Source organism: Crotalus tigris, unplaced genomic scaffold (assembly GCF_016545835.1).
Source record: "Crotalus tigris isolate CLP2741 ecotype Arizona unplaced genomic scaffold, ASM1654583v1 scf7180000024427.8105951120:4207309, whole genome shotgun sequence".
NCBI classification, from domain to species: Eukaryota; Metazoa; Chordata; class Lepidosauria; order Squamata; family Viperidae; genus Crotalus; species Crotalus tigris.
The window spans coordinates 111,873-584,794 of NW_024100595.1; the positions used below are offsets into that span (position 1 = coordinate 111,873).

A 472,922-nucleotide genomic window follows, 5' to 3' on the forward strand; every position below is an offset into this window, starting at 1 on the left:
CAGTGATAAAGAAAAATCAACCAGTGGAACACTTTGCCTTCAGACATTGTGGGTGCTCCATCAATGGAGGCTTTTAAGAAGAAACTGGACAACCACTTGTCTGGAATGGTATAGGGTCTCCTGCTTGAGCAGGGGATTGGACAAGAAGACCTCTTCCAACTTCATTATTCTATTCTATATATTTATTTTTATTTTATTTTATTTTTAAAATTTATAAGCCACCCCACTCCTGCAAGATTCCAGGTGGCTAACAATATATGACACCATGGTTTTCATCAGTGACTTCAATTTGATATCTTTTTTTTTCCTTTTTACGAGAGACATAGAGCTGTCTCTTTTTAACTTAAAACAATTAAGTAAATTAGGAACTTGAGAGATACCTAAATTAACACTACACAGAACAGTTTACACTGAAACATTCATACCTAATTTAAACTGTATCTGAATCCCATTTACAATTGCATCTCATGAAACCAAAAGAATGCCGCTGTCAGAAGACATACAAAAGTCACAGGAATAAGCTAAATGGGTGAAAAGAATTGAAATGCTCAAAACATTAAGCATTTCTTCAGAACAGAATTGTAGGTAAACCCTAGTAATGCAGTTGTATTTTAAGGGAGGGGTTGTTGCTTTTTCCTGCCCTTTTGCCTCCTGAAGTCTTAAGCCAATTTTGGCAGGTATCTTGTATTAAGTGGTCAGTCTCACCTACTGATCACACACTGTTTTATTGGCATCCTGACAACGATGATAGAAGAGATAAAATTAACCCTTTGGCACTAAAGGCTAAGAGGGATTCTGTTGCTAGTGTTACGAATGCATGAAGAATTTCAAGCTCACAGTCTCTAGGGTTTAATAGCAATCTGTTGCTGATTTCCCTGGACAATCAGAGTAGCAAACAGTGGTCTTTTTAATGAGCCCCTGAGGACAAAGCTTGCATACAAAGCTGCAAAACTCTGGACAAACATAAAAAGAAGAGGAAAACCAACCAGGGATGTTTAATTTCCTAACTCATCATTGGCAAACAAAATTTTCATTTAATAAACCATGTAATGATTCACAGAGATTCTGTGTATTATTATAAGCACAGCCAAGTAATATAACAGTTGCTTTCCTTTTCCTTTATTATTTAGCTTAGTCTAGTGTTTTCATCCAAACAGAGCTATATTTATTTGCTTTCAACGTATTTCTCCTTTTACATCTTCTGCCTTCCATGACTGTTCCACTTTCTTGGATCATGTAATGGGTCCTTTGAGGTCAACAGAATACTGGATGATAGGAGTGGTAAAATAAGTGATTGTGCCTGTGTTGTGGATGTTTGTCTGTGTTACTCTTCATTAAATCCATCCATTGACATTTAGGCTGAGAAAAAATAGATTTACAGAGTATCCTAGCTATAATTTGTTCAAAAAGGAAATTAAAGTTTATATCATTCTGGTAATATAGTAATGAAAAAATACACTGAAAAGTTCATAATTATTTTAATATGCACAACGCATGCTTTTTTGCTATGAATATGGCCTCCCATAATACACTCTGGAAGTATGAAAACTTGGAATTGAGAATTGCATTGAAAAATTTCAAGAAACATGGAAAAAGATAGCCATGTTCCCATCTATCCAGTGCTTTGGGGGAAACAATTTTGGTTTGTTCATCTCATGTTGAGAACACGTGTGTGTCTGTCTGTCTCTCTCTCTGTGTGTGTACACACACACAAACAAACATATAGAGCATAAGAGCAAATCTTCAGAATCAGAACCAATATCCTCATTTATGCAACAATATTTTCCAGTGCAAATATGATTTATAGAAATTTTATTTTAAAATTTTATTTTATTTTTATTTATTTTTCATTCTTTTTCCTTTCTACTAGAACGATCATACAAGGTGGTGATCATAATCTCCCACCCTTGAATATTAAAGCAGAAATTAAAATACTAAGTAGATTAACAATTAAAAATCTTGTGACAGCTATGCATCTTTACAGATTTTCTAAATACTAAGGGAGCTGGGGTTAAATTCTTTTGACATATTTGATAGACTGAGAGCAATATAGCTCCCATGTACCCAGATAAGCAGATCTTAACACCTGATCCCTCAAGTAAGATAAGATTTTCAGATGTCAGAGGGGAGAGTTACGAGAGTAACTCCAGTCTTCTCTTCTTCTCCAAATACAACATTATTTTTCTGCAACTGGATATTTTCTTTCTTAGATATACATATCAACTAATTGGACTCAAGCATCTTATTGGTGCAAGAAACTGATGCACACAAATTAAAATATTTAATAATTGCAATGACTTTTGCATTCTACAAGTCCTTCAGGTTATAGAAATTTTCCAGGTATTAAGTTCTGTACACTTTTTTATTTCTGAAACTCTATGAATAACAAGCAAATAAATATACAAAACGACATACAGAAATACAGCACATTTCCTGAAAAAAATGAGTTGCTACACTGCAACTGATCTTTCTATCAACTCTACACTAAAGAAAGAAAGGACACTTTTCTTTATTTCTATTAATCCCATTATTCCAAGATGTGTCCTACTAGTACTTTAAAGAACCTGGTTGTTCATCATCTTGCAAGCGAATTCAATATGATCGTTTGAACGGCTAAAAAAATGGACTGATACATTTACTCAGCAGTCATTGATATTGGTCATATCATCTAGAAGCTGAAGTGAGGCTTTAAAGCACAGACCAGCATAGCTCATAATAGTGTAAACAGAGTTGCACACAAGCTAATGTTGTACTTCATTAGTTACTGGCTACATTAAGAGCGAATAAATATTTTGAGGAAAAGTGTTGCATTTTCAAGAAAAAAAATCAGCTGTCAAAGAATATAGGAGGTTTGGCAGTAGTCAAAAAAGATCTCTTTCTGCATTTGAGGAGGTTTGGGATGGGAAATTAGTAAAATAAGTATTAAACCTAAGGAAAGATTAAGACAGTCAGGGATATCCACAAGCTGTAGTCAAAAAAGCCAAGATAGTGGCAATCCACATAAAAAAATAGAGCTTTGATTGAAGTGTCTTGACTTGACTATACTCTGTGGATACACCTAAAGTGCATCTTCTAAAAAAAGCAGATAGTCTTGTTTCAATTCATGTGTGATCTAGTGTAGGGGTACCTAACCCCTGGTCCGTGGCTCAGTACTGGGTTACAGCCCATTGAGAACCGGCCACAGAAGTGGTGAGCGAGCACATGAGCATGCAAAGCTCAATTTGCATAAGTGGCAGCCAGATGCACAAAACCATCTCCTCTCCCCTACATCGCTGCCACTGCTACTGCCGGTCTACAGAGCTGAAAAGATTGAGGACCACTGGTCTAGTGGAATACAGGTCACCCACTGCTGAACTATATAGTGGATGCAAAAAACAAATAGGAAAATGAATTTCCATCAATATTATATATTAAATCAGTATGAACCCATAGATTTGTTTCAAGATACAATCAATCCACATTTAGTAGTTCATTCTTAATGCAGATGTTCATAATGCAGATATTATCACCTTAAGAATCCATGCACGGAGCTTCCTACTGAGATAGAAAATGTATCTAAACTGAGTTAGACACTAATGATGATACAACATTGGCACTTCCCAAATGCCTATACTTACATATATTTCCAAATGAGGCCTTGAAAACTTTCTGGCTGACTATGTTCACCTTTAATTTAATTTTTTAAATGTATAGGAAGCACAATTGTAGAACTTCTCATTAACTGTGGAATCTTATAGTCATAATTTTGATACACAACATTACTTACCAATTAGCTTGTCTTGTTCATTTAAATTCCTTAGCTCATATTTTAATGGGAGCTAATGATGCCTTTGTTGACTTATTTAATGTTATGTAAATGTGGCTATAAACTGTGAAGGGTTTAAGGAACAGCCTTATTTTTGCTTACTCAACAGTTTTGGAAGTGCATATCTGATATTTTCACAAGCTGCTTCATTGATGAAGGCACGGAACAAAAACAGATAAGCTTCACAATACCAATCATGCTGGGGAAAAAGCAACAATAGATCTTTACAAGCATTCAATATTAAATAATTTTTAAAAAACCATAACTATAAGAGAAAATGATGGAAATGTTGTTTGCTTTAATTATATAATTTGGGAATGGTTTAAGGCCAAAGTTAATGTTTAATTTACAATTGCAGGAGCCTCACCAGTACATTTTTCAGTACTGAATTTTTACACTGGCATTGATTACAAACATATGCCACTTGTATGTGAGTGTAGGATCCAGTTCATCAAATTCCAAATAATTATCTAAGCAATGAAAAATATTTCACTTACTTTGGCATTATACCAGACATTGGGCTGATATGGTTAATTCTAATTTACTACATTATCCCAATATAAGAATTTATTGCTAATTTTATTAAATAAGAGTCTAACAGTGGTAAATGATTTTAAATGCTTGTGACAACCTACATGAACATTTAATAAAAACATTTTTTAAACAATGGCCACTTTAGCATGTACAATAGTTAATTATAGCTTGCTAAGTAATGTATCTTATGTTGGCTGTATATTCTTTTTTTTTTTTTTTTTTTATTGAAAATTTTTACATTTTACAAAAACAAATCCCCTTCCCATACCCCCCCCTACCTCACCCCCCCCCTTCCCAACCTCCCAAACCCTCCCCTGGACTTCCCAGAGCTGAGTACAGGCTTAATTAAAAAAAAAAAAAAACTTAAAACACTTTTAAAACCTAAACAAATTTAAATACAATCATCATTCTATATAAGCTCCCTCCAAAAACACAAATTTAAACATTACTTTCTTTGAATATCTATATCTATAATATAAAATCTAATTTCTCCCTCTTTCTTTATCCTAAAACGAAAAAATAAACATACAAATCTTTGTTATACCATTAAAGCTAAATACTCTTAAAGAACTTAAAGTAAGTACATATTTCCTTCAATCTTCATAATCTTCTCTCCTATCCAAAAAAAGAAAAAAAAAAAAAACAAAAAACAAAAACTTAAAAAACCTATAAGTCCTAAACAAATCTAAGCACATTTAATTAAACAAATTATTTTGTCTTAAAAATATTAATAATAATATTTAAAAACTAAAAACACTTTTAAATCCTAAACAAATCTAAATACAATCATCACTCTATATAAACTCCCTCCAAAACCACAAATTTTTAAAATTTAAAATATTAGAATCCACTCACTAAAATAAGCAAATTATAATCCCTTCAAAACACAAATTTAAACAATATTATCATTAAAGGTTCAAAACTTAAAACAACAAAGTTAATAAACACATTAAACATTTCAATCTTCACCAATAACTAATTCCATCCGTAAAAAACTACATCCTTATCAATCTCAATTATATTAGTATTATTAATTATTCACATTCCAGTTTTTTCCATTCTCCATTCTTCCATTCTTCCATTTCCCTTCTCCATTCTTGTATCAAACTCGTAAGAAATGCTGCAAGTTCTGCCTTAGGAGACTGCTCCAAAATTCCTGAATCTCCCATCGACTCCGAAGCCAATAAGGGTTCCTTAAATTCCTCCTTGTATTGATCTTTACAATTGTAAGTTGTACAAGTTATCCTCTGCCCGTTCCTCTCTTGTTGATGCCCCTCAGACTGAGATTTCCCAGTTTCCATTTCAGGCAACAATTCCACCCTTAAAGATTGCTCCAAAGACTTTGTAGGTCTAACATCTCCCAGAGATTCAGAAACCACTAAATATGAAACTTCCTTAACCTTCTTCTGTTGCTGCTTTTCTTTGGGATTATATACTGCACAAGTTGTCTTCTGCTCCTCAACCTGGACTTGTTGAGGCCTCTCACACAAAGATTCTCCAGTTTTCATAAATATAGGCTCTTCAAACTGTGATTCTACATTCTTTTCTTCCAAAGCTTTAAACTTAATTGATGGCGATGCACATACCCCCAGGACCGAAGTATAAAAATCTTTTGCTTGAGAAACAGTATTAAGTCTATAACATGTCCCCAGGTAATTCACCACCATTCCAATCGGAACATCCCATCTGAATGAAATTTTTCTCTTTTTAAGTTCATTTGCTAAAAAAGCAAACTCCTTTCTTCTTCTTAAAATTTTAGATGGGATCTCTTTAAAAATTATAACATCTTGTGAAGCAATTTGAAATCTCTTCTTATAATAGGCTTGCACAATTTCATTGCGTAAAGATCTTTTACCAAAGTAAATTACCACATCTCTTGGCAGATTCTTCTGTGCTGCCACCACAGAGTTAACCCTAAATAATTTTTCAATTTCATTAAGTATTCCCTCTTTTTCTTTATTCAAAATCAATGCAAAGTCCTTTGCAACCATCTCCTTCAGATCTCCTTGCAAAGACTCTCCCAGGCCTCTAATTCTTAAGGCATATTCCATTTGTCCATATTGAAGCATAAGAATCTCATTTTCCATTTCTTTTTCCATACTTTCAATTTTCCCCTCCATTATGTCCACTTTTTCAGCTACCTCTTCCACATGGGAGTTCACCTTTTCAAGAACAGAAGCAACACCTTCTAAAGCCAAAACAAAATCTTGTCTCAAGATCTTATTGTTTTCCTCTAAAATCTTTTTCATTTCTGCCCTAATTTGAATTATAACATCTCCCATCATGTCTTGCAAGTCCTTCATAGTTATTAGCTGACCCCCAGAAGAGGGTGAAACTGTTGATTTAGAAACTGTAGAAATCCCTGGACGCTTTGGAGCCATCTTAAAGAAAAACCTTTAGTCCTTCTTAAGCAATTATAAAAATTCCTTCAAAAATATAACTCCCTCCAAAGAAGGTCATTATAATAAAAAGAAAAAAGGGAAAAAAAGGAAGAGAAAAAGAATTAAAAAAAAGTTTTACTCCTTCTTAAAAATTACAAAAAATTAAACAGAAAAAAAGTCCTTCAAAAAAGGGTCATTACAATAAAAAAAAAAAGGGAGTTCAAAGGAAAAAAAAAGGGAGAAGGGAAAAAAAAAATAATTAAATAAAAAAAGTCCGTTCCAAAAAAAATATTTAGAGATACCAAAAACAACCATTCCAATCATAAGGAAATAAAAAGAGAAAGGGAAAGGAAAGAAAGAAAAACACCAAAAAGCCTGCCGGTCAGCATTCTAACTTCCAGAAAAAAAAACACCGAGGAGTTTGCCGATCGCCATTTTACTTTCCCTTTCAACAAAGAAAAAAAATAAAAAGAGAGAATAAAAATAGAAACAAATCTTAAAACTTAAAATCCAAATAAGTCAAAGAAAGCAAAAACTAAATCCTCTACTCAGCTCTGTCCATTTAAAAAAAAAAACTCACCAGTTCTCTTTAAGCACGGAGGTGTTTGCGGCGGCTCGTTTTGTCCCTGAGGACAAAAACAGCTGGGAAGCGGAGACAAGTCTGAACTCCGTGGGAGCACTCCTTTCACCCCCCCAAAAAAAAAAACTTGGGGGGTGCGAAAGAGGCTCTACCACTATTCAGACACTCTCTACCCCCCCCCTTTGCCCGGGAGGGGGATTTTGAACCGCTGAACAGCTGATATCTGCTGTTCATAGCGGTTCTTACACTTACCCAGGAGGACGGCTACAAAGTAGCCGCCATCACGCACGCAAAATCCACCGGAAGTCCTTGTTGGCTGTATATTCTTGTGTGGATTTCAGATGTTCTGAGGGCAAAGTATCAGTTGAAACTTTTTAAGTTTTTAACTTTTAAAATGAAAAGTAGTTTTAGTTTGTTAAAGACTGAAATGAGAAAGGAAAAACCCTTTCTCCTAAAAATCCTAACACTTTACAGTCCGGGTATCATAGACCATGACTCATTCTGATTATTGGTTTAATTTCTTCAAACATTATATTTTGAAAATATATTTCAAGTGCAACTTTATGGAAGTGCTACTACAGTTCACCCAAGTAACTGAAGATCTTCAATACTCTATAAAAAGTGTATAAAAGTATACAGGGGTAAAAAAGTACTAGGTATAATATCATGAAGAGAAGAGAAGAGAAGAGAAGAGAAGAGAAGAGAAGAGAAGAGAAGAGAAGAGAAGAGAAGAGAAAAGAACAGAGTTGGATATGACCTTGGAGGTCTTCTAGTCCAAACCTCTGCTCAAGCAGAAGACCCTATACCAAATGATTGTCCAATCTCTTCTTTAAAACCTCCAGTGATGGAGCACCCACAACTTCTAGAGGAAGCTGTTTCAATGACTGTTTTCACTCCTTAGTTCTAAATTGGCTCTTTCCTTGATAAGTTTCCATCTGTTACATCTTGTCCCACCCTCAGCTGCTTTGGAAAATAGGTTGACCCCTTTTTTCTCTGTGACAGCCCCTCAAATATTGGAAGACTGCTATATATTATCCCTAGTCCTTCTCTTCATTAGACTAGACATACCCAGTTTCTGCAACCATTCTTCATATGTTTTAGCCTCCAGTCACCTAATAATTTTTGTTGCTTTTCTCTGCACTCTTTCTAGAGTTTCAACATCTTTTTTGTATTGTGGTTACCAAAACTGGATGTGATATTCCAAGTAATATCTAACTGTACATCTCTATCCTAGATGACCTAAGTGATGGATGTTTTCTTGAAAAGCCTCGAGGCTATGAGGGTATGGATGGGGAACAACAGGCTTCATTTGAATCCTGGAAAGATGGAGTAGTTGTGGATGAACGGCTCTTCTATATTTGTGAGTTTACCATCTCTGTTCTTGAATTGCACTGCCCCAGATGGACCTAGTGTGTAATCTGGGAGTCCTCCTGGACTTATGACTCCTGCTCAAGAACCAAGGCTAGTTGAACAAAGTTTTGTTTAATTTTGTTTTAGGCACAGCTGGGATCTTTCCTGGATCAGAAAACTCTTCCCTCAATCACCAGGCACTCATGCCCTGGTCATCTCCTTTGTGGACTACTGTAATGCACTTTACATGGGGCCACCCTTGAAAAGTATCCAGAAGCTGCAGCTGGTGCAGAATGTGGTGACGTGGACAATTTGGGGCAAGCCTTGTGTTGCACATGTAACACATCTGTTGCATGATTGCATTGGCTGCCAGTCTGCTTCTGGGTCTTACTCGAGGTGGTGGTTATCGCCTTTACATCTCTTCACAACATGGGCCTAGGTTACCTAAGGAACCATCTCATTCCAATTAAAGAAATCCATCCCTCCTGCTGGTTATGGATCCCATCAACTAAAGAATTTTGCCTGGCAGGATATAAGATAAGAGCCTTTTTCACTATCAGTCCTGATCCATGGAACAACCTTGAGGTGATGTTGGCCCCCCCACTCTTCAGGCCTTCCAGCAGAGCATTAAGACGTGTTTTTGTCAACTACCATAGAGATCCAATAGTGGTAGGCATCCTTGGAGGTGGTTGATGGTTTGATGGTGCTTTCTTCATCTTTTGACTTTGTTTACTTTTGTATAGATTTTTGTTTACTTGCAAACTGCTCAGAGTCAGATAGTGAGATGGGTAGTATATACATTTTGTAAATTAATAAATAAATAAACCCAATGCTTTAACACAAGAAGCAAATATATTTGTTAGAAAACGAAAGAATAATATTATTGAGGTCTTTTTAGTAATTGAATAATATTGTAAAAAGGGTTTTCAAGTCAGGTAGACTTCCTTATAATCTTGTTCAACTGTTAATTTTTTCTTTAATTATTCTTTCAAAGTCTTTCTGCAATAATCTTTTTCAGAATATTAAATCTATCTGTTTCCTGATTGCTAGCTTTGTTTCATTTCCTCTTTTTTAAGAAAATGAAAACTGCCTTTACTGCAACTGCTTGTTCCTTGTTGAATGAGTTGTGGCCCATAAGCAAATGGCATTTATATAAATAAATGAAATATTCTTCTGGGCTTATCCAAAGTGCTTGATGGGCTGAGACTAATTGCTAGAGAAACGAATAGTGTTTGTCAGTTTGGAGGCAGGCAGATTCAGTTTACATTAGGATTTTCCAATGAGCACCAATGCAAATGAATAAAAGTAAAGTTACATCACTTGTGGATTTTATCAGGTGATGAGTGGAAGGGAATAAAATAATTAAAATGAATCTTGACTCAAGTGGGGATCCAAACTCCTGGGAAAATGTCAGGTCTTCCCCACTTTTCTAAAACTGAGTATATCTCAAACCTGTCATATACTGCTATGGTGGGGAGAGAGATTGTTGCAAAGCACATGGTCCATTCTTGAAAAAGTGGTCTTTCAAGTCCCATTAGATGAACTGTTTTAGTTAATGAATTTGTGGCATACTTTTCTATGGGAATATGTGAGAAAGGCAAATGTTTTTCGGAGCAGGTGATCCCACAAGTAGCCCAGTTCATTTCTATGTAGAAAATTAAAGGTGATAACCAGCCTCTTGAATCACTCCAGGAAGCTTGTGCAGCTCACAAAGTAGTGACATCACATAGGCAAGCTATACTCATCTATACCTGTGGCATTACATTTTGGACCAACTGAAGTTTCTGGAGGGTCTTCAAGGGCAGAACTATGGACAGCACATTGCAATAAACATTGCAAGCATTGGGAAGTGCCTAAAGATTGACCATAAACATGGCCTCCTTGCCTAGAAAGAAGTGCAACTGGTACACGAAGCAGAGCTGTGAAAAGGGCCTCTGTCCACAGTTGCCACCTGCTTTTTCAGCAGGAACTATGAGGAGGATTCCCAGATTGTACCCTGAATCTAAACAAGGGAATAAAGTCAATGATGGAAATATTCCAGTTTCTGGATTTGGACTTTTAACAGGGCTTAACTATTCCTGCCACCCCACCCCCCCGCTACAACATTAATTTTGAAATTTTAATTCTAACATTTATTTTTTATATGCTGTTTTTATATTCTGCCATTTTATGGTACACAGCCTAGAGTCCCCCTTTGAGGGAGATAGGCAGTTCATAAATATGAAAAGTAAAAAAATAAAATAAACCCATAGCCTTGGGTTTTTGTCTTGTCAGGGTTAAACTGAAACCTGTTCTCCAACTCAGCCTCCAGGGAGGAACCACTCTGATAGCAGGGGCAGCATATTCATGATACTTGACTTGTCTTGACAAATGAATTTGCCCAATGGCTTCATATAGATAATAAAAGGAGTAGAAAGTAGAGTTCTGGGACACCCCAGAAAAGAGAGGCTTCCCATCTTCATCACATGTAAACTATTTTAAGTTTTATTTAAACTTAGCCCCTCCTTTTAAAATACAAATGATCTCTTCTACCCATATCCCATGTCTTATCTATAAACAAATCCATAAAGCATCATTTCAGTAAAAAAAAAAGTCAGCAAAAGTTCATTGTTACCAGAAATAACAATAAATCTATTTTAATCTTGATCAAATGAACCAACCTTATATTCCTTTCTTTTAGTTCTATCAATGTTAATCTTTAATCCCTTCAAATAAATTTTTAAAGATTATCTTTGTATTTTCTCGTGAGATTCTTCAAAATTTTAACAAGCCTCTTTGGAGAATCATCCAGCCCACTCTCTTGGTTTATTGTTTATATATCCCTTTCAATTAGTAAAGCATCAGCCAGCTTCTTTTGTTTATACTGTTAATATAGTAGTTTTTTTCCAAGTCATTCCTAAAGTCTGTCATATCAATTCACTTTCAATTCACTCTCAATGCTACCAGGAAAAACTTATTCCCCTCCCATAAATCTTTTAGACACAGTTTCTCCATAGATACATGGGGTTTTTTTGTTGACATTTTAAGATTTGGGTCCACTGTTCAAAAGTATCCTTAATTGTAAAATTGAGTTTATCTGTTTTTCTCATTTAAGTGTAATCTTTAGTTCCCTCTAGTGTCCATTTTTTAAAAAAATCTTATTTTGTTTTCTTTTTAAATTCAAAATAAAAACATTTTCGCACAGGAAGGATTCTTTATAATTATTTTCAAAATTTTATTTCAGATTTATCTGGACTTTTAGTTCATTTGTAATTTTCTAAAATTAAAGCTTTATTTTGCTGTTTATTCCAAATTTTAAGTTATTAAACATGTAGTTAAATTTTTCTTTTGCTAAGGATTGTAGGAAACTCACCTAGTGCTATTAACAATCTGAAGTTCCTAATAGCTAAAAAGTAATTAACAAGCTATTTCTGAAAAAGATTTAAAAAGGAAGCATGAGAACTTAGTGCCCTTTCAAGGGTACAGACCATGGTTTGAGCAAAATTATCCCTTGTCTTCCCACTAAAGACCACTGTCTTGCTGTTTGCGAGACAGCCCATGTGGATAATCTCAAGTCTTCTCCTTGGCCAAAGAGGAATTGCAAAGGCTGGTCTACTCATTGGCTCTTCGTTTCACTGTGGTTATAAGCTCTGATTTGCATGGTGTCATCTTCAGTCTACCATTTTTTTCTCCAGAAATCAAAAGGAGAAAAATATTTTGAACAATATTTTGTGGAAAAAATGGGGAAACATTAGCTACAAGGGGGCCCTCTTGCAGAATATAGTTTATTTGGCTAATATTTGTTTGTTTATAATCTCGCCTTTATTATTTTTATAAATAACTCAAGGTGGTGAACATACCTAGTACTTTCTTCCTCTTCCTATTTTCCCCACAACAATCACTCTGTGAGGTGGGTGAGGTTAAGAGATAGAGTGACTGGCTCCAAGACAATTAGCATGGACTGAAATACACAACAGACATTCGGAGAACCAGAGACTTTCAAACAAAAGAGCATATTTTCTGAGAACATTTCACACAATTTAATCTCTTGTTTTGCCATTTGCTGTTGACTGTCACATTCCACATGTTAAGAAACAAGTTTCTTCTTTGTTTGTTTGTCAGTCGTAGATATTCTCTGGAGGAAAATTATATCAGTGTATCAGTGAAACAGCTTTAATTTCTTTGTGACTTGTTGTCTATAGAACCCATCTATCTATTTCTCTCTTGTTATCTCTCAGTCAAAGGTTTTCTGTCATGTTAACATTTTAAGAGGGGTTAGGGGTGGGGGTGGGAACTGCACTTGATTTCTTTGAACTTTACCAATGTTTGTCCAGCCTTCTAGATATTTATTTTTCTCAGATGATGAGAAAGTGTGTGTGGGGGGGGGGGAAATGAGATTGAAGGCTGATATAATTACCAGTGGTTCAGGCAGTTTGTAACCACATAAAGGAAGTAATTTCAAACAACAAATGTCCACTTTTAAAAATAATGTGCCATCAGACAACTGATTAGAAAATGTATAATAGTATCCTAATGTTTTTTTCAAAACTTACGGTGTAAAGAATTTATTTTCCTGTCTCTGTTTTTCTTGCATGCCCATGCTTTAGCTTTAGTTCCCCAAACTACTTTGGGGAAATTATACATGAGTTGACTGGATGGTTTTCCCTAGTTTACTGAATGAGAGATAATTTCTAGAATCTGAAATATGCCCAGCACAGCCTGGGAACTTTCACCTATTTCCCTAGTATGTGCTTCCTTAAAGTAACCAAATCATAAATAATTCTTTTTAGATCCAAAACTGACTAAAAATTCTTTATTATTTGCTCCTGGGTCCATATCTTATCATTTCTTCTTGTTTATTATAAGCTTCTACTGGCAACTGTTCAGCCTTATTAGAAACAGTGTTTGAATCAATTGGCAAATAATGTAATCCATCATAAAAATTCTCAGTTTATACCATTCTGAATAAAGTTCATTGGTCAATTATTATCAATGAGGAGAAAATGAGCAATTTCCAACTCACTGATACATACATTAATGGATGCTGTCAGATATACTAAAAACAACTAGAAACGCTCATCAAAATAAAAACTTAAACATGCTAAACACATTTTCATATTTAATAAATATATTTCATTTTATATTTTATTTAACTCAGTGAACTTGGATATTTCTCCCCTCCTCCTTGAGATTTAAATCATCCAGTTACTTTTTAATATCTTATTTTAACATTCATCTCATTCATCCTGATTGCTCTAAATCAGTGCTTCTCAACGTTTGTGTGACGGCGACCCCCATCACACAAACGTGCCCCCCATGCGCAGCGCCGCCCCATGCGCAGCGCAGTGCTGCACGCATGCGCGGCGGCGCCCCCATGTGCAGCACACATGTGCGGCGCCGCCCCCCGGGGGGGAAATGGTGGATCGCCTTGTTTGGCGACCCCCGAGAAATGGTTGATCGACCCCAAATGGGGTCGCGACCCATAGGTTGAGAACCACTGCTCTAAATACAGAAGGATGCAAAATAGTTGGACAGAAATATTTCAGATAACAATGAGTTTAAAAATAACACAAACAAGAGTTGTAATAATTGTGGAAGAGCAGCTTACAATGACATTGTTTTTTGTGTAACAGAAATACTCCAGATAGTTATAGTAAAATAACTGATAGTGAATTAGAAGGCCCCTCTGAAAAGTATTCCTCCTTGATTTTTAAATTGATAAAGTGTTCTGTCCCAAATGTGTCTCCTAGTCTGATATAATCTTAATCAGTTACGTCTATATATTTTCATAGGTCAATATCTCCTTTTGCCATTTATTACCCCCTCCTGAGTTGTGTATCTTCTGTAGTTTCAATGATCACTGAATTTACATTCTCGTGTGCTGTTAATGAGTATATTGATTAATGCTGGCTGCAGTATCAATTCTAGAGGGAAAACAATTGATACTTTCCTTCGTTTATTCTGACATAAAGCCATTGATGATTACTCATTGGCTTCTAGTTATTGAATAGATTTCTATCTGCTGTATTTGATTATTAAGCGAGCAGTATCACTCTACTATTCCTATTAAATATTCAGAATATACATTATGTTTCCAGAAATAAAGAAAAAAATCTAGCTGAATGCATGGCATTGTACTGGGGGAGAGGAAATTTCACACGCTGACTATAATTCACAATGAGTTAAATATTACAGTGCTGTAATATTTTTACAAGATTCGGGTTGCAGGATTTGGGTTTGGCTAGTCTAGAGAAAAGAAGAACTAGGGGGGAACATGATAGCAGTATTCCAGTATTTGAGAGGATAACACAAAAAGGAGGGGGTCAATTTATTTTCCAAAGCAACAGAGGGCAGAACAAGAAACAATGGGTGGAAACTAATCAAGGAAAGAAACAACCTGGAATTAAGGTGAAACTTTCTAACAGTGAGGACAACTAACCAGTGGAACACCTTGCCTTCAGTCTTTGTGGGTGCTTCATCATTGAAGGCTTTTAAGAAGAGACTGGACAGTCATTTGTCTGAAATGGTATAGGTTCTCCTGCTTGAGCAGGGGCTTGGACTAGAAGATTTCCAAGGTCCTTTCCAGCTCTATTCTGATTGATTGTATATTATAATGAAACTATGATTAGTACTAGGAAGATATTGGGATTTGCCAAGTTTTTGTATGACTCCAGCTTATTAGTTTGTCTAATTGTGTAAGGCCCACACAATTTTGTAGCTTTGGATACAGTAACACGTGGTAATGGCCACAATACATCATGTTATAACAGTACTACATTAGAAGTGCACATTGTATAAGGAAAACTGTGTTAATCTATGATAGTTTTATGGTAATCACAAATCAAGAGGAATGCAATAGTAACTTTTCAGACTATATATAAACGTTTTTGAATAGTAGTTCCACAATACACCCAGGTGGAGTAGTTAAAATGTTGCAGGTTTTAAATTGGGATGACAGCCCTGAAAAAGGATAGGAGAAAATAGGCTGGTTATGCAGGTACAAAATACTTTATCAATGAACAGTTATAGTGTGTTAAAAACTCATTGTGTTTGTTAAGATCTTTTTCAATAGCCTGAAACTTTATATATATTCCCCCTCATGATCGAACCAATGGGATCTTGAACACCCCCTCGTAAACCACGTGCGTCCATTCAACTTCCGGTCAGCGACAATGGGGGAATTCCCCGGTAAGTAAAATTGGCAGATATACGATAACAACTAGATTGCGCCAGAGAAGAGGGAGGGATTCTCTACCGGTCAATTTGATGGGAGAACGGGGGGCGGCGAGCGGTGAATGCCCACTGTCGTGGCGGAGGAGACCCTTGGTGGAGAAAAGGGAAGGGGGATTTGAATGGAATGGACAAAATGTTGGCCAGCAGCGAATGGAGTGGTGGAGTGCTGTCGTTAACATGGTGAAAGGAAATAGCCCTCATGAACAAAGGGGGAGAGATGTTTGATTGGATGATGGACAAGCTTGGATGACGTATATGGAAGGAGATAGGAGGGTGGATGATGTGAAACGGGGTGAGACACCTAGGTTGTGATCGCTGGGGGTGAGGAGGACCAATCATAACTCAGTTGAGACACATATAGGGGCTGGAAGAAAAGTGAACAACCCGCGCCCCCCACCTAGCAAGGAGAGTTGTGTGTGGGGAGGTGGGAGAATAGAAATGGTTACCACAGGAAAGAGAGAGGAAAGGATCCTTTCTAGCCCCAGAATTAATAATGGAGGTATGAGCGGCAGAGTACGGAGAAGGGATGGGAAGGAACCACATGCTGATGTGAGAGATGCACTCAGAACTCAGCACAATCAGCTGGGACTGGTTACACGATCTAGAAGCCGGATGCAGGCAATCAGAGACTGTATATAAGCTTCTCCCAATGACTGCTTTTTTAAACCCTGACGATGTCGAGAGTACCCGACGAAAGCTAGGTTTGGTTTATTAAATATTCTCTATTTATTCTCTTGGTGATCATTATTTGTTTGTTTTTATAGTATATATGTCATGTATTTAGTACTCTTTCACAGTTGTACAGGTGAAGGCTGTTTGTTCCACAACAGCTACTCTGAGAAATGTAATGGAATGTCCTCAGGTGTTAAAATACTTTGCTATTACTTGTCCTTATTTTGCCTCCAGATGTCAAGTCTGCATGTATTATGCAAATCTGGTATGTTTGTCCTATATACAAACCTATCTAAACAACATAATTTTCACCATCATAGATGTTGAAGCATTATAAAACAATATCCCCTACGAACTTGGATTTCAAGTGATTAAAAACATCATCATGGATATCAATACAGCATGCCTTGCCATTAAAATGTGTGATTTTGTATTCAGTTAAAACAACTTTGTCCTTGGCAACAACATATACCTGCAAATCAATTGTGGCTTCATAATATCCAATGACCTAGAACAATACTTTCTCAACTCTTACTCCCTAAACTCCTCTTTACTTCAGATTCATTGATGACATTTTTATCCTCTGGATTTTTGGAAGAGAATCTTATATCAAATTCCATTAAAACCTCAATAACTTCCACCCTAAATCAACCTCAGCCTTAATCTATTTACCAAACAAGCCTGTTTCCTAGATCATATTAAAACTATTCCATGGACATGCAAACACCACTTTGGGTAGGAAATATATGGATCACTTGGCAATCTACATACTGCCAGCTTCTACCCCAGAACAGAACACCAAATCCTTTAGCCAACCTCTAGAGGGAATCCTCAACTTATGACCATTCAACCAGCAGACATTCAAAGTTATTACAGTGCTGGACAAAAGGTCTTATGACTGTTGCAGTGCCCCCATGGTTATAATGGGTGATCAAAATTTGGCTCCCACACAGTTATGATCAACTCCCCTCGTCTACTTATCTCTCCTCCCCAATTTATGCCCTTTGGGGCACCCTGCACACTGATGCTCATCAGTGTCAGCACTAAGTTGGTGATGAAGTAAAGGTCTGTGGCCTTCAGCAGTCAGCTCTTGGTGCCCCAGGCCTGTATTCTGGTCCCAGCAGTCCCTGCTGCCACTGAAAAATGCCACCTCAGGCTCCACTCAGTGACCAGCACCATCATTCAAAGCCCTAGTTGCCTCCCATTGAGCTACATAGATTGTGCCATGATCAGCTGACTTTCACCATTACCCTTCCATTGCTTCTGAAGCATGCTTGACCTGATCCTACTCTATACAAAGCATCGGACTTTCTTCCTGAGGACACTCATGCCATTCTCCAAATCATGTGTAGCATTAACTCTCCAAACTTCGTACCCCATTCTCTTAATACTTTGGAAAGCTTACAGAAAACTTCTGGGGTCTTCTGAAGCATTGCAAGAATGGGACACCTGCCATTCTCCAAATTGTGCACCCTTTCTCACAAGAGCTAGGAAGACCTCAAAAGCTTTCTTTGCTGTATTGTGAAAACAGGGTACACAATTTAGAGAATGAATGATGCATTCAGTTTGGTGAACAGCATGAGCATCCTTGGGAAGGAGGACTGACATAGCTAGCAGATGCCTTGCCATGTTGTGCCAAAAAGCCCTTGAACCTCAGCTTATTCTAAAGATATTATCTATTCAGGTAATAAAATGTCTGTAAGCAAACCACCAAGCTCAGAGAGCAGTCAAGACTTAGTTCAAGCCTGAAGTACATATATTCTCTTCTTGTTAGTTGCGATGTTGTGTCCGACCCATCATGACCCCATGGACAACATTCCTCCAGGCCTTCCTGTCCTCTACCATCTTCTGGAGTCCATTTAAGCTCACGCCTACTGCTTCAGTGACTCCATCCAGCTACCTCATTCTCTGTTGTCCCCATATTCTCTTCTATTGGTCAAATAACTTTTTTTATTTCCACATTTACAGCATTAGCAATACAGATCTCAACAACTTTGCATATGAGTGAATGCTAAACTCACAAAGGTCTCAGGATATCTCTGAAGGTCTAGGCCACCGGTGTCAAACTCAATTGTGTCACATGATGTATCGTGACATATCATGACATTTTTTTGTCTTTGCGGAGCTGGGGTGGCTGTGGCCTGCATGTGACACATCCGGCCCCCAGACTGCCGGTTTGACACCCCTGGTCTAGGAAAACATGATGGGTTTTTAAATCATTACAGTTGCTAATTGATAAGGTTCAGGTAATCTGACTCACATGTAATCTGCATAACTAACCTGTCTTCCTCTCTTCCCTCCCTTTCACCAAATTTAAATCTTACATTAATTTAGACACTCTAGGCAGCTGATGAAGGGAGCTATTGTTCACAAAAGTTTGTCCCTTGGAATCAAATTTGCTAGTCTGAAAAAAATGTCACCAGACTTTTTCTGATTTTGGGCTACATTAGAGGTGGGTTCAGATTTTTGTAGACTTCTCTTGCTCACCTCCACTCCCACCCCATCATCATTTCAGAAAGACACAGATATTTTTATCATGTTGTTTCTTTCACATCTTCTGAGTGACAAACTATCCAAAGGGGAGTTGCTGTCAAAAATGACTTGACAGTAGACAGAGCTGATTAGTTCTAAATGAAGTTCTGAACTGCTAGGAAATGAAATAGACCTTCTCCCTCTCCCTCCCTCTCTCTCTCTCTTTCTCTCTACCTCCCTGCCCCCTTCCCCCCTTCCTTCCTTCTTTTAGAATAGTAATTCCATTTTGCCATCTCCCTCTCCCAGACTGAATCGAAGCCACCATTGCCAATTCTGCTCCAATCTTTCCCTCAGAAGTGCTTCTTTGAATGTTTACAGAAGATAAAAGCCCCTCATCTGCCTCTTTCATACTGTCACTGCTAATTTCCACACACTCAAAGCTGCTGCTGATTTATTTACTGAACGCTGGTGCCCTGATAAGCAGAAGCTGCCACTGAAACTCTTTCTCAGCCTTTGACTTCTGTTTGTTGTTAGCCTGATTTCCCAATAGGTCTTCCTTCCTTCCTTCCTTCCTTCCTTCCTTCCTTCCTTCCTTCCTTCCTTCCTTCCTTCCTTCCTTCCTTCCTTCCTTCCTTTCTTTCTTTCTTTCTTTCTTTCTTTCTTTCCTCCCACCAACTGTCTCCCCAATGGCTCCTGTAGGCATTTCTCATCTTTGTATTCTCTCTCTCTCTCTCCACCTGCATTTTTGCTCTTCTTTTTTCTTCCGTTTTCCACGGTAGGAAATTTAGAGCTTGAATCTCAGCCTCTCTGCAGTTAGCCATTGTCTACACTGCCTTGGTCCCCTGAGGCAGTAATTTTTGTTTCAAGGGCAAAATTCAAAAGGGTTTGCTACACACAGGTGGCAGGGTATACCTTCAGAAGTCCCTTCAAATAGACACTTGGTATTTGAATATATCAGTTCCTGCACATTGGTTTTAGATTGTACTGAGGGTATTTTAAATATTAGGAGGAGGGCAAAAATTCTCTTTTTTCCCTGCTTAAAAATACAGTTTCTGTAAGTTTAAATTTTTGTTTTTCCTACTCCTTAGCTGGAAACAGAAATAGAGGACTTGGCTTCTTACATATCAAGGCAAAAAGCTTTTAGGATGAAAATGATTCAGCAAGTGGTTAGAAGGTTTGGCGATTGCACACAAACCCATTTAAAGGTACAAAAGACAGGCATAAATGGACACCTGAATAAGAAATATTGCATATTGCCTGTTTGGAGACTTTGTGCAAATATTGCCTGGGTGAACAGCAGACATTATCATGCATGGCATTCATATTCAAGAGCATTATTTGATTATTAGAATTAATCTGCAAACCTTTCAAATATTTTAATTTTTGCACATTCTCCAAATCTTTATGTGACATGATGATGATAATACATAGTATAAATATTTTAACTCTTTGGTTTGTTGTTTTAAAAAATCCTTAAGTGGCCGCACCTCAAATGTACATGTTTAATGGTTTAAGACACAATTCAGTACACACTATTATCATGCATGATCATATCTAGTGGAAATGCATAGTTAAGGTACCATATCAGGGTTGCAGCCACCCAGATTTAGCTGGCAAAAGAGATACAGAAATGTTTTACTCTTTGTTGCCATCTTGTGAATATCTATGTTTTTGTAATCCCAACATAGCATTGCTTTATTTTATTTATTTAGATACCACCTTTATTATTTTTACAAATAACTCAAGGTGGCAAACATATCCAATCCACTTTCCTTCTCCTATTTTTCCCATATCTACTCTGTGAGATAAGTTGGGCTGAGAGAGAGAGTAACTAGCCCAAAGTCACCCAATTGACTTTCATGGCTAAGGTGGGACTTGAACTTATGGTTTTTTGCTTTCTAGTCTGGTGCCTTAACTACTACACCAAACTGACAATCACTTTAAACTTGTTGGTTAAAATGGACCATAATCTATCAATTAAAGAAAGTTCTGCATGCAAATTTGATGTTAAGAGGATAATCTATTTTGCCTAACATATATACTGTATATCCAAGGGTTTTACCCAATGTAACCACTATGTTTGTACAATGCATCCACAATATACTAAAGTTTTTCTGGATACCATTCTTGGCTTAAGCAGACCATCACTGTCTGGGTATAGAAGAATATGCCACAGTTTTTTAATTGCATTGTGTGGTTTTGCTTTTTGTGTTGAAACAAGAAATGGTTACTGTTTCCCTCCCCATGTTTTCATCTCCAGTGTGAAAGAATACTAAAGAGTGTGTCAAGCCATACTCTTTTCTCCCCAGTCTTGAAAAACACAGAGATATATTTAGGACGTTTAGGGAGAATGGAATAGAATAGAATAGAATAGAATAGAATAGAATAGAATAGAATAGAATAGAATAGAATAGAATAGAATAGAATAGAATAGAATAGAATAGAATAGTTGGAAGTGACCTTGGAGGTCATCTAGTTCAACCCCCTGATCAGGCAGGAAACCCTATACCATTTCAGGCAAATGGCTGTCCAATCTCGTCTTAAAAACTTCCAGTGTTGGAGCATTCACAGGTTGTTGGAGGCAGGTTGTTCCACTGATTAATTGTTCTAACTGTCAGGAAATTTCTTCTTAGTTCTAGGTTGCTTCTCTCCTTGATTACTTTCCATCCATTGCTTCTTGTCCTGTCTCAGGTGCTTTGGAGAATAGCTTGATTCCCTCTTTTTGTGGCAACCCTTGAGATATTGGAAAACTGCTATCATATAATGGAGGTTTTATTTATGGACTGATTTGGAGCAAATCTGTCTTATCCACATCTAATAAAGCAGAGAACCATAGATAATATATAATGAATCTGAAAAGCTTTGCTGTGTTGCTTTCTATTAATATTTCAGTTTATGTCCAACATATTTCCCCAATAGGGCACCAAAACAAGTAATAAGGTAAAGGTTTTCCCTGTTCAGTCACGTCCATCTCTAGAGAGCAGTCATGTCCATCTCTAGGGAGCATTTCCTAGCTGAGGGAACCAGTGTTGTCCAAAAACATGTCAACAGTCATTTGGCCAACATCACATGCCAAGGCACACAGAATGCTGTTACCTTCCCACTGAAATGGTACCTCTTTATCTACGGTATTTACATTTGCATGCTTTCGAACTACTAGATTGATAGAAGCTGGGGTAAGTAAGAGGAGCTCACCTCATCATGCGAGGCAAATAATAATCTGAACTAAAATGTAAACATTTTTTTAAAATAAATATGAGCAATGCAACTTTTAGTTTGGTATAATGGAAAGCATACGGTCTATTACTAGAAATGCCTACAAGCTGTCACTATTGTATTAAGAGCAAAATATGTATTGGCAGCCATGATCAGACTCTGGGTTTTCTCAGATGGAAAACAATGGCAATTATTATTGCTTTTCACTGTCAGGCTTCATCCCATGGGCAGGAATGAATGACTTAGGCACAATCACAAGAAATCCACAAACTACAGATAAGTAATATTTATTGAAAAGAGGAATCAAAGAATTTCAGCAACTGCTCTTCTATATACAAATAGTCAAACCCACTTTTGCTTTATTTTCCTTTGTAAAAAATTCCGCAGCCTTCTCTTTGAGTGGGCTACTCTGTCTCCATCGTCTCTTTGTTTCTGTAATGGTGATATTTGTTGTTGTTGATATTATTATAATTATTTATAGATTTTAGAAAACCCACTATTATTAACATCAACATTCAATATACCTTTCTTTTCTTCATTGCTACCTCAATGCAGGAATTGACAGTGTGATACTCATAGATACCTCCATTGTTTTATTCTTGGAATAAATAGAAACTTAGCATGCAGATCCATGGCACCATCTTTATTTATATTAATTAATGTATTATTACATATTAATAATTATTAATAATTATTATAATTATAAGATTTGTAGGTACTTTATAGCCTCCAGGGCCATTGTGCAAGATAACAGGGAAGGGGTTAGCTACATCTCATAGCTAACAGTTTGTGAAAATGCCCCACAAGTTCTCATGAATAGAATAGAATAGAATAGAATAGAATAGAATAGAATAGAATAGAATAGAATAGAATAGAATAGAATAGAATAGAAGCTGGAAGGGACCTTGGAGGTCTTCTACTCCAGCCCCCTGCTCAAGCAGGAAAACCTATACTGTTTCAGACAAGTGACTGTCTAGTCTCTCCTTAAAAACTTCCAATGATGAAGTGCCCACAATATTTTGATTATGTAGGTCCTGAAACAATCATATTTTGTTTGCAATAGTGGCAATATTTCAATATTTTGCTCTTAATAACAACAGTGGCAGCTTGTAGGCATTTCTAGTAATAGACCGTGTGCTTTCCATTACACCGAACTAAAATGTGTTTGTGCTTTAAAAATCTGGACAGCCACTAAATAGCAAGAAAGAGAGATACTGCATCTCTTTACTGTTAGATAGTGGTGTTCTGGATTTCTCCAGTCCAGAAATAGTAAGTTAATCACACATAAGGCTTTTATGTTCTTCTAGTAATTATTTTTCTTAATGGTATTTCCCCTAAGGATGATCTTTGAAGTTTCTTGTTTTGGTAAAAAAAATATAGCTACAGAATTTCCCACAGTTAGATAATTTATAATTTTGCTTCTATGTTTATTCTTTTAAATAATTGAGTTCTAGTTTTTTTACTGCCTTTCAATCTATATGCTTTGCTTTTTTTTTCTAGTTTACTATCAAGATTTCCCAGTAAGTTTGCAGATGTATGTCTTATGAAATGTACCACATTAATATCACATGAATAGACATATTGGAAAAAGATTATCTATGATATAACCAAAGATGGACTAAAAGGCTATGAAAAAATGCAGATCATTAGTGCATAGATTAATGGATTAATTCATGAATAAATAATCTAAATAATGGTTTGAATGAAATAGGAGGGGCAAAGGAAAAGACATTCTGACATGGAATTCTGGAAATTGCTGTTGTGGAACATTCTTAATATCCTTGATTTGTAGACAAATCAAAATATATTTGCTAATAATGGGCATGACACTGATCGAGTGTTGTGTTGCAACTATTAAGAAACAAGTCTTTAGAAAGATTACTCATGGCATCTGGAGACATCTGACTGTGAGTCTTACTACATTTTTCTTAATAAGCTAGAAAAACCTCTTAGGACAACCTTAATGATATAACTGTGGCATTAGATAGACTAACAAAAAGATAAAGAGACAAACAGGGAGATACATTTGTACTCGTCCAACATAATGCACACAACAGTTTTCAGTTCATTTCTCATAAGATACAAATTTATACCAGGACTGCAAAATTAATTTTCCTCTGTTGCAATCCATTATTCCACCACAAAGACAGAGGGCCTCACTTCAGACTTTCCCTACCAATATTTCTCAATAACATGACTTTATTCTATCGTAAGTATTATAATTTGAAAGTGTGAGAAATTACTAGAATATAAAATTTGCAATAATGTTTAAGTTTTAGAGATCAATAATACTGAATATTATCTTTTGCACAACTGGCATCCCTGTGATTTTAATGTGAGAAAGTTTTTCAGAATCTATTTCTTAGACCAACTTTATTTTTTACCTGTTTTATAACCTACGGTAGCTATGAATATTAACTACATAAATCAATGTACTTGAATTTATGATGAAAATTGATGTGAAATATCACATTATGAATACTTTTATGTGATGCAGTTGTGTATTATTTTACATGTATGCAACATGATAGATTGCTATAAGAGAATATAATCATTTGAATCTTCCCCCTTTCTTTCAACAAATTAAATTAGGAGATTCATTAACATAAAAATTCTGTGGAAAGGAAATAAATACTTTATTCTCAAAATAAATAAGTCATTGATTTTTATAGAAAAGATAATTATTTCTATGAAAAAAAATCCAACCTCCCCCTCCCCTCCCCCCCCAAATTCCATTGAAGAGGAATTATAAGCACCTATCATAAGCATCTAACTCAGAGTTTCAGAAATTCTGAATAATTGTGAACTCTTTTGGAGTTCATTGAAGTACTCAATTAAGATAAGGCCAGTCCTTGTTTTCTGAATTAGATTATATATGGATAATTTATATTACAGTTGCCACCCATATCACTTGCATGTGATTCTGGGCACTATACACAAAACACAAAACAACAATCACAAAATTTAGCCATTAAAACCAATTAAAAACAGTTAAAAGTACAGATAAAAGCAACAATAACCAAAAAAGAAAGAAGAAACACCAGGAAAGAGTGTGGTGCATATTTATACACAGGGCCACCATTTAATGGGCTCCATGCTTCCATGGGATCTCCATGCCTGATGGCGCATTCACGTTTTGAGGGTCTTCTGGAAGCCCAGCAGGGTTAGTGCCAATCTTACCTCAGGGGGGAATGATGTTTCAGGCACCATGCCAAAAAAGGCTCTCTTCCTGCCTTCATTAAACAAACCCCTTGGTTGATGAGACTCACAGATGCCCCCTCTGGTGGACCAAATGGAATGAGCAGATGTAATTAAGGAAAGCCCATCCCACAAATAACGTAGCCACATGCCATGTACAGGTTTCAAGGTCATAACTAACAGCTTAAATTGGACCCAGAAGCAAACAGGCAACCAATGCAGCTCACAGAGCAGAGGTGTAGTATGTAACTGATAGTAGGGCCTCTCAATCCAGGAATGGGCACAACTGGTACATAACACAAAGCTATGCAAAGGCCTCCCTGGCCACAACTGTCACCTGCTTTTTAAGCAGAAGATGTGAGTCCAGAAGGACCCTCAGATTGTGCACTGGCTCTATCTGGGACAGTGCAATCCCATCCAGCTCCAAAGATAGTAGACTCCAGGATTCAGAAGATCCCAAAATCCAAAGCCACTAAGTCTTGCCGTGGTTCATTTGAAACCTGTTTTTCCCCATTCAGATGTTCACAGCCTCCAGGTACTGAGAGAAGACATCAGCAGAATTGTTTAGCTTACTAGGAGCAGAGATGTATAACTGGGTATCATCAGTATACTGATGATATCTCTCCCCATGGTGACAGATAATCTCACCCAATGATTTCATGTAGATGTTAAATAGAAGTGATGTTAAATAGGATTACCAATTCATTTTACTAAGCCTAGACCAATTACATGAGCTCGGTTTTGTTGAGAAAAACAATTAAGAAGTCAAGGCAAAAATCAATCCCAGCATTCTAGACTGTTCTCAAAAAGAATGATTCTGGGACTCTCCCTAGGAGTTGCTTATTGTATAACTTAGGCACAGAGGATGAGTTTACACATTGTGCTAAGTCATAAATTTGTGTAACTATGGTTTGTTAAGCAAAATGCCATTGTCTGGGCAATTATTTGCTAAACCAGAAATCATGGTTTACAAATTTCAGCAGCATATTTCCAATTGCATTAGGTTGGGGATGAAATGGGTCACACAGGGAAGCCTTGCTGTGAATATTTGATTTTAATCAGGGAAGAAAGGAACTTTATGTTGTGTGCTTCTCTTAGTTTCAACATTTCTTGCTGCTGTGCAGAAGGACTGCTGGAATGGCAATCCTTCCACAACTGGTTTTGTTCCATGCACTCCCTTCTGTTCTGTTCATCAAGGAAGGCTCTGTCATGGAGGTCAAGAGCTTTGCAGAATTCACAGGTACAATTTTGTCGACAATAAATATGAGAAAGACTTCCCAGGCTAAATGATTATATAATGACAGTCATATTTATTCATCTATTTATTGAAAGAACTACCTTTCAAGTTCAGGCTTACTTCCCATGGGTCTGGTGAAATGTGGAAAGCATGTTAGCTTGTTCGCTTATACCCTTTTCTCGCCCTCCCCTTCTTCCCAACAGTGGGCTAAGTGCAGGGAGGTTAAACAGAAGTCCTTTTTGCTTTCTAACCCATTAGCTAATGGCAGCACAAGTCTGTCTCTAAGTTCTGTTTATTCCTTAGCACTATTAAAGAACACCTGCTGGGGTGAAGAACTCACCTGACAAATAAGAGTGATAGTTGAAATAAAATATATATTAAGGGCTGTTAGAAGCTGATTCTGTATTGTTTAGCACTCAAAGGGCAGAACTGGGATGTAAAGAGGAGTTAAGTGTTACACACATTGACACAGAGAAGATTAAGCAAATTAGTACTGAAGAGTCAGATTATTTTGAGATGCATAAATCTTAATGTGTATATCTGTGAGTATACTGATGCCCCAAAGTGGTTTTGCCAACCTTCTTAAACCTGTTCATGACAGCAAGAATACATAAATACTTACATTTTCAAAGCTTCTGAAGTGTAAAAACAGAGACAATTTTGAAAAGAATGCATACAACTCAGATGTTTTCTTTCCTTTGTCACAATTAGTGTATGCTGACATATTATGCACCCACTGAGTAAACACTGTTAGTTTATTTCACTGAGGTAGCAATCATTCAGACCACTTAGAAGAGTTTATTTGTTCAGAGTAAATTAAATTATACTTACAAGGAAATCCACTGGGAAGAAATGAGCATAAATTCAAGAGCATTGCTAAATATGTCCCAAATAAAAGTAAGTGCCATGGACAGGGCAGAATAGGAAATTTGATAAGTTCTAGTTCTCCCCTAAAGGTTCCCCCACAAACACACACACAAAAATTATTGGCGTGCAATGCATTGAACTAAATCATAATCTTTACTAAAATGCTTTTTCAATTTTAGTTATTGTCAGAAATATGTGAGAGTATGTTTCAGCCTTGTCCTTCTACAGCTCTAAAACAATATGCTAAACAATGACAACAGTTGATGTGCTGAAGATGGTAGAAAGCTGGTGGCAGTGAAAGAAAAAGAGCAAAAATGGTGAGGTATTTTGGACAGAAGAAGGAGAAACAATGAATCTTCAAATGAAAGGTCTTCAGTATCTCAATTTGTCCTTATAGTTTACAAATTAAATATTGGTTATTTTTTGAATGTTTATTAGTTGCATTGGGAGATGTAATTTCAATCAGGCCCTGATGACTGCTGTGGGTGCCAGGGTACATGAAACAGTAGTGACAGATGAGTCAAGAAACTATGTACATTTTTTAATTATGTCAATATGTAGAGTGTCCTTTGGCTTATCTCTGGAGGTGCATCACAATCAGATGTAGGTCTGAGTAAGAAATCAGGTTGAATAATTATAGAGTTACATTTACTTACATAGTGTGTGTGTGTGTGTTGGGAGTGCTTAAGTCTCATATATAGTAGCATCTTTCAGAATGGAATTTTATAAGTATGCCTGCCTGTATTTGTAGGGACTAATTGATTATATTATAATCAATTATAACCCATTATTATGAATACGCCTCTTGAAAAAAGGTGTGAATTAAGGATATGTGGTAGTGTACCTCCCTAGCTGTTCCCTTTTCCACTGTAAAATAGTTAGTTTTTTGGAATAACAACTAGAAGCATGGCTCAACTTGTATATTAAAGGTACTTTGCTTCCTTTCTAGGAATGTGTCTTCAATATGTTTATACTATGAAAAATCTCCCTGTGTCTCCCTTTGTGGTTATCTTTCACAGTTTTGAAGCAATTCTTTCTGTGTTCAGATCTTTGGCAGCTCAGACTCTCTTTGATCAAGATTTTATACAAGATCCATGTAACCTCAAAAGCCTTGCTTTTGGCAAGAGACCAGTGACTTGTTAAAAGTTGCTAGCTTTGGAACCAATAAAACAATTATTTTGATTCTCTTCTGTTGTTAGTAATTTGGGGATGGGTTTTCCATCATAGGTCTGGCAAAATTGACAGGATAGGAGGCAGCTGGTATTGGGGAACGAGACAACCCCTGTCCTACTTGTGGGACTCTTGTGGTACGTACTAGAACTAGACCCTGGACCCTTTGTATACTTTCCAAATGGAGATTTTAGTTTGTTTTGTTTGTTAAAAATGTGGGTAGCTAGGACACTGGAGAAATCAAGGTCCTGAAGCAAAATTTTTGGCCCTCAAGACTATCCAATTTCATTCCAGCAACTACAACTACTCCAGCAACATTCCAACAACTATTATTGCAACACAATACAATATAATACCCCCCTCTGTTATTACAAAATCAATGCAAAACCTTGATCTACAAAACCTTTAGCTTAAATCTTTTCATTCCTTAGACCAGGGGTCTTCAAACTTGTGTGCCTAGCTGAGGAATTCTGGGAGTTGAAGTCCAAAAGTCATAAAAGGGCCAAGTTTGAAGAGCCCTGCCTTAGACACTATATCCCACACAAACCCAAAATGTTTGTGTGTGTCTTCTGCTTTCTTTTTGGTTGGTACTAGAAATGACTATCCTTGTCTTATCACTAAAGACTTTCCGAGACTACCCTTCATTGATGTCTGATATTTTGCAGTAAGAATTTTGGAAACTTCCACCAGATCATACTGGTCTTCTAACTGAATGTCATTCTTTCTAGTGGATGTAAACCTGTTAGGGTTTGACCTGCTTTGATAATGCGGTTGCACCCTATAATGTATGCCCAATGGCCATCAGCCAACAGAAGTTAATCATTAAATACATTCATATAATTCTGAAACCAGAAAGATGCCATTCAAAATTTCAGTATCCTCCATTCATTTCATTTTTCTGTAATCAGCAGCTCCAGGATATGATAGATATGAACTAAACAGACAGAAAAGGGTCACATTTACAGACAAAGAGATCTGTGCATCTCTACCCTAATTTTTCATTTGCTAATACTCTGTTTCATTTCTACCAAATCTAGACCAAATCAGCCCCCCCCCCACAAAAAAAATGAACAGGTTTAAATAATGAAGAAAATCCCAGTGCTGGAATTATTTTATTTTTATTTTATTTATTTATTAGATTTATGTGCTACCCATCTCCTCTAGATCAGGGCTTTCAAACCTGTGAAAGGATATGGCAATATTCAAGTACCACCTAGCAAGGTGTCAAAAACTTGATGACAAAAAAAAAAACCTGCTCAAAGTTGCAATTACACTGAAATGACTTATGACCATTTTTCACACATATGACCATTGCAGCAGGCCCAGGGTCATGTGATTTATATTTGGATACTTGGCAACTGATTCATATTTATGATGGTCACAGTGTCCCAGGGTGATGTGATCCCCTTTTGCAATCTTTTGACAAGCAAAATCAATGGCAGGGCTGTTGGTAGCCAAGTACTAAGGCAGGACTTCCCTCCCTCCTTCCCTGCCTCCCTCTGTCTCATGCCCACCTCCTTCTGAACGAAGAATTTGAACCCCCCCCCCCCAGATTTTCTCTCTTCCATATATTCATCAAACAAGGAAAAGCCTCCAGAGACAGAAAAGACAAACTGCTGAGTGAACTAGCTTAAAAAGGCACAGTCCCCTTTAAGAATTAGCTACTAACTAGAAAGGAAAGTTAAGCAGCGCAGCTGGCACTTAAGGAAGAAAAAACTGTAGTAAGTGTTGGCTGCCTGCTAAGGCAGCCTCCCCAAATGGCTCCATTCATAAGTAAAGGAATGCTACAGGCAAAATCCATTCAGGAGAAAAATACTTCAAAATCCCTTGCAGCAAAATTTACAGCTAACAATAGCAGAGCAATAGAAGCTAACACAAGACATCAGACATCAGCCAAATAGAAATTGCCAAACACTCCTTGAGAACACAAAGCCCACATTGCACAAATCCCAGAACTTCAAAGTCACAAAAGCACATAAGAATCCTTCCACTCTCCATCTCCCTCCCTCCCTCCTCCGTGTCTCACCTCCAGCCATTGCTGCCTTTTTTCATTCCTCTTGGAGGGCAACCCCTCTCCCACTGCATTTCTTGCCTCTTTGCTGCTGCCAGCACAGGTAGCTGCCACAGCAGTTTTAGATCGGCTCATGGCCTGCCTGCTTGATTTCCTCTTCCCCCACCCTCCTCCTCCTCCTCCTCCTTCTTCTTTCCCTTCAGTGCAGCTAGAGCTGACTCCACCTCCTCCCAAGGCTGCTGCTGCTTTTTTCTCTGTCCCTCTCCCGCCCAAACTGCCTCCTTTTATAATCTCTCCTGTCTCCGCTCCCCTCCTCCTCCTTTCTATGGGGGAGGGCGAGCCAGAAGTGAGCCTGAGGTCTTTACCTCGCCCCAGCCACTCTGCAGCTCCAGAGGACTCTCTCACAGTAAGTCCTTGCCTGCACTGGCTCTTTCCCTCCTCCACCACACTTGGCTAGGCAGGGCTGTGTACCACCTGCTACTCGTTAATGTACCACAAATGGTACGTGTACCACTGGTTGAAAAGCCCTGCTCTAGATTATAAGAAGAGAGGGCTATCCTGATAAAACCTAAAGGGCACATTCTAATTCTTTTTGATTTTTGCTTGTTCCTATTACAGTAGAATACAACTTATTTATATCTCAAAGCTCTCATCTATGATTGTCTGGAGCTTGCAACCCAGGAGTGGTATAGCAATAGCACTTAGACTTATTTACAGCTTCACACTACCTTACAGTACTCTCTAAGTGGATTACAGAGGCAGCACATTTCCCCCAACACTCTGGTTCCTCATTTTACAGACATCGGAAGGAGAGAAGGCTGAGTCAACCTTAAGCAGGTGAGAATTGAACTCCTGGCAGTGAGATGAATTAGCCTGCAATACTGCATTCTAACCACTACACCACCATGTCTCCTATATGGTATGTCTGTATAGGTAAGCCTGTATCATTTACATTATTAGTATAGTAGATATGATATACTGACCAAAAGTAAGGATAGTGGCTCAGATTTAGGCATTGTAGTTCAAGAACTGAAGTATTCTTCATGTTTACCATGATTATCTTTTCTTCTGATCTTCTCCTGTTAACAAAAGATGAGCTTTCAAAATTCTTAATAGACATCCACAGATATATGAATGGATTTAACATACCATGTTTCCCCAAAAGTAAACCCTAGCCCGAAAATAAGCTTGATTTTTGGGGATGGAAACCCCCAAAATGGAAACCCTACCTCCCAAAATAAGCCCTAGTTTTAGGGCGAAGCACATGCTGAAAAATCAAGCTAGGGCAGGGGTAGGGAGTGGAGCTGCCCCATGTATCCTGCACTTGCTTACCTTACTGGTAGGACTGCTGCAAGCAGGCCTCCTATGCCTCGACACTTGTGCGCTGCGTGGCTCGTCAGCCTGAAACGCCATGCGGGGTCATGCTGCGAGCAGTGGCAATGGGCCTGAAGCACCATGCGGCCTCCTGCAAATGTCCTGAAGCATCACACAGTGTCCTGCCATGACCAGCAACACAGCATGAAGCACCATACGGTGTCCTGCCCCAACTGGTGGCATTGATACAATGCATCACATGGCATCTGGCTGCAAGTGGTAGCAAGTGACTTCTGAAGAAGTCAAGCAGCAATGTGACAGGTGTTGGGGCATGGGAAGCCTGGCTGCTGCGGTCCTAAGGTAAGACCTCCCCCCAAAATAAGACCTAGTGCCTCTTTCTGAAGCAAAAAAATATAAGACTGGGTCTTATTTTTGGGGAATCACGGGTATATCTAGGCTTTAGTTGAAGTCTTTCCAGTAGAACTTAAGACATTTTAGATGTATGAGCCAAGGTGGCGCAGCAGTTAGAGTGCAGTACTGTAGGCCACTTTAGCTGACTGTGTTCAGCAGGTCAGCAGTTCAAATCTCACCGGCTCAATTTTGACTCAGCCTTCCATCCTTCCGGGGTAGGTAAAATGAGGACCCAGATTGTTGGGGGCAATGTAAATATATATATATACATTGCTTACAGGTGTACACCGCTTAGAGAGTGCTTACACTTAAAGCGGTATATAAGTCTCATAAATAAATAAAATAAATAAATAAATGTATTTTTCTCTCTGAAAGCATATTTATATCATGAGACCAGAATATATTATTGTCTTCCTATTTGCGCTCTTGGGACATTTCTTTTTCACTTTGAAATAATACTCTTTATGTCTTTAAAAATTATGGTGAAAATTAATCCTTAACTGAGTTGCATTCCCTTTTCACCACTGCTGAATCAAATTGTATCAGGTAAGATCAAACTTCAAGATTCCTTTTTGTAGATTATTTTGTAGATAAAAGTGTGGTTGAAACAAGAAATAAGACAGGACCTAATGCAAGGGTGTCAAACTGCCGGCCCACAGGCAGGTTGCATTGTGCGGAGTCCACACCCACCCCAGCTCTGGCAATGTGAAAAAAATCATGTGACATGGCGAGTTTGACACCCATGACCTAATGTCTTTAACAATATGTCTGAATATGCAAGGGGAATTAGAAATAACCAGGCATATTTTGTTCTTGGATTTTGACATATAGCATCACAGTGAGATCCCTTTAAGAAAGAAGCTGGAGAACTTTTTAGTCCATTGACATGCAAATTATTTTTATATGACAAGCAAACCTATAATCTCATATCACTTCATTCTTTTCTATTATTTGTTTAAAGATCCCAGGCAATTCAGTCATGATTGCTAAGGGTGTATTCAGTTTTGAGTGAAGGCAACACATCACATCATGATTTCCAAGAATTCCATGGTCATTACAATTCAAGCACTACTTTTAGAGAGAGACATGGTGGCCAAGTGATTAGAATGCAGTATTGCAAGCTAATTCTGCTGAATGCCAGGAGTTCGATCCTGACTGGCTCAAGGTTGACTCAGCCTTCCAACCTTCTGAGGCCAGTAAAATGAGGTCCCAGATTGTTGGGGGCAATACATTGACTGTTTAGAGAGGCTGTAAAGCACTATGAAGCAGTATATAAGTCTAAATGCTGTTGCTATTTCCAGTGGTCATTTCCACAAATGTGCCTATCACAGGACTTTTTATTACTTCACTTAATAAGTTATAATTGGTAGTTGAGTGTTGAAAATTGATTTTCAAACAATAGTTCTTGATCTGAATATTTAGTATATTCTGCACATGTTTATGTAAACAGTTCATAGATTAATAACATCTGGAATATCTACAAGTGAATCTGAGAAAAAGACCGGTCCAAGATGCATTGCCACTTGAATTGGAAAACCACATAGTCGATTGGGGATTCAGGTACATTAAAAGCTCCATATAGATATCAGTGACTATCTTCATGATCTGCCCCTTATTTCTGCCACCTGAACTATCTTTTCATCTGCTTGAAGCTCAACATGGTCCATTTTTGAAGTGAGAAGTTACTTATCTGATTAAGGCTGGAATAAGCACAAGAATGTCTGAATTTGAAATTCCTGAACTTTGAGACTCAGATATAATATCCAGGATTAGGACTAAAGTTACGTATGCATGTGTGCATATGCACACACATGCACACAAAGATTATTAGCATAATATTCAATAAACTAAAATTATAGGTATAATATTCAACATACAATTATAGATATAATATTCAACACAGGCACTGTCCAATTGTGTTCTACTAATAAAAAGAATAAAGTTGCATATAATTTATTACTAAGATCTTGAAAGAAACAGAGAAGTATCAGAGTAAAACTACACTAATTCTGAATAATGCGCTTTAGTTGTACGGTACTCATGAGAACAGGATCAAATCCTACTGAAGAGTATGCAAGGTAGATAGATACTCATGTCTGAACTGATTTTTTCAGGAGGGAAATAGAGGGGAAAAGAAATGATAGGCCTTATATAAATTAATCCTCCCAAGCCTTATTTATCTGATATAGGTAATTACATACCAATTAGTTTAACATCTGTAACTGCTGAGTTGTTAGCAAGAATTATTAAGAAAAAAATAATCAGTTATAAAGGCTTAGAAGACAAATCTGCATATATTTTATGTAGATAACTCTTTTCCCTCTAACTTATCTTTAAAGGGTATCCACAAAACAGATAGATGTGGTAGAAGATGGAATATATTTTTTTAAATCCTCTGACAAAGTTAATCACTAAAAGTTCTTGAGCAAATTCAGGTTATTTTATGGTTTGGTAATGACACTAAGTAGTGCATACAGATAAATGTATAATGTCTAGAAGTTTGCTAACAAATTTCCTCTGTACAAAATATAACATAAAAATGAATAACAAAAATTCTTCTGGGATTGGTGCACTTAAACCTGTTTATAAAGATGTCAAAGGGTTTAAGAGGGCAGTGAGTAATCAGAAGAGATTTTGCATGTATGGTGGCTAATTCAAGGGAAATGCCAGTTCCTTGTGTGGTTGATGCAAAGGAAGAAGAGGAGAAAAATTCCATGGCAGAAAACATTAGAGATGGAGGGGCAATTACAAATACCTTTTTATAAATCTATAGTTGAATGCACTTTAATATTCTATGAAATTCTCACCAAATCCAGAGTTGTAAAGCTTGGGAAAAGAGGTGGAAAAGGGCAGCCAAAATGGGTTTGAGCAGTTTTTTTTAAACAAAGACTAACTTTGGCATATGGGGGCATTTAAGAAGAGTGATGGAGGGAAAGGGAACAGACTGTACATAATCCAAGGAGTATGTACAATGTGAAGTGTTTTTTCTCACCTTCATCGTATTAGAACTTGGGAGTCTCCATTGACAGTGACATACAAAGCGCTTCAGGTCTGCTAAAAGGAAGACTTCTTTGTAATACATAACTAAATTACAAGATCAGTCCTGATGCCACTAATATCGATGGTTTTAAAGAAGAACTGGAGAAATTCATGGTGGACAAGTCTATTGATAGTCTTGGCTTGAATCACAGGTAGCATACTTTCAATACCAGGCCAAAGAGCAACAGCTGAAGAGGGTGACCACCATCATCTCATTTCCTTGAAAGCAGTAGGTGGTTTCTCATTTACGACACCAAATGCTGGAGGAAATATGCTTTGGCCTGAACCAAGAGGACTCTTATTCAGTCTGACAGTGCTTTAAAATGAAGCTATATCCTTCAATATTTAGGGAAGTGTATATAAAGAATTCCATAAGCACGAGGACAGCTATGCTGATCCTTCTGCTTGTCAAAATGTGTAAGAAGATACCTCAGAATATTATCTCTCAATCTATCTGAAAGGCAAGTCAAAACTCATGTGCCCATCCCCTTATTTTAGCTGCTTCATATTTTGCAGTAAAAGCCTACAAGGGGCAAATCAACCGGTCATCATCAGTTGGCTTAGCAAAGCCAAAGGAATAAAATACTCAGCCAGGAGCTGCACTCACAGACAGGAAGTAACTTTAATTAAATAGTGTGAAAGTTGAAAAGTTTTTACAGCTTGAGTTTCTGCAAAATAATTATAACAATCTCTACAGTAGTTAGGTTCTTCTTCTCTAACAATAGAACTGTACAGCGTTTGTGTCTATTCCAAAAGGTTCGGTAAGAAGTGAAAGGAAGATTGGTTCAGAGATGACTTCATTTTAGATGCAGTTGGCTACGATGGAAAGGAAGCAGACATCATTCTCACAGCCCAGCCAAGGTGAGAAATCACATTTTAAGTCTGAAACATGATCATTCCCACTTAAAGCCATATTCTGTAAAGAGTGGCATCTTTAAGAATGGACTTGGAACTCATCTATTCAGGGCAGGGAGATAATTTAAAATATAACTTTTCTTTATCACGCACTATAAATACTTGGAGAAAGAAAGAAAGTCTGTGTACTCTCACATGATCTTTGGAGGTCAAGGAAACAGGCTATACACATTCATGTAACTGTCTAAATAAAAATAATCTGTCTGACTGGGATTCCACGGAGGGCATCACTGGACAAAATATGGCTTTAATTTGATTATATTTGTGTGCCACTGTTACTTTAAGAATTAGAATAAATGTTTGGATTAAATGAAACAATACACTGATAATTCCTTATATTTTCTAGTTTCTTTATGTGTGACTATGTTCTTGTTTTCTGTGGGGAAAGAATATATTATGGATTTGTTTTCCTTTCTTTCTTTCTTTCTTTCTTTCTTTCTTTCTTTCTTTCTTTCTTTCTTTCTTTCTTTCTTTCTTTCTTTCTCTCTCTCTCTCTCTCTCTCTCCCACACCCACCCTCTTCCCTTTCCTGAAAGATCACACAGTGATATCTGAGTGAAATCCCTTGCAAAATTCATACAGGAAGCATGCACAGTTGCAGCATTGTTGCTTGTCTAGAAAAAAGTCACATTATCTTAAGGTAACAAAACAGTTCTTTTGTGCTTTTCAAAATCCTTTTTTTTTCAGAATATTAGTGATGATTGACAGTTTTGATGCTCAGTACAATGTACAAGTGAAATGAATATGCTTTGCATTGTTAAGGCATCCAATCTGCTGGTTTATATTTATGGGAAAGACAGAGAAATATACAAGCAGACGAGAAAGAAAGTATTTTCATTAATTTCTATGAAGTTTCTCCCCATATTTAATGCACAAAAATGCGTCACTTCAAAGGGGAGAGATTCCATGCATATTAATAGAGTAAAACAGCTTTAGATTTTTTTTAATAAGCCTCAAAAGCAAAGAATACTTTTTAAATCTACGTAACTAAATGCTATAAGAATAATATGCTACTTTTTGCCATATATTGGGGAAAAAAACTTATTAACTTAGAAATAATACAAAAATAGACAATGACTTTGGTGAACTTAAAACAAAAATGGAAGCTTGGTTTAAATCAGTTACTAAAAAAGTATAAATGAATTGCATTAAATCACATTTAAACAGCTAACACACTTGTGAATGAACAAACAAATTAGCACTTTTCACATAGCAAAATTACACAATAAAATAAACTGGGATGCTGCAGAGAAAAAGCAATGTACAAAGTTCAAAGTTAAATACATTATTTATATGGGTATTTTACAAAATTCTTCATTAAAAAAGCTTTATTTCTTTAATTCAATTTGCAAGCATGTGCAATCATAAAGGTAGTGAGCTCATTTTGCAAAATATGCAGTAATTCTTCTAGATTTGTGTGTGGTTGAAAATCTATCTTAAGACATTTCATTGTATAAATAGAACAATAATTTGGCCAAAAAAAAAAAAATCTACAGTATTTATTTATAACTACATACAAAATGCCACAGCAAAGGGGGAAAAAAACCCAAACAGATTATTTAATGAATGAATTTGTAAAGGTTTGTTGCATCTTTAACTAAGAACACTTTCCAAGTAATAAGAGATAAATTCCTGTAAATTGGGTGGTTTGTTTTGCAACTGTGAAAACTTACTGTATTTTTCACCCTTTTTCTCCTATACATATTCTCAAAAAATGCAACCACTTGTTGCTTAAGAGATTATGTTGCAAACTGAAACTTTGCCTGATATATAAACAACTGCAGCTCAAACCAGATATGTCCTTTTTCCTATGTGTGTGCTTCTGGACCATCCTCTGGAATGGCAGAATGAATCCTGTATCTTGTCTTCCCTCCCTCCCCCCACCAGCCCATTACGAAATGAAAGATACAGGTATCAGGAAAGAAGCTTCTAGTAAAAAATATGCTCCAAAATGCACGGAATGGCTCACTTTTGTGCCTTTATCCTGTCCTATTTCAATGAGATTTATAGAGAAAGACAGCTTGAACTGTATTTGGATTTAAGTTGGTTAAAAGCAAAAGACAGAGAGCCATGCTAATCGGATTTGCAGTTTTTAGCATTATATCCAGAGGCACTGGGTTTCCAAAGTAAAGATGGAAAATGCATGTCCATAGCTACACATATGCTTCCCCCCCCCCCGCCTTGCAGTATTTACGCAATCTTCTAAGTACAATGTTGTCAAAAAGAGATGTGGAAGGATTAAGGGGAAAAATAATTATGGCTTCTAAAATGAAATCTTTTTTGTGTATGTGTATATGGTGTATCTTTATGTGTATGTTCACATGGATATCCATTGAAACTTCTCCAGACTGCAAATCACAGATGTATGTGCTGTTGTTGGTTGAGTAAGACCTTATGAAAACAACCCTTACTGGCTCAGCCATTATTTTTTCAAAAGAAAGAAAAACATCAATATCCCTAACTGGCACTTTTACTTCTGTTCCATAGAAACTCATGGTATGTGTTGCCACTTTATTTCCCTTTAAGACAGCTTTAAAAAACTACAACAAAGAAAAGTTCTCAAGTTGGCTTTTCATGTTTGTGCCTCTCCCTCCTGTTGTGATTTGTAAAAGAGAAAAGGTGACCAATAAAAACTGAAAAGACTGAAGCGTATTTTCTTCAGGACACAAATTTCTCTCCCAAGAACTTGGGATGGACAGCTCAAATTAACATCTTGCCCTTGCAGGCTCTGAGTAGATTTTAGAAATATTTTTCAAGGATAGCAATTTTTTTAAAAACTGTTGTGTGTTTTTAAACTTTGCAGTTATTGTGAGAGTCTTCCTTTTTCCTTGAAGAAAGGCCTGAGTTAAAAGTTCCTCTCTGGGACTTGGGTAGACTTTGTTCTGGAGCAGAATCCAAATCCTTCATTAGTCAATTCTTCAAAGCAATTCTTTCACATGGGAGGAACTATCATGCCAGATATAGCTGTAAAGATAAGAAGGAATGAGACACAAAACCAAATCAGTTATGCCATTTGGGGCAAGAAAAACAATTGTTTCAAATATTCAGTAGTAGATCATTCATCTATGCTTCAAGTTGGATTTACACGTTATAATGGGTAAAAGCTTAGAAAGGAAGAATAATAGCTGATGTTAGGCTTCTTCATACTGAAGCCACGCCCACCCCATTGCCGGCAATGCAAAAAGAGTTGCGATACGTTGTGACACGTCACGTGACATGGCGAGTTTGACACCAGTGCTCTAGAATCACTTATTTCAGATGTAAAACTCTAAAGTATTAAGTAAGTGCTTGCAAGGAAACTGCAATCTATATGGATAGAAGTTACATGCAGGCAAGTTAAAATTCTTAATGAATTTTATAACCCTCAATCCAAAGTTATTTAGCTGTTTGAATGTCAGAAATAACACCGGCAATCCTTAAGCTGATTGCTATAAATTCTGATGAAGGAAAATTTAAATAATGAAGTTATCACTTGGAAAAAATTTACTTTTTAATCTTGTGGTTCTTCTTTCAATTTGCCAAATAGAGTTCTAAAATCAAGAAAAGGGCGTTGATCAGCTGCATGCATAATATATAATTAGGATTTTCTGAAAAAAAATTTTTGGAGATACCATGCAGAAAACTAAAAATTGTTTCACAGCTATAAATAACAATTGTCTATAAACTGTTGCCAGTTTGAAAACTGGTAAAAAAACAACAAAAAGTTTTTCATCTACAACTGCTACTTAAATAAAAAAACCTTCAAAGATCTAGCATTTTTCCAATTTAATACAGTAGCCAGATGGACCACTGGCAGGGCATGAAAATTGTTCCCTTTCCTATTGTTATTATCCTTTCTTGTATTTGATTTATTTTCTCTTCATATCTTTTATTCATGTAAAGATATATCCCTGCTCAATGCAGTTGCATCATAATGTTCTACATGTCTAAGAAATGGGGTTATTTGAAACAAATAGTTTTACAGAGTTCACGTTGTATTTCTTTAAGACTAACAAAGGTACAATCTTTCAAAAGAAAGCAGTTTGAAAGAATTCTGATTTCAACAGGATTGGCTCACATTCAGTTATTACAATAGATACATTTCATTTGCAAAGAAGCAGATCTGCGCATTATGCTAGGAGAAATCTACAGGAGATAATCTGGACTCATCTATTCCATGCAATATGAAAAATGACCTACTGCAAGCAAATATGTCATTGCCACTGGCATTCACACATGGCTCGTGATGATGCCTATGACAGAACCATCTTTTAAAGTGCCATAAAAGGATATGGTAAATTCTGGACTTTAGACTGATGTCTTTCAAAGGTACATAGGTTAGAGCCACCATCTTAAACATCTGGGCAAATGATATCTTGGGGAAGAATTCAAACCCATGGCTGCTTCAATGGCAATGGCAACAGATAAATAAAATATGAGGAGGCAAGAAAGCAAAATATATCTAAACTTTTGGAATCAAGCATGCTAAATGTGTGACTTATTCTGATAGCATAGTAAACATTCCCTTTGAAAGTAAAGTCTCCCTTGTTCAAGGCCACTTTTCAAATGCTTGGCATGATAGATATAGTCTTTATAGCAGAAGACTTTCTTTAACTTTTTCTGACTTCATGATCTGATTAAGAATTCTTGGATGAAAAGTTTCCAGGTTGCATTTTGGATTATTTGTATCTTTAAATGCTAAATCTTTAAATTGTTTTAATAATAGTAAGTACTGGTTGCTAAATGCTGAAATTTAATATGTAAGCTGTTTTTTTTTAACTTAACAGTTGGAAAATTTTATGAAAGATTTGTGGATAGATATATTATGTGGCCAAATTAATACTAAGTCCAGATATGATTAATAACTGCAAGGGTCTGAGGTTTTACATCATACTGATAGTCCTTGGTTAAGAACTCAGCAATTCTTCAAACTTCCAGCGGTGCTAAACAGGGGGATTTATGACTGATCCTCAAAGTTATGGCTGCTGTTGTGTTACATGGTCATATGATTTCAATTTGTGATCTTTCTTGCTAACTTCCAACATATAAATGGGGAAACCAGCAGGAAATCAAAAGTCTCATGTGTTTTACTTAACAAACTACATAATCCTTGCTTAACAATTGTAACTGGGGACTTCTGAAATTGTTATTGCTGAGTGGCATGGTCATGTGATATCACGTTTACAACTGCATTGATTAGATATTCTTTTTTCAGACGCTGTTATCAATTTTCATTAAAATAAATTGGTTTCATTTTTTTTCTTTTGAAGGACAACAAAATTTCAGCAAAGTAGATTATGATGCAGGTTTCCGGCATTTACTTTAGTTTTAATGTGGTTGATTTCCATTCATCTTGCCAGCAGTCTTCAGTTTCTTTGGTTTCCCGTAGTTCAATAAATCAATATTCTGATTCCTATTCAAATGCTTAGTTCTATCACAGTTAATTGGCAATAACAGTATATATAAATTGGCACACATAAGATAGGTTCCTTTAGATTTCCAATTACATGAGGTTCAGCGGCAGTTTATCCTTTCCACTCTTTCATTGATGTCTCAGGTGTTTTTGCAGCAAGCAGAAGTCTAGGCAGGTGAGAGCAGGGGCAGAAGCAGCTTCATTGCAAGGCATAAGATAACATTGTCTAGTTTAGTCAAGCAGATTCACTTGACCAAATATATGGCTTGCGTTGACCATCTTTCATAGTCCACTACTATGGTTAAGTCTTTGGTTTCTTTTTTTTTCTTTTTTGTCATTGTTAAATAGCTTGCAGCTTCAAGATTAACATGCATTTAGCTGTGATTCTTCTTTCTATTTTTTCCCATGCTTTTTTAGTACAAGGCAGTTCTCCTTGGCCCTTTTAGCTTTTCAATGTAAACTCTGTGTCCTATAGACTAGTGAATAAGTTGTAGATGAATCTTAATTTGCTTTAGCTCTTCTCTTTCTTGTTCAATTCCTGTGCATATTCCGTTTACCAAAATGAAATGTGCATTGGATTTGTTTTCCATACCTTCTGTTCTTGAAGGGGAAACAATCCAATGACTAGGTTTTAGCCTTAGGATCTGTCTGTGTCTAATGCAGTGGATGTTGCATTTGGCTCTAAGAATAGTAAGTCCTTTCTGTTTATAGTATGAATGAGCATGTGTCAGTAACCCTCTATCCCCAGAGGTGTTTAAGGCATCAAGGGATTGTGAGACCCTTCTTGATTAAGTGAGCATGAAATATTTCTCTATTCAATGGTTTAGAATGTGGTAATGTGGTAATTATGAGGGGGTTAAGCACAGAAGGGCAGCCCTCCAACAAGCCAAACTAAATAGTAAATCAGGAAATTGCTTTTATGATATATAGTCCACGTATTAACTAGATAATTTTTACTTTTCTGACTTGTGGTCCAATGCACATATGGCAAATAATTTTACTGCAAATCTCACATGGAACCCAATACTCTTTTTAATCAAATCTGCCCATAAAGGTATTTGGTCATTAGAAAAATGTATTCAGAAATTGGAAAATCGAGGATGTTAAATCAACATTACCAATGCAAACCAAACAGGAACATGAAATTAAACATTAAATGAAAATTTATAATAATCAATGTATGAGGACAATTCAGAAATAAACCTCTGTTTGGTTATCAATGACAGACAGACACTAACAGATACAGAAATTTTATTATGCACATTAGAAAACTACAACATTACATTACTTTTCAACATAATCACCATTCAAATTGAGGCTTTTGTCATAGCACAATGATGGTGAACCTTTTAGAGACCAGGTGCCCAAATTGCAACCCAAAACTCACTTATTTATTGCTGGGTGCCATTACTGGGTGGGCATGGCTGTTGTGGTCATGGCAGACTGGGTGGGTGTGGCCAAGGTGGGCATGGTCACTTTAATGTTGCTTGTGGAGAGGGATGCCTGTGGGGGTCAGGCAGGGTTGTGGGAGATCCAGGAGGTCTCTGGCAGGTGGTTGTCCTGTGGAGTGAGGCGAGGCAAGGTGAGGCAGGGCGGGGGTGCCATTGTCGCAAGGCGAGGCAGGGACCAAGGCAGCTGCTGCGTGACATCATCGGCTTGCGCATACAGAGGCCAGCGAGCACATGGGAGCCGACAGTGCCCGTCAGCAGCCATAGCCTGCCTACCCCTCAACCGGCATACTCTGGGGCTCCACAGCCCACCGCCAGTTCAGAGAAGCCGCCTCTGAGCTGGCTGGTCGGCCAACAGCTGAGGAGGCAATGCAGTGGATTGTGCCTGGGAAAAGGAGAGCATGCGAGGCCAGGATGGATGAGATGGGGGGAGGGAATCCAGCCATGCTGGGATGTCTCTGGCCATGTGGGACCTCAGTGAGTTAGCGGGCGGCTGGTTGAAGAGGGACAGTTACCATCTCTGGGGCATGGCATGCGTGCCTATAGAGAGGGCTCTGAGTGCCGCTTCTGGCATGCGTATCATAATTTCGCCACCACTGTCATAACATCTTACAAGGTTTGAAATTCCTTAGTAGTTGCTTGGTGCCAAATCTGGGCTATGGAGGTGTGTGATCAAAAACATCAAAACAGAACTGCATCAAAAGTTCTTGGGTGTGCCTAGCGGTATACGGGCAAGCATTATCATGAACCAACACCACACCAGAAGTGGTGCCATAGAAAATCCCACCAAATGTGAAGATACCAAAGGAGTACTGCTAGTGAAGTTCATGGAGCGTGGTTCAATTTAGAAGTCTACTGTGAAACATTATGAAAACTCAGACGAGCCATCCATAACAAGTGTCGGTGTATATTGACTTTGGGTGTGGTGTTGGTTCACGATAATGCTTGCCCACACACCACTAGATGCACCTAAGAACTTTTGAAGCAGTTCCATTGGGATGTTTTTGATCACCTCCCCCATAGCCCAGATTTGGTGCTGACCACTACTAACGAATTTCAAACCTTTGAATGGCAATTATGTCAAAAAGTAATGTAATGTTGTAGTTTTCTAATGTGTATAATAAAAGTTCTGTATCTGCAAGTGTCTGACATTGATAACCAAACGGAGGTTTATTTCCGAATTATCCTTGTAGACTAAAACCTCCAGAAAGCAATTTTTGAATCTTCAGAGATATAAATGTCATCTATTTGCCTAACCTGTTTATTCTACTTTCATGTGGATTATGTCAAAAAGGCCTCTCACATTTCAAAGTGTTACATTTTATCCTCACTGCCCTGGAATTAAAGGAAATATTTACACAAACAAACTCCTTTTGTTTGGAAAATGAGAGTGAGGTCAAGATTCAAGAAGGCAAGGAAATAGATCTCAAACTCCAAGGGAGCCGCTAATACATTTATGCAAAGAACAATATTCTTATTCTATTTTGTTTATTAAAATGAAGGAAATTTCAAAAACAAATATGATCGACTTTAAAAAAAAACAGAAAGAAATTACACTATGTTAAGGTAGATTGCTGAAGAAGAGTCTTGAATCTTAGCATTAATGCTCTGAATTTAAACTACTACTCTTTTAGGATTTGAGGAATGTCTATAATGGATATCTTCAGACATGTTTGCTATGCCATGATGTACTGGGTTTAATTTTTACTAAAAATAATTCATAGGAAAAAGTAGCAAGATGTATTTGCATTTAATAATGCCATTTTGGACTGAGGGAGGGTAGGAAGTAAAGTCAATTTTCAATTTGTAGGAAGGACAACTGGAGAATTGTTTCTTGACTATTTTTGGAAATTACTTAATCTATTTCAGCAGTGTAAAATTTTTGTGCAAAACGCTAGGAAGCAGCAGGTTAAACAAATTCAGTAAAACATATTTTTGTAGTAGCTTTACTAATGCATATATTGATTTCATTATTCTTTTTAAAAAGTGTTATCACATATAACACTGACATATCCTGAACTGAAAAGAATGATCTATTTCTCACAAAAATACATACCCACCCTATTTAAAAATATTTACTGGTGGCCTGATCACATGAACAAAAGAATAAATGACTATTGGAGCCCATCACAGTGGAAATTTCTCATTATCTCAGCCTGTCTTTATTTAAATATAGTTATGAAGTTCATATATATCCAATTTGATGAATGAAGAAGTTATTTGCTTTAAAGTTCCCTAAATGTTATTTTAATTGTCAGGAAATACTCTGCTTGTCTGTTAATGCTGGAGTTCCATGAAAGACAAAAATGTTTTTCTACAAATGATACAAGAACAGTGGAAAGCATGATATTAAAAATGTTCTCCCCTTTGATGAATCATGTTAACAACTTCCTGAATTTGACACATAGATATGTTGGAAATCCATGTTTGCATAAATTACAATGGTACGCTGGGAGGAAGGCATCAGCTAAAATCTTTTGGATGGGATAGAAATGAAAACAGCTGAATAGATTTTCAAGATGGCAGGTATTGTTTGCATGTGGAAGTGGGTTATTACATTAATCATGGGAAAATAAGAAGACTGGTAACTTTATACAACACATAATGTGCCACCTATACTTAGTGATATGCTATCACATGCAATCTGATTTCTGTGATACCTTCATAAACAATGCTGCTCTTAGTATAGGTGGTGGACATATCAAAGGAAAAAAAAACAAAATTAAAAGAAAGGAAGGGAAGATTGACTAACGTACTTCAGGAGAAGGCCAGACCCTGGAGAGACCCTGCACTGGAGTACTTGCTAGAGTCCACAAAAGACTGGTCTGATAAAAGACAACAACAAGGAATAAGAAAGGGAAGAAAGAGAAAGGCTCGTATTAGTAAGCTGCAATACACTCATTTTAAGCAAACACTCAGACCGTGCTTTTAAGACACAGCATTTCAGTTCAACAGGGCAATAATGATTGGCTGTGAGGGAACAAGGTGAGTAACAACCGTGCAATGGAATCTCCCCACCATGTAGACAAATGAAAGTCCATCACCCTTTTCATATTCATCTCCACCCTGCCCATGCCGACATAAGTAGCATGCCCAGACTGGCCTACCTTGCAGGCTAGTCCCATTGGTGCTGGTACAGGTGGGGGGAGGGGACGTCTGTGGTCTGACAACAGGAGCAAAAGCACTCTTCTGTTTCACTGCCGAGACCATATTGGCTGGTGAGAAGGAGAAGATCCCAGAGGAGCTGCTACAATTAGAAGGGAGACTAGTAGAGGATGCCATGGTTGGACTGGATGGCACAACTAGAAGAAAACAAGAAGAGAGAAGAATTATTCTTTTCAAGACCATAAATTAACTGGAGTATTTCATTTATCTATTTGCAAGTTATTCGCAAGCCTCCCTTAATGATGTCCAGAATGACTGATGTTTCATTCATTTCAAAATGGAATGTCCCTTTTGAGAGTCCCTCATTGCAGAGGAACACCTAAGGTCATGGGGGAAGGAAGCAGAATGTGACTTGTTCCTTATACACAAGTGTCTCAGGATTGCTGAAATTAGGCTAAACAGCACAAGGAATTTTTGATACTGTATTTTAGCTTTAATGACAAGTTTGTGCAGCAATAGCAGTGGTCGCAATTCTGTGGAAGTAATTTCTAAAGTGCTCTTGAAAGATAACTATACATAAAACCAGTTTGTTTAGTGGTTAATGCTCCAGGCTAGAAAACAGGAGACTGTGAGTTCGAGTCCCACCTTAGACATTAAAGCTAGCTGGGAGACCTTAGCCCAGTCATTCTCTCTCAGCCTGACTCACTTTATTGTGGGGGAAATAAGAAAAGTGTGCTGGACATGTTTGCCATCTTGAATTATTTGTAAAAATGATAAAGGTGATGATAGATAGATAGATAGATAGATAGATAGATAGATAGATAGATAGATAGATAGATAATGGACAAACAGATGGACAGACAGACAGACAGACAGATAATCATTCCCTGCTTCTCCATTAATAATCCTGGTTGGGAATATGTTTCTTAAAGAGACATAACCTGGCAAGTTAAAAAAATGTATTCTATTTCATTCCACTATGTGTTCTTCAGCATTAGTACTGCAAGTAAGCAAAGTGACTTTGAGCATCACAAAAGCAAATTATTTTTTCTTAAATTGTTATTATTACATTTATATTTCAAAATATTTATATATTTTTCCCTATGAGCCAAATGGATTATTTTGAATATTATACATTATAATTTGGGAGTATATATGTATATATATATGCATGCACTATTTGTTGTTTTGTCCAAAAAAAATATCATTTTTGTTGACTACAGAGTTCAATCAGAAAATGATGCCAAGACTTCTTGAAGTGTCATCAAGGACATTGGGGAGCACTTTTTAGATTATCTACATCTGTATGTAATCCAAAGTGCATGCACATTTTGCAACCCCTACAACATTATGCTTAATTACTTTTTAAAAACCCTATTGGTGCCTTAAATAATATAGTTAATGCCTTTACTCAAAATAGAACCAAATTACTTCAGAATTACTGTCTTCTATGATTCTAAGAAAAAAGAAAAAAAAATCATTTACAGGCCAAATTACTCATTTTTTAAAAAAATCTTGTTTAGAGATTGTTTATGTTCAGGATGTTTTATGAATAATTAAATGGTTTGGTAATGAAAATTCAAATTAGCTGAGACATAGATGACTATTTTATTTGCATTTATACAGACAAAAATAATCTCTTTAGAATCTCTGTGTAAATATATGATGCCACATTTTTGAACCCCAATGAAATCAATTAATGGAAATTAAATGTTCAAAGTTTCGCAGTCTGATAGTTACTGTCTTACTGTAAAGTCACTTGGTATTTGCAAGCACTTGTGAAGGCAGAGCAATCAAAGCACCCAAATTGAATTGCAACTATACAGCAATTAGTTTATTGATTTAATTAAGAATGCCACCTTTCTAATTCTCAAGTCATGATTGAAACATTTTCTGATTAACAATATTTGTTGATAATAGGGCAGGAAAAGCCTTCTAAGAATGATGATGATCAGACAAAAAAAGGCATGATTTAATAGGAACAAGCACATCACAAAGTTGTGAGGTATAAATTTGGCATTGCTGAAATATTTCTAACCATGAACCAAATAATGTTGCTTAGATAAAGCATCCTGTCAAACTCCCACAATTTCATCTGTTACCAGTAGATTATGAAAGGAAGACTTCCAGAGGGCTCTAGTCAGTTGAACACTACCTTAGACTAAGAAGGCCATTTAATGAATTTTATTGTTGAACAAACTCAGTGGTAGTAATACGGCCATTAAAAAGTAATTCTTGGTATAAAGTTGTGAACTATTACAGGTAGTCCTCAACTTACAACCATTCACTCAATCATCATTCTGAAAAAGAGTGACTTATGACTATTTTCATACTTATGATGATTAGAGTATTCCCCTCCCCCCAGACATGTGATCAGAATTTGGACACCTGGCAACTGGCATGTATTTATACATTGGGATTGCACATGCCCTAATTCGAAATAGATTTCTGAAAATTTTGGAAACCGTAGACCAAATAAACCTGATGGGCTATAGCAAGCCCATCATCTCTTTAATTAGACTATTATAGTCATTTTAATTATAACATCTTTTGGTCTTTTCAATTACTGGTAAAATCAGGTCAATTCTCTTCCTAGAGTTATGCACAGTAAAGTAGTCAAACTGTATTTACGGGGAAATAAATCTCCATTAACAAAAAATTTGAAAAATTCTCCAGTTTGGAGATTTCTTGGGTCAAGTTGTTTGAGACCATACCTTTATTTAAATTGATTTCTGGCTTTGCAAGTTTGAACACCAAATGGATAATGGGTCTAGATTTAACCAACTCTTTCCATACAGATTAGGGGTTATTAACATCTAGCGTCTCTTGGGGAACTCACATATGATTTAAATTTGCATTTTCACATATTCTAATGCTGTATAGTATATTTTCAAGCAATAACAGCAACAGCAGACACCTCACTGTACAACCTTCATCTTATTTGTGTGTAATTAAGCACACCAATTAGATATTTGGTAAATTTCTTGAAATGTTTTCAATCATTACAAAAGCTTGAAATGTGCAGCTCACTACTCAATATATGTTATGCAACATATATATTAATACATACTGGCGTAGGGAGAGTTGGCAGCAGATCCATTCAGAAAGGTTGGAGAACCTCCTAAATTGGACATTCCAGCATTTCCATACCCATTCATGCTTGTTGTGACGGAGTTGTAGTTTGTCTGCTGAGGGGTAGTGCTTGGCACATAACCATGAGGAGACACACTGCTTGAGTTGCGAGTAAAACCTTTTGCAGAAAGTAAAAAAAAACACAACAGCTGTTTTTCAACCAAAAGTTACACCCAATTTCAAAACATTCCATACTATGCTACACTAAAACTGGATGAGACTTCAGGTTTTTTTTTTAAAAAAAAATGCAATTATGGGGAAATTTTGAGGGAGTGGCTTTTTAAAATAGTTTATTTATTAATTAATTATACATTATTTATACTTATGTGCCCTTTAGTCAATTTTTCTATGTGTCATAGAAAATGGATTAGAAAGTAAACATTATTTCAATATTCCAACCATAAACAATTAAAAATCCAAACCAGCAAGAAAATCCAAATTGTTATGAATGTAGCATGATAAAAAATATTATATCGATTGCTGGAACTGTATAAGCTGAAACTACTATGAGTGCTTTAAATAACCAAGCTGTTTGAAAAAAAAAATTGCAAAAGTCGAGGAGAAAGAAAAGATCTTTGTCTGGTGCTGAAAGAATCACAATCATGGGTGCCAGACAAGCTTTCATAGGAAAAGAAGCATAAGCATTCCATTGTGGCAATCCACCAGTAAAAATATTGAGAATATTTAAGTAATAGTGATGCACTATAGTGGGTCACAGATAGTAGAAGATATTGCAAGCCATTGTGAGATACAGCTTAATGCATTGTATCATAATTTTCTTCATTTTCAGACATGCATTCAGCAATTTGTTAACCATTTGTGACAAATTCGTATTAAAAGAAAGGAAAAATGTGTTTCTTGTTTTGTTAAATCTGGAGAATGGTTAAATTAGTTCTAAACTATTAAAGCAAGGACAATCATTTTGCAATGTCAGAGACTTCTGAGATCTATTGATTAGAATACCTATGAAGATTATCAGTAAAACAAATAATAAAACAAACTGTCATCATGCTTACAGCTATACTTTATAAAAATATAGCTGTACTTTTGGTTATGGGTTCTATGGCCTTGGTTGCATGAGACACACATGAAGTTCTACTAGTTCTCAAGGAATACTCATCCCTTAATAAAAGTAAAAGTGGGCTGGATGCAATAATAATCCCAGAAGTGCAATTAATGTAAATAAATGTAAGAGATATAGGACATAGTATTGTTAAGAAAAAGAAAAAATGTATTTTTTAAATAAAAGTTTAAAAATAAAAATAAAACTATTATCTAGATTCTGAAGTTCATGATATCCCAACATGTAACGTTGTCCTACTGAAACTTTTCCTCTGATTCTAGACATCTCAGACCAGAATTCCCAATTGCAGGAAAAGTTCCTAAGTAACACTGCTTCCTATTTCTGACATTCTACAAACTGAGCCTGTATTCAAATGAAGGAATCATACTTAGATCATAGGATTAATTTTGGAGATTTTCACTTTTAGATTTATTAGATCACAACTTATTGAAATGGGTGACTGACCATCTGTTCTGTCCTTCACAGGATACCGAGTTATCATGCTCCTTTTCACAGATAATTAATTATCCAAATGCATTGTACATTGCCTGGATTCTAAGTTGTTCTATATATATGACACTAAAAGAAAAAGAAGCATGCTGGTTGAAAGTAATGTGCATTATGCCTTTTATTTACCATATAACGTCTTGAAAAGAGGGGGAAAAAATCTTCTTCAGCTTACCCTGATTGGTGGCCTGTGAGGATTCTGAGACGTTTACTGCTAATTGGCCACTAAATGAATTCACACCCATCATGCCCGCATGGACTGATGTATTAGCGAGTGCAGGAAGTTGGTTATGATTACGAGGGACACTGTAGAGGGCTTCTGCAATGTCAGCTGCTCTTTTCAGGATTATTTCCTGCCAAGACATAAGTTTAGATCAGAAGGAAAGTAATTAAATTCAGGTAGTTCTCAACGTACGACCTCAACTGAGTCCAAATTTTATGTCGCTAAGGGAAGCATTTGTTAAGGGAGTTTTTGCCCCATTTTATGACCTTTCTTGCCACAGCTGTTAAGTGTACCACTGCAGCAGTTAATTTAGTAGCCCGGTTGCTAAGTGAATCTGGCTTCCCCATTGACTTTGCTTGGCAGAAGATCCCAAAAGAGGATCACATGACCCTGGGACACAGCCAGTGGTGGGATTCAAATATGTGAACAACCGGTTCTCTGTGTGGATGCTGCTTCCGGAAGTCCATTCTGGGCCTGGGCAACAAAACATTAGCTTCTGCCGAAGTGGTACGAACTGGCTAAATCCCACCACTGGACACAGCAATGGTGTTAAATATGAACCAGTTGCCAAGCATCTGAATTCTGATCACCTGACTAAAGGGATGCTGTAATGTTGTAAGTGTGTACAATGGTCATCCCTTTTTTCAGCACTATTGTAACTTTGAACGATCACTAAATGCACTGTGAGGACTACCTGTACAAAACTTACTAGGAAATATCAGATTTGGGCTATCAAAATCCAAGTGGCCACTAGATATTAGCAAAATATATTTTCTGCTTTCTTCCTACCATCAAATGGGCTTTTTTTCCCAAGCTGTTGATCTGATAGCTCAGAGATCCCCAACGTTTTGGACACCAGGGACCGGTTCCGTGGAGAAAAGTTTTGTGTGCTGCCTGCATCCTGCGGATAGGGCTTTGCTTGTTTGTGCGGACCGGTTGCTGGCATGCCGCTGCCCAGTACTGGACCACGGACCAGGGGTTGGGGATCCCTGTAGTATCTTTTAATCTACTCATCAGTTCAAAGTCTGCACTGGTGCCAGCTTTCATAGCAATGGAAAATTGAGCTATGAATCAGATTGTGACTTCATCGGTTCAAAGGAAGGGATGAACAACAGTAATGGATATCATGAGGAACCAATTCTTTGCTACTATCGGTAGTCCTCAACTAAGAACAATAACTGGGACCAGAATTTCCTTTGCTAAACAAGATAGTTGTTAGGTCAGTCATGCCTGATTTTACAACTTTCTTTTCCACAGTCGTTAAGTGAATCATGGAGTCATCAAGTGAATCCAGCATCCCCCATTCACTTTGCTTGTCAGAAGCTGGTTGGGAGGGTCACAAATAGCAATCACATGACCCAGGGGACATTGCAATCACTGTAAATACATGCTGGCTGACAGTCGTAAATGCAAGGACCGGTCATTGAGTCATTTTTTTCCCTGCTGTTGTAACTTTGAACATCATTAAATGAATGGTTGTAAGTCAAAGGACTACCTGTATTCTGTAAAATGGAGACCAAGTTAGAAGATTGAAGATGGTTATTGTTAAAATATTACATATAAGGACATATTTATTTGTTCTTAGAAAGAAACAAATAATTATAAGTATTGGGAAAATCTTTAGTCCAGTCCCAATTTGTAGTGAACAGCAACCTATCTTCCAGAAAGCAAAATGCACAAAAAGTAGATGTTCATAGACAAAGGGTTGTAAATGGGGAAATTAATCCCAATATACTGATATCAGAGAGCTGAGCGTGACCATCATTTACTTCAGTACATTTATTTTTGGAAAGACATGTAAGATTCCAGTGTTAAACATCTGTCTTTAGTTTAAGGAACTTGTAAAAGAGTTCTATAAAATCAGGACATGGCTTACTAAGAATTAGTTAGACCTGTACTTCTTAAATTACACTAAGATAAAGGCTCTAAATAGAATGCCTAAATTGTAAATTATATTTTATACTGATATTAAGTTAACTACTTGGCATGAGCAATTACTAAACAGCTGATAGCATACTAATGTATTTAAATTCTATTGAAACTATAACACATTTAAAACTATAAAATACTAATAACACAGAAAGTGTTTTCATTATTTTAGCAAAGCAAATCAACTAATAAAATCAAAAATTAAAATGCTACTACTGTTAGAAACTTTGAAATGAGTTTGGTTCACGTAGGAAGTTTTCTTCGATCTATTATGGCACCCTCATTACTTTTCTCCAATTTGCAATTTTATTTTTATTTGTCCATGAACAAGGCTGCATTTACCTGATTGTTATGTGGCATACCATAGAGTGCTTCCACCAGATCAGCTGCCCTCTTGAGTATTACTTCCTGTTCGAAAGAAAAGGAGAATTTTACCCAAGTTTATGTAAGCAAATGCAGTTCTAACTGTGTTTTCAATTTTGTTTTCAGTCACACCCTTGTTTTCAGTCTTAAAAATCAATAGTACCTAGTCAACTCAGAATGTTGCTAAATCATGAATTCATCCAGTTCACACAAAAGTTAAAAGGTAAAACCTGCTTGACTGCAAAATAAAATCTGTCACTCAATCGTCTACTGACTGCACAGAAGCTGCTTGCTGGTTTATTGCCGAATAAGACCTACATCTCTTTGTTCAATTGCAATCAATGTTACCCAGAGCATGTTCAAATTTATTTCATGCTGTTTATTTGGCTCTTAATTTATATAATAGAAATGTGTCATTATCAGATCAGCCATATTGTTAAGCTATCTCTGGAATGCTATTCTGATCTGATAACAAAACCAAGTTCTATGCTTCATCTTTTTCCCCTAGTTGGGTGCCATAGCCTGGTATTTAAAAGCGAAAGAAAGGTTTTGAAGACAAGCAGCAACTGAGAACAAAATATAAATGTTATTCTTCGGGAAATTTGGAGGGATGTGGGTGGAGTGTCAAAATTTTAGGCATAAACCTAACTTTAATTTCCATGGTTGCTCACTTCTCCATCTGCTCATTTATTTATCTTTGTTGTATTCCTAAACTCATTTCTTCATTTCCCTGCTCCAGCTATACCCTCACGGCCCTGAGACTGGCATAGCGCAATGGTCTGTTTGTATTTTTAGCATGTAAAACTTCAAGAACAAGAGTGGAATCAATAAAATGTATTTGTAAATTACAAGTATCTTTCTACATCACAGAAACAATAATATACATTTGATTCCTCCTGTATGTATAAAAATCTTAGCAACTTCTACCAAAAATAATAGATTTTTAGAGTATGACAGCATAAAAGCTGAACTGTAATATATTTTTGCAAATGCATGTTTTTAAGAACTGATTTTTGAGTTAAGCTGTGAAGCTTAACTAGGAATGTTTTATACACTAGTTAGATTTTCTAACTAAAAGAAGTGGTAATGCTCAATTTTCATATACTATAGTCTCTTATCAGAGGAGAGATATAATTGCATTCATTTTGCTGTCACCATAACCTCTTCAAAATCCTTGAACAACTCTTCAGATGACAAGCTTTTAGATGCATATTAGCATTTTTCAATTTAAAATTCTCTACAATATACGCTAAAAGAATTGGCATATTGCAGTGGGTACTTACGATATACATGATGTCCTAAATTTAAAAATGAGATTGTAAGTATGTTTTGAACTCCCATACACATTTATCGTTTCTTAGAACTACAGCACACTGTCCCTTTCATAATGCTTGCAGCCAGCTGCATTATGTAATTGATGGGTTTTAAATCAATACATTTGAAACTATTTATTTCTGAAAAGATCACTAGCTCTTGCCTTTGTCCTCTCTATGCATTCTGACCAAAGTACTGAATAATTTACAAGTGTATGAATTGAATGCACATGATACCCATATGGAATCAGGACCTGCTAGTTCAGGCAAGCTACTTAGAAAATCAGTGAGCTAAGTCTGCCTTGTAAAAGATTTTTTAAAAATCTAGAATAGAAGGGAAAAAAACAGCTTGCCACATTTGATTTCTAGTTCCTAGTAAATTAAAACATCTTGTCCAGACAAGATGATTTTGGAAATGTAATGCTATCCCAGGTGACATCATCAGCCATTGCATAATGTCATTCATTATAAAATGACAAATCTCTCTTATTGTTATGAGAAATATGTCTTATACCTTTGCCCAAATTAATAATAAAACTTGTATTTTGCTTTAAGTCTGAGTATCGATATGTACAGAGTAAATCAAATATTAACTTTGGACCAGTTTAATTCCCCCAATGGAATCTCCATATGACAGTATGGCTTATGGACTATCTTAATGTAACTACATGAAATCTAAACTTCCATTCTTCAGAAATAATTTCTTAATAGTTGGTAAGATCAACAATAAAATAATTCTAATTGCAGACACTTTCCTCATAGTTTATCATTGGACTATATTAGATAAGCATCTCTACAATTTACATATTGTCAATGTTTAGGTTGCATTTCTTTTTATAACAAGGAATTGCCTATACATTTCATGTTTTCTTAACAAAATCACCACATAATAACACCTTTCCTTTATGTAGCACTGTCAAATGTTGTAAAACAATTATGGAAAAAAATCTTGTCAGGTAAATTTTAAGCTTTTACATAAAAATGCTAGTTTTTCTGTTCTATTCAATGTTAACATAGAAACATTCTACACAGCAATCAATGTAATTTAAAAACATTTTTGGTTTCAACCCAATTATGAGCACAATCCTGACTTCAAATACAATGTGATGCCTAAAAGACTTCTAGAAAGTACTGTTTCTACAACAGCACTGGCAAGATGGTTGAATTGCAGTGACCAGAAAATTTTTCTCACCTCCATGTCATTATGTTCACAGCGAAGTAGCCCCGAGCGTGTTTGTGTTCGGGATCTAATATATTGCCTTTCAATCAGAGCTGAGAGCCACTGAACACATAGACAGAACATGACGAGCAGGTCAGGAAAGCAATAAAGATTTTACAGAGCTGTCCAAGGTGCTAAATTTACTCAATAATGGGTTTGGCACCATAGTGTTAACCTCTCATTTACTACTAGTTTGAGAGACTAAATTGAAGTAGCTGACTTCATTTACCTTGAAATGTATATTTTATGACATTATGTAAGTAGATTGAAAGGGCACTGCAGCTTTAACAATTTAAGGGGCTAAAGCATGTTCAAGATTATGGCTGGGTTTTTTTTTAATCATAGATTGTATATTGTACTTAAAAGTATATAAAATATTCCAGTGTACTGGTTAACCTTCTGAATGTTATTGTAAGAAGATAGCTGATATTAAAAAAAAATACCTAAGCCTTTGAAAGCAATATTGTGCTGCCGAAAGTTTGCATAAAGGGCACCACAAAAAGGTTGCCTTTAAATAGATACTAGAGAACTGTAAATACACTCACATACCTACATTTATTATTTGTTTTTGGATTAACAAATTATAACATTTCCAAGTGCATTAATTGTATTAGGAATGCATATTCCTTTTCATGACCCTAGCCCATGTTCCTTTTCAACTGATAACTTATCAGGCTCTCATTCTAGGCATACTTACTGGACATTAAATGAATTGTTTTAGTAATAAAACAATTCATTTAAGAATCAGACAGTTAATATTTTTAAGAGAGTTTCTGGAAAAATAGAAGCACTATCTCTGTATTCTATATTTGTTTCTTTTATGTCATCGTGGATTGGCTAAGGTTTGTTGAGATTAAAGTGGTACACTAACCCCTGAAAAATTAGTCAAAGATGATAAATGAGATGATTTACTTAACTTTTTTTCAGTAAAGAAAATAAATCTGTGGATAATGGCTGTTAGTAGTCTGTAAACGGAAAGCTTGGAGGTCAGAAAGCATTTGCTATATGTTCACTTTAATCCCTACAGTTTAGGGGAAAACGAATTATGGCTGAAAGAAAAGTCTTCAATCAGCCATCTGCAAGACAAACTTATTCTAAAAAAAAAAAGGAAGAGTTTATTGACTAGGATTGTTCTTGAGAATGATTGCTGGTTTATGTTGAGCCTCAGAATTTAATAGGAGCTATTTCTGGTTAGGTTGGAAGAGAAAAAAGGAGTTCAGGTTTTTGAATAAAGATTTAAAAAAGGAATGTATGAAAGGGCACTGATTTACACTTTTAAGTATTTCTGAAGGAGGATTTTCTTATTCAATTGAGAGACATCAGCAAGGAGAACTCTACAAAAAGAAGATCTGTGGCTTGGTGATTATTAACTGATATTATGTAACTTTTATTACAAAGTAATTCATAATAGTTTTGTAAAATCAGCAAGAAACGGTAATGTGATAAGGAAGATGTCTGTCTGTCTGTCTGTCTATCTAATCCAAACTTTTATAATTTGGATATACTGTATACATATGGTGTTTTCTGTAAGCTTACTTTGGACAGGATAATACAACTAATAAATTACGTAGGTTATTACCATTATAATAATGCTGATTGATTTATCTGTGTTTAAATTTCAATTATTACAATTTCTGTTAAAGTATGCCATTTAAAAGAATTGAATAACAACTGTGTAGAGTGTTTTAACTGGAATATCCTATCTTAAACATTTCAGAAACAATATAATTCTATTACAGCTAGTATTTAATTTATGAATATATTAATCTACAAAGATGTGTGTGTATGTGTATGTATGTGTATACACACACAAAATGCAGTTTGATCCAAAGCAATAACAAAAATGTTTCTTGCATTTACCTTATTTATTATTTCAGAATATAGTTTAATAGGCTAGGAAAATAGTTGGCTGTCTTCTAAAAGGAAAGCAAGATGAAGAAGAAATCCAGTACTAATTATCCAAATAATTACTGAAGTGAAAATGATCTTATTTCCTCAAACCTTCCATTTATTTTATTATAGATATCCAAATGCTTTAACTTTTTTCACTCAGTCAATCTTTCCATTCTGAAACAACACAAAGATTCAAATATAAAAATGTACCTGGGGTGATATTATAAGAGATATAACTCTGAAGCAAAGACATACATCCGTGGAAATAATGTTTGGAAGTTGGAGTAAATTACACAGGAACACCATATTTATTTAGTACCAGTGAGAATTCATCAATGCATGTCATTTGCTTTTAACATGATTGTATAATATCTTATATAACTGTTCAAGGCTTTCTTGGCTCAATCACTCTGTTCACAATTAAATCAATTAAGAAATGGGCAAAAAGAACGTTGCAGGTAAATACTGATTTTTTTTATAACAAGTGATTAATGTTAACAATGAGCCACCTTCAAAGAACTGTTTTTTGCAGGTAATATATTTTCAGTCAATAACTGTCCACAAGATATGAAGCTTATCAATTACTGAAGCCCCAGGGGTGATACGATATTTTTAAGACTCTATTAGCATTGTATTGTGTCAAAATTAACCAAGAAATCATTCATCTTTCATAGAAGTGTTTAATGACAACAATATCATTTATATTTTCCATATGCTACTTGCAGCTGATAAATTCTGACTTCTAGTTTCTTATTTCATTCATGCTAAAACAATACACCACATTATATTCTAATACAAGTTCTGATTCTGCAAGAAAGCAGGTCTTGAAAACCTCAGATTTAAATCAGAAGATTGCAAATTGATTGAGGAATCTCATCCATGTGGGATTAACTTAGACAAAATATGACTAAAAGCTCTGTGAAATTTTAGTTATTATAGTGACACAGATCCCTTTATATTAGAATCTTACTTCATGTACCAGGGTAAAACATGTAACAAATGTTTTCCATGTAAAACATATGCCCACTCTATATGATCTCTTTCTTTCTTAGGTTTAAAAATTACTTACACTTTTCTGACATGCCTATCTGGATAGAAGCATAAGAAATAACCCTCATATACAGGTAGTATGAAATAACACAAAATACTATTGACACTAAATGATAAAGTATCAACATATTATCAATCCAATATTCACACTCTATGTGTATGCATGTCTATGTGTGAGCATGTACTCTAATTTCTTGAGCACTTTTAAATGGTAATTAACAATGTAAAAAAGACTCAATCCCTCCCCCAAAATGTTATGACTTTAGATGAGAAAGAAGGTGCTTGCTCATATCCTCATACCTATTGTTATGTATTGATGTAAATTGCTTAGGAACTGTTGAAAATGCTTAAATGGCTGTATCCATTTAAACTCCGGACTGACTGTCTACATACTTGTTAGCTTGTGTTTGAGCGGGAAAGACTGCTTTAATTCCATTGGCTGCTGCCTAGCGGTGATCTGTATAAATCAGCGGTTCTCAACCTATGGGTCGCGACCCCATTTGGGGTTGATCGACCATTTTACGGGGGTCGCCTAACAATGCGATCCGCCATTTTCCCCCCTCAGGGGGCGGCGCCACGCATGCGTGCTGTGCATGGGGGCGGCCCCATGCATGCGCGCTGCACATGGGGGCGGCCCCGCGCATGCGTGGCACGTTTGTGTGGCGGGGGTCGCCGTCACACAAACGTTGAGAAACGCTGGCATAAATAGAGGTTTACTGGCAGTTACGGCCGCTTCTGTTGTTAACTTAATAAACGAGTTCTTGTTGCACCAATTGCCTCGTCAATGCCTCACTGAACCCGAAACATAACACCTATTTTTCTGATTTAACTCTTCAAAATGTCTTACCAGGCTTACCCTTTTATCTCATGGTCTGCACTATCCCCTTGTCTACCCACTCAAACTCTACAGCTCCATCTGAGCTTTTAAAGAAAACTCATGTCTGATGGAATCTTGTGGATAATGAAATTCAGGACCCTGAAGGGTAATCTCTAGCAGGTAAAAAGTTCCAATTTCCTTGATATATCTAATTTAAAATATCATGCACTTGGTGATGGTAAAGACCTCAGTCACTAAAAAAAAACTGCTCTCAGTGTAAACAGTACTCAACCAGTTCAGTCTTCCTCCGAGCCAAAGATTGCAGTTGATGCCTTAGGCACTAACATAAACGCTTACTGAATGACCTTGCCATCTGCTCTATACTGAGCCAAGCTGAATATGGAAATATGGTAAGCATATATAAAATAGCAATTTTTAAATAGTGAAGGGTAAGAGCTTGCAGGAATCGAGCCCTTAATATATTACAAATAAATAAGAAAACAGTGCCCTGATCACTAGGGGGGAGAGGGAGGGGTAAAATCTCAGCAAGGAAGGGGAAAAAAATAAACCAAGCAATTCATCTACTGTAGTTGCTATTGTAAGGAAAAATACCATGCAGTGTAAATTCTTGCTTTTTCAATGTATTTCCCTATGTATTATTTGGCATTCCTTTCTTGAAAACAGTCTGTGAAGCATGAGATAAAATAGGAACATAGACTTCTGCTACTTGTAATTCATATTTTCTATGGCTAAACCATCATGGAAAAGACAACAGGGCAACTAGAACACAGAGTTTAAGATTCACTGAATTTGGGAGACATTGGGTATTTCCTTGTGGCTCCAATCAAAGCAGGTACATCAGCTTTAAAAAATGTATTATCTTATTTGTCTGTTATTTGGATCACATGACTCTTTCTCCAAAACATGTAATAATATGATTTGATAGAAACCCAAGGATTTTTTATTCTTTCTAGTGACCCTTTCTGTTGCTTTCCCAAACACATGGATTGTCACGAAGACGCAAGGAGTTTCTCACTATGAAGTTTTTGTGACCTATATTACATATAAAAAGTTCTAATCAGCTGAACTTAAAATTTGTTGTATAGTACTTACCAACACTTGGCATACACCCCCTAAGATTGTGTTTAATCTTACAAGAAAGAGTAGAATATAGGTTGTATTTTTTTAAAAAAAAATCCTTCAAAAGAAAAATAGAACTCTCAAGAGAGAATAAGGTTGTTGGAATTATTTAACTACTGACTCTTAATGGGATTTATAGTAAAAGAAAAAGATGATGTTTCTGATTTCTGGTAGCATTTTGTTCTATTTTGCCCAGGCTGAGCTTATTAAAAAAGCAGAGGAGTATGTTATATTAAAGTGTTAACATTCCCTCCTCTACTATAACCTTTACAAATGAGTACACTCACTTACATTTTATAATAGGAATAATTTTTTAAAAGTCTCTGGAAGGGGCATTCTTATTACAGTAAAGGTCCACTTCAGAACCGATTGAAATGAAAAGAAAATGCACAGCTTACATCTAGATACCAAGTGGTAATTTCTAGGGAAACATAAAATGCCAAATGTATAACAATTATGTTTTATAACTCTGTGTTCAAAGAACTTAATAGTATTTTATTGCACTGAGAGGCTTCAGCTGAAGCAGACCTATTTTACTGAAGTGCTCCCTGCCTTATGTTGTTAAAGCACTTCATCAACTTTCTTTCTTATTATCAGCAAGAGAAAGATGTGATTAATTTTTGAATATGCAGTCCTAAAAATCTGGCAAAAACTAATTTCTCTAAGCAGATGTCACAAACAGTTATATAAACGGATGAATTAAATTTCTTCAGGAATATCAGGAGCATAAGATATTTGATATCAACCCCAACAAAGGCTAGAATTGTGATAATTATCATTGCATTTAATCTTAATTACATTCTCTTTCAAGCAATTGTTAAAAACCTTAGGGTAAGAGATAGAGGAAAAGACCAAAGATTAGATAGGCAGATAGGCAGGCAGAAAGACAGATAAATAGACAGTCATTCATTGTGTCAAATTGTATTTTAATTTTATTTTACTATAATACCTAATGAGGACAGGAAGACCTGGAGGAATGTTGTCCATGGGGTCGCGATGGGTCGGACACGACTTCGCAATTAACAACAACAATACCTAATAGATAGATGTCAAGTGGAGAGACCACAAAGTTGTTGTCAATATTTTTATTATTTGTTATCCTCAAATAAATAAGTGCAAACAGCTGGCAGTGACTGTGAATCAGCTGAATAAATTATTCTGTAGGCTCTGTAAGCCAGGGCCAAATGCCTCTTCCTTCTTCTGAAAGCATGAATGTATTTTTCAGACATGATTACTACAGTAATGGTAGAATACATGTATTTTTTTGTCCTGGAAGAAAGTCTAAGTTTCCATACTGCAGTCCCAAGATGTTACGGTTTAAGGAAGTAATATATCTTAAATAAGATGTTTCTTATCAAAGAAAGAAAAATACTTGGTTTTTATTAATAAAATATCAGGCAATTTTGTTTTAGTTCTAGTTAATATTGTTAGGGACTATTCTCCTTTTTATTGTGCTTTTAACTAGCTTAATTGGTATCAAAATTATTTGGTGCTCTGTCATTTTTTTGAGATGGAAATAAATAAATGTATTTATCAATAAATAAATAAAATAGTACAAGTATTTCACTGATAATTGAAATGAATTAATTACTGATGCATGTATTGAGTGTAAATTTTCATTTCTGTGAACCACTTGTGAATCCTAACTATGGTATGAGGCCTCAATTAAAATAGTGGTTAAGGCATTGGCCTAGAATTCTAGTCCTGCTTTAGCCTTGAAAATCAGTTGGGTGACTTTGGACCAGTCACTATCTCTCAACCCAGCCTACCTCACAGGGTTCTTGTTGTGAGGAAAATATAAAGAGGAAGGAATATTAGGTATGTTCGTTGCCTTGAGTTATTTATTAAAAATAATAATGAAAGTGGGATAAACATAAATAAATAAAGAATACAAAACCTATTAGTTCAGATGGTGATTTTTACAAATAAACAATCACCAAGTCTGTTTTTTTTCTTTGTAAAACAGATTACTGTATCCCTTTGCTCAAATATCTATAATGAAATGCAGTTTGTAAACCCCTCTGTTTGTTAAGGAAGAAAAAAGACTTTACTGTACATTTTACTAAATGACATCATCATAACAACAACAACAAAAATTTTACTGTCCACTTCCAGGGTTCTATAAATTATGCGATGCTCATATTTCTTCTAAAGAAGCACACTATATATCTTTTGATCTTGACTTTAAACAAGCAACAGGGATGTCCTAAGGAATTGCTAAAACTGAGTCCCATTTCATAAATAACACAATGAACCACTATTAGTTTTACTAGAAACACATTCATGGTTGACTCACCTAAATCAATTGCCTTTTTGGTGAGGTGGGAGGCATATAAATGTAATAATTGATTGATTGATTGATTGATTGATTGATTGATTGATTAACTAATTAATTAATTAAACAAACAAACAAACAGGCTAAACCAGTAGTATATATTTTCCAACATTTGTGGAAAGGATGCTATATCAAGAATTTTGCTAGAAATCCCAAAGAGTAAATAGTTTACTTTGCATACAAGGAAGATATAATTATAATTAAGATTAGGTTTACTGTAAAATTAATTTAGGATGATTAATCTTCTCACTGAATACTGGGGGGGGGGGAATCTATATGTTTTGTTCCTGATCATTAAATGTTGTTGCACCCAAATAGGTTGCTAGGAAAATGTGCATTTTATCACAGCCATAGGAAATGTCATTTGATTCTATGAGTCCTGTACTGATTAAAGCTACTGTTATGGTGAAAAACCAGAGCTTCACTGAGAATCAAGTTCACTGAGGATCTCCATGAGAGTAATCGGTAAACACTGTAAAAATCAATATGCATGTAAGCCTCTACAAAGCAACTGGCTTTGTGTACTTGATCTACTGAATACTCCCCAAACATGCAAAGCATCTCCTTTGACCTCTCTGCACCAGAGAGGAACTTACTGAAGGAATGGCATTCCCTTTATAACACAGATAAGCCCTGTGAACCTGACCTAGCAACATACCTAACTAAGCAGTTACTAATTTTAGTGGATATTGCATCAACCCTTATCTTATTGAGACTATAAATAAATAAATATGGTTCTTCAAACACCAGGAAGTAGAAAACAGATAAACAATGGGGCTTTTTTCTCATAACAAAGGAATCACCTCAGGAAGAAGTTCAGGCCATTTTTGGGCCCGCCACTTTTTGTATATTTTTAAAGGCACAGTCAGGAGCTAAGACAGACTATGTGTGCGTGAGAGACGTTTGATTTTTTTTCTTTGGGAGAAAAAAAATTCATGACCCTTGAAGTCAAACAGAAATAGAAAGTAACACTACACATATAGATAGAGATTGTCCTTTTGAGCATAATCTTCTAAGGCATCTTCCATCTTTGAACACTCTTCTATCTTGTTCCTCAGATCCATAATATTCTAGCCAGGCCTTTGGCTCAAAATAGTACATGGTACATGTCTCATTTAATGTTGCTCAGATATTGCTGAAGTTTTGACAACTATCAGGTAGTAGGGAGGGATGCTTACAGTCTGTAAAAGTTTCAAATCCAAAATATTTCACATTTGAAATGTCATATTTTGAATACCCAAAAGTTTTTTTTCTTCTGACCTTAACAAAAATGTTCCAGTGCTGTTCTGATTACTTTGTTTCAAGTTTGAAATAACTGTTTAAAATTCTAAAACTTTAAAAGAGGCTATTCTGAATTCAGAATATTTTCAGAACGTTCAGGTCATCTATTTCAAATTTAAAATGGGGTGTTCTGAACTTGAAAACAAGACATTTTATGGTCAAAATGTTTTGAATTTGAAGCGGTTTGTATGTCACTGACTATAGTGATAAGATAATAAAACAGCACTAATTGGCAGTTTATAATAAGTGGACTGGTACAGTACCTTAAATCATTTACTAAATGGAGATTTATTAACTCCAGTAGGTGAAAACTTTGTTTTAAAGATAGAATCACCATATAACATCTTTCATAATCCATTTCCACATTTCCCACATTTTTAGTGAGGTTTCTAACATACAGTGCTTTACAATTTGAACAGGCAAGCATCTGCTACACAACACCCCAGACTTAATAATTGTTGATAAGAAAAACAGAAAAGTTGGGATAGAGCACATTGCAGTACCTGGAGATAGTGGAATGGAAGACAAAGAACTAGAGAAAAATTACAAAAACATAAAGACCTGCAAGTAAAAGTAGAACTGGGGCAAAAGAACACAAATGCGGTAATAATAATAATAATAAGTGCCTTGGGTGCAATTCCAAAACATCTGGAGCGCCACTTTAACTTCATCGGCATTGACAAAATCATTATCAGTCAACTGCAAAAGCTAATCTTTATTTGGAACAACGTATATTCTGAGATGATACCTTTAACACTATGAAACAACAGTATTGCTTATCCTAGACTCTTGGGAAGGACTTACTAGGTTGATAAAAATGGCAGATCTAGTCTAAACATCTTGCTGACATAACTGACGCAAGCAAAATAATGTATGCTATAAAAAATGTTTTAGCAGACAGTTCTGGATGTCCAATGCCTTGTTTGTAAATTTTATCCATATGTATTTCTGACATATATAGGAGACTATGCTAATAATTACTGATCATGTACTTAGCTGGGACAAACAATTTTAGTGATTTTTTTTAAATCAGGAAACATAGCAATGGTAAATATTTAATCTATTCATCCATTTCCCTGCATTTTCAGTTTGGATCTGGACTTAGTTATATTGATAGTGGAGTAGATCCAGACTGTAGATGTAACGGAAAGCAGGGTAAAATATGAAACACCCTTCAGTGCTTTAGTTTAGCACATTATTATCTACATCTGTCTGGCTACTGGTTTCAGAATTTCAAGCAAAAAGTATTCCAACTCCAGGAAGATGCTACAAACCTTTTCCATGCAAACTTTATTTCCAGTTATATAATGTAGAGAAATAAAAAGAGTGTGCATTTAACATGTGCAAGCTATAATTTATTACATTCATAATGAGAAAGGCAGACCAGGCAAGCAATGTTCAAAGTGATTAAAGAGCTAACATAGTTGGATGCTCTAAGCAGCATCCAGACTCCTGTAGAGTTTTTCATATATAAACTGGTTATCAAAGGAATGCATCTTTTCCACTGAGCTGTATCTTAGTTGTTCCATTTACTCTTTCATGTCATTCCTCAGCAACACCATATTATTGATATTTGCAAAAGATTAAAGGCTACAAATGCGATATCTAAATTGCTTGTTGCGCACCCATAAAAATGCTAAAACAGTATTACTGTAATTAGAATACACTGTACAGCACACGGTGACTCCTGCTTTTATGTGCCACTCGGTTTCCTTTAGGATAAATGACTAAGCCTGAATACTTTGCTAGGAGGGAAATTTTCTGTTTCATTTCTCCAATTGGAAACAGGGCTGCCATGTGACTGGAGACCAGATTTCAATGTTTGCTGCAACATAGTTGTGCTGAGTAGCTCTGGGCACAAGTAAACCAGTAAATGCCTGATTTACTAAATAATGATCGGGGGAGCCTTTGCAGTTCTGACAGAAAATGTGTCTCTTCTTGGGTTGCTTAAATTGTTCGGTCTTTAAATATTCAGCATGAGGCTAATGTGAACTGATGAAGGGAAACTGCAAACATTCACTGGCAATGTAGACAGGGAGTCAGAGATATGCAACATATCACCTGGCCTGTGGAGGTGGAAATGATTTATATTTAAAGATGTTGCTGTCTACTTCCATTGCTTTAAGGTGCTCTTAATTAGTGCAGTGCTTGAAGCGAAGGAATCATTCAAAATAAGAAAACACGCATGCACAAAGAAGCATCCAAATGTATTGCTTAAACAACTGATAGGAATCCAAGAAAGTCTTTTTCAACACTTTGGCCACCCCCCCCACCCACAAATTCAGCAAAGACATCAACACATCTGTAAAAGGCTCCTTTCTAATTATGTTACTTCTGCAAGTGGGGGGAGGATGATTTCTTTACTGCCACCTGCTGGAACTGGCAATAACCCTTTGTCATACCAGAGGCTCAAGCACTCTCACTTTAGAGGACAGTTACGACAAGCATTTAAAAAACTATGATCCGAAACACTTACAGTACATTAGAAGTTTTTATTGTTGCTCTGTTGCCATAACAACATAAAAGCAGCAGCAGATGACTTAAGCTAAGTTTGCTGCTCATCTGGCAGTTAAAATGAGTACAGTTCACTTCATAAGTTCCCCATATGGACCCTTAGCGTATAGTAATGAGGAAACCATATGGTGGGAAAAGAAATGCACAGAAAACAATTGTGCTTCAGTGGATATGTAAACCAAGCAGAAAGTTATGGAAGTCCTCAGCAGAGAGCATGGTCTGTGTGCTGGCTAGCTCAGGGGTGGCTCTTCCAGAAGGGAATTCCTCTAGCCATTTCTTAAGCTACTTCTTAATGTGCATGTACAAATTGGACTAAATAGATATTGAACATTTTGCAGCATCAATCACCTCCTAAGCTGTCAGTTTTGCATACAAATCAGCACAGAGTAGCCTTATCCAACCATCCTTCTTAAAAGAGAACAAGAAATATCTGGACATTGACCTATTTCTAAGAAGTAAAAAAAAATGTTTGAGATAACCCTTTTAGAAACACTTGCATCTTTTTGCATTTATGCTTGGCTGTAAATAATCTTGGTATATACAACACTTTTCAGAAGGTAGTTAGAAAAGTAAAATTTACATTATATATTACATATTACTTAAGAATTTCCAGAAAATAAAAAGAAACCCCAAACCCAAACAAAGCCTATAGCTCACTCTTCTGTACAAATGCCCAGTTCAGAATATACGTAGGACTAACCAGATATTCGACTAGTAAGACAGCTTGCTACAAGCTCCAAAGTCAATTTTGTACTACACATGCTTCATAAAAGATGAATATAAATGCATTAGTTAGACACGGTAAGCTAAATTAGAAGGTCAGGCAGGGCTGGAAGGGCTGAAAAATCACACAACCAATGACTGTAATTACTCTTTTTTAAAGTCTATTAAGTGGTGTTGTTCTATCAAGGCTCAGGGGTATAAGACATGAAGTACAAGATAAAGTAATGTGTATTTATTACTCCCACAGGATCAATTTGCTAGATATTTTCAGCTCCACAGAACAAAATACACAAATGCAGTCTTTGTTGCTTTCCTCAAAATTCTGGCACATATATTTCCAAAGGAACTACTGCATTAAGAAAATGTCTTTACGGGATTAGCATCTTTTCATGTGTTTTATCATTTTATTTATTTATTTATTTAATTTATTTATATGCCGCCCAATCCCAAAAGACTCAGGGCGGCGTACAAAATTAAAACAATCATCGAGAATAAGACAATAAAATAATTCAATCATACCGCAAGTCCGATCATGTCCCCCCCCCGGGGACATCAGCCCCAGGCCTGCCGGAACAGGAGAGTTTTAACGGCTTTCTTAAAGGCCGGCAGGGTGGGAGTTGTTTGAACCTCAGGGGGAAGTTGATTCCACCAGGTCGGAGCCATCACAGAAAAGGCCCTTCCCCGAGGGCCCGCCAGCCGACATTTTCTGGCCGATGGGACCTCACCGGTCTCTGGGAACTGTGCGGCAGTATGTGGTCCTGTAAGTAACCTGGCCCTATGCCATGAAGGGCTTTAAAGGTGATAACCAACACTTTGAATTGCATCCGGAGACCCACAGGAAGCCAGTGCAGCTCGCGGAGGATAGGTGACACGTGGGCGTACCTTGGCGTGCCCACAATCGCTCTCGCGGCTGCATTCTGAACCAACTGCAGCCTCCGAACGCTCTTCAAGGGTAGCCCCATGTAGAGCGCATTACAGTAATCCAGTCTTGAGGTGACGAGGGCATGAGTGACTGTGAATAAAGCCTCTCGGTCCAGATAAGGCCGCAACTGGTGCACCAGGCGAACCTGGGCAAAGGTCCCCCTGGCCACAGCCGATAGATGTTGTTCCAAATTTAGCTGTGAGTCCAGGAGGACACCCAAGTTGCGTGCCTGCACTGAGGGAGGTAAATTTGCTCCCCCCCAGGACTAATGATGGACCATCCAGTTGACCCTTGGGAGGCAAGACCCAGAGCCCCTCGGTCTTGTCAGGGTTGAGTCTAAGCCTGTTCACTCCCATCCAGACCCTCACATCTTCCAGGCACCGGCATATCACATCGACTGCTTCACTGAAAGGACACGGGGTGGAGATATGTAATTGGGTATCATCCGCATACTGATGATATCTCACCCCGTGTCGCCGAATGATCTCACCCAGCGGTTTCATGTAGATGTTAAAAAGGAGGGGGGACAGGACCGAGCCCTGAGGCACCCCATGATCGAGACGCCTAGGGGTCGATCTCTGTCCGCCTGCCAACACCGACTGTGACCTGTCAGAGAGGTAGGAGGAGAACCACCACAATACGGTGCCACCCACCCCCACCTCTCCGAGACGACACAGAAGTATACCGTGGTCGATGGTATCGAAAGCCGCTGAGAGGTCAAGAAGCACCAGGATAGAGGAGTGACCCCTATCCCGGGCTCGCCAGAGGTCATCGGTCAGTGCGACCAAAGCAGTCTCAGTGCTGTAGCGGGCCTGAAACCAGATTGAAAAGGGTCCAGATAATTAGTTTCATCCAAGGATCGCAAGAGTTGGGACGCCACCACCTTCTCTACAACCTTCCCCACAAAGGGGAGGTTGGAGACAGGATGAAAGTTCTTCAAAACAGCTGGGTCCAGGGAAGGCTTTTTGAGGAGGGGCCTCACCACCGCTTCCTTTAAAGGTTGCGGGAAAGACCCCTCCATCAAGGAGGCATTGATTATTGCCTGGAGCCAGCCTCGTGTCACCTCCCTACTGGCAGAAACCAGCCAGGAGGGGCACGGGTCCAATAAACAGGTGGCGGCATTCATTGCCCTCATGGCCTTGTCCACTTCATCAGGGGTCACAGGCTCAAACTCGCTCCAGATAACATGACTAAGACCAGCCCCCGGCAACTCGGCTGGCACTGCCCAGTCAGAGTCCAGGTCTCTCTGAATCTGAGCGATTTTGTCCAAGAGAAACTGAACAAACTCCTCAGCTCTCCCCTGCAAGGGTTCCTCCGCCTCCACTTTAAGAAGGGAGCGGGTCACCCTAAACAGGGCGGCCGGGTGAGATTCTGTGGACGCAATAAGTGCAGAAAAGTGAACACACTTTGCCGCCCTTATCGCCACTAAATAAGTCCTAAGATAGGCTCTTAATAGTGATCGGTCAGATTCAGAGTTACTGGCTCTCCAACGTCGCTCTAGACGTCTCTTGTGGCGCTTCATCTCCCGGAGCTCCTCAGTAAACCAAGGCACCCTCCGGGGACCACCACCACAGAGAGGTCGCAAAGGCACAATTCGATCCAGGGCCCCGGACGCCGCCTCATTCCAGGGACCCGGACGAGTTGTGGACAAGGGAGTCAGGTATTTCCCCAAGCTCCTCCTGGAACCGATCTGGGTCCATTAGCGCCTGGGGCGGAACCACCTAGTTGGCTCCCTCTCCCTGCGATGGGGGAGTGATGCTCTGAAGTCCAGCCTCAATAGGAAATGATCTGTCCATGACAAGGGTGAGATCTCTATTCCCCTTAATTCCAGATCATGTCTCCATTGCCCCGAGAGAAACACAAGGTCGAGTGTGTGACCACCCCTATGAGTCGGATCCTGGATTATCTGGGTCAGGTCCATGGTTGCCATGGAAGCCATGAACTCCTGCGCCGCCTCTGAGCGATCGCCGAGTGATGGTAGGTTAAAGTCCCCTAGTACCATAAGTCTGGGGAACTCCACCGCCAGCCCGGCTACTGACTCCAGCAACACAGGAAGGGCTGTTGCAACGCAGCTGGGAGGTAGGTACGTCAGCAGCAAGCCCAACTGAACCCGTGAACCCAACTTGTTGTCTGTGTACATCTAAAGGTATGACATTACATTTTTTAAATAAGTAGTTCAATCAAAGTGAACAGCTATTTCTCAGTGACAAAGACTTTTTATCCTATGTTTCAATCCCTGTGGCCAAACCACTGAAAAGACCCTGGTCAGAAAGTGGGAAAATCACTTAGGGAAAATCACTTAAACTCTGATTAAAGGTCCATTGAATATATATCACCTTCCTATTTTTGACTTATTATTTTTATGTTTTCCAAACCCCTTATCACACAATTTCAAATGCTGTGTTATCTCCTGTAAATCACTGTTCTAAGATCCTGTATATGATAAATGTCTACTTTATTAGATGGACAATCTTAATTCCTTCTCGATAGAAATTGTGCTTCAGGCTAAGTCAAGCTGTTTGTATTAAGCAGTAACCAACCAACTACACATTGCACCCATGCTCAGAATCCTTGCTCTTGGTCTTTTGCTTTAAGAGAACATGGTCCAAGAGCAAAGTGATCTGTATGGCTCTTTCTATCCTTTGTATGCTAAGGATTTTAATCATAGATTCTAAATTGCACAATCTGTTGTACTCAATTGTTGAGTAAACACTAACCACTGAGAAAAAGCCATGGAATGTTTACATATTTCTGCTGACCTTCAAGAAGAAGTTCTCCTGCACAATTCCAATATGGCTGTGACTATCAGTTGTCAAAATGTCTTTGTTTTAGAGTTATCCCTGATTTTGGATTTTTCACAATACCAACATAATCTCCTCCTATGTGGTTTTAGTATAATGCCTCATGCAGAAAAATCATAACATTTTAGTTCTTGTCATATCACTACGAAAGTAGTACTGATGACCCATTTTACAAGAAAGGTATTTCCAAGATCATTGAGGAAAAAAAATGATATATATTGTAAGTGCCCAACTATACAAGATGAATCAAGCAAATAACAAATGAAAGTGCCCTATTAGATAGTTCATTCTGGAGTAGAATCTCTCCAATAATTACTATTCTCTCTCAGACAACCAAATGATACGACATATGGCCACATAAGCTCCAGCTTCGAGAAACAGCACAACAGACGTCTAATGACAATCAAGTTTTTAACTGACCCCATCTAAAAGATAAACACAAATTCAACCTTCAGTTTTTGCAGAATTAACCATTCTCTGAATCTATACTGTCAAATGAAGCAATCAAACATCCTACCAAAGTATTATTCAATTTAACAAGATAGCTGAATAACATCTGCTATTATTTTAAAGCTAAAATAGACCTTCATTTCAAAGGAGAAAAAACTGAGAAGTGGCCATGTGTTCTGTTTTCTAAAACAAGTCCAGAATTTCAGGTGCCAATGCCCAATTACAATGTACATTCAGCACGGGAATGCCATACATGTGCTTAATTTTTTATGTATTCATGATAATGGAATAACCATGAAGATCATTTATTATCAATTTTAACCCACTTCTAGCTACATGATACCTGTGATGTCCTCTTCAGCATTCCAAAAATATTGCCACTGTCACTCCCACATTTCTATGACTCAGTTTACCTGAAAACTGCCCATTGGCAAAATCTTATCTAAATGATTGTTGTATTTTGTGTGTATACAAAAAATATTATACTGAGACCTAATATATTCAGCTAATTCTTTTTAAATCTTCAGTGCCTGACTACAGTGGCTTTCATGGCTTTCATGTTTACCAATTTGACTTTTTTTAAAAAAAATCCTAGCATTCTCTAACAAACCATTTTTATAATTATGGTACAATTCTCACAATCCAGTTCATAAATATCCACATTCTTTGTTTCAACAAATACCATTGTATTTCCTTCATATTTCTATATAGGAAGGCTACCGCAGGAATTGGGGACTTGTTCAACAACATTCCTTCTAGATGATATTTTTAGCATTAATGTTAAAATATTTAATGCTAATTTGAGTATTAATTAGTATTCGTTAATTTTATTATTGATATTGAATCACTGTGGTTAATTTACCATTAACATTTATGTTATCCAACTGGAGTGTCAATGCTGCAAATGAATTTGGCTGAAGCCATTTCTACTTTGCTTTAGGTTGCCACAGAATTGGAAGGGGTGTGTGTGTGTACTTTTAAGTTTAAACAAAACAATAAATTGTCCTTTGGGAACTAAGGTCATTGCTGCCTGAGTTTGGTGGGCTGAAGTTTCCGTTAGAAAGCCCGCCAAAGTAAATTATTGGGGAATGTGATTTATGACCTATTACTGGAGTGGGAAATTCAACTTTGTAATATTGTAACCTTTGGAAGGGAACTTCAGTCTTGGTTTCATTTATGATCATGCCGATACTATGTAGCCAATAAATATGTTTTTTAAGGAAACCTCTTATCTTGGAGTTCTCTTTTTACTGGTCTCATTTATTGGAACCATGACATGGGGTTTATGAGAGGGGATGAGGAGATTAAATATGAATGATTAAAATGTTTATGTAACATAAGAAGTCCTAAAGACTTACTTGGTAAAACTACAAACTAAGTTTGTGTATTTGCTTGCTTGGGCTTTTGATAATGGAATTGCTGGATAGAAAACCTGGAATTTTTTGACCATCCACACTGATCAGAAGTAACTCTGTATCTTCCTCCAAAGAAGATTTCTTTAAAGCATCTATCAGTACTGATGGTCCAATTGCTAAAAGAGCTATGAATCCGACCTTCATGTGTGCATGATTTTGTGCTTTATACATAACAATATCTTCTTGAACAAGGCTCAGTAAGTAAAGGTAGCTGTTGCATCTCTTTAAACACAGATGTATTTAATGAGAATACAGCTGGATGCAACAAAGCTGAACCAGATACAAACAAGCTTCATACACAGCATGTGGCTGTAGTATTCTAAATGTAAATGTTGACTGCATATTGTGCTGAAGTGTTATTTGAAAAACACATGATGCATTACAGACTTAATCATAAACACAGATACATATGTATGCACACTCATACACTACATTTTGCTGACCTTTGGCAAACGCTCAGGGTCACCAGGATGCCTTGGGATGACTTTCTGTAACCTTTGGAAGCCATAGTCAATGGTTGGTTCATTCAAAGCTGGAACAAGAAAAATAGTAATTAAGCAACTGAGTATTCCACTGAAAATTCTTGAGTTCTAGAAGCTATCACAATTCTGGAGGATCTGAACAAATTCATTCCCTAAAAGTTTTTTAGTCTGCTAATATATATCCATGTATATTTTCCTTATGATATTAATGATGTGCTTTTGAGATAGAAAAATGAAGAAAGGGTTTTTGCAAACACCAATGCTACTTAAAGCAAAAAAAATCACAAGTGACACATATAAAGAATCAGAAGAAGAGTTAAAAACTGCATGTAACTAATTGCTCATATGTCAGCTTCTAAACTTGAACATCTGTGTAAAATGATGATAACCTTCTATTTGGTAAGTAATAAGTACTGTTAATATTACACTTCACAAAGAGTGACCTGAAATCATGGAAAATTTGATCAGTTCTGTTTTGCTTATTAAACATGAACATTTATGATAAATTTTCTTTTCAGAAAAAAAAACTGCAAGCACCTTTACCAAAACTGTAACGTCCATTTAGCAGTATCAAAAGATGCCAACACAGTAAGAGCACAAACATTCTAAAAACAAAATGAACTTTTAAGAATCCATGGACATAGAAGAAAAGCGTATTTACAGTATAACATGGCAAAATAAAAGTTTTTGCTGACTGCCTCTTTTTAGGGAAAGTTAGATAATGGAATTGTATGCAGTATATTCAACAGTTTGGATATAGCGTCTTCTTCCAATTAGACATTTTCTATTATAACATATTTTATTTCATAAACTTTTATCTATTTCCATGGTTGCTTATGTTATTTCGAAACAAGGATTTTTAATTATTCTACAGGGTTACCACTGTGATAAGCAAGGAAGAGCAGAACAGTTTCCAACAATAGGATTCACAGACTGTACCACTGATGGTGCAATGATTAGAATGCAGTATTGCAGGCTAATTCTGACCACAGTCTTGTGGTTGATCATGACTGATTCAAGGTTGATTCAGCCTTCCATCCTTCTGAGGTCACCTGATTGTTGGGGGTAATATGCTGACACTAAAAACTGTCCAGAGAGTACTGTAAAGCATCATGGAGTAGTACACAAATCTAAGCGACATTACTATTGGTATTTAGTCACTGTCCTCTATCCAATAAACTCCAGTCTGAGTCAGAGTTTATTATTTAACATTTTAATATCAGGTGTCACAATGTTTTAAATTTCAGTGGGATATCGAAATTTATTGAAATAGGAAGCAACACCTTCCTATTGTTCAAATAAATAAAATGAAGTTATCGTTGCAATAGTGAAATTTTGGATTAACTTGTTACTTCATATAGCTGAATAAATGGAATCATTTATAGATTCTTGGAAGTTTTTTTTGTTTTTAATAAGAGAAGCAAACCTCCTCTACCAAACGTAAAATATGTTCCTTCATTCTCACAGATCCTACTATAAATGTTTTTCCATAGATAAAAAGATTAATGATTTTTTTAAAAAAATATTTTAGATTGAGTAACACTTTTATTTGTATTTGTAACATCCATACATACATTAAAAACAAAGTTAACACATACTATAAAAATGCTTTCCCATTACTCTAAGTTTCAAAAGTACATTGAAAGTACTGCTGGTTTTAAAGAAGGTATTAAATTCAAATAGGTCCCAGGGCTAATGGAAGCAATTTGTGCACCAACCCAAACTGACTGGCCTACTTTTCAAAATACAGATATGATAATCTCATGATTTTAAAAGGACATTTAAATTGAAAGACTGTGAATATAGTATATAATTATACCAATAGCACCCTTTAACTTGTCAGCTTGTAAATCTAAATGGCTATCAATCATTTCTAAAGAGGAAATAAACCTTAAAATTCTTTGATTGACTGTGCTTACTTTTTATGTATTCTTTTTTTAAAAAAAAGAAATGGAAAAAACGGATTAAAGTGGCCAGAAATCCATTTACAAAAATACATTATTTTACATAGGTGACTAAAAAGCCAGTAATTATTCTTCCCAAAGAAAGTACTTTCCCTCACTTACGTATTTTAAGTTGTAAGGAAGTTCAAATAAGTTTTTTATTAAAATATTTTTCTAAACGAAATGCTTATTGAAGTAACTAATATAATACCATTTTCATTTAAGGTAATGCAATCATTTTTGCAAATATGAGATTTAAGCCATTTTCTCCTATCTAAACAATAAACTTTCAACCTGTCTCTTGTGTGAATTAACTAAAATTATACCCAGGTGCACAAAACCTGTCTGTCTATGCTCATGTATGAGTTAAAGCATAATATTTATTATTCTTTCCATTTTATGAATTACTATTTAAACCCTTGAGGAAGAACTTTCTTTGAATGCAGTCAGGCTTAGAAACTCTTTATGCAATGTATTTAAAATTGTGCCTTAAAAATTCCAAAACATTCCATACAATAATAAAATAAATAAAACTTTAGATGAATTTCTTTTACAATGCTTTAGAAATAAAGGTATTATGTATACAATGGAATGATCGTTTTCGTAATTGTGAACAGACAAAATGTATGTTCTGCTTTGAAGGATTCTCTTTCTTGTTTCAATATTTTGTAACAAGAAGGGCTGTTGATGTACCAGTAAAGTTTTCATTGTTGATTAAATGACTGATGCACAGGAAATAGAAACATCTATTTCAAGACACTTTCTCATCTTGCAGCCGAATGATTGACACTTGGTATCAGCAATTAAAAGAACCTGTTCAAATATCATAGCTTGGGAAACTCATTTAAATGTAATGGGAATAACCGAATTAGACACATTTCAATGTTATTATTTTAAGAAAAATAAACACACTATAGGAGAAATATTTTGGAAATATCTTAGAGCAAGTCCAGAAACAAAACAATGAAAGTTATATTCCAGGCATTCCTGATTTCATTTTTAATACCCATATCTATATTATTGAAAATGCACACAACCAAGGCATCAGATTAAAAAATACAAGCAAAAACTGTCTTTAAATGTGTGTATAGTAGTATAGATCAAGACAATGTTTTGAATTACATTACTAGATAGGTTGCTTCGTTGGTTGGGTTACACTGATTTATATGGCTGGCCATCTCACAACACTAACTGTGAGCAACATTCATAAAGCTAAACACACACATACATGTGATAAAGAATAATAGTGCCATCAAGACACACAGATATATTTCACCTCGGGCAAGTTAAGTGATCCCATAGATTCCCTTTCATGGTGCTTAGTGGCTGTCTGGCTCCTGATGGGGAACAATAGCTTCAATTCAATCTTGGTGCAATGGAGTGGCTATGGATTATATCCATGGGTTTACCATCTTTGGTCCTGGATGGGGAGGCATTGCCCCAGACATACCCTGTATATAATCTTGGAGTCGTTCTGGACTCGTGTCACTTGTAGCTAGAAGAGCCTTTGTTTAACTTCATCTTGTACACCAGTTACACCCTTTCCTGGATGAAGAAGCCCTTCTTTCACTCATACGCTGGTTATTTCTTGCATGAAAACTACAATGTGCTCTACAGTGCCATGAGCATGCATGATGCAAATGAGATGGTGCTAGTGCTCATATGATACTCTCTAGCGTCACTCTGTTTTTGTTGCATGATGCCCTGTTTTCACCATGCAGCATCCTGTTTATGTAGCAGCAGCGCTAGCATGAAGGGGGGTGAATGTGCACACATGTGTGCATGCATGAGTGGGGGTGAGTGCGCACACATGTGTGCATGCATACATGTGTGCACACCAGATGCAGCCCGGTGGCCAGTAGGCCACGGTCCAGTAGTGAGCTCTGGCCCACAGGTTGGGGACCCCTGGTTTAGCCCCAGAGGTGAAGCAGGCTGCCATTCTTCTGGCCTTCAGAAAGTGTGTTAAAACTTGGCTCTGTCAATTGGCATGTGGGTTGAAAAGTTATATGCAACCTTGGGAGTGATTGGTGTTGGAAGAATGTTCTCTCCACCTTTTTAAATCTTTAACTTTTAATATTTTAATCCCAGCCTTTTAAATTCTGTTCTTAACTTTGTTCTCATTTATGGTTTTTATACTATGATATCACTTTTATTGTAAATCACCCAGAGTTAATTAGATGATAAGGGCAATGTAGAAATATGATGAATGAATGAATGAATGAATGAATGAAATCTTTTTTTTTTTTTTTTTTTTTTTTTTTTTTTTTAGCCCTGGAGCTCACCCAGAATGGATGGGATCTAAAAATTGAGTGCTTTCATTTTCGTGTTTGGAAATTTAAGCAGTAACCTGGGAACTTTAAGTTTTGTTGATATTTGTTTCATTTCATTCTTTAAAACTCTAAAAGAGATCCTGGGTTCATCCACTTCTGAAGTATAGTATTTAGCTAGCACAGAAAAAAACTTTGCTACCTGGGGGTTGCAGAGTTGTATTCTCAACTAATCTATAAGGCGCAAACTTGGGGAAACTCATATTAAATATGCAAAGAACAAATAAAGCTCTGTACACACCATACTTTTTTCATGTTCTCTACCATATTTAATTCAGTGCATTAAATCTTAGCACTGTCACACTTCTAGTCAACTTGACTGGGGCAAAATATAACTTGTTTACCTGGCATACAACAATCCTAACAGCAAACATGCAAATTTTCTTTGAATTTTTACATACATATACACATAGGTACATATGCATATGCATATATGTACATATATCCTTGATATTTTTCCTTGTCCTTTTTGTTTAGGAAACATCTCAAAGAAGGCAATGACAAATCAATTCTTCTCTAGAAGTAATTGTTAGTCACTTATTAAACAAATTGATAATCGCCTCTTAAAATTAGTATACACTATTACTACCTGCACTGCTACCAACAGAATTGTGTGGCTGAGAACAGTTCAGCTATAAGAAACTTGTTTTTTAATCATTTTCAAACACTAAATAACACAGATCGTATATGAAGGAAAGCAACCTAATTCACAGCCTAAATTCTTAGCAATGCATTTGCTTAACCAAAAATACAGAAAATCATCAAAATCCACTTTGCACACATATTCTCAAGTGAAAACATATATTCTGAGAATCTCCTGTCTAAAGAACAGTTTTAATACAGCCTTAATTTTTTTAAAAAAACAACAACCACTACAAAGATAATTTATTATATATAAATCAGAATGGATGATGTATCATGAATAAATCCAGTAGGTTCATCACCTGCCTGGATTATTACAATTGTATGAAAATGACCAAAGTATCCATTAAAAAGGTTTTTTAATTAATATTTGAAGCGGAAAATATTGAAGTAATCTATCACCTCTAGTTCCCTACAATTTTTTAAAAATATAACATCTGAGACCTTAATATTAAGATGTATAAATACAACATTTGTTTTTAAATAAATAGGTTTCAATTTATGAATAGATAGCAATTCTGATTAATTTACCATGATTTTATATTATAAAGAATTTTGTCCTGTTTTTGTTTGCACCTAACTCTTCCTATCTTTCAAAATATGCAAGTTTACTTCTGGACTTAATGATGATTAAAACAAGTGCAGGGCTTCTTCAAGTGGCTACATGCTTCTACTTCACCTTCTGTGGTTGCAAGATATAATCATATTGAAAAAAGATAAGCATTGTAATATTAATCATGTCTTCAGCAATCAGCTAGGAAAATGACAAAGTATTGTTTAGCTATTTATATAGAACATAGAATGTGCACATAGCTGGTTGTTGTGCAAAATTAACTTTAAACACACATACAAACATACTTTGCTGATTGTAATGGAGCCTTATCAAACCAATAATCCCCTGACAAACAGGCCTCAAGAACATGTTTAAACTCAACTGCTACTGCTTCATTCCACAATCTTGTACAGTTTACTGATTTGAAAAGAAGAACTTCTGGACATTGGTATATATTTAATATTTGGAAGCAACCAGCAGGAGAAGGAATGACAACATTATTACCCTGAGAGTGATTAACAGGTACATTTAAATTAGTTTACATTTTAAAAAAAAACTTGCCTTTTGTTGTAGGGGAATAAATGTGAAATTCTGGAGCTTCTGGTAGCCTCTGGATTCAGCACCAGCAATAACACTCACCCTGGTAATTGACCAGCTGATCTCCTCAACAGTTTTAACAATAACTGTTATTGGGAGAAGGAAATCATAGCAACCTGCCTGATAAACATGTTTCCTTGCCCTCACACCCTAGTGAGCACCGTGACACTCTACTTTTATCATCCAGGGTGTGCTCAGAATGAGCTTAGAACAGCAATTGCCAGGAATAGGCAGGCGATAAACGGCATTGATTTAACACATCTTGTTTTCAATCATGCTCGGATTTTCTGAGCACGCATTTTTCCTGTACTTCAGCTTGTAGCTTTTATCGGATGAGCTGATCCCTTTTCACTGGAAAATGAAAAGGTCGCACAATAAGACACGGTTACTGGAACTCCAACACGCATCGGAGAAAGTATTTTAGATAAATACTGGCAGACCTACTGAAGCTGAATTTCAACATCACAATTGCTTAACAACAATACTTATTACTCTCCCAGAACAAGCCTACAAGCATCTTATGCCTGACAGCAGGGAAGGGCACAAGTTAGAAAACCTTTTCTAAGACTCTTTAAAGACTAAATGCTCCTTTAACTGGATTAACCAACCCAATTGTAGTAACCAATGAAGGTTTGTTTACAAAATGTCCATAAATTCAGAGAGGTTTGTTTATAAATGTCCATAAATTCAGAGAAAGCTAACTTTTTTTTCAGCTGTATTCACAAGCCCATTTCCCTTTGCCCCTATATACTGGGAGAATAAAATGGGTTAAGCTACTTTTTATTTTGTAGAAATTGAACCTAGGTAGTGATCAGCTATGAATGCTTAGGTAAAAAGTATTCTCTAAGGCAGAAATTGAAGCATGCTTTTTGGTAATTAACACTGCTGATTTATTTAGAATCAGACAGCAAATCACTTATAGAACTTTCCTTACCAGGTTATGATTTCTAACATCTGGTTAGCATCATCTATTTTAATTACCTGAAACTTTCCCATCTACAGGATATCAAGCAAATCTCCTTCCTATCTGGGAAGAAGGGCTAAAGAATTTCTCCAATTACTTGCTGCAAGCCAGGTTACTCTTCTAAGTTAGCCTCAGAATCTTTCAAGAGAAACCTATAGAAAAAGCAAGTCAGTTCCCACAAGGATAGAAACCATGCATTGTACTGATAGGATCAGAGAGACAGCAAAACATGAACAAAATGGTAAATGGTTAAGGATGCATCTGTCTGGTTTTCTATATTCTGTGGTTTTATTCAGATAATTCAGGGTCTAGACTCACTGATGCAGCTGCAGCACTCAGAATACAAATCAGTCTCTGATCATTTGCTTACTCTGTGATTCAATCTAACTGGATTAACCAACCCAATTGTAGTAACCAATGAAGGTTTGTTTACAAAAGTCCTTGACATCATGTAATGTACTGCCCTAATATTATAATCAAAATCAAAATAATAAATACAACAGACTAAAATCTTTCAAAGTATAAGGAAACAAGAGTTCCTTGCTAGATCTGATGATGCATAACAAAATCCTCTAGTCAACAGCAACAACCAGCAAGGTCAATAGAATTCCCATCTCTCATTTAACAGATGTAACCTAGGGCACATCTACTTATATGGAAGGAAGGTAACTTATTCACTCATTCATCTTTGTGTCCTCAGCAAATGTCTGATGGCCCAATGCACTACTCAATCCACTATGTAGAAACTTCAAATACAACTTAACAAATAATATGGGTTGTCTTCTTAACTTGTGCTCCCTTCAAACAGGAGTTAAGATTGGATTGCAAGAGCAAAATATATCAATGTATCAATATGCCTGTAGTTTTGAAGAACAACAAGTAGAATAGAGTTGGGAAGTGCTTTAATCTTCCCAAATATTTATTTTCCATATCATCAACATTTACATGGTCACTATCCACTTTTTTTTTAAAATGGCTTAGCAGAGTGCTTGACTAAGTGGCAATGTGTTTAATCTGAAGGATGCTAATTTATTAGTTAAATTAATCTATGTGCTTGGTTAATGGATTGATCTGGGTTACAACATTAAACAAAATACAAAGCAGAAATTCATTTTAGAAATGTACACATATACTGAAGCAAAGTAATATCAATAGAACAACAGATATCTAACTGGGCACTTTATGAAAAGAAATATCTGTGCTTGGACAACACAACATCTTTTGCATTTAAATTTATTTATTTATTTATGAGACTTATATACCGCTTTAAGTGCAAGCACTCTCTAAGCGGTGTACACCAGTAAGCAATATATATATATATATTTGCATTTAAATTTGTTGGAGCATTTCAAACGAGAAGTAGTATGAGGACCACAATAAAATTGACTTCTAGTTTTAGAAGTTATCCCTAACTATAAAAAGTACATGCTTTAATTGATGTTACTATCAGAAATAGTTTGCAGTAAGCAGAAAACTGGAACAATAGTCTGATTTAAGATTCTAAGGATTTACCCAATAAACAGAATATAGGGAATCAGATTAACTTTCTGTGGGAAAAAATGGCAACAATGTTTTTGTTTTAAGGAGGCAAAGTCTCTGCATAACATTATAAATCAAATAATATTCTTGCTTTAACATCTTTGCTTCTACTACAGTATATGTTTGCAAAAATAGCAATGGCACTTGGGCCACCCCTCAGTACTTTAAGCATTATTTGCATATTGCCCTCAGCAATCTGGGTTCTTATTTTATTGACCTCAGAGCCCTCACAGAATTGAATTTCAGGCTATGGGCCGAGTTTGCCTGCAATACTACACTTTAACCACTGCGCCATCAGAGTTCATTCTTGTTGATAATTCCTGTACAATTGATATTTAAGGAAGTTCAGGACAGGAAGTTATTCAATCTAACCATATAGAATGATTAATTTTCTATGGCTTTCAGTATATTGGGTTTGGTAATGCAGCATTTTAAGAAGGGACATTCTTGTACTAAAAAGGTGACTCATGGAAAATGTCTCTGAGATATTTTATATTCATTTATACTTACAGCCTTCAGGGAAAAGATTTAAAGTTAAAATATGATCTATGAATACATAAACTAGGTTGTTCCTATTTAAACCTAGAGCAACTTAAAATCAAAAACTAGACTTAACTTTGGCTCAAGTCAATGAGAGCTATGTCACTGCATAAAGCGTGAATTTAAGGAGCTTCATAATTCTGCTAGACAGTAGCCTATTTCATTGGCTAATTTTAATGCATTCTAGACTCTGAGCCAGAGAGATAATTTACATAAGATATCCATCATCCAATGGCCACAGAATGAAAAATGATGTATGTGTCAATGGATCAGACAGAGAGAACATCTGTATTAGCTTGCATCATCTCAAAAGTGTGAAAAGTGAAGGAAAATCTATCACAAAATTGTAAAATGTTCAAAGATTGAAGGATAATTGCATTCCACCTCACTCTTATCAAATGTGAATGAACAAACTTCTCTCCATCTTTCATTTGAACATGGCATAATTAAACTATGCAATAGTATAGTTATAGTTATACTATTACACTTAGTTTCTGCAAACTAAGATTTATCATATCAAAACTTATTGAATGAAAGCAATTTTTTCAAAACTGCTAAAATAGGTAGTTCCAACAAAACCCTTCATTTAGGCTTAGTGAACAAATGGACATCAGAAATATAAAGATGGTCTTTGACTTATTGCATTTTGTTTAGTAGTTCAAAGTTACAATGGCATTGAAAAAAATAACTTGTGACCATTTTATACACTTACGACGGTTGAAGCATCCCCATAGTTATGTGATCAAAATTCAGATGCTTGGCAACTGACTCATATATATGACAGCTGCAGTGTCCCGGAATTATGTGATCATGTGACCTTCTAACTAACAAAATCAATGGGGAAGCCAGATTCCAGGTAGTAACAGCCATGTTACTAACTTAACAAGTACAGTGATTCACTTAATAACTGTGGCAAGAAAGGAAGTAAAAAAATGGGGCAACCAAACGTTGATCACTACCACCTGTGCATGCTGTAAACATTGTGGGGAGTTTCCCTGGCAGAGTGAGCTGTGACTGCGGGGTGTTGATTATCTCATAGTTTCTGCTGCTGCTTGGAGCCGGGGAGTTCTTTCCACACACCCCTCTTGTTTCTCAAACGACTGCTACGGACTATTGACTATTATTGCTATGACTTCCTGAGGCTGTTAAGTACTGTTATGCCCTGACCACTATGGCTAGGGGTTGGTCACCTTTGTTCCTGCAACCCCCCCCCTTTGATGATGAGAATTTGCCATCTCTTCACTCCGCGTGTGCTCCCGCTGAAACTGGACATTCTGTCAATGCCTTGAGAGCTCAGCTGTTAAGCTGGACTAAAGGGGGAGGATTAGGAGAGCCTGTGCTTTAGCGGCCTCCGAGGGGGTAATGCTACACTAGTAAAAACCATAACAAATGAACATCTGCAATAAAAGCCGACTTTGAGTAGCAAAGGTTCTGTAATGCTTTGTTACAGAAATCTCCAGAAGAGGCTGTCTTCAGAAATGTTTTTTTTTTTCCTTCTGAAGAACGGAAACTCAGATTGTGTAATTTAGTTATCCTTTCCATCTTTATGTATGCTCCTTTCTAACATAGCAGCTATTAGCAAATCTTTCCAAAGAATGAAGACAATTACAATAATTTCAACCCTCAGAAAAACTTTGGGAGATAATATAAGAGTTGTCATAGAGAAGGGACAATACATATCTTGGATAAGGAAGATATTATAGACATAAAATGATTGTTAATTATGCAAATAGTAATACAATAACTTTAAAAAAAATCCTATGAGCTGGAATGCTGACAAACATGAAAATTTATCAGAAAATTATTTCCTCATTTTGATACTTATTGTGAAATTCAACATACGTGCTTATAGAAACATTGGCAGTATTGCTTCCTCTGTTAACCTCTAGAGAAAATACCAGATTTATGGCAGAGTTTTCATGGCTCTATATTGCAAATAAAGTGTAATTTGATTAAATGTACATTAAACTGATTTATCTAAAACATACATGGTAAGAAATGTATGTTACTTGACTCTGATTTTAATTCGAAAACAGAATCAAAGGATGGATTTGCAATCTAAGAAAGAATGACATTTATTTGTAAAAACAAGAGATAATATTCCTGAGGCACAAATAACTTACAGACCTATTTTCCAATACTTTCAACTATATCCCACAATACTTTACAACTAAAAATAAGATGGCATTCTTTAAAAAAAATGTATGTCAAGCTGTGAATACTATGATGTTACCAACATGTTTTGTCTCCCCCCCTTTTTTTAGCCATTTTGTTTTGCAGTGGACGCTTATAGTACTGAACCAATTAAACAAACATTGGAGCTTCTCTATTTTGAATGTGTCAGCAGCTAAGCAATCAAACTTCTCAGCCTTTTCTGGTTGGAAGCAGATGTGATAGTTGGATTACAGGTGCTACACCAGCACATGGTAGCACAGAACTGCAACGTGCAATGCAATACAGAACCAATGTGCTGGACTGTGTCCTTATCATAACAGTTCCTACTCATTTACAATGGTACCCTTATTCACTCACAAACTTGCAACATTTTGCCAGCTTTAGGTTAAAGAGGTAACTTTCAGAGTTTGCAGAGTTTGCTTATGATTGTATTGATGCAATAGGAAGAATAAAGAACTCTATGCTTAGCTAAAAAAAAAAAAAGACAGTGTAGCTGTAGCTGACCTAAAAAAATACATCTTCTACAATATCTACCTAGGAACAATCATTCAATATAGCCAAATTTATTGGCAATTTTTTAAGGAATAGTGCCAAAGAAATGAAGAGGCCAAGAAGAAGGAAGGAAGGGAGCAGGATGTGTGGGGGTGGGAAGTAAGATTTTTCTCTTAGTTCATTAACCACCTCCAGTTTAATACACCCAGGTTGGAACCCCAAGCCCTTGTCTGTCTGTCTGTCTGTCTGTCTGTCTGTCTGTCTGTCTGTCTGTCTGTCAAGGCAGGGATCTGACAGGCACCAGAGGAGATATCTGTGGGTATATTAGAACTTTTGAGTGGCGGGTTGTGGATTCCAAATTTACATATATGAACAAATTTATTCTAAAAGACTTCCACTATGTATTTTACCCAGCCCAGCAAAAGTACTGCTTACATCTCCTTGAAAAATCAAAATGTACATTGAAATGTTTGGTGTGAATTGAGCACACATTTCTTCAATGTTCCCAAACTTAATTTTCATAGTAGTTAGTGGCAGTTCAGATAAGGCATTTCAAGAAATCTGGTGTTTTTAGGCATGTCTTATTTTTAGGAATGGCTTGGAAAAACTTTGGTAATTCTATATACTATGCCAGCATTAAAGTACAACAGATGTAACAAAGAAGTCATGCTTTGGCATATATTCTTCATTTCAGAAAGAAGGGAACAAAAAATAAATCTCAGAAACAAATAGTAATATGACTAGGCACCTGAGAAATATAATACATAATACATAGGAGAGAGGACTCAAAGGAGATTATAGGACGGCCACATTGATATGATAACAAGGTGAATGTTTATGCCACCTTTCTAATTGCTCAGGTTAAGCAAAGAAGATACAGACTAAAGAAGAGAAGCATTTGTGTAGTCACAATGATAGCAGTTAACAGCAGACACTGTTGATGGAAAGCCAGACCATTCCATGATAAAAACTTGGACACCCCCCCCCCACTCTCTTCTAGCTTTGCAAGATTCTTGTAATGAGGCATTGCTATCTCCAGAATAATGAGCTAAGGAATGCAGTTCCAATTTCAGGTGTGATTTCACACACTAAAGAATCAGATCAATACAACCAGCAGCAGGTCGTTCAATACCTCCTGAATTATTGCTTCATTTTTCTTCTTATTATAGATGAGTTGTGTTATCATTTTCCTCAAATCAATATTTTACAACCTTTTTATCCGTTTCTCCATAAATTTTGTGATTACTTTAAATTGGGAATTCCGGTACACTAAATAAGATGCAGTATCTGAAAAGTAGTGAGTGTACTAGCCTTCCCCCCCCTTTTTTTTCTTTCCTACTTAACAACAAAAACACCATGTCAGGGTGAAAGGAGAAGGTTTATAAGACTATGATTGGAAAGATTTTCATTCAACTTGAAAGCTTATTGGCTTTTCCATATGGAAATAGCTTCTGTACATTTTTTTTAAAAGGATGTTTTTTAGAATATTGTGTTTAAAACAGAGAACGCAGACCTACATGACATGCCTCTGAAATTTAATGCCAAGCAAACTTTGCCTTGGAATCACCACCATACATGATCTCACTTAAACAGCCAACATAATTCACTGAAATAGTTTCTTATTTAGAAGATAATTCAGTGCACCTTTGAATGATTTAATTAGCTTCCAGAGCTGTCTCCTGCTAAGTGTTTAAAGTGTCTGCAAATCAAATCATGTTAACTCATCTGCTGCAAAACTCTTAGAGTGCCTTCTCAGACATTAATGGAAGCTACTCATTGGAGAAGAAGCAACGTAAGTTAATTACTGAGTGATTTGGATGTTGCACTGAAACCCATACCAAGGGTATGGAGGTTATTCATTCCTAGCCTTTCACAAGTTGGTAAATGTAACAATCCTCTAAAGTCTATAATTCATATGCTACTAAATTCTTCTTGTCATTACCTTTACCTAGGAGAGAGAGTGTTTGAAATGGCAACAATTTAGGTAAATAAAATGGGCAAAATGCATCCAAAATCCAGGACCCATGATGCCTAAGGAATGAAATTTGGGAAAGTTGTGGATGCTCCAGGCTGTTGCTATGGTTGGGCTGCTGCTAGGGCAATTTGCAACCTCTATCTAATATACTCCTCAGTTTATATAACAATGATGATGCTGTTGCATATGAATCCAGGAAGAACATCAAACAATGCAACTGCCTTTTCAAATGGCATCTTTTGGTGCTGAAGAAGTCCTTCCAACAAAAAATGGAGTCCTTCTGTGATTAATGAGCTGTGGTGGCATGGTGGTTAGAATGCAGTACTACAGACTAATTTTACTGACTGCCAGGAGTTTGATCCTAAAGTTTGGCTCAGCCTTCCCTCCTTTGCAAGGTCGGTAAAATGAGAACTCATTGTTGTGGGCAATATGCTGACTCTATATTTAGAGAGAGCTGTAACTATGAATCGGTATATAAATCTAAGGGCTATTGTTATTATCCAAGGGCAAATCCATCATTTCATCGGACATGTAATGCCAGATAACAACCAGCAAGCCAAATTTATTCAAATTTACTTCATGGATGCTCAAGGCAGCATGTAATTGAGAATGGGTATACAATGATGGAATTCAACATGAGATTGGTTAAATTATTGAAGAAACATACAGACAATGAAATCCATACACTCTATTCCTTTGACTAGCAAAAAACCAAAAACAAATTCAAGACATGCCAGAAACTTCCATTACCATTGATACTGACTGGAGATCAACATTTGAACATGAAAGTAGATTTAATGCACAAATTGCCAATGAGGACATCATTATACCAAACAATACTGAAACTGAACCAACATTATGGCACATTATATTGAAAGAAGGAGGAGATGGTTTGCAAATAATTTCAGAATCCCATCACTCTCATGACAGCTTTCAATACATACTTTTCTTTCCTCTTGAAAATGATGGCTGGCATCATCAGTTCCAAGTGATGAACAAGAACTAACAGCAATGCATTAATGCATATTGAATAATGAACCATACTAATGAGTTTAATAACCTTCTAAGAGGTTCCAACAATACATTGTTGATATGTCTGCTAAGATTAAATGCAAGAGGCTGAGTTACAACTAAATGAAACAAGCAATCTTGAGATCAACAACATATAGAACCCTGACTGATGTATTGATTGATGATAATGATTTTAGAAACATTGGAAAGTGCATCTTCCTCTCTTCAACATTTGTTGGTGAAACAATATATGATGGAATGATGTCAAGATGCCATGATATACTGTATATATGGAAATATGTCCACGCTTGATTTCTCATTATGATGACAAGCAATCCATGAGAATTGGATTTGAAATCAATCCATGACAATTATGGAGCCAGCTCAAGAAAGCGGTGCCTAAAGATTTCTTACAAATCAAGAGAGAAATTTGGAAAAACATTTGAAGAATATAACTTGCCAAAACCAAAAAATGGTACAATTAGTCAAAATAGTGGCAATCAGGAATTATTGCATGAAATGCAATACAACAGAGACAGGAATTTATATTACACAATGAGACCCTTATTGAATAATGAGCAAAGTATATGATTGTGTGTAAGTGCTTGCAAAGCAAGTTTTCTTCAATAATTTTCATTGATGCACCAGGAGGTACAGGAAAGGCATTTGTTACCAACTTCATCCTTGCTAAAGTTAATGGAGATGGAGATGTTGCTATTGCTGTAACATCATCTGGTATTGCAACAACATTGATGTTTGGTGGTAGGACAGCACATTCACAATTCAAGATATCCATCACAGTGAATGAAAATACTGTTTGTAACATTGAAAGAAGCTCCAATATACAAATTTGCTTTGACATGTGGGATTATTGTCTGGGATGAAAACCCGAATGATTAGGAAGAAGAGCTTTGAATCCATAGATTGGACCCTTTTCAGTATGTGTGGCAAGAATGAGGCCTTTGGAGGGTTGCAGTGATTTCCATCAGCTTTTACAGTTGTGGAAAGAGAAAATGATGCTGAAGTGGAGAATTTATACATAAAATATATATATATATATATAAATGGAGGACTTTTGTCAAAATTTAACTAAAGAGAAAACGTGATTGAATGAGGAAAGGGAAGATATTATGTGTTCTTAAAAGATGTTGGATAATACAATATTCAGAAAATTCAAAATGAAGAAATAGAATTACTTGAAGATATGATTCTGCCAACAAGAACTCTGGAAGGATAGATTTCATCTATCTAACATTTAGCAATCCTGCAGAACTGTTCTCAAAGAACTCTTGATTCCCCTTAATTCGATAATGAGAAAAATCAATGCCATGTGCATCAGATTCTTTCCTGCAATGATGAAAGACTATAGTTCAGTGCTGTTAGGGAAGGAGTTAATGCTATTCATTTTCCAACATAATTCAGTTGAACTTTCTGGATTGCCACCACATAAACTGGAATTGAAAACAGAATTTCCCATGATTTTAATGAGGATCTTTCAAGGCTTCGCAATGGAACATGGATAATCATGGAAGAACTCCACAATAATTTCATGGTAGCAAAGATAAACCATTGGTGCATTCAAAAATGACATTGTCATGATTTCAAGAATTATGCCCAATTTATCAGAAGGTGAAGATATCCCTTTTCAACAGACACAGTTCCTAATAAGGTCGTGCTTTGCTCTCACCATACATAAAGTGCGGGACAAACTGGAGAATGTGCTGATTTAATCTGGAGAAACCACTATTCCAGCATAATCAACTGCATATCACTTCAAGCCAAGGAAAAAGAAATGAAAATGTTAAAAGTATTCTAGATGACAATAAGTCTTTGATCACTTAAAGATCTGTATTTGAAGAAGCAGCAAATAAACCTAAAGGAGTTGCTGGCAAGCTCAGAACAGATAGACCAGTAGCTTTTCCCAGCTACACAGAGGATGGATTTTTTAGGGTCCTGTTTTTAAAGAATAGAATAGAATAGAATAGAATAGAATAGAATAGAATAGAATAGAATAGAATAGAATAGAATAGAATAGAATAGAATAGAATAGAATAGTTGGAAAGGACCTTGGAGATCTTATAGTCCAACCCCCCGCTCACGCAGGAAACCCTATACCATTTCAGACAAATGGTTGTCCAATCTCTTCCAGTGTTGGAGCATTCACAACTTCTGGAGGCAAGTTGTTCCACTGTTTAATTGTTTTGTCAAGAAACTTCTCCTTAATTCTAGGTTGCTTCTCTCCTTGATTAGTTTCCATCTGTTGCTTCTTGCCTGCCTTCTCTCCTTGATTAGTTTCCATCTGTTGCTTCTTGCCTGGAAAATAGCTTGACTCCCTCTTCTTTGTGGCAACTCCTGAGATATTGGAACACTGCTATCATGTCCCCCCTCGTCCTTCTCTTCATTAAACTAGACATACCCAATTCCAGCAACCATTCTTTATATGTTTAGCCTCCAGTCCCCTAATCATCTTTGTTGCTTTTCTCTGTACTCTTTCTAGAGTCTCAACATCATGTCACTGCTATCATGTCAAATTTTTGCTTCTCCTTGGCTCTATAACATTTTCATGTACATTCATCTCTTTTTTTCTTATATATTGCCTGCATTATATATGTAAGACCATTCGTAGAATAGGCCAGAGCAGGATTTAAAAGCCTTCATTTATAGTTATGTGTCACAAGATGATCTTTAGAAACAGCTCGTTCTATTTGCTAAGCATCAAAACTATTATTGTTGGTTTTTTTATGCCCCTGAACCAATGTTTTGCAATTAGTTGGTGAACTGGAATTACCCATCCATCTTCAAGCAAAGGTTGAAGCTCTCAGTTAATTGCAACAATATAAAAAGGGCAAATGGTCTGAATATATCAGCCATGGGATTTTATCATTTGTAGGATAAAAAGTAATTGCTAGCATCATCTTGGCAATTAAAAATAAGAAAAGAACAATTATCAAAAACATCATCTCCATTCTTCATTCATTCATCTTATATTCTGCTTTTCTGCTCAGTTAAAGATTCAAAGGTGCCAATTCTTTTTTTAGAATACAAAACGTTCAAAGCATAGAACAACAGCCTAGTTATATTCTTGGAATATAATACTTCTATCATGACCTAGCATTGTTCCTGAGGATATTCTGCCTCTGCAGTACTAAAAGCAGCCATATCATCACTGGAAATAAAAGCAAAGGGAAAAAAAAACACCTTCCCAACTAACCCATTTTTCAAATATTAATGCAGGTTTGAAATATTTTCCTCTGTCTTCCCCCTCTAAATTAATACAGAGAACATTTTTTTCCATAAGAAAAAAAGGTTTTGTAAAAGTTAAGATGTATTCAGTCTAGGAATATTTCCAGGCTATTGTAGGCCTGCTTATTTTTTTATTATTATTTCTCTGTGCAATTTTTACAGGTATATTTATAGCTACAATCCAAATTCATACATGTTTATTGAAAGGTCATCTTTTCTTCATGAGGTATACTCTCCAAAATATATACCGGTATTTGGTTATAAAGTACAAGTAGATCTGAAGTCTGGAGTTACTAGACTGGCTTATTAATATTCCTTCAATTGCAAAATCCTAATATTAACTGATTTTATAAAATAGGACAAATTTTAAACCTAGATCTATAAACTTTGAATAAAGAAATAAACTATTATTTCTTTGTGTTCTGCAAGAAAGACCTGGGTGGGGAGGATTCATAAAGACTTTTTAATTAACCCTAGATTTTCTGGAAGTCAGGATAAGGGTTTCCTGCCAGTAACTACTAGTACCAGGTGCAAATGAACAAACAGGGGAAAGTGGCAGCTCCTAGGACCAAGAGGTTAACCACAATTTATATGCTTAAAAGAAAGTGCCACATTAGGTTAGCTGAGCAGAATGGGTGGAAAGTTGGTTGGACAACATGACATTTTCATCTTGTTAAAAGAGAAAACTACAGTAGTCCTTTTTCAGAAAAAAGCCAATTTAATTTTTGAGCACTTAATCTGTCATCATATTAGTGGAGTAAATATATCACAAGCAACCATACATGGAAACATTATACTAAGATAAAGGTTGATTTCGCTGAAGATTGTATAGAGCAGTGGTTCTCAACCTTTTTAATGCCGCGACCCCCAACCGGTCGTAAGTCGAGGACTACTCAATGGTGCAGCACCATTTGCAGAGTGGGATTTTTGGTGGGCTCAGCAGGGCAGAGACAGCCTGGACAATTCCTATTGGCTTTTGAAAGCCAATAGAATTAGACTCTATTCAAGAGAGTCTATTCTATTGGCTTTCAAAAGCCAATAGAATAAAAGGGAGTAGCAAGCTAAGGAAAAGGGGGAAAAAATGGTGGACTGCGTTGTTTGGTGACCCCCATGAAATGGTCGTTCGACCCCAAATGGGGTCCCGACCCACAGGTTGAGAACCACTGGTATAGAGCATTGTAAATTACTGCAATCAATGGTGAGAATCTTGTGATGGATACTTAATTTGAAAGCTTATCAACTTTGTCATAATTGCAGTCCAGTTTTGTTCGTTTTTTTTTTTGGTTTTGAATGGAAAATACAAAAAAAAAATATGGGCTTTAATCATTAAACAGTAAATGTTGCACTGCAGGTGCAGCTAGAGCTCTATTCTAAGATGTTAAAAAATTGGGGTTCAAGCACTCTATTGACAATGGAGATTATGTAATTTAGGGAAGGTCACAATTTCTTAGTCTGAAAAGTAAAACATAATCAGTCTCCTTGATTTCCTGAATTAAATGTATATCCATATCCCCAAATCTGTAATCTGTATTTCCGCAATCAAATGTATTTATTTATCACATTTGTATGCTGCTTGACTCCCAAAAATTCTGAATGGTATTATGTTTATTCTCTTCTTCAGTGAATGAGCTCTTATTTGTGTAAAATGGCTATATGTGGGGTATAGCCCTTAAAGAACTTAAAGGGATAAAGGAAAGCATATGCCAAATAAATTGCAGTAATTGCACATGTATATATTGTGAAATCTGCCATGAAAATAAATATTTTATTATCTATTAAAGTTGGATAACAATTATGGCCACCATATATTTGCTGGAAACTTGAGGAATAAAAACTCTAAACAGCAAGAAAGCTACTTTGCCACCTTTTTTATATTTAATTTCTTAATCCTTTACTCTTAATGTATAATTTAGAAATTGCACCATATTGTAAAAAGTTGAGAAACATTTCATAATCTATAGCAGCTTATCTCTTTGATTATGTTCTTATCAACTTTTCCAACATTACGGTGTCATCAATAGAAAATACTTTCTATCACCTATTACGTAAATTATGAAGTGAACCTTTGTTTATGGACTATCTTTTTATTTCTTGTGATCAGTCCATTTGAGGAATGGAATAAAGAATTATGATTAAGTCAAGATTTTCTAGGCTCAGGTATTTTAAGGATAACAGAATAACAGAGTTGGAAGGGACCTTGGAGGTCATCTAGTCCAACCCCCCCCCCCCCCGCTCAGGCAGGAAACCCTATATCATTTCAGACAAATGGTTGTCCAATCTCTTCTTAAAAATTTCCAGTGTAGGAGCATTCATAACTTCTGGAGGCAGTTTGTTCCACTGATTAATTGTTCTGTCAGGAAATTTCTCCTTAGTTCTATATTGCTTCTTTTCTTGATTAGTTTCCACCCGTTGCTTCTTGTCCTGCCTTCAGGTGCTTTGGAGAATAGCTTGACTCCCTCTTCTTTGGGGCAACCCCTGAGATATTGGAACACTGCTATCATATCAGTCCTCATCCTTTTCTTCATTAAACTAGACATACCCAATTCCAGCAACCGTTCTTTATATGTTTTAGTCTCCAGTCCATTAATCTTCTTTGTTGCTCTTCTCTGCACTCTGTCTAGAGTCTCAACATCTTTTTTACATCATGGTAATCAAAACTTGATGCAGATTTAAGACTTCCTTTCTAAGGAAGTATAGTAGTAATATTACTCAAAATAATAAATTCTCTTTATAAAATTATGTTAAGCATGCAGAACTTGTATAAATCAAAGTATATATTAATGATTACCACTGCATTTTATTCAGTTAGAAAGGAAACTTTGATTTCATTGGCTCAAATCTCAACATTGATGTTGTATCCCTAGTAACATCAATAGAGGTGTTCTTGCCAGGATGGCCAATTTCAATGCACTACCAGTGATTTAATGATCAGCTCTTTTTTACTAATTTTTAACAATTATGATGTTTTCTTGTGTCTTCTTCTTGACTCAGGATGCTGAGCTTATCTTCAAAGCAAAACAAAAACTGACAAACAGCAAGTTCAATCAGAAATATGATCTTCAATATGATATCTTCCCCCAAACCCACCAGCAAAAGTAGTTAAAAAAATATAAACATAAACAAAAATCCTTAAAGTGCCAACCTCTGCATCTAAGGCTGCCAACTTTAGTGGAAAGTAATGCTGGAGATTTCCCTGTAAATATGTGTATGATACATCTTTGGGTCTAATTAGAAGAAAATATATGCAGTTCAGGGTTAACTGCTGGAATCTTTGGTATTCTACAATATTGACTGTTTATTTGCAGGTGTTTCATTACCCAACTAGGTAATATCATCAGTGCTAGTGAGTGTGGGATTTGCTCAACCATCAATAGACAAACAGAGATAAACCACATTTATACACCATTCAAAAGAGATAATTTTTAAAAATCTAAGAAGGAAACAAAAAGACCAGAACACATCCTCTTCCAGCAGCCAACAAGATAAGTAGGGATTAACACCAGACAAGCAACCAAACAGAAAACAACACCCTAATCAAGAAACTATCAAGAAAAAAATCCCATCAACCCTCACCAGCACTGGCAGGGTAAGCTAGTGTATATAAACAGAGAGCAAGCTCTATACTCACTAGCACAGATGATGTTATCTGGATCTTTGCAAGGGGAATGGACCCATTCAGTCTTCTTATTGGATCCATTGAGGATATTCTGAAAATTTGGCAAGTAGTTCTCCCAATCCTGGCCAATATGAAGGGATCCAGAGCATTGGCCTCTCCTAATCAATGAACCTAAATGGCTCCTGTGTTTACTAAGGTACCAAGGGAAATGAAGCAACTAAAAATCTGTCTAGTGTGACAGTGATAGAAAATAAGAAGATAAAACTGAGCACTGTTAAAAATCGGGCAAGAGACTATGCAGTGTCAGTAAGAGCTGCAAGATATCAGTTCTTCTCTGCACTGGATTCTCATCCAGTAACCCTATTTAGAGTAACCAGTCTCATTTAGGAAAGGGTAGATAGATGAAAGGCATGCTAGATGAGTTTAATGGATGAAATAGCTTATATCTGTTCCATATGGCAATAAACAGAATCTGCTGATGAGCAAGATTGTTTTTGAGTTTGTCACGCCCAATGAAACAAATAGAGCCCTCAATAGTTTGAACACTACCACTTAGAGGCTTGATCTTCCTGGCTCATTCATGGTTCCAGGTAGGATGTGGCTGGATCTGGAAGACTTTCTTTAAGTGAGGGCATGCTCCAACTTGCCTTGAAATAGAAGGTGATATGCTTTCTTCTAAAAAACCACATCTGACAACTTCTGCTCTGTTTCCATCTTTTCATTTTTACAGAAGGTTGTGGAGAAAATGGTGGATGTAGAGTATAGGCAAAATGGATTATTTGAACCCTTTTCAGTCAGGATGCCAGCCCAGTCTTGGAACAGAAAGGCCATTGGTCACTGCAATAGGTGTCCTACATCTGGACTTAGATGGGGGAATCTCCAATTAGACCTTTCAGCCTTATCAATACCATCAACAATGGCATCCTGTGCTAGTCGTTATGGTTCAGAGTTAGTGGCATCATGATGCCATGGTTCAGGTTAGTGGCATCAGTAGGATCAGAGCCATTATCAGTGGATCTGATTCTACTGTTACCAATTAATACTTATGCAAAGTGAATATCATTATTAGATACTAATAATATTCTTTTCAGATAACATCCAGTGCATATGTACTTAGAAGAAAGTCCCACTTAGTGCCTCCAAAGAAGTATACAAGACTTAGCCTAAACATTCAAGTATTAATGGTTCTGGTTTGTTTGGTTTTTTTTTTTTTTTTTGTAAATTGAGTACTATCCAGAGTCTGTCAGGATTGTGGTATAAATATTGTTAAAGGAATAAATCTGTTTTCCTTGTAGCTAATTGTAAAAGATATTTAAACATAGCCCTCAATTAAATTAATCATCATTTGTAGTGGTTTCCATAAACATACTTTAACATTTGTAACATTTCTCTCTGCTTGCAGATCTTGATTCATTAGTTAAAGCTATTACAGATCAAATTTCTAAGTTGTTAACAGTTAAAAGAAGGTGAGGAAGAATCTAAATAATGGTCACTAGGCATTTCCTTTTGAAAATTTAAGTATTTAACAGTAAAGGAAAAAAGAAAAAAAACGGTTTACAGACAGGTGGCCTGAGGGGATATTTTGCTGAACTCTGATTAAAAATAATTTCTTCTAAATAAGATCTAACCACAAAAAGGAGCCATTAAGAGAGACATTTTCACCAGAGGGAAAAAAGCACCCCCCTCACAAACTTTCTTTCTTTCTTTCTTTCTTTCTTTCTTTCTTTCTTTCTTTCTTTCTTTCTTTCTTTCTTCTCTTTTCCCGTTCTCCATTGCAGGATAAATAAACAGCAAGTGATGTCTCACTGTTTTCAGCCCAAAACAGAGGCCAAACTCCTCTGAGAAAACATTTGGCCTCTGTGGTTTCATAAAACGTTCCAGAACACTGAATTCACTGACAACACTGTGGAAAAACTCCCATCTACTGGAATGTGATTGTGGAATGTTACAGTATCAGAACTTCCAATTGGTCCATTTCCTGTAGACCCATAATAAGACTCACAGGGTGGAGGGGCTATGTGGGAGTTAAAAGAAGTTCTCATGGGAAAAATGAATGGCAAGACATTCTAGCTTTAAAAGAAACAGCTAATCTGCTAGTTTGATTGTTCTTCAAAATTTACAATGAACTAATAATCCTAATTAAAACCACTTGGCCTAGTTCTGTAAAGCATCATAGCTTTTTCTATGCTTCGTTTGTATACACCACAGTCTTATTATTTCCCTGTTTCTCCTGATCACTAACAAAGTGCTGACTTTGTCAGGGCAACTGAGCTAATTTTGTGAGCTCAGTGTGAAACCTTAGCTAAACAAAATTGTAGTAATTTTCCTTAATTTGTAATAGTGATTGGAGTGCAAACTAAATTTTCCTCTTGGGTCAATCCTATAATTTTCAATTAACTAAAACTGATCGGCAGGCTCACTCTAATCCTGCATTTTGTTTAAAGGGCTTGGAGGCATTTATGGAGGTGAGAAGTAAGTGTGTTTATTACATGTGTGTAAGAGAAAAAGATAAAAACAGGGGAGGAGTGCGGAACAATTCCCTCTTTTTTTTTAACCATAGCAACCATGCAACGTGTATTATGTAGAGCCCTCTATGCTCACTATATAAAAAAGTTTAATAACAAAATTCCCACAGGCGAGAACAAATCCTCCACTCCCTTCCTACTGAGATAAGTGACTGTGCGTAGATAGGACTGACAGAAGCTGGAATGCAAGTCTGGATGCAGAAGAAGCAGAACCACTGCAAACCAGGGTTTGAGGTGGGGATGTAAATCACTGCCTGTGATAGATACAACATTGTTTCTTTAATTTAAAGGTAAGTCTGGGAAAGAGAGGGTTGAATTAAACAAGAATTTAAACTGGAAGTGTAGATCTCGACCTATTTTCATGTAAAAATCATGTCAGAGTAGTGGCCTTGTAAAATAAACCTTGGCCAGATAAAAGAAGGTAATGGGTATATATTTAACAGATCATGGAATAAAGCAAAATGCATCCAAATTTTTCAGTGTGTGGGTATCAGTACAATGCTAAGTATATCCACATTAGTTAAGAAAGGGACGACTACAGTACTGCACACTAGAGCAAATAAGTTTGTACAAGGACTGTGGGAAAGGGATGTCCTTATGGGATACAGAAGAAGAAGAACAAATAAAAGTGTCTGAGCTAAAAGGAAAGAGCTTTGCCCTGGAGCATTGGTGCTATTGATTCAACTTTTGCTGTATCCAGAAGTCATAGTAATCAAATAAACATAGCAGATAACAACACACTATGTGAATATGGAGAGACACAGAGTCCAGCCTATCTGATGGTATGTCGGCTACCACCAGAAACATGTGCTGATAATGACTTATTTTTGGCCAATGACAAAGCCAAAAAGGTGGCTTAATTCTAACAGTTTAATGTTTGATATAGACATGGAAGAAGAATGGCAATCAAAATGGTTGTTGTAAAACAAAATAATGAGAAATCATTCCAAGATTTCATCAAAACTTTGGAATTCCATGGGCTTCTATTTCATCTATTAGTTTCAGTGGTATTGTCAGTTTGCATACATAGACATACAGAAACAAACTACACATTATTATATTAACTGATAAGAAACTTCACTGAAGCACCTACTTTTGAATAAATCTGAATATTGCACTGGCATTGGTAGGAGCTGGCATTGTATAATCAAGGTTTAATTTCACTATCCTTCTCAAACATAAATGTGTTGAAAAATTATGGTCATAAGTCTTTGGAGGTTTCTGGCACATATCCTGAAGCCAATCCTTCCAAAATTCTCCTTATGCTTAGCATTGTGTTATCACTCTGTACTTCTGGTGAATGCAGTTGAGATAACTCAGGAAAGCTGCCAAGCTTTCATTTACTATACAGTCAAACTGAGTTTTTCATTGTTAGCAGGCTGATACAGTACTGAGACAAATGTTTTCATGTAGATATGTACTACATTTGGTCAGGCAGGTTGGGCATATTGCAGGAATGTCAGTTGCCAGGAACTAGGCGGCATGCCTTCTCTGCTGTGTAGAACCTATCCTCTGGAATATTCTGCCTTCACGTATCATGATGACTCGAACCCTGTTGGACTTTTGCAAGGCAGTGCAGACTTAGTTGTATGCTTAGTCTTGAGGCCCCAAGTGTGTTAAGGGTCCCATTTCTTCACTGTATTAAAATATATAGAAACAGTCTTACTTGATGCCATATATATTTATTTTCTGCTGTTTTGATCGCTTTGTTTTTCATTTTTTTTATTTTATGATGTATGCCATTAAGAGTCATTTGTTAAAATAGATGGATGGATGGACAGATGGATGGATAGATAGATAGATAGATAGATAGATAGATAGATAGATAGATAGATAGATAGATAGATAGATACCTTCATAGCCTCCAAATGTCCTTTAATGTGTCACCCATTTATATATTCCTATTCCTAGTGGTCAGTGCAATCAAACATATAATCTTGACTCCTTGATTCTGACTTCTGAATTGACCCTTTATAATGGAAATTTCCACATTATGACCTGAGAGTATGGGAAACATCCTTTGGAGAGAGGGGTCTACTACATCTATGCTCATATCACAGCTGGCCAAGTGAATAAAAGCACTAGTGAGCACCTCACTGTAACACATAAAATAGGTATAATTTCATTATTTATATTCTCTGCTCCCATCCCCACCAACAGCAACATTCTATATTTAGCTTCCAAGATTTGAATCTTTTGAACAACAGTTTTGAAGATACCTTAAGTCCAGGAATAATTAGATAAGAAAGCCAGCTAGAAGTATGGCCTGTGGACTACTGAAATGGAGACCTGGATACTTTGATTAATTATCTGAATTGAGGACAAACTTTCCATTAGTTTTGCTGGAACACTCTGATATTTTTGAAAAAATCAACCACAGAGTAGGCAAGCTATTTCTCCAAGTATTTTGGAGTACAAATATTTTGAAGTACAACACTCATAACTCCAGTAGCATAGCTAAGTGACCAGGACTGGCAGGTATTTTAAATATGGCACTGGAGAACCTTTGTTCAGTTCCTTGGTCATTAATCTATGTGATTCAGTTTGTCCGTCCTGTTTTTACCATTATTTATCATCAAAAACATAAAATGTTCTCTGAGCTGTGGTGAGCTTGGTATAGCGAAAATTATCAATTTTGATTTTCTGCAGTTCATTACTTTTTTTCGCTTGGCCTATTTTAGAAGGAAGGAAGGAAGGAAGGAAGGAAGGAAGGAAGGAAGGAAGGAAGGAAGGAAGGAAGGAAGGAAGGAAGGAAGGAAGGAAGGAAGGAAGGGACATTTTTTTGTTTGTTCATTTACATTTTCTCCATTATAGACATTTTTGCATATATACGCTATCGAAAAACAAATATATCACTCTTGCATTGAATGAAAATTGAATATGTTTCTCATCTATCTCTAATTACCAATATGCTCATTATCTCTGGTTCTCCATCTTTCTTCCATCAAAATCCATGAAAACTGTTCTAAATCACTGCCTGATCTTGACAGAAAACTGAATGAAGGAAAGCCTTAAAACAACCCATAAAAGTTAAACATGCATCTGTCAATTGAAAGATAGATCAGAGGATACAAATCCATCTCTGGGAAAAGTTTGCAACTCTCCTTGACTTTTTTCTGTCTTTCAACCTATTTTTGCCTATTTGTTTTTTCTATCCTGCTAATCGTGGGTGTAAAGTGATAAGATGTTTGACTCCAGGCCAAGTACCATTGAGCACTATTCGATCAGTTGGAGCCATCACACTCTTACAAGTTCCAATTCAACAAGCATACTACTGTAACTGTGGTTAGAAGACCCTCTAGTCTAGTATCATTCAGTTGCTGTGACTCCCAACTTTCCACACAGCACTAAAATGGCTGAAACTCCATCTCTACTGTTGTGTGTTCTCCTTTACTATGTTAAAGGATGCCTGTTACATGACTGCAGCCTCCTTATCCATCTCTTCTGCCAGCAGGAGGAGTGACAACTCTACATCCAGTCTGCTAATATAGTACTATTGACAGGAAGTCAAGCACCTGGAGTTTGTGCAATTGCCATCTGGCAGGAAAAAAAATATTTCTCTTTTAAAAATAAAGACAGCATTGTGTTTTCTGTGAAAGGACTTTGGCAGTTTTGAGATTGATTGATTGATTGATTGATTGGCTGATGAAATGGGAGGTGTTATGTCCTGAGCCTTGCAAGCGGGCTCAGGGCGTTGCAGGCGGTCCCGGGCAGGTGCAAGCTGCCCGGGACCAGACAGGCTGTTGCCAGTCCTTGTGCGCATGTGCAAGTGCTGGCGCGTGAAAAGTAACACATTGACCCGGGAAAGTCCTATAAAAGGAGGCTGTGAGGTGTGGGCTTTTGCCGCCATATTCCAATGTAAGCTGAACTGAAGAATAAAGGTTTCCTGAGAACTACAACTGCTTCTCGTGTCTTACCATTTCGCGACGGACTCAACACTGGCGACGAAGGTGGGATTGCCTTACATTGGAAAAGAGAAGGTGTAAGCTTACCCGAGTGAGTCCGGAGCGGCAGGAACGGCGTTGACTCGGCAGCTACCCGCCAATCCAGCGTGCATTCGGGGATAGGCTGGCTGATAGACCCTTCCTGATACGAAATGGCGAAGATTGGAAGGCTTTCGGAATTCAACGTCTCACACCCAGAGAGGTGGGAGTCCTACGCAGCCAGGGTGGAAAACTACCTCAAAGTGAACCAGGTGAGGGAAGAGAGCTTGAAGGCTGCCACCCTGCTGTGCGTTTGCAGTCAAGACGCATTCGAAATCGCTGAGAACCTCACAGCACCTGTTCCTTTAGAGTCTGTCAGCTACGCAGATCTAAAAAAGTTACTGAAGGAGCACTTACAACCTAAGATGTCCGTCATCGCGTGGCGCTACACCTTCGAGGAGAGGGATCAAAGACCCGGAGAATCGGCCAAGGAGTACATCGCTGCACTGAGGAAAGCCACCAAACATTGCGAGATCAAGGACCTCGAAGAACGACTGAGGGACCGATTTGTGTGCGGGCTAAGGCATCGAGAGTTGCAACAGAGACTTTTCGCCAAGGAGGACTTGTCTTTCCAAGATGCCTTGAGAGAGGTCACCGCAGAAGAAGCAGCGGGCGGCACCATCAAGAACATGCGGCCGATCAGAAATAGTCCAGATGCTGCATCCGTGCACCAGGAAGAAGTCCAAAGAAACTCTGAGGAGGATCCGGATGAGGAAGTGCACCGTCTCCACCCCACGAAGGAAGGAAAACCAAGAGGAAGCTCTTCAGCTCTCCCCAAGTGCATCGGTTGTGGAGGTCACCACAAGAGAGCCAACTGCAAGTTCCGCTCCGCTATCTGCCGGGCGTGCGGAAAACAAGGACACATTGCAGCTGTGTGCCTGGGCCGTCAGAAGGTACAACCTCAGGAAGAATTGCGCCTGAAAGGTACCAGGGTCCCCAGCCAGAATAGGGTGGGTTTTTGTGCTTCGCAAAGAAGCATCTACAGGACAGGCACACACAAGCCCATTAAGAAAAAGCTGTCACTTAAGGTGAAGCTACAAGGGGTTCCATTAACTATGGAACTGGACACGGGGTCTGCACTTTCGATCATTTCTATGCAACATTTAGGAAGATTTGTTCCGGCAGTGGAACCCAGGCCAAGTTGAGGCCTTCTGACATTGTGCTAACGGATTTTCAAAATTCCAGAGTGTGTGTTAAGGGGGAGGCCACCCTTAACGTACAGTATAAGGATTTTGAGGGTCCACTAGACTTACTAGTAGTAGAGGGTGAACGAACGAGTCTCATAGGACTCGAGTGGTTTGAGGCCTTGGGGATACACGTAACAGGGCTCAACAGCCTACAAACATTCGACCTACAGGAAGTCTGCAAAGAATTTGCAGACGTTTTCAGCCCCCAGCTGGGCACATACAAAGGACCCCCTGTATCATTAAAGTTAGACCCCACGGTCACTCCCATTAGAATTAAAGCAAGAAGGGTCCCTTTTGCTTTAAAGAGTAAAATTGACACTGAGTTGGACAAACTGATCCAACAAGGAATTCTAGAACCTGTTGACTCCAGTCCATGGGAGACCCCCATTGTCACGCCTCTTAAGGCAAATGGGGACATTCGCATCTGTGCTGATTACAAATGCACTCTAAATAAGGCATTGCAGCAACATGCCTATCCTGTTCCTGTGGTCAGTCATATCCTGGCCTCCCTCAAGGGGGGGCGCGTTTTTGCAAAGCTTGACCTAGCTCAAGCATATCAACAGCTGCCTGTTGATGATGACACTGCTATAGCTCAGACTATTGTGACCCACAGAGGGGCTTTCAAGGTAAAGAGACTTCAATTTGGAGTAAATGTCGCTCCTGGGATTTTCCAAAGCGTAATGGAAAACACACTATGGGGTATACCAGGGGTTTGCCCCTATTTTGACTCCACACACATTCTAGCTGAAAGGCTAAGGGCTGTTCTGTTTAGGTTCAGGAAAACGGGACTCAAACTCAAGAAAGACAAATGTAAAATTGGGGTACCTTCTACTGAGTTTCTGGGGTTCACAATTGATGCTGCTGGGATTCATCCTGCTGAATCCAAACTAAAAGCCATTATGCAAGCCCCTAGGCCAAAGTCTAAGGCCGAACTGCAGGCTTTTCTGGGCCTTCTGAATTTCTACAATTCCTTTCTTCCACATAAGGCTAGTGTAGCTGAGCCTCTTCACAGGCTATTAGATAAACAGACAGTGTGGCAGTGGTCACAAACACATGAGGCTAGTTTCAATGAGGTCAAGGCCTTACTCACTTCTAACAGTGTACTTGCACACTTCAATGAGTGCCTTCCTGTGTGCATCGCTTGTGATGCTTCCCCTTATGGGGTGGGTGCTGTACTGAGCCACCTCAGGGCTGATGGAACTCAGGTTCCTGTTGCATATTACTCCAGGACATTGTCTGCAGCTGAGCGCAATTATGCTCAAATAGACAGGGAGGCCTTAGCTGGTGTTGCTGGAATTAAAAAATTCCATGATTTTTTATATGGTAGGCAATTCACGGTCTTCACTGACCATAAGCCTTTGCTGGGACTGTTTACCACACGTAAACAAACTCCCGAAATCATCTCTCCCAGGATGCTCAGGTGGTCTATCTACTTGTCTGCATATGATTTTTCCCTACTTCACAAGCCTGGGAAGGAAATGGGCCATGCTGATGGCCTCAGTAGATTACCCCTGCCGGTAATAGAGGCTGACCCCGCGCCAGCCATCAATATTCTCTCCATTCAAGCTTTGCCCGAGTCCCCCCTGAATGCCAGGGATGTAGCCGCTGAATCAGGCACAGATCACACACTTTCACGTGTCCTTTCTTGGGTTTTGTCTGGATGGCCTGAGCACTGTCCTAGTCCTGAGTTTCAGAGTTTCTGGTCTAAAAGGAACGAGTTGTCCACCTCTCAGGGTTGTCTGCTTTGGGGAAGCAGGGTTGTCATTCCCACCTCAATGAGGACTAGGGTCTTAGATTCCCTCCACGAGGGTCATCCTGGCATTGTTCGTATGAAGGCTCTTGCACGCAGCCACTTGTGGTGGCCAGGGGTAGACAAAGACATAGAAGCTAAGGTGCATGCTTGCCACCTTTGTCAACGTTCACGCCCTGAAATGCCCCAAGCTCCTGTGCATAGATGGGAGGAAACACAGTCTCCATGGTCTAGGGTGCACATTGACTACGCTGGGCCCTTTCAGGGTCAATTCTTCTTGGTCCTCGTTGACAGCCATTCGAAATGGCTTGAGGTTGTACTTGTCTCTTCCACCACCACTGCAAAGACTATTCAGGTACTGAGGGGGATTTTTGCTGCACACAGGCTCCCAGTCGTCATTGTGTCTGACAACGGCCCTCAATTCACTTCCTCCGAGTTCCAAGCTTTCTTGCAGGCTAACATGATTCATAATGCCACTTCTGCACCTTTCCACCCGTCCACCAACGGTATGGCTGAACGCATGGTTCGCATCACCAAGGACGCCTTGAAGAGGCTCACCTATGGGGACTGGCATCACAGGTTGGCTGACTTCCTCCTTTCTTATCGCACCACACTGTCCACTTCTACAGGGAGAAGCCCTGCTGAACTTCGTTGGGGGCGCAAACTGACTACCAAGCTTGACCGGTTGCATCCGGACAGACTGCCTCCTTCTGTCTCACACCCCAGGGCACCTAGGCAACTACTTGTGGGTGCCCCGGTTTGGACTCGTAATTACGGGCCTGGTCATACATGGGTCCTCGCATCTATATCCAGGGTCACAGGTCCTCTATCCTACGAGGTATCCCTGGACAACGGTCGTGTCCTGCGTCGGCACATTGACCAACTTCACCCTAGACGGGACCTTCCCGCTGAGACTCCTGGGTCTTTTCCAGGGGGGGAGGGGGAGCCCTTTGGGCAAAGGGAGGGGCATGGAATGCTGCCCTGTACCAATGAGGGAGCCACAAACAGCCCATCCCAAAATTCCGCAATTGCTCCCAACAGGAAGTCATGGAGCCCAACTAGAACTCAGGCATCAATACCTACTCCAGCCAGGGAGTCACCCCGGGGGCATGATCACTTTTCACCTGCATCACTCAGTACTCCAGTCAGAGAGAATACCCGGGGGCATCCCAACAATCCATTCCCTGCAAGAGAGCTGGCACACACTCCTCCTAGTTGGCCTGACTTCAACCCTGTCCTTAGAAGGGGGCAAACACACAGGGAGGTGGTCGAGGAACCAAATCCCAACTACAACACCTCTGACTACACTCAGGGGACAACTGAGTTTTGGGACAGTACTGAAACCCACACAAGCCCGGACACAGAACGGGATTCAGGGGATAGACAGCCTCCTGACAGGTCTTGGACGGACCTAGGAGGTTCTACAGAAACGCCCAACAGTGACAGTCACTTAGAAGGGCCAGAGAGCCTACAGCTAGGCAGGACAACCAGGTCATACACTGGAAGAAGCCCTGGCCTGACGAGCCCAGTGGGCAAGCAAGCAGGCCAGGCATTGGAGCACAGTCCTTGGGAATCACCAAGGCATAATGGAGGGAACAGGCACATGTCACCCCTCCATCAGGGAGTACCTAGCAAGCACCCAGAGCTTAGGAGGTCACAGAGAGCAAGGAAATCTCCTAAGTACTTAGAGGATTACATAACACTATTGGCTAAACAGAGCCAGTAGAAGGGTAGAAACACTGAGGCAATGGAAACGGGGGAACTCCGAACATGGAGAGGAGCAGAGCATTGTACTAAAAGTGGGTTGTGTATTATTTGGCATTGGTCGTAGTTTTAGCCCGGGGGAAAGGGGTGTTATGTCCTGAGCCTTGCAAGCAGGCTCGGGGCGCCAGTGCTTGTGCGCATGCACAAGTGCTGGCGTGTGAAAAGTAACACATTGACCCGGGAAAGTCCTATAAAAGGAGGCTGCGAGGTGTGGGCTTTTGCCGCCATATTCCAATGTAAGCTGAACTGAAGAATAAAGGTTTCCTGAGAACTACAACTGCTTCTCGTATCTTACCATTTCGCGACGGACTCAACAGGAGGGGTTCACTTTTTAGAAACCTCATGCTGTCATTTATTCGCCTCTTAAAATGTGTAAAATAGGAAAGCACAACAACAAAAATCTCTTTCAGTATTTCCAGAGATGTCCTCATTCATCTAGGGATACCACCTGTGGCTCTAGGTATTGGAGAATCAAGCTGAGCACCAATCCAAAGAAAGGCCCTCTTTTTTGTAAAGAGTAAAAAGGTATAGGGGGTAAATCTCTATCAAATACTTGAGAGAGGGGCATCGGCTTCTGAAAATACACGTAAAACATCTCAAACAAACATAGAAAACATACTCAACATCTATAGCAGGGGTCTTCAAATTTGGCAACTTTAAGATTTATGGACTTCAACTCCCAGAATTCCTCAGCCAGCCTGGGAGTTGAAGTTCACAAGTTTTAAAGTTGCCAAGTTTGAAGACCCCTGATCTATAGAATACTTGGGTGAAGGCTCAGAACTTCTCCTGATAATCAACAGATAATAACAGCCTGTGGTCAGTTAGATAGGAGCAAATGATCTATTCAGATCATTCTCAAGTCATTAGAGGTCATACATTTCTTCCTCCTAAAAATAAGATATCAGACCTGTAATAGATTCCACATATGTCATTGTATTTAATTATATGATCACTGCTTCACGTTGCCTTGAGCTTCAGTTTGTAGGAAGGCAGAATACAGATGTAAAAAGTAAACACAATCTGATTCCTTTCACCTGACTCTCAATCTTTCAAATTTCTAAAGAGCTGTGACTAACAGCCAGGCCATCAAAACATTTTCCTCTTACTGTGAACTTGATTTTTCAGTTAGGCTGTGATGTTATTATTTTTCCATTGAAATATAATCAGTAAAAGTCTTTCTGAATGTGTGGTTGGATGTTTCATAGATACAAATTATTATTTAAATTGTCATGTGATAAAAGGATAAAAGTTTCTTTGTGTTGGCAGAATCTGTAATAATTTGGAATATTCATTATTATAATGCACAGCCTCAAAGTGGCAACACCACCAAACATTGGTCAGCTATATCTTTTCTCATAAAAATTTATATTTAAATTAAAGCAACATTACCTGTGTAGATAAATCTTCCAGGTGTGCCTTTACAGAACTGCTTGGATTTATAGGACAATGTAACTTCCACAACACCAGGAATATGTCGGGGTGGTGTTTGAACTCTGATAGCATGTGGCGTAATAAGCTAGAAGAAATTGTAAGAATAGAGAAAATTGGTTAGATATGGAATAGTTATGTAATAAAACATTCTTTTCAGATCACACAACAAAGCTTTAGAATATATAATTAACCTGTCAGTGTTTGAATGTATTCTTGGAATAACTAGCATAAAAGCCAATGACAATATTTGCAAATGTTATTTCCCAGACATAATTATATTAGCTCTGTTTTCATACACAGCAAGCATTTATTTTGGGGTATGAGAATTTCTTGTGACAAACCACAAATTTTGATTGAACCAACTTGCAGTTTTTATACTAATGAATCCCACAGGATTTCCATTTTGCTCCCCTAGCATATGTCAGATCCTATATGAGTGTCCTATTAGAAAATTATCACGCAAAAAGTAAGGGCTTTCTACATTTCAGTGAGGGCAATGAAAATGATAAGCACATATATGTTTTCTCTCTGACAACACGTATTCAGAGTGCTTAACTTTAACATATTTTACACTGTTTCACTGCATTATCCATGATGCAATAGGGAATTCCTTTGTTGTAACAGTTCATCACTATTTTTCAGAATTAGAATTCCTACCGAAATCACAAATCTATATTATAATATTGTTCTGTGCAGAATATTCCATGAAGCAGAGAGAAGCCCAAGGCTGACCTAATATACTTTTTCTGTTTCATCTGGGAGATTCTGGTTATGATTTAAAATATATATTATAGCTTTTGAAGTATTAATTGCATACTGCTGTATGTCACTTTCACAAGTCTGGTCACAAAATAATAACTGCAATATGTAGATGTGCATTATATATGTGTGTGTGTCTCTCTCTATACCAGGAATTAGATACGACTTTAACAGCCTTTCTCATTTGAGATTATTATTATTATTATTATTATTATTATTATTATGGTTCATCGCACAGTCAGTCAGATGTTCAGACTGGATTTGGCATTTTGTCCACCCATCGAGTCCTTACCCAGGACCTGGGAGGCAGAGGTGGATGTTTGATGGTATTACAGATATCGTCGCAGGATGGAAGCAGTTCCTAATAAGGCTGCCTTTTGCAATTGACTAATAGCGAATTTGTCAATGCCAATGGTGTTCAAGTGGGATTGCACCCAAGGAGCCTATCACTATTGGTACTACCCTTGCTTGCTTTTGCCACAGTCTTTCTATTTCTATTTGTAGGTCTTTGTATTTTGTTATCTTCTCCAGTTCTTTCTCTTCTATTCTGCTGTCTCCAGGCACTGCCACGTCCACTATCCAGACTTTTTTGTCTTTCTTATCGACAATTGTTAAGTCTGGGGTGTTATGTTGCAGGTGCTTGTCTGTTTGTTTGATTGTTGTTGTTGTTGTTGTTATTATTGTTATTATTATTATTATTATTATATTACTTCATCTGCTTCAAAGATTTTCTTTTAACTCATTGGGGAATTGCAGTGGATTAAATGTAAAGTTAGGAAAAAGTGTCTCTAAAATTCTGAGCATGTGAATGTTAATTTTTGTTTGACACATTTCAGATTTATTCTATGACCTGTAATTAACACAGCTATTGCTGCATATGTTATGCATTTTAAATAGTTATTTTTGTTCTGTATCACTTTACATTGAGCTACGGAAGTATAACCAATTTATCAAAATTAGTTGAGCTATTATAAGAAAGTCACCATGCTCTAACAAGTCCTGCTAGTTGACACTTATACACACCATGATATGATCATGTAATATTTATAATATAACTGGCCTCGAGGTTCATGAATTGTTCAATCTGATATTACTGGATGGTTTTTTGTTTTCTTTTTTATACACATTTTATTGTTTTTTTTTTTTATTTTTACATCAAAGTGCTCAGGAAAACACCGTGGTGAAAGGATAATTAATCATAGCAAAACAAGTCATATATATATAACTAAAATTAATACCTCAAAAATTCCCCCCTCTATTTCCCTCACATGATACAACAAATTTAGTTTAATCTATTTTTTCTTAAAATTCAATCAATCCACAGAATCATCTCTACTATTACATCTATATAAATCACTCCTGCTTTTAAGTGCCATTAATTTCAATTAACATATTCCAATTAATCTTAAACAAACATATTAATAAAACTTTGGGTATCCCTTCTACAATGCACATAATATTCCAAGAATAACATTCTAATATTTTCACATATATTCCATCTCTTAATTTAATACATCATTAATTAATACCCTTTCTTCTCTTATCATACATCTCTCTAATTCTTCTGCTATTGCAAAATAGTTTTCTATATAAACAGAGTAAAAAAACAAAAAAGAATCATTTTGACCTGTTAAGTAAAATTTAAATCTGAACCAAATTAACTATCGTATCTAAGACAAACATATTATTACACCAATTATTATCTTACTGCTTTCTTTTACTCAATTAGATTGTCAAATCAGTCCAAATCTCTAAACCCCTTTTGACCCAATAATTAAAATTTTAAATCACATTTTTAAATCTAAGTCTGGCTTTTTTTTCTATACCAAGCTGGTTTCCATAATGTCACATCTATGTCATCAAATCTTAGTATTTGAGTACTAATGTTTATCAACAAATTGATCTGATCAAAATTCTCTTCCCCTTCTTCCAATATCATGTAAGCAATATAGTCCATTTTATTACATCTTATAATTTCAGCTTGATTATCCATGTTGTCATAACTTTCAATCGATCACGTCTGGCTGTCAATTCCTGTTAATTTTAGCAATGGGAGTACTTCACTTATAATCATTTTTTGATCTTCAAAGTTCTCCACCATTTGTACATAGACTTGTGAAGTATCCTCCTGTGTAGTAGTTAGTTGATTTATAGAGTAGTCATTTGAAGTCTCAATCTGAGATTTTGGGTCCAGAATTTTTCTAAAGTTCAATTGATCAGTGAGTTCTTCCATCTCAAATTGTGTACACTGTTGCATATAAGCTTCTTCTTGGCCTGTAGATTGGTCTTTTAAAATTTGGGGCTCAGCTTGTGATTCTACAAGATGGTCTTTAGTTTTTTTTCTCCATGACTTCATCTCCTCTGGCATTTCCAATATGTTTTCCAATATCAGCTCATAATCCAGTCCAGAATTCAACTGATCAGTAAATTCTTCTTTCATATCAGATTGTATACACTGTTGTATATAGGCTTCTTCTTGGCCTATAGGTTGATCTTTTAAAGTTTGAGGCTCAGCTTGTGGTTCTGCAAAATAATCTTTAGTTTTTCTCTATAACTTCATCTCCTCTGTCATTTCCAATATTTTTTCCAATATCAGCTCATAGTCAAGCTGTGGGTAAAAGTCTTCTATTTCCATAGTAAAAGAGTCTTTTAATCTTTTTGTGGAAACTATATTTATTAAGAGTCCATATACATCCGCCTCCACAATTTTTAAATGACAAACACAACCCACAGCTGTTTCCAAGCCTTTATCTTTTCTTCTTGTTAATTTCTGAAGGTCAAACCATCTTCAAACACCAAAGTAAAGACATTACAATTGCAGTAAATATTTTCACCACTAGATGTCCTCAGTGAGCTATATAAAGTTTTTTCTTTGCACGTTAAAAGTCTTTATCTTGTTAAGAATGGCAAAGAAAGAGACAGAAAAAAGCAAATATCTTCAGTATAGTAAGTAGAATAATGCTCTATATTACAAATCTTTCCAAGGGTGCCCAATATCCAAAAAGTTCAAAATATAATAAGTGCTATTCTGTAGTTTTGTTTAAAGTATTTTTCCCCAAACAGACAGACACTGCTTTCTTAGAACAGGGAAATCATCCAAAAAGCAAGCTCTTTGCAGGAAAAAATAGTTAGGGATAGGTGAGGGAGGGAAAAGTCTCACCCAGGTTTCTCTACTGTGGTTTCTTCATGCTTAGCTGTTCTTTTGACTTCGGCTGGTGCAGCTGAGTGGTCGGCCATTTTACTGGCTGATCTTTACTCTGTTGACCCTAAGGAGTCAGCTGGGGCTGTGGGAAAAGCTACTGCTTTCTTGCAGTCACCATCAAGACCTCTCCTTGGTGGTCACCCCTCCAGGGCAACTTTCAACCCCCCCCCCTGGGGTCTACCAGCAAAGGAAACACAGCCGGTGGGGAGACAAGTCTCTTCCACACGGCCAGAGTCACCGCGAACCGGAACCGGAAGTCGATGTTTTTTTCCTAACAATTGTTCTACAAATAAGGGAAGATTCAATTTTTTAACATAAAAAAGAAATTATGAACAAAAGTAATCCATATCCCTGAAATGATCAGGAAGAAGTGACAAACAAAAGCTTGTGAACTACGAAGAATAAATTTTAAAATAAATTATCCTATGTGTTTTTCATTGTAGGTCCCTTTATAGATAATCTTCCACTAAGTTCTTTTCTAGTGTACATCGGGTTTTCTGGCAATCACGATCCACCCTCATTGGAGACCATGTACCTGTAGAGATTATTCCTAACTTCACGATCTCAGAATTGGTGAGCAGCAGTGGCATAATCACTGTACTCTGGAAAGATTCCCAATTCAGATCTCAGTTTAAATAAACCATCAGTTTTGCAGATGCCCTCCCTCCTCTGGAAGCTTCCCTGCCAGCTGAGTCATCAGCAAATTACAGAAGAATGTTTGGGCTATTTAGTTATACCTATATATTCTCCCTTCTATCACTATCTTGGAGGGTAAATTATTCATCTGTGGATTCATGGGGAAGGATTCTGATGGAAAAAGTGAAAGAATAAAAGGCTAAAGGTTTGTCTTTTTCTTTCATATCATTGTCCCAATTCAATTCCCCACACTCACCCCACATGTACTGGCTACTTATTTAACTAAAATATACTATGGATCTCCCAACTGCAAACTTCACAATTACTATGCAGGCTTGAAAGACAGGGACGTTAAAAGAGCCCTATTGGAAATGTCTAGTTCCATTAGTTGGTTCTAACAATAACCAGCTAGGTCTTTCAATGAAGTCAGCAAAGAAGGCATAAAAGAATAACTTTGCCCCATTGTTTGTCATTAGCATCTGTAATTCAGGCATAATTTGCCTTTGAACCTGGAGAAGATTTCATTTGACACTTATATGAGCTATCTAACTTAAAACAAACAAAAACCACAAGCCAGCAGCCATTGTTACATCACATGACAATGAATTTCATATTTTTATTAATCATACACAGGAATACAAATATATAACTAACCAGATTTAGGATGACAGATGTATGACACACAAATGCACATTAATCAAAAAAATTAAAGGCCATTTAGGGTTCCATGTCTTTAAGCACCCAAGCATAATGTATGTGCAGCAACAGCCCTTTCTCATTTTATCAATTAATTATTCTAGCTAATATCTGAATTTTAATCCGATGTATATATGACAGCCAGTTTGGAACATTAGTTCAAGTACTGGATCAAAAACTAGAGACAGTGAATTCTAGTCTTCTCTTAGACTTTAAAGCTGGCTGGGTGACCTTGGGCCAGTCATTCCCTCTCACTCCATCCCACCTTCATAAAGTTGTTCGGATGGGGAAAATAGTACGTAGGAACATTACATATGTCACTTTAAGTAAGTAAGATAGAAAGCTAATGATATAAATATATTTAATTTTTGTTAAAAGTATATATGTGTTTATGCTGTTCTGCTTGGCTGATTATATACAAAATATAGACCAACTGAACATAGTTTCTCTTTTCTTTTTTAAATGTGATTTTTTTAAAAAAAATGATTATTATGACAATTTAATTGGAGATTAATTGAAAACTCAAGTATCCGTGTTTTCATATACAATTAGCAAAGCAATTTATGCTCTGGTTCATTCCTCCAAGTGAAAAAGGTTGCAATTATGTTATAGAATCTAAACCAGAAATATATGTTTAAATAATAAATATGTAGCCCAAAATAATTTTAAATCAGCATAGTTAACATGTAGTATCTCCTATTTTCCATATTTCAGTTAGCAGAAGTCCTATTTTCTTTAATGAAACTCACACCAGCATAGTGTTTTAAAGAGAAATGACTTGATAATCAGTTTCCATTTCATGCGTATAAATACTGTAATTACAAAGCTTGAATACATGGGAAATAAAATTATAATATTTACATTGCAGATTGAGAAATAGGAAAAGAACACTATTTCAGAAATGAAACTTTGGTCTGTTTCTTATTTCTCAAATATATCCTTAAATACAATTTTTATACTTTATAGAGGCAGATAGGTATCAAATAAGGATGTTTTAACATTTCCTTCTATCAGTTATTTAGTTCTATTTAGCAGTGTTTCATTCTGGCCTGCAATGAAAAGTGAATGAAATTTATTTCTAGACTTTTTAAAAATTTAAATATCATTTAATGATCATTTCTGTAACCTAGAAAAGATTTAAAAAGTATTAATTCTAAGATTTAAATAAAAAATGACTTGGTTATACAGACACCATTTTGTTCTGGCTAACTTTGTTTTGAAAAAAGTCCCAACTATGTTAAACAAAGAATAATATCTCCTTTTACTGAGATTCTTAATTATCTATGCTACAAATAGAATCATCTTCTAAAGCCAATAGCAATTATCTAGTTACCAGGTCATACTTGTCAATCAAACCCCTGGACAATTCACAATGTTATTGTGCCATTCACATTTTTATAAACATGTTAAAATGACCCATAATATTTTAATGGAAATCAAATAACCATACATAAATACAAAACTCTTATGCAATCGGTGTAATTTTTTTTTCCTTTTTGTAATTCTGTATTTTGCAATTTTTGTCTTGGTGTTTAGCTTCTTCAATAAAAAAGCAATAAAAATACTATATGCTTAATCCTACTATCAGAAAAATCAATATATGATGTTTTCTCTTATTTTGGTTTGTGTATCTCTTAGGGAAAACTCCTTAAAACCAATTTCTAAAACTGGAGTGTGCACTTAAGTCTGCAAAAGATAAATATGAATATTCATTGTGACAAATACATAGCTAATAACTGTTCAATGGTTTGGGTGTGGATATAATTCATAAATATTAAATATTATTTTAAGGAAATAGTACAGTTGTATCATATAATATGGAATAGCACATCAAAGGCCTTATGAAACGCATAATCAGATAATTTGATTTTACATAGCTGATGCAAATACAGGTATCTGATTGATTCACTGATTGATCATAATTTTGCAATTGTCCTATGTAAGAACAGGACATTTGAACATATGTAGTTGTAATTGGACATCAGGTCTATGCCCATTTAGCCAACAATTCTAGTGTTATTACAACTGAGAACAACCCTCTAAATAGTTCTGGTGAAATAACTGGATACTCTGGGAAATGAATCTAAGCTACATTTATATGCAATGCATCATCTCAGCCATTTCAGTGGCAGCACCTAATAGCATGTCAGACTGAAGCCCTATTCTAGTTTTTTTCTCACAAATTTCTGCACCATATAGATCAGCATCCATAGCTTTCCATAGCACCCATAACTTCTGATGCCTGACACATGTCTCCAAATTGAATGTATAAATGGCTAATGCCTGAAAATGTCCATATCCAAGAGCTTTGAATATGTCACTAGAGATTAGCACAGGCAATCAGAAGGAATTTTTCTCCCTTCTGAGATCTCCATATTTGGGGAAATAGACATAAAATGTTTGTCCATCAAAATTATCAGACATAAAATATACTTGCCTACATCATGTACATTTTGAAGCGTGTCTATTTGGGACGGGCTTATGCCCCATGTGTACTCACACATTAAAGTTGCTTCTAAAATTGCCATTTTAATCATAATTGGACTAAGTAATTGCATGAAGGACCAACAGATAGGAGCACATATTTAAACCAGTTTGTAAAATGGACATTAAGTGGTGGTATAAAAAAGAGAGAAAAATTGCACAGAACAATCAAAGAAAAAAATAAACAAGAAATGAATATAGTAACATAAGAGTACAAGAGCTATGGTTTCTGATGTTGGAAATAACCATTTATTTATCAGGACTGACATGTCTATGGAGAGTCTCAATCATCAGGCAATGGTTGTCCCAAAGGTGCTTTTTCAAATGGTAACTGGACTTTGTTTTTCCTTGAAGATTTTGCTTCTCATCCAGGAAGCTTCTTCAGTTCTTCAGATGAGAAGCAAACATATATTTCTTCTTGGATGAGAAGCAAAATATCTTCAAGGAAAAACAAAGTCCAGTTGTCATTTGAAAAGGCACTTTTGAGACGATCAGGACTGACAGTTACTCCTAATTAGATTATTTGCAGCACTGCAGGCATGTTCACAGGTTTATTTTTTTAAATGTGAGTACATTGGATAGATTTCATAAATAAAGACATAAATATAAACAGGGACAACTGAGATGTGCCACAGGTCTCTGTAATGCCCTGGTTGTTTAAAATATAAAGAATTAGAATACATTCACTTTGTTTCTATACGACATTTCCTAAAAGAAAGAAAACTGGCTATAAACCAGACATGACATGGTTACTGGATATTAATTTGCAGAGAACACCTACCTCACTCCAGACCAGCATGGTGCCGAATATGACCTGTAACCCATCAAAGAAATTGTCTCCTATGATGATGACAGTGGCACCTCCCGTAGTCCATCCTTCACTTGGACTGATGGCTTTGATACAGGGCGTAGCTGCTTTCCAACACACATGAAAAAAGAAGGATTTGGCTGTTAGAACAAGATTTTAATGACAAAAGACCTGGAGGTGGAGGAAAACTTTAATTACCCCCCCCCCCTTTCTAACATGAAAATCCCTTTCTGTGTCTGGCTCACCCCGTCCCCCTCTTTTGTGGAAGAAACATTTCCAGAACTGGTTCTTGAAAAGGGAATGATTCTCCATCATTTTTTTAAATTTTGTTCCTATTTTTTTCCTCTTTAAAAGATAATATCAGTTGGCAGCCCATTGAAAGAAAAGAGCAGATTTGCTGCTTGAAGATTGACTGGCTGGAGAAAAGAGTGCATTCTTCAAATTCTTAGTTTCCTGCCTGTACAAAATATGACCCTGCCTTCTTTTTGGAGATCCATCATACAGTAAAGGACTTATATGTTGCTTCGGTAAACCTGCTTCATGATTATAATGTATTTCATGGCAAATAGCCATGTCATATCATTATGTTTAAATAATTTTGGCACTTTGCAGTCATGAAAATATATACAGAGCATATTTGGAAACGCAACAGATCTCTGCAAAGATTTAGGGTAAAAATGGATAATCTTTTAAAAAATATATCATTACATATCAGAAAATGAAGTTACAGCCCTATTTTTAATCATATTTTGTTAGCAATAACGTACATTTTAATGAATCCAGAGATGGTAGGTTTTATAATATTGACTAATTTTTGAAAGGATGAAACTTAATTACCAATCATCTGATGAGAGTGCAGAAATTTAGAAAATTTCTCTAGCCTAGTTATAATGAATTTGTACAATCCTAGAGTTAATCTAAACAGTGGTAGTTTGAACTAAATGATCAAGAATTGAGCAATTTCCATTTATATATCCTTTTGAACTTTGCACTTTAGGCATTGTGAGCTAAAGTGACATCTGGGCCATTTTTGGGTATATTTTTTGGTTCAAAAACTACTAAAGTTTTTCAGGGTTCCACCTTCAGGTCTAATTCAGAGAAGGCAAAGCTTTGTTATGCCAAAGCTGAAAGATGATTCACTGTTGTTCTTTCTTTTATCTATCTTATTCTCTGCATGACTGCCATATTAAGCACATCTTCAAGTAACAACCTGTCTGTGAAAAGGAACATTCCTAAAATCATTCATCTTTGATCCTTCTTATTGTATATAAATCTCATTGTGAGAGGAATCCTAGAAAAACATATGAAGAAAAAGATGAAAATTTTAAGTTAATTTATGTTAGTAAATCAAGCCTAAGAAGAAGAGCCATACTTTCCCCTACTTCATCCCTTCTGTCTTTGTAGACTCAGAGTAGGGGGAGGGGGGAGCTGTTAGATTATTTTTAAGGATATCTAAAAGTAGAATATGTTTGACCATTGCGGTTTGATTATTGCAATGCACTTTGCATGGAGCTGCCCTTGAAGACCACCTGGAAGTTTCAATTGGTCCAGAGTATGGTGTTGAAATATGCCTCAGTATACCTGTGTACATTCCTATTTCCCAAACCGCAATATTTGCCAATCTGCTTCTGGGTACATGGTCCAGTTTCATCCAATTAAACAATGTTATCTACTGTTTGTACAGTTTTTCATGAGGTTTTTTTTGTGAACAAGAGCAATTGGGAGTTGAGTGATGGACAAATTGAATGAATAAATATATTTATTTGATGGAAATAAGCAATGGGGTCCTTCAATGGGCAGAATAAACAAAGTCAAATGCATTCATCTGTGAATTATGGACACATTCATATACGGTAATTTTCCTAGAACTGTTATCTAAACAGCTTGCTCTTGTCTTCTAGGTTTTTTTGTTTTTGTTTTTGTTTTTACTTCCCAGTCTAGCCTATGTTCTGGAATTGTCTTGGTGATCTTCTACCCTAGCACTAACTAGATCTAACCCTCCTTCAAAATCAGGGAAAAAATTAGCTGGAAAATGCTAGAAGATCAAATTTCTCTTCCTACATATTCCTGAAATCTGCTCTGAGTGGCTTGGGGACTCCTTGGAGAATATATGATGTGTGGATGAGAACTAGAGGAGGAGAAGAAGTAAGGACATTCCTTCTATGCATATGCAAGTTTGCTCGTGTTGTGATGGGCTGAGCTGCATCTCTCAAGGGACTATATCATCATCTTGTCCCAAGATGAGCTTCCCTGTCTAGACAATGTGACAAATTCTTTGAGAGTAGAATTAAAGTTATGCTGTGTTATATAATGACTATATGCAGGACTTTGGTAGATCATGTGTATTTAAACTAGACTGGAACACAAATACCTATTGTCTAATATTTAGACATAGGTATTTAGATATGGCAGCTAACCTGATAGAATTGTTATGTATAAGTGTACACCTGCACACACATGTATGCACATGTGTGCTCGCATGCCCATGCGAACATGTACACACATACACACACAGGGTGATTGCCCTCTAAGTAAAGAGAATGACTGAGTAACTTTCAGATATTTACAGTACATTCAAATACAAATGATATGGGGAGAATGATACCATTGGGGCCTAAGTTCAATCCCATTTATGTGCACATTTATAACCATGTGCAAGTTCCTTCTTCCCAGACTCAATTCCAGTTCAAAAAAAAAAAAAATGAGACATAGGGTTTGTCTGAAGATAAATAGACTTGGATGGATTTTGCATATGGGGGGAAATGGCAATAGAAAATACTTGAGTTGTTTTTATACACAGGGTTTATTTAAATGCAGATGTTTAATATGAAGTTGTTTGTTGAAAAATGTGAAACAAGTCATTTGTTCCTTTCCTTTTCATACAGACAGAAAATAAATAACAATGTAAATAAATATTAAGCAGACAAAGGAAAATACCATTAAGAGTTTTTAACCATTCACTGGTTCTTTCTGCATTCTACCATTGCACAAAGGATAAAACATCCATGTGTATGTGTGTATGTGTGAGTGTGAGTGAGTGTGTGTGTTCTCTTAATGCAGCCAGTTAAGAGAAAGTTGTCAATGAACTTTATCATGATATTCAGTGCTTTTTTTTTTGGCTAGAAAATTTTTTAGGATATAAGAACATAAATAATTTGTAAAAGCAATCCATTACGATACTTTAGAAAGATAATCTTGCAGATTTAAGGAGATTAATAATCTCTTAAACATTCACCAAATTTAATGATCATAAAACAAATAATACTGAATATTTTCATGCTTTCTGTATTAGTATCATAGAATTGCTGCTTGTTTGTAAATCAAGGAAGGAAGGAAGGAAGGAAGGAAGGAAGGAAGGAAGGAAGGAAGGAAGGAAGGAAGGAAGGAAGGAAGGAAGGAAGGAAGGAAGGATCTGAGCCTATTAGATCAATCCATCCTTGATAATTGATGGACCCAACTGGGTTTTGGAGGGAGCCTGAGGTTGTTCTGGGAAGTCTTCAACATGATCCAAATGAAGCCTTGGAATGAGAAACAGATCTTAGACTGGATTAGATTGTGCCTGAGCAGCCTCTCCATGTCCATGATTCCCACACTCTTTGTGGTATACAGAGGAATTGAGGAATGTAAAGAGGCTAAGAGAGTCCTAGAGCAAATGACACAGAGTGAAAACATTTAAAGCCTGCCTTGTGCTGGTAAGGGTAATGAAACATGATTAATTCTCCACCCTTATTCCATTTACAGATACTCATCCAAATTTACGTGACCTGATCCCTTCTCAGAGTCCATCTACAAGGTCACTGTGAAAATTATGCTGTGCATCTAGGAAATGAAGTCACTTGCATCTACACTGGACTCCAACTCTAGGGCAGTGGAGGCTACAGGGGCTAAGTTTTGCAAGGTTATCTGGAGGATCCCTTTGCACCTGAGGAGGTGGATAGAGTTCCTGCAGCTGCTAGTCTGTCTACCTCTGTGTTAGATTAACGTCTTTTCTGGTTGGTTAAGGCTGCCAAGGAAGGGATGCATGATTACATCTGGGTGGTAGTTAATAATTCCTTGAGGGAAGGGATGGTTACATTGGCTCTTAAGCAGGCAGTAATGTGCCTTCTCCTGAAGGGGCCAGTTCAGTCACATGGATTGATGTGGATTATATTTGGGCCCTTTCGTTCAAAATTCAGGATGGGTTATGGGAATGAAATCGCATTAATCAGATTATTAGATTACACCTGCTGGGAGCAGAATGGGGGCAGTGTGACTATCCTCACTCTTCTTGATTTCTCAGTAGCTTTTGATATCATCAGTGATATCCTTCTGGACTGGCTTTGGGAATTGGGGGAAGGTAGTACTCTGTTGCACTCATGTTCCTCCTTCCTCCGGGGTAGTTCCAGTCAGTGTTGGGAGGAAGGCCCTTACCCATCCCTAGTTGAAGCCAACATTGCATATTCAATGACCATAAATGACCATAATAGAGATAAGCCTCTGCTTCCATTTGCCTCCAGTTGTCAATGCCTCTTGCATGTATTACTTGCTTCATTGTTTATTTCAACAGTTAGAACAATTAACCAGTGGAACAACCTGCCTCCAGAAGCGGTGAATGCTCCAACACTGGAAGTTTTTAAGAAGAGACTGGATAGCCATTTGTCCGAAATGGTATAGGGTTTCCTGCCTGAGCAGGGGGTTGGAGTGCATGACCTCCAGGATCCCTTCCAACTTTATTATTATTACTATATGTATCCTTAGCATACTGACTTGTTTGGCTCTCAAGCTTATGAGTATAATTAAGAAATGGCCATTTCTTAGTGTAGTAGTTTATAGTTATAGTTTATCTGGATTTGATGTACAAGGCCTGCAGCTCCTTCAGTTCTCAAAAGCATATCTGTGCATTTCCTTATTATAAAAAGTATAATTCATGACAGTATACAAGATATCTATAGAAGTGTTATCAATACTGCAAGCATTTTAAATGCATGCTTCACTGAATCAAACTAACACTTCTTACATGATACATGACTTACAAAGCTCCTTATATAATCATTCTATCACACTAAATGAAATGTATGATTTATGATCTGTATGAAATCAATGGCCTTGCATATTTAGCTTGTCACTGAATTGTGCTCAAAGCAAAAGTACTTTATAGTGGTGAAACGAGAGAGAAAAAGGGAATGGATTTTTTCTAGAAAACCTGGGAATGGAACAGTCCTCATATGACCAAGGTGCCACTGGAGTTTCTTTCAAAGCAGCAAAAATTCAAACCAAAATCTAGAAAATGCTGCTCACGAGAAATGTCTAAGAATAGGAAACAAATCTACTAAACCTACTAAAATTTCAAAATATTTCTCTGAAGAATCTTAAAATTTCCACAAATTGCATCTGTTACAAATCAAATAGGCACTATCCTGGCATTTTGAGTTGTACATGTCAGATTCCTAAAAGGAAAGCAAACACACGAACCAGTTCTGGCCTTTAGAACCTTGCCTGGTTTTTTTCACTTGCGTTTTTATGCACAAAGCAAATGCCACTTAAAGTACAAGGACTTCCCCAAAGTTGTTGTCATTAACTACACTGCTCTTTGTGGGGTTTTCTCCCATTTTTGTAGCCAAAAATGGGGTAGAGAATTTCCTCCCTTCCAACAGTGACAATAACATGATTACCCTGCCTCAGTTTAGCATAATTGTTCAGAAATGCTCATAGCATATTGCCATCTAAAAGTGGAAATTATTAGATAGATGTTCTTTGTTATAATAATGATCACTCCACAAATAAAAGCTCTTCTCCCAAAGGTACAGCAAGGCACAAAATGCTAATTCTGAAGATTATGTGCCTGCTTTTATTAAATATTACTCTGCCCTGTTCTGTTTGAGGGTTTCACTGCTCTGATTGTTTTATGAGTGCCATGTTAATGTCATTCCCATCTCGCTACCAGCAGCCACAGATTTTAGCTTTTGCAGAATTGATCAAAGGCTACGTGCTGTGGGAATTGCTGAGAAAACACGGACAAGCAGTAAAAATCTAACTGATTAATTGGTTTAAATTTCATTTCAGGGTGTTGACCTTTGGCTTGGGAGTCTAGTACTACACTAAGAGTCAGGCCTAATTACGAGATTTCCAATTTGCTTCGCACAAAGGCGGGGGGAGAGAGAGGGGGAAATGAATAAGAAAAATAATTATAGGGAGGTGGGGGACTTCTTCTGCTTCTATATTTATTTAACTGCTAATGTTCTCGATAGCTCACACGAATATACAAACACTTCGACTGGGGATGCCCTATCATCACCTGCTGGGCAACCAGAGTGTCTAATGATACAAATAAATTAAGAAGCTACTGGCAATGTCAAACCTTGTGATTTGCCGAATGGAAGAGACATTGTTTCAAAGGCTGGCAGATAAAACACACCCTTCATTAGTAAGTAAACAATATATTCCCCCCTCCCCCAACTCCCAAAAGAAAAATCTATTTCACTGATAGGAAACAAGGGGAAATGATGCTTACTTGATAGTTTATGGGTGGCCTTGGAAATAAGGGTTAATTGAACTAACACATGCAGACTTACTGAGCCGAATTAGTGGCATGCAGTGATATCAGCCAAGTTCTGCCTTTGCTCTTTTTTTGGTTCAAAAAATCTGTGCTTTGATTAATGTAGAGGTTGTGCAGGTGCTGAAGACTGACCCATTTCCTAGCCCCTTCAGTATTTATCATGAAAGACTGGGTTTGCTTCCACAGAGAAGGCTTTGTAGCTCTAAGTCCAAACAGATTTAGGATGATGCACAAATACAGACTGAAATGGATAAATGTAGTCTATATTCACAGGATCCAGTAAACTGGGGAGAATAAGATGCTACCAAACTGGGAAGTAAGGGAAAGGAGAAGCAACCTTTCTAATAAAATAAGTTTGTTAATACTTAAACTGGAAAGTATTTGTCCAAATATTCCTAAGTAAACTAATTAAAATATCCCTAGACCATTAATAATTCAGTCTTCCATAGTAATTAAGATGTCCTAGATTACATATGTACCAAATTTTACCTTCTGGTTTCTCTACCCTTTCTGCACTTAATGAAGCCTTAATGAAGCAGTGTTATGTACAGAATATTCAGAGGTAGCTAGTTATAGGATGGTGCAACCAAAGGCTAAATAATGAGCTAAACAAGAACCACTGTCAGTCTGGCCACATAGCATAATTTGTATAACAACAACAACAACATGAACAAAATACAAAGACCTGCAAATAGAATGACAATGGGGAAAAAAAGCAAAAGCAATACAATTGTAATATTGTAGGTGCCTTGGGTGCAATCCCAAAATAGCTGGAACACCATTTGAACACCATCAGCATTGATAAAATCATCATCAGTCAATTGTAAAATGCAGCTTTACTTGGAACAATTTACATCCTGTGACAATACCTTCAAACATCAACATCTTCCTATCCAGGTCCTTGGGAACAACTCAATAATTGGATAAAACTGCCAAATCATGTCTGAACATCTGGCTAACTAGGCGACGAACCATAATAACACAATACTGCAGTATCAAATACAAACACCAGCTCACTGCAAGAAGCAAATGAATTAATATATAGCAAGGCAACAGTTATAACTGCATACCTTGGATGAAAAATGAACAAAGAGGGGGAAAAAAGTCAAATAGTACACCATCACCACACTGGAAGATCAGGTTCAAAAATAAGATCAGATGCAAGCAAGCTAGAAAATTGTTAAAGAAAAATCCAAACAATATCTGATCAAGAAATATCCCCAGAAACAAGAAAGATCAAGGAAGCATTGGGAATAATAAAGCAGCAAATAACAGCTATAACCAAGGAGATCAGCAGATAAAAACCTCGAACTGCACACTATAGGCAGAATCTCCAATTTCAGCTGAATCAAAAACATTTTTACCAAATCATCAATGGAGATATTGCAGTAAGCCAGTCAACATCTGACAAAGAAGTAACAGTACAGTTCTGCGCACAGCTATCCAACAATCTAAATAAATATAACAAGAATGCAACTTCAGTAAAGGAAATGGATTTTTTTTTTAAAAAAAATGCTGAAATGAAAGAACTTGTAATAACTGCAGAAATGGAAAAAAGGGCAAGGAAGATCAAGAATTGATTAGCACCAGGCAAAGATGAACTGCATGGTTTTTGATTGAAACATCTCAAGTTTACATTCATTGATTCCCAAGGAGTTTAACAACATACTGCAAGGAGGTGAAATTGAAGATTGGTTAAAATCTGGCAAAAAGTTACCTGATAATGAAAGAGTCAACAAAAGTGACAGCACTAGGCAACTGCAAGCCAATTACTTGCTTACCAACAACTTTCAAATTTCTAATTGGTGTGTAATAGCTGGTAACAGTCCAGCAACCTCTAGCTCAGGGGTTCCCAACCCCAATGTGTGGACCAGTACTGGGCCGTGGCATGCCAACAATCAGTCCGCACAAACAAGCAAAGCCCCGTCTGTGAGATGCAGGCAGTGCACAAAACCACACTCCCTCCAGTCCATGGAAAAAATTCTCTCCATGGAACCGGTCCCTGGTACCCAAAAGGTTGGGGATCTCTGCTCTAGCTCTTTCCACTTCTGCAGAAATGAAACTAACCAAACAGCATCAAGAGAATCTGAGCAATTCTAGTCACTAGATAAATAGGAGGTATAGTGGAATGGACTCAAGCAGAATTAAAGCCCTAGATAGGAAGACAAGTCCATGTAGCATGTGTTGCAGTAGTCAAGCTCTGAAGTGACTGGGACATGAGTGTCTGGCCCCCCAATATAGGAGAGTGTAGAACTGGTGCACCAGATGAAACTGGGCAAAAACCTTCCTAGCCACATCTGCCACCTGCTCATCGAGCAGGATCTGTGAGTCCAGGAAGACTTCCAAACTGTGCACCATTCTTGGGTTGAAGTGCAACCCAAGCTCAGAGTTGGAATAAATCCACATTTTGGTGATCCAAACACCCATAGCCCCTTGGCCTTGGTAGGCTTGAGTTGGAGATGATTCCACCCCATCCGAACTCAAATAACCTGCAGGCACTGGGATAGAACCTCAACAGCCTGTCTTGGCTGGCACAGAGTTGAATGATATAATTAGGCAACATCAGCAAGTAAACTCTCGATCAGAGGGTTTGGAAGATCCACCATGAGTCTCGCATAGCATACTTTGTTACATAAAAATTATGCTTCTATTAAATAACCTAAAGAATGGTATCATCTCATATTTTTCTGTTCAGCTATGTAATTAAAAAATGGCATGTCTACCTAATAAAATAAGGGTTTCTATAAAATAACATAGAACTAGTATGCTCTGCAGTGTACAGGAATGACTGACATACTCGGTATAATCACGGTGAAGACTAGTTACAAAGAGTTTAATGATTGATCAGCTAGCTCAGGATGTTTAATGCTGACAGAAGTTTGCCAGGAATTATATTTGAGACCTTTTGCATCTAAAGCATCTGCTTTACTACTGAGCTACATATCCCAACAAAGATGTCTCCAGTTTGAAGTTGACCTCCCTGCACCTTATTCCATTCTCTCTTGGCCTCTGGCAAAGGTGCAAAAATGCAGCCTGGGGAGACTTCTTCTAAAGCTGCAGGCAAATTTGACAACATATTGAATTACACTTCTGATTATGGAACCCTGCAGAATAAAAATGTGGTAGTCTACTTTGTTCTTCAGCTCCAGAGAGCCAGACCAGTGTTCCTTCTTGGATTTATCAGTGTGGAGAAATATAGATTTTTCTTTATTTGCACTTTCTTTTTCAATCCAAACTTATACTGGAAAAAATATTAATATTGTGCACATTCATTTGAGGAATTAACCCTAAACAAACCTGTTGTACAGAAGTGATATGGTAGGTAAAGGGCTTCATTAAGGCAATGTAGGCTGCATTATTATTTTCATACAGCATGAAAATAAATTCTGCGGCTTTAATGTGACCATCCCAAATAATATTTTAATTAAAAATAATTATATTTGTAAACAGCACATCAAAGCTCAGGGGAAAACACAGTTCCTTTTTATGTCTTCCCTAGTTAAGTGCTAAAATAAATACTTATTGATTTCTTTTCCTATGCCATTTTCTATGCCTGGAAGAAAAGAGAGAACAGATTTTATTACACTGCTTTTGACTTCACACTTGGAAGGCAGAGAAGATCACTCGTTATATTTTCAAGTCAATTTGTCCTGTGCAGTTATCTCAACAAACATAGTGGGCTTTTAGCACATTATAATTGTTGAATTTTGTATAAATGTTCATAGTTTTCAGCAATCCAACCTATTATAAACATTTCTATTGCTAAGTTAATAATAATGGTGGAATTATCATTATTTTGCTTAAGTTGATTAAATGCAAAAATAAGGTCATGGATTGTGGGACTAGGTCTGAAAAGAAGAAAAGCAAAGGAATTAAAGGCCAAAGTGGGAGGCTCAAAATATAATACTTGATAAAAAGCTTCCATTACAGATGCTTACATCCAGGGAGACTAAGATTCCCAGACCGGAATGTCAGGAATTATATATACATACACATAAGGAAGCATAAAACACTGAGAAACAGTGGCTGAGAAACAGAAGGCAAAACTCCCCTGCCACCACAGCCATATATTTCTTTATTTGTTGCCCCCAGTCCATCTGTGTTGCTTTGGAATAGCAATGCTTCTGTATGTTTCTTCAGTAATGAAGAAAGAATGTCAAACTTTCTATAGTAATTGTTATTTTCATGGTATACAACTGATAATAGAATGCAATTATTTTGTTTCAGAATGTGCATATACTGTTCCAAGCATACTAGCCAATATATTATGGCTACACAATTGCAATTTTTTTTACAGCTAACTAACCTACTAAATCATTCTGGTCAAATTTGAAATAAAAGTCTCCTACTTTCCAGACACACATTAGCCACTTTCTATAAAGTGTCAGGCATAGTTAGGCTTATTTTTAAAATTATATAATATGATTTCATTGACAGAAGGAAGATATTGTGCTTGCTTTATAAATAGAACTTAATTTATAGGCTACAACTTTCTGTGGTAGACTGTCATGTAAAAACTAACAATAATTTAACAAACATTTGATTATATTGTTTGTTATATTCAGTCCAATTTTTTTGATCAAGTGGAAAACAAGTCCCACCTTCCTACCCCACATACTTAAGGTTTTTCTTTCTGAACCATACTTGTGTATCAGGTCATTTTTTTTCGGAAGCTGCCTAAAGCAGGAAAGGAAATCTTTAAAAATTAATGCAATTTACATGGATATATAAGGAAATTGTTGAGGAAGAAGGAACTGTAATTGGCTTTCCATAAATAAAAAAAAATCAAACTTTAAGAGCTCTTATTCCTATTTAGATTCTTCCTTTAAATAAAGGAACCTTTTAAAGGCAGTTTCCAGAGCCTGGAAATCATAAAGTGAAATAACTACTAGAAAATCTGGAATGTTAATCTTGGCCTATGTTGTATTTTTAACAAGGGTGAATGTGTGTATTTTCTGACAATTAGAACAATTAATCAGTGGAACAACCTGCCTCCAGAAGCAGTGAATGCTTCAAAACTGGAAGTTTTTAAGAAGAGACTGGACAGCCATTTGTCTGAAATGGTATAGGGTTTCCTGCCTGAGCAGGGGGATGGACTAGATGACCTCCAAGGTTCCTTCCAACATCATCATCTTCATCATCATTATTATTATTCAGATGTCCATAGAGGAATCACCCTGATAGGATTGTTCAAGTTTTACTTGCTGGTCAGAATATAAATTTGATGCCTTTGTGTATTCTTTAGCACGAGTAACAGCAGCATTTTGCAGACAAACATAGAACAAGAATACATATAAACATACACACACACACAAAAACAAACACACATATACACATCCTTAAACATGTATTAGTAATGTGTAATAAAAGTAGCCTGACGTTTACTGCCAATAAAGGATGCTAAGTTTAATATTCATCTGAAGCACAAAGTGAACATATCTCTAAATTTGAACAATACAACAAAAAGATATTTGTCGTTGTTCAGGGACTTGTTCAATTCATTACACCTTAACAGCACTATAAATTCACAGATAAAGGTATGATGGCATATGAAGTGAAGAGTTTTTGAAAACTAAGCTAGAATGTCAGGTGCAATTTTAGTTCCCAAGTAGGCTGTAAAATATTCTGGATTAGTTTAGAATGGATAACTATAAGAATGGTTATTTCTGTCTCAATTTGGATGCTGGCTGGAACAACAGAAGAAGGAGAAAAATCAAGAAAATGAATCCTGCTCTGTGGAAAAGAAAAAAGAAAAAAGTTCCAGCATCACTCTGTCCAGCTGGGATGACCGATGCTTATCATAGGCCAGTAGGCAGGATAGTAATAATCTGAGATGCAGTATGGGCATACTCAGCATACATCAATGGAAGGGCCCCATCATATAAAACACCTTCCATTACTAGAATAGGAAGACAAATGGTCCAGCTGCCCCTTAAAGATGAAGACCGGGCTAAAGGTTAATAGATGGAATCCTGAAATGAACATATGTTTCAATCAGGAGAAAAAGGTCAAGAAAACAAAACAAAACAAACAAGCAAACAACCTCAACAACCACTAATCTAGTTGGGTGCTTGGGGGATTGGCTTTTGGGATAGGAGTAACATGGTTCTGCATCGATTTTGCCAGACCTTGAAAATAAAAGAGTAATCATTCTTAATTTTCAATGCACAAACGTACACCAACTAGAAAACTTAAAAGACTGGTATATAGAATTGCCTTCTCATAGTCCCACTCCCAAGTGCTTTTTTTTGTGATAAGGGTAGGATTTCCCTTGTCTGGCACCCCATTTCGTTTCTGTCACAGGGAATGATGAGATAATTGTCCCACAAGACTCCTCACTCCTGGCCAGTTGGATCTTATGCTCTTATTTGCACAAAATTGTCACAGCTAGGCTAGTAGTTAAACAGAAGGGGGACTTATTCTAAATTCTATTTCAAGCAGCAATGAATAAGCCCTTAATTTGATAGAGGAAAATCCTCCTACTCAACATAGCTGAGGATGTGCATATCTTCAGAGCATTGCTTTGCTTTGAAGAAGATTCAAGTGAAGTACCCCTTCAAAACTCCTTCTCAAAACAAGGGACTTTTTGAGGGGTAACGCCAAGCAGTCATTTTTGCTTCCTGTTCTGCAGCCTCTTTCAGTCTTCTTTTGCACAACTTACATTGCCGGAGATGCTTGAGAGAAGCCATTTCTTGCATGGTGGGAGAAGGATAAGAGAAGTGTTCTCCTGAACTATTTGGCATTATTTTTCCAAATGCCTGTAACTGGTTTGGGCTATTTCAGTAGAGACCCAGGAAGCACTGTTCAACTGCAAATGTAGTAGTTACCACAACAATCCCTGGGACATGCAAGTATCAGGTGCTAGACAGTTCTGGCAAACTTTGCTAGAAACTCCACAGACAACCAACTAGGAGTACACATGAACTCTCCAGCCTAAGCAGTTTTCAAGACTAGTTTGGAGACTTTGGGAGGGCCTATTGAAGCCATCCAGCCTAGACAGTCTTTGCTAAGTTTAAGAGGAAACCGTTGAGAGGAACTTTCTGCAGCCCCTGCCTCATGTTTCACCATAGCAAATCCCATCACCTCTTTATTTCCACCATAATAAAGCATCACTTCCAAATTTCTGCATGAAAGCAAATTTAATTTTGTTAGTTTGTTTTGAAATCATTATTATAATCACATTTTCTCCCAATTTTTTCATTAGCAATGATGTCACTGAGACTATTAATAGTTATTACAAAACCATTAAAAACAATTATTTACTTAGGAAATCAGGGTTTTTTTAATTTGGGGTTTTTTTTGCAAAATAAAGTGAACTTCAACAGAAGAAGGTTTATAGCCCATGCTTAGACATTAATATTAAACTACAATTTGGAATACTTTAAATAAACTTCACTACATCTCCTTTTCTCTTTTTCATTTATGCCTTGTTATATTCAAATCAAAAGTAGTTATTAGTTTTATCTATGGTTCATTCACAAAAATAAATTTCAAAATTTATTTGTTTCATATAAACCATTATTTATATGGTTAAAACGAGAGCAAAGTCCCGGCAGATCTGACAGTCTTTTCAGACTTAGCAAGTGCATTTATATGAGCTCAGTGGTTTTCTAATTTGTGAACTACAGTTCACTTTAAGTACCATTTGCAAATCTACTTCAATTTCTGATTTGAAACAAGTACATCCAGCATTATACTTTATTACTATGAAAATGTATACACACATCATATTATATTATGTTAGGAAAATAATGTGCAAAATGTGTACATTAGAAAATAGTTTGAATTCAATGAGTGTATTTTAAGGGACAATACCAAAAAAAATGGCTATACAGGGAGAAATGTATAAAAAATGAAAGATAATTCATAAATGGATTATAAACTATTTTAAGTTTGGACAAATCAAAAGCCAAGTGCAATCACAATTGTATTGGCCTATCTGTAATATGAAAGATCACTTTGCAATGAGCAGGATCAGGGTGGTGTAAGATAGAGAAATATTGGGGTGGATTGAACCAGTATCAGAATTCCACTCAGATATGAATTTTACTGCATGATTGTGGACTAGCCATTTCTCTCAGCCTTGTGGTGAGAGCAATGATGGAAATGGGTAGACTAACTTTAACTCCTGGAAAATAAATAGACCCATAAATGCAATAAATATGTAAAGAAGTTAAGATGTGAAAAGAAGAATTTTCTTATACTCCCAGGCAGGATCCTGAGTTTTAGATCAGTAAAATTGAAATTTCAAAGGCATTCACTAGTATATAATACCACTGAACGGGGAGGAGTCTTAATTCTGAACAAACAATTTTTTTTCTACTGCGTAAGAATAAATAAATAAATCATGTTGTTAGAGAAGTCACAACACTTTAGGTTCTAGATTTAGAGTTCCACAAAAAGACTTAGGGAGTTATATTCTGGGAAAACGTATAAATACTTACAGCAGTTGAGTCATTGTTTTAGAATTTGTCCTGATGCTTAGTGACTTAGTAATTTATATTTAGAAAAGTGTGATTAATAATCTATGTATATCAACTTTATTTTTGCTGCTGCTGAAACAGCAACTCCACAACTTCTTCATTTCCCTCTTAGTGGTAGTAGCAATGATAGTAAGACCCTTGACAGAATAAACACATCATGGTATCATATCACCATGCCAAACACCTGCTACCAAGCATAATCCTTTTTTTTTTGTTAGACTCTGGGATTGGTATGGATAACAGAAGATTTCTATTCTTAATTCCACTTTGAATTTTAATATTGTGAACTATCAATGCTGAACACAGAACAACCACATCTACCTTTTGTTAGATTTAAAGCCTAATTGATCTTTCCTATACGATTTGTACTTGGTATGTAACCAAGTCTTGGCTACTGCTGCACATTCAGGTTGATACACAATCAAACTGCCAAAGAACTGCCACGGTTTGCAGAAGACAGGGAAAAGCAGAAAGGAGAAGAAAACACTGCCCTGGCCCTTAAAAAAAAAAAACCGCGCACACACACAACACACAACCCTATTTAAACTGCTTGTCAGTTATCAGCTTGACAAGGCCACTTGAATATATTTGGGGGTATTAGCATAAATGCTTGGCGGTGAGTTCACAATGGTTGCTAGCGCTAATGGTACATAAAGTAATTTAGTCACTTCTCTTAGGTTCCTGTCAGAATGATGAGAATCTCCTCTTTGCATTGTTGCATATTAGATCATTAGATAATAAAGTGTTAGAGCATGCAAACTGACAGGGTTTCTTGCCCTGTAAGTTTGATGCTATGGCATTATGCCATGCCCTATTGTGTGCTGGGCTTTACATTCTAATAAATACAAAGCCCAAGATGGAAAATTAGCTTCAAGCAACGCTAAAGCCCGACTGGATAATCTTTGCAGGTGTTGGTAGGGACAACTGGCTCCATCCAAACAGAATTCTACGTAGACATCATTGCTACATTATTGATTGGAACTAGAAACTAGAAAACTAGAAACTATTGTCACATGATAGAGAACACCTTTTATTTCACAGTAATTCAACAGGGTTGTTTGTTCTTTATTTTCTATTTTTTCCAGTTTACCTATTTATATATTTCATTTATTTATATTTATTAATTTATATTCCTTTATTATGTTTATAAATAACTCAATAAATATACCTAAAAGTCCTTCCTCCTCTTGTTTTCCATCTGGAATTGAATGAAGAATTCACACAAATGCTATTTTTTCAAAGAATTAATCCTGCTAGTTTTAGAACTATGTAACTATATAATTATAAACTATATATAGTTTTATAGCCTTATTTATTGTTTTAATTGATTTGATTGAGAAAAAAGATAATGTAAAACTGATTATTTATTTACTAACTTATTTATTTATTTATAAAATTTATTGGCTACCCATATTACCATACAATGATGATGATGACTATAGCCTCATTTGAAACATTCGTGAGCCTTGAATCAAATAAAGTCCTTTGGATAACATCATGTTCGTTTAAATCTACACATTCCCTTTGTTATCATCTTTATTTTACAAGAACAGTAAAAGTAACTGCTTTAAATAGCTGCTTTAAGAAGAAACTGGACAGCCATTTGTCTGAAATGGTATAGGGTTTCCTGTCTGAGCAGGGGGTTGGACTAGATGACTCCCAAAGTCCCTTACAACTTTATTGTTGTTGTTGTTGTTGTTGTTATTATTATTATTATTATTATTACAAATTTCTTTGCAAGATTTGTTCCATAAAAGAATGAACCTAAATTTTCCAACATGTCCACAATTACCAAATGAGAATACCACCAAAATCTGTCTGGGAGTTGTGAATAAACCAGTCTAGAATGACATAATCAAAGTACACATTACATCACAGCAAGTAATCATTGCAGATAAGAACTGCTTTCCTGCATAGTTGTCATAATATTACCAAGAGATAATTTACAGCATCAGATTTACAACTGTCTCTACAATAACTTTGCAGAGCTACATCATATATATATATATGATAAAAAATAACATTTGTAATAATATCCATGAGAAAATTTATTTTAGTTGTAATCCTATATTCATGTACTCATGAATAAGCTTCAGTGAATTCAGTAAGAACTACTTCTTAAAAATATAGAGAGAGTACACTAAAAGCCCAATTGTAATGTTTTATTAACTCTATTAATATTTTTTTTCATAGAAAACATTACTGTAGTTAGAAATTTTCAAAGCCATACATCAAATGAACAAAGAAACATTAAAAAACAACAACAATCAATTCAAATATTTAACATAAATTATATAACTTTCTTTTAGGGCTTGGTATTTGGTACATCCTACATTCATATACTTTGTTTTATCAGATTTTTAAGTTTTTCAATAATCTTGTTTGCATGTTTGATATACATGACATACATATCCTATGTCCACTGTAATGTGTAAAATAAAAGTAAAAATACAGTGATAACAGGTAACTGCCAGTAGGGAGAATTGTACATTGTTAAGAGAGTTCACTACACATGTGGAAAATGAAGAATGCCAATTGCAAATACAATCCACAAATAATGAAAGAGGCTCTTTTATATGTGTGCTGTTCATGAAGAGCAGCCAGAATATGATGCTCATTCATCCAGTGTCCCCTAACTCTGAAATGTGCTATAGAGTGGTGGCGAACCTATGGCACGGGTTCCGGAGGCGGTACTTGGAGCCCTCTCTGTGGTCACATGTGCCGTTGCCCCAGCCTTGCCTCCCCCCATGACCCTCTCCTCTCCAGCAGCCCCCCTAAAGGAGAGTCGCCCTCAAGTGTGGCCCACACAGAGCAGTGCAGCCAAGGGCATGGCAGCCAGGCAGTGTAGACAAGACTCTGCCCTCACACCCCATCATGCAGTTGATGCTGCAGGGCACAGGCAGAGGGTGTGACCACCATAGTGCTGCTGGGTTGCCTGGGCAATCTGCGGCGGGCCCTGGAGGCGGTGAGTAGTCCTGTGGGCAGTCAGGGTGGTGGATGAGGGGCAGAGCAGGGGCAGGGCAGGGGGCAGAGTGGGGCGGGGCCAGTTTTGGGACACTTGGTCTCTAAAAGGTTCGCCCTCACTGGGCTATAGGAAACTCTTTTTTATTTTACTATCATTATTTGTTGACTCCTAGCAACTGTCTGTAAAAATCTCTGAGTTTTTCTTGCCAGTGGTTTGCCATTGCTTGCTTTCTAGGGATGAGTGAGAATGACTGGCCCCAGGTCACCCAGCTGACTTCATGCCTAAGGCAACACTAAAGCTCACAGTCTCCTGGTTTCTATATTGGTGCCTTACCCACTACATCAAACCGCCTCTCCAGTAAACTCAAATTCTATACTTAAACATGGATCAGTTCTCATTTGAAATGTTCCATTTTGCCCTTACAAAAATATTTCATTAAAATATTCTGTGACCCATTTAAAAAGTTGGCAGCAGTATAGAAGTGACTTCTAAACACAGTTTTGGAGAGAAGTAAAAACATATTCTTCATTTAATGCTCCGTTCATGCTTTTCCTTCAAATTCTTTATGAGCTAGAGAGTTTGTGATTTAAGAGAAGTTCTCTTTTAAAAGGTACATCCTAGAAATCCATATTGATTGAATATATTGGTCTTTTTATCCCAATGTGTATAATTTTGAAACACAAGGAAAAATAGACATATCTGAGTAAAACTATTTTACCACAAATCACTTGTTTACTTCCCTTGTGCCAAACAGAGCTGCTTACATGAGCATCTGCCAGCTATTATTTTTGAAATATAAAAACTGAGCACTGATCAATGTATTTATTAAGGCATGATAAAGAAAATTCATGGAGTACAATCTTGATTACAGTGAAATAAATTAATGAGAGTTTTCCTTTTTTAGCAATATGTGACAAATGGACTGAAAAGAGAAAATTAATTCCAAAATATAAAGCCACATATAATAGTTAAAAAATAATTTACTGTTAGGTTATGAAATTAACAGAAAATATTGCACTGTGCTAATTATGCACTTGCATAGAATAATCTATATGAATGATTATTCCTGGAAAAACAAAGTTGACATTACATTAATTTATTTTCTAGTCCAGTGGTTCTCAACCTGTGGGTCGGGACCCCATTTGGGGTCGAACGACCATTTCACAGGGGTCTCCAAACAATGCAGTGCGCCATTTTTTCCCCCTTTTCCTTAGTTGTGCTACTCCCTTTTATTCTATTGGCTTTTGAAAGCCAATAGAATAGACTCTCTTGAATAGAATCTAATTCTATTGGCTTTCAAAAGCCAATAGGAATTGTCCAGGCTGTCTCTGCCCTGCTGAGCCCGCCCAAAGTCCCATTCTGCAAACGCTGCTGCACCAGTTGAGTAGTCCTCGACTTACGACCAGTTGAATAGTCCTCGACTTACGACCAGTTGGGAGTCGCGGCATTAAAAAGGTTGAGAACCACTGTTCTTGTCCATAATATTTTATTTATTTTTTTATTTATTAAACAAATATATAGTCATCTAACATACAATATATAGCAATATACATGGAACTTTGTTGCTTCTTTAAATTTTATAAATGATGAAATAGGAAGACTACAAGAAGAAAATCTGTCTTCCCAATATTATAGCAAAGTTCCTGAATATTGATCTTTCCACAGTCTTGAAAAGTTTTTCCTGGAACTACATGATTGTTGCTTAAATACAGGGTAGCAATATCTTAGGAAGGTATAATGACCTGGAGGACACAATTTTATGAGAACAGGATGCATACACAGGCCTTCCATTCCAAAAGCTTATCTACCATGTTGTGCATGCATAAAATATGCCCCAAATTGTGGATAGGGACAAATTTCTTGTAGATATTTTTTCAGAAAGAAAGCCAAATTATTTTTGCATTTCTTTCTCCCTAGAAATGCTACACATAGGATTGCTGCCTTGGCTTATTCTAGCAGATTTAGAATGTATTTCTAGGAAAACAAAAAGGAACTGAGATATCAAATCAAAATGACTTCGTTATACACATGACTTCTTCTCACCAGATCTCAATCCCTGCCATCATTTGCTTTCCATTGAAGTCAAATAATTTTAATTTGGGGTAAAATCAGAAATGGCAACCAAGGTCAACAGACTTCCCTCCATATGCCCCTTAGAGAAGCCAGGCAGAGTAGCTCCCCATTTTAGAAAGGGCCATGTATGGCTCTTTCCTCCAATACCCAGGGCTGCTCTGCCTGGTACTTTTTCACTCTGAGAACAAATAAATGTTGCCTTTCTTCAACAGAGGCACCAACATGGCAGAGCAATGCATGTGCATTAAAGGAAGGATGGTGAACCTCAGCTAGCTAACTCTTACCTGCCCTAAGACATCAATTCGTTAAAGTAAATGCACCTTACAAAGCAAGTGCAACTTCTAGCCTCATGTAGAAGCACCTGAATTATTAGTTGACTTCAATGAAAAGCAGAGAGATGCTGTACTCGCATTTCTGTGAGCAAAGCACTTCTGATTGAGAAGTGATTCTAATGATGACTGAATTTCTTGAATGTGCTTTTTTCTTTTTAAAAAATATATTTTTTAACATGACTGTCTTTTACATGATTCTTGTTTTATACTTTTTTTACTGTATGCTGCCCAGATTCATTTCTTGTGAGATGGGTGTCCATAAAGTAAAAGTCCCTGCAGATTTTACTTCACTAGTCTTTGCTGACTATGGGGGATGATGCTCATCTCTGTTTCAAAACCACTGAGCCAGTGCTGTCCGAAGACATTTCTGTGGTCATGTGGCCAGCATGACATCATGGACATTACCTTCCCACTGAAATTGTATCTATTTATCGACTTGCATTTCCATGCTTTCAAACTGCTAGGTTGGCAGAAGCTGGAGCAAAGATGGGTGCTCATCCCATCACATGGCACTCGGGTCTCAAACCTGTGTTGCCAGCTTTCCAACCAACAAGCCCATCATCTTAACTGCTGAGCCACCACACCATCCCAGTGTGGCCATATAAACATGATAAATAAAAATAAATCATTTCAGAACTATGCCTAGTCCTAAAAAGTAATGCTTTAATCCCAATGCTAAAATATGATTGTGGAACTACAAAATTTGGTATAAATTCACGCAAGCAGAATTTTCATATCAACTGCTATTAGCTGAAATCTGATTTTGCTTTTTCTGCCCATATTACTTTATTACGTGGAAAGGAACTATGAGCAGAATTTAGAGCAGGTAGCTTTATGCTCATTTCCAGTCTGAAGGAATTCTAGCCTATCCTTCTAATTGGCAGGTACAGCAAATCCCCAGGTTAAGAACACTCTGGTTTAAATGGAACCCATAATTAAGAACAGAACCTATTGTAGCAAAATTCAAGTTAAATGCACAGCAATTCAAGTTAAATACACAGTGGTTCAAGTTCATTATACAACAGTATTTACAGCATGTATTATTATACAATAACACTGGTCCAGTTTACAAACAAATTGGACTTTAAGGACAGACCTTGGGAATGGAACTTGTTCTTAAACCAGGAACTACCTGTATTCACTGAGTCCTCTCAAAAAAAAAAAATCTGTATCTTATTTGTTTTTAATAAAAAAAAAACAGAAGGGGAGGATTTGGTTTGTATAAGAAACTTCAAGGATGAATTAATAGATATTCTCTGCATACTTCGTTTCCTTCTAATTAATAAAATAACAGCTTGAACATTCCTTAGTAAATCAGCCAAAAATTATGACAGTGGTTTGTTTATTAAATTAGGTTTCTGGCAAGGATGGAATAAAATCTATAGTATGAATTATTGGATAAAATGTTTCATGGTCTACATAAAAGTTAAAGCTAAATAAATACAGATGTAAGTTATGTTTATATAATAAGAAACACTGCTGAGCTAAGAATTTTAGGTTGGAAAGTGCAAAGTGGATCTGATACATTATGCATTTACCACCTGACCAAATTTATTATGTAAGTAGCTCCTATAATATAAAGAGAGCTGTTTTACATATATGCAAAGTAAAATGATAAGATATAATAATAGGGCAGCCTAATAATGAGGCAAGAGTTGTGTTTTTTCACCAATGATTCCTGCAATGATGGCAGTTCATATTTTCATGCTGCATGTTTTTTCAACATGGTATTAGTTTCCTAAGATAACTTTCAGATACACTAAGTGATAAATATTATTAGCATTGGCACAAGGTATTTATACATGCATATTAATATTAATTGGAATTGTGGGAGACTAATATCCTATTTGTTGCAGTCTCAACAGGCTTGGCTGAGCCAGTCCATGTGGCTTCTCTGGAACACAATCTAGAATAGGAATAGGAGTAAGAGTAGGAGTAGGAATAGAATAGAATAGAATAGAATAGAATAGAATAGAATAGAATAGAATAGAATAGAATAGAATGTTGGAAGGGATCTTGGAGGTCTTCTAGTCCAACCCCCTGCTCAGGCAGGAAAACATATACCAGAGGTCTCCAATCTTTTTGATTTGGTGGCCTGGAAAGAGAGGCAGGCACCGCTACATGTGCACATGAAAATGGGCTGTGCGTACACATGCAAAAATGAACCCCGTGCGTGCACCCAAAAATCGGTCACGCATGAGCGCATGCGTACATGCAAATGGCCGCACATGAGTGTATGCACACATGAAAAAAAAGGCTGTGCAGGTGTGAGTGCTACAAATGGGGTGGTGCTAGCGCTGGTGGGAGGCTATGGGCAGCACTAGTACCAATGGGACGCTTGGGGGCGGGATGGTGCTAGCATTGGTGGGACATTTGGGGGCAGGGCAGTGCTAGCGCCAGTGGGACACTCAGGGGTGGGGCAGCGCTAGCACCGGTGGGATGCTCGGGGTGGCACTAGTGCCAGTGGGACCCTCAGGGCGGAGTCATGCTAGCGCTGGCAGTGGCCAAGTGTCCAAGGCCCGGTAGTGGGCCACGGCCCACAGTTTGGGGACCCCTGCCCTATACCATGTCAGACAAATGGTTGTCCTATCTCTTCTTAAAAACTTCACAACTTCTGGAGCAGGTTGTTCCACTAATTAATTGTTCTAACTGTCAGGAAATTTCTCCTTAATCCTAGATTTCTTCTCTCCTTGATTAGTTTCCATCCATTGCTTCTTGTCCTGCCTTCAGATGCTTTGGAGCATAGCTGGACTCCCTCTTCTTTGTAGCAACCCCTAAGATATTGGAACATTGCTATCATGTCACCCCTACCCTTCTTTTCATTAAAGTAGACATATCCAATTCCAGCAACTGTTCTTTATATATTTTAGCCTCCAGTCCCCTAATCATCTTTATTGCTCTTCTCTATACTCTTTCTAGAGTCTCAACATCTTTTTTACATCGTGGTGACCAAAACTGGATGCAGTATTCCAAGTGTGGCCTTACCAAGGCATTGCAGAGTGGTATTAATACTTCATGTGATCTTGATTCTATCCCTCTGTTAATGCAGCCTAGAACTGTGTTGGCTTTTTTGGCAGCTGCAGCCCACTGCTGGCTCATATCTCTTTACCCAAATGTAGATAGAATGGGGAGTGGCCTTGAGGGGCAAGAGGAAGAGCTGCCACTAAGATAACAGCCAGATAAAAGAAGATTGAGTCCAGGATAGGAATGTAATCTGATAAAGTGACTCAGACAAGCCCCTCCCTAGTTCTCATGAATATAAAAGAGGAAGGGGGAGTACATTAAGACTTACAAGTTTTTCTTACTTTAGTTTTACAGTAAAAGCAATATGGATCTAATGCACAAGGTAAAAATCATACACAGCAATTCTTTGAGGATGGGTGAGCGACACCATCAGTAGTAGTAAAAATATCACTTTTTAAACTCTGCCAACTCAGCCAGCTACAGCATAAGTCTATTCCTCTTTTTTTCCACATCTGTTTAATTTTTAATTTATCTATTCATTTTTTTTTCATCAGTGAGAGAAACAAGCATTATGCCTGCTCCAGGACTGCTATAGCTTTTCCTTCTTACTGGAAAGTTGAAGGAGACGCTGAGGGAACAAGATGCCTTTGTATTATCTAAATCATGGGTGGGCAACCAATACCTCAGTCTAATTTCATGCAGTCTTTGGCTTAATTTCAAAAGCCCTCTGTAAGCAATCACTTCATACTTCTGGCAAGAGGAATCTGTGCTGGCCAGTTGCAGAGAAACAAAGTGTTAGAGAAGGTGATAGGAGAGAGGGTGAGCAAATAAGTACCCCATCAACATTTGGCTCTGGGTCTACCTACTATTTGTTTCTATCTTACCCATCACTGACAATGCACTTTGCATTTACTTACCCTTACCCTTCACCTTAACCACAAGGAACCACCCATCCTCTACTCTCAATTTATGATCTTTTATTTTCCCATAGAGGAAGAGGAATTAGGAAGTAGTAGTCATTATACATCTACCCCAACAAAGCTTTTCACCACTACACTAGTGAAACTCTGCTTTGATAAACAGCATTACCACAAAGGCCCCAGTCTGCCCATGGATTTCAGAACTGCAGCTTTCACTGTCAGTTTTGAAAATAAAGTGTGTAAGTCTCATGCTACAGAGAGTCTTCTAGTAAGATACATTCAGCATCCTCTTTGCTTCTTTTAAAGGTTATATTCAGATTCCTCTTGCCTTCATTGTCCAGGGAAACCTTGAGAAAAGATGTGTACCAGTAATGTACTGTTGTTGCATATTTTCAGTTGTTAATCACTATGTTAACACTGTGTTTGTTTTATATGTTTATCAATTTAGAGTTTCTTTTTAAAGGAGAAAGAGGAAAACCAAACAGTTTAGCAAAATAAATAAATAGGATTTCTCCATGTTTATGTTGCTGGAATAAGATTAAGAAAATGCTTTATCCATGAATATTTTGTAAGTCTGTAAATCTAAGTGTTAAAAAAAAAAAACATCCAGGAAGACTATTGCAAGAAAATATTCAAAGACTCAGATTAATTTCATTCATGTAAACATGTCACGTTGCCACTGCAAAATAGCTCATTGGATCCTAAAGTCAGTTGCTGACTCAGTCACTAAAAGGTTATTCTTGAAATTATGATTATGGTGTAGGAATGAGGATAGTATTATTTCATAATCATTCTGTAAGCCAAAGGTCTCCAACCTTTTGGGCACAAGGGACTGGTTCCGTGGAGAGAGGTTTTTTCCGTGGACCAGAGGGTGTGTGGTTTTGTGTGCTGCCTCTGCATCCCGCGGATGGGGCTTTGCTTGTTTGTGTAGTCCAGTTGCTGGCATGCCGCAGCCTGGTACTTGTCCATCGACCGGGAGTTGGGGATCCCTGCTGTAAGCCATAGGTAAGGAACATGTGGCCATCTAAATACTGAACTCCAACACCCAGCCCAAAGGTGCTTTTTTTCTTTTAGGAGGCAACTGGACTTTCTTATGTTTCTTTTGAAGGCATTTTGCTTCTCATCCAAGAAGGATTTATAGTGCTTGCAGACAGATGGTCATATAAGCAATATAAATCTTTCCACTCCCCACCATCTAGTCAGAGCTGAAGAAGCTTCTTGGATGAGAAGCGAAACATCTTCCAAAGAAACACAAGAAAGTCTAGTTGCCTCCTGAAAAAAAAGCACCTTTGGGACAACTATGAACTGGATGACTGAGAATCTCCATAGACATCTATCACCCAGCATCACTTCTTACAGGCTACATTGACTGGGGTTCCTGGTCTTACAGCTTTTAGAGGGCACAGATTCACTTTCCTACTCCAGATATGCATTATAAGATCCACAATACTTGGTAACATTACTGCTTCTTGAAATTAAAAAAAAAGAGGTAATGCAGTACGACTATTTTATAGTCACTGATCCAATGTATATACACATTTGCAGAGACTCTCACTTTCTTGTACTTCATAGGACTGGAAATGTTTAGGAACATTATGTACCTAACAGAAAGCAACATTTGTGAATTTAGAACATAATGTACATAAAATAATTCTCTATAGCACTGTTTCTAAACCTTGGCAACTTGAAAGTGCGTAGACTAGAATTTCCCAGCCAGCATGTCCACACATTTCAAGCTACCAAGGTTGAGAAACACTGTTTCTTGGCTACTTCAGATTTACAAAAAAATAATCAGTTATGTGATGGTAATAACTCTACCCTAATAATATTAAGCCCTACTTCAATGCATAAGCCGGATTTGTAGGTCATTCAAATAGGCTGGAAATTTGGCATCCCATTTCAGGAATATTTTCAAAATTTTGCACCAGTGTTGAGCATGGGAAGAAAATAGGGGGAAAGAAAGCCCAAGGACCCATAGTGAAAGAAGAAATGGCAACCAACAAAAAATGCCTACCATGTTCCAGATAAGAAGGCGTACCTTCCGAAGGATCAAGCCTTCGAGCCCTCCGCCCATGTTTGGAGTTATTGTGCACAAACATATTATCCGACACTGCCAAGACGTGGCCATCCACGTTGACTGTTGTAGAGACCACAACCTGCAAGTGGAACAGCAATATAAGGAAACACTTTAATGCAATTTAAAATCAAATAAGCACAGAGACTAATAAACCCAGAATCTTAAATAACAGCTGGGAGCGGCAGAAAATTGCAGAGCTATTTCGCATAATAACCAGTGCCTAGACTCTATGACTCTAACAAGAGATGCTATTGATGAGTGGGTCTTTGGCATCACAGGCTTTTGATGTCATTTAGTCAAATTACACAGTTTGTAGCTGTATAAAGGAATATACACTGTTAACCATAATTTTAACAAGAGCAGCTTTATTAACTCCTTTTTAAAAGAGTTGGCTGCATATTACCCCACATCATCCTTCAGCATGCATGTCAGAATAGATAAACTGTTGTCACTGCAAATGAGAATTGATTCAAGTGAAAAAACAAAATTGGTTGCTAAAGTTGGATTAGAGTAGCTGAATTCCTCATACTGCTAAAGCCTGGAGTATAAGCATTTGTCCAAAATTCTCCTGAACAGGGCGGAGAGAAAGAAAGATTGTATATGTAAAGAATATTTAAGAACTTAAATGAATACTGTTTTTCAAATCTAGATAGACATTGTCTTTATGTAGCAATCAAGTGTGAATTCACTGTTTTTGCAAATTTTATTATCCTAATGGGAACAATTAGAAATAGAAATATTGTTTTGCTATACAATATAGGACATGTGAAATTTAGGCAGTGAGATGGGCAGCATATACATTTAGTAATAAATAAATAAATAAAATAAAAAGCACAAACTCAGCCAGCTGATGCATTTATTAATAAATATAATTTTATTGATAAAATATAATTGTTGAACAACTTGATAAAGGATTTCTATTAAGTTACTTTGATAAAAAAGTATGACACAGGACATATGCATTGTTTTCTGTAGTCACTATGGATCAAAACTAGGATCCAAGAGTGATTATTTATTATAGCTGAATCTTATTTATCTTAAAAGGACCTTTTAGAAGCTGTATAAAATAACTTCAACTTTAAGGAGTTAAGCAGTAGAGTTGACAACTGAGTCCTTTTTTTAGATCAGAGGTCCCCAACCTTTTGGGCACCAGGGATCAGTTCCGTGAAGAGAGGTTTTTCTGTGGACGTGAGGGGGCATGGTTTGGTGTGCTGCCTGCATCCCTCAGATGGGACTTTGCTTGTTTGTGTGGACCAGTTGCTGGCATGCTGCAGCCCAGTACCAGTGCACGGACCAGAGGTTGGGGATCCCTGCTTTAGATACTGTCATTATTATTATTATTACCCTCATTATCACCAGCTCATTCATCACTTTTCTTTATTATATTTAGTCTCATTTATATTAAAATAATCTTATAAAACAGTTTTTTTCTTTAAAGAGTTAAATAACAGGGTACTAAGTAGATGTCTTAAAACAGGGGTCCCAACCCCTGGTTCATGGCTCAGTGCTGGGCTGCAGCCCACTGGAACCAGGGCGTGGAAGTGGTGGGTGAGTATCCGTGAAGCTGCATTTGTAAAAGTGGCATGCATGTGAAATCATCCCTTCTCCCACCCCCACTGCTGTGACCACCTCCATCAGTCTGCTGAGCCAGAAAGGTTGGAGACTGCCGCCTTAAGAACAATCACATTTATGTTAGCAAGCAGAATGACCCATTGCTGTTTGAATCATCCTGGATTTTTAAATCTTCAAACAACTCTTGAATTTTGTTTGTTGCAACGAAGGGGTAGTTCAAGCTTGTCAGAGAACGTGCTAGCCTTTGAACAACGTGGTCCCTAGGTGCCTGAAGTAGCCACTGTGCATGTGTATATCACTTAAGACACAATTACGCAAATATGAAAATAAAAACAGTCATCCAGTTAACAATTGGACTCAAATGTAATGCTTGCTACAGCACCATCTAACTCCCAGTGTTGAAGGATAGTATGCTTAAATCACATCTATATACAGCACTTTTATCTTTATGATTGTATTACACTTATCTTACAGGTCCTGTATTGATTATCAGCAGACTTCCAGATGCAATTTAAAGCGATAGTTTCTATTTAAAATTCCAAATATAGTTTGGCATTTCCAGAATTTCTGATTCCTACCAAATTTGACCCATCTGAGGGTCTTCAGGGAGAATCTTCACATGATATCCTAATTCTGTGAGGTGGGAAGGACTGAACCCAGAAGGGCAGGTTTCCCACCTTGGCACCAGTGCTCTGGAACTGCCTCCCTCAAGAAATTAGGCTGGCCCTTTGATGATGGCCTTCCAAAATTTACCCAAGATCAAAATTTTCTGGAAGGTCTCCAGGGAATAACTATCTACTTATGTTATATGCAGTGATTGCTGATTAGAGGTGTTATAAACATGTACTGAAATTTTTATTTATGTTGTTTGTTTCTTTCAAACTGGTGTTGTTTTAAGTCTCCAAGAGTCTGCCAAGATTTATTTAAAATTTAAAATAATAACAGTTATAATAATACTGATTTTGACTTCTATAAATAAATATAGCCTATGAATTAAGTCAATTTGTTACCATGATCAAACACAGCAGTATATTAATATTAGTGTGGACAGCCATTTATTCACAATAAGAATGGATAAAACAACCATCCTTATTGTGAATAGTGTGAACTTGTCCACACTAATATTAATGTGCTGTTGTGTTGATCATGGAGGGGTTTGGGAGAAAGGAGGAGAAACAGATTAATAATGCAATATTGTATCTAGTTAATTATAAATTCAACAGGACATATTCTAAAACCAATGGGGATAATGAATCACCAAAACAAATCACCGACGAAAATTTTGGTGGGGCATTTCACAAACCTGTTTTCTCTCACATTTTGGGGAAATTCTATATCTATGTGGCTGCATCACTGCTTTTTACCACTGCCTAACCATGCATTCAACCTAAAGGCTATGTTTCCATTCCACTACCACTCATTAAGCATCCCAAGCTAATTACAGCTTCCTTCCTATGAACCTGCCTTCCAGAACTTTTTCTAAAACAATAAGAAGAAATGACCTACACTTCTCCTTAAATTAAACAAGGAAGGGGGATTAAAAATTGAAACCCACTGAGATATGTTTATTCATGCGACCTCTTACAACCAAATATAATAATTGTCTGTTAATTGCAGTTTCAGCTCCCACCTCATGCTTCAACATGTGAAACTGCAATCAGCTGGCTCCTGTTTAATCCACCTATTATGTTGACTAATTAACTTTGCTCGACAGTTTATTTCTTCCTCCATTATCAGCCCCTGTCAGCCTCAAGCACAGCACCGCTAAGGGAGACCTCAGCCTCTTTGATTGATCACCGATAGATTGACATGCAGATTAATTTAATTAGAATCACCTCACTTGAGAAATGAAAGACAATGGCAAAGGGGCTAATAGATCTGCTCTTATAATGAGGCTACCCTCCAGAGCCAAGAAAGAGGGTTTTTGATTTATTTTGCTGAATTCCCCAGTTGCTTTGCAAGGCTCTTGCTTTAATTGTTCTCGGTATTGAGAAGCTTTAGCCTCTGAAGAGGTGAAATGCTTTACAAGGATTGGCAAACATTTCTTCAATTCTCCAAGGAAGCTGTTACCCTCTCAAAGTTGCATGAACAGAAAGGGTTGCTGGCAAGAATTTCCTTATGGGGCTTCAAATGGGTAAAAGGAAAGAAAATGAGGCAAAGTTTTCAAAGTAATATTTCATTAACCATAGTAAATTTCTCAAAAACATGTTTTGTCATTTCCTGACCTAAAACACTGTTTAATCCAGCAGTTCCAATTTTCTGTTTATTTAATCTGTCCTTCCCTCCCCTCCTCTCCCCAATTTATTAATGTTTACAAGCCTGTGAATGTTGACATGATTTGTGTCTGGATATAGTTTGTCACAAAACAGTTTTAGAAGCTAGATACTGAACAAGATAGAACCAGCACGCTAGTTAGAGCATAGTGAAAAAGGAACACGTCAGCAAAAGTTTGAAATTAAATTTAATTTGTTTCTATAATCAAGGTTCATAGACACAGTTCCCTACGTGGCAAATACATAACTGGGTACAAAACTGAATGTGCCTTAACAGGGATTTCATGCAAAACACTATATGGTGACAATCCCTCAATACAAGATTGTAATGATAGCAATAGCAATATAATAGCACTAGTACTTAGACTTATATATTGCTCCATAGTGCTTTACAGCACTCTCTGAGTGGTTTACAAATGTCAACATATTGCCCCCAACAATCTGGGTCCTCATTTTAGTGACTTCAAAAAGATGGAATGCTAAATTAACCTCAAGACAGTCAGGACTGAACTCCTGGCTGTGGACAGAGTTAGCTTGCAATACTACATTCTAACCACTGCACCCCAGGGCTCCTATGATCAGTCACTTTTATCTGTCCAGAATCAATTTTGCTCTTTTTCAGCTACTGAGTACTATACTACATATGGAATACTGAATTGTTTCAACTGGAAAGGTTAAATGCAGAGGTCCCCAACCTTTTGGGCACCAGGGACCGGTTATGTGGAGAAAGGTTTTTCTATGGACCGGAGGGGGCATGACATTGTGTGCTGCCTGCATCCTGTGGATGGGGCTTTCCTTGTTTGTGCGGACCGGTTGCTAGCATGCCGAGGACCTGTACTGGTCCATGAACCAGGGGCTGGAGACCCCTGGTTTAACTGTTATTCAAAGTATTATGTTATCAGTCCATAAAACTTCAATTTTTAAAGTAAAAATATATTAAGGTTTGCACAAATTTTGTGCATTGGAGTACAGAATATATTTTATATTGATGGGCAATATACAATCCTGGCCATTTAAGTCAACTGAGCAATGCAAGCATCCCCAATATGTTTATACTATTACTGAATTTTATAAATAGATAAAGCAAAAATCACATAAAGATACTCAGATACTGTAACATAATGTTTGTCCTGGGCATCTGCATGGGTGGGAAGGAACCTGTGCTATTATTCATGTCATGATGTCATTGTGCAAATGATGCAAATGAAATACGGTTTGTCGTTCGTGACATGGCATCATTACATAATTACATCATGATGCATGAAATATCATTGACACCTAAGGCCCTTGCACTGTCAAGGCACTGGAGTATTATGCCTTTTTCTACAATGGTTAATCCATTTGCTTAAGCGATGGGGAGACACAAGCAACTATGGGTTTTTTTTCACATGGGGTAAGTTTCCAGGATAGGGGTGGAAGAGACAAATCTAAAATCAGTACTTTTCAAATATGCTGGTGTCAAGGATGAAGGCTTTTGCTTCTACTCAATAAAAAAATACATGCCACAGTCATCTTAAGAAAAATGATCAGGAGGTTTCCCTCCATTGATGTCCTCCAAATGTATTAGGAATGCCCCAATCTGTTCTGTTCTATTTTAAGACTGATTTTGATACTTTTTTTTGTGTGTGAAAACTTTGGCTGCCTGAAAATGCTGTTAATACACAGATTTAAAAACCAACCAAATAGAGGGGAATAAAGGAAAAAAAGAAGAAAGTAACAGTCTAAAGTATTTCAAGAAGATAAATCCTTACTAATCCAACTGTTTAATACTATTCCGTTTAAAAGAACTAAATCAGAGTTTCAAATAATGCTGTAAAGGGAGTTCTGAGCCTATAAGAGAGAATGCAATATTTTTCTCCGCAGGAGAACATTGATTAACTTTTTTTTTTAACCAGAGTAATCTCACTGAAATCCGTTATTTAATTCTTGCTACCCACAACATCTGCAAAATTGGGGACTCAGTCCAACCCATTCATTGCATAACACAATTTTGCTACCTAGTTTCCTTGACTAGAATTTGATTTACTACAATGATGCCATGCCAGGGTGGTTCTTTTATAGCCATTGGGAGAAAAAAAAAGTACTATAAAAAGGAATCTCCTAGAGAAACTGTTTCCAGCATCAGGAAGTGTGAAAAAATGCAAGTGGTTATTTGGTGGTCTACTTTCAGAAGTGATTATTCATAGTGCACCTGTAGAACAAGAAAAAAAACCTATTGTTTCCACACAAACATTGCATACATACATTAACCAGAGGTCATATAGTTTTAAGAAAAACATATTCAGTATATAAAACTGGAAAATCGTATAAAACTTCTCAAGAAGGGAATTAATTCTTAACTATGGTCCAAATATCTCTTTAAAAAGGCAACTCATTTCAATTGCTGCATTCATGGACTGCATCTTGATCAAAGCATATGCAAAATTAATTTGTAACAGAAACAAGTTTTGTTTTAGCTTTAAAAAAACACAGCCACAAGGTAACATGTATGCAAAGAACCAACCTTTTAAAAAACTCATACCAACACACGAAGGGGAAAAAAAAAGGATTTACTCCTGTTTAAAAATTGATTAATGAGGTGCAGACAAATTCAGGTAAACATGGGTATGGACAGGTCTGCCAAATCTGAAACCGATCCAAATGTTGTGAAGAAAACACAGATTTCATTTTGGGAAAAGCAGAGAGGAAAAAAAAAATTCTGCGGTACAATCAGCTCTTCACGTACAGGTGGTCCTCGACTTATAGCCATTCATTTAGTGACTGTTCAAAGTAAAAAATGGCATTAAAAAGAGTGACTTACAACCATTCCTCACACTTTGAACCCTCACAGAATTCTTCATCTAATATTTCAAGATTAGGAGTTGCATTGATCCCTGTTTTCACCACCCATCATTAGGTTAAGTTAACTTATGGCGCATTCCTGATATTTTCAGTAATCTATACTTTATTGGAAGGAAATACAGGTAATCCTCAACTTACAACAGTTCGTTTAGTGACCATTCAATGTTACAACGGCACCGAAAAAAGTGACCTATCACCATTTTTCACACTTATGATTGTTGCAGCATCCCCATAATGATTTATATTCAGAAACTTGGCAACTGTTTCATATTTATGATGGTTGCAGTGATCCGGGGTCATGTGATCACCTTTTGCAACCTTCTGACAAACAACTCTAGAAAGAGTACAGAGAAGAGCAACAAAGATGATTAGGGGACTGGAGGCTAAAGCAAATAAGGAATTGGGTATGTCTAGTTTAATGAAGAGAAGGACGAGGGGGGACATGATAGCAGTGTTCCAATATCTCAGGGGCTGCCACAAAGAAGAGGGAGTCAAGCTATTTTCCAAAGCGCCTGAAGGCAGGACAAGAAGCAACGGATGGAACTGAGGAGAAACTTCCTGATGGTTAGAACAATTAACCAGTGGAACAACCTGCCTCCAGAAGCGGTGAATGCTCCAACAGTGGAGGTTTTTGGGAGGAGACTGGACAGCTATTTGTCCGAAATGGTATAGGGTTTCCTGCCTGAGCAGGGGGTTGGACCTGATGACCTCCAAGGTCCCTTCCAACTTCTTCTTCTTCTTCTTCTTCTTCTTCTTCTTCTTCTTCTTCTTCTTCTTCTTCTTCTTCTTCTTCTTCTTCTTCTTCTTCTTCTTCTTCTTCTTCTTCTTCTTCTCCTCCTCCTCCTCCTCCTCATTATTATTATTGGATTCATCGCACAGTCAGCCAGATGTTCAGCCTGGATTTGGCATTTTGTCTACCTATCGAGTCCTTACCCAGGACCTGGGATAGGCAGATGTGGATGTTTGATGGTATTACAGGTATCGTCGCAGGATGGAAGCAGTTCCTGTAAGGCCGCCTTTTGCAATTGACTAATAGCGAATTTGTCAATGCCAATGGTGTTCAAGTGGTGCTCCAGTTGTTTTGGGATTGCACCCAAGGAGCCTATGACTATTGGTACTACCCTTGCTTGCTTTTGCCACAGTCTTTCTATTTCTATTTGTAGGTCTTTGTATTTTGTTATCTTCTCCAGTTCTTTCTCTTCTATTCTGCTATCTCCAGGCACTGCCACGTCCACTATCCAGACTTTTTTGTCTTTCTTATCGACAATTGTTAAGTCTGGGGTGTTATGTTGCAGGTGCTTGTCTGTTTGAATTCTGAAGTCCCAGAGCAGTTTAATTTTATCATTTTCTATGACTTTCTCTATTTTATGATCCCACCAGTTTTTGCTTACAGGCAATGATATTTTTTGCAGATCTTCCAATGCACCATTGTTGCTACTTTGTCATGCCGCTGCTTGTAATCAGTCTGTGCAATCTTCTTGCAACAGCTTACCAAGTGGTCCACTGTTTCTTCAGCTTCTTTGCATAGGCGGCACTTACTGTCTGTTGCTGTCTTCTCAATTTTGACTTTCTATGCATTTGTCCTTAAGGCTTGGTCTTGTGCAGCCAGAATTAGTCCCTCGGTCTCTTTCTTCAATTTTCCTGCTCTTAGCCATTGCCAGGTTTTATTATTATCTGCTTTCCCAGCTATTTTTTTCATGTATTGGCCATGTAGTGCTTTGTCTTCCCATGCCTCTATTCTGTTCTTCATTTGGTCTTTCTTGTAGGCCAGTTTGGTCTCTCCAGTAGTTAGTAAGCCTTCCTGATATACTAATTTCAGTGCATCTTCATCATTGTTCTTCAGATATTCTTCCAAAGCCATTTTTTCTTCTTCAACCATCTGATGTACTTGTAGCATTCCACGCCCACCTATTTGCCTTGGTAGATAAAGTCTATCAATGTCACTGCGTGGATGAAGGGCATGATTCATTGTCATTATTTTTCTGGTCTGCCTATCCATTGTTTTTAGTTCTGCTTGAGTCCAGTCCACTATTCCAGCTGTGTACCTAATGACTGGGATTGCCCAGGTGTTGATTGCCTTTATGGTATTTCCTCCATTGAGTTTGGATTTTAAGATCTTCTTCACTCTCTTGATGTATTCACCTCTAATCTTTTTCTTGACTTCAGTGTGCTTGATGTTGTCAGCTTGAAGGATACCCAAGTATTTGTAGTACTCTTCCTCATCCAGACTCTTAATGTTATTTTCGTGGGGCATCTTGATTCCTTCAGTTTTCACTATTTTTCCTTGTTTGATAGTAAGTGTGGCACATTTGTCCAAGCCAAACTCCATTACAATATCTTGGCTATATATACGGACAGTGTTGAGCAGCGATTCTATTTCAGATGATGTTTTTCCATACAGCTTCAGATCATCCATGTAAAGGAGGTGGGATAGTCTAGCAGATGTTTTTGATGTTTGATAACCATGTCCTGAGTTATTCAGTATTGTTGACAGAGGAAACAGTGCAATAACAAATAGTAATGGTGATAATGAATCTCCTTGAAATATTCCTCTCTTGATATTAACCTCTCCCAGCCTCTCACCATTGATCTGCAACTGTGTCTTCCATTGTGCCATCGATCTTTGCACAAATTTTCTGATGTTTCTACTGACTCCTGTTATTTCTAGGCACTTGATTATCCAATCATGTGGCAGAGAGTCAAATGCCTTTTTGTAGTCAATCCATGCCACATTCAGGTTGGTCTTCCTTCTCTTGCAGTTTTCCAAGATCATTTTGTCTATTAGGAGTTGATCTTTTGTTCCTCTGCTATTGGGGCGGTTTCCTTTCTGCTCAGGTGGAAAGAGATTGTTTTCAACTAGATGCTGTTGTACTGCATCAGCTACCACACCAGTTAGTAATTTGAAAGTTGTTGGTAAGCAGGTAATTGGCCTGTAGTTACCTGGTGTTGCCCCTTTTGCTGGATTTTTCATTATTAGGTAGGTTTTCCCAGTTGTTAGCCACTTTTCAATTTCTCCTCCTTGTAGTATATTGTTGAACTGCTTGGCAATGAGTGGGTGTATAACAGTTAGATGTTTCAACCAAAACCCATGCAGTTCATCTTCACCTGGTGCTGACCAATTTTTGATTTTCTTTGCTCTTTTTTCTACCATTTTTGTTGTTATTACTAGTTCTTTCATTTCAACTTCTGTTTTATTTGCATCCACCTCTTTTAACCAAGCTGCATCCTTGTTGTATTTCTTTGGGTTATCCCATATCTGCTTCCAGAACTGCACTGTTTCTTCCTTGTCAGGTACTGACTGATTCCTTGCAGTTTCTCCATTGATGGATTGGTAGAAACGTTTCTGATTGGATTGAAATTGGAGGTTCTGCCTATAGTTTGCAATTCGAGCTTCATATCTACTGATTTTCCTGGCTATAGCTGTTATTTGTTGCTTTATTATTTCCAGTGCTTCCTTGATCTTCCTTGTTTCTAAGTGGTATTTCTTGATTAGGTATTCTTTGGTCTTCTTGTTCTTCAGCTTCTTTTCTTTCATCTGTTCTAGCTTGCTTGCATGTGATCTTAACTTGCTGATCTTATTTTCTAGTCTAACCTTCCATTTTTCTGGTGCACTGTTTGTTTGTTTTTCTTTTTTGTTGATTTTGCATCCCAGGTATTCTGTTATAACTGCAGCTGTGCTGTACATTAGTTGGTTTGTTTCTTGCAGTGAATTGGTGCTTATACTTGATATTGCAGTATTTGCATCTTTTAATGCTTGTGCTAGCTGTTTCTTTGGAACAAGCTTCAATGCAGGCAGCCTTATTCTGTTGTTTTTGTGCTGTTCTAGATGCTCAATTATTCTTTGTTTCAATTCTTTTATTTCTTTAGTTAGAGGGTTTTGTTCTTCCTGAGGAAGAGGTGCCTGGTTTCCAAATGAGAACAGTTGTATATCTCTACTGGATTCTTTCACTGCCAACTCCCCCTGGTTTGCCTCTACATTCTGAATTACTTCTGGTAAGGCTTTGATTTCTTTGCCCTGGGTAAACCTTTGCAGTTCGTCCAATTCTGTTTCTGTAAATACTTTATTTCGTGTTATAAATCGGCGTTGATCTGCTAGTCTCTGTTCTGTTATTTCTGATTCTGGATGTTGTTCTTTCCAGAATTTGTGCATTCGTTTTAGATATCCTCGTCTTGTTGGACTTGATCTGTAGTAACAGATCATTATTTCTTTGTTTTCCATCACTGTGTATCTGCGACGGGTAAACACCTTTTCTTCCAGTAGTTCTGCAGCTGCTGGCCCTGGTTGCTCAGCCAACAGTCCTGAGTCCTGTAACCCATTTTTCACCAGATATCCAGAAACTCCAATATCTAGCGCGGACCTTGTTAACCCGGGCGACGTCCGAGCCGGTATGGCATTCTGAAATTTACGTCTCACCATATTTTTTATGGGAGAGACACTCTTTGTCTGACTCCTCTGATGAGACCTGTCCAGTATGGTTGAACCTCTGGCATAGCTCTCATCTTCCTCAGAGTACACAAGCCCCACAACCACGTCAAGGTATTATTATTATTATTATTATTATTATTATTATTATTATTATTATTATTATTACAGTTAACGGGGAATCCAGATTCACTTAACAACCGTGTTACTAATTTAGGAAGAATTTAAGAACTGCAGTGATTCAGTTAACAAATGTGGCAAGAAAAGTCATAAAATGGGGCAAACCTCTCTCAACAAATTTCTCACTTAGGAACATAAATTTTGGACTCAATTGTGGTTGTAAGTTGAGGACTAGCTGTATATATTTTTGTTTACATATATGAACACTATATAAAAAGGCTGAAATGACTTCTAGACAGATTCTCGCAACATGGATCTATTATTATTTTGCAACTCAACTTCTAGTTCCAAGATACAAAAATCCTGACCTAAATTTAGGTAGAAGCTTCACAATGATTAAAATATAGTCACTCATTGCTGATTTTTAAAATTAGCCTCATGACATGTCATTTGCATCTCTTGAAGAGACTCAGCACTGAATCACCAATGAATGTTATTCAAACCTGCAGCAAAAAAATTACCAAAACAGAGTTTAATTTCCAAAGTTCATCAACAAAGTCTACCTTGTATTCCCAGCATTGTAATACTGAAACTCTATTTCCAGTCCACTCCTTCAAATAACATTTTATTCAGCTGCTTATGTAATGTAACAAATTAAATGTCCTATTTGACAGTGATAAAGATTTGAAAGCAGGTGGTCATGAGCATTATCAATTGGAAGAAAGACAGGATAGGAAATTGAGAAATAAAGAAAATACAGAATATTTCCACATTGCCATTTCCTACCATGGATGGCATAAATTTGATCAATTATTTTTTCTTGGCAATCCAGATAAAACTTTCTCTCACTCTTTTATCATTCCTGCAGGTGTTAAAATTGTTTACTTGCATTCATTTTTATATTGTCAGTCAAAAGAACAGTGCAGTTCTTTCAAATAGTAATTGAAATAACATTATGGCCACAATCAGTCAGAATATTTAGATTGCATTGTGTGTATCAAAGAGATACTGTACAATCCCAGGTTGCTTTTTTTAAAAAAATGTCTGCCTTGCCACCATTATAGTCTTAAATAATTTATATTATCACAACTACTTTAGGGTTGCTCAGAGTTTGATATAAAATGGATGGCTATATAAATGAAATAAATAAATAAAGTACTGTCTTGTATAATTAACTCTAGGATGAAAACTGAGTATTACACTTTCACATTCTCCAGCATGACTGGATGGAGAATCCACGGATGGGTTGTCTTAATCTATCTGCTCCAATTAGACTAAGTCTGAAATTTAGTACCGCCCTCTCTGTGCCAACTGCACCCCAGTTTTAGACTTAGTCTCTTTGCTCTAAGACACGTTTTTTCTTCGCTCCTGGAGCAGAAGACTGTGTATTCCTATTTTATTTCATTCCAACCTGTAGCCTAGCAGGCTGACAGGCTGACAAAACCTCCCTTTGGGGGGGGGGAACTTTCCCTTTCTCCCTTTGAGAGCCTTTCAGCTTCACAATCAGCTTGAAAATTGGATTCCCAGAAGCAAGAGAAATCTCCTACCAGGGGCCGTTCCTCTGCATCAGAGGCTCCATTCTTCTAACCAGAGCCTGGAGGCCTTAGAGGCAGGGGTAAGCTTGCCAATTGACTGGGGGGCTCCGCAAGGGACGACGAGGCTCATCAGGCCTGGAGGGAGCCTTTTCTAGGTCCCTCGGCCTCAGCAGACCGCCCCAGCAGCAGGAGAAAGTTTTTGGCACCGATCCAATTTTCAGAGCCTGGAGGCCTTACTAGGCCTCGGCCTGCCTCAGCCTCTCTCAGCTCACCTAATTGTAATCCATTCGCTGCGTTAGGAGCCCAAGCGATTCCTCGGAACGAGGGCTCATCGCAGCTTAGGCCACAGGCCTCAAGGCCTTCTTCTTCTAATGGCCTTTTTTTTGGGAATCCATTCGCTGCGTTAGGAGCCCAAGCGATTCCTCGGAACGAGGGCTCATCGCAGCTTAGGCCTCAGGCCTCAAGGCCTTCTTCTAACTGCCATTTTTTTGGCGCGAACTCTGCGGCCGCCATTTTGAATTGACTCACGGTGGCCATTTTGTGTGTGACTGAGGCCCAGACTGCCTGGAGTTTCTCCTGAAGGCAGTGTTCATCACCGGTGACAGAGGCTTCGAGACTACAGCGTTGAACCGGGGAGGGCCTGTTCGCTCCCAAGGGACGCGGTGCCCATTAATTCCCCGCCCACCCCCCTCAAGGGCTGAATCATCTCTGCAGGCTCCCTTGGTGAGTTACAGCGCTGAGGGGGGGCGTTTTGCCAAGGTTGAGCCCAGAGCAACTCATCATGGCAGAGAAAATCAGCGAGCCAGCCAAGAGGAAACGCCAAACAGAGGCAAGTGGAAAGAACACCACCAAGCGAGCCCGGCCAAGCAGGGAGCCACAGAGGGAGGAGGAGTCCCAAAGACTGAGAGCGGCCTCCCCAGATCTGACAGGCACGATGGGAAGGTCCATTTTTGAACCCCTTTCCTCACATTGTGCCTCAGCCCCAGGGGCCTGGTCTTCCCCCAGGGGAATTCCCCAATTAGATTTAACCACAAGAGTGGACCCAGGGAGGGGTACAACCAACCAGGACACCCCAGGACCCCAGGCCACATTCACCCCCACTGCAGCAGGGCTTCGCCCTCCTGAGAACCAGGCCTTGAACCCGGACCTCCTTCAGTCCACGATAGCCCAGGCTGTGGCTCAGTTTATGGCCTCCAACACCCCACAGCCACCCCCCCAGGCCACGTATCATCCACAATCTCCAGATTTGATGGAGGATCCCTCATCGGATTTGGAATCTACAGGGGCTGAACAATCTGGCCTGATTTTGTTTGAGGACGAGGGCATCACTCCCTCTGACCCCACCCCTCCTGTCGGTCTCTTTGACCATTCATTCTTTAATTCCCTGCTACTCAGGGCCTGCACTACTGCAAACCTCCCCCAAGAACAGGAGACCCCACCTACAACGTCCAAGGGTCCCCACGCCATATACACCGAGCCCTCAGTCTCGCAGAACAATATTCCCGCCCTCCCCTTTTTCTGAATATAGTTCAAGAACAATGGGAGAACTTAGGATCCTTCTTAAGCCCCGGTGCAGTAGAGGGAACATTATTCAATGTTGCCCGTTCTCTGGCCTCCCTATTGGAGATTCCTGAGATTGATGAGCCTTGAACTCATTGTTTCCCAATGCTAACATCCCTGGGGACATAAATGAGGCACTTAGGGCGGAGGATAAAAAGATTGACTCCGCATTGCGTAGTTCCCATCTGGCATCAGCCTGGGCAACAAAGGCGGCAATGTCCATGGCCTTCTTTGCCAGGGCTTCAGCCCTTGGGTTACGTGAGCTCCAGGACAGGATCCCTCCGGACCAGCTCAGAGCTCACCAAAATCTGGGTAAGTTAGTGGCTACATCCCAGTACCTAGCCGACGCTTCTCTGCACATGGCTAGATACACTGCCAGGCCATCGCTGCAGACATCTCAGCATGAAGGCTCCTTTGGCCCAGGAATTGGCGAGCAGACACCAAGACCAAGTGGCGTCTGGCCTCTAAACCTTACACAGGTGGACATCTCTTTGGTAAGGCACTAGAACCATACTTAACTGAAGGTAAGGACAAACGTAAAACTCTGGTTAACTCATGTCACAGAGCAGTTACAGGAGGCTACCTTTCGACCAGCTCCATCCTGGGACTGGGCCCAGGCATCCCTCTATTCCTTTCAGAGACAAGAACGACAGCAGGATCGTTCAGCATGCAGAAGCAGATCACAGATCCAGGCCAAGCGGCCCCTTCAAGGCCGAGGGGCCGTTCCTCTAAACGAGGCAAGTGATCTCATAGTCTCACTTCCCATAGGAAGCCAGCTGGCCCCTTATTCCAGCACTTGGGCAGTCACCACTACAGATGCCGGCTGGCCCCTTATTCCAGCACTTGGACAGCCATCACTACAGATGCATGGGGTTAGACACTGTCACGCAAGGTTTGAGACTAGAATTTTGTTCTCAACCACCTGACAAATTCCACTCTTGCCCTATCCCAACGAGCAGGTCCAGGGCTGATTTTATGTCAGAGGCCATAGCTCATTTATTACAAATACGAGCAATTGAACCAGTACACAAGACCAAGAAGGATGAAGGTTTTACTCAAACCTCTTCGTCATCCCTAAGACTTGGGGGGCTGGAGGGCAATCTTAGACTTGAAAGGTCTAAACCTTACTTGAGGTATAAGAAGTTTAAGATGCAACCACTTCAATCAATCCTGGCAAGCATCAGGCAAGGTGACTTTCTTACCTCAATAGACCTAACTGAGACATGTTTCCTAACCACCGCAAATTCCTCAGATTCAGCTATGCCCACTACCAGTACAGAACCCTACCCGAGGGTATTTACAAGGTACTGGCAGTGCTCGCAGCCCACCTTAGACAAATTCCAATCAGAATTCAATGCTATTTAGATGACATACTAATCCAGTCATCATCATTCCGAAATGCTCAATCAGACCTCGCCCTAGCCATCAAGGTCTTTCAGGAGCACGGGTTTTCTGTTAATTTCCATACAACAACCCGGCTCCTCCATTTGGGCACTGTTATAGACATGGACAATTGTACGGTCTACCTATTTCAGGACCAAAGGAACTCTATTCAGACTCTTGTACGTCGGATCCAAAGGGCCAGAGTAGTCACATTGGCCTCCCTATCACAGCTACTGGGGAAGATGGTGTCCTGCGTGCAAATTGTGCCATGGGCACGCCTCCATGCCAGAGAATTACATGGCTTCTCCTTCCATTTCAGAGACTTGAACTCCCTTCAATGGTGGGACTCCCCGGCGCTGTCACGGGGAGCAGTATTAGAACCAGACAGGATTACCATTACCACAGATGCAAGCCTGTTTGGGTGGGGGGCACACCTCCACACGCACTGGGCTCAAGGTCGGTGGTCCAAACAGGACCTAAAGAACAATATAAACTGGCTGGAACTCAGAGCCATACATATGGCCCTAAAGGGATTCACTGATATAGTACAGGGCCAACATGTCCTGATTTTAACCGACAACATTACAGCCAAGGCCCACGTCAACAGACAAGGGGGGACAAGGTCCAGGCCTCTCATGCAGGAGGCCAAATTGCTGGGGTCCTGGGCGGAACTGAATCTTGCCTCCATCAGGGCGGAGCACATATCCGGAGTGACCAACCAGCAGGCGGACTCACTGAACTGAGCAACCATGGACCATTCCGAATGGCAGCTGGATCCGAAGGTGTTCAGAGAGATCGTGGACAGGTTTGGTTCCCCAACCTTAGACCTTTTGCCTCCCCCACCAACTCACAACTTCCCAGATTCCTTTCCGGGTTCCCACCTCCATCAGCGGAGGGAACAGATGCGCTCCGCAGTCCCTGGCCCAGGGAACTGCTCTATGCCTTCCCTCCTCTGCCGTTTCTTCCTGCCACGATCAGGAAGATCCTTCGCGAACGAGCAGAGGTCCTCCTGGTTGCGCCGCATTGGCCGAGACGCTCTTGGTCGCCGACCTGATGGAGCTCTCTGCATCATCTCCATGGAGGATCCCAGCAAATCGCATCTCCCACATTCAGGGGGAACTACGCCATCCAGACCCTCAATGACTCCAGTTAACTGTCTGGCACTTGAGAGGCAGGCCTTAGGCTGAGACTCATATTGTCAAGGGTCATAGCTATGATTCAGCAATCCAGGCGACCCTCGACGAATAGAATATACGATGCCACATGGAGAGACTCCTGTAATTGGTGTTCAGTTCAAAAAATTGACCTTTTGGCGGTTTCAATGCCAGTTATCTTGGAGTTCCTGAGGGATGGTCTAGACAAAGGGCTTTCCACAAGCACCATCCGCAGGCAGGTAGCAGCACTTGCCACAGTTATTTCCTGTGGCAATGAATCCTTAACACATTACCCTATGATACGCTCCTTCCTAAAAGGAGCTAACAACGTCAGACCATCAACTGTACATAGATACCCCTCGTGGGATCTTCATCAGGTTTATAGGCTCTTGTTTCGCACCCTTTGAACTATTGACACTGGTTTGTTTAAACAGTTATCGATGAAGGTGGAATTTCTTGTTGCTGTAACTTCAGCGAGAAGGATATCTGAACTGGCTACTCTTCAGTGAGGAAGGACCTGTGTACGTTCCATAAGGACAGGGTAACCCTTAGGCTAGGCCCCTCCTTCGTGCCTAAGGTCAAGTCCTTGTATCCTAGATCTCAGGAAATAGTTTTGCCGGACTTCTGTCCTAACCCATTCTAATGACATAGAGGTTCAGTGGAACAAATTGGATGTGCGCAGGGCTTATATTGTTATATACAGAGAACCTCATCTTTCCACAGAACAGAGGCTCTGTTTGTGTCCTATCACCCTTCATCACTAGATCAGAAGGTTCTTCAACCACAATACGCAGGTGGATTAGAGTTTGTATTTCTCTGGCATACCAGTCTCAGTCACTGCGAGATCCCAGGCATATCACGGCCCATTCAACCGGGGCGCAGCTACTACAGCTCCTAGTCTACTCAGGCCTCCGTAGAGGGAATTTGTAGAGCAGCAACATGGGCATCGCCCTCTTCCTTTGTCTGTCACTACAAGAGGGATGTATATGCATCTTCTACGGCTTCATTTGGCCGCAAGGTTCTAGAACACGCATTAACGTTGGATGGGACCCAGGCCCAATCTAATTCCCCACCCTAGGGACACAGGGCTTTGGTATGTCCCATCCGTGGGTTCTCCATCCAATCATGCTGGAGAAAGGGGCGTTGTCTTACCTGAACGCCTTTTCTCAGCATGATGATGGAGAATCCACTCCCTCCCATTAGGTCAGTTGGCCTGGTTCCCATATTGTTCAGACGCGTCGGACTAAAGTCTGAGTATCGCCTTAGCCTAAAACTGGGGTGCAGTTGGCACAGAGGGGGCGGTACTAAATTTCAGACTTAGTCTAATTGGAGCAGATAGATTAAGGCAACCCATCCGTGGATTCTCCATCATCATGCTGAGAAAAGGCGTTCAGGTAAGACAACGCCCCTTTCTCTGTCCATTCTTCTCCAAACAGAGTGATACAATGGCACAGCACTTAAGATGCTGGGCTTGTCAGCTGGAAAGCTGACGGCCCAGGTTCAAGACCCATATGCCATGCTCTTGCTCCAGCTCCTGCCAACCTAGCAGTCTGAAAATATGCAAATACGACTAGTTAAATAGGTACCGTTTCATTGCAAAAGTAACAGCACTCCGTGATGTTATGGTGGCTACATGATTGCAAATGCATCTTCAGACAGCGCTGGCTCAGTGGCCTCAAAGTGAGATGAGCACCACCCCCTACAGTCGGCAATGACTAGCAGAATAAAAATCCACAGGAACGCCTTCCCTAAACAGTCCACACTGGGAAAAGTTCTAAAGGAGGTGAGTCTACCAGGTGTGTGGAAGCTAGCCCAAAAACTGAACTTTAAGAATATATAATATCACTATAGTCTTATCTGCTGTTCACAACAGAACTCAATTTCAAAATGTTTTCTCGATATTTTTTATTCAATCTAAATTCAGGTGATCAACGCTGAGATGAACACTTTATGGAGAACAGGGACATCCTAAGCTGGAACCATAAGAACGTATGAGTTGTCTCATGAAAAGAGTGTCTATGGATATTCTCAGTCATCTAGGTTATCCCAAACAAGAAAGTCCAGTTGCCTCCTGAAAAGGCACCTTTGGGACACTCATGAAAGGAGGCATCATGGGCAACCCAAGGAGGCTGCTCTTAACATTGTGAATCTGATAGTGGCCAACAGAATTAAGCTAAGGCCCTCCTATCCTCAATTAGTGCTATTCTTCCCCAGTTACAATAAATAAATTGCACCATCATCAAGAGGCTACATTTCTACAAATGTTCAAGCACCAGATCTGGAAGCTAGGTTAGGAGGGAGAAAAAAATCATAACCATTGCCTATAGAAATATTTTTTTTTTGTCACTGAAGGAGACAGGCTGAATATTAAAGTATGAAGGGTTATCTACTCTGCTGAAAGTGATTAATTTCCTTAAAATGCTAAGGTCACACTAATTGACATGACCTGTGTAATAAAGCAGTCTCTGTTTACACATGGAAAGCTCAACTGCTGTGATGCTCAGTTTGCCTGACAGAATATCTTTACAAGTCAAGAGATCAACAACCTCTCTTATGTTCTACCTAGTCACCTACATAAGCTTTTGATTGCTCTTCTGACAGAACACCCAAAAGCATTTCCATATGAAAATCAGCTTACATCTTGCGGGAATTCTGAACTGGCAGCAGAACAAGTAGGTTTGAACTGAGGCTTTGACAGCCTTTAGCTTTGGTTGCTCATGCTAGATTCCCTTGTCTATGAAGCAGATTTAACTGGTGGGTGTTCTGAAAAAATAATCTAGGTTTAGTAAGGATGAGGCAAAGCAGGAAGAAAACTGATGAAATACAGGTAGAGGTCCCTAACCATTCTGCATCTAATCACATATATGTGATTAGAAAGCAAAAAATTAAGACATTACTAACTTCCAGTTGCCATTATGGTCAATTAGAAGGCATCTGGATCCCAGATGAATAGCAGTTGCCACAAGGTTCAGGAATTAAGAATGACAACTCAATAAGCTCTGTACAAAAAGAAGGATTCCTGTGCCTGCCCTGAAGATAAGGAAGCAACCAGTAGGGCTGATCAGAGACCTTACACTGAGTGAGACCAAAGCAGCAATCGGTCATTTATCCAGATAGCATTTGAAGAGACTGGAGCACCCAATTGGGATGTGACAGACATCCCCTCCCGTTTCTATTGATCCATGTAAGAATACAACCAGTCAAAGACTTGAAGACACTGCAAGGGACTATGAAGCACTGAGCAGGAGGCTGAGGGGTATAGGGACAAGATTGCATTTTCTTCATTTCTTATGTCTAAGAACACAGCCCAGGAAGAGAAGCAAGAATACTGGAAGTGAACAAAGTGCTACTGAAATGATGGCAGCTGGAATGGATTTGATTTTTTGATAATGAAATATGAAGTAGTCCTGGCAAAAGATGAGAAGTACATCAAAGGAACTGGACAAAATGTGTCTGAAAGGCAGCTTGCAAACCTAATCTATGGAGACTTCAAACTGAGTGCTGTGGCCGAGAGACAAGAGTACTCAAGACACCTAAGACATATAATATTAAAGTTAAATCATGCACTAAAACTGCATCAACAGCAGTTAGAATCACTAACAATCCAACTCAAAAAGCCTCAGTGAAGAGCAAAGTCATACTCCTTTCTTCAAGTCAAAAAATGTGGGAGCCAAGAGCAACTGCCAAGAAAACTTTCTTTTAGAGAGTTTGACATGCCTTTTCTGTATGAGAAAGAAAATGCTCTGAAATTTAGAGCATCTTTAAGAGAGCATTCTGCTGAATTCAGTAGTTATACAGCTTCTTTACCAAGTAAGGCACCATTCTCAGATAATTGGACATTAAATCATTTAGGGTTTTAAAGTGGAATGGAAACATAATTATATGTGCTATATTTATATGCACCTTTATCAGAAAAACTCACAGAAACATATACACACATACACAAAATCCCACATATACTTTGGTAATTTTTCAAATTATTTCCTTCCTTATCATTGATACTATAAAAATAAGAAATAGAGAGCTAAGAGAATAATCCTACACATTTTTACTCAGAAAGCCATGGAGTTTCTTCTTAGTAATAGAATAATCATTGCTTAATTTATCTTCTCCCATAAAAAAGTATTAAATAAAAACACTAAATTATTATTAATTAAATCTGTCTTAGGCCCAGTATTCTTCAATATCTTCATCAATGACTTAGATGAGGGAATTGAAGGGGAACTCATCAAATTTGCAGACGACACCAAACTGGCAGGAGTAGCCAACACCCCAGAAAACAAACTCAGGACCCAAAATGATCTTGACAAACTTGAACAATGGGCCCTATCCAACAAAATAAGTTTCAATGTGGAGAAAAGCAAAGTTTTACGTTTAGGTATGAAAAATCAAAGATACAAGAATAGATTAGGCAAGACCTGGCTTAAAAACAGTGACTGTGAGAGGGACCTTGGAGTTCTAGGGGATGATCACTTGACTGTGAGCCAGCAGTGTGCAGCAGCAGCCAAAAAAGCTAATACAATGCTGGGTTGTATAAACAGAGGCATAGAATCAAGATCACACAAAGTATTAGTACCGCTTTATAAAACCCTGGTAAGACCACACCTGGAATACTGCAGCCAATTTTGGTCACCATATCACAAAAAAGATATTGAGAGTTTGGAAAACATTCAGAGAAGAGCAACTAATATGTTTAGAGGCCTGGAGACTAAAACATATGAAGAACAGCTGCGGGACTTGGGTTTGGCTAGTCTAAAGAAAAAAAGAAATAGGGAAAACATGATTTCAGTATTCCAGTATTTGAGGGGCTGCTACCAAGAAGATGGGGTCATGTTATTCACCAAAGCACCAGAAGGCAAGAAAAAGAAATAATGGTTGGAAACTAATCAAAGAGAGAAGCAATCTGGAATTAAGGAGAAACTTCCTGACAGTGAAGAAAATTAACCAGTGGAACAGCTTTCCTTGAGAAATCGTGGGCGCTCCATCACTGGAGATTTTTACGAAGAGGCTAGACAGTCACTTATCTGAGATAGATTAGGTCCTCCTGCTTGAGCAGGGGGATGGACTAGAAGACCTCCAAGATCCCTTCTAGCTCTATCCTATCCTATCCTATCCTATCCTATCCTAATTATTGATTAAGAAAAATATGAGTTTCAGATAGCCCTAACCCTACCCCACAAATATACTACTGTTATATGTTATTATTTATTAATTAATTTATTATTTATTAATTGCATTCTTTGACCAAGTGACAAAATTAGTGGACTAGAGGAATGGTGTGGATATAATTTACTAAGGCATTTGACAAAATAAATCACAACCTACTACTTGATAAGATAGAAAAATGCGGGTTAGACAGCATCACCACCAGATGGATCCGTAGCTGGCTGACCGGCCGCATGTGGTCCTCAATGGAACCACATCTACATGGAGAAAAGTGTGTAATGGGGTGCCCCAGGGCTCTGTTTTGGGCCCAGTGCTCTTCAACATCTTCATCAATGATTTGGACGAGGGGATAGATGGGGAACTCATCAAATTTGCAGACGACAACAAGCTGGCAGGAATAGCCAACACTCCAGAAGATAGGCTTAGGATACAGGAGGATTTGGACAGACTTGAACACTGGGCGCTATCTAACAAAATGAAATTAAATGGTGAAAAAAGTAAGGTTCTACATTTAGGCAAGACAAACCAAATGTATAGGTATAGTGTAGGGGGTACCTTGCTCAATAGTAGTAACTGTGAGAGGGATCTCAGAGTCCTAGTGGACAATCATTTAAATATGAGCCAGCAGTGTGCTGCAGCTGCCAAAAAAGCCAACAGAGTGCTAGGCTGCATTAACAGAGGGATAGAATCAAGATCACATGAAGTATTAATACCACTCTATAATGCCTTGGTAAGGCCACACTTGGAATACTGCATCCAGTTTTGGTCACCGCGATGTAAAAAAGATGTTGAGACTCTAGAAAGAGTACAGAGAAGAGCAACAAAGATGATTAGGGGACTGGAGGTTAAAACATATAAGGAAAGGTTAATGGAACTGGGTATGTCTAGTTTAACGAAGAGAAGGGTGAGGAGTGACATGATAGCAATGTTCCAATATCTCAGGGGCTGCCACAGAGAAGAGGGAGTCAAGCTACTTTCCAAAGTGCCTGAAGGCAGGACAAGAAGCAACGAGTGGAAAGTAATCAAGGAGAGAAGCAACCTAGAACTAAGGAGAAACTTCCTGACAGTTAGAACAATTAACCAGTGGAACAACCTGCCTCCAGAAGCAGTGAATGCTCCAACACTGGAAGTTTTTAAGAAAACAGCCATTTGGACAGCCATTTGTCCAAAATGGTACAGGGTTACCTGCCTGAGCAGGGGGCTGGACTTGATGACCTCCAAGGTCCCTTCCAACTTTTTAATTATTATTATTATTATGGATCATCGCACAGTCAGCCAGATGTTCAGACTGGATTTGGCATTTTGTCTACCTATTGAGTCCTTACCCAGGACCCGGGATAGGCAGATGTGGATGTTTGATGGTATTACAGATATCGTCGCAAGATGGAAGCAGTTCCTAATAAGGCCGCCTTTTGCAATTGACTAATAGCGAATTTGTCAATGCCAATGGTGTTCAAGTGGTGCTCCAGTTGTTTTGGGATTGCACCCAAGGAGCCTAGCACTATTGGTACTACCCTTGCTTGCTTTTGCCACAGTCTTTCTATTTCTATTTGTAGGTCTTTGTATTTTGTTATCTTCTCCAGTTCTTTCTCTTCTATTCTGCTGTCTCCAGGCACTGCCACGTCCACTATCCAGACTTTTTTGTCTTTCTTATCGACAATTGTTAAGTCTGGGATATTATGTTGCAGGTGCTTGTCTATTTGAATTCTGAAGTCCCAGAGCAGTTTAATTTTATCATTTTCTATGACTTTCTCTATTTTATGATCCCACCAGTTTTTGCTTACAGGCAAATGATATTTTTGCAGATCTTCCAATGCACCATTGTTGCTACTTTGTCATGCCGCTGCTTGTAGTCAGTCTGTGCAATCTTCTTGCAACAGCTTACCAGGTGGTCCACTGTTTCTTCAGCTTCTTTGCATAGGCGGCACTTACTGTCTGTTACTGTCTTCTCAATTTTGACTTTATATGCATTTGTCCTTAAGGCTTGGTCTTGTGCAGCCAGAATTAGTCCCTCAGTCTCTTTCTTCAACTTTCTTGCTCTTAGCCATTGCCAGGTCTTGTTAATATCTGCTTTCCCAGCTATTTTTTTTAATGTAGTGCTTTGTTTTCCCATACCTCTATTCTGTTCTTCATTTGGTCTTTCTTGTAGGCCAATTTGGTCTCTCCAGTAGTCAGTAAGCCTTCCTGATATACTAATTTCAGTGCATCTTCATCATTGTTCTTCAGATATTCTCCCAAAGCCATTTTTTTCTTCTTCAACCATTTGATGTACTTGTAGCATTCCACGCCCATCTATTTGCTTTAGTAGATAAAGTCTGTCAATGTCACTACGTGGATGAAGGGCATGATTCATTGTCATTATTTTTCTGGTCTTCCTATCCATTGTTTTTAGTTCTGCTTGAGTCCAGTCACTATTCCAGCTATGTACCTAATGACTGAAATTGCCCAGGTGTTGATTGCCTTTATGGTATTTCCTCCATTGAGTTTGGACTTTAAGATCTTCTTCACTCTCTTGATGTATTCACCTCTAATCTTTTTCTTGATTTCAGTGTGCTTGATGTTGTCAGCTTGAAGGATACCCAAGTATTTGTAGTAATCTTCCTCATTCAGACTCTTAATGTTATTTTCATGGGGCATCTTGATTCCTTCAGTTTTCACTACTTTTACTTGTTTGATAGTAAGTGTGGCACATTTGTCCAAGTCAAACTCCATAACAATATCTTGGCTATATATACGGACAGTGTTGAGCAGCGATTCTATTTCAGATGATGTTTTTCCATACAGCTTCAGATCATCCATGTAAAGGAGATGGGATAGTCTGGTAGATGTTTTTGATGTTTGATAGCCATGCCCTGAGTTATTCAGTATTGTTGACAGAGGAAACAGTGCATAACAAATAGTAATGGTGACAATGAATCTCCTTGAAATATTCCTCTCTTGATATTAACCTCTCCCAGTCTCTCACCATTGATGATGACTATTATTATTATTATTATTATTATTATTATTATTATTATTATTATTATTATTATTATTATTATTATTATTTATTTAGCTGTTCATCTTATATTGAGCTCAGATCAGGAAACAGTGGTGACTATGCTTATATATCCCAATAAGACCACAATCTAATGATTATATTGTTCTATCCTGTATTATAGAGAAGTACAGTTTTTAATTTCATGGCATTTATTTATTTATATCCCACCTTTATTATTTTTACAAATAACTCAAGGAGAACATATCCAACACACCTTCCTCCTCCTATTTTCCCCTGTGAGATGAATTGGGCTGAGAGAGTATGATTGTCCCAAGGTCACCCAGTGACCTTCATTGCTAAAGCAGGACTTGAACTCAGGGTGTTTTGCTTTCTAGCCTGGTACTTTAATCACTAGACCAAACTGGTTCTCAACATTACAAAGCACTTTTAAGCAAAAAAAAAAAAAAAAAAACTATGAAAAAGTAAGCTTTGGTGACAGTTCATATTAAGGGCTTAAACATATTTTGTAATACTACAAAGGTGGTCCTCTGAATAAATGGCATAAAGAAGGTAAGATTTTAAAAAAGATAAATAAGATCTTTTCCTTGAAAAATGTCTCTTAATAGGCCAGAGACCAAAAGGATCCATGATTTAACCAGTGTAGCTGATTTGGATTATATTATTTCATAGAAAGCCAGGAGTTTTTCTGTTGGAATAGTGTTATATGAAAGAAATGCAAAAACATGAAAATTAGCCAGGATTACTCAAGCGGGTAGAGGTTACCTGCTTAGGAATGCTGGGTTCACATACATCTTACTCCCTACAAGGATGTCAAAGTCATTTACAAGCCTGTGTGAACTGCTTACTTTATCCAATGTATCTCTTCTACTCAGTTATATCCTCTGTTCTATCCTGAAAAGGCTTTCCAAAGAGCCTATTTTTTTTACGTCTTGCAATCAAGAGGAAGGATTTTAGACTAATTGCACAAGGGGTTCTGATTTGCCTGCGGCCATGAGTCAAACAGTGAAATAAATTGCCTACGGCCCCAAAACTGAGCATACTAGGGTTAAATGTGTTTGTGTTTGTTTAACTTATATGTTGCTGTTTTAAGAATTATTCGAGCTTGTACAGGTAATTCTAGCTTACTAACAATAATTAAGATGGACAACTCTGTCGCTAAGACCACACCGACTTACAATGACAGGTGCAGCAATTCCCATTGCAGTTGTTAAGTTAATTCTGCATAGTCATTAAGTGACCTGATCACCATTTAGGACCTCCTGCCAGCTTCTCCACTAACTTTGTTGTCAGAGGCTGACAATGAAGATCACAACTTTGATCATGTGATTGTGGGATGCTGCAACCATCACAATTGTGAACCAGTTACCAAGCATCTGAATTGCAATTGTGTGATCACCAAGTTGTTGTCACAGCTGAAACTATGAAGACTTGTACGGTTTCTCATTCCGCATTGCCCTAACTTTGAACGGTTGCTGAATGAGTGGTCAGTAAGTGAGGACTACCTTTGCTGTCATTGATAATTCTCAGACTGAAATTCAAAAAATCAGGTAAATATTTTCACACAACATGCACGAATAAGGCTGTATGTTTTCCTAGCTCACATTGTCAAAAATGGATTAATCAAACAGGTAGGAAGTGTCACTAACCTGAAATCTCCGCATGTCTCGAGGATTTCCTGCATTTTTTAAGCAGTTCTGGTTACATTTAAGAAAAAATTTCAAGAAGAACCTGTTGGGAAAAGAGGTAATTTGTTTAGTATATTCGCTCAATATTTGTTTTGCTTAATTGCTAAAAAAATCTATTCAATATATGCATCTTTAAACACATTCTTGGAACTTGAGTCATATGGCAAAGAAACAGGCAAGCCATCTCATAGGTGTCTCTTCGCTGGAATTTACTGGAACAAGCAATTTTATATTGCGAAGTTCCTTCCAATTTGAAGTATTTATAATTAGGTATGACAAAATAATCTATCTTCATTGCCACAAAACAACTCTAACTTTCACAAAGGGCTCACTTCCATACCAGTGCCCTCTCCCACTCCAATAAAGCAGTTTGAGACTAATCTGTGATCATTTTTTTCTTCAAAATTCTAAACACTAAAAACACATGGGGAATAGCAAGAACCAATTAATATCCACCTTCAACTGACCAATAAGAGAATAGGATAGGGCCAAATAATATCATCCAATCATGTCCCTGTCTCTGAAACTTTCAAAGAAACTTTCATAGAACAGTAAAATTCCTTTCACCCTGATTCCACGCAAAGTAGAGTAAATTGCTTATGCCTCCTACTATTTTCACATCTTTTTTATTATTTGCAAAAAAAATAATAATACCCAAACTCTGAAAAATTGTTGTGAAGAAGTTTTCCGCAGGCAAAACTGCTTTTCTGCATTTAAAATTCTCTTGCAAGCTATGAACATGAAAGAATAGCGCATTTCTACAACCTGTTACTCTTCCCGGTTTTTCCAACCGTTGGCTGCATGCTGCTGCTACAAGAGCTTGAAGGGGAAAGAGAAATACATTCTCAACCATGCCTATAGACAAGAACAAGATGCTAAAGTGGCAGGACAAGAACGCCTTCAATAGCAGAAGAAATTGCCTGCAAAATTCATAGACCTTTAGCACTAACAAACCCAAAATCAGCTTTGTTCTGCTTTCAGACAAACTGGTATCAAACAGGAAAACAATACAACCCAACTCTTGAATCTGGATGATAATGTGGGAATGCTGGGGTTCAGAGCTAAATTGGCAAAAAGAACCTTATGGATGCACTTAAATTCTAACTTCTATTATCTGGCCAAATAGGAGAAGTAAGGCAAGAAATGTAACTGAATTGCATTTCCCATGAAACTGACGGGAGGATTTCAATTTGGAGTAAATGAATACCTATCTCATGTATTACAAAAGCAAGAAATGGAGGGGGGTTCTGAATTGTGTACGTTATGACACCCAAGATCAAGAATTTCATCACATATTATGGCCCTTTTAAGTAAAGAAGATACGGATGGGTCCCATATTATAGGCTGGATGTAATGGTGGAATCTATGTCCTAAGCATAACACTTACAGTAAGGAGACTAAATCAGTATGTAGAAGTCACTGAAGCATAGCAGAAAAAGAGATGCCACATAAATTCTGGGTGTGGCAAGGAGTGGGTAAATATTCTTAAATATCTACAATATATTAGGTATACAGTATGTATTTTCCAAGAGCTCAGCCAAACAAAAGCTAAAACAACAACAACAGCTATCATGAAGCTCTCACATGGCAAGTTTTCTTTTAATTAGGGCTGTCATTACATTAAAGGTTGCAGTCAATTAGTTGTGTTACTTTTAACCTATTAATCAATCAACCGACTATTTAAAAGACATACTGCAGTTTGCATTGTCTCAATAAAGAGTGTATTCTCAGAATTGTCACTGAATGTTATAAACATTTTGAATCTTTCTAGGTGCTGAAACTAGCAGATTGCTTTCGACATGGACTACCTTATTCAACATGCTAAATAAAAATGCTTTTAAAAACTGAACTTTGGACTTACAGGCTTAATCAGGAAGGTAGACATGCAATAGAGTTGGGCTAGAAACAGAACATATTAGAAGTTCCTTCCAAAAGAGAGCTAGTTCACTGCTTCTGTGGGTGTTTTTAAGATGACTTTAAAAATAAGCCCATTGCATTTGACTTAACTGAAAAAGCATTATAGAATTTGCTGCAGTTAGCTATATGGATCTATATTTTATTGCAACTGGTTTATTTTGGAATTTTTGTTTAAAGATACTTTTTTAAACTTTACTTTTGTATAAAGCATAAAGTTAAATTACTTGGTAAAAGCTGTGTGTGTGCCTGTGTGAACATACATGTATCAATAAAAATAATGATTTATAAATAAAATAATATTTTTCCAAACAGCTGTTAAACCAAGCTGAATCAAAATTCTTATCCAAACCTGCACTATGAACATTTAAGAAAATTAGCTGTGGTCTTCAAAATAAAATAAGGATGCAAATAAAATTATACTTATCTTTGTTCTTGGAAACTACAAATGCTTAAATAAATAATATTTTTTAAGTTCTTGACTCTATAAAAATCACTGAAATAATTTTATAACCCATATTTCTTCAGAAACAGAAGACATATTTTTACCAAAGTGATAAACAACAGAAAGTGTTTTCCTCAATGTTCTGGATTAATAAGCCATAAAAACAAACATTGAAAAAAAAAAAAGGCCTCACAGTTTGGACATTATCCTTTAAAAATAAAAACAAAGAGATATGTCAAACTTATTTTTATTTTTTTAGAAATAAGTTAAACCATGTCAAAAAAAATCTCAGCATAAGTAGGAAAGGTCATGACATATTTGGAATAATTGTTGATTGAAATATGTACAGCCAATTTACTTTGGCACAACCCATCAGGAATGTCTTATGCAAAAAACAAATGCCATTGAAATAAATATGAAGTTAACAATAGGTGTTCAGCTTTCAAACTGCTCTCATAAAAAAAAGGATAGACCAACTATACTATTCTCATTTTTTCGCATCTTATTATAATTCTATAGAGACAATAAAAGAATTCATTCATTTTAGAAAAAAATAACATGCCAATCTAAATCTTGATATAAATATTATTCATCTTCCAGAGCAGGGGTCACCACCCCCCTTGGCCTATTCTGATCCAGGCACTGTGAGCGGTGGGCTGGAGTGCACGCATAGGCATGCAGTTTGACTTGTATGAGCAGCAGGCTGGCATACATGGACATGTGTGTGCAGCTCAACTTGCGCAAATCAAGATGTGTGAGTGCACCCCAGATAGGATCTTCTGTACAGATATGGGATAACCATTTAGGAAAGTGATCTCTGAATTAAAGGTCTTTCCCATTCAAAAAGAAGATACCTGATTACAATTAAATCAGTTTAATTACAATCATATTTGAAGTCAAAATGTGTTCTCTTTCAACATGCTTTTGATATCTATTAATCTTTTATTTTCCATCAAATATCTTGGAATGTAATTTCAAGAGAGTTCTTTCAACAAGAACTGCAAGGCCTCTTTTTCATTGCAGAGAATATTTTAAAAAATCTCCAAATGGAAACATCATATGAAACATATCTATGACTTTTCAAATGATTTCAGGGTGTTGCCAGCAATTTTCTCTGTAAGTTTATGACTCCTGCTTTCCAAATTCCTGATGGACTTATTTTTTCCTTAGAAAAGAAGATAACCAGGAAGAAGAAATGGTCTTTTCAAGCAATATAGTCAAATATTAAAAAAAAATGATAAAAGTTTAGTTGGTTGACTCAAAACATTTTATTTATTTAGAAGGTCACCAGGAAAAAGAAACATTCTTGTCATTAATTAACTTATACTAATTTGCTAATATTAGTAATTAGTAATTAGTAATAATACTAATATTAATTAACCTCATACTCAATTGGCAAAATGAAAATTGTAGTTACAATTTGGAAATCTCAACATTTTTGAATTATGATGATAAATATGCTCAAATGGCATGAAAAACAAAACAAAACTCTAAGATAGCTCAGAAGCTCCATCCTGTTTGTTTATTTGTCATGAGTTTTGTCTACTTCCTGAAACCAAAAGGACTCTAGGTAGCTTGTAACTGACACACAGAACATACAACATATCAATATAAGTAAAACAATGATCAAATGTAGCTCTCAATTTAAATTAAATATTAAAATAATAATCTAATATTTACTGAATATGGTGCCAGTTGCTATACACTGACTCCCCAAGGCCTTCCAAGGAAGTTATGTTTTCACCTGCTTCTGGAAGGCCAGCTGGAGAAGCAGGGGCAACCCACTTCCATATTATTGCCCAGAGTAATATAACAGGAACATGTCTACCATGTGGGTGGATGCTGAGCTAAGGGAGATATTTTTTCCTATTGCACCCATTTAATATAATTGTAATATCAGGAAATAGGTGGCATTGTTAAAGAGAAATCAAGTAACCATCTCTGAACTGATTTTTTTAAAAAAGTATAATGACCGTACTCTGCAATGTATCCAGCTGAATAGGGACTAGAAAAGCTTTATTTCCACTATTTTTTTAAGGTGTAAGTTTTACTTGCCCCATCAAACAAAATATGGCATTCAAGGGTTGTAAACTGGCATGAATTAACTATTGGGGTCGCTGCCTATGGTGGGGGAAGAGCTTTCTGTCTTGGCCAGCTGGGAGAGACTTGACTCTGAATGTGTAGAAAGAACTGTCAGCACAAATCCTGGCATCTAAAATCCAGACAACTGCTTGCCACCAAGCGGTGGTTTGTATTGGTGCCAAAACGGATTTGGAAAGATAAGCAAATAGGACATTAATTCTGCCAAAGAAAAAATTGGAAAGGGAGAAGCACAGAGGTTTGTATGTTGAGGATAAGCACTTGATGGCTCTCCTGTCAACAGTCCATCATTTAGCTCGCCAACTATGAAGGGCATGGACATTGGATCCCTTTTGCCCTAAACTGGCCCTGCCTTGTGGAATGCAGGCAAAATCCTGAGATCCCTCTGCTGCCTGCTGACATGGAAAGCTTGACCATCTGTCAGGAGGCAAAGATGTCCCTGTCAACTGATGCCTGCCCAGAGCCTCTGACAGGCCCTTATGAGGCAAAGTCTCTCAGAAGCCCTTGTTCTTTGGGGAAAAGGCTGCTTTGCCCCAGAGATTTGCTGGAGGATTCTTCAGAGTTTTCCAAAATGTAAAAGCCAAGCAGCTGACCATTTTGGCCTGCCCTTCCCAAAAGGAATAGGTTACCAAGAAGGAGAGGTAGGGAGATAGATGGAACAGTTAAAAATAATTTTAACTCAGAGGCAAGCACATGTTTTGAAGCAGCATGTGCAAATATAGGGAAGATTTGTATAAATATCTGGGGCATATGCACTTATGCTAGTAAAGAAAGCAGATAAAATCCCAGTATTCTTTCATTTCATAAAGTTCTAACTCTATTCTCTTTTTTTAAAATACACACACACACACACACACACACACACACACACACACACACACGGATTTTTCCATGAAGTCTCCTAAGCCCTGAGGAGTTATCCATTTTGCAATGATCAGAATTTCAAGATAGATTTATTACCCTTTATTACAAATGAAAAAGAAAAATATGAAACCATGGGTGGAACCAGAATAAATTTGGAATGAGCATTAAGTTGAAGATAAGAGAAAAGAAAGTCTATACTCACTATATACTTTTTAATGGGATCTTTTTTTAATGAATTCTTTATGTGTAGGTGTGAGTTTGACGTGTAGGGTATACATTCTCCCCTCAGCTAATCAGAAGTGGATAAACATTCAGGTTGTATTTAATTGCTCTCCACTTTTCATCCAGCCACCCTTTCTCCTACATGGCTTGCTGCCCACAAACCTCTGGAGCAGTCCCAAGAGGTACAAAGGACTGCAGAAATTGGGGAGAATTTTGCTTATGGAAGCCTGTGCTGAATCAAAAATGAAAGGGAAGATATTATTGTATGTAATTGTCTGGGGATAGCCATTATAATTGCAGTGCTGAGGAGTATCAGTAGAAGATTAATACGCAGTGTAGAATTTAGTTATCTACTAGTGTAAAATAGTTATCTATTCCTATACAACTCAAAATGAAATAATTTAGAACTGGCATATAGAAGTCAATACTGTAACATTGCAATCACATACCTATATTTAATTGGAATAGTTGTCAGAAATAAAACATTCATTTTATTTTATTATTTTATTTGCAGATGGAAACTTGCACTATGCGTAAGAGTTCTGTCTTTAATTGAAAAATAAGTATAAGCAAATCCTAAGCACCACTAAAATACTTTTAGGGTATAGATTCCAAAGAGTTGTGCTGGTTATTAATTGACTATTTTTGCCAAAATCAGAGACCTGGGTAGGACCAAATATAGATCAATGGTCCCATGATCCTTTGACCATAGCAACTAGTGAAAAAATGTTTTTGATGAAAAGGAGTATCAGGATATATTTGAAAATATTTAGCAGGGCTTTTTTTTTTTTTGCCGTCCTTGGGGACTGAGAAGGTATTTGTGGCTTGAGCTTACGTGATGTATCTGAAGGGTATCTTAAAAATATCTACTCTTTTCTAGCTTCTAATTCTAAGGCTTTCTCATCTCATTCTTCTCTCTTCCACTACGCATTTTTCAGAAATTATTATTTTTATCCCATTATGTAGTTGTGGGAAGTGAGCAAGATGAATGAAAGAAAGCTTATGAAGAATCTAATAGATTGGAAAAGATAGTTCCACAGGATTGTCTGGGATACCACACATCCTCTTCATGACCTGTTTTCCTTGTTACTTTCTGGGAGGAGACTTTGTGGTATCCGAAACAGAATATGCAAATTCAGTCACAGTTTTGTTCCATACAGCATCAACCTTGTGAACTCTCAAGCTTCCTCTTTCCGCTATGTATTCAAGATGGACAGTGATTAATATATATATATATGTATATGTATGTATGGGTGTATGTAAGTATATATATGTGTAGATATACATATATGTGTGTGTGTGTGTGTGTGTAGCATGTATATGTGTATTATGTATGTATATGGGTAGATATATACTTTCTTTTGAGAGCAGGCAACAGAATTTTATTTTTAATGTGTGCCAGTGTAAAAAAAATGACAATAAATATTATCTTATCTTATCTTGTCTTCCTTGCCTTATCTTTTATAGTATTGTTACATTTCCATAAAATGTGAAAGAAAATTAGAAATAAGTTTGTTTCTCAAATATTTCAAAAAACATAACATTTTTGTATCATCTGAATTATTCTTTTTAAGGCAGGGGCTTAACTGAATGGGCTGATTCCATTTATAAGCAAAATTTTGACGATATTATAGTTTTCAAATTACTTTCATCATGTCCAATACTATAATGCCAGCTACATTTTTAAACAACCAAAGGGAATGGTAATGCTGAAATACAAACTTCTCAAAATAGAAATATGTGAATAAGAACTAGAAAATGACTGATATTTGCCTGCTGGTATAAAGTTCCTACACCTCAACAAGTATGAGATATAAAGTACCTGAAATGGCATCTCAAAAGGCCTAGAAACAAAATATTGAGCACTAGAAAAGAATAACTTCAGCATTAATCATTTCAACTTATTTGTCTGAAATGGTATAGGGTTTCCTGCCCGAGCAGGGGGTTGGACTAGATGACCTCCAAGGTCCCTTCCAACTTAATAATAATAATAATAATAATAATAATAATAATAATAATAATATCAAAAACCATTGAAATTTTCTACATCATGACAGGAAAATACATGAAGCAATGTTTGAAAAGAAATTAGCAAGGGAAAACACACAATTTTGACTCCAATTTTGAGTTCTCTTGGGCCAGTACTAATATCAGATATTCTATATTCTTGGAGGAATAGTGTGATAGGTGAATAAATTAATGGGTTCCGAAATGTTTGGAACTAGCATACATAAAACTCCCTTCCTCCACCTTTTACCCCAGCAACAACATTGGATCAATTGGATGCAAAGTCACAACTTGTTAGAGGAACCAAATTTCAAAAGCCTCCTCAGCTAATGCCAATGGATTTTGTTTGGCAAAATCTGAAAAGTCTGAAGTTCTTTACCCTGGACCACTCTTCTAAGGTACTGAGGAAATAAACCTATACAATGTGAAAATAACATAATTATACTGTCAGTAGATTAACAGAATGGCTAAAGGGTTGTGACTATGAACATATTACTTTCTTCTTTTATTTTTAGTAAAAAAAATGGAATTTATCATTCTCTTCATTGACTTGTTGTCTACTTGGTATTGCTTAGAATTTAGAACAAGTTTTCATTATTCAGTATTAGTTTTTATTTTCATCCTAATCAAATAAGTGCATTTATTCAGTAACTATTCTCTTGCTGCTATGGTAGGACCGATACTACTTTTTATATTTACTTCCATTACTTATTTGGATATTAAATATTTATTTTTAGTTACTACTAGAACTCTTCATTTATAAAACTCATGGATATCAATGGAATGTTGGAGTCCAAACTTTTCATATAAATAAATCATATCTTTTTTTTTTCATTATGGTGTTTTTCATTGAGAAACTTAAGCCTCTATCATGAATTCTTAGCTATCATGAATAGTGCTGAGCTGTCAGGAGTAAAATCATTCAGTGCAACTTTATGTCTGTAATCTGTTCACTTGCTCTTTGTTCACTGATCATTGGTTAATGTAAGTTGGAAAAATGCCAGTTCACAGATGACTGCTAGCGAGATCTGAACATACTGAAAAATTGAAATCCAAGATAATACAGCAGTGTCTTTTCAGTGAATCCCTATAACGTAGATATTGTCCATGGACTAGTATATCTAGAAATATCAATTCTTATTTATAAAAGAGCAATTAATGACTTTATATACAAACATATCAGCAACAGATTGTGCATGAATACCATACAGAGAAATGGATCAGGTTTCCCTTGTACTCAGAACTACCGTAAGCATGTCTCCTTCATCTAACAAGAAAATAATTACTGAGGGGGAAAAAAAATCAAGCATTTCTTTATCTACAAAATGCTCACTGTTTTTACCAGAAACAATTAGCAGAAGTAATTAATATTTTTCTCGTAGTGTGATTCCATTCATATTTACTAATTTCTGATTTATTATTCTGATTTAATTCTCTATAAATCCTGGGCAATTAGAGGATAAGTTGTGCACTTCACCTCATCCCCATGCTTAGCTTTAGTGTTAAGATTCTTATATATTCAAACAAGGAAACTGTCCTAATTCTTCTTTGGAATTAATCAGAAACGAGTAACCAGGTTGATAAAAAGGATGAAATCACACTTTTCCTGATTTGAAGATAATGGAGAATTATAATTTAAGCATCCTTGCATCTCAGTTTCCAGAGAAAAAGCCAAGTTACTCTGTTGCCACAAAACTAAATAAATAAATCAAAATCTTCCAGCTTTTTAAAGAGTAACACATTTATGTATAAATATATTATAAATAAATATACATGTAAAAATAAAAATAAATATTTATTTATTAACATATTCATTTATAAATAGAAATAAATATTACAAATAAATAAAAATCTTCCAGCTTCTTAAGGACTAATATATTTATGTATAATTTTCTGTGTTCTGCAGTGTAATTTATTAAATGTTTTGAATATTATCCTGAGCAATATATAAGTATAGCTGTAATAATTAGCACTGTCTGTACCTCCTGCACTTTATTTCCCTTTAATCCCTATTTATAATTCATTTCCACCCAAACTTGTCCATATACGTATAACACAGAGAGAGAAAGAATATGTATAACAGAAACAGAAAATATGTTCACTTAGATTAAAGCTCCATGCAATTGATTTAGTCCACAAAATCTTATAATAGATGAGCTGATCTTTGAGGCTTCAGGGGACTTTATATTGGCTTTATTCCATATAAGTCAACAATACTGATTTGCTACTATGCCAAGAAGACAAAAATCATGGGAACTTCTTAACTCCCCAACCAGACATTCCCTCCCTTCCTGACATGATTTTGTTCAGTCGCCATATCTGTCTGTTCAGATATATTTTGGTGTCTGAGCATATCAGAGTGCACTGTTTAAAATGGTGTAGAAATAATTAAACCTCTGAAGGTCCCCATGCAGATAGAAATGAAAGAACCTACTGTAGCTATATTACAGTCAACACTTCCTGCTGTCTTTGTGGATATTTGCATTCCATCCACAAGATACGAGGATATAGTATATTGAAAGTTCAAAATATTCAAGAGATTTAAGTAATGTTTATTTCTTAGGCTATTAAACTAGCGATTTGCAGAAAACTGTTGAGACAAAGTGCTGGGCAGTGCCCTGTGAATCGTTAACAAATGGTACATTTTTTAAGGTCACTTCTTGGACTGAGGAAACTACTTTATGGGAACTAAAACACATGTCCTCGTGGAGGCCTTTCTAGCATGCAATGAACACTTTCAACGCTTAATAAAATGGCAAATACACACACACACACACACACACACACACTCCTATATATATTTTACTCATTGTCTTCTTAAAATCTAGCAATTAGATTTTCAATTGTCCAACATATAATATATAGTCTCTTAGATGCTAAAAGACAGAGGAAAAGGCATATACAGTATTATTTCATGAACTTTTTAATCAAGGCCTGAACAGAGGCTGAGGATATAAATGCAGCTTATTTCAGCACTACAAATTGTTGGAAGGACCCACCTAAGCATTGAAGCAGAAATTACCCTTGCCCAGAGGCAGCTTTCAACTTTTCTTAGCCTGTTTTCAACAAAGTTTCCAAGATGTTTTTCTACAGGCTTCAGTGTGCACAGTTCACTGGAGCAGAGCACATCAATTTTTAATCCTACAACAGCTTCTCTGTTAAAAAAAAAATCACTCTATTCCTTTTTTTCATGAGTTACAAAACTTCACAAAACTTCAGCTCTTTCCTGAAATATTTGCCAGCATTATATTATCAATCTTCTCAGCATGCCAAATTCAAATGAGAAAAAACAGGCCACACAACTTGTTGATGCTGGACCCAAAGTCAGAGTATTACAAAGGAGAGACAGGGACAATTTGATAGTGAAGGTTACATCTTGTTTCCCTTAATTTAACCTTAATAATCAATGTGCTGCTTTTTACCATGATTTTCCTATCAAGATGTAATGATGGACAGTGGACAGAGAGAGTAGAAGGGTTAATATGATTCTTCCTGTTTGCAATTTTTATGTGTTTAGTTAGGAACTGCCTTAAGCAGGAACTGATTGTGAAAAGCACATTAGGAAGGGAAGGGGAAGAAACAAAACACATTAATGCCACTTGAAGCTTACTGGATCAAATTGATCATTATTATTTTTATTATTGCTTTCTGAGCTCTCAGGATTAGGGCAAGAGAATGCATAAATATTTCCATACAAAATGGCATAATTTTCCACAAGATAACCTTGAATTGGTTAATTTGATGGTGGTGGTGGTGGTGGTGAGGAGGAGGAGGAGGAGGAGGAACATCAAAATAATTTGACCTAATGCACCTGTTGACCAATGGGAAATAAGCCAGTAGACCATCAAGCTCAAAAACTGGAGGGAGCTGTTTTGATAATCAGAGGGAGTACCTGCACGTACACTGACCTAGACATAGATTCATTTCAAAGAATGAACATGAACCCCAAAACCAGATGTTTCTACAGGGACTCAATAATGCCATGGAAAAGCAAGAAGATTAGTTTTGCTGTCACACTCCTCTACAGTTAAAACAGTGAAGACCTGGTTCACTGAATCATTTTCAAACTGTGTAAGTACTGCTCTTTAGGAAACAAGGAGTTATTGCTTTAGCAGAGATGGTGTCAGGCCCCTCTAGAATTAGAGTATTTTATTATCACATCAGAACAAGGAAAAGTCACATAATTAGCAGGATTTATCCTCATTTATTCAGTAAAAGCACTAATATTCAATTAATCTGCCCGTGTTTAATTACTTTTCCTTATGCTATTTTTTTTCTTACCTGTTTCCTTTAAATATCAGAGTACAAAAATGTGTGAGGTCTACTTTTTAATTTCACTTATAATGCTATATGCTATTCATCCAAATGATCATAATATGGCACAGGGTCTGCTATACTTTGCAAGCTGCCACCAAGTTAGCAGCCACACCAGTCTTATACTTTTGCAAGAACCTCTGTTAAGTGATGACATATAGCAGAATTACTGTTAATTGTAATAGGACACTAATGTCTAAGTGCCTGTTATCTCTGGATGTACTCTTACCCCAGCATGAGTGGCTAAATCATCAGGAGCACTTCAGGTGGAATTTACACATGGAGTTGAATTAATTGGCAATATAACAAAACTGTCCTGAAGATGATGATGATAGACAGACAGACAGACAGACAGAGATATATGTATGAATAAATGTGTATAAATGTGTGTGTCTGTGTGTGTATATTATACATCCACACATCCACACATTATCTATCTATCTATCTATCTATCTATCTATCTATCTATCTATCTATCTATCTATCTATCTATCTATCTTGGGTCTCTGCTAACATCCTGGCTATAATGTTTAGGGAATAAGCCAAGTTTTAAAAGCTTGGCCAAGAGTGTTAGGGTAACATCCCTGCACTTTAAAATCTTAAATTATAATTTCTCTGGTGAAATAAATTTACCTTTCCTCTTGTGTTCCTGGATTGGGGCATTTAAAATAATCTTTACTACCTTAAAAATAAAGAAATAAATAATTCTAAGAACGAGCCAATTTATTTAAGTAAATAAATAAAAAAATACTGTTGTTTGTGAAAAACTGTTTTAGATGAAATTGCAATGTTTTCAGAAAAGGGATTCACACATAACTCTTTATATATCCAGACTTAGGGCTTATACTCAATTTCCAGAAGATATCAGATTGACTCTACTGAAAGGACATAACTTCATAGTGCAGGATTTGTCTCCTCCCCAGCCACAGAGCAGGGGTAGTTTAAATTTATCCTTAACTGTTTCCATTTTAAGTAGAGTTTTCTGTCTTCTCTTGACACAAGTCTTAGTGTATGAAGGCACTATGAAATCTCATTTGCAATCTTGGTGAAGATGCAATCCAGGCTCTTGTATATGCTAATTTCCTAGTGGTTGATTTAGTCTGCTACAGGCATGTTCTGCCATATATACAGTACAGTTAACAACCTCAACCAAAAAGCCAAAATTTTTAAGGAATCTCCTTTAAGTAATTTATTGAAATTAAAAAGAAATTAGGTTATAGAAATCTTAGCCCATGGTGTCTTTATTCTAATAATAATTGCCTTCTAAGATGGTTAGGCTGAAGTTTAACAATCCTGTTGCTAACCATCTGCTGATGCATTAAAGAGGGACCGTTGTTGTGATAAAAGAAAAATGTACAGATATTCATCAATTAGCAATAGTTTGCAAACTGCCATTATCTTCCCAAGGGTCTATTATATATATTCAGAGTCCAGTTGAGCATCTGGGCAAACTGTTTCCTGGATTCTCCGGTTATTGGATAAATAAGATAAGATATTGTACTACTTAACCTTTTTCATTGTATGGGTTTATTTTTGGTTTGGTCTTAAGAGGAAACCTACTTCCATGGACTCAAACATTGCTTCAGACTAACAATGTGTTGCTCAGGAGGAGGTAATATGATAACAAGAATGCATTCCTTTTTTTGAAATCAGAATTGAATATGAGATCATAGGAGTTACATACAGAAAATTTCATTGCCAAAAGAGAGCACTAATTATTTTTTTTTAATCATAAAATTAAAAGAGCTAATTGAACAAGCAAATCAAGAATGAACCAAAACCAGAATCCTTTTCCAGTGGTTTAATGATATGCAAATCTAGAGTGATTGGCAGATCTTTCTATGCAAATGTGAAGTAATTGGCACATTACACACAGCATAAAAATATACAAGCATATGCACAATTCCTTTTTCCAGATTATTTTGAAAATGATCATCTTCCCACTAAATATTTTTTAAACTAAAAGGTACATGACTGAACAAAGAAAAAAATCTAATCCCACACACATATAAGTTTCACTGAAAATATTTATTTTGACAATGCAACAAGCATTTTTTAAAATATATGTTGAGTGGGCTAACTCAAAACAGAACATCAGAAGTTTTTACCAGCATCCAGTGTTGGAAGTTTGAACAACCAAACTTTCCCTTATTATGAAATGGTTATTTCAGTTACAAAAGGCTTTTATTATTTATCTTTTCTCTTTTATTATTTACCTTTTCTCTCCTCCATTTTGATTTTCCTGTGATAAATTAAACTATGAAACACAAAGTAAAGAGAAATAATGAGTTTCAGGAATAAAAAAAGAGTGAAAATTGGACATTTTCCCCCAGTGATCAGTATTTAATCACAAAGATGTATTGTACATTTTTTTGTGTTAGGAGAACAAACTAGAACTACTAATTTGCTCATCCATGTAGGGAATTAGGTGGTTGCCTGGAGTGCCAAGTTAAGTATGACACCAAATTTTGATTAAGAAAATCAAAGATGATGATGACGATAATATCAATGACATAGCCTGCTTAGGATACCAATTGATGGCATATGGTCTAGGATGAGCACTATTTATTATATCTTAAACTTGGGCCATTCTTCCCCCAAATACAGGTGTATGAATCTACAACAATGTGAATTGAATATAACTTCAGGAAGTGAGTCTTGTCACTACAACTGGAAACACAGTTGCATATTATAATCAGATCCAAAGGCACAACTGAATGAAAAATATATCAGAGAGAGAAAAATTTGGATCAAATAGAAGAACATTTGAAAATGTCATCACATTATGAACAATGAAATACTCAACTCATATTTCTTTTCCTTATTTGCTGTTTACAATTTTACCTTACCAGCCACTATAGCTGTTTTACTCCTATATCACTTTTGGATTATCCCTAATATGATTTTTGGATAGTTATTATTAATTAATAAGTTGCTTGAGGATATTTACACTATTATAATTTTGTTTTATTTTTAAATTTATTACTTGGAGAATTAATGTATTCATACAGTAGTAGAGTTGTGGATGTATTATCATTCATTATGTGACTTGCCATTTAGTATATGCTGTAGTAATTTGGGTCACTCTATTATTGTTCTTTTAAATTTGCTGGTTGTTGATCAAATAAATAAATACTTGAATAGAACAGAGCTGGAAGGAACCTTGGAGGTCTTCTAGTCCAGCCCCCTGCTCAAGCAGGAAGACCTATACCATCTCAGACCTATACCATCTCAGGAGCTATACCATCTCAGCAGGAGGACCTATACCATCTCAGACTGTCTAGCCTCTTCTTAAAAATCTCTAATGATGGAGCGCCCACGATTTCCCAAGGCAAGCTGTTCCACTGGTTGATTGTCCTCGCTGTCAGAAAGTTCCTCCTTAATTCCAGGTTGCTTCTCTCTTTGATCAGTTTCCAACCATTGTTTCTTGTCCTGGCCTCTGGTTCTTTGGTGGATAATGTGACCCCCTCCTCTTGGTGGCAGCCCCTCAAATACTGGAATACTGCTATCATGTCACCCCTATTTTTTATTTACTTTAGACTAGCCAAAACCAAGTCCTGCAGCTGTTCCTCATATGTTTTAGTCTCCAGACCTTTAATCATATTAGTAGCTCTTCTCTGAATTTTTTCCAAACTCTCAACATCTTTTTTGTGATATGGTGACCAAAATTGGCTGCAGTATTCTAGGTGTGGTCTTACTAGGGTTTTATAAAGTGGTACTAATACTTTGCATGATCTTGATTCTATGCCTCTATTTATACAACCCAGGGTTGTATTAGTTTTTTTGGCTGCTGCTGCACACTGCTGGCTCATAGTCAAGTGATCATCCACTAGAAATCCAAGGTTCCTCTCACAGTTACTGTTTTTAAGCCTGGTCTCGACCAATCTGTAACTTGTACCTTTGATTTTTCCTGCCTAAGTATAAAACTTTGCTTTTCTCCACACTGAAACTCATTTTGTTGGATAGGGCCCATTGTTCAAGTTTGTCAAGATCTTTTTGGATCCTGAGTTTTTCTTCTGGGGTGTTGGCTATTTGCTTAATTTACTACCCATTACAGCATGTTTGAATTTAAGATGTTTTTCATGCAACAAGGGCAGCATTCACATCTAATTGCTGCTACCATTTCAGTTCAGTCTTCATCAAGGATCAACTATCTTTGCCAGCTTGAGACTGCATGCCCACTATAGTTCTTCCAATGGTATGTGATGTGCACTAAGCAAGAGCCTTTCAAATTACAACATTTGCTTCACTGTTCGTTATATTTGCCTCCACATTCTACCCACAGCACAAGTTAAAGGCCTTTGGCTTCAGCTGTTCCACTGTGTCATTATCAGAGAGAGGATGAGATGAATTCCAGAGACTGGGGATTAACCTCCAGGATGATACCCAGTTTCAGTCTTAGCCTACTAAATCCCTACCAAAGCTACAACAGCCATGGCTGATTTGGAACCTAAACTGTAAATCTTCTCTTCCCACTATCTTACTAAAAAGATGACTGGAAAGATTTTGTAACTAGCCACTGGGGATATTTTACATATAGAGGTCTTACAGATGCCAATGTGGTAAAATATCGAGGACATTTTTTGTTACATATAAGTGTTTCAACCAGTTAACGAAGACTATTCATTCAAGGCAGAGTATTTTAAAAGATAGAATGAAAGAAAAAGAAGAAAAGGATCTCATACACCCTGTTCAAAAAAATAATTTCCTTCAATCCTACTTTCATGGGAAATGTAAATATGTTTTCTTTTTAAAATATGGGGAGTAAATATGAAATAAAATATAAAATGCAAAAGTGTGCACTTTGAGGGCACATTCCAATGATATGTACTCCAGCCATGATTTCTGTCAGTCATACTCAGCACCCTTGAAAAGGAGCCTTATTTCTCTATCAGCTGTAATAAAGAACCTCTTCACAGAAAAGAGGATTCTGTGGAGGAACTGCACATGTGTAGCAATTGCTTGGTAGGTCTGGAACCAAAATGGCTGGCCTCATGTTCACATGTCATGGAAGGGGATTCATCTGATCCTGTTCCTTGACCTCAGTAGATAGAAATCTGCACCCTATTGAATGGAAATGAAATGATGGATCAGTATATAGGAGGTATGGAAGGAAAGAAAGTAAATGTCCATCTAGCCAGTGCTGTCTCTATTAGTTTTAAAGTTTATTAGGAAAATTAAACTAAATTAGTTCAGTCCTTGTGAGTATATATATATATATATATTGTGTGTGTGTGTGTGTGTGTGAGAGAGAGAGAGAGAGAGAGAGAGAGAGAGAGAGAGAGAGAGAGAGAGAGAGAGAGAGAGAGAGAGAGAGAGAGAGAGAGAGAGAGAGAGAGAGAGAGAGAGACTGTGCAGCAATTTCTAGGACAGACCATTCACTTTTTATCATTTTTTAAAAAAAATATTTGTTAAATTTATATGCCACCCGCTATCTAAAGGGTTATTCTATCTCATACTGGTACTCACTAAAAATGGAAACTGTACAGAGGAAATCCATACAATCAGGAAATCATTTCCAGATCCAAGATAGTTAAAATATAAACTGTATACATCAGTAGAAAAAGGATATAAATGAAAAACAGTAATAATAATCACAAACAACATCTGTCTAACCCAGTCCTTGGACTTGATAGGTGTATAAATGAATAAAAATGCCATATCCAGTCTAAGAATCTTGCTGATTTTGAGACAAACCATCACAATTTTGTAAATGTAGTAGATAAAATGGAAGTATTTCAGTTGCATACTGATATCTAACCCACTTTTGCAAGCTTTAATTCAGAATTAGAAAAGAAGGCCTTGAGAAGGCCTATCTCAGAAGCCCCAAACCTATAGGTTCAGTCTCTATTACAGATTATTACAAATGCAGTTTCCAGGAAATTCAATCATATCATTGCTTTGTGGGCTAAGGCAATGTTAGCTGAAACAAAAACACTACAGCCACACTGTTTGTTTATCTCATACCAATGTCAGAAAATGAAAGAAATTCTTTGGCAAAATTCAGATAATGAATTTCAGTCCCTGGAAGACTTGCAAGGAGATTTTTGGTAAGCATCACTCTGGGAAAGGACTCCAACATTTATTAAAACCATGAGTTGGTCCCAAGAGCTGTACCCAAATGCTGGTATTGATGCCAGGCTTGTTGGAAAATCTTCACAAGAATAAACTCTGATTATTCCTCACCAAATAAAATAAGCTGTGAACCACTAACTGCCTTTTTACAGCAGCCTCTCTTCTGTTTTATATTTTCCCCAGAGAAGTGTTCTAGTACTTTGCTGTCCTATTTCTTTTCCTGTTTGGTTCAGCGTCTGGAAACCAAAACATTGCTGCAGAGAAGGCAGTGAGTTACACAACACGACAGAGCATGCACATGTCTGCACATATCTACAACTGGAGGGCACAACCATTCTTTAATTTTTCTCCATTTGCCTGTCTGTGGCTTGGCTATATAGCATCACAGTACAAAGGAAGCTGAAGAGATCCCTCAAATAGGAGGTACTTCCAGGAATTATCATCACTAAAACACCTAAACAGTGGCGCTCTGGTTTCTCTGTTTTATGCAATTTTCTTTTTCTCCCAAATATTTAACTCCCTAAAGAGATGCATGACAAAACTATTCAAGAGGCTCAAAGCCTCTACGCTTCTGTTCTTTCCTCTCGCTTTCTATTTTTTCAGTATTCTAGCTAGTGGTTTTCCTATTGTTCAAACACACTTAAAGAATAAAACTCTCACTTCCTTTGTGGCACAGAGTTTTGGCAATGAGGATGGAACCTAGCATGTGGTCACTATTTTAAGACTGCAAGGAAGAGGTTATATGTGCAAAGGCCAAGAGCTTCATCTGAGCAGTGCATATAGTCATACTGGACCCTCAGGGAAACGTGTCTTTATTCCTGTTTTTAAATGATGGCTAAGTTCCATAATTTGTTAACTGTTTTTCTTGGCAGTGTTTTTCCTTCCTTCCCCCAAAAAGGCATACAAAAAAAAAAAAAAACCCCACAAGAGAGCACACATAGAATTCTTTTGGATTCAATACATATTAGGTGCACTGCAAGCAGGTTTTATAGCAATAAGACATTGGTGAGTTTAATTCAATGTTTTAAAAATAAGATGTGAACGTGTTCTGTCTAGTTTTTCTGTTAAGAGATAAAAGGAATCTATCTGCACTACTTTATGGAGTACATTAAACCAAATTGTGGATCCTAAAAACCCAAGCTGCAGGAGATGGCTGGAAAACTCACTTTTTGTGAGTATTCCTCCACCAAGGTCTGACTCAAGTCAAATTACATTGTGGCTAATGTATTTTAGCCTCGGACTGAGTCAAATAATTTAAATATTGCATATTTGCTGTCTAATATTTGCACTAAGACAAAATGAAGGTATTCTTGCCTGCAAAATGCTGATTATTGATGAGGGACCTTCATAACCCAAAAGAATAATGAATTACTGAATGACAATAAGATTTTCCTAAATATGCAGTGACTTATGGATGGACATTATTATATTAGGTAGTCCTGAGGTTGATTCTAGGCATTCAAAGGCAAGGCTAGATCCAAGAATCCATGTCTTGAAGAACCCTTTTGCAGGTTTTCCCCATAACAAAAATTCTATGAGGTGAATTGGGCTGAGAGAGGATGACCGGCCCAAGTCATCTAGCCAGATTTTCATACCTAAGGCAGAACTAAAACTCATGATCTCCAGGCTTGTAATCTGATGCTTTAATCACTAGACCAAATTGGCTCAGCTGTAAATCTTTGGAAAAGGAAGGGCACCTTTGAATATAACTCCTATTTATAGCTGCTAAACTCAAAGGAAATCAAAATTAAACAAAATCTATTAATCTCAAACCATTTTTATTAGAATATGTAAATTAAAGCTATTTATATTTTCTCTCAGAGAGAGAGGGGGGGGAGGGAGGAAGGGAGGGAGGGAGAGTCCTATAAGTAAATGGATTCCATCACAGTAGAAACTATGGGACTGAGTTGTGATTTATACCAAGTACAAGTGGTGTTGTACCTTAATGTTTAGTTAAGGGCCAATGTTGTCTTGGAATTGATTTTGAGTCAAAAGTCATGCTTCCACTGCTGAACATGAAAAGAATATAAATAGCTGAAAATTACTATTTCTCAAAAGAAACAACAAACAGTGCCAATTGTTTGATTTAATTGGTTAAGGTGCTGCTCTAGAAACCAAGAGGCTGTGAGTTCAAGTCCCCATCTTAGCCGTGAAAGCCAGCTGGATGACTTTGGGACAGTCACTCTCTCTCATCCCAACCTGCCTCACAAGATTGTTGTTGTGGGGAAAATAGGAGGCAGAAGAAGTAGTATGTAAGTTCACTGCTTTAAGTTAAGTAATAAAGGTGGAATAACATCTAATGAATGCATAAATAAATAAGAATAGAGACTATGCCAAGAACTAGGTACAGAAACCAAGCACTGTAATCAGCATGTATAAAATAAGAAGCAAACTAGCAGAATGAATTATGTATTGTATTATTTTTGAATCATTGTATTATCCTTGAATTATTCTCATAATCATTAAATGGCTGATAGGTACAAAGATTGTGGATTTTGGCACCAGCAACAGAACAAAAAGGTTAACATTCCTACTTATTCCCAAGAGGACAAAATACAAATAATCATTCAATTGGCTTGACATTTTTGATAAATCTAACCAGTTTCATTCTTAATAATAATAATAATAATAATAATAATAGTAAAGTTGGAAGGGACCTTGGAGGTCATCTAGTCCAACCCCTGCTTAGGCAGGAAACTCTATACCATTTCAGACAAATGGCTGTCCAATCTCTTCTTGAAAACTTCCAGTGTTGGAGCATTCACTGCTTCTGGAGGCAGGTTGTTCCACTGGTTAATTGTTCTAACTGTCAGGAAGTTTCTCCTTAGTTCTAGGTTGCTTCTCTCCTTGCTTAGTTTCCACCTGTTGCTTCTTGTCCTGCCTTCAGGCGCCTTGAAAATAGCTTGATTCTCTCTTCTTTGTGGCAGCCCCTGAGATATTGGAACACTGCTATCATGTTCTCCCCCCCCCCGTCCTTCTCTTCACTAAACTAGACATACCCAATTCCAGCAGCCGTTCCTTATATGCTTTAGCCTCCAGACCCCTAATCATCTTTGTTGCTCTTCTCTGTACTCTTTCTAGAGTCTCAGCATCTTTTTTGCATTGCGGTGACCAAAACTGGATGCAGTATTCCAAGTGTGACCTTACCAAGGCATTTTAAAGTGGTATTAATACGTCACGTCATCTTGATTCTATCTCTCTGTTAATGCAGCCTAGCACTCTGTTGGCCTTTTTGGCAGCTGCAGCACACTGCTGGCTCATATTTAGGTGATTGTCCACTAGGACTCCGAGGTCCCTCTCACAGTTACTGCTATTGAGCAAGGTACCCCCTATACTATACCTGTGCATTTGGTTTTTCTTGCCTAAATGTAGAACCTTGCTTTTTTCACCATTGAATTTCATTTTGTTAGATAGTGCCCAGTGTTCAAGTCTGTCCAGATCCTTCTGTATCTTAAGCCTGTCTTCTGGAGTGTTGGCTATTCCTGCCAACTTGGTGTCGTCTGTAAATTTGATGAGTTCCCCATCTATCCCCTCATCCAAATTGTTGATATAGATATTGAAAAGCACTGGGCCCAGAACAGAGCCCTGGGGTACCCCACTACACACTTCCCTCCATGGAGATGCGGTTCCATTGAGGACCACACACTGAATACGGCCGGTCAGCCAGCTATGGATCCATCTGGTGGTGATGTTGTCTACTCCACATTTTTCTATCTTGTCGAGTAGTAGCTTGTGTTCTACTTTATCAAATGCCTTACTGAAGTCCAAGTAAATTATGTCCACAGCATTCCTCTGATCCACTAATTTTGTCACTTGGTCAAATAATGCAATAAGATTTGTCTTATTTATTTCTGCATAAGTGTTCTTTGATAATCAGTGTACTGCCAACTAGCTGAAATCAAGGAGGATCAACAAAAATGCATAGCTGATAAAATTAATTCATTTGTAGTTTAAACTGAATCAGACATCTCCACCCAAAATCTAAGAAACAAAAGTGGAAACAATCAACTCCAGCACATCAGTTCTGAAATGTCTTTTATGTTTCTTGGGAATTTGCAAATGGTAATTTATTAGTATCCCAAACTGCAGGGATAACTACATGGAGAAAAAAAAAATGACAAGACAAAATGGTAATATTCTGAAGTTATATTCGGATGTATTCAATTCAGCAATTGCCCACAGCATAAGACATCTCAAACCTGGTGGTATGCATCAAATTTATTTGACTACCATCATCTTCCACCCTGACATAGTTGCCAGGTTGCTGGAAGTTGATGTCCCTATTTTAGTCCATTGTCTAATGTTATGGAAAGTTCCTCAAATCCTTGACAGCAGATTATCACATTAAAAATGGGGAGCTTTCTTATGTTTCTTAAATGTATTCTTTCATATTTTAATTTAAGAACTCAACTGTAAAAGAAGAGCGTGCTATTTTCAAGGTATCAGCCCTCTTCAAAATGCTTTCTTCAGCACTTTTATGGGATAGAAGAGATGCGGAGAAAGTACATTTCCAATTGCTAGCTAGTTTTCAAACTATCTTCGCTTTCCACTATTGAAAGACATCGGTTAAGATGTCACCTTAATACAGTCATGTATTTCTCCACCAAAAAGGCACCGTCACTCTCGTGCTGTCACAAAACCTTTCAGCTAAATAACTGACAGCCTTGATCAGGTGCTGTCCAAACATTTTATTAAAACATTTAAAATGATGAATATATCCAATTATTACTATTAATGCAGCTAATACTGACTAATGAGGGGGAAACATTCTAGCTTGTGTCCTGCAATTCATTACCTCTGCCTTGTCAACAATTGAAAGCCCCAAACCTAATCATCCATACCGGGCCCTGTTATATTTCACACGTCACATTTAATAAGTCACTCAGTGCCTATAAATTAATGTAACATGTCGGCATTTATGAGTGTGGCTTTGTCATTGCTAACAAATGATGTGCTGGCCCAGTCTGCTGCAGCCAGGCAATGACAAATGATAGAAAATGATTTCTTTCCAAAATGCAAACTATATACTGGAGACCACCATAGTTATAGTTATACAGTACAGTCATAAATATGTGCTCAGACTTATAGATGTTTACCTGTTCCCTCCCCTCCTAAGGTAACAATTACTATTAAATGTTGGGACACAAGTATCATCTTCTGATACTTGGGTGGGTGATCAAGTGCTGTCTCAGCCCAAAATTGGGTTGTGCTGAACTGCACACTTGGTGCGACTGCATATTTAGTCTCTCCTTTGACCTCGTGGAAAGCTCCCTTCATACAGTAAATGGAATAGCATCACAGGCAAAATAGGCCAACAGATCAGACTAGTGGAAAGACCTATGTCTACCTGAATGAATAAATGAAGATCACTATATTTTATTACATACATCCTACATTTTGAAAGTTTTTAGCTGATACTTTTCACCAGCAGGGAATTTCCCTTCATTGCTCTTCTATAGAAAAGCAAACCAAACACACACACACACACACACACACACACACACACACACACACACACACAAAGTCCTAATGCAGATTCTGAAAGTACAACATGTCATAGACAGTGGAGGAAGCTAATAAAAATTAAGTTTCCAGAGCAAAGAAAAAAAGGCTCCTCCATATTGCCATAGAGCTAGTTTGGTCTAGAGATTAAGGCGCCAGGCTAGAAACTGGGAGACTGTGGAGTTCTGGAATCCTGCCTTAGGCATGAAAGCCAGTCAGTCAGGCCAACCTACGTCACAGGACTGTTGTTGTCATTGTGAGGTAAATAGTGGTAAGAAGAAGTACTAGATATGTTTGCTGCCTTGAATTATTTATAAACATAATAAAGCTAGGATATAAATCAGGGGTGTCAAACTGCTGGCCTGCGGGCCGGATGCGTCAGCAGGAAACTGCACCCACCCCATTGCCGGTAATGGGGGAAAAGCTCCGATATGTCGCACGACATCACATGATGTCACGAGTTTGACATGTCTGATATAAATAAATAATAGTGAGTACAATTAATAAAGAAAGTTATAGCTGATATATTTTAAAATCAATTATGTTGAGATTCACTGCAGAGCAAGATCAACCTACTAAGCAAAATAAAATGTAATTTTTTAAAAAAAAAAGTATTTCTAAAAGCCTATGTAGTATTACATGAAATAGCTCCTTTATCTATAAAAGGTTACAGCTTCTCTTGATTATACCAAACATACTGCACATGTGAAGAATATGTTTACGTACTTTTTTCCTTTGGCACTACTATTGATTCTTTCTCCCAAGCTGTTAAATACCAACTTCTTTCCACGTTAATAATTGTGGGTAAATGTGGGCATTGCTTTTCCAACTCTCCGCATAATTGGGAAATGACAAGTGTTGAAGTGAACTCTTCTTCAACGGCAGGCAAAGGTCAGAGCATGTGTTGCAGCAGTCGGCCCATAACAGCACAGATCAGTTGACCAATTAAGCATAAGTGATAACTTGGCTTTCTGAGCAGCCTGCTGCCACTTGAAAAGAATAGTAGACCAACTAAACTAAAATATGGGAATTACTCCCATATTACCTTTTCCCTTTCTTCTCCAGAGAAAAAATATGGAGAAATGTAAAGGTCTTCAGTATATAAAATATATGAACAATCAATGATGTAATAATTAGTGATTTGGGGCAAAGAATGCTCCAGTGTATCACCCATAGCCTGACACATGTTTTCACTACCTCTATTCTATTCCAGAATCACTGCCGTATACAGCAAGAGTAAATAAATGTAGGGCAAATGCCAATTAAGATGTCTTCAAAATAGCTTACCCACTAAGTTTACATTGACTTGAAAGATCTTGCTTATTTATGAAATGCAGCCTTGTATAATTTTCAGTGCCTCAACTACTTTGTCTTTGCTGTGTTCTGAGTATCAGTTGCATTTTTCCCCCAACAGATTGTATGCATTGGCTGTTCAAGAATAGCCAAATCCATGAACTCTGGACTAGTTTCATTTGATCAGTCAGATATTAGTAAGAATCCAATCCACAGTAATAAGTTATGCAGTACGCTGAACCCAATTCTTTATTACAAGACTGTTATATTACAGGGAACTTCAAGGTATAGCAGAAATACTTAAACCACAATATGGAGTTATCTAAATCAATTCTATATGAACAGTAGTAAACTTGCATAGCCCTCTTGGGAGAACAATTCTCTTCTCTCAAAAGGGCAGCCATAAACCAGAATCTCTTGGCTTTAAAGCAGCTGTAGAAACTTAAGGAAAACACAATATATAATTATTTTGGTACTAATTTTCAGAGTCACAGTTCTTTAGATAGACTGCAATCTCACTGAAGCATTGCTTCATAAATGCTTTTGTTTTCTAGGAAGCTGAGAGTTTTGTGATCAATTTGTGGATTATGGATCAATCCATATTTTCTTTGAGGTATCTCTTTTTAAGCTATGGCTACATTCGTTACTTGATTAAATGACTCCCATTTATTCCAGAACAGAAAGTGGTGATGGTATTTCTGAAGAATGTTCCCGTATGCTTAAAATGAAACATGAAACTTTCTTCTGTGAACAATAAGCAAACTGAAACAGTGATTGAGAGAATGGGATACTATTTCAGGAATAGTAGTTATAGATCTTTCCAGCTCAGCCCGAAAAGCTCTGTGAATTTGAATGAGTATGCAGAGATTGTAGAACATTGGATTGTTTTCATGAAATTGCTAGTGGCTTCTGTCAAACAAAACATCCCTTTAATGAACTTAGAACATAGAACTATCCATGGTAACTTATAGGAAGAAATAGAGTACTCCACAGTACTGTAATAATTTTCTTTCTGACTGAAGAATAAGAGTTGACACGGAAAACACAGAATTTTGCAGTTCACCCATGATACAAATTGTGAATATCATCCTTTTTATTCTACTGGGGAGAGAGAGGAAAGACATTTTTTAAAGGCTTTATTATGCATCCAAATGTCTTGTTTTAAGAAAAATGTTTCTTTTCTTTGTATTTTTTTCCTGTCAGTTCCCTGTGATTCTATTGCTGAGTCACTTTCATCCCCAGTTTTCTACCAGTCATGTAATTTCTTTTTTCTCATCTATCACCTGCTGTCTTTTCTGGTTTGCTGCATAGGCATTTGGATATTTTCTACTGTTTTTCCTATGAACACCAGAGCTCTGTTGCCACATTCTTAGCAATTTTCTGCAGCATCTTAGCTGGACATTTATCTAGAAGGCTGATGAGAAAACACAAAATGGTCAAATAGAACTGCTTTAAAAATCATTTCACCAGGTAGTGCTAGGTTGGGATTCTATTTACAAAATAAACACACCCCTTAAAAATTTGCCATAGGTGTCCTGCATTTTTTTTTTTTTTTGACATCTTTGGAAGAAAGCAACTACATGCCAGAAGATATTTCACCATGGAACCTTCTTATATAGCTTCATCAAGTAGCTCCAGAGTAAGTTTTGTATCCTGTCAAATGATTTCTACAGGCTTACTAGCCCTGAACCCAGAGAGCTTAGGAAATAGCAACAGTCTCAGCTCTATGATTAGGTGGCATCTCTCTACTATAAGTGGTACCCACTACCTTAAATCCTTTTGCAATAGGGGCAAATATCTATACTCGGATGTAGGATGAGGATGAAGATTTGTTCTCCGAGCTTGTGAGTTGGTTTCCAAACATTTCATTACCAGGCTAGGTAACATCTTCACCAGAGTTTAGGAAATGTCAGTGTCAGTGTTCTTCTGTTTATAAGGGTTTCAGGTATGGGTGTGTCAAGTGAAGGTCTTGTGATGGGGTTTGTGATGGGTCAGATGTTAGTCATCAGTGAAAATTTTGTGATGGCTCTTGTGATGGGGAGGTTACATCAGATCAGGGTCATTGGGAGATGAACTGCTGGTGGTGGGGGCTTGCGTGGGTTGGTTGAGCATCAGTGCTGCCTCTGGTTGGCTGTGCAGTTGATTTGGATTCTGAGAGGTTCGTAGGCTGGTTGTAGGTTGATGTGTCTGTTGATGGAATTGCTTGTCAGCCTTCGATGAACTCATGAGCATGGTGGGTGGTACTGTGGCCAATGATTAAACTGGTGTTGTTTGATGTCTGTGGGTAGAGATTTAGGATTTGAGATTGTGGCATTTGACTGCCAGCTGGTGTTCATGGATAATGGTTTTTAATTGATATATTTGTCCCACATAGAATTGGTTGCAATGGTTACAGTTGATTTTGTAGATTACATTGTTTTTTCCATCCTTCTCTGTCTTGTCTTTGATTCTGGATAATTCCTGGTGGAGTGTGGCTGTGAATTTGCGAGCTATTGCTATTTCTAGGGGTTGGAGAATTCTGGCTGTCATTTCCAACACCCTTTTTGTGTATGGTAGGGTTAGGTTTTGCTTGAAGGTTGGCTATGTGGTGTGTTGTGGTTTGGGTGCTGTGTGTCGGAATACAAAGTTTTTTGGATAGCTGTTATGGAGAAAGACATCAAGCAGCTATTTCTCTTCTGTTTTTCTTAGTGTTGTGATGCTGCAGTGTGTCCTTTTAAAATCATTTTTCCTAACTCCTCTTTTATTATCTCACTTGGAGAACAGAGTTCTGTGTCTTACATTGCTTGTTCTATGTCTCCTAAATTAATTTGCAGCTATCCAATGGAATTAAAGACACTGCTTGTCAGCAATACTTAATTATAAGCCCAATTCATTTCTACGGATGGAATGGAAAGGAAGGCCCCATCTTGCCTTTTGTCACAGGCTACAAGCCATCTTGGGCTACCTATGAAAAACAGGTGAAATAGGCATCATTTCTGATATAGTATTAGGGATGAGTACGAGATACTGAAGCAAACTACATACACATGCATACAAACTGATGTATGATTATAGCATTTCATCTACTTGTTTAGACCTATTAGTACTTACATAGCTCTTATATACCATTTCATAACGTTTTACAGCACTCTCTGGGCAGTTTACAATGTCAGCATATATTGCCTCCAACAATTTGGGTCTTCGTTTTACCAACCTTGGAAGGATGGCTGAGTCAACCTTGAGCCCTGATGGGCTGTTGGACAGAGTTTGCCTGCAATATTGCATTTTAAATACTGTGCCACCAAGGCTCAGTACAAATCAGTCTGTAGCTTCTGGTCACTGGGTGTTTTTAACCAAAGGCTAAACAATAATTTTGTCAGAATGCTTTAAACTGGGCTTGTTGTTCTTTTGCAGCAAGCAAGATATTGATTTCAGTAGCTGAAATGATCCTTTCCAAATTTGTTACTAAGTTTTCAATTTAAAGTATCAATTATCCTTAAATGTCCAAAACAATAAAAACAATTTATGAAAGCATAATTTAAAAAAACTGAATATATTTATGTATTGCTATACTGAATCTTTAACATTTATATGTATTGGAATATATGCACTACCTACTCCAGTGAATATAATGATAGATTTTCAATGTACAGAATAGGGCTCTCAAATCCAGTCTGCAAAACACTGGATTACCACTAGATGGCTATCTAAGGATGGATTTTGCTGTTGCTTAGAGGTCATCTACTCTGTGCAGAACAAACTTTCTCAACCTATTCTCTAATTTTTCCATCTCTAATTTATTAAGAGATATTTTCAGGGTTATATGATTCTTCAGATAGTTAACAGGCAGCTATGTTGGATCTGTGTGAAATGCAATCAAATGGAGTTTTGTTTCCTAGCACTTGAAAGGTTTTTACAGGCTGTTATTTTTCAAACCGCATTCATTTTTGATGCCTACATTGTATCTAGGTGATCTTCTCATCCTAAACATAGATGAGCAACTGCTGAAGGACTATACCAGGCTTTGTTTGACTTCTCAAACAGCATGTTCAAAAAGCAAGTATGTTTGGGGAAGGGGTTTGAAAAGTTTTAATATATGAAATAGGTGTATAAGCATCTGAGAAGCTTAAAGCTCCAATATTTCTCTCTAATCCATTCATAGCTTCCTGAAATAGACATACAAAAGAAGAGTCCACTATCTCGTCCCATTCACTCTAATGCTATGGAAGGATAAATAAATTCATCAATCTTAGGGAATCATACTAGCCCAAGTTGCACTTTTTACAGATATACATCCAAAGGTCTCAACCAGGAGCAGGTATAAAAGATCCCAGTTAAAGTCCCTCTGGAATAATTGGATAAAGGAGAATGACCTACAAAAATACTGAAAATTGTCCATATCCCCCCCCCCACCACCACCACTGTTCCCAGACATGTCAACCTTCAGGTTATTTGTAAAAACAAATACAGCAGCCATGAACTGCCACAAAGCTATCTCTAAACAGTACAGAGATTCACTATCATAAAACTATGACCACAGATCTTTTGCTAAGAATCCTTCAACTATAAAATTGGCCCTGGAATTCAGACAAATTTATCAGAAACATTGTTTTTCTGTCCAGGTTTGCAACTCCAGATATGTTGCTACCAGAACTCCAAGAATTCCCCGTTTTTGACCATGAAGAATTATGAGAACTGGAGTTCCAGAGGTTGTAAAGGGTGGGAAAAAACTGGCTTGTACTTTGGAAGGTTTGATGCTCTGGATTTTTTAAAAAGAAGATGAAAGGAGTAGATTGCCTTCTACTCCTCTTCCTGATGTTATGGAGCCTGAACAACAATTACAAGTTGTAGCATAGATTTTTTTTAGGGAGAGGATATTCACAACCCAATTATAATAGTTCTGTAATCACATAGTGATGACACTCTATAGTATACTCTATAGCCGTGGTGGCAAACCTATGGCATCTCTGTGGGTACGCGCGCCGTCGCCCCAGTCCTAGGTCTTCAGCTGGGTTTTATAAAACCTTTTCACTTTATGCCTCCACCACCATGTGCAAAAAAAAAAAAAAAGTTCAATCAATCAATCAATCAATTTCAACTTCTCACAGGAAAAAAAAAGATCTCGCAAAGTTGGAATTGATTGATTGAACTCTTTAGTCCCACCCAATCTGCCGTTACCATCGCAGCCATGCCCACCCAATGGGTCACACCCACCCAATTGGCCACACACCACCCAATGGGCCACACCCACCCAGCACCCAACGATACATAAGTGAGTTTTGGCTTACAGTTTGGGCACTCGGTCTCTAAAAGGTTCACCAATCACTGCTCTATAGAATACATTCTGTATTGTTTATGATACAGTATAGAAGATGTATGCATGTTCATATTACTGATCTCATCCTTTCCTTCTTCCAGGAAGGAAGGGGAACTAAAATAAAAACAAAACAAAAAAATATCAGTAAACGTCTAAGTAAATTGAACTATGGAATGTTACTTAACTATTAGAATGAACAAATTTATCAATAGTGTAAAATAAAAGAATTAAGATACAAGGATGTTCTCATACATCCATTTCAATAAATTGTATAGAATAGGCAGGGGATAGTTCTTCAGAACAATCATTTTGGGATCAAGAAGGAAATCATTTCAACCCATATTTCGATTTCTGTAAAATTCTGCAGGAATGATGTGGCTTAGCAGCATCCCAACAATTAGCCTATGATAAATTATATATATTATATATGTGTATGTATGTATTAAAACAAGGAGGGGGAAATCCAGCCTTTTTACACCTACAGTAATATAATTCCACTACTTAATGCAAAGTAACAGGCATTAGAGTATTTGGGAGCGTCTCTTCTATGGTGTTATCTGCTCTATCAGTAAATGAGACTATATGAACAGTACAACTCATTAATAATTCAAGACCTGAGATGGCAATTATAGAGCCATGCACAACCAGCATGAATATTTTATGAAGGCTAAAACAGCCCTCAGAATGAATCATGGATAGATGAACGTACCCCCCCCCCCTCTCTCTCTCTCTTCTCTCTCTCAGACAGATACACACATTCACAAACACAAACTTATGAGTTGAGTATTCCTTTCAGATGTGCTTTACAACAGAGTCTTAGAACAGCTAACTTTAAAAACCAAAGACAAAGAAAAGAAATACCATCCCTCAAAAAACAGAAAACAATCTATGTCTGTGTGCATTTAGCATTGAAGAAAATCAGTGTATAGAGTGAGCTGAGGAAAAGATAAATTACAAAATAAATACTTAATAAAATATTAAGATTTTTTAAAGATACTCTCTTTCCTTTTCCTTTCTCAAACCATTATACTGTATAATATGTATTAGCGATTATTTTAAATACTTCTTTTATTGATTCAGTATAGGTCCAGTGGAATAATGTTCATTCCTACACTAAATTTTCTGACTATTTTAATTAAAAAAATTGGCAGCCCTACCAGGCAATCTAGATGTTTTTCACTAAGCTTCTGTAGAGCCCACCCAGCTTGACTGTTAGCTAAGATTGAATACAGGTAGTTCTCAACTTACATTTAGTGACTGTTCAAAGTTACAACGACATTGAAAAAAGTGTCTTAGGACTGTTTTTCCCATTTACAACCTTTCCAGCAGCCCCATGATCATGTGATCAAAATTCAGATGCTTGGCAACTGGTTCATATGGCTGACTGTTGCTGTGTCCCAAGATCATGTGATCACCTTTTGTGATCTTCTGACAAGCAAAATCAATGTAGAACCAGGTTGTCTTAACAACCAGGTTACTAACTTATCAACTGTAGTGATTCACTTAACAACTGAGGCAAGAAAGGTCATACAATGGGGCAAAATTCACTTAACAAATGTCTCACTTAACAACAGAAATTTGGGGCTCAATTGTGGTCGTAAGTCAAGGACTACCTGTAATTATAATCAAAACACCTGAATTCCAGTAATCGTTTTCTAAAGTGTATGCAAATTCATGGAACCCCAATTTATGAAACTTTAGAGAGAAATACAGTCACAAAATATATTGGCTATAACCTTATATCTATCTTCCTCAAGTCTCACCAACTCAAAAGACTTCTTTTCTTTAGCTGCACACAGCATTGTTCTGGAAGTCTTCACACTTCTTTAGTTGCACACAGCATTGTTCTGGAAGTCTTCACCAAACATCTTAAGCATTGAATAATTCAAATGTAGAGTATTGTAAATTCTTACTTATTGCAGTTCACAGAAGACTTGACAATTAGATGGATAATGCTGGTTTTGGAATCCTTCAGTATAATTTTTTAAAGTGGTGGCTTGGATGAACAATTTCGTAGAGCATACTTTACCATCAGCATCTGGATCTGCAACTGCTTTGTATGATTCACTTATTAAAAGTTTTTTTCTATGTGGAAGCATCAGTGTCCACACAATCAGTTTCCAGAACTGATTAAGCAATTAAGATTCCTGTTCTGGAATCTGCAGAAGTGTCCTTAGCACCATTTTAAAGATACCCCTTTGTCTTTTTCTACTGTGTCAAGTACTGTATAAAAGTAGTACAAATCCAGCTTGAACTTGTCCCTGGTGCCACAAAATATCAACTTAACTTTAGATATTTGAGTTTCCATCTTGCCTCTAAGATCTCATCCTTCCAATTTTTAGGGCAGTGTTTCTCAACCTTGGCAAATTTAAGATATGTGGACTTCATAGCCTAGAATTTCCCAGCCAATATGCTGACTGGGCAATTCTGGGAGTTAAAATCCACACATTTTATAGTTGCCAAGATTGAGAAACATCACTTTAGGGTATTTACTTAAAAAAAAAACTTTAGACAACTGTGAGGAAGGGAACACATATGAGTGGCTTTTGTTCCCTGTTCCTCGCCCTTTCCCCAAGTTTGAATGTTTGTAGTAATCCACATAAACAATATAAGAAATGTGGACATGGGTGAAAGGGAAGGAGGCTTAAGTTAGTATGTAATGGGTGAAAACATGTATTCCCTGCTGAAAGAGCAGGGGGTTAAAGAGGAAAGCAAGATCATGATGGAGTGGAAATGTATATCACTTCACAGAAAATGCTGTAATTTTGTGGGTTTGGTAAACAAAGCAGGCAATTGTCCCAGCTAACTTGTGGCTGCCACCATGGGAGACACTGAGGCTAAAGAATTGTGAAATGAAGAATCTAGCTAAGACAATGTCATTTGGGGGGCATGTTTGGCAAAGAATAAGTAATACTAGTCATTTAGGGCAGATTAACCAGTGGTATTTTATTTGAATTCATTTATATGAATTCATTTAAAGTTGGAGACTGAAGGCAAAAAGGGTAAAGGTTTCCCCTGTCCAGTTGTGTCTAACTCTAGAGGTGCTTATCTCTGTCTCTTTGCCATGGGAGCCAGTGTTGTCCAAAAGTGCTTTTGTGGTCATATGGCCAGTATGACTATATAACGAGGAACACGGGGTGCTGTTACCTTCCCACCAAATTGGTACCTATTTATCTACTCTCATTTGCCTGGTGTTGAACTGCTAGGTTGGATGCTGCTAATTAAACTGGACCTGGAGAAAATATTGCAAGCTTTGAACAGTTTACGTTGGAGTAGTGAACAAGAGGGGACTAGTTCACCATTTTTTTCTGCAAACTGTTATTTTGCTACAGCCACTAGCTCCAGATGAGGACTACATAATCCAGAGGTCCCCGCCAACACAGACAATGAGATTCAGAGGAGGAATAGAACACTTGCCTATACAATATAGTTTTCCATCATGTATAATTGCATTCTTGAAAGTGGGGAAGACAGAAATCTGCAGACCTAATGCAAAGGAGGATATTTAAAAATATTATTACTCAGTAATCTTGGCAGGATTGAGCTCACTGATTTCAATGAAGCCCTAAACACTCAGAAAAAAGCAAAACAGAATGACTATTAATAATATGCTATTATGGTGTTCCAGTTTCTGTATATATCTATTCTTGGATTGATGTTTTTGCTGAATTTATTTATTCATCTTATACTTTTCTAGCCTGGATTAGATATGCTTAGATAAGAAATAACTCTTTTAAAACACACATATGAGGGAAGAGGGTAGGGAAAAAAATCCTGTAGCCAAAACACTGTTGTTTTTCAGGGCTACTATACAATTCAGTACATCTGGAGAAAGGAATTACCATTGTAAAGTAGTCAGATTTACCCTGCTGCAAGAGAGAAGCTGCAAACAAACTCTCTTCTGATTTAAACTCTACGTGTAGTGAGTAGGAAGGCATGCATATCCTGAGACCACAAATAAAAAGGAAACATTCTGCTAATTGCCCATCTTTTTTTTAAAGCCGTGATGTAAGTAAGTAAAACTAATTTGCAGATGGCATATTTTCTGTGCTTTCCAGATTTTAGTTTAGGCATTCCATAAAACAGGGCTTCTAGCTGAGCTAAGGAAGGCAAAGAGGCGACCAGCACTGATATCAAGGTCAAACATACGTTTAACCGAGCCAACTTTTTTCTTCATTTTCTTCATTTCAATTAACGTGAAAAAACAATTCTGAACATGCTAGTCTTTCATTTCTTTATTTTGATGTTCCTGTTTACCTTTCTCAAAAGCTGTCCCAGGCACAATAAAGAATAGAAAAACTAAATGCTAACACATGGAGGGCTCGCTAGCTTGTCGGAAATTTCTCTCATATTTTTTGCAAGTAACACTGGCCAAGATAAATTGAGCAAGTTTGATTTTCTTCATCATGAATTGACAGCTTATTTACCTCCACAGAGGAACATTCTAAACCCTGTAACTTTTTTCACAGAACTAAGGCAGGGCCCTGCTGTCTCTTCTAAAGCATGTTTCTTTATGAAATGGTCTGCTCAGGAACAGTTTTCATGATAATAAACCTTATGGAATACTTTTCAGAATCAGACTACATAGGACTGTGCCAGTGGTGGGATTCAGCCGGTTCGCACCACTTTGGCAGAATCGGTAGCTGGCCCAGGCCCAGAATGGACTTGCGGAAGCAACATCCACACAGAGAACCAGTCGTTCACATATTTGAATCCCACCACTGGACTGTGCTGACACACAAACACCCTCACCCCAAATTCTTCCAATGAAGACAAAGTTTACAACAAATCACCCCAAAATGGCCACAAGTTAATCATTTTCTCACAGTTTTCTATCATAAGGGAGGAGGCCATTAGGAAATGGTGATCTGGTGCAAAATATGACCTTTTTGAGATTCTGCCCTCAAATCTTTTGGAGTTACCTCCAAGCAATTTATTTATGATTAAGTGACCAGAAGAAGGTCATGCAAGATAGCCGAATGAGTCAGAAATTCATACAAATGGGAGCTTTATTCTCATTCAGCATGAATGAGAGGAGATATGCATTATATGTGTTATAGGAATACCATGGTATTGTGGTAAGGAATACGATCCATCTCATTATTGTGGGATACTGCCTGAATTCTGCTACAGTAACAGGGAAAAGTCATTTCCATCTACCATCAGTCGCAATGAAAATAATAGCTTTGGATGTCTGTAAGGCAATCTGAGATGGCATGCAAATGTAAGCAGGGAGGTGCTGGGAGAAAAAGCGTAACCTTGCTTGCACTTTTTTCTTCACTAACCAAAAGTATTTCAAATAAACAAAGCTTTGCAATGAGCTATTGTTTGCTCTAAATCCTTAAATCAAAGCAAAAGAAAGAAAAATATTCTACAGTGGTGAGCAAGTATCTGAATGTAGAAACTATATTAACTCTACAATTTTTAAATATCCTACCATTCTGTGACAAGCGTATAAAGAGAGCAGTCTTTTTAAAATCCCTTTTATTTGACACCCTAGAACAGTGATGGCAAACCTTTTAGAGACCGGGTGCCCAAAAACTGCCCCCGCCCTGCCTGTCCTGCCCACTCTGCCCCCGCCCCCAGCCTGCTCCACCCCCGCTCTGCCCGCCTCCATGACCTGCCGCAGATCGCCCAGGTGGCCCAGCAGCGCCATGGTGGCCATGCCTTCCACCCACACTCTGCAGCATCATCTGTGCACAATGGAGTGCGAGGGCAGAGTTTTGTCCCCGCTGCTCCGTGTGGGCCACATTCAGGGGTGACTCCCCTCTGGGGGGGCTTCTGATGAGGAGGGGACATGGGGGGAGGTGGGGCTGGGGTAACAGCACGTGTGCCCACAGAGAGGGCTCCGAGAGCCGCCTCTGGCACGCGTGCCATAGGTTTGCCACCACTGCCCTAGAAAACAACTCCAAATTGTTTTTATTTATAGAACAACTTTAAAAGAAGGATATGGATTAAAATCTCATCTATTGTACATGTCTATTGTTTCAAACATTTTGTTCATGTTTCTTGTTAAGCTAGATATAAAATCTGTTGTTTAAGAATAGATCCTCTTCTATCTAAGGAAGAACTGACAAAGAAACAGTGTGGCTCTTGGCTCTCTTTTTTTAAAAAAACAACAACAACTTTACGTTGGTTCTTTTACAAAATCCTTAAATTTCACGAAACTCTCACAGATTCTATTGGAGACATCAGTAACTCCACACAGAACAAAAACTGTTAGCAAAATCATTTTGTGTTAGTTTCTAATTTTTCCTCTGTTTCATATGTATATGCAAAACAACATCTACAATACAAGACAGGGGCAGTATAAATTTATGCAAATTATTGTGCTTTAACGTTTTGTTAATATAGCAGCTTGTACTGTGTACATCGAGTCCTTTAGAAAAGTACTGTATAGCAACAATTGTCAGAGCTGGCACAGCTGCAAATATCAACACTGCCATTATAGTGCAGTTATTGCTCTTGCTCTTCTTCATGGTAGAAGAAGTTAGGGCTTGTCAATAACCAAAACAGTGACTGAAAAAAAATGGTGGCAATACCTAACATGATGAGGAAGAAAAAGGAATTTACATGAGAGAATTGAACTGGTTCTGCTTTTCTCTGTCACTGTACCACAACTCAAGCAGTATCGCACAATAATGAAATGGATCTAACTGGTTCTGACAGCTGCCATCATCTGGAGCCCTCTAAACAAAGGATCGAGTCTGTTGTGTGAATTGGATTCACACAATCTGACCTTCAGATTTTGACCAGCCTTCTCAAAGTTGTGTTCAGAGTATCATACAGTTGAAAATGCCTATTAAGACAACTGAATCCAACCCCCAAGACTTCAGTCCCACTTCAGAGCCAGTGTGGTGTAGCCAGTGTGGTGTAGCCACTGGTGTGGAGTAGGAAATGTTCAGCCTTAGACATGAAAGTCCACTGAATAATAAGCCAGTCAATTTCTTTCAGCTTACCCTAACTTATAGATAGGTTGTTGGGAAGAAATGAAGGGACATCCTATGATCTTCCAGCCCTTAAAATATGTATATAAGTCAAATAAGCCAATTAATAATTCCTGCTCAGTGCAGAAACCTAAATTAAAGTTATCTCCCAAGAAAGGTGTTTACTGTCATGCTTTGCCAAAGCAAGGTAGGCAGAACCAGGATTATGTGAGTTTAAACATGTCCGATAATTAGAATGGGGGGGGATTAGATAATTAAGAAGCCATTATGAAAGAATTCCAGTGATTGCTATGTATCAAATGCAAGCTCTGTTTATAGCAAAGTTCTTTTTTTTAATTTCTTCTTTCCACTTCGCATAAAGACCTAAAAAAGAGGTAGTCTCCTTCTGGTGCTTGTTTTGGTAGTAGTGTAAAGTTATTTATTTTTGATTGTATGATAATTAACTTTCACATCAGCCTCTGCTTAATACATTTAGTGAAGGAGATATAATCACTACTATGGGAAAGTGGTTCTAAACTGCTCTTACGGTTAGAAAGTTTCCCTTAATAGTCATTTGGAATCACCCTGACTTAAAATCATGTTGCCATGTCTTGCGCTCTGAAACAAATTGGAACAGATCTTGGTAGGTTTTTTTTCCCATCATTAGTTGTGTAAATACAAGTTAGGAGCCTTTGGCATATCCATGTGATAGAAACCACTTGCGTAAGTATGGCATTCTATCTATAACAACAAAGTTATACTCAAATAGTATGTTAACATGTATAATCCAGTATTCCAGGAATCCTCTAAATTGTGTTGGTGACATCTGAGAGGAACTGGTCTCCTCATGTATTTCATAATGTTTTACAAGTATTCTGGCTTCTATTTAACCTTGAATCCTGATATTGGAAGTATTTTATAGAGCTAGGCTACCTACTACTGACCATCATACTGTACTCACAACCAATCAAATAATCCTTGAAAGATGGGAAAAGCTGTTCTTCACCTCCTACGTGTCAATTTCTGTGTGCATATGTATCATCTGAACATATGGGTAGGTTGTATGAAATCTATTGGAGTACATTATGATGTCTTATTGTCATCTCTTCAAGGCAGCCATGTCAGGAATCAGATGCCATAAGAACATCTGGAGCTCTACTTCATTGTTTTAGGGTAGAATAACAGAATTTTGAAAGCTTGGTAGAATTCCTCTCCCACTTGTTATACCAAAGAGAATCAACACAAGGCAATCATGCATTTCTTCTTTGTTCCCTCTTTCTTTCCAGCCAATCTGACATTTTCATAATGGCTGCCACATACCTTCTTTGAGGCTATTTCCATACTCCTGTGCATCTATTGTGTGAGAAGCATAAGCATTTTCATCACTTCTTCACTTATTTTCCAAGAGAATGTTAAAATTCAAAAGGCCTGGGCACACCACACAAAGTAGCCTTATGTTTGTCCTCTGTAATGATAAATTGAAAATAACATGTCGCAGCCTCTTTTTGGATCTTCCCAAATTTAACAGGAAAATTGGAAGAATTGAGCTAAAAGTTTTCTATTTAACTGGAAATGTAATTTGTCAGACACTATTTCAGACTTAATTCACATCTTTCTCATATAGACACCCCTCATTCCATTAGAATGGAAACACTTATGTGGCTCCTTTTCCCCATGGGAAAGTATTTCATAATATGAGACCTCATCTGTCATTTGAAGAGGTACAGTTATCTGCTCTTTATGAGAATTAGAACAAAGTTCCACTATGAATTATACAGACAAGACGATGAATCTGAATATCCCTGAGTAATATACAGTATATGTAATGTGTGTTTGTTTCATACTATCCCAATTATTGTTTTTTTTTACATAATTGCCCTCCAATGCATTCTCTTAAGGAAGATAATTATTTCCAGAACAATCACTTTGGCAAAATAAGAAGAAAAAAGGACTTTTTTTCTTACCCCCATTAATGGAAGGAAGGAAAAATTAAATTGGGAGTTTGCAGATTGTGTGCCATTTAGGAACAATAATTGATAGTTTTGTATTTGATGAAATCACACTAACCTGCCCTACGGCTAACAGATAGGGTAGGCTATATATAATGAATAATTAAGGAATAATTAAGGAAAGTCTCAGATTGAGGGCAGAGTTTAGTGAAACTGTATGCAGCTAGAGACATTTAAAAAAAAAGTGCATCCAATAGGTTTAATTTTTTAAATCCTAGAGGTCTGTAATTCTGATAGGCAGGAGATAAGGGGTGCTTAATTTTTTGTGTGTTAGCTGTTATTTTCTTTTACTTGTATTCCAGCCCTATTATATTCCATAAAACCATGCTGTCATTTAAGATAATCATTTCAAACCAAACAATTCCCAGACTGTCCTACCTTGATTTTGAAAGCAGACTGAATCCCATGAGAGTCAATGGAATTTCAAGGGCTGTTCTTCAGATCCCCAGGGTTAGCAAGGTAAAGGCTCCTTTTATCTTTAGGTAAATGATTTTTTTTTCTTTTGAATTAAGCCAACTCCTAGTGATTACACAGGCATGAATATCTCATTTTCTTAGCCAGTGTCTTTTTTTGGGGACTGTTTTCTTTTTAATTCAGTATAGACCACAGCTTTGGGATTTCCTGATGGCCTCCCATTCAAATAATCTGTTTTTAACTCAGCTGAGTTCAGATAGGTGCTGCCACCTACTGTGACTTCTTGGACTCACTTTAGCAACAGAAGCAGATAGAAGTTGAACCCACTTGCTAAATTCTTACTATCTAGAACAGCGGTTCTCAACCTATGGGTCGAACGACCATTTTACGGGGGTCGCCAAACAACACGATCCGCCATTTTTCCCCCTCAGGGAGTGGCACCATGCATGCGCGCCGCGCATGCGCGGCGCGTCCGTGTGACTGGGGTCGCCGTCACAGAAAGGTTAAGAACCACTGATCTAGAAAGTTACTTTGCATATCCTATTCTTGTGTGAACTAGAAGCAAGAGAGATGCATGTTAAGCTCCATCTTCAAAATTTTCAGCTCCTCACTCTAAGTATCATGACCTCTGAGCAAGGGCCAAAGCAGTGGAGAGATAGAAATGCTATACATATATTTATGGATTAAATTTGTAGGTGGGGTTTGAAACCTTTGCATACCTTAGATTGTTGCCTTATTTCTTTTAAACAGGAAGTTGTTTACATAGCAAAACGACTGTAGGGAGGACTGTTGGGGAGAAGGGGAGGAGCAACTCAATCTCAGAAATGGATCTAAGTATGTATAGTATTTATTACTTTGCAATATTTTTAAATTGTGCTTTTCTAATTAAAAAAAAAAAGTTTCTTCTAACTGGAAGAAACATTTATTGCCTACTTTCTCTATGGTCTTCCAGCAGTAAGAAGGGACTCAATAGATAGGCAGCCATTCAAAGGAAGAGGAATCCCACTATATTCAGAAGGTAGATCTCATTTACCGCCATCTTGACAGTTTTCAAAGGCTGGAACAGAGCTGCAACTAACTTGACTGAGGCCCAGAAAGTGTAACATAGGTTCTTAGAAGAGGAGAAGGAAACATTTCTCTGGACCATAAGCTTTTGAATTTGCAACCAAAAAGATCCCTGCGGTGATCAGAAACATGGTTTGAGAATAAACTTTAAGTAGACAGGAGGCCAATGCTTCGTGTAAAAGCTTCAGAAGTCTCAGAGAAGATGTCTGACCAAGAAAATGTTCCTTTGTGAAATCTAGAAAGGCACAAATAATTCCCACCATTGCCCTGTAGCACTCAAAGAGGCCTCTCCTTGGATCTCCTTGGATGTGCCATTCATTCAGAGCATCTGCTGCAACAACGGTTTTGAGTACGAACAAATACAGTTCTTAGGGATGGTTTGAAAACAATTAATTTGACTCTTGGAATCACATTTCTGTCAGTCCTAGGACTGTACAGAAAGTCTATAACTTTCCATATAAATTCCCTGCGGTGAAAGTCATTCTGTAATATCTCAGATAGTTATTAAATGTGATTTCCAAGTTACCACAATACAAGCAGACAGGTAACTACTACAACAGCAGAATAATAATAATAGCAAACTGGCCAACAGATGGCAGCTAAAGCAAATCACCTGATTTAAATAAGATCTGTATTCAATCCATTCAGGCAAATTTCCCGATGAGAATTTAACTTGACTGCCAGAAGGAAATCGTGCTATAGAAAAGTCAAGCTAACTTGTAGCACACATAAAATTACTGCCACTAATATGAGCATTTAGAATGTGGCATATCAGGGCATATCAGTATATTAAAAGAGAGCAAGATCGAGCCAGAAGAATATCTCAAAAGGTTTCCTGTTTTAACCACTGATGTAGCCCACTTGTCAACAGAATTATTGATGAGGCATGCTTTTGCATGAAGCTAATTTCTAAGGACAAGGCTTCCGCATTTATATGCCAAAAGAAAATATACATGAAAAATAAAATGCAGTGAGAGAGCAAAGCATGAATAAGTTGGTGGGCAGGATTGGGGGAAGGGAGAAAAGGGAATAGTGGACAAAAGAGCTTTCTGACCTGGAGTTAGAGGCAGAGCCTGGCATTAGTTTACATTAGAAACAATCCACATTCAAAACTGTAATTGATAGCAGTGGAGTGTTAGGGAAAGGGGTTATGGTTTCGAGGCAAACTGAGCTGCCAATCAAATTCAGTGTCTCAAAGAATAAAAGCTTCACTGCCACATTGTGTGGAATACAAGCAGACAGCATTAAAGTGGCCTGTTTGTCAAGTTTCTGCACACTGTCTGGAACCATTCAGACACTGAGATCTAAATACTAACACAATATTATCGGAGATTATTATTAGTATTAATAGTCAAATTGTACTATATTCTCAGAACTGAGCAAAGCAACCCAGTGATCCCAATTTAACATTAAACCACTATATTAACAAAGCTGTTAAGAGACAAATCAAATTATATTTAGTTAGCTAAATAAAACCTATGCCACAGAGGTTGTGTTTTTTTCCATTTCTTTTAGTTGCAATAACCCATAATTTTCAAATAAGTCCTAAAGCCTACCATTCCCTTCCATTCAAATATTTATTTACCCAAGAGGCAATTAATTCCAACAAAATGAAGCCTAAACATCTACAATCTGGTTAAATAAAATGCCTTACAACTGCTAAATAATTAAGGCCATTTCTTACATTACTATAATAATAATTCTGCATGCAGGAGATTCTTGCTACTGCCATAAAATACACATGGACTCAAATAATGGACATATAGCTGCTCTACTGTAAAAACAAAAAAGATGCAGTAGAGTTTAAGCTCTCAGAATTCTTCTGACAAGCAAGGAATTCTGGGAATTTAAATGTAACAGTGTGGAACATACACATTTGCAGAAAGCTGATGTACTAAAGCATCTACATTTCAATGCTGTCTGCTGAAAATAGATTTGGCAAACCGAATCCATTTGAGGATCTGTTCTCCTTTCAGATATCTGAGATTGATGTGATTTTTCAAAATCCTGGTGGAATTTATGTGGTAGAATGAATGGAATTGTTCATTCCTTAAAATCACCTTTGTGTGGTGCACAGAATAGGAGATTGTTCCCTGTGCAGTTTTCAGGACTAATTTGTTGGAAGTGTGATTTCAGTGGCACTGATTCTTTATCACATAACCCATCAATCACAAGAGGCAAGCTTACTGTCTGTGAGATTTCCATCCTATCTTTAGACTTTGTATACACTTGCCGTCTTGATTTTCACTTAAAAATATATAGCTAGTTGGGAGCTAGGATTTCCCCTTATCCTCCAAGTATTTCTTATAAAAAGCCTCTTTATCTGTTGAAGGTACAATGAGCTATTTCACCAATCCTTGTTCATTATAGATTCCTACTCTTCAAGAACACACCAATCTCTTCCTCCAAAATAAATAAGTTCAGAAGCATAAATGACAGGCTCTTGGGCTCTATCTAAGAACTAATAATAATAATAGTAGTAGTAGTAGTAGTAGTAGTAGTAGTAGTAGTAGTAGTAGTAGTAAAGTTGGAAGGGACCTTGGAGGTCATCTAGTCCAACCCACTGCTCAGGCAGGAAACCCTATACCATTTTGGACAAATGGCTGTCCAGTCTCTTCTTAAAAACCTCCAGTGTTGGAGCATTCACCGCTTCTGGAGGCAGGTTGTTCCACTGGTTAATTGTTCTAACTGTCAGGAAGTTTCTCCTTAGTTCTAGGTTGTTTCTCTCCTTGCTTAGTTTCCACCCGTTGCTTCTTGTTCTGCCTTCAGGTGCCTTGGAAAATAGCTTGACTCCTTCTCCTTTGTGGCAGCCCCTGAAAAGGTTGGGCTGCCTGTGGGGAACACGTAGGAGCTTCAACTGGTACAGAATTCAGAAGTATCCGCAGATTACACCTCTGCTCTGCAAGATGTGTTGGTTGTCAAGTTTGCTTCTGGGTCCAATTCAAGATGCTGGTTTTAAACTTTAAAGCCCCTCATGGCATGGGTTTTATCTAAAAGATCACCTCTCCCCAATTATATTAGCCCAGCCCATTATATCTGGCAGAGGGGGGTCCGCTGCAGTTAGCATTTGCCAGGATCCTTCTCTGCTGTGGGGTCTGCCTTATGGAACATTCTTCCATTGACATTAGGTTATGTCCATCCCTTTTGATGTTCAGGAAGAACTGGTTATGCTATCAGGCCTAGGAGTCCCAGGGTACTGGAAACTTGTTTAGATGGTTCCACTATTGAGATAGATATACTCTCTCTCTCTCTCTCTCTCCCTCTCTCTCTCTCTCTCTCTCTCTCTCTCCTTGGTATACTATATATTTTTAATTTTAATTATCTCCATTTTAATGCTGGTTTTTCTACTTTTAAATGTTTGTTTTTATATATATTTTTCTTTTTTACTGACTATTGTATGATGCCTAAAGTAATTTGTCTTGAGATGGCTGGCTAAATAAATTTGATTAATAAATATATTTATGGTAACTTGCCTTCTCCGGGCAAGTTCCCATATTTCTGTTGTTCATGGCATATATCAAGCACATTAATATTGCAGAATTTGATCTTAAAAGTAAGGCTGAGAATCATGTTTTCTCAATAATAAGTTAAGGTCCCTTACATGCTCAGCTCCTTCTTTGCCTTGCAGGATTAAAAAACGGGATGCAATGATCACCCCGATCTGAACCCCCCCCCCTGTTGTGGCCACCCACCCCTTCCTTGGGGCCCTCCCCAGGCATTGAACTACTACAACTCCCATTGTCCCAAGAGTGCTTGCTGCAGCTTTCCACAGGGTTAGCTCTCTTGCTCCCCCATGCTTTCCTTCTCTCCCCCCTCCAATTTATCTCAGCCACCACCTACCCCACTTTCCAGTGGAGCTCATGTCCTTGCTTTCGGCCCCCTCCATTTCAAAGCCCCTCCCACTTTTACTTCCTCCCTGCCCCATACCTCAAACCCCATCCCCACCTGCCACGCAAATCCTAGCCAGCAGAGAGTTATGTAGCTTCTTGATTTCTACAATTTTTTTTTCCCTTGGAAAGGAGGTAACAAGAGAAAAAGAAAAAGAGATGGGGAAGAGAGAACCCCCTCTTTTAAAAAAGATGTGGAGGAACATTCAGCTTTGGATTCGTGGAGCTATTGAAGGAAGATCTCCTGCCCTTGCAAAATGATCCCCAACTTTATAGGAAGGATTGGGATGATTGCACCAAATTTAGGTCAGGGAGGTTTTGCAATGCAAAAATCTGCATGATTTTTTTTTTTTTTTGCTTGTAGGGTAAATTTTTTTAAAAAAAAAAAAAAAATCTCTTTCTTGTTGGGGAGGGGCAACTCAGGGAAAAAAATCAAGCATGGGCAGAAAGAATTGTGCTTCCCAGGGCTTTTTTTCTCATAGAACGCCCAGAATGGCATTCCGGCACCTTTTTTGGATGGAACCTTGTAGGGTAGGCAAGGCGGGTTGTATGACGTGTGTGGGTTCCAGCACCATTTTTTTTTTAAGAAAAAAAGCACTGGTGCTTCCTAAAAACTGGGCCTGAGTTGAAATGGTATATGAGCAGGGGGCTGGACTAGAAGACCTCCAAATGGGGGAAGATAAATCCTTCCCTCTTTCCCCCCCCCCCCATACACACACACCTTCAATGTTTTAATTTTCTTGTTCCTCTCCCTGGAAGAAAGACTGGCTAAGGGCTAAAAGGTAAAACCCTTTGGGAAGAAAGCAAATGCAAAAATTTGCAGCTGGAGAACAGTGGGAAAAACCGAGAGGCTGGGCCACCTATGTATATGTATGTGGGTATATGCTTATTTTATTTTATTTTATTTTATTTTATTTTGTTTTGTTTTGCTTTGCTTTGCTTTGCTTTGCTTTGCTTTGCTTTGCTTTGCTTTGCTTTGCTTTGCTTTGCTTTGCTTTGCTTTGCTTTGCTTATTTTGTCATGTTTATGCAATGCTTATTTGGAGGTAGTTATCCTTTTGAGAGGATGCAACGAAATCTCATTTTAATAGATGCTGATTAGTGTACATTTAAAGTGACAATAAGGTTATTATTCTATTCTATTTGGCTGGAATTCTGGGTGGAAGAAGAATGTGGAAAAGGAGGGCCATGGGGGAGCTGGAGACCAAGAGCAGATGCTCCTTCGGTTGCCTGCTCTGTGGTCGAAAGACTGGAATGCACCCCGGTGTGCAGGGTCTCCTGCTTGGGCATGGGGTTAGACTACATGACCTACAAGGTTCCTTCCAACTCTGTTATTCTATTCTAAGGTCTTCAGTTAAGCCGTTAAGGCACTGTGAGTGTGGCTTGCCAAACCATTCACACCTGGCAAATTATTGCTAGCCTTTGGAACATAAGTTTAAATTTAAGCTCCAAATGAATTTCCCCACAGATGGGAGATCGTGCAACCCATGAACAAAGGTTCAGCTAATGCAGTAATCAACTCACCACAGAGTTTTCTGTCTTTGCCTGCACTAAAAAGCCTTCTACGATTCGATCCCAAATCTGTTTTGCAGTACATTTGATCCAATAATTATTGCTTTTACCTCAGAAACAACTGAAGTGAAATTCAGAACTGCTAAGTTCAGTACTGCAAGTTCAGTGCAGCATCTGTACTACAAAGTCTTATGTCTGGTGAGTGGACAGCAGTATGAACAAATTACCTAGTTTGATAATGATACAACTGCAAGAAAACAACCAAGCTCAGAGAGCATCAAGGACCCCATAATAGCCACAAAGTACGATCTATTTACACTGTATTCAATGATACCACTATTATTAACAATCATGTATCTACACAGTGCTGAAGCTGTAGTTTGGGTGCTATCTCTCCTTGCTTCCCCAAAAGAGGCTACAGGTGACTCACCTCTATTCAATAGCAAAAGTTTTAGTCTATCAACACAATACCTGCTAACACCAGAATCAAAACTGACTCTAAACAATGAAAGAAGTCCTGCAATTTTGCAACTATTGCTCGTATCTATTCCTGCATTGTTTCAAAAAATAGTAACCATTCTGGTGCCCATTTATGCTAAATTGGTTATACTGGCCTGATATCAACAGTTTAAGTAAGTATAACTAACCTCTTTGGACATGGATCTTAAACAGTGTGTCTAAGCACTATGAAAAAAATGATGGAGAATGTATGGCATGAAGAATAAAGCATATAAATTAATAGGTTTTGTGTAGATATGTGCAGGATCAGGAAGTCTGGTCAAGCCAGCCAAGTGCTAGATGGATGGCAATACTAGGCTAGTATAGCAGAAAATTTGCATAGTCTTCTACATAGAAATAAAATAAAGTCCAGTTCCCCTTTTGAGTGACAGACAGGAAATACAACTTTGACAAACATCAAGTGAATGTTGCACAACCAGAGCAGTGAGCTGTGACTGCCAAGGTAAAGAAGGAGACCTCTTCTCTTCAAACCCCTGGAAAGCTATTAAGAGGAAAAGACAAGTGATGTTGCTGAGGAAAAAAGGTTAATCTGCCTTTTTGTCTTAAGAACTTGCCTGACTTTTCTCCTGACCTACATTGTCTTCTGAGCCTTCAAACATATTGAACAAAAACTGCTTTTGTCTCCGCAGACAATGATCACCCAAGTTGGTTGAAAATAGATTTATCAGGCTTCAAGGGTTATTGTTTGCAAATAGATAGTATACACATTACTATTTCACAGTTCAGCTATGACATTATTAACCTACTGTGCAAGGATTTTATGGCCAGATTGCTTCATTCATCAAAAATAGGGGAAATTGAAAACCCTATAAGGAAGCAAACATTTCAGCAGGCTTGGGTTTCACTTAATGCCATTAATCTATCTATTTACACAAGAGGCAGAAAGGTTCATTTAGTAATGCCTTGCAGTACAGCGTAAAAGCCTCAAATCAGTTATCAAGCATGAGTGCATGAATGTCATTTTTATCGTTGTAACAAGTCTGAGCCATTTTTCTCTGATGTTAGGTTTTGCTGGTAGAATTTTTTTGTAGTTAAATATACTCTTTCACTGTGACAACTAGCATGTTGCAAATATACAATTGCATGCTTAACTGGTTACTGGGGATGTGTGTGTGGAATAATACCATTATTCCAAATTCTGCATTTTCTAGACTCTTCCAAGCACTCCATAAGACAATCTACTGAATAGTTTGGATCGCATATTCAAATAAATATATTTCTTTTACTTTTATGATTAACTTTCATCATTTTTCAGATTTATTTTTGCTTGAAATTGTATATTCCCAAAAAAAGGTTTAGAATAAGCTTTTTGTATTCACTCATGTCTTGGTTGTATGATGATATGCTATAATAATATAATGCATATCAAGCTACCTTGAAAAATATTCAGGAACTTCAACTGAATCAGAATGTAGCTGAATCAAGTGATCAGTGTAGAAAGAAAGCAAACAAGATTTATGAATGGATAATATATAAGTTGAGAGTCAATTTAGTGTAGTGTTTAAGGCACCAGGCTAGAAGTCAGGAAATGGTGAGTTCGAGTCCTGCCTTGGGTACAAAGCCAGCTGTGTGACTTAGGCCAATCATTCTTTCTCAGTCCTAGGAAGGAGGCAATAGAAACCAACTTCTGAAAAATATTGGCAAGAAAACTGACTAGCCAAGCAATTTCCAGGAGTCAACACTGACTCAAAAAAAAGTTACAAACATAATGATCAGTCCAACTTAAGTCATAAACCACCTACATGTCTAAGGCATTCCTACCATGACTTTAACACAGCCCACAACAGCAAAAGATTTACAGATTTACAGTTTTACTTTCAATTTCCAAAATGCATCTCTTCAATCTGACATTGCTTCATGTTTTTCATAAGATGTTGGATATTTTATGTCACTGTTGTAATGTTATTCTTTTTAAAGCCATTTTATTTTATTATACGAGACAGTCTAAATACAAACATATTAATATATAAATAAATGTATTCACCAATAGCTGCTACACACTGATATATTTGTGTAATTTCAAAAATGTAACCCATAGCAGGATGCAAATTCTCTGTATAACTATCTCAGGTATTAGTGACGAATGCATGCTTGGCACATCAGGGATAGGGTTGACATACTATGCTAATCCATAGTTTGTTTTAATAATGCTTTGTTAAATAAGCCTAATGGCCATGTTCACTTACCCAGTTAAGTCATATACCACATTATTGCTTATCATGATCATGAACAAAGCCAGTTTTGGTGATTTAGCTGTTAGTCCTGCAAGGTAGTCCAGACAAGAATTACAATGAGGAGTAGCAACTCTATCGAACAGTAAGATTACATTAACCAAACCTTTCAAGACTAAAAAAATTTCTTCCCCATTTCCCTTCTACTCTCTGGAAAACTAAAGAGGTTTCTTTCAAAATATTTTCCAGCCCTCCCTCTGGTGGGCTGAGACATCTTTTACATGCCAATTTTCCAGTCTGCCACTTTCCTTCCTCTCTCCCTAGGTCCTTCTGATATACTATTATATCAGCTTACAAATAACAGAGCAAGGAATAACACCTAAATAGCCTTATGTGTACTTCCTGCAGAATCCAGAGTCTTATACAGGATTATTGTATTTTATATAGGAAGTTTAGGATCAACTAAGTTCAATTAAATTCTCTTTCCATTGTTACATCTCATCATATATGACATAGATTTCCAATTAAAGTTGATCCATGAGAATATTGAGTAGAATAATGGATTTCTCTGCTCCAGCCATAATATTCCATGTCTAGTTGATGGGATGTGGGCATTCTTCTCCCAGTACAAATATTTCAACCATGTGTTCCACACCCTGTTTGATATTTACTGAAGCAAATCAGAAGATTGGTTAAGGAACAGGAAGCAGATGTTACAAGTAAAGAGAACATTGTCATAAACAAGGAAAGCAAATTTCAGGGTGACTTGATTGGGCATAATAACATAACTAATGAGTTTGCAAAGTTTGCAAATGACACCAAAAGATTCAAATTGAATCTTCAAAGTACTCCTAAGGAAAAAAAATCCCTCCTAAGAAAAATAAATCCCCGAGTATGTAAAAAAAGAAAAAGAAGAACAAAAGACATTCAAGATAACTATAATGGAAGATACAACAGAAGAAAAATGTCTAATTTCACACATACAGTCTGATTTGGTACTGAAAAACTAGAAAAGAAATATTTTGACAGGTACAGCAGTGAAAATGTTAACAAAGGGTACTTTCACAAAGACTTGAGTTTTGTCCCTTATACTTTCTACATTGCTTTGTCCTACCACACAGTGTCTTCACTGGTACTGCCCCTTCTATGTTTCATCTTCTCATTAAACTAACATGTCTTTCTTCCAGTTGGCCAAGGGAATAATGGGGAAGAAAAAATGGCACACACATCTCTTCTCATGATCTTCTCTTTCCACATATGCTTTTTGCAGTGATGAAATGGAACAATCCAACAGCAAATACATGGGTTTAAAGCTACGGTGTCCCATCAGAGGAACTGAAAGGATTGGGGGAAGATGTTAAGGCTTTGTGGTACTTTGGCTCCAGAAGCAATAGTAGAATCTGACAGATGGCAGTAACATAATCTGGGCCACAAACCTAGGATTTCTAGGAAATCACATATCAAAGTATAATCAAGCCTAGCCTGCTTAATTTAACAAAATGGAATAAAGTTAGCCAGGTCCTGCTGAGTTAACTAAGGGGGAGATTTATCTACTAGAGAATTCCCTGCTACCATTACTTTAAAATTGTTCTACTTGAGAAGAAGTGCTGATAATTGAGGAAATCTCATTTGGTAGTGGGAAAGTGGATAAATGGTTTTTCTTTTAGGAGAATGCCTTGAAAATCAAAGGCAACTGATATAGACCAACTACAGTAAAGGATTTCTTCAGAGTTATTTTATGGAGTTAGTGGCTGTAAAATGCAGCTAAGCCGATTGGCTTTAAAGTCTTTAATTTCATTTTCCATCCATGGAAGATAGTTCTCCTAACCTTTATTATAAATGAATGGTTAATAGAATCTCCAGAATTAGTATAAAATTCCCCACTTCACACCAATTGTGGAAGAACAACTGCAGGGGACTGATACTGTTTGCATAATTACATATTTTGAATATGGGCTTTGTAAAGCAGAATCTTAATCATAGAAAGGGAAGTCAAAAAAATTATGGCAGCTGCAAATAAGTCACATGTTTTAAAAAAGGACTTTCATCATGTGGTGATGACCACTATTTTGGCTTTTGGCCTCCCCTTGCAAACCCTCCTGACCACTGGGCATTTGTTCTGCATCATTAGATTCATTTATTCATTGGTAAAGGTCGAAAAGCATAAAGCTGCTCCAGATACTTAGAAATAAAAGTTATAGCTTACTCCATTAGCTGCATTAGAACTATACTATATGAAATTCATCAATACAGGTAGTCCTCAACATACAGCTATAATGGAGCTTGCCCATTATGGTCATCTATTATAAAATGGATTGGTCGTGTAACTGACCTGATTTTACAACCATTTTAGTGGCAGTTTTCAAGTGAATGCTGCAGTCATGAAACAATGGTGATGTCATTAAGTGAATGCCACAGTCATTAAGCAAACTAATGGTTCATTACCACCACAGTTTTGCCAAAAACTGTAAGATCCTCTTTTGGAGGAAACCACTGTAAACCATTGTAATCACAGGGTGCTACAAACAGCCATAAATATGACAATGTTGAGTGCTCAAAGTTTGGTCACATGAAGATGGGGGGGCTGATGGGTCATAAGTCCCATTTTTTATTCAGTCATAACTTCAAATGGTTGCTAAGCAACCAACTATAACTTGAGGATTACCTATACATTTGAGACTCATTTCTCCTACAGCATATAAATATCACACTACTGTACTTCTCTGCATAGGACAAAGACTGAAGGTTTTGAGGGGAAAATATTTTAAGGACAATCAGGGACACTTGTCTAAAGCAAGATCTCAATCTTTCTTCATGGAATGGAATTTCATAGATAACAAATTCTGAAGATTCAAAAGCAATGCAGGGATGATTTCATCTTAGAACATCCAGAAAATTCCATGGTGACCATTATCTGTGAGGAAAATCACATTAATGCTACTTCTTAGCATGGATGATAGTGGTCCTATGGGGTTTTTTGAACAAGAAAGCTGAGATGTGATAAAAGGTTCCAATTCTGCTGAAACTTACAGGTTTTGGTTGGTTGGTGGCGATGGTACATTTTAGCTGGCCATGTCAGATGACAACAGAGTAAAATCATATCTATTGGGGAAGATGCTGTAGAGTTTAGAGCAGGGGTGTCAAACTGCCAGCCAGTGGGCTGGATGCATCATGTCAAATTCCATTGCTGGCAATGGAAAAAAAGGCATGATACATCACATGTCATGTGACATTGCAAGTTAGACACCCCTGGTCTAGAGTATCCAACCTATTGGCACTGAATGAAGAGGAATTGTCTTGGGCCACATATAAAATATTGTTAAGGTATATTAATACTAATACTATTGTTGTTGCTGCTACTATTATTATTATCGATCATCGCACAGTCAGCCAGATGTTCAGACTGGATTTGGCATTTTGTCTACCTATCGAGTCCTTACCCAGGACCTGGGATAGGCAGATGTGGATGTTTGATGGTATTACAGATATCGTCGCAGGATGGAAGCAGTTCCTAATAAGGCCGCCTTTTGCAATTGACTAATAGCGAATTTGTCAATGCCAATGGTGTTCAAGTGGTGCTCCAGTTGTTTTGGGATTGCACCCAAGGAGCCTATGACTATTGGTACTACCCTTGCTTGCTTTTGCCACAGTCTTTCTATTTCTATTTGTAGGTCTTTGTATTTTGTTATCTTCTCCAGTTCTTTCTCTTCTATTCTGCCATCTCCAGGCACTGCCACGTCCACTATCCAGACTTTTTTGTCTTTCTTATCGACAATTGTTAAGTCTGGGGTGTTATGTTGCAGGTGCTTGTCTGTTTGAATTCTGAAGTCCCAGAGCAGTTTAATTTTATCATTTTCTATGACTTTCTCTATTTTATGATCCCACCAGTTTTTGCTTACAGGCAAATGATATTTTTTGCAGATCTTCCAATGCACCATTGTTGCTACTTTGTCATGCCGCTGCTTGTAATCAGTTCTGTGCAATCTTCTTGCAACAGCTTACCAAGTGGTCCACTGTTTCTTCAGCTTCTTTGCATAGGCGGCACTTACTGTCTGTTGCTGTCTTCTCAATTTTGACTTTGTATGCATTTGTCCTTAAGGCTTGGTCTTGTGCAGCCAGAATTAGTCCCTCGGTCTCTTTCTTCAATTTTCCTGCTCTTAGCCATTGCCAGGTTTTATTATTATCTGCTTTCCCAGCTATTTTTTTCATGTATTGGCCATGTAGTGCTTTGTCTTCCCATGCCTCTATTCTGTTCTTCATTTGGTCTTTCTTGTAGGCCAGTTTGGTCTCTCCAGTAGTTAGTAAGCCTTCCTGATATACTAATTTCAGTGCATCTTCATCATTGTTCTTCAGATATTCTTCCAAAGCCATTTTTTCTTCTTCAACCATCTGATGTACTTGTAGCATTCCACGCCCACCTATTTGCCTTGGTAGATAAAGTCTATCAATGTCACTGCGTGGATGAAGGGCATGATTCATTGTCATTATTTTTCTGGTCTGCCTATCCATTGCTTTTAGTTCTGCTTGAGTCCAGTCCACTATTCCAGCTGTGTACCTAATGACTGGGATTGCCCAGGTGTTGATTGCCTTTATGGTATTTCCTCCATTGAGTTTGGATTTTAAGATCTTCTTCACTCTCTTGATGTATTCACCTCTAATCTTTTTCTTGACTTCAGTGTGCTTGATGTTGTCAGCTTGAAGGATACCCAAGTATTTGTAGTACTCTTCCTCATCCAGACTCTTGATGTTATTTTCGTGGGGCATCTTAATTCCTTCAGTTTTCATTATTTTTCCTTGTTTGATAGTAAGTGTGGCACATTTGTCCAAGCCAAACTCCATTACAATATCTTGGCTATATATACGGACAGTGTTGAGCAGCGATTCTATTTCAGATGATGTTTTTCCATACAGCTTCAGATCATCCATGTAAAGGAGGTGGGATAGTCTGGCAGATGTTTTTGATGTTTGATAGCCATGTCCTGAGTTATTCAGTATTGTTGACAGAGGAAACAGTGCAATAACAAATAGTAATGGTGATAATGAATCTCCTTGAAATATTCCTCTCTTGATATTAACCTCTCCCAGCTCTCACCATTGATCTGCAACTGTGTCTTCCATTGTGCCATCGATCTTTGCACAAATTTTCTGATGTTTCTACTGACTCCTGTTATTTCTAGGCACTTTATTATCCAATCATGTGGCAGAGAGTCAAATGCCTTTTTGTAGTCAATCCATGCCACATTCAGGTTGGTCTTCCTTCTCTTGCAGTTTTCCAAGATCATTTTGTCTATTAGGAGTTGATCTTTTGTTCCTCTGCTATTGGGGCGGTTTCCTTTCTGCTCAGGTGGAAAGAGATTGTTTTCAACTAGATGCTGTTGTACTGCATCAGCTACCACACCAGTTAGTAATTTGAAAGTTGTTGGTAAGCAGGTAATTGGCCTGTAGTTACCTGGTGTTGCCCCTTTTGCTGGATTTTTCATTATTAGGTAGGTTTTCCCAGTTGTTAGCCACTTTTCAATTTCTCCTCCTTGTAGTATATTGTTGAACTGTTTGGCAATGAGTGGGTGTATAACAGTTAGATGTTTCAACCAAAACCCATGCAGTTCATCTTCACCTGGTGCTGACCAATTTTTGATTTTCTTTGCTCTTTTTTCTACCATTTTTGTTGTTATTACTAGTTCTTTCATTTCAACTTCTGTTTTATTTGCATCCACCTCTTTTAACCAAGCCGCATCCTTGTTGTATTTCTTTGGGTTATCCCATATCTGCTTCCAGAACTGCACTGTTTCTTCCTTGTCAGGTACTGACTGATTCCTTGCAGTTTCTCCATTGATGGATTGGTAGAAACGTTTCTGATTGGATTGAAATTGGAGGTTCTGCCTATAGTTTGCAATTCGAGCTTCATATCTACTGATTTTCCTGGCTATAGCTGTTATTTGTTGCTTTATTATTTCCAGTGCTTCCTTGATCTTCCTTGTTTCTAAGTGGTATTTCTTGATTAGGTATTCTTTGGTCTTCTTGTTCTTCAGCTTCTTTTCTTTCATCTGTTCTAGCTTGCTTGCATGTGATCTTAACTTGCTGATCTTATTTTCTAGTCTAACCTTCCATTTTTCTGGTGCACTGTTTGTTTGTTTTTCTTCTTTGTTGATTTTGCATCCCAGGTATTCTGTTATAACTGCAGCTGCGCTGTACATTAGTTGGTTTGTTTCTTGCAATGAATTGGTGCTTATACTTGATATTGCAGTATTTGCATCTTTTAATGCTTGTGCTAGCTGTTTCTTTGGAACAAGCTTCAATGCAGGCAGCCTTATTCTGTTGTTTTTGTGCTGTTCTAGATGCTCAGTTATTCTTTGTTTCAATTCTTTTATTTCTTTAGTTAGAGGGTTTTGTTCTTCCTGAGGAAGAGGTGCCTGGTTTCCAAATGAGAACAGTTGTATATCTCTGCTGGATTCCTTCACTGCCAACTCCCCCTGGTTTGCCTCTACATTCTGAATTACTTCTGGTAAGGCTTTGATTTCTTTGCCCTGGGTAAACCTTTGCAGTTCGTCCAATTCTGTTTCTGTGAATACTTTATTTCGTGTTATAAATCGGCGTTGATCTGCTAGTCTCTGTTCTGTTATTTCTGATTCTGGATGTTGTTCTTTCCAGAACTGGTGCATTCGTTTTAGATATCCTCTTCTTGTTGGACTTGATCTGTAGTAACAGATCATTATTTCTTTGTTTTCCATCACTGTGTATCTGCGACGGGTAAACACCTTTTCTTCCAGTAGTTCTGCAGCTGCTGGCCCTGGTTGCTCAGCCAACAGTCCTGAGTCCTGTAACCCATTTTTCACCAGATATCCAGGAACTCCAATATCTAGCGCGGACCTTGTTAACCCGGGCGACGTCCGAGCCGGTATGGCATTCTGAAATTTACGTCTCACCATATTTTTTATGGGAGAGACACTCTTTGTCTGACTCCTCTGATGAGACCTGTCCAGTATGGTTGAACCTCTGGCATAGCTCTCATCTTCCTCAGAGTACACAAGCCCCACAACCACGTCAAGGTAGTGCCTATTATTATTATTATTATTATTATTATTATTATTATTATTATTATTATTATTATGTTTGCAATCTTAATGGGGCCACATTACTAGCTGTCCAAAGCTGTATATAGCCTGCAGGCCATAGATTGGACACATCTGGTCTAGAGCCATGTTAATGATTGTCTAGCAGGACAACTTGACTTAAAATGCTTGTCCTTATTTTGACCTGATTTGGTCACAAAACATTGATATGGACTTAATCAGTAACACCCCAAAGTGGATCAATAGTGAGCAACTTGGGATAGACTTGAGAGCTCTACTTCAAATTTATCGTATTCTGATTGTGAAAACTCACAAAATGATTTGGAGCCAATCTCCCGTCTCTCAGTTCAACAATACCTCACCTCATGAGAGTGTGTTGTGAAAGAAAATTGAAAGCATTGCACCTACATTGCCATCAGTTCCCAGAAGAAAGGCAGGATATAAAATAAACTAAGATTGTAAAGTTGAAACATTGTCTTTGCTTAGTATAGTAGTATAAAAGAGGTGCGGTATGAATAGAGGTGGGCAGACTCCTTGAATTCTATCAAGGAGGGCAGGTGCAATATAATTGGCTTAATTTAATATTGGCTTTTCTCCAACACTACTGCTTGAGGGCAAGGAAAGTGACCTAAGGAAATCTAAGGAAAAGGAGGAAAATACAAACAGCAAAGCTCAGGCAATAGAATATCAGTCAATGAATATCATTACATCAAAATAAAACAATTTGATTTAAAGTACTGAAATGTAAAAAAAAAGTATCTATTCACAATGTAGGATTTAGAAGGAATATAGAGAAATGTTCTTACAGTGCTTTAAACAATGATTTGTAAAAATGATGGGGAAGAGATGGAATACAGTTAAAGTGTGTAAAGGCAGAATAATTTTGGCTTTGCCTCTACCATCACTACCAGCTCACTATGAATTGCAAACCCAAATGATTAACCTCTCCATTGGGCTCCTGTTTCCAGGGGAAACAGCAGAAAGGAAGGTTTTTCTGTTCAAATCTCTAAATCAGATTGCACAAGGAGAATAGTCAGTTGATAGCAGAGCACAGGATACATCCTTTTTTCATCAAAACTTTACAAATTATTTATTTGGTCATGAAAGAGAGCTACAAAAAAGCATCATACATTGACAGTTTCTACTGCAGGCTTCAAATCAGGGGAAAAATATAAGTGTTCTTAAAACATATTGAAGTCACCATTTACTGTATCATCATCATCATCATCTTTTCTTTTCTTTTGTACACACTGAATGTTAATGACACAAGTGAATCCTTGGGATAGCAGAATAAAATGGGGATGGGCGAAAAGGCAGAAAGAAAATTTTGTACAAACAGAAATGTAATGGTATAATGGAAAGGAAAGATTAGGAGACAGAGGCTTCAATGGGGCTTCCCAGATTATCTTTTTTTAAATAAAGGTAACTTTATTAATGCTAGGATTGTTGCCATTATAAATATACTCAGTTAAGTCACTCATTGGTATGGCTATACCAGGGGTAGGCAACCTTGGCTCTTTTATGACTCATGGACTTCAACTCCCAGAATTCCTGAGCCAGCTATCTAAGGGGACCAGAGCCTGACTGCAAAAATCCAGATGATCATGAGATGGCAGCATACCAAAAAGTAGTAAAATGTGGATCTTAAATTGTTGTAATATATATCTGTTTTCTAGGGACCATCACATTTTATAAAAAGTTCAGCTGCACCATTAAAATCAGTTTAATGTTACCTTTTGTATAATACCACAAAGCCTGTTTGTAAAAAGTGAACGTAGAAGGCATTTTTAAAAACCCATTGACATAGGTAAAGAAACCAATTGTCATATAACCATATTTAGTTATATTTAGGGATTATTGTTTTGTTAAGAATCTTTTTTAAATAAAAAATAAAAAATAGACTTCTTTTAGATAAATGGATCGTTGCCACAGCAGGATCCCCAAAAGAAAGAAAGAAAGCAGATGACAACCATCACAGAAGCTGTTCCTCTCTATAGGACTATTGCCACAAATTGCCCATTGGGAAGGATCCTAAAAATGCCCTTTGTTTTAAAATAACATTTATTTAAAGTTTGCTTACAATTTTTATAGTGATTATAAGCTGCTTTGGGAGCATTCTTATCCTGTAACTCAGGATAGAACTAATAGAAATAAATAAAAAATGCTTTCATGAGAATTAGTGTTACGTTTGTTCAGCTGCAAACAATGCTGCTTTTGTTCTCTCCTCATGAAAGAAAGAAAGAAAGAAAGAAAGAAAGAAAGAAAGAAAGAAAGAAAGAAAGAAATGTAAACAGTCTCAGAAGCTTGTGAAATGTGATTAATTTTATCTATCAATCCTGCTGACTCCCATATACTTACATGTTTCTTTTATTATTAAAGTGTGTATTTTTTAAAGAAAAAACAGCCTCTCCCAAATTGTTTTCAATTATCATTATTCTGAGTTACAGCATGTGATTCAACCAAATTTATTGATCAGCTTGTCCTGTGGATCGATAATTGAAGTAAATTTGTAAACTGCCTTATCCAGGTTACTGATACTTAGCTCTTTTTACAAACTCCAAAACAGTAAACATTCCCCCTAGCATTACACAGGCTACCATCTGCTTCCTCCTATCAGAATTCAAATTCTCAGCTGCTACAGATCCAAAATGGCAGGGCAGTCTGCACTTCTAATGGTTCCCTTGTGAGTTCAAATGCATCTGTCTTTGATTCTACCCGTGGGTCCACAGACCACAGTTTGAGAAGCAACAACCAAACGAAATCCTTACTTTCAACACCTCTTCTTGTAATGATTTGTTGATTTTAACTCATACAGCTACTGTTTCTTTCTGAGCTTCTTCCAGACACTGCTTTATGCAAAGGAAACTTAATTGTATCCTCACTACCATTATCTTCCCATTCCACTGCCCAAAATTTTAAAGCTCCCTATGCACCCTGTAAAATAATATAATCTTATTTTTCTCATTTCTTTTTTCTTTTTTTCTTTTGGGAAATAAAACATACCTTCCGAAATAAAATGCCCCAACGAAGTGTGCAGAGCATTATTTGAGTTTCTAGAGTACAGTACCTGCTATTTTCCTCCATTTATATATCATAAGTCAGGATGAAAGAATACATAGTTACTCTGATCTTGTGTCATTGGAATTAGGATTTAAAATATTCCCTACAAATCAATATAATCTTTCCAACTGGTCAAGTCAACCTGAGCTTTCTTCTCTGCCCAGCGCATTTTCAATTACTCTACATGTTTTCGATTTAGTAAACCAGCTTAATTTTGGGCTAGGTCATAATATTAGAACATGTTCTACACATGAAAAGGAGGGAAAAGGAGGGGGGAAAGAGCAATTTAATGCCTTTAGTAAATTGTTAAACCTCTGGCACTTATAAATCCAAAAACACTGGGGAAATCCCTTTTTCCTTCCATGTAATATACTTTTAGATTTATTATTCAAAAAACCTCCACTTAATCCCTTTGCAAGTTTTATCTGCATTCTATGAAAATAAAAACAAACCTAAAACACAAGAAACTAAAGGAACATTGCAGGGCCTGAAAAATAATAAAATAATAATAATAAATACATTCCTAAGTAAAGAAAAGCAGGATGGTTTAAACTGCTCCATGCAAGAATCTATCTTTGGCTGTTCTGTCTGACACTTGGCTAGGGTGAGCAGGCAAGGCACAGGCTAAAGAGCTCTTTAGGGACCAAATTACTATTTCAAAACAGGCTTTATACTCTAGGAAATGATAATATTATCTAAGAGATCTTACAAAGATTATATGTCCTTCAGAATTCTGCAAGAACATCCTGCATGATTAGGGGCATATGTCATTGATACAGTATATGTATGTGTCTACATATGTGTGTACACACACACACACACACACACACACACATACACATGAGAGAGAGAGAGAGAGAGAGAGAGAGAGAGAGAGAGAGAGAGAGAGAGAGAGAGAGAGAGAGAGAGAGAGAGAGAGAGAGAGAGAGACTAAATATTGACATTTAAAGATGTCCTGCCAGAAGCTATGAAATCCATAAAATGTATTAGTATTTTATAATAATGAATCTATTTTCTGAACTTACTGCAAAAACAAAAAGGAAAATAGGTTTAATTCATGCTTTTTTCTCTGTGTGTCTCTTCTGGCTGGCTGTCCGATGATATTAAATATTCCTACCAATCTCCCACCACATACACACAATAACAAGAGCAGTACTAGTATACTATAAACATGGATGATAATTCTTTACATCTTAAAATGTCTGTGATATGGTAAGAGTCCTACAAACGGAATGATGTTTTACTTTTCTTTGGATCTGCTGCATTTTTTATGGCAATATCGTGGAAAATCCCTGACCCCATAAAAGGTATGTTAAAGTTGGCAAGAAATACAAGTAAAGCATAAGAAATTTTGACAAATCACAAAAATTGTTTTCTAATTTTCACTATGATTTACTTTGCAATTTGCTCTGGAGTTCTTTGTAATAGGAAGCATAAAATCATAAGGTTGGAAGGGACCTTGGAGGTCTTCTAGTCCAACCCCCTGCCCAAGACCTTATTGCATCCCAGACAAATGGCTCTTCAATGTTTTCTTACAGACCTCCAGTGATGGAGTACTCACAACTCTGGTAGGCAAACTATTCCACTGATTAATTGTTCTCACTGTCAGGAAATTTCTCCTTAATCCTAGGCTGCTTCTCTCTTTAATGAGCTTCCACCCATTGGTTCTTGTCCTGCCCTCAGGTGCTTTGGAGAATAAGCCAACCCCCTCTTTCCTGTGACAGCCCTAAAGATTATGTTAACCCTAATCTTCTGTTTATTATAAACAAATTTTGATAGTTACATAGTAATTGTTTTAAAATCAGTTTTAAAATAAAATTGTCTAGTGATTAAGAAGGTACCAGGATAGAAAGCAGTGAGTTCTAGTCCTACCTTAATCATGAAAGCTATCTGGGTGACATTGGACCAGTCACTCTCTCTAAGCCCAGCCCACTTTAATAACAACCTCACAGGGTTGTTAATGTGGGGAAAATAAGAGAGGAAGGTATGTTGGATATGTTAAAGACTTTGGGTTATTTGTAAAAATAATAAAGGCAGGATGTAAATGAATTAATGAATGAATGAATCAATCAATCAATCAATGATATCATTTTGACCTTCCAAATATATATGCTTGTTTGTTTCATTCATATTTATTTCTCTTCTGGCAAATCAAAGCTCTGTCCCTGGCCATCTACCATAAGCTAGTTTGGAAGGTACTGACTGGCCCAAAATCATACAGTGATTTTCAGCCTAGGTCCATAATCTTACGAGAAAAAGTGATGCCACTGCATTAACCTGCATAATTTGGGGAGGGAGGAGGAAATTGAGGGTGTGCTGCCCATTACGTTTGAAAAAGTAGAAAAATGTCGTTTCATTACAAATTAAATTGAACTTAATTCAGCCCAATCAATATGACTGTTCTGCATTGATTTAATAATTTTTGCCTCTCATTGTATTAAAAGTTGCAACTGGGTGATGACTTCAAGATTGACTTAATAGACCAGACATAAGACTACTGCATTAGTCCAGCCTGTGGGCTGTGCTCCCCTCCACTACATTATTCTGATTTAGCGAACATGCTCTTCACAAACATGTCTCCTTTGTTCAAAAGGACCAGTATAATTTATTTATTTATTCTTACAGGATCCAAGTGTGAGAGTGTCTGAATTTTTTAAAAAAATGAAGCCATGTCGATTTCTTCAGACTATGGACTTGCCCCCTTCCCATCAAGCAATTGATAAATACGATCCCTGTTGCCTGTATTTAATGTAAATGTGCTGCCACATGCCTAATGCTACGCCTAATATTTCACAGTGTTATGTATAATCCAGGAAGCAAAATAGAAGGCCTTCTGGTAGCTTCCGGTGCATCTGTTTTGCTGGTAAAAAAAAAAAAAAAGGCCATAAAGCCAGAAAATTAATCTCTCTGGGAAATCTCCATCTGGAGGAGGACTCCCAAAGCAGATCCTTTACTACTGTTCTTCCTATAACTCTTTGCTGCTTCTGATGCTGACAGCATGACCTTAGCATATGATAAAGGTTCACTCAGAGAAGAAAGCAGGAAGGAAATGGAGATTTGGTCTTGGGGAAAAGCAGCAAGAGAAGCAGGAGGGCTTTATTTTCAGAAAGGTAAGTAAATCCTTAAACATAAATATGGATATGATGAAGGCGCAACTCAGCTTAAATGATCCCATACTGACCTAGGAATAACACAAATCATATATCAATTCAAATCATGGTTTAATTAATTAATTAATTAATAATTAATTCTAGGAAATAATGTTTTTTTTTCTTCAGTAGACACTTTTTTGTTACAGCAATGAAGGTGTTTTGTGCCAAAGTTTAGGACAGTCTTTTTTCAAGCTGATACACTTCAGCTGCATTGGACTCTAAAAGTCAACCCCTCTCTTCCACCCACTGCACTGCTGGAGAGACATGGGAGGTACAACATGACACATCTGGGCAGATTGGGAAATGCTATCTGGAAGTTCACAAATGACCTTTGTGACAAACTTCTGCCAATTTTTTTTTAACTGAAGCCATCCAGGAAAAAAAAAATAATCACCATGATCTCTACCACGCTATTTCAGATTAGAAATATTTCATAGCTTTATTTGCCAGAGAACAGAAAATATTTTCCTTTGGTTTGCTGGAAGAACTCTCAGCTAGCTTTTCAGTCAGACTGTCCTCCAGGCTAGCATACAAAAGAGGAAGAAAAAAAAAACTGAACATCCATAGCACAAGTCAATTGCTGAGAAAATGGGCAACTAAAATAGAAAGTGCAACCAGAAAGGAGATGGTGGGACCAATGCTATGGACCAAATCAAGTGCAGTCAAGAGATTTACCTCTTTCCTTGTGATGTCCGTTCTAAGAAGATTCATTTTCCTAAAATCAATTCTTCATTCCCATTCCCAGCAAAAACTGCTTGGGAAGAAGAATCACAATGGAACAAATTTTGCCTATTGGGATCTCAATTGTTAATACAATTTGCCCATTTTAGAAAACTTATTTGATTGAATCACCCCTTAGATTACAACTTCTTAAGTAGATTGAGCTACTTTGTACTCTGTAAGACCAATACACTGAAGTTTCTGTATATAATCTTTTAAAACATTCAGTTGCCTTGTTCTCTCCCCTTCCTGCATTCAAAGCACTTTCTATCATATAGTAAATCATGATCAGAGGTGACCACTAACTTGCTTAGATCAACATATTTTTAATATTCCAGGGTTGGTTTTTATACAGAGAAAGTTCCCTCAAGATATCTATTTCATCCCCTCCCTGGTGATAATGGAATCTATTTGACTGACTTTGAACCACATGAAAAACCTTCTTCTCCTTGATCATCTCTTCCTCGGCTCCGATACATACTTGAGATGCCTGTCTGCACTGGCAAACAGCATGCAGGAGCTGTTATTTGACAACCAGAACTTCTACATGGTAAATAACTCAGGGAGCATAAATTCCATAACAATTCACATAAGGGTGGAATACAGAAATGTATTGGAAGTCATAAGGAAGTGAAGAAAAAATGAAGCTGGTTTAAATGTCTTCAGTATATGGTACTTATATTGTTAAGCAGGGGTGTCAAACTCAATTTCATTGAGGGCCACATCAGCATTGCGGTTGCCCTGGGGGGGAGGTGGGTGTGGCCTATTGGGTGGGTGTGGATGGAGTGGGTGTGGCCTACTGAATAGGCACGGCCAGCTCTACATCGTTCGTGTCAAGGGTGCCTGTGGGGGCCTGGGCAGGAGTGGGACAGATCTGAAGGACTCTGGCAGAAGGGGGTGGGACCGGGACAAGCGCCAAGGCATGGTCCATTTATTTATTCCTCACAAAGGGTGACACCTTTCCAGCATGCACCCAGGGGCTGGGCCAACACAGCAGAGCTGGTTCCTCGCTGTTTCTAGATGGCCTGGTGGAGCTAAGACTGAATGCATTTCAGCATAGATGGTCACCACAAAATTGTACATTGGCTCCTGACCGGCCTGGGCCAGGGCCAAGGCAGCGGGGGCTGTTCCCTCACTGTTTCCAGGATGGCTTCGCGGGCTACATGAAACCACTTTGCAGGCCACATCTGGCCCCCAGGCCTTGTGTTTGACATGTCTGCTGTTAAGGCTGTGGAAAACTAGGAGCAGCAGATCACCAAACTGCCCTGTGTTCCTATATCCTAATATGAGTTACTTTCAATGAGCATTTAGCTGAAAGATCTAGATTCGGGAAGCCTATTTTTAATCATTCTATTTTCCAGTCATTTACTTCTATGAGATACAAAATTAGGTAAATATTTAAAGTGTTCCTTAAACAAAATAAACATGTATTGAGTTATATATTTCTGCACACATTTGTGCACAATGCTCAGCAAACTGTATAACTGTATCAAAATGGACTTTCTCCAGTTTCCATAAGGACAGTCAAAATCTATCACAAATGCCCACACAGATGTGTACACAACCTAAGTTGAATGTATTCTCAAATTAATAATCCCCAATTGCTTAATCTACTGCATATGTATTGTAGAAGTTCTCAAATATGGTTTCAATAGTTGTGAAGCTTTGCAAGTACCCATGAAACAGAAAGTCACACTTTATTGACACAGAAGGCTTGAAAGAAGATTCCAAGTTCCCTTCCCCCTGTCAATCAACAAAGAACAATCACCAATAGTTCTGAAATTTTTATTGCAGAAGAGGCTGGAGGAATGTAGTAAAGGATACCATCTGAGATAACTTGGGGATCTGTTAACAATTAAATTGTGATATTTTAAAATATAACAAGCATTAAACAATATTATCCCAAATTATTGTCTTGTCTTTCATTTTCTGTTTTCAAGCAGAAAATGTAGCCAAATTACATAAGCATTTCTATTTATTGCTCACTCAGGCTCTCCCCCTATATTATTAAATATAAATTGTGCATTTAAATATAATATATACTTAATATACTTACATATAAATAAGAAGCCATTTTGGTGTAGTGGTGAAAGCACCATGCTAGAAAGCAGAAGACCCTGAATTCTAGTCTTGTCTTAGGCACAAAGCCATCTGGGTGGCCTTGGGCCCTAGGAAAGAAACAGTGGCAAACCACTTCCAAAAAACCTTACCAAGAAAACTGCTAGGTGTCAAAAACTGTCTTGAAGGCACCATAAAATGCTGAAACAGACAACATACTTAAATAGGATATTTGCAATATCCTACATTACAAACAATGTTACAAATGGAACTAATGGCAGTAATATCCAATTAGATATGGAACTTCATGTATTTTAAGTCACAAATGATTCTATACATTTACCCTGTACATCCCATTACAATTTCCAAACATTATGCAGGACTATTCTCTTCTAAATACCAATGTTAGAACTTGTTTTTAAATAAACATAATTTTGAATGGATTTTATCATAATCAGGGCTTTTTTTCTCATAGAACACCCAGAACAGAGTTCCGGCACCTTTTTTGAATGGAACCTTGTAGGGTAGGCAAGGCAGGTTGTATAATGTGTGTGAGTTCCGGCACCTTTTTTTTTTTTTTAGAAAAAAAGCACTGAACATAATCATTAATAATTATCTCTCACCTGAAAAGAAAAACTTTTTTCCCATACTCATAGCATTTCTTTATTGGCCAATACCCAAAGTGTTTTGTTAGTTTACAAAATAAAGTTACAAATATTTGGTTTGGTTAAGGTGCTGGTCTAGAAACCAGGAGACTGTAAGTTCTAGTCCTGCCTTAGGCATGAAAGCTGGCTGAATGACTTTGGTCAGTCACTGCCTTTCTCAGCCTGACCCACTTCACAGGATTGTTGCTGTGGGGAAAATAGGAGGAGGAAGGAGTATTGGTATGTTTGCCAGCTTGAGTTGCATATGAAGAAAGACAAGATAAAGAAATTAATATGATAAAATTATGCTTTATTTTTCCACATGGGAGAATTAATTCCCACGATTGTAGGGATTCCCATCTATAGCACCGTGTTCTATGCCTTCACTATATACCCTAATTAAATATAATCTTACTTTTGGTATTATCAGATACCTGAAATTCCTCACTATCTATTAAATTATTTACATAACTGGATTTTGACCATCAAATGGATGAAAACCCCTAGGACTGAATTAAAAATAGCTCAGAAAATTTTTTGAAACCAAATAATTTATGATCAATTGTCAGTTACAACGTTCACATATTTTGATCACTAAATGTATAAGCTTTGGAGCTTCTTTATTATGAGTAGTGAGTTAGCCCTTTAAAAAAGATATGCACCAGAAAGAATGTTTCCATATATAGCATGACAAAATATTTAATATGATAAAATGATTCTTTATTTTTCCACATGGGAGAATTAACTCTTATGTTTTGAAGGGATTCCCATGTATATCATAGTGTTCTATGCCTTCACTATATCTTTATATCCTTATTAAATACAATCTTTTGGTATTGTCAGATTGGTATTTTCAAACAGTAGAAGTTTTGATCATTTATAAAAACTGTTAGGTTTACAGAAATAATATGTGTCTCTCTGCATGATGCTACCTATTCTGTGAGGGGAAAAAATATCAAGCTAGACATGAATGTCTGGCACAATCCAAAGTAACTTTTGTGGCTTTACTTCAGTGTTCAGGTCTCAATTTTGTAAGATTAACACAATGGCTTCTGACTGAAAAGAGGAAGTGACTCATCCTCCTTTTGCAACCTGAAACTTTTACTCTGTAACAACAAGCAGCCATAATAATTTATACTACACTCCTGGTCTATCTCAAATGAAGCTGTTATTGATTTATGAGGTTAGAAAAATTGCCAGTTGGACAGAAGTCAGTCCCTGCTGATAATAAGTATATCTTCACAGCTGTGATTTTTATCATCTCTACAAGCAAGTCTTCCTGTGAGAAATTTCCAGGTCACCATTTTCTATTTCTAATTTGATCCATCAGACAGTGAAAAAGGAGAAATAGGTTCTGTCTCCTCCCCTTTTTTGCTCCTCTCTCTCTGGGCAGTCTGATAACCTATGTAAAACGTTGTAAGATGTGTGTGGTGTTTTTTGAAGGTAGGGAAATCATTCAGAGCATGGTTTCTGGAATTTCTTACCAGCAGTGGTCAGAGAAGACATTTTTTCTTATGTTAACAAAGTAACAGGCAACATTGCTTTGTGTTGGGAAACACAGGAAGGGCTGGATATATTCCTTTTTGTGTCACAAGATCAGAAGGGAGGAGGGGTTTAGAATGGCGCACTCATTAACATTTTGAGTTGCTGTTCAATTGATGCATTTGCGGAACTTTTCTATTTTTTTTTTTTTTGGTCTGCAGTCTCAGGTCTATCTCATTTTTTTAAAACAATCTTTCTTTCTCAGCTTCTATCACCAGACCAGATTTGATGGTATTCTGTTCTGCTTTCCTGCAGAGTTATCCTGTAGTTAGATGGACAGACAACAGTACCATAATTGCATAATTTATTTCCAACATTCCACTGAAAAGAATAAAATGAACTTTAACATGTTGTCTTTATTGCAAAAAGCTATTGTGATGCCCTGTTTGATCTTCCCCAGCTTTAGAAGTTTGATGGTAGCAGTAACTTCTCTGCCATTTTTTCTAAACATCGGATGGATTGCAAATTCAGCTAGAATTAATGCCAATATCTTCATAGGCCAATGCCGTGGTGGAGAAGACTTGAATACACTATGTGAGCTACATGAGAATATATCATATTGAGCAAGGTTGAACTAGAAGACCTTCAAGGTCCCTTCCAACTCTGTTATTCTGTTACATGTTTTTAAAATGAGGAGGTCTCACAAAATTAAATCAAATGATTTTTACATCAAAAGGTGTCCTACATAGACCTAGTTTGCTTCTTACAATTGAAGGAGTTACTTCCTTGATTCGGATAATTAATATTTTTTTTTATTTGTATCACTGATTTCTTGAGCGTATAATATATTAACACAGCCTTCTATAGTACTACTCAAGATGTGTTTGGATAATGGCAAAATTTAGCTCCAACAGATTTAGGCTCCTCACATGTCATACTCCTAAACAAGAGATCTGGCTAGCAAAGGTTAAAGGCTTAGTCTCATTCTTGGGGTTACTATGTTCGGTGGTGTTATATAACAACTACTACAGTATGTGGAATGGATCAGTCTACTCACTGTACATAATCAGCAAATGCAGTCCATGACAGCCCAACTTTCACCCAAAGGAAGCTGCAATGCATTTGAGGAAATAGAAAACATTTATCTCTCCTATAAGGCCTCACACAGATCTCAGTTCAATTGTAAGGAAGCAATGTTAACATGTGAACCTGTAGCACACAGTGTCTGCCACTGAAATCTTTTAACATGAAGTCAGCAAACTGACAGACTGATCCACAACACTGAAACTGGAGTGCAGCTTAGTTGCCATCTCATCTACAAGAAAGAAGTGGTGCCAAGAACATGGGGATTCTGGAAAAGAGCCCTGGGGGGGGGGGGGCAAGACTGAGTAAGACAACCAGGGAAAATAAAAGCAAAGCAAAACAAAACAAAAGTCTTCCTTACAGTTGACATGAAGTTTCCATTCAAGTGCTACACAATTAAATTCAGTAATGTTGATGATCATGGGGAATTAAGAAGGGCTGGGTGGCAATATGTTAGAAGACTAAATTGGCAGTTTGTTATACAAATTTGCTGTGGCATCCTGCAGAACAAATGGGTGTGAGTTAAGTCATTTCTCAGCTTTCCTTGGCAGAGTCTTTTATTATTTACAATATTTACTTCAGGGAAGACTTGGCACATATCATATTTATCTTGCTGAAAAATGGAGCCATAAATGCACATCCTCTTTCAAACAAAGCAAAGCCTTCCAATACTAATTTGGTTTGGAAAGTATATCATTCAGCGGGGGGGGGGTGCACAGGACCAGAATTTGACTTCTGTTTTGTTTAAATCACTCCAAACGCTATTTTTATGTTTGGTTGTTTCAATAATAATAATATGACCTTATAGAGATCATGGCAATGTATTTGCAACAACATATAAGCCAACAGGAATAGAAAATAAGATGCCATTGTTTAATCTTATGTTTTTTTCCTCTTAATGTGATCTGAAATTTCCTTCATATCAATTTCTTCCTCCAAAATGGTAATTTGTTCATTTTGCTTTACAATTAAGGGTTTTTGAATGCCAATTTTGAGTTCCAACTAGGGACAGAGGGGAAAAAATCTGCATGTTCAAATCAGTACACAAACTTGAATGAGTATCTTCAAAATAGTGCAGAATTTTTTTTAATTAAAGGAAATGCAAAATATACATATTAAAGAAAATAACATACAAAACATAGATTCTAATGGGGGAAAGTGCTTCTAAAAAGGCACTTTTAAGCAAAGATCTGTAGAAGCTGTTATATATATCTTATTTAGCACATTTTAAAAATATAGAACCTTTTTTTAAAAAAAATCTCAAGACTGATATGAAATAAGTAAGAAATGGAGAGGAATAGATAGATAGAATAGATACAAGGAATTTGTAAATGAACAGGGAAATTTGAAAACAAAACAAGAATTGGAACAAGACATTGGCAGAGAGATTGATTGATGGACATTTACACAAATTCAATCTAAATATACAGAGGACAAAAAATGATATGAAATTCAAAAAGAGCCACAAGAATTGGATAAAATTATACATGGAACAGAAATAAAATTAATTAGCAATTTATATAAATACCTATTGAGATATAAAATGGAAGACGAGGTTGTCAAAGACATAATGATTAGATGGGCAAAAAATTTTGGATATAATATAGAATTGGAGAAATGAGAAAAAATATGGGAAATAAATATAAAATTGACTATGTCAGCGGCATTCAAGGAAAACCAGTTGAAAATGTTTTATAGATGGCATCTTCCACCTGCAAAGCTTGCCAAGATGTTCCAGAATAACTCACCAACATGTTGGAAATGTAAAAAAGTACATGGAACATATTATCATCTATGGTGGACATGCCCAGTTGCAAAAAAATACTGGTCTACAATAAGAAAATGGATCCAAGAAATAATAGACCAACCTGTAGACTGGAAACCAGAGATCTTTTTGTTGGGTATTTTAAATAGAAAATATAGTAAAGAAATATGGTACTTAATTTTACATATAATAACGGCGGCAAGAATAGCATATGCACAGTGCTGGAAAAATGAGAATATACCATCAGAGGAAGAAGTAATAAGAAAAATCCTGGACTGTGCTGAGATGGACAAATTAACAAAAGAGATAAAAGAAAAGGAAGACACAGAGTATTATATAGTATAGAACAAGGTGTATGTCTGATTGGAGACTAGAAATAATAGAGGAGAATAAATATGGAAAGGTCAAAAGTGAAAATATGTGTACACATGAAGGAAGAAAAATGTAAATAAGAAATAATGGGGCTATAAGGACAAATATTTAAAGAAGAATAAGGGGGAAATGTAAATATTAGATTACCGTTACATAATTGCTGTAAAAAAAAAGAGGAGGTATATATTGTGTGTGTATGTGTGTTATGTGTTGCTTTGTTCTGTTTTGTCTTGTTGGTTAAAAATAAAAATTTTTATATATATATATTTATATTTATATATATATATATATATATATATATATATATATATATATATATATATATATAAACTTTTTTAAAAAAAAATCTCAAGACTGATATGGAATCTTTGATGTCTCCGGCGGTACATGGCTAATTCTATACTAAATCTTCCCTTCCTTGCACCTGCAATTTACTTTAAATTTTGGGCTTGGTCCCTCTTTATCTGAAGCTTATTTGCTTGCATTTTCTACCTTGCCCACTTACAAGTAAATCTTGTCTGAATTTTAAGGCTACAGAGATGCAGGAACAATAGTGAGATGCTTCTTTTCAGTGTCATTTTTAAAACAAAAATGAAACGTCTCACACAAAAGTAGTTAAGAGTAATTTGATATTACAGTGCAGCTAAATAAAAGGGTAAATTACATGAACAGCTTGCAAATTCCAAGCATAAATATACACTTTTAGTGAACTGAAAGAGTTTAAAATAATTTCACTGACACATTCACTTATCACAGCAGGAGGTTTGGGTAATCGTTGTTTTCTCTTAAACTGCAAAAATGTTAGCAGCAGCAGCAGCAGCAGTTGTTGATTATAAGCAAGGTTTTTGGCACTTAAACTTCTATCAAAACTGATTCTCAAAAGTAAATAACAACGCCGGGCTGCTTGAGACATTTGGCATGTATTGCAACATTTTTTTCATCCTGAATTATTTTGAGAGGGAAACTCTATAAAAATATTACATTTTTAAGAAGACCATCATGCTAATTTCAAGTTTAATGGAATAGATAAAGCAAAGCAAATAAATACAATTATAAAACTTGTAAATGCCTACCAAAATGGTCCAGGTATTCACTGTTTGAGAGCATCAAATCATCATAGCAATCAAAATATTTCAAACATTAGAGCAAGATCTGTTGCCATAGTAGTTATACATCAATCCCATGCTATTATTCCAGAAGCATGTAATCCCTATAAATGTGAAGATACGGAACTGTAGGAAAAGTGCAATAATGACATGCCTAGTTTGGTCACCATCCTTTCCCCCCTGCCTCCATTGGGGCCAAACAACTGCAGTAAGAAACATCTCTAAATGTACAAACTTTACATATGATGGTTGGAAAACCAATATGTAAATTAGAAACATTGTACCGGAAGTTCCACAGCACAACCATCTGTCTAACCTTTGTATCAAGCTGATCATATGAACCATGAATTGTTTTCCTCTCCGTTCACTGAAGGTACAGAGCAATTTATCTCTTGACTGATGTAGGTCATCTACCAAGTGATCCTGGCTATAGGGATAACATAGGGAGATAATGTATATCCCACACAATGGGATAAACCCCATTTTCACACCATTCAAAAGAGACAATAAAAAAGCTAAGACGGAAACAAAAAGACCAGAATACATCATCTCCAGCAACCAACATTCAGATAAGCAGGGATTAACACCTGAGAAAACAATATCCTTATGAGGAACTATCAAGGAGAAAATTACACCCTCACCAACACTGGCAGAACAAGCAATTGTATATAAAACAGGGAGCAAAGCTCATATTTACTAGCATTATCAGCACTAGGTGTTACCTAGTCAGAAGCAGTGCAAGATCGGAACATATGGAGAAACCTGGCCCACAAAATTGCCAAGAGTGGGACACAAATGAATGGATGATATCATCATCATCATCATCATCATCATCATCATCATCATCACCTAGTTGGATAGTGAAACTTCTGCAAGCAAACAATCAAGCTCAGAGAACACCAAGAACTTCAAAACTCAACAATGAGCTATATTCATTTCTATTGGATCCTCTCTATTCTCTCTGACTTAAATCTAGAGATGCCTAGTTCAGCTATCAGAGTCTATTTGGACTGCAGGACATTTTCTGATGCCTGGGCAAATGTGGAGCACATTGGATAATATACAAATACACACACACACACACACAACAAAAAATCCTGGAGTGAATTTAGTAATACACCAAATAAAGCAGCAATAGAGAATGTGTGCTTTTGACCCCTTTTTTGTTCTTCCACATTGTCCAACTTTGAACTGCAAGCTCCTCAAGACCAGGGCCTGGCTCTTTTGCTTTTGCTGCAAAGCACCACATACTTAGAAGCACTGTATGCTATCATCATTAATCCTCCTAATGTGTTAGAGAAAAAGGGACTCCCAAAGATCTCAGATGGCTGCATGCTGTATCTGTCCGAAGCCAGTCTCCTCCCCCTTCCATGCATCAATGCCACTTTGTTCAGACTGACTAGCTTTCCCCACAGTGAACCTCTTCTGCCTGGTGTATGATTTAAGGAGATTTATGATTGGCTGTTCTGTGTTGTGAAACATGAGCTTTGACCCACAGGCTTGGAAGCCAGCAGGGAGAAACATTAATATTATGCCACAACGAAGGAGGGACAATCATCCCTCATCAATGCCAGCAAGTGAATTACGCAGCAAAATGTGATGTTTCTTCTTGCACATGGCAACAAGCACTTAAAAAGGCCCACTAAGTGAAGCCATATATTTGTACAAATGCAAAAGACATGATATACAAATTAAAAAATGAAATGTTTACTATTTTTTAGCTATGGTTTCTCTTATAGTCCAAGTAAGGAAAGTTCAGAATAAATAACCCATTGTCTCTTTTTCATGGATTGCAAACTAAAACCACATTGATAGCAGAGCCTTTTCCTGTCCAGTTGGCCAAGATAACAGATCCAATTTGATGGAGACATTTATAGAAACACAATTCTCTTAAATTAAAATCAGGAGATTTCTTACAGTTGGAAAAATATCTAAACCACCATCTCATAAAAGTTAATCATATTGTAAGAGAAGCAAGATCTAGCGATACATCACTAAATAGGGCACATATACATTATGGAAAATGAACACACCTTATCTCTTCAAACTTCTGGACAACAGAATTTCAGGAGGAATTCAGTCCTGCTTCTAAATTAGATCCCAGCTGATTAGCCACAAACCTTTCCCACTTACATGGGACAATTCCTCCTTTCAAACATTTGGGGTGATGAGAACATGTGATTTCAAATGACACATCAGTCCAAGAGACTGATGCTACTCCATGAAACATCATCATACCAAAGAGGCATTGGAACTTCAGACTTAAATGCCAGACAAGTTTCAATTTTGCTTTTGAGGGGAACAGGTAGAGCATGAAACAAAGTTCAGCCAACTCTAAAGTGAAGAATATTAATTTAGTCTAAGGGATTTCCTTTTTTCTCCCTTAATGTGGCAAAAATGTCTTCTCCAAACTACATTGCCCTAATGTTCCATAGCATGGAGCTAGGAGTAGTCCTCTATGACTTCTCCAAAACAACAACTCTAACCAGGGCAGTCTGACTAATGCTTTGCAGAGGCCCACGGGCACATCAGATGTGCATGAGCATTGGATCTTCTTCATGCTTATGAGGTACCTTGCTGATAGCAACATTTGTGAACTGAACCCAATTACCACAAGGAAATTAATGAGGGGAGGAACAACATATGATCAGAGTACAGCTAGTCCATGGTTAGCAACCATTCATTTAGCAACTGTTCAGACTTTTGACCATTCAAACTGAACCAGAAGTCCTTACGATTGGGCCCCAAAGTTCTGGGGTCATAGGACCACAGTGCTCTGTGGTCATTTGACTGCTATCTGAGAGCTTGGAAATTGGTCCAGATTTCTGACTGTCATTGGGGAAGCCAGCAGAAAGTCAGAGGACAGGGACAAATGAGGTCCTCACTTAATGGACAGCAACTAGGAACTGCTAGAACTAGCATCACTAAGTGGCAGTCATGTGACATTGTGTTTTATGACCACATTGTTTAGCAATAGAAATTCCAGTCCCAATGATCAACAGTGTGGATTTAAAAGACTGACATCATAAAAAGAACCAAAAGAGTGCCTCTGTTTCTCTGTTTGCTATAACCCTTCTGGTGAATAATGAATAAAACTATCATTACATATAATCTGCAGCCAAGTTTCCCAACATGGACAAAAAAGATTGGAGAGAGACTCTAGAAATGATGTTCAAGCTACATTCTGAATTTATTATCCCATGGATTATTTCGTTTGTTTCATTTGTTTACCAAGAATGCTAAACTGAGGTCTCTATAATTATCTTCTCACAGAAATCATCTAGAAATCGTTGCTTGCCAGGATGTTACCACAATGAAATGCTGGTTTGTGGTAGGCCCACAATCTCCCAAATCAATTTATTGTACCACAAAAATTATGTGGGTGGAAACTTCACTGATTGAACTCAGTATTTGTTTCTGAGCTCTCCTGTTGTCATCCACTGCAAACATCTTGGTCATGATCTGATTTTAATAAAACTCATAAGGTATTATGTTTACTCATAAGTAAAACTCATAAGATATTATGTTCTCAGGTTACATATTATTGCTATGATGGAAAAAAAGGAAAGAACATAAAAAAACACCTTCCCTAGGATAACAGATTATTTATCCACCTATCCCAGCATAGTCCAGTCTGGCCGGCAGAGATCCCTGGGGTCTCAGAAAATAATAGGAAAGGTCTCTGATTACATCATCTTTTTAAATGGAGGTGCTAGGAACAGACTGCAAACCATCTGCATACAGAACACGTGCTCTACACAAAGCTATACTCCTTCCTCCCCATTAACTTCAGGTATAATCCCCTAACACAAATGGAGAATCCACTCCTCTTATCAGCTTAGTAACTAAATAACATGTGAAACTTTGAAAGCAAAAATTATAACAAAATATAAAATCATACACATTTTATTTGAATCTGATTTACTTTCAGAATAAAAAAATCATTGGTGTATGCTCTCTGATTAATCTCAGCAATACCTGGTCATTATTCTTATCTTGAAATATTTCTTATAACAAATAGATTTAGGTGCTTCACATAGGTTCCATTCTGAATATGATGGTGCACTCTTATTTTTTCTTATCTGTCTCTCTTCTATCACATTGGTGGATGTTTCCTGTTCTTTTCAAACAAACATAGATTCTCAAGTTATCCAGAAATCTGATAGAAATGTGGGCTCCTTTATTAACATGCTATCTGTAATAGCAGACATAAGATGGCAATTAAATTATGTTGGAAGTTGCTACGCTCTGAGCCTTTCCCAACCTGAAATGGCCAATTTGTGTTCGCCTACAGTTCTCAGAATCCATTACCATGAGAACTACAGCCCAACCATCTCAAGAACGTCAGATTGGAGGAGATTGCCATAAACCAGTGGTGGCGAACCTATGGCACAGGTGCCAGAGGTGGCACTCGGAGCCCTCTCTGTGGGCACACGTGCCGTTGCCCCAGCCTTGCCTCTCCCTGTGACCCCTCCTCACCAGAAAGCCCCTGGAGGAGAATCACCCCCGAGCGTGGCCCATGCGGAACAGCGCAGTCAAGGACATGGCAGCCAGGCAGCATAGACAAGACTCTGCTCTCACACCCCTTGGTGCACACTTGATGTTGTGCAGCGCAGGCAGTGGGCGTGGCCGCCATGGCGCTGCTGGCCTGCCTAGGCGATCTGTGGCGGGCCCTAGAGGCGGTTAGTGGTCCTGCAGGAGCGGGGCAGGGGGTGGAGTGGGGGCGGGGCCAGTTTTGGGGCACTTGTTCTCTAAAAGGTTCGCCATCACTGCCATAGACCATGCTAATCCTTTGGGCATTAATCTACCCAAGGAGAAGGACTCTCTTCCTTTATTTCTGTCTTTGAGCAGAAGCCCTCCTGAGTTAAAGGTACCTCAAAGGCTCTGATATCAGAATTGTTCTGCCCAAATTTTGAAAGGTGGTATATGTATATGAGCTGGCAATATCGATCTAGCAATACTGTCCTAAGTCTTGTGGAAAGCCAAGTTGGAGCATGCACAAAGAGTGATTTTTCTGGAGCAGTATGTGTGTATGCACAGCACTTAATATTGTGAGGATGCTGAGTGAAGAAGCTATGGTTCAATGCCACTGAGGAATAGCTGATAATGTGCCAGAAATCAAAGGCTTGAGTTTACAGTTTTGTTCAGACATGAAATTCACCATGCAATTTCAGGCAATCTGCTCTTTCCAAGCCATACCTATCCTACATAAATATTATATTTATTCACTCATTTATTTAACAAATTCTATGTTACTCAATTCCCAAAAGGTTCTGGGTAGTTTCATAAAACCCCAAAATATAAAAGATTAATAAAATGTAGCCTATTAAACAAACCCTTACAGCAAGGCACAGATTTAGTACTTGCGTTTCTGTAAAACAATATCCCTTTGAGCGGTTGTGGAAGGCTGAGGTTATATCTGCCCATTCAAATGCAACGGGCAAATCTCCTTTTTTGGCTCAAACCAATCAGTTCAATAATTTATTGGATTCTGCCTCAGCAGGCTTCTGCCCTTGCTGCCACAGTCTCTCCCAGGTAACTTTTTTTTTCCAAATAAAAACAAAGACTGTGAAAGCAGCCAATCAGGGAAGAATGCAGAGTGACATATGCCAGCATAATTCACGAATCTAGGAGGTGAGTTGCAGGGGAAAGAAGTAACTCTTACTCAGTTTTGGAATACAGAGAGCTTTTTCACATAGTAAAGGGTTACTCTTGCTGCCTGCTTCCATAAACAGGAGAGAAATACACAGATGTGCTGAAAGATAACATTCAGTGTGTGTAACCTCTTGCCAGCAAGCCTAACTACCAAATTCATTGGGTGCTACTGTCTGCAATTCTGCACTCAAATCCCTCTAGTTAAATCACAATGTCTTCAGTTAGACACCTGGCGAGATACCAAAAATAAAAATTCTAGCAAGACAGTGGTAGAAAATGGCATATAATTTTAAGCAAACAAAATTCCAAGAACACGGTTTAAAAGTATAAACCCACAAATCAAAATACGCAGGAGTTTGCTTACGGAATCCAAAAGAAAACTGGTGAAATAAAAAGTAGAAAGGAAAACACACACACACACACACACACACACACACACACAATTTCTTCGAAACTGTTTCACTCTCCCCCCCTCCCGTTACTCCACTTTTCAAAGAAAAAGGAGATGACAGATGTTTTAGTAAAATCATTAAGACGTGATAGAAATAATTTCTGGGGATGTTAGTTAAATTCCTGGCTGCCTGGGCCACATGATATATGACAACACAATTTTCACCCAAGGTGGGGGGGGAGATTAACTCTTGCCAATCTGGGCCTTCAAAGAAATCCTAGGCTTCTCCGGGGCATCATGGCCACCAGGTGAATCCAAATATATACCCCGTGCAAGTTTAGATCTCGGCTTTGGGGCTAGGTGTTTATTAATATCATGACAATATGATTCCTAATGATCCAGGAACAGAGACTATATAGGGGCTTGACTAATGGGATTGTCTCACTGCTTGCCTCGCTTGTGCTTTTCTCTCAGACAGGTTCATTTTTCACTGGAGGGGAAAGGTTCACACCGCATGAGGGGGGTAACCAGTTGATGTTACAAGGCTGACGATTAGCCCCCGTGCTGTTCCACATGACACCGGGAAGGACTCCAACCAGCAACCTTAATGTCTGTTTCAGCATCTTGAAGAAATTAATGAACATGGCTTTGGTGGCAAAACATTTCCATCAGCTCATAGCAGCTATGCCTACCATTTATTTTTATTATAATAATATGATTCCATTATTGTTATTATTATTTATTGCAATTTTTATTTATATCCTTTTAATAGGCTTATTCAATCCCCAAATAATAGCAGTAATATTAATTGAATACTGTAGCAGAACCCAACTTTTGGAAAGGAGAAGGGGGAGGTTGTTTGGAAAAAAAGAGGGGAAGGACAATGTTGGTTAGTGCCAAAAGATGCGTTACAGCCCTGTGTTTGTTCAACAAATTAGGCACGTTCTGGTTTTTCACCTGCTGAAGTAGCAATCGTGCATATGGCCCAGAAGTTAAAAATAAGGAAATATGCATATATTACCATACTTAATAGACGACCCCCTCCATTTAATATGCAAATTTCCTGAAATATTACTGAATGCCGTCTGTTCTAAATGAATAAATTTGAATTGCAATTAGAATAATCCTTTATAATTAATGAAAACTGTCAATTTTGGTTCATAAGTAATTTGATTAACTGGATGATGGGACACTTATCAAGTTCACTGGACTAGTAGGCTATGAGAAAGCTGACAGGGTAAGTACAGGTGTTCAGAAATCAGTGGACTATCACTCTAAATTATTGATAATCCAGCCAATCAATTTAAGAAAGTGAACTTTGTATGCCTGCTTGAAAGGGACATTGCATGTATATATGACCTTGGATAGCCTGTTGGTAACAGCCTTTTGTCATCATTTAACCCAGGAGAGGAGGGGTAACCTTGCAAGCGATGGCAAAGCACTAGTTAAAGCTGAAATTAATACTCTCCAGCTGCTTCAATAAGGAGGAGGGGGAGAAAAGTTCACATAATAAATATAAGAAAGAACAATACAAACCATATGACTCAAGTTTATTACATTAGTCTGCCCTGATGAAAGGTGCCTTCTTTACACCTGATTTTTCAAGCCACTTTTCTTGCAACCAGGAATATAAAACTAGCTATTTTGTTTCTCGTACTATTTGAATTAAGGTTAGCAACAGCATAAAGAGAGACCATACATGTAAACATTAAACTAAGGCAAAACGCAAAGTAATAAAACTATGTAACAGCTCAATGAAGAGCCTTCTGACCTCGTGGGAGGCACCTGAAGTGCAGATGGGAAAATCAGAAATTACATTTACATGTCACAAGAAAACGTGGCTCAACTCAAAGGAACAAAAGCCTCCTCATCCACAAGAGTTGTTTTAAAGATTGGTACTGGATTGTAAGGGAACAATTATTAAATATATGGGGAGCTATCATGCTGTCAGCCACGCAAGGTAATCCAGGCAAGAAGCGCAGCCAGAAGTACTAGCTCTACATAAACAAAATCTTGCAAGTCCAAAAGTACATTTCTCCCACATCTCTTTTACAACACAAGAAACTCACGGGTCCCTTCTCAGATATTTGCTATACTTACATTCATTCTGCAGGATACATTGCTGCTTTTTGAATCCTTGCCCTCATTGCGGCTCTTCCCCCTGCCTCCCAAGGTCATTCCCATACACCATTACACATATGAAGTGTGCTTTATTAACTTATTAAATTTAACTCAATTATCCTTAAATAAATGAAATCATATTTTTTTCTTCTGATCAGATCCTTTTCTTCATCCTGTTTCATCTATTCTTTGGCCCAAGGCCCCAAAAAGCTTTTGGCCTTCGGGTATAATATAACATTCCTAAGCAAGGTAGCAAGTCTCACTCTTGCACACTTCTTCCTGTTGGTACAACAGAAAGTTCAGGATAGAGAACATGATTTGATTAATTAATAGGGTAAGGGAAATCAGAACAAGGCACTGGGTACTGTCTGTTCCCAGAAGCTGATAGCTCTATATAAATATATTACAAAATGCAATAGAAAGTAAATATGTTAGGCACCAGGACTGAAAGAAGATTAATTTGAAAGATGTAATGGGTGCTTTCAAATGGACTGTGTCTGGTAGTGGGATTCAGCCAGTTTGCACCACTTCAGTAGCTAATTTTTTGTTGCCCAGGCTCAGAATGGACTTCTGCAAGTGGCATCCACACAGAGAACTGGTTGTTCACATATTTGAATCCCACCACTGACTGTCTCATGGCAGCCTTTTCCTTGCAGTGGACTTTTCAAAGTTAGAGAAAAGTCCATCCATGAACAATGCAGTCAAAGAATCTGTTCATCTGTCCAGAACCTAAAAGTAAAATAAAATAAAGAATTTAAACAGGCCTTCTTTCCAGAACTGAATTATGAAACAGAGATATGCATCTTTGTTGTCCCCTCTTCCAAAAATATTTTTAGGAATGGAACCTCTGTTTTAAAAAAAGAGAGTAAAAAAATTCTAATTTAATCGATGTAAGGCACCTGCTTGAATGAACTGACAACTATGCTGACAATATTTGTGTGTTTGTTGAATGATTTTGGTTACTTGATGGGGGAATCAAGTGATTTTTTTTGCCACCTATCCCCTAAACAAATATAGCCCTTTAAGTACATTGCTGGTTTTGTTCATCAATATACATTGAGGAATGTTGGTTAGCACCCATAAAAGTCCACATGGAGTAAGGGGTTACAGAAGAGGGAGAAAGAAGTAGAGCTTCCTTCAGACTTTGTGTTTTCATTTATTTTAAATCTGCCTGTTGTTAAAACAAATGTGAAAATTAGCCATATGGAGACATAGTTTGGGTACAGTATCTTCATCTGTCACTACATTTGGAGCAAACACATCATACTCACAGTGTGCTGGCATTAAAGCATGGAGAGAAAGGAAACTGCACACTGCTCAACATATGCACATGCTTTTGACCTTATGGACTGGGAACATATGATTATTTCATAATTGTACACTGAAAACAAGCAGATTGCTCCTGTTGAATTATATTGCAGAGATGAACGTAAAGCCGAATCTGATTTTAACAAGCACATTGTGCAGCTTAATTCAGTACAGTTTATTCCAATGAAATACTCCCCTACTATACACCTTCTTTTGAATTCAAACCTTAGACCCAGTACATGTAAGACAGGGGCTTAATAGCTTTCCAAACTCTCCTTTGGCCTCCCTTATACAGCCAGCTGACACTGAAAATAATTAATGCCCTTTAGGACTCACATCTGCTCCTATGCTTCCATGTCAAGGCTTTTAATTGGGCTATTTTGGCATTTGGAGACCATGGCAAGGTGAAATAACCTTTCTTTCATATTTCGGAGGTCAGAAGCTAGTCCTGCCAAAGGTCACCCTTCAGGTTCACAAATGAGTCATTTGTATCACCTAATGCAATCTATGACTTGCAAATTGCATGGGGATATGTTACAGTGCATTAATTAGTCCATGTGATGAATATGGAGTTCATCATTAGTGTTGTAACTTCTGCAAGAATGCCAATACTTGTTTTGAGATGGTGGGTTTATATTGTATAGCCTCCTGCTAAGTGGAATTTTTAATGCCTTGGGATTGTTTGTTGCACCACACAATGACAAGGATAAACTGTCTCCCTCCTAAGTAGATAAATTCATCTCCCCGTTTTATTTCAAGCCAACAGCCACCACTGTATATCGGCTAAGTTCACATGTCACAAGTATTAGTCAGGTGTTCCTGAATAAGCAGACCGAACAGAGAAACTCAGAATTTCAGAAAAAATTATTTAAGGAGTAAAAATAATTATTGAAGGAAAAAAAAAAACACAGAGTAAGTTAAGCTTGAGAACATTGAACAAGACCAATTTTTGAGGTATTGGATTTTTGCAAATATTGAATGCCCTTAAGTCTTCCCACACACCCAACAGAAATCCCCAAAATGGGGACATACAAAAGCTATGTGATATAGCTGTGAAAAGTGCTGAAATCAATGTTCAAGCCATGAAAGATCAGTGGGTGACCTTCAGCCAGCCAATTTCTCCATCCCACCAGTCCACAGTGATGTTGTGGGTGAAAGAAAACAGAAGGAGAAATGACTTGCAGGAGAGATGTCAATCTAACAAATAAACCAATGCAGATTAATTTTTGAAAAAAAAAAATACATTCAATCTCTTCTAAACAAGTGATCAGATTATTATAAAAACATGTTGAAACTGTTCATCATTACATCCGAAGAAAAAAAAATATTTATGAAAAATTTTAACTTTTAGCTGCTATGTTCCTGATCTTCAATTATATCAAAATCACATTAATTGAGCTATAACACTGTCAGGCACAGCAGCTGGAAGACTTATCCATACATTTTAAAGAGACAACCATTAATTCTGAGCACCACTGTGTGGCAATGAAACAAGGATGTCCATTTTCCCCAATGTGATTTACTCTCTTTCAAGCTGCTTAAGTGGGAACCTCTACAAAAAGATTTAAGTTAAGTGACTCGTAGGCTGTGCTGGAGCTCATTTATTATTGAATTAAACTTTCATTTCTTTGAAAGGGAAAAAAGAAATATAGCTTGGTATGAAATGTGGTAAAATAGTTCAAAGAAAGCAGCTATTACAAGCTATTATAATCGACAATAGGAGTTTATAAATCTAAAGATTATCTAAGCTTTTTAAATTTTGCATTTGTTATGTGGGGGAGGGGGCCGGTGTCAATGTACATATTTGCTTTTGGCCTCATGGATAGCTTAGTATATAAAAATCTTCAATTTATACCTTTATGGAAACAGCGTTACTGATGGCAGAAATAACCATCAATAAATTTTGGAGTTTCTAGTAAATAGTTATTCTTCCATTAAAGTAATTGTTACAGCAATCACATGAAGTGTTAATATCACTTTACAATGCCTTGTAAGGCCACACTTGGAATACTGCATCCAGTTTTGGTCACCACAATGTAAAAAAGATGTTGAGATTCTAGAAAGAGTACAGAGAAGAGCAACAAAAATGATTAAGGGACTGGAGGCTAAAACATATAAGGAACAGTTGCTGTAATTGGGTATGTCTAGTTTAGTGAAGAGAAGGACAAGGGGTGACATGATAGCAGTGTTCCAATATCTTGGGGGCTGCCACAAAGAAGAGGAGCTATTCTCCAAAACACCTGAAGGCAGGACATAAAGCAATGGATGGAAACTAACCAGAGAGAAGCAACCTAGAACTAAGGAGAAATTTCCTGACAGTTAGAACAATTAATCAGTGGAACAACCTGCCTCCAGAAACTGTGAATACTCCAACACTGGGAGTTTATAAGAAGAGACAGCTACTTGTCTAAAATGGTATATGGTTTCCTGACTGAGCAGGGGGTTGGTCTAGATGACCTCCAAGGTCCCTTCCAACTTTATTATTATTATTATTATTATTATTATTATTATTATTATTATTATTATTATTATTATTATTATTAAATCCTTAATTGCCTCAGCATACCCTGAATCCAAAAAATGTGGTTATTAGATCTATCCTCAAATTGTTGCACAAGAGATGGCAGAATGCTTTATACAAAAATATACATTGAGCTGTATTACCATATGGCCATATATCTGTAAGTCAGGTACAATGCAGTTCTCACTGGAAACCAGACTGTAAAAGTTAAAACACAGAGTTCCCCACTGGGCTGGGAAGAAAAAAATACTTTTCAGCAGCCACTTACAAACTTAAAGCTCAAAGAAATGTTGTCTTTCCATCAACAAAGTAGCTGATCTTTTCTGGACTTAGAAGCTAAGCAGGATCAGGTCTAGTTTATACCTGAATAGGAGCCACCCAAAGAATACAGCACTGTACACAGGCAGTTGAATTCAAGTTTCCATTTAGTTGTTTATTTATTTATTTATGGTCAGAGACTAGAGAAGAGGAAGTGTAAGAGGCAGTGGAAAATCTTCCACGCTTTTGCCAAACCTTTATGAAAATATCTAAGAAGTCAACAGGACTTTTGCTCAACCATGAGGAGCATTTAATTTGCCATTTTTCTGTAGAAAAGCCATTAGGACCACCTGTACCATGGAGAACTGCAGGTACAAGGAAACAAACACATTTCTTCACCTATGCGACTAGGAAGCAGAGGGTAGGACAAGAGAAATCACTCTGGGACAAATGCGGAACAAGAGTTTATGGACAGAATTTCTACAAAAGAATGCATTTCCTGAAATCAGACACAGTTCTTCTGCAAGCAGAGCCAAGCTATGTTACAATTGTCCATGGAATCATTTGTGATTAGCAAGCTTTTCCAAGCAAAGCAATGATTCCATCTCAATGGACTGTATTACTATTGCGCATGGAGGTCTCAAATTGAGCCACGTATTTGAACAAATCTATATTGCTGATAATGCTAATATTATTTTTGGTTTGCAAACACAGAACTGATGGCGATAAATGGAATGGCATGCTGTTCAGTGTCTTAGAAGAAAAAGGAAGATTTGGACTGAGGTGTTTCCGGTTCATAGCTAAGACTCAGAGTTTACAATCCTGTTATTTGAACACAGTTGAGTTTATATTTAAGTAAACAAGCACAATACTGGCACTGTTCAAACTACTGGAGTACACCATTATTTCAGCCTCAAATTGTTCAAACCTGCAACTTTTCTAAATCAACAAATACTTTCTGTGTAGTGCCCTCTCACTGTGGCTATATAAATAGTACTTCTTTATCTAAAGTTTTGCTTACTCAGATTCTGGCATATCTCCATAGGCATTAAAATTATCCTGGTTATACTGTAGAGGTAAATATGATTTTCAGTTTGCACAGCTTGATTGTGCATGATATGTTCCTGGCTGCCACTTGTAATCCTATTTCTCCCACTCATAGTGTAAAAGTTTAAAAGAATAGAAAGAAGGAAGTCCTAATATTTTCTTGAGATAATCTCATACGACTTTTGAGACAATGTTTTGCAAGATCTCTCTCAATAAATCCTCAGACCTCTTGTCACAGAATTTCTAGTCAACTCAATGAAAAGATTACTTTAAATTGTATGCAATTTTGTGTTTTCTTAGAGTTGTATTTCACTCTGTATAAAACTCAGGATATGTGACAATATCTCTTATTGTATTTGTCGTTACAATGTTATTTTTTCCAAAACATCTTACTAGTAATGAAATTAAGGAAATTAAGATAACATCTTGCTCACTGAAAAGCCCTCAATCACTCAAAAGTTTGTACTTACATTATTCTGGTTGTTCCTAATAAAGATATTCAAATATGGGCTGTGGATTTTTCTTTTTTTTAAATCCACCAATGGACAACATGACTAATTGATTTTTGGGTGATGTTTAAGATACCACATTTTATCACTCAAGATAAATGTTACTTCCAGAGCAAGTGAATTGTAATATTTATTATGCATTTTTGGAAAAGTTGTCACTGCATTTTTTGTAAGACTATTATAAAATGCTACAAAGTTTGCACAACAGACCTCATGCCTACTGCATTGGCTAAAATGGCTCTCTGGCCCCATTACCCAAACAGAAATATTTATTTCACTTCTCTGCCAGGGCAAAGCATCTGATCTGTCAACCATTGCAAGAGAAAGACTGGGGAGTATGAACTTGTGTTGCATGAGGAAAGGCAGGAACACTGGAGCTTTTCACAAATAGATCAAAACAACAGTCTGATTGGAAAGATACAAGACTCCTGCCTTGAGCAGAGGTTTTGACTACAAGACTTCTAAGATCCCTTCCATCCCTATGATTCTATGATTCTAATTTCTTGTGACTGTGAAGATTGAGTATATCACCAAAACCTAACAATGTTTCAATTGACTTAACGCTATCTTGAAACAGATTTCAATCCGCTGCAGACCTCGTGAATTCTATTTACTCAGTCTTTAGTTAACAATAATAATAATAAAGTTGGAAGGGACCTTGGAGGTTATCAGGTCCAACCCCCTGCTCAGGCAGGTAACTCTATACCATTTCAGACAATGGCTGTCCAGTCTCTTCTTAAAAACTTCCAGTGTTGGAGCATTCACCGCTTCTGGAGGCAGGTTGTTCCACTGGTTAATTGTTCTAACTGTCAGGAAGTTTCTCCTTAATTCTAGGTTGCTTCTCTCCTTGCTTAGTTTCCACCCGTTGCTTCTTGTCCTGCCTTCAGGCGCTTTGGAGAATAGCTTGACTCCCTCTTCTTTGTGGCAACCCCTGAGATATTGGAACATTATTTTCTCTTCTTTCTTATCTCTTATTTTAAAAAAAAAATCTTTGCCTGATGTTACTTTCAGTTATTTCAGTCATATCTTAATAAAGATATCATCTAGCTATAAAATTAACAGTTCTCCCCCTATGGACCAACTATGATTGCTTTTATCTAACTTATATGACATATATCAGACACTCAAGACTTAGTCGTCTGCATGAACGAGGTAATAAAGAAAACAAAATGGTAGACTACATGAATATAAGTATCATGCAAAAGTTATGGTAAGTTGCCCTTCCATAATACTCCAACATCTTTTTTTGCTAGTAAACAATAATTGTGTCCAATAAAGATCCATTACATATCCTCTTTAGACAGCTACATGGTGCAATACCAAGTTATTGATTTCCTTTATTTTGATAATTGGAATGACAGTACAAATGTAATATCTTTATCATGCCACTCATCTCATAATTATAGACACAAAAATAAAGACCATTAATAATGGTCCAATTGTTTTCCATAGTGAGCCATGCAAAGAGAAGGAGTTCTAGACATGCACAGAAATTCCATGCAAACCCAGCTGCTGGAAATGTTGTCTGCAACTTTTACATGTATATTTTTATATTTTCAGTGCCTAAGCCTCTGTGCCCCTTTTACACATTCTTATGCAAATAAATGATTTGAAACTGGATAAAAGTAAAACCAAGCAGGTGCTACCCTTGAGTTGACTTTTGGAAATTAAGAAAAAAAAGGAATCTGGTGCCCTTTTATTTATTCCTCGTAGAGAAATACAAAGCATTAAGCAAACGCCTGTCTGTTTAAAATAAATGGTTAACCCATGGAATCAGATTGGCTAAATGTTCCAGAGGAAAACACACTTTAACAAGAAAATCAACCCTGCCAGATCCCCTGTAATGGTGTCATTTACACTCAAGTCACATGAGTTTAAAATGCAAGACCCTTTCATAATTAGGTACATACACTATACGGGCTCCCTGCCTAATTAGCAAATTATGTTGAAAATAGCATCCTGCTAATTAACAGTTATTATGGCATTCCTGAAGCTGAAGCTTTAATTATCACCAGTCCTAATGCTTGTGTACAGGGGGAAAACTTTCTTTAAATGATCAATAAGGGCAGGGGATTATTATCAGGCAAATCTGCTGAGTGCTGATTAATTTGTCTGATGCAAAGTTGCTGCGTGTTTCATATTATTTTATCGAAGTTGCAGGAAAAAGGTACATAATTTTGTTTCATTAGCAACCACTGCTATTTATCACACAAAGATGCCCCTTTCCTTTTTTTAGTTGTTTGTTCAATTCCCTCTGTGTTTTTGCCTGCACCAGCATCAAAGTCAAGAGCAAGGAAGTTTTAATTAAGTGACACTAATGAGGTCGTTGAAAATGATACTTCAGCAATTCAGCATGCTGTTAAATGTGTTTATTCTATAATGTCATCAAAGGTTATTGTTTTCCCTTGTAATAGATAAAATTCATTACCATAAGCTTTGCATCTCCAAGTGTAAGGAACACAAGATGCAAGTTAGTGAGGTGTATTCCTGTTAACGTATCTTTTTTACTCTGCCCCAGCAAATGGATAGATATTTACACTTGTCTTCAAAGTTCATTACTTCACTTGCGGCATTTTACAAAAAAATCCTATTATACCTTAGTGAATTCATTACTTAATTTTGATTATCCATAAATACTTCCAAGAAGATATTTATCTGAACTGCATCCAGTGCTTGCCTGTATTTTGTTAGCTAAGCTAAGCAGCCTGGCTTTCTGACTGCTGGTTATTGCTGATTCTCATCCTCCTAAAAAATCAATTGTTCTGATATAATCTAAATGTAACTTCTTGGATACAACACCAGGATACACTCAGAGGAGCCACAGGTGGCAAAACCAGAATAAGTGAACATTTGTGAAGGGAAAACTGGAGGGCAAAGCAATCAGACTTGGACTCAAGGAGGTAGGCTTTGTAATTCCACCAGTGATGACGCTGCCTCTAAAGTTACAATCAAAGGTTTTTGTGTTTGTCCGTCCTTTTGGATGTAATACACAAAGTGGCTGCAACTTTCCGTTTCATAATCAAGACACTTGAACGTCTCCCCTTATTACTTTAGAGAGTTGTCAACAGCTCTGATACTGATACTCAGCTGAAGAACTCTTATGAGGAAAGGCTCTTATGGCTCTTATTATTTGGGCTCATAGAAAAAAAACATTTTGTTCAAAGCCTTCTTTCAGCACTTCCTGCAATAACTCTTTTATGCATTTTCCCCTCTTTCTAGATGGTGAAACTCAAGGGGCTAAATCAGGGGTCCTCAAACTCGGCCCTTTTATGACTCATGGACTTCAACTCCCAGAATTCCTCAGCCAGGCACACTATTCTGGGAGTTGAAGTCCATGAGTCTAAAAGGGCCGAGTTTGAAGACCCCTGGGCTAGATTATGTATACTGAAATTCATTATGAATTACTACAAACAGCAAAAAAAAACCAAAAACCATTTGGTGTCATGGTTAAGGCATCACACTGGAAACCAGGAAACTGGGACATCTAGCCCTGCCCTAGGTACAAAGGCCAAGTGGGTGATCTTGAGCCAGTCACTCTCTCTCAGCCCTAGGAAGGACGCAATGGCAAACCACTTCTGAAAAGCCTTGCCAAGAAAAATGCGAAATACTTTTTCCATCGTTACCTAGCTCAAAAGCTGAAAACCCTTCCTTGTGAGCAATCAACTAGATCCCTAAACCTTGGCTAATAGCTAATTAATGCAACATTAATTAATTAACAATTAATGTAATATCTAAATGTGGAAATATTCCTGAAGTATATTTATTATCTCTGGAGAGTGCGGAATACTTCTCAGAATAATAAGCAGACAAGAATATATTTTATTTTCTCTTATAAAGTTTGTTCATTTGATTATATATAGCTTTTTTAATTATAAAAGAGTTAGGAGTCTTTTTTAAATTACGTGGATTTTTTATTTGATACTTATTTGTTTTATAGCCTAACTTTATATTATACAACTGACAGTAACATATATAATGCTCTTCCTTCCTATTTTCCCCATTACAACAACCCTATGAGATGGCCTGGAATGAGAGAGGGAGACAAACAAGCCCAAAGTCACTCAACTGGCAACATGCCTAAGGGAGAACTAGAACACAGTCTCTTAGTTACTATTTCAGCATCTTAACCACTACATCACTGGATATATTGCTGTTTCTTTATATATAATGGTACAAGCTTTACATCAACCATGAACTACAGGTAATCCTCGACTTACCACCACAGTTGACCCCAAAATATGTTACTAAGAGAGACAGTTGTTAAGTGAGTTTTGCCCTATTTTAAACATTACTTGTCACATTTGTTAAGTTAATCACTTCAGTTGTGAAATTAGTAACATGGGGTTGTTAAGTGAATCTGGTTTGTCCACTGACTTTGCTTGTGGGAAGGTCACAAAAGCTGATCAATGACCTTTTTGGATTTCCATAAGGCATTTGATAAATAAGACCACAACCTACTACTTGATAAGATAGAAAAATGTGGGTTAGACATCATCACCACCAGATGGATTCATTACTAGATGACCGGCCAGACTCAGCATGTGGTCCTCTATGGAACTGCATCTACATGGAGGGAAGTGTGTAGTGGGGTTCTGGGCCCAGTGCTCTTCAATATCTTCATCAATGATTTGGATGAGAAGATAGATGGGGAACTCATCAAATTTGCAGGTGACACCAAGCTGGCAGGAATAGCCAGCATTCCAGAAGATAGGCTTAAGATACAGAAGGTTCTAGACAGACTTGAACATTGGGCGCTATCAAATAAAATGAAATTCAATGGTGAAAAAAATAAGGTTCTACGTTTAGGCAAGAAAAACCAAATGCACAGGTATAGTATAAGCGGTACCTTGCTTAATAGTAGTTGTCCTAGTGGACAATCACTTAAATGAGCCAGCAGTGTGCTGCAGCTGCCAAAAAAGCCAACACAGTGCTAGGCTGCATTAACAGAGGGATAGAATCAAGATGTGTTAATACCACTTTACAATGAAGTGTTAATACCACTTTACAATGCCACACTTGGAATACTGCATCCAGTTTTGGTCACCATGATGTAAAAAAGATGTTGAGATTCTAGAAAGAGTACAGAGAAGAGCAACAAAGATGATTAGGGGACTGGAGGTTAAAACATATAAGGACCGGTTGCTGGAATTGGGTATGTCTAGTTTAACGAAGAGAAGGATGAGGGGTGACATGATAGCAGTGTTCCAATATCTCAGGGGCTGCCACATAGAAGAGGTAGTCAAGCTATTCTCCAAAGCACCTGAAGGCAAGTCAAGAAGCAATGGATAGAAACTAACCAAATAGAAAAGCAACCTAGAACTAAGGAGACATTTCCTGACAGTTAGAACAATTAATCAGTGGAACTACCTGCCTCCAGAAGCTGTCAATGCTCCAACACTGGGAGTTTTTAAGAAGAGACTGGACAGCCATTTGTCTGAAATGGTATAGGGTTTCCTGACTGAGCAGGGATTTGCACTAGATGACCTCAAGATCCCTTCCAACTTTATTATTATTATTGTTGTTGTTGTTGTTGTTGTTGTTGTTACATCAGGATGCTGCAATAGTCATAAATATGACTCAGTTGCCAAGCAGTGATCATGTGACCATGGGGATGCTGCAACAGTCGGAAGTGTGAAGAACAGTCATAAATCACTTTTTTCAGTGCCGTTGTAATTTTGAATGGTCACTAAACAAACTATTATAAGTCAAGGACTATCTGTGATACATGTTAAAGAACTGTTAATTGTTAAATGAGATTTCAACAAATAAATAAGGATATATTTTAAGCAACAGCACTGCCTTTCTGTGATCAAATAATGGTACCATTCAAATATAAAGTACAATTCAAGAAGCTGATTAGTATCAACATACTGTCAGTTTCCTAATATAGCATCTCTGCTAGCTTGGCTCAGATGACTTAAAATGTAAACAGCCTTCTTGGCCTTCTTTTTGTATTAGCTCCTGATTACATGGTATGGATTTAAGGTAAGAATTTCTTCAGCAGTGGCTCCAACTATCTGGCACCAAAGATTGATCTCAGAGGTAACAAACCTGCTGAATTATATTTCCGAGGACTCTTAGGCAGCAAGGACTGTGGGATGTAGAACTCATAGATGAACAATAGAGGATTACAAATTATCCAATCCCACTTCATACAATTTTGGGAATTCCAGAGATACTTCAAACAGATTTATGAAGCTCTTGATTCTTCAAACCTTGGGTCAGCATTTAGACTAACAATTCTTCTCCCCACCGAAGTGGTTCCTATTTATCTACTTGCATAGAAGGTGGTTTGGAACTGATAGGTGGGCAGAAACTGAGGCAAATGACCGGAGTTCACCCTTCCAAACAGTGCAAGGTTCAAACTGCTGGAGCAAAGACCATCTGCAGTATCATTAAGCCACTGAGCCATTGAGCCTCCATGAGGTCCATGATTATGAGTATTTCAATCTTAATGTATTTGGTTATGGTGTGTTGTGTAATACTGCCATGGATTAATGGATTCTTTTGCTAGTTCTGGGTCTTTCCAGCCAGAACTGGATGTACAAAGTTCTGTGGCATCAAATAAAACCATAATTTCTTCTTCTACTACTTTTAGGTCTTTGATTTTCTGGTTGAGATTTCATCATCACCATCACCATCAACTTCTTCTAATGTTTTGCTATTTTACTATGTTGCTCTCTTGTGTTGCTAATATTATGTTGTTGCAATGTTTCCTTGGGTAGAACACAGGTCAGTAAGGACAAATAAAGACAACTAGGTTTGATGGTTAAAATGTCCATCTGTCCAAAAGCAGCTTTAAAATATAATTTAAGACATTGCTAGCACTGGATCCTAAATGAACAATAATATATTTAAAAAGGCTTTTGCTTTAGAGTCTGCTGCAAGAGATTCAACATTTCTTTGTAAAGAGTTTTTAAGAAGAGACTGGACAGCCATTTGTCTGAAATGGACTAGATGACCTCCAAGGTCCCTTCCAACTTATTATTATTATTAGATATGCTCAACAAGTTTAACAGTGATCTGTAAATTTCTATTGGGTCAATACAGCCCCAAAATAAATATTTTTAAAAAAGTTTAAAATCCACAGGAACTCTGTTCCTCCTGATATAGCCAATAGGGAGGCAAAGAGAAAATATATCTTTATCACATGACCCCAAACCTTATTATTATTTTTTTCTTACTGGATTGTGACATTTGTCTGCTTCCATTCAGGGTAAGATACCTTCTTTTGCTGTTGAAAAATAAGCACATTTAAGGGAGTTTTTAAAACCATCAATAGCATATACTATTTCAGTGAAAATTTATTGGTCCAAAAATTAATTGTACAATTGTGTAATGTAAAATGAACATTAGGCAGATTAATTTTTATTAGCATGAGTTATATACTTTTGGGGGGGTGTCTTCCCTTTCCTCTTGTTTTATTTTTTGTTTCTTTTTGCATATAAAATGAACTTTTTTAAAACAAAAACTCCTCAGATTAGCTTACTTCCTGTCTTCTGTTCTTCAGATAGGATTTTGTATTTTGTTTGTTTTTCGCAATGGGTGAAAAAAAGAAAGAAATAACAAAAGAAACTTTTCCCCATGGGAAAGTTAGCCTCAAAGTATAACATTATTATAGCAGCATAAACCACTCTCATCACTGCAGAGATTATAATTACAGGGAAAAACAGGCACAAAAACACAGATGTACTGAACAAGCAGTCTTCTCACTTCAAAATCTGGAGGTCAAGAGGCTGATTGGCCCTACAATGGAATGGAGGAGGCAATTTCCCCCACCCCACCCCCTTTTCAGGAATCTCATCACACTTTTCCTGAAAAATCAAGATAAACTCAGTCATTCAAGGATGCAACATTTAATTCTGAAGAGTTTAGTACATCAGAAAACAGCCTGTTTATTTGCCGTTGACCCTGCCATAGAATTGACTTGGTGTGATAAAGGCAATGATGCCATTTGGTTGGTACTTTGTAATTCAGGGCTGCATTCAGCAAAATGACTAGTGAGTTAGGAATAGGAAACTACTCTACTGAAACATCATCACAGTCCATTGAGAAAATGTACATCAAACTCCTTGGCCCTATAAAGCTAAACTATCTAAATGCAAAATAAGCTAAGTCAGGTCTTGGAGCGAAGAAGATTAGTATACAGTAACTCTGGCCTCTTATGCTCCAAGCATATGCTAAATCCCACTGATTTAGTCACAATATTTAAGACTTTGATATTAAATTTAAGGTATTATTTGTGATTGTTGGCAAATATTTAGTTCCTGGCAGAGAGGAATTAGGAAGAAAGGAAAAAGGATCAAGTGAAAATGTATTACTGCAAAGCAGGTATAAATGATAATCTAAGGTTGTTCAACAGTTAGACTTGAAGCAGCCTTAAATTTGCTAGATTATAGCCAAGGTTTGTATCTGGAAGCCTCACAGAAATCTGTGGAATTATCCAAAATATAAGTGCCTATTATAAACTATTTCAATTAACTAGCTGTCATAATTTTCTCAGTTCTTTTCTTACATTATAAGCTACTCTTTGAATTACTACCATAACTGAACCCAGAACTATGGTTGTTAAGCAAATGCCATAGTTCTTGTCAATTTTTCCCAATGGGCATTTTTTACTGGAAACCAGAAATAAATGCTAGAAACTGCCTCCCACAAAAAAGACACAAATTGCAATCACATGACCGTGGGACACTGCAAAGAACCATAACTGTTGCCAAGCATCCCGAATGCAACCATATGACCTTGGGGGGTGCAGCTGTTGTAACTTCAAAACTGGGTTGAAAATAGCTTTGGGGGGGGGCGGTCCATCATAACTTCAGATGGTTGTTAAGCAACAGGTCATAAGGTTGAGGACTACCTGTATTTCACTCTGGAACCAATATTATGGCCAAATAAGGTATAGGATTACAAGCAGAAAGAACAGAACCATACTTGAATGCTAAATTAATACTATCCCATATTGAGTGGAAAGGATTGTACAGTGGATTTGCTTGAATGCAACTTGATGGCTCCATGCAAGCAGAGACCTTCCTTCTATTTGGATTCCCAACTGCACAAAAAGTTCTAACTATCATCAATTAGAATTTCTTAAGCTTTGCAACAGGGATTTGAAAATAGGAGTTTTGTTTGCACTCCTACATGTTGCAGAGCAGCCCTTTCAAGTGCTTGTACAACTCTCATTCGCAGTGCAATGAATTTTGTCAAACTACATTGCGGTGAAATGTTTAATCCAATAAGGCTGGGCCATTTTTATCCTAGTCAATGTCTCTGCACCTTTCTCTCCTGTGTTTCTCTGCTGAGTAGGAATAATTCATATTTGCCCATGTATATCAGCTAGAAGTTTAGATTTGTTTTTAAAAAATATAGATTCTACATTACAGCATAAGAATAGCAAATTAAATTGAATTCAGGTAATTCAGTTTGGGATTTTTTTAACAATGATCTCAAAAGTATGGAATTTTTTTCAAAGGTGGTATGTTTGGTACCCCTCTATTTGGTACCCCTCACATTTTCTCTTCAGTCTGCTTTTGCTGAAAATTAAACTATTAATTCTTCCTGATTTTGGTGGTAATACTATTTTACTGTGCTGGATCAAAATTCTGCTCTATGTAGTTTGTTTGATTGATTGTTTTTAAATTCTGGTTTTAAATGTCTGCATGACATTAACTATAAGATACCTTAGAAAACATTAATTCTGAAAGAGGGCAAGTCAATAATTCACGAATAAACACCATTTGCAGTCACAATAATGAGAGAGGAAACTTCTCAGGTTTAAAATTTGAGGATTCCGTGAAGAGGACCTCTACCACTCTCCGTCCCTGTCCATTACCAAGTCCGTACATAGCTCAAACCATCCAAGTAGCCGATAGCTGTAGCAATGTTGCTCCACCCATCCTCTTCTTCTAGCCCACATAACTCACTCTGGGGGAGCAGAGTGAGGTATTTGTGTTAGGAAGGGAACATGGGCGACAGACGATCACCAGGGCAGCTCACCAGGGCAGCAAATAGATACACAGGAGAGGTAGTCCTAGTCTATTCCCAATTCTATTTGTGACATTAAAGACTGGCCTTGAAAGCAGTGTAAATCAGTGTGTGTGTGTGTGTGTTGTGTGTGTGTGTGTGTGTGTGTGTGTGTGTGTGTGTGTTTGTATGTATGTGACACAGAAAGCATCCCTGGAGAAAAGATTTGGTATCTGCTTTTGGACCAATTTGGACCAATCTCACAAAACAAAGTAGGAGTACTTAAGTGAAGCTAACTATAGTAGTTGTCCCCAATCATCGTTTATAAAGTCTGGGATTCTTTCATGGACCATCATATCTCTGAAACAGAATCATGTTGTACTATTTTATAGTGGATTCTACTTTATCTTAGCACAAAAATAGATGCCTTTTAAAGCCAAACACTGTGGAATTCATCCTTGATTTATTGTTGGCAGCTCTCCTTTGACTGACATGTGACATTCTTGTCTTTGCATATGGGGAAGCAAAGCTGTTGATGGTTATCGACATAAGAAAATGTCATGTCTGAATATGTTTCAGAAGGACCTTTCTCCTTTAGATGCAGCCCCTCCCACCTCAATGCAGTTTGATTTATTTAATGCCATGAAAGCCCTCCAAAAGGACTCATCATCTAAACCCTTAATTATTGTCAAGAGTTTTTAAGTGGTGCTTAATTGCCAGACAACACAGAAAATCACATTTGCACTAAGTCTGTTTGGCAAGGAAAGAGCAGAGCACATTTAAGCTTCTTCTTTACATTAGGATAGCTAAAAGGGCAGCTTGTCTTCGCGGCTCAGAAGATAATGCTACAGGTCCTTCTTCAACCAGGACAGAAACGATGATAGCTCAGCAATACCTCTAAGTGTGAAAGGGACTACTTCTCTCAAATGGGAAACTGGACATGTACAAAATCAGCTTATGATACAGGAGAGGATCTGTGGTCTTCCAGATGTTGCTGAATTACAAGTCCCAGCAGTTTTCAGCAAGCAAAACTAATAATGAGGAATGTTGGAAGCAACAGCCAGTAATATCTAGAGACAAAAAGTTTACCATTACTGGCCTCCAACCATGCTGGAGAAAAAACTAAACTCAGAAATGTGGAAGATGGCTCCAAAAGGCACTTCTGGTAAAACAGCCAGAGGTAGCAATTCTCTTTTCAATAGCAAATACCGTAATTAGTATAGGAACATGGGACACTCTATGAGTGAAAGAGCGGACATGTATTTTGGTTGACTTCTTTCTCCTCCACCACCCTTTCTACTTCCCCCTTTTTTGTGGCAGGTTTGGATGGATTTTGAAACTTTCTTCTTCATTAAAACTTTAAAATATTTATTTTAAATTTGAATTGATTTCCTTTTGCCATATATAAATATTTGTTAGGTGTGAGGGTCCAATTAAATTGATTTACTGGTAAAAATCCTAGGCACAGGAATCTGCTCAATTAACAGCATCTGTTTGACATTTGATAAGAGTCAACAGAATTGGGTGGGGGAGGAGAGTTGGACTGAGTCGTCTAGTGGTTACGTGAGGATTTTAGGTTGATCTCTCATTTAACTCTTCCTCCCAGGTTTTGCTACTTCTTCTCCTACGATATTTCATGATATCAGAGTCTCTAACAGGGTTAGTGAAGGTAGAAAATTAGATATATTGGAACCATAGGTTGTTGTGGGTCCTAATGCAACATAAAACATCAAATTCAGTCCTTGCAGATAGAAATGGGGGAGAAAACCAAATGCATATGGCACTGGATGGCAAGAATCAATAGGTATTTTTTAACATGCTGAGATGAAAGTGTTAATCTTAGGCATGAGAAAATCAGTGCCACTTCAAGGCCAGTCACTACACTGTCCAGATTTGAGGAGTGGGATATAGAATGAAATCTGACAGAGATAATACTGATTTGAATGATTATAACCAACTCAACAGATCTAATACATATTCAACTTTATGCAACATTGCCTTGTTTTTAGTTTCTGTAGCAGACAATAAAAATTCTTAAAATTCCGATCATATATTGACTGATAAAATTGGAAGGGGCTGTAAGGTCATGTAATGCAGCCCCCTGCTCAATGCACTGCAGTTTCTATGACAGAAGACTGTTTAGCCTGTTTTGAAGATTTCCAATGAAGGAGAACTTACCATGTTATGTGGCAGCTTGTTCCAATGGTTGACACTTTGAATAGTCAGAAAATTTCTCCGGATATTTAGCCTGATCTTTCACCATTCCCATTGCTGTGTGACACTCTTCAAAGGTTTGACAAGAACAAACTAGATTTAGTACAATGTCAATGTGATGTCGTAATTGTCTGAGAAGTCATTCTCAGAGAAATTTGAACAGATTACATCAGTGTTTCTCAAATCTGGCAACCTTGGGAGCATGCTGGCTAGGGGATTCTGGAAATTGGATCCCACACATCTTAAAGTTGCGAAGGTTGAGAAACACTGGGTTACACGATTCTATAAGGACAATGGAACTGGATATACCAAAGACCAAGATTGCTGTATTTGTCAGAGAAAAGGGAGTGAACAATTGCAAGTTATACATAGCTGGTGAAAAATCAGAAAAAATAGTTGCTTTGTACTAAATCTGGCTTATTCATATATGGTCAGAATCCTTGAATTCATTTCTTCTAGCAAGACTGAAAAAAAGTGTAAAATCTGCCTGTGAACCTTGATTTATTAAAATGGGGGCCTGGGCAAAGAAACCTGAAGACGTGCAAAGGCTGGTAGCAAGCAGGGATCATATGTGCTCTATTGTGAAAACGTAACATATGACTTGTTTGAAGCAAGATTGGTTTGCAAGTTATGGATAGGTACAGTGAATTACTACCTATTCTTTTTTCTTAGCGTACCTTTGGCTTATTATTTCTAACTCTTTTCTGCACTGCTTACTGCAAAAGGGAGCAGGATGAAGGCATGCACATCTGTTTTATACACAGTGAGGGATGTTTTTGTCAGATTTAAATTCATAAATAAATACTATTTGCAAAGATGTCGCAGACTTATGGGTGGACAGGGAAGGCATAGTATGAAATATTGTTTTGCTTGCTATATCCACGTTCATAACAGACATTCATATAAAGGAATTTTGGAGTGAAGACATAAAAGACTATTTTGTACAAATTGTGTCAGAGTCTTATGGCATTCCTAATGCTGAACCAAAACCCCTACACACCAATCATGAATTGGGGAAGAATGTTACCAAAGTTTGAGATTATGCCTTTTGTTATTAAAGCTAATGAAAGCTGTGGCCATTTGAATCTAACATTTGGCTTGTCTGTGTAATGGGTGATTTTGCCTCTCCCTCCTCATTACAATAACTAGAGTGACTGCAATATGCATATGGCTTTAAAAATATTTCTAAACCCCAAATGGTGCCAATAAGGTGGCAACAAAAGTATGGTCCACTTTGACTTTTTTCAAAACAGAAAGGAGAAAGAACTAAAAAAGATGAAATAAATGGCAACATCAGGACAAAATTAAGAACGTTAGAACCTGAAATAAGATGCATTCAAGAGTTTCAAACCTCTCAGTGCTGTATGATCTTTCCAACATGGTTTTTTAATTGGCTAGACCAGTAAAATATATTTTTTTTAAAAAATAGTAAGTTGGTCATTGTAAAGACATCTTGCCAGCACAATATGTGAAAAGTTTTAGGGTGATCTAAAACAATTCAAACAATAGATTTAGGAAAACATTCTCAATAGAAAAACTGGTCTGACAGTGGAACCAATTATTGAGGGAGGTGTTAAGTTTCCCTCCATTGGGTATGTTTTAGGAGAGACTGGTCAGCCAGCTGTCATGGATGTTTTAAACCAAATTTTGGCATAAAATAGGGGGGGTGTCCCTTCTCATTCTATAATTCTGTGATCTGATGAATTCAGAAGATTCACAGACATCAGTGGGACTCCTTCACTGGAACCAGCATGTGGACAGAATCTTAAAATGATCCTCATTTTTCAACTCAGACTTCTCCTTCTGACCCTGAAATTGCTCCCCAATTTTACAGTATCTTTGGTAAGTGCCTTAGGACTGGGATTGAATTAATTTGTATTGTAAAACATCTGCTGCCATAATAAACAAATTGCCACTAATATAATAATAATTATTATTATGATCATTTCCTGTAGCACTGAAATATAATTTCAGAACAATTCAGACCCCCATAGTGCACAATTACAATTATGCAAAAGTCAGTGCTTTTCCAAAGCTGGCATTTGACTCATTATTTCTTGGAACTAGCCACAGTTAGCATCATCATATTTACACTGGGTGAAATATACACTATGCCTGAAATATACACTCTGCCAGTTATCTCACCCATTAGCTAAAGGCCAAGGAATGCAAATTAAATGGAAACAACAACAGCAGCAGTCACAATAACCCAGCTTGGGAATACTATGTCTTGGAATAATAGGTTCTTTTGCTCTATCTATTGTCAGCCAGACTTACAAAAGTCCATTTATGCGCTTTATATACATAGTGTCAGCCTAGTATCTTGGCCACTCTCTGTAACGTATGTAGTGTATTTAAGAAATCAGTGCTGTGCCATGCCACAAAGCCTGAGACATTTATTTCAAGCTCACTCCAAAACCTTTCCCTCTGTACCTATGGCTGAATATAGGCCATATGTTGGACTGGGAAGCCATCTGGCAATCACTCCCACTAGCATCTGCAAATGGGGATTTGTGCTTCACAGTATGGCTTTTCAGGGCTGGGCTTTGATTTGTTGCCCTTTGTGCTCTCCATGCATTATTAGTATAAAAGTGAAAGTGAGACGTTGACAGAAAATAAAACCGAACATTGATTCTTACCCCAAACAGTCAGCAGAATGAATAACAGCTTGGCTTCAGCCAGGGGGTGTCTATGTACGTGTGTGCACTTTTTGTCTCCATGGCGGGCTTGGGATCATTTCATCCATTTGGTTTTATAATACCCTTTGGGGTGGTTGTTATCAAAGCACATGGATGAAATGAATATAAGACAAAAATGCAAATCCAGTGTTAATCTAAATAATTTGCACTTCTCCAAACCGATATGCCAACTGAAATTCAATTCTTTCTGTATCTATGCATTTTCAGATGTTGTGATCAATCAAAGGCACAATCACAAAATGAACCCTCTAAAAAAGTACATCATAGTAAAACAACATACAAAATAGACCATTGGGGGGAAATAAACATTTGCATTTATGACAAGTATGCCAAAAAAAGCAGTAAAAATTTCCACGCAGTCTTTAAAAAGAGATCTAAACTCATAGAGAAATGGGATGGAACAAGCATTAGACAGGGAAGAAGGGAAAGGGATAGAAACTCAAATCCAGGGGTTTATCTGTCCACAATTCTTGCCAAGTGTCATATTATATATATATATCAAATATATCATCAAAATATGTGACCAGCCGGTTTCTGACAGACAAACGTTTATCTCAAAACACTAATTGATTCATTGTCTGATTATCTGAGCCAATTATTTTGAAATTGCTATTATAAGAATGACTGGTATGTGTCTTTGTGTATTCTGTGATGTGGACCATCTCAGTACATAATCCTGAACCATTTGCATTTTCATTTTGTGCTAGCTCTATTTTCAGGATCCATGTTTTAGGAGTAAAATTTGCAATAAGCAAACCTGCTAAATACGCATTAATTTCTGCCACCATCCAGGGCACTCAGCACCTATACACACCATGAGTTAAAATTGGGATACGTAGTCCAGTCACCATGTGCCTTTGAACATTTGTCGATATTTTCTTCCTAACTTTTAAAAAAGAATAGTTTAAATATATAAATACAAAGCTAAAAAGCTGTCATAATGCAAAGAGTATAGGGTTTCCTGCCTGAGTAGGGGGTTGGACTAGATCAGGGCTTTTCAACCAGTGGTACGGGTACCACCTGTGGTACATTGGCACCTGGCAGGTGGTACGCGACCATCCTAGAAAAGTGGTAGCAGGGGAGGGGAATGAGCTGAACCGGTGGCAGCACCACACAAGCCTGAGTAAGAGATGGCTGGAGCTGCAGGGCTGTCAGGGCTCAGCGGAAGCCCCAGGATCAGCGCCAGGCTCCAGCTGGAGCCCAGTGCTAATCCTGGTGCTTCTGCTGAGCCCTGAAGAAGCACCAATCAGCTGGAATGTTGCAGCATCTCCAGGGTCTTGTGATTTACATTCAGATGCTTGGCAACTGATTCATATTTATGACGGTCACAGTGTCCCAGGGTCATGTGAAGTGACCAAAACCTGCTGCAACTACCCAGCAGATGGGGGGAATAAAAACCAAACACTCCCCACCCCACCCCCGCTGCCAATCCTCAACAGAAATGCTCACAACAATGAAAACCTCGGACAGGAAGAAGAGCGCGGGCAGGTGGGCAGGCAGGTGTCTTGCTCGGCTGTGGCTTGGGGGACACTTTTTTCAGTGCCATTGTAACTTCAAACAGTCACTAAGCGAACTGTTGTAAGTCGAGGACTACCTGTATTTTATCACTTTTTCCTGTTTTTTTGGGGGGGGGGTCATCAAGTTTTTGACACCTTGCTAGGCAACTGGTGGTATTCGGATGTTGCCGTATCCTAAAAGTGGTACAATGGGCGAAAAGGTTGAAAAGCCCTGGACTAGATGACCGCCAAGATCCCTTCCAACAACTTCTTCTTCTTCTTCTTCTTCTTCTTCTTCTTCTTCTTCTTCTTCTTCTTCTTCTTCTTCTTCTTCTTCTTCTTCTTCTTCTTCTTCTTCTTCTTCTTCTTCTTCTTCTTCTTCTTCTTCTTCTTCTTCTTCTTGTTATAGATAGGAGAACTTAGGGAGGAAGGAATAGAGGGGACAATAGGTAGCATCCCTACCAATTTGCCTCCTGGTAAATTGGTGTTTTCTGATTTATCATATTTACAGTGTCAACCATTTTGTAACCAGGCAAATAATCCCTTTGCAGAATATCTTCAGTGTTTCTCAAAATTCCAGATGTGCCCACAACTTAACAAATCTGACAATCCCTTATCTTTTTTGATTTTGCACTAGAAAAATATATCTAGAAATATTGAACTGATTTGCACATCATTACACTAATACAATATGGAAAAAAGTAATTGCAATCCATGAATTGTTTTAGTATCTAAAGCACCAGGAAAATCAGGAAGAAGTATGCAGTTATTCAGATAATATAAAAATCAGTGGCCAGAGTTAGGAAATGGGATTTGACAACAGACCTATCTTTTTGAATTTAACAAAGGTTGCCAAGTTTCCTACATAAAGGAGGCGCTATAATTTACTTTGACCGTGACCATCGATAGATACACACACACACACACCACACACACACAAACACACATACAAATTCAACTGATTGCAATCATTTAAAGACAATGAAAAAACAATACTAATTAAGTATTCAAATATCCATTGATCCCAGCTTCTTAATAGCAGAAAAAATATCATTAGTTGTTCATCAGATCAAGGCATAACAAACATTACCTAGTTGCATTGTTTCTTGTTATGTGCTGCCCTCATCTTCCATTCAGATTGTCAAATTTAAAACTGTGAAACTATTTGCACTTAAATATGAAAGAACACAAAGCTCAGAGTACATTTTTCAAGGTATTGCTTTAAATGACTATCTGAACTTTCCTCCACATTTGCACAGAACATGCCAGGATCCATAGTTCCATTCTTGGTATCGCCAGGTAGAACCAAAGATCTGTGTATCAAATTTAGATAGTCACTGACATTTGGAATAGCTAATTCTGACACATGGACTCGAGATTCTTCCCTATCTGTACTATATTCCATTTCTCAGGGTTTTTTTCTCTTTTTTCCTCTCTCTTTCTTGAATTTTGAATTTCTGAACATGATCCTATATGAAATTTACTACTTTGATACTGGAAGTAAATATAGATAGAGTGGTAATTATAACATATAGAGAGAGATGCACTCTAACTTTAAATTAGCCAGTTGTAATCAGAGGTATATTGAACTTTCTGGCATCCCAATCTTTGAAGGACATTATAAAAATGGATCCACTCACCTGAAAAATCATCTTTTTTTCAGGCAATGCAAATGATAAATTTCAATCTTAACTGGACTCTATGGAGACTGAACTGTTTTTTTTAAAAAAAAATATGCACATGGTAGTCTCTCTCTTTCATAAACACTTATATACATGTACAGTAGATGATTGTCTAGAGCAGTGGTTCTCAACCTTTTTAATGCCGCGACCCCCAACAGGTTGTAAGTCGAGGACTACTCAACCGGTCATAAGTCGAGGACTACTCAACTGGTGCAGCACCGTTTGCAGAATGGGACTTTTGGCGGGCTTAGCATATTTGGCTTTCAAAAGCCAATAGAATAAAAGGGAGTAGCACAGCTAAGGAAAAGGGGGGGGAAAATGGCGGATTAAGTTGTTTGGCGACCCCCGTGAAATGGTCGTTCGACCTCAAATGGGGTCCCGACCCACAGGTTGAGAACCACTGGTCTTGAGCCAGTTTGGCAAGGTCCTCAAATGTGAATATCTAGAGTGGACAACTCTGATGAATATACTTCTACATCTCTTTGGCTGACTGCATTGTCTCTGTCCTATACCCATGATATTTGGAATAACTTGTAAATTGCAGCCATAAAAGACAGTTCAAATGAACAAGTAGTAGTGGCTCCAAAAATTAAGTAAAGGAGAAAACACTTTAATTCAAAAGCATAGGCTATTAACAAAGTCTGAGATATTTCATGTTGCCATTTCCTATATGTAGTCCTTGTCACTGTAACCCTTGGAATATTAATTCTCCCTCCTTTGTCCAAATGCCTGATTATCTGCATATTTTGGAAGCTTCCCAAGCCACTTGGCCTAAAGAAACTGGATTATAGCATATCATGTAACTCTGCATTTAGGAAAAACTCAAATCAAACGCATTTCCTAATGAGTTATCTCACAGAAGAACAATATCTGATCCAGATCTAAGAAGGACCACTCATTTCCATGCATGTGTGTGTGTGTGTGTGTGTGTGTGTGTGTGTGTGAGAGAGAGAGAGAGAGAGAGAGAGAGAGAGAGAGAGAGAGAGAGAGAGAGAGAGAGAGAGAGAGAGAAATATGTGGATATCACACAAGAAAAGAGCAGTCAACTGTCAACTTTCCATTAAATCACAACGGACTCCCCCATTCCCCCCCTCCCCTTGAAATGCCACTACTAACCTACAGCTTGGTTTTTATCAGCTGGAAGATGGGGAGGAGGAAATCAATCTACCATGCTGTTTAGAAGTCTGTGAGACCTTCATCCTTAAAGTCCAGGGTAGCTTTGGCACAATAAAGACCGTATCTCTTAATCATGATAATGTTCCCAACTCAGCCATATGAACTCGGAGCTGCAGGCTTGGACACTCAGAATTCCTCCATTGAAAAGGTGTCACCGATTAAACTATCACATTTCAAAGAGCTCCCGTACAGTAAAGAAAAGGAAGAAAGAGAGCGGTGGTCTTTTGTTAGTCAAAAAGCTATGGAAAGCGATAATTAACCCATTTTGTGTGCGTGGAGAAATCACTTGGACAAAAGTCAAAGCACTGCCACCCTGTCAATTGGGGAGGCTAGATAAGGACCATCCATTCCCTTGAATAGAGAACAAATCAAGAGAGTGAATGGAAAAGGAGGCCAGTACGATCACTTTCCCTAATCCTTCTTCAAAGAGACTTTCTTTCCTTCTCCCTCCTGCCTGCAAAAGTTGTGCTAGTGAATAGAAGACCCCTGCCTACATTTAAAACAAACAAACATCCCCCCTTCAACACAGCTTTTGCATTTAAATATTCAGAGATGCCATGCAATTAGCATGTTATTAATGAATAATTAATTGCAGCTAAATCAGCCTTCAGTTTTTTTGCAACTAAATTATTTAAACAGCAAATATAACCAAAGAATGCAGTCCCTATCTTCTCTCATATTTTCCCATATACCCTCTCCTCCTCCTTCCCTTCCCCCATTTTTCAATTCATCTTCAATTTCAACTCACATGATTCAAAGAAATATATATATATATAACTGTATATCCCACCACTGATGTATATGTATATGTATATATGAAGGAATCAATTATTTTTGTCTAGATTAAAGTGATTTTCTTCTTTAATATGTCTTTAATATCTCCACCCTCAACAATTAGAAAATTAGATATAGAAGATTCAGGTTAATGACAAATCATGACTTTGTTTGCAGTAAATGGCAAATCTAATGCCAGAAAATTTTAAGGAGATATATGATGGAGAATGCAGCTCATTTAATCCTGCTTTATTCCTCCCCCTTCAGCACATCCAGGAATGATTTGCTTAGCAAGTTGTCTAAATATTGGATTCCAATTTGCCAGGTTCTTGTTCTGAGTGTTCCACTATACAGAACCATGAAGATAATCATAGAGAAACTATTAAGACAACAACAGGTGACAAGTCCACAATATGGGACTTGTCTCTCTGGGATGAGAGCGGGGGGGGGGAAATACAGTCAGATTTCTGTTTCTGTTAGTGTTGCCTTTCTGAATGAAGAATTGTTCTAGTTTTATAGAATCTGTTTTTGGATAGGACTGATTTTCACCCTCAGCCATGGAAGCTCACAGGTGACTTTGGGCCAGACACTGTCTCTCTCAGTCCCATTTACCTCACAAGTAGGTAAAGAAAATTGGAGGAGAGAGCAGGATGGATACAATCTTCAGCTTCTGGAAGAAAGGTAAGATATACAGTATATCTGACAAATTAATAAAATAATAAATATAACAGACCTGCTCTCAGCTACTTTCAATAAAGGAATCCAACCAGCAAGTGACAAACTGTTCCCAATTTGTTAGTTTGATTATTGTTAAGAACCAGGGATCTGGGGAAGAAGAGAACTCCCTGAACAAGAATTCAGGGCTGTCATTCAGGGTAAACATGACCAATTATTTTTAAGTATCAGAAAAATTTAGTAGTATTAAAAGAGAGAGAGAAGCTTTCAGTAGTATACATTCATCAAAACATTTTTAAAATAGAATATTTGATAACCTCTAGACTAATATTAACACAGAAAATTCCTCTTTAATATTACTTCTGTTAAGATGTTAACCAGACCGACTGACAGCTATTTGGTCATTACAAGCTACCACAGTTAAATAGGAAGCAATTTGTTGCCACTTGCTAATATACATCACCAGTAAGACGTTGGTTTATATTTATAAGCTGCACATCTGTGGATCAGTTGGCTTATCCATCTGTTAACTGCACCAGTAAACAGTAAGTCAATGTGCAACTCCACTCATCTTCCCCCTCCCATCTATTCTTCCTTCATTTATATTTAACAAAACTGTAGTTATAAAAGCAAATCTTGAGAATAGGCACCATCCATTCAACACATTTCCTGAAATGAGGCCCAAGTAACTAAATGGGCATTGTACTGAGAGAGAGAAGCAGAAATAGAAATAAACCTCCTAAAGCAGCTGTTGTGGTGTTCATTCAGATTTTTTTGTTTAAGTCAAAAGTGTCTATATAAGCAAAAAGGCAAGGAGGAGGGTGGTCAAAACTGGAATCAAGACTTTAATTACTTGTTCATCCCTACAGCTTCTTGCCAGCCAATGGAAGCTAATGATCTGTAAGGATATTCCTTAACATTTTATGTCACTATTTAATAGACACAATTCATACAAAATGTTCTGCTATGAAAGCTCCCTCGAAATGAATAGATGGACAGGTTCCTATTCACATCAACAGAGTTTTTGCTGGAAAATCTGTAGTGGAAAGTTCCCCAAAGTTCACTACAGATATACATAGCCAGCCCTTTCATAGGAAATGAGCCAGGTCTTACTTAAAAGTCAAAATCAGTTTGCTAAGGACCACACAAGAATATATTGGCCTGGTTCACATAACCATTACAAGCCATAATTGATATTACTATGAATAAGTCATTATTAACCTTAGTCTTATCTGTTCCACTGGTTTTTTTTAAATTTTGCAAACAAGCGTAAGAGACCAGATACTTTCATTTTCACTGACATTTCCCTGTTATCTACACAGTCAAGGAACTGAGGTTGATTGCTAAATGTAAACATTTCATACTGGTGTTTGGTTTTCTTTTTAAAAGTTTAATAGTTTTTCATAAAATATTTCTGAGGATACAAATTATATTGTTACATGTTTAAACTCAGAACAGCATCCTATCTTTAAAATAAATTATCCATTGATACCATATTTTGTTTACTGTCAACCTAACACAGGATGAAATGGCTTTCAGTTAAATACAACACTAATTTGGAGATGCATGGAGATTCCCAATAAAAGCAGTGGAACTAATATCTACAATCAGTAGAATAACAAATGCCTGTTAAAAGTATAATTAGAAACATTCTCACATCAGAAGCATTATTTTTGCTGTGGCTATTGTTAGTCAAATGCTAATGAAGTTAAAATTGGTCACCTAGGTATTCTTCGTTTTCATGGTTCTTTCCCATTGTTTGGGTAATATTTTTGCATAATATGAGATTTTGCTCTGCATTTTCTAGGCATTAATAGACTTTTACATACAATATGATGTTCAACTTCATAAAGCACTCTGTTCTGCCATTAATTTTCTCTGAGGAACTGAAAATAACATTTTGCACTTGATTAAGCATCTTTTTTTCTCTGGGCACATTAGATCCACCTAACAACTTATTATTTAGTAAATATTTAAATTGATGCATTGTTGATCCTGAGGCAAGTATCCCTCTGTATCTAATAGAAAATCAAGTCAGGTTTGGGGTAAAGGAAGGATTCTGAAGGGGGGGGACCCTAACAACAGATGTCATTCTGAAAATGATTTTTAGATAAAGTATGTTCATGTCCTTATTTCAGATTCTATTCCAGTGATGGCGAACCTTTTAGAGACCGAGTGGCCAAAAAATGGCCGCGCCTGCCCCTGCTCCACTCCCGCTCCGCCCCATCCCACCGGCTCCACCCCCATTCTACCGCAGCCCTGCCCATCCACAGAGCTACCCACTGCCTCCACAGATTGCCCAGGCAGCCCAGGAGCACCATGGTGGCCATGCCCTCCACCCACACCCCGCAGCATCATCTGCATGTGACAGGGCACGAGGGCAGAGTGTTGTCCCCACTGCCCAACTGCCATGTCCTTGGCTGTGCTACTCCATGTGGGCTGTGCTCAGGAGTGACTCTCTTCCGCCTCTGGCACTCGTGCCATAGGTTTGCCACCATTGTTCTATTCTAAAGTCAGTCATCATTCTTGAATCTCTGTTGGAAGAATCACTCACAACGCAATATTAATAGACCTTCAATAGGAATAACTATAGCCACACATGCATACATTGTTACAAATAATTCCAGGAATAGCATGACTCACTAAACCAGTTATTTCCCAGTTCAGCATCTGAAATGCAAACAGAGTTGATGATTCCTCTATTTTTTCATTTGCAACACAAATTCCAGTATGGCTCCATAATTTTCTACACAAAAAGAACTATATTCTTTTATGCTAATCATTTTCACTGACCTTCAATGAAATCATTTCATCTTCAGAAATGTTCTATGGCTTTGCTATTATTTCAGTTTTGTAAATGTAAAATCCAAGTAAAGAAACTATCCAGGGTATGTCTAACATGTTGTATGCTAAGTTTCTGTTTCAAATTATCAATTACCAAAAATTATTCACATCCACAGGTTTGGAAATAAGACTTTGTTCTCCTTTAAAGACAGCTGCATATGCTTTTCTTTGCATTTTTTCATGGTTTAATTGTTCAATTTATTATGACTACTTCATGCTTTATCTAAATTTGAGTCAAAACAAGTATCACATTACCCTCCTCCCCAAGATGCAATGTTAATTAGAGAATGCATTCACACATCATGCTAAGCCATAAAGCCAGATTTTCAAGTAGCAATAGTTGGGTTCACACAGGTATGCTTAATGTAATGTGTGAATCAAATCAACACTTCTCCCCTAGCTTCTTTAGAATAGAATGCAGTAACATACTGCACATGTTAAATAGTGCCATCAACTAGCTTGCAAAACTATTTCCATCATGGATAGAGCAAACTAAGTTTGGATTGGACAGATATATCAAAAATTAAGTTCATAACTCTTATAGAGAATTGAACAGAATACTATATATAGCAAACTAGTAGTTGTTAGCTCTGAATAGCTAAAATGTTTCAACGCAAAAAACTTTTATATAGATTTAGTGAGTTCCACTCCTATTTAGTGAGGAACAAAAATATTCTACATTGATTTTAGAAATTCTAAATGATCTCTTCCAAATGCACAAATCTTTGAGATAGCATGGTTCAGTTCATGCCTGTGGCTCTCAAAGAAACAATGCCCTTTTCAGATCTTTCTAAAATAACTGCAAAATCCTAGCACAGGTGTAGGTGTGTGTGTGTGTGTGTGTGTGTGTGTGTGTACACGCATGTGTGTGTGTGTGTGTGTGTGTGTGTGTGTATGCATGTCTGTGAGCACACCCACATACACACACAGCTTTATTTCACTAGTGTATTGCAGAGAAAGGAAGATAGGCCTCTGTTAAAAAACATCTCCCCTATTGTGATTGATATCTGACAGAGCTCAGTGGGGTCCTAACTTGGATGAATTTAAAAGACAAGACTTCCTTTATCACCAATAGAGCTCCTCTTACAATGGAACAGCATGATTAGTTACTAGGAAGAAGTAAAGGGGGAAAGAAATGAAGAAGAATCCAACTTTGCCTCTTGATCTCCGATGGTATCACTGACCTGTCACTGATTTGTGACCTCCCCTACTTAATCCATGCAAATCAAATGGCTGTAATTTGCACCGCTGATTGGATTGTTCACATCTTAACATGCAGCAAAGATGTATGAGACTGAACTCCAGGTTACAATAATTCTATCTGAAAAAACCACACCTAGTTTGTTCTCTGTCATGCTCTGTGTTGGCACACTCTTCTTGATTAATGCCATGCATGAGGTCCAGATAACAATTACTCCAGTGTTGTTCATTCTTTTCATTCTTCTTTCCTGTTCCAAAAGAATCTCTGGTCCTATGTCAAATTCAGGGCATAACTGCCATGATGGTTTCACTAATAGCCACTCAGTTTGCTTTTATGGCACACATACGTACACACTTATAATCTTGCTATTCATACTAACAAGCACTGACTCCAACTGAGAGATTTTCTGTCAAATTCTAAGGCCAGTTACAAAACTTTCCCATTCATATCACTTGACAGACTTTATACACCAAAGAGAGTGCTTTCACGACAAGCCTTTCCTTTTTTTAAAGTTTCTTCTTAGAGCATTACATGCACACATTTTCCTCCTACATTCCTCGTTACAAAGAAACCCAGAAATTATTTTGTGTGAGTTTTGTACCATATGGGAATTTAAAAAAAAAGTTCTTTAAATTGGATTCTAATCAAAGAGTCAGTTTAGCTTCTTCAAATTCTAATGTTGGCAAAACTTCATTTCACCTTTGATTTATTATTATTATTATTATTATTATTATTATTGTTATTGTTATTGTTATTGTTATTGTTATTTTCAATTAACAACTTAAGAACAACCACAAAAAAGGAAAAAAAATGGATCCAGGAAATTACAGACCTATCAGCCTGACCTCAATACCTGGGAAGATTCTGGAAAAGATAATCAAACAACAAATCAGCGAACACCTAGAGATAAACAAAATCACTACTAAAAGCCAACATGGGTTTGTCAAAAACAGATCATGCCAGACAAACCTTATTGCATTCTTTGACCAAGTGACAAAATTAATGGATCAGAGGAATGCTGTGGATATAATTTACTTGGACTTCAGTGAGGCATTTGATAAAGTAGATCACAACCTACTACTCGATAAGATAGAAAAATGCAGGTTAGACAGCATCACCACCAGATGGATTCGTAGCTGGCTGACCGGCCACACTCAGCGTGTGGTCCTCAATGGAACTGCATGGAAGGAAGTGTGTAGTGGGGTGTCCCAGGGCTCTATTCTAGGCCCATTGCTCTTCAACATCTTCATCAACGATTTGGATGAGGGGATAGATGGGAAACTCATCAAATTTGCAGATGACACCAACCTGGCAGGAATAGCCAACACTCCAGAAGATAGGCTTAGGATACAGGAGGATCTGGACAGACTTGAATACTGGGTGCTATCTAACAAAATGAAATTCAATGGTGAAAAAAATAAGTTTCTGTTTTTTGGGCAAGAAAAAGCAAATGTACAAATGTATAGTATAAGGGGTGCCTTGCTCAATAGTAGTAACTGTGAGAGGGATCCCGGAGTCCTAGTGGACAATCACTTAAATATGAGCCAGCAGTGTGCTGCAGCTGCCAAAAAAGCCAACTCAGTGCTGAGCTGCATTAATAGAGGAATAGAATCAAGATCACATGAAGTATTAATACCACCTTACAATGCCTTGGTAAGGCCACACTTGGAATATTGCATCCAGTTTTGGTCACCGCAATGCAAAAAAGATGCTGAGACTCTAAAAAGAGTACAGAGAAGATCAACAATGAGGATTAGGGGACTGGAGGCTAAAACATATGAGGAACGGTTGCTGTAATTGGGTATGTCTAGTTTAATGAAGAGAAGGATGAGGGGGGACATGATATCAGTGTTCCAATATCTCAGGAGTTGCCACAAAGAAGAGGGAGTCAAGCTATTCTCCAAAGCACCTGAAGGCAGGACAAGAAGCAACGGATGGAAACTAATCAAGGAGAGAAGCAACCTAGAACTAAGGAGAAACTTCCTGACAGTTAGAACAATTAACCAGTGGAACAACCTGCTTCCAGAAGCGGTGAATGCTCCAACACTAGAAGTTTTTAAGAAAAGACTGGACAGCCATTTGTCCGAAATAGTGTAGGGTTTCCTACCTGAGCAGGGGATTGGACTTGATGACCTCCGAGGTCCCTTCCAACTTTATTATTATTATTATGAACGATGTGTGTATCTTCAAAATATTTAAAGGTTTCAACTCTTTGTTCCCTGATATTATTACAGCATGGGCTACTTATGACATTTGGAGTATATAGAATTTGTTCTGTATGCCTTGCGACTTGGCTGCTCTTGGAATGGTTTAACCAGCTTTTCAAACAAGAGTTGAAGGTTGCCAAAGTGACAGATTTTGGACCAATATTGATGGTAGTATGGGAGTTAGTTGACATGATTCGATAAGCCTGAAACAGATTGGGAGGCGGTGTCCCTCTAAACATGTAAACAACAGCATCAACAACACAGTCTTTTAGTGAATAGAGTCTGCCAGTCAGACATCCATCTAAAACATACTCTTTGCAGAAACAAATCAACAACAGAAATTCTCAGCAACTGGAGTCAGCTTAATATTGACAAACAAAATGTATTTGGGACTTTCTTTTGTTTTCTTAAGGATCTGCAAATAGAAACCTGCTGTGAAAAACTGACTTGCCATATGAATTCAAGACCAAAGAGTTTCTAAGTAATAAGGTGATCTCTCTCTCTCTCTCTCTCTCTCTCTCTCTCTCTCTCTCTCTCTCTCTCTCTCTCTCTCTCTCTCTCTCTCTCTCTCTCTCTCATACACACACACACACACACACACACACACAAAGGTAGAGGTAAAATATTTATAAGCATACATTCATCATGTTAGGGAACTCTGCATAAAGATATTGTGCTGACCTTGCTTTTTGAACTGATACCTTAGTTTCCCACTGGGATTCAGCACTTTGCCAGCCATCTTTTCAATTGTGAAGGTTTTGACCCATAACATGCATATCTTCTGCACCTGAGTCTCAATTTTAAAGTAATATTAGTGTAAAATTCAGAGTATAAGGTGGTCATACCATACTTGCCATAATAATTAAGAAAGATATAATATGAACAGGGCTGAGAATCCCTAACAAGCAGCAACTTGGAATGTTGAGCCTCCACCTGGGCCTTCCTACTCTTCTATCCATCAAAGCTTGCTGGTCTATCAATTAAATCCTTTGCTATACCTGGGAAATAAGCTTCATTAGTCTCAAGGGCCAGATAAATAAATCCTGACTGAATATGAGCCTCCAAAGTCTAGGGTAGGGGTCTTTAAACTCGGCCCTTTTATGACTCATGCACTTCAACTTCCAGAATTCCTCAGCCAGCGTGCCTTCCAAAACTTTTTTTTTCAAACTTTAATTTCCAATTGACAGAAGGTGGCAATTTTTGACTACAGTGGGAGTAACATATTGTGTTGATTTATTTGAATATAATCAGATTTCTTTTGCCATTAGTGACCCATTTTTAGAGTGAAGCACTGAACTATCACTCAAAGGTCAAATTTGGCTCTTGGCTTGAAAATAGTTATGCACTCCTGTTTTAAGTCAACTAAAAATAACTGAATACTGTAGCAGAAACATAACTATGTTGATCAAACAGAGAAAAGAAAAACATGGGCTTCTAAAAATTCAGCTTGATCTGTGCATTATTTCTTTTCCTTGCCTCCCATCTTACACTCATAGTGCAATTTCAATGTTTAAAAATGGCAAGACTATAGTCTTTCCAGTCTATCTTTATCACACTGTTGTTTTCTTCACGATTAACCTGAGAAAGGTATTTCACTACAAAAAAAAGGAGAGAAAAAAACATTCTGAGGGAATTTCATCTCTTTCCCCTCTCCACAAACAAACCACAGGAGACCATGAAGGACTAAACTCCAATTGTCTGTGTTTTAAGCTAGATTACTATTTTTCTTTAAATTCAGATGCTGCAATTCAACTGTAGCCATGCATAAATTGGCATTCTAATAAGCCTAGTTGCAATAACATGAACTTTGAAATACACATTCACATATGAATTGTATTGAAGACAATCCAATTCATTTACAAAGCATATAAAGTTTGATCCTCATTCAATTCATACTTGAAGCTTTGAATCCATCAGTTGGTATGCATTGTAAGCATGCTTCCACAGACAGAGATTTTGAATAAACAAATTATTTTGCTATGGCTGTTCCATCTCTTTTATTACACATCTGAGTAAATGCAAAATGAAGTGGTCAGAGTATTTATGTGTCTGATTCATTGGGAAGCTGTGTCATCCAGATTTCCCATCCACACCCAAATCATCTCATACTGATTAACACCATATGAAAAAAAATGTAACCATTATACATAAGTAGGATTGTCTCTGAAATTTAAAAAAGGGTAGAACATAATTTTGAAAGGATACTGCAGGAAATGCCAGAGCTCACTGTTGAAATATCACATTGTCTATGTTGCTACAACAGTTTCTGCATCTAGTGTATCAGGAGCAGCATCCAAGCTAAGCTGCAACCCATGAGCACCATACACTGATTGTCAAGTAACTGATTCAATAGCAGTCAATGCATGTAAAGGATTGTTTACAAGCTTCATTTGCATTAATCTTCCAGTGCCTTAAATTAAGATCTAGAATTTAGCAGTCTTTCATTTACATTTCATTCTCATTATTGGAAGTCCCAATGCAAGAAAGAAATCAGAGTGTTATATGTAGGATTCTGTAAGAACTACCTTCTGTAGAACAAAAAAAAAAAAAGGCCAATGCTCTTGTTAAATATGTCTTTTATTTGCCTTTGGTCTTACATGGCAATTGTTTGCAAAAAGAAAGGGGGGGGGCGAAAGTTACATGTTGCAAAACTGTGAAGGCAGTGCTGTAAAGCTCAGTAGACAACAACATTTCAGCCCTCTGTTGTTACAGAGCTTCTCACTCTTCAGTCTTACCAGAAGGCAGCAGCTGTCTGTCCTTCTCTAGCTAAGAAGCTAGACCAAGCTAATAATCCTTTGGTTCTTACAGGCCAAAGTAATCAGTCAAAAATAACTTGGAGGAAGTGGAGGTGCTACCATGCCAATACAAGGAGGTGGCCATGAAATTATCAGAAATTGAGCTCAACTGGATAGAGATGTTATTTTTTTATGCATTCTAATACCAGAAAAGAGATAAGCAAATGGGCCAAAGACATTTATTTGCCCAGTCTCTTGGACAGGCATCAAGGAAGGTACCTAGGAGAGCTCCCGAGCCCGGAAGCAAACCAAAGGAATTGTCATCTGTTAACAGCAACTGACTTAAGGAAGAGGAAAGGTAGGTAGTAATAAACAGTGCAGGGCTTGAATGTGACACTGAGCTTCACTCAGACCTACAAAATACTGCTGGGGTTGGGTATCTTTGGCAGATTCCCATGATCTCCCCTATGATACAGGGTTTTTTAAAAAAAAAATTGGGAAAGGTTTGCACTATTTTGTAGGAACAGCTCATTTATTCTTCATGGTAATAAAAATAGGATGCCATACTTTTGCTAACTCCTTGCCTATGACCAGACCCATATGCAAATTTCATACAATAGTATTTAGTAGCATAATTAATCCCTACTTTATGTTATGAGTAATATTTCCTATTCCCGACCCTGCAATGTCCTTTAAGAAGATCCATGTTCTAATTAGACTAGCCCATCGGCACTCTTTTAATGAGCAGATTAATCATTCAGATGGGTACAATGGTGTCATCACAGGTTTTAAATATGATAATCTACATCCTAATGGTACTGCAAGAGCCTTGATTTTAAGCAAGAAAGGGAGACAGAATTGGTAAGATCCTTTTCCTGCCCTGCTTACACAGAGAGAAACTTATTGGCAAAAAGACCCCAACCCAAACTTAAATGTCCAGTGAAAAAAACAACAAAACAAAAAAAGAGCATTGACCAATTTGTTTTTCCCTTCCCTTGGCTTTCTGTAAAGATAGGAGGAGTGGATTAACTGGCTCAGTACTCTATCCTTTCGCCAATTTAGCCAGTCACATTTGGTATTTGAGTCCCCCCATCACCATTCTTAAACAACAATTACACATTTATAAATGAATGAGTCAGACCAGTAGCTAATATAACTGCAGCTGAAAGATTATTTCAAGTCATCTAGCTTTTAAATGGAGTTCATTATTAAAAAAAAGTAGACAACTGAGAAGTTTGTCTTTTTAAACAGAAAATAAAAAGTAAATGCAGTGCTATGAACATGATTATGTCCAAAGAATACATATCTTGACGTGAAGAAGTATTTCTCCATTGTAGTGAAAATATAAATGGCTTCTTTACTGTTGGGAACTGACACAAAGCCACTGCAATAACTAGAAGAATGAATATTTACACCAGCTGTTTCTTGGAGGACAATATACTGAAACACCATGATATCTACATTTCTTTCCTTCCCAGAGAGACTGGGAAGACTGCCTGATCAGTTTATAAGATCCTAATTTACATTTTCATTTGTTTCTGATTTTGTTTCTTTAATTACATCTTTTAAGGCTTTATGATATTTTTTGGCCTCTGAATTAAACAAGGCATATATTACTAAAATACATTCAAATTAGTTATTGGAAGATTCATTTTGTTCTCTGAGGAACAGCAATCCTATATGCAGATTATTTAGGTGTAATTTGTATTACCAGCTAATTCATATATTGTAGCAGTTGCTTACATGCTCTGGATCTGAAGTCAGCCTGAGGGTACCTTCATAATTTATATGTCAAATATGACTGCTATAAGTAATTGATGAAAAGTCTGCCCAGATCTTCAGACACCCCTATAGATATTCTTAAGAACCCAAATGGCTCTTTCACATGTGAATCAGATGCACAATGATTTAAATACACAGTTAGGAAGAGTCATGTCCTAGTTCAGTATTTTTTAATCTTGACAAATGTTAAGATGCATAGATTTCTAGGAGAAGGCATCTTAAAGTAGCCAAGGTTGGAAAATACTCTTCTAGACCAGTGGTGGTGAACCTATGTCACGGGTGCCAGAGGCAGCACTCAGAGCCCCCTCTGTGGGCACGCGTGCCGTCGCCCCAGTCCTAGGCCTTCAGCTAGTTTTATAAAACCTTTTCTCTTTAGGCCTCCGCCACCGTGTTAAAAAAAAAGGTTCAATCAATCAGTCAATTTCAACTTCTCATGGGAAAAAAAAAGATCTTGCAAAGTTGCAATTGATTGATTGAACTTTTTAGTCCCACCCAGTCTGCCGTTACCACCGCAGCCACACCCAGCCAATGGGCCACACCCAGCCAATGGGCCACATCCACCCAGCACCCGACAATGCATAAGTGGGTTTTGAGTTGCAATTTGGGCACTAGGTCTCTAAAAGGTTCGCCATCATTATTCTAGACTAATCCCAAAGGTGGTCTTTCTTGTGTGTGTGTTTTTTTTTCCTCTTGAAAATGTTTTACTTCTCATGCAAAAACCTTCTTCAGTTCTGACTGAATGCAGGGGAATGGAAAGATTTCTATTCTTTGCAGTCATCTGGTCATTAGCAACTCTGAAAGTTGGTTGTTAACTGTCTAAGAGTAGTTGAGGCTACTTGGGGGTTTATCTGAACTCTTACGGTGAATTGAATCAGAATACAAATGAGTGTGGAACCTTCTTGGGACTGCTGAGAGGACTGTGTTGTAGATAGGAGATAGGTGGTGTCATCTCCCTAGAGTATCTTCTAGAGTAAATCTTACAGAGTCAAAATATCATCAACTGGGCAAATGAACTATCATTAAGATTAAGAGGGGGGGGAGAGAATCTTCCGGGGGGGGGAATACTGTAGGTAGATATATGGTGAAAAGGTAAATAAATAGTGAGTTCTGAGCTACATAAAACATTAGGAAGGAAAAGATATACAAAATGTCAGGATGAAAATGAACAGTGTGTCTTAGAAGATGCCATAGCAAACAGATAGATGGCATGAACAGGAGTTGTATTTATTACTGTTTTTTGTTTGCTATCTTATTTGTTCATAATTTCATTTATTTCTGGGTGGGGGAACAATATGGAAAAGCAATTATATCTTTTAGGTATAGATGTATAGTAAAGCAGCCTAAATCTATGAAGGAAGTGGCTACAGCAAAATAACTACCCACATAGTTCAAAGTGATATGTTGGCAGTAAAAATACTTAATTATTTTATCTGCTCTAATATTTAAAATCAGAATTTAATCAGTGTATCTCAGCATGGAATATAAGCAGAAAAACAATGAAAACTGCCACACAGCAAGGAAATGTTAAAGGCAATAACATTTTGATGAACAAAACTTCAAAATGCATACATAGGTAAGTTAAGAAAAAGCTTTGGTGAATAATGTACATCTCTAATGAACAGATCACTTGATAGCTACATCATATCAGGCTATTTACTAAGACAAAAATGTCTCTTTTTGTGCTTATTCCACAATCTGAATAAATGTATATAATCTGTTTCTTCCAAGGAAGTCAATACACCTCATACTGAATAATGTCTTCTTCTGTTGTACATTACCATTCCCTATAACAGAAATAGAAATACTGACATTTTTTTTTCAGAATATCAAAGACCTCCATGGAAGTAGAGTGGGTGGGTTCACATCATGCCCAGGGCAGGGTTTTCTTTTTCTCTTTGCCGGACTTTCTTTTTCACTTTGCTATTTGGACTTACACAACATTTGTTATTTGTTTCCTCACAAAAACAAATTTGGCAATGCAGTTGAGGCTGCAATCAATCAATCAATCAATCAGGGGCTGCAATTTAACCACTCCAGTCCTAGTGAGGTTATTGTTCACAGATGGTGGCATTCTACATCTAGAGTTATTGAACTTGCCTTAGGAATGAATTAAAATTACAATAGTCTGGAAGCATGTTTTAAGTCAGGAAGATCATGAACCATTTACTGACCCTACTTCCAGTGGTGGGATTCAGCTGGTTTACACCAGTTCAGCAGAACCAATAACTAACTTTTTGTTGAGTTTGGCAAACCGGTTACAATAAATCTGCAAGACGTGTTGCACTGGTGACGCCGTTGCTGCAAAGTGTGTCAAACTTGTGATCATGTCAAAGTGATACATGTCATGCCAGTGATGATGACAATGCAACATGCATCATGCTGGTGATGACAACAATGCAGTGATGATGAATATGCGAGGCGTGTCACGCTGGTGATGACTAAGAATAGAACCAATTGTTAAAATATTTGAATCTCATCACTGCCAACCTCCTATTTTTCCAAAGGTCAGATCCTATTAAAGTTCTCCTCTGTTGCTCAACTAATTCAGATGTTGTTAGCTCTCTGAACTCATCCTGTATCACCAAAGCTCATTGTCTCTCAGTTGGAATTCTAGAATGTCTACTTCAAATCATTCATGAGCTACCTGTTGTGGGTGACAAAAGAATGGAACAAAGCAACTTGAGAAGTACAACTCTAACTAACTGTATATTACACATTAAACTAAGAAAAGACCCTCTATATGCAATAACTGTTGCTTTTCTATGAGTCTCAAGCCATATCAATAGCCCTGATGAAGTCATAGCCTGAATGCTGGCAATGACTTCATTTAAATTTCATTTCAGAATATTCAGCAGTGGTTACAAAATTAGTTCACTTAACTTTCAGGCAATACAATTGACAGCAAAATAAAGGGGAAAATGCTTATTTAGAACTTGATAAATTATCATGGATTTATCGAACAAGAAAGAATCTGTAGCCTGAAAAAGGTATCTATTTTTTTTAATGTTCCATTCAAATGTAATTGCTAACACATTAAATTTGGGGTTTATGACTTTTTAAATCCATCATCCTCTCTTATTGAAAAAGAATTTCTGCTTATTTTTCCTTTTAACATGATTATTAACTTTTCAGAGAGGGCATAAATTGACTATTTATCTGTTATGGAATGATTCAGCTCTGGCTGAAGGCAACAAATGCTCTTTTATTTTTATTCACAACAGGAATAAAACAACAAAAGGATTTCTACAAACTTCAATGAGTTTGTGGTCAAGCCCTTATTTCATAACACTTTCAAGGTGCACACTCTTAAATCATTTTGTGAAATTATCCATTTACAGGTGAATGCATAAATGACCCCTCCCTGAAACAAAGCAAGTACTGAAATAAAAGGCACTCCATTTACAAATAATTTAGAGTATTCAACAAAGGTACATGCATGCTCATAATATTTATATCTATCTGATAATCTTTCAGTGCTCAAATCGAATTCAGGAAAGCCTCTATTATGTTGACAATTGTAGTGCTGGTTCTTCCTAGAAAGATACTATTAAAATCCAAAATTATTCCTTCTGCAGAGATATTGAATGGTTGCTGTATACAGACACACACACACTATATAAACAAGTTCACACCATTATACTCAGCACTGATTAAACTAGAATAACTCCCACCCCTTGTTCTATTACACATACTATATTTAACACCATATTATGACACCTTCAATCATATTAATCACATAATAGTGCCAGGGAATTAAAAGCAAGTCTGCTAATTTTATTATGAGTCTCGTTCCTGTGTCTTTATCAACAGCCTGATGCACAGAAATTTAACTAAGTTAAACTTTTCCATCACTTACTCTCTAAACAAGGAGACGTTTCAGCAGCTCTTAAAATCACTGCTAAAGGCAAAAAAGGAGGGCCGATATTTAAACTTAAAATTCTAACTATCAGTGATATAAACCACACTTGCTAGAAAAAGATAACGTATTACGATTGCCAAGTTTCCAACTGCTACACTGCCAGTCACATAATCCACAACTTTCACTAAATAATGACCATGTTATCCAGGCTCTGGAAGGAACAAAAAAATTGACTGCAGATTTCTGTTCATCAAGCTGTTTTTAAAGGCACTAAAGTACCTGGCTATGGTCAGTTGGCTACACAAAGACCAGTAAATAACTGCTCCAATATCCTCTTGATTCAATCAACTCAGCACGGTGTTAGGAAAATACACATGTAAATGACCATAAATAATTATACAAAAATAATTGTAAAAATTAGTTCTAGAAGCATAAGCAGATGCAATTCATTTAATCTTTTGACCATGATCCCAGTTCCAGAAGAGTTAATCAACCATAGCAATCCCTTCATCAGACTGGTGAACTAATGATCCTATTTCTAAGTAATATCAGCCCAATAAGGCTCTCAAAAGGTAGTTAACATCACTTTGGTGGAAAGGCATGACAAGTGCAAGTTCTAGCAGGGAGTAATGCATCATTCATGCCCCCTCTCGTTCTGACATTTTAACGTTATCTTGTTTTACTGTGTCGGCCTAACACTGCCACTGCTGGCAAATTAAACTGTGAACTTACAAAGTGGGTGGCAATAAATACAAATTATGAGAGTTCAAAAGATGTCCCTGGAGGTGTACTGCCAGACATGGAATGTCTTTGGCTTTTCTGTCACATCGCAATAGACAAGACAAAGTGTAGCATGAGCTGAAAGCGGGCAGGGGGGAGAGAATTAACCACAGGATGATGAAAAATGAGATTAGAAAGAAAAGGGATAAAGGGAGAGAGGCAAATAAAAAAGGCTTGAAGAAATGAGGAGGTGAATAAAGGGAAGCCCTACCTTTGAAAATTCACATATCCTTCCAAAATGAATGTATGCAAATCAGCCTCCTTGCATCACAAATTCCTTCAAAAAAAAAAAGCTTGTCAATATTATTCTAGCAAAGGAAACATGCTAAGGGTGGCAACAGAAAGCCAATATGGTGTAGTGGTTAAGGCATTCAACCAGAAACCAGAGGACCATGAGTTGTAGTTCCTCCTTATGTACAAAGCCAGTCAAGTGACCTTAGGCCAATCACTCACTTTCAGTCCTTGGCAACAGGCAAGGGCAAACCACTTCTGAAATTTTGACAAGAAAACTTCAGGCATCAACCCAAACAGTCGGCAGGAGTTAACACTGACTCAAAGAATCACACATAGGATGACAAAATGGCAGAGCAAAAAGGGCCATAAGGAACATTGTTCCCAATAGATAGCTTGTTCTTACATATTAATTTAAGTAAGAGGGTAACACAGACAGGGAATTTGCCTCCAGTGATCCATTTTGTTGAATATTTCCATGCCACTAACATTATCAATGAAGAGAAGGGCACTTCTGTTGCAGTGGGAAAACTTTGGTAGAAAAGCATAAATGCTTGTTTTCTGATGAAGCAACTATAAATGTAAAGAAGAACAAACTAGTGTTTATGGTAATAGCTGGATAATGGTGGGAGAAGGCCCTTCATTTGTTTATGAAGGTTTGTGCTAAAGTGCACTTTCTGGGGAGGCAGATGTGGCCATCGTCAAGGTAGCTTCTTTCATGCTTGGTGGCAGTGTCCCGAAGCGAAAAAATATTGGACTAAGATACAAGTGGGGCAACACGAGCTAACAAAATAGCAAATAGAACTAAACCCAGAAACATTTCTCCTGGGAATACTTAAAAATAAATTTGACAGGAAAATAAGATATTTGATTCTACACATATTAACTGTGGCAAGAATTGCATTTGTGCAACACTGGAAGGAATGCAATATACCACCAGAGGGACTGATCATTCAGAAGATATATGAATGTGCCGAAATGGATAAACTCACTTTAGAACTAAAAGGAATTTTAGTGCAGTTTGGGAAAAATGGTATACATGGATAGATAATAGAAACAAAAATTGGAAATATACATAAAGCTATTGTGAGTTAGATAGTGAATGTATATAGTGTATATATTGTATAGAATGTTGATCTGAAGTATTTAAAAATGACACAGTCTACGGAATATGTATTAGAGTTGTCTAAAGGAAAACGGTAATAAAAATTATATTAAAAAAAAAACCTGAAGCTGGAAAAAGGTAGTTTCTAATCCTACATTCTTTTCATGAAATCTGCAACCTCAAGTTCTTAAAAGAAGGATGTCACTCAGGTCATGAGATTCGATCACATTGTATTTCATGAAGGGATGTAATTGTGTTATGCCCAAGAGCATTTTGCTTCCAAGTACCGTACCAGAAACACACACACATGCAAGCCACAGGATTCTAGAAGCTGGTTTTAATTTAAGAAAGAACAAATGCTGCAGGTAATTATTACCAATAAATGTACATCACTCTTTAAAAACATGATATATATGGCTGAGCCATTTATTTTATGGGCTTAAGCTGATTTTTAAAAGGATATTAACCAATATGCTCAGAATTCCATTGAGGTTACAATTCGGAGGGTTTTGAAACATCTGGAGGATGTGTTCCAGGTGAAAGACTGAAAGCTGAGTCCAAAATGAGATTCTGCTTCAACTTAACTTTCTTTTCTTACAGTCTAAAAGGTAGTAACAATTCTGTTAGCAGTAGTCAGTTTTAAAGCAGTGTGCCACCAACCCTCAGAAGAACAATCTCCCTCAGGCATATGATCACAGAAGATTAACATGAAAATCCTAGATTGTAGCAAAAGTAATACTGAAATAAAAATACAAAGAGGTTTCAGATTAACTGTATTTATACTGTAAACCACCGATGAACTGGAAAGGATCACACAAGACATCTCCTTTGGCTCTGTGCAGGGAGATGGGAATTCCTAATTCATGTGAAATGGTCCACGAGACATTGTGCTATCTGAAGCAAAGATGATGTCCTAACATTTCGTGGGCAGCAAAGGACTATATGCAGTCAACTATAAATTGACTATATGTCAACACAGATAGTGAGATGTTACTTTCATCTGTGCCTAAAGAGAGGAATTTTATGGGATGAGTTTTATGTTCAAGCACTTTGTCATAGCTCATTCCTGCCCTGTATCTACGATATAAGATAGCTGTTTTATTCTATATAATGAGGGGAAATATCTCATTAAGCATTGCAAAGACAACCCTTGAAACTTATATGTAAAAGACTAAGGGGCAGGGCTATACACCGTGCCAGAGAACAATATCACTTAGTGTTGCTCTCACTCCTATGTGTGCTAGCTTTGATATTCAACTTACTGTGCTGAGAAACTCAGGAATAACATAATTTTCTCTTTTCAAGCTTTTCTAAAGTAGTGCTACAACTGTCCACAACTGTTGTCTTTAAGTGACCAGCAATCAAAATAGTGGAAGCCATCAAATTATAGAAAAAATGCAAAGAGCATTGGAAGAGATTAAGGCAGGAATGATAGAAATATGCATGTCATCCTTGGTTATACAATTATTTTCAGAAAACCATTATATCTTAGAATCAGTATTCCAGTTCCACTGGGACTGCAGTCAAGAGCTTGGAAGTATAAGCATTAATGGTATTTTTCTTCTGCCACGCTACACAGTTATATTACACACTTAATGAACATAGCAGAAGTCAAACCTTTGGTAATTTTCTTTCTTCAGTATGATAAAACTTATGAAAGCAATTAATGGGGTCAGAAAAAATCTGATTTTTAACACCTCCAGTCCACAAAGCTTACCAAGCCTGATCCAGCTCACTAATGAATCTTATAAAAATATGTTATCTTCTCCTTCCATGGTCACAAACCATTCACATGACTTGGAAAATCATAATAGGGTTCTCCCAAAGTGCAGATATCGCTCAAGTCCATATGCAGTATTGCTCTGTTTATTCTCCTCTGTAAACCATTGGTTTCATCAAAACTCATTAGCATCACCTGTGTTAATTACAGTAGCAAACCAATCAACAGCTCCTTCTTAATTAGGTTTTCTTTATTAAGGCTGGAAATTGCCAAGGAGACAAAAGTCAACTGGGGAAATCATATGAAAACTGGTGTTTATGGCAAAGTGCTACATGCAGGGAAGAATTGCAATAATAATAATAGGATATGGGATTTATTTACAGAAATAAGAAGCAATAATATTTTTCAAGATCACCAGCACACACATTAATTATCCCATCACTGTAGTTTGTTGTACCAGCCAAGAAATTAAATAATGCACTGAGTTTATGGGAAGTTTCACTCATAATGAATTATCATCTGCTCTAATGACTGAATGCAAGGGTTTGATGCCAGCCTTCAGAATTTGAGGAAGTGGCATCAAGAGTGATGAGGCTAAATAGAACACTTACTGGAAAGTCTAAAATTACAGGAATTCTACACTGCTCCCAAGGGTAAAGAAGAAGTAAATAGGAAAATCTAGGACAGTCCCATTTCCATGGAAAATATTGGGTGCTTTTTCTTTCTGCAACACTGTCCCCAAGCTACTACACTTCTGAACAACACAAAGTTGAGGATGTAAACTGCCCATTACCAAAAAGCTTTTTAAAACAATACACACAACTTTTCTTTTAATTTATAATTGTTTTCCAGCTATAGCTCTACGAAGAGGCCACAAGCATAACAAAGTATTCAATGCTTAGAGTTGTCCGTCAAGGAATTCCTAAATTATCTGTTTTTACTCCTTGCCTGGCAATACAAAGGGGGGGGGGGGAGGGAGCTGTTGAAGAGCTGAAAGGTCACAGAACATGGCTACCTGATCCTGCATGGCTCTGTCATCACACTTAGAGCAAGCCTAAGAAGAAAGAATGTGAGGACAGATTCAATTACTGCAATAATCCAAAACAAAACAAAACAAAAAACATTTTGATCTTGAACAGCAGAGGGGGAGGATCTGCAAATGAAGACAGAAGACAGTGATTTATTGATTTTATTTTAATGGTGATTTTTATACACCATTTGTGGCATCCACAGGGCAGAGGCTCACAACACAAGATGGAGGAAGTTGCCTGTTTGTATCACAGTGCTGCTTCTACTATCGGAACTTTTTTGACAATCACCAATTTAGGTCTATGTACATCATGGCAATCTATCTGGCTAGCACATACTGTACAACTATATTCCAAACTGCCATTTTCTCAATCCCATTTATTGCCTCTGCTAGAAAGGAATCCCTGTTCTGAGAAGCAGCATTTTTTCAGTTAGTAATTGAGGATAGGTTACTAGATTAAAATTTAAGTGTGGCCACTCCCTCACTCCCCTTACACATTCCCCGCCAACTAGGAAATTATCTAGCTAGTCCTGCTGCATTTAAAGTAATTTTACACATGAGCATTTCAAAGCACACTTGGCACTTCCTTCTAAGCATTACCTGTTGTAGATAGGTTATGTCTGGGTAATTCAAGCTTCATGGATCACTAGCAGGATTTGATTATAACAATAACGTAAGCACCTTGTGCACAAAAAGGATAATGTAATTAGGATAAGCTCTTCGCCAAATCTAGCATTTTTTTTCCCCTAAAATGTTGGCTGTTACAGTTCTCTTTGTCCTGAAAGAATCCAATTAACTATTTATTGACAACAGATTAAAAATAATATCTAGATGGCACTATATGCCATCGATTTTCAAAATAACATTATTTTTGCATTGGTTACATATTCAATTTCTCAAAGCACTTCTGAATAAAGACATTTCTTTCAGAAAATCAGTTTAGTTGTACTTGTTAGTTCTCCTGTGTACTTTTCAAACCCTTCTCATTCATAAACGTAAATGCAAGCACAGTAACCAAATTTTTCTGCTGTCTCATTCCCTATAGGGAAATCCAGCTCTGCAAAAACTATAAGAAAATGATCAGGACTGAGTGGAGGGTACAGAAACTGCTTTCCTGACCTCAACTCAGCTCAGTTCCTTTCTTTATGGGACTCTTTTTTAAAAAATTAAAAATGTTTAATTTATTTTAAAACTTTTAATTTTTTTTTGTTCAGTGTCATGATAGATTACTTCTGTTTTCATAATTTAAAATTCATATAAAAATATTTGTAGCTCAGGATTGAAATGAGGTGTTCTTGGTGCTCTCTGAGCTTGGTTGCTTTCTTGCAGACATTTCATTGCCCAGGATCCCTCAGAATTCATATAGTCTACTTTTTCAGAATAAATATAAATTTAAAATCACTGTTAAAGACCAAAACCAAAATATTATTGGCCACAACCAGCAACCAAGAAATGCAGCGCACTGTAATTGGCTTCACTTTTATTTTAATGCCACAAAATATATTTGCATTCTTGCATCTTAATGATATAATTGGGATTTTATACTTTATCAAAATGTTGTTCGTCCATCAATTTCAATGAAGACCTTGACATCTTGTGGGTTATGGGCCATCAACGATGTGTCCGTAGGTGGCTAATAAGACCGATGTTAGCACGGAATGTTCTGCCACATACTGAACAAAGAAATGTAGACACTGTTACTTCAGCATTTGCAGCTCTGGCTTTGCGGAGTGCTTGCTTTTCTTGTGCCAAGATTGTCCTTCTGTGTTCATATGTCTGGCAACCCTGGTACACCAAGGTGCTCCATGTCAATCGATCATGCGCCAGAAGTTCCCAAGAGATGGTGTTAATATCCAGGGACTTAAGAGAGGCTTTCAACGTGTCTTTGTATCGCTTGTTTTGTCCCCCGTGCGATCGCTTTCTTTGAGACAGCTCACCATAGAAGAGCTGTTTAGGGATGCGATGATCTGGCATCCTTACAACATGGCCTAACCAGTGCATCTAGACAAAATAGTGTGAGTGGAGAGCACAGGTATCAGAGAGATAGGGCAGAATTCTCAATGTAAATGTTTTGGAGTGTATGAATGCAGGAATTCGGAGAGGCAGGATTTTGAATCCATAGGTTGTAAAAGTGGGTGATAGAGAGATCCAGATCAACTTTTTTTCTATCTGTAACTCCCTAACCCACCTGCCCACCTTCACAGGGTTTCTGCAGAATCTGTGGGATCCTGTTTCTGTTATGATTATGCTATTAGTTTAAAAACCCAAGGGTGACTGGTGATCTGTTTTAACCTCTGCAGTCAGGGGCTGCAAATGCTTATGCATTCTGCAGATCCACCGGACATGTGATAATCTTCTAGAGATGTCACCATAGACCATTAAGCCCAAAGAGAGACTAAAATATTTCAGGAGACCAATAACAACTTTTGCAAGGCATTTTCAGGTCGTCTCACAAATAACAATTCTAATAAGTACCAGTACTATGCTCGTCATGGTTTCAGTAGATTTTAGATGTTTTATTAGTAATGGGAGTGGCTGAGTGTGTTGGTGTGTATTATGTTTATAAATACAGTATATAAGTGTAACTGTTGCTGCTTCTTTGGCATAAAGCCAAAACCAGAAATTTCATACTGACTTTTGGTTAGGGAGAAATGCTCAAGTTTATATACCTGTTTTCTGACTTCCCAGTCTAGGGATGAGAGAAAATATTTGTTCCCATATCAGTCATCCAGATTAATTTCCCATGTTTTATATAATTAAGCAAAGGTTTTATGTATTAGTAAATAATTTAATAACAGGACCTGAATGCATACAATTTAATAATAACTCTATAACTAAAATCATTTTAATAACAAAATTTTATTAATTATTTAACTTATTTAGTGAATTTAGTAAATCTGTTTAATGCAGTTAAATTATTTAAGTAGGAATTAAAATTATTAATTTAAAATTTAATCATATCTCTTGACTTAATTGTAATTTAAATCTCCCTATGATATATAAATGCCCAAATGGTCTTCTATTGATTTTCATGTATCAGAGTCCTGAATTTATTCTGTGCTTCTACAGAGCTCTGAATATATAATTCAGTATATTCTACCAACTGGCTGTAAAAAGAAATAGGATTATTATTTTGTAAAGAACATATTAAAATCTCTGTTATTAAAAGAGATTCAGAAGTATTCAGAGTTTTTTGATGTTGCCACAGAACACAGAGCCAGACCTCTTAGCGCTGCAATTGAAACTATTGATTCAGAAATTTTCATTTGTCCATGAGGCTCAGTGTGACTTTGGGTCAGTCACTCTCTCTCTTAGTCCAACCCTCCTCATAAAATTATTGTTATAGGGAGAAAAAAATTATTTATGGTGTTAAGTCCTTGGTTTAATGGCAAATGAAGAGCACGCATTCTGTAACCAACAGCTCTTTATTTCTCTTCTGCTCACTCCAACAACAAACTCTGAGGCTTGCAGGCCTCTTATCTTGTGACCGGATTCCCGGGCAAAATGGTTACAGGGAAATGGCACGCTTTCACGCCTCGTGCATGCGCGCAAAGCTGGCGCCGCTCAGTCTGGTCCCGGGCAGCTTGCAAATGCCTGGGACCATAGCAATGTCCCGAGCCTGCTTTTGCAGGCTCAGGACATAACATGGCTTCATCTCTCTCCCATTTTTTCCTCCAATCCTGGCATCCACTAAACCAGTGGTTCTCAACCTGTGAGTCGGGACCCCATTTGGGGTCAAACGACCATTTCACGGGGATCGCCAAACAAGGCTGTCCGCCATTTTTCCCCCTTTTCTTCGGCCACACCCCTGGCACCCGGTGATGTATAAGTGGTTGGGGGTCACCACAACATGGGGAACTGTATTATGGGGTCGCGGCATTAGAAAGGTTGAGAACCACTGCACTAAACAATGCCACTTGATGGGACTTCAGAAACATTTCTTTTCTGTACCAGCACCTATCATCTGGAATAACACCCCCACCCAAGCTGTCTATGTAGATTCTTCCCCCAAACTTCTCTCTTTTAAACTAGCCTTGAAAACATAGCTCTTTTCCCAGGCCTTGGGGGGTGAATGGTATGTGGGCTCCCTACATAAAGGGGTTTATGTCTGTTCTTCCATAATAGACACCTTTCTTTTCTGTTATCTGATATTGTTCTATTTCTTTGGTCTTAAATTTGTACACCATCCAGTCATCAAGGAGTTGGACAGCTTTAGGAATGTAAAGAAAAAAAAAAGAGGAGGAGGAGGAGGAGGAGGAGGAGAAGAAGAAGAAGGAGGAGGAGATTATCAGTACAACAACACATCCACATCCACACACATACATATACAGTCCAGTTAAACCAGCCTTGCACTGCAATCATGTTCCCCTAACAAATGGCTTTCTTCATATTTCTTGATATTTTGAAATTTTTCCATAATGTTACTTTAGCATGATTATGAGGATCAAAGCAAGGCTGGAGTGGTACTTCATGCTATCTCTCCCTAGGAGCTAATAGAGATGTTTGAGACGTTCAGTATTTTCTAAGATGGTCAAGCCCTACTATCCTCCAATATAAAATGACACATTATGCTAATTCAAAATTGGCCCATGGGGGCATGTTGCTGTTCACAAGTGGACACAACTTTTCATTCAAATGAATCTGGGAAACTAAATCTTTCTCTAGATAAGAATTGAAGTTTCCTGAACAGAAACAAGGGGAAGAATTTTCTCAGACAAAGAAGCACTTTAACATCTTACAAGTATTAATTTATCCCAATTTTGAGTAAAAGATTTCTGTTTAAATGAGATTCCTCTGTATAAATCTATCTTTAAACTGAATGTAAATGTATGATCTCAGTGATATCTCTAAGAGTTGTCAGCCCTAAATCAGTTATTGTCTCTAGATGTCATCAAAATGTCCAAAACAAAAATAATAACCTGAATCTAACAACCAAGTAAGGCTTATAACAACAAACATCTGAAGGAATAAACATATATCGCATGGACATCAAAAAAGAAGCTTGTCTTCTTTTAAGATAAACAGAACATTTAGGCCATAAAATATGGTTGCATTCTTAATGCAATGTATCACTATGGCCTTGTTTCTATGGATAGCACTGTTCAGTTAAATGTTAATCACTTCCTAATGCCATTCCGTGGTTAAAAATACTTTTAAAACAATAGGCCATTTATACTGTCTGCACATTGGTCTTATATCTTTGATTTTTTTAAAAAAAAACAAAATATTTTTTTTAAAAGTACAAATTAGAGCATTTAGTGAATGGATAGCATGATCAAAACCTGGATAAAACCAGCTAATTGGGTAAGATAGCTGTAGCGGTTCTAAATTGCTTGATAGTTTGCAGCCTACATATCCAGACATTCAGTACTCATCCCTACAAGCACATGTAACTCTTTGTCATGTACACCAAGTCAAATAATCTGGCCACTCTCTTAGCTAGAGACAAAAATGTTCTTTTTTCTTAAAACAAGTGCAAAGATCAGGGGACCGAGGCTAGAAAAAAATGAGGTTTTCTATCTTCACAACATCCTTGGATGAAAGTGGAATCTCTCCAAAGCTAGAGGAAATCCATAGGAAATATCTGTTACAGGAGTTTTCTGTTTGCTATCTAGTGCTGAATTCTCATTGTCTCATGTTCTTATTTCTCTGTACAAGTTAGGAAATCATTTTTTATTCCTACTTCAGGTGATACTCCAATCAATATCTTATTCTCAGTAGAATCTTCTTATAAACCCTAATATTAATTTGGAACTCTTCATTGGGACTTTTTTTAATGAAGACTTTGAGGTAGTAAGTGCTTATTTGTAGGAGACAAGCATATCTTGTGGTCTTTCTGGAGCACTGGATTTTCTTTTGGATTTTTTTTCTTCCTTCTACTTAAATTAGTGGCTGTATTATTGTGAATTGGGCAGCTTGGCAATTTATCTTTTTCAACACTGAATATTTATGTTTCAATATGTAGAGGTAAAAAGGGAAGTTATGTTTTATCTCTGCATTCTTTTTTTAAAAAAGTTTGATTTTATTTAACTCTCCTGAGATTTCTCTGCCTTCCAAGGAGGAAAATAAAAACTGACTCTACATATAAGGGCAAGAATATAGCACTATTGAAATTGTTTCACTTTTTTCATTTTTGTTTTTCCATGTCTACTCATAGCTCTATCTCTTACATAACCTGGGCTATGGGTGGACAGGAGGTGCTCAATAAGTGGTGGCACCAGGATCAGCATGTAGAGACCTAGAGAGGTCTGGGATTGCAACCCTTCCATCTTACACTCCCAGCCATGGCTACATTATTTCTTCATTGGTTTCAGTTGTACACCAATGAGTAATGTGGGTAGTGAACAAGTGGAATTCAAAACCAAAGGAAACAAGTATAACGAGTAGAGAGAATCATCTTGAGAAGGAAGACAAGAAAGAAAACATAGATTAAAACTGGGTAGAAAATGTGCACAAATCTCTCAGATTTGTCTTCTTCTTTGTCTTCTTCTCCTCTATAAGACATGATATAAATAACAAAATACAAAAAAAGTTATTATTTAGCATAATTGCACTGTGTAATTTTATAGATTTTTACTGAAACAAGCAGAGAAAGATTATAATTATACAACACAGCAGAAAGTGTATTTAAAAAAGATAGCTTCACAGGCTGGAACATGGAAACCTACTGCACAATGCTGTTGAGGGTTCAAGGAAGCCAAATTGTATTTAGAACTTTTTTCACAACTTGGCTGAAACAGCTAGGCAAAAATAAGTCTCATTCAGTTCAGTGGGGTTATTCCTCAATCAGAACCACATCCTTAGTGGACATAACTGACATGATGAAAGTTCAAACTCTTGTCAGCTTTTCCCACACTCCTCTGGTCCAGGAGCATATAGGAACTTCGATGAGCATCATGTTCCTGAATACACAAGGGCTTTCCTGTTGACACAAATGTCAGGGAACAGCTGCATAAGCATAGGCTACTGCATAACACTATCTGAATTTTGCCCAACAGCCAATAAGCACAGCTGCTCTGACTACATCCGAGAGTCATTCATGGACTGAAAGGCAAAGTGGAAAATAAATAATGAAATCAGTGACCGAATCAACTTCTTTACTGTAGCCACCAAACAGAGTCTCCAAGCCATAGCCTCATCCACCGTCTCAATCCCACCCTGAGAGTAGCTGGGAGGATAAAGCTCAGTTTAAAAAGCATATGAATCTCTCTGTACCCAGAAAGCATTTCTGTCGAGAATCCATCTCTGCAATCTCACCTCTTGCCCTGTCCATCTTATAGACTGTAAGATAGGTGGAAGAAAATTGCTGTCTCAGAAATTAAGTGGAAATGCTAACCTTGTCATATCTGGCAGGCAAACAAAGGGAAAAGAAAGCTCTACATGGCTCAGCCTTTCCATGGGTTAACTGGCATTTCTAATACTTTTCACCTAGGTTGACTTGACAGATGCCTAACCTTAGCTACTGAGTGGAGACAGCCTGATGGGCCTTGGCCATACAGGGGGGAAAATTTTGATGCTTTCCACTTATGACATGATTGATTTTCTTTCAGCAGCCCTTCACTTTGGGATGTGGCGAAGGCTGCCTGGCTGAGCCCCTGTGCGCCCTGACCTCGACATATGGCCGCTGTGAGGCTGAAAACTGATGACGGCAGAAACCTAAAAAATCAATAGGCCCTGTCAGTCAGTGGGGAGGCAAACATCTTTTAAAAACCCAATCACGACATGTACTTGCTGCATGGTGTGCACACTTGAGGACACACTGAATTTCCTATTTTTATTTCATCTGGATTCTTAAACTTCTCTGCTTATCTATCTATGCCTTCTCATTTACTACAAGTATGAGAAGAGAACAAACAGTCTTGTTTAAGTTGGAATCCTTGTGATATTAACAAGTAGAGAGGAGATTCTCTGGAAACTAAATAAAGAGTACCTTTCACATGCCAGCGTAAACACTGACACTGTTATTTTAGGTATTATCTGGATTGAATTTGGAGATAAAGGAGCTGGAGAGTTTGAAAATATATGAGTATGGAACTGCCTTCCTTTTACTTTGCAGGGAGGCAAGTATTGCTTTGATTTGAGTTCTAAAAATGTTTTTTAAGCTAACTGCTTCATGTTCTTTTCTTTCTCTATTTCAGCATTTCTGACAAGGTTGGAGCTGATGCAAAGGATAGAAAGGTGAGCTCAGTATTTACAAGTCAGTCTTCTGTCCTACAGATCTCATATCAAGATAGACAACATACTTGGAATGTGAAAACCAAGAGCATTTGGGCATGAGCATCCCAAGCAATAAATTAATAAACAAATAAGGCTAACACAATCCAATTCCCCATTTTCTCTGTGATCGAGAACTGAGAGGATTCATTCTCATACTATTATATACCATGGTCACTGGCAAAGCCATCCAAAATGTCCCACTGGATCACTTGATAAAGTTCAAAGCACTGATGGCTACCACAATGACATTCTTCTAATACATTGCTTCCATTTCATTATAATCCATAATGGAGATATTATTTAGACTAGCCAAATATCTGATCTTAATTTCCTTCAGGTTGGGGATATGGGGGAAAAAAGCCAACCTCTAGGCCCTTTCTCCCCATCTCCAGAACAGACTTTGAAGCACCCTGTTTGGATACTTTCTGAAGCTGGGATTTTGAAGCTTGTGGGAAAATAAGAAAGGATGCTGGAATCTCCTCTTCTCAAGCTGAAGTTCCTTCATCAACCTCAAAGGAATAAACCTGAGAAATCCTACTGCTTCTGAGACATCGTCTCAGGAGAAGTTAGAGAATCACAAACTGAAACTAAGATTTAGCAATAAAGCTTATAATATTATTGTTATGCCTAGGCTTTTCTCCTTCAGCTTGCACTTCTATGGCTGTTTGCAAATCTTTGAACAATATAAGGCCACTTGGCTTATAAAAAGAAAAGGAACCACAGATGGAGAGAGGGTTTGTTGAAGAACAACTCAATAAAGAACAACTAGGATTCAGACAATTAGGTCGTCCAGAATGGCTTACCTTAACTAGCAGCATTATCTACGTTTATAAAAGCAGTACTGTCTACCTTTGGAATGTATCAGGTGCCCAGGGAAACGTCTGGCAGACTAAATAACATGTATTACCAAGCTGCATGTTTTAAAATCAAAAAGACTATTTTTTTAATGGAACAACTAATCTACTTCTAGCCTTGAATTTTCAGGCTAAGACCAATTAAAGGCTTCTTTACTATGACAAGCTTGACAGGCCCACAATTTCATCCTGTTGCAGTGGGTATGGGTGTGTTTTAATGTAATATTAATGAGCGAGGATGGAGGGTCATAAAAAGTGATAGGTTTTTGCAATGGTAAATTATAAATCGGTATTGATTTTTCCCGGCACTAATGCAGCCAGCTTATTGTAAGACACCACAGGCAAAGTGCACTTTATCAGATTAGGCTGGAGCCTCGTATCAAATATACATGAGAAAAAGGATGCATTTGTGACTTAGATTCAACTTTTTCTCTAATAAAAAATGTATTTTTATAGGGAGAAAAAAGGGCAGAAATACTGTGAGATTAGGCTGGATTTCTAACACCAGTAAATGGGTCGCATTATGTTTACCTGAGAATTTAAAAAGTGGCATACTATAGTGAATTGATAATATAATAAAAATAATGAACTGATGATGCACACATGAAAAGAACTATGTACAGAAACATGCCAATTTCATTTAAAAAAAGAAAACCTTGCAAAAAAAGGTCTACATGCATATCATCGTTCCTACATAACTGCACACAATGGAAACAACTATACTATACAACTGGCAGTAGAAATACAAGAATCCTAAGGTCACACTATATTACATACAACTCTGTTACTTTGTTTTCTTTATACAAGAGCAGAGCAATCTTCTCCTCCAAAATAATACTGTCCAGATATTCCATCTAGCATGGCAAAAACTGGGAGATTCTAGGAGACAGAGCACAATACCTCTTAATTCTTACTAACACAAATGAAATAATACAGGAGATTGAAGGTGTGGGAACTTTGGGGGACAATGGCCATGTCATACTGGAATTCAACGTAATGCAGGCACAAGCAATTGAAAAAAAAATCAAATATTGTCTTAGACTTTAAGAAAGCTGATTTCAAAATCTGGAGGATCCTAACCCTCTGAATGACTAATGCACCTAGATGGGTGAACCAGTTGGTGCTAAATATTAAAGTCAGAAATTTATAAAATTTCATAGTAGTCTGTTCTATGCAGGAAAGGGTAACTACTTAAAATGCAATGGTTACTGTGATCCTCTGTACACTAGCATGTATGCCATCATCTAAACTATAACTGGCATCACTCTATAGACCAGACTATATAGTCTATGCACATATGCAAGAATGCTCAAAGTTAGGGAACAGGAACTGGGATAATGTATTAATATTAGATTGAACTCAATCCAGTTCCATCTATGACAGGAGGCTTCTCGACAAGCTATCATGATTTCATTAGATGCACTGAACCTCTTACCTATGCCTTCATTTGTCTTTGCTTTCATAAAATTATTGATCCTAAGCCATGAGCACACCCAGAGACAAAAGAGATGATGTGTACTGTAAATCCAACAAGTCACCTGTCATAAAGAGCTATCACAAAACACCCATAGCAGATCCTAATTGTCCTTCTATGTGATATGTGGGTCTTTGTCCCCTATTTGCTTCCACAGAGAATAGACTAGAACTGTACAGACAGCTACACTCTCTGATCTAATATTGAGGAAACTCTTGTGTTTAATGCTCCTAGCTTCAGATCTTCATTTTTACACATCTCAATATAATGGCTCTTATATCCCAGCTTGCAGTTGGGACTAACAACACTCACACACTACTTCTAGCTAATAAATTCAACTCTGGCCAGGCCATATCCTGGGATGCTTTGTCATGAGATCCACAGCTATAGCAATAGCACTTATATACTGCTTCACAGTGCTTTACAGCCTTCTCTAAGTGGTTTATAGAGTCAGCATATTGCCCCCAACAATCTGGGTCCTCATTTTACTGACCTCAGAAGGATGGAAGGCTGAGTCTACCTTGAGCCAGTGAGAATTGAACTGTTGAACTGCAGGCAGCTGGCAGGCAGCAGAAGTAACCTGCAGTACTGCATTTTAACCACTGCGCCACCATGGCTCATAATCATAATATCCATAATGCTTTCCATACATGTACATAAAAGTAGCAAAAATTGAGTTATTTGTTTATTATGCTTTGCTAGCAAGATGAACTAGGTGCCATTCCAACCTAGAAAGAATTGAGCTGGATGTTCTTTATTATTATGGAATGAAAAGACTTCCATAATGGCTGCAATTTTTATAGTGACCTATTTTATGTCATAAAACCTGAGTTTGGATGGATCTAATTTCAGAGCAATGGCAACAAACCAGGTTTGATTGTGTAGATTTGAAACTCAGCTTTCATTAACTTTGGGATGATAATCCCCATGTATTTGCTGATTAAGAAAAACTATAATACATTCTATTCCCTTATATAAACCTAGCTATCAGAATAAAATACAGAATAGTATTTAGTAAAGTAGTATTTTTTATTTTCAGAGCTTATTCCAAAAGAGATCCTTAGTTTTTCTCTAGCATAGGAGTCACTGTTTTCAGCTAGAAAAACATTAAAGGCTTGGCTTGATATACTTCTATTACCTAAACTTCTCAAAGTCTCTCAGCTGTTTCCCCCTAAAAAAGGGGAATTAAGAAGAGGCCAAACTATCAGATAAGTCATTAATTGGAATACTACCTCTGTTTTCTGTGTGGTTGCCTGCTTACCTACTTATTGGAGCTGACTCTTTATCAAAACATAGAAGAGATAATTTAACAAAAATAATAATAAAATAAATGAAAGTGAAAGAATTGCTCAACATCTCGGAGACTCTTCTTACAACAAATGACTTTGGTCATTAGTTACACTGTCCCTGAATCATGACAAGATACATTGCACATTTCCACTTGGTTCTCACTTTATGGAGAATGCTAACTATACCCATATTTCAAAATACTTCAAAATTCCTTCCTAATGACTATTGGCTCTTTCCCCATAGCAAAGCATAGTATATCCTAGTGCTCATATAGCAAACTTCTTTGAAGAGTGGAGTGGTAAAGTGGTTAAGGCCAACAACAATCCTAAAACAATCAATTTGTTCTTCATTTTGTTCTTCTGACTCAATGGCAGAAACAGCTTTGCTTCAGCTGACAACTGAGAGAGAGAAAGCGTGTGTTTATTGACAGTTCATTAAGAAAATAGCAAAAGCCCACAAGCTGTTTACTCAAGAAGGTAGTCAAGTGAAGAAGTGTGAATATAAATAACTAACAAAGGGAGAAAGTGTAAAAGACTCTTAGACCTCATCTTGATGTTTACAATATCTGCTTCTTTAATCCCAATTAAGATTCCCCCCCAAAAAAAAATTATATACAAACTCAAAAATGTATTCAAAATTCTCCATAACTGTGACATCTCCACCCTCTCCCTAGACAACAGTAGCTGAACATATAACCTAACATATTTGTGAACAGAATTTGTAAGAATTAGAATATACTACAGCAGAAGTCCCCAACCTTTTGGGCACCAGGGACTGTTTCCGTGAAGAAAGGTTTTTCCACAGACTGGAGACTACATGATTTTGTGTGCAGCCTGCATCCCACGGATGGGGCTTTGCTTGTTTATGTAGATCGGTTGCTGGCATGCTGTGGCCCGGTACCAATCCACAGACCGGCAGTTGGGGACCTCTGTACTACAGGAAGTGTATCAATATCAATTGTGATGCCCAAGTGGATATTTATTAATGAAGCTAATAATGAATTCACTTGAATCTGAAGCTGCAGTTATGTTTTTTATGATTTTGGCTAATATTTTTGTCAGGAATAATTAAATAATTATTCTTCTATCCTTCACAACATTAGTATATTTAATTTTAAAATTCTGCATAGTAAAAGTATAAACTATATCTGTTTATTGATTATGTCCCATGGAGTCATTGTCAATACTTAGTGACCAAACAGTAGATATATTTTCTTCCTGATTATTTGTTCTTAACCTTATCCTTCAGCTCTTCCACTAAAACCCCCATATCATTGTAATTGAGTCTGTAGAAAGTGCTCTATCATCTATCTATATCTTCCTTCCTTCCTTCCTTCCTTCCTTCCTTCCTTCCTTCCTTCCTTCAAATGGCTTTTAAAAGTTGTTTTTAAATTTTTTTAAAAAAATAAAAGATTATTAGAGGCGACCAGGTTAGGAAAAAACTGAATTACAGTCTTAAATGGACATTGCAGGAGGACAGCTTTGTTAGTCTATGATACACAAAACTCTGAAGGATTCAGATAGTACATTTAAAACAACAGATTTTAATACAAGTTATAAGATTATGCCTTAATAAAATTGTTTAGGTTAAAAAGATATTACCACCCTTCTCGTGTTAAATGGAATCTGATAAAAGACAGATTTTGTATTAATAGAATGGGCAAATACCAGTTATTTTCTTTCTTCTTTTGTTTTCTTTTCTTTCCTTTCTCCTTCCCAGGAGATCCTGGAAGAGTCCTTTCAAAAATTCAAATTGTGAAAGAGCTATTTTATTTTTCAGTCAGAATAATTATAAAGACTAGATTTATAGGTATTCTGTTGTAACAATGAACAATGAATTAATTACCTATGTTCCTGTAGAACAGCTTATAGAAATAACAGCAAATTAGATAAAACCCAATGAAGGCAAAAGAGATATTTGGGTGTGGTGTTCATATAGTAATAAAATTTATAATTAGTGATTCAAAGCTTTATAAAACCCTTTTTTAAATTTTATAATAACATTTAACCAAGTAGTACTGTAAATTTTTCTGAATTAAATTAGGGTTAGTTCTGAAGATAGGAATACACTACTGGTATTACTGTTTGGGTTTAAAATAAGTATTATTTTCCATGATGCATGTAAGAATTCACATCTCTAGCATTTTCAATGCAACATGTTTTCAAACAATTGCCTATGTGATCAAGGCAAAAAGACAAAGTTTATTTTCAACTTATTTATATGAATTTTCCCAAAACTAAGACCATTATAGAGTGACCATTTTATGTGATATTCATAAAAAGAAAACTATGGCAGCAGATTATTTAGTTTTGATTTTGCAAAACTCCTTTGTAATAATTACTTATTCTGTAAAATATAGATATAGTTAAAGTTCTTTGTTTTTATGGAAAAAATATATTTTAATACTTTAGCATTTTTAGATTTTGAATACTTAACTTTATAATTTTCAGCAAAAGGTAAGGAAGAAATTAATCAAGTTTTAAATAATGCACTTCATTCAAATATTACACATGACCAAGCTTTTATCTAGCTCCACCTTTAGCTTTCCAGGAAATACTAGAATCTATTAAATCTATGAAAACAGGAAAAGACCTCGGTCTTGATGGCTATCCTATTCAGTAGTATAAAACACATGTTTTTGTTTTGTTTTGCTCTTGTATTTTTGAAGATTTATAATAATGATTTTTTGAATAAGATTCTTACAACTTCCTTTAATAAGTTATATACAACTGGTATTGTGAAAGCTAGCAGGACTTCTGCTAATTGTGCCATTACCTGATTTTCTTGTTAAAAGTTGATGATAAGTTGTTGACAACAACTACTTAGCCATAAAACTAAAAGACTTTATATTTGATTATCCATCCTGTGCAACTGCTTTTATAGAAAGGAGAGAAGCCTAGAATAATGCTAAATTGTTGGGTTATAATTTAGATATACATTCATAAAAACTGAATGTGAGTAGTGATTTTGCTGGAAGTAGGAAGGAATTTTGATATGGTGCAGTTCAAATTTTTGGAACAAGTTTTGGCAAAATATGATTTTCTTTTTTTATTAAGTAAATCCAATATGATGTTGCACCTCTTGATCAAATGGGGTTTCTTTACCTCTTAAAATGCTTTATGGAACTCATTGACAATACCCTGTGGTTTTAGCTTGATAATAAAATAATTGTCTTATTGGGTAACTGAAGAACAATCTGAGCATTAAAGTTACATCAACAATTTAAATTGTTATTATATGCTAAAGAAAAATTAGATCTGGCACCTACTTAGAAATAATCTATACCAACATTTGTAATTTGATAATCTATAGATTTCTATTGGACTTTTTGTTCCAATAGATTCTAATAATAATAATAATAATAATAATAAAGTTGGAAGGGACCTTGGAGGTCATCTAGTCCAACCCCCTGCTCAGGCAGGAAACCCTATACCATTTCGGACAAATGGCTGTCCAGTCTCTTCTTAGAAACTTCCAGTGTTGGAGCATTCACCGCTTCTGGAGGCAGGTTGTTCCACTGGTTCATTGTTCTAACTGTCAGGAAGTTTCTCCTTAGTTCTAGGTTGCTTCTCTCCTTGATTAGTTTCCATCCGTTGCTTCTTGTCCTGCCTTCAGGCGCCTTGGAAAATAGCTTGACTCCCTCTTCTTTGTGGCAGCCCCCAAGATATTGGAACACTGCTATCATATCTCCCCTCAAACAAGGGGGAGGTTACCTGGTTTTGATTGTGAAAAACGCCTTGGATTACTTATTCTATAAAATACATATATATTTGAAGTTCTTTATTTTTATGGGAAAATGTTAAATTCTTTCTCTTACATTAATATTAATATGATATAAATAGTTAAAAATCCAAATGAGATTATGGACTAAGTTTAATATTATAAAAATCAATTGAATTCGGAGATTATGGTATCTTTAACACAATTCAAACAAATTGATATATTCTTAAGAAAACTTAAAAGGAAGGAGAAACTCGTAGATTTTCTTTATGATTGTTGTCATATAATGATAAGAATTTCATTTTTCTAATTTTCAACAAATGTTTATGTCTGTATGGAATCCAAGTTATCATGTCCAAAAACAACACAGCAGTTTACAAATTCTCTTAATATGAAAACAATTACAATACTATTATCTAACACTGATATCATGCGAGGGGCTTAGTTCCTCTTTGAATCATAATTGCAAAGTATTTCCAGCAGCAAAAAGTTAGTTAGAAAGCCTTGCATAGAAGCATTTGACCCTTATTCATGGGAATTCACTTTGGGATAATCCCATCTGAAAATAGTACGTATTTTTTTTAATTCTAATTCACAGGCTAATAGGCACATTAATATTTCAGATCAATGTATTGCTAATCAACATTTTATACCATTTGAATTACTGCAATTTGGGTGGGCTACAATAAAACTGTAGGCTGGCAATATTTCCAAATAAAAAAATAAAAATTAAAAAAAAGTTTCAATTTTACAGTCTATCCAGATAAACTTTCATGATCCTGAATTACTATCAGTGATTATATTTTTTTTGTAAATAATTGATAAGTAAAATGTTATCAGTTATTTGCAACCGGTTTTGAATAAAGACAGTAGCATACTACACATAAACAGACGATTGGTTAAGTGACCTACAGAATATTAAAAGTTTCTTTTATTCTTAAAATGAGACTCATTTTTTGTATGTTTATTGGACAACTCTTAAGAATGATTTAAAAGAATTGGCTGTCAACTTCATATTGAAGAGGACTTTCCTCACTCTTGTTTTGCTTTAATATCCATATATTCATTAATATGGTTTGGGGAAATTAATATGGTGGTAAGATATGAATATGACTGATAAGAATCATAGACCATATATGACTTTGAATCATATGCCAGAATTTGAATTTGCTCAATTTATCAAGAACTGTGGATTTACTAAGCATAGAGCGTAGCAAAAATAGCTTTCACTTCTACAACAGAAAAAAAAGTGTTGCCCCAGATTTACAATCTTGATTTGATGATTTGCATTTTCTCTTTTCTCATAAACTTCATCTTTATTGAAATAATAGAAACACTTGTCAATATTATTCAATGAGAATAAGGTTTAATGATTCATTTAAAAACTGATTGTGTGTTTGTATGTCTATATCAGTGTGCATTTTGCCTTTTTTCTTATTTTTGTCTTTTTTTCTTCTTATATCTTAAAAGAAAAGAAGAAAACTATGCTAATTTCACTTTATTAGCAACACTAACATCCTCATTTACATTTTTCATAAAATCACACCATGAATTTAACTGCTTTAGGGATACAAATAATAACCAAATACATAAATTAGTATATTTTAATTAAATGTTATTCCATGAACAAAATATTGTAAAGTATTGTCTAATATGAACAGAGAGAAAACATAGCTAGTGGTTAAAATCCTAGGTTATATTAAAATACTGTATTATATCTCATTAAAACTTAACTTTAAAAACCAAATATTTCACCCACTATTTAGAAATGTGCACTTCTTTATGCCATAATTATGGTGGCATGCTTTGCCTCTTGTGACAACTCATAAGTTTTTACTAAAACATTTGTGGTTCCTTAGAAGTAGTCACAATCCTCCTACAATAATTGGGAGGAAAGGCCGCTAGATGTGTTGGAACTATAATCCCCAAGATCTCCAAGGACTCCAGATTAGGAAAGTCTATAATGATATTTTGGAATTACACTCATGTGCCAATTAAATATATTATCACTCAACTTAAGGCACTTTTTGTACAATGCTAATATGACTTACTTTCATGATGACTGCAAAAGTGTTCCAGGCTGTAACAAAATAACAGAGTTGGAAGGAACCTCGGAGTCTTCCAATCCAACCACCTGCTCAAGCAGGAAACCCTATACTATATTCCAAGTGTGGTCTTAGCAAGGCATTATAAAGTGGTACTAACTCTTTATGTGATCTTGATTCTATCTCTCTGTCAATGTAGCCTAGGACTGTGTTAGCTTTTTTTGCAGCTGCAGCACACTGCTCACTCATATTTAAGTGATTGCCCACTAGGACTTCAAGATCTCTCTCATAGTTACTACTATTGAGCCAGGTATCACCTATTCATTTGTTTTTTCTTGCCTAAATGTAGACCCTTACTTTTCTCACCAGTGAAATTCATTTTGTTAGATAGGACCCAGTGTTCAAGTCTGTCAAGATCCTTGTGTATCTTGAGCCTATCTTCTGGAGTGTTGGCTATTCCTGTCAACTTGGTGTCATCTGCAAAAAGAATGATTCAACCCCCAGAGAATGTTCAGCGCAAACCAGAAGACCCAAGTGAAATAGTACTTGTTGCTCACTCCACCCTATTTTATAGAGAAGAGCAAGCACATTCCTATTTAATCTGTATTCCAACTCAGCAGGCTGACTCTTGGGAAAACATGCAGCAATTTTCACATAACTATGATTTACAAATAATGCCTTGTATATACCATAGTTAGTTGACATTCCATTCTAATTTAAGTCTCTGCATTGACACAAAGTGTTAAGGCATGCAATGTGATCCAATAAATATTCTAAATCAGCTTTCTCTATCTTGATGCCCTCCAAATCTGTTTTGAACCAGAATTGGCCAAAAATAAAATTATTTCAGCAGTCTGAAGCAGCTTAGGCCACAGAATAGGTATTCAAACCATTCCTGGTTAAAAAAAAATCAGAACATCTACTTATCTTCCCCTCTGCTGATATCCTAGGATTTTGATCTCATAAATTACAAGTTTATGAAAAAAATAATTTATGTTTTTCTTGTTTTATTGTCATAGTCTCCTTTGCAGTCTATACATAGTTATGATTGGCACAATGATTCCTAGTAGATCATAAGGAAGTTACATTAATTCTTTTCTGAACTTGCTTCAGTGGTACTCATATTAGAGTGCAGTAAAATGCATAAATTAGACAAAGACTCCACTTGGCATTTGGGGACAGGGAAAGGGAGCACCAGAAGCAACATGGGAAAACATTTTTGTGTACAGAAGCTGTATTTTCCCCCCAAAGGTACATTCATTTATCAACCTTGTTGAATGCATAATTGACTATATATTCCACTCTAAAACTATTTTACTGGACCGTTTAAACTACACCAAAGCTGTAGGGCTTAATGTATCCATTTCCAATATCAGAAGAATGTTCTCAAGAGTACTATTGATTGTGTGGTGATGGGAAGCATAGCACAAAATTCAGCTAATTAAACAGTAAACGGGAAGACTAATTATCTTCAGTACTGTTTAGAGATGCATTATTGTATGAATGCAACAAGGAAAGGAATTTCATATTGGCAATTCATAGTGTTTTTGTGAGAGATGTGAATTACACTTCCCTGTCAGCTTCAACATTCTGAAGCACCAAAGTGCTTTTGACTAAGGAGAACATTTTGAATGTAAAGTTCAGGGCTTCAACTGGCACTTCTGTATTCACAAAATGGCTGAAAAACAACAAACTGAAGAACAACAATACAATGGAAGTGCAAATTTTAATTTCTACAAAGCAGATATTAGGAAATAACTTCCCTTCTTTATATATAATTTACAAAAATTATAATTTATAAAAAGTATTTGGAAAGGAAATTTTGTTATAGGATAGTTCAACACATGCTTCTAGCATTTCATTCACAGAAGCATCCAAATTTCTTTTTTTATCAGAATGTTTGCAATTTTTGGATCTAAATAAATAAACTTCTTAATTGATTGATTTTTTTAAAAAAAGTATTTGAAGTTAAACTAGTAGTTCTCCTAAACTCAGTACTATTTAGTACTGAGAAATTGAGTATTAATTATTAAGTATATCAGTTTTATAGATCAATTCTACACAAAAATATCTTTTGAATGTGATGATAGTATACATGGCTGTTCTATCATTTTCTGAATTGTTTAGCAAAATCCATTAAGGATCTAAGCTTAAAATTTACAGTATATTACATTTTAACTTTATTTTTGGCCCATTATAGCCCATTTCATCAAAATATGGCCATATTTTATATTTCAATATAAGTAACATACTATAAAATCAGAAAAAGTGCAGTTTAATTAAAATGTACCAAAAAAGATCCTTTAAGAGGCCGATAAGGAATAAAATGTACCTGTAATTAAACATAAATCGACCACAGGGATTCTTTATTATCTTCAAGACTGAAAGATCAGTGCACAAGAGACAGCATATTCTTGGGTCTCACTGACTCCTGTCCATTTACTGAGGACAGCGAAAACCAAATGAAACCAGTAAGAAAGAACAGAAGTCTTTGAAGACCCAAACCAGTCAGAAGTGGTTCCCTCAGCCCTCTTTGAACATAGCATTCTTAGCAAGACAAGCCATATCCTGATAAAAGATCACTCCTTTTCAGAAGGTATGGAAACATAAAATGTAAGAAGGAACCATTGGCAATACAATTTATGAATACCGAATGTGTATATCTGAAAAGTATTTCTATACCCAGAACAAACTATAAGCCAAGTAACATGAAAAAAGAAAAGTCAGCGTGCTCTCTCAAACATTAAGTGGTTATATGCAGAAACAGAGAGCTGGTATGGTGTGGTGGTTAAGTTAGCAGGCTAGAAACTAGGAGACTGTGAGTTCCAGTGCTGCCTTAGGCATGGAAACTGGCTGGGTGAACTTTGGGTCAGTCATTTTGCTCATGTTTAGGAAAGAGATTGTGGCAAAACACACACACACACACACACACACACACACACACACATCTTTGTGATCATCAAACTGAGCCAGCAAGCTCTTCTCATCCATGCAGTGTGACACATACCCCAATTTACAATATTCTAAAATGTCAAGGACAGCAATTTTGCAGCAAAGTATCATATAGTTGATTCAGATTAATGGTCAGTGATAATTTACTATCACTAACACTGCAGAACAGATTTTCCCCAAATCAAATCATCTGACATGAGTATGTAAAACCTAGATACGCATTTTTTTTCTGAAATCAAGGGCAGTAGCAAGTGCCATGTTGAGATGGGCCAGACATTAAAAAATAAATTGGCTTAAGATAAATATGTAGATAGGATAAGGGCAAAATGTACATGTAATTACGTTAGCTCTAAATGCAATTAATGTTATATTTAATTATGTAAATATAGTTAATAAAATACAGGCCGCATATTTAATCATTTCCTTCTGAGTCTACATTAAAAGTTGCAATTCTTTTGGAATTGTGGATTTTGGAAAAGTCATCCAATCAAACTTATAGTTTGGGTGAGTTATATGCAGTTTCTGGGATTCAGCTGGTACTATTCTATATAACATAACTTTTAAGGATTTAGTCCCTTTTACTTTTAAGGCATTTCTAGAAAAAATCTTGAAAAAAGTTACACTTGCAGAAGAATCACTATTTCACAACTTAGTTTTCTGCTGTTACTGCAGTTCAATAAAACAATATTGGGAGGAGCACAAGAGGAAATTGTTTGCTGTCTAGAAAACACATCTAGCAAAAATCGCTAAAGTTGCCAAAATCTGATGCAGCATGTTAAAATGTTTGTTATATTAAAAATTATTGATGCAAAGGCAAAAAAAACCTTTTGACATTGCAGTCATTTTAGGTGACTGTAGGAAGTTATTACAGGAGCTGTTATTAAAAATTAAGGTGGAAGTACGATTGCTAGAAAATTTCCACACTTAAGCAACTTGCCTCCTTTCTTTTTGTGAAAATGTGTACGTGGTTTTTTTTAAACACGTTTTTATTGTTTTATACTGGCTGTTGCCCTATAATGAATGCATATATTTATCGTTGCATCTGAAAACATTTTGAAATATGCAAATAGTTTAAAACGGGCAAAAAAAGGGAAAAAGACCATTTGAAAGAACAGAAAGTTTCTTTTCTTCAGGAAGGCTAACAGCATTACAGCTTTCCAGATTTATGCAAAATCAGGCTTTCTTGATTTTTTGATCTGCTTATTGCATTAGTCCATTCATTTTAAGCCATTTACAAAAGCCAATTTCCTACAAATGAGTTTAGGTCTCTTTTCTCCTCTCCCTCCCCCCCCTCTTTTTTTTTTTTTTTTATAAAGGCATTGATGTGTTTTTTCTGACATGCCTCATGAGTTCCGTCAATCACAGGTCTTTCTTAATGGATACCACATGTCTGCCCAGAACTGTGTAATTACAATGCTAGGATTCTTGGCACTGCCAGGAAAGGGGCACGGTCAATCCAATTAGACTTTATTTATTTACATACCATTTCTGGATGAGAACTTCTATCTTTTATGCTGATGCTCTGAAAATCTCTCATCAAGTAACTTAATTTTCTCTAGATGGGTGATTGGCCTTTTAAAAAAATGTCTTGGAGATTTTTTTCAGGGGGGGGGGAATGTACATAAAGGCACCTTTCTATAAATAATACATCCAAGAACAACATCATGGAATGAATGTTGTTTCATTCATTCATTCAAAACTTTCATTTGTGCTTCAGATGATGGAAGAGATTTGGAGAAGGCTGATTCTCTGAACTCAATATAGTCATTATTTCCATCTCACTATGGTGCCTCCCAAGCATAGTATGCCTTACTTAAAAAAAAAATCAGATGGTTTTGGCCTGCCTGCATTGCTAAAATTGACCTAGGTCAATTCTTATTAATCTAGCTATAGTAATTTCTATAACAAGATCTATTTATATTTTAATCTTTTCCTATACATATTTTCTACATTGTAGGCTGTTTTCTAGACAGTCCAGGTAGATGTTCCAAAGTTCATTCACTCACTTTTTATAGAACCACCTAGATGTCCTCTTCATCCAATTGCTTACCTGTTGTGTGGACAGAACTGAGGTCATCACAACATGAAAGTAATCATGTTGTATTTTATCATGGTGGTTATTTCTATTATTATAATTATTATTACACTTTCTTCCCAATTTTTGTGTTTGTGTCTGTTAAGAAGATATCACAGTGACTCCACTAATGAAATCATTATGGAACATTGTAGGATATACATCCCCAAACACATAGTTATTTTTCCATAACTGTATGAAAAAATCAATAATAATTCCACTTGTAGGCTATTGCAAAACAGTACTAATTAGTGGCAACAGATGCCATCACCCTGAAGGCAGCCTTGGAGTTATTCCTGTTCCAGTATATACATTAAAACATAGGTGATAAATACATTTGTTTAGGAACTATATTTGTAGTGGGGTCAATATGAATAGATGATACATACATTTATATGAACTGTCTTAGCATATATGAACTCAGTGGTGAGTTATTTTATGCAAAATTAAAACTTTTGTGTTACTTTCATAATACCGTTAGTTAGTATATCTAATGAACAGTATTTTTAATAAGAGGCATAAGAAGATAAGGTTGGAAATGAATTGGTTCCATCTGATCCACTAACTATATGGGGATTTTTAAGAGTAAACTAAGTAATGATTTTTACTATTATAACTTTTCATCTGACTACAAGCCTATGAAAATAATACCTGGCAGTAAAATCAAAATTATTTGTCTAACAAATTTGAACAGATCTACAACCTTGAATTCCAGTATTAAAAAAACTTTCTAAATAATAAAAATCTCTGAATACAAGGTGAGTTACTTCTGAGTAAATATATATGGGATTCTAATATTTGTCCTTTTTATGTTTATTATAAACATAACATATTTACATTTTATGTAAATATAAATATGTTTATTACTACATTAGGGCTGAAAATATGTTTATATTTTTATATTTGACACACGAAAGGATTTTGATTCCTCTACCAGGTAGTTTGAAAGAAAAAACACAACCAAATGAAATCATCTGGCATATTCACAGAGTTTAAATGGGTCCAAACAGTGTCTTTCCCTGTTATTCTCCAATCTTTTCTTGGATTCTCCCAATGATCTTTGAGTGAAAGGACTCAATCACATGTTTCAAGAAGCTTACCTTGTGGAAATATATACTGCCAAAAAAAATTATAACATTAAAAATCAAATATTTTTAAGACTTTTAACCAATACATTTTTTAAAAAAACTAAACAAGTCAGAATTATAGCTTTTCCTTGCCTGATGCCTCTAGATGGATTTCTCTGCAGTTCCTATCATCACCAGACAGTTCAGCATGTGTAAAAAGCATCCAGTTTGGAAAGGATGTCACCTTATACAAAGTGTTCCTTGAAGAGTATCTTACAGATCAAGAGTCATCTATGTAAGAGCTTTTTCACAGTATCATCAGAAGAAAGGACGAGGATTATGTCTGACAAGGTAACGTTTCTCTTTCCATATGCTGATTGCACTTCTTTGACCCCCAAAATATATATATATACCAGAAAATCTAGCAGATTTGTGCCTTGCATGTATATCTAAAAGAAGAGATATGGATAATAATTACTTTTTATCAGGTAACGCAACTTTATCTGCCCCTTTTGTTCTTTATGCCCCAAATACTTAATTACACCATGTAAGATCCTTCTGGCACAATGATTCTTATTCAATGTGCTGTATTATTATTCTTCAAATGAGACAACATGAGAGGCTAGAACAGTGGCAAAATTCTGGATTCCAACGAATTTCAGTTGCAGAAGAGTATATTCTCAAATGATTCACACTAAAAAAAAATCATATATTTGACAGATGAATATATTGGGGAAAGGTCTGGGCTTTTCCTTGATGTGCTACTGGATAATCTAATCTGCTTTCCCATGACTCATGTGTTAGCTTTCACAGAACACAATGAGTAATAGATATTTTTTCATATAGTATCCACAAAAGATATGTATCTTTATTTTAAAAAGATACTGAAGGAGAAAGATTATAACTTTTCTCCTGAGCCCACTCCAATATTGATAACAATTATCTCAAAGGGTTTGATTAAAATATGTAAACATTCTATGTTACAGTTATAAGAGTTTGATAAAACAAATGAATGGTAAAAAAAATCTGAAGCAACAAAGCCTATTTCTCTCAGATTTATTACAGAGTCCTCTTTGTAGTTCCATCTTTGAGCTTAAGCCTTTTGCCAGACAGAAAAGTGCTATAAACAGCCATGCCCTAGCTGAAAAAAGCAATATGTCGTCAGTCTGACATATACCTCGCTTTTCCGTTCATTGTCAGTACATTGATTGATGGTGTTGTTCATTAATGTGGGACGATTGTCAGCTTTTCCTGGATAAATATAAAAAGAAACAAAGAAATCCCCACCCTTTTTGAGCCACAGTGAAATATTTCCTCTTTTCTTTTGCTAGATAGGAGGTCTGCACAATGACACACCCCATAAACACACGGTGCCATTTTTACTGCAAAGTAAGAAACTACATGGCACATTTAAAAACAAAACAAAGCTTCTGGACTGTTTTTTTACCTTATGGGAACATATTAGAATACACTGGAGACTAGAGAGTAAAAATTACTATTCATATTTTAGATACTTGGAAGTTATGGCAAATCTGCAGATATGACAGATGCTAGTAAACACTTAGTGGTCATAATATGCTTATCCTGGACTTGATATTTTTCAGGGAGAGTGATCTTTAAAGATGCTTAACAGTTCTAAAAAAATGTGCATGAAGAAAAAGAGACTTCTGTAGTCTTAGTCATGCAATATAGTTCAACAACCCACTTTTGAAACTTCTTTTTGAATAAACTGTGCTCAAAGCACATTTTATAAGCAAACGCTAGAATTCTCAGAGTCTCCATGATAATCCACAAACAACCAAATATAGTCCTTAGGGAATTTTATCCCATAAATTTCCTAATCTTACATAGAACTGAGAATGTATTTGTGCAGTTAGTCTAAACAAAGGTAAAAGAGTATCTGAGGAATGCTACAGCCTTATTTTATTCTTTGAAAATACTCAATGTCAACTTATTATTTTTTTTTCATAACAATGGAGAAATTCTGAGAAATCAACAAACTCTGTCTATTTCCTGCTCATTCCTCAAAGTTCTGTCTGATTTGGATGTCTGGTCTGGCATAATTCATTTACAATTAAATAAAGTTGAATGTGTCTTTTGAATGTCACTGAATTTGCACCACTTGTATTTCATCCAGGATTTTATAGATTGTGATACAAAGGACATGTCTGGAATGATGTTTTTAATATAATCTACTGCAGAAAATTGCACAATGATGTGGTACTGTAAATCCCACATCATTTTCTAAAATACAAAATAACTGCTTCTCTTCATCTTACCTCTTGGAAAAGCTCTAGGACAGCTTGTGGGTCATTTAGATATTCTCCAGATTTAAAGTATAACATAATGCAAGCTCAATACAAATATTAAAAATAGCAATGGATTATGAAAAAGGAAAGTTTTCAAAAGGTTCTGGAAGAATATGTGCCAGAAACCCTGCTAGGCCTTTTGTAGAAGGAAGCCTCAGAGGTCATCACAGAAATGAAAATATATATTATTTTGTATGCCTTTTTATCCTTCGCTTGTAAACTACATTGTTTTTTAGAATGGTCCCCCCCTCCCTTGCAAACAGAAAATGCATGAGTTACAGAGACCCGATTTATTGCAGTATTTTATCTCAGTATTGGGATGTCTAACATAGTTTCCAAATCATTTCCCAGTTCCGCTCTTCACTGTATGTATTTCTGTTGTCTCAAATTATATTTATCATGACTTAATGTGGCTTTCCTGTCTTATCAAGTTTATGTGTGCTTCGTCCTACTGATTTCTAGCGATGCCTTTATTCTTACCAGTAAGTCTTTTTAGAATTATAGGATATAATTTTAATCCAATCTTTCTACTGATCTCAGTCTAGAGTAGTGTTTCTCAGCATTGGCAAGTTTAAGATATGAGGACTTACACTCCCAGAAGTCATGCTGGCTGGGGAATTCTGGGAGTTGAAGTCCATTTGTCTTAAAATTGCTAAAGTTGAGAAGCACTGGTCTAGGTAGGAGGAAGAAATTTACAAGAGGAAAATCTATTTTTCACCATGCTCCCAAAGGACTGTGCAACAATAAATAATCATGCAATTTTAAACCTGTATCTCTGAGCAGCTGTGCATGTAGCTACCAGCATTGTTATTTTTTTTTTAAAAAAAAACCTATAGCCTGACATAATATATACAGAGAGTAAACTGAAATCATGGACATATTGGACTCTCCTGGGACATGAACTTACTAGTCTCTACTGGAAATTTAACTACCAGTACAAACAATGTTCTAGCACAGCTCTTATATTTATCCTGTCTTAAAAACATGCACAAACATACATACAACTAAAAGAATGAACTGACCTGCTTTTTCCAGAACTAAAAAATTGGAGATGATCTTTGGCACGCTATTGTTACAAACAAAAACCACATGTGACTTTACAATTCTGCCTTCCTCTATAAACATTATACATCAAGATGTAGCACTGGATCATATTAAGAACATGTCAGATAATTGCTAAATTCATTAGCATTTTTTTAAGCATTTGAAAAAAAAACTCTCCAGGATAGCAGTGCCTCTGAAGAGAAGCTGATTCCAGCTATATGGGAAAGAAAGTTTAAACACATTGAATTATATGTTTAAAGCTGATTTTAAAATTGATGCTTTGACTTAAAACATGAAATCAGGTGTGCTTTTCTGCTACCCAAAAAAATGGCATAAAAGTTGTGACAAGTTCTTGAAGATCTTTCTACAAATGTAGTTTTCAGGTCCCACAGTGTCTCAGTCATTGAGCTAAGCCAAATATTTGCCTTGAAATGTATGGCAAAACTTTAAAACTTGCAAAACCAAACAAAAATTAGAACTCTCTCGATTTACAGAATTGTCAGAATCCCAAGAAAGAGTAGAACCAGCATATGGGAAATAATTTCTAAAGAGCCATGAAACTAAAGAAAAAAATGGAACATTTGAAAATAACATTCCTTATTATAAACAAGAAGAGAAATATGCAGTTTCTTTTTCAAAACTGATTGACATTGACAGCATTCTGCCAGACTATTTAAAGATCTCTTATCTAAGGTAGCCCTTTGTCAGTTGAGGTTCTCTTTTCTAGTTAGAGGGATTGGGTAGAAATAATGACTAATAAGATTGGAAAGATGTGGGAGCTTTATGTACAAATACAGCCCAAATCCTACAAATCAACAATATAATTTTGGATAGAATTGCTCTCTCAATTCCTGTCTTTATATTGGGGGAGTGATGATTTTGTGGAACAAACAATCCTGAGATATAGGAATTCTACATCCCATTTTTACTTCTTACTTCTACTTATTTCTTTGATGACATTTCATCTGTAATCTGAACTGTGCAAATATCAGCAAAAAGTGCTAACCTGTTTTTGGCCTAAATTCTGAATTCACAGAACCTGAGTTCATAGGTCCATTTTAGTATTTGTGAACCTTTGATATGACAAAGACCAAATGCTTTACTCTATTTACCTAACTGGGATTAGGGATTTGGTTTTTCAACCAAAGGATACAGATAGTCCTTGATTTATGACCACCTTTGGGACTGGAACTTTCATTGTTAAATGAGATGGCCGTTAAGTGAGTCACACCCAATTTTAAGCCCTTTTTTATTGCAGTTGTTAAGCAAGTCACTCAGTCATTAAGCAAATCTGGCTTCCTCCATTGATTCCACTTGTCGGCAACCAGCTGGGAAGATCACAAATGGCTATCACGTGATCTGGGATGCTGCAAACATCATAAAAACATAGCAGTTGTCAAATGAATTTTGAATCACTTGTCCATGGACACTGTGATGCAAGTCCATCATTAGTCTTTTTTTTTAACCACTATCATAACTTTGAACAGTCCCTAAACAAATGATCATAAGTCAAGGACTACCTGTCTCGTTTTTAGATTTGATATCTAGTATCTTTTCTTCTGTTCTATATAGCTGATGGAGAAAACAACTAAGTAGATGCATAGAGCTTTTAGGAAGATAAATAAGGCTTTCTATGGCAGGGAAAGCCATTTAAAATTAAGGATAATTATACATTCTTTTTAGGAAGATGGTCCATTTTGCATACAGGGTTAAAGGTAAGACTATAAACACATATGCAAAACCAACTTGCAAAACATAATATAGACAGCACATTTGGAAAATGCTTTTCTATTTCTACATACCTATATTCTGGATTTCTAAAACTATCAATGTATATTAATACAAATAAATTGATATAATGTAAAATCAACTTTCAAATAATTTCTTAGTAGTTGCTATTTAATACTGGCTTGATTGCTACCCTTGGTACCTATGTCTTTCTGCTTAATATAATCTTTATAATGAAGTTATTCTCATGATATTAAGACAGGGTAATCATCCATCCTATCTCCATTTTTGCATCACACTAAATTATTTAATTAATACAATCGTATTAGCACATAAAATAAAAAAAAATCAGTACACATAACACACAACCAGAGGAAACAACTCTAAAGGGAGTAAGCAAGGTTTATATTTCCCCAACTTTTTGGCAGCAACAGGTTAATGACAATAATATTTTCCAGGACGACGATATCTCCTGAACCAACGGGTAAATTATTTTGAATACCTCTCTAAAGTACAGGAAATTGAGAACTGTAGGAAACTTGGCAGAATGCCACCAATTGAAGATTCAATCTGACTGTAATAGAAGGTGATTATTGAGGACTAGCAGGCAGATGATGGATGGTTTCCTGTTAAAATGACAGCTCTGCTGCGTATCAGCAGTGCTCCAACAGCACAAATGCACAGGTCAGCCTCTGCAGCTCCTTCATTCCTAGCATTGTGGGAAACGGATTTCAAACCTGTGACGAGGATTCCAGGCTGACAAGGGGGATGTTTTTAGAAGAGGTTTTTAGTGGTAGAAAATTTAATGAAAGCCATGCTTGCTAAATATTTGCAGCCAGTTTCCACAAAAGTGGCAGAAAAGAAAAATGACCCTGCAATCTTAACCAAATTAGAACAGTAGGTGGATGCTTCAGGCCACAAAGCTCCTTAAACATGCAGGTGAAAAGCTGGAAAGCAGAGAACATGCACAGGATGGGGAGTGTCAGATGGATGAATTGTTTTCTCCTATTCTTACAGGAGTTTCAAAATGAAGTTTGTTGTGATTGCAGCAATCATTCTTTTTCTACCTTTGCTTCTGCTTTTCTATCAAAAGGAACCTTCAGAGCAGCTCTGTCGCTAAAAATAAACCATTAGAAGTTATCTAATAATTAACTGTTTCTTTAATACCATCCGTAGCAATGAGGTTTTCAACAGCTGAAGAAGATGTATTTAACATTTGATACAAATACTTTACTACTGGCCTCCTCTCCTTTCCTCTATACCAACTCAGTTAATGAAAGAGGCAAATGGAAAAGATGCCATATCACAACTGGATTTAATGTGATAGAAATTCAGGCATCAATGGTTTCCAATAATGTATCAGTCTTTTATGTCCAGAATTCTCCCAGGGTTTTCTCTAGTTATATTCCTTCATCAATCTCCCAGGAATGCCCCTAAAAGTGCTCCAAAGATTGCTACCATGTTTTAATATGACCAATGTAGAGGTGGGGGCCAGGCTGAGGTCATGTGCAGAAAACTGCCCCTCCAACGCCTGTGTGCCTCTTCTTCTCTAGATCTATCTCCCCCCTTCACATCACCATGGTGATGTGAAAGTGCGCAGGTTTGTGTGACCTTGCCTGTTTGATAGCAGCTAGCTCACATCAACAAGATGTTATTGCCAAACTGCTCCCTGTTTCTGTCCTCTGGCTTCTATATTCTTGAGGATTGGTAAGGAGTTTAGCCAATGAAATGCTATTGCCATGTAGAACTTTTGCTGCTTGTGAAACTGTATATAAACAATAAAATGCTGCGTACGAGCGGCCATTTTTTGCACCCTGCAATGACTGAGCACTGATTACTACAGACTGAAGATCAAAATTAATCATTAAGTGCATGGCCAAATATCAAATGAACTGCATTTCACTTGATTACAAACAATATATATATATATATATATATATATATATATATATATATATATATATATATATATATATATTAGAAATAAAAACAAAAATGCGACTCTTGGGAATATTCATATTGTCCAAATAATAATGATCACCAAGAGAATATCTATAAAAATAGAAATTTAATCCACCGAGCTTTCGTCAAATACACTTGACATCGTCAGGGTTAAAAGGCAAACTACGGGGGGAGTCTTATATACAGTTGTTTAATGCCTGTTTCCGGCTCCTGGAGCGCGTCATAGGCCCCAGCTGATCGGGCTGAGTCCTAAGCATACGCCCCACGTCAGCATCTATCTCCGTTCCATGGTTAGTTTGAGTTCGATTATATGTTGCTTCGTTAGTTGTTACCGGGTTGGGAGCCCAAGTCCTTTCTCCTTCCCTATTCGTAACCCCTCCACCATCCCAGACATCACTTCCCTTTGTGAGCGGGGGTAGGCAATTATCCACACTGCCTTCAATATCACTACATGCCCCAAGGCTGCTTTGATCCTGTTTTCCTATCTCCCGGGATTGTAACACAAGCTCGTAGTCCCCCCCCATACTATTCCTCCTCCCCTCCTTCTTCCCGTAGGTTCTCCTGAGCGGTCTGCTGTTCGTTTCCACGCTCTCTCTCTTGCGCGCAGTCGCGATGTTTCTTGCCGTTGTTCCGTTATCAGTGCTTCGTTGTTCCGTCCATTGTTGGAGAGCACTATTGCCGTTCATCCCCAATTCTCCGTTCCCACTCCGTATAGTGCTCTTCCCCTTTAACTGCAGTCGCTGTTTTGTCTCGCAACTTGGTGTTGGGAGTATCCGAGGGGGATGCATTCTTCTACTCGACTGTGACCGGGTTGTCATGGTGTGTGTAGTGCGTGTGGTAATATCCTCAACGGGGGGTTCGTCCTCGGTCTCGTCATCTTGGTTGAACTTGGTTGTATTCCGTTCTTCTTTCAGTTCATCGGGCTCTACTCCATCTCCATTCCGTCCCACCAATGATCCGTTCTCTATGGGTCGTGGCGCACTCAGCCGCAGTTGCTTGCTGGAATCAGTCTGTTGTTGATCCGTGGGAGGGGAGCTGTCAATGGAAACTCCATTGCTGTAATTACGTAGGGAGGAGGCCAGGGCGGCTTTTTGATTGGGTCCCCTCCCCATATCAGTATGCTTAGGACTCAGCCCGATCAGCTGGGGCCTATGACGCGCTCCAGGAGCCGGAAACAGGCATTAAACAACTGTATATAAGACTCCCCCCGTAGTTTGCCTTTTAACCCTGACGATGTCAAGTGTATTTGACGAAAGCTCGGTGGATTAAATTTCTATTTTTATAGATATTCTCTTGGTGATCATTATTATTTGGACAATATATATATATATATATATATATATATATATATATATATATATATATATATATATATATATATATAATTAAGTCTCACTCCACTTTCGGCAGTATGATCCCTGGCATGTCATATTACAGTTCAGTATTGCCCTTAGCCCCAGAAGCTTCATCAACTTTATTCCAGGCTTCTTCTCTCTGTGTGTGCCTAAGTATGCGTCCATGTAAAAACTGTGCTCACTCAAACTATTCTGTGGTCCTCAAAGAGCTCAGATTCTTCCTCAGTTGGTTCTTGCACTACAGAGAGTCACCACAGAGATTTATTATATTAATAACTTAGAACAGTATCATAGGCTGCATCATGGCTGGAATCATACAAGTGTTCACAGCATGGTGGAAATGAATGCTATTCTGAGAATTTCTTCTCTATTTTGACATTCATGAAAAAGAGTAAGAAAGCAAGAAACTGAACCTAGATTTAACACAGTTATGAAGTGGCCAAAAGTTATGCATATGAATCTTTATATCATCATCTGTCTAGCAGGTGATGGTCTCCTTGATTCTTACTAAATCCCCAGATAAACCACTTTTTTCAAACCAGGAACTGACTGTCAAGGAGGTAGCATAATGGAGAGAGTATGGCACCAAAAGAGAGAGAGAAAGAGAAAAAGAGAGAGAGAAAGAAAGAAAGAAAGAAAGAGAGAGAGAGAGAGAGAGAGAGAGAGAGAGAGAAAGAAAGAAAGAAAGAAAGAAAGAAAGAAAGAAAGAAAGAAAGAAAGAAAGAAAGAAAGAAAAAAGAAAGAAACACTTTGCTCTCAGCAACAATAAAGTGATGTCAAAAATGCTACAAAAAAAATCTAAAAGAATTCTAAAGGACCCTGGATATTAGGTCAAAACAAAAGCTACTTTTGTAAGGAAGCTTTAGTGCAGCAAATGGGAACCCTAAGCTTTGAATCTAGGTTTGCAAATGGTTTGTTATTTTTGTTACTTTCGTTTCACTTAACTATTATATTTTTGAATATGTGTTGATTTATAAGATATTCCACTTGTAGAAAATCTTAATAAAATGAAGTGAGAACATACTAAATCCATCACAAACACATAAGAAAAAATGTTGTTTTGTTATGATATTCAAATCGGTCATGCTATTATCAGAGCCTGATTTACGCTAAAATTCCTCTGAAAAAGAAAATGCTATTTGTCAATGTATCAGCTTTTTCCAAGAAGAAGGCAAAGATGGCACTTTTATAGTAATTTCTTCTCTCCTATTCAATTAAACATTGGACAAATATTTTGGATAGATGATCTGTACACAACTTAATAAATATTTCTATATTTTCAATAGGAATTAGCACAAGAAGATCAGCCTCTGATTTTTGGATAATTTACAGTAAAATTTCTGATTCCCAACTATTTAACAAAATCATCTTAAACTAAATTTAAGAATATTAGGAATAATTGATAGAAATCCCTATAATCTCGTCATTTCCCTTACTCAGAAGAAATTCCTAGGTTCAAAATTCTTTAACTGTTTCATTTTTGCACCAAATTCCACTTAATAGAATTTAGGATTGAGATCTCTATTTAGAAAAAAAAATGTGCTGAATCTGAAGCAATGATAATTTCTCCTCCCTTTACAGTAATTGCCATAATCCATTATGAATTTCTCAAATTGCAGAAATCAAAGACAAGAAAGTGCCATTCAATTCAATCCAGGCCTGGTCTTCTGTATCATGCTGGTTTGTCTAGCAAGCTTCTGGTTTCCCACTGCTTTGACTAATAAACTGGTAGAGATGTATGCTCTGGTTTCTGTCAGTGGCAGAAAGGAAGAAATAATCCTCAAGAACACGAGATTTATCTGGCAAGTCTGACTGAAGCATCCCTTGCTGATAACCATGGTTTTCTCTTCAGTTTAACAATGTTGCTTTCTCTAACTGCCCAGACCCCCATATACTTCCACGCAAAGTATCCTTAACTATCACAGGGTGTTTCGCAAAATATTATTGTCAGTATTTCATTCAATGACTTCCTATATGACTGAACCCAGCAGCATGATTTCTTCCTGGGCTTTCTTTAAACCCATAGGAAGATCCCAGAGTAATCATCATTTGGCAGATTAATCTCCTTTCTAAATATCCCAAAGTCCTGAATAATGAAAGTTTCCCCAAAACACTGCAAGGGAAATTCATGTTGGTGAGGCTCTCAAGCCTATGCTGCTGTTCTTTCATCACAACCTTTCTTTTAAGTTACAAGAAGAAAATGAAAGCGAACCAGACTTTTATTTATTTATTTATTTATTTATTTATTTATTTATTTATTTTATGAGCCAAATTAACATTCATGGGGAATTTTCCCTAAAATAGAGACATTGTGGAACTCAAGTGAACAAGCAAGAACCACAAGAAAATGTGAAGCACGATTTATCGAAAGACTAGGTGAATCAAATATTAAGTATATATTTTTGCATATAACTATGTTATATATCTACATACTTAGCACACCAAGAATACAAGTTTAGCTGAGGATAACAGGAGAATTATTAACAAATCAATTTTTGCTTCTCATCTATTCTCCAGTACAGCATTCTACCGCAGTAGACATATCTCAAGTGGAAAAGAACAGCACTAAGGCTGAACAGATCCAAGAAAATAAAATGATGTGCAGGAAGAATGGTAGCAAATGTTTATATTAGAGCACTGAGTACCATTATCAGTATATGATGTCAATTTAAATTTTACAGGAACAAAAACCTTTTGACCTCCTCCTAAACTGGATCCATTACTAGATTTAGACATGAAAGCTTAGTAGAGAATTAAATTAGGAAGAACAGTACACAAGTAGTGTATTTGCATCTATTGCACTTAAGACTGGAGATTAGTTGACCTTTGGAAAGGGGGATTAAAGCACTTTCACCATCGAGAGAAGAAAATCTGTGTTCTTATTGCAATCAAACTGGCAGGGTAACAACCTCTGAAAGATTAATTTAAAGAAGAAAGGATCTCTGCTCATTTACATGGTTTACATATCACTTGCACATGAACTGTGCTACAACTTCAGTGGCATTAGGAGTTTCACAGCATTTGAATAATTTCATAAAATGTTAAGCATTGGTATGTAAATGTGCAAACTGTGGCCATTTTGATGATCTAATTTTACAATAGATTAAGCTTCAAAGGACATCAGTGGATAACAGAGATGCTTGCTACAAACAATGAACATGATTGTCACGGCAGAATACACTCAAAGGAAGTTTCTTCCTATCTGCTCACCCTCCCCAAAGAAAAGGGTTAAATGCAATAATCACCAAATCAGAGCCAATAAATTGGCTACTTTGAAATAATCCAAAGCTAGAGACAAATAAAGTCTGTGTTTGAATCCGATAATACTCTGCATAAATGAAGCTTATAATAGGCAAATGTCTCTATAAATGTACAGAAAGCAGTACATAACCCTGTAAGAAGAGTCATTGCCTGAGATCCCTTGTGAATTAAATCATCAGGAGACAAAAATAGTACTAAGGTAATGCAGTAATGGTAATATAGATTTATCAATATATTTTTGGTGTTTTGGTTTTAATCTTGATATAAAAAGTTGCTGTTCACCAAGTTGTCAATGATTCTCAAGCTCCAGTCTACAAGAATACTGCAGATTGTACATAAATAATAAATATATGGCCAAAATCTTGGGAGATTTCCAAATCTTTCTAGGTTTTAGCATTCTAGTCTAAAATTTCACAAGGTTTCTTCTAAAACACCAATATTTCATGAAATTTCAGTCAGTGACATATATGGATTCATTCATTTATTCATTTATTTTGGGATTCAACAGATGCTATCAGGGAAACATCTATGTCATGTTGGTTTGTGATTCTGTGCTGCCACCTCTGTCATATTTGGTGGTCTTCAGAAATGTGTTTTGGTCATGTAGTAGTCTGCATCATTTAAGAAAAAGCCTGGGGATTGTTGTTGTAAGTCCTTCAAAATTGATCATTTTCTTCAATTATGAACTGAATCTGGTTTAATCTGAGTGAAAAGAAATCAAGAAATAGAAACATTCTGATGCATTTTATTAAATATAGCATTGTTATAATTTAGCTACAAACCTACAAAGGAAAATAATTTATTGAAACATTCATTTAAACTATGAAATTTATGTTAAACTAAAAAGTTAGTAAATAGATAGGTAGACAGACAGACAGACAGATAGACTGACAGACAGACATTTGTAAATACTTTCAGAAATATGTTAATTACTGTAAGGTATTTTGAGGACCTTTACTAGACAAAAGAACAGGATATATGATGATAACAATGGCAATAAACATAATTACATAAAATAACCAAGGAAAAAATATTTAAAAAGCTGAATAGACATTTGTTTATTTGTGCATGTTATTTTCATAGATTCAGTTCCTAGCAAATAAATACAGAATAGGAATAGACGTAAAGAAAATCAGTGCATTCCACAAAGTATACTAGAGGAGTTTGATATAAAAAATGTTACATGTAATCCCACATACGTCTGTCCAAATATTTCTTATCCCTTATATATAAAAGCAAATGCTGCTCTTCTATACCCATTTACCTGGAAATAAATCCATTCAGTTACCATATCTTTGCTGAATAGCAATAAAAGTTATTCTCACATCTACAATTACTCTTACAGTCTGACTGTCCCAATGATTCATGTTTCAAATATTTGCTATGCTAATATGATAAAAAAAATGGAATTACCCCAACTGTCACCTTTCCGCTAAGCTTTCAAGTGCAAATACTACATGTGAATTGTGGAACTCTGCTCTGACACAGAGTTTGAATCCCTTTCTCCCCCAAATCTGCAATCTAAGCATACAAATAACTCAAAACACAGTAATGAAAGTCAACAAATTCTAGATACTTTAATAAAGTATGTATTCCGGGAAAGAATGGTTCAGAGTGTTGTTATCATTTGTATATAAGAACAGAATGAGATAGAGAAATGATTTTCAGTGGAATTTCCCAAAACTGTATTATGGGAGAGGGGGCAATAAGAAAGTAAGTTTGATATTAGAAAGCCAGATTTTCATTTAGAATTAGAAAGCCACAAGGAAGCATTTTGTTAAAACAATCAAGGGATAACACATAAATAAGGGCTGTTATTAGTTTTTTACTATTATTATTACCATTCTCTCATTATCCTCATTAGCTGCTTTTTTTTCATCTTCACTAACTCTTCCTGTATTAAATCCTCTGCTTTATTCTTCAGGCAAATGAAATTCAAAAAGACTTAAAAGAAATATATTAATAAAGCATGGTCAGGCATTTTTAAAAAAATACAAACATATCCTGAGAATAATTTCCCAGCACAGAAAGTATTTTTAGAATCTGTGGGTTTGGTTGTGCAATTCTGAGAGAAAGTATTGATATTTTAACTAGGCATTTTAAGCTGTCTTACAAAACACTGTTTTATGCTTTCAAAAATTCAACCTAGACACTGGTGAAAGTAACTTTTCAGGGATACAGGTTTGCTCTGTATAACTAAAAATCGGTTCTTGCTATTTAGAAATAGCATGGAATGTACCAGAATCATCCATTAAGAAAGGAAAGGTTGAAAGAGCATCTGTTAAGTGTATTTTCGCTCTTGAACAGTCCATTGGCTACTGCTTTGGCACCTGAGGGAGCAGACAAGCCAAGAAGTATTTAGAGCATAAAAGAAAACATTTATATTTCAAGAAAAGAAGTAACACTTCAAGAAAACAAAAAACATGAAATCTGTTCTTTAGGGAAAAAAATAGTAAACAAGCTCCATCAATTAAAGATGCCAATCCAACAGTTACTTGCCTGATATCACAACTATATACAATAAGCCACTCTTCATTAATAATTAATATTATTCATTTCTACACATATTTAAGTCAGCCTTTTTCGTCTGCATTAATACACTACAAATGAGAGAGCAAGAGAAGCCTGTTGGCTAAATACTTCCCATATATAGAAATACCTCCCAATCATTAGAGAAACTATTCCACGCCCGCATTATGCAAAATTATTCTGCAAACAGTAATCTTAAAGACATGAAAAATATTTTAACTGCAGATATAAAGAATTAGATTTTAGAGATCTGTGTTCTAGCAGTGTTTGAGAAAATTATATATTCTGCCAGTCAGAAAATGTTACCTTATATTTCCCTCTTTGGGGGGGGGTGGATTCTTGGACAGAGTTGGTAAGCAGTGAAAGCCACGTTTCTTTTTTTTTAAGACATATAAAATCAGGTGAATTTGGAATATATTTGTAATGATATGGGTTTTTTTGTCCTTTTTATGTTTTTATTTTGTTTTGTTGGTTTTATTTTTTCTTTGAGTGTGAGTCATTCATTTCATATATATATATATGAAAGTGTAATTGTTATATAACATTTTGTTGTTGTTGTTGTTGTGAGCCTGACGCTGGGAAAGATTGAGGGCAATAGAAGAAGGGGACAACAGAGAATGAGGTGGCTGGATGGACGACAGAGAATGAGGTGGCTGGATGGAGTCACTGAAGCAGTAGGCGTGAGCTTAAATGGACTCCAGAAGATGGTAGAGGACAGGAAGACCTGGAGGAATGTTATCCATGGGGTCGTGATGGGTCGGACACGACTTCGCAGCTAACAACAAAAATTATTATATAACATAATTAATTAAATACATTTCTTTTTTTTAAAATACAGTTATACTTGACTAGCAAAATGCCCTATTTTCTATCCAGAGGCGCTTACAAGAGGAAAGCCCACCTTGTATATGGCCACAACGTTAGGATTTTGCATGCAACTATCACAAATATAAAGCCTTTTAATGAGTTTCCATCAGCCCTTCTTTAACCAACCATTTTGGATAGGGATATATTTTGTAGTGTCTGGTGCCAGGAACTTCCATCATTGGTCTAGCACTGCCTTAGACAGATCCCAGTGCACAATCTGAAGATCCTCATGCTCAAGAGCAGATGGTGGCCAGGGCTAGATCTTTGCATACTTTCAGGTTGTTCACTAGCCGCACCCATTTCTGGACTGGGAAGCACTACTCAGTGTCACTCATACCCTTGTGACCTCTCATCTGGATTACTGCAATACAGCCTACATGTGGCTGACCTTGAAGATCATTCAGAAGCTTCAACTGCTGCAGAATGCTGCTGCATAGGTAGTAAATGATGCTAGTTATTTACCCCATATAATGACCCTCATTGAGTTAGAAAAGCATGTTACTGTAATGCTTGTTCACCATCCACATAGCATTTTCACATATTAAAACAGTTTAGGGCTAGCTGTAAAATTTACAACAACTCTGCCTAGTAATGAACTAATTAGTCACTTCCTACTTTATGATCATTCTTTTAATCACCATGCTTCACTCACTCATATATATGGGATTTTCTCCCTAGAGAGAATAATTCAATAACAAGAATCCAGTTTAAACATATAGGCTTAGTACCATGGTGGTACTAATTGTGCCTGGTTTCAGTTTTTATTCTCTTTTGTCCCCCAAAAATCAGGCTTCTGATTTAATTTGAGGTATTTTAATATGACATATTTAAAAATAATTATTTGGGGTTGTCATATTATCATGTTTGAATTTATTTTTAATATTTTATGAGCAATATCTTGTTAGAAAAGTGGAACAGAACTTTAAAAATAAAAAATAAAAAACTACTTGTTTAAGGTTTCCTCATTCTAGAGATCACTGCATTTATTCTAAATTAAAGTATCTTTGGATTGGTACTTTTCAATACCTATAGTAATATGCATTGTTTCAAATGTTGATTGCAAAGCCAAATGAATAAGAAAGATTTATCACATATTACTACAGCAAAGGTAAAGCTCTCACAAGAGAACTTCACAAAAGTTCAGTGTCTGGATATAAGCTTTTGACCTTTACTTTGGTCAAAAGCTGCTACAAATAAATTTCAAATGAAGATTTACACATTCAAAGCATATATTAACAAAAATAGATTGTTTCATTTCAAATTCAATACTGTCCTTAAAGGACTTCATCTTCTTTGTTGCCACTGCTGTCTTTCATACAGAGAAAGAATGGGAGGAAAGGGGTTGGAGAAAGAAAAATGGAGTAACTACCTAGTGGCAAAACTTTAGAGAAATTAAGATAAATTAACTGTTTCTTGAACCATCAAGAAATTGGACTGCAGCAATACATTCAAAACATTTTTATGATACCCGGTTAAAAACGAAAATGCAGGATTTCTATAAAAGAATGGTCTTTTATGGGAAAGGAAAAAACAAGAGGCCCTTGATATTGTGCATAATAATGAAAATGATAACCTTATATCATCTGAAGCCCTATCTGAAGAAAGATGCTAAAATAATAGTAGGAATAATATGATAAGCACTGATGTCTTCATTTATTTCACAGGAAGTATTTCAGAGGTTTCATTCTTTGTACTTTTTTTTTAAACCAAAAACAATGAAGATTTAAGGCATAAATAACTCTCTCAAAGAGCAATATTGGGTCACCAGGCTTTAATTGGCTTTCTTTTGCAAATGTCCTCAGAAATATTTGAAATGTAGATATGGTTGGCTGCATCCAAGTGACCTTTCTCAGCACATAACTTTTGCTGGAGACCAAGACAAAATGCTGCTTTATGAAGGCAACACTTCAATATTAATGTGTGTTTTCTTAAGGAAGTGAAAGGCAAATCAACTTCCTGGTGCCCAGAGTATCTGACTCCTAAAATGGTCAGACACCGATTGTCACAGTTTCACCAGATGTGGGAGTAAAGCTCTTGAACGGATGCCCACATTGGGGGCCTACTGCTGTGACAGCCACAGTGCTTGCTGGGCTGCATCCTCTGATAGTATATTTTTGTTAGCTGGCTGCCCGGAAGCCCTCAACGGCTTGATTTGTTTTGTGATCCTGCAAGGACCTTCCTGGGCTTGATGACAGCCCAGAATTTAAGCGCTTGTTTGCTTTGGTGAGCTTGAGCTTGAGACAAGAAAATTCTTTCTTATTACACATAGTTCTTTGCCAGAGTAGCCTTAAAAAGGCAGAAAGCCTATTTTAAGATAGTGTGATTATTCCTCCATATGGGAAAAATGCCTTTTGTTACTAAAAAGCCTCTGCTATCTCCTTTTTATTATTATGCTGCTTGTTTATTGACATTTTAATACAAAAATACATCAGAGTATTTCCTTATATTCAGAACAAATGTTACATATTCTTTGGAAAGAAGTATTACAGCCTTGCAGAAGAAGAAGAAACAAACTACTCTTTGCTTTGTTTACACAACGTAGGACTTAAGACTTTTTGCACCAGACTGGATGGCTTCACTTTCCCATGATTTCACATGACATTGGTAAATCTAGCTAACCTTTAACAGTCCCAGAATCTATCTACTCCCCTTCTTCCCTGTTTTAAATTCTGCCTCATTTTTTTTTTCTTAGACAAGAATAAGATTGCAACCTCTTAAGTCATCCTTTTAAAAAACTAAAGCAGGGTGTGTCCTTGTATGCTGGCAATAGTGAGTTTTTAGCAAGACTTACTCTGCGAATTTAAGAGTGGTCTTAAGCACTTACATCTAGCCTTTGAAAGATCAGTTTGATTTGGCCTTAAGCCTTTATCGATAAAAGGGGAAGGGGCTCTCTCATTTTAGATCATTTCTTTACAAGGAAACACACAAGTAATTTAAGTATCATAATATCAGCCTTTTCCCCACTTCAATGCACCTGAACAGAAGTATCTGTATGAACCCAAATGAATTCATGTATAACTCTAGGATAGTCACAGCCCCATCAAATGTTATTAATATAAGATTTCATTTAAATTGACAAAATCACAGAAAACTGCCAAGCCTCATGATATTTTTGCAATCTTAGGGGATTTTCAGGCACTTTATTTTTATTTTATTTTATTTCATTTCAGAGATGCCTGGATCTCTGTAAGTTGTTGTGGTGGCATCCTGATCCTGCACTTTTTTGCTGAGTTGCCACTCCATATTGCCTTGGGGCGAAGATGCCCTTTGCATGGCTGCTGTAATGAACAAGCTTCTTACAAAAGATGCAGTTGCCAATCCTGATGTACAAGCTGTAAAATGTTCAGTGATATATAACAAAGTTCCCCAAATACATCTGAATATCCATGAATATCATCATCAGAAAAGTATGATGATCACAGAAGAGTACATAGAAGAAAACATGAAGAGAACACAAAGATTATAAAGATTGTAATATTTAGTGCTATAAGTATTCAGTACTGGTTGTGGGAAATTGGAATAGAAATGCTTCTGAAAGATCAGGCTTGTGAAAGTGTGGCTCAGAGGCCATCTGCAGGCTGCTAGTAACTTTTTATTTTTGGATTACTAGGCCAAAAATGTTGGCCTTGTTTTGCCTATTTTAGAATTTTGGGAAGTTCTAAAGGGCAAAATGAATGGCAAGCCTTACAGAGGCATAAGGCTGCATATCATCAAGGGTTAGCTTTTGTGGGAACATTAAGATACACATTTGAAAAAACAATCAAAGAAACTCCTGGATCTATTTTTGCAATGTGATCATAAATATTGGCACAAAGCCTTGTGCAACCCATAAGTTGGCAGTAGTTGTGCACTCCTGCAACAGAAATGCAATTCAGATGGAGGAGGGATCTGCATGCTTATTGTCAATAAAGAAAAAAAAAGGGGGGGGGAGATTAGTATTATTAGTACCGTAGTAGTAATAGTAATAGTACCTGAATTGTAACTGCAAATGAGTTGCAAATGTGTATACAGTATTCCATGTATGTTACCACAATAATGCAAACACAGAAAATTCATAAAAGTTATCTTAAACAATTAAAAACACTAAAATGTCATTAACACAATCTAGTAATAATTTTGAAAACCTAGTTTAAATAGATAAACGTTTTACCAAAATGTGAGAAAGGAGGCACCAATCACTACATTCAAATTTTAAATTTATTTGGAACCAGCGAGTCAAGAAATGAGATCAGTTCCTTAGCAACATGTATAACCACCAATTCAGAAATATTATGTATAATGTTTAGGTTCATGACCTACAAACAGACATTCCAAATCCAAATCTCTGCTGGGAATATATTTCTTTTTCTAGTACTGTCTTCCCTAAACTGGGAATTGACAAGGGTAATTCTGCATTTATAAATTTCTGATCTCTTTGTCATAAATAGAATAATAACAACAGAAAAATATATACAAAGCCAAAAATAATATTACCAGATCCAGTCTGGTGATTGTGGCAGACCGGAAAAATATGTACAGATACAGATGTAACTTTAATCATGCAGATTGTAAAATGCCTTTCAAATATCAAGGTGGTTATTTGGAGCTTATACTCCAAGGGTATTTGTAGCCCCAGCTGGGATGCATATGACTTGTTACAAATCAATCAGTTCATCTAATCCCTGAGCCTAACATCTTGTTCTATGTCTGATTTCTGAATACCCAAAAACACAATGATGAGTTTCCATCTCCCTACCTGTAAAAAAATTAATTTTTAATTTAATGACTGAAAAGGCCACCCTAACTGTTGTTAATCTCTGTGCTTGCCAAGATTACTCCCCAAATATCCAGCAGGACCCTCTACAGTTCAAGACAGAAATAATTTTATTTAAATGATAATAGAGTCAAATCTTAATCATTTACAATGGCAAAAATAAGCAGAATCACACATACACACTTCCTGAATTCTCCCTACAGATTTGAGATGGAACGGCAGTTCTTTAGGTTAAATCTACTATTAGATTTGAAATCTGTAAAAATATGTATTCCAGACAGCTGCATTTTGTCACTCCCACAAACCTCCAAACCTGTTAAGGTTCACTTTCTTTATCTTATATTAAAAAATCTCTGTATTCATTTCCTTCAAATATTTGAAAAACCAACCAGTTTTGTCTTGTGACCATAAATGTCACACTTATTTGTGTTATGTAGCTAATTAATATCTCAAGCTTCCTGTGTGTATATGCATATCAGTACTGTAAATATAAATAGAAAAATAAGTAATAATTTATGAAAACTGATTTACATTTCCAAATATAAAATGTGCAAAATCCAACTAATTAGCAAGAGTGAAGGCCAAGGTGTTTCTATAGCAACTATAAAAATGATAGAGAAAAATTGTTTTTATATCAGCCTCATTAATATTTGCATTTTTCCTTAGTTCTGTAAAGGTTGCCAAAGTCAGTATTTTAAAGACTGTGAAACAATATTTTTGCAATGCAATGAAACTGTCAGATAGATTCATCATGAAATGTCACATAATGGCAATGACAGGAGGTAGAAAAAATAGTAGCCACCATCTTTTCAAGCTACTGGACACAGAGCGCAAAATGAAAAATAGCAAAACCACAAGAGTGCTACCCAGTACCCAGATACAAACAATACTTTGTTAAAACCAAGAATTTAAGGAAAAAAAATATCACTTTTCATTTGTTCTTTCCACATTTATATTAACTCTAGAAATTCCAAACCTACTACCGTGTTCCCCTCAAAATAAGACCCAACCAGAAAATAGGTCCTAGCATGATTTTTCAAGATGCTCGTAGTATAAGCCCCACCCCCAAAATAAGTCCCAATTAAGATTGTCAGCTAGATGGATGCATTTAGTACCATATTTCCCCAAAAATAATACCTAACCGGAAAATAAGCCCTAATGCGTCTTTTGGAGCAAAAAATAATATAAGACCCGGTCTTATTTTCTGGAAAACAAGGTATAATATGACTTCAGGAATTTCTTTCTCTATATATACACTTCTCTGAGTTTTAGTTAGTGACTCAGAGCTAACACAAGCCTCCTTATACCTCCAACAATATTGCCCATTCCAATTCTCTATATGCCATCAAAGCTACCAATTTACATACAAACTGTATAAACAGTAAGGAGAGCAGCTGCCTTCTCCATATTTCAGATCACAAATCATTATCCTTAGGAGCATCTACATTTTTCCAAAGTCTTATTTTAAATACCAAATCTGTCTTATTAATGGACATGAGTTTTAGGAACAGTCACCAAAAAGGATGGCACTTCAATATCTATCACCAATTTAGCCTACCTGAACTTACGATTGGACATAAAAATATAATGCCACCCAAATTGATCACTATTTTTACTATGTATAATTATATTGACTATACACTGATTGAACTCTATTGACATTTGCAACAATGAAAGCAAGATCAAATTTGGAAAAAGGACCTTATAAAGGGGGTTCTTCCTTTTCTTGTAGAAAGAAGTTAGTAATTGCAGCATCCAATTAAGAATGATTCACGTGGAATCTAACATTCGGACACCTTCATATATCAAATTAATAATCCCATTCAATTGCATTGTTTTCTAAATATTTAATCAAAAGCTAACTTTTTTCTCCTTAATAATCACCTGGTACCACAACATTACTGTTAAACGCTTTCCTGAATCACAAACATTCCTAAAGATTGTATTGACAATGGGACAGTGCAAACTCTGCTTCCAGTTTACTTGCATTAAGCTGGAATGATCCATTTGCAGTCACTATAATACTTTAATGCCATTAGATGAAAGTCTCAATTTTACATGGCCTTAATGGATCCAATTCTGCTTTTCTTTTCCAATTACAGATTTTTCTTGCACCCAATACTTCTTTATATAGAAAACAAAAAATATTAATTCAAAAATAATTCTAGATTGTGACAAAAAGAATCTGAATTACTCTACATAATACTTTCGAAAACAAACGAAGAAGATTTCTTCCAAAATTGTTAACAGTGGATGTCTTGAAATGGTTTATTTTGATAGTTCTTGAACAGTGTTGTCATACAGTATAATTAAGGCTTAAGGCACCATTATCAAAACACAAGTGAAAAGCACTCTTTAGCATGCTGACGGCTAAGCTGCTGCTTGCTCTAAATTGCCAGCTTCCCACAGAACATAGTTTAACTGACCAGCTGGTTTCCAAACACTGACACTAGGCAGATGGCGTCAAGTCAAGCCTTGGGGGTGAAACACAAGGAGGAGCTCTACCAAGCAATCAATTAGAAATTAACCGCCATTCCTTCCTTCGTGGAAAAGAAATATGTATCCCAATCAGCATGCTGCTACTTAATATTTTGACTGCAGTAAGGTTTGTGGGAAGACAGTGAAGCTGTATCAGAATAATTAGTCATAAACAATGCTAATTAAGCCAGGATTGTGCAGTTAATGGAGTAGGACAGGGCTTTGCCAATCTCTTATAGCTTTGCTGTAAGGCATTGTTCAAACTGGTTCTTTACCCTACCCTGTCTGGTCTATTGACATACTGTTGCAGGGCACTTTCCAAGCAATATTATATAGAACTTGCTTTTCACACAGCATCCATAAGATGTAACTTAGAATCAATGCCATGTTGAAAGTTTGCTCCTTCACCCTTCCAAGGAAAACCGTAACAGTGAACTTGTGTTGCTTTTCTTTTAATGCCTATGAAATAAAGACAAAGGGTCTTGGCTACCCATTTAAGAATCAGGGATTGGCAAGACTCTTAATATATTCAAATTGGTAAACCATCTTGGTAGATTATGCTTATAGTTTTCAGATATTGCTAGATTTTAAGAAACGTTTTAAATTTTATCATCACAAGATAATCAATTTTACTGTCAAAACTTGTGGTAGCCAATTAAGCAGAGAATAATCTTATGTGTCTCCTCTGGAAGTATCTGCTACTCACTTTTTTAATTAATTGTTTAAATAAGTTGATCCCGGAAACCAAAACATAGCAAAAATCAGGACTGAAACCCAAGAACTTGATCCTGTTCAACTGCAAACCTCAGAAACTGAAGGAAGATCATGCTACAATAGTCTCACAGTTTTTACAGCTAGTCAAATAGGGGAAGCCTTAAGATGCCACCTTAAACCACAACCAAGTTTGGAAAAGAGTAAAAAGTGGCAACAAATGAATGCAGAATTCTATGCTACAGAACTTGCTTATAGGGAAAAAAAAAATCAGGCTATGAAGAAGCATTGTAAGCTTGGTTTTCCACCGTAGTGCACAACAGACTCCATGTTTTTGATGCCCTTTACAAATAGGTTACATCTTAGCTTTCTGTGTAACTAAAAAAAGAGAGAATATGTTCTATATAGTAGTAATAGTAGTAATAATAATTTGTAAGTGGCAAAAGAAAGCAAAGGTACAGTAGTGCCAATAGTAATATATGCCCGGGTGCAATCCCAAAACAATCGGACCATCATTTGACAAAATCACCATCAGTCAATTGGAAAGACAGCTTTACTAGGAACAGCTTACATCCCGCGACAATACACTTAATCCCACAGAATCTGCCTATCCCAAGTCCTTGGATAGGATTTGAAAAGACAAAAATGCCAAATCCAATCTGAACATCTGGCTGACTGTGTAACAACCACAATAATGGATTACATCCCAGCAACTTTCTTCAAAAGGGCTCAACAGGCCTTATCCTGTTGAGGTTGTCGTTCAGTACTTCTCCTTATTTAATTTTCAGTCATTCCCAAGTAACCCATTTGTCCAAATTTCTTTTTAAACTTTCTCTCTCCAAAGTTGGATGGAATTCAATAATTAATTCATATTTTCTTTTGTTAAATAAGGCACTGTTATTTTAATGGGCTGCAGCAAAAGTTAGGAGATGTCAGGTATATATCAAAATGAGATATTCTTGGAAGACAGTCCAGATGAAGAATGCTTCTGAGGTTCCATGATAAAGGGTTAAGTCAAATCATTAAGCATATCTCTAAATTAATTTGAAAAGGTACCCTATATTAAGTTAGACCTGCTGGTCCCTATATCCTAGCATTTTCTTGCACTGGTTGGCAAAATATTCCCCAAAGTTTCAAGATGCTGGGGCAAAGGACCACACATTTATCAAGTTCCTCCTTTCTGGAACTTGGCCTTCAAGATATTCCAATTTTTAATAGCTCAACTATATAAATAAAATGCCCAACTAATGATTAGATATTTGGATGCAAAAAAGCTGGTGGGAAAGGGTATTATCTGCATTATATAGAGCAGTGGTTCTCAACCTTTTTAATGCCGCGACTCCCAACCGGTCGTAAGTCGAGGACTACTCAACCGGTCGTAAGTCGAGGACTACTCAACTGGTGCAGCACCGTTTGCAGAATGGGACTTTTGGCGGGCTCAGGGCAGAGACAGAGACTCTCTATTCAAGAGAGTCTATTCTATTGGCTTTCAAAAGCCAATAGAATAAAAGGGAGTAGCACAGCTAAGGAAAAGGGGAAAAAATGGCGGACTGCGTTGTTTGGCAACCCCCGTGAAATGGTCATTCGACCCCAAATGGGGTCCCGACCCACAGGTTGAGAACCACTGATATAGAGTGCCCCATGCAGGAGAATTATGGTGACATTGATCTCCTCATTCTTAGAGGCATCAGATGGAAAGTTGTGGGCATATTAGACACTCAAGAACGTTGTGGATAAGCAACACTTGAACTATAATGGGAAAGGATGACTGGGAATCATAGAGAGACTTTACCTTCATGATTTGCTTGTAGGCTCCGATAGACATTGGTTGGCCACTAATGGAAAATATGAGGCCAGACTGGATATACAGTGGGGAAATTATATTTTTAACTACCACCTACCATCTTCTGTTGAGAATTTCTGCCACTGTTATGTTTCCCAGTTTCAATCTAGATTTCACCACATGGTGTGACACCTCTTATTTATTGCCATATATTTATCCCTACTTCTATATTATGAGCAGCTTTTTACTTCTTCTTTAACCTTATTAACCCTTGATAATATTTGACAGCTTAACACCAACAATTACTCTGCAACATTCACTATAAGAACTGACATGGAACTAATAGCAGCCTTTTTATTTCCAATCTGTCAGGTCACATGAAACTGCCCTTGACTGAACCCTGCAAGATTTCCTATAGGCATTTCTCATTTTTTGTGGGTTTTTGACTTAATGTGTCTCTACAGATCTGGCTGGCTGTTAAAAATGGAATCAGATTCCTGCTAACTTAGTTTCTGATTATGAAGCCTTTAGAGAATGAAGAGTAACTATTCTCTTTAGTGAAAGCCTTGGTAATGTGAGACAAAAAACTGGTGTGGTATTCTATTTAAGTATTAAATAGATATTAAGCAAAGCAGAATATCACAGAACTTCATCTGGAAAGTATATTTGATTTTCTCAATTTAAGTATGAGGACGGAATGACTGTAGCTATTCTTTTGAGCTAGAATGCTGAGTTTAAGCAGGACATTAAAGCAAGAGCTTTAAGTAGGTTAATTTCTTTAGTTCTGCTGTTCAGCATACATGGGTAGCCTAAACACAAAGAATTTAGGTCAATAATTGATACCCATCACAATGTACCACCTAATGCAATTATTTATTTCATAGTGACAAGACTCAACTAAATTGGGCATTAAATACACATTAAGTACAGTATTTATTCTGCAAATGTGCAGAAAGAGGCTAGTGCATAAACAGTAGTATAGCTCAGAGTCAAAAGTATGACCACCTCAGAGGAAAGACTTTTCTTTAGAATTAGATTGCAAACACACTAAAGTCTAATTGACCAGAAAGGCTTGCTGAATCAGCCACTGGGATTAAACGAAGTGCTATATGAACAGAATTTAAAGCGAATTTAACACACTAACAGCTCTAATTTGCAAGCTGTCTGTGTCACAGGCATGAACACAAATCACAATTTAGGTGTTCTACAGCAAACCTCTTGATAATGGGCTGAAACATAAGCATACTGAGTCATTGTATGGATAAGACTATGAGCTTATTATGAGTATCATACGTCTAAAAAACAAAAACCCTGGAAGACCAAATGCAGACAGGTATGAGCATACAGTATTGCAATTCTGTAGAAAGATGCTAATTCATTGAATTAGCAATGATGCTAATTCTGTCTGTAGAAAGAAGAATATATTTCAGAGTCCTGTCCTCCAAATCAGCTTTGCCCCATTCCTTCCTGGTGTGCCTTTCTCCCATCTCTTCCAGCTTCCAAGAAGGAAATTACAGTAACAGAAATGCATACACACAATTACTTAGCTCTGCAGTGATAGAATATACAGCTATCATGAACATGCCAAATGACTGATGAAATGTTATATTATAACTGGGGTCTCCAGAGGGCATCTAAAGATACCAGTGAAGAGCACTTTTAGTCCATGTTGTGCTCCCTTCCCATTCAACATAGAGCATGTTTTAAATCAAAATGCCAGCATCCAGCATATACTTAAATTCAAAAAATACTCCTGAGTGGCCCTCATAGACTTTTAGAAAATAAAAATGAAAATAAAATATATAGCTCAATGCTTCACTTGGAAATGTGCCCACCTAATGCAGACAGAGAACCAAGCTAATTTCTTTGGAAAGGAAAACTTGCATTCTGATAATCAATGTTTGATTATTGATTAAATGTCTCTTATAGGACCACTTTATGAATAGTCAAGCAGTTTTTTTCCCAAGCAGTCACTTTGTATCCACAAAATTTCAGATGGGATCACCAGTCCAGAAAGATTGAAAATCTCTTCAGTAGAAAATGAGAAGCTGCTGCTATAAAGGAGCAACCAAGAGTTTCAAAATTTGGTGCTTCCCTTGAATAAGCCCTAATTAGCTCTTGTGGCTTTTTATTCCTCTCTAGTCACAAATGAATATTATGAGGCCATCAGATAATAATGAACAAAACTTAAAACATCCTACTCTCCACTCACCACTCTTACACTTTTACCCTACATTTTTTACTGATTTCCTTCCCTATTATTTTGGTAGTTGGGTGCAGGTCAGATAGTAACTCTAAGAGTGAAAAGAAGGAGGAAGGCAGTGTGCACACAGCTATCATTGCTTTATTAGAAACAGTTCCAAATATTTCCTGTGCTGAAAAGTAATCACGCTGGGAAGAAAGAGAAAGATCATCGCCAGATGGCTATAAACATCTCAAGTTAAAAATAAGATGTAACTTTCAAACTAATTCAAAAGAAGTCTAATTCACAGAAAGTACTAGAGATTTAAAGTTATCCATTTGGTATATAGCTCAAAAATGCAAGGAATGTTGTAAAACATATAAACCACAACACAATGGTATTCTTGCTTTGTTGTTGGCAGTATCAGTTGTTATCCACACAAAGCCTAAATCTGACCTTTCCATAAAACTTTTGCACCAGTATAAATAGAACAATTGGAAAATCATGGGCTCCTTTTTAAAAATGAAAAAAGAAAAAGGGAATGCACAAAGAAAATAATACTTTACTATAACCACTTAATGACAAGAGAATTACTTTTTTCCTCCTTTACGAGTTGTTTTGACAGCACTTTTCAAACATTATAAAATTGTACCTAAAAGGAAAAGAAAATGCTAGTTTGAAGCATTAAATGGAGTATTTTATTTTTGTTTTTCTATCCTCCCCCTTTTTTTCCAAAGGGAATGGAAAAGATGTTAATCTCATCTTCCTCTCCTACTGAATGTTTCTTTTAAAGAACATTTATCAACATTGGCTTGCCTCATAGCACCACAAGTAGGAAGTCCAGTACTAAAAAAAATTAAACATATATATAGATGACACAGATAAATACCTTTTCCAGAAATGTCTGATTTATAAGTATACAATAGGTGCAATATTTCTATTTCATATGCAAAAGTGGATTTAAGGATAAATTCAGTCTGATTTCTTCCTGTCAAATATTTGGTCCTTAAAACATGATCTATTAAAGTTCTAATTTATTTTTATATTACTGATTTTTAATGCTTATACTCACCTTTCCAAGATATGTGGCCAGGTTGACTAGTAATAATAACATTCCCCCCAACTAAGGCAAAGTAATTAAAGGGAGAAATCAGAAAAAAAAAATGTTTCTAAAATTCTAGAGTCACTTTAAAACTAGATGGGGGGCAAATAAATAAAAATATTAAAAATGCAAAAAAATCATATTGAAAAATCAATCTTTAAATCTTTTCAAACAATAGCAAAAAAGGGGGAAAGATATCTGTCAATGAATTTATCCATACATCACCACTTAAGGACAACAAAAGATCAATGAACATGTATATCATCTGTGAACAATTATATTAAAAACCAAGAAAGGGAGGGAGAAATCCAAGCCTTATGTAGTCCAAATCACTGACACATAAGGAGGGATCAGCAAGCTAAAAATAAAACAAATTTAAATAGTAAAAGAATACCTCCTCCCAGAAAACAACAGAGCTAGCTCAAAATGTTCGTTGAGCATTGGAAACTGTGAACATTGAAAATTTGGGGAACAGGAAGGATTGGAGTAGAATACAGGGGAAAAAATCCTATAACATATTTTTAGGAGATGCTACTCATTTTTCCCTGTCTTATGCCCATAGAATTCTTAAGTTGTTCATATGCCAAATATTAATACTTTATATCAAAGAAAAAGAGCTCTAAAAAGAGTAAATACCAACTATATATTATTAATAATTTGTTAAACGTAATACATTTCAGAATACAACATCAACTTATTGATTGTGGAATTAAATCCCAATTCAATGGAGAGAGTCCATAAGTTCAACTCAGCCCTAATATTTTGAGAAATTTCTCCCATCCTTCTATATTTTGAAGTACAGAGCTGAAAGATGGAACAGAACGTTCTACCTAGTTTAACTGGATTTTGACAAGAATTTTTCTCAGGTTGCTTTTGTCTATTGCTAGTTTCTACTTAAATCCTCACAAATCCATTCATTCAAACAAACACTTCATCTTTCATTCACTGAGGGTGTCTTCAAATAAATAAATAATACAACTACAGTTAGTTCAAGCACTATCCCTAGAACAAATAATGGAGAGTTGGATACTTATTTATTTACATGCTTTATTACTTATTTTCTGCGTTTATTATTTTTATGAAAAATCAAGGTGGTGAACATATTTTTTTCTTCCTCCAATTTCCCCCACAACAACAACCCTGTAAGGTGAGGAGCTAAGAGAGAGTGACTGGCCCAAGGTCACCCAGCCAGTTTCAGATGCATTTTTCATTTAATTCTGGAAGCCAAAACATTCAGGTTTCCTGTAAATTCTCTACCCAAAACTTCAGCTTTTATTGTATTTCATTCCCAAAGACATGCTGTACAAAATAGGTAACAAATGATAGAGTAAAGAGGGAGTAAAGAAGAGTAGAGTAAAGAGAAAAAGAGATTAAAATGAATCAGTAAAGCATGCCGAGAAACAAATGGGAATTTGTTCAAAACTAAAATAATTCAACAGAGTGCATAACAGGATGCTGGTCTGAAATGAGACAGGAAAATAGTATAAAAAGTACAGAATGGCCCAAATGGCACTGTTTTTGATTAAGATATGGAAAAGAGGAGAAATAGAACACCTGCCAGGCATGTACCAATAAAGTCAAAGTATCCCCCCTCATCCAAGAATGCTCAGAATTACAGTATGCACAAATAATAAGCTGGGTGGTATTGGTTCTGAAATAAGTTTCAGTCAAAAAAGATATGCTGCTAAAATACAATGGTTCTGTAGAAGAGTAAAGATCCCACTCTAATTAAGATTTCCATGTATGTTTAACATGACAAACATTATTAGTACCATTCAATATAGTCCATTAAGCTATTACAACAATTCTTATTAGAAAAAGCTGGAGACATTCAGACATGTCATCTATCAACTCTGTTTTCATATTGCAGCATGTGTTTGCGCTCAGTTTTCCAAAGTTGTAGCAATGTAAAAACATCAGATCAAAAAAAAAAAAATGACATGCAGGGAGGTGCAAATACATTGCCCTCTTAATATACAGTTTGTCTTCACATAAAATGTACAGTGATGTGAGGACAAACTGAGTCTAAATCAGGGATTCGTAACCTTGAATGTCCAAAGATAGATCTCAAGGGATCTTTGAACTAGGATGAAAAAAAAATTACAACAGAATTTTCAAGTCTTGTAACACTCAAACAGGGGTGTCCAATCTTGGCAACTTTGTGACTTGTGGACTTCAACCCCATGAATTCCCCAGCTAGAATTGAAGTCCACAAGTCTTAAAGTTGCCATGGTTGGACACCCCTGCCTCAAAAAAAAAAAAAAAAAAAAAAAACAACCCTGAAATCAATTGGATGTCCAACATGATATATATGTTATTTTTAGTAATTGATAACTGTATTTGAGCATAATTGTTTACTTTAATACTATTTATATTTTTGCATTTTGTATTATGCATTTAAATTCTTTTTTTTCCTGAAAACAGATTCATAGATTTCCCCGGAAGGGTCTCTGCACAGAAAAATTAAGCACTCCTGTTCTAGATCATGTCACCAAAATTATGGGGTTCTTGTGTCCACTTTAAATGCCAGTAACAAATGCAAAGCTCTCTCCATTCACCAAAAGAACCATAGGAGAGGGAAGAGATTTCTCTGGGGAGAAATCATGAATTGAAAGTTCATCTCCTTACCTTTACATCACAATCTGGTCTTGCATCCTCTCTACCTGATAAGTATTATTTGAGAAAAATACACAATGAGGCAGTGATGCATTCATATACATTTGTTGACACAGCACTACCCACTGGTTAGCTAATTACCCATGTTCACTCATGCTAAAAATGTCCATACCTGAAAAAATTTGTTAGTAAACAGAATGAAGTTCTAGGCCTCTCAGCCACTTTTTTTTTCAACAATTCATTGATCATTCAAAAGACAGAAACAGGTAACATATAAACAATGTTACCTCTTTCACATTGTTTATGCTTCACTGTTGCACATTTCACATAACACATTGTTTATATGTCACCCGTTTTAGTCTTTTCAATTATCAATGGGCATCTTCATTTTCTTCAAAACTATGGGAAACATACATTTAAAATTTCTCAGCTTTAATTCACTGAACTCTGCCATCGGCCCTACATATGGCAGATAGGTTGGTGCTACTGGGAAGTATCATTTCCTTTCCATGCATTACTATGGTTGCTACTCAAAGTGTCATGAATGGTGGGGGGGGGTTCACATTGGAGCTGTTCAGCCCCATGCTGGAATAAGCAGTTTTTCTGTCATAAGGATTTTTAAACTTTTTAATCCAGAAATCCATTATTGCTTCCCCAACACTAGGCAAAATATGTTTATTGTCTTTTACATGCCTCCCTAAAAATCAAAATATGGGCATATGTAACTAAGGAAAAACATTACCAAAACTTTGGCACTGTTTTGGCTCAATACCAGTTTATACACTATAAAAGTTCTATACATACTGTAAACAATGGCAAATGCTATAATACTTATAGGCTCAGAAAGCAGGAAGCTGGACACCTGAACAAACCTGAAGCAATTGGATTGCATATTATATCCCACTATATTCTAACAGACTTTTCCTTCCATTATGTGATACAGGAAAAGAGGGTTATTTTATTGAACTCCAAGAAGACTGGTTTCTTACTGCTGCTAACTTTAAAATCCAGATCCTGGATTTAGGCACATACAAGGATCAACAAACTCAAAGTAAAACATAAGGTTTTTCCTTTACACTTTAAGGGTGGGGGGAGGGAAAGCTTCACACAGTTTCCTCCACTTGACCTGGTGTAAATTCCATTAAACTTCAAAAACAATACTTGGAGGGACTGGAGGATGCAGTCCGGAAATTGAGGAAAGACTTTTCACAAAGTTAGGAAATCTTTTGGGAGAGAAGACATCAACTGCCTCACAGTTGCATCCAGATGATGTGACTGAATGGTAACTGGATAAATAATAAGATTTGGGGTGGGCATTGTTGTGAATGTGGCATGGAGTGTAGAGGAAGAAGATTAGCCCTCAGATGTAGGAAAAGCATGCTGTTATTGAGAGGTTGCCTGTTCACGTAGTGTTAGCTCATCCTGTGTGTGCTTTGGGTGCCTCAATTAAGCAATGCCATTGCTTAGTGGGACCCAGGAAATGGATGTTCTCCTTTGGAATAGTATCCCCCTAGAGATTTTTATGATCCTGTTAAGCATTTTTTAAAGAAAACTTTCCCCCCTCCCCCCACAAAGCCATGGATTAAGGTACTGGGCAAGATTTAAGTCAGGGGTGATATGGTTGGAAGATATATTGCCCCTTGAACAGTGGTTGGTTGTTGTTTTTTAATATAATGTTTCTTTTATCATGTGAAGCCACCCAGAGATGTTTTGGGTGACCTAGAAATGAAATCAATCAATCATACACATAAATAAAGCAATGATCCTTGCTTCAGTGTCTAGAACTCTAAAATTCCTTAAAAAATTCTAAAATGAGAGTGAAATATTCATGACCAACTTTTTATCTTACAGTATTAGAGAAAAAAGGTGGGGTTAAACTATAGGAAATTTAGTGTGGTTCATGAAAATCAGTAACTATTCACAAAGAATAATGACTATCAGAAAGATAATCTCTAGTTTTCTATTAATATTTAAATTGTTGTGGTAGCTCTTACATTCTAGATATTTTTTAATTCATTCCACTTATTAAGGAATAGGAAAGTGGAAAAGCAAAAAAGACACACATATATCCTCCCCCAAAAATTGTATTAACCATCCAACTGTATTTATTTTTAAAAATGCCACTGGCTATCAATGAATATTTCATTTTACCTTTATCATAAAAAAATAACAGGAATAAAAGGGGGACTTGTTTTGTTTTTTTTTTATGAAAAGAACAAGAACAAGGAGAAAAACAACAAAGATAGGTCCCATTGTGTAATAATCGGTCTACATTTCAATGAATAAGTAATATTTTTCACAAGCTGAAGTTAGATAGTGGATTTATTTAACCTCTGAGGGTCAGGTAATAAATACTAAATGAATTATTCAACCCAATTGCTAATCAATACAATTCAGTGATATATTTTTTGTGTTTCATAAAAGGTTGTACACTAAAGGCAGTGAGCAATTATGGAAATTGGGCCCGAGTGGCACTCAATTCTCCTGTTACTTGAAACCCCGGCACCACTACCTTGACAGCAAATCGATTAGTGCACTCGTGAAGCATCTCTGTGACCTCTGACCTGCTTCCAGCTCCATCTGACAGCTTAGAGAGTATTTTATATTTATTTTATTGAATTAACTCCATCTTGCCTGCATGGCATTTTAGACATACATACTTATAGAAAGCGGCTACAGGCCTCTTAAATGAAAGCTATATGCTTATAGATTCCACTGAAATAAAACTCTTGTGATGCATCTTTACTACATTGCAATTTGCTGAGAATGGTGCCATTTTCATGGAGATCTGAAGGATTACAAATGACACAAAGGAGTCCCCAACACTTTCAGACGGCCTTCTTCAACACATGAAATTTGGGGCCTGGAAAAGTCTTCCCAGCCAATCCTTTCTAGATTAACTTGAAACCAAGCTTAGAATCTTTCTAACACAAAGAGGCCACTATATATATATATAACAATTTCCCTCAAGAAGTTACAGTCATTACAACCACACATAAAGGCATTTTAGAAACTGGCTGAAATTATCTATCTATGACATATTGTGAGTCCAAAGACCTCAGCAACAAGAGTTATCACTCTGCTTTGTTCTACAAATTATGCTAGGAATAGGAAAGTGGGTTATATATTTTAAATATGTAAATAAAATATTACAATAAAAATGCTAGCAATCTCTACTGGTAGATGTGATTACTTCACCAAAAATAAGCACCAGCTAGATTCTTTGAGGGCCAAATACAATGAAACATTATGCGGGCAAGGAGATCAATATAACATGAATCCTGAAAGGACAATGTAGCAGGTGAAGGTCTGTCATCCTTTATTCTAATTTCCATGTAACATTCCAGATACAAAGGCATGTTCAGATGGACAGAGAACTGAGCTATGCCTCCATCTTCACTCCCATTTCAGGGTCTTTCAGAAGCTCTGAAGCCAGAATCCTTGTGTTCTGATGGCTAACTTGAAAATTCATTGCAACCACAGTTGTTTGCTGTGATAACAGTTCATTTGGTATTCCACTGTGATAAATTCTTAATAAACACATGAAGCTTAATCAATAAGTGAAACAATTGTTATTTCTACAGAAACAGACAGAAAGCTATACTGCTGTTTTCAAAATGATAAGGTAAATCTAGAAAGGATAAAGTGGCCAAAGAAATGAGTGAACATGGGATCTGGATAGTGGAGTTCTGGGTATAGCATCCACTGGTCAGTGCAAATTCAAGACTTTTTTTTCTTGCCTGAAAATGGTCTTGTATGAATCCAGTCTATTACTATTAAATAAATATAATGCACAATGCATGCATAATCTACATTAATGCCATGCCTTTCTTGTGTGCTTTCAAATGGTGTGCATGGTTCTCCTCATATTCTGCTTTAATCTCATAGCATTCTTGTCTACAGTACTTAGAATGAGAGAAAGTGATGGCTTCAAGTCATGTAGTGAGTCTTCCCACCTCTAATCCAATATTTTATTATACAATACTATAAACTATAGTTATTTGCTTACTCACACTGAGTACAGCCATTTTCAACCTCTTTGCAGTGTCAAGAGAAGTCTCTCACAGCCGGGTAAATGCACCCTTGCCCACATAGAAAATTCCAAGATGCTTACAACACATGTTTAAGTAAATTAGAATACCTTTCATGTGTTTTGCAAAGTTCCACATATCTTATCTGACCACTCTCAAAATTTGTACAAAGGTTAAGTCATTCTTAAATATTACCTGAATTTTCAGAAAAGCATGTAACATTATTTTATACTATGTGTGATGTTGTTGTACTATACTAGTTTATTATAGTAGTATAGATGTTGTTATACTGTACTATAGTAGTTGTTATACTATAGTAGTTATAATTGATGTAGGATTACATATAAACTTGTACATCTTTCAATAATAAAATGTCATGGAAAGTAAGACATTTCAAGCTTTAACTTTTTAAATTTTATTGGCATGATTCTTTATCAAGAATGATTGTGATTCTTGAACTAATAAAGTCACTTTCCAGAATAATCCAACTATGAAATTGCCAGCATGTCATAAAAAGTTCCATGTTCTTTGCCTTTATTTTTTGTAAATATTGATATTTTTGTTATCAAGCAGGTTCATACTATTTAAAAATTTCCTCAAGTATATTTGCTCAAACAGAGATCAATAACCCACATCAGAGACAGTCCTGCTAACACAGCTACACGTAGAAAACACTTTTTCTGAGTAAACATAATTTCCAAAACAATATAAAATGACATTGTTGATAAAAACTGAAATTATTATTTGTTACATACATTTTATACCAACCAATCTCTCCAGTGAGTAGCAAACATAGGTTTGGAATTCAGGTTGGTCAATTCTCACAACTCTGTTTGGGCTCTTCTCTAACTTGGCCCAATGCATGTTTCATTTATTTAAATGGGAAGAGATTGACACATATAGTTGTACGCTTTTGTATGTGATCACCTGATCCCTCCTTTGAAATAAACAAAACAAATTGCACACATAAGAGGTCTGAATATATCTTAGAGTTCATGCCTTATGTTCATTTCCTTGATCAGTCACTCTCTAAGTCTGGTCAATGTCACAGTATTTTTGTGTGGGTGAAATTTATAAATATACAGTATATAGAGTATATTGCTAGATATATACCTGGGGGGGGGGGAGTTGGAGAAAGTGAGCCAATTTACTACAGTACATACCAGTCATTCAACATAGGTTGATGATAGAAGTCTGTAGAAAAATTAAATCTCCAAACCAATCATGGTCATTATTGACAGGATGTTAGGAAAACAGAAAGCAGAATATTTTCTCAAAAGAACAAGAAATAAGTAAGCGCACAGGAGAAAAAAGTGTGGTTAATGGGCACAGTTCAAGAAGCAGAGATATTGTCAAAAATGGAAATTTGATCTAAGTGAAGCCAACACAACGTGCTCGGAGCCAGAAGAGGCATAGGGACATCTCTTGTGCCAATTCTGTATTATTTGTCATTTCACAGGGGCTATAAATATTAGAGCATCTCTCCTGTAAACCTTCCACCAGCCATTACACTGTGAGAGTCTAATTCTAGTCTTCCAGAACTGGATACTTTCAGATCCTATGCCACATTAAGGCAAGAAGCGTTTTCACATGGTGTTGAAAAGCTGCTGCTCTCATCCTCAGACAGCCAAATGAGAGGCAATGGGAGGAGGGAGGGGCTTAAATATTTAATCAACAAAATCTGCAAAGATTGGGAGAGCTAATGCTCTAGAAACACTCTCATACCAGTATCTCTGGAAGAAGCCCTGAAAATAGCTAAGGGAGGGAGGGAGGGAGGGAGGGAGGGAGGGAGGGAGGGAGGAAGGAAGGAAGGAAGGAAGGAAGGAAGGAAGGAAGGAAGGAAGGAAGGAAGGAAGGAAGGAAGGAAGGAATATTTCCCCTTTCAACATAATCACAATTTTTCTGACTTTCCCTCCTTAGTACTGCTTAGCAAAGAGAAGAAAGGGAAGTGTTTTAAACATACGAAGTTCTTAAGCTCCTTGCCAAAGATCCATCTATTAAATTCAATGTAGAATATAAACCCAATTTTGGACCTTGCTCATAACACATGAATCTATTCTCCTCTATAGTTTTACTGACACTAATGGGACTTAGCCATGCTACTGATTAATGGTTAAGTAGACCTCTTACTGTGTCAATTTATGGATGGCTAACAAGTGTGCAATAATATACAAAATATATTTCTGCTATGTCACAAATGCCATTATTTCATGATCCAAAACAAAAGCAGTGTATTCAATTTTCAAGGCATAAATATATCCCAAAAGATACCTCAAAAGCATGATTTCTTTGTTCCCAAGTCATTGCTTTTTGGCTGCCTTAACTAGCTTTTCTTTTGGTTCCAATTATTTAGCTTCCCAAAATTACAATAATGTTATGTAACAATAATGTCAATTAATTAGATTGTTTTTACAACATCACTGTTACAGTGAAGAATTCTGGCTTGAAATCATATCAAATTTATAATCTCTTGGCACTGCAAATAGATTATGCACTTTGGAAGACCGTGATGGCAGAGAACAGTGAGAAGTTGCTGAGTAGTTTCAAGAGCAGAAGTACAAAACTCTTTGAAATCTTATCGAAGTCCAGCAAATCCTGTTTCTTACACTAATCTACTCCAACAATTCATGAAAGCATGAAAATTCTAATCCATTTTTTTTCTTTTTTAAAATGGGATATTCCAAATTTTAGACAGTTATTACTATTCTCCACACTACTGATTTGTATGTGACGAAGGGAGAATGATCTTTTTGTGCTTCCCTGAATTCCTGTCCAAAAGAACAACTTGAGAACCCTCCCAAAACACAGTTTTTCCACCCATTATTCTAGTCCAGTGTTAGTTCCATTATGTACATTTAGAATAGAGAAGATATATGATATAGTATAATATTATAGTACAGTATAGGATATCATAAAATAGATTACAATAAAAACATATTCAGTACATACAATTATTCAATATTTCCAAACTGCTATCTGTTTGTTCCCCAAAGCAACGGTAAACCTATTAGAAAAGGGTGAAAGGAGAACTTTTGGGGAAGAAATCCGAAACATAATTTACAAAAATCAAAATCCTAGTATAATATCAAGAAAGATATATGTAGGTATATATATATACTGAATTTATCAGGGGGTGACCAAGACTTAAATAAATCCAACTCATTTTGTGGCTAATGTGGTTTAACCATTCCAAATCCCCTCACTTTTCTAGACAGTTATATTAAACTACAATCCCCAAAAAATCTTAATGGAAAATAAATCTCACTAAACAAAGAGAACTTGCTTCTTCCTCTCAAATAAACATGCATGAGATCAGTTTGCAAATCATATAATCCAGGCTATAAACAGAGGACAAGGTCACCTGGTCATAGCCAAAAATAACAAAATACAACAGATAAAGAACTATTCTATAACGAAACTGACCTAGAGGAAATTGTTCAGTTCAAGCTTCAACACAAAGCCAATTACTCCAGCAATCAAAGAAATTTTTTAAAGAAATCTTACTAGGATACAAATAGAACATCTCATCACTTGCCCATTATGAACTGTCAAAGTCCTAGAAACTCATGGAACCTGGAAGTGGACAAGGACATTCTTCTTGGGTAGTAGGAGATATTGACATATCACATCCCTAACTTGCATTTCTGTTAACTTTCTAAGTAGTTTATTTAAACACGGAACCTCTGGAATCTCTCTAAACTACAGAACCATGTTTTTCAAGTTCCAGGAGCACTGGGGAACTACCAGAAGAATGGAAAAGAGCAAGTGTTATTCCTACCTTCAAAAAGAAAAAAATGGATCCAGGAAACTACAGACCAATCAGCCTGACATCAATCCCTGGGAAGATCTTGGAAGAGATAATCAAGCAATGGATCTGCAAACAACTAGAAGCAAGCAAAATGGTATTCCTAAAAACCAACATGGCTTTGTCAGAAGCCGATCATGCCAAACAAATCTTATTGCATTCTTTAACAAAGTGACTAAATTAGTGGACCAGCAAAATGCTGTGGACATAGTATACTTGGACTTCAGTAAGGCATATGACAAAGTGAACCACAACATATTTGTCGATAAGATAGAAAAATGTGGAATAGACATCACCACCAGATGGATTCGTAACTGATAAATCACATACAATGTGTAGTTCTCAGTGGAACTCCATTTACATGGAAGGAAATATGCAGAACCCCAAGGTTCTGTTTTAGACCCAGTACTACTCAATATCTTTACAAATGATTTAGATGATGGCGATATAAAGAAAACTCATCAAATTTGCAGATGACATCAAGCTGTGGTTCTCAACCTGTGGGTTGGGACCCCATTTGGGGTCGAACGACCATTTCACAGGGGTCACCAAACAACGCAGTCCGCCATTTTTCCCCCCCTTTCCTTAGCTGTGCTACTCCCTTTTATTCTATTGGCTTTTGAAAGCCAATAGAATAGACTCTCTTGAATAGAGTCTAATTCTGTTAGCTTTCAAAAGCCAGTAGGAATTGTCCAGGCGGTCTCTTCCCTGCTGAGCCCGCCAAAAGTCCCATTCTACAAACGGTGCTGCACCAGTTGAATAGTCCTCAACTTACGACCGGTTGAGTAGTCCTCGACTTACGACCAGTTGGGGGTCGCAGCATTAAAAAGGTTGAGAACCACTGAGCTAGGGGAAATAGCCAACACTTTAGCAAATAGGCAAATCATGATCCATAAGGAACTTGACAGACTTGAACACTGGGACCTATAAAATACAATTCAGTTGTTAGAAAAGTAAGGTTTTATACTTAGGCAAGAAAAACCAAATGCACACTTATAGAATAGGGGGTACCTGGCTCAACAGTAGTAACTGTGAAAGGAATCTAGGAGACCTAGTGGACAACCACTTAAGTATGAGTGTTCTACAGCTGCTCAATAAAACAATGCAATCCTAGGCTGCATCAACAAAGGAATAGTATCAAGATCACCTAAAATATTATGAGCCGTGATGGTTCAGTGGTTAGAATGCAATACTGCAGGCTACTTCTGCTAACTGCCGGCTGCCAGCAGTTCAATTCTCACTGACTCAGCCTTTCATCCTTCCGACGTTAGTAAAATGAGGACCCAGATTTTTCAGGGCAATATGCTGACTCTGTAAAACTGCTTAAAGAGGGCTGTAAAGCACTGTAAGGCAGTATATAAGTCTAAGTTCTATTGCTATTGTTATTACCACTGCTATATACTTCTTTGGTAAAATCACAGGAATACTGCATCCAATTCTGGTCATCATGACACAAAAAAGATGTTGAGACTCTAGAAGTAGTACAGAGAAGAACAACAAAAGTGATTAAGGGGCTGGAGACTAAAACATATGATGAATGGCTGCAGGAACTGGGTATGTCTAGTCTAACAAAGAGAAGGACTGGGATGACATGATAGCAGTCTTCCAATATTTGAAAGACTGTCACAAAGACAAGGAGGACAACCTATTCTCCAAAGAAGCCAGAAGCCAAGACAAGAAGTAACAGATGGAAACTTATCAAGGAGAGATCCAACCAAGAACTAAGGAGAAATTTTCTGACAGTGAGAGCAATTAATCAGTGGAAAGGCTTGCCTCCAGAAGTTGTTGGTGTTCCATCACTGGAGCTTTTCAAGAAGAGATTGAACAGCAGAGATGGACAGCAATTTGTCTGGAATGGTATAGGGTTTCTTGTTTGAGCAGGGAGAGGATTTAATAATAATAATAATAATAATAATAATAATAATAATAATAATAATAATAATAATAGTAAAGTTGGAAGGGACCTTGGAGGTCATCTAGTCCAACCCCCTGCTCGGGCAGGAAACCCTGCACCATTTCGGACAAATGGCTGTCCAGTCTCTTCTTAAAAACTTCCAGTGTTGGAGCATTTACTGCTTCTGGAGGCAAGCTGTTCCACTGATTAATTGTTCTCACTGTCAGGAAGTTTCTCCTTAGTTCTAGGTTGCTTCTCTCCTTGATTAGTTTCCACCCGTTGCTTCTTGTCCTGCCTTCAGGTGCTTTGGAAAATAGCTTAATTCCCTCTTCTTTATGGCAGCCCCTGAGATATTGGAATACTGCTATCATGTCCCCCCTTGTCCTTCTCTTCGTTAAACTAGACATACCCAATTCTAGCAACCGTTCCTTATATGTTTTAGCCTCCAGTCCCCTAAGGTTCCTTTCAACTTTGTTATCTTGTATTCTATATAACATATTACAAGATTGGATGGCATATAAATAAATTGTATCAAACTTATATATAGCTGCCCAGGGTTACCTTGAGGTGGATGGCCTATAAAATAAATAAAACAAATAAAATGTATTCATCCATTTACTCATTCATTCACTGTTTTATTCAATAGATCGTAGCATACAAATGTTTTTCCATTACTTAAGCATATGACACAGTATATTGTTGGACTTTCCAACCCTCTCCCGTTTCCTGCTTCATACAGTATCAGTACAGATTACTCTTTATCCATGATCTCATATCCAAATAAGTTTAAACATGAACAAGCAATTTGTTTATCACACAATTAATGTATGAACCAGGCTATTGATTCTCCCAGTTACTTTCATTGAGCTTCACTAGAAAATATAAATGGTCAATACTCTTCTACATGCCAAAGTCGAATTTCTGAGGAATGGCATTATATGCAAAACCTTAACACATAGGACTGCTACAGTGTTTAACTCTTGAACTTTGTGTGTGTGATTGTTATTACTAGGACCCCAGAATACTGATCTTTCCAAAAGAGAATCAGAAATGTTTGGTGAAACAGCAGGATTTGTGAATGAGGTGTCTTTGGTTACAAAGCATTCCTATTAAAGCACTCTGTTTCCACATACTTGCTCTGTAATTGGAAGAAAATCTGTTTCCCATAGACTAAGTGGTATTCAGACTGCTGAACAATTAGACACACGTTTCTCTGCGGTCATTACATACCTGTGTTTTTTGTTTGTTTGTTTGTTCCCAGTAATTAAGAAATTGATTTTATTCTCAATGGAATAATTACACTAGACGAAAAATGCAACATTTTATAGAAAGAGAAATATCTTAGCAGAAAGGAAGCCTATTTGAACAATTCTCAGAATAGTTAGGAACACTTATTAGCATGATAGTTTGAAGTTCAAAAAGGCCCACATGTTGTTTATTATGTGAAATCATTTGGCTTTAAACCACCATTTCTTTCTCTAGCTAACACCAAGAAATCCCTACTCCAATTCTAAGCCAATGCAGGTGTTTTTAAAAGCCAGATAGAAAACACTGATTAGAGCCCTCTCCCCCTTCTTCTGTGAGATATGACAGGAAGGGACCCAAAGACAAGCTTTATCTGCTGGAGCTCCCCTCCTGCGGAACCAGCTGTACTTAGAAATAAGAGCTGCATTTTTGTTATCAACATTTAGGAAGTTGTTAAAAACCAGGTTACTTAAGCAACATTTGGGAATTAGAGGTGTGTGAATGAGATACCTAGATGGTTATAGAGCTATTATTTACTACATGAATTAATGTAAATGAAAATTACATTTCATTTAATAAATTGTTTTGGGTTTTGATATGTGTTGAATATTTATTATATTCACCCAACAAGTACCAAAAATAAACAAACAATAACAAATCTATGATAACTGTTATTATCATTCTAACAGAGATTATCATACATATAATCATTTACATTATTTGTACTCATAATTTGTAGATTTCTTTTTTTTAATTTAATTTTAATTTTTTTAATTCTTTTTAAAAAAAATTTAATTTTTTTTTAATTTTTTTTAATTTTAATTTTAATTTTTTAATCTCCCAGACTCCTAACTAGCAAATCTATTCAAAAGCATCAGGGAGTTCTATAGAAGTTAGGCATCTGAATCTCATTGATTACAGCTGAGCCCATCAACTCTTGTGCCCCAATTCCTTTGTGTTGTCTTCCACAAGTCCCTCTGCTTAAAGAACTGCTCTACTTCTGTCCACTCCCCAAAAGCCAGGTTATCCTATTCCCTTTCCCTGATTAAAAGCAGCCCTGATGCATTTGCTCTGCACACACAGTGGGACAAAGGTGCTATACACAGAAAGGGCTATTGCTAAGGTTCTCTCATAACTTCCATCTTTATTTATTCAGATTAATTAAATATTTAAAGGAGAAGAAAAGAGTTAATGTCTGAGATGACAGGCTATCACCCCTGGTTGTGGCTGGGCAGGCAGAATGACTGTTACCAGTGGCTGCTAGGGAGGTGGTACAGAAGAGGGAAAACAGTCTACTGCCACTGAGTGCTACGACCACAGAGAGAAGCAAGTGGTTTTTTGCCAATGATTATTGCTAAATATGCCTTCTGGGTAGTAAGTATGAATCATGCCTCTGTTACCTCGAACAATGACTATCTGGCACCCATAAAGGAAGCCTCTTCCTTTTTAGCAGCAGCATTTGATTACTCCCAAAGCCAACCTCCTTCCTTCTTAAGCACTCATTCATAACTGATAAACCTCATTCCCTTAACCTTCTCTCTGTTGAAGTCAGCTGTGGATTAGTAAGTAAGCTCCTATTACTTGACCCAGCTCCTGCCTACCTAGGAGTTCAAAAGCATGCAAATGCGAGTAAATAATAAATAGGTACTGCTTCAATGGGAAAGTAACAGCTTTCCATGCTCCTTTGGCATACAGCCATGCTGGACACATGACCATGGAATTTGTCCAGCAGTGTGCTGCAGCTGCCAAACAGGCCAACACAGTGCTAGGCTGCATTAACAGAGGGATAGAATCAAGATCACATGAAGTATTAATACCACTTTACAATGCCTTGGTAAGGCCACACTTGGAATACTGCATCCAGTTTTGGTCACCACGATGTAAAAAAAGATGTTGAGACTGTAGAAAGAGTACAGAGAAGAGCAACAAAGATGATTAGGGGACTGGAGGCTAAAACATTTGAGGAATGGTTGCTAGAATTGGGTATGTCTAGTTTAATGAAGAGAAGGATGAGGGGAGACATGATAGCAGTGTTTCAATATCTCAGGGGCTGCAACAAAGAAGAGGGAGTCAAGCTATTTTCCAAAGCGCCTGAAGGCAGGACAAGAAGCAACGGATGGAAACTAATCAAGGAGAGAAGCAATCTAGAACTAAGGAGAAACTTCCTGACAGTTAGAACAATTAACCAGTGGAACAACCTTCCTCCAGAAGCGGTGAATGCTCCAACACTGGAAGTTTTTAAGAAGAAACTGGACAGCCATTTGTCCAAACTAGTATAGGGTTTCCTGCCAGCTTGGAGGTCATCCCTTCCAACTTTACTACTATTGTTATTATTATTATCTTCAGATAACACTGGCTCTCTTGGCTAAGAACAGATGAGCAACACCCCCTAGAGTCAGAAATGACTGGACAGGGAAACCTGTACCTATACTTTTACCTTTTCCTTTTTAAGTATTCATTATAATTGCTGGACCTCATTCCTTTAACCTTTCCTTTGTTTAAGTTAGTTGTGAATTAGATGCTACAAATTCAAAAAAAAACAAAATGAAAGCCTCCTTTACATGGCAGAAAAGGAAGGGAGAGGCTGTAGCCACAAAAAGAATAGTCAAAAAGCAGAATGAATAATGTTGATCTCCTAAGCACTTTTACAGATAAATTTAAATATCATTTATTTATATTTTCTTCTGTACACTGTAAAGAAATGTTTCTTTTCTTTTATTTCCCTTACTTAACTTCCAGAAAATAGCATCAAAGAATGTTGTTGAAAGCTTTAAAAGCCCAGCAAATTTGCCATGCATTAACTATTTTAGGATCAGATGAAATATTGTTCCCTGGAATTAAGATTTCTCAGAACAGGAATGGATGTACTGTGATTATACTGAAAAGGAGTCTGAGTGATAATATATTTGCAAAGAAAGCTTGAGGACAGATAGTACAGAAGGGATGGGCACTCTGTAGTCCAAATAGCCCCTTATACCAAATAGTCCTTTAAAATCTTTATGCATGCGGTCATCCAAATCAAAGGGCTTCAAACAGCGCATCAGAAAGGTAAATCTCAGTAATTCAAGTCAGAATTTAGTACATCTAACTCTGCTCTGAGATTTCTTGAAGAAATACAGGATCAGTTATAAGAGACACAGAATAAATAAACAACATTCTGACCACAAATGCATGACTTGGAGAGGAAACGTGTCCTCAAAACATATGCAGGTTAATCTCAGTGAAAATGTACCATGTAATTCGGCCCACAGAGTTCATGTTTGAATTTTGTATCTGAACTGCTGCAAGCCATACAACAGGCAATCCTAAAAGTTCAACATTCGTCCATGACAGTTAAACTGCCCCACATAGATCCTAGCAACGAATTCAAAAACTAGCTGTTTATAAACAACACATTTTTTCTTCCAATGCAGTACAAAAGTTCTTCAACTGTTTGAGACAAATGTAAAAATATGTATTTTGTTCCACTACTTCATTCTAAAGAATGATTTGGTATCCCCATCTACTATCATGCAGATTGCTATGTCTTTAATTATGGTTATTATTTCTAAATGTTCACTGAGGAATTTAAAAAATATTAAATGTACACAATTATTAAGACAAAGGTTTTCATCCAGTAACATCATCATCCTCTCTTTCTCCATACTTTTTGTTTATTTTTGCTCCCAATAAAATCTTTTTCCAAGAATGTTAAATCCCATCTAAATCACTTAAAATTATCCAGATTTTTTTAAAATAGCATTTTGTATTTTGGAGCAGAATGTACTCAGCCATCCATTAAATATGACAAGGTCTGCATTTTATTTAGACATTGCCATGAATAATGAAATGATGTATGATTTCCATTTTTGTAGCTCTTCCTTCCCTACACAATCAATTATACATTTCAGAAAAAAAAATATTTAGCTGATCTAAACTTAATCCAATTAAGCACTAGTAATTCACCAGCATGAACTGGAGCAAATCAAACATTATTGCTAGTATGTGCAATATAATAAAATACTTTTTTTTAAAAAAAAGGATTATCTAAAAGTATGAGGCACAATACTCTTAGCACTGAAGTTGCAAAGTAATTAAACTAAATTATCCAGATGAAACCATTCTTTTAAGAAGCTAAAGTGGTTTAACCTCACCCCTGAGAATTGACTCATAACAAACTACTTTGTATACAAACCAGATATACTTATCAAATACAAATGAACAGATGACCCTTTAAAAAACAGTTTAAACCAGTGTTTCTCAACTTTGACAATTTTAAGGCATGTGGACTTCAACTCCCAGAATTCCACAGCAAGGTTGGCTGTGGAATTCTGGGAGTTGAAGTCCACATGCCTTAAAATTGTCAAGGTTGAGAAACACTGGTTTAAACAATCTTTAAGAGGTCTGTTGTCAATACTTCTGCATCTTCCAACTAAAGCTATATAGTGTCTTTGTGATAGCACTGGATTTTGAAGAGGTTAATATCCATTAAAATTATTTTTTAAAACTCAATTTTAAATAAATTAATGGAAAGCAGGTGTATTCCAGGATGTAAGATCATTGTTACATACAAGCATGCTTTGCGGTTTTATATGGGCCTCACATTTTTATAAGGTAAAACAATGGTGATTGGCAATAGTCCCTAAATATTCAAAGGTAAACTGGGATGATGAGGGGCTTCCTAGGGAGCACAAGGTTGCTACCAGGTTACTTTCTATTCAATGGATCACCATGGCAGCCATTTTGTAAATGAGGAAACCTGCCATGGCAGTCATTTTGGAGAGACCCTGTACTATTTTCTCATATGTGCTCAAGGTCTAAAAATATTGCTTACCTCTAACCAAAGTCTTATTAAGAAATTATGAAAAACTCCTGCAATTCTTGGTATGAGGAATGTCATAGAAAAATGTCTCTGTGTGTGCCACTGTGTATTTTCTTGTAAGCATTATGTGACATATGATTACTATCATTTCCTTTTTTTACACAAAAGACAATGAAGTCTAAGCTTTATTCATTAAATGCATAGTAGTGTATGTTTTTTTAAAAAACCAATTCTGGAGATTACCCAATCAAGGTATGAAAAATAGTCTATATGTAAAACATTTTAATTATAGGCTAATTCTATTCTTCTGTTTGATAAAGTATCCACCTATGGTAAATTCAATTATCATCCCTCTCCCCAATACTGGACCAGAGAAGGACTTGTCATAAATACTATCAACCTTTGCTTCCTAGACCAAAGAAAAGCTGGGAGCCCAATTATTGGTGGATTCTTTTGTGAAAGGAAAGAACTTTGCCATTTCCCTGTGCCTGTGACAGTCAAATTAGTTTACATTAACTAACACTGTGGCTTGGAAATACTCACTTGTTCATCCTAACCTATGCCCCATCGCAATATAGGGATTACATTGTTCCCTTTTTATTTACATTGGAGAACTATTCCTTAATAAGAACTTTTTTCCCCAAATCTCCTATATATCATCCTATTAAGTCAACAGTTCATTTTGGTTAAGAAAAGGTGAAGCAAAACTCTATTTATAAAATGATTTCTTTATAATCCCCAATTCTAATACAATCCCATCAAGTCCAAAATTGTCTATCAGGTCTTTTAATAGCTGTTACTCCTTTCAAACTGGAGAGGCCAAAGATCTTCTGCTTCTAATCCTGGACTCAACAACAGAACTCAAGGCTCTTTTCCCAAGTTTTCCACACCTTTGCACTTTGTATTTTAATGGAAATACCATTATAGGTGCAAATTATAAGGACTTCTAAAAGAGAACAAATTTAACAAACTTGTTATGCAAAGGGGTTGGAGTAGGAGGGAAAGTGCAGAGTATGTTATAATTTTAAGATTTTAAGTTCAGAGGTATTGCTGTTTTTCACTGTAAAAGATATGTTTCAAAGATAAACATGGGATCAATCTTAATGGAAACCCCCTTCTTGAACTGATGTGGTATGCTGGCACTAATCGGGTTTCATGAGATATAGACTTCCATATAATAAGCATTGCTTTGCCTATGTGACACGTAGGTGAATCATGCTCCTAAAGAACATCAGGACAAGAACTGGCAGCTCCAAACCTCAGGAGGAAGAAAGCAAAACTGATGATGGAAAAGTGCAAAGGGAAGCCGAGATGACATGCTGAAATCAATGCTTAAAAGCATCAGACCTCCACACCACACACAGAGGATGCTGTTAGAATGCAGGAACAGCCAGCAACATGGGTGTCACTGGAGATTTACTGTACTCCACCTCCCTTGTCTCCCTGTGCACTGACTTTTTCTTTCTGCCCATACACAGACTATCAATCTTCCATGGCTCCTTATCTCCCAGGTTGCTTCTAAATCCTAATTGCTATCTATCTCCTGAGCTGCCTGTCTGCCACTTCAGGCCTCAAAGCCTGAATGATATTCTCACTAGCCCTTCCCAATCCCAACCACCAATCAATACCAAAGCATGCAAAGGCTTTCTCCTTTGCTCAGCTACTCAAGACTTCTTGAAATGCAGCAAGAGCCTTTTCATTCTACTGCAACGCTTCTCTTTAGCCTGCTTGCCTTCAGAGTCCGGATCAGTAGTTAACATGCTGGCAGCAGAGGTAGGAGGGGAGTGTTTTAACATGCATGCCCCCCCCCACAAGTTTCCCTTTTAAAAAGTACACAAAAAGCTTACCTAGATTGGTGCAGTGAAGAGCTCATGGAAAGCATGGGTAGGAGACTTTTGCCTCTATATAGAGCCATATCCTTGAAGGCTTCTCCCATGATAGTGGCAGGTAGAAGCACATGATGCATATCAACAGAGCTAAAAGTGGTTGGAGATCCCTGTTCTCTTTTTCTGATTCCTTCTAGTTTTTTCCTGGAACACATTTTTTTTTCTCTGCCTCCTCTGACAACAAGGAAGGGACTGATAATTGTGATAGTTTGTGAGAGGCTTCTCCCAATTAGTCTAAAGGTCAGAGGCTGCCCATGTCCTGAGATAGCAGTACCATGTTGTATCTACTGTAGATCTCAGGATCCATCACTTTTTTGATCCTTCACACAATTTCACATTTTGGGAAAGCAATGCATCTTTTTCTTTTTAAAATATTTTTAATTATAGTTTTTATGCTTGTATTTGTTGTTTTTATATTTTCTGTTTTATTTATTGTGCACCACCCAGAGTCACCTTTGGTGAGATGGGCAGCTAAATAAATTTCTAATAAATAAATCTGATTAATAAATAAAATCCTAATGAAAAATTGTTTCATTCCTGGCTCACATATGCTATATGTCAGTGGTGGCGAACCTATGGCATGTGTGCCAGAGGCGGCACTCAGAGCCCTCTATGTGGGCAAGCACACCGTCGCCCCAGTCCTAGGCCTTCAGCTGGGTTTTATAAAACTTTTTCGCTTTAGGCCTCTGCCGCCATGTGCAAAAAAAAAAAAAAGGTTCAATCAGTCAATTTCAACTTCTCGCGGGGAAAAAAAAGGTCTTGCAAAGTTGGAATTGATTGGGCCATGCCCACCCAATGGGCCACACCCACCCGGCACTCGACAATGCATAAATGGGTTTTGGGTTGCAGTCTCTAAAAGGTTCGCCATCACTGCTATATGTGAATCCTTTTATGTCTAACAGAAGTACAATATAATGCAGTTTCCTCCCCCTTAGTCATTCCAAAATCAGATGAACTAAATAGTCCTGTGTATCTTTCTGGACATTTTCTATAGTGTCCCTCCAAGTCTTAGACCCCTGAGAAATGTTGAGAATTGTCTACTATTATACTGAGTTGTGGGGGTTTTTTTTAGAATATTACTTTTATTTCAGACTATGCTTCATTGCCATTATTCCTATATTTTATGCTGCAGTTCTTTGAATCATGTTACTTTGGTTTCATGGAAAATGTAAACAAAACCTTTTTCATACATAACAGCCTTTCACGATATATTTCTCAACCTTCATTCCCCCTCCTTTAAATTCTACAGAGAAGTTCTAAAACGTTATATTCACACATAACCTGACTCTTAATGAAACAAAACTAATGGAAATCGAAATTTAAAATGCTGCCTCCCAAAATCAGATTACCTGCCTTCATTCCTCTTCTTATTGTTGTTATCACTGATATTATTGATAGGCAAAAGGATAGAATTCCTAGCCAAATTTTCTGAGCAGTTAAGTTCAAGATATTTATTTTTTCGTTCTTGCTTATGAAACTTAATGCTACTTTAGCATTCACTAGGCCTCAGGCCTTCCAATGTGGCTTAACAGTAATTATACAAATGCAGAAATGATGAAAAAGTGTTAAAAGTTCCTTACACCTAATGACATGCTTTTGCCTCTTAAAGGGGCCATCATAAAAACGAATAAAGATAACAGAAGAAAATAAACTGGAGATGTGCCAAAGGAGGGAAAGGAAGGTACAACAATATTTAAAAATGACATCTGAGGTTGTGTTTTTTAAATAAAAATCAAGATCTACCACGGATGGTGGTTGTTTTCAGTCACAAGATTTGAGAAGCATTTCCTAGGCTCCTAAAGGAAGGTTTATTTTGATCTCTGCTCTCCCTCCCCACTTGAAAGCTCCGAACAAACCACCAGTGTCCCAAATGCAACGTGAACCTCTCTGGTTGAGGCAATGCTCTTTCCTTCTCACCCCATGTGCGACTTATGTTTCTACTCTCACTGGCGACACTCTGGAGCCAGAGCTTTTCCGTTCAGGGGAACTTTGCTACATGCCACTAACAACAACCCAAACAGAGCCTACCCCTTCTGGTCTGAACTCCTCTGCCCACCACAAGCACAGTCTTACGATTGGGATTTATTGCAAGAAGACCCCAATCTAAGGACCAATTCATGACACGCTACAAAGCCACTACTGACTGAAGGTGAGAAGCATGATTCTTCAGTGCTTTTGCTGAAATTCCAACTTTGCATAATACCAGCTCCTGCAAAAGCCATTTCGTTAAATCATCCACCTTTTGCATTGCATTAGCTTGCTCCTAAATTATATCCCCTCCCTTTGAAAAATCTTTAAATGTGACTTTACACATTCTTAAACCTTTCCTTTTTTTTTTGCTATAGTAGCAGTATTTCCTCCCCTCACCCCAAGATTAGTAACAAGTCAACCATTGATAAATATTCTTGTTAGAAATATGCTTCCTTGCAACTTTCCACAAGCTCTTTAAAATTATTTGTTTCTTTAAAATAGCATTATAACACCGATTCTTTGCTAAGAGCATTTTATCCTGCTTCAGTAAATTCCATGAAGAGCTCTCAGAATTGGTGCAAATAATGTTTAGTCCCACTTCAACGGCCCTTCACACTGCCAGAGTGGTGCAAATTAGCTTATGCATACAGTAAGTGAAAGCGAGACAGCAGGCCTTCCTTTTAAATAAAAGCAGCTTTGCCTTTTTTTTATTATTATTATTACTGAAATTGTTGAGTAAAGCCATTAAAGTAGGAAAAGAAGTTAATTTAGCTTAGGAAACACATATTTTGGTGGAATAAGCCCCAAACAAACATTCAAAGAAATAACAATTCTGAAAATATGACATTGAATGATTATGCCTCTCCACCTGCTACTGTCTCTTTAAAGAGTGACTAGGCCTATTTCCTCTGTTTTCTTTGTTTGCTCTTCCAGCTTTTTTTAAAAAAAACAAAAGGAATGGCTGGGTGAGTGGAGAGAGAAAGCTAAGAAGGCAAATAGCTTGAATTTAAAGAAGAAGGTTTTTTTACATTTAAATCTCTGCTGCATCAAGTGTCCATTTTTTTCTACAATTTTTACTAGAATTTTAAGTTTCACATTTCATGCAAACAAAGATAACTGAAAGGAGACTCCAGCGCTGGCACAACATGTCCACAATTACTGTCTGACACCTGTCGTGTGTTTTAAATTAGAATTTTTAATTATGTATACTTAAAATATGCAAACTTACTGCAGATCTCAAGTCATATAATCTTTCCAAACGCAGCCCTCCACAGGAGGTAAAGGCATCTACACTTATTCCACCAACTCTGAAATACTGTTAATATTACTGTTTAGGTGCTAAATTGAAGACCACCTGGAAACTTCAAATGGTTCACAATGCAGCAGCACAGACTAAGATGGGTACCTCTAGATTTGCCATGTAACAACACAGTTATGCAAGCTACTCTGATTTCCAGGTTCTTTCTGGGTGCAATTCAAAATTAAAGCCCTATAAGACACAGGGCCAGGTTATTTGTGGGATTGCTTTTCTCTAAGGACATTTACCATCCTACCAAGTCAGACAGGGTAGACAACTCCTAGCCCTTTCCCTTCAATATTGACATCTTATGGGAGCAAGGTGCCTTTTCTGTGGCAGCCCCTGTCCTATAGATCACCTTCCCCCCCCCATTCCCAAAATTCGGCAGGTCTCTGCTTGCCTAGCATTCTGTGAAACTTTGAAGATCTAGCTTTATCTCCCAAACTCTGGGATTAGATGAGATGACTGCACATTGCAAGCTTGACTTGGCACCAAGTTTTTGTGTTGTTTTAATTTTGATTAGGAGCTGCCCAAAGTTTGTTATAAGATGGCAGTTATATGTTATAAATAAATAAGATTACCAATTTCCAATTGTTTTCTCTGCCATGTTTTTTCTTTCCCTACATTTTTTTATGAGTTTCTAGCTTTCAGATACTTTGTTGAATTCCACCTACTCTTTTTATTACAACAAGATACCGACTTTCTCTGGTTGAGTGGTTGTGACCAGAAAGCAAAGATAGTCTTTGGTATAACTTACCCCTAGAGATACACCTCACCCATTTGTTACTGACATTTCAAAGAGCACTGAAAACAATTTTATTCAAGTTGGCTTTTGAATTATTAATATAAATAGACTACTACTGTTATTTTCATATGTTCTTCGGGAATATTTTATATAAAGCTTGGGAAACAAATTGAAATTTTTCTACATGGCTTATTTTTATACCTTTATTATTCAAATATTATTTTAAATCTGGTGATACGGATGATGTAAAACACCTATGAGAAGAAGAAAAGTTTCAGGAATTTGTATGAATGAAAGGATTTTTCTTCTTTTTGTCACATTTTCTTCAACGTGATCTTCCTCTGTCAGAATGGATACCTAATGAAGCTGCTGCTCCATCTTGCTCACTCATGTAGTCTCTCAAACATTTGGGAATGAAATAAGCAATAATACCATTTCCTACTTTGAAAGACTATCCTTTCAGAGATTTGGGTCATTTTCCTTTTGACCATCTTACCAGCTATGGAAAATTTCATGAATGAATTGGTCAGCAATCATTTGAGAAATACATTGTTTTATGCTATGAATCTGAGGTGGCAGATTACTGAAAACTGCTTTATTTTACTCTCTTTATTGAAATGTCTTTCAAATTGTGTATCTCCCTAATCATCATGCTTTGTGCCGCTAGCCAGGGCTTGCTTCAGGTATCCATTATACCCAATAGCACACTTTTGCTCTGTTGAAGAAGATATGTACAAGGAAAATTAAAGGGAAAACATAAATAAATAATAATCAAGGTCATCTTTTGTTCTAATGATGAGCTATTAAATGAATTATAAAGCACACATAATTCATAGCAGAAAAGTGTACATTGTCAAAATTGGCATTAATGTATACGGAAGTAATTAAGCAATAATGACCTCAACACGGGGCATTTCCTGGGAATTAATGACCAGCTAGGAGGAGTTGATGTCTTGAGGCAAAATTGAGGACCATTAACTCTGAATGCTTATAAATACTCAGGAAGTGCTCCAAACTGAGGCAATCATTGTGAATACAAAACAAAATGGAAGAAAAGTAATACATCTGTAGATTTTTGATGACAATATCTATGGGTGAATAGGGTTTCATTTTAATGTATACAGCAATTAGTTCTGTCTACATTAGTCCAGTCAAGTGCTTGGCCCATTTCTCAAGAATACATTCATTTCTCAGACATTGAGGACAAGGCTCATTCCCTGTTTTTTGCTACAGTTCCCAATATAAAATGAACAAAATACAAGGTAACCCAAATCAAACATATTAGCCTTTTCCAAATTGACCAAGAGTACAGGGAGATAATGGGAGCTAGATGAGCAAATCAACTGACTGCAGACTTTTGCACTCTGTATTATAAATTATAATATACAATTAAATGACTACTTCTGCATATTATTCTGATTTTCATTTCACTAAAGAATTTATCTAACAAATACAACACTTTGGCAATCATTAGTAAATCTCATTTAAAATAAAAAATAACATAGTTAGATGTAAATGCCTTGTTCCATCGATTTAAATCATAATGTATTGAAAATTTCCATTTGAAAGGTCAATTAGAAGTTATCAAAAGTGGGATTTATGAATAAAAATAATAAAAGTTCAGTAGAAAGAAAAATAAAATTATACTCCTGGATATTTATACTTAGATAAATTGGCAGGATTAATTCAGGGCTTTTCAGAAAGCACTAAATCTACTTTTTTTTAATGAAGTTGATGAACATATATCTGTCTTATGCACAAAACCAATTTGGTGATCAAAATCCACCATCTTGTCTTGAAGAAATTTAAGGTCAGTTTTGTCTCTATTTCTTTATCATCATGTGACACTATTAAAAAAAAGACTATATATGTTAATTTCCAGATTTTTTTTCAAAATAATCTCTATCCATAATAGTGTCTTAATATTGTCTGTTATCTTCACCAAGCTTTTTTCTATTCCATTGTTATTAAATATTTGAAAGATTTCTGAAAAATCACATATATGGATAAAGAAAGAATCCAGTAAACCACATCTTATCTTTATTGTTTCCTTTGTGTTCATGTTTTTTCTCATAGAATCACATTCTCTACTTTGGAAAATGCCAAACCACAGAACTTCAAGAAAACTAATCTGATGAATGCTTGGTTCAGTTTGATTAGATGAACCAAGAGACAAATTATGCCTACTAGCTTTCATAGCGGTGCAACATTATGAGAACATGAATAGAAGCAGCCATATCTATAATGCCAGGAATATTGGCACAGATAATCAATTAGACAGCTGATTTAAATATGGTTTTTTTTTATGCTACAGAGGACATGAAAAATTCACAAATGATACAATCCAGATTGACCACTGAATTCATTTTTGAGCAGGAAAAGTTTTTTCCTTCCTAAATTAAAAGTTTTTAAAGCAAAGGAATGGTCCCCACATCTCTTTAAAAATAAAACTAGTTTATATCTTCAATTCAATACTTCTAACCACATTTTCAAGGGAAAAAATCCTTTGAAATCAATGGGATGAACTTCCAAATAAATGTACACAAAATCATGCTGCACAAACTCTGTATTAGAAGTGATAGCATAAGCCCCATTAGGTAGACCAGATAATAAATCAACTCCACAAAAGGCTGGTGGTGATTGTTTAAGCCACTTCTGCATGCTATCAGTATATTCTGGACTTAAAACATGCTTTAACATTTGTCACTTTGACAACAAAGAAAGAAATTTTGTAACAAAATAAGTTAGCAAGAAATTTTCCAAGAGAGAGAGAGAGAGAGAGAGAGAGAGAGATTTCTAAGCAAAACTTAATGATAAGAAGCAGTAGCACGTTTGACTAATAATCCTTCTCCAAAAGATGGTCAACCTATTCAAAATTCAGTATTTTAAAAGTTCCAGTTGACTAAAGTTGAAAAAGCTGAGCATTGCTTAACTTAATTTGCAACGCTATCCCTTTTGCATAGCATTAAACACATCCATATTATACATAAATCTTACTTGCTAGGAGTGGTGGAATACATCATTAATTATCAAACTATATCATTAATTAAATATATCATTAATTAATACAATAACTTAATACAATCCAATTCACAATCACAACTAAAATGAGAGCCTCAGTAACCTGAATGGCCCATAACATTTAAAACAATCATTAAAAGCTATGTCTAAATAAGAATACATTTCTGCATAAAGAATTAACGCTTAAACCAGCTCCAGAAAGTCTGATAAAGAACAGGCTGTTAGTGCTTTTTTAGATTTTGAAAAATCAGATTCCAGGCATAATTCTAGTTGAAGATGTTTCCAGAGATCTAATACAATATTGGGGAAAGCTCTCAAATGTAAAGTGGCTATTTTACTATGAGGAAGAATCAGGATAGCACTAAGGTTAATGGGTTGAAGCCAGAGGGATATGAGGTATAATTTTCAAATGAGTAGCTATGCCTCTGCACAAAGCCAGGAAATTAAATTGATATCTTTCAGAAACTCCCAGCTGGTGTTGGCACTGATATCAAAGAAAGGTAAGGATAGTTTGGGGATTATCCAAAAGCGTGTGAAGTGTGTTGTTCTGGCCCCAGAACAAGGGGCAGTGTCAAGCAATCCAGTAAACAAATTGCTACAATAATCCAAATGTAAGACAATCATGGTATGAACCAGCTGCTTTGTCACCTCTGTGATAAACAATGGATAGATCCTACAAACATTCTCAAACAAAATTTACAAATTTGGGTTGCTTTATTAATGAAGGACTTTTTAAAAAAAAAATTCCCCAATTATTTAGATTCATAACCACTAGCCACTAAGGAGGTTTACCACTGGCAGCCCCAAAGGAGGGAGCAAAACAAAAAAGGACAGGGTGATCAGGATGGGATATAACCAATCTATCTCAGCTAATTTGAGATGGTGGGAATACATCCAAATGGGAACTCCACCAAGGACACACACTGTCATTCAGATAAAAGGGTCACTAGCATAAATAAAACTGATAGAAATAATCAAGGGACACAGAAAGGTCTCTTGGAGAATAGTATACCAAGTAATTAAAAAGGGGGACAATGCTGAACTCCCACAAAGGGAGGAAAATGATGGGAAACAGATCTGTTCCACATACAGAAACAAAAAAGCATATAGTGAGTTACATAGGATTGTAACCAGTGAAACGTGGCCCCAGCAATGAGAACTTAACGGGTATCATAACACTTGATGGAATCAAACACAGCAAATAGCTCTAACAGCATCAGCATTCCGATCATTGATAAGACAACAAATGCCAATTCATACAAATGTCTTCTACAAAATCCAGATTGAAACAGGGCCATGGGACTGTTGTTAGTAAAATCAGGATGGATCTGGAAGAGGTCTACTCTTTCACGACTTTCGGATAGAAATGGAAGAGATACGGGATGAGAACCTGACAACACAGAAGAATAGGTGGTCTTTTTTTTTCAACAGAAGACCAAGGGAGGCATTACCAGTCAAAAAAGAGCAGTTCACCAATTTAACCAGAAAGGATAGGAAGAATGGGAGTTGGAATGAATAAAAGAAAAAGAGGGAAAGAAAAGCTAAACAGCTTCAGGCCATGTCCTCACCAGTGTTTTATAGCACTCTAGAGGTTTTTTTTTCCAAACATTACTGGAGCAGTAATGAAGACAGGCTTTCTGCTATCACACAGGGGGATGGGGGTCACTATAAGACACGGTGAGTCACTAGCAAGGAAACGTCTCCATCACGCCACTATTCACAATGCACAGCACCACTGCTCTAGTAAGCAAGTAGTGATGCTCATCTATCATATAGGACTGCTGAGGAATCATTAAGGAATTGTGTCAATATTATATTATTTCTCCTTTTCCTAAGGATTTAGGCAGAAATAAGAAAAAATGAGGGTGTCAGAACAGATAAAGAAAAATTGCTACTGATTTGTATTCTTTAAATATAAATGGAAAGACCATTCTTCCCGTAAAGTCCACTTGTGCAAAATACATTTCATATAACCCAGAATGTCTCCAAGGTGTGGTCAAAACAATCAGGATGGCAACCACAATGGAGGGATCTAAGCTACATTTTTTTTATGTACATCTCATTGCACATAAAAAAGAGTTTTGACCACACCATCATGGCCAGCACCTTGATTGTTTTGACCACATCCTGTGGGTAGCTCTCCCTGTAACCCCCTCCCCTCACACTGCTCTTTTTCCAGCACTTTCAAGATTACTATTTATCTAATGGGAGAGAGCTGGAATGAGTGTGTAATATGAAAAAAGAGATTCTCTGTGGCAATTAGTTTTAGGAGCAGCGGTTCAAAAGCCCACCAGTGAAAAATTACCTTCCAGTGAAATTAACATAATAGATTGTTTAATACACTGTTGCAATAATATTGTTGGGTTTGGTGTGCTTTGGTTTAACTATAGAAAGGACAAAAATATTCTGCTTTCCTAGCATAAGTTTGTATTTTCTTAGAGCTAAAATGCAACAAATGAGTTAAAAAATCCTTACAAGGTACTTAGAAAGCAAAAAAACAAAAACAAAACCCTTTTGTATTTTTAAAGAAATATCCTACATTAATTGTTACTAACAGACTGAAAAGAAAGCCCCTACACCCAATGCTTGAAAAATAGAATAATATCTGTGGGTAACTATGCCCCAACATATTGCCTGACAGGCAATAGTAATGCAATCTAGTTATCTTTGTGAGACATTGTTATTGAGAATATTTAAACTGTTATATAATAAGGAATAGAAAGCCAGAGAGAGAGGGACTGTTTTCTAGATTAGGTTTTCCTCTGTACTGCAAATCTTTCATAGTTTCAAATCTATTAGGAAAAACAAGAGGACGAGGAAAGAATCTTAACCATTGGATAGACCAGCAAGATTCTCATTTAGCTGTTTCTCATTGTTGAAAAAAAAAATACTAAATAAAGGAAATTAGAAGTGTTAACACATATAATTTTCAAAACCACAAGTGGAATAAAAGGCAGTAATGCAGAAACTGTTACAGAGTGCAGATAAAATTATTCAAGTGTGCCTTCAAGTAACTTTGCATTTTAATTTAACCCTTTGAAACATTAATCAAACCATGGCTAATTATAGGAATTAAGGAATTAAGTGATGGAATCTTCTAAAAGATATTATTTAAAAGGCAGTTTATACAATTACTTGTATAGATGTTTGCTTTAAAGAGAGAAACATTTCTAGTATAATGAAAAGGGCCTTCGAAAATTAAATTAACAAGGGGGGACCAGGCTGATATGAAACTAAATTAGCATCAAATGCAAATTACAGGGTACTTAATGCTAGAAACAGGTGCAGAGAAGGACCCTAAATGAGATAAATGAATAAAACATCCCTCTGCACAAATGTGGAAGCTGACACAAAGTCAATGATATGAATAATTCAGCAGTCTCAGCACTGCTGTTGAGGTCAGCTCGCCTTGACCTTTGAAACAGGAAGTAAAATTCTGTCCAAATTTGAATGACTAGGAATATACCAGCTTTTTTGTAGAAAAGAAAGAAAGAAAAATACAGCTATCAAAAAAAACCCATACAGATAATTTGTAGCATAACAACTGGAAACATTACATAAATTCCCACGAGTTGTCAAATCTCATTAATAAGAGTTTAAAATTATTTGTTTCAGTGTGTAATTTTCAGAAAGGCTCTTATGTCAGAATATTCAGGTCAGATAATGATCTGAATATGTACAGTGCTAAATTGTTTTAATCTTGTTTAAAAAGTACTTGAGTAGATTATTAATGGTGTCAGATGAGTGTTATGTCCCAAGCATCAATGGGTATCTATGTAAGTATGTGTGTGTGTGTGTGTTTCAAATTAGTTGTGCAAACCTGAGCAATCCATCATTTCGCTCTTACAAGTTTCACTGCACGGCAGTGAACACCCCTTTCTCCTATATATCTAAAGTTTAAAGAAATTAATTTTAAACACTCACATGTAAATTAGTTCAAAAACCCAACCACTGATGTTTACTTATTTAAACTTAGAAAATATAATTAGGAAAGTTCTTTTTCCTCTGAACAGAATAATTTTATTGAAATACAACAACTGATCCAGAATCTGAAATCCTCATACCAAAATCAGCATAGGCTTCTGCATATATCCCCAGGGTTTTCTGTAGATTTTTGTCTCTGCTTTTTTTTAAAAAAAAAAAAAATCATATTCTACTTAACATAATTCCTAACTAAAGGTAGAAGCCTAATTTCAAATTAAACTTGACACCCATATTAGTGAATAAGAAGTGACAGCTACTTTAACTAATCTGGAAGCTCCTTTGCCTCTTATTTCCAGGGATAAGCAGAAAGATCATCCTTTTTCCATCTACTTACGTTATTATCCAGTGGTGGGATTCGCATATGTGAACAACCAGTTCTCTGTATGGATGCTGCTTTCAGAAGTCCATTCTGGGCCTGGGCAACAAAAAATTAGCTACCAGTTCTGCCAAAGTGGTGCGAACTGACTGAATCCCACCACTGGTATTATCCCATTTCAGCTGCTTACCTGCACACCTCTCCTCTGCACATTGGAGGAGATCTGCATTCATACGACATGTTTCAATACAAGTATAGTATCTACAGTGCCAGCGAAGCAGGGGGTGGGTATGGCAGGGTTTAAAAGACTGTAACAACGAAGTTGAGATAGTCTTGGTCTTGAAGTAGAGTCTGGCAGTGGCAGCATTAACAATGTACAATCTGGGTCAGTCTTTGGGACCAGAGCTTGCGGACTCTTGGTGGAGCCCATCATCAAGGCACTTCTAGAGGGCTAAAGAGAAGTTCCCTAAAGATGGCCCCCAGCATGAGTCCAAAACCTCAGAAGACAAAACAGCCAGTCCCGCTGACCAACCCAGATTGGACCCTCCAACATAACCCTGGAACGTGTATATTTGCCTTCATTCATTAACAATATACATTCATTAGACTGACAACTATTATTGGCTTTGTACTCTGAAGTGTGGTAAACCAAACATTGCTTATATGGGGTTTTAGTTAATGACAAGAATCAATGGTTGGAAACTGAACAAAGAGAAAAGCAACCTGGAATTAAGGAGAAACTTCTTGACAATGAGGACAATTAACCAGTGGAACAGCTTGCCTCCAGAAATCATGGACGCTCCATCACTGGAGATTTTTAAGAAGAGGCTAGACAGTCACTTGTCTGAGATATAGGCCCTGCTGCTTGAGTAGGGGACTGGACTAGAAGACCTCCAAGGTTCCTTCCAGCTTCTATTCTATTCTATTCTATTCTATTCTATTCTATTCTATTCTATTCTATTCTATTCTATACCTGAGTTTTAGGCTTTGTATGTAAAGCATCCTCCCTCAACAAGCATTAGAAGAATGTATTTGTTTTTTATTCAACTAGTCTTCCTATGAATGAGTACTTTAAATAAAATTAAGTGAATCTTACTGCTGTATGCATTCAGAGATAATGAGGGGGAATTTGTCTGGGGATATACAGATCGGTTTTTTCCCCCCTGAATCTTCCAAAGGGAGAAGGTATAAGGTGGTGAGAAAGGGATGTTTAAAATAATAGACAAAAATTAGAGGGGCACGGGGTCCCCATTAGCTTTCTCAATATTTGAAGGTTGGATATGTTTTGTTTTCTTACTTCTTTTTAGAACTCATCTTTTCACCTTTACTCTAATGGATGTAGTGAATGCCAAGCAAAATTTCTGAAAAAAAGAGGCTGCAGCTAGTAGGAGATCAATGATGGCCAAGGCTCTGGGTTTGCTGTCCTTAAGTTGAACAAGGATCTTCAGGGAACTATTTCAGCCTGCAGGGTGTGAAGGACTAAGGAATACCTTCTTCAGCCTTGAGTTGAAACTGGAAAGATAACTATAAATGTGGATTGTGCAAGGGAGAAGGAAGAAGAGAAAGATGAAGGAGACAGAGAATGCTTATGTGTACCTGTTTGAGTTTTTAAATGACCATAATATAAAATTCAAACAGAGGGAAAAACAGAGTGTCATCATATGGCAGTGGTGGCGAACCTATGGCACGGGTGCCAGAGGTGGCACTCAGAGCCCTCTCTGTGGGCACGCGTGCCGTTGCCCCAGTCCTAGGCCTTCAACTGAGTTTTATAAAACCTTTTCGCTTTAGGCCTCCGCCGCTGTGTGCAAAAAAAAAAGGTTCAATCAATCAGTCAATTTCAACTTCTCGCAGGAAAAAAAAAAAGATCTTGCAACGTTGGAATTGATTGATTGAACTTTTTAGTCCCACCCAGTCTGCCATTACCACCGCAGCCACACCCGCCCAATGAGCCACACCCAGCCAATGGACCATACCCACCTGGCACTCAGTGATTCATAAGTGGGTTTTGGGTTGCAGTTTGGGCACTCGGTCTCTAAAAGGTTCGCCATCACTGTCATATGGGAACTAAAATAAAGTCCCCATTAATTAAAGTCCCCAGTTTAAGATCGTGTCTCACATATCTAGCTATTAGTAACCTTGAGTTTGCCTCCTATTTCTAAACTGAGCAAAAGAGTGGACCGAATTTCCTCTTTATTTCTCAGTCATTCGTAGAGGACCATCAAAAATGACATTTGCCGCCCAACAAAGATGCATGGAGAGTTTGGACAAGAGGTGATGATTTAATTTGCCCCCAAACATCCAAGGAGGCCTCACCGCAGAGTGGAAATCTGAACCCAGGTTTCCCACACAAAGGACAGCATTCAAAGACACACAAGGAATGTCTCTGAGCATGTGCAGAGTTTATTTCCCTAGGTCTGTCCCTCACACTCTAATTACTATATTCTGAAATTGTGCTTTTTTGACAGACTTGAGCATTTCATTCCCTCTTTTTCTTTTCATTTTCCAAATGGGGAAGCATTCACCCTGATCCTTGGAGCTGATGTCCACTGGGGATAAAGCAGCTTCACATTTATGTTAATTAGCAGTTACTGAATTTGTGTAGGAAAGGCCCATAAGCTCCCCTTTTTGCAACATTTTGTAACCTTTCACATAAATGGTTTTGGGAGATACAGTATTAATCCAATGTGCCCTGTGCTCTGAATGGACACCTAAATCATTTCTTGCTTTAGCCAGTTTGTTGAAGGACTGGATTTGTATAATTTGCTAAATATTAAACCCTATTTCACAAATGGCTGAATTTACATCACACCATGCCAAAAATATTCAAATATATGATTGATTGATTGGTTGGTTGGTTGATTGATTGATTGGTTGGTTGATTTGATTATTTGTAAATTTTACTAACCATCTCAATTACATAATACTTTGGCTTGGTAAGATGTATGAATGTAGTTTATAGGTCTACCTAAGCAAGGACATAATCCCTCCCCCCCCATTTGTTATAATCCACATATAAAAGGCAGTATCATGATTTCCAAGCCTGTGGTGATAGAAATATCAACCTATGGTATAATCAAGAAACTGAAATTGCAGAGTTAAGAATATTTGCAAAACTAATAACACAACAAAACCCTTTATTGTATGTAGCCCTCATCACTGCAAATTAGAGTACGAGTTTGTTGAGTTATAAAATCTTTAAAGCCAAAGGGCAGCTTCTGATTACATATTTATAATCTGATGTAACCCACTAGATCTAAATATATTCCAAACAGTAATTATTGCTGATAATATGTACAAATAATCTGTGCATCTTTCTATAAAATCATAATATGACCATATTTTATCTAATATTGGTCCCACAATCCAGTGAGGCCAGTTCTGTATCATGTAAAATATTATATTGCCTATGTATACATCAAAGTTTGCATATTAATCAAATTAAGTTCTCTATTCTTGAGTCAGCAAGCTATACAAAAATGCAAAATACATGCAATCTCTCACTACCCTATCTGTCTGTAACAGGAAAGAGAGATCAGCTAAATGAGGACTATTCAGGACTCCACAATTAACCTGATTAGTTCAGCACAATGGCCTCATGAATGACACCTTCTCTTGAATACAAAAGAGGAGAGGGAAACATTCCCCCCTCCCCTTGTGGAGGTACACCATTTCCTGAAGCTAGTAAGATGGCTCCCAGCTTTGATTAACTCCCATACAGTTCCTACCTTTCACCAGGCAAGTCCTTTGGACAAGAAGCGGCAGCAACCGATTAGATTTTGTGTCCTCAGGACAAGCTGTGCTGGATCTCATCTGCCCAGGTGGCCATCTCAGAGATGGCTGGGAAAAGATGCCCCTAGGCTCCAGCAAGCCTAGCTTTCAGAGTCAACCAGGCACATGATGGGATTGCCTGGAGCAAGGGACAATTCATCAACCCCTTGATAAAGGAAGGCAGCAGGACATGCAAATAACACCTCCCTAGAGGACAAGTAGCAGAGAACCAGGGGAAACTTTTCATTCTGGAAAACAATGGCTTTTTGGCTGGCACTTGACAAAATAATGACCTATAACTGTGCTCCTATCAGGAGATGGGAAGAGTTCCTTAAATTCTCTGGAACAATATTGAAAGGGGAGAGGAAGAAAATGTTTAATATATTGCCTATGTGAGTTTAAAAATGATAACAGTAGAAAATATCCTAGTGAAATATAATTAAGACTGCAATCATACATATCCTTACCAGGAGAATTTATTTCTTTATAAAACAGAAGAGGAAGGGGGAATCCAGCTGCATAATATTCAAAGGCTAATTGGATCAAATACAAATGATCTTTCCAATGTTTATCTCTGTAGAACTGTGAATCTTAAATGCCTAGGTTTTAGAAATAATACTTGGGAATTATGTGAACCAAAATAATCTTAAAAGTCTCACTGACACAGCATTTCAGAACTAGGATTTTGTTCTATGTGGGTGTGTGAGTGTGTATTGCATCTGGATTTCTGTCTGTGTTCACAATATCTGAATGGCCAACCAGTCACGTATGCACTGTATATTTTGGTACAGACTTTTGCTTTTGTGATTTATTTTTTGGGGGATGCTTGAGTTGAAAATGATGAAAATAACTACAGTAAGCCAGGGATATTTTTCCCCCAACTTGAGAGCTGAAGGCAAAGCACAGTTATTTTGTCTTTTACTCCTTGCTACATTCTTTCTCTGGGAATACTATAATTTAAGATAAAGTGAATTTGGGCATGCTGGGGGGAGGGCAGGTAGGATGCAGAGTTTCCCCTTATAAATTTCCATTGGACTGCAAAGGCCTTGTCCAAAACCTTATGGCCAGCCTTTTCTATTGCTATCAGTGAAGCAAGCAGACAAAGGTTCTTTTTCTTTATAACATTTAAAGAATAACATACTTGGAAGGGATCTTGGAGGTCTTCTAGTCCAAAGCCCTGCTCAGGCAGGAAATCCTATACAATTTCAGACAAATGGCTGTCCAATCTCTTCTTAAAAACTTTCAGTGTTGGAGCAGCCAGAACTTCTGGAAGCAAGTCGTTTCAATGATTAATTGTTCTAACTGTCAGGAAATTTCTCCTTAGTTCTAGGTTGCTTTTCTCTTTGATTAGTTTTCATCCATTGCTTCTTGTTCTGCCTTCATGTCCTTTGGAGAATATGTTATGGCAGCCCCTTAGATATTAAACACTACTATCATGTCACACCTGGTCCTTCTTTTCATTAAGCTAGACATACCCAATTCTTGCAGCCATTCTTCACATGTTTTAGCCTCCAGTCCCCTAATCATCTTTGTTGCTCTTCTTTTAACTCTTTCTAAAGTCTCAACATCATTTTTATATCATGATGACCAAAACTGGATGCAATATTCAAAGTGTGGTCTTAAGAAGTGGTACTACAAACTGTCCTAATCTGACCAACTCTGGGCAGTGTACAAGAGCAAACTCTTGAACAAAGAACAAAATATTTCAAACAATACAATAATCCATCCAACAAATAAATAATAATAATAAAACAGATTTTATGCTCCATGTACTGCCAAAATAATGTCTTAAGGTTATTCCTTAACTTATAAAACTGCATTGCAGTAGTCCAATCTGGATGTGACTAAGACTTAAGTGACTGTACACAGTGGCTACCCATCCAGAAACAGGCATAACTGGTGCATAAGCTGAAGCTATGCAAAGGCCCTCCTAGCCATGACTGCCAGCTATTCATTGAGCAAGAATCATGAATCTAAGAGGATTTCCAGATTGTGCAGTAGGGATTTTTGGGCAAGTGCAATCCCACCCAGCACCAAGAATAGCATAGTCTCAGAACCAATGGGCCCCAAAATCTAAAGCCATTCAGGCTTGTCAAGGTTCAACTGAAGCCATTGTTTCTCATCCAGACCTTCACAACCTCCAGACACTGGAACAAGATGTTCATAACATTGCTTAATTTTCCATGGGTGGAGATATATAATTGGGTATCATTAGCATACTAATGCTACCTCACCCAATAGTGATGGATTAATTCACCCAGCAGTCTCACATACTGTAGATATTAAAATGGAGAGGAAAGAGCATGAAAATCCATGGCACCCCACATAGTAGGAACCAAGGGAGGGATGTCTTCTCCCCAGTTATCACTATTAAGAAGGCCTGCCTTCCAACCTCCTTCATTTCAGGTAGGGACAGAATCCTTAGAGGTTCACACTGGACATGCAAAGATCCTTGCAAGCAAGGCATTATCCCTGATATTATCTCAGTGGCACTGTCTTCTCAGCAGATAAGTGGCACTTAGATCTGAACCTTGAAGTTAACTGGTAGTCAGTGCAGCAATTCAAGATGGGTGTCATTCTGCAATGGCAAATTTCTCCCAACTTCCAGTCTGGTATCCCATTTTGCCTCAGTTGCCATTTCAAATCATCTTCAAAGAAAGACTCTCATCCAAAGCATTGCAATAATGCACTTCCAACTCAGCAACTAAGATACACAGATAAGCGGGCAACTTTATACTCATCAAACTCTGGAGGAAGCTAAGATGTTCCAAAGCAGGTATATTGAGTGGCTAGAAACCAGTGCTGTGTTCTGATTGTGTACCAAGTCAGGAAAGAAGGCAATGTTAACCTGGAAGAACAGGAAAAATCTCAGAGAAATAAAGCAAGTGTCAAGCAACACAATGCTCTCAATTTTCCTTCTGGTAAATAAGTGCTTTGTAACTGCCCACGCCCCTCGAGGCAGCCATTTTGGAAACATGCTACCCCTCTTCAGCAGCTAACATATCAGTATCAATGTCATGGATTCAAAATCAGATGAACTCACTGAGCCTAACAGGTCACCTACCTCTGAGTGGGAATGAGAAGGTGATACTGCTTGGCCAGGGAGTCATCTTACTGAAAATGCATTAAGGACCTTCCAGCCAATTTGAGGTTTCCTATTTCCTCTGAAGATTGAGGAGGAGAGGGAGGCAGTGCATGTGGCCTTTCATTTTGGCTACTGAACTTAAGTAAATTGATTGTGCTTTTCTGTTGGCAGAAGAATGGCTGGAATAATGTTTCCTGAATCTTTTCACGTGGTAAAAGTGAAAAAGGCAGAGCTTGCCTCAATTAAAACTGCAATGTACGAACAACACCTCTCTTTATCTAAAAACTATATTGATAGGCTTGTCCATAGAATTTAGAAAACTTTGAAAGCTCTACTCATACTGACTGACCTATAGACACTCAACTGAGATTGTACAGTTACACCTAAGGCTGGCTGCATCAGGATTCAACTATTAGCTTAACACATTCAGATTCTATCAAAAGACATGTTTCTATTTAGAAAAATAAATAGATCCTGATGGATAACACCCACAAAAAAGTACTTTAGAATTATGGTTTCAATCTCTCAGGTTTCAGCCTTTCAGGGCACACTTTTAGCGCTCTCTGTTTAGACAAAATAATAATTCTCCAAAAATCCAAGCAGAATCATCTGAAAGAAATGCGTTATTTGACCTTTCCATAATAGTTCTCCTTATTGCCGAATATACATATTATATAATTTCTGTTTGAGAGCCTTCCACCATTATGGACCCACAGCACAACTCAACACACATTGATCTAACATCTTGCATGGATCACGATACGCTGTTTGAAGAAATTGGTAGTTAACAAAATATAGGGAAAAATAATATTTGAAGATGTTGACCGGCTTATGACTAGTTAATGAATTTGGCTTTGGTGCTGTAATGGGTAAAGCAGGAAAATTAGTTCTTTTTTCAGAACTCATAGATGGACACAAAACTCTTTCAGTTTTCAGCTGGGGGCAAGATAAAGCCATCATCATGTGATCAAGGCAAAACAGTGGGATTTGACGTGCTGATTTGGGGCTGAAAAAGACTGCAAATGAGCAAAGAGCCAAAGGCAAAAGGGATCTACCTATTTAAAAATACAGCCCCACTACCAATCCCATCTCAAGCCTGACAACTGGCTAGTATGTGGGGGGGAAATGGACAAATCTCCCCCCCCCCCCGTCTCTCCACACACACAATATGGAAACATGCACAGGAACACAGCGATAATAATGCTCCATTAACTGAGGGACCACAGAATACACAGGGTCATTCATTCGTTTCATCCATTCATTCCAGCCATCCAACCTATGCAACTTCATTGATAAACAAGCAACATCTATAGACTTACACATTAGAAGAACTCTAGGCTTCTCATTCTAGAGGTTATATTGAAAGAGCATGTCATAAACAGAGGTCAGAGATCATGACCTTTATATCCTTCAATTTGCTTCATTTGGATGGTGAGATCCCACCTAGATGGGATGGAAACAATTGGGGAACAGTATATAAAGAGGTCTACAAAAGCTTAAGAAATTTGACTCCAAGTATCTTGGGGCTATATATTTGAAGAAATGAAATACAATAAACATTTAAAATGCATTGCCAACAGATTTCTAGCATATAGAAAAATCAGAGATGTCCCCTTTATTATAAATAAAACGAACACAGTCACAGCTAAGGAAGATCATGTTAAAGCTAGAAATGCTATTTTGTAAAACAAAAGTTGAAGGATAATTTGACATTAAATTCATTAGGCCTTCCAGATCAACAGACTGAGCCACAAGCATTCGCATTTCTCTGAACATGTCTTTAAGCCCCAGTATAGGTCTTAAACAACTAAAGATATTTAGACTATGAAAACAAGGGTACAAAAGACAAATCCCTGTTAACACTGAAATGCATTACAGTAATCCACCTCTTGGAAAGAACTATATGCAGTGATTGTATATTGCTTGTTCTTGTCATTCTTCTATTAAAGTTGAGCCAGGTAAAATGTTCTTCAACATCCACTTAGAAAGACTTAACATCTGGGACATCAGCCAGTGGATATGCTAGGAAACCAATGCCAAAAAATCTAACTAAAAGGTTAATTTCATAGAGATCACAGAGAAAGCTAGTGCTTGCCTCAGGAGTGTGTCTTTTTTGAAACTGAAAGGCAATTTCAGTTTGAATGCAGGGGCTATTTCAAAATCATTAGGTTTCCAAATGAGGTCTGATGTAAACATCAAAGGGGGAAGGGGAAAATCCTGATATCGTGATTTGGCAGGTTGTGCTACCTTATTATTAAATACGTTAATAACTTTTTTAACAACAGCTCCTGACATTGAAGAATGCATGGGAGGGGGGGGGAATAGGGAATTCTTCGTCTTCAATCAAGAAGAAAATCAAATTGTGGCAATATTTGAAGAGTTTTTCAAAATGGCCAGGGAAATGGCCAGGGTAGATACTATCCTGCGATTTATGGCTATAATCCAAGGAAACCTGTCCTGTTAATCATTTTAAGCCTGTCACTTTTCTTTTTTTTTTTTTAACTGTGAAACGCATTTTTAGAGCAGATCTTTATAATGCTGCATGCTTAGGCACCTCATATTCATTGCTTCCAAAAAAAAAAAGAACAATCCCAGCCTCACAAATTAAATAAAAATTTAAATTATTTTTTTAAAGCCATTTTAAAAGTGACTGAAATTGTGAAAGAATTGGAAATACCAAAATCCTATACATTTTGAGTGCAGTGACATGAATCTTCCAGGTTGCTAAAATCTGGCTGTTTCCCAAGATTTCAATTGACTGGAAGGGAGAATGCCCTGGCCATGTGTGAGTTTCCACAACAGAATCCCAGCCCTTCAAAAATTGCTCATTTCATCCTAGATTGTTTAAAACATCCAGTTTTAGAAACTAAGTTTCCTTTTTACCCAGATTCAAAGCAATGCGGAATTTTGATATATGGAAAATTGTGCTGTTGGGTAATTTCTATTTAAAACCCGTATGAAGCCACTGCAAGAGATTATTCCAAATAGCTTTTAATAAAATGGTGCCCTCAGATGAATTACAATCTTGGCCCACTGGTAGGGGAGATCTACCAAGGGTTTCTAAAGACTCTGAAAGGCTCAAGAGCAAATTATTAAACAGAATTCTCATGTATCTCACCTCAGTGTAAACTTAATTCCACTGTATCTTTGTTTGTTGAATCAATGGCCCACTAAACAGAAACATGTAGACAAGTTATTGAAATGATGGCTAGGATTGTATTTTAACAAATTAGTCTTAGAGCTTTGAATTAAAAAAAAATCCATTTGATCATTTTGTATGACAAGCTATGCACTGGGTATTCCCCTTCATCTGTGATGTCCATGTGAACTGCTTTCCCCCACAAATCTTGATATCTGAGACAGACAATTTGTGCAACTGACACTGGTTTTGCAGTTACGGGTATACAGGAGCTTCTATTGCTATCTATGACCGTGAAAGATTGTAAACTGGTTAAATAGATGAGGATGAAAGACGGGGCCCAACCCACACCCAGTTAGAAATATACTGGAAGGAACTATGGCCTCCAAGGGCTTCATTGGGCTAATAATTGAAAATGCTGCTGCTGCTTCATCAACAATCAGGCGAAATGAGGTGCACTGATTAAAATGTTATACTAGGACCACAGAGACCCAGACTGAAGTTGACTCTCAGCAGAGTGGGGAGAGACTGAGTGGCCCAAAATCACCCAACCCGGCTTTTATGCCTCCTGTGTTCTGCTTTTTAGCCTGGTGCTTTAACCACTAGGCCAAATGGGCTCTGCAATAACCTATACATTTTTAATATATAACATTTGGTGTATATGTGCGTACAACATTTATATAAACATAAATACATATATGCTTTATATAAATCTTAACCACACTTCAGAAACTGTTTGCGATGGAGTGGGAAGCATTTAATCTCTTTCGTTGTATAATGTATTACATTAGAATATCCAAGCAGGCTGTTGATTTACAAGCTGCCTGGAGTCCTTTCGCAGCAACTCAAGGCTGCTTGGATTTCTGTCAGTCAAACCCCAATATCAGGTCATTGGAGAAGGGGGGGGGGACGAATAATCTTTGTTTCTTCAACCACACACAAACGCAGAAAGAGAGAGAGAGAGAGAGAGAGAGAGAGAGAGAGAGAGAGAGAGAGAGAGTCTCCTTGGTATAGTCTCTCTTTTCTTTCAGCAGTGGAAGAGTTAAACAAAACACTGAAGAAACAAGTGAGGATCCAGGACAGGATTTGGTGGCATTTACTTTTAATCTATGGTCTTTTGCTCCCTTGCTTATCAGCCATACGTCAGTCCTTTTTCCTCCTTTATATTTCATGAACAGCCCCCCATGCTGCTCAGAGAGACAGAGCGCAAGTGTCTGTAAGCTTTTGTCAGGTGGGGGGGGGAAGGAAGAAGAGGAAAGGGGGGAAAGGCAAGGAACAAGAGGGAGGCATCTATTAGATGTCACTAGCCTTTTGTATTCATGTCAATGATTCTGGATTAGAGTATGTGAAATAATCGCATTGAAAGGAATCAAAAGCCCCACCGAGCAGGAGGTGGCTGGGAGGCATACAGCAGACCAGGAGGCACGATCTGATTAAGGGCTTGTTAGCCAACACTACATTTATATAACATTATATATGATTTATATAATAAAATATATTTATATAAAATATATTTTTATATATATAGCTACATGTTATATTAATTATATTACATTATATTGTATTTATTATATGTATTATATTATTTATAAATAATACACACAGCATACACTGTTATTCCTCTCAGCGTTAGGTCACTTATATAATCAGAGACTGCTGCCATGTTGGAAAGCCTTCATATGGCTTTAATGCAGGGATCCCCAACCCCCAGTCTGTGGACCGGTACCGGGCTGCAGCATGCCAACAACCGGTCCGCACAAACAAGCAAAGCCCCATCCATGAGTTGCAGGCAGCACACAAAACCACACACTCTCCAGTCTGCAGAAAAACCTTTCTCCACGGAACTGGTCCTTGGTACCCAAAAAGTTGGGGACCTCTGCTCTAATGGATTAAGATTTGTCAGATCATCTCTTTCAGTCAATGCAAACTCTTCTTAAGAGTTTCTTCCCTCTTTCTCTTTCACAGACCCTCAACACTTCCCAGTTACTCTACTTTAGCTCCAAAAGCTTACAGGTAGGCCTTGCTTGTCCAGTGACTGTTTGAAGTTAGAGCAGTGCCGAATGAAGAAGCTTACAACCAATTCTCAAAAGTGGTGGCCATAGCAGTGTCCTGCAGTCACGGGATCACCATTTGCGACCTTCACTGCCGGCTTCCAACAAGCAAAGCCAAAGGGGAAGGCAGCAGAGAATTGCAAGTCACAGTCATGTGACATGATTAATGACCATGTGTGATTCATTTAATGTTCACTACCAGAACTGCCAGCATAAGGTGAGACTGTCACACGATTTTCTATTTTATGACCACGTCCCTTAGCAAAAGAATTGCTGGTCCAGTTAAGGTCATTAACTGAGCCCTACCTGTATTTGCAAGTAACACTGCTTCCAGAATTATCAACCTCCATAATAATGTTATTCCTCCTCTAATCTTTGCCACACACACAGCACAACACTCATTAGCACAACCATCATGCCTTAAAAGAAGATTGAAAAAAAGTATAAGTTCTTATCTGATGAGGAGTTTTGCCAGATTAAGGCAATTAAAATTCTGTAATAATGAACCCTCTATATCTAAAACTTTCATTTGCCCTAGAACAAAGGTGGGTAACCAGAGAAATAGCCTGCACTAGATTTATCTCCATCTGCCTACACCTTTCCAAGATCTGAGACAAAAACAGTATTGTGCACAACCTTTCAATGGGTGCTGTGAAAGTCTCTATCTGGGTCACATTAATAACGTCCAGGATATAATTTCAAGGTATTGAAGTAGTACATTTTAATCACTTATTTTATACTAAAAGCAGATTAATAGTACTGAATATGTCATTTTCATTTGAAACATAAAAGTTCAATATACTAAATTAAGATATGCTATAAGTGTTTTTAAAGCTCAAACATTTCTTTATTTTTTAATCTCAAATCTTCTAATCGTGTAAAGTGCTCATTTCTATCACATTATATCTGATCACAACTGCATATGTAAAATACCTGAAATCACACGCCAGCATCTTTCTAGGGCTTGCCTGATTTTTTTTCCAAAACAGGAAATAAGATAGGATTCCAAAGCAGAAAGATAAAATTAGAGCTGTTACTCTATATATATCCAACTTGTTCCCCAAAACTGTATTAAATACCCTTACATTCCATTTTTAATACTGCATTGCATTAAAAATCTGCCACCTTCAAACAGAAACTGGGGGTTGGGAGGGAGGGGGTCTGTAGTAGCATTGTCCCGGGAAGTATAGAGGCATCTCACAAATATTCATCCAGTGACCAATAAATTCCACCCCAGCCCAACAAGAAAAAGCCATTTCTATCATTACACACAAAATTAGAAAAGTAGACAAAGTCATAAGAATCACAAGAATAATATGACATAAATTTTCAATTCAGTTACATTTTTTATACAAAAGCTCCGCCATCATCGATAAAAAGAGTTCTGGATTTTCTGGAGAAAATGGTAAGAGAACACCTATCCAACCTTGATGAATATAAATCACTGGGACCTGACAGATTACATGCTAGAGTTCTGAAGGAGGTAGCAGATGTTATTTCAGAACCATTGCATCATATGTTTCATAAATCCTGAAGTACGTGAAGATTGGAAAAGGGCTGATGTGGTTCCCATCTTCAGGAAAGGGAAAAAAACAGACCCAGGAAACTACAGACCAATCAGTTTAACATCAATACCTGGGAAGATCCTAGAGAAGATAATCAAAAAACAGATCTGCAAACAACTAGAAGCAAACAAAGTTATAACTAGCAGCCAGTATGGGTTTGTTAAAAACAGATCATTCCAAACCAATCTTATTTCATTCTTTGATAAAATGACTGAACTAGTAGACCAGCGAAATGCTGTGGACGTAGTATACTTAGACTTCAGTAAGGCATTTGATAAAGTAGACCACAACCTACTCCTTGGTAAGCTAGAAAAAGGTAGAATAGACAACATCATCACCAGATGGATCTGTAGCTGGCTGGCAAACTGTACTCAACAAGTAGTCCTCAATGGCACTACATCCACATGGAGAGAAGTAAGCAGTCGGGTACCACAAGGTTCCGTCTTAGGCCCAGTACTCTTCAATATCTTCATCAATGACTTAGATGAGGGAATTGAAGGGCAACTCATCAAATTTGCAGATGACACCAAACTGGCAGGAGTAGCCAACACCTCAGAAGACAAACTCAGGATCCAAAAAGATCTTGACAAACTTGAACAATGGGTCCTATCCAACGAAATGAGTTTCAATGTGGAGAAAAGCAAAGTCTTACATTTAGGCAGGAAAAATAAAAGGTACAAGTACAGATTAGATGAAACCTGGCTTAAAAACAGTAACTGTGAGAGGGAATTTGGAGTCCTACTGGACAATCACTTGACTATCACGATCCTTTAATTCACATTCCCAGAAGGGCAGAGAAGGGCAATTTGTGATGAGTCTAGCTTGGCCTTTCAATTCATATATTGTACTTGAATTCTGGGAAAGAAAAAGGATGACAATCCAGTGTTCCATCCAAACAGGAATTTGGATAAAACAGCACCAAATCTCCCTGCCTCTTTTCCCCCTAGTAGTTTTCATTCAGCTTGATGAAGAAAGGGCTTCCTAAATTCTTTCAGAAGTGAAATGAAGGTCTGAGAACTTTGCAGAAGATAGTAGCATGTTCTTGTCCTTGTTTCTTCACAAGATAGTCAAAAAGTACAGTTTCCCCAGCTCCAATTGAATCCCAAAGAAAGAAATTGTGGAAAAAACTGCTCCCTGTGACCTTTGTTTGTTGGTTTGTTGACAAATTTCCACAAAAAGGAGAGAAGTCCTTAAGAAACGGTTGTGAGAATTTATCTTCCTTTGGAGAAATTGAGAGTTAGTGCTCACACAGTTCTCTGCTTACTCATTGTTGGGGAATTTCAAAAGGCCATTGGTGCCCAGTTTCAATGTGAAGGGGCTTCAGTGTGAACAACTTTCTGCTCTCCGTCTGATATTTTCTCTCTTCAAGCTCTCTACTCATTGCAATCAGCTGAAGGGAAAACTCAGTTTATTTCCATCATAACTTACTGGATGCAATGCAATTAGTGTCTTAAATCTGAGAAACCTTTACTTTGAGACAATTCTTGTTCAAGACACATTTAAACGAGTTGGGAGGTGAAATCTAGCATACCAGGTTAGAGAAGTTTAATTTGGGAAGTAATAACCTTTTCCGCAAAAATTGCGGAAACTCTTCTATTGAAATTAGTGCATCTTTTTCCCAGAACTTACTCTTCATTTCATCATCTTAATCTTCACTGTGATCTAGCAGCAGCACTATGATCTAGGAACATCACAGTTCCTAGAGTCTGCCACCTTCACTTCAAATTCCTTAGGTACACACAAGGGGAAAGCACTGTGTATTTCTCATCTCTGCAATTGATGAGGCAGCCCTTGAAGCTGAGGTTGCTACAAGCATACTTTGTACTCGCAATAAAAAAAGTTGAATCAAATCACAGATTTAGAACATAGATTGTCCTGCTTAGATAAAGTTTCAAAATCTTATATCGTGCCTTCTGTTTATCATAAAGTGATAGAACCAAGATAATTACAATCGTCTAACTGCAGTCTTGAACCTGCTCTCCTCATCACACTTTTATCTACTGTCATCTGCTAGACTCTAAGTTTCTTGCCATGTTTATATCTGCATAAGCATCAGCACAAGAAGGTCTCTGCTCCAAGTGAAATTGAACAAATGGAGAATTGACTTGTATGACTATTTTAGCTACAGAAAACAAGTCTGAGTCAGATACACATAATCTTCAACTTACAACCTAATTGGGACCAAAATTTCATTGGTAAGCAAGGGAGTTTTTAAAATATGCCCAATTTTATGACTTTTTTGCCATGGTTGTTAAGTGAATCATTGTGGTTACTAAGTGAACCATGCAGTCATTAAGCAAATCCAGTTTTTCCCATTGACTTTGCTTGTCAGAAGTTGGCTGGTCACAAATGGCAATCAGATGACCCCGAGTTGCTGCAATCATTGTAAAATACATTCTACTTGCCAAACACCCAACTTTGATCACATGACCGTGGAGATGCTGTGATGGTTGTAAGTATAAGGACTGGTTGTAAGCCATTTTTTTCAGTACTGTTGTAACTTTGGTCACTAAATGAATGATTGTAAGTTGAGGACTACATGTATAAACGTCAGAGTCAGGACACATCACTTGGCCAAGGTAATGCCAAAATATGCCAGCCTGTTATCCTAGCTAACTTATAACTGAGTTCACCGTATTAATGCCAGTTTCAATCCTTAGCAGCTCGTGCACACAAGCGATTCAGGGTGTGTTAATCTTGTTGATTGTCCTCAAGGAAGAGAACTGTCCCATGACAACCGTGTGCTCTTACACGATTGGTCTTTAAAATACACTCCATTTTCAAACCTACAAAAAGATAGATGAAGGCAAAATTGGAATTACAGAACGAAGGTTCCTAGAAGCAATGGCTTTGCGACAGTTTTCTCTCAAAAGAATCTTAGCTGGTCCAGCTCAGAATTTAGGGAAAACTTTTCAAAACAGAGACCAACTTCCACCAGAATCCAGTACACATGTCAAACCTCTTTAAAAAGTGTTTGGAGTTCCATGTTTAACACGTCCTTCAAGCCAATTCTAAAGCACAATGGATTCTGCTTCATACCAATAGCAATAGCATTTAGACTTATATACCACTTCATAGTGCTTTACAGTTCTCTGTAAATGGTTTACAGAGTCAGCACATTGCTCCCAATAATCTGGGTTCTCATTTTACTGACCTCAAAGGATGGAAAGTTGAGTCAACCTTGAGTCGTTCAGAATCAAACTCCTGGGGTGAGCCATAAGTTAGCCTGCAGTACTGCATTCTAACCACTGTGCCACCACAGCATGTACAACAGCTCCAAAATTACTTCTAATACATTGGCATCAGACTAATTTTTTTAACTTAAAAATAAATGACTCCTAACCTTCAGCAAGTCATATCAATGACTTAAAAAAACACAATCGTTTTTAAAAGAGCTGAAAGAGGAATGGCAGAAGTAGCGTTTCTCATCAATATTTCTTCTGTCCTACAATTACCTCTGCTCAGGTCTCCTGTTTTTTTGTTTTGTTTTGTTTTTTTGAAGCATCTCAAAAGCTTGCAGAATGTATTTCATAAGGACAATAATGGGATGGGTAAGCATACTATGAGCGATGCTGCATCAGTCATATCCTTCCAAGTTTGGAGATGCCTAAAGGGATCAATGATCTCTGTTCTGTTCTCTCTAAAGATTTAGGACCAAAAGTGATCATACATCTGGATTTTTGTTTCCAATGCTAGTGTAAACATGACTCTCAAACAACCGGAAGCACAATAGACCTCTCTAATGGAATCCGATGTACTAGGACATATGTTTATACTACAGTGATCTGGCTACACATATTGGAAATGGAAATTCTTTTCTATATATTCCTTAATCAAGTGAACCAGGGCATACTCAATTCATCCATGAAATGGGAAAGAGGAGATTTGGCCAAATATCTGTTTCAAAAGGAGTCAACCATGGTGGGTTTTGGTTTTTTTTTACTGCTGTGTGCCTTAAGTTTGAGGCTATGCCAGAATACAGAGCCATTCTTCACAAATCAAGAAATAATAAGACATTTCCTTCCTGTTGCACTGCACCCTATGTGACTTTTTTTCATTATCATGTTTTCAGATTTTTACAAAGCAAACCTAATTAAGAAGCTCTCTCATTAGTCTTCCAGAAAAATTAGCACAGCTTATGCTAATTGCTCCTGTAAAATTTAATAAACTCATTGAAATGGGAATAGTCTAATGAGGTTTTATTTATTGAACTAGAATAACTATATGGGAGAAAAGAGGTTAAGACGTAAGAATATCCAATGTGGCAATAAAAATACAATGTATTCCAGTCCTGCCTAGGAATTTTATGGCAAACCTTTTAAATTCAAATTGGAGTCACTGTTGGAACGTTTGTCGATTTGGAATATAGTAACAGGAAGTAGTTTTCTCTTCTTTTTCTTTCTTTCTTTTTTCTGTTACTAGGTTGAACATGTCCTGTGCCCCTTGTAATAGAGATGGCTGCATATCAAGTTGTTTTGCATCATTGTGCATCCTCTAAAGATGTGTCACTTCCTCATCTTCATGAAATAACACGCAGTTTTATAGAAGGGTGGGGGGGGAGGGTATCTGAAAAGCATCACTCCTTTAAATAATAGTTGGAAGCAGATTCTACCACATGGTTGCATTTTCTACAAACTGCAGATTGTTTCTGTCAAATGACAACCAGGAGAAAATGCACAAAGGACTAGCTCTTTGGGACTGAGGGAATGATCTGCTTTTATTAGCATTTTGAAGATTAATATATAGTCATCTTTGATACAGTAAGCTTTAAAATGTATCAATGGACATTTCACCTTTGTTTTGATGTATATACATTTGTGCTGAAGAATGTACATAATAGTATCACCGAAGGATCCCTACATGTGTAAATGGGTGTCAGAACATAGACACACATATATTTTCCCACTAATGTCCAGGTTTGTTTGTTTTTTAAACTGAATTGGTGAAAAATCCTAGTTTCAGTTTTTACATTTCCAGACATAATGGTGAAAGTAGATGATTACAATACATAATATGGTTTTAAGGCACTTTGACTGCAATCGTGGTGGCAAAAGGTACCTCTCCACATACATATGAGCTGCATTCACTACCAAACCTATAAGATTCTGTCTCCCCCGCCCCCCCCCATCCATGTGAACTGCTTTGGCCATGATACAATTCTAGCATGCTTCTTTAAATGCAGTCCTTTCCCAGCCTGGCCTCTGCAAACTTCCAAAAATCTAATGCCTTCCAAATATGTTGGGACTATGATCTCATCAATATCAAGTGCTGTGGCCAATGGCCATGTTGACTGGGAATTATGTTCATTGTAGTACCAACACAACTGGAGGACAGCAGCTCAGAGAAGATTAATCAGGAAACAGTTACAAGAGGGGTTCAGAAATCTCTCACTTAATGTACAATACTTACAGCTCATATTGTGATAAATTAGTGTAAGCAGGGCTTTTTTTTCTCATAGAACGCCCAGAACAGAGTTCCCGTACCTTTTTTGGATGGAATCTTGTAGGGTAGGCAAGGCAGGTTGTATGACGTGTGTGAGTTCCGGCACCATTTTTTTTTTTTTTTTAGAAAAAAAGCACTGAGTGTAAGAGATAAGTAATAGCAAAAGAAAGTATTATAGAAATGTCCAGTACCCAATAGAAGAGAATCTATTACAAGAAGCAGTAGAAGAGAGTCTAGTACATATTTGGGTAGTGATGGCCACAAGGCATACAGCTGCCCCAGGCCCTAGCTGATGGTCATGCTAATTAATGCTCTGGGGAGCTGAAGTCCAAAATATCTGGAAGATATCAGATCTCCTACCCAGAGATCTGATATAGTAACAAATATAACCTCTACCAGCATTTAATCCTGGACATTCACAGCATTTGTAAGAGATTACCAATATGTATACATCAAAGTTCTTATTTATTAATTTTCAAATAATCTATAATAGTATATAACATACATAAAAAATAGCTCACCAGGCATTCCTCAAACCAAGTTATATAAATGTAGCAAAAGGAAGATCGTCTACACATAGAAATATGTACATGATTTCAAAATGGTTTCTCCCTGCTTACATGTAACACCCAAGGTCACCATTTTGTGTTAAAGTTACTTCAGGCCAAATAGGTTGCACAATCTGCCAGGCATAAGTCTCTTCAAACTCTCTTCCTTAATCCTATAAAAGGACCACTTGGCAGTAAACAAACAAACAAAAAAAGCAAACCATGGTTTTGCATACCAATTGGCATAATAGCTTACAATTTTATGCATGCAGGAGTGACAGCAGACTGCAACTCAACATATGTTCTGGCTCATGACAGCTTTTTAATGTTAACACAATTGGTGAAGTATTCCGTTTACATGTGAGTTCCATGCAGATTGCTTTACATTTTTCGAAATCAAGAGGGGAAAATTACACTAGTAAATGTCACCAGAGCCACCAACTGTACAAAGCACTTACTTTCTTTTGCGTAAATGTTTGAACTATCCCTGGCCAAGAAAAAGGTTTTAAGTACCCTACTGGGACAGATGCTAAGCGGCAACAATAGAAGCCACACTAATGCAATTCAGGTAACCCAATCCTGTTTCAAAAACACAGGCAAGGCTAATTACAGCTCGGCTGAGTCAAATTTCTTGTGCCACTGCAACCCACAGGAACAGGTCAAAATCACATGTTATTCAAACCACAGTTATATCAAACTTCTCTATCAAAATCACCACTTAAAACCAAAAGAGGAATTTTCAAAGATTAACCGGTTCATATTCAAAGTAGGTGACAAGGCAGCATTTGTAAGAGTAACAAAAATACAAACGAAAATAAGCATGATTTTTAGTTTCACGAAAAATCTTTATGAACCAGCTAAAATACTGCATGATCAAAGTTCTGTACAATTGTAGTATGGTGACTCTCCAGATCAAGAGCTGGAGGAAAACAAAAGACAGAAAGGATAATCTGGATAAAATATAATTTCTTAGTAAAAAGCACAAACAAGGACTTAGTCCATATAATATCAGCAATCCTTGCAATACAATCAATCAAGAAACCTCTATTTATCTACATTTCTCAGTGAACTGGAAGCAGAAAATCATAATCATCAGCTTAATAAAATAGAGGATTTTAAATCATGGTTTAAATTGGGATTTTATCATGGTTTCTTCTCAGTTTAAACACAATGGAAATTTATTTTTGTCTGTTTATGTTCTGGGAGAAGGAAAGAGGATTCAAGGATCTTTTGAATACAAAAATACAGCAGACAGTGCCATATTTAATATCTTATAATTGTTCAATAATTTCTTAATTATTTAGGTATTACAGGAGTGCCAGAGTGTAGATCTGGCTTAGAAAGATTACACAGAACCTCATAATGTACCCAAAAAAGTATCCTCAAGCCTTAACATGCAATTGATACACTATGTAATGCTAATTGGAATTTACTTAAAACTTACTCTACAAATTCATATAGTTTTTTTAAAAAAATGAGAGAGAGAAAATTGTACTATCAGCACAAAGGGAAGTAAATTCTGTTGAGTTAAATACAGCTTCCTCCCTAATATGCATGTTTAGAATTTAGACATAGAGGCAATTATTGTTTTTACATCATGTTTTCTCATCACCAGTACAACAGAATTTCACTACCTTTCAGTACCACGCTGTACACTTCTAGTACAACTCAACAAAGAAATGTTTATGAATTGAACACAGTTCACAATATCTTTGATGCCTTTCCCTAACCTTATGCTCTCCAGATATTTTGGACCACAGTTCCCAGAATTCCCAGTTGCCTTGGGTACAAATCTGGAAATGACAGACCCAATTCATCTGAAGGATGCCAGTAAGGCAGATCTAGATAATACAACAAGAGACATTTTATTCTACACCTATTCAGCACCCTGCTTAGCTGATGGCATTCGGTCTCTGCTCTGCATGTCACCTAACTCTCACAGAATAATTTGTGACACTGTAATAGTTTATCATATGTTTCTGTATGACAAGTTTCAATAATTAAAATGTAAAGAAGACTATTTGGTGACAGCATGGCCTAATTTGCAAGCCTGCTGCGTGCAAATTATATAGATCAACTCAGTGAATTTATTGTTCTATAGTGATTTATTCGGTCATGCCAGATTAGTAATTTAGGTTGGTTTAGAAGCCATAATAATTAAGACAGAGAAAATGAATTAATCAACTAACAATGCAATCAAAACTGTACTCAAATCAAAGAAAACAAGCTGGAGACCTTAAAGGAGAAGGGAGAGGAAAAGAGACTTAAAGTGGGGGGAGGGATCTTAAGTTTGCCGATCTCCTAATGCACAAATAAAATAAACCTCACAACATAGATAGATTGCATCCAACAGCACTACTGTAGCTAAAAAGTGATAATGCTTCAAACATTTTTAAAAAGTTAAATATTTATAAGCACCCAACCACATTTCATAAATCACTAACTATTATTATTTTATATTCCCAACGCTTTCCCAGGCACAGCACGCGAATCGAGGCACAGAAAGTTGCACGGAAAAATATCCTCCATAGGAACATGAATCAGAGTTTCTCAGCAGAACCCTCCACTGAGCCTCTTCTCTCCCAGTTCCACCCCATCTGGCCTTTCCCAGAGAATCAAAACCTTGCAGGCTCACTAATTCCAAACAAACCACAAAATGACGCCCACAGACAAGCATCGCCCTTCGGCCGTTAGCAATACAGGGCAGACGTTCCAGTAATAACGTGGCGCAACGAACAGACAAATACCCTCTCAAAATAAATCTACACCAAAGAACAGCAGCCCTTACCTGTCAATTATCACCGGATCTGAAGGAGTCTCATTTCTGTTGCCGCAGCTTTTCTTGTCACAACAGCGGCTATGGAGCAAGAAGGAGAGGATTTAGTGCAGCTATTACACTCTAAAAACCATCATTACAGATACAGGAAGGATGGTATTGCTGGCTAGAGTTACCGTGCGCTCTCCCTGCCTGGAAATCAGTCAAATACAGTAGGTCACATATGGGTTAATTACTAGGTTTGACTTCTTTCACAGCTGGCACACAACAACTACCACATGCACGCAGAAAAAATGGAGGACACAACTTTTGCAGTTCTTAAGGCTAGGTTTCTAGGCTGATACTAATGACCTCCAAGTACATCGCAGATGGTTCAAGGTGCCCTCAAACAAGGGCAGTAGCAGCCACCCACAGGGAAGCAAAAAAAAAAGATACTGTGTAAAAGATTTTGCCCTTCAAAATCTTGAAAATATCAGGGTTTTTCCAAATGAACAGACACTGTGATTCCAAGAAATCTTTGTGAATGAAAAGAGCAAAAAGATGCCCAGAATCCCAGGGCATGAGCCAACAACTTTAAAAAGGCATAACAAATGTATTCCCAGATATATTTATTTAAACTAAAGAAAATAGTTAAATAATGCAATATAACCATGAGTGGCAGATCTGCATTTACAGTTCTGTTGCATATCATAATACAGTTCCATACATGATATAATTCTGCTCTGACATGCCCCATCCTACCTCAAGTGCTGAAAAATGGTCAGATTGCATGGTTTGTTTGTTTGTTTTTCCCCCCATTGTTGCTATTTTCAGGAAATTACCATATTTACTTAAAAGGAAGATAAAGCTCTGTTAAACATATACACACACTGCTAAGATTATATTTTAAAAGCCTAATTTTCTACTAATGAAGTAAAACTGAAATTAATCTGACTCCCATCATAAAGGTAAGTTGTTGAGGAAAGGGGAAATTTATTATTATTTTTTCTTTCAGATAAATACAGTAAATTCCAGAACTAATATACCATTAGGTAAAATAAAATAAAAAAACAGAATAGAATCCCCATGCCTCATCTTTTCTTTGAGACAAATAAGGGAAGGCTTTAGTTTATAAATGCTAAAAAATAAGACATGAACAAAATCTGACTGGCAACATAAATCTTGCAAAAATTAGCCCGTTCTTAAAAATGCTGTAACCCTATTATAATTTTGTAATAGTTTGGATTCTCTTTTCCCATAAGATGACCCCCCCCCCTCAACCAGGTGTCATGGCTTTTGCTTGTTGAAGATGATGGGAATTAACATCAAGAGTAGCATCTTAGGGAAAATATTAATGAACCAGAACACAGGGAAATAGTTCAGAGATATTTCACACCAGACCAGTTCTCATATCAGATGAAGCCTGAAAACTGCCTTGGACATGAATTCCCATGCATACCACTTGGTTTAACCTATAAGTTTATATAACCTGGTAGCCAAGTTGAGCATTCTTCTGTTTGGAGAAGGCAGAGACTCGTCCAGGCAGTCGCCAGGAGTCAAGACTAATTCAAAAGCAAAGAAGAAGACAGGAGAGGAGGAGAAGGAGGTGGCAACTAAAACTTCAATATTTCTCAGAAACAAGCAAATAAATAACAGAATAACAGATTTGGAAGGGACCTTGGGGTCTTCTAGTTCAACTCCCTGCTCAAGCAGGAGACCCTATATCAGGGGTAGGCAACCTTGGCTCTTTTATGACTCGTGGACTTCAACTCCCAGAATTCCTGAGCCAGCATGGCTCATTGTAAGCATGGCTGGCTCAGGAATTCTGGGAGTTGAAGTCCATAAGTCATAAAAGAGCCAAGATTGCTTACCCCTGCCCTATACCATTTCAAACAAAGGTTGTCTAATCTCTTCTTAAAAACCTCTAGTGATGGAGCACCCACAAATAAATAAAATAAATAAGACATGAATAATATATTATTGTTTCAAGCAGCTTTTAAAATTCCTGATAATTGGAGAATTAATAAGTTAACAATGAATGAAAATATGAACTCCAGTTTACAGTGAACAAAGGAAAATCCATTGAGCGATCCTCTCCAGAACTTACCCATCATTTTTGTTTTAAGCAGTAAAACAGTAAGGTAGACAGCTTCTGATTTGTACCTCACTGCAATTGTGTTAACAGTGTAGCTTTAGGAAAGTTATTTCTTTGAAACCTGTCCCTCCATAGACATATATAACAGCTATGAAATTGTAGAAAAATAGTCATCACATTAATATGTCATTAAGAATTAAATTGAATATAGAAAATTGCGGATTTGGAGCACATTCTCATGATGGGCCAAGTGTACAGCACATTTTGTAAATAGGTTTCTGAAATTATTTCTACTACCTTCCGTGCATGCAGAGCAGCATAAGCTGGCATGAGGACCTGCTCTCCTTTATGACTCAAATGGGAAAGGAACTCTGTTTTACAGTGAAGCAGGATGAAATTCTAATCCAGTTTGGCTTTACAGTCAGACTCATCTATGCTTTTTCTTCTCTAACGTGTTCTTCTTTGTCTCCTTCTCTTCAGAGGATCCCTATTCGTGAATATTCCATTTTGATGATATAAACTTACAGTTTTATTACATGTTAGTCTTGATCAAAGGCACTGTTGAAAGTTGTTTAGGAATTATGTATCTATAACAAGCTATTTTGAAGCATGGGCCTTCACTGTTTTATTTCTGGAATGAAGAAATTTCATCTTAGAGAGAGCAAGCTGTCTTTCACACCATATGGCTAATGGTAGTGCATAGCAATTAGCTGGGCTGATTAATGGGGAACAGACTCTAATTTTATGCTTATAATTGAAACTGCATTTGGACCCCTGTTGCAGATTCAGCACATCCCAATCTGCACTTACCACGGTTAGAAAGCCAGTGGCAGAAAATCTAGAGATGTGTAAGCAACAAAAACTAAGTTTCCTTATTTGTCAAAAATATGACTGCAATACAATTGATCAGAAATATGTGGGATAACATTAGGCAGCCTCATACAAGTATACTATTATGTACTTCTGTGAACATCTCTGAACACTCAAATTGAACCTAAATATTTTAAGATACTTGCTTCCTGTTTTAAGTAAATATCAGGATGGGGTTTTTTTCCATTTGCTCATATGGCTTTGCAAAGCAGAGAAAAATCAGCAAAACAGATAAATGATGGCAGTGCTGAGTAGAGGGTTTTCAAGTCAAGAGACATCAGCATCATTGGAACTGGTTTCCAATGTAAAGGTAGCTGAAAAAGTCATGGATTTTCCCCTAATCCATGAATATCTACCTTGACTGCTTCTATTTCAAGGCTATTTTTTGATTATATATTCATTGTTAAGGAGTTGTCTTCTGAGTTCTTTCTAAAACTCTGTGACTATGTAAGGCTCTATATAAATGCTTAAACAAATAATAATAAACTTGGATGACACTGGAACTGCCCATTTTATGTATGTATATACTCAGATACTTTTTGACACATCTGAAATTATATATATATATATTGTAATATATACTTAAAAGAATTGTTGACACAACAAATGAAGATTTTTGTCTATGCTAAAATTCTATACAGAAATGATGGGAAATTGTCCTACTATCTAAAAAAAAACCCATAAGGCAAGCTATTCTCCAATAAATGTATTCATACACTCACAATAAGCCAAATGAGGAATACTAAGACTAAGTGATTACTAGACAATTATCTCCTGGTTTTTATTAACATCAGAAACTTGGACATCTACTAAAATATTTGCCAAATATTTACCAGTTCACATTCTGCCCGATTCTTTTTCTGAGATATTAACTTATCCATCCATGTTAATGTCATCTACAGCTCTTATTGACTTTCCCCCAACCTTTCTTTTGTTCAAATTTTTCTGAACATGATAAATAATATCAAACCAAAGAATAGTGTTCCCTGTGTTGTACTTCATTCCAGGTACTGCTTAGTGAATTTTACTTGGTATAGAACAACTGCTAGTCAGAAATCCATCAATTTACTCCCAGGAACTTTGGACTAGAAACAGATAAGCAAGTGCAAGAATACAAGAACAAGAACGTCTAAAAGAATAGAATAGAATAGAATAGAATAGAATAGAATAGAATAGAATAGAATAGAATAGAATAGAATAGAATAGAATAGAATAGAAGCTGGAAGGGACCTTGGCGGTCTTCTAGTCCAGCCCCCTGCTCAAGCAGGAGAACCTATACCATCTCAGACAAGTGACTCTCCAGGCTCTTCTTAAAAACCTCCAGTGTTAGGAGTGCCCACAATTTCTGAAAGCAAGCTGTTCCACTGGTTAATTGTCCTCATTGTTATGAAGTTTCTCCTTAATTCCAAGTTGCTTCTCTCCTTGATCAGTTTCCAACCATTGTTTCTTTCCCTACCCTCTGGTGTTTTGGAGGATAGTTTGACACCCTCTTCTTTGTGGCAGTCCCTCAAATACTGGAAGACCATGTCATCCATAGTCCTTCTTTTCTCTAGACTAGCCATACCCAATTCCTGCAGCCGTTTTTCATATGTTTTAGTCTCCAGGCCTTTGATCATTTTAGTTGCTCTTCTCTGAAATTTTTCCAAGGTCTCAACATCTTTTTTGTACTATGGTGACCAAAATTGATTGCAGATGCTGATTTAGCTGCTATTCTTAGGCACACAAACCAATTCAACCACTGGCGGCTGAAGTATGATCCTTCATCATCCCCAAGATTAAATGCATATTAGTTATTAAAATGAGAAGAAGATTGTGCCTGAATCACCCAAGGAGGGTGATTGCTCACTTTACCTGATTCTAAGAAGCTGGGTCAGAAACAGAGTCACATGGAAAGTTGGGAGAGAGAGGTCAACTACAAGCATAACCTTTACATAGATCCAATAACCTCTTCCCCAAGGCTTCAAAAGAATCCGCTTGAATTGAGCAACCAAGAAACTTAAATAAATATGTTATTGATGTTGGTCCTATTGGATAGGAAGAAATCACAGTAACCTTATAAGCACAAAAGTCTGCAGCATCCAGGTCCTTTTTGACAGCTAAAGTAGGCAGTCCCTACAGACAGTCCTCAACATATAACCATTCATTTAGCAACCGTTCAAAGTTCCACAGCACTGAAAAAAATTACTTACAACTGGTCCTCACACAGCATCCCCATGGTCACGTGATCAAACTTGGGATGTTTGGTAACCAGCTTGTATTTATGATCGTTGCAGTGTCCTGGGGTCATGTGTCTGTGACCTTCCCAGCCATTTTCCAAGTCAAGGGAGGAACCTGGATTTACTTAATGACCACATAACTGACTTAGCAACTGCACTTAAGGTTGTAAAATCAGGTAAAACTGAACTAATGGCCACCTTGTTTAGCCACCTTGGTTCCAACTATGGTTGTGAGTCAAAGATTATCTGTATAGATCCCCTTCTATGGACCCAGACCCTTATTTTTACTTTGCCCCCACTAGGTCCTTCATAGTAATCTACAAGACACATCCTTGCAGAAAATAAAGCCATGTTCTTATTTACCCTGAAGTACTAAAGGCTGCTATGAAAGCAATGGCCTAATGGTTATGATTTTCCTAGTGAAGTTCATGTTGGATAGATGCTCATAAGTATTTGCATTTTGGATATGCTCTCTCTCTCTCTCTCTCTCTCTCTCTCTCTCTCTCTCTCTCTCTCTCTTTCTCTCCCTCCCTCTTCCTCTCTCTCTCTCCCTCTCTCTCTTTCTCATCACAAACATTTTCCATGAGGATAAAGATTCCAATCACCAAATGGCACTTTTCATCATATTATTCAAGTTTAAGCTCCAGTAGGTCATTGAAATGAGATCATTTAGTGACACATTTCCTGCTTATTACACTCACACTGAGCAGATTTGGGGGTTCTTCAAAGGAAAGTTGAGAATGCTTTTAAATCCAGAAACAACTTTAGAATCAACCAAGCTTTGGAGAGAGACAGTCATTTTCTCTTTGCTAATTAAGATATGACAGAGAGTTTTCTTACCTGCACATTATTTCATGGGTGAGCAGAACTCTGCACATTTCTGGATTCTTGTCTTGGCCTTCATATACTATCGCCTAGAGGAAAACAGGGAATTTTATCTGAATAGTATTTTTTTTTTTAGTCATTAAGTGAATGTAGTTGGAGAAAATGATTGTTGTCATGAATGAATAACTATGCTGCAAACCAGCAACTTTGGCTTAAACAGATGGCATCCTTGAGGAAAAAAATAAAAACACAAAAAAAACAGTCTCAGGATTTGTTGCTACAGCATCCAGAAGCTGAACTGAGTAAGCTTCAATTCAGCATTCTCGCTTCTGTTTTAACCGTCACATTATGCACATCTTCTGAGCAGGCTTTTTTAGTAGTCAAGACAACCGCAATGTTCTTTTCAATAAAACGTAAACTTAATAGTGTTAAAAAAAACTTGAAAGACTCAGAACATTAGAGAGACTATTCATAAAATGAAAACTGACTATATTTTTAATTCAGAAAAACACGGTTGTGTACTTAACTAGCTACAGCTTGTGTACAGAACCTGATTCACAACTCCTGTCTGGTTAAATGTGCTAACAAATTAAAGAAAACTACATTCCTATAAATGCAAATAAACAACTTCTGGAAAACAAGAGGATAAGGCGGGATAGGCAGGATAGGCCTTCTAGTATCATATGAGCCTTGTCAATATAAAGAACTAACTTTCCAGGCTTGTGTTTCTCAACGTTGGCAGTTTGAAGAGAAGTGGACTTCAACTCCCAGAATTCCCCAGCCAACCAATTACCAAGCACAGCTTAAAAAGATAAGCTGCTCCATCTGTGTTTTGGTGATTGTCTTGGGTTAACGTTAACCAGTTAAAAACTGACTGTCTTTGGGCTCCATTTTCTTCTCTCTATATTTCTTAACTTTACTCACTGGCAGGCAAAATTAAAAGGGGTAGGTTCCCTTGTAATATTAAGAATTCTATTTTACTGTGATTGTGTGAACACAGCCATAGTGACCACCGTGCAAAGAAACTCTTGTTGCTTGTTTTGGCTTAGTCTGCAATGTGAGTTCACCCACTGGGACTTAGCACTGTCTGAAAACCAGCCATTATGGTCTCCTCAGTATGCTGTGGCTTTAAAAACTCCTACTTTAGAAGCCACAAGGTGAAAATGGGCTCCACCCCCTTAAATTCAGTTGTGAATTGGATGTTAATGCTTCCAGGGTCCCCCTGCACTCTACTATATATGAAGTCAGTGGCAGAGAGAGGTTGGACTCTATGATTATATAAAATGGACATATAGGAAGAAACAATAAACATTTTTTTAAAAAAGAGGTCATTTAAACAGATGCAGCTTTTCCAGTTACAATTTCACTCCACAAGTTACGCAACACTAGTCTAGATGGCAACCACAGATTCTTCATAGGTGCTTGGATTATACACAACTCTGAACCATAACGTGGCTCTGCACACAACTGTTTTGTCAGTGGGCTAGGAAAGGAGAAATCTTCCTGGCAGCCCCCCCTCCCTGCACCACCACCACCGCTCCCTAGCACGGGTCACACCTGATAATTGCCAACCAAACTGCCAATAAAGAACGGAGACAAGGGACATGGCACCTATTGGCCAAACAAAAAGAAAAGGCATTTTGCTGAAATGTCTAGCAAGCAATTTATTGAGGTCCAATAAAACGTGGCAAACAGCTTCACGCAGGGAACACTGCTGTGCAGAGGCAGATATTTTTGCCGGGCTGAAGATCACATTTGCAATACTTAACCTTTCTTGCCATCTTGCTACCTTGTTAAAAGTCGAGCATTAGTGAGCGCCTTTTTTACTAGGATGAGCAGTTTACACTGGAAGGCCAGGCTCCTGTGTTTTTCTTTATTAGCATTCCCCAGGTTTGTTATGCCAGAATAGGAAAAGAAGCCTCTTCTCAAATTCGCTCCTCCTCAAGGCAACAGATGAAGGAATACAAGCCTGGTCTATTGATATGTAAACCCGTGTTTCACAAATCACATCTTTTCAAATTTCAAATCTTTCCTAATTTGCTCGCCGTTCATATGTCAACAGAAAGAGATGGTACTTTTAGGTGTGGGTTTTTCTTTCTTTGTTTTTAATGCCTCCATTATAACTGCAATGACATTTATGGATCTCCAAAACACTTCAGGAATCAATCACCATATGCCATATTTCTCTAGAATGTAAAACCTGACAAAATGCCCCTTCCATCAATCCAAAGTCCTACTACAGGCAGTTCTCGACTTACAACAGTTTGTTTAGTGACCATTTGAAGTTACAATGGTCCTGAAAAACGTGACTTTGGGCTGTTTTTCACACTCATGACCACTGGGGCATCCCCACAGTCACATGATCTAAATTCAGGTGCTTGGCAACTGATTCACATTTGTGACGGTCGTAGTGTCCCGGGGTCAAGTGATCACTTTTTGCAACCTTCTGATAAGCAAAGTCAATGGGGAGGCCAGATTCACTTAACAATCGTGTTACTAACTTAAGAACTGGAGTGATTCGCTTATCAATTGTGATCAATTGTCCCAAAGAAATGGGACAAAACTCAATAACTGTCTTACTTAAGGACAGAAATTTTGGGCTCAATCGTGGTCATAAGTTGAGGACTACCTGTACTATATCCAAATAATTCTCTTTCTTACATAAACCTTTAAATTAGTTACCCTACCTGAAAACTTGTGGTTCATTCAACTGTTGAAAGGTGAATATTCCTCAAGGCTCCTATTCTTGCAAATTCATCTAAGCTTTTTTTTATTATTATTTTATTTTTGCTTTCTAACATATAGTGAGAATTTGGGAACCTTTATCTCTTTGTGTGTTTACATTCAGGTATTTTATAACTCAGTATAGCTGATGTTGTAGTTAGCCCTGTGGTCCTGATTGCTTCCACCAAGGAGACCTTTCCATATTATCCGATGCCAACAGCATCACTCAGTCTTCTTTGGCACATCCTTGTTAAAGGAATAGAATTCTGCTTTTCAAACCAATGCCTCTGGTTATGGCCTCTTTAACATAAACAATCAATAAAACTCTCTAATACGTGTGGAGATGGGGGGGAGGGTTAAATTTAAACAGCCTTGGCCAACAAGCAGAAGCATCACATAACCCATAAAATGAGGTAATTTGGCACAGCTGTGACTTTGCCATTGAAAATGCTGCCCACTGAAGGCAAGAGGATGGGGGGGGAGGCAGCACAGCAGTCATGAATCTCAGCCAGCGAAAGTAATTGCTTAAACATAGTATTATCACACTCCAGCACAGTACACTATATTTTAATATGATTTAGTAGTGCCATAAATAATAGCACTGATGTTGCTGTAGTTTTGTACAGCACTGGATGCCAACCTTACTTTTTGAAAAGAGAAACTCAAATGCAGCCTAAACGGCAGAGAATCTGAGCACCTGAAGGTATGAGTAATCTAATTCTGTACCCTTCCAAACTTAAACAGGGTTTGCTAGCTCAATATTCCATGCCATTCATTCTATTCTCGGTGTATTTAGCATTTCGTGAAACTTGCAACAGTCCCTGCCATCCTGCTGAGCTTGTTTGGAGAATCTAACAAGGGAGTGCAGGAACATCAGAAGCAAATGGGAAAAATCATTACTTTGAAAGTGGCCCCTGCTCAGAATTCCCCACATCCTGAAAGCAAATGCTTGCTACATAAGTAAGAGCACGTACAGAAGCACAGATAAGTTGGGATGTTGTCAGTTGAACAAGAGGCCATGGTTATGGCCTCTCCTGTGACCTGTCCATTGTGGGCAGAGGTGGTCACTGACCTCCCAATAGTAGACCCTGAGGTTCAAAGAGTTCATGGTGATCCAGCAATTGCTTGCAGAGGGGAGATTTCTAAGATACAGCTAAAAGTTTGTGTGTAAATGTGTTGGCATGCTTATACGCTATACACCTCCAAATAAAGGAGAAACATGTAGGGGATGACCAGGCTAGCCCAAATGAGATCTAAATCCAGCCCACCTTGAATTCCATTGACTCTTATCTACCACCAATTTGCTTTGACTAGTAGTTCAGATTCTTGTAGAGAGCTTTAGCTTACAATATACCTACATATTCATTTGAACTGCCTAAGCTTCTGATATTCTGCACTTGACAAAAGATCTGGGAAAATGATGAAGAAAATAAAGTTCTGCATCTAGACCACGAACATGCAAATAAATCCTATGAAAATGCTAGGAACTAGTTTCTTCTGTTGAGATTGATGCTTTTTTGTAAAATAACAATCATAACATTTTTCTCGTGAAAACGGGAATCCAGCAGGCTTATGCCAATCATTGAACACATGCCTATATGTAGAATTTAACCCTAGTAAACAGCAAATCTTTGCCTAAAGAACTTACTTCAACACATTTTTCTATTGGACTCACTGGAAACTCTTTGATTACAATTGACTATACATCATATCTTTAAATTACACTAGAATCCTTTAGAGCAGTGGTTCTCAACCTGTGGGTCGGGACCCCATTTGGGGTCGAACAACCATTTCACGGGGGTCGCCAAACAACGCAGTCCACCATTTTTTTTCCTTTTTTCCTTAGCTGTGCTACTCACTTTTATTCTATTGGCTTTGAAAGCCAATAGAATAGACTCTCTTGAATAGAGTCTAATTCTATTGGCTTTCAAAAGCCAATAGGAATTGTCCAGGCTGTCTCTGCCCTGCTGAGCCTGTCAAAAGTCCCATTCTGCAAACGGTGCTGCACCAGTTGAGTAGTCCTCGACTTACGACCTGTTGAGTAGTCCTCGACTTACGACCGATTTGGGGTCGTGGCATTTAAAAGGTTGAGAACCACTGCTTTAGAGGTTGTTACAGTCAGAAAAAGAATGAAGAGAAAAGGAGGGTATTATAATTGGATTCAAGTTCTTTCATTTAAAACAAAAGTTTAATTCAATCAAAGTTTGAAACCCTAAAAATATAAGTAGCATAAAAATGCATTGTGCATGGCCATTGTTGTGGGGCAGATGATTAAGAACTGGAGTTTGAGTGCAGGAATCAAAGAATACCACAGACTTAATTGCAGCTGATTTATCATGTTTTCTGGGCACTGCCAAAAAGCTAACGAAGACTAAGGTGATGTCATTTTACAGTGAATAATTGATTTACATTTAATGCAGCACAGTGGGACTCTAAAGGAATTTTCCCTAAGAAAGAACTAAAGATGCTGAAGCTCCACCATTATCCATGCTCTCAGGCCGGTCTTGTTGATACAGAAGTCAATGTGAGTTTAACTGAAGCAAGTTCAACTTCCCTAGAAGCTGCAAACAAGAATGAGCAGGTTTAATTCCCTCTCTTTCTTTACTTCCCTTCTCTCCCTCCTTGGAACTGCTGTGCTTACTTAACCTCCAGGTAGCTATTTAAAAAGAAGACCTGCTAAACAACCATAATGAAGAAATGGAGTCAACAGTGTGGTTATCTAATCGCCTGTCTATTGTGTTTAACATCAGCAGTCCTTTTGCTTACGTGCAGAACATCTTTAGGCTTGTAATGCACTAGGGCAGGGGTAGGCAACCTCGGCTCTTTTATGACTCATGGACTTCAACTCCCAGAATTCCTGAGTCAGCATAGCATAGCTGACTCAGGAATTCTGGGAGTTGAAGTCCATGAGTCATAAAAGAGCTGAGGTTGCCTACCCCTGCACTAGGGGCTAATTCCTATTTCTGAGCACCAGCTATTACTGAAGCAACTGTATGAATTAAAAGGAAATGTTCAGAGGCACAAAATGAGTCCAGTTTCTAAAGGCCTTTTTATGGATAATATACAGAAAAGACTTCTAGGAGTTTTGCTTTTCCATTTGCAACAGGGAAAACCAACTATTTTTTCAATGAAAGTTTGATGAAGCTTCAGAGTGCATTCAAGCATATATCTGTGAATCAAACAAGGATTAAAGGAAAGTACCTAAACTAGGTTACAAAGTGGTAATCCTCCCTCTTCTTCACATTAACATATTTTGACCTGGAGAGATGTTGGTCTGGCTGTTTTATAAATACAGAATGATTAGGGAAATGTACCCTGGCAGCAGTTTTCACAATTGCAATTGTACACTCATTTTAACATCTTTTAGATTGCTCTTTTGGTGAACAAGATGTAGAAAGTGTTATTACTTCACTGAGACAACAGCTGTATCGCATGTGAAATCTTCTGGGCTGGGTCCTTGACATCTCAAGACAGAGTTAAAAATGGCTTTTGTCAAAAACTCTGAAGAAATATTATATTAGCTAGAGCCAGAGTCTGATATAATATAAAGCAACTTCTTCAAATGCATCTGCCTACATTCATTTTACTGAATGGATCTTGTATTAAATTAAGACTGGGGGACAGCAAATGTCTACTAGTCTTTCATGCTCCACTATTAAATGCATTTTTAAATCTGGGAGTTTCCAGCTACTGCACTTGTAAGACCAGATAAGACTTGGTTTGGGTTTTTTTTTTCTTCTCTCAATTCATGGAAATCAAAATCTCCCTCATTGTACTTTGTATCTTAGCTCTTAGTGATTATTTTGCATTATTTTGTTTCTTCCCTCAAAAATACTGAGTAGTGGGGTATAATGTAACAAATGCATGTGTAACTGTTGATTAAAAGTCACTGCCTGTGCTCATGGTTGCAGAAATATACGTATTGATTTGGTTTCACAAAGGAAACAAAGGCAATTTAAATCTCAAACTTTTGCAGCTGCCAGAAAGACAGGTTCCTGTCTCGGAAGATACTAAAATATCTTCTTTTCTGAAAACGTATGTTGTACTTATTGAACAAAAACTGGATTTTTAAAATATTACTTGCTAAACATTCACCATGCTCAATTCATTAGATCCAGTGGGAAGGTTGCCCTCAAGTCCACAAAAATGGGATGGGTACAGCTGTTACACAGAATTAATATTTTAAAAAGGAGCTAAATGAATGAAGTGAAAGTCCCAGTGTATAAAGTTAGATTATTATTGAACTAAAAATAATTTTGCAACTAGGTACTAAACCCACATAGGTGAAGACATATGTTGTGAACTTACTTGTTTACTTCCTTTTTTTAGTTTTAATTTGTTTCACTGCACAGCCAGTGAGAATACAAGGGTTCAAATGCAGCTTTGAATCCAGATTCCTTTTTACTCAAGAAAGGTGCTTCCCCCATCAACAGAAAGAAGGTGAAGAATGATGGCTCCTGTCTTTCCCTGCATTCACTTGTGTTACACCAGGGGTGTCAAACTGCTGGCCCGTGGGCCAGATGCATGATAGTGAAACCGCGCCCACCCCATTGCCGGCAATGGCAAAAAAGTCAGGATAAGTCGCAACACGTCACGTGTGAGTTTGACACCCCTGTATTACACCTTCCAAAATCGATTGCATAAAATTGGGGAGGATTTTAAAATAACGTGGATTAAGGCTCAGAGGAGGGAGAACTTACAAAATGGCTCTTCTACAATTTACACAGGATCAATGATTAAGTTTAATTAAAAAGATAAAAACATTTCAACCTAAAGCAAGATAACTATGAAGTATATTAAAAGATCTAATCCACTCCTCTTTGTTTCATTGGGACAACTAGATGACAACCATGGTAGCTTATTTTTAATTTTCTTTGTGGCACAATGTGAAATAGGCTTTGCTATTTTATACTCAAGTATCGCTAATTTGTTTTTAAGTATCAACTAATATTAGCTGGACTTTAGTCCTTGTGTAGATATACCTATAGACCTGTCTATATATTTGAAGTTTTTGGTACTGTTACACTATATGGCATGCTTTGAAAACCATTTGAACAAAAGCGGAAATATGGCAGCCTGTTTCTTACCAATTTATACATCTAAGTAACCTGAGAATAAGTGCTTTTCTAGAAGGTTACAGCTCTAGGATTACTTATAGAGAAAGCAATCGTGTAATTCTAAGACTTCAGATACTCAACTTCCTGCATCTTCGGCTCTGACATTTTGGACTTGCAAGGTGTAATTAGCCATTAATGCCCTAATTCTGATTTCTTACAGCAGACCAGCCTCCCATCATTTGCAATGAGAGTTTAATATGGGGAGCAATAAAGTGTGCCCAGATTGGGATCTAAAATATATGATGATTCTTGTTCAGCAGCACTAAACCAAAAGGTGCTAATTATTGCTTCCATTCTCCTCCTCTAACATGCCAGCCTGCTCATCAACAGGAATTCATGTGGATTAAATAAATTTCTCTCTTTCCCTCCCCCTCCTTCCTAGCCCAGCTCCACTAATATGTTCATTTTGAATGCTTCTCAAACATTCGCAGGGAAACAACTCTAGCGTAAATATCCCAGAACAAATGGCTGTATATTATACAGGAGGGAGCAGTTGGAAGCCAGACTGGGAATGCACTGAGCCATCTGGCCCAGGCAGTCTCTCCAAAATCCTCAGCTTTGTTTTCACCCCCAGACTCCAAACAACACATTTTCCACTGTGTTGAGCTTACATTTTCCCAAACACTCAGGTCCTGAGTATGCATGTAAATGTCAAGCTTCGCATTCTTCTCAGAGAAGGAAATTGAAATCACCTGCACTTCCTGCTCTTGAAGCAAAAAAGGATTCAAGTCACTGCAATAAATAAATAAATAAATAACCCACCACCCTGGCTTGCCTCACTGCACAAGAGCACTGGACTCCACAGCTCAGATCCCAAGGAGCTGTTTTCTGAGCGGATTCCTATTTTCCTCACAATCGTGCCATTTGCAATTCACTGAACAGAGTGGGGGGGGATTCAGTATCTGTGCACTCAGGCACAACAGCTTGATCAATTTAGGTAAAAAGCAGTATCATATTTGCATCCCTGCTGTAAATGACACAGAGGGTTTGAAGTATCAGAGATGACATGATAGAGCATCTTTGACTGCCTCACATGTTAGAAAGAAGAACATTTTGAAATCAGCTGGATTTATGTCTGTGTTTAGGCTGTGTTGGAGGGAAATCTACTTTCTGATGTGGTATTTTGAAGAAAAACAAAAGAATCAGTGAGTGGTCTTGACGAGATTTCTGCCTTCACGTTATTCCAGTGCTGAGTTGGCAAGGAAGCTATTGATCTACAAAAGGGATATTTTGGTTCGCACAACTATTAAAATTTCACTCACTCTGATCCAGGTTTAAGAAAAAGAGCATATCCACAAAGACAGAGTTTACATCCATAAGCCTGAATGATCTCTCTCACAATGACAAAGCTATCTTTTGTCTAAAATCCCAGTCAAAATTTTCTTCTGAGCTGAACTTGACTTCTAGAGGTATCACGGATACATACTTGACAGCAATGCAAAACGTACCTCTGTCAAGAAATGGCAGCCATGAAAATCTATACTGTATGAATGAATGCAGAAATGGTTTGCTGTTGCCTTCTTTTGAATTTTTTTGTAACTTCACCATCTAGCCTGCTACTACTTTGAGATTTCTAGTCTTTCCCTGTACATTCCCTCTCAGCTTCTCAAGATAAGGCCAAACTGATTCCAGTTTCCTGTATAACAGTGTTTTTCAAACTTGGCAACTTTAAAATGTATGGACCTCAACTCCCGGCATATTGGTTGAAGAATTCTGGGAGATGAAGTCCACACATCTTTAAAAAATGCTAAACTTGAAAAATACTGCTATATAACATCAATGGCTGCATTCAAACATGCCAAGGTTTTCTAAGAGAATTATTTCCAGGTCTCTTCCCTAAAAGTAGTTTGCTGCAAAGATACTGACAATGTTTGTATAATATTCTTGGCTTCCAGAACTCATTGTTTAGATAGCAGCTTCTCAAGCACAGCATTTTTCCATGATTTTCTTACAAACCGCCACAACTACAGTATCAGGCAAACAGAACAAAGAAAATAAATAAATAACACAACAGGAATGTAGCTCAACCATAAATGATAAAGTAGATGAAAATACTTTAGAAAGAAACAAATATATCCAGTTAGGGGGGAAAGGTTAATTTACAAAATCAGGTGGTTTCATGATTCACTTACCTAACTTGTGGCATAGGCCTCTGACATCACTACTACAAATTTAAAAAATAAAAACTAGTCCTTCCCTTTTACACCGGCCAGGGCCCTTTGTTCATATATCCCTAGAGGCCTCTAAGAGCCCTGCCTCTCTCAATCTGGCTGAATGTAAGTATGAAAATCATTAAAGCTGCACATGAAACAGTGAGTACAATCTCAAAATGTTGTTGCTGATGACGTGTCACTTGCCAATACCATGCCACTGAAACCTGGCGGCTCCTGTCACCATTTCATTTACCCGCCATCTTTCCATTCCAATTTGTGCCAAGATTCAGATACTAGTATACCCCTCCTCTATGATGTTGGATAACATATAAAGTGCATTACAGTAAAAATTGAAGGAGCATCTGCCCACGCTGCATAGAACTTAATTCCAAGCAGAAAGTTACTTAAGATTCTCCAAATATTCCTCGCATTCTGTTTTAAAACCTAAGTGGCAACTTTATAAGGGGACAATTGTGAACAATTCAGCAGACTCCTTGACCTGCCTTACAGATATTTCATTAACGAGGATAGAAGTTTCAAGATCTCCAGAATATTTGAGTTTACAAAAAACAAGTCTTTCTGCTTTCTGGAAACATTAACATATCATAACACAAAGCTCCCTGATATAACCAGAAATTAACTTAAGGTTTTTTTTTTACATATAATAATATGACAATGACAACTAAGCTCATGCATTTAATAAAAATACAAAGAACATTTGTATCTATTGGCTTGGAATTCTTATCAGCCACTTCTCAATAAGGAATTTTAACCTTTTTTTAAAAAAAATTGTATTACTCAGCTCTGGATTTTATTCTCTAAAACTGTTATTCTGCAATCTTGTTCTTCTATCCCTTCCCCCTTTTCCCCAAATCAATAATTAGTCCTAACGTTAGGGTTAAATGTAAAACATTTTAAAGTAAAAGGCTGGTTGCTATTAAGTGGATAATAGTTTGTATCTGAATTCCAAGTGAGATCTGGCAGTGGTTTGATCTTGTGGAAACAACAGCTGTGTAACCGTGTTCCTGTTTTACTTTACCAGAAGAAATCTGCAGGTCAATTGACAACCATCCAGTCATAAAATGCTAGTAAACAGGTGTTTTAAAACTAAGGTAGGCCAAATCATGATTTTCTACAGAGAAATTCAATTTCGAAAAGGAAAAAAACATTAACTCTTGAATGACTACAATTTGGAAAATGGCTCAATTATAATTTCTTTTTTAAAAAAAGGATTATGCAATTACACTCATACACAAAACAACGAGAGGTCCTCTTTAAATACAAACTTATAAATTATTGTCATTATTGGTGCATTTTTTTAAGATTTGTGGTTTAAGGGCTGGAATTGTTCTGCTGTCAGTTGTTATAGATATATTCCAAAAGGATTTCTTACTAGTTTTACTAAATGTTAGAATTGCAACTGCTCCATTTCTTCCTTTTCTTTACCCTTCTATTGTAAGACAGCCATCAATGGCAGGAAAAGATGTTTCATGAGCATCAAAGACAGCTTCTAAAACAAACTCAACTGTTTGACCTTTCTGGTTTGGTGTCAGAAAGCTACCAAAAACAAATGAAAGTTTAGAAGGCAGAATTCTGAAACACCCAAAACCTGGCTTGTGACCATATGTATGAACGCAGTAAGCAAAAGAAAAAAGAAAAATAAATAAATAAATATTATTTCATTTGTATTTTTTTTAAAAAAAATATGAATCAGATAAAATCAGATGATTTAATAACTTTCAGAACATTAACCTGAACTTAAACAAATCTGATCTCAAAAAATTAAAAATTATCAAATCTTATAAAAAACATAAAATGTTCTTAATTTAAAAAAAGATACACTGTACAATAATACTTGAATTCAAAGGAATAAAATGATCTCCTTTAGTTCAATATTTTACTGTATGGCTAGAGGTGTGGAGGTTTTGTGTTTTGTGTTGTTGTTTTTTTTTACCCGAAACCACAATTGTAGGGCACCGAGAGTGAACATGCAATAAAAATGCCATAATGAAAATTAGGCTGTATCGAAGGCAGAGCTTTTTCAATCACAAAATTACTCAGGAGCATTAAGTTTCTAAAATAAGTGTTTATCACCCATGACACATCCCACCGCAAATCTACCGAGATTTAAGATCTTCCCCTAAAATACTTAACCCAGGAATTACAAAGGAGTAAACAAATGCCGTACGTCTTTATTTGTTTAATTATCTGCTCGGGCACATTAGGTGGCTACAAGTATCGCTTGGCAAGGGCGGGGGGCGGGGGTTGCTTTTCCTGGGGTTTCTTTTCCACCTCTTTTCGTTCTTATAATTAAAATGGGGGGGGGGAGAGAGAAAGAGAGAGAATTCTGTGATCTGGGAGCCTTCCGGGGAAATCAGAAGCTGTCGTTTATTTATTTATTTATTTATTTGGTAAACAGCTACCGGGTCTAATTAAACCTTAGGAAGGGGAGGGGAGGAGCAAGAGGAGGTAAGGCAGGCAAAATGAATACCGTTTGCCCAAAAGTAATTCCTCCCTGCGCGCGCGCGCAGTGTAATCGGATCTCAGCTGCTGCTTGGCCCTCGCCCACCGAAGGGGGCTTGGCGAGAGCCACGGTGATCCTGTACCTTTAAGAGCGCGGTTGGTTCACCCCGCCCTGGCTCCTGGCCAATCTAAAACCGAGCACAGGAGGCGCTTCCCCTAAAGCTCCGCCAAGGTCCAATTCAGCCAGGGCTACCGCCTCAACTGACTGAGTCGCTCAAGGCGATAAATCAATGCAAACGCACACGGCTGTGTTTTTTGTTGTTGTTGTTGTTTTGTTTTGTTTTAAGGAGTCGATTTGAGTAACGATCCGCTAGGAGGAAAGCTTCGTTCCTCTCCGCTCGCCTCGACTCGCTGCGCCTTTTTTTTTTTTTTTTTTTTTTGCATCCATCGTCCGAGATTGGCAAGGAGGCTGGGAATTTGGAGGGGCTGGGAAAACCTCTGGATGAAACTGGGAAGGAAGGCGGGTGGGAAGCCCTTTCTCCCCGACTGAAGAGGAGGAGGAGGAGGCGGGTTCTGAAAACTCTGCCGCTTCTTTTTCTCTCTCGCAAGCGAGAGGGAATTGGGGGGGGGGGAGGGTTGGTCCAACTCTGAACCTTGCGGTTCAGTAACGGCGTTTAAGGCTGAGATCCTGCTCAGGAATACTTGGCAAGGACCTCTTTGAAAACAAACCCCGCCAAACCTGGCAAGAACAGGACGGGGAAGGAGAAGAAACGATCCGATCGGACTTCGTGAGCGCGCCCGCCCGCCCTAATCTGAGTTGCCAGCACGCTGGATTTTCCAACAGGAAGAAGGCCGGGATGGACGGCCCGTCTCGGCGCATAAAAGGGGGCAACCACCCACGTTTTGGTCTTCGCTTTCCTTCTCACCCTGACTACTCGGCCGCGGCCGGCCTGGCCTTCGCCTAGAGATCCCGGTGTAATCCAGATTTCGCAGCTCGCTAACTAAACCGCCTTCCAACGCTCTCAAGCTCCTTCCAACCCGGCCTTTCGGTTTCCAAAGCGCAACTCCCCTAAACGCCTCCGCCTCCAGAGCCTCCCACTCGCCTCGGCTTTCTTCCACTTTGATCATTTCACAAGAAAGGGAAGGAAAGCAAGACTTACTTGTTTTGTCATGGAGTCGATTAAACGGACATAAAAATCCTGTTCGGTTCTTATCCCTGGAAGCCGGAATGGGGAGAAAGGGGAGAGAGAATGAGAGAGAGAAATAGAACAATTAAGCGAAAGCACGAAAGGCAAAAACTGAGAAAGCTCCTTTTCTTTTTTCTTTCTTTTTCCCCTAAACTTGCCAAATACTTTGGGGTCCCGAACTACGGGAGAAGGTCTTGAAAGTTGGAAACACGTAATAATACCTCTCCATCCTCTCGAAGCTAATCGCAAATCTATTTATTCAGAGTCAATAAATGGTCAAAACAGACCCGCCTTGCTTTCTTTAGTCCTCTGTTTCCCCCTCCCCCCAGGATCTCTCATTTAACTGGCACAGAAAACGAGGTGATCCTTTTGCCCACACCAAACTTGTGGTGCACCCTAATCGATTGGACGAAGGTGAGCCTTCGCTCCCAATTTGGGGGTCGGGAGGACGGCAAGAGAGAAAAATTGTCATCCAGGTGAAGGGGACATTCTGTTTTATTTGGATTTCCACCGAAGCAAAATATTGGGTCTGGCAAATCTTGAAAGCATCACGGGACTATACAGGTGTTGGGCTTCTTCCTTTTTTTTTTTTTTTTTTTTGGAGTGGGGGGTGCTGCTTAAGGTCGGGCGGCTATCTTGGGAGAAACGTTCAAGAAGAACGAGCCGCTGGCCGAGAAATTCTGCTCAAGTTTTAAAAAGCTATCCGGTCCCGTTGCTGCTGCTGTTTCTGTTTTTTAAAAGACAACCGCGACGGAGATTTCGCTCGCCCTGTCTCTTGGCTAATGCACCCCGAGCCCGGTGGGGCAAGCCTCCCCTCCCCTTTCCGTTCCCTTCCAGGGGAAAACAGACGTACTGAACGAAGGAATTCCCTGGAGATTTAAAGCCGCCCGGAGCTGTCAAGCATAGGCAGAACAAGGCTCACCGTTACTATAGAGGAGTTGTAGCCGGTAATGGATCCCGTTGTTGGTCTTTTCGCTGCTGGCTTCCTGAAGCGAAAGGACACACAAGTGTTAGGAGCAGGACCAGCAACCGGAGCAGCAAGGCGCTCCTAAAGAGCCCTAAATCCCGGCCTCGTCGCGGGTTGCTACTTATTTCTTTACTGCCGCCTCCCCCCCCCCCCAGACACACACACTCCTCTCCAGATCGGGACAATAGTCAAAGGGGGTTGAGTTCAACCCAATCTGTTCTGGGTATGGATAGAAGGGCCAGGAGCAGGTTGGAAAAGTGCCGGGAAGGGAAACACTTAGAGACCGGGCCGAAAAACAAAAAAAAAGTCAAAAGTTGGCAGATTGCTGGGCGGGGGTCGGCCAAGTGTGACTTTGAAGCGATCCCGCAGAGGCCGAGCTCTCTTCTCTAGGACGGGTCCGGGCAGGAAGAGAGGACTCCGGCGTACAAGGAATCCATCTCTTATCTGCTGACACGCGAGCGTGCAGAGCGCCCGTTCACACATACACTTACTTTCTCCTTCTCCACGAAGCCCACGAAGGCGGTGCGCTCGATCTCCACGGGCTGCCCCTGCCGATCGTACAAAGCCAGCACGAAGTGGAAGAAGTTCGATTTCCGCAAGTTGGAAGGCGGCTGCTTCTCGAAATGAGCCCGGGCCAGGCCTACCCCGCTGCGGCCAAAGAGACTGAATTAGGCGCGCTTGCTTCGTCCCGGCCCTGCTGCTCCCCTAGCCGAGAGATTTCCCATTCGCGAGCCGGGTCGAGTCCGGCGAAAAGATACTAGTACGAGTACTTGATGCTACGAGTCCTAGCATCAAGCGAGCTGCTCGGGTCAACAAGCGGGGTCCTCCTGGTCAGGTCCCTAAGCCTGGGTCAATTTCATGCTGGGGAGGGGGGGGGCAAGGCTCCCCAAGCTCTAAGGAAGAAATGAAGCAGGTGGTACTTCCATCACAGGGGAGAAACTGAGCTCCGCAGGAACCCCTGGCCTCGGCAACCCCGAAGCAACCGCTGCCTTTCCGAACCGCCAAAACCGTCCCTGGCAAATCAACCCGGGAGGAAAAGAGGCCTTTAAGCTCTCTTTTCTTTAGCTTTTGCTTTCCTGCAGCCTGAATTAGCAAGCCGAAATTGCCGGCTGCTCGAATTGCCCCGGGGGATGCTCCCGCTGCCCTACCCAAGGCCACGCTTTCCCAGGTCGGGTCACTGCGGCCTCAGCTGTCACTAACTCCGCCTGATGCCCGAAGCGCTACTCTCGCTCGCAGGAAGATCCTCTCGGATTCCAACCCCGCTCTCGTCCGAGCAGGAAACATCCCTACAAAACTTTCCCATCATTTCACGCCGGCTTTGTCCCCCCGCACCACTTTCCCTTCCCGAGCAGAAGAGGCGGGGGACGGAGGGAGGGACGGAGGGATCCAGCCGAGCGGGACCGATGTCTTCGCGACCTGTCAAGGTTCCCAGCCGCCCGGTTCAAATTAAGGCCCTGGCTTCAACCCCAGAAAACGGGAGTTTGGGAGTAAGCATCGCGCGGAGGACAGCCGAACTTAGTTCCCGGGAGCTCTGGGCTGGAAGTGGCTGGAAAGTTGAAAAGGTCCCGGGCGGTACCTTTCTTGAAAGGAATCGCTGGAGGGAAGGGACCGGCTTGTTGTCGACGAGCAAAAAATATATTATAAGACCACCCACAAGCAAGCAAAGTTGTTGCGAAAGTGACAGGACACGTTGCCACCGACATTTGTTGGGTGCAACTTAAAAAGAAGGGAGGTTTTAGGAGAACGGGGAAAATATGTCCCCGGTTCGGAACTGAGAAATTAATCGGAGAGGGAGGGAAGGAGAGAGAGATGGGGAACAGCACGGGCAGCCTAATTTTGCTTTTGAATGTGAGTATGGGAAGGGTCAACATATTTGGGGGCGATTCCTGAATGAAAAACTCCATAGTCTTTGGGATGGGGAAAAGGAGAGAGGGAGAGAGGGAGAGGGGGGGGGAGAAAGAAAGAAGAAAAAGAAAGAGAAAGAAAGAAAGAAAGAAAGAAAGGAAGGAAGGAAGAAAGAAAGAAAGAAAGAAAGAAAGAAAGAAAGAAAGAAAGAAAGAAAGAAAGAAAGAAAGAAAGAAAGAAAGAAAGAAAGAAAGAAAGAAAGAAAGAAAAACTGGTTCAGCGGCTACTCGGGCCCTGAGATTAAAAAGTCATTTGGGGTCAAGGTATCGCTGGGAAGCACTGCCCACCAGCTACAGACCGGAGGCTGACTGGACCGCTGGATTTTCGAGTCAGGGAAGGCAGGCGAAGGGAGGGATGCTGCCGCGAGCTCTACCTACCTCTGCGCCGCGGTGTTTGCATCCAGGACGCCGGCTCCCTGCATCCAAGTCCTGACCGCGTTCATGCCGGCGCCCAGGGGCTCTTCCTTCATGCTGCTTCCACTCCTTTGAATACTTTCCTGAATCCCAAACATGAATTAAGGACAACCAAAACCCTCCCTTCTTCTTGAAAAAAAAAAAGTAGAAAAAGCAAGGAAAAACAAAAATGCAAAACACAGCCACAGCGCAGGGTGTTGACAAGAAGAAAAGCGCGGAGCGGGTCGGGGTTTTCGTTTCACTCCCCCTCTTGCTTTTTTCTTTGCTTTCTTTCTTTCTTTCTTTCTTTTTTTCTTTCTTTCTTTCTTTCTTTCTCTGGAACGGCTGCTGAATCAAAGCAAATCAGAGAAAATCAAACACAGACATTGAAGGGATGGGGGGGGGAGAAGAGAAAAAGAAGAGGGGGGGAAATCCAAAGGGTTACAAAAAATCTCCCCCCGGGGCCGGCTGCGGATGCTCTAGCGGGTGCCTGACGAGCTTGTTCTTTGGAGGGTGGGCGCGAGACACCGGGTGGCCTCTTCCTCCTCCTCCTCCTCTTCCTCCTCCTCCTCCTCTTTTTCTTTAAAAAAATCAGAATATGGTTTTTCTTCTTGGCTGGCTGGCCGGGATCGCGCAAGAAGTCGCAGGACGTGGCCGGCGGCGTCCCTTCCGTGCTGAAGTCCTCCCCCCTTTTGGATCGCCGAAGAAAGAAGGCAGTTTAAGAAACAATAGGTTCAACCAGCGCTGCGGCGGCGGCTGTAGAGGTGGTGGTGGCGGCGGCGGCGGCGGCGGCGGCGCCCTTGGTTACATCAAGTGTCATTTTCCAGTGACAAGAAAGCGGCAACTTTGCGATCCGTCCTCGGCGAGTCCCCTTCTCTTGCAGGGCTTTCCCTCCGGCCAAAGACTGGCGCTCGCCCTTTCTCTCTCCCTCTCTGGCTTCTTCTTCGCCCCCTCTCCAGCCTTCCTCCAACAGCGCAGGAAGCTTAGCTGGCTGCTGGGGAGCCCGAGAGAGAGAGAGAGAGAGAGAGAGAGAGACGGGCAGAGGAAGACACGCGGCGCGCGTACGCCGGGAAAGGTAAGCGCACCCCCCCTGGGTGGATTGAGATCCTCTTGGCTTCCTCCCCCCCACCTCTGCTCCCTCCTCCCGGCTTAAATCGGAGTGGTTTGCAGGCTTTCTCAATGGAATCTACTTCGACTCTCCCCGCAGCTAAACACGAGCACACCAGCCCCAGTGGGCAGGGGGCGGCGCCCTGAGGGCCGGAGCCCGCCCCTGCCCACATTTGCATAGCGTCATAACTTCCTCGGCCCCTCCACGCCCACCAATCGCCGCGGAGGAAAGCCGAGACGCCGCCGACGCCGACGCCGCGGACGGCCCCGGGGACACGCCCCCCTCATTAGCATGGCCCAACCTTCCCCGCCCCCTTTCGCCGGGGGAAGACCCGGAGAAAGTTGTGGCGGAAGGCGCGGGAAGGCGCGGTGCGCTCCGCCAAGCCTGCAGGGAAAAAAACGACCGGCGGACGGGGAGATCCGCGCGGGCAGGAAGAGCGGAAGGGCAGCAGCGATGAGGGCCGCCGGGAGGAGGTCGAGCAAGGAGCCTGGGGCCCACGTGCTGGAAAGGGAGCCGCCCGAGCCGTCTTTCGGGCGGTTCTTGTTCTTCCTAGTGGGAGCGGAGCGGAGAAACCAAAAAAAAAAGTTTTACGCGGCGGTTGAGGATCGGGCGCTTCGAGTTCCGCGACCCAAAGCCGCATCGAAGTTCCGAGGCCGGAAAGAATCTCCAGAGAAAGGCGGCGAGGAAGGAGGGGGGAGTCGTTGGAGAGGCCGGGAGGGCGGAGAGCCGAGGGTTTTGCTGCCCGCGTGGGAATTTCGATCTCCACGCGCCCTCCCCCTGCGCCCTCCAAGACAGGATCGTCCGAGTGTCTAAAGATGATTCAGAATAACAGCCACAGGGATAATAATAATAATAATCCCAACGAAACAGAAAGCCTTTAATTAATTAAAGCGTTTCAAGGCGCGCAGCTGTCACCCACTAGGCCAGATTTCTTTTGCAGCGGCAGAGAGACAACCTGACCTTCCTTCCTTCCTTCCTTCCTTCCTTCCTTCCTTCCTTCCTGCAGACAGTGATCTCAACCCGTTTTTCATGATCTGGAGATTAATGTACTTTATTTTTAAATCGCCACCCGAAGAAGTCAGAAAGCACAGATGGGCAATCCCTTCCACGTACACCTACCTCTAGACTTAGATGGCACTGTATGAAACGCCGGGTTGTTTTGTTGGTTAAGGAAAAACAACGTCAGCTCGGTACTTTGAAGTTATTGCCACAAGGATCTTGCAATGCTTTTGATTTAAAAAAATAATAGCGCGCTCTTTCTTCTTTCCCAACCCACGCGGTGTCCAATCTCCATGCCGAAAGTCGCTTTCTGACACGGAGTAGATCTTTATTGGAAAGGGATTTCAGAAATAATAATCATAATAATACGACGAACCATAATAATAAGTTAAAGAAGTGGCAGCTGTGACTTCACATTGTTTTGAACAGAGAATAATAATATGCTCTCCATCGTCTTTAGCAATAACAGAGGGCTATGTGATTACTCTAAAAAATGACTTTTTTCAGCCGTTTGCTGAATTTGTCCCTTTTTGTCTATCGCAGCAAGCTGGGAGGTGCGCCACTGGCGCGAGGAGGGCTCTTCCCGCCAGAAAAGCGTTTCCCCTCGGAAAAAAAACGATTTTCTGACCAGGGGACCGCCCTTCTGTTCTTCCTAGGCGAAACGATCGAGCTGAAAGATAGAAATGACAGGGGCTGAAAACTCAATGCCCTGTTTTTTTGCTTGCTTGCTTTCAAAAAACGGGAAGAAAAGCACTGAAATCAATCCACTCCAAAATAAATCGATTTGCGAAATTCTTTTCCAGTCTCCCTTTCTTTTCCGCAAACTCTCTCAAGTCCCGTGGCCACTCTCGCGCACCCTCCCACGCCACGCGAAAACGTCCCGCGGGGCGCATTCGTGCCCCGCCACCTGGAGTCTGCGCCCCCATCTCGCCACTTCACTTCGGTCTCGCTTGCCAAGACCACAATCTACCGCGCCTTTTTTTTGTTGTTGCCGATTACTTGTGGTGGGATCTTGTCCCTCCGCCCCCACTCCCGACACACAAAACTTTCCTTTTCTTTGTGTTTCCTAAAGAGAAAGGGCGAAAAAGTGCTAATAAAGCGGGGTCCCATTCTCTTGGCCCGCGTAGTCACCCCTCTCCACAAGCTTTTTTAATTTTGTCGGATAAATCAAAGTTTAAGTCCACAAATCGGCAGGAAACTGCTGTCAGAACTGGTTTTTTTCTCCTTCCAATTAAACCCGATTGGGGTTGCGTTGTTGGAAACCCTTTAAAAAACTAGCAGGATGTATGCACTTCAGACTTATAGGATCGGCGACGTGTATTTGTTTTTACTCTGATCCTAACGTCCCGTAACCAGAACCTGGCGCAAAATGGCATCCTCTAAATTTTAAGTGGGTGAATTGAACGGAGCGCACCGATATGCCACTGAAAGAATCTCTTCTTATTTCTCCAAGTGTTATTAATTTTCAATAATATTATTTAACGTGGGAGGAGAAACGTGGTTGCCACTGATAGCCAGAAACCCAAGCGGTCAGAAATCCTCTGCAATCTAGTCTAGATCACTTAGAGACGTAACAGTAGAGCCAAATGGGCTTTTTTGTCTCTCTGGTTCTGTTAATTCTCATCGCAGAAGAAAACCGGTGCTGCGAGAGAAGAAGCTATAATAACTTAATTTGGGACAGTTTATATTCTCTCTTCTGGGTGTATAATACTATAAATCTGTGACATGGATCACATCTGTAACGTTTATGTTTCTGCCAAAAGAAAAAGGTGATCATGGGAGAAGCGCTAGCTGCGCTGTATTGTATCTTCAGAAGAAAGTTAATTGAGATTTTATTTCCCTCTTAAAGTAGATGCTCTTGAATTTAAACTGTTCACAAAGCAGATAAGGAACCACTCATACAGACATGACAGATATAATTTTGCTGGTTTCAGGGGGACTGTATCAAGCATGAGTAGCATTCAACATGTGTTTCTGTTTGCATATCTTTTAAGAAGATCGCTTTACATTTAAAATCCTGTTAAGTGAAAGGTCTCTAAGCACAAGCCTTCAGATTCATTCTTCTCATTTTTGCCTATAAGAGATGAAAGTCTGTAAATGTCAGCAAAAGATTTGGAGAAGTACTGGTTGGGCATATTGGAGATCAAGGCTATCTATTAGATAATACCTAGCTGGTGTCATGGCACGTGTTTGGATTGTATTTTATCCAGCAAAGGTGTATAATCTCTTTTGCCAATTTTGAACATTTAGTGTGCACTAGCTAGTGCCCATAATAGCAGACAGTGATTAACCCCTTGGGTCTCTGCACATTCTCTAGTTAACTCAAATTAATCACAACACATGGAGAGCTTATATCTCCAATAGGGTAGCAGGGTTCAAATTTGCCTGTAACAGCATACGTCAGCAAATGTTAACGTATTTCATTTAGTTGAGCTCTGCTTCTGATGACTTTACAAACACTTTCATGTATTCTTTTTTTGACAATATTGTGCAAGTGGAGCGTCACTGCCTTCTTACAGGCTGTCTCTGTCCCTTGGTCTACTAGCCCAGAGATTCTCTCGTTCAAATTCTTATCAGATTCAGCCTGTTCAGCATTTCAAACATTGGTCAAGGTCATTTAGGTGCTGCTCTTAATCATATTTGAACTGCATGATCACAGCTACTGGGTTGTGAAGGAAAAGCACTCCATGGTTATTTTAAGGCACCGATCCTGTCTCCTAAAGCTAAATCTTTCCCCCTTTTCCTTTGCAAATATTCCTCAAGTGCTTTTCTGAATACTTGAAAATTTGGAAGTTATCATCCGATTTTTAAAGTTTTGTAATGAGAAATCCAATGTTATTTCATTCCAGCCAGATGTTGTTTGAACTGTCCACATTGGGTATGCAATGATAGTTTGTATTTGATTGTACTGATATAGTCTTGCAGAAAATTCAGCTGTCAAAAAATGCATTCCACAACATCTGTTAGGAAATAGAAGATTCTCAGAAATGTGCCCAGGCAGATCATATGGGACTTCATCTTTCTGCAGGATGTGAATGTTGCAATGTAAGATGACTACTACTGAGTAGTTCTTTTTACTGCTGTTCTTTTTATTGAAGATTTCTCCCCATCCCCTCTTGGTCTGGAAAGATTTCAGGATTCCAAGAAAGGAGGCTTGAAAACTGTAATAATGGAAGCCACTGAATAATTATTCAAAGTCTTACATGGGGGAAACAGCCCTGTGGTAGTATATCACACATGATATTAACATGCAAAGCCATTCTAAAATGTGAAAGCATTGAGGAAAAACCTATCTTGCCGTACTATAGATAAGATTTGCTCGGTATCAAGCTCTAATCAGTAGCTTTGGGGAAGCAGTGGCTCTAATATAGAGCTTGCCAAAATCAAAATGATAGGGAGTTATAATGATCTTAAAATATTCCTATTACAGATGAAAAAAGTCCCATTCAAGCTGACCACCTGTATTTTAACCTTAATTTTTCCTCTTCAAGCTTATTCAGAAATGCAGTGTTTCTCATCTCATAAGCAAAACTCTAGGACAGTTGGTAGGTTCTGATTATTTGAGTTTTTAGTCCAGCTCCACTCTTTAGATGTTTTTTCTTGATTATTACTTTCAAGGCTCTACCCTTGAAATGAGAGAGGCCAAAGCAAGCTTAGATGAGCCCTGGATGAAATACATATTCCCATTTGGATAGCTAATGCACATACTATATTGTACATCCTCTTGCTACAGCCCCATGAAATCTTTCCCTCCCATCATCTTCAGCCTCCATCTTCTGAGATATACTTGACAATGGAAAGCAATTTGCACCTATCCCAGTGGTTTATTTTCCCAGGGCTCCACATATGCCCACAGAAGGAGCAAGCAACAGATAAATGCACCACTTGGATCAATACCATGATCTGGTTGGCAATTCCCGCTCTTCAGATCTATTCCTATGGCCAGGGGAATAGTACCCTGTCTTAATGCTGTTAAGATGGTCATGTTACCAAGTACAGATTGTGCTTCCACTCTGTCTTGGTGGGCAGTGGCATTATAACTTTTGTTTGCTCTCTGCTGATTTTCTTTCCCTGAATCAGTTCTTTGGCTGACCAGAAAACAGAACTTTATCTTTAAATCCAAGAAATGATGTTATCTTGATTGATTGATTATATATGAAATCAATTGTGTGTGTGTGTGTATATATGTGTGTGTGTATATATATGTGTGTGATGCAATCATTGAATATATGCCGGGATTCATATTTTTATAACCATTAAGGATCTATATCTATATCTATATCTATATCTATATCTATATCTATATCTATATCTATATCTATATCTATCTATCTATCTATCTATCTATCTATCTATCTATCTATCTATCTATCTATCTATCTATCTATCTATCTATCTACGCCCTGATGAAGTTGGCAGGAGCCAATGAAAGCTAGGTTGCTAATTTTTTAAAACTTTTAACGTTTTATACTTAAAACTTTTGTTTTATATTAAAACTTTTAACGTTTTAACTTTTCCTGGTGATCAAATTTTATTCAATAATATATATATATATTGATTATATTGAGAGAGAGAGAGAGAGAGAGAGAGAGAGAGAGAGAGAGAGAGAAGATGATAGAGATAGATATATATCTGATAGATAGATAGATAGATAGATAGATAGATAGATAGATAGATAGATAGATAGATAGATATAAAAATGTATATCACTCATTTTTACCTTCATCATCTTCATCAATATACTTTTGGAAATAGCTCTCCATCTGTGCTAAACAATGGGCAGTTCTAGATTCTGCTCATGTTTGTGGCTACCTCTGGTGCAAGCACATGACATTACTCTGGTTGATGAAGTGCTCCCAGACTGGTGCCTCACTCCAACTTGGAGCCTCCCAACTTTGCTGAGATTGCAGCTTTCATTTTCTCTAGCCAAGATGAATCTGGACTACACTGTCTGAAAATCCCTACACTTCTGGTCCCAGCATACTGCATTTGTACTGGCAGAGATTTAATGGAATCTAGTGGAATCCTGGGTTAGAACACATTGTGTTCTTCCATGGACACAATGTGTGCCTGAAAGCATCAGTCTGTGAATTAAAATTATTATGAAGCTGCTCGCTTCCTGAATTGAAGTACTGAAAGGCTTAGGTTGGCACAATTAGCAAGGCAGAAGAGGACAAAAGGAGTTTCTTTCGATACTTCATCTGCCCTACAGCTGCCATGCCAAATGTATTTGTTTGTTTTAATATTTCTGCCTGGGTTTTTGTCACATGGATCAAAGCAGCTAGCAACATCATATAAAATATAACCATATGCTGAAAAGCTAGGAAATCTCTCAGTTACACATCCAGGCTTTTTTAAAAAAGCATCCAAATGGAAGGAATCATCATACTAATTTAAACAACACCCCCTTTTTAAAGAGAGAGAGAGAGAGAGAGAGGGAGGGAGGGAGGGAGGAGAGAGAGAGAGAGAGAGAGAGAGAGAGAGAGAGAGAGAGAGAGAGAGAGAGAGAGAGAGAGACCCCGGTTTATAAAAGCTTATCCATTTTTTTGATTTTTAAAAATTAAATTACCTGCACTGAAGTTCTGAATGAGGGATTAAAGTCTCAAAAGCAATGTTTCTGCAACCTGAAGAAGTGTGAACTTCAAGCCCCAGAGTTCCTTAGCTGTTTTCAAGTTGCCAAGATTGGAAAATATGCTCAAAAGAAATACGAGATGACTTGGTAAGCAGAGGGAGGGGTAGAACCCATGAGGCTCATGCAGCTTATGGGGTTTGCAGTCCCCAGAGTTCTCTGAAAAGACGATGCTGAAATTTGGGAGGAAATTTGCTTATTACTAATTTGATGTCTATCCTTCTTTCCTCCAGTAGCTCATACTCCCATTTCCTGTTCTTCCCACAACAATTATTCTAGTGTGGGAACACTTGAAAAAGACCAACTGGCCAAAGTCACATTAGGCCTCCATGGCCAAACCAGAAATGGAATTTCCTTGAACAAAAATAAATGTGTGGGTACTTAGAAAGTGAGAACCCATCTACAAGGAACAAAAAGTCTTCACACTCTACTAAATAATAATAGTAATAATAATAATAATAATAATAATAATAATAGACAAAAAAGTCTGGATAGTGGACGTGGCCTATCCTGGAGACAGCAGAATAGAAGAGAAAGAACTGGAGAAGATAACAAAATACAAAGACCTACAAGTAGAAATAGAAAGACTGTGGCAAAAGCAAGCAAGGGTAGTACCAATAGTCATAGGTGCCTTGGGTGCAATCCCAAAACAATTGGAGCACCACTTGAACACTATTGGCATTGACAAATTCGCTATTAGTCAATTGCAAAAGGCGGCCTTACTAGGAACTGCTTCCATCCTGCGATGATATCTGTAATACCATCAAACATCCACATCTGCCTATCCCAGGTCCTGAGTAAGGACTCAATAGGTAGACAAAATGCCAAATCCAGTCTGAACATCTGGCTGACTGTGCAATGATCCATAGTAATAATAATAATAATAATAATAATAATAATAATAATAATAATAATAATAATAATAATATTCCCCAAACACACCAGAAGGTTTGGCTCTACTCTTTTGTGCGATGTCATTGTGTTACTCATTGCTGCCTTGGATGCTAAAAATGATAACTTTCCCCCATGTAACCATCTGAATTAATGCCTTTCCTGTTACCAAGTAGAAACAGGCATAGCGGTCAACACTGATAGATAAATCTTCTCTTAAAAGCAATTGTTGTTTTGTTGTACACCACCCAGAGCCACTTGTTTGTTCACCATCTTAAAAAATATAGGGTACCTTGGTTTACATTCACTAAATTCCAAGGAGACTGCCTGCCTTGGTAATAGCCTGCAAGTCTATTTGGTATACTCTGACGTGACAAATGGGCTGGATCTGGACAGGGTCATGCAGAAGGTAGGAGATCATTTAGCCCTACCTCATATGAAATAACTTAAATTATTTCCTTTCCATCTTCAGTGGGTTTTTTTTTTTTAATAAATAGAATAAAAAAAACAGGGACATCACGTAACACCATTTTTGCACCATTGGGTGAAAACCTAGAGGGTGTTTGGATATGTTGAACTTTCATTGTTGGACTACATGACCTATCCCGAAGATCACTCTGCCTGCTGGATAAATGAAAATGAAGGACATCTGGATACAATGCCAATTTGATCTCTGTCTCACGGATCATGATATGTCCGAGCACAGCCAAAAATTACCTAACAATACAAGCATATATAGAAATTTGGATTCCCGCCAAAATGTCTGTTTAGCACGATCAATAGGAACAAATCAGAGAAAAGTATGCTGTTTCATGTTGAACCCGCTCCAATAGTTAATACAGAAGGAAGAAAAATTCTGTATTTTCCAAGGTAGCTAAAAAATAATATCATTCAGTATCTAGAAATATCAGTAAATAATCAGTTTGAGAAGGAAGAAATGCCTTATGGTATAAAACCTTTTTCTCTAATCAAGAATTGAAGCTTCCTGAGGGGGGGGGGACTTAAAAACAACAAAAGGATCATTCTTTTTTATCTTGGCAAACTAAGTAGTACATACTTTTGATCAATTTATAGAATCATGTGATGCATTTTAATTATTTGAAAAATTATTAGTTGCCAAAAAATCCAGAGTGATAATCAGTTAAAAAATCTTTTTATACTAAATATATGTTGGCAGTCTGCAGTCCCTCAAAAGTTCCTCTAGAAAGCTTTTCATGTTTTTCATAAAATAATAAATCCATGACTGTGTATCAATAGTTACTAGAACATACTATACTCAATGTCCATGGATAGAAGAAGACATAAAAATATCATGACTTCAGGGAAAGATGATTTAACAACTATTATATTTCTTTTTTATGCTTCTCTTTTTTTATTTTTGCACATCAAAATTGTTGGAGGAAAAAAAGACCTAATCTGTATTAACCTTCCCCTCAATAAAATGAAGATGGATCTTAACATCTTAGCATCCTATTGTGGATAGGAACATCTGGGGTCAGAAGGATCATGATTGTACAGGCCTTGCCTTTTTGTATGTGTGGCATGTGTACAAGATGAAGAGCTTAAATTGCATGATCATGATTCACCATCTTTTGGATGCTGTTTACAAATGACTCGGATTGTGGATTTAAACAAACATACAATCCCCACCCCTGTTCCCATTAGACCTGTGTTTGGATGTCCATGGTTAATTTAAGGACAGTTTTGTTAACTCAGTTTTGTGTTTGCATAGCAAACATAACCATAAATCTACCCAGTTTAGGTTCACATAATACACTAGGCTAAAATGAAATTGGTTGATTTAAAGTTTGCTGCATGGTACAAATCCAACCCAATGAAAAGAAAATGGACCTAAGAGCAGGGCTAGGCAACCTTGGCTCTTTTATGACTCATAAAAGAGCCAAGGTTGCCTACCCCTGGTGTTGTCCTCACAATCTAGCACTTCTAGATCCTTTATCAAAGAGCCAGGGAAAGAGCAATATTGCTGTCTACTCTAGCAGTGAGGAACACACAAGGATTATGCCTGAAAAACTTAATTCAACTCTTCAAAATGTTCTTTTCTTTCATAAAAAGAGAAGAATAGGAATATAAAATAGAATAGGAACCTCAATTTGTTTCATGCAGAGTTCACACAGAACCATCATCCCAAGAAAAGAGACAGATAAGCCACAGTGACTGGCTTTCTTGATAACCTGGAGATTTAACTAAAATACCCTACCACCCTCACCCCTGGACCACAGTGATGAGTTTCCCCGATCATTCTGACATCCCTTGGTCTTCCATCAATCCTGGAAGCAGATTCATGTTTCCACTTTGCATTTTGGGCATCTCCAACTCATATTCCAAACCAGCTATTTATGCATTTGTCCGAACATTCTGAAACATGTTCTTTTCAAAATACCTATTCTGTGGATATTTATTGCACTTAAGAATATTTGTTCCTTTAAATTACTGATTTAAATAGAGGTTGTGTCTAGCAAAAGCCGTGAACTCTCCCCTTGGAGACAGCTTACACCCTTGAGAAATGTTTTTTGGAATAAAATTGGATTATAAATGGATGCTCCTTTTTGAAAATAATTGTATTTGCTGTGGTTACATTGTATGATTTTAATATGTCCTTTTAATATGTTTTTTTCTGTGAAGTTTTAGGGTTTTATGATTGCTTTATTTATTGCTTGCTTGGGCAATTTCTTTTCATCCAGCTGGATGACCAAGATAGCTACCAAGAACAAAGAGAAAAATAAAATGATTGTATTTATTCCAAAATTATTAAGAAGTCCTAATTGATGCAGCCAATCTTTAATTTTTTTTTCTCCTGGGATGTAGTGGGGGTGTGGAGATTTAATGGAATGTGAGAATGACCTTGGGGGATGATTGGGAAGAGATATTGCCAAGGTATGGTTATGTAAGAGAGGGCCTAGCCTGCAGATGCATAATGAGCAAAGAAAAAGACTTATAAGAGGCCCTCCTTGTCTTCTCAGGCTGTAAAGAACACATGAGAGATTTGAACTTTCAGAGTTGCAAAACTGATGCTAGCCTTCCTAGGTAGACCAGACAGGAAACATGAGCAGATAAACCAATTCTACTTTATTGTAAGGCTACATTAAGGGAATCTTGCAAGTAGTTTTTCAATTGCAATAGTTTCCAACAAATATTTTTTCCAACAAAAAAAAATGGTTTTTCAGTTGCAATGTTTATTTCAACAAATGTTTATTTTCAAGAACATATGCTAGTGTTAATACAGAATTGACAATGACGTGCTCTTCCAATTTTACCACAAAAACCATAGATGTGAAAGGCCTGGGTTGAAGTCAATTGCTGGAATCAGGAAATAAATTATATAATGTAAATCTAGTCTTTTGAGTCTGTTGACGCACGAGGGAAGAAAGAAGCAAACAGAGTAACAGAATAACAGAATAACTGAATTAGAAGGAACCTTGGAGGTCTTCTTGTCCAACCCTTCAGCAAGCAGGAGACTCTATAATATTCCAGACAGGTGGCTGTCCAGTCTCTTCTTAAAAGCCTCCAATGTTGGACCACCCATAGCTTCTGAAGGCAAGCTGTTCCACTGGTTAATTGTTCTCCCCCTTAGGAAATTTATCCTTAATTCTAGGTTGATTCTCTCCTTGATTAGTTTCCATCCATTGTTTCCTGTCTTGCCTTCTGGTGTTTTGGAAAGTTATTTGACCCCACCCCCTCTTCTTTTTGTACAATACACAAAAGCACAAATGACTACCGTTGTGAATAATAATAAAAATATTAGTACAAGGATATTTAAAAAGTCAGACAATATTTGATTTAAAAGTATGAATGATATGCCCTCCTTTTGCCAGTCATCTGGTCATTCCAAAGATAAGCAGCCTTGAAGCCCAGTGCTTTGTCCCTGGGGAAGAGAGTCCAAGAAGGCATTGGCTACTATAGAATGTCCTTCCAGGGAGAGAAAAGAAACCCTCCATAACCAGGAGGAGCAGGAAACTGTGGCAGTGACTCATATAATGGAAATCAAGGTAAAAAGAAGCATTCCAGTCATGACTGATTGTATGCAAAGCCTCTTGGATTCCTGAAACAGAGCACAGCTATCCTACGTGGACCTAATCACTCTTCCCATCATTTGAGGTAATGCAGTAGGTAGGATTTTTTTTAAAAGACAATACTAGCAGCAGCAACGGCCATCACAAAAGGAAAAGAACCACAAATTTGTCTACCTTTTCCACCCATAGTTTGTTCTGCTCACTATAATTTTACATTGGTTTTGGACCAAATCCCATTAAATTCACTTCGGCTTATATCGGAATAAATATTCATAGGATTCTTCTAAAAGAGCTGAGAACTAAATCTAAAAATTCAGAAAATTCCCCAATTAGTTGACTTTTCAGAAAATACAGATAGTGATAAATAACTCCCCCCACCAACCCAAACCACATTCTAAAACAAATCCGTAGGTTCTTGGGACACGAAAGTCCGCTGACCTACCTTCAAAAATAGGAAATCAAATCTCATCCATCATTCACATCTGTTTTGAACTTTGCGTTGTGGTGAATTAAGTCACTTTCTGCATCAGTTTAAAAGTAGCCTGCAACCTGTGTATTCCCATAATATTAGCAGTGTCTGAGACCTGAGCTGTTTTATCTCTAACTTAGCTGTGATGCACCTGGAGTACATGTAAAATTAGGAGGCGGTACTTTGTGATTTATGATTTTGATGATTAGACAGGATAGATTATGGAAAGAAGAAGAATATGATGTAAGTTTAGAGAGGGAGTTTAAGAGATATTTACAACTTCTGTGAAAAATAGTAGAAGTGCCTCCTTTATATCTCTTTTCTTTCTTTTCTGTTTTCTTCAACTGTTTTTTATCTTTCATGTTTTGCTTTTGCTTTTATTTCTTTCTTTTTTCTTCCTTACTCTAGTTGTGTTCATTTTTATTTTTTGTTTATAAATTTTAAATTTTAATAAAAATTATACACAGGAGGAGAAGGAGAAAGGAGGAGGAGGAGGAAGAAGAGAAGGAGGAGGAGGAGAAGAGAAGAAGAAGAAGAAGAAGAAGAAGAAGAAGAAGAAGAAGAAGAAGAAGAAGAAGAAGAAGAAGAAGAAGAAGAAGAAGAAGAAGAAGAAGAAGAAGAAGAAGAAGAAGAAGAAGAAGAAGAAGAAGAAGAAGATGATGATGATGATGATGTGGGCATTAAGTTAAAGATGGTCTTAACAGACTTGGTCAGACTGCTTCTCCAGGTCTGAGGAGCAAAAGTAATGGGAAGAAAGGGGAAGGACTCTGTGTGGTTCTTTATAGAAGCAGCACATGTACATTTCACCTTTAAACAGATTTCAGTACCCAAAGAAGAATAATACTCGTGTTGCTTTATTTAGCAATAAATATGAATTAATTGGTTCAATGCAAAGGTAGTTATATAAAGCAGTAAAAGTTCCCATGCAAAAGACATGTTGGAATTTGCAGAGTACTAACTCAAGTATATGGGGCACTATAATAATACCTGTAAGAAACAAAGGAAACAATTCTGTACTCTGCTTTTCATTTTTAATAAAACCTTCATCAACCCAGCTATACTCCTTGCAACCTCTCCCAAAGTGGGTACGTGCCTGGGTCCTTAGCAGCTTCTGCTTTAAAGGAACTGAAGCCGTGTTGCTGCTGGCAGCTTCCCTCCCAAGAGGCTCCATTGCAGATTGCAGGCTTTGCTCTGTAGCAATTGTTGCATAAAATAAAATCTCATTGCCATCAGGCTCTGTCATATACAAGGAGGAACTGGAAGGAGGCACTTAGTAACAAGCAAAGCAATAAGTCTGACCACATTTCTCATGGATAAACGCTTGAGTATATCTGAAAGAAATCAGAACCAGGATATCTATTGGATCAGTGGACAATTAAGATTGAATACCAGTAGAATACCATTTGCCAGATATTTGCTATGCATCTTAAGTTCACCCTCCTTAAAGTTGCCAAGTTGGAGAAACACTGCAATATGGCAACCTTAGGAAAGCCACTCTTCAATATAAGCCCCTTTGATGATGCAATTTAGCTCTGTGCAGTTGATTGGTACTGAGGTGAGCTTTCCTGCCTGTCTTCTGAAGATGTATTGTCCACTGAACCCTTGGCATGAAGTCAGTTATTTATTGATTTATCAAATTTATTTAGTGCCTTTCTCATTTATGTGATACTGGGCAACCTACAATAAAGTAAACAATTAAAAAACAAACCTTAACTATTAAAACAATTGTTGTTGTTGTTGTTGTTAATTGCGAAGTTGTGTCCAACCCATCACGACCCCATGGACAACGTTCCTCCAGGTCTTCCTGTCCTCTATCATCTTCTGGAGTCCATTTAAGTTCACACCTACTGCTTCAGTGACTCCATCCAGCCATCTCATTCTCTGTCGTCCCGTTCTTCTATTGCCCTCAATCTTTCCCAGCATTAGGCCCTTCTCCAGTGAGTCCTTCCTTCTCATTAGGTGGCCAAAGTATTTGAGTTTCAACTTCAGGATCTGGCCTTCTAAAGAGCAGTCGGGGTTGATCTCTTCTAGGACTGACCGGTTTGAACGCCTTGCAGTCCAAGGGACTCGCAGGAGTCTTCTCCAGCACCATAGTTCAAAGGCCTCAATTCTTTTGTGCTCAGCCTTTCTTATGGTCCAACTTTCACAGCCATACATTGCAACTGGGAAAACCATGGCCTGGACTATACGCACTTTTGTTGGAAGGGTGATGTCTCTGCTTTTTAGTATGCTGTCTAGATTTGCCATAGCTTTCCTCCCCAGGAGCAAGTGTCTTTTAATTTCTTGGCTGCAGTCCCCATCTGAGGTGATCTTGGAGCCCAGAAAAATAAAATCTGTGACTACCTCCATTTCTTCCCCTCCATTGAGAAGGCCTCCATTGAGAGGGCCAGATACCATGATTTTGGTTTTCTTAATGTTGAGTTTCAAGCCAACTTTTGCACTCTCCTTCTTCATCCGCATCAAGAGGCTCTTTAGTTCCTCTTCACTTTCTGCCATTAGAGAAAGTACCAATAACTCACATACAGTGCAACCATCTCATGGGCACCTCCTTACCCTGTGATTCCCAAGCCTGCTGGGAAAAAAAAGTTAAATTGTTATAAAGTTAAGGAATTTCAGGAAGGCCAAAAAGATTGGAACTAATCTCACCTGAAAAGGGAGGGGGAAATGATATTCCAGTGGGGTGGTGCTACGGCAAGAACTCATTGTTTGGGTCCTGTCCAAGGGAAATCTTTAGAAGATGGGTACCCATCTCCTAAAGATAAGCTTCCTGCTGGACCAGAGGTCCATCAGTGTGGTTGACTTTGAGGAAAGAGGGGAAGAGATGCTGTCTAGGAAACAATCAGACACCAGAGACAGGAGCCCCCAAGGGCTTAACAGTCAGAGAAAGAAGCTTAGGAAGGACTCACCCTAATGGATCAAGTGATTCAAAGTTGCAGTGTGAAATTTGCAATATTTTCTTCATATAGCTTTACAATAAAGTAGAATTAGCTCATCTCAGCATATGTCCTGTCTGATTTGCCTGGGAGAGCTGAACGACCTGATGGTTACAGGTAGATGTAACCAGGGAGGGGCCTCTCTTAAATAAAGCCATGCTGCTGCATCATTCATTGTGCCTCTGCTGTTACTGCTGAAGTCCTGTTTTATATTTCAGTAAACATAAAGGTTTTCATTAGTGTGTTTTACTATATGGCCCTTTGGGATAGCTTTTAATGGAAAGTCCAATTCTAATCCAGCACCTTAATTGCTACCCTACATAATGGCTATATTAAGTGTGCATGCATTTTTTGGGGAAAAAATCTATTCACAGAAAGGTGTTGCGGAGGTGGGGGGAGGGGAAACTGCTTGGAAAAATAAATAACAAAGGCACACCCCAGATGTATTCATTACACACACAAAAAGTCTTACAAGAGTTCATGAGAATATTTTAATAAGCATTAAATTAAGAACTTGAGCAAAAGCAAACTTGACAGGGTCATCCATCCCTAGCAGAGAGAAAGATTTATTTGGCGCTCTGACATCAAAACACTTGGCAGAGCATTGGGTATCGTCCTACTCCCTGTCCTTTAAGTAATCCAAGTACAATAAAACAATAGTCAATCTGGTTGCAGAGTTCGGTTGATGTAAAACAGGGAATGGATTTCAGCAGCGCCATTTAGGAAAGGGACCAGGGAGGCATAGCCGAGATCACGTTTCATGCCATCTGGGATTAGTTGTGGTAGGAAGATACATTTTATAGTAACTTTGCTGATGCTAAGCAAGAGTATGTTTGATCGACACCTGGATGAAAAAGCAGATTGGGAATCTTGGTTCTGACTTCCATGGAATAATAAAGACAGAATATGAATGATAGTCTTTTAAAAAGAATCCCTAACATAAAATGACCATAGTGGTTGTAGCCTATATGGGAGTCCAGTTGAAAGCAGAATTATTGTTTCTCACACAAACAAGGATCCCAACAGATTGGAACACTGGGCCCTACGTAGAGAAAAGTTTTATATTTAGGCAAGGAAAACCAAATGTACAGGTACAGATTAGGTGAAACCTGGCTCAATAGCAGTAACTGTGAGAGAGAGCTTGGAGTCCTAATGGACAATCACTTAAATAAGAGCCAGTAACATGCGGCAGCAGCCAAAAAAACCCAATGCAATCCTAGATTGCATTAACAGAGGGATAGAATCAAGATTATGTGAAGTATTAGTATTGTTTACAAAGCCTTAGTAAGATCATACTTAGAATACTGCATCCAGTTTTGGTCACTATATTATAAAAAAAAGATGTTGAATGCAGAAAGGAGTAACAAAGATGCTTAGGCGGCTAAAGGCTAAAACATATGAAGAACGGTTGCAAGAATTGGGTATGTAGGAATATTCCTACCTCAGTGGGTGAAATAGTGTTCCAATATTTGAGGGGCTGTCACAAAGAAGAAGGGGTCAACCTATTTTCCAAAGCACCAGAAGGCAAGACAAGAAACAATGGATGGAAACTAATCAAAGAGAGAAGCAACCTAGAACTAAGGAGAAATTTCCTAACAGTGAGAACAATTAACCAGTGGATGTAATGGCTTGCCTTCAGAGGTTGTGGGTACTCCATCACTAAAGGCTTTTTAGAAGAGCCTGGAAAGCCACTTGTCTAGAATGGTCTCTTGCTTGAACAGGGGGTTGGTCTAGAAGACCTCCAAGGTCCCTTCCAACTGTGTTATTCTGTTGAGGAGGAATGTCTGGCTTCTGTTGAGTCCCTGGTTAGCTTTTAGAAATAAAACAATACCATATTGTCCAATCACCCATAGATGTTACCAAGAAAGAAGAAAAACAACAGTGGATTAAAACTAAAAAAACCAACCAGTTTAAAACATACAGAAAGGCAGTTTCATCCACGTAGATAGGAATGTTAGAGAGCACTTCCTGAACGAGAACTTCATGACCCATATTGAAAGGAAATCAGAAAAAGAAATTAATCTCTCATATTTCACACAACTGTTATTGAAGTAGAATATGAGGACAGGGTTAGTGGATTAGCCAGATGGACCCTGTTTTACAGAGTGACCCTGTAGATGCCAACAGGAAGTCCACAAACTTATCATGCTATTCCCTTTTAAAATAAGCAACATTAGACAAACTGATGAAAATGGGGAAGTAATTAAGCCAAAGGAATTAAATTTAAAGCATGAAGTAAAAAAGAAAAGGAACTGCAATTAAAGCTAGTTGACAACAAAGTAAGTCATGATATCCCTCCATAATTTTTCCCATTTTGTTTCCATCACCTCTAACACCAGTTTATGAATTGCCTCTTTTTAGTTTTCTTTGCATTCTCTTTTGAACGGTTTCACCAAGTCTAGCCAACCACAACTTCTTCAAGCTTCTTCTTCTCAAATCATTACCTCCTCGTATAGATTTATTTTGCAGCTAGATCCTTTTCATTTGTCCCATCAATGTGACCAAACTACTTTAGTGTTTCATACTAATTACTACTAATGTTTCATACTGAAACAAGCTATATGATATTAATTATTTTGGCATATGTCATAGTATTTTTGTTCATACTTAATACAACACCATTAGACTCAATTTATTTTTCAAGATAAGACAACCTTATTTCCACTTAGGTTCACAAACCCATATCACTTCTTTTATTTTCTTTCTTTCTTTCTTTCTTTCTTTCTTTCCTTCCTTCTCTCTCTCTCTCTCTCTCTCTCTCTTTCATCTCTCTCTCTCTTTCCTCTCTTTCTTTTTTCTTCACTCTCATTTCATTCTCAAGTCATAATATTTACTATTTACCTCTCTTACATCCCAAGGTACAATCTTCTATATGCCACATGAGTTTATAGATTAATATATGGGTTTATAGATATTGATCTCTGCTATCCATAATGCTTTTGGTCATCCATGCTTTTATATTATCCTTTTTAGTAATGTTAAGAAAGTACAATCTGTGTTTCAGCCAGTTGTATTGATGTTATATGTAGCATCTCCTGCGAATTTAAAAGGCTAATCAATACTGCACCACCAAAACCCAATTTTGACTCAACCATTTTTAAGTGTTTTAAAATTAGGCTGTTCTTAGTAGAAGAAATCTGAGCATATATATTCAGTCTTGCCCTGAATCACTCTAATTTAAACGTGCCTGATTTGGATTGGATACTTCTCTATAATCTACAGGTGTCATAATCCTTCAGCATTGTATGAAAAGGGGCTTTGGGATTAAAATCCTCAGTTCTAGGCAATCTTACTTCTTAAATAATCATATTGCAAATTATATTGCCACCAGACAATATAATAAAACAGCAGGCTGTATCTGTCTGTAGGGCCAGCCAAGTGATTTTGTCTGTGTCTCTCTGTATGTCCAAAAGCTGGTCATACTTACAGCTGATTTTTGCTTCAAGCATACTAATTTCTCTATGCCCTCTGAGATCAGTAATCTATTTTAGAACAATAGTGGACAACCTCTTTATGGTCAAGGGCCACATTGTTTATTTACATTTATTTATTTATCACATTTATCACATTTCAGAACCTCCCATCTTCTTCAGAGAGGGACTTGAGTCAGGGGACTGAGGGCCCCATACAGGTGGGGCGAGCTGGGTTTGGACAAGGAATTGGAGGTTTTCATCTCTTTTAGAACTGTTCTATGTTGATTTCATCATAGCTGGAAATGGCACTTCAAGGGGTCATTCTTAGACCAGTCTTTAGGACTGCCAAAAGAGAATCCAGGAGCTAAAGGTCCACTGCTTCCCCAACTTAAGGACACAAGTCTGATTGCAGGTCACATGTAGCCTTTTCTACTATTCTCAGGATTCACCTCCTGTAAGTCCTGCTCTTCCTTCAAGTCCACAAATTCTTGTGGATAGATGCAAGTTATCATGTAGACTGAGGTGCTTTTTTTCCTCCCAGATCAAAAGCAGCATTTGGTTTTGGGGTGCCATATGTTGCCACTGCAAAAAAAAAAAAAAAAAAATAGGCAGAAGAAAATAAAGCCATGGGTAGAGTCAGCATGCATGGCTTATCTTTGAATAACATTTAACATTAAGCTAAGTATAATAAGCTAAAGTGATTTGACCTACAAAATTGTAACTGAATGGTCTTAACCAATGATTTCTGGGGCCAGATATGGTCTTTGGCTTTAAAATGTAATCCCATATAAACTTCCTATTCAAATGAATCAAAACAAATAAAATAACTAAGCTTTAGGGTCATTTCCTGCTAACCCATAATGAGTACCATTAATTCAACAGATGAGTGTCCAGGTTCCAGGCTGGAAATGCTGTCCTTGGCCAGTTTCAGAAGCAGTTTATTGCCTGCATTGTTGAGGAATTCATATTTGGCTACTGTCCCCAATTATTTGGGTTCATTCTACTTATACATATACAAACACAGGGATACACATACTAATATATTTCAGATCTAATCATTCTAATAGTCTGCTGAAGTCAATAAAATTTGGACAGATCAATCAAGCATAGGTAGTGATGATCTAAAACAGGGGTGACAAACTCAATTTCATTGAGGGCCACATCAGCATTGTGGTTGCCCTTGGGGGGCCGAGTGGGTGTGACCAGGGTGGGTGCAGCCTACTGGGTGGGTTGGATAGAGTGGGTGTGGCCTACTGGGTGGGCATGGCCAGCTCTACATCGTTCGCGTCAAGGGTGCCTGTGGGAGCCTGGGCAGGAATGGGACAGATCTGAGAGTCTCTGGCAGACGGGGATGGGACCGGGGCAAGCACCAAGGCATGGTCCATTTCTTCATTCCTCACAAAGGGTGACACCTCCCCAGCATGTACCCAGGGGGCGGGGCCAATGTGGCAGGGGCTGGTTCCTTGCTATTTCTAGATGGCCTTGTGGAGCTAAGACTGAATGCATTTCAGCATAGATGGACACCACAAAATTGTACATTGGTTCCCGGCCAGCCTGGGCCAGGGCCAAGGCAGTGGGGTCGTTCCCTCACTGTTTCCAAGATGGCTTCGCGGGCCACATGAAACCACTTCGCGGGCCACATCTGGCCCCCGAGCCTTGTGTTTGACATATCTGATCTAAAACTATAGAAAAACCTCACCATGTTTGCATTAGAAGAATGGAACAGTATTTTTCTTCTCTTCTTCCCTCACTTGGATGGAGTGGAATAGAAGCTCCAGAGTTGGCAAACATTCAACCCTAATACATTACTGGATCGTCTTCATTTTGCCTCTCTTAATGCTGTAATATCCATATCAGACAAGGCAAGAGAACTACAGGTCTCCAAGAAAACTAGAACTATACTTTATTGAGATAGGTAGTAGTAACAGAATCTTAAAAATTATCATTATTTGCTGCCCAACTCCCAGAAAGTCTAGGTGGTTTACAGTGATTAAAACATTTAAAAATAAAGAACAAAAACAGCAGAAGATTACTAATAATTTATTAAATATATATGAATCTTACAGATCTGCCATGTGTTCTTCCAGCAAGGAATTAAGGGGTAGTCAATGTGAGTCTTTTTCTAATGTTTTCCTACCTTCCTGGGTGTAATGCCTATATCTCACTTTCTGTTGTCTGAATGACCTTTGGATGGCTTCTTTAAGACTATCTCTATAGCTCCCTACAGAGAGATTTTTGAAAGTTAGAACTTCCTTTATGAAGCTGGCCTTCTATTCATTATTGAAGGGATCTGAAATATCCTATAGTTCCTTAGATGCCCATAGGAAAATGTAAGAATCCCCATTGGAAAGATGGGTGGCTATATACATTTGATAAACAAACAAACAAAATTGCAATCTACATTATTTCACTTCAGCAGAACTTGACATAATTTTAAATGGGTTTTCATGACAATAAAAGATAGAGATAAACACTGAATTTGGAAATCAAAATAAAAAATCATAAAATTTGCTATCTATCTATCTATCTATCTATCTATCTATCTATCTATCTATCTATCTATCCAGTGCTTTTTTTCTAAAAAAAAAAAAAAAGGTGCTGGAACTCACACACGTCATACAACCCGCCTTGCTTACCCTACAAAGTTCCATCCAAAAAAGGTGCCGGAACTCCATTCAGGGCATTCTATGAGAAAAAAAGTCCTGTATCTATCTATCTATCTATCTATCTATCTATCTATCTATCTATCTATCTATCTATCTATCATCTGTCTGTCTGTCTGTCTGTCATTTATTTGTGAGGATCAAACAGTGAATCTCCAGTCATACCCATCCTACAATAGTCACTAGAATTTTCATCAACATATTTAGATTTGCTAAATTAACAGTTGCAACTGTTAATACTCCAACTATTCCACTAATATAATTAGATAATTTGGACATTATTTTTTTAACTACATAATATGAGGTAAACATTATTTTAAAAAGTAATTTTTCTTAGGGGTAGCCTTGGGGTAGCCATGGTATAATTGGAATGCTTTTTTAAATGTTCACTTTGCTTTTACTATTTATATCTTTGCATTTATTTTTCCTCAGCAAGTTACACAATTTAAAAAAGCCTTGCCAAGTTTTACACCAAAAGTGGATAGTCCAGCATGGGCTGAGTGCTACCAACAATTTTTCAGAAAAATCTTTTTTTACAAAATTTTTTACAAGCAGAATATTGCATGAGTTGGGATCAAAGAATAAAAAGCACTAAAATTACCTCTTCTCCCATGTGTATAACCCAAGCAATAACACCAATAGTAAGCGAATTGAGCCTAACTTCTGATGACTTCATGAATGCATCAGGCTGCTTTCTTGGCAGAAATATTACTTTCTTCTCCTGGAATATCTTTGCAATTTCCCAATCTAACTTAGAACTCTAACGTTTTCTAATGCCTCTCAACCAAGTCTCGAACAACTTTTGACCCTAATATTGGTTCACCATTTTCAAGATCAGTCAGCTTTGGCTACTACATATTACCATCTGTTGAACACAAGAAAAGGATTTTTTTAAATTTTACTTGCCACTAAAACAGCAACTAAAGCAACTATTATAACAAATATAATAAGAAATAAGTCAATGCACAATAAAATAAGATTTAAAAAGGCATAAACAATAATAAAGAAAACCACCATGAAAAAGTACCCCTTCTAGATCTGGGGTGCACCTATCCAGTTAACCACTAGACAGCAGCACCGAGCTGCTAGTTAGTGGCCATTAGAATTTTTGAGGTTTGAGTTTGAGGATGATGGAGCAAAAGACCCACACAAAGAGTGCTGTGAAAGTCAGGAGATGTTTGAAAGGATCTCTCCTGCCCATCTGCATAAGTGGCTCATTTCACAACAAGCAAAAGAAACTTCTTCAGATGTTGCCAGGTGCTGAATATTGCCTCTTTAAGAAGACAGAATCATAGTCTTTGTAGAACCTTGGTAGCATAAAGGAACGACCGACTCTGTCTATGGTTCAGTGACTTGCTGATCTAAATAATTCAGATTCTTCCAGATGACCAGACTGGATGTGATTAACATTGTTTCCAATTAGAGTTCTCTAATTAACCTTTTTTCTAACCATAAAATGCTTTGTCTGGTAATATACTGAAAAAAAATTAAGAGTATACATCTTCAAGCAAATGTTGCCTTGCTGTTTATTTGCTTTATTTATTTATTTCCCAAGTTCTATATAAATATGCCCTTTTCCAGACTATGTAACTTCTAAACAGCATTCTTTTAAATAAGGTTTTCCCAACTGGAAAACAGGCTGCAACCTTCATCTCCTGTATCAATGGAACTCTATTGCCATCTTGTGGCTTATAGAGTTTATCTGCAAGATTTTCCATCCTTATCTGCGTTGCTCAGCCAATAAGTCTCTTTCACACACACACACACACAGCCAAACCTGTGAGCTCTTTACACACTTTTTCAGCATTTTCACTGTGTTGCAAATTACCGGTTGGAACCAAAAATTAGGGTGGAACCGTATCAAATTACCCATGGGACAGGTGAAGCCTCAGCCGCATCATCTTAGCCCCAGTACACAACAAATTGTGTATTTTCTCATTTAAGTTCAGTATCTGCAGAAGATGAACAAATAGATGACTTAAGAACTTGAGTTCAATTTAAGAATGCTAGATTGGAAAGCCAGGTTTTGTGTTGTAATGCATGTTTCATTATTTTCATGCATGCTTGTACTGCATGCTTCTGTTTGTGTGCATTTAGCTTCTCTGTCTTTCCCATGATGCCATAAAAGTGACATATGGGCATGTGCAGGATAAATTTTACACATCTTTCTTTTAAAATGAAGGCTTCTCAGTCTAGGAAAATGATAGCTAACAGATGTTACGGGGGTTGTCCACAGGGTGAGGTGAAGAAAGGCAAGATGGAAGCTGCAACGATGCAATCAAAACTGTGCCTGGTTCTGATGTGCTCTGAATGCACTGTCATGGCTGCCATCTTGAGTTTTTTCACCACACCCTGCAGACCTCTTGGGGTGATAAAAGTGAGCCACTGTGCAATTGAGCAGCAATGGGAGGAAACAGAACATTCTTCATTCACTCATATTAACTTTCTAAACTGTGGTGTATTCTCCTGTATTTGATGCTCAAAAGCAATGGCCTGGATGGGTAATTTCTTTACTTTCTTTATTTTACTCTAGAAAGAGTACAGAGAAGAGCAACAAAGATGATTAGGGGACTGGAGGCTAAAACATATGAGGAACGGTTGCTGGAATTGGGTATGTCTAGTTTAACGAAGAGAAGGATGAGGGGGGACATGATAGCAGTGTTCCAATATCTCAGGGGCTGCCAAAAAGAAGACAGAGTCAAGCTATTCTCCAAAGCACCTGAGAGCAGGACAAGAAGCAATGGATGGAAACTAATCAAGGAGAGAAGCAACCTAGAACTAAGGAGAAACTTCCTGACAGTTAGAACAATTAACCAGTGGAACAACCTGCCTCCAGAAGCGGTGAATGCTCCAACACTAGAAGTTTTTAAGAAGAGACTGGACAGCCATCTGTCCAAAATGGTGTAGGATTTCCTGACCAAGCAGGGGGTTGGGCTCAATGACCTCCAAGGTCCCTTCCAACTTTATTATTATTATTATTATTATTATTATTATTATTATTATTATTATTATTATTATTATTATTATTGATCATCGCACAGTCAGCCAGATGTTCAGACTGGATTTGGCATTTTTTCTACCTATCGAGTCCTTACCCAGGACCTGGGATAGGCAGATGTGGATGTTTGATGGTATTACAGATATCGTCGCAGGATGGAAGCAGTTCCTAGTAAGGCCGCCTTTTGCAATTGACTAATAGTGAATTTGTCAATGCCAATGGTGTTCAAGTGGTGCTCCAGTTGTTTTGGGATTGCACCCAAGGAGCCTATTAATATTGGTACTACCCTTGCTTGCTTTTGCCACAGTCTTTCTATTTCTATTTGTAGGTCTTTGTATTTTGTTATCTTCTCCAGTTCTTTCTCTTCTATTCTGCTGTCTCCAGGCACTGCCACGTCCACTATCCAGACTTTTTTGTCTTTCTTATCGACCATTGTTAAGTCTGGGGTGTTATGTTTCAGGTGCTTGTCTGTTTGAATTCTGAAGTCCCAGAGCAGTTTAATTTTATCATTTTCTATGACTTTCTCTACTTTATGATCCCACCAGTTTTTGCTTACAGGCAAATGATATTTTTTGCAGATCTTCCAATGCACCATTGTTGCTACTTTGTCATGCCGCTGCTTGTAATCAGTCTGTGCAATCTTCTTGCAACAGCTTACCAAGTGGTCCACTGTTTCTTCAGCTCCTTTGCATAGGCGGCACTTACTGTCTGTTGCTGTCTTCTCAATTTTGACTTTGTATGCATTTGTCCTTAAGGCTTGGTCTTGTTCAGCCAGAATTAGTCCCTCAGTCTCTTTCTTCAATTTTCCTGCTCTTAGCCATTGCCAGGTTTTATTATTATCTGCTTTCCCAGCTATTTTTTTCATGTATTGGCCATGTAGTGCTTTGTCTTCCCATGCCTCTATTCTGGTCTTCATTTGGTCTTTCTTGTAGGCCACTTTGGTCTCTCCAGTAGTTAGTAAACCTTCCTGATATACTAATTTCAGTGCATCTTCATCATTGTTCTTCAGATATTCTTCCAAAGCCTTTTTTTCTTCTTCAACCATCTGATGTACTTGTAGCATTCCACGCCCACCTATTTGCCTTGGTAGATAAAGTCTATCAATGTCACTGCGTGGATGAAGGGTGTGATTCATTGTCATTATTTTTCTGTTCTGCCTATCCATTGCTTTTAGTTCTGCTTGAGTCCAGTCCACTATTCCAGCTGTGTACCTAATGACTGGGATTGCCCAGGTGTTGATTGCCTTTATGGTAATTATTATTATTATTATTATTATTATTATTATTATTATTATTATTATTATTATTATTATTATTATTATTATTATTATTATTTCACATTGGAAGATTGCCCTAGATTTATTTATCCATTGCTTTAGAAATGGAAGTGTGATCCCTGGTATCTTCAGGAAGGATTGAAAAAGAAGGTGCTGGCCTAGAAACCAGGAGACTATGAGTTCTAGTCCCACCTTAGGCACGAACGCTGCCTGGGTTACCTGAGGTCAGTCACTCTTTCTCAGCCCAGTTCACTTCACAGGGTTATTATTGTGGAGAAAATAGGAGGAGGAGGAAGTATTAGTTATGTTCACCGCCTTGAGTTACTTATAATTAAATAAGTAATAAAAGTGGGATAAAAATCTAATAATAAATAAATAAGCCTTCCTAATCTCTGGAAAGCTGCTTTCCGTGAATATTTGGAGAATCCTGAGCACAATCCCACTAGGTTCTAACTCTATTTATAAATATTCTCAAATTAAAGTTTCCCTTTCTGAAGAAATAGTTATTTTCCTCTGTTCTGAGCCTCTTTCCAATCAAGGTCATTTATGGCTAAGGGTTTAGGTCAGGGGTAGGCAACCTTGGTTCTTTTATGACTTGTGAACTTCAACTCCCAGAATTCCTGAGCCAGCTGTGCTGGCTCAGGAATTCTGGGAGTTGAAGTCGACAAGTCATAAAAGAGTCAAGGTTGCCTACCCCTGGTTTAGGTGGACGTGCATATTAAAGAAATCTTCTCTTTCCTGTCCTCCCATTTCTTCATTTTTATCTTTATCCTATCCACTGCCTTTCTTCTGCATGCCACCTCCCACCATTGACTTGTTTCTCTTGTCCCTTTTTAAAGACCATCTGTAGCTTTCTGCTGTTTAGAGAGAGTGTGTCTTAAGGTTCCAATAGTTTCTGTTTTCCAACATATTCCATCAAATCCCTGGAAGAATTTAAAAGATCCCTTTTACTGAAAAACAAATTAAGCTATAAAGTGAATTACCTGTCAAGCCTTAAAAATCTCTTTGCTTTGGCAATTGTTCAAAATTAAGTAGCGAGGCTTCTCGGGGAGGTGGGAGGCATTTCAAATTCTTTGTCGTTTTCTGTGTGCAAAAGGTTGCCAGCATTACCTCTGTTTTATGTTCCTTCCCACAGATAAGTCAGGAAAAGTGTCAGTGAAAGTATGAATCAACCCTTCTGGAGAATGGTCCTGACCTCACAGAGTTTAATGGGGACATTTATTTGTTTCCTTTTTACTACAAAGAACCTGTCACAGGCTTACAATGCTATTGTCATCACTCCCCAAAGACTCTTAAAAATGTCACCAGAAAGGACCATTACATCATCAGAGCAGAAGTCATAGTTTTCCATGTTACTCCTTGATGTTATCCTCCAAAGAGTGTCAGTCTGTCTGTGTGCACATAGATCAAAATGCAAAAAAAGTTCATTACAAACGCTTAGGTTCATAATTCTGCTATAATAGTATTTGAAATCAACTTTTTTCCCTCAGTCCCATTTAGATTAGACAGTTTTTGTCTCCCTCCTTCCTGCACCATCTTATTTTTGTGTGTGTGTGTTTCCCCACCTCACCCCCAGCAACTTTAGTAGAGGAGTCAATGCTATCATTGAACAGAGAGGGAGAAGTCAGGTTTTGGGTAATGGAGTTTTATACACCGACTGAGGAGAATATTTGCAGTTTAGGATTGAAATGAAGGGTGCTTGGTGCTCTCTGAGCTTGGTTGTCTTCTTGCAGATGTTTCATTATCCAAGCTAGGTTACATCATCAGTGCTTCTGTGTGCCATGCTACTTGAATTGTGCTGCTCTAAGACCAGAGGGTGGACCTTAGGCCTCTATCAGCCCCACCAACACCTATACTTGGAAGGGGACATTCCTGTCCTTTACCTTAGGACAGTGATGGCAAACCTTTTAGAGACTGAGTGCCCAAACTGCAACCCAAAACCCACATATGCATCGTCGAGTGCCGGGTGGGTGTAGCCCATTGGGTGGGCGTGACCCATTGGGTGGGCATGGCTACAGTGGTAACGGCAGACTGGGTGGGACTAAAAACTTCAATCAATCAATTCCAACTTTGCAAGATCTTTTTTTTTCCACGAGAAGTTAAAATTGACTGATTGAACCTTTTTTTTTTTTTTTTTTGCACATAGCGGCGGAGGCCTAAAGCAAAAAGGTTTTATAAAACCCAGCTGAAGGCCTAGCAGTGGGGCAACAGCACGTGTGCCCACAGAGAGGGGTCTGAATGCCGCCTCTGGCACCCGTGCCATAGGTTCACCACCACTGCCTTAGGATGTGTTGGCTCAGTCCTCCTAGGGGGGAATCCATAACTTTGAAGTATGCGGAGCTGAGGGGAGGAATGGTTGAAGTTCTTCATTTCTCTCCTAACCATCAATAGTGAAGCAAGGCTGCATTTCAAACTGAGCTAAATAGCCTGGCCTTCTTTTCCTGCTTATTGTACTCCTGAGGATATTGAGAGGTGGATTGCAGTTCTCTGTTTTATACTAATGTAACTAAGATAGGGCTTAAGTCATACAGGGAGAAAAAGGTTCAGCTGCAATTGAACATAGGTTTTTGTGTCCAAATGCCAAGAATCCTCCTCCCAAGGGGATGGGAGTGTCATTGAAGGCCACACATGAGGGATTTAGGGAACAGCTGTGGGTCCAAGGGATCAGAGGCATAAAACACAGAGGCCACATCTGGATAAAAAGAGCACAGCACTTCTCTTCTGGAGTGTTTTTTCCAGGAAACAAACAAACAAAAATATTTTCTTATTTATTTTTAATAGGTTCATCTATAAGGGTGAAGGTTCGTTCTCCAAGCTTGTGAGCTGGTTTCTGAACATTTCATTACCAGGCTAGGTAACATCCTCAGTGGAGTTTAGGGGATGTCAGTATCCGTGTTCTTCTGTTTATTAAGGGCTTCAGGTGTGGGTGTGTCAAGTAAGGGTCTTGTGATGGGTCAGGTGTGAGTCATCAGTGAGGGGCTTGTGTTGGGTCTTATGATGGGGAGGTTACATCAGGTCAAGGTCATTGCGAAGTGGGGGTCTTGCATGGGTTGGTTAAGGGTCGGTGCTGTTTCTGGTTGGCTGTGTGGTTGATTTGGATTCTGTGGGGTTCATAGGCTGGTTGTAGGTTGATGTGTCTGTGGATGGAATTGCTTGTGGAGCGGTTCATCTATTTTAGACTCATGCTATGTTTTGCACGTGTTTTCCACTTCAGCATGGAGACAAAGTGAAGCTTGGTGGTGCAGCTGGACTCCAGGAAGCATGGAAAGCTTCAGGGTGACAGAAGACCTTCTACAATACAGGTAGTCCTCAACGTACAACCACAACTGAGCCCAATCTCTTTATTGCTAAATGAGACATTTGTTAATTTTGCTCCATTTTACAACCTTTCTTATTTATTTATTTATTTATGAGACTTATATATCGCTTTAAGTGCAAGCACTCTCTAAGCACTGTACACCAGTAAGCAATGTATATATATATATTTACATTGCCCCCAACAATCTGGGTCCTCATTTTACCTACCCCGAAGGATGGAAGGCTGAGTCAACCTTGAGCCGGTGAGATTTGAACCGCTGACCTGCTGAACACAGTCAGCTAAAGTGGCCTGCAGTACTGCACTCTAACTGCTGCGCCACCTCGGCTCATTGTTCAGTGAATCACTGCAGCTATTAAGCTAGTAACAAGATTGTTAAGTGAACCTGGCTTCCCCACTGATTTTGCTTGTCAGAAGGTCGCAGGACCCCTGGTCAGTGCAACCATCGTAAATACATGCCCATTGCCAAGCGTCCAGATTTTGATCATGAGACCATAGGGATGCTGGAATGGTCATGAGTGTGGAAAAACAATCATAAGCCACTTTTTTTCAGTGCCGTTGTAACTTTAAATGGTCACTAAATGAACCATTGTAAGTCAAGGTCTAACTGTATAAAGAAGGCAATGCCAAGGAGCTCTTAGCTTTACCTTTCAAGTATGGCAGGGAAATAGATGATTCCAGCCCTGGGAGGGAAGGGCAAACCATGGGGGTCAAGGGGAGAACTGCTGCAATGCAACTTCTACCACAGGGGTCTTCAAACGTGGCCCTTTTATGACTTGTGGACTTCAACTCCCAGAATTCCTCAGCCAGCATGCCTGGCTGAGGAATTCTGGAAGTTGAAGTCCACAAGTCATAAAAGGGCCACGTTTGAAGACCCCTGTTCTACCCCTTATAAATTTGCATGTGACATCACACAATTGGGCAGTGTTTGATTTGTACATCAAGTGATTACATGGAGGGGGGAGAGAGAGAGGAGATCTATACTGGACGACATAGGAAAAAGCTTCTTTAGAGTAAATGGCACTAAATGGCAGCTGGTTCATCTTCATCTATGCTTCCAAATAAATATAGAGTAGCATTAAGTTTAACTAAAGTCTATCTTGGGTCTTCTTGGTTGTTGCTTCTTCCTTGTTGCATTCCCCATAGTGTTTGGATAGTGTAGTGGTTAGAGTGCCATCTTTAATGCAGGAAACTAAAGTTTAAATTCTGGCTGGTATCTACATTACCAGTATGGGTCCTTGGGCAAAAACTCCCTACGCTTCACTCACCTAGGTCAAATATGAGAATTACGTGAACTAGAAGACTCATAGTGCCTTGGATGTCACCCAGTATAACAAGAACTATGCCAGATGTTGGGGAACCAGGATAATCTGATGATGCGTGAGCTACTGGAACAAGCCACAGTGCCTGAACGAGCCATTAACTGTCAGAGGAAAAGCTGAACTCAATCCCCTGCACTTTTGGAGATCCCAGGTGAAGTTTACTGATGAAATGAATTTGAAAGACGGTGCAGTTTGCAAACCCTATGAAATGTATAGTAATTCTGATTTTAATAAACCTTACAGTGTATATTAAACAGGGGCTTACTATCCTTTTACACAGAAAGATATCTTTAACTGGGAAAAGAGGGTAAAGTTAAAAAATATATTGCAGTTTTACACATACCTTTAAACATTTAGAGTAATGAAATGGGGAAGAGACCATCAATCCTTTGAATATATAATTGAAGTTGGATAGTTTGTTGATGAGTGTCCCTGGGAACTTGGTAAAAAAAAAAAGAGCCCTTTAAAGAATGCCTTTTGGTAACATTTGCTGTTCAGAAATCCTGGTTGCAGTCATATAATTTCATTTTCATAAATCTTTATCTGGAGGAAATACCTAAGTTATAAATTGGCTTATGAACATACAATTACTTTGCCATTGAGAACAGTATCCCTTTGACTTTCACAGGAGAAAAAGTCTTCGAAGCAGAAGAGTTTAGATTCATATTGCATCTTTCCCCTTTCCAAATTAATTCATAATTTACTGGCAGTATCTGAAAACATGAACCATTAGCAGAACATAATGATGTGCTTCTTATTCAAGAATATTCTGAAATTAGCATTATCATAGGTGGTTGCTGCCTGGCTCTGAATACATTCTGTTTCATAAATCTTGCTGCTGGTAAAGAATTCAGTAACTCCTGCAGGAAAATGTAAGCACAGATTTTGCTTTTTAAAGTAAGTTTCTAGATGTCAGGGCAAACCTACTTGGAGTGACCTTCATAGAAGGATAAATTATGTCTTTCTTTCTCAAAGAGGAAAATAGGAGGTAAGGATGAGGCCGCAATGGCATAATGTTCAGCCAATGTTTATGGGAGTTGATTTTCAGCATTAAATTCACTAGCATATTCTGAACATGCACATTTTAAAAAGAGATGTCAGAATGCATTAATAAATGTATTAGCAGCCTTTTGAGCTGAATCTAACTTTCTTCAGATGGTATGGATATATTGGTACATGTATACTGAGCAACACTCAGAGATTGGTACCAACTTTTAGGTTGGTGGTATATTCATTGAGTGCCATCTGAAATAGATGGAAAATAATAATAATAATAGTAGTAGTAGTAATAATAGTAGTAGTAGTAATAGTAATAATAGTAATAATAATAAAAGTTGGAAGGTATCAGGTAGCAAATGTGAGACTAGGCCAAAAGTACTCAGCTGATGCAGAAATAAGAAGAGGGGTCAGATAGAGATGTATTCTGTCTCCACTGTTGTTCAATATCTACTCTGAGTCAATCTTCAATGAGGCACTGGAGAACATCGATGCTGGCATCAAAGCAAACGGTGTTTGGATCAACAACTTAAGATATGCTGACGATACAGTTCTGCTTGCCAGTAAGCATGAAGATCTTCAGCTCCTCATCAACAGAGTCACAGAAATATTTGAAAAATACGGCTTGAAGCTTAATACCTCAAAAACCAAGATCATGATCGTCAGCAAACAACCCGTTAATTTACCACCAATAAATTCAGAAGGAATACCACTAGAAAAAGTTGAAAGGATCACGCACCTCGGTTCCAATTTACATGAAAGCTGGGACATGACCCAATGGTAAAGTAAAGACAAGGATAGAGAAAGCTCGAACAGCATTCTTCAAAATGAAAAAGGTCTTCTAAACCTAAGACTGAAAATCAGGCTTGTCAGATGTTATATTTTTTCTACCCTGCTCTATGGAGTAGAGAGTTGGTCTCTGACAGAAGGTCACCTGAAGAGACTAGAAGCATTTGAAATGTGGATTTACAGGCGGCTGTTATGTATAAGCTGGGTTGACAAGATCAGAAATGAGGAGGTGATAAGCCACCTGGGAAAGCCAAGGGAAATCATCAAAACATTTAAAAAATGAAAGTTAGAATATTTCGGACATGTGATGCAACACCCAGAAAAATACGGCTTACTCCATTTAATCTTCCAGGGAAAGATTGAAGGCAAACGAGGTCCAGGAAGAAGAAGAACATTGTGGCTTCAAAATCTAAGGGACTGGTTTGGACAAAACTCAGCAGCACTTTTTCATGCAGCTGCTGATAAAAAAAGAATCGCCAACATGATCGCCAACGTCCGATAACGGATATGGCACAAGAAGAAGAAGAAGGAAGGTACCTTGGAGGTCATCTAGTCCAACCCCCTGCTCAGGCAGGAAACCCTATACCATTTCAGACAAATGGCTGTCCAGTCTCTTCTTAAAAACTTCCAGTGTTGGAGAATTCACCGCTTCTGGAGGCAGGTTTTCCACTGATTAATTGTTCTAACTGTGAGGAAGTTTCTCCTTAGTTCTAGGTTGCTTCTCTCCTTGGCTAGTTTCCATCTGTTGCTTCTTGTCCTGCCTTCAGGTGCTTTGGAGAATAGCTTGACTCCCTCTTCTTTGTGGCAGCCCCTGAGATATTGGAACACTGCGATCATGTCCCCCCTCGTCCTTCTCTTTGTTAAACTAGACATACCCAATTCCAGCAGCCGTTCCTTATATGTTTTAGCCTCCAGTCCCCTAATCATCTTTGTTGCTCTTCTCTGTACTCTTTCTAGAATCTCAACATCTTTTTTACATCGTGGTGACCAAAACTGGATGCAGTATTCCAAGTGTGGCCTTCCCAAGGCATTGTAAAGTGGTATTAATACTTCACGTGATCTTGATTCTATCCCTTTGTTAATGCAGCCCAGCACTGTGTTTGGCAGCTGTAGTACACTGCTGGCTCATATTTAAGTGATTGTCCACTAGGACTCCGAGATCCTTCTCACAGTTACTACTATTGAGCAAAGTACCCCCCTTTTTATCTTTCAATTTCTCAGAGAGTTCTTTATGCAGCCATGCTGGTTTCTTTGTTGGTATTGTGCTAGACTGGCTTTTATAATCTCACTTTTCAAAATTTCCCAAGCTTCTTAAGTTGTTTTCCCCTTGAGGATTCTCATCCATGGAATCCTTCCCAAGCTTTCTCTAAGTTTGTTGAAATTAGCTCTCTTAAAGTCCAAGACTCTAGTTTGACTGTGTTCTATTGTTTGTGCTTGCATAATGTTGATTTCCAATATTGCATGATCACTCCCCCCCCCCAAGGTTCCTGTGGCTTGAACACCTTCTATCATTTCATCTCTGTTAATGAGAATTAGATCCAATATGGCTGGTTCCCTTCTCTACTTTTTGGGAGATAAAGTTGTCTGCTAGGTTTGTCAGGAATCTGTTTGATCTTCCACTTGGTGCAGAGTTTGTCTCCCAGTTGATGTCAGGGTAATTAAAGCCCCTCCCCATTACTATTGTGATGTGCTTCCTACATACCTTAGTTAACTGACTAACAAAAAGTTCATCTATTACAGCAATGTATCAAAGTTTGGCCTTAGCCACAGGTTACATACATGGATACGAATGCCAGGATTTCTGCTCCTATTGTAATCAAAGAATATACTATTAAATAGAAAGGTAGACTGGCCACAGATTCATTTGGAGTGTGATTTGCACTTTGGAACAAAGCCCATATTGATTCTGACCAAGCCAGAAGCTCTGGGCTTCAGTATGCGCTCCATTGGATAGCAGAAGCAGATAGAATGGCTTTGTTTTTCAGTGGATTGGTTTGGATTGCAACCTGACAGAATACAGGAAAATTTCATACCTGGGATATGAGGATTGGCTGGTTTTAGAAAAAAAAAAAGGCACAAGGGTTTGGATGCTAGTTGTTGGGGCTGGATATAGAAACATGCTTGCCACTTTGTGGTTTGGGAACAGAATTAGATGACATGCGTAAGCATCCTAATCACTTGTGGGAGGAGAAATCCCATCACATTTTAGACAGTTATAGTGCGGGGGGGGGGGAATGATTCATTTGGGTAAAAATTGATTCATCTGGGTCCTATTCATGAGGATGGGAAGACAGCTGTAAACTTTGGAGAATACTAAGAGATTGTGGTAGCCTAGAGGAATGCTGTAGGACTGTGTTTCACCACTTGGCAGCTTGAAGATATGTGGACTTATTCAGCATGGCGGATGATGGCACACTGGGTGCTACTTCGAGAAGAGATTCCTGGGAAAACATTGAGAACTCTAACTGGATGGATCCCTCTTCCTGAATGGAAGGTCAGCCATTCATTAGGCCAGGGGACTTGATCTTTTCTTACTTCCTCCCCTCTCAGTATTTGGATTCTGTACTGAATGGAGGAATGGGAATGGAGAAGCGGTTTTTACAGGCACAAGCAAGTGTAGGAAGCCCTGACAACTCACAAGGCTGTCTCATTCAATTTGGGTTGCTTAGTAAGGATTCCCTTTGCTCGCATATTTTGTCCAATGAAAACTTCTAGCATGGAGCAAGCTGTATTGTATCATGAGAATCTTTGGGGTTTTGCTAAAGGAACTCCACCCCAGTGTGATCTTTAAAAAGTTTCTGGAACATTATTGCTGGGGATGAACTTTCTAATGAACATCAAAAGGATGTCTTGATTATTTTTAGCAGAGGTCTTTTTAAAGTTAAGAACTATTCCCTGGGAAGGCAGTGGGGAATCACTTCAATGGTGTTGCAAAGAAAGCTACTCCCCATGAAAAGATCAGGAACTAAGTCCTACTCAAAGGAGGGCTATCCCTTCTGAAAACACAGCTATAGAATGGATTTATTGAAATACCCCTTTCAGTGCCACCTTGAAAGAAGTACATATGTTTGTCTGTAGGGATCCAGGGAAGGACTAACATCATTGCCAAAGCTCTGATGGCCTGACCTGGGTTTGCACTGGATGGTGTTTGTGATGGGGGCTGGTGGGAGATGAGAAGCAGCAACTGTTTGTTTGTTTTTCGTACTCCTAGTAAAAGGAAAATTAAGAACTGTATCTTCAGGATTGAGATATGCTTGATTCTTTGGAAGAAACATCTCAAGAAAATGAGGATGCTTCAGCACATGTACACAAAGGATGCCTTCCAAACATATAGAGACTATTTCCACTTCATACAGGAATCCTGACATTGTATCTATGCCTGCAGAGCTTCTTGCAGGTTTGGGATGGGATAGAAATGCCCTTCTGTCAACAAAGCAGCACTTTTATTGCACCCACTTGGTTTCTTAGCTGGGCTTTGGCTGGCTTTAAGACGGCCATATCATTTTCTGTTTTTGGATCTCCCATGTACAAAATATGAGAAAGTTTTGTAAGAAAGCAAAAAACAGAAAGAGAAAAAAACCACATCACAAAACCCTGCAAATGCATTACTCAGGCTTAATATTTATTAGAGTTCTGGCCTATCCCACTGCACATGCAATATGAAACATATTATTTATTAAATGCAAATGTTTAACTCATGAAGTAATTTAGAATATGTTTCTTTCAGAGTAATGGTGCCATCTGGTGGTACAAACAGGAATTTTTTAACCTGTGTTTAGATTTGTTACTATCAGGTACAGAATGTATTCAAATTTTTAAAATGGATGCAAAACAATGAGAGAAATAAAGTAACTAAATTGATATCCACAGTGTTGATTCTAAATTCAACTTTTCTGTTCTTCTACTATCCAGATATATTGGATTTTAATTTCTTTAATTCTTCCTCCAACATTTGCAGAAAAATGGCACAACCCTACATACGATTGTAGCCTGTGGATGCCTGAGGATGCATTGGATTTATGAAAAATAAATCCCATGTTGTTAATCATTTACTTCCTGATTTAATATATTAGTGTGAGCGATACAGGAAGAAGAAAGACTGTAATATCAAATAAACTTCAGATTTACTAGCTGGCCATCAATTTAAATCTCTCAAAGAGGACAGATTAAATTTTCTCTGCTGAGGTTTAGAAAAATTCTATCACCCTGTAAGATCTCTGGTGAATTTCTGATGGAACAAGCGGGTAGTGTGTGTACATATAAGCAGTTTTCTGCCACTCACATTGTTTGATTACAAAGCAAGACTGTGTGCGAAGTCAGATGATTTTGGCTACCAGATAAATGGTTGGGAAAGCAAATGTCCAAACCGAACACAGAAGTAATCCATCCTCTTTCAAGAGCATTAGGAAATGAGGATTTTCAGTAAGAACTGTCCAGCTGAATATTGGTTTCCAGATTTGTGTTAAGAGCTTGTCAAATAGCCTTAGTGATACTTTGACTAGATAAAGGCAAATCTATAGCATGTAATTCCATTAGCAGTTCTTGTCGTGTTTTCCATTCCAAGAAGTCAAAGTCTTGGGCATGATCCAAGACTGATTTGAGAAAGAAAACCCAATTAAATGTGCCCATTTAATTTAAAACAAGATGTTTTTCTTCCCAGTATTACAGGCCATAATTTCTTACTTTTGTGTTACTTATCAACACCCACTTCCGCACAGGCTGGGTTTCTGAGAAAATAATTTCTATTTTAAAAAACAAACAGAAGCTGGAATAGTTTATGAAGGAACCAGTCTTTCAAGGACATTTCCTTTCCAAGTACAGAATACAAGCTCAGAGCTGAGGAAATAAATAAAAGCTTAATCCTTTGCATTCCCAGCTGGGAATTTCTTCTTCTTCTTCTTTTGAAAGCAAAGCTAAGGGAAGCTCAGAAGAGGTCTAAAAAAGAAAACATTTCACTCTGATCTACAAAGGAAGTTATGCCCTTCTTTCTTTAAGGAGCATCAGATGAGGCTTAAATGTATTGCTGGCCCACCTTTAAACTATTCTGCACATATGTTTCTGCAAAGATCTCTGGTATTTAGCACCCTGTACCAGTTCCAAACATTAGAAAATGAAGACTTGGGGAGGGTCTCAGCAAGGAGGGCTAAACATTCTGCTGTCTTATTGGTTCAAGTCAGCCTTATCATGAAGATCAGACAAGAAACATGACCAGATGAGCTAATTCTACTTTATTGTCAAGTTACATTAATAGTATCTTACAAGTCTGAAAGAACAATTCTTCTGCTGTCTTGGCTGAGAAGTTAGGGAGGGCCTCTTGCTTCAGCCACTATCTGGCTGTGGACTATGTTGTCTCTTAATCTGATTGTTTCCTAAGCAGTGTTTCTTGACCTACTGTATCTTCCCAAACTTTTTCCCGTGTACCACTGTAAGTCCACAAAGTGGATATGCGATAAGAATATTTGTTGACTCTATCTATGGAAACATTGTAAGAAATGTTGGAATTGGCAAGATGTATTTTCCTGCGCATATGGCACCTGCAGATTCCTACCCATCTTTTAGTTTAGGATGGGTGAGGCATGGAATCTACAGGCTGCTAATACATTTTTGTGGGTTGAGCCACTCATTTGCACAGCGTTGAACAAGTGAGGAGATTCAGGCACATCTCACGATGTGATCTAGGTTTTTTTTGTACTTAAGGAATGGAGGAAGCAGACTGGAAGTTCTGTGCCACAAGGTCCACCACTTTCAATGTGGACTCAGCTATTGTCTTTCCCCAAAAAATAAGACCCAGTCTTTTTTTTTCTATCCAAAAGAGGCACCAAGTCTTATTTAGGGATGTGTGTTCCCACTCACCTCATGGTGGCACTGACAGCTCAGCCCAGCCCACTTCTTCTGCAGCCAAAGGAGCAGCTTCATTCTGCAGCTGAGAATGGAGCTCTGGCCTGCATTTCTCAGACAGAGGCCTTCTGGAAAGGCCTCTACAGCCGAGAACCGAGCTAAGGATTGAACCCATAGCTCTGTTCTTGGCTGCAAAGGCTTTCCGGAAAGGCCTCTGACAGTGAAATGGTGGGTCAGCAAGGAGAGGCAGGTGTCGATTCATGGGAGGCCTGGTAAGTGTGTGTGGGGCAGCTCCACACCCTCACCCTAGCTTGATTTTTAGGTGTGTTCCTCACCCCAAAACGAGGGCTCATTTTGGGGATAGGGCTTATATTAGGCCCATCCCCCAAAATCAAGCTAGGGCTTATTTTCAGGATAGGTCTTACTGTTGGGGAAACACGGTAGGTTCCCTCAGTTAGCCAGGAGGGGTGTGGGGCTTGACTGGAGAAGTGTTTAATGTCTTTATAAGGGAGGGTAGATCCCTTGATAGATGCCTGATGAAGAAAGATTATTTTGATCTAGCCATGTTCTATCAAGGTTTTTTTTATAGAGGTTTTGGTTTTGATCTATTTTATTTTTGCTTGTGGAAATATATATATGGGGTAATGTGATGATTTTAATCATTGATGTTTTTATTTTGTAAATGACCCAAAATCCATGTAAGTATGTTGGAAAAGTATTTTCAAAATAAATAAAGTAAGTAAGTAGTTGGAGAAAAGGCAATCCTGCTATTTTAATATAAATCTAGTTGTCAAGTTCAAAGCATATTTTTGCTGGTCTGACAATTATTGCTTCTCAGCTTGCCAACTAACTTGGGGGGAGGGAAAGGGATTGGAATGCAGACTTCAAAGATCAAGGACACAGATCATGAGAACCAAGGACAGTTCACCAGGCATTTGGCCAGACCTAGAGACACTTTCTCATAACAATATTTTTCCACCTAATTGGCTAACGTGGCCTGATCAAGAAGGAGGAATTCTATACTTTCACTATATGGGATTGGGTGGGGTTTTGCCAGACCGGTTTTGCTTGCATGCGTGCCGAAATGAGGTACTTGATATAAGTTTTACATTAGGAGTTCAGAAAGTCTTGAAGGTGTTTAGTTGGTTGTGTTTGTCAGTCAGAACCTTGACACTGTTATTTTGTTGTGTGATGCCAGATTCCATATTTTTCCTTAATTAAAATATTATTGAAGAAATCAAAATCTGATAAGGCAGAGAGCCTGTAAGGCACAATCAGAGTTGTGCACTGTGTTGTTTACCTTGGTCTTGAAATCTTGAAATGTGGGCAAGGGAGATTATCTTAGACTACACTAGCCTACTGCTCATCTCTCCCAGGGGCATTTCCCCCCAAAGAGCAGCATCTCTCTGGGATTTCAGACCAAAGAGGTTCTTTCTGATCATTTTTACCAATTCAGGATGCCAAGTTCAGTATAGATTCAGCATATTTAACTTCTGTAGAAGAAAACCTGAGAAGCTATAGAAAAAGATAAGAACCATCATGAAGAGAAGCGGGGGGGGGGAAGCCAAAGATTTCAAAGAGGAGAAGGTCTAAGTCAGGGGTCCCAACCCCTCGGTCTGTGGACCAGCACTGGGATGTGGCATGCAGGAAGCTGGTCCACACAAACAAGCAAAGCTCCATCCGCGGGATGCAGGCAGTACATGAAACCATGCCCCCTCCAGTCCGTGGAAAAAGCTCTCTCCACAGAACTGGTCCTTGGTGCTCAAAAGGTTGGGGACCTCTGGTCTAAGTAACTTTTAAACAAAATTGCATTGTTAGCCAAGAGAAGATGGAAAGTGGGCATGGAGCTACTGAACAAAGATTTCCAGTGCCAAGCAAAGAAAAATTCAATGTCCACGAGTAGAAAAAAATAAGAAGAAAATGAAAATGAAGCATGTTTTTTGGAAATCAGAGAATCATAACAACATTGAGAGCTAATGTAGGAAACCCAAAGAGTACTCATGGACAAAACTGAATATAGTAAGGTTAAATAAAGATGGAAGGAAGATATTCTAATTCTTTACTAACAAGATAATAAAAATATTTGCAGAAAGAGGATATATTCAGGAATATCACTACAGAAAATGAGGCATGAGACATGATGGACAAGGTGTCCTACAGCAGGGCTTTTCAACCAGTGGTATGGGTACCACCTGTGGTACATTGGCACCTAGCAGGTGGTATGCGACCATCCTAGAAAAGTGGTAGCGGGAGAGGGGAATGAGCTGAACTGATGGCAGCACTGCACAAGCCTGAGCGAGAGATGGCTGGAGCTGCAGGGCTGTCAGGGCTCAGCGGAAGCACCAGGATCAGCGCCAGGCTCCAGCTGGAGCTCGATGCTGATCCTGGCGCTTCTGCTGAGCCCAGAAGAAGCGCCGATCAGCTGGAATGTTGCAGCATCTCCAGGGTCTTGTGATTTACATTCAGATGCTTGGCAACTGATTCATATTTATGACGGTCACAGTGTCCCAGGGTCATGTGAAGTGACCAAAACGTGCTGCAACCACCCAGCAGACAGGGGAATAAAAACCAAACACCCCCACCCCACCCCTGCTGCCAATCCTCAACAGAAATGCTCACAACAATGAAAACCTCGGACAGGAGGAAGAGCATGGCCGGGTGGGCAGCAGGTGTCTTGCTCAGCTGTGGCTTGGGGGGGCACTTTTTTCAGTGCCGTTGTAACTTCAAACAGTCACTAAGCTGTTGTAAGTCCAGGACTACCTGTACTTTATCACTTTTTTCCTTTTTTTTTTTTTTTGGTCATCAAGTTTTTGACACTTTGCTAGGTGACTGGTGGTACTTGGATGTTGCCATATCCTAAAAGTGGTACAATGGGTGAAAAGCCCTGTCCTACAGGAAAGCACCAAGCAGATGAACTTCCCACAATTGAAGGCTGCAATAAAAGAGGCCCTTAAAGGGCTAGTAGCTTGCTAATATGGCTTAAAGTTACGGAAAAAATCGATGTGCATTTACCTGAAGAAAGGAGAAGTAAAAGAACATGCAATTTAATAGGCATTGCCCTAAAGCTTTATTTAAAGTCTTACAAAGAAGAATAAAGCCACACATTGGGGAAAGTAATGTCAAATAAACAGGCAACTTTCAGAAAGGGCGAAGGGACAGATAGGAGATAGATATCAGATAAACATAACATAGATAATGGGTACAGCAAGATAATTTAAGAATGAACTTTATCTTTGCTTTACAGATTCTGGCAAGACTTTTAATCTGTAGGATCACGCCAGAATGAGAAATGTAGGAAGATTAATGGATGTGTCAGGCCATCTGCTAAACTTTGGAAGAAGCTTTTCAATGAACAAGAACCTAGTGCCAAGAATTAAGAATTGGGCTAGGTGGCTGACATAATGCAAGAAAATCTCCCTTGTCTGTATTTCAAGATAGGTATATAGGAAAAGTTGAAAGCAGAAATCCTATTTTTCCTGTCTGTATAGAGTGAATTTGAGAATCAGACCTGAAAGACAAACCTGGAAGACTGAAAGATTTCCAATTTGACTTATGCAGACTGTACAACTTTATTCCTGGGAAGTACAGAAGCTGCAGACAAGTGATGGAAGCTGGTGGGTGAATAGAAAAGATGACTGCTGAGGTCTGCTTGGCAAGTTGAGGAAGGGAGGAGGAGGAGAAGAGAATGGATTAATGCATTAATTAATTAATTAATTAATGCATTAACAGAGGGATAGAATCAAGATCACGTGAAGTATTAATACCACTTTACAATGCCTTGGTAAGGCCACACTTGGAATACTGCATCCAGTTTTGGTCACCACGATGTAAAAAAGATGTCGAGACTCTAGAAAGAGAACAGAGAAGAGCAACAAAGATGATTAGGGAACTGGAAGCTAAAACATATAAGGAACGGTTGCTGGAATTGGGTTTGTCTAGTTTAACGAAGAGAAGGATGAGGGGGGACATGATAGCAGTGTTCCAATATCTCAGGGGCTGCCACAAAGAAAAGGGAGTCAAGCTATTTTCCAAAGCACCTGAAGGCAGGACAAGAAGCAGTGGGTGGAAACTAAGCAAGGAGAGAAGCAACCTAGAACTAAGGAGAAAGTTCCTGACAGTAGGCACAATCAACCTAGAACAACCTGCTTCCAGAAGTGGTGAATACTCCAACACTGGAAGTTTTTAAGAAGAGATTGGACAGCCATTTGTCTGAAATGGTATAGGGTTTCCTGCCTGAGCAGGGGGTTGGACTAGATGACCTCCAAGATCCCTTCCAACTTTATTATTATTATTATTGAAAAAATGGATCAATAGGATCAAAGCAATTTCAGAACAAATTATGAGAGAACTATGGTTTATTATTGGAAATAGATTGAGATGGTAGGAACTTGTTTATATAATCAGCAGGTGCTGAGTTCTGCTTGGAAGTCCTATTTCTGGAGATATGGGAGGAAAATTGTTTTTTTTTCTTGGTCTGCATTATATAGTAATAGTAGTAAAGTTGGAAGGGACCTTGGAGGTCATCTAGTCCAACCCCCTGCTCAGGCAGGAAACCCTACACCAGTGGTTCTCAACCTGTGGGTTGGGACCCCATTTGGGGTCGAATGACCATTCCACAGGGGTCGCCAAACAACACAGTCCACCATTTTTTCCCCTTTTCCTTAGCTGTGCTACTCCCTTTTATTCTATTGGCTTTTGAAAGCCAATAGAATAGACTCTCTTGAATAGAGTCTAATTCTATTGGCTTTCAAAAGCCAATAGGAATTGTCCAGGCTGTCTCTGCCCTGCTGAGCCCACCAAAAGTCCCATTCTGCAAACGGTGCTGCACCAGTTGAGTAGTCCTCGACTTACAACCAGTTGAGTAATCCTCGACTTACGACCGGTTGGAGGTCGCGGCATTAAAAAGGTTGAGAACCACTGCCCTACACCATTTCAGACAAATGGCTGTCCAGTCTCTTCTTAAAAACTTCCAGTGTTGGAGCATTTACTGCTTCTGGAGGCAAGCTGTTCCACTGATTAATTGTTCTCACTGTCAGGAAGTTTCTCCTTAGTTCTAGGTTGCTTCTCTCCTTGATTAGTTTCCACCCGTTGCTTCTTGTCCTGCCTTCAGGTGCTTTGGAAAATAGCTTGATTCCCTCTTCTTTATGGCAGCCCCTGAGATATTGGAATACTGCTATCATCACTTAAGAATTACTTTAATACTTTTCCATCACCGAAGGGAAAAAGATGGCTATAGAAGCTTAATGATGGAGTCAACTTTCCAAGTCTTGATCCCGACACCATTGACAGAGATCTCCCCAACTCTTAAATAGCATAGAGTCTGAGTTTTTACATAAAAACTGTAGCCTTGGACAGGTAGTGTTACCTGAAAGCACCTATTGGAAAGAAGCAGTTGGATGGAAAAGGAATAAAACTCCCCTAAGCTTTCCTAATAGGATGGGAATATCTCTGACTACCAAAGTTAAATGAACAACTGGATCTGGGAAGAAATCTGGTCTCTTAAATGGGTTTCTAGAAGGCAGTGTCCCTTGGTCAAACTCTGTCTTTTTAAATCACACCACTCAATTTCCAGTTTCTGGAGAGTGTCTGCTAATCCTGTTTGTAATATCAGTTGATATTGGGCTCTTTTCTATAGCTGAGTCAATGGATTAGACATAGTTGGTGAAAGATTCTAGATTCCAGACTTCCGGTTTGCCATCGCAGCTGCCCTTAGCGAACTATGTCTTCCGTGTTTGATTTCGCACTGCTCGGGGACCCTGGAAAGGGTTGAAAGTCACTCTGTAGGGGCGACAAGCAAGGAGGGGATCCCCGCTTGATTGTGGGAGGGTGGTAGCCCTTCTGCTTGATCTTGGGCAGCCCTCCAAACCGGCGGACGAAAGACCGGCCATAGAAATATGGCCCGTCACTAGGCTGCAGACAGCCGAAGTCAAACTTACCACCAGGCACTTCTAAAGCAACACAGATGAGACTGGGTGAGATCTGAACCTCTCTTCAATCCTAACTATCTTTTCTACCCGTATAAGCTGCCAAAAGTATTTTCCCCTCTGTGGAGAGAGGGAAGGGAAATCCTATCCCACCCTCTAAGGCAGTGGTTCTCAACCTGTGGGTCGGGACCCCATTTGGGGTCGAACGACCATTTCACGGGGGTTGCCAAACAATGCAGTCCGCCATTTTTTTCCTCTTTTCCTTAGTTGTGCTACTCCCTTTTATTCTATTGGCTTTTGAAAGCCAATAGAATAGACTCTCTTGAATAGAGTCTAATTCTATTGGCTTTCAAAAGCCAATAGGAATTGTCCAGGCTGTCTCTGCCCTGCTGAGCCCGCCAAAAGTCCCATTCTGCAAACAGTGCTGCACCAGTTGAGTAGTCCTCGACTTACAACCGGTTGAGTAATCCTTGACTTACGACCAGTTGGGGGTCGCGGCATTAAAAAGGTTGAGAACCACTGCTCTAAGAGCAGCGGTGACTGACTATCCAGGGGAGTTTAAAAATGCTGAAACATTTATATGTTTCTAAAATTTGGGGACCAGAAGATTTCTTATCCCTATTGAAGATTTGGGTTTTTACTTACAAAAAAGATGTAAAATTGGAAAAAAAGAATTATAAAAATTTTGGACTTAAAAAAACGGCATGGATGACATCTTGTGGCTAAATCTGATACTACAACCTGCTATTGTTTAAAAGAGACTTGGCTTTAAGCCCAGACTACAGATAAGACTCCTTCAACTTTGGCAGATATCAGCTGTGAGAAGCTGAGCTGTATTCTATACCCAGTGATAAAATTATTTTCATCCCAATTGTAAAGCTTTTAATTTAATACACCATTAGAGAATATGAAGAGCAGAACAGATTCTTTCCATGTTGAAAGCAATTCATGAAATTATTTTTATAGCTTCTGATGAAATAAGACGCTATAGAAAAGAACAAGATGTCAGCCTAGATATTCAAACCCTAACTTTGACTACAATTAAAGAATCAACTACGCAGAACACAATAGAAGAAGTGGAACAATCAAACACTATGATAGTGGATTTAATGGACCAACATAGTTAATGGAAAACCCACAAAAGGGACTGATAACATTGAAAATGGAAAAGACTTTCTATATAAAGCAGAAGAAATCTGAGGAGCAAGAAGATGAACAGACCGAAAAGAAAATAAACATTCCTGGACAATTATGGGGGGATGGAATAAAAGAGAGACAATTTGTTAGTCCTTCCAAAAGAATGGTGACTGGATGGTCTCTTTTATTTCAAATAATATATACAATAACAGAGGGAGATCTATTTGATGATTTAAAAGCACGGACATGGAAGGCAAGTTGGCAAAGAAAGAAAGCTAGAGTAAGGCTGAAGAAAATTGGGATTTGGATTAGTGAGGATGTTATGTTATTAATTAAAATAGAATATGCTCAAACAGACAAGATGTGTACTTTGAATACTAGATTATGCTATGAATTGAGATAAAGAAAACTTTGGTCATTTAAAACTTGGAAGTATAAATATCAAAAGTTAAATTTGAATATTGATGGGAAATTAAAAATTGGGGAAAACAAACAAATAGGATATTGATTGTCTATAAAGACTGAATGTAAAAATAATTTATATATAAGCTAAAAATTTTGACAAATGTAATAAACATGTCTTTAGGTAGTTGATAAGAACTGTATTAGTTTAAATCTGAGACAGTAGATATTAAGAGAAAAAGAGGAAGTATTTGATGTTGAAATAATGGAAATTTTGGTCATTAAATTTAAGACATTTGGAAATTAATAAAAAATAAGAATGTTATACTATTCTATCAATTAGATGATGTAAGATGGTGAGAAACATAATATATTCAAATAGATAGGACATGTATCTTGAACATTAGATTTTGTAATGAATTGTGGTAAAGGAAACTTTGGTTACTTAAAACTTGGAAATTATAAATATTAAATGTTAAATATAAATATTGATGGGAAACTAAAAATTGGGAAAAATTACAGGATATTGATTGTCTATAAAGATTGAATGTTAAAGCAATTAGGATATTTATAAGCTAAAAACTATTGATAAATATAACAATGTTATTTTTACTTAATTGATATAATAAGAACTGTATTAGCTTAAACATGAGACAGTAAATACTAAAGGAAAAAGAAAGGAAATATTTAATGTGGTAGTTTGAGATTTGTACTAAAGACACTTGTATGTTATTGAATTATTGATTAACCCAGCCGCCACATTGCTTTTTAAATGTAAAACTAGAAAATCAATAAAACTTTTTTTAAAAAAAGATTCCAGATTCCAAGCCAGAGTTTTGAGATTTGCTTGCTGATTTTTATTGCGCCTCTTTTAAAAGTTGTACATTTTGCTTCTTTGATTTATATCCTGCCATTTCAAGTAGAGTATATAACTATTGCTCAATTCTGTATAGCACTAGTTATTTTATTATAGAAATTGATGTTTCTATAAAATATGATCATTTTCAATTGCATTTTTCCTTAATCCCAAGCATCCACACCTCTTTCCCCTATTTGTATCATGATCTCTACCTTATAATCATCAGAAATTAGATCCTTGCAGATCCTTTGACATATTTTTACCCTTTCATTTCCTGAAGTCAGTGACCGTGTCCTATTTACTGCTGAATTATATTCTCTGAATGCATTGCCTCCAGAGACTAGGCTGTATCAGGGATATCCCAAACAACCTAGTCAGCTTCTGCCTGATCAGCTGCCATTTCTGCTGCAAATTAGAATTATGCCACATTTAACCATTGGCCCAGTAATATGACCGACCCAGCAGAACTAATTAGTCAATTGTCAATTGTCAAAGCAAAATACTGGGCATTGGTAAGTTATGTTTTGTATATATGTCATTTTTTTAAAAAAAAAAAAGCTTGATAAAGCAACCACCCATCTGCCCTCCCCAAAAGAAAAAACCCAGTGAAATGGGGATCGTTCAAAGCCACTTCACTCTCATAAGAAATTCCTAGCCTGAGGGCTTCCTGCAACTAGAGTCTCCAGAACACCCTGAAATCCAGAGAATATGTTTTGGAGAATTCTGGAGATTCCAAGGAGTTCAGAGGATGAAGAACTAAACGGGCAACAAAGACATTTTATGAGTTTCTGCCCCACAGTCCCTGTTCTACTATAGACCAGACATCTATACAGTCACCTTTAATTAAGCATATTCAGTGCAATATTGGGAGGCATCAAGCCAAATCATGTTCCATCCATTGCTGCTGTTTAGGGTTTTGATTGTCTTCTATCTTTCCCTGCTGTTTTCTGTGTAATTCTCCCAATCCACAACACTCAGACTTCTGTGCCAACTAACATGCTCCCCCTCCCCTCAGTTTTGAAAAGTCATCCCAAAAGTTTTTCGGCCTTCTTGTACTTCTATATGTGCATCTACCTCCTTTCTGTGCAGAACTGGTGCTGTTCTGGCCACATAGAGAGATAATCTGTTTTCCGAGTGCTTATATTTGATAAACTGCTTAGGATTGCAATTTTTAGCCACATTTCCTCATCTATAAAATGGGAAATATATTGACCTCCTTCTCAGGGTTGAGAAGATAAACAATTACAATACACATTGTATAGAAAACAATCGGATGGTAATTAGATATACTGAGAAGTTCTATTGATTTCTTTTAAATTAATTCTGCTTAGGACAGCTGAATAAGAATGCTGCAGACAGTAAACCACCATTATTAAAGTTGCAGATAACTCTGGAGTTTTATGGTAGTGAGGCAACTCTAATATTTAAAATTGGGGAAATATTTTTTTTTGCTGAAAATTAGAATAAATTTAATCATACTTCAGGTATTTTTTTATATTCAGCTTGCTAGATGCATCTTGATTTTCTTAATCTCACAATGCTTTCCAAGTCCTAGTCCCTTCTTTAATGCCTCAGGGCTCCTCACTATAAATAGGTTTCTTCCTAAAGTAATTTGGCCAGCAACTCGGAGGCATATTTGAAATATTCTGTGAGCACCTTCACAAAATGGCTTGCAATGTGAGAGTATCTATTCTCCAGAAGAAAAACTAGTGAAGCTAAGATTAAAGTAATTGGTCCATAAATCAAGGGTGAGCAGGGTTCAAAAATAAAACTACTCTTTTAAACTCATAATTCTCTTAAATAAATGTTCTCAGTTGGACTTCAAATGACTGACCTTGCCTGATTTTCATATAAGTGGTAACTTATCAAAAGAATGAAATCATTTAGGATTATATACATAAAGTATAAGGTGTTCATTTTCTGTCCTTTGAGGGGACAGAAAACTATGTGGCAGGGACAAAGGAATCTAGATAAGTTGTTTTCTGTTAAATATATTAATTTCATACAAAAGCACAATAAATTGCAGGTAACTCCATCTGTAATCTGAAATGGGATAGCCAATACAGAAGTTTGTTTTCTCCACAAGAATAACATAAAATGAGAAGTCAAAACACACAAAGATGACATTATTTTGGCCTAGTTGCCTATGTCTGCAGTCAGAGTGAGGAATGACTGTTGCTTTTTTTTTTTTTGGTGAAACATTAAGGATGTGGAACTAAAGTGCAGTTCTCAAGATTCTCTTGCAACAGGCACTCCAGTTTAGGTGTGACTTTCTGCAATGAAGCTATGGGCAAGTGGACATTGCCATTTATCTGAACAAGTCATAAGAATGCCTAACCTGGCAGAACAAATCTAAGATGCCATGAAGATAGGATGACAGGACAGGAAATTATCAAAAAGAGCTTTGAGATTAAGAAAAATTTCTCTATGAAGAAAAACAATCAAATGTAAAAAAAAACT

The 472,922-nt window shown here is 37.6% G+C and overlaps 1 protein-coding gene across 6 annotated transcripts; it reads right to left on the reverse strand.

Moving 5' to 3' along the window:
* Window positions 1–36,072: 36,072 nt before the first annotated feature.
* EBF1 (EBF transcription factor 1) lies at window positions 36,073–424,743 on the reverse strand. Of its 6 annotated transcripts, none has more exons than XM_039330252.1 (17): window positions 423,455–424,743; window positions 421,664–421,820; window positions 421,128–421,191; window positions 420,179–420,234; window positions 406,577–406,650; window positions 400,589–400,657; window positions 169,766–169,847; window positions 143,053–143,170; window positions 116,716–116,846; window positions 108,116–108,242; window positions 73,862–73,950; window positions 53,525–53,590; window positions 51,206–51,383; window positions 49,399–49,578; window positions 46,331–46,525; window positions 45,980–46,048; window positions 36,073–39,347 (listed from the first exon to the last, which is right to left on the reverse strand). In XM_039330252.1, exons 1-16 carry the CDS (start codon window positions 423,586–423,588, stop codon window positions 45,981–45,983), a joined length of 1,788 nt encoding a protein of 595 aa, XP_039186186.1. In that variant the 5' UTR covers window positions 423,589–424,743; the 3' UTR covers window positions 36,073–39,347; window position 45,980. The 6 variants fall into 6 exon arrangements, with proteins under 6 accessions (XP_039186186.1, XP_039186184.1, XP_039186185.1 ...); XM_039330250.1 differs by having other exon boundaries at window positions 116,716–116,849; window positions 143,029–143,170; XM_039330251.1 differs by having other exon boundaries at window positions 143,029–143,170; window positions 423,455–424,741.
* Window positions 424,744–472,922: the final 48,179 nt, after the last annotated feature.

Bases quoted from the DNA above. Each gene is read 5' to 3' on its own strand.
- EBF1 (XM_039330250.1), bottom strand. From the start codon at position 423,588: ATGTTTGGGATTCAGGAAAGTATTCAAAGGAGTGGAAGCAGCATGAAG. The intron at 108,243-116,715 runs GTAGGTGTTCTC...AATTTCTTCTAG, and splicing joins CCATGCTGGTCTGGAGTGAG to CTTATTACGCCACATGCTAT. The intron at 51,384-53,524 runs GTAAATGCAGCC...ATGTCTTGGCAG, and splicing joins GTATGCCACATAACAATCAG to GAAATAATCCTGAAAAGAGC.